The 576,716-nt window shown below is 39.6% G+C and overlaps 1 protein-coding gene, 1 non-coding gene and 1 pseudogene across 2 annotated transcripts; 2 read left to right on the forward strand and 1 right to left on the reverse strand.

Moving 5' to 3' along the window:
* The first annotated feature begins 25,769 nt into the window (after positions 1–25,769).
* Positions 25,770–29,394, forward strand: LOC127135657 (uncharacterized). The gene is made up of 2 exons (XM_051062314.1): positions 25,770–26,101; positions 28,102–29,394. The coding sequence occupies exon 2, from the start codon at positions 28,107–28,109 to the stop codon at positions 28,758–28,760; it is 654 nt and encodes a 217-aa protein (XP_050918271.1). The 5' UTR covers positions 25,770–26,101; positions 28,102–28,106; the 3' UTR covers positions 28,761–29,394.
* A 114,024-nt stretch (positions 29,395–143,418) lies between these two features.
* Positions 143,419–143,525, forward strand: LOC127077066 (small nucleolar RNA R71). The gene has a single exon (XR_007787051.1). It is a non-coding gene; the product is annotated as a small nucleolar RNA R71 (small nucleolar RNA).
* A 65,359-nt stretch (positions 143,526–208,884) lies between these two features.
* On the reverse strand, positions 208,885–208,984 carry LOC127077271 (uncharacterized; annotated as a pseudogene).
* Positions 208,985–576,716: the final 367,732 nt, after the last annotated feature.

Genomic DNA, 576,716 nt, shown 5'->3' on the forward strand with positions numbered 1-576,716 from the left:
TGGGGAAAAAGATTCACACAGAACCTACCTACCGGGGAAACATGCATATATTGGGGAAAACGCCAATACAGCAAAAGGGTAAAATCACAACAGAAACTCCACTGGGGGAATGTCTAACAAAAACTCTCCTGGGGAAAATCTGCAAGATGAGGTGTTACCGGTTACTGGGTAACAAGCTCAAAGAGACATATGATCTGAACACCGGTTACTGGGTGAAAGAACAACAAGTTCAGGAAGAATGAATATCTAAGACCGGTATAAGGGTGAGAGATATCAATCAACCAAAACATCTGAGAAAGACCTAAAAAGGTACATCAACTCAGGAAAATCTGACTCCACAAGGGACCAAGGTCATAATAGGGAGCAGAAAGGAAGGAACACCAGCGATACCGGTTACTGGGTATATGATAGGTGACCGACCAAAGCGTGAATTGGTATATATGCCAAAACACTCATCATCCGAAAGGAGGGCTTGAAAAAGCAAATCGGCTTTACAGGATGGACATTCGACTCCACAACGGGAAAACAAGGTTTACTCAAATGGGGAAGGACCGAAGGCTTCAACCAAAGAGTGCATGAGATATATTATCCATTACCGTCAGAACATGGATAGTATACTCGCATGGAAGGAACACCAGGGATACCGGTTACTGGGTATATAATAGGTGACCGACCGAAAACGTGAATTGGTTTTTACTGCCAAAACACTCATCATCCTGCAGAGAGCAAAACGCAAACTTGTCGAAGGATGGATATTCCATTCTACAAAGAATACGAATCTTATTCCATTGGGGAAAATCAATAAAGGACTCCAACCAAAGAGCGCATGAGATATATTATTCATTACCGTCAGAACGTGAATAATATACTCGAAAAGGAAGAGACACCAGAGATACCGGTTACTGGGTATATAATAGGTGACCAACCAAAAAGAGAAATAATCGTTACCAACAACAACGGGGTAGACGAAAGATAACTTGTTGGGGATAAATTGCAAGCATACAGCAATTATCCAGGAGACATATCACCGGTTACTGGGAGATACACTAAAAAATGGGGAAAAAGAACATTTGATTCTGCAAAGGAAATACGAATCTTACTCGACTGGGGAAATACAACAGGCTTCGACTGAAGAGTGCATGAGATATATTATCCATTACCGTTAGAACATGGATAATACACTCGCATGAAAGATTATCCACAACCGGTTACTGGGTTAATAAAGGATAAATCAACCGAAAAGAAAGGCATCGGGATACCAAAACTAGGTATATAATGATGACCGATCAAAGGGAGCAACAATCATTACCAACAAAAGGGTAAATGAAAGAGGACTCACCGGGGATGCATTGATAAAAAATCAATGATCCGGGGAACATATCACTGGCATACGGTGAAAGGACCCGCTGAGGATAAATATGCTATCTGTAGCGGTGTATTCGTCACTTTATGATTTATTGATTAAATCAAAAGCAAAGCATACAAAGAATCGAGTCGCCACCGCACTTTTATTTATCCAAAGGAATGGCTAAAAAGCGAACAAAAGCCTAAGAAGTTTTACACATAGAAAACTAATGAAAAGATCAGAGATCTGGGTAAGGGGTTAATTACGCAATGGGAAGGTGTTAGGCACCCAAAACGTCCTAGGTACTCCTAGGAAGCCCTTTTCACAACTTGTTGTACGAAATGTTATTTGTTTATGAAATATTTATTGTGCAAACATGGATTGAAGGGATGAGAAAAGAATATACAAGTTATTATTTTTGTGTTTGAACGGATGAACCCGTTGCCTACGTACCTTTCCATGGAAGGTAAAGATCAAAACGCCGTAGTTCGGCTAAAAGATTTCCAAAATATGAATGGATTGATTTTAAGCAAAAGCCCTAAGGTCTTTCGTTATCCACGGGAGAAAACTCAACCTTATACAAACAACAAGTCCACCATGTGAGAAAAGCTTCAACTTGCTAGTGAGAGGTTAACCCTATAATAAGCAAGGAAGTCTTACAATTCAATCACTAAGGACAAAAGGTGAGATTAACATCAACCAACTAGGATAAATCAAACCTATGGCTAATGTATGAAAACTTATCAAGAATGAACAAAGCCACAAAACAATTGAGTGAGTGAAATTAACCAATTAGGATTATTCACAAAAGTGGTCAAGATATGATTAGAATTCAATTCAAAAGAAGTATTATGAAAATGAAGTTTGAAAAATCAGAGGCTTAAGGCCTAGGTTTCTAATTTGAAAACAAATGAAAATGTTTGCGCAATAGTTTTCAAGCTTGGGTTAACATGCAAATGGAGGTTTAAGGAAACACAAAGGTGGGAGAGTGAGGAAGTAAAACTTCTTAGATGTTCACCTCTTGAGATCATATGTAGATGATCCAAGTGATTCCTTTGGAATAGGTAACAAGCAAATAACATAGAACAAAGTAAATGAATACCGGATGCCAATCAATGGACTTATTCCAATCTCACAAACATAGAGGGATATCAGATGCCAATCAATGGACTTACACTAGTCTCACAAAACAAAGAAATAAGGATACCAGATGCCAATCAATGGACTTATACTAGTCTCCTAAAACAAAATGGATACCGGTTGCCAATCAATGGACTTATTCCAATCTCCTAAAACAAAGAGAAACATGGATACCAGATGCCAAACAATGGACTTATACTAGTCTCCTAGGAATGATCATAGGAAACACCTGCCAATAGCTGGACTTCCAGTTGACTCCTCACAAGAAACAAATAACAAATGCAATATGCAAGAGGAAACAAGTTGCCAATAAATGGTCTTACACTCAACTCCAAGGAAAGGAATGCCAATGAATGGTCTTAGTTCCAAATCCCACCAGATCATAGGAAACAACTGCCAATAACCGGACTTACAATTGACTCCTCAATGGACAAATAAAGATGTCACAAAGATAATGAACAATGTTTATGAAATGATATACAAGTAATGATGATAAATGCACAAGGGCACACATAAGCAAATATGTACATATGAATCAGGTAAGCAGACAAACAAGTCAATTAGCACACACTATACACAACCAATTAGGCTCAAGCAAGGTTAGGCTTTACAGCCAACTGGAATGGGGTATTTTGTGCTCTTAACCCTAACATTGAGAGTTAGGGTGAAGCAGATGAAATATAGATGAGGGGTGTGCCTCATAGCTCTTATCCCTGGTCAGGGAGAGCTTTAAACAATAGAAAGTGTGGGAGTTCAGAAAGTCGGAACTCTTCTCCACAAATGATTGACTCTATAAGATCTTGGGTTATTATTCACTATGCATCAACACATTGTGTGAGCAAGGTGAATGAAACATTGAGTAGCAGGAGATGGATTACACATCTCTTTTATCTACCAATTGCCTCATAAGAGGACTTTTCCTGCTTGGCACAAAGTTAAACAAGCACAAGCATTGCCTCTTAAGGAGGGCTTCAGACAGGTGCCTACCAATAACAGTAGGTCTTCCAGACTACATGAAGATTAGAGATTATACCTAAGGGGATAAGCAACCAAGCAAAGCAAAGTTCACAATGAACTTAAAGCAACTTAAGTACCTGTGGAAACAACTAAACAAGTCAGTACCATACTCAGACAAATAGACAACAGTCAATGAGCAACAGACAATCCTAATTTACAAAAATGTGTTAGCCAAAAGGCAAACTCAAACGAGTTAGCATCAACCTACAAAACACACAAATGTTAATAATCAAGAGCAAACATCAACAATCACATGATGAAGCATCATCAACTATGGAACTTGAATGCTCAACCTGAAATCAAAGCTCAAACATAAGCAACAAACCACTAGGTCAAAGCCTAGGGTCAAAGATGGAGAAAAAAATTCAAAACAGGAGCTCAAATCTAACATGAATCAACTTCAATCACATCTTGACACATTCCAAAAGGTCTCATATCAAAATCAATCACCAAAAGCATTTCATGATCAAATGAAGTTCAAGGCAATTTCAAAGCTCATATGTGATCAACATGAATGAAAAATTCAAATCAAAACAGAAATGATTCAAATAAATCTGGAAAAATTCATGCGCATTCAAGACATATAACATGATCAACATAACAAAAATCAGAAGCATTGGAGATAATTTGGTATGGAAATCACATGGCACAAGTTGAACATTCAAAGGTCTGACACAAATTGTCACACCAACTTAGCACAAGCATAAATCAACAATGGAACATAGGAAAAATACCAAACCAAAATCAAAATGTCAAGCAATGTGTCTAGTTTCATCATGCAAAATTTCACATTCATTGGATAAGAAACAAGCATTTCACAAAGTGATAAGCAAGGCAAGGTCAAAACAAGACATATGATCAGTCATTCTAGCACAAAATAATATCCAGCCAAGCACAACTTGTAAAATCATGATCATCAGAAAATAGACATCTCAAGGATCACTATGCAAAAAACCCGGGATTTTTTGGATCAATTTTCAAATTGTTATGAATTTTTTAAGTTGAAGAAAATATTGAAATTCAAAAAAAGGTCATAGCATAAAAATGAGAGGGAAAGTGGATAAACATGTGAAGCATTTGAAATTATGCCATCGCCCGGAATCGAAGTCAGACAACATTCAAACTTCAGCGCGCCAAGGTGCAAAATGCACCGTTTCATTTATTCACGTGGCATGGTCAATGCTGATGTATGCAAGTCAAACAAATGTGAGCCAATCATCATGCAAGCAAGGCAAAACGTGGACCAGTAACATTCAAACCCTAGCTAGCGCATGGAAACACAAGAAACCGTGGCCTAATGCAGAAAACGTTGCCATTGCCTGATCTTCATCTTCTTCCTCACGAAGAAGATGAACAGTGCTCATGTTCATCATGCATCAAGAACAAATATTCCAGAAAATCAAATCAAGCACATTATCACGTTGTACATTCAAAGGAGATCATGAATCCATGCATAGCTAAGCTTAATTCCACCTAACAAGATCAAATCGAACAGTACAAAGTTCATGCATGAAACTTCAAACTAACCTAACTCAGCCAATATTGCATGAAATCACATGATTCAAAGCTCAGAATTACCAGCATGCTTAGATCTACAACAACATAGCAAAGAATTTCAAAAATAAGAGATTCGAATTTGTGACCTCTTGAAGTGCAGAATCAGATTTGGCTTGATTCAAGGCTTGTGATAGCTCCAATGCTCCTCTATGATGCTTGTATAGATGATTGAAGGAGAAATTGAAGCTTAATTGCACACGAATCCAACAGATTTTGAAAATTCCATGGATGCTTCAAGCTTTGTGTATGCTTCAATATGGCGCCAATTGCTCCAATTCCACGTCCAATTCTACTCCAAAATGCCTCAGGATCAAGAATCAACCAATAGAATGTGCTTTTGTTTGAAGAATTTGCAACAAAATTTGAGAGAAAAGTTTGGAGAATTTTGGATCTAGATCTGAAAAATGAATGTTAATCCCTGAAAACAGTTATGATTACTCTTATATATGCCATGCTAATGATTCTGTAATCATGTTTAAACCAAATGCTAAGTGAGATTAACCAAATGAGGTGTATGTGAAAATTTGATTTTTCACCTCCATGCATGGAATGCATGTGTGAACAGTGCACGAATTTGATTCATTTTCACTTAAAACCCAATTTTAAAACCAATGGTAATGGCAAAAAGTTCAAACCATGTACCAATTTTGAATTTTGTGATTTCCCTCCAAAAAGCCAAAGGATTAACAAGTGATCATGTGATGACAATTCATGTAATGTGATGCATGATTTGGAAATTAGAGGTAAAGAGGAGAATAATGCAAAAAGAGCCACTCATTTTGGAGCTTTGGTTGAAAAGTTATGCTCATTTGAAGTCCCATGCACACTTTGCCATGATTTGATCATATCTCCTTAACCACACATGAGAAATCCATGATCTTGGACTTTTTGGAAATGGGAGAGAAAGATCTACAACTTTCATGTTCAACAAAATTTCATTTTAAGGTTTCTTGATGATGTAATCTTTAGTTGAAGTTGGTCTAAAACCTTTCCATTTTTGGCAAAATCAAATTATAGGTCACTTTCTATTTTTGGCAATTTTTGACTGGACCTCAAATTCTTCAATGTGAGTGTTTGAAATGTCAAATGAGACTTGTTTGAACATGAATGAAGTATTTCTAGTCACTTCCCACCTTCAAATCCACAGTTGACTTTGCAGTTGACTTTCTAGGTCTTCAGATGACTTGACAATGTTCTGATGAAATTCAAGCCTCTACCACTTGGGTTTTTGCTTCAAACTAACATCATAACTCATATGAATTCTTGTGAATGATTGTGGCGTCCAAATCTCAAGAATGACCACCATCTATTGCTCAATGAATGCCTTTGATGCCTTGACCTGTTATTACTTCATCTGCAAGACAAAGGTTAGATGACATATTTTTGTACTTTTGGTTAGTGATAAGAAGAAAAGTAATGATATACAAATGCAAACATGCTTGGTGATCAGGAATCACTCTAAAAAAGATGACCCACCCACAGGGAAGGAAGCAAGGTGCCCAATGATCCTTGAGGCAATGCAATGATATGATATGATGCCATGAGGGATCTTAGGGACAAAATTGGGGTCTTATAGATGCCCCTATTTAAGATCATTCTATCCGGAGAAGTGAAGGTTAAAATCTTCATCTCGACGCGGTAGAATGGGCTTAAATAACAGTAATGAGACAAATTTTGGTCCCTAAGAGACCTCATGATGCAAATGTATGCGTGTAAAAGAAACGACCTCTGTGGGGAATACCGGTCCACAAAGAAGAAAAGACGATCCATCGGAGTAATACACTAACCAGGAACAGAGACTCTAACAAGACTCTCACGGGGATAAGAAAAAGAAAAAGAATGCGTGAGCAGGACACGACTCTGAATTAGGGGAAACTAGAATTAGACACAGCGTGAGCAGGGCACGACCGGACTAGAGACTTTACTGGGGAGTAAAGGACTCAAACTGGGAAAAAGAGTTCCAAAGCAAGACACATCCATTGGAAAGACTCAAGCTGACTCAAACTATCCACAAAGGATACTTCGGATAAAAATCCGGACTCGGAATGGGGAAAAAGATTCACACAGAATCTCCCTGCAGGGGAAAATTGCACATATTGGGGAAAACGCCAATACAGTACAAGGGTAAAAATCACAACAGAAACTCCACTGGGGAATGTCTAACAAAGAGACTCTCCTGGAGAAAAACTGCAAGATCAGGTGTTACCGGCTATTGGGTAACAAACTCAAAGAGACATGTGATCTAAACACCGGTTACTGGGTGAAAGAACAACAAGCTCAGGAAGAATGAATATCTAAGACCGGTATAAGGGTGAGAGATATCAATCAACCAAACATCTGAGAAAGACCTGAAAAAGGTACATCAACTCAGGAAAATCTGACTCCACAGGGGACCAAGGTCATAATAGGGAGCAGAAAGGAAGGAACACCAGGGATACCGGTTACTGGGTATATAATAGGTGACCGACCAAAGCGTGAATTGGTATATATGCCAAAACACTCGTCATCCGAAAGGAGGGCTTGAAAAAGCAAATCGACTTACATGATGGACACTCGAATCCGCAACGGGAAAACGAATCTTACTCAGCTGGGGTAAAAACCCAAAGAGCGCATGAGATATAATATCCATTACCGTCAAAACGTGGATAGTATACTCGCATGAGATATATTATCTATTACCGTCAGAACGTAGATAACATACTCGCATGGAAGAGACACCAGGGATACCAGTTACTGGGTATATAATAGGCGAACAACCGAAAAGAGAGACAATCGATACCAACACCAACAGGGTAAACGAAAGATAACTCACAGGGGATAAATTGCAAGCATCCGACAATTATCCAAGAGAACAACAAATGTTTGATTCCACAAAGGAATACGAATCTTACTCGACTGGGGAAACACAACAGGCTTCGACTGAAGAGTGCATGAGATATATTATCCATTACCGTCAAAACATGGATAACATACTCGCATGGAAGATTATCCACAACCGGTTACTGGGTTAATAAAGGATAAATCAACCGAAAAGAAAGGCATCGGGATACCAAAACTAGGTATATAAAGATGATCGATCAAAGGGAGCAACAGTCATTACCGACAAAAGGGTAAATGAAAGAGAACTCACTGGGGATTCATTGATAAACATCAATGATCCGGGGAACAAATCATTGGCATACGGTGAAAGGACCCACTGAGGATAAAATTGCTAGCATCCGGCAATTACCCACAAGGAAAGATCTGCTGGGGATACAATTGCTAGCATACGGCAATTACCCGGAAGAAAGAGGGAATATCAACATCGAATAATGGATGAAGATAACCACAAAGAGTAACCATCATCGGTTAGGATGAACAACAAGGTTAACTCTGCAAAAGGGAGAAATTAGGATTTACAACTACCAAATACGGGGTAGAAGACCAAAAAAAAATCTGGCTGAGGATAAAATTGCTAGCATACGGCAATTATCCACAAGAAAGCACAGACTCCGCTAGGGAGACACCAACAACATAGGATTTACAACTACCGAAAACTGGGGAGAAGACCACAAAATCCACCATCAACCAGAATTAACCACAAAGGTTACCTCTGCTAGGGGATAAAAGTAGGGTTTGTAACTACCGAATACATGGTAGAAAACCAATAATTCTCTGCGTGGGGAATGAAAGAATCACAACTGCGCACGGGAAAACAAAATAGGGTTTATAACAAACCACCAACTGCTGAGGAGGAAGAGAAAATTGGATTTACGACTACCGAATACTGGGTAGAAAATCATCGACTCTTGCTGAGGAACAAAAATGTTCACAAACACCTATTCCACAAAAGGGAAAAAAGGTATACAGGATTTACAACTACCGGCTACAGGGTAGGAAACAAAAAAGATAGGACTTATAACTACCGGTACAGGGTAGAAGGCCCAAACTCCGCTGGGGATAAAAAGAATTATTGCCGATTACTGGGCAATTTATTCAGTTATTCCACAGGGAAGCACAAGAGACAGTTGAAAAAAATGCCAATTCAGGATCGAACCAAAAAGGCAAACTGAATCAAGACTCGTCCTAATGAGGATATAACTCAATAGGAAGATCCATCCCAATATATGTGTTGGGAGGAAACGGAAAAAACCGTCATCCACGAGGATATATCTCAGTGGGGAATTGCAGAAGGAAAGACAAACACTTTCTGCTTATGGGGCTGACTCTATATTGAGATTAGACACCCGACCTCTGCTTGGGAAGATCTACTGGAGAGATCTATATCACCGTTAGCAGGAGACAACAAACAAAAGATATATGGCAAAAAATGCAAGCATGAATATCAGAATGTTGAAAGTATGCATGAATATGCGTGATTTATGTTTGATGAATGCTGACAAAACAGACATATCTAACACAAACAGGTCCAGGAATCAAACGCCCGGTACTACACTTCCAGAGGAAAATCCAAAAAATCCAACTGGAAAACCAATCTGCTGGAGATCTGAATGCTAAAAGCAAAGATCTGCTGGAAAGCAAAAGATCAGAGATATCAAAGGAATCACAAAATCTCTGAGTGATGGATCATCAATCAACTCATCTGGGGAATAGAAGTTCACAACAGGCAGAAACTGCCACAAAAGCAACTCTGTTGGAGAAATGGAGAAATCTCGAAGTTTCTGCAGGGGGATCCCCAATATCAACTGGGAAACAAGAGTTCACTGCTCAAGCAAGAACTGCTGAAGAGAACAGAATACACAAGTAGAATCTGGCTGCAAAAGCAACTCTACTGGGGGATACTGTCAGCCACTCCCTTGGGGATAAACCCACTGAGGGAAAATAGATCACACAGTAGATTCTGCCACAAGCCACTCTACTGAGGATCAAAACATCAGGACATCAACCGAATCTGTGAAATGATAGATTGCCAACCAACCCAACTGGGGAACAGAGGTTTACAACAGGCAGAAACTGCCACAAAAGCAACTCTATTGAGGATACCAACTCTGTTGGGGATACTGCAGGGAAATCACGAAACTTCTGCAGGGAAATACCACAGACACAATCCACCGTACCACAAATCTACTGGGGAATCCACTGGGGAAGAGGAGGAGAACTGGGGATCAACCACCAAATGCTGAACCTACCAAGAAGAAACCAACCCACTGCTGAGGAGGAAATAATCACTGCTCTGCTGAAGGGATAAGAGGTGGAAAACCTCAACAAGCACTCTGACGGGGAGAAATAGCAATAGATGAAGTATATCATACCAACAACTCCACTGGAGACTGCGCTGAGGAAAACAGACGAAGTACCGGGATATCAACCCACTAACTACCGAATCTTCCAAAACGGAAAGCACCCATGCTGAGGAGAGAATATTGTTGGAGGGGACTGTGAAGTTCTCAACAAGCACTCTTCTTAAAAATCTCAACAGAAGCTCTGCTTAGGGAACAACCCTAACAACAAACTGGATAAAGAGGATACCTGTTGGAAATCATGCCACCCTTGGGAGAGCACTGAGAAATTTTTGGGTATCCTTTCATCATTGTGAATGTTCACTTTGTTTAAAACAAAATTTGAAAAAAAAATTATTTGTTTAAAGCAATGACATTTTATCAATTAAAACATGCAAAACATTTGTTGAATTGAAACAAATAAGAGTGCAAATAATTGGATAAAAGCTCAAATTGATTTGATGGAATGGTAGCCTGCAAATGGCAAGACTCCATGGATTTGTACAAATTTGAAATCAGTGATATATATTGGAAGAGGGCTACATTGAACATAATGACCATTCTCTACCAATTTGAATTTCGATGTATTCGAAGCTTCAGTTGTCGAAGAATCGAGAATCCCTGATAAAAGGACAGCTGCGGAACAGAAAGTCTTGTCAGGATGCAGTTACTTGCCAAATCCCTGATTTTTGCCTAGATTGCCCCAGGGTGAGGTACTAAAATCTAGCGGGATATAAATTCATTTTTTCAAGTCTCTAACTTTTGCCTGGATCGCCCTTTTGGGTTCTCCACCGAGACGCTCATTTTTGCCTAAGCCGCCCCTTCGGGTTTTCAACTTAGCGAGCTATTCTGTTTTTCTTTTACTTTTTTTTTTAGGCAAAGTATTTCTTGACTGCATCTGAATTCACAGGATGAGTGAAATCCTCCCCATCCATTGTTGTAAGTATCAAAGCACCTCCTGAAAAGGCTCTCTTAACAACATATGGACCTTCGTAGTTTGGAGTCCACTTGCCCCTGGAATCGGGCGCGAAAGACAAAACTTTCTTGAGCACGAGGTCACCTTCTCGGAACACACGAGGCTTGACCTTCTTATCGAATGCTTTCTTCATTCTCTGCTGATATAACTGACCATGGCACATGGCAGTCAATCGCTTGTCTTCTATCAAATTCAGCTGGTCGTAACGACTCTGAATCCATTCAGCATCAGTCAACTTGGCTTCCATCAAGACTCTCATTGATGGGATCTCCACCTCTACTTGGAGAACAGCCTCCATGCCGTAAACAAGAGAGAAAGGGGTTGCCCCTGTTGAAGTGTGGACAGATGTACGATATCCATGCAAAGCAAATGGCAGCATCTCATGCCAATCTTTCTACGTAACAACCATCTTCTGGATAATCTTCTTGATATTCTTGTTAGCAGCTTCAACAGCCTCATTCATCTTTGGTCTATAAGGAGAGGAATTATGGTGTGCAATCTTGAACTCCGCGCACAACTCATCCACCATTTTATTATTCAGATTAGATCCATTATCAGTAATAATCTTATCTGGCACACCATAACGGCAAATAAGCTGATTCTTGATAAACTTCACGACCACCTGCCGGGTCACATTCGCATACGAAGCGGCTTCAACCCATTTGGTGAAGTAATCAATTGCTACGAGAATAAACCTGTGCCCATTGGACTCTTTCGGTTCAATCATGCCGATCATGTCGATTCCCCACATAGAGAAAGGCCATGGTGATGAAATCACATTCAGAAGTGTCAGAGGAATATGAATCTTATCTGCATAAATCTGACACTTGTGGCATTTCCTCACATATTTGCAACAGTCAGACTCCATTGTCAGCCAATAGTAGCCTGCTCTCAACATCTTTCTAGCCATGGCATGTCCATTGGAATGAGTACCAAATGAACCCTCATGGACCTCAATCATCAACAAGTTTGCTTCGTGTCTATCCACGCATCTGAGCAAAACCATTAAAAAATATCTCTTATACAGCACTTCACCGCTGAGGTAGAAACTGCCTGACAACCTTCTTATAGTTTTTCTGTCTTTCACAGATGCCCCAGGCGGGTAGACCTGGTTCTGGAGGAAATTCTTGATATCAAAATACCAAGGCTTGTCATCGTTCACTTCTTCAACTCCAAACACGTGAGCTGGTATATCCAAGCGCATCACGGTGATATTGGGGACTTCATTCCAATACTTGACTATAATCATCGAAGCAAGCGTAGCAAGCGCATCTGCCATCCGATTATCTTCTCGAGGAATATGATGAAAGTCAACTTCAGTAAAGAACGTTGAAATCCTCCTCGCATAATCTCTATACGGAATGAGACCAGGTTGATTCGTCTCCCATTCTCCCTTGATCTGATTGACAACCAGGGCCGAATCAACATACACATCAAGATGCTTGATTCTCAAATCAATACATTCTTCTAATCCCACAATACAGGCCTCATACTCAGCCATATTATTCGTGCATTTGAAAGTTAGCCTTGCTGTAAACGGAATATGCGTGCCATGAGGAGTAATGATTACTGCCCCAATTTCATTTCCGTACTGATTTACAGCGCCATCAAACACCATCGTCCATCTGGAACCAGGTTCCGGACCTTCATCAAGTGTAGGCTCATCACAATCTTTCATTTTCAAATACAGAATCTCCTCATCTGGGAAGTCGTACTGAACAGACTGATGATCTTCAATCGGCTGATGTGCCAAATAGTCAGCCAAGATACTACCTTTGATAGCTTTCTGAGCTCGATACTCGATATCATACTCAGACAACAACATCTGCCAACGAGAAATCCTCCCAGTTAAAGCAGGCTTCTCGAAAATATACTTGATTGGATCCATTCGGGATATCAACCAAGTTGTATGATTTATCATGTACTGGCGTAAACGCTTAGCAGCCCAAGCCAAAACACAACACGTCTTCTCAAGCATAGAGTATTGAGACTCACAATCAGTAAACTTCTTACTGAGGTAGTAGATAGCAGATTCTTTCTTCCCTGATTCATCTTGTTGACCGAGTACACAACCCATCGAGTCTTCAAGAACAGTCAAATACATGATCAGAGGTCTTCCTTCTACAGGCGGAGACAGGATCGGAGGTTCAGACAGATACTCTTTGATACTGTCGAAAGCTTTTTGGCAATCCTCAGTCCAATCATGAGACTGATCTTTCCGGAGGAGCTTTGAATATCGGCGCACATGTGGCAGTCATGTGGGATATAAATCTGGAAATATAGTTCAAGCGGCCAAGAAAACCTTGGACTTGCTTCTCAGTTTTGGGCGCAGGCATCTCTTGTATTGCTTTGACCTTGGCAGGATCAACCTCAATACCTCTCTCGCTGACAACAAAACCCAACAACTTGCCGGAACGGACTCCAAATGTACATTTATTCGGATTCAGACGAAGCCTAAACTTCCTCAGACACTGAAAAAGCTTCAACAAATGCTCAACATGTTCAACTTCCGTTCGGGACTTAGCAATCATATCATCAACATAAACCTCTATCTCCTTGTGCATCATATCATGAAACAAGGTAGTCATAGCATGTTGATACGTGGCTCCGGCGTTCTTCAAACCGAAGGGCATCACTCGATAACAGAATCTTCCCCAAGGTGTGATGAATGTTGTCTTCTCCATATCCTCGGGTGCCATCTTGATTTGATTATATCCGGAAAATCCGTCCATAAACGAGAAGACTTTGAATTTAGCTGTATTGACTACCAACATATCAATGTGTGGTAGAGGGAAATCATCTTTCGGACTAGCTTTATTCAAATCTCTGTAATCAACACACATACAGACTTTTCCGTCTTTCTTAGGCACAGGCACAATGTTGGCCACCCATTGAGGATATGTAGAAGTCACTAGAAACCCCGCATCAATTTTCTTCTGAACTTCCTCTTTGATCTTCACTGCCATATCTGGATGAGTTCTTCGGAGCTTCTGCTTCACTGGCACGCACTCAGGCTTCAAAGGCAGGAAATGTTGCACAATATCTGTATCTAGACCCGGCATGTCTTCATACGACCTAGCAAAGATATAAGAATATTCTCGTAGCAAACTGATCAACCCCTTCTTGACAGACTCTTCAAGGAGTGCCCCAATCTTCACCATACGAACACAATCTTCAGACCCCAAGTTGACTGTTTCCAGATCCTCGAGATGCGGCTGAATGATCTTCTTCTCGTGCTCAAGGAGACGGGTAATCTCATCAGGAATCCCTTCAACATCATCTTCCTCTGCCTCAAATACAGGGAATTCAAAATTGGGAGATGGCGTTGGATCATTATGTTCAATGGGTTTTAGAATCAACCTGCATAATGATTTTGGATAATAAAAAGCTTTAGAATTTAAACAAGCAAATCATTATGCAGATGAAAAAGGTTGCTTTTATTCTTGTTTTTAGGGTTTTTTGTGATCACGGATTTCATGCAAAAGCAAAAAAGCGAAAACAAATGGGAAAACAAATGTTTAACAATGCATTAATTGAATGAAATATCATTGTGTAAATGCTGCCAACAATGTCATCACTTCTCCTTTTGGCATGGGAGAAGGGTTTTGAAACAAAGTGAACATATTACGCTGACTTATGAACGACCGTAGGAACATCCACAGCGACCCAATTATAGCAGTTCCCGCCAGGGATAACAAAGTTGCTCAAATCATCTGCATCCTCTTCCAGAATAGCAACAGCTTCCTCAGCTTGATCAGCATGGATGAAACCTCCACTCTTGAACAGCCCTTGCTTGTTGAATGCCCAGAAGAATAGCCAATGCCAGCCCGGGACTTATTGTCTTCAAGCTCAATCATTTTCCCTAAACCAGCAACTGCACCATATTCAATGGCCAGTTTCGCATCACGATAGGAAGCAAATGAAGGAGACTTCTTCTCAATTGGCTCAGCAATAGACAAAGCTTGGAAAGGCGTTCCAACTTCATCCTCAACATCAATATATGAGAAAGAAGACACGTGGCTAACCAGGAGAGCCTTTTCTCCCCCTACCACGACCAATTTCTTATTCTTAACAAATTTCAGCTTTTGGTGTAGGGTGGATGTCATAGCGTCAGCCTCGTGAATCCATGGTCTACCAAGGAGACAACTATAAGATGGGTGGATATCCATAACCTGAAAGGTAACTTGGAAATCACTTGGTCCAATCTTGATTGGGAGATCAACTTCCCCAATCACGGTCTTACGCGACCCATCGAAAGCTTTCACAATAACACCACTCTGCCTCATGGGAGGCCCCTGATATGACAATCTCGAAAGAGTGGTCGTTGGCAATACATTTAGAGATGACCCAGTGTCCACCAGCACGTTGGACATGGCATCAGTCTTGCAATTCATAGAAATATGTAAAGCCATGTTTTGGTCTCTTCCCTCCTCAGGGAGATCAGCGTCACAGAAACTCAAAGTGTTGCAAGCAGTAATGTTTGTAACACCCCGAATAAAATAAGAGAATTATTTAAATTAAGTTGATAATATATTTATTAATTTAATTAAATAAATTGAATTATTGGATTATTATTATTATTATTATTTGGAATAATAATTAGTGGAAAATATATAAGTTGGAATAAGAGAAAAGGGTTTTCATTGTTGGTAAAGAGTTTTCACGTGAAACAGAGAAGCGGCTGAAAAGTGGAAAGTGGAGAAAGGGCAAAGAGGAAGAGCTAGAGAGCAAAGGTTGAAGAACGGAAAAGCTTGAAGCTTAGAGATTGCCGGATTATCTCAGGTAAGGGGAGTTTATCGTCGTTTAATGGGTATTATAGATTAACATGTAATGGGTAGTGATAAATCGTTGAATTGACCCTAATTGAGATTGTAGAATGCTGAGAAATTGTGATGAGTAAACTGTGTTTAAGCTGTAATTGAGTCCGTAATTGTGTGAGTCGTGTTCCCCCGAACGTATAGCTTTTTACGGAAATTGAATCGGAGGTCCGGAAGTCCTCCAACGGCGGAAAATGCGGAGAACTCTGCATTCTGCCTTGTGTTAGCACAGGAACTGCTGTTTTGTCTGCGTTAACCGGTTAACCCAGGGCGTTAACCGGTTAACACTGTTATATTTTGTGAAAATGTGCTGTTTTGCCTGCGTTAACCGGTTAACCCAGGGCGTTAACCGGTTAACACTATTGCGTTTTGCCAGAAAGTGTGTTTTGTCCTGCGTTAACCGGTTAACCCAGGGCGTTAACCGGTTAACACTGTTGGAAATTAGAAAAAATTGATATTTTTAATGTTGTGAACCTAATTGGCGATTGGCCTATTATCGTTAATTGTGATGAGTAATTTTGTTGGATTTATGTTATGAAGTGTTGATACAAGTATGTTCCTGAGTTGTTCCGTGTATGGAAAGTTAATGAAAATACTGAGTTGTAGGCTTGGTGAGCCAAAGTTGATTATAAGTTGATGTTGTTGAAAACATTGTTGTATTGCTATTATTATTATGTTGTCGACAGTTAAAGTCGTGTATGACATGTACATTCATATGCATTAAGTCGGAGCTTTGCTCACACCACGTTGGCCTGGATTGGCAAATTTTAAGTTGAAAGTTGAAGGCTTATGCCTTGATGCCCAATAAAATGGCAATGATTTTAAGTTGGGAGTTTTACTCCGAATGGTACCACATGCATGACGAGTCGAGTCTCATTAGAGTTGCATTTTGTTGGCTTGTTGTATGGATATTTAATTTAATTGAGGAGTGGAATTGTGTTGATATTAAGTATGATGTTTGAGTTGATGTGCCGTTACTGGATGTATGTTACGATTAGGGTGATGAAATGTGTGGATTTACTTAGCATTACATGATGATTTATAATGCTTATTATATCGATTGAGGAACTCACCCTTACAACTATTTTTCAGGTAACGAACAAATGAGTTGAGTGGAAGCTAATGCTTAGAGTCTAGTGTAGTCTCCTAAGTGGGTCATGCTCTGATAGATGTAACATCGGGAGGGAACATTTTTAATATTGTTGTTGATGATTGTTGAACCAGTTTACATGTAGTATGTTGCATGTTTTGAATGATCGATTTGATCTCTATCCGCTGCGTATTGTGCAAATGTTTTATGTTTTGAGTTAATGAAAGAGCATGACAGTATTATGGTGTGAAATGTTGTGTGACACCCTTGATTGCATATTTACTCTGATTGATATGTGTTATTTTAATTATATACTCGGGGTATTTTAGAAGGGTGTTACATTAGTGGTATCAGAGCAGGTCGGTCTGTCCGGCCAGTTGTCGTGTCGTTACTGTCTAACAATTGTGTATTGTTACTAATCTAACTTTTAAGTTGTGTTGTATTGTTAAGTTGAAATGGCTGGAAGGAATGATCCTGCAATGGCTGCCGCAATGCAAGCAATGGCACAAGCTGTGCAGAACTTGCCAAATGCTGGTGGAGATGCTGGATCACGTAGCTTGGCGACTTTTCAGAGAGAGAATCCGCCGGTGTTTAAAGGGAAGCATGATCCAGATGCAGCCTTGGGATGGTTGAAAGAGATCGAGAGAATCTTCCGTGTTATGGATTGCACTCCAGCTCAGAAGGTTCGGTATGGTACTCACATGCTAGCAGTCGAAGCTGATGACTGGTGGCTAGAGACTCACGAGAGGTTGACCGTGGCAGGTGAAGTCATTACTTGGGATGTATTCCGTAGGGAATTCATGAGAAAGTATTATCCGGAAGATGTCCGTGGTAAGAAGGAAATTGAGTTCCTTGAGCTGAAGCAAGTTAACATGTCTGTCACTGATTATGCTGCGAAATTTGTGGAGCTGTCCAAATTTTATCCTCATTACACTGGTGCTGGTGCTGAATTTTCAAAGTGCATCAATTTTGAAAATGGACTGCGCTCTGAAATTAAGAAGGCTGTTGGGTATTAGAAGATACGCATTTTTACTGAATTGGTTGATAGCTGTAGTATATTTGAAGAAGACAATAATGCTCATTACAAGATTGTCAGTGACCGCAGGGGCAAGCAACATCAAAATTGTGGCAAGCCGTATGATGCTCCAGTGGGAAAAGGGAAACAAGGAGCTGCTCCGGCTCAGAGGACTAGTAGGGGAGGTGCTCCTGCTGGTATAGTTTGCTTCAAATGTGGTCAGGCTGGTCATAAGAGTAATGTATGCACTGCTGAAGTAAAGAGATGTTTTCGTTGTGGTAAGACTGGTCATGCAATAGCTGATTGCAAGCACAAGGAAATGATTTGTTTTAATTGTGGCGAAGAAGGGCATATTGGAAGTCAGTGTCAGAAGCCGAAGAAATCTCAGACTGGGAAGGTGTTCGCATTGACTGGAACTCAAACCTCCAGTGAGGACAGACTTATCTGAGGTACGTGTTATATTAATAGCTTTCCTCTTGTAGCTATTATTGACACAGGTGCGACTCATTCCTTTATATCTTTGGATTGTGCTGTGAAACTTAAGTTAGAGATATCTGAGATGTTTGGTAGTATGGTAATTGATACTCCTGCGAAGGGTTCAGTGACTACTACTTCGGTTTGTTTAAATTGTCCTTTGAGTATTTTTGGTAGAGACTTTGGGATGGACCTAGTGTGTCTTCCACTAGTGCAGATTGATGTTATTCTGGGTATGAACTGGTTGGTGTTTAACCGAGTTTCTATCAACTGTTTTGATAAGACGGTGGTCTTTCCTGAGATTGAGGAGGGAAAGAGTTTGTTTCTATCAGCAAGGCAAGTGAATGAAGAAGTAGCTGATGGGGCAGAGTTGTTTATGCTGTTAGCGACTTTGGAGGCTAAAGATAAACTGGTGATTGGCGATCTAGCCGTGGTGTGTGATTTTCCTGATGTGTTTCCGGAAGAGGTGAATGAATTACCGCCAGAGCACGAAGTGGAGTTCTCGATTGATTTGGTACCTGGTACTAGGCCGATATCGATGGCTCCGTACCGTATGTCTGCTGTTGAGTTAACTGAATTGAAGAGTCAGTTGGAAGATCTGTTGGATAAGAAATTTATTCGTCTGAGTGTGTCACCGTGGGGTGCACCAGTGCTATTGGTTAAGAAGAAAGAAGGTACTATGAGGTTGTGTGTGGACTACAGGCAACTGAATAAAGTGACGATCAAGAATCGGTATCCTTTGCCGAGGATTGATGATTTGATGGATCAGTTGGTTGGTGCAAGTGTGTTCAGCAAAATAGATTTGAGATCTGGGTATCATCATATCCGTGTGAAAACCGAGGATATTCAGAAGACTGCTTTCAGAACAAGGTATGGACATTATGAGTATTCTGTAATGCCTTTTGGTGTGACTAATGCGCCTGGAGTATTTATGGAGTATATGAATAGGATTTTCCATCCGTACCTAGACAAGTTTGTTGTGGTGTTTATCGATGATATTTTGGTGTATTCGAAATCTGAAGAAGAGCATGCTGAACATTTGAGAGTGGTTTTAGGAGTTCTACGAGAAAAGAAGTTATTTGCTAAATTGTCCAAGTGTGAATTTTGGTTAGGAGAGGTAAGTTTTCTGGGTCATGTGATTTCAAGAGGTGGCGTTGCTGTTGATCCTTCTAAGATAGAAGCGGTATCTAAGTGGGAAGCTCCGAAGTCTGTTGCTGAGATTCGAAGTTTCCTTGGTTTGGCTGGGTATTATAGGAAGTTCATTGAGGGATTTTCTAAGTTGGCGTTACCATTGACGATGTTGACTAGGAAGGGGCAAGCGTTTGTTTGGGACTCAAAATGTGAAGAAGGTTTCCAAGAGTTAAAGAGAAGGTTAACTACTGCTCCTATTCTGATATTACCGAGTTCGTCGGAATCATTTGAAGTTTACTGTGATGCTTCATTGTTGGGTTTGGGTGGCGTGTTGATGCAGAATAAGCAGGTTATAGCTTATGCTTCAAGACAGCTGAGGGTTCATGAGAGGAACTACCCGACGCACGATTTAGAGTTGGCGGCTGTGGTGTTTGTTCTGAAGTTATGGAGGCATTACTTGTACGGGTCAAGATTTGAGGTTTTCAGTGACCATAAAAGTTTAAAGTATTTGTTTGATCAGAAAGAGCTGAATATGAGACAGAGAAGATGGTTAGAGTTTCTGAAGGATTATGACTTTGGTTTGAATTACCATCCGGGTAAAGCAAACGTAGTGGCTGATGCATTGAGTCGGAAATCATTACATATGTCTATGCTAATGGTTAAGGAATTGGATTTAATTGAGCAGTTTAGAGACTTGAGTTTGGTGTGTGAGAGTACTCACAATAGTGTTAAATTGGGAATGTTGAAGTTAACAAGTGGTATTCTGGATGAGATCAGAGAGGGTCAGAAATCCGATGTGCTTTTGGTTGATAAGTTGACTCTAGTGAATCAAGGTCAAGGTGGCGAATTCAGAGTTGATGAGAACAGTGTTGTGAGATTTGGTAGTCGGGTGTGCATTCCGAATGTTATCGAACTTAAGAAGAGTATTCTTGAAGAAGGACATCGTAGTGGCCTGAGTATTCATCCTGGAGCTACGAAGATGTATCATGATTTGAAAAAGTTATTTTGGTGGCCGGGAATGAAAAGAGAAATTGCGAGTTTTGTTTATTCCTGTTTGACTTGTCAGAAGTCAAAGATTGAGCATCAGAAGCCGTCTGGGCTAATGCAACCGTTGGCTATTCCAGAGTGGAAGTGGGATAGTATCAGTATGGATTTTGTTTCTGGTTTACCGAGGACCATTAAGAATTTTGAAGCTATTTGGGTGATTGTTGACAGATTGACAAAGTCGGCTCATTTCATTCCGATAAGAATGGATTATCCGTTAGAGAGATTAGCCGAGTTGTATATTGAGAAGATTGTAAGTTTGCATGGTATTCTGTCGAGTATTGTTTCGGACAGAGATCCTAGATTTACATCGAAATTCTGGGAAGGTTTGCAGAAGGCTTTGGGAACTAAAATGAGATTGAGCTCTGCATATCACCCGCAGACTGATGGTCAGACTGAGAGGACGATTCAGTCACTAGAGGATCTGTTGAGGGCTTGTGTTTTGGAAAAGGGAGGTGCTTGGGATTGTTATTTACCTTTGATTGAGTTTACCTACAACAATAGTTTTCATTCGAGTATTGGTATGGCACCGTTTGAAGCTTTGTATGGTAGGAGATGTCGGACACCTTTATGTTGGTATGAGTCCGGTGAGAGTGTTGTGGTTGGACCGGAAATTGTTCAACAAACTACGGAAAAGATTAAGATGATTCAGGAGAAGATGAGAATTGCTCAGAGTCGTCAGAAGAGTTATCATGACAAGAGGAGGAAATCACTTGAGTTCCGAGAGGGAGATCACGTGTTTCTTCGTGTTACTCCGATAACTGGGGTTGGTCGAGCTTTGAAGTCAAAGAAGTTGACACCTCGATTTATTGGTCCTTATCAGATTTTGGAGAGGATAGGAGAGGTAGCCTATCGTATCGCTTTACCGCCGTCACTTGCGAATTTGCATGAGGTTTTCATGTGTCTCAGTTGAGGAGGTACATTCATGATCTGTCGCATGTGATCCAAGTAGATGATGTACAGGTGAGAGATAACCTGACTGTTGAAATATCGCCTATGAGGATTGAGGATCGGGAGTTGAAGCAGTTGCGGGGTAAAGAGATTGCCTTAGTGAAAGTAGCTTGGGGAGGACCAGCAGGTGGCAATGTGACTTGGGAACTGGAGAGTCAGATGAAAGAGTCTTATCCAGAGTTATTTGCTTGAGGTATGTTTTCGAGGACGAAAACTCTTTTAGTAGGGGAGAGTTGTAACACCCCGAATAAAATAAGAGAATTATTTAAATTAAGTTGATAATATATTTATTAATTTAATTAAATAAATTGAATTATTGGATTATTATTATTATTATTATTTGGAATAATAATTAGTGGAAAATATATAAGTTGGAATAAGAGAAAAGGGTTTTCATTGTTGGTAAAGAGTTTTCACGTGAAACAGAGAAGCGGCTGAAAAAGAGAAAGTGGAGAAAGGGCAAAGAGGAAGAGCTAGAGAGCAAAGGTTGAAGAACGGAAAAGCTTGAAGCTTAGAGATTGCCGGATTATCTCAGGTAAGGGGGGTTTATCGTCGTTTAATGGGTATTATAGATTAACATGTAATGGGTAGTGATAAACCGTTGAATTGACCCTAATTGAGATTGTAGAATGCTGAGAAATTGTGATGAGTAAACTGTGTTTAAGCTGTAATTGAGTCCGTAATTGTGTGAGTCGTGTTCCCCCGAACGTATAGCTTTTTACGGAAATTGAATCGGAGGTCCGGAAGTCCTCCAACGGCGGAAAATGCGGAGAACTCTGCATTCTGCCTTGTGTTAGCGCAGGAACTGCTGTTTTGTCTGCGTTAACCGGTTAACCCAGGGCGTTAACCGGTTAACACTGTTATATTTTGTGAAAATGTGCTGTTTTGCCTGCGTTAACCGGTTAACCCAGGGCGTTAACCGGTTAACACTGTTGCGTTTTGCCAGAAAGTGTGTTTTGTCCTGCGTTAACCGGTTAACCCAGGGCGTTAACCGGTTAACACTGTTGGAAATTAGAAAAAATTGATATTTTTAATGTTGTGAACCTAATTGGCGATTGGCCTATTATCGTTAATTGTGATGAGTAATTTTGTTGGATTTATGTTATGAAGTGTTGATACAAGTATGTTGCTGAGTTGTTCCGTGTATGGAAAGTTGTTGAAAATACTGAGTTGTAGGCTTGGTGAGCCAAAGTTGATTATAAGTTGATGTTGTTGAAAACATTGTTGTATTGCTATTATTATTATGTTGTCGACAGTTAAAGTCGTGTATGCCATGTACATTCATATGCATTAAGTCGGAGCTTTGCTCACACCACGTTGGCCTGGATTGGCAAATTTTAAGTTGAAAGTTGAAGGCTTATGCCTTGATGCCCAATAAAATGGAAATGATTTTAAGTTGGGAGTTTTACTCCGAATGGTACCACATGCATGACGAGTCGAGTCTCATTAGAGTTGCATTTTGTTGGCTTGTTGTATGGATATTTAATTTAATTGAGGAGTGGAATTGTGTTGATATTAAGTATGATGTTTGAGTTGATGTGCCGTTACTGGATGTATGTTACGATTAGGGTGATGAAATGTGTGGATTTACTTAGCATTACATGATGATTTATTGCTTATTATATCGATTGAGGAACTCACCCTTACAACTATTTTTCAGGTAACGAACAAATGAGTTGAGTGGAAGCTAATGCTTGGAGTCTAGTGTAGTCTCCTAAGTGGGTCATGCTCTGATAGATGTAACATCGGGAGGGAACATTTTTAATATTGTTGTTGATGATTGTTGAACCAGTTTACATGTAGTATGTTGCATGTTTTGAATGATCGATTTGATCTCTATCCGCTGCGTATTGTGCAAATGTTTTATGTTTTGAGTTAATGAAAGAGCATGACAGTATTATGGTGTGAAATGTTGTGTGACACCCTTGATTGCATATTTACTCTGATTGATATGTGTTATTTTAATTATATACTCGGGGTATTTTAGAAGGGTGTTACAATGTTCGCAACTATACTGTCAAACTGTTCAATTGTGACGTCGTGATCGACATAAGCCACGTCCAAAACTTTCTGCCGAGCCTCCCTATAGGGTTCTGAATTCAGAAGCAAGGATAGTATGGAGATCTTGGACGGCGTTTATAGAAGCTGGTCTACAACATTGTACTCACTCTTCTTGATGAGCCTCAGCATCTCATCACAGTCTTCATTCACAATGCCACTAGGGCCAATAGAAGAAGCAGGAGTCTTTTGTACAAAGGAGGGTTTAGCAACAGGTGCCGGATTCGGAACATTCACTACAGTCCCAACCGGACGCTAAGCAAAATCAGAAACAACAGCTCTAGCCTGTGGCTTAGGCGCTGAAAACACACGGCCACTACGGGTCAATCCGCTTACATCAGCAATATTAACCACAGAGGTTGAAGGCAAAGGCACTTCTTTCCCATCTTCCACAACAACTGGATTATATCGGAAGGGAATTGCTCTATCTGAAGCAAAAGGCACAGGGCCTGCAGGTTTGATCACCAAAGAAGGAGAGACCTTCGGCTTGCTACCATCATAACGGATGACAACAGGCTCAGGAATTCTGAACACGGGAGAAATCACGTTCACTTCTGGTTCATCTTCATCAACATTTCTGTTTTGAAGAATCTCAATGGTACCATCATCTAACAGCTCTTGAAGTTCTCTGCGCACCTGGCGGCAACCCAATCTATTGACGGAGCAGATACGACATTTGTCATGGTTGTGCTCCATATGACTGTAATCACATAGCAGGCGATGCAACTCGACCAATGACTGTCGAATATGGCTTACATATTTGACTTTATACTTGTCAGGGCAACCCTGGACCATGTTAACCGACTTCCCATGCTCAGGCAATGGGTTCTTCGTAACATTGGTGCCTGAGTCCTCAAAGCTCAGAATGCCGCATCTCATAAGGTCTTGCACCTTAGTCTTCAATGGATAGCAGTTCTCTATATTGTGACCGGGAGCACCCGAATGATAAACACAGTGTTGATTGGGCTTGTACCACTGTCGCACCCCAAAATTTGACTTTGGCTTTGTTGACCACATCTTGATTAATCTCGTTATCTCGTATTCATCTCAATTTCTTAAACTTCGCGTGACAACTGGTTTGATTAGGTTTTGTGTGTTTTCGTTGCTTATCGCGTTGTATTTCGTTGTTTTAGCAAAACCTGGTCGATATCGTTGCCTCGTATTTATCTCGCTTATCTCTTTTGTGCGTGGCATCGCTTCGATTAGGTTTTCTGCATTTTTTTTGATTGTTTGTTTGTCGGTATTTTGACTGTATTTCGAATATATTAGAGTTTTTGTATTGTCCGATTATTTGTGATTGTGTTTGTCAGTGTTTTCATGATGTCGTGTTGATTTTATTATTGCCTAGGGTTGTTTATTTAATTACGTGTTGTGCCGTGTGATTTAATCGAGTCTGTTTGAGTCGTGTTGTTGATTTTACTGGTTTACCAGTTTACTGGTTTATTGGTTTTATCAATTTGTCTGTTTTGCTGTGCAAATTGTCATCGTTTTTATCGCGTTCGTGTCGCTCGATTTTATCGTATTTTAATCGTGTGCCGTTAATATTATTTGTGCTTAATATTAATTGTGTTTAGTTGTTAATTAGTTTATTTAATTAGGATTAATATTATATTAGTTTATTATTATAATTATTATATAATATATAATATATTTATTAATTTATGTTAGATATTTTTTAGGTTTCTTATTGTTTAAGTAATCTAAATATATATTATTAATTTATGTTAGATATTTTTTAGGTTTCTTATTGTTTAAGTAATCTAAATATATATTATTAATTTATGTTAGATATTTTTTAGGTTTCTTATTGTTTAAGTAATCTAAATATATATTATTAATTTATGTTAGATATTTTTTAGGTTTCTTATTGTTTAAGTAATCTAAATATATATATATAGATGTGGTTAGTAAGAAAAAAAAAAGAGGAAAGAGGTGGATCAGTAAGGAAAAAACGTGTGGTGAGAGAAACAGAGAATTGAAAAGAAATATTTTTCCAAAAGCATTACCGTATTTCACTTGTTCTTCATTTTCGGTAACCCAAAATCGTCCCGATTATTCACCGAAACACAAAACCGATTTCATATCTTTGAAGTTCGTTGAGTCCAGGTCACAAATATCCAAGGTTCATTTCATTCCGGCATCGTTTCACCGATCAAAAGCGACGTTGAAGTCAGGTACTCACGAAGGCAGCCAGCATTGCGTCGGTGACGGTTTCCAGCTTTCGGTCGATCATTTGGACGATCAGAAGTTCATCCTCTTCACACAAGGTAATATTCTTCACTTATCTCTGAAATCGGCAAAGTTCCGGCTTGCCGACATGTGTTTTAATATATTATTTATCTATCTATCTATCTATCTATATATAATATATATATATATATATATATATATATTATATATATATATATATATATATTATTTTTTTGTCTATTATATATTATTTGTCTATATATATAATATATATTATATATATTTATTATTTTGTCTATTATATATTATTTGTCTAAATGTACATATATATTATTTTGTCTACTATATATTTATTGTCTAAATATATATATATATATATATATATATATATATATATATATATATATATATATATATTATTATTATATATATATATATATATATATATATATATATTACTTTTGTTTACTAAATATTGTTTATCTTTTATTATTATTTGCATATATGTTTTATTTAAATGTTAGTTAAATTAATTATTTGTTTAAATGTTTATTTTAATTAAATGTTTATTTATATCAAATGTTTATTTTGTCTAAAGTAAATGTTTATATTGTTTTTTTATATTTGTTTATGTTGTTACTAACCGTTTCGTTTCAGCTTGATTAACTCCACTAACTATTCGTAATACTAACTATTCATAGCTAACTGTATTGTAATAATTTACTTTCTCGCATTATTTATTTTCTGTATTGTGTGTTTAATCGTATTGTTCACGTTTTATGTTAAAAAATCAAAAAATCCAAAAAGAGAAACCCGATGCGATTCCAACGGTCGCCGTTTAAGAAACCCTTTTCACACACTCATAAGCTTACTCTTGGGCTTTCCTGTAATGAGCCCATTTATTTATTTTTTTAGGGTCTAGGCTCGTTCAAATCTAAAATCAACAAAACAGACTTTCCGCTTTTCTTTTGGGAGAACTACGTGGATTCTGATTTCTCCATTGCGCCTTGGAGATACGTAGGCGTGAAGTCTACGACTTTATCGAGTCCAAAAACAATAAAATCAAGTTCTTTTCTCATCTCCCCAATCAAACGATCAAAGCGAAAAAAGCAAAGCATTCACATAAACATAAGCAAAAAGGTTCCTGTGGAGTACCACAGATGTAGAGGGTGCTAATACCTTCCCTTTGCATAACCAACCCCCGAACCCGTAACTCTAAAGGGATTTATCGTTATTTTTCCCTTCCTCTTTTTGGATAAAATAAAAGACGGTGGCGACTCTTGCATTTAAAATATTTTTCAAACGGGTTAAGTTCAATCAATACTTAATCTCGTGAAAAATCCCGCCGCGACAAAATGGCGACTCTGCTGGGGAAATACATGATTAAACTTATTTGAGGGATTAGCCTATCTTTGCTTGTTTATATGTTTTCTTTGTGAATATTTGCTAAATTGTATTGTTTGTAATGTTTGTTATTTTGGGTTTTGGGGGATACTTGTGATAAATTCTATACCCGGATTTGGGGCACATTTGAGATAGGATGGATGATAATTCAGGTTGACTTGATAGGAGACAATCCTTACCGAGTTGACTTGAGCCTTTATCCGCTTGGTGGAGGCCTCTTTGAGGGTGATAGTGCTAAACAAGTCATTTGTGAGGCATTGTTGCTTTCGACGGGCACGTGAAGCCAAGGACCTTAGTTTACCTTTACCCCATCTTGGCCTTACTTAGGATGTGATGCGGTGACCACTTCGGACCAAAAGTCTGGTTTGGTTGATACGCGATATCACACTCAAGCGAGATTCTTTTGAGAATAATATTGGAAAGCGAGTAGTTGCTTAACCCGGTATTATCCGAAGAAGGATCCATAACCTTGGGAACTTTTAGAACCCGTTTGGCAGGTGAACCTTAGAACTTATCTTGGGGCGTTGTCCTAAACTCCATGCTGGTGATGAACTTTGAGCCTTGTATTGTTTAACCATGTTTGTTTTTGTTGCATTCATGCATGACATGCATTCATTCCCATCATTTCAACCTTTTTCCAAGGAACTTAAAGTGAGGATTGCAAATATTGCAGGAAACATGGATTTTGGACAGAGAAGTGTGAAAAAGTACAATCTCATCAATCCAAAGATAGATGAACTAAAGAAACTGGTTTCTTCGATCGCAGATCCTATTGGTTTCAGAGACAGATATGGGGCACTTATATCTTTATTGACACTTAGGATGGAAGAAGGGTTATTGCAGACATTAGTACAGTTCTATGATCCAGTCTATCACTGTTTCACATTCCCAGACTATCAACTCGTGCCTACATTGGAAGAGTATGCCCAGTTGCTTCACATCCCAGTTGCTGATACAGTACCTTTCTCTAGTTCAGAAAAGTTACCCGAGCACAGTTCTCTTGCAAAAGTGTTGTACATGAAGAAGTCAGAATTCAAGAATAACTTCACCATCAAAGGAGGACTTCCAGGTTTCACTGCCAAGTTCTTAATGGGGAAGGTTTCTTATTTTGCCAGTCAAGGTTGTGATATTATTGTGGAGCATCTGTTGGCCTTGTTGATCTACGGTTTGTTACTATTTCCTAATATTGAAGGTTTTGTGGATTCATATGCTATACGCATCTTCCTAAGTGGTAATCCTGTTCCAACTTTGCTCGGAGACACCTATCATTCCATCCATTACCGTACTTTGAAGGGAGGAGGAACCATAGTCTGCTGTATACCGTTACTCTAGAAATGGTTTGTCTCTCATCTTCCTAAGTCAGCTACTTTTTGGGATCGCAAGTCAGGACTTCAGTGGTCACAGAGGATTATGTCTCTTACCCAGTCAGATATTGCATGGTATAGTAGAGTTTTAGACGATGTGAAGATCATTGATAGTTGCGTGGAGTTCCCCAATGTGCCCCTCATGGGCACAAAGGGAATCATTTCTTATAATCCAGTACTTGCTAGGAGACAACTCGGTTACCCTATGAAGGACAAGCCTCCTAACATTCTTTTAGAAGGTATTTTCTTGAGGGATAACGAGGAGGACCCTACCATGAAAGAGAGAGTAGTAAGAGCTTGGCATCGTGTTTGTCGCAAAGGGAGACTTGAATTGGGTAAGAAAGATTGTACCTCCTATGAGCCGTACCTCCAGTGGATCAGAGCCAGAGCTATACAGTTGAAAATGCCATACCCACATCATAATCCTATCAAACCCGCTCCGTTGAAGACCCCCTACCTTCCGCTAGATGACAAAGAAGAACTCCAAGCCACCTTGGAGAGGGTCGAGAAAGAGAGAGACGCTTGGAAGGATAAGGCCCAGGTGCTCGAAATGGAAAATGAAGAACTTCAGAGACAGTTAAAGGAGCAGAGTGGAGAAGATCGTGCAGGTAACGTCCAAGGGTGCAAGGGATTTATTTTCCTCAGGCACAACAGATTACTCCCAGATTCCACAGTCCTCAGGTGCATGGAAAGGTCTTGTAGACAGTTTGGTGAAGGAGAAAGCTTTTATGCAGAAGGCCTATGAAGAAAGAATTGAGAGACTTGAAGGACAACTCCTACTTGTTTATGCTCGTCCTGATGACACATGTCCTTAAATGGTTTTCTTGGTTGTATTTTGGGTTGATAACTTTGTATTTTTGATAAAATGCTTAAAATGAAAATTTTTGTTTTGTTATCAAAAATGTTTGCAATTCTATATTTTCCTTCACTTAGAGTTCCTTGGAAAATCATTCATTTTGCATATCCATGCATCACGTGCATACAGGTTGTCTGTCTTGGTCCAGTCTTCTAACAGTTGCTTCCCGCCAGCAGATCCATTTCAAGCTGACGCATAATTACAACACAAGAGCCAACTACAAAAGAAGAATGGAGATAACAGATAACGAGAACCGAGAATTGAAAGCTCAGGTTGACCGCCTTTCTGCTATGGTCGAGACATTGATAGCAAACCAAGCAGCCTAAGCTGCTCAACTTCAAACAGCACAAGCTCAGGTTGCCGAAGCACAAGATGCACAGATCCAGGCACAAGCACAGGCAGCAGAGATGCGTAACCAAATGTTAACCGCCCGTCTACAAGCAGAGGAAGCCCAGGCTAGGGCTCAAGTTCATAATTCAGGACAGACTTCGGCACAGAATCAACCTCAAATTCAGAATCAGACAACAGCAGCACCCGTCACTACAGTCATCGCTTCAGAAATCAACGCTGTCCCAGTCACTTCTGTTACCATCACAGCATCCCGTCCTTGGGAAATACCCAGAGATCTTAATCAAGATAGATATCAACAAGAGTTCGTTCCACCAAATGCTCCTGTCTTCACTAATGTGCCTCCCGTTGTTCACTATACTCCTCACCTAGGAGAACCTGTCTATCACGGCCCTACCCCAAGTGAGGATCCTGGTCTCAATGATAGAATGGATGAATTCCAGGATCAGTTTGCGGAATTACAAAAAGAGATAAAAGCTCTTCGAGGGAAAGACAGAATGGCGACTGGAGTAGTTATGAAGAACTGGACCGCAGTTGACATCCCACATTGTGTCCACATATCAAAGTAATTAAGCTTTTCAGTTTTCAAAAATCTTCCGCTTTAGCCCAAAGCGCGAAGCATTAATTTTGTAAAATGGGCACTTTTGTAAAAATCGTACTATCCATGAAAAAGATCTTTTGTGTTCCTATACACTTGTGTCCTTTTATCTTTTCAGCTTTTTCGGAAAATGGTAACACAAAAAAACCTTAAAAAGAACACATTTTTGCATGGCATGGTCAGTCCTCTAAAAACAATTGTTTGTACAGGTTACTTAAACCCGTTGAACACAATGACATCATGCCCTCTCCCAACTTTGAACATTCTGTATTCGAAGCTGAAGAGGAAGAGTGGGATGAGATTCCAGAAGAGGTCGCCCGCCAGTTAGAAAATGAAGAAGACACTATTCAGCCATACAAGGAGCCTTTGGAAACAGTCAACTTGGGTTCGGAAGAAAATATGAAAGAAGTCAAAATTGGAGCATTGTTATCCCCACAGGTCAAGGAGCAATTGATCAGCCTGTTGAAAGAGTATGTAGATGTGTTTGCTTGGTCTTATCAAGATATGCCTGGTCTCGACACTGACATCGTAGAGCACAAGCTACCTTTGAAGCCAGAATGTCCACCGGTCAAACAGAAATTAAGAAGAACACATCCAGATATGGCCGTCAAAATTAAAGAAGAAGTTCTGAAGCAAATAGATGATGGTTTTCTTGCCACTTCAGTGTATCCAGAGTGGATAGCAAATATTGTGCCAGTTCCTAAGAAGGACGGGAAGGTACGAATGTGTGTCGACTATCGTGACTTAAATAGAGCAAGCCCAAAGGATGATTTCCCCCTGCCTCACATTGACATGTTGGTAGACAATACAGCAAAGTTTGACATATTCTCCTTCATGGACGGATTCTCCGGGTATAACCAGATCAAAATGGCTCTCGAAGACATGGAAAAAACTACCTTCATAACACCATGGGGAACATTCTGTTATCAAGTAATGCCGTTTGGGTTGAAGAACGCAGGTGCTACTTACCAGCGAGCCATGACAACGCTCTTTCACGACATGATGCACAAAGAGATTGAGGTTTATGTGGATGACATGATCGCGAAGTCTCGTTCAGAAGAAGGTCACTTAGTAGATCTATTGAAGCTGTTTCAACGATTGAGGAAGTTCCGTCTTCGCCTCAATCCGAACAAATGCACATTTAGCGTCAGGTCAGGTAAACTCTTGGGCTTCATTGTAAGCCAAAAAGGCATTGAAGTTGATCCAGATAAAGTAAAAGCTATCCAAGAGATGCCCGCACCAAAAACAGAAAGGCAAGTGAGAGGTTTTCTAGGACGATTGAATTACATATCCCGGTTTATTTCTCACATGACTGCCACATGTGAACCTATCTTCAAATTGTTGAGAAAGAGTCAGAATTGTGTTTGGACAGAGGATTGTCAGAAAGCATTTGACAATATCAAAGAGTACCTCATGGAGCCTCCTATCTTGTTACCACCTGTTGCTGGAAGACCGTTGGTTATGTATTTGACAGTGCTTGAGAATTCTATGGGTTGTATTCTGGGTCAACAAGACGAAACTGGAAAGAAAGAGCATGCCATTTACTACTTAAGCAAGAAATTTACTGACTGTGAATCACGATACTCCTTACTCGAGAAGACATGTTGTGCATTGGCTTGGGCTGCTAAGAGATTGAGGCAGTATATGTTAAGTCACACGACTTGGTTGATATCCAAAATGGATCCAATCAAGTACATTTTTGAGAAGCCTGCACTCACTGGTAAGATTGCAAGATGGCAGATGCTGTTATCAAAATACGACATTGAGTATCATACCCAGAAAGCTATCAAGAGCAGTGTGTTAGCCGAGTACCTTTCTCACCAACCCATTGAAGATCACAATGATAATGAGGATGAGTTTCCTGATGAAGATGTCATGTTCCTAAAATCCAGAGATTGTGAAGAGCCACTTCCTGAAGAAGGACCTGAACCAGATTCTCAATGGGGTTTAGTATTTGATGGAGCTTCCAACGCTTATGGACATGGAGTAGGTGCAGTCATTATCGCTCCAGAAGGTTCTCATATTCCTTTCACGGCAAGAATTTGTTTTGAATGTACAAACAACATTGCTGAATATGAAGCCTGTATCATGGGTCTTGAAGAAGCCATTGACCTCCGCATCAAAAATCTTACTGTTTATGGTGACTCAGCGTTAGTTATCAATCAGATCAAAGGAGAATGGGAAACACGCCACCCTGGCTTGATCCCATACAAAGACTATGCAAGAAGATTGTTGACTTTCTTCACCAAGGTTGAGTTGCATCACATTCCTCGGGATGTGAATCAGATGGCGGATGTTCTAGCTACGTTGTCTTCAATGTATCAAGTGGGTTTTCCAAACGAAGTACCCAGAATTGTGATCAAGCAACTTGATAGACCAGCACATGTGTTTACAGCTGAGGCCAGTTTTGATGATAAACCATGGTACCACGATATCAAGCATTTCCTTCAGACTCAGGAGTATCCTCTTGGAGCAACAGAAAAAGATAAAAAGACTTTGAGAAGATTGTCAGGCAGTTTCTTCCTTAATCAGAATGTGCTCTATAAGAGGAATTATGACATGGTCTTACTCAGATGTGTTGACAAAAAGGAAGCAGAAATGTTGATGAAAGAAGTTCACGAAGGGTCCTTTGGTACTCATGCAAATGGCCACTCTATGTCAAGAAAGATGTTGAGAGCTGGTTACTACTGGTTGACCATGGAATCAGATTGCTACAAATTTGTAAAGAAGTGTCACAAATGTCAGATCTACGCTGATAAGGTTCATGTACCACCAACCTTTTTGAATGTGATTTCTGCTCCTTGGCCATTCTCAATGTGGGGCATTGACATGATCGGTATGATTGAACCCAAAGCTTCCAACGGAAACCGTTTCATTCTCGTGGCAATTGATTACTTCACCAAATGGGTGGAAGCAGCTTCGTATGCAAAGGTGACAAAGCTAGTGGTGGTCAGATTCATCAAAAATAATCTCATTTGCCGATATGGCATTCCAAACAAGATCATCACTGACAATGGCTCCAATCTGAACAACAAAATGATGGATGAATTATGTGAAAGTTTCAGGATCGAGCATCACAACTCTTCTCCTTACCGTCCCAAGATGAATGGGGCAGTTGAAGCTGCAAATAAGAATATCAAGAAGATCATTCAAAAGATGGTTGTTACCTACAAAGATTGGCATGAAATGCTGCCTTTTGCACTACACGGATATAGAACATCAGTCCGTACTTCAACTGGGGCAACCCCATTTTCACTTGTATACGGTATGGAAGCTGTGTTACCGATAGAGGTTGAAATTCCATCAATGAGGATACTAATGGAAACTCAGTTGTCAGAGGCTGAATGGTGTCAAAGCAGATACGATCATTTGAATTTGATTGAAGAAAAAAGAATGACTGCCTTGTGCCATGGACAGTTATATCAAAAGAGAATGAAACAGGCATTTGATAGGAAGGTTAAGCCGAGAGAATTCAAAGAGGGTGACCTTGTACTCAAGAAGATGATACTATTTCACAATGATTCTAGGGGCAAGTGGACTCCTAACTATGAAGGACCCTATGTTGTCAAGAAAGCCTTCTCAGGCGGTGCTTTAATTCTTACAAACATGGATGGTGAAGAGATTCCACGTCCCGTGAATACAGATGCAGTCAAGAAATACTTCGCCTAAAAAATGAAAAGAACAGCTCGCTAAGTTGAAAACCCGAAAGGGCGGCTTAGGCAAAAATGAGCATCTCGGTGGACTGAAAACCTGAAAGGGCGGTCCAAGCAGAAATTAGAGACATAAAAAAACAAAGAGAATATTATCCCGGTAGATTGAAAACCCGAAAGGGCAATCTAGGCAAAAGTTAGGGATTTCAGGCAAGTAACTGCATAACAGAGATAAGATCATTGAAGTATCAGAATATTTTCAACAGTTCTCCAACTTTCTCAAGGCTGCAATACAGGTCAAAAGTGGAAGAGAGAATGATGTCATTGTAGTTCAACGTACCCTTTTTCCACGAAATTACCATTTTCCAATTTTGTAAAGATCTATGGAATCACGCTGATGGCTGATTACCATCCTATCAAATCAATTTGAGCCTTTCTATATTTCTTGGCACTCTTAATTTTCATTTCAATTTACGAAAGTTCTTTTACTTTGACAGATATGTTTTGAAACAAAAGTTTTGAATTAAAAACAGTTTTTGAAAAATATAAAGATTATTTATTTTGATTTGTGGACATCAATAAAAGGATTGAGACATGTGGTCCCAGTAATTCTGAAATCATGTGATTCCAACTAGACATGTTCATATTACTATCCTTATATGTATATGATGAAAAAATCTCCACAGGTGTCTTGGAAGTAATATTTCTCCAGCAGAGGTTGTGATTCTGGATATCCCCAGCTATGCTTCTTAGTTTTCCGCAAGAGATCATGCAAGAAATATTTCAAGAAGTTTATTCCCTTCACTTGGGGCATGAAGACTCCCCAGTTAATTGATCATGAAGACTCCCCAGTTTAATTGATCATGAAGACTCCCCGGTTAATTGATCATGAAGACTTTGATCCAGGTTTTAAGTTACAGATTCGGCCTATGGGATTACTACAGGTATTTCCCCAGTAATTTATTAAAGCGGGATCAGCAATGTCCCCAGTAGAGGATGAGAAGGAAGATTTGATTTCCCTGAGCAGGAGTAATACAGAGGTCTCCATCCCTCAGCGAGTGAAGAAAGTTCATATTCAGAAACTACAGGGAATCTCCTGTTGTTCTCTGTCCATTCAATAGAAGGATATGTCTCCTCCTCAGTAATGTTTTGTAGTAAAAGAAGAGTGTGTTATGCATTTTAAGCAAATTCAAGAATTGCAGGATTTCTCCTAAATTCTCATTTATATTCAAAGGTCAGACATCACTGTTCCCCGGCAGAGTCTCCTAGAGGAAAGATCTCGTAACCAGATATCAGACACCATAATCCCCTGCAGAGTCTTCAGATACAGAAAGTCTCCATGATAATTAAAGCAAAAAAATCAAGGATAGATTTCCCCTATATTCTTATTCCCTGGAAAGATACCACCTATCCCCAGCGAACTTTATCCCCAGCAGAGTCTTCCAGAAGAATAATCCCTTCTGCATTATCAGCAAATTCAAGAATTGCAGGACTTCTCTTACAATATCATCTTATTTCCAGAGGATAACACCTTGTATTCCCAGCGGAGTCCTCAGAAAGGTCCAATCCTCATATACCTCACAAATTCAAGAACCATAGGGAATCTCCTGCATTTTTGAAGTAGAAGGCATCTCCATTCTTCTACGGAATCCTCAGCAGAGACAGACTTTTAAAGAAACCTGGATATGGTGCTCTTGTACCAATTCCCCAGCAAGTCTTTGTACTACTCCCTAGCGAGTCTCAGTGCAAATCTCCAGCAAGTCCTTATGCAGCTGTTAACATTTTTAGTTATTCCTAGTTTTGTCTGTCCATCATGCATTCATTACTAAATATTCATGCATATCTATGACATATCATGCTTGCATTCATATGCACCTTGTTTCCTTGTTTATATTGTGGGTTGAGTCAATCTCTCCATATAGAGTATCCTCATAAGCAGAAAAATACCTTTTATTGGTCATGTTCCCCACAGAGATCTATGCCTCGTGGAAGATGGTTGTTTCAGTTGTAAATCCTGATGAGTTCATTCCTCTTCAGTTGAAGTCTTGTTTGACCGTTTCATTCTAGTTCTATCCTAGTTTGAACCTCGTGTCTCCAGATAAAGCTCAGAAATTGCCAGTAAAAGAAGGCAACAATATAGTCTTTGTGACTCTCATTCAGTAAAACAGACATGACAGATATTGTGTCCAAGTCCTTTATGCCTTCATCTTTGAGTTGGTACCCGTTACAAACTTGAGTTACCTACATCCATGAGTGGTAACCTTTGTTATCCCTCGGATAAATTAATTACAATCTCCATCTACGAGTTGATAACATCCTCACAGAAAGTTCCATGGTTCTACCTGCAACTTTGAGCTGGTAGCGTGCTTTCGTCTTTGAGTTTAGCACAGATTCCTTTTGATTCCTGTGATTCCATCTTCGTCTTTGAGTTGATGGAGTACCTTCATCTATGAGTAGGGTATGTTCGATCCTTGTTGAACTGATAGTGTGCTTTCATCTTTGAGTCTGCACAGATAACTTCTGATTCCATCTTCGTCTTTGAGTTGATGGAGTACCTTCATCTATGAGTTAGGTACATTTTGTCCTTCCACCGTCATCTTTGAGTCGGTAATGATAAATATCTCCAGGAGAATATGTTCTAAATTCTTTTCAACACCTTTGTCAATGAATCGGTGGTTGCCTTCAACTTTGAGTCGGCATTTCTCTGTCTACCTCATCAATGAGTTGGTAGTGTGCATTCAACTGTAAGTCTGCACAATGATCCTTAGATCTGATTCTTCATCTACACCATCATCAATGAGTTGGAATTTGATTTCCCTAGCATTGTTATTATCAATCTTTTGAAGCTTGCCTTCAACTTTGAGTTGGCATGTCCTGTTTACCTCATCAATGAGTGGGTAGTGAGCTGTCAACCATGAGTTAACGCAGTTCGATTCTTATTATGCCCTTGTTATACCTTCATCCTTGAGTTGGTATTCATCTTTTCTGTTATCTCCATCGTTGAGTTGGTAATGTACTGTCACATCAGTACTCTTGTTATATTGATCTTTTCCCACTTTCATCTGTGAGATAGTGATGTATCGTCAACATTGAGTCGATATCTCTTTTCCTCCTATTTTCCATCTATGAATAGGTAGTGAATCTTCCCCAGCTGAGTATTCTCAGTGTTTACCTTCATGCATTGAGTCGGTGTATGTCCTTCCCCAGTGGAGTTTGCACTCCTGTGTCTCTGTGTCTGTCTGTCTTTTGCATCATGCATACATGCATTTGCGGTCAAATTTTGTGGTGTTTGTCATATTTAATTACCTTACACCATTCGATAGCCTCCGGCTATCTGGCCTAAGTTAATTAAAGAGGGGCATCTGTCGCACCCCAAAATTTGACTTTGGCTTTGTTGACCACATCTTGATTAATCTCGTTGTCTCGTATTCATCTCAATTTCTTAAACTTCGCGTGACAACTGGTTTGATTAGGTTTTGTGTGTTTTCATTGCTTACCGCGTTGTATTTCGTTGTTTTAGCAAAACCTGGCCGATATCGTTGCCTCGTATTTATCTCGCTTATCTCTTTTGTGCGTGGCATCGCTTCGATTAGGTTTTGTGCGTTTTTTTTTATTGTTTGTTTGTCGGTATTTTGACTGTATTTCGAATATATTAGAGTTTTCGTATTGTCCGATTATTTGTGATTGTGTTTGTCAGCGTTTTCGTGATGTCGTGTTGATTTTATTATTGCCTAGGGTTGTTTATTTAATTACGTGTTGTGCCGTGTGATTTAATCGAGTCTGTTTGAGTCGTGTTGTTGATTTTACTGGTTTACCAGTTTACTGGTTTATTGGTTTTATCAATTTGTCTGTTTTGCTGTGCAAATTGTCATCGTTTTTATCGCGTTTGTGTCGCTCGATTTTATCGTATTTTAATCGTGTGCCGTTAATATTATTTGTGCTTAATATTAATTGTGTTTAGTTGTTAATTAGTTTATTTAATTAGGATTAATATTATATTAGTTTATTATATTATTATTATATAATATATAATATATATTATTAATTTATGTTAGATATTTTTTAGGTTTCTTATTGTTTAAGTAATCTAAATATATATTATTAATTTATGTTAGATATTTTTTAGGTTTCTTATTGTTTAAGTAATCTAAATATATATTATTAATTTATGTTAGACATTTTTTAGGTTTCTTATTGTTTAAGTAATCTAAATATATATTATTAATTTATGTTAGATATTTTTTAGGTTTCTTATTGTTTAAGTAATCTAAATATATATTATTAATTTATGTTAGATATTTTTTAGGTTTCTTATTGTTTAAGTAATCTAAATATAAATATATAGATGTGGTTAGTAAGAAAAAAAAAGAGGAAAGAGGTGGATCAGTAAGGAAAAAAACGTGTGGTGAGAGAAACAGAGAATTGAAAAGAAATATTTTTCCAAAAGCATTACCGTATTTCACTTGTTCTTCATTTTCGGTAACCCAAAATCGTCCCGATTATTCACCGAAACACAAAACCGATTTCATATCTTTGAAGTTCATTGAGTCCAGGTCACAAATATCCAAGGTTCATTTCATTCCGGCGTCGTTTCACCGATCAAAAGCGACGTTGAAGTCAGGTAATCACGAAGGCAGCCAGCACTGCGTCGGTGACGGTTTCCAGCTTTCGGTCGATCATTTGGACGATCAGAAGTTCATCCTCTTCACACAAGGTAATATTCTTCACTTATCTCTGAAATCGGCAAAGTTCCGGCTTGCCGACATGTGTTTTAATATATTATTTATCTAAATATATATATATATATATATATATAATATATATATATATATATATATTATTTTTGTCTATTATATATCTAAATAAATAAATAAATATATATATATATATATATATATATATATATATATATATATATATATATTATCTTTGTCTATTATATATATATTTATATATATTATATATATAATATTATATATATATATATATATATATATTATTTTGTCTATTATATATTATTTGTCTAAATGTACATATATATTATTTTTGTCTACTATATATTTATTGTCTAAAAAATATATATATATATATATATATATATATATATATATATATTATTTTACTTTTGTTTACTAAATATTGTTTATCTTTTATTATTATTTTGCATATATGTTTTATTTAAATGTTAGTTAAATTAATTATTTGTTTAAATGTTTATTTTAATTAAATGTTTATTTATATCAAATGTTTATTTTGTCTAAAGTAAATGTTTATATTGTTTTTTTATGTTTGTTTATGTTGTTACTAACCGTTTCGTTTCAGTTTCAGCTCGATTAACTCCACTAACTATTCGTAATACTAACTATTCATAGCTAACTGTGTTGTAATAATTTACTTTCTCGCATTTTTTATTTTCTGTATTGTGTGTTTAATCGTATTGTTCACGTTTTATGTTAAAAAATCGAAAAATCCAAAAAGAGAAACCCGATGCGATTCCAACGGTCGCCGTTTAAGAAACCCTTTTCACACACTCATAAGCTTACTCTTGGGCTTTCCTGTAATGAGCCCATTTATTTATTTCTTTAGGGTCTAGGCTCGTTCAAATCTAAAATCAACAAAACAAACTTTCCCCTTTTCTTTTGGGAGAACTACGTGGATTCTTATTTCTCCATTGCGCCTTGGAGATACGTAGGCATGAAGTCTACGACTTTATCGAGTCCAAAAACAATAAAATCAAGTTCTTTTCTCATCTCCCCAATCAAACGATCAAAGCGAAAAAAGCAAAGCATTCACATAAACATAAGCAAAAAGGTTCCTGTGGAGTACCACAGATGTAGAGGGTGCTAATACCTTCCCTTTGCATAACCAACCCCCGAACCCGTAACTCTAAAGGGATTTATCGTTATTTTTCCATTCCTCTTTTTGGATAAAATAAAAGACAGTGGCGACTCTTGCATTTAAAATATTTTTCAAACGGGTTAAGTTCAATCAATACTTAATCTCGTGAAAAATCCCGCCGCGACAACCACCATTGAGGATTAACAGGTACAGCCGGAGGATCCCTAGGGGTAATCAGTTTCCGCTCTATTAAAGAGGGATATAGCTCAGCGTATGACATAGGAATAGGATCGAAAGTGATCTTCTTCCTCTCATAATTCGAATTAGCTTGATTACTGTTGCCACGAGGCTGGTTAGCCTGTTGCTGTGGGCGATGTTGCTATTGATACTGAGGTTGTTGCTGATTAAGCTGATTATTATCTCTTGAGACAGGTGCTATATGAGCCACCTGATGCTGACTGCTGGCATGACGCACCGGCTTCCTCTTGGCAGAGGGTCTTCTAGGTTTAGCATGGGATTGCACAGCATGTGCCTCCCCATCTTTCTTCTTAAACGCCCCATATCGTTTAAAAGAGCCTTCATCCTTGGATAAACGTCCTTCCCGAACTCCTTCCTCCAAATGCATCCCCATGTTCACCATCTCGGTGAAATCAGAGGGAGCGCTAGCGACCATCCGCTCATAATAAAATGAACTAAGAGTCTTCAAAAAGATCTTAGTCATCTCCTTCTCTTCCAGCGAAGGAGTAATCTGAGCTGCCAGCTCTCGCCACCTCTGGGCGTACTCTTTGAATGTCTCTTTGTCCTTCTGGGACATAACTCTGAGTTGATCATGATCAGGAGCCATATCCACATTATACTTGTACTGCTTAACAAAGGCTTCGCCAAGATCGTTGAAGGAACGGATGTTTGCGCTATCAAGGCTCATATACCAACGAAGAGCTGCACCAGACAAACTATCCTGAAAATAATGAATCAGCGGCTGATCATTATCTGTTTGAGTAGACATTTTCATGGCATACATAACCAGGTGACTGAGAGGGCAGGTGTTCCCCTTATACTTCTCAAAGTCAGGGACTTTGAATTTGATGGGTATCTTAACACCGAGAACCAAACAGAGTTCAGCTGCAGACTTGCCGAACAAATCTTTCCCTCTAAGGGTCTTCAATTCCTTGCGGAGTTCAAGGAATTGGTCGTTCATCGCATCCATCTTTTCATTAACATCTGGGCCCTCAGACGGCTCAGAATGATAGATGGTGTCGTCTACCCTGGGAATGGTATGCACGACATGAGGAGGCATTGCAAGGACCGGGCTAGATGCCGGCATGGAAGCAAAGGTAGGAGCTGGAATATCAGGCATAAAACCAGGAGGCATACCCCACGGAAACCCGGCTGGCATGGCTGGCATGAAATAAGCACTAGCAGCTGGCACAGTTGAAGAAACCACTTCAGATATAACAGTCCTCTGGGGAGGAGTTGCAGGCGGTGGAGATGGTTGATTCTGGGCAGCCAAGAACTGCTCCATCAGAGCACTCAGTCTAGCGACCTCTTCCTTCAGCTCTCAGTTCTCTTGTTCAAGTTGATCCATCACTCTAGCAGAATTGGCTCGGGTGTAGTACCGATGAGTCAGCTTGTCTTCAAAATAAATGAAGAACACAGAGTTAGGCCACAGACAAGAAGACCAGAACAACTCCTGCTTATGCGAGATGATGCATGCAATGTTTGTGCATATGCTTTGTTTTTATTTCAAGGAACTTTTAGGGTTCTATTTGCAATTTTGAAATTTTAAGCATTTAATCGCATATGGAAAAATATCTCATCAAATATATTCGAGACAAAGAAGTACAGCATTGTTGATCATTACAAGGGAAAAGGAAAATGAACATCCTATGGATCCCTAGAAGCTCGAGATGCTGGAAGACGAGATACACAAAGCCTCTTGATTTCTCTCTCATATGCTGCTTCCATTTCCGCTTTCGCCTTAGCAAGTCGATCATACTTCCTCTTCCAAAACTTGGAAGACTGAGGAAGCAGAGAAGTCCAGGTGTCACTCGGATCATCTATCACCTGGTGTTTGAGGAATTCGATCAGAGTGTCCTTCTCCTTAATTTGCTGAAGCAATTCTTCTCTTTCACGGATCCAGGCACGTGAAAGGTCTTCGTCTCTCAACTCCTCTACGCCTTGGTTAGGGAGGGTTGAAGGCCCAGCCACAACCAATGGTGTAGGTCTTGGATAATCATATGGCATAAGATATTCTGATGCTCTCTGTCTGACCCAAGAAGTGTACGGCTCCAAAGCAATGCAGTTCTTCGGACCCAACTCATTTCTACCTTTCTTGTGAATCTTGCGCCAAGCGCGGACCATCCTGGCTTTCAGGCCTTGGGGATCTTTACCCTCCTGAAAGAACACACCTTCTAACAGAATGTTATGAGGTTTATCCTTTAGGGGGAACCCAAGCTGACGACGTGCTAAGATAGGGTTGTAGCTGATCCCACCACATGTACCAAGAAGAGGCACATTAGGGAATTCACCACAATAATCAATGATCTGAACAGTATCATACACGCGATCATACCAAGAGATATCGTCATTAGTGAGAGACATAAGTCTCGTAGACCACCGTAGACATCCCTTGTTCTCCTTGAAAGCGACCGTCTACGGTAAGTGAGAAATAAACCACTTATACAACAGAGGCAAACAACACACAATAGCTCCTCCACCCTTTGCATTCCTCAGATGCAAAGAGAAATAGGTATCACCCAACAGAGTAGGAACGGGATTAAGAACAGAATAGATCCTAATGGCGTTCACATCCACAAATTTGTCGATGTTGGGGAACAATACCAATCCATAGATGAGCAGTACGAATATGGCCTCAAAGGCATCCTCACTCATGGCCTTCCCATAAACGGTAGCTTGAGTGACGAGGAAATCAGAAGGAAGACCCTGAATTCCACCTTTGGTGGTCATATGCGCCTCAACAAGGGATTCATCTATGTGCAACAAGTCTGCGATTGCTCGAGAAGTCGGAATACTCTCTAAGCCACTGAACGACACCTGATCCAGAATAGGAATACCCACAAGATGAGGATACTCCTCGAGTGTAGGCAACAACTTAAAGTCTGGAAAAGAGAAGCAATGATACAGAGGATCATAGAACTGCGCCAAAGTACTCATCAACCCTTCATCAACCTGAGTAGTCAACAGAGGCAGAAGCTTCCCATAACGAGCTTTGAAACCCAAGGGATCTAATACATAAGATGTCAGATTCCTTAACTCTTTCACATCGGGCTGTCGAAAGCTGTACTTCTTTGTATGCCTTTTTGGTCTTTCCATGTCTGAAAATTTTGCAAATAAACGCTTTAAGTTCCTTGAAAATTTTCTCATTTTTCTGATGACATGAATGCAGATGAATGCATGAATGTATGAATGCAGCAATCACACTCAAGGATCAAGCAAAACATACCAGACAAAGGTCATGGGAAAGCTCATAGTATCCTTAATATCAATCATCCATTTTGGTGGATTATGGTTTTCACCTTATCAACACCCAAGTTCCATTTATATTAACGATATATGAACCAGCTCAATCATCCTTAATATCAATCATCTGTTTTGGTGGATTATGGTTTACACCTTATCAACACCCAAGTTCCATTGATATTAAGGATGTCTGAACGACTCAACCATGAATCACGGGTTTGTTGAGAGTCACGAGCATGGAGTCTCGGTTAAGAACCACCCAAAGGGAGTGTACTAGGGTTTAAACCTGCCGAACATGTTCTACAAGAGGTTCCCATAGTCATCATCCCATCTTTCGAATATTATCGGAGAAACGAATACTCGTATTCCAAAAATATTCTCAAGAGAGACTCTTATGAGTGTAGCATCGCGTAACAATCGCATCAAATCTTACATCTGAACGACCTCCGCACTACGTTCTAAAAATAGGCCAAGATGGGCTTGGTAAACTAAGGTCCTTGGCTTTTAAGGCACATGATTGAAAGAATAATGCCTAACCACAAATAACTTGTGTGACATTATTAATCCAACATGACCTCCACCAAGTGAATGGACTCGCAAGTCAACTTGCTAAGGAATACTCCACACAAGTCGACAAGACTACGCCATTCTCCTATCCTAAGGTGCACTCGAGTTAGGTTATAGAACTCATCTCACATGGATCACGAAGCAAACAACAATTGTATATCAAGCAATTCAATCATTACAATCAATACAGTAATCCCAAATTGTACAAAAATATGTCATATAACAAATAAACAATATCATACAACAAGGGTGAAAAGTAGGCAAAACCACCAAGGAGAGATTTCCCCAGCAGAGTCGCCACTTTTCTGTAGCGGTGTATTCGTCACTTTATGATTTATTGATTAAATCAAAAGCAAAGCATACAAAGAATCGAGTCGCCACCGCACTTTTATTTATCCAAAGGAATGGCTAAAAAGCGAACAAAAGCCTAAGAAGTTTTACACATAGAAAACTAATGAAAAGATCAAAGATCTGGGTAAGGGGTTAATTACGCAAGGGGAAGGTGTTAGGCACCCAAAACGCCCTAGGTACTCCTAGGGAGCCCTTTTCCCAACTTGCTGTACGAAATGTTATTTGTTTATGAAATATTTATTGTGCAAACATGGATTGAAGGGATGAGAAAAGAATATACAAGTTATTATTTTTGTGTTTGAACGGATGAACCCGTTGCCTACGTACCTTTCCATGGAAGGTAAGGATCAAAACGCCGTAGTTCGGCTAAAAGATTTCCAAAATATGAATGGATTGATTTTAAGCAAAAGCCCTAAGGTCTTTCGTTATCCACGGGAGAAAAATCAACCTTATACAAACAACAAGTCCACCATGTGAGAAAAGCTTCAACTTGCTAGTGAGAGGTTAACCCTATAATAAGCAAGGAAGTCTTACAATTCAATCACTAAGGACAAAAGGTGAGATTAACATCAACCAACTAGGATAAATCAAACCTATGGCTAATGTATGAAAACTTATCAAGAATGAAAAAAGCCACAAAACAATTGAGTGAGTGAAATTAACCAATTAGGATTATTCACAAAAGTGGTCAAGATATGATTAGAATTCAATTCAAAAGAAGTATTATGAAAATGAAGTTTGAAAAATCAGAGGCTTAAGGCCTAGGTTTCTAATTTGAAAACAAATGAAAATGTTTGCGCAATAGTTTTCAAGCTTGGGTTAACATGCAAATGGAGGTTTAAGGAAACACAAAGGTGGGAGAGTGAGGAAGTAAAACTTCTTAGATGTTCACCACTTGAGATCATATGTAGATGATCCAAGTGATTCCTTTGGAATAGGAAACAAGCAAATAACATAGAACAAAGTAAATGGATACTGGATGCCAATCAATGGACTTATTCCAATCTCACAAACAAAGAGGGATATCAGATGCCAATCAATGGACTTACACTAGTCTCACAAAACAAAGAAACAAGGATACCAGATGCCAATCAATGGACTTATACTAGTCTCCTAAAACAAAATGGATACCGGATGCCAATCAATGGACTTATTCCAATCTCCTAAAACAAAGAGAAACATGGATACCAGATGCCAATCAATGGACTTATACTAGTCTCTTAGGAATGATCATAGGAAACACCTGTTAATAGCTGGACTTACAGTTGACTCCTCACAAGAAACAAATAACAAATGTAATATGCAAGAGGAAACAAGTTGCCAATAAATGGTCTTACACTCAACTCCAAGGAAAGGAATGCCAATGAATGTTCTTAGTTCTAAATCCCACCAGATAATAGGAAACAACTGCCAATAACTGGACTTATAATTGACTCCTCAATGGACAAATAAAGATGTCACAAAGATAATGAACAATGTTTATGAAATGATATACAAGTAATGATGATAAATGCACAAGGGCACACATAAGCAAATATGTACATATGAATCAGGTAAGCAGACAAACAAGTCAATTAGCACACACTATACACAACCAATTAGGCTCAAGCAAGGTTAGGCTTTACAGCCAACTGGAATGGGGTATTTTGTGCTCTTAACCTAACATTGAGAGTTAGGGTGAAGCAGATGAAATGGAGATGAAGGGTGTGCCTCATAGCTCTTATCCCTGGTCAGGGAGAGCTTTAAACAATAGAAAGTGTGGGAGTTCAGAAAGTCAGAACTCTTCTCCACAAATGATTGACTCTATAAGATCTTGGGTTATTATTCACTATGCATCAACACATTGTGTGAGCAAGGTGAATGACACACTGAGTAGCAGGAGATGGATTACACATCTCTTTTATCTACCAATTGCCTCATAAGGTGAATGGCACAAAGTTAAACAAGCACAAGCATTGCCTCTTAAGGAGGGTTTCAGACAGGTGCCTACCAATAACAGTAGGTCTTCCAGACTACATGAAGATTAGAGATTATACCTAAGTGGTTAAGAAACCAAGCAAAGCAAAGTTCACAATGAACTTAAAGCAACTTAAGTACCTGTGGAAACAACTAAACAAGTCAGTACCATACTCACACAAACAGACAACAGTCAATGAGCAACAGACAATCCCAATGTACAAAAATGTGTAAGCTAAAAGGCAAACTCAAATGAGTTAGCATCAACCTAAAAAACACACAAATGTTAATAATCAAGAGTAAACATCAACAATCACATGATGAAGCATCATCAACTATGTATCGCATCCGCGAAAAACAACCGGCGGGAAAAAAACAAAACAAACAGAGCCGCCACCATGCGTTATTTATCCCAAAAGAGGGAAAGAAAATGCTCGAAGTAAACCTGGAAAGGACATGGTCTCATGACCAAAGAGAGATGGGATCGGGAGTCGGTTATGCGAAGGGAAGGTATTAGCACCCCTACGCATCCGTCGTACTCGACGGGATCCACGCTCAAAAGGATAGAAGAAAGGTTGCTAAAACTGCTCAAAAGAATGCACACACACACTGGAATAAGACACAGATGGAAGAAGAGGGGGAAACGGGCTCGCTAGGATATCGCATCCTATGCCTACGTATCTCATCTGGAATGAGAATCAGAGCTACCGTAGTTCGGCTAACGCACGCCAAACAAAACCCACACAGGAAACCGAATGCCAATCGCTGGACTTACATCAGACTCTGAACCAACAAACACACACACAGGAAACCAACTGCCAATCGCTGGACTTACGTCAGACTCCAACAAGCAAATAAGACACAGGAAACCAGCTTCCAATCGCTGGACTTATGTCAGACTCCTACTCGCACAAAGGGGTTAAAAAAGCAAAAGGTTGCCCGGAGAGATCAGTTCAATCTCCTGCCTACGTACCTCATCTGGTATGAGGATCAGGGCGACATAGTTCCCCTGAACAGGGAAAGAACTTCTGACCTAACTAGAGACTGGGAAATGACAAACTAGAAGGGAGCCTGACTCGAGCCTAATAGTTATCATGTAAATCCACCATGGTCCTAGGTTAAGGCTTCTATCTAACTTGCATAGGGAGCAAGCTATCCTAAACAGCACAGTCAAACAACACAAGCACAATAAACAATCACACACACTATATGCAATCAATTGGGCTCATACAAGGTTAGGCTGCAAAAGCAAGTCAACTGGAACGGGGTGTGGTTAGCTCTTAACCCTAACATTGAGAGTTAGGGTGAAGCAGATGAAATGGGAAGTGAGGATAAGACCTCACAGCTCTTATCCCTGGCCTGGGAGAGCTTGACTCAAAATAGAATGTGTGGGAGTTCAGAATGTAGGAACTCTTCTCCACAGATGACTGACACAACATGATCTTGGGTTATTATCCATAATGCATCAACACAAGGTGTGTGAGCAAAGTGAATGACACACTGAGTAGCAGGAGATGGATTACACATCTCTTTTATCTGCCAATTTCCTCATAAGAGGGCTTTTCCTGCTTGGCACAAATTTAAACATTCACAAGCATTGCCTCTTAAGGAGGGCTTCAGACAGGTGCCTGCCCACATAACAGGACAGGTCTTCCAGACTACATGAAGTCAAAGGAGTTATACCTCAGTGGTTAAGCAACCAAGCAAAGCAAAGTTCACAATGAACTTAAAGCAACTTAAGTACCTGTGGAAACATCAGACAAATCAGTACAATGTTCAATCAATCAAACAGACAGTCAATAAGCAACCAACAATCCCAATGTACAAAATGTGTAAGCCAAAGGTCAAACTCAAATGAGTTGACATCAACCTACAAAACACACAAAGATTAGCAATCAAAGGCAAACATCAGTGATCAAATTGTAAGAACAAAAAGTGTTCTACAACAGACTCCATGATTTTGATGATAACAAAGGATGAAACCAAAAATGGCACCCTAACGAAAAGTTTCTAAGTGTGCAGGGTTCTAAAGAAAGAAGAAATAAATCTGATGATGTCATCAGATGCACAACAAGATCAGATGCAAAATCTCAAGTATCAGAAGCATCTAAAGTGGAATCTCGTTTCAAGAAGCTCTGACTCTGGACAAAACTACAAAGTATCAGAAGCATCTGAACATGAAGTAAAGTCTAGAAGCTCTGACTCTGAACAAATGCCTCTGTAAATTCTGAAGTTATCAGCGCCATCTGAACTTTCAAGAGATAACATCAGAAGCTAGTTTCTCCAGATACACACAGACTCTAATCAGAATTGTTAATCATGATGAAGTAACGTTTAAGCCAAGTTAAAGTTCTGCAAATGGATTTCCTCAATAAGAAAGAGACGTTAATCTCCACTTCCAAGAGAGAAGATACTAATTGTGGTAAGTAGTCACTTCTAAGAGAAAAAGTCTACTGCAGAAGCTATTAATGGAATGGCGTAACTACATCTCAATATCCAACAGATTCAACGCTACTTCAACTCTACTTCAACTCCTTTAAATAGAGAAGAAATCTCATTCAGTAAACACGAAGAAATCACTAGTCAAAACTATACTGAAATTATATCACGCTCAAGAAAAACATCTTTGTTCTTCAAAGAATTTTCACTAAGCTTTTGCTTATCAAAGTGAAAAATTTGTTCTTAAGTTTGTAATATTTGCTTTCTTAGAAGCACTCTAGATTACACATCTTGTATCTAATTTTTATTTGATTTCCTCAAGTGACTCTTTGTAGTCTGTAGACTTGAGAGGACTAAGAGATTTTCTTCTCTCTTAGGGGTTGTTTGTAATCTTTCAAGATTAGTGGATTAAGTCCTTGTTGAAGGCGAAATCACCTTGGCCGGGTGGACTGGAGTAGCTTTGTGTTATAAGCGAACCAGTATAAAATCATTGTGTGATTTCATTTTGCAAAAGCGCTTATTTTTCAAACAATTCAAACCCCCCTTTCTTGTTTTTCTCACCTTCAATTGGTATCAGAGCTCCGGCTCTGTTATTGATTTTCAAATCAAACACTTAACCGTGTAGAGAGATCCAGTGCGAGAAAAACAAATGGCCCACTCAAATGAGAAAGATTCTTACAATGCCAAGCCTCCTGTTTTTGATGGAGAAAAGTTTGATTACTGGAAAGATAGAATCGAAAGTTTCTTTCTGGGTTATGATGCTGACCTCTGGGACATTGTCACAGATGGATACAAACCTCCAACCTTAAATGGAGCTGAAGTTCCCAGAAGCAAAATGTCAGAAGATCAGAAACGTGAGTTCAAAAATCATCACAAGGCCAGAACAATACTTCTAAATGCTATATCATACAACGAATACGAAAAGATCACCAACAGAGAGACGGCTAAAGATATACTTGACTCTCTGAAGATGACCCATGAAGGAAACTCCCAAGTCAAGGAGACGAAGGCTCTGGCGTTGATCCAGAAATATGAAGCCTTCAAGATGGAAGATGACGAAGCTATAGAAGCTATGTTTTCCAGATTCCAAACTCTTATTGCAGGTCTTAAAGTGCTAGACAAAGGATACACGACTGCAGATCATGTTAAGAAGATTGTCAGAAGTCTGCCAAAGAAATGGAGACCTATGGTTACTGCTCTGAAGTTATCAAAGGATCTGAACAGTATCAGCCTTGAAGAACTTGTTAGTTCTCTCAGAAGCCATGAGATAGAACTAGAGGAGGATGAGCCTCAGAAAAGGAACAAGTCAGTGGCGCTGAAGTCCAGACCTGAAAGACGGAAGTCAGACAGAACCAAAGCTCTCCAGGCAGAAACTGCAGATACTGACGACTCTGAACCTGAAGACTCTGATGATGAAGAAGAACTGTCCTTACTAACCAGAAGAGTTAAGCAACTCTGGAAAAGAAGGAACAACAACAACTTCAGAAGATCAAGACCCAGAGGGGATAGATCAGAGTCAACTTCAAAAGGTAAACCTAATAAAGATATTACCTGTTTTGAATGTAAAGAAACAGGTCATTATAGAAATGAATGCCCCAAGCTGAAGAAAGATAACTCTAAGAAAGAAAGCTTCAAGAAAAATGCCTTCAGAACAAAGAAGGGATTAATGGCCACCTGGGACGATAGTGAATCAGGATCATCAGAATCTGACTCTGATGAACAAGCCAACGTAGCTCTTATGGCTACCACATCCAGCAGCTCAGATGAAGAATCTGAAGAGGTATTTTCTGAACTTTCTAGATCTGACTTAGAATCATGTTTATCAGAAACTCTTACCTCTCTTCAGAAATTAAAACAAAAAGTTAAAAACATTAAAGGTCTTCTTAAAGCAAAATCTGAAGAGTGTAGTAAACTTGAGACAACAATTCTAACAAGAGATGATACAATCATATCTTTAACGTCAGAAAGAGATGAAGCTAAAACAAAAAGCTTAGAATTAGAAGAAGTGTTGTCTCAAGCACCACAAACTTCAAATGAAATTATTTATAAATATGAAGAAGCCTTTCAACAATTTCTGAAGAATGGGATAAATAGGAGTATTATGGCATCCATGATTTATGGAGTAGGTCAGAATAATAAAAGGGGAATTGGGTATGATTCTGATTCTGATAAAACTTCTACCAGTAACCAGCTTAAATCTCCTTTTTCATATCATTACACACACACACAAGAACACAAATTTAAAAATGCTAGAAGACCCAAAGTTGTAAGAAACTCTGGGAAAACTAATCTGAAAGGACCCAAGAGATTCTGGGTACCGAAAGATAAGATTATCTATGTTGCAGATATCCTATGCAGCAAAGTTCAGACACCAGTCATGGTACCTGGACTCTGGATGCTCGCGACATATGACGGGAAGAAAGTCTATGTTCCAAAGCCTGGAACTTAAAGACGCTGGCTTTGTAGGCTTCGGAGGAGATCAGAAAGGAAGGATCAGAGGCTCCGGAACTATTGGTAATGGTACTCTTCCCTCTATATCTGATGTTCTTTATGTAGAAGGATTAATGCATAACTTGTTATCCATAAGTCAATTAAGTGATAACGGTTATGATGTAATCTTTAATCAAAAAACGTGTAAAGCCATTAGTCAGAACGATGGCTCTGTCCTTTTCACAGGCAAGAGGAAAAACAACATTTATAAAATAAATCTTTCTGATTTAAAAGATCAAAATGTTAAATGTTTAATGTCAGTTCACGAAGAGCAATGGGTATGGCATAGACGCTTAGGCCACATTAGCATGAGGAAACTTTCTCAGCTAACTAAACTTGAGTTAGTCAGAGGCTTACCTAAACTGAAGTTTTCTTCAGATGCTCTGTGTGAAGCTTGTCAGAAAGGAAAGTTTTCAAAAACATCTTTTAAAAAGAAAAATGTTGTTTCTACCTCCAAGCCTCTGGAGCTTCTTCACATTGACTTATTTGGTCCTGTGAAAACAGCATCAGTCAATGGAAAGAAGTATGGACTTGTAATCGTTGATGATTACAGCCGCTGGACATGGGTAAAATTCCTAAGCACAAGAGTGAGTCTCACTCTGTATTCACCAGTTTCTGTTCTAAAGTGCAAAAAGAATTTGACTCTAAAATTGTTAGAGTCAGAAGTGATCATGGTGGAGAATTTGAAAATAAAGATTTTGAAGAATTATTTGATTCTAATGGAATATCCCATGATTTCTCCTGCCCTAGAACTCCACAACAAAATGGAGTTGTAGAGAGGAAGAATAGGACACTCCAAGAAATGGCCAGAACCATGATCAATGAAACAAATGTAGCAAAGCACTTTTGGGCAGAAGCTGTAAATACAGCGTGTTACATTCAGAATAGAATCTCTATTAGACCTATTCTGGATAAGACTCCCTATGAACTGTGTAAGGGAAGAAAACCCAACATTTCATATTTTCATCCTTTTGGATGCATTTGCTTTATATTAAATACTAAAGAACATCTGAACAAGTTTGATTCCAAAGCACAGAAAGGTATTATGTTAGGATACTCAGAACGCTCTAAAGGCTACAGAGTATACAACACAGAAACCAAAATTGTGGAGGAATCAATTCATGTTAGATTTGATGATAAGCTTGACCCTGAAAAGTCAAAGCTAGTTGAAAAGTTTGCAGATTTAGAGATCACTCTGGTAGAATCTGAGAAAACTCCAGAAGCAACTGTCACTCCAGACTCTGAAGAAATTAAATCTCCAGAAATTCCAAGGAAAGTCAAGAGTCGTAGCAACGTATCTGAAGATTTGATTTTGGGAAACAAAGATGAACCTGTTAGAACCAGATCTACCTTCAGAACTTCTGAAGATATTCCTCTGGGACTAGTGTCTCTGATTGAGCCTACGTCCTGTGATGAAGCTCTTCAAGATAACGATTGGGTGGCAGCTATGCAAGAAGAGTTAGATCAATTCTCCAAGAATGATGTCTGGGATCTCGTTCCTAAACCCAGAGGCACTCATGTCATTGGAACCAGATGGGTTTTCAGAAACAAACTGAACGAGAAAGGAGAAGTTGTCAGAAACAAAGCTCGACTGGTAGCTCAAGGTTATAGTCAACAAGAAGGTATTGATTATAATGAAACTTTTGCTCCAGTCGCAAGGTTAGAATCTATTCGTCTTCTTGTATCTTTTGCTATTAATCATTCTATCAAATTATACCAAATGGATGTCAAGAGTGCATTTCTTAATGGTTATATTTCAGAAGAAGTGTATGTTAATCAACCTCCTGGTTTTGAAAATTCAAACTTTCCAGAACATGTTTTCAAACTTAAAAAATCTTTATATGGACTTAAACAAGCTCCCAGAGCTTGGTATGAACGTCTGAGCAATTTTCTTCTGGAACAAAATTTTATCAGAGGGAAAGTTGATTCTACACTCTTCTGTAAAAATCATAAAAATGATCTCATGATATGCCAAATTTATGTTGATGACATTATTTTTGGTTCTGCTAATATCTCTGTTTGCCAAGAATTTTCTAAGTTAATGCAGGCAGAATTTGAAATGAGTCTAATGCAAGAACTAAAGTTCTTTCTGGGAATTCAAATCAATCAAACTCCAGAAGTCACGTACATTCATCAAAGCAAGTACATTAAAGATGTTCTGAAGAAGTTTGATATGTCTGAATGCAACTCTGCAAAAACTCCTATGCACCCAACTTGCATTCTGGAGAAGGAAGAGGTAAGCAACAAGGTTTGTCAGAAGCTCTATCGAGGTATGATAGGCTCTCTTCTCTATCTGACTGCTACTCGTCCTGATATTCTCTTTAGCGTCTGTCTTTGTGCCAGATTCCAATCAGATCCTAGAGAATCTCATTTAACAGCTGTTAAGAGAATTCTTAAGTATCTGAAAGGAACTCCTAACCTGGGCCTGATGTATGAGAAAACATCAGAGTATAGGCTTTCTGGTTATTGTGATGCAGATTATGCAGGAGATAGAATAGAACGAAAAAGTACATCTGGAAATTGCCAGCTTCTGGGAAACAACTTAATCTCCTGGGCTAGCAAAAGACAGTCAACAATTGCTCTATCAACTGCAGAAGCAGAATACATCTCAGCATCACTGTGCACAACTCAGATGCTCTGGATGAAGCATCAGCTAGAAGATCTTCAGATATTTGAGAGTAACATTCCTATCCTTTGTGATAATACTGCTGCTATTTGTTTGAGTAAGAATCCTATTCTACATTCCAGAGCCAAACACATAGAAATAAAACATCATTTTATTAGAGACTATGTTCAGAAAGGGATAGTAACGCTGAAGTTCATTGATACAGAACATCAATGGGCAGATATCTTTACTAAGCCTCTAGCTGAAGATAGATTTCTTTTTATCTTAGAAAATCTGAACATTAAAAATTGTCCTGAGTAAAATTTGGCTCTGAACATGTAAAATGAGACTCTGATAAAAACAAATACACTTCTGCCTCTGACTCTGATACTTCTACCAAGTTAAGAAGATATCTGAGTTAGAAATCTTCAGAAATCCTTTGGTATTCCTGAAGATCAGATACATCAACACGTGGGGAACATGCGTCTAACCCTAGAACTTCTAGACAGCTGTCAAAAGAAATCAAAGGTCAGAACGCTTGAAATCTCCTCGAGCAGTGTGCTTACTGTTGGGATTAGACATTCATTTATTAGCTATAATCATTTTCCCCCCTAGCGTGCAAATCTTGTGTTTTGTTCCAACGCAATAAATGTGTCGTTTTGCATGTGTTTTTACCCTTAGTATATAAACACTTTCTCTCACATTTTCACACTTATCACTCTCACTCACTCTAAAACCCTAAACCCTCTCTCGAAGTTTTCTCTGCAACTCCTTCAGTTCTTCATCTTCTTCATCAAGTTTCTTCATGAATCCTCAAGAGCAAGCAGTTTTTAACTTCTCCCAACAAATGGAAGCCGCTTCTAATCCCCAAACCTCAAACACTCAAACACCCATGGTTGTAGACGTTACCACAACCCCAGTCTACAAAGAACCTCACATTTTGGAACGCGAACAACACATAAACCTTTCAACTCCCTTTGAAGGTTTAGATGTACTGTGTGAATCGCTGGTGGATTTTGAGAACTTAAGAAGAAACGGTGTTGATCTTACTGAAGATCTTCACAAGCAAGGTTGGGAAACCTACTTCAACAGATTGTATGGTCCAATCTATCCTCTTCTGGTGAAAGAGTTCTGGAGATGTGCAGATGCTGATGACCAGTTCATTGTCTCGTTTGTTCTGGGTGTGAAGATTGTCATCACTGAAGCATCAATTGCTTCCTTGCTAAACATGGAGAAAGCTGGAGGTAAAAGGATTTACAACATTCCTCCAAGGTCCAAGCGCATCACAGAAGTCATTAACCCTACAATCTTCAAAGCAAATGTTGAAGGAAACCCCTCTAAGAACAAGGAGCTTCATCAGAACCTCCGAGTTTGGCTGAAGATTATTCTGGGAACAATCCATCATCGTCCAGCCTCCAACTCTTCAGATTACATAAATGCTGACCAGAAATGCATCCTCTACTGTATTCAGAAGGGTATCCCTATCAACCTCCCTGTTCTCCTCTTCAGATATCTGAGGGATTCAGTCAGAGAAACGAGGAATAACATGAAGCCCAGATCCTACATTCCTCTGGGTAGATTGCTCTCTGACATCTTCATTGAGCATGGGCTGGTAGATGCTCTGGAGAAGACCAGATGTATGGATGATCTGGCAATTGACGTTGGAAAGCCTCTGAATGCCAAAAATCTGAGGAGTATGGGAATCATCAAAGACATCAGAGTCAAGCCCACTATGGAAGTGACCTGGGAAGCTCTGAAGGATCAGAGGAAGATGCCTCATGGCCTTGAAAGGTTCTTCAAGAATGAACCCAGAGATGCCATTGCTATCTACCTTCAGGATCGTCTGGATGAAGGCATTGATATTTCTGATTTCCGCCTTGAAGACTGTCTGGACTCTGTAGAAGATTTGGTCAGATACAAAAGAGGTCTTTCTGAGAAGAAGATAGCTGAGGAAGCAAGGAAGGCAAAGAAAGCCAGACTTGGAGAAACCTCTGGCACCAAAGCTTCAGCACCTCTGGATGTCTCTTCTGGTAAGTCTATTCCTCCTGTCTCTTCTGAATCTATAATGGCTTCCTCTAACCCTCTCTCCTCTCAACCAATATATACCACCTCTGAAATACCACCCTCAATCACCAGAACCTCTCAACCTCCACCTGTTCTAAAAATTGCTCGTAATTTCACAACAACCTCTGACCCTAATCAACTATATCACCACAGCTCTTCATCATCCTCTGAATATGAATCACCCCCTTACCTTTCCCCTTCTTCTGACCAAGAGTTATCTGATCATGAGTCATCTGATCAAGAACACTCTGACCCAAACTCCCCAACAATAGCTGAAATTTATGCTAAAAATTTCGCTCCACAACCCTCAACACAATCTGAAGTAACCTCACCCCTCCAAACTTCACTTCCACCACAACAAACAACAACCTTACCCTCTGAAATTCAACCATCTGATCCCTTCACCTCTAATATCACTCAACCAATCCTTCCCGCTGTCCCAGAACCAGACTCTGACCCTTTAGACCTAAATCCACTATAGGCCTCATCCCCTAGTCTTCAACCAAACACAGATTCTGAACTTCAAGCAGAATCTGAACCTCAACAAACTGAACCTCAACAATCTGAACCTCAACAAACTGAACCTCAACCATCTGAACCTCAACAAACTGAACCTCAACCTCTACATCTCAGCCCTCAAAACTCTCCACCTCATTCACCTGAACCTGAACCTGAACTTACCATACCTACCCTTGAGGAGGCCATTATACAGGTTGCAGAAGCCTCAGTCCAGAAGATCAAGTCTCTGGCTAAAAACTCTGAAGTAAGTGATGATCCTAAATCTGTTAGGACACACTGGAACAGAGTCATTAGTTGGATGACCTCTGAGTCTTATAGGCTGAAGAGTATCTCTGAACAAGTCAGAAATGGCTACATCAGAGACTCTGAGGAAAGACTCCAAGAGAGACTGGCTAGAGAAGCTGAGGCCAGAAGGTTAGAGGAAGAAAGATTGGCTAGGGAAGCTGAAGAAGAAGCTAAGAGGTTGGAAGAAGAACGCCTGGCAAAGGAAGCAGAACTTCTAAGGATTCAGGAAGCTGAAGCCAAGGCTAAGGCAGATGCAGAAGCCCAAGCTGAAGCTCAGCAGGCTCTGATTCAGGGGGAGTCTTCCTCTGCGATCCCTCTGATTCTTAACACTCTGAAGGAGATCAAGCAAGATCAGCAAGAGATCAAGAAAGATCAGAATGAGCTTCGTGCCAGGATGGACAAGCAAGATGCTCTGAACGAAAACATCCAGAACATGTTTGCCATGTTGCTTCAGAGACTTCCTCAACCTCCAAACCCTTAGGCACTTAGGATTTATTTTTGTTTGTTTGCCTAAGTGTTTTTGCTTCTGTCTTTCTTTTTAGCTCTGATATTCTGTTGAATCTAATGTTTTGACTGCTGTTTGCCTTTGTGCTTTTCAATGAAGTGTTTTTCTCTTTATTTTTCTTTTCATTTTTTTTATGCCTTTTTGATTATGCCAAAAAGGGGGAGAAATTATTAAATAGCTCTGATGAAAATTATGTCTAAAACCTTAAGCATTCTGCAACAATTATAGAAATAGTTCTGATATAAATAGCTCTGATTAGATAATAGCTCTGATTAAATAACTCTAACATTAAAATTAAGAAATTGCAGAAAGTTTTCAGAAATCTCATTGCTTGGAAAGCTCTGGTAAGAACTTCTGAACTCCCTAGTACTAACTCAGGGGGAGCTGTTGTCTATCTGATCTAATATTTTTTCATGTTTCATCTGATAATTTTATTTGTTTTGTCATCATCAAAAAGGGGGAGATTGTAAGAACAAAAAGTGTTCTACAACAGACTCCATGATTTTGATGATAACAAAGGATGAAACCAAAAATGGCACCCTAACGAAAAGTTTCTAAGTGTGCAGGGTTCTAAAGAAAGAAGAAATAAATCTGATGATGTCATCAGATGCACAACAAGATCAGATGCAAAATCTCAAGTATCAGAAGCATCTAAAGTGGAATCTCGTTTCAAGAAGCTCTGACTCTGGACAAAACTACAAAGTATCAGAAGCATCTGAACATGAAGTAAAGTCTAGAAGCTCTGACTCTGAACAAATGCCTCTGTAAATTCTGAAGTTATCAGCGCCATCTGAACTTTCAAGAGATAACATCAGAAGCTAGTTTCTCCAGATACACACAGACTCTAATCAGAATTGTTAATCATGATGAAGTAACGTTTAAGCCAAGTTAAAGTTCTGCAAATGGATTTCCTCAATAAGAAAGAGACGTTAATCTCCACTTCCAAGAGAGAAGATACTAATTGTGGTAAGTAGTCACTTCTAAGAGAAAAAGTCTACTGCAGAAGCTATTAATGGAATGGCGTAACTACATCTCAATATCCAACAGATTCAACGCTACTTCAACTCTACTTCAACTCCTTTAAATAGAGAAGAAATCTCATTCAGTAAACACGAAGAAATCACTAGTCAAAACTATACTGAAATTATATCACGCTCAAGAAAAACATCTTTGTTCTTCAAAGAATTTTCACTAAGCTTTTGCTTATCAAAGTGAAAAATTTGTTCTTAAGTTTGTAATATTTGCTTTCTTAGAAGCACTCTAGATTACACATCTTGTATCTAATTTTTATTTGATTTCCTCAAGTGACTCTTTGTAGTCTGTAGACTTGAGAGGACTAAGAGATTTTCTTCTCTCTTAGGGGTTGTTTGTAATCTTTCAAGATTAGTGGATTAAGTCCTTGTTGAAGGCGAAATCACCTTGGCCGGGTGGACTGGAGTAGCTTTGTGTTATAAGCGAACCAGTATAAAATCATTGTGTGATTTCATTTTGCAAAAGCGCTTATTTTTCAAACAATTCAAACCCCCCCTTTCTTGTTTTTCTCACCTTCACAAATGATGAAGCATCAAAAACTATGGAACTTGGATGTTCAACCTAAAATCAAAGCTCAAATGTGAGAGGCAAACCACTAGGTCAAAGCCTAGGGTCAAAGATGAAGAAAAAATTCAAAACAAAAGCTGAAATTTAACATGAATCAACTTCAAATACATCCTGAAACAATCCAAAAGGCCTCACATCAATATCATTAACCAAAAGCATTTCATGATCAATTGAAGTTCAAGGCAATTTTAAGGCTCAAATGTGATCAACCAGAATGAAAAATATCAATTAAATCAGAAATCATTCAAATAATTCCAAGAAAATTCATGCTCATTCACAACATCCATGATATGCATCACACAAATAATCAGGACAATTGGAGATCACTTGGCAAGGCAAACACATCACATAAGTTGAACATCAAAAGGTGTGACACAAATTGTCACACCAACTTAACATGATCATAAAACAGAAATGATAAATGGTAAAAATACCAAATCAACACCAAAATGTCAAGCAATGTGTCTAGTTTCATCATGCATATTTTCAGAATCATTGGATCAAAGCCCAGCATTTCACAAATGAATAAGCAAGGCAAGGTACAAAATGGATACATGATCAAATTCCCTAGCACAAAACAAAATCCATCCAAGCACAATTTCGGAATTAATGATCAAAAAATAATAGACAAGATAAGGATCATGATGCAAAAAATTGGGATGAATTTGGATTAATTTTCAATTAGATATAATTTTTGCAAGATGAGAAAAAAATAAAAAAATGATATGAAGCATGTATAGAAATGTATGGAGGGAAAATAGAAAATATGCATGGCATTTGAATAATGGTCACCGCCTGGAATCGAACCAGGCGCACATTTGAATATGTCAAGCGCGCGCTGAATGAAACATGGACCAATCAGCCACCAACCCTAGGCTATCACATGCATGGCAACAGAAAAACGTGGTCAAAAGGATCCAAAAGCGTGGCCAAAGCAAATCTGCAGCTAACCTAAAAAATCCGTAGCAAAAACTGCAGGCGTTTTGGAAACGTGAAGAACATATGAAGGTCGAAGATGAAGATCATGAAGATCTTCATCTGGATTTTCCAGAAAAAACCAAAGTGTCCAGAAATTAACATTGAGCATACCAATCAAATCCTCATGCAATGCACATTCAAAATCCATAATCATTTTAACATAAAACAACAAGACAAGCACGGATCGAAGACATTAAGAATCATGCATGAAACTTCAAACTAACCTATCTCAGTCAATTTTGCACGAAATCTCATTGTTCAAAGCTCAGAATAATCAACATAACGAGATCAACAACAATAGCATAATAGATTTCAAAATTAGGAGATTTGATTCATGATGTCTTGAAGAGCAGATTTGGAATTTGCTTGAATTCAGGCTTTGTAATGGCTTCAACGCTCCTCTATGATGCTTATGTAAGTGATTGGAGAAGAAAATGGAGCTCAATTGCACACGATCTCACCAAAATCTGAATTCACCATTGTTGCTTCAAGCTTGGAGAATGATTCAATCTTGCACTGTTTTCTTCAATTCCACGTGTAAACCTTCTCATGAACTCTTCAAGAACAAGAATTAATCAAGAAAAAATGCTTGGATGTGAAGAATTTGCAAGAAAATTTTGAGAGTTTTAGATCTAGATCTGAAAATGGTGTTGTTAAACTGAAAAACAGTTAGGGTTTTAGCTTATATATGCAATGCTAATCACTCTTTTAATCATGCTTAAGCCAATGTTAATGAGATTAGCAAAAATGAGGTGTAAGTGCAATTTTGCTTTTCACCTTATGCATGGGGTGCATGCATGAATAGTGCACGAAAGTTGATTTAATTTCACTCAAAATTCTGTTTTGGAGCCAATGGAAATGGTAAAAAGATCAAGCCATGCACCAATTTTAAATTTCATGTTTTCCCTCCAAAAATCCAATGAATTAGCAAATGATCATGTGAATACAATTCATGTAATGTGATGCATGATTTGGACTTTAGAGGTCAAAAGAAGAACAATGCAAAAAGAGCCATCCAATTTGGAGCTTTGGTTGAGAAGTTATGGCCATTTGAATCTTCATACACACTTTGCCATGTTTTGATCATATCTTCTTAACCACACATGAGAAATTGATGATGTTGGACTTTTTGGAAATGGGATAGAAAGATCTACAACTTTCATGTTCAACAAAAATTCATTTGAAGATTTCTTGATGATGTAATACGAAGTTGAAGTTAGACTAAAACCTTTCCATTTTTGGCAAATTCAAATTATAGGTCACTTTCTATTTTTGGAAAGTTTTGACCTGACTTTAAATTCTTCAATGTTGATGTTTGAAATGTCAAATGAGACTTGTTTGAACATGAATGAAGTATTTCTAACTACTTCCCACCTCCAAATCCACAGTTGACTTGGCAGTTCACTTTTATGGTTGACAGATGACTTGAACATACACTGTGATGATTCTGAGCCTCAACCACTTGATGAAATGGCACCAAAATGAAACCCTAGCTTATACAAGCTCAATAAAATCATATGATGATCTACTTCTCATTAAAGACCTCATCTCCTTGAAAAACCCTGACTGGTATAATGCAACTGATTAGGGTTGACCAGAGGTCAAAACCCTAATCCCAAGGAACATGATCAGGCACAAAGAACCTCTTGGTGATGATAGTGTACTATTTCAACCAAGATAATGCCCAATCCCCTTGAGGAACCAAGAAACCCTAATTGAAGCACAAACCTCAGCTGATTAGTGATCAATTCATGAGACCCTCAGGCTTGAATCTCTTAACCTCTCCATCTTCTGAGAAAGACTTAGGAGGATGACTTGCTTATTATCAGATGATATGCAATATGCAATGCCTAATGTCCTACAAAATGAAATGCAATATGCTAAGCTAGTCCCAAGAGAGGAGGGCAAATTTTGAGGTGTTCCAGCTGCCCCTATTCAATCCACTATGAACTTGTCGATATGAACAGCCTCGACTTTCAGATGATCAGGGTGAAGAGTGATTGAATACCAAGAACAGACGAACAATTTGCACTCTGATGGGAAATAATTAACAATGCCTGTCAGAATCGGCAAAGAAATGATCTTAAAAGAAAAATCCGTCTGGTACGGAGAAAGTCAGCCTGAATACCGAACCGAAACGTTAACCTGGATACCAAAATAAATGGTAACACAGGGATAACCATGGCCTGAACGCCGATCATCAGTCTGAATACTGAGCATCGGAGTACGAGAGTATCAATGTCGGTCTGATCACCGAGAGATTGGCCTGAATGCCGCTTCGGTCTGAACACCGGAAAACTGGCCTAAAAGCCACTTTGGTCTGGATACCAGGAAATTGGCCTGAATGCCACAAGTACTTCAACCTGATCGTCGGAAACTTCTTTGATCTGAAGATCGGAAACTGGTCTGAATACCCACCTCGGCCTGAACACCGGAAACCTGGCCTGAATGCCACAAGTGCGTCGACCTGATCGTCAGAAGCTTCTTCGATCTGAAAATCGGAAACTGGCCTGAGTGCCATAAGTGCTTCGACCTGAACGTCGGAAACCTCTTCGATCCGAAAATCGGAAACTGGTCTGAATACCCGAAAAACTCTTCATGCCTGTCAGCATCAGCAGAAATAAAGGACAGTGATACATGAGGCGGCACGCGTGCCCACGACCCATGCTGGGGATAACAAGCCATGAGCATGCTATCCTCTATTCAACCCTAGCAAACGAACAATTTGCGCTCCGCTGGGGATTTTTCTCTCTCTACTTTTTTGTTCCTTTGAACCCCAAAACTTCTTGAATTCGCATTTCCATCTCCGCCCGACAGAAACTCTTCCTCCAATATCGCACTACTGGGGAATACTGTAGATTCAAAATTATGATGTCAAACTCCTCGGAGTAACATCTTCACCTTCTGGCGAAACCACCTCTCAAACAATAACCACGGCTTGAGACTAGCTTATGCTTGCGATGCTTATGCATGATGATGATTCTTTTAGTGTAATGCTCCATAATCATGGAAATGCTACGCAATTAGCTATGCAACATGCTATGCTTATCTAAATGACGAATGCATAAAAAGTATCCCCCTCAAGGGACTCTTCTAGGGAACTCGAGGCACTCTGCTGAGGAATAGCGCTGCTGCTGGGAAATAGGTCACCCTCGCCAGGGATAACCTCCTCTGCACCCAACCTGCTTGGGGACTTCACTGGGGAAAGAAACCATCAACACACTCTACGGGGAAAACAACAGTCTTCGACTTGCTGGGGAACTTAACAAGCCCCGCCATGCTAGGGGAAACAACTACCCATAGACACCTCCGCTGGGAAATAGCAACCCTCAGGCCTGGCTGCTGAGGAAACACCGATCTCAAACCTGCTGGGGGAGATAACCATCCCGGCCCTGCTAGGGAAGACACAGACCTTGAATTTGTTAGGGAGGTAACAATTCCGCCTCTGCCTGGGGAAACAAGGAAATTCTGGCACAGAACACCCGTCGACTCGTCGACCCTGGTATTCAACATCTAAATCCAATGTCAGCTTTCCACTTTTGAGAGCTCCCAGACTCGTCTAGACTTTTCTGATTCATCACCTTGTATTCCCGACTTCTCCGTACTCCACGGAGATCGAACTCCCTGGATTCATACAGACTTTCTAATCCTCAGACTTTGAAGAGTCTTCTTGATTAATATTCAGGATCGTCGTCATCCCTCGTCGTCTTTCCAGCATTCCTCGGTCCCCGATTGGACTCCGTGGGAATCCTTTTGCTCAAAACTTCTCATCACAACCTGCAAGTGCGTGAAAATATCTAACAGCACCCGCAACAGAGATCGTTAGATAAAAACGTGCCCCAGGCGTGCCAAGATTTCAACACCTGAGTCACTCATCCTTCCAAATAAGATTTCAAGTTTTCAATCTTATAAACATGCATTGGAAGGGACCCGTATGTCTAAAAATGCAAAGATTCTTTATCACAAACAATTGGATGTTTTTGCAATCAAAGCGGTAATGAAAACAAAAAACAAAATTATTTGACTGAATATGCATTTTATTGATTGAAAAGGTGTGGCTCATAACTGAGCAATACAAAGGAAGCAATTCCTGAAAAGAGGTAATCGCGCACAAAAGGAAAATCTATCCTAATGGCAATGCGAAATCGCGATCTCATCGAGTTCCAACTCGGTTACACCCCATATGTCCTAAGACTCTCCGTACCTTCTGCCTTCTGAACAAGACGCTTCCCATCGCTCCCTGCCAGGGATTATCCATGGTGTCTTAACCAAAGTACAAACGATCATGCCAGACACAGTTGTTCGTTTCAATCCCTCTTTTGCCTGGACCGCCCCTTCGGGTTTTCAGTCCACCGGGATACCCTTTTTTGCCCAAGTCGCCCTCGTGGGGTTTTCGACTTGCCGGGTCTACATTTTTCCTTTTTATCCCTAATTTTTGCCCGAACCTTTTTCTCTTTTTTCTCTTTGGTTCGCCGGGATACCCATTTTTGCCTGGACTATTTTATTCTTTTCGTCTAGCGGGTCTCTTATACGAAGTATTTTTTAACTGCATCTACATTCACAGGGGATGGAAAATCCTCGCCATCCATGGTCGTTAACAACAAGGCTCCGCCAGAGAAAACCTTCTTAACCACGAATGGACCTTCATATTTGGGTGTCCACTTGCCCCTACGATCGTTTTGAGGAGGAAGGATCCTTTTCAATACCATATCTCCCACGTGATACACACGAGGTCGCACCTTTCGGTCAAAAGCACGCTTCATCCGCTGCTGGTACAACTGCCCATGACAAATGGCCGCCAGCCTCCTTTCCTCAATCAGGCTCAACTCTTCATACCGGGTCCTTACCCATTCAGCCTCTTGCAACTTCACGTCCATCAGGACTCTCAGCGAAGGAATCTGAACCTCAACCGGTAGCACCGCTTCCATCCCATATACCAACGAGAAAGGCGTTGCCCCAGTAGATGTACGCACCGAAGTTCGATACCCATGCAATGCAAACGACAACATCTCATGCCAACCTTTATAGGTCACGACCATCTTCTGCACAATCTTAATATTCTTATTGGTTGCCTCAACCGCCCCATTCATCTTCGGACGATAAGGAGACGAATTGTGATGCTCGATCTTGAATTCCCGGCACAGTTCTGCCATCATCTTGTTATTCAAATTAGAACCATTATCAGTAATGATTCTTTCGGGAACCCCATATCTGCAAATGATGTCTCTCTTGAGAAATCTGGCAACGACCTGCTTCGTCACATTTGCATAAGAGGCTGTTTCCACCCACTTGGTGAAGTAATCAATAGCCACTAATATGAACCGGTGCCCATTCGAAGCCGTAGGCTCAATCTTTCCGATCATATCAATGCCCCACATAGCGAACGGCCACGGAGACGACATCAAACTCAACGGATTTGGAGGCACGTGCACCTTATCAGCATAAATCTGGCATTTATGACACTTCCGCACGAAGTTGAAACATTGGGCCTCCATTGTCATCCAGTAATAACCTGCCCTTAGCAGCTTCTTCACCATCGCATTTCCACTGGCATGGGTACCAAACAACCCCTCGTGAACCTCTTTCATCAATTTGCTTGCTTCTCTGTCATCGACGCATCTGAGCAAAACCCACTCGAAATTTCTCTTGTACAAAACCCCATCCTTGTTCGAATAGAAAACCATGGCCAACCTCCGCAGAGTCTTTCGGTCCTTCTTGGATGCTCCCTCAGGATATTCTTGGGTCTCCAGATAGCGCTTGATATCGTAATACCACGGCTTCTCATCATCAGGCACTGTCTCAACAGCAAACACATAAGCTGGTCTATCCAGACGTCCCACCTCAACACTGGGGAACTGATTCCACCACTGCACCTTAATCAAAGCCGCCAGAGTAGCCAAAGCATCTGCCAAAGGATTCTCTTCTCTAGGAACATGATGCAAAACCACCTTGGTGAAAAACGTCAACAATCTCCTCGTATAATCCCGGTATGGAATTAAATGAGATTGATGCGTATACCATTTTCCGTTAACCTGATTCACAACCAAAGCTGAATCTCCATATATAACAAGGTTCTTGATCCGCAAATCAATCGCCTCTTCAATCCCCAAGATACAAGCTTCGTATTCAGCCACATTGTTGGTGCACTCAAATGTTAGCCGGGCAACAAAAGGAATGTGGGATCCTTTCGGCGTAACCAAAACAGCACCAACACCACTACCATTCACGTTAACGGCCCCATCAAACATCAGAATCCATTCGGATTCAGGGTCAGGCCCCTCCTCCGGGATTGGTTCCTCGCAATCTTTCGATTTGAGAAACATGATGTCCTCATCAGGGAATTCAAACGTCATCGGTTGATAATCCTCAATGGGTTGCTGGGCGAGGTAATCAGACAATACACTCCCCTTGATTGCTTTCTGAGAGGTATACTGGATATCATATTCGGTCAAAATAATTTGCCATCTCGCAACCCGTCCGGTCAATGCTGGCTTCTCAAAAATGTACTTGATTGGATCCATCTTGGAAATCAATAAAGTGGTATGAACCAGCATATACTGCCTCAGTCGGCGAGCAGCCCACACCAAAGCACAGCAAGTTTTCTCGAGCAGTAAATATCTTGTTTCACAGTCGGTAAACTTTTTGCTAAGGTAGTATATGGCATGCTCTTTTCGACCAGACTCGTCATGCTGCCCCAGTACGCACCCCATAGACCCCTCGAGGACTGTCAAGTACAGAATTAACGGTCGTCCCTCCACAGGAGGCATCAGAATCGGAGGCTCCTGCAAATACTCTTTTATCTTTTCAAATGCCGCTTGGCAATCATTATTCCACCTGACCATTTGATCTTTTCTCAATAACTTGAATATTGGCTCACACGTGGCTGTTAGGTGAGATATGAACCGTGAAATATAGTTCAATCTACCTAAGAAACCACGAACCTCTTTCTCCGTCCTCGGTTCAGGCATTTCTCTTATTGCTTTTACTTTAGCAGGATCAACCTCGATTCCTCTTTCGCTCACAATAAACCCCAACAATTTACCGGACCACACTCCGAACTGCACTTATTCGGATTCAACCTCAGTCTGAATTGTCTCAGCCGGTCAAACAACTTGGCCAGATCTACCAATTGCCCCTCTTCTGTTTGGGACTTTGCTATCATGTCATCAACATAGCATTCGATTTCATGATGAATCATATCATGAAACAAAGTCACCATGGCCCTCTGATAAGTAGCACCGGCGTTCTTGAGACCAAATGGCATCACCTTATAGCAAAAGGTGCCCCACGGTGTGATGAACGTTGTTTTCTCCATATCATCTGGCGACATTTTGATTTGATTATAGCCAGAAAAGCCATCCATGAAGGAAAACACCGAGAACTGAGCTGTATTATCTACCAACACATCAATGTGAGGTAATGGAAAATCATCCTTCGGGCCAGCTCTGTTCAAATGCCGGTAGTCCACACACATTCTCACCTTCCCATTCTTCTTCGGCACCGGGACAAAATTTGCGACCCAAGGCGGATAATTAGTGACAGCTAGGAAACCAGCATCCAACTGCTTCTGAACCTCCTCTTTAATTTTCATGGCCATCTCAGGTCGGGTTCTGCGCAACTTCTGCTTCACTGGAGGACAATCTGCTCTCAACGGTAACTTGTGCAGAACGATATCGGTATCCAACCCTGGCATATCTTGATAAGACCAGGCAAAGATATCAACATATTCCTTCAACAATGCTACCATTCTTCTCTTGACACTCACCTCCAAAGCGGCCCCGATTTTCACTTCCTTTCTGACCTCGTCGGTACCCAGATTCACAACCTCAACATGCTCCTCGTGCGGTTGAATCACCTTCTCCTCTTGTTTCAACAACCTGGCTAATCCTCTGACAGTTCACAATCTTCTTCGCCTTCTTCTTCGGCATGATAGATCGGATTATCGAAGTCATATGAGGGTGTAACAAGATTGTTATCAAGGAGATCCGGAGAATGATCGCATCTGCATGAATGTTGATTCATGCATTGCTTTAGAACCGGAGTGAAACAGATTGAAAAATAAAATGAAAACATTGCCATTTTTATTTTTGTTTTTATTAAACTGCAAAAATAAATGAAAAACAGGGAGCACCACTTTTAATTGAAAACATCCTTTTATTTATGATGCAAAAAATTGCAAAATGAAACATGAGGTGGCCCTATTAATGAACCATTACGTTTCGGGCAAAACGTAAGGCTTCCATGCAGATAAAATTGAAAACAGAAAATATTACTCTTCAAGTAGAGTGACAGTGATGATCTTTTCAGCCTTCCAGTTCTGGACTCCCATCCCTAGTACGCACGGTTTTATCCATTGATCCATCTCGCAGTCACTGTCAACTTCTTCACTCACCATACAGATGTGATCTAGATCCAGCATTCCAACACTGGTGAATGTGAATGACGGACGACGTCCTCTGCCTTGTCCAGACGAGCCTCTGCCCGGCTGATAACCTACTCCAAATCGGTGTTTCTTGGCGGCGATGTCCATCATCTTCCCCCAACCTGGAGCTTCTCCACTCTTCACCACCTCAGCAGCCTGTTTGTTTGAAGAAATGGACAACTTCTCCTCTTCTTTGGCAAAAAGAGCATTTTCCACCTTAACGGTTTCGAATGCTTGACTTGGCGTTTCAACAATTTCACCGTCCATTTCAACATACTTGAACGATGATAGGTGGCTGACGAAGATATCCTCCTCTCCGCAGACTGTGACGACCTGCCCGTCCCAGATATACTTCAATTTCTGGTGCAAAGTCGAAGTCACTGCCCCAGCAGCATGAATCCATGGGCGACCCAACAGGCAACTGTATGCCGGCTGAATATCCATGACATAAAATACAGACTTGAACACCTCGGGCCCAATCTTCACCGGGAGCTCCACTTCCCCAAACACTGCCCTCTTCGAACCGTCGAAAGCTCTCACTATCAGGTCAGTGGGCGTCAAAATCAACCCTTCACAGTTCAGCTTCGCCAAGGCTTTCTTTGGCAACACATTTAAAGAGGAGTCGGTATCAACCAACACGTGCGAGAGCACAGCTCCTTTACATTCCATAACAATGTGTAAAGCCCGATTATGATTCCTCCCATCCACAGTTAGATCCAAATCAGTGAAACCCAGCCCATGACTGGCATTGACATTTGACACCACCGTCTCTAACTGATTAATTGTTATCTATTGGGGAACATAGGCTTTCTTTAGGATTTTCAACAAAGCCTCTCTATGCCCCTCGGAGCTCAGCAATAAGGACAAGATTGAGATCTTGGATGGAATCTGCTGCAAGTGGTCCACAGGACCAACCCCAAGTCTTTCAGCTTCTTCAACAAGAATGAATAGGTCACAGGTGGCCTATCAAATTGACGATCATTCATTCGTCCTCTTACCTGATACCCGGCCCTCTGCGGTCTCTGTTGAAATGGCTGTCGTTGTTGTTGCGGTTGTTGCTGTTGCTGTTGTTGTGCAGGCTGATTGTCAGCAGGAAAGGTTATCGCAGCAGTGTGCTGGTAGTAACGATCCCTACTCTGTCCCCTCTGGGCATACACAGCGCTTGTATCACCCTCCTTCTTCCTTTGACCATTCCCAAAGGGATTCTTCGATCCAGATGACGAAGCACTACCCTGTATCTTCCCTAACTTCAACCAACTTTCAATTCTTTCTCCAGCCACCACTATATTAGCAAAGTTAGTAACCGGGCATCCAACCATTCTTTCAGCAAAGGTCCCCTGCAAGGTACCCATAAACAGATCTGACATTTCTCGGTCTACCAACGGAGGTTGGACTCGGGCAGCCAGCTCCCTCCACCTCTGGGCATATTCTTTAAACCCCTCGTTAGGCTTCTGAGACATACCCTGCAATTGGGTACGGCTAGGAGCCATATCAGCGTTGAATTGGTACTGTTTAAAGAATGCATCACCAAGATCCTGCCAGCTCTTGATGTCAGAAGATCTCAACTTGGTATACCACTCCAAAGACCCCCCAGACAGACTGTCTTGGAAGAAGTACATCCACAGCTTCTGATCCATTGTATAAGCAGAAATCTTACGGACAAAAGCCTGGAGGTGAGTTTCTGGCAAGAACTCCCATTGTATTTGTCAAACGCGGGCGTTTTGAACTTCTGTGGAATCACAATTCCCTCAACCAACCCCATGTTAGACATATTAACAACCCCTGGAGTAACATGGCTTTTAAGAGCCCTGATTTTCTCCGCCAGCACTTGAATCTCCTTATTTGGCGGTTGAACACCGTACTGACCAAACTATTCATTTAACATGATGAATTGATTTGCTTCTCTGTCTTCCTCTTTATCCTCTTCAGCCCCAAAGAAAGGAGGAAACAGACCGTCCTTCAAATTGTTGCCCGCCAGACCTGGTCCACCGCCTGTGGCAGCACCAAAACCCCCAGCATTATTAGTCACTACACCAACAGTTGTCCTCTTTCCGAGATCGCCTCCATCCCTGGAACCACCAAGACCGTGATTGGAGACCCCCTCTAAATTGACACCACTATTAGCAGCCGAAGCCCGCTCGAGCTTCTCCACTTTATCAGCAAGTGCTTTTTTCCCCACGGCAAACCCTTGCATGACATTGATCAGTTCATTCATTTTCTCCTTCAGCTCGAGAAAATCTGCATTGGGTAGATCCATCAGCCTGGGTGTGTTGCGTCTGGTAAAGTATCTGTGTGGACGGGTTGTGTGCAAGGGAATAAAGTATCTGTTAGCAAAGGTATCACCCAACCATGTGTGTGTTGTGAGTGCATACTGGAAAGCAAATAAAGCTTGAAGATCAATCACTGAATGAAAATAACCACTGTATACCAAAAGTGCACCATATGTGCGAGAATCATACATCAAGTCTGATACAAATCAAATACAATTCTCCAGAATCAGAAAGAAAATACAAGCAAGTGAATTCCGTCAACAGGCCTGACAGTAATCCAACACAAATAAGAAAGGTCTAGTCCGATGAAGGTCCCACAAAAGGCTCTACATCATCAACCATCCTGGTAAACTTCACTGCGAACCTGAGCTCGGTATTCTCCTGCTGCAATCTCCCTATCTCCTTCTGGTGAATCTTCATCTGTCGGAAGTAATGATCTCTCTCAGCAATGTAATGATCTCTGTCGGCAATGATCTTCACGTTCTCTTCTTCCTTAATCTTTAGCTTTATTTCCCACTCGGCGATAAGGACTCTGACTCTGTCGTTCCTCTGATCCCTAACAAGGATTTGTCTCCTCTTCTCATCTTCAATGACCTTCGAAGCTCTAGCCAACCTCTCCTTGGTGATGTCGTGCTCCCTTGTGGATGACTCTAAAGCTTGGTTGACCTTGCCATAATAAGCGGTGTCTATCTCAAAGCGCTTCACTTCCATGGCATGTCTCTTATCCTGGTCTTCTATTCTCCCTTTGATCTCCTGATTAGCCATCTGAATCCTAGCAACACTCATCTCCAACTCAGTCTTCTCTGCTTGCAGCTGATCTTTGGCTTTCTTCATCTCAAGAAACTCTTCCATGCTGACAAAAGAACGTGGCCCTTCAATCAAAGGACACCAAGGATCACCTCCAGGAAATGGTAGATGTGTGATCTCAATCCTCTTCCTAAGCCAATCATCAAACGAAATGTCACGCCAAAAGGAACCTTGCCCTTTCTCTGAATGTCACGCCACTCACCAGACACTTGCCTCAACTTTGGCTGATTACCCTCAATTGGGAAGTAGAAAGATTCCTGAATCTCTCGTACAAGAGGAAGACCCTCCACAGCAAACCCCATCTGTCTCCTAAGAAGCACCAGGTTGTAATTAATGCAACCTTGAACTCCTATAAGAGGCACATTGGGAAGACTCCCACAACTGTAAAAACGAAATCCCGTCCAGCCATACCATTGTGAGTCCAAGCTATGTTATTGGCTCGCAAACCCATCAACCTGACTGACCACTTGACAGTAGGGTCAAGAAAAGCAAAGGCACCTCTGGAAGGTAGATACCCCATGAACCATTTGTACAACAACTGAGCACAACATTTGATCAATCCACCACGCCGCTTCTCGTTCCGATTATGGACCGAGTAATAAACATCCCCCACCAGGGTAGGAATAGGATTCCTCTACATAAACAACCTGATGGCATTAATGTCCATAAAGTTCTTCTGATTAGGAAACAGGATGGTCCCATAAATGCTCAAAGCAATCAAAGCACAGACGGTCCTCCAATTATCCAAAGCAGCATGCTCCTTGGCTTTAGCCTCCAAGAAACTCAGATGAAAACCAGGAAACTTTCCTTTCTCCTTCAAACCCCCCTTGGTCACCTTCGGGCTCAAATAAAGAGCACAAGAAATCTCAACAGCATCAGGTTCCCCCTTAGTGACATAGAATGGAATCTGATATCTGATCTGGATACCCAGGATGCTAGCATAGTCCTCCATCAAAGGCCCTAATAAGTAATCTGGAAACACGAAGCATCTCAAACCCGGGTCATAAAACTGGAGAAGAGTATGGATGGCGCTCCTATCACTGTCTGTGAGCCTGAAAACTAACTTCAAAGTACCACCGTATGCCTCACGGAACAACCCCACATGGTCAGGTGTAATTAATGCTATCATATCTGTAAGACCCCAATTTTGGGCCCTAAGATCCCTCATGGCCCATATCATTCATATCATAACCTCAAGGATCATTGCATGCCTTTGTCCCCTCCTAGTGGGTTGATTTGCCTTGTGGGTTTGTTTCTTGATCACCAAGCATTCTTTGCATTTGTATATCTTTGCTTTCATATGTTTATCATTCAAAAAGTACAAAAATATTGTCTGTTTAACCTTGTTGCTTGCAGTGGAAGCAATCATCAGCAATTAGGTCAAAGTCAGTCATTGATCAGTCAAAGCAATGGATGGTGGCCATTCTTGCAGAATTTGGGCACCATGATCAATAATCAAAGGTTCATACATCTTGGGACATCATTTGAAGACAAGTTCTCAAGGAATTAGGGTTTGGAAATCATCAGAAGAAGTTCAATCAGTCCAAAACCCTAGAAAAGTCAACAGACAGTCAACCTTGGTCAACAGTTGATTTAATCAGAGATTTGATGGATAGAATTGGTTTGAAGGAGTTCATTCATGCTTGTATAAGCCTCATCTATCATGTTCAACCTCATCATGGAAGAAAATCAAGTCAATCAGAAAATTTTCCAGAAATAGAAAGTGGACCTGTAATTTCAACTGCCAAAAATGGAAACTTCTTGATCTTAAACTTACATCATGATACAAACTCCAAATGAATTTTTGCCCAACATGAAAGTTGAAGATCTTGTCTTCCCATTTTCAAAAAGTCCTAGAACATCAAAATCCCATGTGTGGTTGTCAAGATATGATCAAATCATTTTCACTAATTTTTGAACTTCAACAAGCCATATCTCTCAAACCATAAAGCCAAATTTGGTGGGGTTTTTTCCTACACATCACATTTTTCATCCTCTTTCCAAAAATATAAATTTCATGACCTAAAACCCTACCATTCAAAATGGCATTTTTGGACCAATTCCTTTAAAATTCAAAGTTTGACCCAAGTTTGACTTTTTGCTTCTTTGATTTTTTCTTGACTTGGCCAATTGGGAAATGTTTAAAACCATATTTGAGACATGTTCCAAGTTTGAATTCATGATCATATCACCATTATACCACCATTCTAGACCAAAATGCAAAAATTGGCAAGTAGGCAAAATGATGGGAAGAGAAGCAAGGCAAGTACAGCAGGTCTGCAGCACACAAAACAGCAATTTGAATGTCCTTTTGCAGCCTATGCCCAGCCCACTCGACCAATTTACACACCTCCATTTTCATTTGTACCAATTTAGCAAAAATGCAAATAAGTTCTTTAAGGCTAAGCAAGCTTAGCATGTGATTAGTGGAGCATAAACAGACCCATATAAGCCTTCTTCTGTCACATTTCTACCCTAGTTTTGGGCAGCCACCAAACAGAAATAGACTCTCACTCTCATATGGTATTTTTGGCAAAAACGAAATTCTGCAAAACCCTTGAAAACCATTGAGCCAACCTTTGTTCCACCATCATCCAAACATCATTTAGAGCACCTTTGAACCCCCATTCATCACCTGTGACAGCTCCTGCTCACTCTGTTTTCTTCAACCCCTTCATATGGCAGATCGTGATTCCCTCAACTCCAAGCGTTCTTGAACTTAAATAGCTTCATCCTCCATCATTGCAAGGCCAAGGGAACTTCTGTCTGAGCTTAGGATCTTCAAACAGCTGCTGCATCTCAATTTCTTAAAAATCAAGTAAGCACTCGAGTTCAATCATTTGCTATGCTATAGTATGTTTTTGGAAGATCTTTTTATGGTGATTCTAGAGAACTAAAGCATGCTTAATTTGGTTGTGTTTTGGCCAAGAAATCTTCATTTCATTTTGTGTGTTCAAACATGATTCTGTTCGTTTTATATTGCTAGTATGGATTTAATGAAATATGATCCCACATCCTTGATGCCTGATGCTTATTGATGCTGCTATGTTGATTTGCTTGGTTAATGTTTGTTTGAAGATTGAACATGCTGCTACACATTGCCAAATGCTATGCTGCTATATGCTTTTGTTTGTTTTGCTAGATTTGGTGATGGACATTGGATGATAATGAATTGATAATGCTGCTATGCTAAAACCCTGCTGTTATGTTGAATGCTGTTGTTTAGTTGCTGCATGATGATTGATGAATACATGAATGCCATAATGCTGTGTTTAAACCATATCATTTCCAGAAAATCTCATGATTATACTATGTTGGTGTTGGCTGATGATGCGTGATGTTTGCTGTTCATGAGTCATGCCTATTTGAGTGATGATGATATGCTGTTGTGTTGGTCGAACCATGATGTTTGATGTTGTTGAACATCATCATTGCCATGTTGGTTTGGGTTTGTTCGATTTTCAATTGATGATAACATGTGGATAATGATATGCTGCTGTTACATGAACATAACCTTGTCCAGAATTTTTTCTCATGTTTTTGCTTGGTTTGTTGTTAGTCAATGTTTCGTGGCCTTGATTATTTGTTAATGCTTTTGTGCATGATGCTGACTGTTTGCAATACCCTGCTGCTGTGTTGCTATCTTGATATGCCCAGAATTTCGAATATCCTTAGTTGTTGCTCTTCTGCATGATACTGTATGGACCTACTGCAATGCCAATGCTGCGGTTATTTGAACCATGAACCATGACTAGAAACTCCCATGATTATGTTGTTTTGCTGTTAGCTAGGTTTGCTAAATTGATAAATGATCATTACCATTGCTGTTTGCTTGCTCGAATTTTGGTGTTATAATGATGATGACATGAGGCTTAACCATGCTGCATTTTTGAAACTTTATATCCACATGAAATGTATTTGATTTGTGTTGGTTTGATGTTGCCTCGATGGTTAATGTTTCATTGCCTTGCTGCTTTTTGAATTTTTGTCTGAACTTGTTTGGTGTTGATTAGAATGAACCATTAAATGTTAATACCCCTGCTGCTGCGTGTGAATCATAAATGCTGTTAGAATTTGTTGTGCTGCTGTTGTGTATGGTTTGTGGCTGTTGTGTATGGTTTGTGCTGTTGGATGTTACATGATGCAGTACCAATGCCATGTTTTTTGTCTGATTTGGCTCGAAGCTTGATTTATGGTGATAAACATACATGCTGCTGTTGTTGAAACCCTGCTTGTTTCCTTCCAGAAATCATGTTTCTTTATGTCGCATAAACATTGGCTATTGCTGTTGATCATGTTGCATGAAGTCTGTTAAATGCTATGCTGTTTGAACCATAAAACTTGCCCAGGAATTCCACATGCTGTGTGTTGATTATGATTGGTTATGTTTGCATAGGGTTGCATGAAAGTTACTATGCCAATACCATGTTTCTGCATGCTTTTGAATTCATGGTTGATAATGAACATGTTGATGAACCAAATGCTGTCTGCTGTTTGCCAAAACCCTAAAATGCATGTGTGCCTAGAATCTTAAAACACGATGCCTTGCTGTTGCCTTGCTGCAGTTTAAAACATTATGAACATGCCATTCTGCTGTTATGCTACTACCATGTTGTTGCTGTTGTTGCTCAGAATTTTGCATGAACATTGTGTGGTTATATGCTGCTAAATGATATGCTGTTATTTGCTTGCTTAGTCGGTTGTGTGATGTTGCTTGAAGCTTGCTCTTATGAGCTGAACATGATGCCAATGCCATGCTTTTGTCTGTTTTGTTTCATGATGATGATAACATTGAATATGCTTTGGTTGCTGTTAGAAACCCTAAGGGTTTATGTGAAAAAACCAGCATTTTGCTCCATTGGCCGTGTCCACTGTTCCATTGGATTTGGACCAATGGGAACATTTCCTTTCCTCTGCCCAAAACGCAGAGTTTTAATTAGTGAGCTCAATATTACTAGTTTGCCATCGTTGACCATTGCCTTGACCATCTTGTTATGCTATGTTCTTCATATTTCATCCAAATGTTCATCAACTTCCACAATTCATTTTAAATTCATTTTAACTCCAAAAATTGTGAGATTTTTTGCATTAAACTCATGAATGTGTCTAGTATTTTATTATGAATTTTAATTAATTTTCATGTTCTGGATTTTAAATGATAATTATTTTCTTCACATGTGTGCATAAATGATACATTGTGCCATTTCAATTGTGAAATTGTCATATTGTATCCAATGCCTTTGAAATTTTTGTGATGATACTAGACACATTGATCTTCATTTCCATATAAAGTTTGTGGATTTCTCATTTGTGGTTTGATAGATATGAATTTTTGAATTAGGGTGTGACAATTTGTGTCACACCAATGATATGCAAATGTTTGATTTTTGTTCACATGCTTCCTCTTATCCAAATCACTTGAAATTTTGCATGAATGATCCCTTGCATGTCTAGTTTGTGTATGAATTTTCTTGGAATTAATCATGCTGTTTTCCATTTGATTGAGAATTTTCTTCCATATGTGGTCATTTGTTGACTTTTTGTGACATGCATTGCCAAATCTTTTGTGAAATTCTCAAATCTTATTGTATGATCATGAAATTTCATATATGATAACTAGACATCTCAAGCTTTGCATTGGTGTTAATCTCATTCATTTCTCTTCTGTTTTCAATTTGATATGATTTTTTGAAGTTGACCCATGTTTGTTGACTTTCACCATGCTTACTTGAATTTGATTTGACTTCATGATTTTACTTGACTGCCTTCCTCTCATCCAAATGCCATGAAATTTTGCATGTATACCATGTTAGATGTTAGGATTGAGTGTGATTTATTTCATGATTTTTGAGATTGTTTGAGTTGACTTTTGAATGAAGTCTTTGCTGTTGACTTTTGTATGCCTCCTTTGCTATGCTTTACATTCTTTGGCTTATGAATTGACCTTGATGCATGATGTAAGTTTGAATCCAATTGTGTTTGCTTCCTACATGATTGCATTTGACTTTGATTGAATATTGCTTGCTGCCTTGACTTTCTTCTTTCATCTTTGACCCTAGGCTAGTCCTAGTGGTCTTCTAAGCTTATGTTGAGTTCATCTGTTTCAGGTTAAGCACCAATGCTTTGAGGATCATTCTAATGTGCTTGAGTTGAATTGTTTATATTGTGCTAACCTTTGTTTTGTAGGTTGACTCACATGCTTGAGTCTTTGTGCCTTGCACAATTGGTCCCACTGTGTGACTATTGGTTCATTTCCTTTTGATTTTGACTGTTGACTTGTTTACTAATGAGTTTGACTTTTGCAGGTGCTTTAGTTGCTTAAGTTCTTTGAACTTGATTGCTTGCTTTGCTTTTTAGCATTTGCTTTGAGGTATAAATACTTCTTCTTCATGTAGTCTGGAGACCCGGTCTGTTATTTGACCGGGCAAACTGTCTGAAGTCCTCCTTAAGAGGCAATGCCTGTGTGTGTTTATATTTGTCCTAAGCAGGAAAAGTCCTTCAAGTAAGGCAATTGGTGGAAGGTAGGGATAAGTAATCTATCCCCCACTATTCAGTGTGTCCTCTCTTTTCTCCCATTACATGGTTGAAGCAATGAGATAAATACCCAAGATCTAATCGAGTCAATAATGTGGAGAGAGTTCCTACTTTCTGAACTCCCACACTTTCTTATATGCTCTCTCTGTTCTGAGATAGAAGCAATGAGGCACACCCCTCATCTCCTTTTCATCTGCTTCACCTGAGTCCCTCAATGGCCAGGTTAAGAGCGACCTTTACCCATTACAGTGGACTTTCAAAGTCAAACCCTCTTGTGTGAGCCCCATTGTTTGGCTATAGAGTGTGCTGTTTGATATTCACTGATTGATTGATTGCTTCATGTGCACTTGCTTGCTTGTATGCTATGCATTCATCATCATCAATTGCCATTAATGCATGATCATCTCATTTGCTTTTTGTGATGCTATCATTGTTGCTTTCCCATTGAGGACAATTGTAAGTCCATTTCTTTGGCCATTGCTCCTGTGATATGGAAGGATAGAGTGTAAGACCTCATTGGTCACTCATATCTTCTGTTTATCTGTGTGTATGTGAGGATACAGTTATAAGTCCCTGTAAGTTGGCATCTGTTATCCTGTGATCATAATTTGATCTGTTTGATTTGTATGTGAGGTTGCAGTTATAAGTCCCTGTAAGTTGGCATCTGCTTTCCTGTGATCATAGTTTGTTCATCTGTTTGTATGAGAGGTTGCAATTATAAGTCCCTGTAAGTTGGCATTTGCATTCCTGTGATCATATTGTTGCTTTTGTTCTTGTATGTGAGGATCCATTGTAAGTCCCTGTAACGTGGCATTGGATTTCCTAGGACCATACTGTGGAGTTAACCTAAGTCCAGATAGATTGGCAGTTGACTTCCATATTTCCTTTCTTGTTTTATTCTGTGGAGATTAGTGTAAGTCCATTGAGTGGCATCTGATATCCATTTCTGTTTTAGGAGACTGGTGTAAATCCATCTATTGGTATCCGGTATCCGCTTTTATTGCTTTGTCTGTGGAGATTAGTGTAAGTCCATTGAGTGGCATCTGATATCCATTTTGTTTTAGGAGATTGGTATAAGACCATTGATTGGCATCCGATATCCGTTTTGTTTGCTTTGCTTGTTTGTTATTATTAATTGCTATTCCAAAGGACACACTTGAATCATCTGCTATATGATTTCAAGAAGTGAACCTTCTAAGAAGTTTTACTATCCATCCTTCATCCATTCATCATTCATTATATCCTAGACTTTTTCACACTTTATCTTTCAAATTTGACATAAGTGTTGTGCAAACATCTTCATGTTTTTTAAACTAAAAACCTGGACTCAAGTCCTTGACCTTTTTCAAACTTCATTTCATAATACTTATTTGAATTGATCTTAATTATACTTTGACTCCATTTTCATAATCATAATCAGTAACTTCACTCATTCACTTGTTTTGGCTTTGTCCATTAATCTTTTCATACATGAGCTATAGGTTTGATTTATCTTAGTGGTCGATGTTAATCTCACCTTTTGTCTTTAGTGATTGAATTGTAAGCCTTCCTTGCCTATTATAGGGTTAACCCCTCCCTGGCAAGTTGAAGCTGTTCTCACATGGTGGACGTTGTTGTTTGTATAAGGTTGAGTTTTCTCCCGTGGATAACGTAAGACCTAGGGTTTGTGTTTAAAATTGAACCTAACCCACTTTTGGAAATCTTTTAGCCGAACTACGGCGTTTTGATCCTTACCTTTGATGGAAGGTACGTAGGCAGCGGGTTCATCCGTTCGAACACAAAAATAAATAACCCAAAAACCCAATAATAAAATGTACATTCTTTTCTCACCATCCCAATCATGTTTGCACAATCTTTATGTCATAACAAATAATAATTTTTGCATAACAAGTGTGAAAAGGGCTCCCTAGGAGTACCTAGGACGTAGTGGGTGCCTAACACCTTCCCATTGCGTAATTTACCCCTTACCCAGAATCTCTGATCTTTTTATTAGTTTTCTACGTGTAAAACTTCTTAGGCTTTTGTTCGCTTTTTAGCCAATCCTTTGGATAAATAAAAGTGCGGTGGCGACTCGAAAATTTCAATGTATCTCATAGCTTATGATTTAATCGATAGATCATATAGCGACGAATACACCGCTACAGAAAAGTGGCGACTCTGCTGGGGAGTGTCTCACCAGAATCCTTGGTGGTATTGCCTACTTTTCACCCTTGTTGTGCTATATTGTTATTCTTTTTCTGACATATTTTTGTACAATTTGGGATGACTGTATTGATTGTAATGTGTGAATTGCTTGATATACATTTGCTGTTTGCTTTGGTGATCTGTGAGATGAGTTCTGTACCCGAACTCGAGTGCTCTCTAGGATAGGAGAATGGCATAGTCTCGTCGACTGGTGTGGAGTAGTCCTTAGCCAGTTGACTTGCGAGCCCATTCACTTGGTGGAGGTCATGTTGAACTAATAATGTCACACAAGTTATTTGTGGTTAGGCATTATTCTTTCAATCATGTTCCGCAGAAGCCAAGGACCTTAGTTTACCAAACCCATCTTGGCCTATTTTTAGGACCGTAGTGCGGAGGTCGTTCAGATGTCAGTTCTGATACGATTGTTACGCGATACTACACTCATAAGAGTTTCTCTTGAGAATATTCTTGGAATACGAGTATTCGTTCCTCCGAAAATATTCGAAAGATGGAACGATGATTATGGGAACCTCTGATAGAACATGTCTGGCAGGTTTAAACCCTAGTACACTCCCTTTGGGTGGTTCTTAACCGAGACTCCATGCTCGTGACTCTCAACAAACCCGTGATTCGTGGTTGAGTCGTTCAAACATTGTTAATATCAATGGATCCCGGATCAGGTGTAAAACCTAAAATCCATCAAAGCGGCTGGTTGATATTAAGAATGTTTGAACCGGTTCATGTACCGTTAATATCAATGGAACTTGGGTGTCGATAAGGTGAAAACCTAAATCCACCAAAATGGATGATTGATATTAGGGATACATAGAGCTTTCCCACGACCTTTGTTTGGTGTGCTTTGTTTGATCCTTGAGTGTGTTTGTTGCATTCATGCATTCACGCATTCATCCGCATTCATGTCATCAAAGAGAAAATTTTCAAGGAACTTAAAGGGTTGATTTGCAAAATTTTCAGACATGGAAAGACCGAAAAGGCATACAAAGAAGTACAGCTTTAAGCAGCCCGATGTAAAAGAGTTAAGGAATCTGACATCGTATGTATTAGATCCCTTGGGTTTCAAAGCTCGATATGGGAAGCTTCTGCCGTTGCTGACTACTCAGGTGGATGAGGGATTGATGAGCACTCTTGCTCAGTTCTATGATCCGCTCTATCATTGCTTCTTATTTCCGGACTTCCAGTTGTTGCCGACTTTGGAAGAATACTCTCACCTTATTGGGATTCCTATTCTGGATCAAGTGCCGTTCAGTGGCTTAGAGAGTATTCCATCTGCTCGAGAGATTTCCAGTCTGTTGCACATAGATGAAGATCTGATTAGAGCTAATCTGACTACCAAAGGCGGAATTCAGGGTTTTCCTTCCGAGTTCCTCATTGCACAAGCTACCTTCTATGGGAAGGCCATGAGTGAGGATGCCTTTGAGGCTCTATTTGTGTTGCTCATCTATGGATTGGTGCTGTTTCCCAACTTCGACAAGTTCATCGACATGAATGCCATTAGGATCTTTTCAGTTCTTAATCCGGTTCCGACCTTGTTGGGTGATGCATATGTCTCCATACATCTGAGGAATATGAAGAATGGAGGAGTCATTGTCTGCTGTTTACCCCTGCTGTACAAGTGGTTTATTTCGCACTTGCCGCAGACAGTTGCTTTCAAGGAGAACAAGGGATGTCTACGGTGGTCTCAGAGACTCATGTCTCTCACCAATGATGATATCACCTGGTATGATCGCGTGTACGATACCGTCCAGATCATCAATTCTTGTGGTGAATTCCCCAATGTGCCTCTTCTTGGTACATGTGGTGGGATTACCTACAATCCTACGCTTGCACGTCGTCAGCTTGGGTTCCCCCTAAAGGATAAACCCCATAACATTCTGTTAGAAGGTGTATTCTTTCAGGAGGGTAAAGATCCCCAAGGCCTGAAAGCCAGATTTGTCCGCGCTTGGCGCAATATTCGCATAAAGAGTAGGAATGAATTGGGTCCAAAGAACTGCATTGCTTTGGAGCCCTATACCTCTTGGGTCAGACAGAGGGCTGCTACCTACCTGATGCCATATGATCATCCAAGACCTACACTGTTGGATGTGGCTGGGCCTTCAACCCTCCCTACCCAACGTGTAGAGGAGTTGAGAGAAGAAGACCTTTCGCGTGCCTGGATCCGCGAGAGAGAGGAATTGCTGCAGCAGCTCAAGGAGAAGATGATATGATTGAATTTCTCGAGCACCGAGTGATCGACGATCCGAACGACACTTGGACTTCTCTGCTTCCTCAATCATCCAAATTCTGGAAAAGGAAGTATGATCAACTCGCAAAGGAGAAAGCTGATATGGAGGCTGCCTATGAGAGAGAGATCAAGAAGTTGTACACTTCTCGTCTTCCAGCATCCCGAGCTGTTAGGGATCCATAGGATGTTATTTACCTTTTCTCTTTGTAATATTTAAAAGAATGCTGTACTTCTTTGTCTTAATATTTTTGAATGAAATACTTTCCATGAGCAATTAAGATGTTTAAATATTCAAAATATTGCAAACAAAACCCTAAGGGTTCCTTGAAAATCAAAGCATTTGCACAAGCACTGCATGCATCATTCCTGCATAAACAGGTACCCCTTTTTCTGGTCTTCCGATTCTAACCATCTGCTCTTCATTTATTTTGAAGACAAGCTGACTCACCGGTATTATACGAGAGTCAACTCCGCAAGGATCATGGAGCAGTTGGAACAAGAGAACCAGACTCTGAGGGATGAAGTCGCCAGACTTGGCGCATTGATGGAGCAACTTCTTGCTGCCCAGAATCAGCCTGCTCCTCAGCCAGCAACTCCCGTTCAGTGGACGGTTATATCTGAGATAGCTACTTCATCGGTGCCTATTAGTGCCCATCAGCCAAATGCCATGCCTCCCGGTTTTCCTTGGGGGATGCCTCCTGGCTTTATGCCCGATCTGCCAGCTCCAACGTTTGCTCAAATGCCGGCATCTAGCCCGGTCCCTATTCCTGTTCCTCCTGTCGTGCATACCATGCCTAGGGTAGACGACACCATTTATCACTCTGAAGCGTCTGAGGGCTCAGATGTTCACGAGAAAATGGATGCAATGAACGATCAATTCCTTGAGCTGAGAAAGGAATTGAGAACTCTTAGAGGCAAAGATCTCTTCGGCAAGTCAGCAGCCGAACTTTGTCTAGTTCCCGGTGTGAAAATACCAGTCAAATTCAAGGTCCCAGACTTTGAAAAGTATAAAGGGAACACTTGTCCTTTGGCACACTTGGTCATGTATGCCAGGAAGATGTCCACACAGACAGACAACGATCAACTCTTGATCCACTACTTTCAAGACAGTTTGTCTGGTGCTGCTCTCCGTTGGTACATGAGCCTGGACAGTGCCAACATCCGCTCTTTCAATGACCTTGGCGAAGCTTTCGTCAAGCAATATAAATACAATGTTGACATGGCGCCTGACAGAGATCAACTCAGGTCTATGTCACAAAAGGACAAAGAATCGTTCAAGGAGTACGCCCAGAGATGGCGTGAGCTGGCAGCTCAAATTACTCCACCATTAGAAGAGAAAGAGATGACCAAGATCTTTCTGAAGACTCTTGGATCATTTTACTATGAGAGAATGGTGGCCAGCGCTCCCTCTGATTTCACCGAGATGGTGAATATGGGGATGCGTCTTGAAGAAGGCGTCCGCGAAGGACGATTAGCTAAGGATGATAGTTCTTCCTCTAAGCGTTATGGAGCGTTTAAGAGGAAAGAAGGAGAAGCTCATGCTGTGCAGTCTCAGCCCAAGCATCGAAGACCCTCTGTTCAGAGGAAGCCTGCACATCATTCCAAACATCAGCATCAGGTGGCTAGTGTGGCACCTGTATTCAAGGATAATGCTCAACAGTATCAGCATCAGCAGCAATATCCACAACCGCAATATCAACAGCAACAGCAGCGTCCACAGCAACAGGCTTACCAGCCTCGTGGAAGTACAACCAATCAGGCTAATGTGAACTATGATAGGAAGAAGGTCAGCTTCGACCCTATTCCGATGACATATACAGAGCTTTATCCCTCCTTGTTGGAGAGGAAGTTGGTTTCTCCCAGGGATCCTCCTGCAATTCCTGCCAACCCGCAATGGTGGTACAAACCAGACCAGCATTGTGTCTACCATTCCGGTGCTCCGGGCCACAACGTTGAGAACTGTTTCCCGCTGAAGAATAAGGTTCAAGACCTTATGAGAAGTGGAATTCTGAGTTTTGAAGACTCCAACCCTAATGTCACCAGGAACCCATTGCCTTCGCATGGGAAGTCTGTGAACATGATTCAGGAAGACCTTGGGAAGTACAAGGTGAAATACGTCAGTCATATCCGGCAGTCATTGGTTGGATTACATAAGATGCTGTGTCAGCACAGCTATTTGAAGCATAACCATGACCAGTGCCGTGTCTGTTCGGTCAACCGCTTGGGTTGTGATCAGGTTCGCTGTGAACTTCAGAAATTGTTGAATGAAGGTACCATTGAGATTCTCCAGAATCGCAATGTGGATGTTGTTGAGCCCGAAGTGAGTGTTATCTCCCCGGTGTTCAAATTGCCAGAGCCAGTTGTTATTCGCTACAATAGCAACAAGCCTAAGGCTTCACCTTCTTTGATTATCAAACCAGCCGGCCCTGTGCCGTATTCATCCGACAAAGCCGTACCTTTCCGGTACAATCCTGTTGCTGTTCAGGATGGAGTAGAGGTTCCTTTGCCTTCCACTTCTGTGACCACTATCGCTGATGTTAGTGGGTTGACTCGGAGCGGTCGTGTGTTTTCTGCACCTGCCAAAGCTCCTGTTGTTTCTTCTGAATCTGTTGAGCGCCCTGTAGGGACTGCTGTGAATGTTCAGAATCCGGCACTTGATGTTGCCAAACCCTCCTCGTCTGTACAAAAGACTCCTGTTTCTTCAGTTGGCCCAAGTGGCATTGTTGATGAAGAATCTGATGAGATGCTGAGGCTCATCAGAAAGAGTGAGTACAACATTGTAGACCAGCTTCTACACACGCCCTCCAAGATTTCATTCTTTCTCTATTGCTGAATTCAGAGCCTCATAGGGAGTCTCTGCAGAAAGTCTTGGACCTGGCGTACGTTGATCACGACGTCACCCTGGAACAATTTGATAGCATTGTTGCAAACATTACCGCTTGCAATACTCTGAGCTTTTGTGACGCTGATCTCCCTGAGGAGGGAAGAGACCACAACATGGCTTTACACATCTCTATGAATTGCAAATCTGATGCAATGTCCAATGTACTGGTGGACACTGGATCGTCCCTTAATGTATTGCCAAAATCCACACTCTCTCGTTGTCATATCAAGGTCCTCCTATGAGGCAGAGTGGGGTTGTTGTTAAAGCTTTTGATGGGTCGCGTAAGACCGTGATTGGGGAAGTTGATCTCCCAATCAAGATTGGACCAAGTGATTTCCAGATCACTTTTCAAGTAATGGATATTCACCCATCATACAGCTGTCTCTTGGGCAGACCATGGATTCACGAGGCTGGCGCCGTGACATCCACCCTACACCAAAAGCTGAAGTTTGTGAAAAACAAGAAATTGGTTGTAGTAGGGGGAGAAAAGGCTCTCCTGGTCAGTAATCTGTCTTCTTTCTCGTACATTGATGCAGAGGATGAAGTTGGAACTCAGTTCCAAGCTTTATCTATTGATAAACCAATCGAGAAGAAGTCTCCTTCATTCACTTCCTACCGTGATGCTAAGCTGGCCATTGAATGTGGTGCAGTTGCTGGATTAGGGAAAGTGCTTGAACTTGAAGATAATCGATCCCGGGCTGGCATTGGCTTTGGTTCTGGGGCATGCAATGAGCAAGGTCTGTTCACCAGTGGAGGATTCATCCATGCTGATCAACCTGCAGAAGAGGAAGCTGCTGCTATCATTGAAGAAGAAGATGCAGAAGACTTGAACAATTTTGTTATTCCTGGTGGTGTCTGCCACAATTGGGTCGCTGTGGATGTTCCTACAGTTATCCATAGATCAGAGTAATTGTTCATTTTGTTTAAAACCCTTCTCCCATGCCAAAAGGAGAAGTGATGACATTGTTGGCAAAGCATATATACAATGATATTTTCATTCAATTTTTGCATTGTCAAAACATTTGTTTTTCCTTTGTTTTCACTTTTTGCTTTTCTTTATGAAATCAGTGATCACAAAAAACCATAAAAACAAAATAAAAGCTGTAAAAGCAACATTCTTTCATCTGCATAATGATTTGCTTGTTTAAATTCTGAAGTTTTTCTTAACCAAAATCATTATGCAGGTTGATCCTAAAACCCATTGAACATAATGATCCAACGCCATCTCCCAATTTTGAATTCCCTGTATTTGAGGCAGAGGAAGATGACGTTGAAGAGATTCCTGATGAGATCACCCGTCTCCTTGAGCACGAAGAGAAGATCATTCAGCCCGCATCTCGAAGACTTGGAAACAGTCAACTTGGGATCTGAAGATTGTGAGCGCCTGGTGAAGATTGGGGCACTTCTTGAAGGGTCTGTTAAGGAAGATTTGATCAGCTTGCTACGAGAATATTCAGATATCTTTGCTTGGTCCTATGAAGACATGCCGGGTTTAGATACAGATATTGTGCAACATTTCCTGCCTTTGAAGCCTGAGTGCGTGCCTGTGAAGCAGAAGCTCAGAAGAACTCATCCAGATATGGCAGTGAAGATCAAAGAGGAAGTTCAGAAGCAAATTGATGCGGGGTTTCTGGTGACTTCGACATATCCTCTATGGGTGGCCAATATTGTGCCTGTTCCTAAGAAGGACGGAAAAGTCCGTATGTGCGTTGATTACAGAGATTTGAATAAAGCTAGCCCAAAAGATGATTTTCCTCTACCACACATTGACATGTTGGTAGACAATACAGCTAAATTCAAAGTCTTTTCCTTTATGGACGGATTTTCCGGATATAATCAAATCAAGATGGCACCAGAGGATATGGAGAAGACAACATTCATCACACCTTGGGGAACATTCTGTTATCGAGTGATGCCCTTCGGTTTGAAGAACGCCGGAGCCACGTATCAACGAGCTATGACTACCTTGTTTCATGATATGATGCACAAGGAGATAGAAGTCTATGTTGATGATATGATTGCTAAGTCCCGAACGGAAGTTGAGCATATTGAGCATTTGTTGAAGCTTTTTCAGCGTTTGAGGAAATTCCAGCTTCGTCTGAATCCGAACAAATGTACTTTTGGAGTCCGTTCCGGCAAGTTGTTGGGTTTTGTGGTAAGTGAAAGAGGTATTGAGGTTGATCCTGCAAAGGTCAAAGCAATACAAGAGATGCCCGCACCCAAAACTGAGAAGCAAGTCCGAGGTTTTCTTGGCCGCTTGAACTACATTTCCAGATTTATATCCCACATGACTGCCACATGTGCGCCGATATTCAAGCTCCTCCGGAAAGATCAGTCTCATGATTGGACCGAGGATTGCCAGAAAGCTTTCGACAGTATCAAGGATTATCTGTCTGAACCTCCGATTTTGTCTCCGCCAGTGGAAGGAAGACCTCTGATTATGTACTTAACAGTTCTTGAAGACTCGATGGGTTGTGTACTCGGTCAACAAGATGAATCAGGGAAGAAGGAGTTTGCTATCTACTACCTCAGTAAGAAGTTTACTGATTGTGAGTCTCGGTACTCTATGCTTGAGAAGACGTGCTGTGCTTTAGCTTGGGCAGCTAAGCGTTTGCGCCAGTACATGATAATCATACAACTTGGTTGATATCCAGAATGGATCCAATTAAGTATATCTTCGAGAAGCCTGCTTTAACTGGGAGGATTGCCCGTTGGCAGATGCTGTTGTCTGAGTATGATATTGAGTATCGAGCTCAGAAAGCTATCAAAGGTAGTATCTTGGCTGACCATCTAGCGCACCAGCCAATTGAAGATCATCAGTCTGTTCAGTATGACTTCCCTGACGAGGAAATTCTGTATTTGAAGATGAAAGATTGCGATGAGCCTACACTTGATGAAGGTCCAGAACCTGGTTCCAGATGGACGATGGTGTTTGATGGCGCTGTTAATCAATATGGAAATGGAATTGGGGCAGTAATTGTTAATCCCCAGGGTTCGCACATTCCATTTACAGCAAGGCTAACTTTCAAATGCACGAATAATATGGCGGAGTATGAAGCCTGTATTATGGGACTTGAAGAATGCATTGATTTGAGAATCAAGTATCTTGATGTCTATGGTGATTCAGCTTTGGTTGTCAATCAGATCAAAGGTGAATGGGAGACAAATCAACCAGGTCTCATCCCATACAGAGATTATGCAAGGAGAATTTCAACTTTCTTCACAGAAGTTGAATTTTATCATATTCCTCGAGAGGATAATCGGATGGCAGATGCCCTTGCTACGCTTGCTTCCATGATTGTTGTCAGATGGTGGAATGATGTTCCCAACATTACTGTGATGCGCTTGGACAGACCCGCTCACATATTTGCAATTGAAGACGTGAAAGATGACAAGCCTTGGTATTTTGATATCAAGAATTTCCTCCAGAACCAGGTCTACCCGCCTGGGGCATCTGTGAAAGATAGGAAAACTTTGAGAAGGTTGTCAGGCAGTTTCTACCTCAGTGGTGAAGTGCTGTACAAGAGAAATTTTGATATGGTTTTGCTCAGATGCGTGGATAGACACGAAGCAAACCTGTTGATGACTGAGGTCCATGAGGGTTCATTTGGTACTCATTCCAATGGACATGCCATGGCTAAGAAGATGTTGAGAGCAGGCTACTATTGGCTGACAATGGAGTCTGACTGTTGCAAGTATGTGAAGAAATGTCACAAGTGTCAAATTTATGCGGATAAGATTCATATTCCTCCGACACTCCTGAATGTGATTTCATCACCATGGCCTTTCTCTATGTGGGGAATCGACATGATCGGTATGATTGAGCCGAAAGCGTCCAACGGACATCGGTTTATTCTCGTAGCAATTGATTACTTCACCAAATGGGTTGAAGCCGCTTCGTACGCGAATGTAACCAGACAGGTGGTTGTGAAGTTTATCAAGAACCAGCTGATTTGCCGTTATGGTGTGCCAGAGAGGATCATTACTGATAATGGATCCAATCTGAATAACAAGATGATGGATGAGTTGTGCGCTGAATTCAAGATTGCACACCATAATTCCTCTCCTTACAGACCTAAGATGAATGGGGCTGTTGAAGCTGCTAACAAGAATATCAAGAGAATTATCCAGAAGATGACTGTCACGTACAAAGATTGGCATGAGATGCTGCCATTTGCTTTGCATGGATATCGTACGTCTGTACGCACTTCAACAGGGGCAACCCCTTTCTCTCTTGTTTATGGCATGGAAGCCGTTCTCCCAGTAGAGGTGGAGATCCCATCAATGCGAGTCTTGATGGAAGCCAAGTTGACTGATGCTGAATGGATTCAGAGTCGTTATGACCAGTTGAATTTGATTGAAGAGAAGATTAACTGCCATGTGCCATGGTCAGTTGTATCAGCAGAGAATGAAGAAAGCATTCGACAAGAAGGTCAAGCCTCGTGTGTTCCGAGAAGGTGACCTTGTGCTCAAGAAAGTTTTGTCTTTCGCGCCCGATTCCAGGGGCAAGTGGACTCCAAACTACGAGGGTCCATATGTTGTTAAGAGAGCCTTTTCAGGCGGAGCTTTGATGCTTACAACAATGGATGGGGAGGATTTCACTCGTCCTGTGAATTCAGATGCAGTTAAGAGATACTTTGCCTAAAAAAAAGTATATGCAAATGAAAAAAAAAAGAATGAAAAAACAGAATAGCTCGCTAAGTTGAAAACCCGAAAGGGCTTAGGCAAAAATGAGCGTCTCGGTGGAGAACCCGCAAGGGTAATCCAGGCAAAAATTAGAGACTTGAAAAAAGAAAATATTTGCATCCCGCTAGATTGAGTACCTCACTCTGGGGCAATCTAGGCAAAAATTAGGGATTTGGCAAGTAACTGCATCCTGACAAGACTTTCTGGTTCATCAGTCGTCATTTCGTCAGAAGATTCTCGATTCGTCGTCAACTGAAGCTTCGGATACATCGAGATTCAAATTGGTAGAGAAAGGATCATTATGTTCAATGTAGCCCTCTTCCAATATATATCACTGATTTCAAATTTGTACAGATCTATGGAGTCTTGCCATTTGCAGACTACCATTCCATCAAATCAATTTGAGCTTTTTATCCAATTATTTGCACTCTTATTTGTTTCAATTCAACAAATGTTTTGCATGTTTTAAATTGATAAAATGTCATTGTTTTAAACAAATCAAATTTTTCAAAATTTTTGTTTTAAACAAAGTGAATATTCACAAGATTGAAAGGATACTCAAGAATATCTCAGTGCTCTCCCGAGGGTGGCATGATTCCCAACAGATTTGTTGTTGGGGTTGTTCCCCAGTACAGTCGCAAGTGATTTGTTGTTGAAGACTTCGTTCTCTCCAGCAGCAGTTTTCCCAGCGTGGGTATTTCTTTAGAAGTTTCGGCGGTTGATGGTTGTCATCTTGGTGCCCCGTCACTTTCTCCAGTGAGTCGTCTGCCCCACACTTTATTTGTCTCCTCAGCACAGTCATGAGTATAATTGATTGATTGATACTCCCCTCGGAGTCGCGAGTAGAGCTGTTATTGATATCCCCACCAGAGTTGCAAGTGGAGTTGTTACCTCTTTTCCCCATGCAGTCAGCAGGATTTGTCTGTTTCCTCAGCACGGTGGTCTTTTTGAAGATTCGGTAAGTCAGTGGTTTGATACCCGGTACTTTACCCTTTCCCCGGCAATGTCGTCTGCGGAATTGTTGATATCTCTCCATCAGAGTTTTATCTCTTCAGCAGAGCAGGATTTACTTTCCTACTCAGTGGTTGTTTGGGTTGACATCCCAGTGTTGTAACCATCTTTTCCTCAGCGTAGTCTGCAGAGTGGTTGTTGTGGCAGTTTCGCCTGTTGAATACTCTTTCAATCCCCGATATGGTCGGATGATGGCTCTAGCCTCCAGTGAACGGATTTATTTCCTGACTGTCTGTGATCCCCAGTAGAGTGGCTTATATTGCAGAATCTACTTGTTGTGATCAGTTTGCTATGTATATTCTCCCCAAGCGGAGTGGTTTATTGCAGAATCTATCTGTTTGATCTGTCCTCCCTCAGTGGTTTGTTCCCAAGAGAGTAGCCGACAGTTTTCCCCAATAGAGTTGCTTATGCAGTAAGATTCTATTTGGATGATATCATTCTCCCTCAGTGGGTTGTTCCCCAGTGGAGTTGTGTGGATTTGCTTCTACAGTAGTTCGTGCTCGTATGCACCTTTTGTTTCTCAGTTCGACACTGGGATCCCTTGCAGATGCTTTGGGACTTCTCTTGTTCCCCTACAGATTCGTCTTGGTGGCTGTTTGCCCGTTGTGACTTTCTGCCCTGATTGGGTTGTTTCCTGATATCTCTGATTCTCTGCTTCTTCAGCAGTACCTGCAGATCTTTGCTTTACAGCATGTAGATCTCCGCAGATTGGCTCTCCAGCTGGTTTTTCCCCTGGAAGTATAATACCGGACGTTTGTTCCTGAACCTGTTTGTGTTAGAATTGTCTGTTTTGTCAGCATTCATCAAACATAAATCACGCATATTCATGCATATTCATAAACATTCAGATATTCATGTTGCATTTCTTGCCATATATCTTTTGTTTGTCGTGTCTCCTGCTATGGTGATATAGATCTCTTTACAGATCTCCCCAAGCAGATGTCGGGTGTTTAAAATCTCTCCATATAGAGTCAACCCCATAAGCAGAAAATGTTGTCTTTCCTTCTGCAGTTCCCCACTGAGATATATCCTCGTGGATGACGGTTTCTTCCGTTTCCTCCCAACACATATATTGGGATGGATTTTCCTATTTGAGTTATATCCTCATTAGGACGTGTCTTGATTCAGTCTGTCTTTTCGGATCATTCCCGAATTGGCTATTTGTCAAATATCTTGTGCTTCCCAGTGGGTTGTTCCCCAGCGGAATGTTTTTGGGCCTCTGCCTACAAACCGGTAGTTGTAAGTCCTACTTTCCTGGCTTTCTTGACAGAATTTGTGGTTATACACCTTTATTCTCCAGCCAGAGTTTTTGGTTTTCTACCTACTACCGGTAGTTGTAAATCCTATTTTTCTGCTCTTCAGCAGTTTGTGGTTTGTTATAAACCCTATTTTGGTTTCCCGTGCGGATTTGTGATTTGTTCTATCCCCACGCGGAGTTGTTGGTCTTCTACCCCGTATTCGGTAGATGTAAACCCTAATTTTGTGGTTATCTTCATTCAATATTTGATGATGATTTTCCTTTTGCTTGTATAAGTTGCTCAGATCAGCACTTATATCCTCAGCAAGTCTTTTGTGGATAATTGCCGTATGCTAGCAATTTTATCCCCAGTGGGTCTTTTCACCGTATGCTAGTGATTTGTTCCCCGGATCATTGGTTGTTTACCAATGCATCCCCAGCTAGTCTTCTGTCGATAATTGCCGGATGCTTGCAATTTATCCTCAGCAGTTCGCCTTTCATTTACCCGTTTTGTTGGTAATGTCTGTTGCTCCTTTTGATTGGTTATCATTATATACCTAATTTGGTATCCCGATGCCTTTCTGTTCGGTTGATTTATCCTTTAGTAACCCAGTAACCGGTTGTGGATAATCTTCCATGCGAGTATATTATTCACGGTCTGCCGGTAATGAATAGTATATCTCATGCACTCTTCAGTCGAAACCTTTTGTGTTTCCCCAGTCGAGTAAGATTCGTTTTTTCCCTTTGCGGAGTCGAATATTTCTTTGTTGTCGGATAATTGCCGGATGCTTGCAATTTATCCCTTTGAGTTGTCTTTCGTTTACCCGTATGCTTGGTATCGATTGTCTCTCTTTTTGGTTAGTCACCTATTATATACCCAGTAACCGGTATCTCTGGTGTCTTTTCCTTTCGAGTGTATTATTCACGGTCTGCCGGTAATGAATAATATATCTCATGCGCTCTTTAGTTGGAATCCTTTGTTGATTTTCCCCAACTGAGCAAGATTCGTATTCTTTGTAGAATCGAATAGCCATCCTTTAACCAGTTTGTGTTTTGGATGATGAGTGTTTTGGAAGTGAAATCCAATTCACGTTTTCGGTAGATCACCTATTATATACCCAGTAACCGGTATCTCTGGTGTTTCTTACCATGCGAGTTTATTATCTACGTTCTGACGGTAATAGATAATATATCTCATGCGAGTTCTTATCCACGGTCTGCCGGTAATGGATATATATCTCATGCACTCTTTGGGTTTGTGTCCCCATTTGAGTAAGATTCGTTTCCCGTTGTGGATTCGAATGTCCATCCTGTAAGTCGATTTGCTTTTTCAAGCCCTCCTTTCGGATGATGAGTGTTTTGGAAGTGAAAACCAATTCACGTTTTCGGTAGATCACCTATATAACCCAGTAACCGGTATCTCTGGTGTTTCTTACCATGCGAGTTTATTATCTACGTTCTGACGGTAATAGATAATATATCTCATGCGAGTATTCTTATCCACGGTCTGCCGGTAATGGATATTATATCTCATGCACTCTTTGGGTTTGTGTCCCCAGTTGAGTAAGATTCGTTTTCCCGTTGTAGAATCGAATAGCCATCCTTTAACCAGTTGGTGTTCAGGATGATGAGTGTTTTGGAAGTGAAAACCAATTCACGTCTTCGGATTTTATCCTATAAACAACCCAGTAACCGGTTCAGGATAATTTTCCTTTCGAGTATATTATTCACGGTCTGCCGGTAATGAATAATATGTCTCATCTGAGTATTCTATCCACGTTCTGACGGTAATGGATATTATATCTCGTTCGCTCTTGAGTCAATCTTTTGATTGTTTTCCCCTCAGAGTAAGATTCATTTTCCTTGTGAAATTGAATGTCCATCCTATAAACAAGTTTGCTTTTCTAGCTCTCTTCAGGATGATGAGTGTTTTGGAAGTGAAATCCAATTCACGCTTTGGTCGGTCACCTATTATATACCCAGTAACCGGTATCCTTGGTGTTCCCTCCTTTCTGCTCCCTATTATGACCTCGGTCCCCCTGTGGAGTCAGATTTTCCTGAGTTTGTTACCCGTATGCTTGGTAACATCTCATTTCTTTGTTATTTCCCCAGTGAAGTTTTCTGTTGCTTCTCCTCCAGGAGTCAGCTTGTGTCTCTCCAATGGATTTATTTTCAATTTGGAATCCTTTTCCCAGTGTGAGTCCTTCACTCCCCGGTGAGTTCTCCAGTCTGTTTTCTGTTTTCCTAATCAGAGTCGTGTCTTGTTCACGTTATGTCAGTTTTATCTTCCCCAGTTTGGAGTCGTGTCTTGTTCACACATTTCTTTTATTATCCCCATAGAGTCTTGTTAGAGTCTCTGTTCCTGGTGAGTATATTACTCCGATGGATCGTCTTTTCTTCTGTGTGAATCATATTCCCCGCAGAATTTGTGTTTTTTTGCATGCATACATCTGCATCATGAGGTCTCTTAGGGACCAAAATTTGTCTCATTACTGTTATTTAAGTCCATTCTACCGCGTCGAGATGAAGATTTCTAAACTTCACTTCTCCGGCTAGAATGACCTTAAATAGGGGCATCTGTAAGACCCCAATTTTGGGCCCTAAGATCCCTCATGGCCCATATCATTCATATCATAACCTCAAGGATCATTGCATGCCTTTGTCCCCTCCTAGTGGGTTGATTTGCCTTGTGGGTTTGTTTCTTGATCACCAAGCATTCTTTGCATTTGTATATCTTTGCTTTCATATGTTTATCATTCAAAAAGTACAAAAATATTGTCTGTTTACCTTGTTGCTTGCAGTGGAAGCAATCATCAGCAATTAGGTCAAAGTCAGTCATTGATCAGTCAAAGCAATGGATGGTGGCCATTCTTGCAGAATTTGGGCACCATGATCAATAATCAAAGGTTCATACATCTTGGGACATCATTTGAAGACAAGTTCTCAAGGAATTAGGGTTTGGAAATCATCAGAAGAAGTTCAATCAGTCCAAAACCCTAGAAAAGTCAACAGACAGTCAACCTTGGTCAACAGTTGATTTAATCAGAGATTTGATGGATAGAATTGGTTTGAAGGAGTTCATTCATGCTTGTATAAGCCTCATCTATCATGTTCAACCTCATCATGGAAGAAAATCAAGTCAATCAGAAAATTTTCCAGAAATAGAAAGTGGACCTGTAATTTCAACTGCCAAAAATGGAAACTTCTTGATCTTAAACTTACATCATGATACAAACTCCAAATGAATTTTTGCCCAACATGAAAGTTGAAGATCTTGTCTTCCCATTTTCAAAAAGTCCTAGAACATCAAAATCCCATGTGTGGTTGTCAAGATATGATCAAATCATTTTCACTAATTTTTGAACTTCAACAAGCCATATCTCTCAAACCATAAAGCCAAATTTGGTGGGGTTTTTCCTACACATCACATTTTTCATCCTCTTTCCAAAATATAAATTTCATGACCTAAAACCCTACCATTCAAAATGGCATTTTTGGACCAATTCCTTTAAAATTCAAAGTTTGACCCAAGTTTGACTTTTTGCTTCTTTGATTTTTTCTTGACTTGGCCAATTGGGAAATGTTTAAAACCATATTTGAGACATGTTCCAAGTTTGAATTCATGATCATATCACCATTATACCACCATTCTAGACCAAAATGCAAAAATTGGCAAGTAGGCAAAATGATGGGAAGAGAAGCAAGGCAAGTACAGCAGGTCTGCAGCACACAAAACAGCAATTTGAATGTCCTTTTGCAGCCTATGCCCAGCCCACTCGACCAATTTACACACCTCCATTTTCATTTGTACCAATTTAGCAAAAATGCAAATAAGTTCTTTAAGGCTAAGCAAGCTTAGCATGTGATTAGTGGAGCATAAACAGACCCATATAAGCCTTCTTCTGTCACATTTCTACCCTAGTTTTGGGCAGCCACCAAACAGAAATAGACTCTCACTCTCATATGGTATTTTTGGCAAAAACGAAATTCTGCAAAACCCTTGAAAACCATTGAGCCAACCTTTGTTCCACCATCATCCAAACATCATTTAGAGCACCTTTGAACCCCCATTCATCACCTGTGACAGCTCCTGCTCACTCTGTTTTCTTCAACCCCTTCATATGGCAGATCGTGATTCCATCAACTCCAAGCGTTCTTGAACTTAAATAGCTTCATCCTCCATCATTGCAAGGCCAAGGGAACTTCTGTCTGAGCTTAGGATCTTCAAACAACTGCTGCATCTCAATTTCTTAAAAATCAAGTAAGCATTCGAGTTCAATCATTTGCTATGCTATAGTATGTTTTTGGAAGATCTTTTTATGGTGATTCTAGAGAACTAAAGCATGCTTAATTTGGTTGTGTTTTGGCCAAGAAATCTTCATTTCATTTTGTGTGTTCAAACATGATTCTGTTCGTTTTATATTGCTAGTATGGATTTAATGAAATATGATCCCACATCCTTGATGCCTGATGCTTATTGATGCTGCTATGTTGATTTGCTTGGTTAATGTTTGTTTGAAGATTGAACATGCTGCTACACATTGCCAAATGCTATGCTGCTATATGCTTTTGTTTGTTTTGCTAGATTTGGTGATGGACATTGGATGATAATGAATTGATAATGCTGCTATGCTAAAACCCTGCTGTTATGTTGAATGCTGTTGTTTAGTTGCTGCATGATGATTGATGAATACATGAATGCCATAATGCTGTGTTTAAACCATATCATTTCCAGAAAATCTCATGATTATACTATGTTGGTGTTGGCTGATGATGCGTGATGTTTGCTGTTCATGAGTCATGCCTATTTGAGTGATGATGATATGCTGTTGTGTTGGTCGAACCATGATGTTTGATGTTGTTGAACATCATCATTGCCATGTTGGTTTGGGTTTGTTCGATTTTCAATTGATGATAACATGTGGATAATGATATGCTGCTGTTACATGAACATAACCTTGTCCAGAATTTTTTCTCATGTTTTTGCTTGGTTTGTTGTTAGTCAATGTTTCGTGGCCTTGATTATTTGTTAATGCTTTTGTGCATGATGCTGACTGTTTGCAATACCCTGCTGCTGTGTTGCTATCTTGATATGCCCAGAATTTCGAATATCCTTAGTTGTTGCTCTTCTGCATGATACTGTATGGACCTACTGCAATGCCAATGCTGCGGTTATTTGAACCATGAACCATGACTAGAAACTCCCATGATTATGTTGTTTTGCTGTTAGCTAGGTTTGCTAAATTGATAAATGATCATTACCATTGCTGTTTGCTTGCTCGAATTTTGGTGTTATAATGATGATGACATGAGGCTTAACCATGCTGCATTTTTGAAACTTTATATCCACATGAAATGTATTTGATTTGTGTTGGTTTGATGTTGCCTCGATGGTTAATGTTTCATTGCCTTGCTGCTTTTTGAATTTTTGTCTGAACTTGTTTGGTGTTGATTAGAATGAACCATTAAATGTTAATACCCCTGCTGCTGCGTGTGAATCATAAATGCTGTTAGAATTTGTTGTGCTGCTGTTGTGTATGGTTTGTGGCTGTTGTGTATGGTTTGTGCTGTTGGATGTTACATGATGCAGTACCAATGCCATGTTTTTTGTCTGATTTGGCTCGAAGCTTGATTTATGGTGATAAACATACATGCTGCTGTTGTTGAAACCCTGCTTGTTTCCTTCCAGAAATCATGTTTCTTTATGTCGCATAAACATTGGCTATTGCTGTTGATCATGTTGCATGAAGTCTGTTAAATGCTATGCTGTTTGAACCATAAAACTTGCCCAGGAATTCCACATGCTGTGTGTTGATTATGATTGGTTATGTTTGCATAGGGTTGCATGAAAGTTACTATGCCAATACCATGTTTCTGCATGCTTTTGAATTCATGGTTGATAATGAACATGTTGATGAACCAAATGCTGTCTGCTGTTTGCCAAAACCCTAAAATGCATGTGTGCCTAGAATCTTAAAACACGATGCCTTGCTGTTGCCTTGCTGCAGTTTAAAACATTATGAACATGCCATTCTGCTGTTATGCTACTACCATGTTGTTGCTGTTGTTGCTCAGAATTTTGCATGAAGATTGTGTGGTTATATGCTGCTAAATGATATGCTGTTATTTGCTTGCTTAGTCGGTTGTGTGATGTTGCTTGAAGCTTGCTCTTATGAGCTGAACATGATGCCAATGCCATGCTTTTGTCTGTTTTGTTTCATGATGATGATAACATTGAATATGCTTTGGTTGCTGTTAGAAACCCTAAGGGTTTATGTGAAAAAACCAGCATTTTGCTCCATTGGCCGTGTCCACTGTTCCATTGGATTTGGACCAATGGGAACATTTCCTTTCCTCTGCCCAAAACGCAGAGTTTTAATTAGTGAGCTCAATATTACTAGTTTGCCATCGTTGACCATTGCCTTGACCATCTTGTTATGCTATGTTCTTCATATTTCATCCAAATGTTCATCAACTTCCACAATTCATTTTAAATTCATTTTAACTCCAAAAATTGTGAGATTTTTTGCATTAAACTCATGAATGTGTCTAGTATTTTATTATGAATTTTAATTAATTTTTCATGTTCTGGATTTTAAATGATAATTATTTTCTTCACATGTGTGCATAAATGATACATTGTGCCATTTCAATTGTGAAATTGTCATATTGTATCCAATGCCTTTGAAATTTTTTGTGATGATACTAGACACATTGATCTTCATTTCCATATAAAGTTTGTGGATTTCTCATTTGTGGTTTGATAGATATGAATTTTTGAATTAGGGTGTGACAATTTGTGTCACACCAATGATATGCAAATGTTTGATTTTTGTTCACATGCTTCCTCTTATCCAAATCACTTGAAATTTTGCATGAATGATCCCTTGCATGTCTAGTTTGTGTATGAATTTTCTTGGAATTAATCATGCTGTTTTCCATTTGATTGAGAATTTTCTTCCATATGTAGTCATTTGTTGACTTTTTGTGACATGCATTGCCAAATCTTTTGTGAAATTCTCAAATCTTATTGTATGATCATGAAATTTCATATATGATAACTAGACATCTCAAGCTTTGCATTGGTGTTAATCTCATTCATTTCTCTTCTGTTTTCAATTTGATATGATTTTTTGAAGTTGACCCATGTTTGTTGACTTTCACCATGCTTACTTGAATTTGATTTGACTTCATGATTTTACTTGACTGCCTTCCTCTCATCCAAATGCCATGAAATTTTGCATGTATACCATGTTAGATGTTAGGATTGAGTGTGATTTATTTCATGATTTTTGAGATTGTTTGAGTTGACTTTTGAATGAAGTCTTTGCTGTTGACTTTTGTATGCCTCCTTTGCTATGCTTTACATTCTTTGGCTTATGAATTGACCTTGATGCATGATGTAAGTTTGAATCCAATTGTGTTTGCTTCCTACATGATTGCATTTGACTTTGATTGAATATTGCTTGCTGCCTTGACTTTCTTCTTTCATCTTTGACCCTAGGCTAGTCCTAGTGGTCTTCTAAGCTTATGTTGAGTTCATCTGTTTCAGGTTAAGCACCAATGCTTTGAGGATCATTCTAATGTGCTTGAGTTGAATTGTTTATATTGTGCTAACCTTTGTTTTGTAGGTTGACTCACATGCTTGAGTCTTTGTGCCTTGCACAATTGGTCCCACTGTGTGACTATTGGTTCATTTCCTTTTGATTTTGACTGTTGACTTGTTTACTAATGAGTTTGACTTTTGCAGGTGCTTTAGTTGCTTAAGTTCTTTGAACTTGATTGCTTGCTTTGCTTTTTAGCATTTGCTTTGAGGTATAAATACTTCTTCTTCATGTAGTCTGGAGACCCGGTCTGTTATTTGACCGGGCAAACTGTCTGAAGTCCTCCTTAAGAGGCAATGCCTGTGTGTGTTTATATTTGTCCTAAGCAGGAAAAGTCCTTCAAGTAAGGCAATTGGTGGAAGGTAGGGATAAGTAATCTATCCCCCACTATTCAGTGTGTCCTCTCTTTGCTCCCATTACATGGTTGAAGCAATGAGATAAATACCCAAGATCTAATCGAGTCAATAATGTGGAGAGAGTTCCTACTTTCTGAACTCCCACACTTTCTTATATGCTCTCTCTGTTCTGAGATAGAAGCAATGAGGCACACCCCTCATCTCCTTTTCATCTGCTTCACCTGAGTCCCTCAATGGCCAGGTTAAGAGCGACCTTTACCCATTACAGTGGACTTTCAAAGTCAAACCCTCTTGTGTGAGCCCCCATTGTTTGGCTATAGAGTGTGCTGTTTGATATTCACTGATTGATTGATTGCTTCATGTGCACTTGCTTGCTTGTATGCTATGCATTCATCATCATCAATTGCCATTAATGCATGATCATCTCATTTGCTTTTTGTGATGCTATCATTGTTGCTTTCCCATTGAGGACAATTGTAAGTCCATTTCTTTTGGCCATTGCTCCTGTGATATGGAAGGATAGAGTGTAAGACCTCATTGGTCACTCATATCTTCTGTTTATCTGTGTGTATGTGAGGATACAGTTATAAGTCCCTGTAAGTTGGCATCTGTTATCCTGTGATCATAATTTGATCTGTTTGATTTGTATGTGAGGTTGCAGTTATAAGTCCCTGTAAGTTGGCATCTGCTTTCCTGTGATCATAGTTTGTTCATCTGTTTGTATGAGAGGTTGCAATTATAAGTCCCTGTAAGTTGGCATTTGCATTCCTGTGATCATATTGTTGCTTTTGTTCTTGTATGTGAGGATCCATTGTAAGTCCCTGTAACGTGGCATTGGATTTCCTAGGACCATACTGTGGAGTTAACCTAAGTCCAGATAGATTGGCAGTTGACTTCCATATTTCCTTTCTTGTTTTATTCTGTGGAGATTAGTGTAAGTCCATTGAGTGGCATCTGATATCCATTTCTGTTTTAGGAGACTGGTGTAAATCCATCTATTGGTATCCGGTATCCGCTTTTATTGCTTTGTCTGTGGAGATTAGTGTAAGTCCATTGAGTGGCATCTGATATCCCATTTTGTTTTAGGAGATTGGTATAAGACCATTGATTGGCATCCGATATCCGTTTTTGTTTGCTTTGCTTGTTTGTTATTATTAATTGCTATTCCAAAGGACACACTTGAATCATCTGCTATATGATTTCAAGAAGTGAACCTTCTAAGAAGTTTTACTATCCATCCTTCATCCATTCATCATTCATTATATCCTAGACTTTTTCACACTTTATCTTTCAAATTTGACATAAGTGTTGTGCAAACATCTTCATGTTTTTTAAACTAAAAACCTGGACTCAAGTCCTTGACCTTTTTCAAACTTCATTTCATAATACTTATTTGAATTGATCTTAATTATACTTTGACTCCATTTTCATAATCATAATCAGTAACTTCACTCATTCACTTGTTTTGGCTTTGTCCATTAATCTTTTCATACATGAGCTATAGGTTTGATTTATCTTAGTGGTCGATGTTAATCTCACCTTTTGTCTTTAGTGATTGAATTGTAAGCCTTCCTTGCCTATTATAGGGTTAACCCCTCCCTGGCAAGTTGAAGCTGTTCTCACATGGTGGACGTTGTTGTTTGTATAAGGTTGAGTTTTCTCCCGTGGATAACGTAAGACCTAGGGTTGGTGTTTAAAATTGAACCTAACCCACTTTTGGAAATCTTTTAGCCGAACTACGGCGTTTTGATCCTTACCTTTGATGGAAGGTACGTAGGCAGCGGGTTTATCCGTTCGAACACAAAAATAAATAAAACCCAATAACCCAATAAATAAAAAATGTACATTCTTTTCTCACCATCCCAATCATGTTTGCACAATCTTTATGTCATAACAAATAATAATTTTTGCATAACAAGTGTGAAAAGGGCTCCCTAGGAGTACCTAGGACGTAGTGGGTGCCTAACACCTTCCCATTGCGTAATTTACCCCTTACCCAGAATCTCTGATCTTTTTATTAGTTTTCTACGTGTAAAACTTCTTAGGCTTTTGTTCGCTTTTTAGCCAATCCTTTGGATAAATAAAAGTGCGGTGGCGACTCGAAAATTTCAATGTATCTCATAGCTTATGATTTAATCGATAGATCATATAGCGACGAATACACCGCTACAATATCCTTCAACACACCAGTCTCTGGATCGAAGAAACTGTAGACGACGTCATCTTTCAAGCCGGTCCTCATGTCTGGAACAAAGAAGTCTCTCAACCAGGATCTCAATCAAGAATGTCCCCTGCATATGAATAAACATGTGTTAGATGCACGTAAATGCAAAATGTAAATGATGCTGATGTATGAATGCAATGCACTGTGCCATCCTCCAAGTCATCTGATCATCAACTGCAATGCACTGAGTTACGGCCCAGGGAATCCTGAAATAAACGGATCCCCACCAATAAATACCACGGACAGAACTCCGGCGTCTTGGAAATAAATCCATAAATCCGACTTATAAATAGGTCGCTGATCAATAACGTAACCATTAGTCACCATCAAAGTCACCATCAGGACATGCATCTTTAAGAATCAACCCTCCCCTCACAGGTGAATTCTAATCAGGTCATCCTAAGGCGGATAATGGTCTCGACAATCGGGCAAAGATACTCACCGGGTTTGCCCTTTCTGGTGTGCCATTGCAGCTCTCTTAAGATTGTCTAAGCCAAATATCCGGGAAAGATCGGTCACCAAAGTCACCAGCTCAGATGAAGTGACTCAACCAAAGTGGATACTCCACAAAGGAAGAGCTCCCTCAAAAGAACCTCGTCCGACTTGTGGTATGTCACGTCGCCCAAAACATGTTGACCTAACATGAAAGGCAACATGAGACCACGCTAATCCTAGGTGTATACTCAGGCCTGGGTTTTAGCCCCACTCAGAACACCCCCCCCCCAAATCAGAGGAACCACCTGTACAGAAGACAGCACAATAATAGTATGATGCATGCAAACATTTATGCAAATATATACACAACATGATAATCATAAATGCAATAAATAGAGCAACACAAGCAACCTAAACTATCCTAGAGCGCTAGGAGTGACTCGCTTAGGGAAGATGGACCAGCAAGAGGTCAACAATACTATTCCCCAGCAGAGTCGCCAGCTGTCGCATCCGTGAAAAAAACCGGCGGGAAAAAAACAAAACAAACAGAGCCGCCACCGTGCGTTATTTATCCCAAAAGAGGGAAAGGAAACGCTCGAAGTAAACCTGGAAAGGACATGGTCTCGCGACCAAAGAGAGATGGGATCGGGAGTCGGTTATGCGAAGGGAAGGTATTAGCACCCCTACGCATCCGTCGTACTCGACGGGATCCACGCTCAAAAGGATAGAAGAAAGGTTGCTAAAACTGCTCAAAAGAATGCACACACACACTGGAATAAGACACAGATGGAAGAAGAGGGGGAAACGGGCTCGCTAGGATATCGCGTCCTATGCCTACGTATCTCATCTGGAATGAGAATCAGAGCTACCGTAGTTCGGCTAACGCACGCCAAACAAAACCCACACAGGAAACCGAATGCCAATCGCTGGACTTACATCAGACTCCGAACCAACAAACACACACACAGGAAACCAACTGCCAATCGCTGGACTTACGTCAGACTTCAACAAGCAAACAAGACACAGGAAACCAGCTGCCAATCGCTGGACTTATGTCAGACTCCTACTCGCACAAAGGGGTTAAAAAAGAAAAAGGTTGCCCGGAGAGATCAGCTCAATCTCCTGCCTACGTACCTCATCTGGTATGAGGATCAGGGCGACGTAGTTCCCCTGAACAGGGAAAGAACTTCTGACCTAACCAAAGACTGGGAAATGACAAACTAGAAGGGAGCCTGACTCGAGCCTAATAGTTATCATGTAAATCCACCATGGTCCTAGGTTAAGGCTTCTATCTAACTTGCACAGGGAGCAAGCTATCCTAAACAGCACAGTCAAACAACACAAGCACAATAAACAATCACACACACTATATGCAATCAATTGGGCTCATACAAGGTTAGGCTGCAAAAGCAAGACAATTGGAACGGGGTGTGGTTAGCTCTTAACCCTAACATTGAGAGTTAGGGTGAAGCAGATGAAATGGGAAGTGAGGATAAGACCTCACAGCTCTTATCCCTGGCCTGGGAGAGCTTGACTCAAAATAGAATGTGTGGGAGTTCAGAATGTAGGAACTCTTCTCCACAGATGACTGACACAACATGATCTTGGGTTATTATCCACAATGCATCAACACAAGGTGTGTGAGCAAAGTGAATGACACACTGAGTAGTAGGAGATGGATTACACATCTCTTTTATCTGCCAATTGCCTCATAAGAGGACTTTTCCTGCTTGGCACAAATTTAAACATTCACAAGCATTGCCTCTTAAGGAGGGCTTCAGACAGGTGCCTGCCCACATGACAGAACAGGTCTTCCAGACTACATGAAGTCAAAGGAGTTATACCTCAGTGGTTAAGCAACCAAGAAAAGCAAAGTTCACAATGAACTTAAAGCAACTTAAGTACCTGTGGAAACATCAGACAAATCAGTACAATGTTCAATCAATCTAACAGACAGTCAATAAGCAACCAACAATCCCAATGTACAAAATGTGTAAGCCAAAGGTCAAACTCAAATGAGTTGACATCAACCTACAAAACACACAAAGATTAGCAATCAAAGGCAAACATCAATGCTCAAATGATGAAGCATCAACAACTATGGAACTTTGATGTTCAACTTGAAATCAAAGCTCAAATGTGAGAGCCAAACCACTAGGTCAAAGCCTAGGGTCAAAGATGAAGAAAAAATTCAAAACAGAAGCTGAAATTTAACATGAATCAACTTCAAACACATCTTGAAACAATCCAAAAGGTCTCACATCAATATCATTAACCAAAAGCATTTCATGATCAATTGAAGTTCAAGGCAATTTTAAGGCTCAAATGTGATCAACCAGAATGAAAACTCTCAATTAAATCAGAAATCATTCAAATAATTCCAAGAAATTTCATGCTCATTCACAACATCCATGATATGCATCACACAAAAAATCAGGACAATTGGAGATCACTTGGCAAGGCAAACACATCACATAAGTTGAACATCAAAAGGTGTGACACAAATTGTCACACCAACTTAACATGATCATAAAACAGAAATGATAAATGGTAAAAATACCAAATTAACACCAAAATGTCAAGCAATGTGTCTAGTTTCATCATGCAAATTTTCAGATTCATTGGATCGAAGAACAGCATTTCACAAATAAATAAGCAAGGCAAGGTACAAAATGGATACATGATCAAATTCCCTAGCACAAAACAAAATCCAACCAAGCACAACTTTAGAATTAATGATCAAAAAATAATAGACAAGATAAGGATCATGATGCAAAAAATTGGGATGAATTTGGATTAATTTTCAATTAGATAAGATTTTTGCATGATGAGGAAAAAATAAAAAAATGATATGAAGCATGTATAGAAATGTATGGAGGGAAAATAGAAAATATGCATGGCATTTGAATAATGGTCACCACCTGGAATCGAACCAGGCGCACATTTGAATATGTCAAGCGCGCGCTGAATGAAACGTGGACCAATCACCCACCAACCCTAGGCTATCACATGCATGGCAACAGAAAAACGTGGTCAAAAGGATCCAAAAGCGTGGCCAAAGCAAATCCGCAGCTAACCTAAAAAATCCGTAGCAAAAACTGCAGGCGTTCTGGAAACGTGAAGAACATATGAAGGTCGAAGATGAAGATCATGAAGATCTTCATCTGGATTTTCCAGAAAAAACCAAAGTGTCCAGAAATTAACATTGAGCATACCAATCAAATCCTCATGCAATGCACATTCAAAATCCATAATCATTTTAACATAAAACAACAAGACAAGCACGGATCGAAGACATTATGAATCATGCATGAAACTTCAAACTAACCTATCTCACTCAATTTTGCACGAAATCTCATGGTTCAAAGCTCAGAATAATCAGCATAACAAGATCAACAACAATAGCATAATAGATTTCAAAATTAGGAGATTCGATTCATGACCTCTTGAAGAGCAGATCTGGAATTTGCTTGGATTCAGGCTTTGTAATGGCTTCAATACTCCTCTATGATGCTTATGTAAGTGATTGGAGAAGAAAATGGAGCTCAATTGCACACGATCTCACCAAAATCTGAATTCACCATTGTTGCTTCAAGCTTGGAGAATGCTTCAATCTTGCACTATTTTCTTCAATTCCACGTGTAAACCTTCTCATGAACTCTTCAAGCACAAGAATTAATCAAGAAAAAATGCTTGGATGTGAAGAATTTGCAAGAAAATTTTGAGAGAAAATTTTGAGAGTTTTAGATCTAGATCTGAAAATGGTGTTGTTAAACTGAAAAACAGTTAGGGTTTTAGCTTATATATGCAATGCTAATCACTCTTTTAATCATGCTTAAGCCAATGTTAATGAGATTAGCAAAAATGAGGTGTAAGTGCAATTTTGCTTTTCACCTTATGCATGGGGTGCATGCATGAATAGTGCACGAAAGTTGATTTAATTTCACTCAAAATTCTGTTTTGGAGCCAATGGAAATGGTAAAAAGATCAAGCCATGCACCAATTTTAAATTTCATGTTTTCCCTCCAAAAATCCAATGAATTAGCAAATGATCATGTGAATATAATTCATGTAATGTGATGTATGATTTGGAATTTAGAGGTCAAAAGAAGAACAATGCAAAAAGAGCCATCCAATTTGGAGCTTTGGTTGAGAAGTTATGGCCATTTGAATCTTCATACACACTTTGCCATGTTTTAATCATATCTTCTTAACCACACATGAGAAATTGATGATGTTGGACTTTTTGGAAATGGGAGAGAAAGATCTACAACTTTCATGTTCAACAAAATTTCATTTGAAGATTTCTTGATGATGTAATATGAAGTTGAAGTTAGACTAAAACCTTTCCATTTTTGGCAAATTCAAATTATAGGTCACTTTCTATTTTTGGAAAGTTTTGACCTGACTTTAAATTCTTCAATGTTGATGTTTGAAATGTCAAATGAGACTTGTTTGAACATGAATGAAGTATTTCTAACTACTTCCCACCTCCAAATCCACAGTTGACTTGGCAGTTGACTTTTATGGTTGACAGATGACTTGAACATACACTGATGATTCTGAGCCTTAACCACTTGATGAAATGGCACCAAAATGAAACCCTAGCTTATACAAGCTCAATAAAATCATATGATGATCTCCTTCTCATTAAAGACCTCATCTCCTTGAAAAACCCTGACTGGTATAATGCAACTGATTAGGGTTGACCAGAGGTCAAAACCCTAATCCCAAGGAACATGATCAGGCACAAAGAACCTCTTGGTGATGATGGTGTACTATTTCAACCAAGATAATGCCCAATCCCCTTGAGGAACCAAGAAACCCTAATTGAAGCACAAACCTCAGCTGATTAGTGATCAATTCATGAGACCCTCAGGCTTGAATCTCTTAACCTCTCCATCTTCTGAGAAAGACTTAGGAGGATGACTTGCTTATTATCAGATGATATGCAATATGTAATGCCTAATGTCCTACAAAATGAAATGCAATATGCTAAGCTAGTCCCAAGAGAGGAGGGCAAATTTTGAGGTGTTACACTATGGAACTTGAATGCTCAACCTGAAATCAAAGCTCAAACATAAGCAACAAACCACTAGGTCAAAGCCTAGGGTCAAAGATGGAGAAAAAATTCAAAACAGGAGCTCAAATTTAACATGAATCAACTTCAATCACATCTTGACACATTCCAAAAGGTCTCATATCAAAGTCAATCACCAACAGAATTTCATGATCAAAACAGAAATGATTCAAATAAATCTGGAAACATTCATGCACATTCAAGACATATAACATGATCAACATACAAAAAATCAGAAGCATTGGAGATAATTTGGTATGGAAATCACATGGCACAAGTTGAACATTCAAAGGTGTGACACAAATTGTCACACCAACTTAGCACAAGCATAAATCAGAAATGGAACATAGGAAAAATACCAAACCAAAACCAAAATGTCAAGCAATGTGTCTAGTTTCATCATGCAAAATTTCACATTCATTGGATAAGAAACAAGCATTTCACAAAGTGATAAGCCAGGCAAGGTCAAAACAAGACATATGATCAGTCATTCTAGCACAAAATAATATCCAGCCAAGCACAACTTGTAAAATCATGATCATCAGAAAATAGACATCTCAAGGATCACTATGCAAAAAACTAAGGATTTTTTGGATCAATTTTCAAATTGTTATGAATTTTCTAAGTTGAAGAAAATATTGAAATTCAAAAAAAGGTCATAGCATAAAAATGAGAGGGAAAGTGGATAAACATGTGAAGCATTTGAAATTATGCCATCGCCCGGAATCGAAGTCAGACAACATTCAAACTTCAGCGCGCCAAGGTGCAAAACGCACCGTTTCATTTATTCACGTGGCATGGTCAATGCTGATGTATGCAAGTCAAACAAATGTGAGCCAATCATCATGCAAGCAAGGCAAAACGTGGACCAGTAACATTCAAACCCTAGCTAGCGCATGGAAACACAGGAAACCGTGGCCTAATGCAGAAAACATTGCCATTGCCTGATATTCATCTTCTTCCTCACGAAGAAGATGAACAGTGCTCATGTTCATCATGCATTAAGAACAAATATTCCAGAAAATCAAATCAAGCACATCATCACCTTGTACATTCAAAGGAGATCATGAATCCATGCATAGCTAAGCTTAATTCCACATAACAAGATCAAATCGAACAGTACAAGGTTCATGCATGAAACTTCAAACTAACCTAACTCAGCCAATATTGCATGAAATCACACGATTCAAAGCTCAGAATTACCAGCATGCTTAGATCTACAACAACATAGCAAAGAATTTCAAAAATAAGAGATTTGAATTTGTGACGTCTTGAAGTGCAGATTCAGATTTGGCTTGATTCAAGGCTTGTGATAGCTCCAATGTTCCTCTATGATGCTTGTATTGATGATTGAAGGAGAAATTGAAGCTTAATTGCACACGAATCCAACAGATTTTGAAAATTCCATGGATGCTTCAAGCTTTGTGTATGCTTCAATATGGCGCCAATTGCTCCAATTCTACTCCAAAATGCCTCAGGATCAAGAATCAACCAATAGAATGTGCTTTTGTTTGAAGAATTTGCAAAAAAAATTGAGAGAAAAGTTTGGAGAATTTTGGATTTAGATCTGAAAAATGAATGTTAATCCCTGAAAACAGTTGTGATTACTCTTATATATGCCATGCTAATGATTCTGTAATCATGTTTAAACCAAATGCTAAGTGAGATTAACCAAATGAGGTGTATGTGCAAATTGGATTTTTCACCTCTATGCATGGAATGCATGTGTGATTCATTTTCACTTAAAACCCAATTTTAAAACCAATGGTAATGGCAAAAAGTTCAAACCATGTACCAATTTTGAATTTTGTGATTTCCCTCCAAAAAGCCAATGGATTAACAAGTGATCATGTGATGACAATTCAAGAGGAGAATAATGCAAAAAGAGCCACTCATTTTGGAGCTTTGGTTGAAAAGTCATGCTCATTTGAAGTCCCATGCACACTTTGCCATGATTTGATCATATCTCGTTAACCACACATGACAAATCCATGATCTTGGACTTTTTGGAAATGGGAGAGAAAGATCTACAACTTTAATGTTAAATAAAATTTAATTTGAAGCTTTCTTGATGATGTAATTTTGAGTTGAAGTTGGTCCAAAACCTTTCCATTTTTGAGGCTTGAATTCAAATTATAGGTCACTTTCTATTTTTGGCAATTTTTGACTGGACCTCAAATTCTTCAATGTGAGTGTTTGAAATGTCAAATGAGACTTGTTTGAACATGAATTAAGTATTTCTAGTCACTTCCCACCTTCAAATCCACAATTGACTTTGCAGTTGACTTTCTAGGTCTTCAGATGACTTGACAATGTTCTGATGAAATTCAAGCCTCTACCACTTGGGTTTTTGCTTCAAAATAACATCATAACTCATATGAATTCTTGTGAATGATTGTGGGGTCCAAATCTCAAGAATCACCACCATCTATTGCTCAATGAATGCCTTTAATGCCTTGACCTGTTATTACTTCATCTGCAAGACAAAGGTTAGATGACATATTTTTGTACTTTTGGTTAGTGATAAGAAGAAAAGCAATGATATACAAATGCAAACATGCTTGGTGATCAGGAATCACTCTCAAAAAGATGACCCACCCACAGGGAAGGAAGCAAGGTGCCCAATGATCCTTGAGGCAATGCAATGATATGATATGATGCCATGAGGGATCTTAGGGACAAAATTGGGGTCTTACACTAGCATACAACAATTATCCACAAAAACATGTTGGGGATACAATTGCTTACTCATAGCAAATCACCCAAACAAGAGGGAATATCAACATCGAATACTGGATGAAGATAACCACAAAGAGTAATCATCATCGGTTAGGATGAACAACAAGGTTAACTCTGCAAAGGGGAGAACAAAGGATTTACAACCACCGAATACTGGGTAGAAGACCAAAGACTCTGGCTGAGGAAACAAGAGGTTTATCACTACCGACTACTGGGTAGAAAACCAAAGACTCGGCTGAGGATAGGGTGAATGATTGCTGAATATATTAAGCAATTATCCCACCTATTCCACAAGGAAGCACAAACTCCACTAAGGAGACAACAACAACATAGGATTTACAACTACCGAATACTAGGTAGAAAACCACAAAATCCACCATCAACCAGAATGAACCACAAAGGTTACCTCTGTTAGGGGAAAAGGGATAGGACTTACAACTACCGGTTACTGGGTAGAGGGCCAAAACTGTGATGAGGATACAAAAAAAAAGGGTTTACAACTACCGAATACTGGGTAGAAAACCAAAGCCTCTGCGTGGGGAGCGAAAGGATCACAACTCCGCACGGGACAACTCAAATAGGGTTTATAACTACTAGTTACTGGGTAGAAAACCACAAACTCTGCTGGAGAGCAAGAAAAAAAATAGGATTTACGACTACCGAATACTGGGTAGAAAACCACTGACTCTTGCTGAGGAACAAAAAGTTCACAACCACAGATTCCACAAAAGGGAAAAAAGGTATATAGGATTTACAACTATCGGTTACTGGGTAGAAAACCACAAAGATAAGACTCATAATTACCGGTTACTGGATAGAAGCCCAAAAAACACCGCTGGGGATAAGATGAACTATTGCCAGTTACTGGGCAATTTATTCATTTATTCCACAGGGAAGCACAAGAGACAGTTGAAAAAAGGCCAATTCAGGATCAAACCAAAAAGGCAAACTGAATCAAGACTCGTCCTAATGAGGATATAACTCAATAGGGAAAACCCATCCCAATATATGTGTTGGAAGGAAACGGAAACAACCGTCATCCACGAGGATATATCTCAGTGGGGAACTGCAAAAGAAAAGACAGACACTTTCTGCTTATGGGGCTGACTCTATATTGAGAGATTAAACACCCGACATCTGCTTGGGAAGATCTACTGGAGAGATCTATATCACCTATCAGCAGGAGACAACAAACAAAGATATACGGCAAGAAATGCAACATGAATATCTAAATGTTGAAAGTATGCATGAATATGCGTGTTTTGTGTTTGATGAATGCTGACAAAATAGACATTTCTAACACAATTAGGTCCAGGAATCAAACGCCCGGTACTACACTTCCAGAGGAAAAAACCAAGAAATGCAACTGGAAAGCCAATCTGCTGGAGATCTGAATGCTAAAAAGAAAAGATCTGCTGGGAAAAGACCAGCGATATCAAGGAAATCACAAAATCTTTGAGCGATGGATCATCAATCAACCCAACTGGGGAACAGAAGTTCATAACAGGCAGAAACTGCCACGAAAGAAACTCTGTTGAGGAAGTGGAGAAATCACTAGATTCCTGCAGGGGAATCATCAGTCTCAGCTGGGAAACTGGAGTTCGCTGCACAGGCAAGAACTTCTACAAAAACAGACCACTCAAGTAGAATCTGGCCGCACAAGCAACTCTATTGGGGATACCGTCAACACTCCATTGGGGATAAGTCCACTGAGGGAAAACAGGTCACACAAGTAGATTCTGCCACACAAGCCACTCTATTGGGGATCAAAACATCAGGAAATCAACCAAATCTCTGCATGGGAGAAAACCATCACAAATACAATCCACCATAGCACAACACTACTGGGGATTCTTCTGAGGCAGAGAAGGAGAACTGGGGATCAACCACCAAATACCAACACCTTCACAAAATACCACAACTGCTGAGGAGGCAAGAATCACTTCTCTGCTGAAGGGAGGAGAGGTGAAAACCTCAACAAGCACTCTGATGGAGAGAGATAGCATAGATGAAGTACATCATACCAACAACGCCGCTGGCGACTTCACTGAGGAGAGGATATTGTTGGAGAGGAACATTGAAGTCTTCAACAAGCACTCTGAGTGAGGAGGAGTCATAATAAAGGCTCTATTCAACAAAATCTGTTCGGGAGAAAATCCCAACAAATACCCTGCTTAGGGAACAAAATCTCAACAGAAACTCTGCTTGGGAGAAACCCCAACAACAATCTGGAAAAAGAGGATACATCCATGCCAGGAATATGAACAAATGTCTTATCCTGTTGGAAATCATGCCACCCTTGGGAGAGCACTGAGAAATTCTTAAGTATCCTTTCGTCATTGTGAATGTTCACTTTGTTAAAAAACAATTTTTATGAAAAAATTTGTTTGTTTAAAACAATGACATTTTATCAATTAAAACATGCAAAACATTTGTTGAATTGAAACAAATAAGAGTGCAAATAATTGGATAAAAGCTCAAATTTATTTGATTGAATGGTAGCCTGCAAATGGCAAGACTCCATAGATCTGTAGAAATTTGAAATCGGTGATATATATTGGAAGAGGGCTACATGGAATATAATGACAATTTCTCTACCAATTTGAATCCGATGTATTTGAAGCTTCAGTTGACGACGACTAAGCGAGAATCTCTGACGAAAAGACGGCTGCGAAACAGAAAGTCTTGTCAGGATGCAGTTACTTGCCAAATCCCTAATTTTTGCCTAGATTGCCCCAGGGTGAGGTACTCAATCTAGCGGGATGCAAATTCATTTTTTCATGTCTCTAACTTTTGCCTGGATCGCCCTTTCGGGTTATCCATCGAGACGCTCATTTTTGCCTAAGCCTCCCTTTTGGGTTTTCAACTTAGCGAGCTATTCTGTGTTTCTTTTTAGGCAAAGCATTTCTTGACTGCATCTAAATTCACAGGACAAGTGAAATCCTCCCCATCCATTGTTGTAAGCATCAAAGCACCGCCGGAAAAGGCTCTCTTAACAACATATGGACCTTCATAGTTTAGAGTCCACTTGCCCCTGTTGAAGTGCGGACAGATGTACGATATCCATGCAAAGCAAATGGCAGCATCTCATGCCAATCTTTGTACGTGATTGTCATCTTCTGGATAATCTTCTTGATATTCTTATTAGCAGCTTCAACAACCCCATTCATCTTGGGTCTGTAGGGAGAGGAAGTATGGTGTGCAATCTTGAACTCAGCGCACAACTCTTTTATCATCTTATTATTCAGATTAGATCCATTATCAGTAATGATCTTATCAGGCACACTATAACGACAAATAAGTTGATTCTTGACAAACTTCACGACCACCTGCCTGGTCACATTCACATAGGATGTGGCTTCAACCCATTTGGTGAAGTAATCAATCGCTACGAGAATAAACCTGTGTCCGTTGGACGCTTTTGGTTCAATCATGCCGATCATGTCGATTCCCCACATAGAGAAAGGCCATGGTGATGAAATCACATTCAGAAGTGTCCGAGGAATATGAATCTTGTCCGCGTAAATCTGACACTTATGGCATTTCTTCACGTACTTGCAGCAGTCAGACTCCATTGTCAGCCAATAGTAGCCTTCTCTGAACATCTTTCTAGCCATGGCATGTCCATTGGAATGAGTACCAAATGAACCCTCATGGACCTCAGTCATCAACAGGTTTGCTTCGTGTCTATCCACGCATCTGAGCAAAACCGTGTCAAAATTTCTTTTATAAAGCACTTCACCACTGAGGTAGAAACTGCCTGACAACCTTCTCAGAGTTTTCCTATCTTTCACAGATGCCCCAGGCGGGTAGACCTGGTTCTGGAGGAAATTCTTGATATCAAAATACTAAGGCTTATCGTCTTTGACTTCTTCAACTGCAAACACGTGAGCTGGTCTATCCAAGCGCATCACGGTGATATTGGGGACTTCATTCCAATACTTGACTACAATCATTGAAGCAAGCGTAGCAAGCGCATCTGCCATCCGATTATCCTCTCGAGGAATATGATGAAAGTCAACTTCTATAAAGAACATTGAGATCCTCCTCGCATAATCTCTGTATGGAATGAGACCAGGTTGATTCATCTCCCACTCACCCTTGATCTGATTGATAACTAGGGCCGAATCACCATACACATCGAGGTGCTTGATCCTTAGATCAATGCATTCTTCCAATCCCATAATGCAAGCTTCGTACTCATCCATATTATTCGTGCATTTGAAAGTTAGCCTTGCTGTAAACGGAATATGTGTGCCCTGAGGAGTAATGATTACCGCCCCAATTCCATTTCCATACTGATTCACAGCGCCATCAAACACCATCGTCCATCTGGAACCAGGTTCTGGACCTTCGTCAAGTGTAGGCTCATCGCAATCTTTCATTTTCAAATACAGAATCTCCTCGTCTGGGAAGTCGTACTAAACAGACTGATGATCTTCAATTGGCTGGTGTGCTAAATGGTCAGCCAAGATACTACCTTTGATAGCTTTCTGAGCTCGATACTCGATATCATACTCAGACAACAACATCTGCCAACGGGCTATCCTCCTAGTTAAAGCAGGCTTCTCGAAGATATACTTGATTGGATCCATTCTGAATATCAACCAAGTTGTATGATTTATCATGTACTGGCGTAAACGCTTAGCAGCCCAAGCCAAAGCACAGCACGTCTTCTCAATCATTGAGTATCGAGATTCACAAACAGTGAACTTCTTACTCAGGTAGTAGATAGCAGATTCTTTCTTTCCAGATTCATCTTGCTGACCGAGTACACAACCCATCGAGTCTTCAAGAACAGTCAAATACATGATCAGAGGTCTTCCTTCTACAGGCGGAGACAAGATCGAAGGTTCAGATAGATACTCTTTGATACTGTCGAAAGCTTTCTGGCAATCCTCGGTCCAATCATGAGACTGATCTTTCTGAAGGAGCTTGAATATCGGCGCACATGTGGCAGTCATGTGGGATATAAATCTGGAAATATAGTTCAAGCGGCCAAGAAAACCTCGGACTTGCTTTTCAGGTTTGGGTGCAGGCATCTCTTGTATTGCTTTGACCTTTGCAGGATCAACCTCAATACCTCTTTCGCTGACAACAAAACCCAACAATTTGCCGGAACGGACTCCAAAAGTACATTTGTTCGGATTCAGACGAAGCCTGAACTTCCTCAGACCCTGAAAAAGCTTCAACAAATGCTTAACATGTTCAACTTCCATTCGTGACTTAGCAATCATATCATCGACATAGACCTCTATCTCCTTGTGCATCATGTCATGAAACAAGGTAGTCATAGCTCGTTGATATGTGGCTCCGACGTTCTTCAAACCGAAGGGCATCACTCGATATCAGAATGTTCCCCATGGTGTGATGAATGTTGTCTTCTCCATATCCTCGGGTGCCATCTTGATTTGGTTATATCCGGAAAATCCGTCCATAAACGAAAAGACTTTGAATTTAGTTGTATTGTCTACCAACATATCAATGTGTGGTAGAGGAAAATCATCTTTCATACTAGCTTTATTCAAATCTCTATAATCAACACACATACGGACTTTTCCGTCTTTCTTAGGTACAGGCACAATAATTGCCACCCATTGAGGATATGTGGAAGTCACCAGAAACCCCGCATTAATTTGCTTCTGAACTTCCTCTTTGATCTTCACTGCCATATCTGGATGAGTTCTTCTGAGCTTCTGCTTCACAGGCACGCCCTCAGGTTTCAAAGGCAGGAAATGTTGCACAATATCTGTATCTAGACCCAGCATGTCTTCATACGACCAAGCAAAGATATCGGAATATTCTCGTAGCAAACTGATCAACCCCTTCTTGACAGACTCTTCAAGGAGTGCCCCAATCTTCACCAATCGAACACAATCTTCAGACCCCAAGTTGACTGTTTCCAGATTCTCAAGATGCAGATGAATGATCTTCTCTTCGTGCTCAAGAAGACGGGTAATCTCATCAGGAATCTCTTCAACATCATCTTCCTCTGCTTCGAATACAGGGAATTCAAAATTGGGAGATGGTGTTGGATCATTATGTTCAATGGGTTTTAGAATCAACCTGCATAATGATTTTGGATAATAAAAAAACTTTAGAATTTAAACAAGCAAATCATTATGCAGATGAAAAGATTGCTTTTATTCTTGTTTTTAGGGTTTTTTTGTGATCACCGATTTCATGCAAAAAGCAAAAAGTGAAAACAATTGGAAAAACAAATGTTTAACATGAATTTATTGAATGAAATATCATTGTATATATGATGCCAACAATGTCATCACTTCTCCTTTTGGCATGGGAGAAGGGTTTTTAAACAAAGTGAACCATTCCTCTGATCTATGAATGATTGTAGGAACGTTTACAACGACCCAGTTGTGGCAGATCCCGCCAGGGATAACAAAATTGCCAATATCCTCTGCATTCTCTTCCAAGATAGCAGCAGCTATCTCAGCTTGATCGACGTGGATGAAACCTCCACTCTTGAACAACCCTTTATCATTGAAGACCCTAGAAGAATAACCAATGCCAGCCCGGGACTTATTATCTTCAAGCTCAATCATCTTCCCTAAACTAGCAACTGCACCATATTCAATGGCCAGTTTCGCATCATGATAGGAAGCGAATGAAGGAGACTTCTTCTCAATTGGCTTAGCAATAGATAAATCTTGGAAAGGCGTTCCAACTTCATCCTCAACGTCAATGTATGAGAAAGAAGATAAGTGGCTAACCAGGAGAGCCTTTTCTCCCCCTACCACAACAAGTTTCTTATTCTTAGTGAATTTCAGCTTCTGGTGTAGGGTGGATGTCACGGCGCCAGCCTCGTGAATCCATGGTCTACCAAGGAGACAGCTATAAGATGGGTGGATATCCATAACCTGAAAGGTAACTTGGAAATCACTTGGTCCAATCTTGATTGGGAGATCAACTTCCCCAATCACGGTCTTACGTGACCCATCGAAAGCTTTCACAATAACACCACTCTGCCTCATGGGAGGCCCTTGATATGACAATCTCGAAAGAGTGGTCTTCGACAATACATTCAAAGATGACCCAGTATCCACCAGCACATTGGACATGGCGTCGCTCTTGCAATTCATGGATATATGTAAAGCCATGTTGTGGTCTCTTCCCTCCTCAGGGAGATCAGCGTCACAGAAACTCAAAGTGTTGCAAGCAGTGATGTTTGCAACAATGCTATCAAACTGTTCTATAGTGACGTCGTGATCAACATAAGCCACGTCCAAAACTTTCTGCAGAGCCTCCCTATGGGGTTCTGAATTCAGAAGCAAAGATAACACGGATATCTTGGACGGCGTTTGTAGAAGCTGGTCTACAACGTTGTACTCACTCTTCTTGATGAGCCTTAGCATCTCATCACAGTCTTCATTCACAGTGCCACTTGGGCCAACAGAAGAAGTAAGAGTCTTTTGTACAGAGGAGGGTTTAGCAACAGCAAGTGCCAGGTTCGGAGGATTAACAACATTCCCCACTGGACGCTCAACAGAGTCAGCCTTAGCCTGCGGCTTCGGTGCTGAAAACACACGACCACTACGGGTCAGTCCGCTCACATCAGCAATACTAACAACAGAGGATGAAGGCAACGACACTTCTTTCCCATCTTCCACAGCAACGAGATTATAGAGGAAGGGAACTGCTCTATCTGAAGAATAAGGCACAGGGCCTGCAGGCTTAATCACCTAAGAAGGAGAGACCTTCTGCTTGCTGCCATCATATCGAATGACGACAGGCTCAGGAATCTTGAACACAGGAGAAATCACATTCACTTCTGGTTCATCTTCATCAACATTTCTGTTTTGAAGAATCTCAATAGTCCCATCATCTAGCAATTCTTGCAGCTCTCTACGCACTTGGCGGCATCCCAGACGATTAACAGAGCAAATACGACATTTGTCATGGTCGTGCTCCATATGACTGTAATCACACAACAGACGATGCAACTCAACCAATGACTGTCGAATATGGCTTACATATTTGACCTTATATTTGCCAGGGCAACCCTGGACCATGTTAACCAACTTCCCATGCTCGGGCAATGGGTTCTTCGTAACATTGGGGCCTGAGTCCTCAAAGCTCAGAATGCCGCATCTCATAAGGTCTTGAACCTTAGTCTTCAGCGGATAGCAATTGTCTACATTGTGACCCGGAGCACCGGAGTGGTAAACACAATGCTGATCAGGCTTATACCACCACTACGGGTTAGCCGGTATAGCCGGAGGCTCTCTGGGAGTAATCATTTTCCGCTCTATTAAAGAGGGATACAGCTCTGCATATGATACAGGAATCGGATCGAAGGTGATCTTTTTCCTTTCATAACTCTGACCAGCTGGATTACTATTGCGAGGCTGGTAAGCCTGCTGCTGAGGGCGATGCTGCTGATACTGTTGAGATTGTTGATTGGAATGCTGATATTGCTGATTGTCACGGAGGACAGGTGATATGTGAGCCACCTGGTGCTGGTTGCTGGCATGACGCACAGGCTTCCTCTTGGCAAAGGGTCTTCTGGGTTTAACATGGGACTGCACAGCATGTGCCTCCCCATCTTTCTTCTTAGCAAATTCCCCATAACGCTTGCTAAAAGAGCCTTCATCCTTAGATAAACGTCCTTCACGGACTCCTTCCTCCAATCGCATCCCCATATTCACCATTTCAGTGAAATTAGAAGGAGCACTAGCGATCATCCGCTCATAATAAAATGAACTCAAAACCTTCAGAAAGATTTTGGTCATTTCCTTCTCTTTCAGCGGAGGAGTAATCTGAGCTGCCAGCTCTCGCCAGCTCTGGGCGTACTCTTTAAATGTCTCTTTGTCCTTCTGGGACATGGCTCTGAGCTGATCCCGATCGGGAGCCATATCCACATTGTATTTGTATTGCTTGACGAAAGCTTGGCCAAGATCATTGAAGGAACGGATGTTTGCACTATCCAGACTCATATACCATCTTAGTGCAGCACCGGATAAACTATCCTGGAAATAATGAATCAGCAGCTGATCATTATCCGTTTGAGTAGACATTTTCCTGGCATACATAACCAGGTGGCTGAGCGGGCAGGTGTTCCCCTTGTACTTCTCAAAGTCTGGGACTTTGAATTTGACGGGTATCTTAACACCGGGAACCAAACAGAGTTCAGCAGCAGATTTGCCGAACAAATCCTTCCCTCGAAGGGTCTTCAATTCCTTGCGGAGTTCAAGGAATTGGTCATTCATCGCGTCCATCTTTTCATTAACATCTGGGCCCTCAGACGGCTCAGAATGATAGATGGTGTCGTCTATCCTATGAATGGTATGCACGACAGGAGGAGGCATCGCAAGGACCTGGTTAGATGCCGGCATGGAAGCAAATGTTGGTGCTGGAATATCAGGCATATAACCAGGAGGCATCCCCCACGGAAACCCGGGCGGCATGGCTGTTGGCACAAAGTAGGCACTGGCAGCTGGCAATGTTGACGAGACAACCTCAGATATAACAGTCCTCTGGGGAGGAGTTGCAGGTGGTGGAGACGGTTCGTTCTGAGCAGCTAAGAACTGTTCCATCAGAGCGCTCAGTCTGGCGACCTCTTCCTTCAGCTCACGATTCTCTTGCTCGAGATGATCCATTAGTCTTGCAGAGTTGGCTCTGGTGTAGTACCGATGAGTCAGCTTGTCTTCAAAATAAATGAAGAGCACAGAGTTAGGCCACAGACAAGAAGACCGGAACAACACCTGCTTATGCAAAATGATGCATGCAATGCTCGTGCACATGATTTGTTTTTATTTTCGAAGGAACTTTAGGGTATTATTTGCAATTTTGAATATTTAGCATTTAATCGCATATGGAAAACATCTCATCAAATATATTTGAACAAAGAAGTACAACATTGTCAATTATATTACAAGAGAGAAGGAAAATAAACATCCTATGGATCCCTAGAAGCTCGGGATGCCGGAAGATAAGCTGCACGAAGCCTCTTGATCTCTCTCTCATATGCTACTTCCATATCCGCCTTATCTTTGGCGAGTCTGTCATACCTCCTTTTCCAGAACTTAGAAGACTGAGGAAATAGAGAAGTCCAAGTATCATCAGGATCATCAATGACCTGATGTTCGAGAAACTCGATCATGGCATCTTTCTCTTTGATTTGCTGAAGCAACTCTTCTCTTTCACGGATCCAAGCATGTGAAAGGTCTTCTTCTCTCAACTCCTCTATGCCTTGGTTAGGGAGGGTTGAAGGCCCAACCACAACCAAAGGTGTAGGTCTCGAATAATCATAAGGCATGAGATACTCAGATGCTCTCTTCCTTACCCAGGTCGTATATGGCTCCAAAGCAATGCAGTTCTTCAGACCCAACTCACTTCTACCCTTCTTGTGAATCTTGCGCCAAGCGCGGACCATCCTGGCTTTCAGGCCTTGGGGATCTTTACCCTCCTGAAAGAACACACCTTCTAACAGAATGTTATTAGGTTTATCCTTTAGGGGGAACCCAAGCTAACGACGTGCTAGTATAGGGTTGTAGCTAATCCCACCACATGTACCAAGAAGAGGCACATTGGAGAATTCACCACAAGAATCAATGATCTGGACACCATCATATGCACGATCATACCAAGAGATATCATCATTAGTGAGAGACATGAGTCTCGTGGACCACCGTAGACATCCCTTGTTCTCCTTGAAAGCGACCGTCTGAGGTAAGTGAGAAATAAACCACTTATACAACAGAGGCAAACAACACACAATAGCGCCACCACCCTTTGCATTCCTCAGGTGCAAAGAGACATAGGCATCACCCAACAGAGTCGGAACGGGATTAAGAACAGAGAAGATCCTAATGGCGCTCACATCCACAAATTTGTCGATGTTGGGGAATAATACCAGTCCATAGATGAGAAGCACAAATATAGCCTCAAAGGCATCCTCACTCATGGCCTTCCCATAAACAATAGCTTGAGCAATGAGGAACTCAGAAGGGAGACCTTGAATTCCACCTTTGGAAGTCATATGAGCTTTAACCAAAGATTCATCTATGTGCAACATGTCAGTTATCTCTCGAGATGTAGGAATACTCTCCAAGCCACTGAACGACACCTGATCCAGAATAGGAATACCCACAAGATGAGCATACTCCTCGAGGGTAGGCAATAGCTGAAAGTCTGGAAAAGTGAAGCAGTGATACAGAGGATCATAGAACTGCGCCAAAGTACTCATCAACCCTTCATCAACCTGAGTAGTCAGTAGAGGCAGAAGCTTCCCATAACGAGCTTCGACACCCAAGTTCCATTGATATTAACGATATATGAACTGTTCAACCATCCTTAATATCAATCATCCATTTTGGTGGATTATGGTTTTCACCTTATCAACACCCAGGTTCCATTGATATTAAGGATGTCCGAATGGATCAACCATGAATCACGGGTTTGTTGTGAGTCACGAGCATGGAGTCTCGGTTAAGGACCACCCAAAGGGAGTGTACTATGGTTTAAACCTGCCGAACATGTTCTACCAGAGGTTCCCATAGTCATCATCCCATCTTTCGAATATTATCGGAGGAACGAATACTCGTATTCCAAAAATATTCTCAAGAGAGACTCTTATGAGTGTAGTATCGCGTAACAATCGCATCAGATCTTACATCTGAACGACCTCCGCACTACGTCCTAAAAATAGGCTAAGATGGGCTTGGTAAACTAAGGTCCTTGGCTTCTACGGCACATATTGAAAGAATGATGCCTAACCACAAATAACTTGTGTGACATCATTAATCCAACATGACCTCCACCAAGTAAATGGACTCACAAGTCAACTTGCTAAGGAATAACTCCACACAAGTCGACGAGACTATGCCATTCTCCTATCATAAGGTACACTCGAGTTCGGGTATAGAACTCATCTCACAGAGATCACCAAACAAGCAAGCAATTGATATATCAAGCAAATCAATCATTACAAGCAATACAGTAATCCCAAATTGTACAAAAATATGTCATAAACAATATATCACAACAATTGTGAAAAGTTGGCAAACCCACTAGGATATTGTCTCCCCAGCAGAGTCGCCACTTTTCTGTAGCAGTGTATTCGTCACTTTATGATTTATTGACTAAATCAAAAGCAAAGCATACAAAGATAGAGTCTCCACCGCAATTTTATTTATCCAAAGGAATGGCTAAAAAGCGAACAAAAGCCTAAGAAGTTTTACACATAGAAAACTAATAAAAAAGGTACAGAGATCTGGGTAAGGGGGTAATTATGCAAATGGAAGGTGTTAGGCACCCAAAGCATCCTAGGTACTCCTAGGGAACCCTTTTCACAAATTGTTGCAAAAGATATTATTTATGAAAATATTTATTGTGCAAACATTGATTGGGAGGATGAGAAAAGAATATACAATTTTTATTATTTTTGTGTTTGGATGGATAACCATTGCCTACGTACCTTTACAGGATCAAAACCTCGTAGTTCGGCTAAAAGATTTCCAAAATATTAGTGGATTGATTTTAAACAAAAGCCCTAAGGTCTTTCATTATCCACGGGAGAAAACTCAACCTATACAACCACAAGTCCACCATGTGAGAAAAGCTTCAAGTTGCTAGTGAGGGATCATGCCCTATAATAAGCAAGGAAGTCTTACAATTCAATCACTAAGGACAAAAGGTGAGATTCATATCAACCACTAAGATAATTGAGATCTATGGCTAATGTATGAAAACTTATCAAAAATGGACAAAGCCACAAAACAATTGAATGAGTGAAATTGACCATTTAGGAATATTTACAAAAGATGGTCAAAGTTGGTATTAGATTCAATTCAGAAGAAGTATTGTGAAAATGAAGTTTGAAAATCAGAGGCTTAAGGCCTAGGTTTCTAATTTGAAAACAGGTGAAAATGTTTGCACAAAGTTTTCTGGTTTGGGTTAACATGCAAATTGAGGTTTAAGGAACAAAAAGGGTGAGAGGTTAAGGGATGTAAAACTTCTTAGGTGTTCACCTCTTGAGATCATATGTAGATGATTCAAGTGATTCCTTTGGAAAAGGCAAAAAATAAATAACAGGTCAACAAAGTATCAGGAAAAGCCAACATAAATGGAAACCAGATGCCAATCATTGGACTTACACTAGACTCACGAAACAAAGATGGATACCGGATGCCAATCAATGGACTTACACTAGACTCACAAAACAAAGATGGATACCGGATGCCAATCAATGGACTTACACCAATATCACAAAACAAAGAAAACATAGAAACCAGATACCAATCAATGGATTTATACTAGTCTCACAGAACAAAGGAAATAAATGAAATAAGCAAAAGGAAACAAGTTGCCAATAAATGGTCTTACACTCGACTCCAAGGAAATGGGATGCCAATCAATGGTCTTAGTCCCAACTCCTACCATATCATAGGAAAAAACTGCGAATAAATGAACTTACAATTGACTCCTCAATGGACAAAACAAAATGTCACAAAGTATGGACAATGATCATGAAATGATATACAATTAATGTTCAAATATGAAAGCAATGCACAGAGGCACACACAAACAATTATGCACATATGGGCAAACAAACAACAAGCAACCAATTAGCACACACTATACACAATCAATGGGCTCAAGCAAGGTTAGGCTTTAGTCAAGGGGTCATATCAACCTTGACAAACAAGCCACCTGGAAATGGGTGTTTTGAGCTCTTAACCCTAACATTGAGAGTTAGGGTGAAGCAGATGAAATGGAGATGAGGGTTATGCCTCATAGCTCTTATCCCTGGCCTGGGAGAGCTTTAATCAATAGAAAGTGTGGGAGTTCAGAATGAAGGAACTCTTCTCCACAAATGACTGACTTTATGGACAAGATTTTGGGTTTTTTATTCAAAGTGCATCTACACATGGTGTGAGCAAAATGAATGACACAACTGAATAGTAGGGGATGGATTACACATCCCTTTTATCTGCCAATTGCCTCTCAAGAGGACTTAACCTGCTTGGCACAAAATTAAACAAACAAAAACATGGCCTCTTAAGGAGTGCTTCAGACAGGTGCCTGCCAAAGTAACATGACAAGTCTTCCAGACTACATGAAGATTAGGGGTTATACCTAAGTGGTATGCCAACCACAAGCAAAGCAAAGCAAAGTTCAAATGAACTTAAAGCAACTTAAGTACCTGTGGAAACAACTAAACAAATCAGTACAATACTCAGACCAACAGACAACAGTCAATAACAAACAGACAATCCCAATGTACAACACATAAGCCATAGGGCAAACTCAAGTGACTTATCATCAACCTACAAAACAGCAAATGTTAGCAATCAAAAGCAAATATCAACATTCAAATGATGAAGCAACATTAACCATGGAATTTGGATGCTTGAACCTGAAATTCAAAGCTCACATGTAAGTACAAACCACTAGGTCAAAGCCTAGGGTCAAAGGTGAAGAAAAAATTCAAAACAGGAGCTGAAATTCAACACAATGCAACTTCAAACACATATTAACATGTCTTAAAATGGATCACATCAAAATCATCAAGCAAAGGTATTTCATGTGCAAAGGAAGTCAAAGGCAATTTCAAAGCTCATATTTGGACATCATGAATGAAAATTCCAAATCAAAACAGAAATGATTCAAATAATTCTGGAAAAAATCATGAGTATTCAACACATCCAACATGATCAACATACAAAAAATCAGAAGCATCAAAGATCATTTGGCATGGAAATGAAATTGTACAAGTTGGACAACCAAATGTGTGACACAAATTATCACACCATGCAAACATGTGTATAAAACAGAAATGGTAAATGAGAAAAAAACCAAACCAAGCCTCATACATCCATTAACATGTTAGGAACAATCATGCAAAATTTCATGTCCATTGGATTAAAATCAAGCATTTCACAATAGGAAGAGTGGAGCAAGGTCACAAATGTACACATGATCAAATATTCTAACACAAATTAAAATCCAGCCATGCACAACTTCAAAATTTAACATCATAAAATAGAAGACATCTCAAGGATCAAGTAGCAAAAAACCAGGGATTTTTTGGATCATTTTTCAATTTTATATGGATTTTTGAAGTTGGAAGAAAACAATAAAAATCAAAGTGATCACATAGCATGGAAAATGGAGGGAAAGCATAAAATGCTGAAGCAATTTGAAAAATGGATGGCGCCAGGGATCGAACCGTGTGGCTATTTGAAATGAAGTGCGCGTTGTACATGAAACGACGCCGTTTCGCACGCAAAACCCTAACGCACCAGATGGACGTTAAGACGGACGCTAGGTCGTCGCTAGGATGAAGATCTTCATCTTCCTCACGAAGATGAAGATGAACAGTAACACAGTCCAGAATTTTTTTCCAAAAATCCAAAACCCGTACATCATTTCAAAGATCTTTCCATGGTGATTACAGAGCAACTCATATCTAAGCCTAATTCCACAAGATCAAAGAGAATCGATGAAAATAAAATTGATGCATCAAACTTGAATCACACATATCTCATGCTATAGTGCATCATTTTTCACGAAATTTTCACCAGAATCATCAGCAACACAAGATCTACATGAACATGTGTATGGATTTGAGAATTATGAATCTCAAAAAACTCACCTCTTGAAGAGCAGTTCCTTGCAATGCACGATCCAATGCCTTGAATGATCCAAATCCACTCTATAACACTTGTAATGATGTTTGATGAAGAAATTGAGGCTTGGCAGGTGCTGGATCTAGCTCAAAACATAATTTCCATCTTCACCTTCATGAGCTTGCTACACTTGATTCTTGCACGAAATTCACAATCCAAAGCTTGATCTGCATTCAACCAAAGCCAGAGAACAAGAATATGGAAAGAAATTGCAATGTTATGAAGAGAAAATTTGAATTATGCTTGAGAGAAAATTTTGGATGGAGAGAGAATTTGAATCTTGAAATGGTGAAAATGATTAACCTCCCTCAAATTCTGTTAGACTTAGGTATTTATATGAAGTCCTAATCACATTGCTAATCCATACTTAACTTGGTTAATTAAAATAAGGTGTTTTGCAAAAAATCAAAAATGCATGGTGCATTGACTAATCCCACGTGAACATTACCATTTCCTTGATCAATTACACTTAAAATCATTTTTTAAACACAATGGCAATGGTAGAAAGTTCCCATGATGCACCATTTTTGAATTTTGCAATTTCCCTCCAAAAAAGGCATGGAGTAGCAAGTGATCATGTGATAACAATTCATGCAATGTGGTGAATGTTTTGAAAAGCTCATGTCATGAGAAGCAAAATGCAAAAAGAACCACCAAATTTGGAGTTATGGATCAAAAGATATGGCCATTTGAAGTTCCATGCACACTTGGCAATGATTGGATCATATCTCCTCAACCATTCATCAGATGCTCATGATCTTGGACTTTTTGGAAATGGGAGAGAGAGATCTTCAACTTTCATGTTGGACGAAATTCCATTTGAAGCTTATTTGATGTTGGAAAGTTGAGTTGAAGTTAGGTCAAAAACTTTCCATTTTTGGAAAGTTGAAATTATAGGTCACTTTCCATTTTTGGAAAATTTTGACTTGACTTCTAATTCTTCAACCTTGATCTTTGGTATGATGAATAAGCATGATTTGGACATGAATGGGATGAAGAAACTCAATTTCTCAATTCAAAATCCTTAGATGACCTGAAAACATTCTGATGAATTTGAGCCTCAACCACTTGGGAATTTGCTCCAAAATGAACCTATAGCTCACATAAGCTCCATAAAATGATCACATGATCTATATCTCAAGAAAATACCATCTGCTCTTTGTACCATGAAATCACCTGATGCCTTGACCTGTTGACTGCTTAAGCTGCAAGTAACAAAGGTTAATGACATATTTTTGTACATTTTTGGTTAGTGATTAAAAGAAAAGCAATGATATACAAATGCAAGCAATGCTTGGTGATCAAGAACTACTCTCAAAGAGATCCCACCCACAAGGAAGGAAGCAAGGTGTCCAATGATCCTTGAGGCAATGCAATGTTATGATATGATGCCATGAGGGATCTTGGGGACAAAATTGGGGTCTTACACACATGATGCATGCAATGCTTGTGCACATGATTTGTTTTTTATTTCAAAGGAAATTTAGGGTTCTATTTGCAAATTTTGAAAATATTAAACACTTTTATATAGAAACATAATATCTGGGAAATATTTTACACCAAAGAAGTACAGCATTGGTAACCATATACAAGAAAAAAGGAAAATAATCATTGATCGCGACTTTATGAGTCGATTGGGGTACTAACTGCAAGTGCAAAGTTCTATCGCGTAGTTTTAAAAGATATCGATCCCATAGGGACTTATGAATCGATATACCGTTTTCTAAGGTTACTTCGTAAAGCTAAGGCGGATGATACTTTGGTTGTTTGGGGGAAAAAAAAACTAAAATAAGATCTAGATTAAATATCAATTAAGCGGATATCGGTATGTAGTTCGTTGTAATTAGGGAATCAAACCTTTGTTGGTTTCTTGGTTTTTAAAATAAATCTTTTCGGTAGACACTATTGATTAAAAGTCCTATCTCAAACTCTCGCTCTGTTGAATAGACTATGACTTTATATTAACGTAGCTGTCACTTATTAGTTAAGTCCAAAATCACTTTTTGAAAACAACAGAATCTATAGAAACTCTTTTCATTAAAATAATAACCGTTTAAACACCCTCGTCTCAAACTCTCGTTCTATTGACTTGGATTATATAATTAAACTTAAATGCTTAACTCTCGTCCTCACATTTAACCTTTAAAAATACTTTTTGAAAAAGATTAGAATTTAATTAAATCTAAAAATTGCTTTCGCCCTGATTTAGAATTAATGTCCAATTTACACTGTCCAGTTAAAAACTCAAACTTTCGTTCTATTGATTTTAACTTCTTTACGTCTTTTACTCTCGTACAAAAACCTTGGTATTAACTCTGTAAATTGAGACCATAAAAAGAGTGACTTTAATTTTAAATAAAATTAAACCAACTTAGTTTTGATTCCTTATTCCGCTTACTTTACATACCGATATCTAAATTAATTAGCCGGACATGCTAAACAGGTCTGAACAATTATCATGCTTAAATAAAACCATATCAGGCAAACAATATAAATAAACAAGAATGCAGGGCATATATAAATTAAAACAATAAATTAAAGAACTTGAATAAATAATAGCAATCTTGAACACTCCACCACAGACCGGTAGGATTTGTTCTTGAACTCTTCAATCAGACAGGAAAATAAAAGCGAAGGAATAAAATACTATGATCTAACGTAAGGTTAGATCCATTAAAAGATACACAATAGTTTCCGGTGTAGAAACTATTGTGTGAAAAATTAATTAAGTGCTTGAAAGATTTACTGGAAAAGAAATAAAAGTTTCTAATAAAATAGAAAGCTGTAGAAAATTAATGTTGTAAAATGCTTGCACGGAGGAAAAAGGAAAAAAGGAGCTTTAGGTTCGGATCCAAGCAACTATTTATATTAATCCACTTTGTAACTGTTTCCAAAAGTGCCTTCCGTAAGTTGTCTTCACGTTTCAAGAGTCAAGCTGAAGAATAGGCTTCAACGTGCCTCTGTTGCGCGTTAAAAGCCAAAAATATAGGAGAGGGGTGTGACGTTCGTGACACCATGTGTTACGCTCGTAACACAAGGTAGCAGGGCGTGACGCTCGTCACACCTTGTGTGGCGGTCGTCACAGGTTTAGCGCTCCTGGCTTGTAATTGTGGGCTGGACTTTAGTGGAATTTGCTTCTTTTTTTTGGAGAATCCTCTTTTCTTTTGCACCCCTTTTCTTCTTTTTTGCTTATGCTTCAAATAAGTTACCTGAGACAAATAGAAGGGAAAATACCACGTAATATCGAATGATATGAAATAAATTGAAACAAATAATAATATAATTTAATTAAATCGAGTCCAAAAATGTGATATTATTTCATGTTATCAAACTCCCCCATACTTAGACCTTTGCTTGTCCTCAAGCAAGATACAGTATAGAAATTGTTTTAAAAATTTGGCCAGATGAAATTTCAAAACACACATCAATTCGTACTAGGTTGCAAGTAAATCTTGTTTAGAAGTAACTTGAGTTTAATCTTGACATCAACAACTACCGTCACAACCTCAGATAACTCTACCTTATGCAAACCAGTTTGAGTAATGCTATTATAGCTATCCTAGTTCCTTTACTCTTATTTCACCCGTTTTCATTCTAGCGAAATCACATTAAGCCCTTTATCTTTTCGCGCGCATAGTGGAGTGACCGGTTAGTGATTATGATCCCCTTTTAGCTAGAAGCTCTGGTATATAAGTCGGATAACTTCGTCATTTAGTCCATTGCAAATTGCGGGGGATCGGACCGTAGTCCTCCCTACCAAGTTCAGCACCAGATACTGCTGAACCAACTCACCATGGATCGTTCGTAATATGCTTTTGTCTGATCTGCAACCTTTAGATTAAATGATCTGGTAAGGATCACCTAACTTAATCAGTGCATTTCTTGATATATATATATATATATTTTTTATTTATTTTGGGAATCATTCACTTATATTCATCGGCTCTCCACATAGTTTGCTATTAGGATGGTGCTGACTTCTTGTATAAACTACTCGGGGTTACTATAAAACTAAAAGTTCAAGGGATTGGTATAACATGTACTTTTCTGATCTAACATGTTGAGGTTTGTTTAGAGTGTTGGTATGGTAATAATTTAGTCTTGATTTCACTCAAGTTTGATAAAATAAGCAACCTTTATATTTACTGAGTGTGTTGAATTTTTGTTATGGGTCAAGAAAATTGAGGGGAATAGATAATAAGAATTTTTCACACTAGGGACTTAACTTAAAATAAATATGTATTATAAATTTTTATTTTTTTTATTTTTCATAATAATAAGAAAGGGAAATAACAATGAAAGGGAAAATAACATACTTGAAAAGGGAAGGTTGAAAGAACAAGGTTTTCCCCCCACACTTATATGAAACATTGTCCCCAATGTTTCAAAGAAAACAAAGGAAATAGAAAAAAGAAAAAAAGAAACTAAAATCAATGCTGCCTGCCGTCTCTTGTTCTTGGACCTGGTGATCGTTGACGTACTCCTAAGTCGTCAATCCTGTTGAGCAACTCAGTGAACCGCTGGTCGGTTATTGCATTCCTCGCTTCCTGTTGTTGTTGCATCTGGCGCATCATTTGCATCACTTCGAGATTCTGCGCTTGCATACCGTCAATAGCATCCATGATGTCATCATCAGTGGCTGGCCTTCTTCGTCGACGACGTCGTGAGGATGGACCAGTTACATTATCGGAAGGGTTGAGCGGGATTGATTGTTGCTCAGGACCTTGATCACCTTGCTCCATTTCTTCAAACTCATCTATAGGCGGGTTTGCGTGTGTAGGCTCGGTAGCTTCGGGAGCATTAAGGTCGTAGATGAAGCGGTTGGGGTTGGTGACGTCTGTGAGGGCAATGTTGGGTAAAACAACGCTTGGGACTTCTTGGTTGTTTACCATAAGATAATACCTTCCGCCTACCCTGTTTTTGATTAGGCGGCTGGACCCACAATAGCTTATATCCATAAATAAGGGTGGAAGAGATTGTAAATGTTGGAGTCGGTCCCCTAGATTTAAACCAAGTGCTATGGAGGTTATTAATCCTCCAATCACGAAAGGTTGACGGCCTCTAGCACATAGGGTGCGGATATGATGAAATAAGAAAGAAGCAGCGTTTACCTTTGTATCCCTTTCAAAGACGCTATGGAGGAAGAATAATTCCTTGACGTTGACTTTGCTGTTGTTCGGTCTTCCAAAAACTGTGTTTTGCAGAGTGCGGATAAAATACTGGATGGTTGGGTTAGGTATATGGGAAGCAAGTAGCACATCCCAGTTGTTGGTTTCCACACCGGATATTTTTCTAAAGAGGTCGAAGGCGTGTATGTGCCACTGGGAGTTCAGAGGGATTCTTGGGTGGACTCGGTCTCCTACAGGGAACTGTAGCATGGCACTCAACTGATCCTGGGATAGTGAGTATTCGGTGTTGAACATGCGGAAAGTTGCGGTACCGGTTAAGTACTCGTCTTCACCGGTGGGAGTGTTGTACGAATAAGAACTTAAAAATTCTAAGGTGAGAGATGGGTAGGTAGGTTGATTATGAGTGCATAGAAAGGTTAAATCGGCAAGGCGGAGCATGCATTGTATACCTTGAAGTAATCCTAATTCTTGTAAACAATTTAAATCAGGATACCTGGTAGATAGGACATCTCGCTGTTGGAAACGCTCGAACTGCTCCCTTTGATAATTATCATCTTCGGATCGGAAGATGATATTTCCGAATTGTTGGTTTCCCGCCATACTGATTAGTGGGTTGAAAGGAGGAGAAGGGATGAAAAAGGATTTTGTATGGAGAAATGTATGTTGGAATGATGTAAAAAGAAAGGTATGGTGGGTATTTATAGGAAAAAAAATTGGAAGTTGGAAAGGGAGTGGGTGAAAAATAAATAAATGTGGGTAAATATGAGTAAATGTGTAAGTGAATGGGGAAGGTAAAAAGTGGGGTGGTGTAACGGTCGTGTCCCCAACGGTTATTAACGTTCACCTAGTCTGAAGGTGTCACGCTCGTAACCGAGAAATATTTTACACCAAAGAAGTACAGCATTGGTAACCATATACAAGAAAAAAGGAAAATAATCATTGATCGCGACTTTATGAGTCGATTGGGGTACTAACTGCAAGTGCAAAGTTCTATCGCGAAGTTTTAAAAGATATCGATCCCATAGGGACTTATGAATCGATATACGGTTTTCTAAGGTTACTTCGTAAAGCTAAGGCGGATGATACTTTGGTTGTTTGGGGGAAAAATAAAACTAAAATAAGATCTAGATTAAATATCAATTAAGCGGATATCGGTATGTAGTTCGTTGTAATTAGGGAATCAAACCTTCGATGGTTTCTTGGTTTTTAAAATAAATCTTTTCGGTAGACACTATTGATTAAAAGTCCTATCTCAAACTCTCGCTCTGTTGAATAGACTATGACTTTATATTAACGTAGCTGTCACTTATTAGTTAAGTCCAAAATCACTTTTTGAAAACAACAGAATCTATAGAAACTCTTTTCATTAAAATAATAACCGTTTAAACACCCTCGTCTCAAACTCTCGTTCTATTGACTTGGATTATATAATTAAACTTAAATGCTTAACTCTCGTCCTCACATTTAACCTTTAAAAATACTTTTTGAAAAAGATTAGAATTTAATTAACTCTAAAAATTGCTTTCGCCCTGATTTAGAATTAATGTCCAATTTACACTGTCCAGTTAAAAACTCAAACTTTCGTTCTATTGATTTTAACTTCTTTACGTCTTTTACTCTCGTACAAAAACCTTGGTATTAACTCTGTAAATTGAGACCATAAAAAGAGTGACTTTAATTTTAAATAAAATTAAACCAACTTAGTTTTGATTCCTTATTCCGCTTACTTTACATACCGATATCTAAATTAATTAGCCGGACATGCTAAACAGGTCTGAACAATTATCATGCTTAAATAAAACCATATCAGGCAAACAATATAAATAAACAAGAATGCAGGGCATATATAAATTAAAACAATAAATTAAAGAACTTGAATAAATAATAGCAATCTTGAACACTCCACCACAGACCGGTTGGATTTGTTCTTGAACTCTTCAATCAGACAGGAAAATAAAAGCGAAGGAATAAAATACTATGATCTAACGTAAGGTTAGATCCACTAAAAGATACACAATAGTTTCCGGTGTAGAAACTATTGTGTGAAAAATTAATTAAGTGCTTGAAAGATTTACTGGAAAAGAAATAAAAGTTTCTAATAAAATAGAAAGCTGTAGAAAATTAATGCTGTAAAATGCTTGCACGGAGGAAAAAGGAAAAAAGGAGCTTTAGGTTCGGATCCAAGCAACTATTTATATTAATCCACTTTGTAACTGTTTCCAAAAGTGCCTTCCGTAAGTTGTCTTCACGTTTCAAGAGTCAAGCTGAAGAATAGGCTTCAACGTGCCTCTGTTGCGCGTTAAAAGCCAAAAATATAGGAGAGGGGTGTGACGTTCGTGACACCATGTGTTACGCTCGTAACACAAGGTAGCAGGGCGTGACGCTCGTCACACCTTGTGTGGCGGTCGTCACAGGTTCAGCGCTCCTGGCTTGTAATTGTGGGCTGGACTTTAGTGGAATTTGCTTCTTTTTTTTGGAGAATCCTCTTTTCTTTTGCACCCCTTTTCTTCTTTTTTGCTTATGCTTCAAATAAGTTACCTGAGACAAATAGAAGGGAAAATACCACATAATATCGAATGATATGAAATAAATTGAAACAAATAATAATATAATTTAATTAAATCGAGTCCAAAAATGTGATATTATTTCATGTTATCAAACTCCCCCATACTTAGACCTTTGCTTGTCCTCAAGCAAGATACAGTATAGAAATTGTTTTAAAAATTTGGCCAGATGAAATTTCAAAACACACATCAATTCGTACTAGGTTGCAAGTAAATCTTGTTTAGAAGTAACTTGAGTTTAATCTTGACATCAACAACTACCGTCACAACCTCAGATAACTCTACCTTATGCAAACCAGTTCGAGTAATGCTATTATAGCTATCCTAGTTCCTTTACTCTTATTTCACCCGTTTTCATTCTAGCGAAATCACATTAAGCCCTTTATCTTTTCGCGCGCATAGTGGAGTGACCGGTTAGTGATTATGATCCCCTTTTAGCTAGAAGCTCTGGTATATAAGTCGGATAACTTCGTTATTTAGTCCATTGCAAATTGCGGGGGATCGGACCGTAGTCCTCCCTACCAAGTTCAGCACCAGATACTGCTGAACCAACTCACCATGGATCGTTCGTAATATGCTTTTGTCTGATCTGCAACCTTTAGATTAAATGATCTGGTAAGGATCACCTAACTTAATCAGTGCATTTCTTGATATATATATATATATATATTTTTTTTTTTATTTTGGGAATCATTCACTTATATTCATCGGCTCTCCACATAGTTTGCTATTAGGATGGTGCTGACTTCTTGTATAAACTACTCGGGGTTACTATAAAACTAAAAGTTCAAGGGATTGGTATAACATGTACTTTTCTGATCTAACATGTTGAGGTTTGTTTAGAGTGTTGGTATGGTAATAATTTAGTCTTGATTTCACTCAAGTTTGATAAAATAAGCAACCTTTATACTTACTGAGTGTGTTGAATTTTTGTTATGGGTCAAGAAAATTGAGGGGAATAGATAATAAGAATTTTTCACACTAGGGACTTAACTTAAAATAAATATGTATTATAAATTTTTATTTTTTTTATTTTTCATAATAATAAGAAAGGGAAATAACAATGAAAGGGAAAATAACATACTTGAAAAGGGAAGGTTGAAAGAACAAGGTTTTCCCCCCACACTTATATGAAACATTGTCCCCAATGTTTCAAAGAAAACAAAGGAAATAGAAAAAAGAAAAAAAGAAACTAAAATCAATGCTGCCTGCCGTCTCTTGTTCTTGGACCTGGTGATCGTTGACGTACTCCTAAGTCGTCAATCCTGTTGAGAAACTCAGTGAACCGCTGGTCGGTTATTGCATTCCTCGCTTCCTGTTGTTGTTGCATCTGGCGCATCATTTGCATCACTTCGAGATTCTGCGCTTGCATACCGTCAATAGCATCCATGATGTCATCATTAGTGGCTGGCCTTCTTCGTCGACGACGTCGTGAGGATGGACCAGTTACATTATCAGAAGGGTTGGGCGGGATTGATTGTTGCTCAGGACCTTGATCACCTTGCTCCATTTCTTCAAACTCATCTATAGGCGGGTTTGCGTGTGTAGGCTCGGTAGCTTCGGGAGCATTAAGGTCGTAGATGAAGCGGTTGGGGTTGGTGACGTCTGTGAGGGCAATGTTGGGTAAAACAACGCTTGGGACTTCTTGGTTGTTTACCATAAGATAATACCTTCCGCCTACCCTGTTTTTGATTAGGCGGCTGGACCCACAATAGCTTATATCCATAAATAGGGGTGGAAGAGATTGTAAATGTTGGAGTCGGTCCCCTAGATTTAAACCAAGTGCTATGGAGGTTATTAATCCTCCAATCACGAAAGGTTGACGGCCTCTAGCACATAGGGTGCGGATATGATGAAATAAGAAAGAAGCAGCGTTTACCTTTGTATCCCTTTCAAAGACGCTTTGGAGGAAGAATAATTCCTTGACGTTGACTTTGCTGTTGTTCGGTCTTCCAAAAACTGTGTTTTGCAGAGTGCGGATAAAATACTGGATGGTTGGGTTATGTATATGGGAAGCAAGTAGCACATCCCAGTTGTTGGTTTCCACACCGGATATTTTTCTAAAGAGGTCGAAGGCGTGTATGTGCCACTGGGAGTTCAGAGGGATTCTTGGGTGGACTCGATCTCCTACAGGGAACTGTAGCATGGCACTCAACTGATCCTGGGATAGTGAGTATTCGGTGTTGAACATGCGGAAGGTTGCGGTACCGGTTAAGTACTCGTCTTCACCGGTGGGAGTGTTGTACGAATAAGAACTTAAAAATTCTAAGGTGTGAGATGGGTAGGTAGGTTGATTATGAGTGCATAGAAAGGTTAAATCGGCAAGGCGGAGCATGCATTGTATACCTTGAAGTAATCCTAATTCTTAACAATTTAAATCAGGATACCTGGTAGATAGGACATCTCGCTGTTGGAAACGCTCGAACTGCTCCCTTTGATAATTATCATCTTCGGATCGGAAGATGATATTTCCGAATTGTTGGTTTCCCGCCATACTGATTAGTGGGTTGAAAGGAGGAGAAGGGATGAAAAAGGATTTTGTATGGAGAAATGTATGTTGGAATGATGTAGAAAGAAAGGTATGGTGGGTATTTATAGGAAAAAAATTTGGAAGTTGGAAAGGGAGTGGGTGAAAAATAAATAAATGTGGGTAAATATGAGTAAATGTGTAAGTGAATGGGGAAGGTAAAAAGTGGGGTGGTGTAACGGTCGTGTCCCCAACGGTTATTAACGTTCACCTAGTCTGAAGGTGTCACGCTCGTGACAGGGATGTTACGGGCGTCACAGGCACTTGGTGTGACGAACGTGATGGCTAGTGTGACGCTCGTCACACAGTCATCTTGCAACGGTCACTGCTTGCGTGGGTGCTTCATAATTTGTTTTTATTATTATATTTTAGTTTTTTGTTATTTTGTTTTGCTTATGCTTATTTTATTTTTCTATTGTAATGCTTTTAAGTTGTCTTGCATGCTATTCTACTACCATAATATATGTATTTCTTTAACAGGCATAGCATATAATGGATATCATTACTTGTAATTATAGAAATTGCATAGATCAAAATAAATTAATAATGCAATAGCTTCATAAAATAATCATAATGTAACATTGGAAAACAAAAGCAAACATGCGAAAGAAAAACAAATACTAATATTAAAAATAATGTGAAACAAAACTAATAAATAGCCTAAACTAAAACTAAGTAACTAAGAAAAACAACTTCTAGCCACGTGCAAGATCTCTGGCCGGAGGAGCGAATGAGTTAACACAGTTTAGCAACTCGTGGAATTGATTTGTCATACTGCTCATGTATCTCAGAAATTCTTGTCCCATATTAGCTAACTCTTCTCTGAGGGCGTCCTGTTCTGACATAAAATCTTGAATGGTGGTGTTATAATTAGCTCCGGGCATATGATGTCTAGGATCAGGTATTGCCAACTCTTCGGTCGGGATAGGTTGAGGAGGAGGGTTAATATCATAATAACCATATGGTGTTTGAGGGTCAGACTCAGCATAAGGAATCTGGTCATAACAAATCTCATAGTCCTGGATAGATTCAGTAGATCTAGCAGGGGAAGGTGTTCCGTTCAGGTTGTAGAGCCAGTTATTGCGGTTATGAACACTAGTCCTCGGACTAGGCAAGGTGAATAGGCAAAGAACTTGCTTGTCAATTATTAGTTCGAACTCTTCAGGCCCGAGGTTTGCTATAAACATAATGTTGAAGAGGAAAGGTATACTCATAGTCGCAATGCCACAAAAAGGGCTTAGGTCAAGCATAGGTTGATGTAATCCGATAGCATTACCAATCATGGTTATCAATCCGCCTATTTGAATCGGTGCTCGTTCATCTCGGATAAGGCGGTCAAAGTTTGCCAACATAAAAGTGGCACCATTCACTAGACGGTTCTGGGAAGCACAAAATATGATGAAGAGTTCATCACGTGATACTGTAGTAATAACGAAAGGCCGGATTATGTATGTTTCCAGAAAGAAACTCATGTTCCTCGGGGTCGTCATTTCCAGTCAAATTTCCCCAAAAATGTTCAAGTTCTCTATATTCAAAAAGGTCTTCTTGTCTCACTGTGAATGTATCAAAAGAGGTAGGGAAACCTAAAAGGTTAGTAAAGTCTTGAATGTTAAACTGATACTCCATGTTGAACATTCTGAACTGAATGAAACCTCTGCTTATTCCTTTTCCATGACTGGGTAGATAGATCAGAGAGCTAAGGAATTCTAGAGTCAGTCTCCGGTAAGTGACGAATTGTCTTCGAATAGGAGTGGTTTCCCACCCTATTTGACTCAGCAAATGCATGACACTTTCTCTTAGTCCAAGGGCAGTCATTGCCCAATCATCAGCATACAAGCTAGGAAGCATCTCTCTCTCTGCTAGTTCCTCAAACTTTTGTTTCTGAGCTTTCCCTCTGAATTTGATACCCATACGATCAATTTGTCCCATCAGGTTAGTGTTAGCTAGAGAAAAGAAAAACAAGAGTTTTAGTCAGGATTTGGCCAAATGCTGAAAGAAGAAAAGAAGAAATTTTTTATAAATTAAAATAAATGAAGAATGAATACTAATTAAAATTTTAAAAGAATAATCAAAGAAGAAATAAAAATAAAAAAATATTTGTGGGTTGTCTCCCACGAAGCGCTTTGTTTAATGTCGCAAGCTCGACATAAAAACTATCAAATATAATCTATAAATTCTGGAGGCATTTCGTCTAAGTGCAGGACTTGTGAATCTTCATTGTTCTCTGCATAATGATAATGTTTTAGACGCTGCCCGTTTACGATAAATGGTTCAATAGATTTTCCTTTAATTTCCACCGCTCCACTTGGAAAGACATTGGTGATTTGGAAAGGTCCTGACCATCTAGAACGTAGTTTTCCTGGGAATAAATTAAGCCTAGAGTTGAACAAAAGGACTATATCGCCTTGTTTGAAGATTTTTCTTGATATACGTTTATCATGCCATTTCTTCGTTCTTTCTTTGTAGATTCTGGCATTTTCGTAGGCGTCTTGTCGAAGTTCCTCTAATTCGTTTATGTCAAGAATTCGCTTTTCACCAGCGGCCTTATAGTTTAAATTTAGATTTTTAATAGCCCAGTAGGCCTTATGTTTAATTCTACCGGGAGGTGGCAAGATTTTCCATAAATAAGCTTAAATGGGGTTGTTCCTATGGGAGTTTTGTAGGCGGTTCGATATGCCCATAAAGCTTCGGATAATTTTGATGACCAGTCTTTCCTTGAGGTGGCGACTGTTTTTTCTAATATTTGTTTAATTTCTCTGTTAGTCACTTCCACTTGTCCACTGGTTTGAGGATGGTAAGGTGTCGCTACTCTATGTCTTACACCATACTTAAACAGTAGTTTTTCGAGTACCTTAGATATGAAATGCGATCCACCATCACTGACTACTATTCTTGGGACCCCAAATCTTGGAAAAATTATATTCTTAAAGAGTCTAGTTACTACTCGTGTGTCGTTTGTTGGAGAAGCTATAGCTTCAATCCATTTTGATACGTAGTCAACTGCTACGAGTATGTACTTGTTACCGAATGAAGGTGGAAAAGGTCCCATGAAATCTATTCCCCACACGTCGCAAATTTCTACTTCCAAAATGCCCTTTTGTGGCATCTCGTCACGTCTAGATATGTTTCCTGTGCGTTGACATCTATCACATTTCTTGATAGCCGCATGCACATCCTTCCATATGTTTGGCCAATAAAGACCGGCTTGTAGGATTTTAGAACAGGTCTTGGATGTACTTGCATGTCCACCATAAGGTGCAGAGTGACAGTGTTGGATTATATTTTCTATCTCTTCTTCAGGTATACACCGACGGAAAATACCATCGGGGCCTCTTTTGAAAAGTAAAGGGTCATCCCAGTAATAATGTTTTATGTCATGGAAGAATCGCTTCTTTTGTTGGTACGATAAATTAGGTGGAACTATTTCGGCAGCTAAATAATTGACGAGATCGGCGTACCATGGTGTAACACATATAACTAAGGTGGTCTCTACCTGTTCATCAATTCTATTTTCTTCCAAAGTAGCTATAAGTTTATCGTACGAGAAATCATCGTTGATCGATGTTCTTTCCGGTTCCAGGTTTTCAAGTCTAGAGAGGTGATCTGCTACTACGTTTTCAGTTCCTTTCTTATCTTTGATTTCCAAATCGAATTCTTGTAGCAACAAAATCCACCTTAGGAGTCTAGGTTTAGCGTCCTTTTTTGTTAAGAGGTACTTAATGGCGGCGTGGTCAGTGTAAACGATTATTTTAGCTCCGACCAAGTAAGAACGAAATTTATCTAGTGCAAATACTACTGCTAAAAGTTCTTTCTCGGTCGTGGCTTAATTCATTTGTGCTTCGTCTAGGGTTCTACTTGCGTAATATATGACTTGAAGCTTTTTATCCTTTCGTTGTCCTAAAACAGCGCCTACGGCGTAGTCACTTGCGTCACACATTATTTCGAATGGTTCATTCCAATCCGGAGTCTGCATTATGGGCGCGGAGATCAATGCTTGTTTAAGCGTTTGAAATGCTTCTAAACATTTATTTTCGAAGATGAATTCAGCATCTTTCATCAATAATCCGGTTAAAGGTTTAGTTATTTTAGAGAAATCTTTAATGAATCGTCGGTAAAAACCGGCATATCCTAAGAAGCTTCGTACTTCTCTCACAGTTTTCGGAGGTTGAAGGTTTTCGATTACTTCTATTTTGGCTTTGTCTACTTCAATTCCTCTATTTGATATGATGTGTCCTAAAACAATTCCTTCTTGTACCATAAAGTGACATTTTTCCCAATTAAGTACTAGGTTTACTTTTACACATCGTTCTAGAACTCTCGCTAGGTTTTCAAGACATTCTTCAAAGCTTTGTCCGCATACGGAAAAATCATCCATAAATACTTCCATGATGTTTTCGAGAAAATCGGCGAATATTGCCATCATGCACCTTTGGAAGGTTGCAGGATCATTGCACAAGCCGAACGGCATTCGTCGATAAGCGAAGGTACCAAAAGGACATGTGAATGTTGTCTTTTCTTGGTCATCAGGATGAATTGGTATTTGAAAGAAGCCTGAGTACCCGTCTAGATAGCAGAAATGAGAATGTTTTGCTAATCGTTCTAACATCTGGTCAATGAATGGTAAAGGGAAATGATCTTTTTGGGTTGCTTTGTTTAGTTTCCTATAGTCAATGCACATTCTCCATCCCGATTCGATTCGTTTGGTTATAGTTTCTCCTTTTTCATTTTCAATAACTATTATACCTCTTTTCTTTGGTACTACGTGTACATGACTAACCCATTTTCTATCAGATATAGGATATATGATACCTGCCTCTAATAACTTTGTTACTTCCTTTTTCACTACCTCACTCAGGATCGGGTTTAGTCTCCTCTGATGTTCCCTAGAAGTTTTACAGTCTTCTTCTAGCATGATGCGGTGCATACAAATAGAAGGACTTATCCCTTTAAGATCGGTGATGTTGTATCCTAGTGCGGTTGGATATTTTCTTAAGATATGTAGGATTTTTTCGGTTTCGTTTTTTCCTAGGTCTGCATTAACTATTACTGGTCGTTCAAGTTCTAAGTCTAGGAATTCATATCTCAGATTTTTGGGAAGTGTTTTCAGGTCGAGGTTTGGTTTCTTAAGGCATTGCGTAGGATCCGATGTCATTGCTAAACATTGGTTAAGTCTGTCTTCTACACGATAGTCAGACAATTTGTCATTTTCTAACTCTGTTTCTTTTATGCCTTCATCGATGATATCCATAAAGTAACATGTGTCATCTATTGCAGGTGCTTTCAAAAATTGGGAAAGAATGAACTCAATTTTCTCTTCTCCTACTTTGAAAGTGAGTCGTCCTCGTTTTACGTCTATGATCGCACCGGCGGTTGCTAAGAATGGTCTTTCCAATATAATGGGTGTAACTTCATCTTCTCTTATGTCCATAATTATAAAATCGGTTGGAATGTAAAATTGACCTATGCACACGGGAACGTTTTCAAGAATTCCTACAGGGTATCTAACGGAACGATCTACTAATTGCACAGACATTGTAGTTGGTCTTAATTCTCCCATTTCCAGTTTCTTGCATATGGATAAAGGCATAACACTGATACCGGCTCCTAAATCGCATAGAGCTTTGTCTATGACAAATTTTCCTATGTGACAGGGTATAGAGAAACTACCAGGGTCTTTAAGTTTAGGAGGCATATTCTGGATTATAGCGCTGCATTCAACAGTGAGTGTAACGTTTCGCTCTCTTCAAGTTTCCTTTTATTAGAAAGAATTTCTTTTAAGAACTTAGCATATGAGGGCATCTGCGTAATAGCTTCTGTAAAAGGAATTGTGACGTTTAATTGTTTCAGTAAGTCAACAAATTTTTTAAATTGGCCCGCATCTTTGGTTTTAATAAGCCTTTGAGGGTAAGGGATAGGTGGTTTATAAGGTGGTGGAGGTACATAAGGTTCTTTCTTTTCTACGGTTTCCTTAATACTCTCTTCCTTTTCCTTAGGTTTATTTTCTTCCTCAGTTGACTTTTTGGAGTTTTGGTTTTCAATTCTTGGATCTGACGGTCCTTCTACCTCTGTTCCACTTCTCAATATGATTGCATGAGCGTGGCTTTTCGGGTTAGGTTGGGGTTGTCCAGTAAATGTACCAGTTGGGGCAGCAGTAGGCGCTTGTTGTTGAGCTAGTTGTGATATTTGTGTTTCCAGCATTTTGTTATGGGTAGCCAGGGCATCTACTTTACTTGCTAGTTGTTTAATTTGTTCGCTAGTGTGTACATTCTGGTTTAAGAAATCTTTATTGGTTTGCTGTTGAGAAGCTATGAAGTTCTCCATCATGATTTCCAAGTTGGATTATCTAGGAACATTATTGTTAGGTGTAGATGGGGTCGGCTTTTGATATCCAGGGGGTCTAGCTAGGGCTTGATTTGGAGCTTGTCCTGGTGCGTATAAAGCATTATTACTCTTATATGAAAAATTAGGATGGTTCTTCCAGTTTGAGTTATAGGTATGCGAGTAGGGATTTCCTTGAGCATAGTTCACTTGCTCTGCTTGGATTTTTGTTAGGAGTTGACAATCTGCAGGAGTGTGACCTTGGATTCCACAGACTTCGCAATTTTGAGCTGCGGCAACCACGGTGGCTGGAGGTGATACATTTAAACTTTCAATTTTCTGGGCCAGAGCATCCACTTTTGCATTAACATGATCAAGGCTACTTATCTCGTACATGCCACTTTTCGTTTGAGGTATTTCTACCATTGTTCGGTCGCTTCCCCACTGATAATGGTTTTGGGCCATGCTTTCGATAAGTTGATAAGCATCGGCATAAGGTTTATCCATAAGTGCACCACCTGCGGCGGCGTCTATTGTTAACCTTGTGTTGTATAAGAGACCATTATAGAAGGTATGAATTACTAACCAGTCCTCTAAACCATGGTGTGGACAAAGTCTCATCATGTCTTTGTATATTTCCCATGCTTCGAAAAGAGACTCGTTATCTTTCTGTTTAAATCCATTTATCTGGGCTCTCAACATAGCTGTTTTGCTTGGAGGAAAATATCGGGCAAGAAAGACTTTCTTCAACTCATTCCATGTGGTGACTGAGTTGGAAGGGAGAGACTGAAGCCATCTTCTAGCTTTATCTCTTAACGAGAAGGGAAAAAGACGAAGTCGAATTGCCTCTGAAGTGACACCATTGGCTTTAACAGTATCAGCGTATTGGACAAATACGGATAAATGAAGGTTTGGATCCTCGGTAGGATTTCCAGAGAATTGATTCTGTTGCACTGCTAGCAACAGCGAAGGTTTAAGTTCGAAGTTGTTTGCTTCGATTGCGGGTGGAGCAATACTCGAATGCGGATCATCTTGCGATGGAGCGGCGTAATCTCGAAGAGCACGAACTGGTTCTGCCATCTCGGGTATCGGCGAAGGAAGAAGATTTTTGAGGTCGGGCACTTCGATAGGAGGGAGATTGTTTGCAGCACGATATTCCCGAATTCGTCGTAAGACTCGGAGATATAGTTCAATGTCGTTGATTCGAAAGTAAAACGGCTCGCCTTGTGAGCGAGTGTGTGGCATATAAATCAACGAAAGAAAGAAATAAAAAAAAGCCTTAGTCTCTACAGCGTAACAGAAGGGTTACGATATCGACTAAATAAAAGTATCCGGCAACGGCGCCAAAAACTTGATCGCGACTTTATGAGTCGATTGGGGTACTAACTGCAAGTGCACAGTTCTATCGCGTAGTTTTAAAAGATATCGATCCCACAGGGACTTATGAATCGATATACCATTTTCTAAGGTTACTTCGTAAAGCTAAGGCGGATGATACTTTGGTTGTTTGGGGGAAAAATAAAACTAAAATAAGATCTAGATTAAATATCAATTAAGCGGATATCGGTATGTAGTTCCTCGTAATTAGGGAATCAAACCTTCGTTGGTTTCTTGGTTTTTAAAATAAATATTTTCGGTAGACACTATTGATTAAAAGTCTTATCTCAAACTCTCGCTCTATTGAATAGACTATGACTTTATATTAACGTAGCTGTCACTTATTAGTTAAGTCCAAAATCACTTTTTGAAAACAACAGAATCTATAGAAACTCTTTTCATTAAAATAATAACCGTTTAAACACCCTCGTCTCAAACTCTCGCTCTATTGACTTGGATTATATAATTAAACTTAAATGCTTAACTCTCGTCCTCACATTTAACCTTTAAAAATACTTTTTGAAAAAGATTAGAATTTAATTAACTCTAAAAATTGCTTTCGCCCTGATTTAGAATTAATGTCCAATTTACACTGTCCAGTTAAAAACTCAAACTTTTGTTCTATTGATTTTAACTTCTTTACGTCTTTTACTCTCGTACAAAAACCTTGGTATTAACTCTGTAAATTGAGACCATAAAAAGAGTGACTTTAATTTTAAATAAAATTAAACCAACTTAGTTTTGATTCCTTATTCCGCTTACTTTACATACCGATATCTAAATTAATTAGCCGGACATGCTAAACAGGTCTGAACAATTATCATGCTTAAATAAAACCATATCAGGCAAACAATATAAATAAACAGTAATGCAGGGCATATATAAATTAAAACAATAAATTAAAGAACCTGAATAGTTAATAGCAATCTTGAACACTCCACCACAGACCAGTTGGATTTGTTCTTGAACTCTTCAATCGGACAGGAAAATAAAAGCGAAGGAATAAAATACTATGATCTAACGTAAGGTTAGATCCACTAAAAGATACACAATAGTTTCCGGTGTAGAAACTATTGTGTGAAAAAATAATTAAGTGCTTGAAAGATTGACTGGAAAAGAAATAAAAGTTGCTAATAAAATAGAAAGCTGTAGAAAATTAATGCTGTAAAATGCTTGCACGGCGGAAAAAGGAAAAAAGGAGCTTTAGGGTTCGATCCAAGCAACTATTTATATTAATCCACTTTGTAACCGTTTCCAAAAGTGCCTTCCGTAAGTAGTCTTCACGTTTCAAGAGTCAAGCTAAAGAATAGGCTTTAACGTGCCTCTGTTGCGCGTTAAAAGCCAAAAATATAGGAGAGGGGTGTAACGTTCGTCACACCATGTGTTACGCTCGTAACACAAGGTAGCAGGGCGTGACGCTCGTGTGACGTTCGTCACACCATGTGGGTTGGGCTTTAGTGGAATTTGCTTTTTTTTTTTGGAGAATCCTCTTTTCTTTTGCACCCCTTTTCTTCTTTTTTCACTTATGCTTCAAATAAGTTACCTGAGACAAATAGAAGGGAAAATACCACGTAATATCGAATGATATGAAATAAATTGAAATAAATAATAATATAATTTAATTAAATCGAGTCCAAAAATGTGATATTATTTCATGTTATCAATCATCCTATGGATCCTTAGAAACAATCATCTAAAGCTCGGGACACAGGAAGATAGGATGCACGGAGTCTCTTCACCTCCCTCTCGTAAGCTACCTCCATATATGCCTTCTCCTTGGCGAGTCGGTCGTACTTCCTTTTCCAAAACCTGGAAGACTGAGGAAGTAGAGAAGTCCATGCATCATCAGGATCATCAATAACCTGATGTTCGAGGAACTCTATCAAAGCATCCTTCTCCTTGATCTGTTGAAGCAACTCCTCTCTTTCGCGGATCCAAGCACATGATCGGTCTTCATCTCTCAACTCCTCTACTCCTTGGTCAGGGAGGGTTGAAGGCCCAGCCATAACCAAAGGTGTAGGTCTTGGATACTCGTAAGGCATGAGATACTCAGACGCTCTCTTCCTAACCCTAGCAGTGTAAGGCTCCATAGCAACACAATTCTTAGGACCCAACTCTTTCCTTCCTTTCCTTTGAATCTTGCGCCAAGCGCGGACCATTTTGCCCTTCAAGTTTTGGGGATCTTTACCTTCCTGAAATAACACACCTTCTAACAGAATGTTATTAGGTTTATCCTTTAGGAGGAATCCAAGATGACGACGTGCCAAAACAGGGTTGTAGTTAATCCCACCACATGTACCAAGAAGAGGTACATTGAAGAATTCGCCACAAGAGTCGATAATCTGCACACCATCATACACACGGTTGTACCAAGAGATATCATCATTAGTGAGAGACATGAGTCTCGTGGACCACCGTAGACAACTTTTGTTATCCTCGAAGGCGACCGTCTGCGGTAAGTGAGAAATAAACCACTTATACAACAAAGGCAAACAGCACACAACGGCACCACCACCCTTTGCATTCCTCATATGCAAAGAGAAATAAGTGTCACCCAACAGAGTCGGAACGAGATTAAGAGTAGAGAAAATCCTAATAGCGTTCACATCCACAAACTTGTCGATGTTGGGGAGTAACACTAACCCATAGATGAGAAGTGAAAATATGGCTTCAAAGGAATCCTCACTCATGGCTTTCCCATACATAGCAGCTTGAGCAATGAGGAACTCAGAAGGGAGACCTTGAATTCCACCTTTGGTAGTCATATGAGCACCAATCAGAGATTCGTCTATGTGCAACATGTCTGCTATGTCTTGAGAAATAGGAACACTCTCCAAGCCACTGAACGGCAACTGGTCTAGAACGGTACAAGGGATCATAAAACTGCACCAATACACTCATCAATCCTTCATCCACCTAAGTAGTCAGAAGAGGAAGAAGCTTCACAAAACGAGCCTTGAAACCCAAGGGATCTAGTACATAGGATGTCAGATTCCTTAACTCTTTCAAATCTGGTTGTCTGAAACTCTACTTCTTTGTATTCCTTCTTTGTCTTTCCATGTCTAAAAATTTGCAAATAGACCTCTTAAGTCCCTTGAAAATCTTCTTCATTATTGATGATATGGCTGCAAATGGATGCATGAATGCATGAATGCAACAATGACACTCAAGGATCAAGCAAAGCACACCAAACAAAGGTCGTGGGATGGATCATATCATCCTTAATATCAATCATCCATTTTGGTGGATTATGATTTACACCTTATCAACACCCAAGTTCCATTGATATTAAGGATACATGAATGGATCAACCACGAATCAAGGGTTTGTTGCGAGTCACGAGCATGGAGTCTCGGTTAAGAACCACCCAAAGGGAGTGTACTAGGGTTTAAACCTGCCAAACATATTCTACAAGAGGTCCCCATAATCATCATCCCATCTTTCAGATATTATCGGATAAACGAATACTCGTATTCCAAAAAAATATTCTCAAGAGAGACTCTTATGAGTGTAGTATCGCGTAACAATCGTATAAAATCTTACACTTGAACGGCTTTCACACTACATCCTAAGAATAGGCCAAGATGGGCTTGGTAAACTAAGGTCATTGGCTTCTAAGGTCTATATTGGAAAGAGTAATGTCTAACCACAACTACTTGTGTGACATTATTGATCGTAACATGACCTCCACCAAGTGAATGGACTTGCAAGTCAACTTGCTAAGGAATAACTCCACACAAGTCAACAAGACTATGCCATTCTCCTATCCTAAGTGCACTCGAGTCCGGGTATAGAACTCATCTCACAAAGATCACCAAGCACACAAGGAATTAATATCAAGCAAATCAATCATTACATACAATACAGTAATCCCAAATTGCACAAAAAATATGTCAAAAAACAATACAATACAACACAACAAGTGTGAAAAGTAGGCAAAACCCAATAGGATTGATCCCCAACAGATTCGCCACTTTCCTGTAGTGGGGTATTCGTTACCATTAGAGATATTGACTAAATCCAAGGTAAACCATACAAGTCGAGTCGCCACCGCACTTCTATTTATCCAAAGGAATGGTTAGAAAGCGAACAAAAACCTAAAAGTTTTATCGAATCAAAAACTAGTAAAAATGTCAAAGATCTGGGTAAGGGGGTTGGTTATGCAATGGGAAGGTGTTAGGCACCCAAAATATCCTAGGTACTCCTAGGGAGCCCTTTTCATACTTGTGGTAAGGTTGTTGTTTTGTGAAAATTTGTTTGTGCAAACATGATTGAGGGGTTGAGAAGAGAATATACAACTTATTTGCATTTTGTGTTTAGATGGATAAACCCATTGCCTACGTACCATCTTAAAAAAGATTAGGATCAAAACCTCGTAGTTCGGGGTAAATATCTCAATCTAAAACCACAAATCCACCATGTGAGGATAGTTTCAACATGCTAGTGAGGGGTTAACCCTATAATAAGCATGGAAGACTCATTGTCCATCACTAAGGATTTAAGTGAGTATTACATCTACCACAAAGATAACTCAAAGCTAATAACTAAAGGTTATGAAAAAGTTTTGATTAGAAGGTGGCCATTGAAACCACAAAAACACATTTGAATGGGTTATATTTACCAATTATAATTATATACAAAATGGTCAAAGTGGACTTAAAGATTCAATTCAAAATAAGTGTTATGAAAAGAATGTATGAAAATCAAAAGCATAAGGCTTAGGTTTCTAATGTTGAAAATAAGTGTTAGATGTTTGCACAAAAGTTTTGGCTTGGGTTAGAGTGGAGAGAAGAAGAAGAAGGGCTAAGGTCCTAAGTAATGCAAAAAGGTGAGGGATAAGAAACAAAACCACAAATGGAGTTCCTCTCTTGAGATCATATTGATGATCCAAGTAGCTCTCATCCTTTGGAATAAGCAATCACACAAATCAGAAACTCAAGAAATCAACAGTCAAATGAACTCTTGGAAAGACTCCTCAATGTATCTTGGATCTCTCTCTCTCTCTCTCTTAGAAGCTCATGGCAATGGTTCCTCAATTAAGTTCAAGTTGGAACTCCTAGCATAAAAAAACACACATAAAAAGGTTCTATAATACAATCAAAGAATGGACAAGAGGGAGTTTATAATATGGTCCTTTCAATGTTCATCTTCAAGATTAAGCATTCTAATGGCCTTAATGCCTAGTTGCTCTTTGACTTTTTATAGCACTCTAAAGGCCCAATGCCTAGTTTCTCTTTGACTTTTTATAGCACTCTAAAGGCCCAATGCCTAGTTTCTCTTTGACTCCAAATTTGCATAGGGAAAGTCCTAAGATCTAAGTCCATTTTGTCCAATTCTTTGCATTTGGCTCACAACAATCAAAACAAAACACAAGCACAATATTATATACACAATTATGTGCTCAAGTGAGCAAAAGGCAAATGGCATTAACATAAACATGTGCTCAAGTGAGCAAAGGAAAAAGCAAATGAATAATATGTACAAGAATAGTAAATTGCATAAAAGTAAAGTGCAAAAAGTAAATGTTAATTGTTAATGGTTAGTGTTAGTAGTTAGTGTGCCATAAGGCGAATTTAGCGCTATGTTAAGCAATCGTAATTGGACTTATGTAGAAGTCACAACTATCTGAGGTCGGTCAATAATAATGTAGGCAACAACACAAGTTAGAAGTCTTGATTAGTGAACCAAGTTCCAACAACTTGCCATGCTAAAAAGAAGAAGAGAATTGATCTTGTATTGGTTTAAGTCCTTTGCATAATTTAGGAAATAACCTATCCTTAATGCAAAGCAATTCATTTGATCAATTGATCAAGATGAATTAGGTTTGAATCAAGGAAGATTAAGCCTCCCTAATCAATGCTAACTTATGAACCTTCAACTCATTGATCAAAAAAGAAAAATAAAAAGAAGAAGAAAGAGATGAATAATGGAAAAGGAAAATGGAAAGAATAAAGTGCATAAGGTGAAATCAAATGTACCAATCCATATGTGTTGACCAAATGACATTGAAAGTCAAAGTCAAACAATGAGAAATCATAAATGAGATGAAGATTGGAGGTCACACAATAAGCAAAATATTTTTGGCATTTTTAATATTAAAATAAACTTGAATTAAAAAAAAAAGGTCAAACTTCAAAATTACTTCAAATCAACCTTGAAAGGTCCAAGTGATTTATCCTAAGTTCAACAAGGTCAAACAAAGTTTGACAAAAAATTTCAGCATTTTTAAAAGTCAGAAACTATTTTTAATCAATTAAAAATGAACAAAAATAACCTAATTGAACTAAAATCTCAAATCAATTAAAAAATTGATGGGAATATTTTTCATAGATTCATCATCATTCAAATAGGTTGAGAAAATATTTTTTATTTTTTGAATATCAAAAACTATTTAAAATGAATTAAAAATGACCAGGAAAGAGAAAATTCACAAAAAATACCAAATGACAAAATAAAAAATATTAAAAATCATTTTTAGAAACTAGAATTTAAATGGAAAAGAATGCAATTGGTCCCATAGTTTTTGGATTTAAAATGAAGAAGATATGAATTTTTGAAAATAATGGAAATAAAAAAAATAAAATCAGAAAATAAGAAATTCAAAAAAACAAGGAGCGTTAGATCTGAGCTCATTAATTGAGCTGGCAGATCATACGCTCCAGAAGCACGCTTCCACCATAGGTCCAAGTCAATGCGCTACACATGGCATTATTAAAAGTCAAAAGATCCAAGGGCTGGGATATAAACTGGAGATCAGATCCAATGGTCCACAACGCATCTGGCAAAGGGACGGCCACCGGAGCCACCTTCTTCTCCGGTGAGCATGAAGATTCCGGTGACGTTTGCAGGTTTCAAAAGCTTAACCAAAATACACGATCCATACATCGTTGGAAAGCTGGGGTGATGTACATCATCCCTGTACCACTCAATTCCACTCTAGATCTCTATATTGAGAGAAATCAGAGATGGAAATTCTGTGATGTTCAAGTGAACTTCATGGATTTCAATAATTGAGCATACAAAACAATTGCCTCTATGAAGAGGACTTCAGCCAACACAAAATCCAAGCAAATAGATCAATAATTGGTGAGATTCGAAGAAAAAACCAGTTGAAGAACAACCTTGAATTCTAGAGATTTGAGCTTGCTTCCTTGCTTCCTTTGGCCAAACAGAAGATCAATGGAGTATGAGAGAGAGGTCTAGGAGCTTTAGATCCAAATATTCAACTAGATGTAGTTGAATTTTAGATCTGAATTTTTTTTGAAGAAAAGTGAAATAGCTCCTTTGGTGAGAGGTTAGGTTTTCAGTTCAGAAGCATTTCAGGTTGATTCATGGATGAGATTTGAATGGAATGGAGCTCTTATTTATAGATGGAAAGGCAAGGCAAGTGTGATTCAATCCGTGTGCATGGAATTGGATATTCATTGCATGGGCTTGCATGATCATGCAAAAGGCCCAAATTCAATGCCAAATGCAATCTGAAATGAATGTGAGATGATTTGGATGCGTAGTTTGGAGTGAAATGGCTTGTGCATGGAGTTTTGATGTGTTATGCATAATTGAACCAAAAATTTCCCCTCTTTGAAAATGCTATTTGCCAAATCCAAACATGAGCATGTGTGTAATGGTTGGAAAGGTTTTGATGTGAGGAACAATTCTTATGTTGGGAAAAAATCCATTTGAAGTGTGGAAATTGGTGAATTTTGAGTTTAAAGTGCAAGGTGGAAAACATGTAAAGGCAAAGTTTCTAAATTTGGCCAATGTTCAATCCCTTCTGTTCTGATGATGCTAGCCTCAAATGAAAAAACCTCCAACATAAAAGTTGTAGATCTCTCCAAGAAAATCAAAATCGACTTAAAATTTGCATCATTTAGATTTTTGATGAAAGAGTTATGAGCACTAGAAGTTGGACTTTTTTGCCTTTTAATGCATTTGGTCCAAAAGGACCTATAATGTCTTGCATTATCACATGTATTTCCTTTGAGATTTTGAGATTTTGTTCAACATAACATTTGAAGTAGACTTCTTAAGCTTTCCAATGCATTTGATCCCACCTCAAAATCATAAAAAATGAATGAGTTATGTCCTAGGGAAATGTGACCCAAAATTAGGGTTTTAGTCAAAATGACCTATAATGTATTGGAATGGGAGATGACCTTCCAAGCTTCAAATCAATTTTTGATGAACATGAAAGTTGTTCATATTGTTCTTAAGATCATTGTTTCCTTTGGGATCATCTCCATTTGACCAACACATAAAAATTTAGGTCTCAGTGCATTTCAAAATAGTCAGATGAATTAACTGCTCAATTTCTCAAGTCCATGACTCATATCTGGATGAATTGATGATTGAGGACACTCAAATAAGTTCAAATATGCATGAAATGATGAATTAAAGAACTTCCCTTGATTTCATTTGATCATGGGCTGAGGTTGCTTCAAGAGCAAGGCATTGTGGTGCACAAATGAATTAGGGTTTCTTTGGGGAACAAACCTCAAACCCTTTGACATGCTTTGATCAAAATGATGAATTGAGATGCTAGGGAGGAATATTTGATGGATGAGAGCTTTGGGAACCATTACCATGCTTGCTATCATCTTCACTTGACCATATCTTTGCACAAAGGATCTCCTTGAAGCTCTTGACCTTGTGATTGCTCAAGCTACAAACAAAAGATGTTAGTGATATTTTTGTGCTTTTGGTTAGTGAACAAAATAAGACAAGCAATGATATACAAATCAAGCATGCTTGGTGATCTCAAACGACTCACAAGAGGTCCCACCTAAAGGGAAAGGGAACCAAGATGCTTATGATCCTTGAGGCAATGCAAATGCAATATTATGATGACATGAGGGATCTTAGGGACAAAATTAGGGTCTTAAAATATCCACATTGTATTTGTACTATTTCACGAAAGCCTCTCCTAGATCGTTGAAAGTGCGGATGCTTGCACTATCTAAACCTATATACCAACAAAGTGCAGCACCTGTCAAGCTATCCTGGAAATAGTGAATCAGTAGTTGATCATTATCTGTTTGAGTTAACATCTTGCGAGCATACATCACAAGATGACTGAGTGGACAAGAGTTTCCCTTATACTTCTCAAAGTCAGGCACTTTGAATTTCACTTGGATTTTTATGGTGGGCACTAAGCATACTTCAGCAGCACTCTTCCCAAACAGATCTTTGCCTCTCAACATTTTTAGTTCCTTGTGCAGCTCAAGGAATTGGTCCTTCATCTCATCCATCTTCTCATAGACATCCGGGCCCTCAAATGGCTCAGAGTGATATATGGTATCTTCTACATGCGACAAAGTTTGCACAATGGGAGGTGGCACAGACATGATCGGGCTAGATGCCGACATGGAAGAAAAAGTGGGAGTGAAACCCTTTGGCACAAAATTCGGTGGCATTCCCCAAGGGAATCCAATAGGCAGATTCAAAGAGAAGTGGGTGGTGGAAGGATTACACTGAGTACAATTTCAGAAACCAAAATAAAAGATACAAGAGAAAAGGAGATTAGTCGTCCTAAGGATCCCTAACAATAGTGTCAGCAGATCTGGCTGAAGGTGCGTACTTCCTTCGAATGCGACAAATCTCGGTCTCAAAAGAAGCCTTCATCTGAGTCTTCTCTAGGACAAGCTGGTCAATAATCTTCTTCGAAGCAACGGAAGGATGAGGCATGCTAGAAGATGAAACCTCTGGCTCTCTCTGTCTCTTCGTCACTCGGTCTTCAAGTAGCTCAATCAATGCATTTTTGTCCTTAGACTCCAATAGCAACTCTTCATGCTTCTTGCTCAAAGCATGGAAACCCTCTTCCCACATATCCTTCTCTTGCTTCATCTTGATGAGCGTGTCTTCTAACTCCTATATATCTTGGTTAGGGAGAGTTATTGGCTCAACCACAACCATAGACATAGGTCTCTCACAAGGATAAGGCATCTTCAACTCCATATCTCTCTTCTTCACCCAAAGAGTGTAAGCTTCCAAAGCTACACAATTGTGCGGACCAAGCTCGAATCTTCCTTTCTTATGCACATTATGCCAAGCATGCACAATCTTCTGCTTCAAATGTTGGGGATCTTTACCCTCTTGATAGAAAATACCTTCTAACAACATGTTATTAGGCTTGTCTCTCAAGGGGAACCCAAGTTGACGACGAGCCAAAGTAGGGTTATAGCTACTTCCTCCTTGTGTACCAATGAGAGGCACATTAGAGAATTCACCACAACTACCAATAATCTCCAAACTGCTTAAAGATGGGTCATACCAAACTATATCATCATTAGTGAGAGACATAAGTCTCTGAGACCACCTTAGACATTATTTGTTCTCCACAAAAGCAGGCGTCTGAGGCAAGTGCGAAATAAACCACTTGTATAGAAGAGGAACGCAACAGACAATCGTTCCACCACCTTTAGAATTCCTTAGATGCAAAGAGAAATACATATCACCCAACAAAATAGGCACAGGATTCCCAATCAAGAAGAGTCTAATGGCGTTAACATCAATAAACCGTCAATGTTAGGGAACAAAGCTAATCCATAGATGAGCAATACAAAGATAGCTTCAAAAGCATCCATACTACCAGCTTGAGCAAAAGTGGTAGCTTCCTTGATGAGGAAAACAGATGACAACCCAAATAACCCTCCTTTCTTCTCCCAATGAGCCTCTATCTTAGAAATCATCAAGTGAAGAGCTTCAGCAATAATACTAGACTGGGGAATCTCCTCCAATCCACTAAAAGGAACTCTACTAGAAACAGGTATCCCTAAAAGATGAGAATACTACTTCAAGTAGGCATAAGCTGAAAATCTGGGAAAGTGATACAACGGTAGAGAGGATCGTAGAACTGCACCAATACGCTCAACAATCCTTCCACTACATCAGCAGACAAGATGGACATAAGCTTTCCATGACGTTGTTTAAAGTCCAAGGGATCTAATACAAAAGATGATAGCTTCCTTAACTCCTTCAAGTCTGGACATCTGAAACTGTACTTCTTAGTGTTCCTTCGTCCATAATCCATGGTCTGAAAACATTTGCAAATGATACCTTAGTTCCTTGAAATTTTGTGTGATGAATGCTGTGATGCGTATAATATGCATGGATACAACAATCACAAGTAAGGGATCACACACAAGGCAAACAAAGGTCAAGGGATGAATCAAGTCATTGTCAAGATCAATCATCCATTTTGGTGGATTATGGTTTTCCCCTTATCAACACCAAAGTTCCATTGCTATTGACAAGACTTGATTGGATCAACCAATAATCAAGGGTTTGTTGCAAGTCACGAGCATGGAGTTCGGGTAAGAACCATCCCAAAGGAGGGAACTAAGGATAAAAACCTGTAGATCATGTTCTAATAAGTTCCTAGAGTCTTAATTCCATCTATCGGATATTGCAAGTTAAGATGACTAACTCATCGACCCATAATATTCTCAAGAGAAACTCGTCTGAGTGTAGTATCGCGTAACAACTGTTATGAAGTCTACACCTGAACAGTTTCTGCACTACGTCTTAAATAAGCCAAGACGGGTTAGGTGTTCTATGGTCCCCAGCTTCTCAAACCCAATTAGAAATAGTCATGCCTAACCATAAATACTTGTGTGACATTCCCAAATCCAAAAGATTCTCCACTGAGCAGATGGATCTCAAGCCAACTTATTAAGGACTACTCCACAGAAGTCGAACATGACTATACCATCCTCCTATCTTAATTGCACTCAAGTTTGGGTTAGAGCTTATTTCACCACTCAGAGATCACCAAGCACAACAAGCATATTATATCACACCTACATATATATAAACATCACATATATACAAATATATTCACACAAAAAGTAGGCTAAACCCACTGGAGACTACTCCACAGCAGAGTCGCCACTTAATTTCTATAGCGGGAAATTCATGATCATCAAGCTATTGACAAGCTAGAGATCAATTAACAAGAGTCGCCACCGCGCTTTTATTGTTTCCAAGGGAAAAGGGAAAAAGTACGAACAAAACCCAAATAGTATGAAGTTTTCAAATAAAAACTAATAAAAATCAGAGATCGCGGGTAAGGGGGTTGTTTACACAGAGGGAAGGTGTTAGCGCCCAAACTGTCCTAGGTACTCCTAGGGAGCCCTTTTTTTGTGCATATGTATTTTGTACAAAGCGATGTTTACAAACAAATAGAATGGGGGGATGAGAAAAGAATTCATTAATTATATTTTTGTGTTTGACAAGACCTTCGGTCTTGTGCCTACGAACCAACATAAAAAAGAGGGATCAAAACCTCGTAGTTCGTGCTATAAATTTTCAAAGTGAGTATATTGGTTTTAACAAAAATTAAGCTTGAAAGGCACAAAGGCCCAAAATGGTTTGAATGGGTTAGTTCTGTTTGGCTTTTTGAATTTTTAATTCAAGTATAGTTAAGTTTATTTACAAGTTTGATTTAAGAAAATAAGTTTGAAAATGCAATGACATAAGACCAAATTTTATATCTTTTTGTAAAAGTGGTCAAAATTTAGAACAAAATAGTTCACAAAAGAAGGTTTTGAAAATGGAGGGAGATATTTTGAAATTAAAGATATGGGGAGAAGATGAAGAGACTACCCTATGCACAAAAATTTAAAAGTTTAAAGTTGAAAAGATCTGACCAAATGGGAGCAATCTAATAAACAAGTATGTCAATAGAAACCCAGAATTCCCTTGGACTTTTTAGAATCACGCAACATACAAATGCACAATCATATCAATCTTGAAGAGCAAAGGCATCAAATAAATATAGCCTTGTATACCCTAATTTTGACCCTAAGATCCCTCATGGCATCATAACATTGCATTCGCATTGCCTCAAGGATCATAAGCATCTTGACTCCTTACCTTTGGGGTGGGAACTTTGGAAATTTGGTTTGAGGTCACCAGGCATGCTTGAATTGTATATTATTGCTTTTATCATTTTTATTTACTAACCAAAAGCACAAAAATATGTCACTAACATCTCTTGTTTGTAGCTTGGGCAGTCACAAGATCCAAAGCTTCTAGGAGATCCTATGTGCATCGATATGGCCAAGAGAAGATGAAATCAAACATGGCAATGGTTCCCAAAAGCTATGATCCATCAAATATGCCTCCTAAGTGTCTCAATTCATCATTTTGATTAAAGCAAATCAAGGGGTTTGAGGCTTGTTTCTCAAGGAAACCCTAATTCATTTGTTCATCAAATGTGCCTTGCTCATGAAGCAATCTCAACCCATGGTCAAATACAAGCAAGGGAAGTTCCGTAATTCATCATTTCATGCATATTTGAAATTATTTGACTGTCCTCAATCATCAATTCATCAAGACATGAAGTTTGGACTTGAGAAGTTAATCAGTCAATTCATCTAATTATTTTGAAATACACTGAGACCTAACTTTTGATGTATTTGTTAAATGGAGATGACCGCAAGAGAAACAATGTTCTTAAAGACCATATGAATAACTTTCATGTTCATCAAAATTTGATTTGAAGCTTGGAAGGTCATCACCCATTCCAAAACATTATAGGTCATTTTGACTGAAACCCTAATTTAGGGTCAACTTCCCAAGGACATAACTCCTTCATTTTTCATGATTTTGAGGTGGGATAAAAGGAATTGGAAAGCTTAAAATTTGTACTTCAATTTTTATGTTGAGCAAAATTTCAAAATATCAAAAGAAATACATGTGATAATGCAAAACATTATAGGTCACTTTGGACCAAATGCATTGAAATTAGAAAAAGTCCAAGTTAAAGTGCCCATAACTTCTTCATCAAAAATCCAAATGATGCAAAAGTTAAGTCAAAATTGATTTCCTTGAAAAGATCTACAACTTTCATGTTTAAGATTTTGTCATTTGGAGCTTGCATCATTGAGACAGAAGGGCTTGTACTTTGGTCAATTTTCTAAAATCTCACATGTGCATGTTTTGCACCCTACACTTCATGACCAATTTTCATCAATTTCCAAGGCTCAAATTGAGTTTTGATCAACATAAAAAATTATCCTTATGCAATAAGCTTTCCATCCATTACTCATAAGGTGGTGTTTCTATTTTTGACATAACACTTTCGAAGGCTTTAACATAATAGTGCAATTTTGGAAAATCATTTAATTTGCATTGCATGAGCTATTACCACCCAATCTGCACGTCCAATTTTCTTTCATCATGCATCACCTACCAAATCCAGTTGGAATTAGGCCCTCCATGCGCCTGTACAGGCCCATGCATGGAGGCCCTTTCCATTCATGCAAGTTTGTGATCATGCACAACAACCATGCCTTGCCTATAAATACAATGCCATAGCTTCCTAATTTCTCAACCTGAAGGCGCCCCAAATGCTGCTAAACTGAAATCACAACCCTCACTAAAGGAACTAGCTCACTTTTCTCTCAAATTTCAGATCTGAATTTTGATTTCCTCGATTCAAATTTCAGATCTAAAAGTTCCTAGACCTCTTCACCTTGATCCATAGTGTGAACTGTAAGCAATAGCATCAAAGGATTGTGACTCCAAGCCCTGCAAATCAGAGGTTTACCTCAACTGTTATTTTCTTCGAATCAGCTTGCATAATGCTTATTTCTTGTTGTTATTGTGTGATCTGAAGTCCTCTGCATAGAGGCAACATTATTGTGCTTTCAATTTTCAAAAATCATGAAGTTCATATGAACACCACAGATCTTCCACCTCTGATTTCTTTCAATATAGAGATCTATAGTGGATTTGGTTGGTACTGGGGTGATGTACATCACCCCAGCTCTCGATTGATGCCTGGATCGTGTCTTTTGGTTACCGTTTGAATCTTTGCAAATTTGGACTTGGCCGGAGAAGACGGTGGCGCTGGCCACCGTCTGGTCTCCAGATTGTATCTGGATCGTCCATTCCTTTTCCTAGATTCAATCTCATATGTCCATTGTTATGACTTTTTATTTGGCAAGGTGCGCTTCAGTTGACTAGGGAGCATGGTAGGCGCGCGCTTCATGACCTCATGATCTGCCAGTTCAATTAATGAGCTCAAATCAAACGGTCCACGCATTTTACTATTTTCTAAGTTCTGATTTTAATTTATTTATTTCTTCGAATTCCATTTCCTTTGAAAAATTCATAACTCCTTCATTATTGGTCCAAAAATTATGAGACCAATTGCATTTTTCTCCTTTTAATTTCTACTTTCTAAAAATTATTTTTAATATTTTTTTATTTTATCATTTGATATTTTTTAGTAATTTTCTCTTTTCTGGTTATTTTTAATTCATTTAAAATATTTTTTGATATCCAAAAAATACAAAAATATTTTTCCAACCTCTTTTAAGAATGATAGATCTATGAAAAATATTCTCATCAATTTATAAATTGATTTGAGATTTATTTGAGATTTTAGTTCAATTAGGTTATTTTTATGCATTTTTAATTGATTTAAAATAGTTTCTGACTTCTAAAAATGCTGAATTTTTTTGTCAAACTTTGTTTGACCTTGTTGAACTTGAGATAATTCACTTGGACTTTTCAAAGTTGATTTGAAGTGAGTTTGAAGTTTGACCTTTCTTTATTATTTTAATTCAAGTTTTATTTTAATATTAAAAAATTCCAAAAATATTTTATTTGTTTCTTGACTTCTAATCTTCATCTTGCTTCTGTTTTCTATTGAATGACCTTGACCTTCTCTATCTTTGATCAATGCTTGTTGATTATCTTGTTCCAATTCTATTAATGCACTTTAATTCTTCATCTTCTTTTTCTTCTTCTTCGTTTTCTTTTTTGATCAATGAGTTAAAGATTGGTGGTTAGCATTGATACATGGAGGTTTAATCTTCCTTGATTCAAACCTAATGCATGTTGATCATGGATCAAGTGAATGGCTTTGCATTAAGGATATGTTGCTTCCTAAATCATGCAAAGAACCTAAATCAATACAAGATCATTTCTCATCTTCTTTTTGGCATGGCAAGTTGTTAGAGTTTGATTCACTAATCAAAATCTCTAACTTGTGTTGTTGCCTACATTATTATTGACCGGCCTCAAATAGTTGTGACTTCTACATAAGTCCAATTACGATTGCTTAACATAGCGCTAAATTGCCTTATGGCACACTAACTCTAACACTAACCATTGACCATTAACATTTAATTCTTGCTCTTTACATTTATGCAATTTACTATTATTATACATATTATTCATTTGCTTTTTCCTTTGCTCATTTGAGCACATGTTTATGTTAATGCAATTTGCCTTTTGCTCACTTGAGCACATAATTGTATGTATATTATTGTGCTTGTGTTTTGTTTTGATTGTTGTGGACCAAATGCAAAAAATGGACAAATGGACTTAGTTTCTAGGATATTCCCTATGCAAAATTGGAGTAAAAGGACCTTAATGTTGAAGAGGGATTAGAAGGACTAAATCTCTAAACTCAATCTTGTCCATTCTTGATTTGCTTCATTGAACTTTTTGATGTTGTGTGCTTTTGTGCTAGGTGAATCCTATTTGAGCCAACTTGTAGAACCATTGCCATGTTCATCCAAAGTGAAAGATACAAGAGCCATTGGGGATCTTCTAAGAGTTTGTTTAATTATGTTGATCGCTTGAGCTTACTCTTATTTTGCTTGCATATTCCAAAGAATGGGAGCTACTTGGATCATCAATATGATCTCAAGAGAGGAACTCCATTTGTGGTCTCGTTTCTTTTCCTTCATCTCTTGTATGATTAAGACTTTAGCCATTCTTCTTGTTCCCTCCACTCGAACCCAAGCCAAAACTTTTGTACAAAAATTTAACACTTGTTTTCAAACATTAAAAACCTAAGCATTATGCTTTTGATTTTCAAACTCTCTTTTCATAACACTTATTTGATTTGAATCTTTAAGTCAACTTTGACGATATTTTTGTAAATACTTTTCATTGGTAAATATAACCCATTCAAATACATTTTGTGGTTTCAATGGCCACTTTCTTAATCAAAACTTTTTCATAACCTTTAGCTATTAGGTTTGAGTTATCCTTGAGGTAGATTTAATACTCACCTATAATAGGGTTAACCCTTCACTAGCATGTTGAAGTTATCCTCACATGGTGGATTTGTGGTTTTAGGTTGAGTTTTCTCCCTTGGATAACAAAAGACCTTAAGGCTTTTCGACCAATCAATTCACCAACTTGTTTTGAGATTTTTACCCCGAACTATGAGGTTTTGATCCTAACCTTTTTTAAGATGGTACATAGGCAATGGGTTTATCCATCCAAACACAAATAGTAAATAACTTGTGTATTCTCTTGTCATCTCTTCAATCATGTTTGCACAAATAAATTTTCACAAAATACCAACCTTACAACAAGTGTGAAAAGGGCTCCCTAGGAGTACCTAGGATGTTTTGGGGGCTTAACACCTTCCCATTGCATAACCAACCCCCTTACCCCGATCTCTGACATTTTTACTAGTTTTTGATTCGATAAAACTCTTAGGTTTTTGTTCACTTTCTAACCATTCCTTTGGATAAATAGAAGTGCGGAGGCGACTCGACTTGTATGGTTTACCTTGGATTTAGTAAATATCTCTAATGGTAACGAATACCCCGTTACAGGCCTCATCCAAGCTTATTCACTTCAGTGATTTTCTCCAAAATAGCCCATGTAGCAGATGAATTTACAAGTCACATGTTCAACATAATAGCTTAACAATGATCAATGTTGCAGATACTCTAGAGATATCTTAAATGATGTATCGGATGAATTCAATCAGGCAAGCTCTTGGTTCTCCAAAAATTTGGCATTGGCCAAGTCCATTAACAAAGGAAGGTGGCCTAAGTTCTAAGTCCAATTGGGTAATATCAAACCAACAGTCCACTCAAATGTCTTTTAGGGTTTTTGTTATTATTATGTGCATTAATGGTAAAAGACCAATCAACAAACAAAGTAACAAAGTATATCACACAATATGGTCCAAGTGGACAAAGTGAAAATTGCATAAACATAAACAATTAGAATGATATGTACAATGACAAATGATAATAGAACAATAAAAGTAAATTGCATTAAAAGTAAAAGCTTGAAAGTAAAAGTTAATGGTTAGTAAGTTAATAATTAGTTTTGTTTTTCTTTTAATTTCAAGACATTCTTTGGAGAACACTCAACCCAATTGCCACAAGCACGGATCCTTGAACCAAATCATCTTCCAATGGAAGGAAAAAAGGCCAAGTTTCCACACAATACCATGGAAGAGGGGAGACTTACAATCTCACTAACTAGAATGCCTATGCCTTTTGTGTCACAAATTTAGCGTTATGTTAAGCAATCGTAATTGAACTTACGTAGAAGTCACAACTATTTGAGGCCGGGCAATGAACTTTTGGTGTTAATGCATGTTGGAGACATAGTATTAAGAACTATGCTCATTAAACATACCACACACAAAAATATGCAAAAGGTGTGGCCTAATCTCATCCATACTCATGTTAATCTTTCAATCAACTAGAATTAGGACTTTGAGATATCATTGGCCAATTGAATGAATGGATGAAGAATGGGAATTAGATGAAGAGCGAAAGGGATGAATGAGATCACAAATTGGTCAAAGCAGGACTTTTACCAAATTAATATTATTCATTCATTTTGGAAAATGGAATGTACATTCCATCAATACCCTAAATCCAATAATATCAACTTGACAAAGTCAAATCAACCTTGACCAAGGCCTAACATTAAATGAGAAACTCGAATAAGTCAATCCAAATGGTCAACACAATTAAAATGGCATTTATTCAATTAAAAATATTAAAATAATGCATTAAATTCAAATATGTTTTGTCCAAATCCTAAAATCACATCAAAACACCAAATAAATGGCCATGTGATTTATCATAGGTCAAACAAGGTCAAAGGACCTTGGATAAAAAAATTCATAATTTTTGGACACTTAAAAATATTTTTAAACAATTAAAAACAAATGAAAAATCAATTAATTCATGAAAAATATTAATAATGATCCAAAAAATAATTTTAATACAAAATATGAAAGAGAAAAATATTTGAAATTTTTTGGTGAAAGTCCCATATTTTTTGGATCAATATTAAATTTATTATGAATTATTGAAGAAAATGGAATTAAATGGAAATTCAGAAAATGCTAAAATACGTGGACCATCAGATCTCCCTCATTAATTGAGGTGGCAGATCTGATGAGCCAGAACACGCGTTCTACCAACACCTTAGTCAAGCGCGTTGTAACTTGAGTAATCAAAAGGAATGGCTGAGATTAGAACATGAGAATTAGATCACACGGTCTAGACCAAAGACACATCAACACCGGAGCCAGAGCTCCGGTTTTCTTCTCCGACGAGCTTCATCGAACTGGTCATCATGAACCATCACCAAAATTTCAAACAGGGATATTATTTTAAAGAGAAAACATCACGGAGCACGAATATCACCTCCATTTCTTCCAATTCCAACTATATTGAGAGATATATGGAATTGAAAGATGAGGTTCATGATCTGAGTTGCTTCGATTTAGCCTCAAAGCAACTCAAACACCTTGCATGCATTGGTAGGACTTCAACCAACACAATAATCAATAGAATTGAAGAAGAAACAAGGAGAATCGAAGAGTTCAAATTTTCTGCAAATTACCTTCAAAGGAGGTCTGAGCTTGCTAGATCTTGACCTGAATCGTGCTTGGCTTCACTTCAATTGCTTGCAGAAGGGGAATGGAAAGGCTTAGAAGCAATGGATTCCTGGAGAATTGAATTCCAAAACAATGGAGATTCAAGCTCAAATTCAAATGAATATATCAGGGTTATCCTCTTAATGTGAAGGGTTTGAAATGGGGATTTAAAGCTGGCGCAGTGTGTGTGTCAATTCTTAGCATAAGCAACTGTATTTATAGGGGAATTAGATGATATTTGCACAGTCACTTTCACTTTCCAAAATTGGCAAATGATGAAAGCATGGTGCATGGGCGCGCATAGGCCCATGAAATGATTGTTGGAAAGTCCAAAATGAAGTTCAGATGCTTTGTAGATGGATTGGATTGCAAGGCAATTGAGCATTGTCATTTGAAGTTTGATCCATGCCACATGATACCGGCCTGTTTAAGCCATGCGCAACCTATGCATTTCTCATCCAAAATTCATGAATTTTAGCTCTTACGAAAGGTGAGATCAAGAGGAACAAGTTTGATGTTGAACACTTTTTCATTTGGAGCTTGGAACTTGGAGATATTTGAGGTGGAAGTGTCAAGCCATATGTCTCAATATTCCACCTTGCTTAACTTTTTCTAGGAGTTTCAAATGAGAAAAGTGTCTTCATCAAAGTTGTAGCTCTCTCAAATACCTTAAAAATGGTCACATATTTCATATCATTTCGATTTTAAATGATAGAGTTATGCATTTTTGAAGTTTGGCAAAATCACTTGATCAATGGTATAGATCAAAAGTGACCTATAATGTAGCTTCATATCACATGTTCAAAGAATATGAATCAGCTCTCACTCCAAACATCAAAGTTGAAGTAGAGACATTTAATTTTATTTTTCAATTGGGAAATCTTTCATCTCATAAAAAATGAGCAAGTTATGGCCTTGGGAAGTTGACTTTCGAATTAGGGTGTAGACAAAATGACCTATAATGTTTCAACATAGAAAATGATTTTTCAAGCAAAACTAGCTGTAGGTCTCAACATGAAAGTTGTTTATAATGTCATTTAGAGTAAGTTTTCTCTTAGAATTCTTTTCATATGGTGAAAATTGTAGAAGATAAGGTCTAGGGAGAGCCAGTTTTGATCAGATGAATTCATCTGGCCAACCACCATCTACCAACTTGCTAATTTCCAATTATGTTAACTTTCTTGGCTCATGGTAAATCATATATGCATAATATGATGAAATTTGAAGTGTCACTTGAGAAATTTGATCAATAGGTGAGATATCTTGTTGGAGAAGTTACTCAAGATACCCAGTCAAACTTGGGTTTCCAAGGCAAATCACCCTTAAAATCTTGAAGCAAACTTGATCAGTATATCATGTAGATATTATTGGGACTCATATATGATGTTCATAACCATTCTTGAATGAATTCTTGGTTGTGCTGTTTTGTTCATGAGGGTCTCAAACCCTAGATATGATAAATGAACCAATGAGATCGTGCCCTACCTACAAAAGAGTTAGATATATACAAAGACATATTTTTGGTATTTTGGTTAGTAAAACGATAATATACAAGTATGATATAATCACAAAGTGCTTGGTAAACTCTCCCAAAATAAACCCAATGAAGAGGGGTAAGGAGGATGCCAAGGTATGATCCTAATGCTAATGCTTATGATTGAATTGCATGAGGGATCTTAGGGTCAAAATTAGGTCTTACAAACACCCAAGTTCCATTGATATTAACAAGAATTGATTGGATCAAACAAGAATCAAAGGGTTTGTTGTGAGTCATGAGCATGGAGTCAGGTTAAGAACCATCCCAAAGGAGTGTACTAAGAATAAAAACATGTAGAACATGTTCTCAAAACTTCCCAGTCTTAATTCCATCTATCGGATATTATAGGTTATGATGACTGACTCATTAACCCATAATATTCTCAATAGAAACTCGTTGAGTGTAGTATCGTGTAACAACTGTTATCAGGTTTACTCCTGAACAGCCTTTGCACTACATCCTAAATAGACCAATTTGGGTTAAATGTTCTACGGTTCTCAGCTTCTCAGACCCCAAATCAGAGAAAGTAATGCCTAACCACAAATAACTTGTGTGACATTAGTAACTCCAAAGGGGTCTGCACTAAGTAGATGGGTCTCAAGCCAACTTGTTAAGCACTACACCACACAAGTTGAACATGACTATACCATCCTCCTATCTTAATTTCACTCAAGTTCGGGTTAGAACTTATCTCACCACTCAGAGATCACCAAGCATAACAAGCAGATTATATCATACAAACAAGTATACAAACATCAAATATACAAATATATACACATAAAAAAGTAGGCTAAACCCACTGAGGACTACTCCCTAGCAGACTCGCCACTTAATTTCTGTAGAAGTATATTCATGACCATTAAGCAATGGATAAACTTAACGTCAATAAAACCAGAGTCGTCACCACAATTTTATTGTTTCCAAAGGAAAAGGGAAAAGTATGAACAAAACCCAACGATAATAAGTTTTTAAATCAAAACTAATAAAATCCCATAGATTACAGGTAAGGGGGTTGGTTACACAGAGGGAAGGTGTTAGCACCCAAAGTGTCCTAGGGAGCCCTTTTTTATGTGTGTATGTGTTTTTGGTATAAAGGATGTTTTCCACAAATAGAGTGTGGGGATGAGAAAAGAATTCATTAATTATATTTTTGTGTTTGACAAGACCTTCGGTCTCGTGCCTACATACCAACATAAAAATGAGGGTTCAAAACCCTATAGTTCGTGGTAACAATTTTAAAATGAGTGGATTGCTTTTAATCAAACGTTAAGTTCAAAAGAGGCACAAAAAGCCCAAAAGTTTGAATGAGTGTTAGTTCTTTTTGTCTTTTGAAATTTTAAGTCAATATGGTTAAGTTCATTTTACAAGTTTGATTTAAGAAAAGAGTTTTAAAAAAAGAGCAATGGCATAAGGCCAAAGTTTCTAATTTGCAATAAAGTCTAAGTTTTGAAATCACAAGAAAAGAGAGTTTTTGAAAGGGGGGATAGATTTTGAAATTTAAGAAGTGGGAGGAGATGAAGAGACTAATCCTAAGCGTGAAATTAAAAGTTAAAAGTTGAAAAGATCTGACTAATGGGATGCAATCCAACAAACAAGAATGTCATATAGAAAACCAACTTTCCCTTTGGACTTTGAATCAAGCAATTATCAGCAAACAATTAGCAATATCAAGAATAGATAATATCAAGGCATAAAATAAAGATATCCACATCCAAGCAAGTAAATCCCATAGCTAAAAGTCTTATTTGTCTTCTCATGTATCAGATGAAGTACTTCTTGAAATGGCTAGATGAAGATGAGAAATAGAATGACAATGGTCCAAAAAGTTCCTAATCATCATATATGTTTCCCAAGTATCTCAATTTGCCAATATGATCAAGATAACCCAAAGGGCTTGAGGATTGTTTCCCAAGGAAACCCTAATTCAACTGTGTATTGACTGTGCCTTGCTCATGAAGCAACCTCAACCTATGATCAAATTTAATCAAGGGAAGTTCTTTCATTCATTATTTTATACATCTATGAGCCTATGTGAGTATACTCAATCATTCATTCATCAAGATTTGAATTTTGGCCTTGAGAAGTTGACCAGTCAAGTCATCTGACTAAACTGAGGATCACTAAGATATAACTTTTGATGTGTTTGTCAAATGAAGATGACCCCAAGAGAAAACATTTTCTTAGGAACCATATGAACAACGTTTATGTTCATCAAAAATTCATTTGAAACTTGGAAGCTCATCATTAATTTAAAAATATTATAGTTCATTTTGACTGAAACCCTAATTTTAGGTCAACTTCCCAAGGACCTAACTTCCTTATTTTTGGTGATTTTGAGGTGAGACCAAATTAATTGGAAATTTCAAGATGTCTAATTCAATTGTTAAGTTGGAAAAAATTTCATAATCCTGAAAGAAACACATGTGATAATACAAAACATTATAGGTCACTTTGGACCTAAGCCATTGAATTTGAAAAATGTCCAACTTCAAGTGCCCATAACTTTCTCATGAAAAATCCAAATGATGCAAATTATGAGTCTAAATTGATCATCTTGAAAATATATACAACTTAGATGTTGGAGATTTTTCCGTTTGAGGCTTGCATCATCGAAACAGAAAGGCTTGAAAGTGCTTGCATATGGTGGAAATTTTCAACGGGAACCTTGACATGTTTTGTACCCAAACCTTCACAGCCAATTTTCATAAATTTCCAAGCTCCAAATGGATTTTTGCCAAACATGACTTTTGTTCCTTATTTCAAGGGATTTCCAACCATTACTCACATTATTTTTTTTTCTTTCCATGAGTGAGTTTCGAAGAGCTTAATGTCTATGTCCATTTCTGCATTTCACATCATAACTTCATGTGCAAGCAAATGCAGCTCCAATTGCACGTCCAAATCACTTCCACACGAGTTCATCTTGGATTTCCCTTCACTCTTGGGCCTCACATGCGCTTGTACAGGCTCATGCATGGAGGATCCAATTTTCATGCACACGAGGGAAAGCATTGCTTGCATCCATTCCAACTATAAATAGAAGCTCATGCTCATTCAAAAATAAACCACAAGGAGACTGAAACGCTGCTGAATTGAAAACCAAACCCTCACCTAAAGGAATTTCAGTTTTCTATTTCAATTTCAAGTTTGAATTTCAACATCATTAGTTGATCTTCAAGTCTTAATTCCTTAACCTTGCATCACCATCACAGTTCCATATCAAAATTGGATCAAAAGCTTAGACAATTTGTTCTGTTTGAAGCTTCATTTCAGAGGTATATCACCAAACTTTTTTGATTCAGGTCTTGAAATATAATGTGAATTTCTTTGGTTTGTGCTGTTTTCTGAAGTCCTCAAGCATGAGGCAGGCCAGTGGTGGTCTTAATTTTACAAATCGTGCCATTTCAGATCAAGCACCATGATCTTCAAGCTCATGTTTCTCTTTAAATAGAAACTTTGAGAATGATCCATGGTTACAGGGGTGATGTACATCACCTCAACTTCATTTTGATACCTTGCTTTTTCATTTTCATTGAGGTTTGAATCCCTGCGCGTGGTGGCCGAAATTGGTTGTTTGGCCGGAGAAGATGGTGGTTTCCACCACCATCCCCATGTGGGAGCCTCAGAGCCCTTGGATCTTGGTAAAACGTTTTAATCGTTGCCTTGTATTGTACTGACTTATTTTAATTCAAAATGTTGGCGCTTGACTAAGGAGTATCATGTGACCGCACCTCTGAGCCTTAGGATCATTGCCACATCAATTAATGAAATGATCCAGTGGCTGCGCATTTTTTATGAATTATTTGATTTTTAATAGTTTTAATTCATTTTAAAATACTTTTTGATATCTGAAAAATCCAAAAATATTTTCTTAACACATATGGATCATGATAAGTCAATGAAAAATAGTTTCATCAATTTCTTAATTGATTTGAGATTTATTTGAGATTTTAATTCATATTGTGTTATTTTTATTGTTTTTAATTGTTTTAAAGTAGTTTCTGATTTCAAAATTTGTTGGAAAAATTTGTCAAAGCTTGTTTGACCATGTTAGACCTATGAGAATTTAATTGGACTTGATGAAGTTGATTTGAATTGAATTTGAGGTTTTCCGTATTTTGTTCATTTTATTTTACATTTTATTTTTAATTCAAACATACCAAAAAAATATGTTTGACTTGTTGACTTGTAACCTTCATTCCCCTTATGTTTAGCATTGGTTGACGTTGATTTGATTCACTTTTGACCAATTGTATTTGACATTTTATTTCTCTTTCCATTCATTTCATCTTTATCTCTTTCTTTTTATTTTGGCCAATGAGTTAATGTCTTATGGTTGGTCTTGACAAATGAGTGGTTTAACCTTCTTTGATCCAAATCAAACTCAACTTGATCCAAGATCAAGTGAGTTGCTTTGTGTCCAAGATAGGTTGCTTCTTGGTCAAGCAAAAAACCTAAAGTCCATACAAGGCCTTTACTCTTTTCTTTTGGCATAGCAAGTTTTTGGAGCTTGGCTTACTAGTCATGATCTCTAACTTGTGTTTATTTTCCTATAGTTTTATTGACCAGCCTCAGATAGGTGTGACTACTACGTTAGTCCACTTACGATTGCTTAACATAGCGCTAAATTGTCTTATGACAAACTAACATAACATTACTAATTACTAACTTTAATATGAGCGTTTAATTTCTTGCAATTTACTTTAATGCAATTTACTTCTTGCTCATTTATTCATATTGCCTTTTCCCTTTGCTCACTTGAGCACATATTTTATGTTTATGTCATTTTCCTTTTGCTCATTTGAGCTTATTATTGTATATAAATATATTGTTGCCTTTGTGTTTGTTTTGTCTTTGTTTGTGTGAACCCAATGCAAAAAGGACAAAGGACTTAGAATTAGGATATACCTATGCTTAAAGGAGTTCAAGAGCAACTAGGCCTCATGCCTTTAGAATGCTAAATTTGTTGAAGAGCAACTAGGCCTCATGCCTTTAGAAGGCTAAATTTCAAAGTTGACTTCAAAGGACTTCCTTTCCAAAACTTATTCTTTGTCCATTCTTCTTATTGTGTTGTGAACTTTTTGATGTTTGCTCTTGTGTGATAGGGATTCCATCTTGAGATAGTAAAAAGGAGGACCATTGTCATGAGTAGCCAAGTTAAGAGAGACAAGCCAAATGGAGATCCTAGGAGCTTGAATCTAATTATGTGATTGCTTGTTGTTTGCTAAGTCCAAAGGAAAGGAGCATCTTGAATCATCTTTATGATCTCAAGAAAAGGAACTCCAAGGGTTTTATCTTCTCTCTTATCTTTGTATGCTTTAGGACTGGCCCTTCTCTTCTTCTCCTCACTCTAACCCAAGCCAACTCCTTTTTAGTGAAAACTTTGACTTTGTTTCAAATTAGAAACCTAGGCCTTATGCCTTTGACTTTTCAAAATCTCTCCATTAATACTCATTGTGAGTAAATCTTAGTCCAACTTTGACTTCATTTTGTAAATACATCTAACTTGTAAATACAACTCACCTCAAGTTGTTTTTGTGGTTCCAATGACCACCTTTGTTAAAATATTTCATAAATATTGGCTATAGGTTTGAGTTATCATAGTGGTTGATGTAAACCTCACCTTATCCTTAGTGATTGGACTATAAGTCTTCCATACTTATTATAGGGTTAACCCCCTCACTAGTATGTTGAAGCCCTCCTCACATGGTGGATTGTTGGTTTAGGTTGAGTTTTCTCCTTTTGATAAAAAAAGACCTTAAGGCTTTTGGTCAAATCAATTCACCATTCTTTGAGATTTTTACCCCGAACTACGAGGTTTTGATCCTACCTTTGTGATGGTACATAGGCGATGAGTTTATCCATTCAATCAACAAAATTGTAAATATAATTCATTCTCTTCTCATCCCCCTAATATTTTGCACATATTTTCACAAATACAATCCTACAACACACATTTGCAAAAAGAGGTTCCCTTAGAGTGCTAAGGATGTTTTGGGTGCGTAAAACCTTCCCATTTCATAACCAACCCCCTTACCTAGATCTCTGAAATTTTTATAAGTTTTTTATTTGATAAAACTTCTTACTTGGCTTGTGTTTGCTTTTTAGCCTTTCCTTTGGACAAATAAAAGTGTGGTGGCGACTCAAATTGTATGTTTACTTTTGGTTTAGTTAATAGACCATACGGTAACGAATACCCCGCTATAGAAAATTGGCGACTCTGCTGGGGACTGATATTTCCTAGTGGGTTTAGCCTACTTTTTTCTTGTGTATTGTATGTTTATATTTATTTTGTGACATATTTTTATGCAAATTTGGGATGAGTGTATTGTTTGTAATTGTAAGACCCCAATTTTGACCCTAAGATCCCTCATGGCATCATAACATTGCATTTGCATTACCTCAAGGATCATAAGCATCTTGGCTCCTTCCCTTTGGGTGGGATCTCTTGAGAGTTGGTTTGAGATCCCCAAGCATACTTGAGTTGTATATTATTGTTTTTCTCATTTTATTTACTAAACAAAAGCACAAAAATATGTCACTAACATCTGTTGTTTGTAGCTTGAGCAATCACAAGGTCTAAAGCCTCTAGGAGATCCTATGTGTATTAATAGGGCCAAATGAAGATGAAAGCAAGCATGGCAATGGTTCCCAAAGCTCTCATCCATCAAATATGCCTCCCAAGTATCTCAATTCATCATTTTGATCAAAGAAAATCAAAAGGCTTGAGGCTTTTTTCCCAAGGAAACCCTAATTCATTTGTTCATCAATTGTGCCTTGCTCATGAAGCAACCTCAACCCATGGTCAAATACAATCAAGGGAAGTTCCTTAATTCATAATTTCATGCATATTTGAACTTATTTGAGTGTCCTCAATCATCAATGCATCAAGATATGTGGTTTGGACTTGAGAAGTTGATCACTCAATTCATCTAACTATTTTGAAAGACACTAAGACCTAACTTTTTATGTGTTTGTCAAATGGAGGTGACCCCAAGAGAAAACATGTTCTTAAGGACTATATGAACAACTTTAATGTTCATAAAAAATTGATTTTAAGCTTGGAAAGTCATCATCCGTTCCAAGACATTATAAGTCATTTTGACTAAAACCCTAATTTTAGGTCAACTTCCCAAGGACATAACGCCTTCATTTTTCATGATTTTGAGGTGATACAAAATGAATTGGAAACCTTAATATGTACACTTCAAATTTTATGTTGAGAAAATTTCAAAATCTCAAAATAAATACATGTGATAATGCAAAACATTATAGGTCACTTTGGACCAAATGCATTGAAATGTGAAAAAGTCCAACTTCAAGTGGCCATAACGGCTTCATCAAAAATCCAAATGATGCAAAAATTAAGTCCAAATTGATTTCCTTGAAAAGATCTACAACTTTAATGTTGAAGATTTTGTTATTTGGAGCTTTTATCAATGCGACAGAAGGGCTTGAACTTTGGCCAATTTTGAAAAATCTCACATATGCATGTTTTGCACCCTACACTTCATGTCCAATTTTCATCAATTTCCAAGGCCCAAATGGAGTTGTGATCAACATAACAAATTATCCTTATGCAGTAAGCTTTCCAACCATTACTCATAAGGTGGTGTTTCCATTTTTGGCATAGCATTTTCGAAGACTTGAATATATTAGTGCATTTTTTGAAAATAATTTAAATTGCCTTGCATGAGCTGCTACTACTAAATCTACACGTCCATTTTGCTTGCATCATGCATTAGCTTTCAATTCCAGTTAGAATTTGGGCCTCCATGCACCTGTACGGGCCCATGCATGGAGGCCCTTTCCATTCATGCAAGCATTTTGTTCATGCATATCAGATGCTTTCTCCTATAAATACCATGCCTATGCTCTTCAATTCTTCAACCTTAAGGCGCCCCAATTGCTGCTAAACTGAAAACGCAGCCCTCACTAAAGGAACTAACTCTCTTTTCTTCAAATTTTTCAGATCTGAATTTTGATTTCATTGATCAATTTTCATATCTCAAAGTTCTTAAACCTTCTCTCCTTGATCTATAGTGTCAACTTTAAGCAAAAGCATCCAAGGATTGTGACTCAAAGCCTTGCAAATCAAAGACCAAATGCAAACAAATGGACAAATGGACTTAGTTTCTAGGATATCCCTATGCAAATTGGAGTAAAGGACCTTAATGTTGAAGATGGATTAGAAAGACCAAATCTCTAAACTTAATCTTGTCCATTCTTGATTTACTTCATGGAACCTTTTTATGTGTGTGCTTTTGTGCTAGGGGATCCTATTTGAGCCAAATTGAAGAACCATTGCCATGTTCATCCAAAGTGAAAGATACAAGAGACATTTGGGGATCTTCTAAGAGCTTGTTTGATTATGTTGATTGCTTGAGCTTACACTTATTTTGCTTGCATATTCCAAAGGATGGGAGCTACTTGGATCATCAATATGATCTCAAGAGAGGAACTCCATTTGTGGTTTTTTTTCTTATCCTTCATCTCTAATATGATTAGGACTTTAGCCATTCTTCTTCTTCCCACCACTCTAACCCAAGCCAAAAATTTTGTGCAAACATTTAACACTTCTTTTCAAACATTAGAAACCTAAGCCTTATGCTTTTGATTTTTAAACCTTCTTTTCATAACACTTATTTTTAAATTGAATCTTTAAGTAAACTTTGACCATATTTTGTAAATACTTTTCATTGGTAAATATAACTCATTCAAATACTTTTATGGCTTCAATGGCCACTTTCTTAATCAAAACTTTTCATAACCTTTAGCTATTAGGTTTGAGTTATCCTTGAGGTAGATGTAATACTCACCTATATCCTTAGTGATGGACAATGAGTCTTCCATGCTTATTATAGGGTTAACCCCTCACTAGCATGTTGAAGTTATCCTCACATGGTGGATTTTTGATTTTAGGTTGAGTTTTCTCCCTTGGATAACAAAAGACCTTAAGGCCTTTGGACCAATCAATTCACCCACTTGTTTTGAGATTTTTACCCCGAACTACGAGGTTTTGATCCTAATCTTTTTTAAGATGGTACGTAGCCAATGGGTTTATCCATCCAAACACAAAAATGTAAATAACTTCTATATTCTCTTCTCATCTCTTCAATCATGTTTGCACAAATAAATTTTCACGAAATACCAACCTTACAACAAATGTGGAAAGGGCTCCCTAGGAGTACCTAGGATGTTTTGGGTGCTTAAAACCTTCCCATTGCATAATTAACCCCCTTACCCCAATCTTTGACATTTTTAATAGTTTTTGATTCGATAAAACTTTTAGGTTTTTGTTCGCTTTCTAACCATTCCTTTGGATAAATAGAAATGATGTGGCGACTCGACTTGTATGGATTACCTTGGATTTAGTCAATATCTCTAATGGTAACGAATACCCCGCTCCAGAAAAGTGGCGACTCTGCTAAGGACATTTGCGTAGTGGGTTTTGCCTACTTTTCATATTTGTTGTATTGTTGTGTATATTATTTTGTGACATGTTTTTTGTGCAATTTGGGATTACTGTATTGTATGTAATGATTGAATTGCTTGAATATAAATTCCTTGTATGCTTGGTGATCTTTGTGAGATGAGTTCTATACCCGAACTCGAGTGCACTTAGGATAGGAGAATGGCATAGTCTTGTTGACTTATGTGGAGTTATTCCTTAGCAAGTTGACTTGCAAGCCCATTCACTTGGTGGAGGTCATGTTGGGATCAATAATGTCACACAAGTAGTTGTGGTTAGACATTACTCTTCCCAATATAGACCTTAGAAGCTAAGAACCTTAGTTCACCAAGCCCATCCTGGCCTATTCTTAGGATGTAGTGCAAAAGTCGTTCAAGTGTAAGATTTGATACGATTGTTATGCGATACTACACTCATAAGAGTCTCTCTTGAGAATATTTTTGGAATACGAGTAGTCGTTTATCCGATAATATCCAAAAGATGGGATGATGACTATGGGAACCTCTTGTAGAACATGTTTGGCAGGTTTAAACCCTAGTACACTCCCTTTTGGTGGTTCTTAACCGAGACTCCATGCTCGTGACTCGCAACAAACCCTTGATTCATGGTCGATTTGTTCTTGTATATCCTTAATATCAGTGGAACTTGGGTGTTGATAAGGTGTAAACCATAATCCACCAAAATGGATGATTGATATTAAGGATGACATGATCCATCCCATGACCTTCGTTTGGTCTGCTTTGCTTGATCCTTGAGTGTGATTGTTGCCTTCATGCACCCATTTGCATCCATATCATCAATAATAAGAAAATTTTCAAGGAACTTAAGAGGTCTATTTGCAAATTTTCAGACATGGAAAGACAAAGAAGGAATACAAAGAAGTACAGTTTCAGACAACCCGACTTGAAAGAGCTAAGGAATTTGACATCCTATGTATTAGATCCCTCAGGTTTCCAGGCTCGTTATGGGAAGCTTCTGTCTATTCTGACTACTCAAGTGGACGAAGGATTGATGAGTGTATTGGTGCAGTTTTGTGATCCCTTGTACCGTTGCTGCACATTTCCGGATTTCCAGCTTTTGCCCACGCTTGAGGAGTATGCCTACCTTGTGGGTATACCTATTCTAGACCAGTTGTCGTTCAATGGCTTAGAGAGTGTTCCTACTTCTCAAGAGATAGCTGATATGTTGTATATAGATGAATCTCTGGTTGGTGCTCATATGACTACCAAAGGTGGAATTCAAGGTCTCCCTTCTGAGTTCCTCATTGCTCAAGCTACTATGTATGGGAAGGCCATGAGTGAGGATGCCTTTGAGGCCATATTTGTACTTCTCATCTATGGGCTAATGTTATTCCCCAACATCGACAAGTTCGTGGATGTGAACGCTATTAGGATTTTCTCTACTCTTAATCCCGTTCCGACCCTGTTGGGTGACACTTACTTTTCTTTGTATATGAGGAATGCAAAGGGTGGTGGTACCATTGTATGTTGTTTTCCTCTGTTGTACAAGTGGTTTATTTCGCACTTACCACAGACGGTCGCCTTCAAGGAGAACAAAGGATGTCTGCGGTGGTCCACGAGACTTATGTCTTTCACTAATGATGATATCTTTTGGTACAACCGCGTATATGATGGTGTGCAGATCATCGACTCTTATGGTGAATTCTCTAATGTGCCTCTTCTTAGTACATGTGGTGGTGTAAGACCCCAATTTTGTCCCTAAGATCCCTCATGGCATCATATCATAACATTGCATAGCCTCAAGGATCATTGGACACCTTGCTTCCTTCCCTATGGGTGGGATCTTTCTTGAGAGTGATTCTTGATCACCAAGCATTGCTTGCATTTTTGTATCATTGCTTTTCTTTTAGTCACTAACCAAAAATGTACAAAAATATGTCATTAACCTTTGTTACTTGCAGCTTAAGCACTCAACAGGTCAGGGCATTCAAGTGAATCCTTTGTGCAAAAGATGGGAGTTTCATTGAGATATGGATCATGTGATCATTATTTTGAGCTTATATGAGCTAGAGGTTCATTATGAAGCAAATTCCCCAGGTGGTTGAGGCTCGAGTTCATCAGAACATTTTCAGGTCATCTAAGGCCTATGCCAGTCAACTCAAAGTCAACTGTGGGTTTTGAATTGAGAAATTGAGTTTCTTCATCCCATTCATGTTCCAACAATGCTTATTCATCATGTCAAACATCTACATTGAAGAATTTGAAGCCAATACAAAAGTTTCCAAAAATGGAAAGTGACCTATAATTTCAAGTTTCCCAAAATGGAACGTTTTTGGACCAAATTCAACTCAACTTTCCAACATCAAATAAGCTTCAAATGAAATTTTGTCCAACATGAAAGTTGAAGATCTCTCTCTCCCATTTCCAAAAAGTCCAAGATCATGAGCATCTGATGAATGGTTGAGGAGATATGATTCAATCATTGCTACGTGTGCATGGAACTTCAAAAGGCCATAACTTTTGACTCATAATTCCAAAATGAGTGCTCCTTTTTGCATATTTCTTCTCATGACATATATTTTCCAAATCACTCATCACATTGCATAAAATCTCATCATATAATCATTTGTTCATTCAGGCCTATTTTGGAAGGAAAATGCTAAATTTAAAATTGGTGCATTACATGAACTAATTTCCATTGCCATTGTGTTAAGAAAATGATTTTGAGCCAATTTAATCATGCATGTGGTACTGTTCACGTCCACATTTTCCATGCACCCTCCATTTTCAAATTTTTGCCATACACCTTATTTTCATTAATCACAATTAACCAATGCTTAATTCTAATTAGGATGAGATTAACACATGGTATATAAACTAAATCCTAACAGAATTGTTCAATTATTCACCATTTCTAGATCTAAATTCTTTTTCCCTCCAAATTTCTCTCTCCATTGAAATTCAAAATTCTTCCACATAAGCTAGCTATTTTCTTCCATATTCTTGTTCTGTGATATTGATTTGGTGTAGATCAAGCCTTGGATCATTGAATTCAAGCAGAAATCAAGCATGGCAAGTTCATGAAGGTGAAGATAGAAGCTGATTGTTGAGCAAGATCTAAGCTGTTCCATGCCTCAATTCATTCATCAAGCTTCATAACAAGTGATCAGGAGTGGATTTGCACGCGTGCCAAGCCTTGAATCACCAGATTTCATTGTTCTGCTCTTCAAGAGGTAAGAACTTGAATCTCTCAATTCTTCAAATAATTGCCATAAAGTTGTAGATCTATTCTTGCTGATCAATCTGATATATGCTTGATTAAAGTTTTGAATGCCAAACTTATTTTGCTCGATTCTCATGATTGGTGAGGAATTAGCCTTAGATATTGCTCGATCTGTAACCTACGTTGCATGAGCTTTCAAATGATATAAAAATTTCATGATTCTGGAAATTTTCATGTTGACATTGCTGTTGCTCCGCCGTCTTCGCGAGGAAGACGGTTGTTTCCTCCCTGCCTGGCCGCTAGCGCCTCCGTCTGTAATATTTGAGTTGGCTAGGGTTTGGCGCCATATGTGCGTCCTTGTAAGCATCCTGTTGGCCCTTTGGTAGGCTCACATTTGTTTGACCACAATCCACGTAGGCACAGACCATGAGTTGGACGCCAGCAGGATAAATGAAACTCAGCGTTTCATCCTGGCATCGCTTCGATCCCTGGCGAGGCATTTTTTGCATTTTATTTGTTTCAGCGCATTTTTTTGAATTGTTACTCACTTCGATTCCGCCTGGCAACGTTTTTTTTTCAAATTAATTCCTTCTTTTGCTTTTCCCTCCATTTCAATATATGTTTTGTTCATTAATTCAAATATTTTCTTCCAACTTCAAAAATGCATATCAATTTGAAAAATGATCCAATTAATTCCAGATTTTTTTCTACATGATCATATGAATGTCTTCTATTTTTTGATGTAAATTTCTGGAATTGTGCTTGGCTGGAATTTTAGTTGTGGCTGATTATGTGAACATGTATGCATTTGTGACATTGCTCCATTCTTTCTATTTTGAAATGCTTAATAATGATCCAATTGCCATGAAATTTTGCATGATGATTCCCAACATGTTGATGGATGTTTGAGGCTTGATTGTGCATTTTTCTCATTTTTCATTTCTGTTTTATACACATGATGGTATGGTGTGACAATGTGTGTCACACAATTTAATGTTCAACTTGTGCATTTTCATTTCCATACCAAATGAGCTCCTCTGTTTATGATTTTTGGCATGATGATTGTACTGGACATGTTGTGTGCACATAAAGATTTCCAGAATTATTTGATTCATTTCTGTTTTAATATGGAATTTTGATTCTTAATATCCAAATGTGTGCTTTGAATTTTCCTTTGACTTCTCTTGCTCATTAGATGACTTTGCTTGATGATTTTGATTTTGGTCCTTTTTAGGACATGTTCATGATTATTTAAATGTGATTTATGTTGAGTTTTAGCTTCTGTTTTGGATTTTTACCTCACCTTTGACCCTAGGCTTTGCCCTAGGGGTTTGGACTCACATTTTGAGCTGTGCATTTCACGTTCAAGCAATAAGTGCTAATGGATAATGCCGATCTCATGAATTGAGATACAAGTTGCTTTGTTTAACTAATGTTGATTGTGTTGTAGGTCCTTGGATGGCTAACTCATTTGAGTTTGGCTTACTCATTGTGTATATTGGTTGTATGACAGTTGTTGATTGTTTGATTTGTCTGAATGTAAATATTGACTGGTTTAGCTTTTCTTACAGGTACTTTAGCCGCTTTAACTCATTACTTGAGTTGCTTTGCTTTGCTTGTGGTTGGCATACCACTTATGTAAACTCTTTATTCTCCATGTAGTCTGGAAGACCTGCTATCTTTGGCAGGCACCTGTCTGAAGCCCTCCTTAAGAGGCCATGTTCTTGATTGTTTAATTTTGTGCTTAAGACCTCCTTGTCGAGGCATACAGGTGAAGTCCTCCTAAGTGAAGAGACATTGGCAGATAGAAGGGATGTGCAATCCATCCCCTGCTATTCAGTTGAGTCTTTCATATTTCTCGCACTATGTGCTGATGCATTTGAATAAACACCCCAAGATCATTGTATATAGAGTCAGTCATTGTGGAGTAGAGTTCCTCATTCTGGACTCCCACACCTTCTTTGAGTCAAGCTCACCCTGGCCAGGGTTAAGAACTATAAGGTCTAACCCTCATCTCCCATTTCATCTGCTCACCCTAACTCTCAATGTTAGAGGTTAAGAGCCCGAACACCCTTACATATCTGGCTTGTTTGTCGAGGTTGATATGACCCCTTGACTAAAGCCCAGCCTTGTATGAGCCTTTTGGTTGTGTATAGTGTGTGCTAATTGATTGATTGTTTGCTTACTTGTGCATCCTTCATGTTGCTTTTGCATATTGTTTGCATGTTTGTTTTGCATTTGTTATTTGTTTTGTTTGAGGAGTCAGGTATAAGACCATTGATTGGCTATCTGTTTCCTGTTCCTTTTGGGGAGTTGGATATAAGACCATTTATTGGCACTCCATTTCCTCTCTTGTTTTCTTTTGTGGAGTCAGGTGTAAGACCATTGATTGGCCATCTGTTTCCTATCTTGTTTTCTTTTGTGGAGTTGGACGTAAGACCATTTATTGGCACTCCGTTTCCCGTTTGTCTTCGGAGTTGGATGTAAGACCATTTATTGGCTTTCCATTTCCAGCTTTGTTCTCTTTGAACCTGCTTATTTGCTTATTGCTTTGTGGCCTATCCAAAGGATGATACTTACTTGGATCATCTACATATGATCTCAAGAGAGGAACTCCTAATGAAGTTTTACTCTTCATCCCCACCTTTTGTTTCCTTACAACCTCCACTTGCATTTGTAACTCAAACCAGAAAACTTTGTGCAAACATTTTCATTTGTTTTCAAACTAGAAACTTAGGCCTTAAGCCTCTGATTTCAAACTTCATTTTCACAATAAATCATAAGCTGAATTGAATCTAATGTCAACTTTGACCATTTTTGTGAATACTCTAATTGGTTAATTTCACTCACTCAATTGCTTTTTGTGGCCCTTGTCCACTTCTTGATAAGTTTTCATGCATTAGCCATAGATCTCAATTATCTTAGTGGTTGATGTGAATCTCACCTTTTGTCCTTAGTGATTGAATTGTAAGACTTCCTTGCTTATTATAGGAGGGTAAAGATCCCCAAGGCTTGAAGGGCAGGATTGTATGCGCTTGGTGCAAGATCCATAGGAAGGGAAGGAAGGAGCTGGGACCGAAGCACTGTATCGCTTTGGAACCCTATACCTCTTGTGTTAGGAGGAGAGCTTCTGAGTACCTCATGCCTTATGAGTATCCAAGACCTACACCTTTGGTTATGGATGGGCCTTCAACCCTCCCTGATCAAGGAGTAGAGGAGTTAAGAGACGAAGACCGTTCACGTGCCTGGATCCGTGAACGAGAGGAGTTGCTTCAGCAGATCAGAGAGAAGGATGCTTTCATAGAGTTCCTTGAGCACCAGGTTATAGATGATCCTGATGATGCATTGACTTCTCTGCTTCCTCAGTTTTCCAAGTTTTGGAAGAGGAAGTACGATCGACTCGTTAAAGAGAAGGCGGATATGGAGGCAGCCTATGAGAGGGAGGTGAAAAGGCTTCGTGCAACTTATCTTCCAGTCTCCAGAGCTTTAGATGATTGTTTCTAGGGTTCCATAGGATGTTCATTTTCCTTTTCTCTTGTATTTGGTTAGCAAAACTGTACTCCTTTGGTATAAAAATATTTTCCAAATATTATTGATGTGATATTTCCATATGTGATATATGATTAATATTTCCAATATTTCCAAATAGGACTCTAAAGTTCCTCTGATATAAAAATAAATCATATGCACAAGCATTGCATGCATCATGTGCATAGGCAGGTTTTGCTCCAGGCTTCTTGTTCTATGGTCTAACTCTGTGTTCTTCATTTATTTTGAAGACAAGCTGACTCACCGATACTACACCCGAGCCAACGCATCAAGACTAATGGATCATTTGGAGCAAGAGAACCGTGAACTCAAGGAGGAAGTAGCCAGATTGATTGCCCTGATGGAGTCATTCATGGCTGCCCAGAGCCCGTCATCTCCGACACCTTCAACTCCTCCCCAGAGGACAGTCATCTCTGAGATTGCCTCATCAACCGTGCCTGCGGTCAGCGCCCACTTTGCACCAACAACTATGCCAGCCGAGTTTCCTTGGGGGATGCCTCCCAACTTCATTCCTAAGGGTCCCGCACCCACCTTTGCTTCTCAGCCGGCATCTAGCCCGGTCCTTACCATTCCTCCTTCTGTCATGCATACTATACCCAGAGTAGACGACACCATCTATCATTCTGAGCCGTCTGAGGGCCCCAGATGTCTATGAAAAGATGGATGTTTTGAATGATCAGTTTCTTGAGCTCCGCAAGGAATTGAAAACTCTCTGAGGAAAAGACCTTTTCGGCAAGTCTGCTGCTGAACTCTGCTTGGTCCCAAACGTCAAAATCCCTGTAAAGTTCCAAGTACCTGACTTTGAAAAATACAAGGGAAATACTTGCCCTCTCAGCCACCTGGTCATGTATGCCAGGAAAATGTCGACTCAGACCGATAATGATCAACTTCTTATTCACTACTTCCAGGACAGTTTGTCCGGTGCTGCCCTAAGATGGTATATGGGTTTGGACAGCGCGAACATCCGATCCTTCAATGACCTTGGCGAGGCCTTCGTCAAGCAATACAAGTATAACGTGGATATGGCTCCCGATAGGGATCAATTGAGAGCCATGTCCCAGAAGGGTAAGGAAACTTTCAAAGAGTACGCCTAGAGGTGGCGAGAGTTAGCAGCATAGATCGTGCCCCTGCTGGAGGAGAAAGAAATTACCAAGATCTTTCTGAAGACCTTGAGTTCTTTTTATTATGAGCGGATGATTGCCAGCACTCCTTCTGATTTCACCGAGATGGTGAACATGGGGATGCGTCTGGAAGAAGGAGTCAGGGAAGTGCGCCTGATCAGAGAAGAAGGCTCTTCTTCCAAGCGGTATGGGACGTTTGGGAAGAAGAAAGATGGCGAGGAGAAGACCCTCAATGAGGAGGAAGACCGTGCGTCCTGCCGGTAACCAGCATCAGGTGGCTCACATAGCACCTGTTTTCAGAGATAATCAGCAATATCAACATCACAATAATAATCAGCAACAATAACATCACCGTCCTCAACAGCAGGCCTACCAGCCTTGAAACCATAATCAAGCCAGTACAAGCTATGAGAGGAAGAGGGCCATCTTCGATCCTATTCACATGACCTATGTCGAATTGTATCCCTCTTTGATAGAGAGGAAATTGATTACTCCACGAGACCCATAAGCTATACCTACCAACCCTCAGTGGTGGTATAAGCCCGAGGTACACTGTGTTTATCATTCCGGTGCTCCAGGACATGACGTGGAAAACTGCTACCCACTGAAGACCAAGGTTCAAGACCTTGTGAGATGTGGTATTCTGTGTGTCAAGGACGTAGGTCCTAATGTGAAGAAGAACCCATTGCCCGAGCATGGGAAATCCTCTGTCAACATGGTCCAGGGCTGCCCTGGTAAATACAAAGTCAAATATGTCAGCCATATTTGACAATCTCTGGTCGAGATGCACAGACTGTTGTGTGAGTACAGTAATTACGAGCATGACCATGATAGATGCCGAGTTTGCACTGTCAATCAAAGAGGATGTCGCCGAGTTCGCAAAGACATTCAAGAAATGCTAGATGAAGGAGTCATTGAGATAATTCAGAATCAAAATGTCGATGAGGATGCTTATGAAGTCAATGTAATATCTCCAGTATTTCGGATCCCTGAGCCTGTTGTCATCAAGTATGATGGCAGCAAGCAAAAGGCTTCTCTTTCTTTGATCATTAAACTAGCTGGCCCTGTGCCATACTCTTCTGAGAAAGCCGTTCCCTATCGCTACAATGTTGTGGCATTAGAGGATGGGAAAGAGGTGCCCCTGCCCTCTACATCTGTTGTTAATTTTGCCGACGTCAGCGGCCTGACCCGTAGCGATCGTGTTTTCTCGGCTCCGCCGAAACCCTAAGCTGATGTTCGAAGGGCTGATGGTGCTGATTATGCTAAACGCCCGGTTGGGGCTGCTGAGAATGCTCCGAATCCGACACTTGTGTCCGCTAAACCTGCCTCTGTTGTAAAAACTCCTGTCTCTGTTGGCCAGAATGGCAATATGAAAGAAGACTGTGATGAGATGTTGAGGCTCATCAAAAGGAGTGAGTACAACGTTGTAGATCAGCTTCTATAGACGCCATCAATGATCTTTGTATTATCCTTGTTGATGAATTCAGAACCGCACCGAGAAGCTCTGCAGAAGGTGTTGGATGTGGCGAATGTAGATCATGACGTCACAATAGAGCAATTTGACAGTATTGTTGCAAACATCACCGCTTATAACAATTTGAGTTTTTGTAATGCTGATCTCCCTGAGGAGGGAAGAGACCATAATCTGGCACTACACATATCTATGAGCTGCAAGGATGATGCGATGTCCAATGTGCTGGTGGATACTGGGTCATCCTTGAATGTGTTTCCAAAGTCCACTCTTGCTAAATTGTTAGATCGGGGGCCTCACATGAGGCAGAGTGAAGTAGTGGTTAAAGCTTTCGATGGGTCCCGTAAAATTGTGATTGGAGAGGTTGAGCTTCCAGTCAAAATCGGACCAAGTGATTTCCAGATCACCTTTCAGGTCATGGATATTCACCCATCATATAGCTGTCTGTTGGGCAGACCATGGATTCACGAGGCAGGCGCCGTGACATCCACCCTACACCAGAAATTGATGTTTGTCAAAAACAAGAAGCTGGTGGTGGTAGGGGGAGAAAAGGCTCTCCTGGTTAGCCATTTGTCTTCCTTTTCATACATAGATACTGAGGATAAAGTTGGAACTTCGTTCCAAGCTTTATCTATTGCTGAGCCTATTAAGAAAGGAACTTCTTCATTTGCATCCTATAAAGATGCTAAGTTGGCCATTGAGCATGGTACAACTACTGGATTGGGGCAAATGATCAAGCTGGAAGACAACAAATCCCGGGCTGGCATAGGGTATTCTTCTGGCGTTTTCAACAAGCATGGTCTGTTCAAGAGTGGTGGATTCATCCACACTGTCGAAGACCAAGAAGCTGCTGCCATAGTGGAAGAGGATGTAGAGGAAGATTCTGGAAACTTTGTCATCCCTGGAGGGGTCTGCAATAATTAGGTCGCTATTGATGTTCCAACAGTTATCCATAAGTCAAAGTAATATTCATCCAACAAATAACAGCTACTGTAACTCCAACAAATAACAGCTACTGTAACTCCATCACATGTACCAGCCAGAATGTCATTCTAACATCTGTTTCAACATCGACACATGTGCACCATATCAGACATCTTCTTTGACATCTGTAAACACATAACACATTCTGTTTTAACACCTGTGCACTTCCTTCAAAAATAGTTGTCCTTCAGTTCAGCTACATACAACTCACCACTCCACAACTGCTTCCACATTCCACATTAACACTTCTTCCCCTTTTTAGTCAAAATTGACCAAAGGTGACCAATTAGACAAAATAAATGTCAATTAGTCTATCAGAGAATGTTAGGACAGATGTTATAACATTAAACATGTTAAAACATAATAGTTAAGCAGTACAAACCATCATTATACACAGTTGTGATAGCTGAGATAATGAACAAATCCAAGGAACTCATTAAGAGCCCAAAATATTACAAACAGGCATCAATGAGGACTGCCACAAAATACACATTTTTCAAAAAAACAATAAAACTTCAGTCTTCCAAACAGCAGAACCAGAACAGCAACAGTCACAACAGCCCCACAGCACCCCTCACACAATCTTCAGACTTCAACACACAAGGGGGGGGGACCATTAATCAGAAGAAGAAGTATCACCTTCACCTTCACCTTCAGAGTCTTCAGAGCTTTCAGAACTGCCACTGGATTGGGCTTTTGTATCCGAATTCCTAGTAGCCTTCTCCATTTCTTCCTTTTCCATGCTGCAGATAAGAACTTCCAAAGTTTCTTTTCTTGCCTTGGCCACCCTTATACCATTCTCTAATTCATTGCAGGTATCTTTTAGTTGGTCAATTACGCTCCCTTGAGATGCAGGCTCCCTTTTGGCAGATGTCATGACAACATCATTGACATGACTTCCCTCAAACAACTTATAATGAATGGATAGAGGGGGTTTTCTTCTGCTTGGCATGTCCTTTGTATTAAGAATGCCTGGTTGTTGACTCAAGATAATCCCACAAATAATGGATGGGAAGACAATGGGTAACTTCACAACATTTGTGGAGGCATGTCTGATGGTTTGATCAAATATAAACTTTCCAAAGTCATAGTTTATCTTGGTTCTAATTGCATGAATGATTCTTCTAAGAACAATGGAGATGGTAGAGATATGATTAGTAGGCACCCAGTTGGCTGAACCAATCTTGTGTAAGATGTCATATTTGACAATGAGCTTGCTAGCTGATAAGTGTTTCCTACTAGGCAATTCCTTAACTTGGCCAGCTGTAATAACCCTACAGACCTCATTGTCTGTAGTCTCTAGGTCCACTCCTCCATCAGTTCCTCTTCCTAGGAACTTGTTGATAATACTTGGTGAGAATTTCACACATTTTCCCCTTACAAACACCTTGCAGAACTCCTTGCTGCTCTTTTCATAAATATCCACAGGGATATTCACAATAAACTATTTTACCAACTCTTCATAACATTGGGGTAGAGCTACCACAGTCTTCATTAGTCCAGCATTTTTGATCAAATCAATAACTTCCTTTACCTCTACAGCCTCTTTTCCAAGCTCTCCTTCAACAGCTATCCTCCTCTGAATGACAAATTTCCATTTTGCAGCACCATCTTTTAAATGAAAGGAGATATTAACTAGGTGCACAGCAACAGCTTTTCCAGGAGACTTCTGAACAGCCTGCCTTTAAGAAGGGGAGATGTCTGGGACATCGTCTTTGACATCCTCCTCAGAGTCAGAACTGTCTCTTTCTTTCCTTTTTCTAACCTCAACTTTGCTCCAGGATTTTGATGGTCCTACACCAGCAGCCTTTTTCACTCTTGTTGTTCTCATTTTAGCCACACTTTTCCCTTTCCTAGTTCCCAATTTCTCAGCTACACTAGGTTTTACAAGATGGACCAAAGGATCATCCTCTTCTTCAGAGCTTTCTTCCTCTAGGTCAATAATATTCTCCAAAGGCATTTTTGCTGGTTTCTTGCTAGGTGGGGTTTTAGCTAGAGAGCATAGCCCCTCAGCAGCAACTTCCTTTTCTCATCTAGATGAATCATCATCTTTATCAGCATGAGGTTCCTCCTCAGGAGAGGGGTCCCTTCTGGATAGAGGGGTAGAAACCCCTTTGACTTCATGCCCTTCACTTAGAATCCTAGTGACTAGGTTCCTAATGGCACGATCAGCATAATGCATGTCTTTTGGAAGAGAAGATTTACTAGGGGTATTACCTTTCTCATCTCCAGCCTTGGAGGAGGGACCTGGGGTGTCACCTGGTATCACGCAAAGGGGAGTAACATCCAACACGTCTTCATGTAGAAACTCCATGGAGGGAGTCTTTGCATGGTGAGAGGGATTTGAACTAGATGATGATGGATGTTGAGACATGTTGTAGAACTTTTGAGAGAATTTCCATTGCCCTAGCTGAGTTCCTCTGAGAAGTTGAATGGAGATGGAAATTGTTGTGTTTAGGTAGCGTGCGCTGAGGGCATAGATACTATTTTCAATGCTAGGGAATGATTTATCATTAATGTGGCTCTTTCTTTTAAGAGGGCGGACACGATTTTTATTTCCTTTTCTTTTCCATTTTAATTGCCATAATTTCACAAGAGTCCAAATCCCTAATTTCCCTATCTCATATTCAATTTGAATTTCACCTAAATTCCTTGCAACTTTGTCAGCTAGTTCCAGTCCATGCTTTAGACCTATGAATTTGTCTTCCAAGAATTTTATAATGGAGTGATAATAGTAAAACCAGTGCTTGGTCCGTCTGTGCTGAATATGATTTTTGGACCTAGTTTCAATATTTAGGTTGTCATAATACAATGTCATGATATCGTGTGTGAAATTGTATGCAATCATCAGTAGTTTCATTCAACTCAGTTGAGCCCAACCGCTTTCATCTTCTATATGCACACCATTTTTACCTTCCACATGTGCAGGAGCAGATGTCATGCCAATCTTCTCCACATTGTTCTTGGCATTTTTGCACACAGTCCCTTGTGGCCTAGTTTCAACAATGCTCTCTCCAGTTCCAGACTGCCCATGACTGGTCATATGTCCACCTATTTGATCTAATTCTCAGTTGTTTGAGCCATCATAACCTTTTCTCCTTTGAGGGTGAGGTTAAGTATGAGCTTCTGGTGTCACATCCTTGTCTGACATTTCCCACAGATCTGTCTTTCATCACTCTTGAGGGTTCTTCTATCATCTATACTCATCTTCATCTCTTTGACATAGGAACACTTTAAGGAAGCATTTTTTTGGGAGCTCCACATGTAGCAATTGTCTTTGGTCCTGATTCCTTTCATAATCACTTCACTATCTTTGTTAGAGATTAGGAATTCAGTTTTGGTGAAGTTAACATTCAGACCTTGATCACATAGTTGACTGATGCTTATTAGATTTGCAGTCAAGCCCTTAACAAGTAGAACCTTGTAAAGATCAGGAACTCCGGGACAATCAAGCTTACCTGTTCCCTTAATTTCACCTTCTGCTCCATCTCCAAAGGTTACATGGCTTATGGTATGATGTTGCACGTCAGTTAGAAGGTCTTGGTTTCCAGTCATGTGTCTGGAACATCCACTATCAAAGTACCACTCTTCTTTGGCTGAGACTCTGAGGGGAATGTGAGCTATTAGACTTGTAACATTAGTCTTAGGAACCCATTTCTTCTTGATGATAGGTCTGTGCTGTTTGGGTCTGGGTTGATAGTGATTCTGATGTTGAGTAGTCCTAGGATAACCATACAGTTTATAGCAGAAAGGCTTCAGATGACAAAATTTCCCACAGTAATGGCATCTCCATCTTTGTTGTTTCCCCTTCTGTTGTTTTCTTCTCTGGTGTTGTGACATATGATGTGACATCACAGGTTTAGTTTTAATATGGATGTACTTAGGTTTGGCTCCAGTGTTACTGCTCCAGGCTTAGAGTCATTATACCCAATGCCAGATTTGTCTCCAGTTATTTGTCCAGTTTGGACAATCTGGTCTAAAGAGTCAAATTCATTACTTAACATCCTTACATACTTGGTCATCTCTTCTAGTTTAGAGTTTAGGAACATGGCTTCAGTTTTCAGCTTAGAGATGGTTTTTACATGGTCTGCCTTTTCACTTTCCAGCTGTGCCATCTTCTGACTTTTAGCTTGTGGATTTTCAACTAGCTTGGCATTCAGAACCACTGCCTCTGTTTGTAATTTGGAGATAGTTTCCAAGTATTCTTCCTTCTCATTCTCAAGCTGAGTCATCTCCTTCTTTTGGCTTTCAACCTGTTTGCACAACTCTACACTTTTGTGACAGAGCTTTCTATAGGTAGAGGCCAATTCTTCAAAGGTTACTTCATCATCACTTGAGTCTTCATCAGATCCATATCTTCCTGTCAAGGTAGTCACAAGATTTGCAGCCTCCTCTGTTTCACTTTCATCAGACCAAGTGGCAGCAAGACTCATCTTCTGCTTCTTGAGGTAGGTTCCACATTCAGTCCTGATGTGTCCATACCCATCTCATTCATAGCACTGTACCTTTTTTCCTTCTTTGAGCTTCTCATCTGATCTTGCTCTTCTACCAGCATTGTTTGATTTACTGATGTCTGATGAGATGTTCCTGACATCTGCCTTAGATCTTACATCCATCTTTTTCAACAGTTTATTGAACTATTTTCCTAGCATTGCTACTTCATTGACCAAGTCTTCGTCAACCTCCTGACTCTTTTCTTCTTTTGTGTTTGACATAAAGGCCATGCTCTTTGTTTTCTTTTCAACACCATCATTTAATCCCATCTCAAAGGTTTGGAGGGACCCAATTAGCTCATCAACCCTCATGTTGGAAATGTCTTGAGACTCTTCTATGACAGTCACCTACATTGCAAATCTCTTAGGGAGTGACCTAAGTATTTTCCTTACCAGTTTTTCATCTGTCATCTTCTCTCCCAGGGCTCCTGAGGCATTAGCAATTTCAAGGATACTCATGTGAAATTCATGAATGTTTTCATCTTCTTTCATCCTTAAGTATTCAAACTTGGAGGTGAGCAACTGAAGTCTAGACATTTTTACCCTATAGGTGCCCTCATGAGTGGTCTTGAGAATGTCCCAAGCATCTTTGGCCACTTCACAGTTGTTTACAAACCTGAAAATATTCTTGTCTACCCCATTGAATATTGCATTCAATGCTTTAGAATTTCCAAGAGCTAGATCATCTTCCTTCTTGGACCATTGTTCTTCAGGCTTCTTCTCAATAGTGGTTTCTCCTTCTTTAGTAATGACAGGATGCACCCAGCCTGTTAACACAACTTTCCAAGCCTTGTTATCAAAAGATTTTAGAAAGGCTACCATTCGAGACTTCCAATAGTCATAGTTAGAACCATCCAAAATTGGTGGCCTATGAACAGATCCTCCATCTCTCTCCATTGTACCAAAAAGTATTGTCCCTAGATCTCACCCAGAACCAGAGCAGGATGCCTACTCTGATACCAATTGAAACTCTGGTATCAGATATGAGACGTCGAATGCAATGTCACGACACTAATATCTGAATTACACTTAACAGAAGAAAGATAAAGAAAGGTAATGCAAAAGACACAAGCAATCGTTAACCCAGTTCAAAGACTCTCCGTACACTTCAACAAGTTACAGTCTTTCTCACCTAATCTCTACCCGTGCAATTTCTACCTAAGCACTCTTAGATATGAGAACCCACTCACTTCCCTCCAATCACACCTGTGATCTTAAACAACAATCCCTTGAGAAAAGAAAACACTTTTCAATAACACACTCTTGATTTTACTTCACAGTTTCAATCAAGAAGACACACTTTTGATCTTGCTTCACAACTTTGATTAAGAAGACACACACTTGATCTTGCTTCACAACTTTGATCAAGTAGACACACACTCTTGCTTAATAGCTTTAGAGTGACAAATTACAACCACAAATCAGTCCAATTTAATCATCAAAAGATGACTTAAATGGCTTACAAGTCTTACGACTAAATAGACACAAACCCTAGCTCTCTCACTATATTTCGCTCAGTATTGGTTGTGTGTCAAAACAGGTTTTCTAAGTCCCTTTTTATAGAAGCTTTCAGCTGGGCTTGGACATCTTGAAAACCCTAAATCTATTTTCCAATCAAATCTTTTTATAACAGCTGGTTAGATCTCCTTGGAAAATAAGTAAATCAGGTTGTAATCCATGATTGAATGCGCCAGCTAATCAGATATTCAATCATACATAGATTGCCATTAATTGTGCAATCACAAAACACCAGACATTCACACTGAATGTTCTGTGTACAGGATGTCATGACATCGGGTCTGACATCCTGGAAAAATCCTGCATAATTCAATAATTCCTTTTATAACTTCCAGCAGGTACAACCATATCATATGACATGACCTTGTGTATGACATCTTGAAACAATCCTGCATGAACATGTCTTTCATTTAAGCTCCAGCAGGTACATCCAATATCAGAAACCATGGCATTGTATATGGAATTCCGAAACAATCCTGTATGAACATGTTCTTGAACTCCAGCAGGTACATAGGATATCTTATGTTAAGACATCACACATAACATCTTCTGGACACTCTTTGTTTTACCAAAATTGCTGCCAACATTAAGAATCAACATTTATTAACCCAGTAACCGGTTGTGGATAATCTTCCATGCGAGTATGTGATCTAAGTTCTGAAGGTAATATATAATATATCTCATGCACTCTTTGGTCGAAGTCTTTTGTTATTCCCCAATCGAGTAAGATTCGTATACCCTTGTTGCGGAGTCGAATGTCCATCCTATAATTGAGTTTTCTTTTTAGCCCTCCTTTCGTATCTCCGGCTAGAATGACCTTAAATAGGGGCATCTGTAAGACCCCAATTTTGACCCTAAGATCCCTCATGGCATCATAACATTGCATTTGCATTGACTCAAGGATCATAAGCATCTTGGCTCCTTACCTTTGGGTGGGATCTCTTGAGAGTTGGTTTGAGATCACCAAGCATACTTGAATTGTATATTATTTCTTTTCTCATTTTATTTACTAACCAAAAGCACAAAAATATGTCACTAACATCTCTTGTTTTTAGCTTGAGCAGTCACAAGGTCTAAAGCCTCTATGAGATCCTATGTGTATTGATAGGGCCAAATGAAGATGAAAGCAAGCATGAAAATGTTTCCCAAAGCTCTCATCCATAAAATATGCCTCCCAAGTATCTCAATTCATCATTTTGATCAAACCAAATCAAAAGGCTTGAGGCTTGTTTCCCAAGGAAACCCTAATTCATTTGTTCATCCACTATGCCTTGCTCATGAAGCAACCTTAAGCCATGGTCAAATACAATCAAGGGAAGTTACTTAATTCATCATTTCATGCATATTTGAACTTACTTGAGTGTCCTCAATCATCAATGCATCAAGATATGAGGTTTGGACTTGAGAAGTTGATCACTCAATTCATCTGACTATTTTGAAATACACTGAGACCTAACTTTTTATGTGTATGTCAAATGGAGATGACCCCAAGACAAAACGTTTTCTTAAGGAGTATATGAAAAAATTTCATGTTCATCAAAAATTTATTTGAAGCTTGGAAGGTCATCATCCATTTTTCATGATTTTGAGGTGAAACCCTAAGGACATAACTCCATCATTTTTCATGATTTTGAGGTGAAACCAAATGCATTGGAAAGCTTAATATGTCTAATTCAAATGTTATATTGAGCCAAATTTCAAAATCTCAAAATAAATACATGTGGTAATGCAAAACATTATAGGTCACTTTGGACCAAATGCATTGAAATGTGAAAAAGTCCAACTTCAAATGCCCATGATTTTTTCATCAAAAACCCAAATGATGCAAAATTTAAGTCCAAATTGATTTCCTTGAAAAGATCTACAACTTCCATGTTGAAGTTTTTGTCATTTGGAGCTTGCATCATTGAGACAGAAGTGCTTGAACTTTGGCCAATTTTGAAAAATCTCACATATATATGTTTTGCACCCTACACTTCATGTCCAATTTTCATCAATTTCCAAGGCCCAAATGGAGTTGTGATCAACATAACAAATGATCCTTACACAATAAGCTTTCCAACCATTACTCATAAGGTTGTGTTTCCATTTTTGGCATAGCTTTTTCGAAGACTTGAATATATTAGTGCATTTTTTGAAAATCATTTAAATTGCCTTGCATGAGCTGCTACTACTAAATTTGCACGTCCATTTTGCTTGCATCATGCATTAGCTTTCAATTCTAGTTGGAATTGGGCCCCCCATGCGCCTGTACAGGCCCATGCATGGAGGCCCTTTCCATTCATGCAAGCATTTTGTTCATGCATATCAGATGCTTTCCCTTATAAATACCATGCCTATGCTCTGTAATTCTTCAACCTTAAGGCACCCCTATTGCTGCTAAACTGAAAACTCAGCCCTCACTAAAGGCACTAACTCACTTTTCTTCAAATTTTTCAGATTTGAATTTTGATTTCATTGATCAATTTTCAGATCTCAAAGTTCCTAAACCTTCTCTCCTTGATCTATAGTGTCATTGTAAGCAAAAGCATCCAAGGATTGTGACTCAAAGCCTTGCAAATCAAAGACCAAATGCAAAGAAATGGACAAATGGACTTAGTTTCTAGGACATTCCCTATGCAAATTGGAGTAAAGGACCTTAATGTTGAAGATGGATTAGAAAGACCAAATCTCTAAACTTAATCTTGTCAATTCTTGATTTACTTCATGGAACCTTTCGATGTGTGTGCTTTTGTGCTAGGGGATCCTATTTGAGCCAAATTGAAGAACCATTGCCATGTTCATCCAAAGTGAAAGATACAAGAGACATTTGGGGATCTTCAACGAGCTTGTTTGATTATGTTGATTGCTTGAGCTTACACTTATTTTGCTTGCATATTCCAAAGGATGGGAGCTACTTGGATCATCAATATGATCTCAAGAGAGGAACTCCATTTGTGGTTTTGTTTCTTATCCTTCATCTCTTGTATGATTAGGACTTTAGCCATTCTTCTTCTTCCCTCCACTCTAACTCAAGACAAAGCTTTTGTGCAAACATTTAACACTTCTTTTCAATCATTAGAAACCTAAGCCTTATGCTTTTGATTTTTACACCTTCTTTTCATAACAGTTATTTTTGAATTGAATCTTTAAGTCAACTTTGACCATATTTTGTAAATACTTTTCATTGGTAAATATAACTCATTCAAATACTTTTATGGCTTCAATGCCACTTTCTTAATCAAAACTTTTCATAACCTTTAGCTATTAGGTTTGAGTTATCCTTGAGGTAGATGTAATACTCACCTATATCCTTAGTGATGAACAATGAGTCTTCCATGCTTATTATAGGGTTAACCCCTCACTAGCATGTTGAAGCTATCCTCACATGGTGGATTTGTGGTTTTAGGTTGAGTTTTCTCCCTTGGATAACAAAAGACCTTAAGGCTTTTGGACCAATAAATTCACCCACTTGTTTGAGATTTTTACCCTGAACTACGAGGTTTTGATCCTAATCTTTTTTAAGATGGTACGTAGGCAATGGGTTTATCCATCTAAACACAAAAATGTAAATAACATGTATATTCTCTTCTCATCTCTTCAATCATGTTTGCACAAATAATTTTTCACAAAATACCAACCTTACAACAAATGTGAAAAGGGCTCCCTAGGAGTACCTAGGATGTTTTGGGGGCTTAAAACCTTCCCATTGCATAATGAACCCCCTTACCCCAATCTCTGACATTTTTACTAGTTTTTGATTCGATAAAACTTTTAGGTTTTTGTTCGCTTTCTAACTATTCCTTTGGATAAATAGAAGTGTGGTGGCGACTCGACTTGTATGGCTTACGTTGGATTTAGTCAATATCTCTAATGGTAACGAATACCCCGCTACAGTAATGTATGAATTGCTTGATATATTACTTTCTTGAATGCTTGGTGGTTTCTTGTGAGATGAGTTCTATACCCGAACTCGAGTGCACTTATGATAGAAGAATGGCATAATCTTGTAGACTTGTGTGGAGTTATTCCTTAGCAAGTTGACTTGCGGGCCCATTCACTTGGTGGAGGTCTTGTTGGGATCAATAATGTCACACGAGTAGTCGTGGTTAGGCATTACTCTTTCCAATATAAACCTTAGAAGCCAAGGACCTTAGATACCTAGCCCATCTTGGCCTATTTTAGGACGTAGTGCGGAGGTTGTTCAAGTGTAAGATTTGATACGATTGTTACGCGATACTACACTCATAAGAGTCTCTCTTGAGAATATTTTTGGAATACGAGTAGTCATTTTATCCGATAATATCCGAAAGATGATATGATGACTATGGGGACCTTTTTAGAATATGATTGTTAGGTTTAACCATAGTACACTCCCATTGGGTGGCCTTAACCGAGACTCCATGCTCGTGACTTACTACAAACCCGTGATTCGCGGTTGATCCATTCTCGTATATCCTCAATATCAATGGAACATGGGTGTTGATAAGTTGTAAACCATAATCCACCAAAATGGATGATTGATATTGAAGATGACTTGAGCCATCCCGTGACCTTTGTGTGGTGTGACTTACTTGATCCTGAGTGTGATTGGTGAATCCATGCATTCATGCATTCATATGCATCTATATCATCAACAATGATAATTTTCAAGGAACTTAAGAGGTTTATTTGCAAATTTTCAGACATGGATAAGCAAAGAAGGAATACGAAGGAGTATAGTTTCAGACAACCCGACTTGAAAGAGTTAAGTAGTTTGACATATTATGTATTAGAGCCTTTGGAGTTTAAAGCTCGCCATGGGAAGCTTCTGTCTATTCTTTCTTCCAAGGTGGATGAAGGTCTAATGAGTGTGTTGGTGTAGGTCTACGATCCTCTGTATCGTTGCTTCACTTTTCCGGATTTCCAGCTCTTGCCTACACTTCAGGAGTATGCCTATCATATGGGTATACCTATTATGGATCAGTTGTCGTTCAGTGGTTTGGAGAGGGTTCCTTCTTCCCAAGAGATTGGTGACATGCTTCATATAGATGTATCTGATATTGTTGCTCATATGACTACCAAAGGTGGAATTCAAGGTGTCCCATCTGATTTTCTCATCGCCCAAGCTACTTTGTTTGGGAAGGCCATGAGTGAGGACGCCTTTGAAGCCATATTTGGGCTTCTCATCTATGGGCTAGTGTTATTTCCCAACATCGACAATTTTGTGGATGTGAATGCTATTAGGATTTTCTCTTCTCTTAATCCCGTTCCGACTCTGTTGGGTGACACTTATTTCTCTTTGCATATGAGGAATGAAAAGGGTGGTGGATCCATTGTGTGATGTCTGCCTCTGTTGTACAAGTGGTTTCTTTCGCACTTGCCTTAGACGCTCGCCTTCAAGGAGAACAAGGGATTTCTACAATGGCCTGCGAGACTTATGTCTCTCACTAATGATGATATTTCTTGGTATAACCGTGTTTATGATGGCGTTCAGATTATTGACTCTTGTGGTGAATTCTCCAATGTGCCTCTTCTTGGTACATGTCATGGAATTAACTACAACCCTGTTTTGGCTCGCCGTCAGCTTGGGTTCCCCTTAAAGGATAAACCTAACAACATTTTCTTGGAAGGTGTGTTTTTTCAAGAGGGTAAAGATCCCCAGAACTTGAAGGACAGGATGGTTCACGCTTGGCACAAAGTTCATAGGAAGGGAAGGAAGGAGCTTGGTCCGAAGAATTGTATTGCTTTGGAACCCTACACCGCTTGGGTGAGATGGAGAGCTCTTGAGTACCGTATGCCGTATGATTATCCGAGACCTACCCATATGGTTACGGTAGGGCCTTCAACCCTCCCTAACCAAGGAGTAGAGGAGTTGAGAGATGAAGACCGGTCGCGTGCATGGTTTCGTGAGCGTGAGGAACTACTTCAGCAGCTCAAAGATAAGGATGCAGTAATAGAATTTTTGGAGCATCAGGTTATTGATGAGCCTGATGATGTGGTTACTTCTCTTTTTCCTCAGTCATCCAGGTTTTGGAAGAGGAAGTATGATTGGCTCGCCAAGGAGAAGGTCGACATGGAAGCAGCTTATGAGAGAGAGGTGAAGAGGCTTTATGCAACTTATCTTCTGATCTCGAGAGCTTGTGACAATTGTTTCTAGGGCTCCATAGGATGTTCTTTCTCCTTTTCTCTTGTATTGTATTTGATTACCAAAATTGTACTGCTTCTTTGGTGTAAAAAGTTTCCAAATATTATTGCTATGAGTATTCCATATATGTCTTAAAAGATTAATACTTTCAAATATTTGTAGATATATCTCGAGAGATAATTTTGTGACCGAGGGTTTTGCTCCTACTATTGCTTCTTTGTCGGCATCTAGCCCGGTACTATCTGTTCCACCTACTGTTGTGCACACCTTACCCCGTGTTGAAGACACCATCTATCATTCCGAGCCGTCTAAGGGTCCGGATGTTTATGAGAAGATGGACGAAATGAAAGACCAATTCCTTGAGCTACGCAAGGAACTGAAGACTCTGAGGGGTAAGGACCTCTTTGGTAAAAGTGTTGCTGAGTTGTGCCTCGTGCCCAATGTGAAGATCCCTATTAAATTCAAAGTACCTGACTTTGAGAAATACAAGGGAGACACATGCCCGTTCATCCATCTTGTGATTTATGCTCGCAAGATGTCAACTCAGGCTGACAACGATCAACTGCTTATCCATTACTTCCAGGATAGCTTATTAGGTTCTGCGCTCCGTAGGTACATGGGGCTGGAAAGTGCGAGCATCCGCTCTTTCAACGATCTTGGTGAGGCCTTCATCAAGCAATACAAATATAATATGGATATGGCTCCGGACAGGGACCAGTTGAGGGCGATGTCGCAGAAGGACAAGGAGACCTTCAAAGAGTACGCCCAGAGATGACGCGAATTGGCAGCTCAGATAGTTCCACCCCTAGAAGAGGAATAGATGACAAAGATCTTCTTGAAGACTTTGAGCTCTTTCTATTATGAAAGAATGATTGTCAGTGCTCCCTCAGACTTCACCGAAATGGTGAATATGGGGATGAGATTGGAAGAAGGGGTCCGTGAAGGACGTTTGTCTAGAGAAGATAGTTCCTCAGCAAAGCGATATGGGGGCTTTGCCAAGAAGAAGGAGGGCGAGACACATGTTGTATCCTCTCATGTTAAAAGAAGACTGAAATTCTAGTTAATAGACTTTCGATGTCACAAGGGATGTTATAACATCCAATTCTGCGCAGACAAGAATTATGCAGAACTTTAGAAAGTAAGTGCAGTAAATAACACAAGGAATTGTTTACCTAGTTCGGTGTCACACACACCTACGTCTGGGGGCTACCAAGCCAGGGAGGAAATCCACTATTAGTAGTATTAATTCAGACCTTAAACCAACTGTTTAACCCTGTCACTTAATACTTACCCAATGCAATTTCAATCTTACTCTAAGATCAGAGTTCCTACTCACTCCCCCTCAATCACCTCAGTGATTACAACCTTTAATTAGATTAAAGTTTATAGTGAATTCACACTTCAAACGACTCTTGATTATGCTTAACAGCTTTAATCAAGATACACAACACTCACGCTTAAAAGCTTAGAGTGACACAACACTTACAACTCAATGAACACCCTAGTCCAATGCAATCATCTAGGTGATAATTGCTTGGCTCACAAGATACACCTAATACAAGACACACACAAAAACACAGCAGTGAAGTATATGGAAGAATAAAATCTTCACGCCTAAAATCCCCGAGTTCTGAATGAAGGACTGCCATCCTTTTATATTGCAGCACTTGGGCCTTGTACTTGTATTTCCTGAAATTAAGGTCAAGCAAGTTAACCTAATTTTCACATATTAGGGTACTAACAAATAGGCTATTTGTTAGGTTCATTAATTGTAGCTCAATTGTTAGTTTCCTGGATTTTAGCTCAGCTGTTGAATTCTTGAAGAATAGCCTGAGAAAAATGCTGAAACAGAAAAACTAACCAACCTACAATTTAGCATATGCTGTCAGGAATGAATGTCACAACATTCAGTTTGACGTCCAAATCATATACCATATGCTAAGTCTGTTATTTTCCTGAAAACAGACTGTACAAAATTGTTGTATTGTAGAGGACCAACCCGTTCATACTTCAGTATCAGCTTACATTAATAAATGTCAAAACATCCAATTTGACATTTACACATAGAGCCTTATGCCATGGTTTGCTGTTCTCTTGAAGAACAGACTGAGATACATACTGAAATGTAGCAGAAAACCAACCTGCCTATTATTCAGTATATGCTGTCAATGATGAATGTCATAACATGCAGTTTGACATTCAGACAATAGGCTTTGTGCAAGGTCTGTTATTCCCTTGATAAACAGACTGAAAATAAATACTGAGTTATACCAAAACACCAACTATTCTATTCCTAAGTATCTGCTGTCAGGGATGAATGTCATAACATCTAGTTTAACATTCAGTAGATCCTGTATTAGCTAAACCTGCATCATACTACTCAAGTATGTCATGACATCAGTCAAGACATCAGAGTACAGTTAGATGATCTAACACAAAGTGCAGCCAATCAAACATCTACAAACTCCCCCTTTGGCAAATTTTTGGCTAAAACACTTTGGCATCACAATAGAGTTCACAGCAGCGGAAAACACACATCTAGCAGAGAAATGAACCTAGCTAATACACTCAGAGTCAGCAACACACTCAACACACTTAGAAGTTAAATAAAAACTTCACATATCAGCACACATACAGAAGTTAAATAAAAACTTCTAACATCAGCACACATAAACACACTCACACTCATAGAAGTGGAACATCAGCTGCAGCACAACCTCTGGATTAGAGGATCTTCAATATCTGTTTAGCAAGAAAATAATCTGTTGTCCTGGGGCATCACAGGTGTTACTCCCCCTTTTTGTCAAAAATGTTGCCAAAGCAACACTTTAAGTTACAGACCAAAATAAACAAAATTACACAAGTGACAGAAAAACAGTAAATGAGTTATTCATCTGACTTAGAGTCAGCCTCATCATCAGTGCCATCATCTGAACTGGCCTCCTCTTCACCCTCTTCACTTTGCCTTGCAGCTCCTTCTGTAGCCTCAGCAGCTTCACCAAGCCCACCATCATCAGACATCTCTAATTGGATAATCAACTTTTCCAAAATTGAGCTTCCTTGCCTCTAGATCTTTGCAAGTCTCTCTGAGTACGGCAATGACAGCAGCTTTATCTGGTTGATTGCCAACACTTGATGTTTCTCCAGTTGTCATGGCAATGTCAGGGACATGCTTACCTAGGAACAATTTGTAATTGAAGGCTAAGGGACTCCCTCTTCTTTTCACAAAGTCATTTTCTGTCAAGATGTTTGGAAATTGATTCAGCACAATGCCACATATGAGGGAAGGAAAGGCTATAGGCCCCTTCACACTGAAGCTCCCAGCATGTTTCATGGTCTGATAAAAAATGTAGGTTCCATAGTCAAACTTTGCTTTGGTTCCAACAGCATAGATGAACTTCCCAAGCATCACAGACACAGTGGATTTGTGATTTGTGGGCACCCAGCATAGCATACTTCACACTGAGTTTGCTGGCCACCAACTTACCTTTAAGAGGCCACCTCCTGACTTTATTTGCAGTGATTACTTGATAGATTCTGTTGTCAGTCACTTCAAGCTCAGGTTGAGCTACATTAGATCTTCCCAAATACAGGTTGATTACTGAGGGAGAGAAGTTCACACACTTGCCTCACACATAAACTTTTCTGAATTCTCTGGACTTCCCATCTGCATATTCCTCAAATAAATTGACAATGAACTCCTTCACTAAAGTCTCATAGCACTTTGGGATTTGAGTCACAGTTTTCATTAACCCTGCCTCATGAATAAGGTCTGCAATCTCCTTACACTCCAGGGCATTCTGAGCCAGTTCCCTCTCCAAGGCCAGCCTCTTGTGATAGCCAATTCCCTCTCCTTACACGTTGTCAATAGGTACCTTAGGGACACTAGCAGCCAGCTTGCTAGTGGTTGGCTTCTTCTTTGACAGAGATGTTGTGACATCACATGGGACATCTGAATCAGACTCCACAACAACAGACCTGGTCTTCAGTTTCTTGGGCACCTCTTTGCTCCAAGATTTCGCAGGTCCATGCCCTTTCCTTTTGAGGGAACTCTCTGTCACCTTTGGATTGGGAGAAGTTGCCACCTCAACCTTCCTTGTTGGGGACCTCTCCACCACAGTCTTCTTTTCTCTCCTAGTCCTAACCCTTTTGGCTATGATAGGGACAACTGAGGTCAACAGTTCATTATCAGAGAACTCTTCCAGATTAACTGTGTCAGCTTTAGGGTTGTCACTGACATCATGAGTGACACGGACCTCCTCACGTCTCACATTGTCTAAGGGTTTGTCAATTTTTGACCCCTCATGAGCATCAGGTTGCTCAGCATCGTCAGATACATTCTTTCTAAAGATGACTGCGTTTTCTTGACATGCAACATTATCAGGTATGATAGTGTTCAAGGGAAAGGAGACCCCAGGAACATCCTGATTACCAGATAGAATCTTAGTTACAATAGTTGCAATGGCATTATGCACATACCTTGAGCCTTCCCTGGTTTGTTCATCAAGTGCGATTGCTGAGGAGAATCCGGAGACAGTTTCTTTAGGTCATCTTGCATGAGACGAAGTTGCAGCGTCAGCCACAGGATCTTCCCGGTTAGGGTTGCAAGACTTAGAGCTGGAGGAATCAGACATGGTCGTGTAGGAGGTTGAGTCGGATTGGTGCGACATGCTGAATATCTCGGAGGAGAGTTGAACAGTTTCTTTGGGAGAAAGTTTGCAAGACTGAAAGTTGAAACGATGGAATAGGAAATGCTTGTTGCACGAGCAGTGTCTATTATATGTTGACCAATCAGAGTGCACTATTAATTGTTTAATAAGTTGACTTACTAAACAGTAAATAACTAACATCATTAGTTGCTATAATTTCTCAGAAGCGCACATTCCCTCTTTGCCCCTAACTTTGTCAAACTGAGTAGCATCCAATGTCATGACAATATGAGGGACATTGTACTCAGTCTGCATCTTGTTCATCCATACCAGTGGTGAACACTTACTACCAGAAGCTAGGTACTTAGCTTCTGCAGTGGACAATGATACACACTTCTGTTTCTCCCTTGCTACTACACCATTTGTATGAGGTCCAATAGGTGAGGATGACTCATGGCTTTCAATCTGACATTTTCCACAGTCTTTTCTTTCATCCATAAGCAGATTTGGGATTCCTCTAATTCCTTCCTTGGATATGATCTTCTTCATTCCTTTTAAATGAAGTTGTCCAAGTCTTCCATGCCACAGCTTGACTTCCTGCTCTTCCTTGGCAAAGGGGCACTTTGAGGAGTAGTGTGAGACTTTAGATTCCCATAGATAACAATTATCTTTGGATCTGTCTCCTCTCATAACTTCCTGATTGCAGCCATTCATCACCACACCTCCTTCCTTAGTGAATTGTACATTGAAGCCTTGATCACATAGCTGGCTTATGCTGATGAGATTAGCAGTTAGTCCTTTTACTAACAACACATTACTCAGTTTTGGAACTCCAAGACAATCCAGCTTACCAACACCCTTGATTTCTCCTTTAGCTCCATCACCAAATGTCACATACCTGGTAGCATGGGGTTATAGATCCACCAATAAGTTTCTCATCCCAGTCATATGTCTTGAGCAACCACTATTAAAATACTAGTCTTGTCTGGTAGATGCCCTTGGAGATGTGTGAGCTAGTTTAGCAACCCATTTTTGTTTCTTAACGGGGGCATTATGCTTAGATGCATTCTGCTTATGTGACCAAATCTACCACAGTAGTGACATCTCCATCTCTGAAATTTCTTCTTCTGATGGTTACTCATCCTGGTTCCCTGATGTTGAGACATCGGTTGTGACTTCTGATTGAGTTTCTGAACTTCAGCCTTTGATCTTTTGAGTTCAGTTGAGGATTTCTTAGCATAGCCTAAACCAGACATGGTTCCTGACTTCTGCCCCACCTTTAGAATCTCTTCCAAGGTGTCAGTTCCTTTATTCAGCATTCTGATGGATTTAGTCATTTGTTCTAGCTTAGATGTCAGCACATATATCTCACCATTCAGAACATCTATGACTGTCAGCTGCTTCTGTTTCTCAGCTTCCAGCTCTTTGATGAGTTTCTTCTACTTTTCTCCTTGGATACACACTTCTGCACTTTTAACACACAGTTCTTTATATGAAGCAGCAAGTTCATCAACGGTAAGTTCATCTCCACTTGAGTCATCAATAGAGGCACAGACACTGGTCAGAGCAGTGACATGTTTAGCAGATTCTCCTTCAGATTCACTCTCAAAATCTCCTTCGGACCAGGTGACAGATAGCCCTTTCTTTTTCAGTTTGAGAAAGGTAGGGCATTCAGTTTTAATATGACCATAACCTTCACATCCATGGCACTGGATTCCCTTGCCTTGAGTGACCTTTTCTTCATATTTTGACTTTCTACTGATGTCATATGAAGAGTTCTTGACATTGGGTCTACCCTGTTGATCAACCTTCTTTATGAACTTGTTGAACTGTCTTCCAAGCATGGCTATGACTTCTGAAATGCTTTCATTTCCTCTAATGTTTCCTTCTTCTGAATTCTCTTCAGTATTTGATACAAAAGCTATGCTTTTGTTCTTCTTTTCAGCATCCTCACACAAGCCCATTTCAAAAGTTTGGAGAGAACCAATAAGCTCATCCACCTTCATGTTGCAGATATCCTGAGCCTCTTCTATAGCAGTGACCTTCATGGAAAATCTCTTATGTAATGACCTGAGAATCTTTCTTACAAGTTTCTCTTTAGCCATTTTCTCACCTAAGCCACCAGAAGTGTTGGCAATTTCAAGAATATTCATGTGGAAGTCATGAATAGTCTTATCCTCTTTCATCCTCAGATTTTCAAACTTGGTGGTCAGCATCTGAAGTTTAGACATCCTCACCTTGGAGGTACCTTCATGAGTTATCTTGAGGGTATCCTAAACTTCCTTAGCCAGCTCACAGTGGTGCACCAATCTGAAGATGTTCTTACTTATTCCATTGAACAATGCATTAAAGGCCTTAGAATTTCCAAGGGCTAATGCCTCTTGCTCTTTGTCCCACTCTTCTTCAGGAATTTGCACACTGACTCCATCTTTACCTGTCTTCGTTGGATGTTCCCATCCTTTGTTGACAGCTCTCCAGACTTTGCTATCTAGAGACCTTAAGAAGGCTATCATACGAGGCTTCCAGTCATCATAGTTAGAACCATCCAGCATGGGTGGTCTATTTGAGTATCCTACATCCTTGTCCATGGTACTAGAAAGTAACTTCCCTAGATCTCACCCAGAAAATAACAGGCAGGATGCCTGCTCTGATGCCAATTGAAATTCTAGTTAACAGACTTTCGATGTCACAAGGGATGTTATGACATCCAATTCTGCGCAGACAAGAATTATGCAGAACTTTAGAAAGTAAGTGCAGTAAATAACACAAGGAATTGTTTACCTAGTTCGGAGTTACACACACCTACGTCTGGGGGCTACCAAGCCAGGGAGGAAATCCACTATTAGTAGTATTAATTCAAACCTTAAACCAATTGTTCAACCCTATCACTTAATACCTCCCCAATGCAATTTCAATCTTACTCTAAGATCAGAGTTCCTACTCACTCCCCCTCAATCACCTCAGTGATTACAACCTTTAATTAGATTAAAATTTATAGTGAAGTCACACTTCAAACTACTCTTGATTGTGCTTAACAGCTTTAATCAAGATACACAACACTCACGCTTAAAAGCTTAGAGTGACACAACACTTACAACTCAATAAACACCCTAGTCTAATGCAATCATCTAGGTGATAATTGCTTGGCTCACAAGATACACCTAATACAAGACACACACAAAAATACAGCAGTGAAGTATATGGAACAATAAAATCTTCATGCCTAAAATCCCCGAGTTCTGAATGAAGGACTGCCATCCTTTTATATTGCAGCACTTGGGCCTTGTACTTGTATTTCCTGAAATTAAGGTCAAGCTAGTTAACCTAATTTCCACATATTAGGGTACTAACAAATAGGCTATTTGTTAGGTTCATCAATTGTAGCTCAGTTGTTAGTTTCCTGGATTTTAGCTCAGCTGTTGAATTCCTGAAGAATAGCCTGAGAAATATGCTGAAACAGAAAAACTAACCAACCTACAATTTAGCATATGCTGTCAGGAATGAATGTCACAACATTCAGTTTGACGTCCAAATCATAGACCATATGCTAAGTCTGTTATTTTCCTGAAAACAGACTGTACAAAATTGTTGTACTGTAGAGGACCAACCCGTTCATACTTCAGTATCAGCTTACATTAATAAATGTCAAAACATCCAATTTGACATTTACACATAGAGCCTTATGCCATGGTCTGTTGTTCTCCTGAAGAACAGACTCAGATACATACTGAAATGTAGAAGAAAACCAACCTGCCTATTATTCACTATATGCTGTCAATGATGAATGTCATAACATCTAGTTTGACATTCAGACAGTAAGCCTTGTGTCGGGTCTGTTATTCCCTTGATAAACAGACTGATAATAAATACTGAGTTATACCAGAACACCAACTGTTCTATTCCTCAGTATCTGCTATCAGAGATGAATGTCATAACATCTAGTTTGACATTCAGTAGATCCTGTATTAGCTAAACCTGCAGCATACTACTCAAGTATGTCATGACATCAGTCAAGACATCAGAGTACAGTTAGATGATCTAAGACAAAATGCAGCCAATCAAACATCTCCAGAGCATGTCATGACATCAGTCAAGACATTAGAGTCCATTTAATGTTTTAACATAAAATGCAGCCAACCAAACATCTACAAAGACCCTCTATAAGGAGGAAGGACGTGTGCCCTGCCGTCAATCAACACCAGGTGGCTCATATAGCACCTTCTTTTTGAGAAGTTCATCATCATCAACAACAATAATAACAACAACATCGTCAACAACAACAGGCCTACCAGCCTCGCAAGAATAACAACACCAGCACCAACAACTATTAGAGGAAGAGGGTAAATTTTGACCCGATTCTGATGACTTATGCTAAGCTCTATCCTTCTTTGATCGATAGAAAGCTGATAACTCCAAGAGATCCTCCTGCTGTACCGACCCACCCTCAGTGGTGGTACAAGCCAGAGCTTCACTATGTGTATCATTCCGATGCTCCCGGACATGACTGATAACACGAAACTATATCACATTTTAAGACTTAATTCAATTAAATTATTTTATCATTTACGCTAATTTATCCCATTTCATCAGATATTATGCAGTATTTCTTTTCTATTTACATCAGGTACCCATTTTGAAGCAAAAGTGAAAAAGGGAAGAAAAGGAGGTGTAAAAAGCAACAAAAAGGAGAGAAAAGGAACCAAAGGCCAAAGCCCAGCCCAAAGCGCACAAGTCACCAATGCTGTGCCTGTGACGGACGTCACAGGACGCGTGACGAGCGTCACGCGAAGTAACCTTGTGACGGACGTCACACATGGTGTGACGAACGTCACACCAGTCCTCTATATTTTTGGCGCAAGGAACTCAACTGACCACGTTGAAGCCCACTTCCACGCACGCTTAACCCTCGGAAGCCTACTACCATGCACGCGGAAACCCTTGAAAAGTGGTTACACCAGCAGCTTATAAATAGCAGCAAATTGGGAACTTCCAGACACACAGTTTTTGCACGCTCAGTTTTGCGGAAGCTCTGCCAAATTTATTTTTCACGCCTTTGCCTATTTTTCTTCCTTTCCAGCATCGTTCACTTTATTTATTTTATTTTGCAAGCTTCGTTTTCTTTTTCCCTTGCAATTTATTTTCCCCCGTTCTTAGCTTTTAGATATTTTTCGCGTAGTAGTTTCTACACCGGAAACTACTGTGCAACTTTATACCGGATTTAACCTTACGTTATATTCGAGTTTTTTTATTTCCTTGATTTAATTTACTGTTTAATTGAAGAATCGAAGAACAAATCCTACCGGCTTGTGGAGGAGTGTTCAAAGACCATTATATTACGCATTCAGGTTCTTTAATAGTTATTTAATTTTTAATGTTTTATTCTACTGTTTATTTACATTGCCTGCCTGAAATGAGTCTGTGTATGCATGATAATAATTATTATTTAGTTAGCATGTCTGGCTAATTTGCCTAGGTATCGGTATGTAAAGTAAGCAGAATAAGGGGTCAAGACTAAGTCGGTCTATTCAAACTTAAAATTAGAATCAATCTTTTTATGGTCTTAACTTACAGGTTTAATAACAAGATTTTTTACAAAAGTAAAAGACATAAAGAAGTCGAAACCAACAGAGCGAGAGTTTGAGGTTTTAACTGGACAATGTAAGTTAGTCATTAAATCTATCTCAGGGCGAGAGCAAGTTTTAGAATTAATTAAATTCTGACCTTTTTCCAAAAAGTATTTTTAAAGATTGAATGTGAGGACGAGAGTTAAGCATTTAGATTTAATTGTATAACCTAAGTCAACAGAGCGAGAGTTTGAGATAAGGGTGTTTTAAAACGGTCAGTATTTTCTTAAAAAGAGTTTCTGCAACTTTATTGTTTTCAAAATATGATTTTTGACTTAATTATAAGTGACAGCAACATTAACATAAGATCATGGTTCCTTCAACAGAGCGAGAGTTTGAGATAAAACCTTTAACCAATAAAGTTAGTCGAAACGATTTATTTTAAAACCGAGAGACCGACAAGGAATTGATTCCCTAGTTTTGACGAACTACATACCGATATCCGTTTTATTAATATTTAATCTAGATATTAGTTTAGCTCTTAGCTCCTTTCCCCAAACAATCAAACATTTTCACCTTAGATTTACGTAGTAACCTTAGATAACGGTACATCGATTCATAAGTCCCTGTGGGATCGATATCTTTTAAAACTACGCGATAGAACTGTGCACTTGCAGTTTGTATCCCATTCTCGACTCACCCAGTCGAGCGATCAAGTTTTTGGCGCCGTTGCCGGGGACTTTTATTCAATCGATATCGTAACTCTTCTGTTACGCTGTAGAGACTAAGGTTTTTTCCTTCTATTCTTTCTTTCGTTGATTTGTATGCCACGCACTCGCTCTCAAGGCGAACCGCTCTATCTACGAATCAACGATATCGAACTATATCTCCGAGTCTTACGACGAATTCGGGAATATCGTGCTGAAAACAATCTCCCTCCTCTAAACCTTCCTGATATCAAAAACATTTTTCCTTCTTTAACCGAGATGGCAGAACCAGCTCGTGCTCTTAGAGATTACGCCGCTCCATCGCAAGATGAACCGCATTCAAGTATTGCTCCGCCCGCAATCGAAGCAAACAACTTTGAACTTAAACCTTCACTGTTGCAGGCTGTGCAACAGAACCAATTCTCTGGAAATCTTACCGAAGATCCAAACCTTCATTTATCCGTATTTGTTCAATATGCTGACACTGTTAAAGCTAATGGTGTCACTTCAGAGGCAATTCGACTTCGTCTTTTTCCTTTCTCATTAAGAGATAGCGCTAGAAGATGGCTTCAATCTCTCCCTTCCAACTCAGTCACCACATGGAACGAGTTGAAGAAAGTTTTTCTTGCCCGATATTTTCCGCCAAGCAAAACAGCTATGTTAAGAGCCCAGATAAACGGATTTAAACAGAAAGACAACGAGTCTCTTTTCGAAGCATGGGAAAGATACAAAGACATGATGAGACTTTGCCCACACCATGGTTTGGAAGACTGGTTGGTAATTCACACATTTTATAATGGTCTCTTATACAATACGAGGTTAACAATAGACGCCGCTGCAGGTGGTGCACTAATGAACAAACCTTATGCTGATGCTTACCAGCTTATCGAGAGCATGGCCCAAAACCACTATCAGTGGGGAACCGAACGAACAACAGTGGAAAAACCTCAACCGAAAACTGGCATGTACGAGATAAGTAACCTTGATCACGTTAATGCAAAAGTGGATGCTTTGGTCCAGAAAATTGAAAGTTTAAACGTATCACCACCAACCGCCGTGGTTGCTATAACTCAGAATTGCGAGGTCTGTGGAATCCAAGGCCACACTCCTGCGGAATGTCAACTCTTGACTGGAATCCAAACAGAGCAAGTAAACTATGCTCAAGGAAGCCCCTATTCGAATACCTATAACCCAAATTGGAAGAACCATCCAAACTTTTCATATAAGAGTAATAATGCTTTATACGCACCTGGACAGTCTCCGAATCAAACCCCATCTATACCTCCGGGATATCAGAAACCAAATCCTAACAATAATACCCCTAGAAAATCCAACTTGGAAATCATGATGGAAAACTTTATAGCTTCCCAACAACAAACCAATAAAGATTTCTTAAACCAGAACATACACACTGGCGAACAACTTAAACAACTAGCAAGCAAAGTAGATGCCTTGGCTACGCATAACAAAATGTTAGAAACCCAAATATCTCAAGTAGCTCAACAACAAGCACCTACTGCTGCACCAACCGGTACATTCCCTGGACAGCCCCAACCTAATCCGAGAAGCCAAGCTCATGCAATTATATTAAGAAGTGGAACGGAAGTGGAAGGACCGTCTGATCCAAGGATAGAAAACCAAAACCCTAAGAAATCTACTGAGGAAAGTGAACCTAAGGAAAAGGAAGAGAGCAATAAGGATACCCTAGAAAAGAAGGAACCTTATGTACCTCCACCACCTTACAAACCACCTATACCTTACCCTCAAAGGCTTGTTAAAACCAAAGATGTAGGCCAATTTAGAAAATTTGTCGACCTCCTTAAGCAATTAAACGTTACAATTCCATTTACCGAAGCTATTACGCAGATACCCTCATATGCTAAATTCTTAAAAGAAATTCTTTCTAATAAAAGGAAACTTGAGGATAGTGAAACCGTTACACTCCCTGCCGAATGTAGCGCTATAATCCAAAACATGCCTCCTAAACTCAAGGATCCAGGTAGCTTCTCTATACCCTGTCACATAGGAAAATTTGTCATCGACAAAGCCTTATGCGATTTAGGAGCCGGAATTAGCGTTATGCCTCTATCCATATGTAAGAGACTGGAAATGGGAGAATTAAGACCGACCAAGATGTCTGTACAACTAGCGGATCGTTCCATCAAATATCCTGTAGGAATCCTTGAAAACGTTCCCGTACGCATAGGTCAGTTTTATATTCCCACTGACTTCACAATTATGGACATTAGAGAAGATGATACTACACCTATTATACTAGGTAGACCATTCTTAGCAACTGCCGGTGCAATCATAGACGTAAAACGAGGAAGACTCACCTTCGAAGTAGGTGAAGAGAAAATTGAATTCATTCTCTCCAAATTCTTGAAAGCACCTGCAATAGAAGATACATGTTACTTCATGGATATCATCGATGAATGCATAAAAGAAGCAGAGTTAGGAGAAGACAAATCATCAGACCATCTTTTAGAAGACAAATCTAAACAATGCTTAGCAATAACACCAGATCCTACGCAGTGTCTTAACAAACCAACCCCTGATTTGAAAACACTTCCCAAAAATCTGAGATATGAATTCCTAGACTTAGAACTTGAACGACCTGTGATAGTCAATGCAGATCTAGGAAGACTCGAAACAGAAAAACTCCTACATATCTTAAGAAAATATCCAACCGCACTAGGATACCACATAACCGATCTTAAAGGAATAAGCCCTTCTATTTGTATGCATCGCATCATGTTAGAAGAAGACGGTAAAACCTCTAGGGAACACCAGAGAAGACTAAATCCGATCCTAAGTGAGGTAGTAAAGAAAGAAATAACCAAGTTATTGGAAGCAGGTATTATATATCCTATATCTGATAGCAAATGGGTCAGTCCTGTACACGTTGTACCAAAGAAAGGAGGCATAACCGTTATTGAAAACGAAAAAGGAGAAACTATAACTAAACGAATCGAATCGGGATGGAGAATGTGCATTGATTATAGGAAACTAAACAAAGCAACCCGAAAAGATCATTTCCCTTTACCATTCATTGACCAAATGTTAGAACGATTAGCAAAACATTCACATTTCTGTTATTTAGACGGTTATTCAGGCTTCTTTCAAATACCAATTCACCCTGATGACCAAGAAAAGACAACATTCACATGCCCTTTTGGTACCTTCGCGTATAGACGAATGCCGTTTGGTCTGTGTAATGCCCCTGCAACTTTTCAAAGATGCATGATGGCAATTTTCGCCGACTTTCTCGAAAACATCATGGAAGTATTCATGGATGACTTTTCTGTATACGGACAAAGTTTCGAAGAATGCCTTGAAAACCTGGAAAGAGTTCTTGAACGATGTGTAAAAGTAAACTTAGTACTTAATTGGGAAAAGTGCCACTTTATGGTACAAGAAGGAATTGTTTTAGGACACATCATCTCAAACAGAGGAATTGAAGTAGACAAAGCCAAAATAGAGGTAATCGAAAATCTTCAACCCCCAGAACCGTGAGAGAAGTACGAAGCTTTTTAGGACACGCCGGTTTCTACCGACGATTCATCAAAGACTTCTCTAAGATAACTAAACCCTTAACCGGACTATTAATGAAAGATGCTGAATTCATATTCGACGATAACTGTTTAAAAGCATTTCAAACTCTTAAACAAGCATTGATCTCCGCACCCATTATGCAGACACCAGACTGGAATGAACCATTCGAAATAATGTGCGATGCCAGTGATTATGCTGTAGGTGCTGTTTTAGGACAAAGAAAGGATAAAAAGCTCCATGTTATATATTACGCCAGCAGAACCCTGGATGAAGCACAGATGAATTATGCCACAACCGAGAAAGAACTCCTAGCAGTAGTATTTGCGCTAGATAAATTTCGTTCTTACTTGGTAGGAGCCAAAATAATAGTTTACACCGACCACGCTGCTATCAGGTACCTTCTAACAAAAAAGGATGCTAAACCTAGACTCCTAAGATGGATCTTGTTACTACAAGAATTCGACTTAGAAATCAAGGACAAGAAAGGAACTGAGAACGTAGTAGCAGACCACCTCTCTAGACTTGAGAACCTTGAACCAGAAAGAACATCCATTAATGATGATTTCTCGTATGACAAACTCATAGCTACTTTGGAAGAGAACAACTCCGACATGCAAGTAGAAACCACCTTAGCTATATCTGTCATACCATGGTACGCTGATCTAGTTAATTATTTAGCTGCCGGAATAGTTCCACCTACTTTATCTTACCAGCAGAAGAAAAGATTCTTCCACGACATAAAACACTATTACTGGGATGATCCCTTACTTTTCAAAAGAGGTCCCGATGGTATTTTCCGTCGATGTGTACCCGAAGAAGAGGTAGAAAATATAATCCAACACTGTCACTCCGCGCCTTATGGTGGACACACAAGTACATCCAAGACCTGCTCTAAAATCCTACAAGCTGGCTTTTATTGGCCAACTATATGGAAGGACGTACATGCGGCTATTAAGGAGTGTGACAGATGTCAACGCACGGGAAACATATCTAGACGTGACGAGATGCCACAAAATGGTATTTTGGAAGTAGAGATTTTTGACGTGTGGGGAATAGACTTCATGGGACCATTTCCATCCTCTTTCGGTAACAAGTACATACTCGTGGCGGTCGACTACGTATCAAAATGGATCGAAGCTATAGCTTCTCCAACTAATGACACCCGAGTAGTAACTAGACTCTTTAAAAATATAATATTTCCGAGATTTGGCATCCCAAGGATAGTAGTCAGTGATGGTGGATCACACTTTATATCCAAGGTACTCGAAAAACTACTACTTAAATATGGAGTGAGACATAGGATAGCAACACCTTACCACCCTCAAACCAGTGGACAAGTGGAAGTATCTAACAGAGAAATCAAGCAAATACTAGAAAAAACGGTCGCCACTTCAAGGAAAGATTGGTCATTGAAATTACCAGAAGCTTTATGGGCATACCGAACTGCTTATAAAACTCCCATAGGGACGACCCCATTTAAGCTCATTTATGGAAAATCCTGTCACCTCCCGGTAGAATTGGAACATAAAGCCTATTGGGATATTAGAAATTTAAATTTGAATTATAAAGCCGCCGGTGAAAAGAGAATCCTTGACATAAACGAATTAGAGGAACTCAGAAGAGACGCCTATGAAAATGCCAAAATCTATAAGGAAAGAACAAAACAATGGCATGATAAGCGTATATCAAGGAAAATCTTCAAGCAAGGCGACGCAGTACTCTTATTTAACTCCAGACTAAAATTATTCCCGGGAAAACTACGATCCAGATGGTCAGGACCTTTCCATATCACTAAAATCTTTCCCAGTGGAGCGGTAGAAATTAAAGGACAATCTACAGAACCGTTCACCGTAAACGGGCAACGTCTGAAACATTATCACTATGCGGAAACCAACGAGGATTCGCAAATTCTACACTTAGACGAAACGCCCCCAGGACTCATAGACAATATTTAACAGTTTCTTTGTCGAGCTTGCGACATTTAAACAAAGCGCTTAGTGGGAGACAACCCACAAATTAATCTGTTATTTTATTATTTTATTATTATTATCATTTCTCTATTTCTCTCTTAATTATTCTTTTAATTTCTATTTAGTATTCATTATTGATTTATTCAAAAAGAAAAAAAAATATATCTATATATATTAATAATAATTCTATTCTTCTTTCGGCATTTGGCCAAATCCTGACTTACTTTTACTCCTCCGGCCAGAGATCCGAAGATAGATGGAATTTAGTTATTTTTCTTTCTAAGTTATTTAGTTTTAGGCTAGATTTTTTCATTAATGTTATTTGAATTCATGTTTATTTCTATTTCATTTTATTATTTTCCCTTCCTGTAATACATTATGATCCTTTTTATTGAAGCTGTTTAGTTAATTTATTTTGCAATGCCTATTATGCTCTACTGTTATTACTTATTATTAATATTATACAAAGCAAGTAAGCATGCATACTAAATTAAGCTACAGACTAAAACGTTCATAAGCAGAATAAAATATTAAATTACGCTACCAAAGTAATTCTGTGAAGCGCTACTAAGCCTTTCCAAAAAGAACGGTGTGACGAGCGTCACACCACCCATGACGGACGGCACACTTAGTACCTGTTACGAGCGTCACAGCTTTGTGACGAGCGTAACGCCTCTCAGATATGTGAACGTTAAGGAGCCGTTGGAGACGAACGTTACACCCCTACCTTTTTACATTCCCCATTCATTTTTCATTTACCACAATTAATTACTTTTCAACCACTCTTTCTTTTCACCTCCCACATTTTACCTATAAATACCCTCCAAACTTCCTTCTTTCACCACAAACAATTCTCTCATATCAAATATACACTTCTTTTCTTTTCCAAATCACTCATTCAAAAATTCATCACAATGGCGGGAAATCAAAATTTCGGAAATATCATCTTCCGATCCGAAGATGACAACTATCAGCAAGAGCAATTCGAGCGCTTCCAACAGCGAGGCGTCGCTCCCACCAGGTACCCCGATTTAACTTGTTTACAACAATTGGGCTTACTCCAAGGTATCGAGTGGATGCTCCGTAAAGCCGATTTAACCTTCCTTTGCACCCATAACCAACCCACCTATCCTTCCCTAACCTTAGAATTCCTAAGTTCTTACGACTACACCACTCCCGCCGGTGAAGGTGAATTTCTAACCGGTACAGCAACCTTCCGAATGTTTAACACCGAGTACTCTCTAACCCAACGCGAATTGAGTGCCATGCTACAATTTCCCACAGAAGGTCTGCTCCATGCCAGAATCCCTCCAACCTCAAACTGGAACACAGTTCTAGTTTTTGACCTTTTTAAGAAAATTTCCGGTATAAATACCTACAACTGGGAAGAACTCCTTCTCTCCCACATCCATAACCCCACCATCCGTTATTTTCTCCGTATCCTGCAAAACACACTCTTTGGAAGACCAAACAACAGTAAGGTCAACTCAAAAGAACTCTTTTTCCTCCAGTGCGTTTTCGAATCGGATACCAAGGTAAACGCCGCCTCTTTTATATTTCATCATATCCGCACCTTATGTGCTAGAGGCCGGCAACCATTCATAATTGGTGGATTAATAACCTCCATAGCACTTGGCCTGAACCTAGGGGATAAACTCCAAACTTTAGAATCCCTACCACCCCTGTCTATGGATATCAGCTATTGTCGCTCCAGCCGCCTGATTAAAAACAGAGTAGGCGGAGGCTATTATCTGATGGTGAACAACCAAGCAGTCCCAAGTGTTGTGCTACCCAATACCACCCTAACCGATGTCACAAACCCGAACCGCCACCTTTATGATCTCAGCGCTCCTGAAACCACCGAGCCTTCACAAACAAACCAGCAAACAGATGAGTTTGAAGAAATGGAACAAGGTGATCATCCGCCAACACAACCGTCAGTCCCGCTCAACCCTTCCAGTAATGCAGTCGGCCCATCCTCCCAACGTCGTCGACGACGAAGGCCTGCGACCAACGATGACATTATGGATGCTATCGACGGAATGCAGGCACAGAATGCAGATATGATGCAGATGATGCGTCAAATGCAACAGCAACAGGATGCTCGGAATGCCATAACCGACCAGCGGTTTACTGAGTTGTTTAGCAGATTCGACAGCTTAGACATACGTCAAAGATCACCAGGACCAAGAACCAGGGGTGGAAGGCAGCCTTAGTTATATTTTTTTCTTTTCATCTCCATTTTGTATTTCTTTCCCTTAAAACATCGAGGACAATGTTTAGTTCAAGTATGGGGGAGAAATTATTCTTTCCATTCTCATCTTTGTTTCAAGTTTGTACTCTCCCTTTTCACTGTTAATTCCTTATAAAAACAAAATAATTTTTTTTAAGTTAAGTCCTGAATGTGAAGAAAATTTTCTATTATCTATTCCCCTCAATTTCCTGAGCCATAACAAAATTTTTAACACACCCAACAAGTATAAAGGTTGCCTACTTTATAAAATTTGAGTGAAATCAAAACAAAATCATTACCATAACAACGCTCTGAGAACCTCGATATGTTAGATCAGGATAAGTACCTATTATACCGATTCCTTGAACTTTTAGTTCTATGGTAACCCCAAGTAGTTTATACAGAAGTCAGCACCATCTTAATAGCAAACTACGTGGAGAGCCGATGAATATAAGTGAATGATCCCCAAAGTAACCTGAGACACATAAATATATCAAGAAATGCACTAATTAAATTAGGTGATCCTTACCGGATCATTTAATCTAAAGGTTGTAGATCATGCAAAAGCACAATACGAAAGATCCATTATGAATTGGTTCAGTAGGAATCTGGTACTGAACTTGGTAGGGCGGACTACGGTTCGATCCCCCGCAATTTGCAATGGACTGAATAATGAAGTTATCCGACTTATGTACCAGAACTTCTAGCTAAAAGCGGATCATAATCACTAACCGGTTACTCCACTCTGTTATTCCCTTGATAAACAGACTGATAATAAATACTGAGTTATACCAGAACACCAACTGTTCTATTCCTCAGTATCTGCTATCAGAGATGAATGTCATAACATCTAGTTTGACATTCAGTAGATCCTGTATTAGCTAAACCTGCAGCATACTACTCAAGTATGTCATGACATCAGTCAAGACATCAGAGTACAGTTAGATGATCTAAGACAAAATGCAGCCAATCAAACATCTCCAGAGCATGTCATGACATCAGTCAAGACATTAGAGTCCATTTAATGTTTTAACATAAAATGCAGCCAACCAAACATCTACAAAGACCCTCTATAAGGAGGAAGGACGTGTGCCCTGCCGTCAATCAACACCAGGTGGCTCATATAGCACCTTCTTTTTGAGAAGTTCATCATCATCAACAACAATAATAACAACAACATCGTCAACAACAACAGGCCTACCAGCCTCGCAAGAATAACAACACCAGCACCAACAACTATTAGAGGAAGAGGGTAAATTTTGACCCGATTCTGATGACTTATGCTAAGCTCTATCCTTCTTTGATCGATAGAAAGCTGATAACTCCAAGAGATCCTCCTGCTGTACCGACCCACCCTCAGTGGTGGTACAAGCCAGAGCTTCACTATGTGTATCATTCCGATGCTCCCGGACATGACTGATAACACGAAACTATATCACATTTTAAGACTTAATTCAATTAAATTATTTTATCATTTACGCTAATTTATCCCATTTCATCAGATATTATGCAGTATTTCTTTTCTATTTACATCAGGTACCCATTTTGAAGCAAAAGTGAAAAAGGGAAGAAAAGGAGGTGTAAAAAGCAACAAAAAGGAGAGAAAAGGAACCAAAGGCCAAAGCCCAGCCCAAAGCGCACAAGTCACCAATGCTGTGCCTGTGACGGACGTCACAGGACGCGTGACGAGCGTCACGCGAAGTAACCTTGTGACGGACGTCACACATGGTGTGACGAACGTCACACCAGTCCTCTATATTTTTGGCGCAAGGAACTCAACTGACCACGTTGAAGCCCACTTCCACGCACGCTTAACCCTCGGAAGCCTACTACCATGCACGCGGAAACCCTTGAAAAGTGGTTACACCAGCAGCTTATAAATAGCAGCAAATTGGGAACTTCCAGACACACAGTTTTTGCACGCTCAGTTTTGCGGAAGCTCTGCCAAATTTATTTTTCACGCCTTTGCCTATTTTTCTTCCTTTCCAGCATCGTTCACTTTATTTATTTTATTTTGCAAGCTTCGTTTTCTTTTTCCCTTGCAATTTATTTTCCCCGTTCTTAGCTTTTAGATATTTTTCGCGTAGTAGTTTCTACACCGGAAACTACTGTGCAACTTTATACCGGATTTAACCTTACGTTATATTCGAGTTTTTTTATTTCCTTGATTTAATTTACTGTTTAATTGAAGAATCGAAGAACAAATCCTACCGGCTTGTGGAGGAGTGTTCAAAGACCATTATATTACGCATTCAGGTTCTTTAATAGTTATTTAATTTTTAATGTTTTATTCTACTGTTTATTTACATTGCCTGCCTGAAATGAGTCTGTGTATGCATGATAATAATTATTATTTAGTTAGCATGTCTGGCTAATTTGCCTAGGTATCGGTATGTAAAGTAAGCAGAATAAGGGGTCAAGACTAAGTCGGTCTATTCAAACTTAAAATTAGAATCAATCTTTTTATGGTCTTAACTTACAGGTTTAATAACAAGATTTTTTACAAAAGTAAAAGACATAAAGAAGTCGAAACCAACAGAGCGAGAGTTTGAGGTTTTAACTGGACAGTGTAAGTTAGTCATTAAATCTATCTCAGGGCGAGAGCAAGTTTTAGAATTAATTAAATTCTGACCTTTTTCCAAAAAGTATTTTTAAGATTGAATGTGAGGACGAGAGTTAAGCATTTAGATTTAATTGTATAACCTAAGTCAACAGAGCGAGAGTTTGAGATAAGGGTGTTTAAAACGGTCAGTATTTTCTTAAAAAGAGTTTCTGCAACTTTATTGTTTTCAAAATATGATTTTTGACTTAATTATAAGTGACAGCAACATTAACATAAGATCATGGTTCCTTCAACAGAGCGAGAGTTTGAGATAAAACCTTTAACCAATAAAGTTAGTCGAAACGATTTATTTTAAAACCGAGAGACCGACAAGGAATTGATTCCCTAGTTTTGACGAACTACATACCGATATCCGTTTTATTAATATTTAATCTAGATATTAGTTTAGCTCTTAGCTGCTTTCCCCAAACAATCAAACATTTTCACCTTAGATTTACGTAGTAACCTTAGATAACGGTACATCGATTCATAAGTCCCTGTGGGATCAATATCTTTTAAAACTACGCGATAGAACTGTGCACTTGCAGTTTGTATCCCATTCTCGACTCACCCAGTCGAGCGATCAATGACGTGGAGAATTGTTTCCCGTTGAAGACCAAGGTGCAAGACCTTGTGAGAAGCGATATATTGTTTTTTGAGGACGTAGGTCCTAATTTTAAGAAGAACCCATTGCCCGAGCATGGGAAGGATGCTGTTAACATGGTCCAGGTGTCGCAACTTGAAAAAGGAGATGCGAAAAAACTACCGGCGAGAAAGAAATGACAGAAGAGTCGCCACCGTGCATTATTTATCCCAAAGGAGGGAAAGGAAACGGTCGAAGTAAACCTGAAAAAAGGAAAGGAAAAGACAAGGTCTCGCAACCAAATCTCGGGTTCGGGAGCCGATTATGCAAAGGGAAGGTATTAGCACCCCTACGCATTCGTAGTACTCTACAGGATCCACTTTTGTTGTTCTTGTCTAAAGGGTGCGTGTATATCTAATGTACTATTTACTAAAAGAGGGGTCAAAATAAAATGACTCGCACGGATGTCGGATCCACTGCATACGTATCTCATCTGAATATGAGAATCAGAGTCTTCGTAGCTCGGCTACCTATGGGTTAAAGAGGAGTGTGCTCGCTAAGACATCGCGTCTTATTCCTACGTATCTCATCTAGAATGAGAATCAGAGCAAACCGTAGTTCGGCTACCTACGGGTTAAGGGTTGTGTTTTTTAGATGAACGACGTTACTACGCAATCTACCGGATGCTCGACCTTTGGAGACTTACTCGCCTATAGTAGAAGGAGTTAACGTGTTCTTAGGAGAAGAAAAATCAATGAGTTTGTTGTTTTAGGAATGCTCATGTAAAAAGGAAGTCCTAGACGAAGGAACAGTGCTACCTTAATTAACATGCAAACGAGAGACTATACGAAGCCTAGCAATCCTATGGGGAGACGATCACACCATACAAAACAAATATGCGTAAAGTAAACGCACCAACGAGGGGGCTCAAACATACATGGGTAGGGCTTTAGTCAAGAGGGGTCATATCAACCTCGACAAACAAGCCATGAAAAAAGGTAATCAAATGGGCTCTTAACCACTGACATTGAACGTCAGGGTGAGAAGATCAAAAGGGTAATGAGAATAAGACCTCATAGCTCTTAACCCTGGCCAGGGTGAGCTCATGACAAAAACTGGGGATTCAGAAAGGTGGAACCCTCTCCACTGACTGACCGGACAAAAGATCTTGGGCTTTTGCTCTGAAGCATCGACACGTAGTGCGAGCATAAAGAACGACACACTGAATAACGGGGGATTGATTACTAATCCCTTTTATCCGTCAATTGCCTCTTCAGGGAGGTCTTTAGGCACAAAAGTAAATAAACAAAAGAAAACATTGCCTCTTATCGAGGTCTTCCTGCTAAGAAAGCGGTAAAATACGGGAAAGATGTAAAAGTACCACACGGATAAAGATTCGAAGTAACAGCAACTAAGGGGACAAGAAACCCAGAGATCTCTCAAGCTGGCACCATCAAAGAAATCAAGTCAATACAGGTAATCAAAATAAACCTCCAAATGGTATCCCACAAATAAAGTTGAATGCCAAGCAAGCTATCCTTTCAGGAGTCATGTGAGCCCACACAAAAACTCAACAAACAGGTTAGAGAAACAATATGGGGTGCAATCAAGAGTTGCCCCAAATCAAAATGTAACCACATGAATCATGTCATTAAAATTCACAAAAAGAGCTCACAAAAAGCAACCAAGTGTAGGAGGCCTAAACCTCTTGTCAAACACATGCATCAAAAAGGGTATCAAAATTCAAAGTCAGGGGCAAGGATCCACACATCAAGACATGACATACATACTAAAACATGTGCCCACATGCAAAACCCAACGATAATACCTCATACATTCAGAGCATTCAAATTGAAAGCATATAGTAATGGAAATAGGGAAAACCTGATTGGAGGGATCGAATGAAATTGAATTGCCCGATTAGGTTTGCAAAGAAATCTGAGGGTTTATATGAGATGGAATTGGCTCTTTGCAGATGAGTTCCCTTCAGTCTCTGGAGGTTGCTCTGAAATCTGTTAGCTCTTCTCTCACTATCTTTTTCCTAGGGTTTTTTGGGAGATGGAAGTCTAGAATTTATAACCTGATTTTTGTGGGCTCAAAAGAGAGAGGTCCAAGTCCAAGTTATTTCTGTTATATTTTATTTATTTATTTATTTAATTTTTTTTCCGTATTTTTTTTTCTTTCTTTTTTCCGTTTTTTTTTCTTTTTTTTTCTTTTTCTTCTTTTTTCTTTTATTTTCTTTTTTTTCTTTTTTTTCGTTTTTATTTTATTTATTTTATTTCTTTATTTTCAAAACGCGTGGGCTTCGCCTAGCGAGCATGACAGTTCAAGAAATTCCTCTGAGCGTAGGTGATTCTGGTGGCTTTTCGTGGGACTCGCTTGGCGACCGATTCTGCTCGCCTAGCGAGCATGACAGCTCATGAACAAATTTTTGTTCCTTCAAGATTAACGTTTTGACTGATGAATAGACCCCTTTTGAACATGTTGGAAGTATCTCAAGCCATTCCCTTGTGTTGACTAATCACCCAGATAGGATCCACAAAGTGTCTTGGATGATATTCAAGCTTTTGGATCTAATTCCGATTGACATGATGAAATGCAATATGAAATGTTAAATGACCTAAAAATGAATGCATGAATGAGGGGGGCAAATTTTGAGGTATTACAGCTGCCCCTATTCAATCAACTGGAGACCCGAAAAGAAGATAGCAGCGGCTTTCGCACTTTCGAGGTATCAAGGGATTGAATACAATAAAAGCCCGAAAATTTGCACTGAAGTGAAGTGAAGTAACAATGCCTGTCAGAATCGGCAAAGAGGTGGTCTTGAAAGAAGAATCCGTCTGGTACAGTGAGAGTCAGTCTGAATATCGAAAAAGAATGTTAACCTAGATACCAAAATAAATGGTAACACAGAAATAACCATGGCCTGAATGCCGCTCATCAGACTGAATACTGGAAATGACTTCGATCTGAACATCGGAAGATATGAGATTATTAATATCGGTCTGAACACCAAGAGGATGGCCTGAATGCCACAAGTTGCGGCAGCCTGAATGTCGGAAACTTCTTCGATCTGAACATCGGAAAACTAGCCTGAATGCCACTTCGACCTGAATATCGGATAATTGGCTTTAATTCCACTTCAATCTGAATATCGGAAAATTGGCCTGAATGCCATAAGTTGCATCGACCTGAATGTCGGAAACTTCTTCGATCTGAACATCGGAAAATCGGCCTGAATGCCACTTCGAACTGAATACCGGAAACTGGCCTGAATGCCACAAGTTGCGTCGACCTGAATGTCAGAAACTTCTTTGATCTAAACATCGGAAAACTGGCCTGAATGCCACTTCGATCTGAATATCGAAAAATTGGCCTGAATGCCACTTCGATCTGAATATCGGAAAATTGGCATGAATGCCACTTCGATCTGAATATCGGAAAATTGGCCTGAATGCCACAAGTTGCATCGACCTGAACGTTGGAAACTTCTTCGATCTGAACATCAGAAAACTGGCCTGAATGCCACTTCGGTCTGAATACTGAAAACTGGCCTGAATGCCACAAGTTGCTTCGACCTGAATGTCACAAACTTCTTCGATTTGAACATCGGAAAACTGGCCTGATTTCCACTTCGATCTGAATATCGGAAAATTGGCCGGAATGACACTTCAATCTGAATATCGGAAAATTGGCCTGAATGCCACTTCGATCTGAATATCGGAAAACTGGCCTGAATGCCACTTCGATCTGAATATCGGAAAATTGGCCTGAATGCCACTTCGATCTGAATATCGGAAAATTGGCCTGAATGCCAAAAGTTGCATCGACCTGAACGTCGGAAACTTCTTCGATCTGAACATCGGAAAACTGACCTGAATGCCATTTCGGTCTGAATACCGGAAACTAGCCTGAATGCCACAAGTTGCGTCGACCTGAATGTCAGAAACTTTTTCGATCTGACCATCGGAAAACTGGCCTGAATGCCACTTCGATCTGAATATCAGAAAATTGGCCTGAATGCCACTTTGATCTGAATATCGGAAAATTGGCCTGAATGCCACTTTGATCTGAATATCGGAAAATTGGCCTGAATGCCACAAGTTGCATCGACCTGAACGTCAGAAACTTCTTCAATCTGAACATCGGAAAACTGGCCTGAACGCCACTTCGGTCTGAATACCGGAAACTGGCCTGAATGCCATTTCAGTCTGAATACCGGAAACTGGCCTGAATGTCACTTCGGTCTGAATACCGGAAACTGGCCTGAATGCCACAAGTTGCATCGACCTGAATGTCGGAAACTTTTTCGATCTGAACATCGGAAAACTGGCCTGAACGCTATTTCGGTCTGAATACTGGAAAAACTTCATGCCTGTCAGCATCGGCAGAATTAGGGAAAGATAATACAGGCGGCGCATGGGCTAATGACACTTGATGGGGATAATAAAGGTAAGTCATGGACAATTTTCAGTCTGAGTACTGGAAACAACTTCTGGCTTATCACTTGGGATACCGAGAATGTTTTATGCTTACATGCGTATGTTTGAATTTTTGCTTCAAGGAAAGAGACCATGGATCTGGCGTCGAGATTCTGGGAAACAACTTACGGTATCGAGATTCTGCTTCAAGGAAAGAGACCATGGATCTGGCGTCGAGATCATCGATCTGGCATCGAACCCTGAGGAGCATGCGCTTCTGCTGGGAAGATACAGTCTGGCACTATCAACTCCGTTGGGGATATATAGTCTGGCACTGTCAACTCTACTAGGGAGTGTATAATCTGAAACCACCGTTTGGGGGAGGTACAACAGTGAGAGCCTGCTGGGGATCGAATAATCCAATGCTCTGATCAGCTCTGCAGGGATAAGATACCAACTTCGACTGTTGGGGGAAAACATTCGTGATCATTGGCTGAGAACCTTAAGGAAATGCCCCGAGGGTACCTGTTCTAAATAGACGATCTAAAGCACCTAACATTTACAGCAATTTTAAATGTTTATTAAGCATGTACCTGTAAAGCTCTTATGTTTCATGATGCAATGTTTATCAAAAATTCGGACGTCATTTTTGCAAACAAAACAGTAAAATGAAAATGAAAACAGAGATATACTGAATAACATGATTGTATTGATTGAATGGCCTCTAAATAGGCATTTACATCAAGAAGCAATCCCTGAAAAGAGGTAATCGCACAAAAGGAAAAAACAGAAATTAATCTAATGGCAATGTGAAATGGATTTCTATTGGGTTCCAATTTTGCTATGACTTGCTCGTCTTCAAGATCCTCCAGATGATCAGCTTTCTAAAGAGTGATTAGACTGTTTCCCATCCTTCAAAAGTTTCCAGTCATTGACACGAGATTAGATTCAGAACTACTCAGAACGCATTCATTCGTTTAATCCCTAACTTTTTCCTGGATCGCCCTTTTCGGGTTTTCAATCCACCGGGATACCCATTTTTGCCTAAGTTGCCTTTTAAGGTTTTCAACTTTCCGGGTGTACGATCTTTTCATTTTTAATCCCTAATTTTTGCCCGAACCTTTTCATTTTCTTGGTTCGTCGGGATGCCTATTTTTGCCTGGACTATTCTTTTTACTGTCCAGCGGGTCTATTTTATGCGAAGTATTTTGTAACTGCGTTTGAGTTCACAGGGGAAGTGAAGTTTTCACCATCCATAGTTGCAAGCATTAAGGCCCCACCATCAAAAACCTTGGTGACAATATACAGTCCATCATAGTTAGGAGTCCACTTGCCCCTGTGATCTGTCTAAGGAGGAAGGATCCTTTTCAACACCAAATCTCCGACCTGGAAGCATCGAGGACGCACTTTCTGATCAAAGCCTCTCTTCACCCGACACTGATACAACTGTCCATGACAAATGGCTGCCATTCGCTTCTCTTCGATAAGACTCAACTCATTGAACCTTGTCTGAATCCATTCAGCTTTGTCTAACTTGACATCCAACAGGACTCTTAGAGAAGGAATCTTCACTTCAACAGGTAGGACTGCTTCCATACCATACACAAGGGAGTAAGGGGTTTCCCCGGTCGATGTACGTACTGAAGTACGGTACCCATGCAAGGCGAAGGGTAGCATCTCATGCCAATCTCTGTACGTAACGACCATCTTTTGCACAATCTTTATGTTCTTATTTGCCGCCTTAACAACACCGTTCATCTTAGGGCGGTAAGGGGAAGAATTGTGATGCTGAATGTTGAAGTTCTGGCACAACTCCTTCATCATTTTGTTGTTGAGATTAGAACCATTATCAGTAATGATTCTTTTGGGAATCCCATAACGACAAATGATTTCTTTCTTAATAAATCGGGCAACCACATGTCTGGTGACATTCGCAAACGATGCTGCTTCGACCCACTAGGTGAAATAGTCGATGGCAACAAGGATGAAGCGATGCCCATTGGAGGCGGCGGCTCAATCTTTCCAATCATATCGATGCCCCACATAGCAAAAGGCCACGGCGAATACATCACATTCAAAGGATTTGGCGGCACATGTACCTTATCAGCATAAATCTGACATTTATGACACTTCCGAGCATATTTGAAACAATCAGATTCCATGGTCATCTAGTAATAACCTGCTCTTAACAATTTCTTAGCCATTGCATGTCCGCCGGCATGAGTACCAAAGGAGCCTTCATGAACTTCCTGCATTAACATGTCTGCTTCGTGTCTATCCACGCATCTGAGCAAAACCATGTCGAAGTTCCTCTTATACAGCACATCGTCTTTGTTCAAGAAGAAACTGCCTGCCAATCTTCTCAAAGTCTTTCTATCATTGTTGGATGCCCCTGCAGGGTACTCTTGATTCTTCAGAAAGCACTTGATGTCGTGATACCAGGGCTTGTCATCAACTACCAGTTCAGCAGCAAACACATATGCGGCCCTGTCGAGGCGCATCACATCGATCCTGGGAGCGTGGTTCCACCGAATCACGTTGATCATGGAGGATAGAGTGGCAAGAGCATCTGCCATCTGGTTCTCATCACGAGGTATATGATACAACTTTATTGTTGTGAAGAAAGTCAACAATCTTCTCGTGTAATCTCTGTAAGGGACCAGATTGGGCTGGAGGGTGTTCCAATCACCATTCACTTGATTGATCACTAGAGCTGAATCTCCGAAGATGTCCAGAGTCTTGATTCTTAAATCAATGGCTTGCTCAATACCCAAGATACAGGCTTCATACTCATCATCATTATTTGTGCACTCAAAAGTCAGACGAGCGGTGAAAGGCATGTGGGCACCTCTCGGAGTAGTAATGACAACACCAATTCCACTTCCTCTGGCATTGACAACCCCATCAAACAACAAAGTCTACTTTTCATCTAGATCAGGTCCCTCCTCAACAACTGGCTCTTTACAGTCTCTCATCTTGAGGAACATGATGTCTTCATCTGGAAAATCAAACTTCATCGGCTCATAATCATCAATCGGCTGCTGAGCAAGATAGTCTGACATAATACTCCCCTTGATGGCTTGCTGGGATGTATACTGGATATCGTACTCTGTCAGTACCATTTGCCAACGAGCAACCCTTCCGGTGAGAGCTGCTTCTCGAATATGTACTTGACTGGATCCATCTTGGAGATCAATAAGGTTTTGTGAGTCAGCATGTATTGTCTCAAACGCTTAGCAACCCATGCAAGTTCACAACATGTCTTTTCAAGCATCGAGTATCTCGACTCGACATCTGTGAATTTCTTACTCAGGTAGTAGATGGCATGCTCTTTCCTACCTGTCTCGTCGTGTTGACCGAGAACACAACCCATGGAATTGTCTAGTACTGTCAAATACATAATCAGCGGTCTCCCTGGGACCGTAGGCATAACGATAGGAGGATTCTGCAAATACTCTTTTATCTTCTCGAAAGCCCTTTGGCAATCATCATTCCACCTGATAGCCTGATCTTTTCTCAGCAATTTGAATATTGGCTCGCACATGGCTGTTAGGTGAGAGATGAACCTTGCAATGTAGTTCAACCTCCCTAAGAAACCACGGACTTGTTTCTCTGTTCTTGGCTCAGGCATTTCCTGTATCGCTTTCACTTTGGTCGGATCCACCTCAATCACTTTTTCACTAACAATAAAACCTAATAATTTTCCAGATCTCACCCCAGAAGTACACTTGTTCGGATTAAGCCTCAGCTTGAATTTTCTCAAACGCTTAAACAATTTCTGCAGATTCACCAAATGTTCTTCTTCCGTCTGAGATTTGGCAATCATATCATCAACATAAACCCCGATTTCATGATGAATCATATCATGGAAAAGAGTCACCATCGCTCGTTGACATGTTGCCCCAACATTTTTTAGACCAAACGGCATCACCTTGTAGCAGAAGGTGCCCCATGGGGTTATGAATGTTGTCTTCTCCATGTCTTCTGGTACCATCTTAATTTGATTATAGCCAGAAAAGCCATCCATGAAGGAGAATACCGAGAACTGAGTTGTGTTATCCACCGAAACGTCGATGTGAGGTAATGGGAAATCGTCTTTAGGACTAACTCTGTTCAGATCCCGGTAGTCAACACACATCTGTACCTTTCCATCCTTTCTAGGTACTGGAACGATATTTGCAACCCATGGCGGATAATTTGTGACTTCTAGAAACCCTGCATCCAACTATTTTTGCACTTCTTCCTTTATCTTGACAGGCATCTCTGGTCTCGTTCTTCTGAGCTTCTGCTTGACCGGAGGATAATCCTCTTTGAGAGGCAAACGGTGTACCACAATGTCTGTGTCAAGCCCTGGCATGTCCTGATAAGACCAGGCGAAGATGTCAACATACTCTTGCAGCAATTCAATCAGCCCTTTCTTCACATTATCTTCCAAAGCAGCCCATATCTTGATATCCCTCTTAACATCCTCGGTGCCAAGATTAATCACTTCAGTAGACTCTTGATGCGGTTGAATGACCCTTTCCTCCTGTTTTAATAACCTGGTAAGTTCTTCAGGGAGTTCACAGTCTTCATCACCCTCTTCTTCAGCTTGAAAGATTGGATTTTCAAAGTCGAAGCGAGCCATAGCAGAACCGTTATCAATAGGATCCAGTGACGTGCATCTGCATGAGCGATGGTATGTGCTTATGAGTGTGAACAAGAAGTGAAAACTAAACAAAACATTGCCAAATATTTTTTGATTTTTGAAAACTACAAAAATAGAAAGACAGTGAACGAAATATTTGAATGCAAAAAGACGTCCTTTATTGATGATAAAAAATGCAAGTATCCACATAGATGAGCCCTACAATTAGTCATTACGCCCTGGGCGGAACGTAAGACTTGGACATGCATGAATAAACAAAGAAAACTACTCCTCCAGAAAAGTGACTTGGACAATCTCCTTAGAAGACCAATTATTGATGACTTCACCCGGGATCCTCGGACGCACCCAGTTATCGATGTCGCAATCACTATCCCCATTTTCTTCGTGTATTCCTTCGGGTACCATATCGGTGAATGCCTGAGTCAGCTATCCTGCTAGTGGAACACCCAACTGTAAGACCCCAATTTTGTCCCTAAGATCCCTCATGGCATCATATCATACCATATCATGGCCTCAAGGATCATTGCATACCTTTGTTTCCCTCCTAGTGGGTGGGAATCTTGTGAGTGTGGTTCTTGATCACCAAGCATGTATTGCATTTGTATACCATTGCTTTTTCATTTGTCTATTAACCAAAAGTACAAAAATATTGTCATCTAACCATGTTACTTGCAGCTGAAGCAAATTAGGTCAAACAGTCAAAATCATTCATTGAGATAGATGGTGGCCATTCTTGAAGAATTTGGGCACCATGATCATTCACGAAGAGTTCATATGAGTTGTGACATCATTTTGGATCAAGATATCAAGTGGTAGGGGCTTGGAATTCATCAGAACATGGTTCAGTCAAGCAAATCCCTAGCAAAGTCAACTGAAGTCAACTGTGGTCAACTGTGCATTTAATCAGTGATTTGATGGTGGGAATTGGTCTGAGAGGTCTCATTCATGTCCATATAAGCATCATATAACATGTCAAACATCCACAGTGAAGAATTTGAAGTCAGACAAGAAATTTCCAAAAATAGAAAGTTGACCTGTAATTGGAATTTGCCAAAACTGGAAAGTTCTTCTCCTCCAAATTACATCATCATATAAGTTTCAAATGAATTTTTGTCCAACATGAAAGTTGAAGATCTTGTTCTCCCATTTCCAAAAAGTCCAAGAACACTCATTTCTCATGTATGGTTTGCAAGTTATGATCAAATCATTCTCAAAAAATTTTGAACTTCAAAGTGGCATATCTTCCAAACCATTTGGCCAAATTGAGTGAGGTTTTTTGCTACAAGTCATATTTGATGTGCTCTATCCAAATCTTTCATCACAATTCACCAAAAACCTACCAATCAAAATGGCCTTTTTCCAAGTGACTTGAATTAAAATGAGTGAGGTGAAAAAATGAGTTTTCAAATTAAGCCTTTCCAATGCTTGCTACCAATTGCAATTGTTCTGAAAACACATTTAGAGGTTGCTCAAGGCCCATTTTCGCAGCTGTAGCCATGCCCATGCAATTTTGAGTGAAATCCACAAATTAACCAAAAACACTTCATTTTGAGCTAATCCAATTACCACTCAATTAACCAAAACTTAGCAGCTTAAACACAGTATATATTTGCATATTTTCTGCTGAAAAGCCCTAGCAGCCACAACACACTAAACAGACCAAAAAGTTCATTCTCTCTAAAACTCTCAATTTCTTCATTTGAAACTTTTGCTGAAAATTCTCAAGGAACTCGAGCCTTGGTTGATTGTTCCACCATTCACCAACATTTGGAAGCTGTAGCAAGCATCAAATCTCAGTTGTAAAGCCTTTCATACCACTGTTCCATTGAAGCATTTCCATGGCAGATTTAGATTGGAGCTTCCTCAAGGGTTGTTGAGCTAAAAGCTATTGTTCATTCATCATTTGGAACCACCAGAAGCATCTGTTTCAACCTTCCACAGCCAAACAACATTTGTTTCACCACTGCCCTCCAAATTTGGTAAGTTTTCGAATCACACCATTTCCAAAATCATGCTATCTTTAGGAAGATCTCTTCATGCTGGTTTCAATGAACTTTGAATCATAAAAAATGGTTGAATATTTTGAGAATTACGTTGACTTAAAGTTTGGCATTCGAATATGTTTGTGCATGGTTCTTCTTTATTAGCTCGGATTGATGAAAATAAATGTTGAATTGATGATGAGCATGTTGAGACGGTTTGATTGGTATGCTGGATTCTAAAATCTGGGACATTTGTTCTTCATGTTCATGAACACGACCACTGTACACGTAAACCCTAGAAATTTTGAACCCGGAATTCGCTTGCTCGTGTTTGGTTGGCTGGGGTTTTATTTTTGCATGAAAATCACTGTTTGATTGCCATGAAGCCATTAGCTGGACGACACCTCACTAAGTGAAACGCAGCGTTTCACTTAGTGAGTCCAAATATTACATTTATGCCACTGCCGTTTAATTAATTCAATTAAATCATTTTATTTTTCAATTTTTATTTCATTTGATATGCCAATCTTTCAAAAATCGTAAGTTCTTCATTTTTAATCAAATTTTGATGGGATTTTTTGCAAAATGCTCCTCATGACCTCTAGTTTTTTATCATGATTTTTCCAGATTTTTTGCATGTGTGTATTTTAAAATATGCTAGGGTTTGTTCATGTGGTCCATTTTATGTATGTCTTACCAAATTGCTTGTGAAATGATGATACATTATCCAATGCTTCCCAAATTTTTTGTGCTTAAACTAGACATGTTCATGGTGATTTTGGTGTAGAGTTTGTGAATTTATCATTGCTGGTTATTGAGATATGATTTTTTGATTAGGGGTGTGACAATTTGTGTCACACCATTGATGTCCAAATTCATGATTTTAATTACCTTGCTTCTTGAACTCAAATTGGTTTGAATTTTTGCATGAATGTACTTATGGATGTCTAGTTTACATGTGACTTTTTCTGGAATTATTGATCGCATTTCCTATTTGTTTGGGATTTTCTCCCCTGTTTGGTCATATGTTGACTTTTTGTGACACATGTTCTCATATGATTTGTGAAATCCTCAAGCATTATTGGATGTTCTCATATGGTTTTGATCCCATTCATTTATCATATGTTGTCACTGTTTTATGATTTATTCAAGTTGGTGCATGTTTTGATGCTTTGAATGGTTTGGTTTGAACTTGCTTTGACTTTCTGATTTTCACTGACCTACTTCCCTTGACCCAAATGAGCTGAAATTTGGTATTCCTATCATGTTATGGATGATGTTTGAGCATGATTTATTTGAGAATTTTTTGAGATGTTTGTGATTGGATTTGACTTGAATCATTCTGTTGACTTCTTTGAGGTTCTATATGACATGTTTTGACCTAATTTGCTTATGAAATGATGATGATGAATGATATGAACATGAAACCACTTAGGTTTGCTTCTTGATTGATTTGTCTTGACTTTGGGCACTTGTCCCTTGCTGCTTTAAACTTTTTATCTCCTTTTGACCCTAGGCTTGTCCTAGTGGTCATGTTGCTCATGTTTAAGTTTGTTGTTTCAGGTTAAGCAACAAATGCTTCAAAGAGATCATTACAAATTGAATGAGCTTGATTGATTATCATGAACTAACTTGTTTGTTTTGTAGGTTGCTTGGCTCACATGCTTTGAGCTTTGTGCATTGCACATTTAACTGATTGTGTTGACTGTTGGTCTCTATCTCATTTTGATTTAACTGTGAATTGTATACTGATGTTGTCTGACTGGTTTCAGGTACCTTTAGTTGCTTATAGTTCTTTAAGAACTTGCTTTGCTTTGCTTAATAGCAATTTGCATTGAGGTATAACTTCTTATCTTCATGTAGTCTGGAAGACCTGGCCTGTTACTTGGCCAGGCAACTGTCTGAAGTCCTCCTTAAGAGGCAATGCTTGTGTGTGTTTACATTTGTCCCAAGCAGGAAAAGTCCTTCAAATAAGGCAATTGGTAGAACCCAAGAGATATGCAACCTATCTCCTACTATTCTGTGTGTCACTCACCTTGCTCACACCACATGTGTTGATGCATAGTGAGTAAAAACCCAAGATCTATCGAGTCAATAATTTGTGGAGAGAGTTCCTACTTTCTGAACTCCCACACCTTCTGATATTCAATGCTCTCCCTGACCAGGGATAAGAGCAATGAGGCACACCCCTCATATCTTTTCATCTGCTTCACCTTAGCCCCTCAATGGCAAGGTTAAGAGCACCATTAACCCTATTCCAGTTGGCTTCAATGCCTAACCCTTTGTGTGAGCCTGATTGTTTGGTTATAGTGTGTGCTGAATGACTTTAATTGATTGATTGCTTACCTCCTATACATATGTCTGCTTGCATGCTTTGTGCATTTATCATCATCAATTACTCATTAGTGCATGATCATTTCATTTGTCTCTGTGACATATCTTTGTTGTTTGCCCATTGAGGACAATTGTAAGACCATTCATTGGCCATTGTTCCTATGATATGGAAGTGAGTTGTAAGACCATTTCATTGGCCACTCATCATCTCTTTGCTCGATGCATTTGTTTGATTTATGTGAGGATGCAATTGTAAGTCCGTGTAATTTGGCATTTGTTTTCCTGTTATCATATGTTGGAGGTTAGAGTAAGCCCAGATAGATTGGCATCTGACATCCAAGTGTTTGCTTTGTTGTTGGAGATTGGTATAAGCCCAGATAGATTGGCATCCGGTATCCACTTTTTATTTCTGTGTTGAGGAGATTAGTATAAGTCCATAGAGTGGCCTCTGATATCCAGTTCTGTTTTAGGAGATTGGTATAAGTCCAGTAATTGGCATCCGGTATCCGCTTTTGTTGACTTTCTTCCTTTGCTTTGCTTGCTTGTTATTGCTCATTGTCTATTCCAAAGGACACACTTGAATCATCTTCTATATTATTTCAAGAGGTGAACCTTCTAGGAAGTTTTACACTCCATCTTCATCCATTCATCCATTTTTTGTCCTAAACCTTTTCACACATTGCTTTCAAAACTTGAGATAAATATTGTGCAAACATCTTCATGCTTTCAAATTAAAAACCTGGACCCCAAGTCCTTGACTTTTTCAAACTCCATTTCATAATACTCCTTTTGAATCAATCTTAATCATACTTTGACCCTCCTTTTGTGAATACTCATAATCAATTAACTTCACCCATTCAATTGTTTTGTGGCTTTGCCCATTCTTGTTAAGTTTTCACACATTAGCCATAGGTTTCAATTATCATTGTGGTTGATGTAAATGTTACCCTATCCTTAGTGAGTCGACTATAAGACTTCCGTACTGAAAACAGGGTTAACCCCTCTAGTACGTCGAAGCTATCCTCGCATGGTGGATGTTGGTCTTGGTTGAGTTTTCACACATTAGCCATAGGTTTCAATCATCATTGCACAATACTTATGTCATAACAAATAACAATTTTATACAACAAGTGTGAAAAGGGCTCCCTAGGAGTACCTAGGACGTAGTGGGTGCCTAACACCTTCCCATTGCGTAATTTACCCCTTACCCAGACTCTCTGATCTTTTAATTAGTTTTCTACGCGTAAAACTTCTTAGGCTTTTGTTCGCTTTTTAGCCAGTCCTTTGGATAAATAAAAGTGCGGTGGCGACTCGAATTCATTGTATGCTTTGCTTATGGTTTAATCAATAAATCATATAGCGACGAATACACCGCTACAGAAAAGTGGCGACTCTTCTGGGGAGGAGATCCTTGGTGGTATTGCCTACTTTTCACCCTTGTTGTGCTATATTGTTATTTGTTATATGACATATTTTTGTACCATTTGGGATGACTGTATTGATTGTAATGTTTGAATTGCTTGATATACAATTGCTGTTTGCTTTGGTGATCTGTGAGATGAGTTCTATACCCGAACTCGAGTGCACTCTAGGATAGGAGAATGGCATAGTCTTGTTGACTGGTGTGGAGTATTCCTTAGCCAGTTGACTTGCGAGTCCATTCACTTGGTGGAGGTCATGTTGATTTAATAATGTCACACAAGTTATTTGTGGTTAGGCATTATTCTTTCAATCATGTGCCGCAGAAGCCAAGGACCGTAGTTTACCAAACCCATCTTGGCCTATTTTTAGGAACGTAGTGCGGATGTCGTTCAGATGTAAGTTCTGATGCGATTGTTACGCGACACTACACTCATAAGAGTTTCTCTTGAGAATATTTTTGGAATACGAGTATTCGTTCCTCCGATAATATTCGAAAGATGGAACGATGATTATGGGAACCTCTGATAGAACATGTCTGACAGGTTTAAACCCTAGTACACTCCCTTTGGGTGGTTCTTAACCGAAACTCCATGCTCGTGACTCTCAACAAACCCGTGATTCGTGGTTGAGTCGTTCAGACAACCTTAATATCAATGGAACCTGGGTGTTGATCAGGTATAAAACCTAAATCCCCCAAAAAGGATGGTTGATATTAAGGATGTTCGAGCCGGTTCATGTACCGTTAATATCAATGGAACTTGGGTGTCGATAAGGTGAAAAACCTAAATCCACCAAAATGGATGGTTGATATTAGGGATACAATGAGCTTTCCCATGACCTTTGTTTGGTGTGACTTGCTTGATCCTTGAGTGTGATTGTTGCATTCATGCATTCATGCATTCATCTGCACCTCATGTCATCAGAAAAAAGAAAATTTTCAAGGAACTTAAAAGGGTTTATTTGCAAAATTTTCAGACATGGAAAGACCAAAAAGGCATACAAAGAAGTACAACTTCAAACAGCCCGATGTAAAAGAGTTAAGGAATCTGACATCCTATGTATTAGATCCCTTGGGTTTCAAAGCTCGCTATGGGAAGCTTCTACCTCTGCTGACTACTCAGGTTGACGAAGGGTTGATGAGTACTCTGGCTCAGTTTTATGATCCGCTGTATCATTGCTTCTCATTTCCGGACTTCCAGCTGTTGCCAACCTTGGAGGAGTATTCTCATCTCATTGGGATTCCGATTCTGGATCAAGTGCCGTTCAGTGGCCTAGAGAGTATTCCGACTGCTCGAGAGATCGCCAGTTTGTTGCACATAGATGAAGATTTGATTAGGGCTAACCTAACTACCAAAGGCGGAATTCAGGGTTTTCCTTCCGAGTTCCTCATTGCTCAAGCTACCTTTTATGGGAAGGCCATGAGTGAGGATGCCTTTGAGGCTTTGTTTGTGCTGCTCATCTATGGATTAGTGTTATTTCCCAACTTCGACAAGTTCGTGGACATGAACGCCATTAGGATCTTCTCAGTTCTTAATCCCGTTCCGACTTTGTTGGGCGATGCCTATGTCTCTTTGCATCTGAGGAACGCAAAGGGTGGAGGAGTTATTGTCTGCTGTCTACCTCTGCTGTACAAGTGGTTTATTTCGCACTTGCCGCAGACAGTTGCTTTCAAGGAGAACAAGGGATGTCTACGGTGGTCCCAGAGGCTTATGTGTCTCACCAATGATGATATCACTTGGTATGATCGCGTGTATGATACCGTCCAGATCATTGACTATTGTGGTGAATTCCCTAATGTGCCTCTTCTTGGCACATGTGGTGGGATCAGCTACAATCCTATTCTCGCACGACGTCAGCTTGGGTTCCCCCTGAAGGATAAACCTCATAACATTCTGTTAGAAGGTGTGTTCTTCCAGGAGGGTAAAGATCCCCAAGGCCTGAAAGCCAGATTTGTCCGTGCTTGGCGTAGTATTCACAAGAAGAGTAGGAACGAGTTGGGTCCAAAGAACTGCATTGCTTTGGAGCCATACACCTCTTGGGTCAGACAGAGAGCTGTCGTGTACTTGATGCCGTATGATCATCCAAGACCTACACCGTTGGATGTGGCTGGGCCTTCAACCCTCCCTACCCAACGTGTAGAGGAGTTGAGAGAAGCAGACCTTTCACGCGCTTGGATCCGTGAAAGAGAAGAATTGGTGCAGCAGCTTAAGGAGAAGGACGCTATGATTGAGTTCCTCGAGCATCGAGTGATCGACGACCCGAACGACACTTGGACCTCTCTGCTTCCTCAGTCTTCCAAATTCTGGAAGAGGAGGTATGATCGACTTGCAAAGGAGAAAGCAGATATGGAAGCGGCCTATGAGAGAGAGATCAAGAAGCTGTGTACTTCTCGTCTTCCAGCATCCTGAGCTTCTAGGGATCCATAGGATGTTTATTTCCCTTTTCTCTTTGTAATGATTTAAAAATGTTGTATTTCTTTGTCTTGATATTTTGAATGAAATATTTTCCGCGAGAAATTAAAATGCTTTAAATATTCAAAATATTGCAAATAATGCCCTAAGGGTTCCTTGAAAACAAAGCATCTGCACAAGCATTTCATGCATCATCTTTGCATAAACAGGTACCCTTTGTTTCCGGTCTTCCAGTCCTAACCTCTGTTCTTCATTTATTTTGAAGACAAGTTGACTCACCGGTATTATACGCGAGTCAATTCTGCAAGAGTCATGGAGCAGCTAGAACAAGAGAACAGAGAATTGAAAGAAGAGGTCGCCAGACTTGGCGCTTTGATGGAGCAGCTCCTCGCTGCTCAAAATCAACCTTCTCCACCTCCTGCAACTCTTCCCCAGAGGACGGTTATCTCAGAGGTCTCCACTTCAACTGTGCCAGCCAGTGCTCCGGTGCCCAATGCTATGCCAGCCGGGTTCCCGTGGGGGATGCCCCCAGGTTTTATGCCTGATCGGCTTGCGCCAACATTTGCTCATATGTCGGCATCTAGCCCGGTCCCTGTTCCTGCTCCTCCTGTCGTGCATACCATGCCAAGGGTAGACGACACCATCTATCACTCCGAGCCGTCTGAGGGCCCAGACGTTTATGAAAAGATGGACGCCATGAACGACCAGTTCCTCGAGCTGAGAAAGGAATTGAAGACTCTTCGAAGCAAGGATTTATTCGGCAAGTCTGCTGCCGAGTTGTGCCTTGTTCCCGGTGTGAAGATACCAATTAAATTCAAAGTACCTGACTTTGAAAAGTACAAAGGGAACACCTGTCCACTTGTTCACCTGGTCATGTACGCCAGGAAGATGTCCACACAGACGGATAATGATCAGCTTCTGATTCATTATTTTCAAGACAGCTTGTCCGGTGCAGCGCTCAGATGGTACATGAGCTTGGACAGTGCCAATATCAGATCCTTCAATGACCTTGGTGAAGCTTTCGTCAAGCAATATAAGTACAACGTCGATATGGCGCCTGACCGAGATCAACTCAGGTCCATGTCGCAGAAGGACAAGGAATCGTTCAAAGAGTACGCCCAGAGGTGGCGAGAGCTTGCAGCTCAAATCACTCCACCGCTTGAGGAGAAGGAAATGACCAAGATCTTTCTGAAGACTCTTGGCTCATTCTATTATGAGCGGATGGTGGCAAGCGCTCCCTCTGATTTCACCGAGATGGTGAACATGGCGATGCGTCTCGAAGAAGGTGTCCATGAAGGACGGTTGGCGAAAGATGATGGTTCTTCTTCTAAACGATATGGGGCATTTAAGAGGAAAGAAGGGGAAGCACATGCTGTGCAATCCCAGCCCAAGCATAGAAGACCCTCTGTTCAGAGGAAGCCTGCACGTCGTGCCGGTCATCAGCACCAGGTGGCTCACATAGCACCTGTCTTCAAAGACAATGCTCAGCAACATCAGCAATATCAACATCAACAATATCAGCATCAGCAACAATATCAACAACCTCAGTACCAACAACAACAGTCTCGTCCACAGCAACAGGCTTACCAGCCTCGTGGTAGCACAAGTAATCAAGCGAATGTGAGTTATGATAGGAAGAAGATCAGTTTTGATCCGATTCCCATGTCTTACGCAGAGTTATATCCCTCTCTAATAGAGCGGAAGCTGATTACTCCAAGAGATCCTCCGGCTATACCGATCAACCCTCAGTGGTGGTATAAGCCTGACTTGCACTGTGTCTATCATTCTGGCGCTCCGGGCCACGATATAGAGAATTGTTTTCAGCTGAAGACCAAGGTTCAGGACCTTGTGAGATGTGGTATTCTGAGTTTTGAAGATTCAGGTCCAAATGTCACCAAGAACCCGTTGCCTGCGCATGGGAAATCAGTCAATATGATTCAGGAATGCCTTGGGAAGTACAAAGTCAGATATATAAGCCATATCAGGCAGTCGTTGGTTGAATTACATCGTTTGCTGTGTCAGTACAGCTACTTGGAGCATAACCACGACAAGTGTCGCGTCTGTTCGGTTAACCGCTTGGGTTGCGACCAAGTACGCAGAGAGCTTCAAAAGCTATTGAATGAGGGTACCATTGAGATTCTGCAGAATCGCAATGTGGATGAAGACGAGCCTGAGATTAATGTTATATCTCCAGTGTTCAAGTTGCCTGAACCTGTTGTTATCCGTTACAATAGCAGCAAGCCAAAGGCTTCCCCTTCTTTGGTCATTAAACCTGCCGGCCCTGTGCCCTATTCATCTGATAAAGCTGTACCATTCAGATATAACCCTGTTGCCGTGCAAGATGGGGTAGAAGTGCCTTTGCCTTCAACTTCTGTGACCAACGTTGCTGATGTAAGTGGTTTGACCCGAAGTGGTCATGTATTTTCTGCGCCTCCTAAGGCTGTTGCTTCCGAATCTGCTGAACGTCCGGTTGGGGCCGCTGTGAATATTCAGAATGAGGCACGTGATGTTGCCAAACCATCCTCCTCTGTACAAAAGACTCCTGTTTCTTCAGTTGGCCCGAGTGGCATTGTAGATGAAGAATCTGATGAGATGCTGAGGCTCATCAGAAAGAGTGAGTACAATGTTGTAGACCAGCTTCTACAAACGCCATCCAAGATTTCCATCCTTTCTCTGCTGCTGAATTCAGAACCCCATAGGGAGGCTCTGCAGAAAGTCTTGGATCTGGCGTATGTTGATCATGACGTCACCATTGAGCAATTTGATAGTATTGTTGCAAACATTACCGCTTGCAACACTTTGAGCTTTTGTGATGCTGATCTCCCTGAGGAGGGAAGAGACCACAACATGGCTTTACATATCTCCATGAATTGCAAATCTGATGCAATGTCCAATGTGTTGGTGGACACTGGATCTTCTCTAAATGTATTTCCAAAGACCACACTCTCCAGATTGTCATATCAAGGTCCTCCTATGAGGCAGAGTGGGGTTGTTGTGAAAGCATTCGATGGGTCGCGTAAGACCGTGATTGGGGAAGTTGATCTCCCTATCAAAATTGGACCAAGCGATTTCCAGGTTACCTTCCAGGTAATGGATATCCACCCATCTTATAGCTGTCTCTTAGGAAGACCATGGATTCACGAGGCTGGCGCCGTGACATCCACCCTACACCAGAAGTTGAAATTTGTGAAGAATAAGAAATTGGTTGTAGTAGGGGGAGAAAAGGCTCTCCTGGTTAGCCATCTGTCTTCTTTCTCGTACATTGACGCTGAAGATGAAGTTGGAACGCCATTCCAAGCTTTATCTATTGATGAACCAATCGAGAAGAAATCTCCTTCATTCACTTTCTACCGTGATGCGAAGCTGGCCATTGAATGTGGTGCAGTTGCTGGATTAGGGAAGGTGATTGAACTTGAAGACAATAGATCCCGGGCTGGCATTGGCTACTGTTCTGGGGCATGTAATGAGCAAGGTTTGTTCACAAGTGGAGGATTCATCCATGATGATCAACCTGAGGAGGAAGCTGCTGCTATCTTGGAAGAGGATGCAGAGGATGTGAACAACTTCGTTATTCCTGGTGGTGTCTGCCACAATTGGGTCGCTGTAGATGTTCCTACGGCCATCCATAGATCAGAGTAATTGTTCACTTTGTTTAAAACCCTTCTCCCATGCCAAAAGGAGAAGTGATGACATTGTTGGCAAAGCATATATACAATGATGTTTTCATTCAATTAATGCATTGTTTAACATTTGTTTTTCCTTTGTTTTCACTTTTTGCTTTTGCATGAAATCAGTGATCACAAAAAAACCCATAAAAACAAGAATAAAAGTAATCTTTTTCATCTGCATAATGGTTTGCTTGTTTAAATGCTAAATTTTTCATTAACCAAAATCATTATGCAGGTTGATCCTAAAACCCATTGAACATAATGATCCAACGCCATCTCCCAATTTTGAATCCCCTGTATTTGAGGCAGAGGAAGATGACGTTGAGGGGATTCCTGATGAGATTACCCGTCTCCTTGAGCACGAAGAGAAGATCATTCAGCCGCATCTCGAAGACTTGGAAACAATCAACTTGGGGTCTGAGGATTGTGTTCGTCTGGTGAAGATTGGGGCACTTCTTGAAGGGTCTGTTAAGGAAGATTTGATCAGCTTGCTACGAGAATATTCAGATATCTTTGCTTGGTCCTATGAAGACATGCCGGATTTGGATACAGATATTGTGCAACATTTCCTGCCTTTAAAGCCTGAGTGCGTGCCTGTGAAGCAGAAGCTCAGAAGAACTCATCCAGATATGGCAGTGAAGATCAAAGAGGAAGTTCAGAAGCAAATTGATGCGGGGTTTCTGGTGACTTCTACATATCCTCAATGGGTGGCCAATATTGTGCTTGTTCCTAAGAAGGATGGAAAAGTCCGTATGTGCGTTGATTATAGAGATTTGAATAAGGCTAGCCCGAAAGACGATTTTCCTCTACCACACAGTGATATGTTGGTAGACAATATAGCTAAATTCAATGTCTTTTCCTTTATGGACGGATTTTCCGGATATAATCAAATCAAGATGGCACCAGAGGATATGGAGAAGACAACATTCATCACGCCTTGGGGAACATTCTGTTATCGAGTGATGCCCTTCGGTTTAAAGAACGCCGGAGCCACGTATCAACGAGCTATGACTACCTTGTTTCATGATATGATGCACAAGGAGATAGAAGTCTATGTTGATGATATGATTGCTAAGTCCTGAACGGAAGTTGAGCATATTGAGCATTTGTTGAAGCTTTTTCAACGTTTGAGGAAGTTTAAACTTCGCCTAAATCCGAACAAATGTACATTTGGAGTCCGTTCCGGCAAGTTGTTGGGTTTTGTGGTAAGTGAAAGAGGTATTGAGGTTGATCCTGCAAAGGTCAAAGCAATACAAGAGATGCCTGCACCCAAAACTGAGAAGCAAGTCTGAGGTTTTCTTGGCCGCTTGAATTACATTTCCAGATTTATATCCCACATGACTGCCACATGTGCGCCGATATTCAAGCTCCTCCGGAAAGATCAGTCTCATGATTGGACCGAGGATTGCCAGAAAGCTTTCGACAGTATCAAAGAATATCTGTCTGAACCTCCGATATTGTCTCCGCCTGTGGAAGGAAGACCTCTGATCATGTATTTGACAGTTCTTGAAGACTCGATGGGTTGTGTACTCGGTCAACAAGATGAATCAGGGAAGAAGGAGTTTGCTATATATTACCTCAGTAAGAAGTTTACTGATTGTGAGTCTCGGTACTCTATGCTTGAGAAGACGTGCTGTGCTTTAGCTTGGGCTGCCAAGCGTTTGCGCCAGTACATGATAAATCATACGACTTGGTTGATATCCAGAATGGATCCGATTAAGTATATCTTCGAGAAGCCTGCTTTAACTGGGAGGATTGCCCGTTGGCAGATGTTATTGTCTGAGTATGATATTGAGTATCGAGCTCAAAAAGCTATCAAAGGTAGTATCTTGGCTGACCATTTAGCGCACCAGCCGATCGAAGATCATCAGTCTGTTCAGTATGACTTCCCTGATGAGGAAATTCTGTATTTGAAGATGAAAGATTGCGATGAGCCTACACTTGACGAAGGTCCGGAGCCTGGTTCCAGATGGACGATGGTGTTTGATGGCGCTGTTAATCAATATGGAAATGGAATTGGGGCAGTGATCATTACTCCTCAAGGTTCACATATTCCGTTTACAGCAAGGCTAACTTTCAAATGCACGAATAATATGGCGGAGTATGAAGCCTGTATTATGGGACTTGAAGAATGCATTGATTTGAGAATCAAGTATCTTGATGTGTATGGTGATTCGGCCCTGGTTGTTAATCAGATCAAGGGAGAGTGGGAGACGAATCAACCTGGTCTCATTCCATACAGAGATTACGCAAGGAGAATTTCAACGTTCTTCACAGAAGTTGAATTTTATCACATTCCTCGAGAGGATAATCGGATGGCAGATGCTCTTGCTACGCTTGCTTCCATGATTGTGGGCAGATGGTGGAATGATGTCCCCAATATTACTGTGATGCGCTTCGACAGACCAGCTCACATATTTGCAATCGAAGAAGTGAAAGATGACAAGCCTTGGTATTTTGATATCAAGAATTTCCTCCAGAACCAGGTCTACCCGCCTGGGGCATCTGTGAAAGATAGGAAAACTTTGAGAAGGTTGTCAGGCAGTTTCTACCTCAGTGGTGAAGTGTTGTATAAGAGAAATTTTGATATGGTTTTGCTCAGATGCGTGGATAGACACGAAGCAAACCTATTGATGACTGAGGTCCATGAGGGTTCATTTGGTACTCACTCCAATGGACATGCCATGGCTAAGAAGATGCTGAGAGCAGGCTACTATTGGCTGACAATGGAGTCTGACTGTTGCAAGTATGTGAAGAAATGTCACAAGTGTCAAATTTATGCGGATAAGATTCATATTCCTCCGAAACTTCTGAATGTGATTTCGTCACCATGGCCTTTCTCTATGTGGGGAATTGACATGATCGGCATGATTGAGCCGAAAGTGTCCAACGGACATCGATTTATCCTCGTAGCAATTGATTACTTCACCAAATGGGTTGAAGCCGCTTCGTACATGAATGTAACCAGGCAGGCGGTTTTGAAGTTTATCAAGAACCAGCTGATTTGCCGTTATGGTGTGCCAGAGAGGATCATTATTGATAATGGATCTAATCTGAATAATAAGATGATGGATGAGTTGTACGCTGAATTCAAGATTGCACACCATAATTCCTCTCCCTACAGACCCAAGATGAATGGGGCTGTTGAAGCTGCTAATAAGAATATCAAGAAGATTATCCAGAAGATGACTGTCACGTACAAAGATTGGCATGAAATGCTGCCATTTGCTTTGCATGGATATCGTACGTCTGTACGCACTTCAACAGGGGCAACCCCTTTCTCTCTTGTTTACGGCATGGAAGCTGTTCTCCCAGTAGAGGTGGAGATCCCATCAATGAGAGTCTTGATGGAAGCCAAGTTGACTGATGCTGAATGGATGCAGAGTCGTTACGACTAATTGAATTTGATTGAAGAGAAGCGGTTAACTGCCATGTGTCATGGTCAGTTATATTAGCAGAGAATGAAGAAAGCATTCGATAAGAAGGTCAAGCCTCGTGTGTTCCGAGAAGGTGACCTCGTGCTCAAGAAAGTTTTTTCTTTCGCGCCCGATTCCAGGGGCAAGTGGACTCCAAACTACGAGGGTCCATATGTTGTTAAGAGAGCCTTTTCAGGCGGAGCTTTGATGCTTACAACAATGGATGGGGAGGATTTCACTCGTCCTGTGAATTCAGATGCAGTCAAGAGATACTTTGCCTAAAAAAAAAAAAAAAAGTATATGCAAATGAAAAACAGAATAGCTCGCTAAGTTGAAAACCCGAAAGGGCGGCTTAGGCAAAAATGAGCGTCTCGGTGGAGAACCCGCAAGGGTAATCTAGGCAAAAATTAGAGACTTGAAAAAAAGAGAATATTTGCATCCCGCTAGATTGAGTACCTCACCCTGGGGCAATCTAGGCAAAAATTAGGGATTTGGCAAGTGACTGCATCTTGACAAGACTTTCTGTTCACCAGTCGTCATTTCGACAGAAGATTCTCGATTCGTCGTCAACCGAAGCTTCGGATACATCGAGATTCAAATTGGTAGAGAAAGGATCATTATGTTCAATGTAGCCCTCTTCCAATATATATCACTGATTTCAAATTTGTACAGATCTATGGAGTCTTGCCATTTGCAGGCTACCATTCCATCAAATCAATTTGAGCTTTTCATCCAATTATTTGCACTCTTATTTGTTTCAATTCAACAAATGTTTTGCATGTCTTAAATTGATAAAATGTCATTGTTTTAAACAAATGAATTTTTCAAAAAAAAATTGTTTTAAACAAAGTGAACATTCACAAGGTTAAAAGGATACTCAAGAATATCTCAGTGCTCTCCCGAGGGTGGCATGATCTCCAACAAGTAAGACATTTGTTCATATTCCTGGTTTCGTTGTATCTTTTTTCTTCAGATCTTTGTTGGGGTTGTTCCTCAAACAGAGTTGTTGATGGGGTTGTTCCTCAAGCAGAGTGTTGTTGAAGGCTTCATTTTCTCCAGCAGCAATCTTCCCTAGCATGGATGTTCCCTTGTGAGTTTCAGCGGTTGATTGGTTTGTCATCCTGGAACCCCGTCACTTTCTCCAGTGGGTCGACATCCTCAAACTTTATTTGTCTCCTCAGCACATTCACAAGCAGAGTTGTTGTCACTCTCCCCAGTGCAGGTGCCAGCAGAGTTGTCTGTTTCCTCAGCACGGTCGTTTTCCTTTTAAAAGACTCGGTAAGTCGACGGTTTGATACCCGGTACTTTACCTTTTCCCTGGCGAAGTCGTCTGAAGAGTTGTTGCTGTCTCTCTATCAGAGTGTTTGTTCTCCTCAGCAGAGCAGGATTTATTTTCTTATTCAGTGGTTGATTGGGTTGACATCCCAGTATTTCAACCATCTTTTCCTCAGCATAGTCTGCAGAACGTTTGTTGTGGCAGTTTCGCCTGTTGAATACTCCTTCAATCCCCAGTATGGTCGGATGATGGCTCTAGCATTCAGAGAACGGATTGATTTCCTGACTGCTTGTGATCCCCAGTAAAGTGGCTTATATTGCAGAATCTACTTGTTCCGATCAATTTGCTTTGTGTATTCTCCCCAAGTAGAGTGGCTTGTTGCAGAATCTACTTGGGTGGTACATTCTCCCTCAGTGGGTTGTTCCCCAACGGAGTTATGTGAAGTTGCTTCTACAGCAGTTCGTGCTTGTGCAACGCACTTTTTGTTTCTCAGTTGATGCTGGGATCCCCTGCAGATATCTTGGGATTTCTCTTGTTCCCTAACAGATTCGTCTTGGTGGCTGTTTTGCCTGTTGTGACTTTCTATGCCCTGATCGGTTTGTTTGTTGATCCGTCACTCGGAGATTTGGTTTCCTGATATCTCTGATTCTCTGCTTCCTCAGCAGTACCCGCAGATCTTTGCTTCTCAGCATATAGATCTCCGCAGATTGGCTTTCCATTTGGTTTTCCCCTGGAAGTATAATACCGGGCGTTTGATTCCTGGACCTGTTTGTGTTAGAATTGTCTGTTTTGTCAGCATTCGTTAAACATAAAATCATGCATATTCATGCATATTCATAAACATTCAGATATTCATGTTGCATTGTTTGCCATATATCTTTTGATTGTTGTGTCTCCTGCAACGGGTGATGCAGATCCCTAATAGATCTCCCCTAACAGATGTCGGGTGTCTAAATCTCTCCATATAGAGTCAGCCCCGTAAGCAGAAAGTGTCTGTTGTCTGTCCTTCTGCAGTTCCCCACTGAGATATATCCTCGTGGATGACGGTTTCTTCTGTTTCCTCCCAACACATATATTGGGACGGATTTTCCTATTTGAGTTACATCCTCATTAGGACATGTCTTGATTCAGTCTGTCTTTTCGGATTATTCCCGAACTGGCTATTTGTCAAAAGTCTTGTGCTTCCCAGTGGGTTGTTCCCCAGCGGAGTAGTTTTGGTTTTCTACCTAACAGTCGGTAGTTGTAAATCCTATTTTCCTGCTCTCCGGCAGTTTGTGGTTTGTTATAAGCCCTATTTTGGTTTCCTGTGCGGATTTGTGATTTGTTCTATCCCCACGCGGAGTTGTTGGTTTTCTACCCCGTATTCGGTAGATGTAAACCCTAATTTTGTGGTTATCCCCACCAGAGTTTGGCCCTCTGCCTACAAACCAGCAGTCGTAAGTCCTATCTTTGCGGTTTTTCTACCTACGACCCGGTAGTCATAAACCCTGTTTTCTCCACTTGCAGAGGTAATTTTGTTGTTCATCTCAACCGATGACAATCCCCTCTTTGTGGTTATCTTCATTCAATACTTGATGTTGATCTTCCTTTCGCTTGGATAAGTTGCTCAGATAAGCACGTATATCCCTAGCAGGTCTGTTGTGGATAATTGCCGTATGCTAGCAATTTTATCCCCAACGGGTCCTTTCACTTTTTGTCAGTGATTGTGTTCCCCGGATCATTGATTTTCATCAATGCATTCCCAGCGAGCCTTCTTTCATTTACCCTCTTGTTGGTAATGTTTGTTGCTTCCTTTGATTGTTCATCATTATATACCTAGTTTGGTATCCCGATGCCTTTCTTTTCGGATTTTATCCTATAAACAACCTACAACCCGGTTAGGGATAATCTTCCATGCGAGGTTATTATTCACGTTTTGACGGCTATGAATAATACATCTCATGTACTCTTCAGTCGAAGCCTTTCGTGTTTCCCTGGTCGAGTAAGATTCGCTTTTTCCCTTTGCGGAATCGAATATTTCTTTGTTGTCGGATAATTGCCGGATGCTTGCAATTTATCCTTTGAGATTGTCTTTCGTTTACTCGTATGCTTGGTATCGATTGTCTCTCTTTTTGGTTAGTCACCTATTATATACTTCGGTATCTCTGGTGTCTCTTCCTTTCGAGTATATTATTCACGGTTTGCCGGTAATGAACAATATGTCTCATGCGCTCTTTGGTTGGAGTCCTTTGTTGATCTTCCCCAGTCGAGTAAGATTCGTATTCCTTGTGGAATCGAATATCCGTCCTATAAACAAGTCTGCTGTTCTAGCTTTCTTCAGGATGATGAGTGTTTTGGAACACAAACCAATTCACGTCTTCGGATTTTATCCTATAAACAACCTACAACCCGGTTCAGGATAATCTTCCATGTGAGTATTCTATCCACGTTCTGACGGCAATGGATATTATATCTCGTTCACTCTTGGGTCAATCTTTTGATTGTTTTCTCCGCAGAGTAAGTTTCGTATTCCTTGTGGAATCGAATGTCCGTCCTATAAACAAGTCTGCTGTCCTAGCTTTCTTCAGGATGATGAGTGTTTTGGAACACAAACCAATTCACGATTTCGGATCTTATCCTATAAACAACCTATAACCCGGTTCAGGATAATTTTCCATGCGAGTACATTATCTACGTTTTGACGGCTATAGATAATATATCTCATGCACTCTTTTGTCGAACACTTTTGTTTGTTTCCCCAACTGAGTAAGATTTGCATTCTTTATAGAATCAAATATCCATCCTATAAACAAGTTTGCTTTCGCTCTCTTCAGGATGATGAGTGTTTTGGAACACACACCAATTCACTTCTTTGGTCGGTCACCTGTTACATACCTACAACCCGGTATCCTTGGTGTTCCTTCCTTTCTGCTCCCCATTATGACCTCGGTCCCCCTGCGGAGTCAGATTTTCCTGAGTTTATGTACCTTTTTCAGGTCTTTCTCAGATGTTTGGTTGATTGATATCTCTCACCCTTATACCGGTCTTAGAATATTCATTCTTCCTGAGTTTGTAGCCCTTATACCGGTAACATCCCATTCTTTGGTGCTTCCTCAGTGGAGTTTCCTATTGCTTTTCCCAGGAGTCAGCTTGTGTCTCTCCGATGGATGTTTTTCCTTTTGGAATTTTCTTTTCCCCAGTGTGAGTCCTTCACTCCCCAGTGAGGTCTCCAGTCTGATTTCTGTTTCCCTAATCAGAGTCGTGTCTTGTTCACGATGTGTCAGTTTTATTTTTTCCCCAACTTGAGGTCGTGTCCTGCTCACGCATTTTTTCTCTTTTTACTATCCCCAATGAGAGTCTTGTTAGAGTCTCTGTTCCTGGTGAGTGTATTACTCCGATGGATCGTCTTTTCTTCTGTGTGAATCATATTCCCCACAGAATTTTTGTCTTCTGCATGCATACATTTGCATCATGAGGTCTCTTAGGGACCAAAATTTGTCTCATTACTGTTATTTAAGCCCATTCTACCGCGTCGAGTTGAAGATTTCTAAACTTCACTTCTCCGGCTAGAATGACCTTAAATAGGGGCATCTGTATGACCCCAATTTTGTCCCTAAGATCCCTCATGGCATCATATTATACCATATCATGGCCTCAAGGATCATTGCATACCTTTGTTTCCCTCCTAGTTGGTGGGTATCTTGTGAGTGTGGTTCTTGATCACCAAGCATGTATTGCATTTGTATATCATTGCTTTTTCATTTGTCTATTAACCAAAAGTACAAAAATATTGTCATCTAACCATGTTACTTGCAGCTGAAGCAAATTAGGTCAAACAGTCAAAATCATTCATTGAGATAGATGGTGGCCATTCTTGAAGAATTTGGGCACCATGATCATTCACGAAGAGTTCATATGAGTTATGACATCATTTTGGATCAAGATATCAAGTGGTAGGGGCTTGGAATTCATCAGAACATGGTTCAGTCAAGCAAAACCCTAGCAAAGTCAACTGAAGTCAACTGTGGTCAACTGTGCATTTAATCAGTGATTTGATGGTGGGAATTGGTCTGAGAGGTCTCATTCATGTCCATATAAGCATCATATAACATGTCAAACATCCACAGTGAAGAATTTGAAGTCAGACAAGAAATTTCCAAAAATAGAAAGTTGACCTGTAATTGGAATTTGCCAAAACTGGAAAGTTCTTCTCCTCCAAATTACATCATCATACAAGTTTCAAATGAATTTTTGTCCAACATGAAAGTTGAAGATCTTGTTCTCCCATTTCCAAAAAGTCCAAGAACACTCATTTCTCATGTATGGTTGGCAAGTTATGATCAAATCATTCTTAAAAAATTTTGAACTTCAAAGTGGCATATCTTCCAAACCATTTGGCCAAATTGAGTGAGGTTTTTTGCTACAAGTCATATTTGATGTGCTCTATCCAAATATTTCATCACAATTCACCAAAAACCTACCAATCAAAATGGCCTTTTTCCAAGTGACTTGAATTAAAATGAGTGAGGTGAAAAAATGAGTTTTCAAATTAAGCCTTTCCAATGCTTGCTACCAATTGCAATTGTTCTGAAAACACATTTAGAGGTTGCTCAAGGCCCATTTTCGCAGCTGTAGCCATGCCCATGCAATTTTGAGTGAAATTCACAAATTAACCAAAAACACTTCATTTTGAGCTAATCCAATTACCACTCAATTAACCAAAACTTAGCAGCTTAAACACAGTATATATTTGCACATTTTCTGCTGAAAAGCCCTAGCAGCCACAACATACTAAACAAACCAAAAAGTTCATTCTCTCTAAAACTCTCAATTTCTTCATTTGAAACTTTTGCTGAAAATTCTCAAGGAACTCGAGCCTTGGTTGATTGTTCCAACATTCACCAACATTTGGAAGCTGTAGCAAGCATCAAATCTCAGCTGTAAAGCCTTTCATACCACTGTTCCATTGAAGCATTTCCATGGCAGATTTAGATTGGAGCTTCCTCAAGGGTTGTTGAGCTAAAAGCCATTGTTCATTCATCATTTGGAACCACCAGAAGCATCTGTTTCAACCTTCCACAGCCAAACAACATTTGTTTCACCACTGCCCTCCAAATTTGGTAAGTTTTCGAATCACACCATTTCCAAAATCATGCTATGCTTTAGGAAGATCTCTTCATGCTGGTTTCAATGAACTTTGAATCATAAAAAATGGTTGAATATTTTGAGAATTACGTTGACTTAAAGTTTGGCATTCGAATATGTTTGTGCATGGTTCTTCTTTATTAGCTCGGATTGATGAAAATAAATGTTGAATTGATGATGAGCATGTTGAGACGGTTTGATTGGTATGCTGGATTCTAAAATCTGGGACATTTGTTCTTCATGTTCATGAACACGACCACTGTACACGTAAACCCTAGAAATTTTGAACCCAGAATTCGCTTGCTCGTGTTTGGTTGGCTGGGGTTTTATTTTTGCATGAAAATCACTGTTTGATTGCCATGAAGCCATTAGCTGGACGACACCTCACTAAGTGAAACGCAACATTTCACTTAGTGAGTCCAAATATTACATTTATGCCACTGCCGTTTAATTAATTCAATTAAATATTTTTATTTTTCAATTTTTATTTCATTTGATATGCCAATCTTTCAAAAATCATAAGTGCTTCATTTTTAATCCAATTTTGATGGGATTTTTTGCAATGACCTCTAGTTTTTATCATGATTTTTCCAGATTTTTTGCATGTGTGGATTTTAAAATATGCTAGGGTTTGTTCATGTGGTCCATTTTATGTATGTCTTACCAAATTGCTTGTGAAATGATGATACATTATCCAATGCTTCCCAAATATTTTGTGCTTAAACTAGACATGTTCATGGTGATTTTGGTGTAGAGTTTGTGAATTTATCATTGCTGGTTATTGAGATATGATTTTTTGATTAGGGGTGTGACAATTTGTGTCACACCATTGATGTCCAACTTCATGATTTTAATTACCTTGCTTCTTGAACTCAAATTGGTTTGAATTTTTGAATGAATGTACTTATGGATATCTAGTTTACATGTGATTTTATCTGGAATTATTGATGGCATTTCCTATTTGTTTGGGATTTTCTCCCCTGTTTGGTCATATGTGGACTTTTTGTGACACATGTTCTCATATGATTTGTGAAATCCTCATGCATTATTGGATGGACTTGAAATTTGACATGTGAATTGTAGACATCTTAAGCTTTGTCATGGTTTTGATCCCATTCATTTATCATATGTTGTCACTGTTTTATGATTTATTGAAGTTGGTGCATGTTTTGATGCTTTGAATGGTTTGGTTTGAACTTGCTTTGACTTTCTGATTTTCACTGACCTACTTCCCTTGACCCAAATGAGCTGAAATTTGGTATGCCTATCATGTTATGGATGATGTTTGAGCATGATTTATTAGAGAATTTTTTGAGATGTTTGTGATTGGATTTGACTTGAATCATTCTGTTGAATTCTTTGAGGTTCTATATGACATGTTTTGACCTAATTTGCTTATGAAATGATGATGATGAATGATATGAACATGAAACCACTTAGGTTTGCTTCTTGATTGATTTGTCTTGACTTTGGGCACTTGTCCCTTGCTGTTTTAAAGTTTTTATCTCCTTTTGACCCTAGGCTTGTCCTAGTGGTCATGTTGCTCATGTTTAAGTTTGTTGTTTCAGGTTAAGCAACAAATGCTTCAAAGAGATCATTACAAATTGAATGAGCTTGATTGATTATCATGAACTAACTTGTTTGTTTTGTAGGTTGCTTAGCTCACATGCTTTGAGCTTTGTGCATTGCACATTTAACTGATTGTGTTGACTGCTGGTCTCTATCTCATTTTGATTTAACTTTGAATTGTATACTGATGTTGTCTGACTGGTTTCAGGTACCTTTAGTTGCTTATAGTTCTTTAAGAACTTGCTTTGCTTTGCTTAATAGCAATTTGCATTGAGGTATAACTTCTTATCTTCATGTAGTCTGGAAGACCTGGCCTGTTACTTGGCCAGGCAACTGTCTGAAGTCCTCCTTAAGAGGCAATACTTGTGTGTGTTTACATTTGTCCCAAGCAGGAAAAGTCCTTCAAATAAGGCAATTGGTAGTACCCAAGAGATATGCAACCTATCTCCTACTATTCTGTGTGTCACTCACCTTGCTCACACCACATGTGTTGATGCATAGTGAGTAAAAACCCAAGATCTATCGAGTCAATAATTTGTGGAGAGAGTTCCTACTTTCTGAACTCCCACACCTTCTGATATTCAATGCTCTCCCTGACCAGGGATAAGAGCAATGAGGCACACCCCTCATATCTTTTCATCTGCTTCACCTTAGCCCCTCAATGGCAAGGTTAAGAGCACCATTAACCCTATTCTAGTTGGCTTCAATGCCTAACCCTTTGTGTGAGCCTGATTGTTTGGTTATAGTGTGTGCTGAATGACTTTAATTGATTGATTGCTTACCTCCTATACATATGTCTGCTTGCATGCTTTGTGCATTTATCATCATCAATTACTCATTAGTGCATGATCATTTCATTTGTCTCTGTGACATATCTTTGTTGTTTGCCCATTGAGGACAATTGTAAGACCATTCATTGGCCATTGTTCCTATGATATGGAAGTGAGTTGTAAGACCATTTCATTGGCCACTCATCATCTCTTTGCTCGATGCATTTGTTTGATTTATGTGAGGATGCAATTGTAAGTCCGTGTAATTTGGCATTTGTTTTCCTGTGAACATATGTTGGAGGTTAGAGTAAGCCCAGATAGATTGGCATCTGACATCCAAGTGTTTGCTTTGTTGTTGGAGATTGGTATAAGCCCAGATAGATTGGCATCCGGTATCCACTTTTTATTTCTGTGTTGAGGAGATTAGTATAAGTCCATAGAGTGGCCTCTGATATCCAGTTCTGTTTTAGGAGATTGGTATAAGTCCAGTAATTGGCATCCGGTATTCGCTTTTGTTGACTTTCTTCCTTTGCTTTGCTTGCTTGTTATTGCTCATTGTTTATTCCAAAGGACACACTTGAATCATCTTCTATATGATTTCAAGAGGTGAACCTTCTAGGAAGTTTTACACTCCATCTTCATCCATTCATCCATTTTTTGTCCTAAACCTTTTCACATATTGCTTTCAAAACTTGAGATAAATATTGTGCAAACATCTTCATGCTTTCAAATTAAAAACCTGGACCCCAAGTCCTTGACTTTTTCAAACTCCATTTCATAATACTCCTTTTGAATCAATCTTAATCATACTTTGACCCTCCTTTTGTGAATACTCATAATCAATTAACTTCACCCATTCAATTGTTTTGTGGCTTTGCCCATTCTTGTTAAGTTTTCACACATTAGCCATAGGTTTCAATTATCATTGTGGTTGATGTAAATCTTACCCTATCCTTAGTGAGTCAACTATAAGACTTCCGTACTGAAAACAGGGTTCACCCCTCTAGTACGTCGAAGCTATCCTCGCATGGTGGATGTTGGTCTTGGTTGAGTTTTCACACATTAGCCATAGGTTTCAATCATCATTGCACAATACTTATGTCATAACAAATAACAATTTTATACAACAAGTGTGAAAAGGGCTCCCTAGGAGTACCTAGGACGTAGTGGGTGCCTAACACCTTCCCATTGCGTAATTTACCCCTTACCCAGACTCTCTGATCTTTTAATTAGTTTTCTACGCGTAAAACTTCTTAGGCTTTTGTTCGCTTTTTAGCCAGTCCTTTGGATAAATAAAAGTGCGGTGGCGACTCGAGTTCATTGTATGCTTTGCTTATGGTTTAATCAATAAATCATACAGCGACGAATACACCGCTACACCAACAAACTGAGAACACTGTGGCGGTACCTGTTATGCAAGACATGCTGATGGATATGCAAATGCAATGACATGTTTATCAATTCCAAAGGGTATTCTAACCCCTTGATTCCAGTCTCACATTTGATAAATAGTGTAAGAAGAAAACCCCGACTAGAATCAAGAAGAAGATATGAATACCTGGGAATAGATAAACATGTGTGAATGATATGAATGCAGAATGATGTGATGCAATGCAATGACATGCAAAACGATGTGATGCAGTGCAGTGACATGGGAATCAGGATTGCTGGATCCGCAGGAACATCTGTTGGGTTGCATTATCTGAAGAGAACCCCACTGAAGAATGTAATACGAGATCAAAACTGTGCTCCAGAAAACCGGGTTGGTTGTATATCACGAGGCACAGGATCAGAACTTCAGCATGAATTCTGAACCGGGAACCATAGAATACAATCATCGACTTAGAACCCATACTTCAGAACCAAAGGTCACCAACAAGAACCAAATAAAAGTCACCAACAGGGCATGGTCACCAACAGAACAAGTCACCATCAGTACCTGTAAATGATCATTCCCGCCCTACTCACGGGTGTAATCTAGGCCAGGATAAGGTCAAGAGAAACGCAGGATAAACAATCCTTTCAAGAATATCATCATATGCATACCAGGTGTATGCAACGATAATACCCCATCAGAATCTGAACTGCTCGTGATACCATGTTCCGCTAAGTGACGCCATACCACCCGCTTCCCATGAATCACTCTTTTCCTAGGTGTCCTCAAGTTCACTCATAGCCTGTGTATTGGGCCTTTTACCTCTTCTGATTCCCATCCAACAGTGAAACAGATAAACAACCAGCACAATATGCATGAAACAGTAAAGCGCACATAGGATGCAATGCAAGCAGATACGTATGCAAAGCAATAAATAAATAACACACAATAGACAATAACCAAACAAACGCTAGGAAAGGCCCACTAGGGAAAATGTATCCCCAGCAGAGTCGCCAGCTGTCGCAACCTGAAAAAGGAGATGCGAAAAAACAACCGGCGAGAAAGAAATGACAGAAGAGTCGCCACCGTGCGTTATTTATCCCAAAGGAGAGAAAGGAAACACTCGAAGTAAACCTGATTAAAGGAAAGGAAAAGACAAGGTCTCGCAACCAAATCTCGGGTTCGGGAGCCGATTATGCGAAGGGAAGGTATTAGCACCCCTACTAATCCGTAGTACTCTACGGGATCCACTTTTGTTGTTCTTGTCTAAAGGGTGCGTGTATATCAAATGTACTATTTACTAAAAGAGGGGTCAAAAGAAAATGACTCGCACGGATGTCGCATCCACTGCATACGTATCTCATATGAATATGAGAATCAGAGTCTTCGTAGCTCGGCTACCTATGGGTTAAAGAGGAGTGTGCTCGCTAAGACATCGTGTCTTATGCCTACGTATCTCATCTGGAATGAGAATCAGAGCAAACCGTAGTTCGGCTACCTACGGGTTAAGGGTTGTGTTTTTTAGATGAACGATGTTACTACGCAATCTACCGGATGCTCGACCTTTGGAGACTTACTCGCCTGTAGTAGAAGGAGTTAACGTGTTCTTAGGAGAAGAAAAATCAATGAGTTTGTTGTGTTTTAGGAATGCTCATGCAAAAAGGAAGTCCTAGACGAAGGAACAATGCTACCTTAATTGACATGCAAACGAGAGACTATACGAAGCCTAGCAATCCTATGGGGAGAAGATCACACCATACAAAAAAAATATGCATAAAGTAAATGCACCAACGAGGGGGCTTAAACATACATGGGTAGGGCTTTAGTCAAGAGGGGTCATATCAACCTCGACAAACAAGCAATGAAAAAGGTAATCAAATGGGCTCTTAACCACTGACATTGAACGTCATGGTGAGAAGACCAAAAGGGTAATGAGGATAAGACCTCATAGCTCTTAACCCTGGCCAGGGTGAGCTCATGACAAAAAGTGGAAATTCAGAAAGGTGGAACCGTCTCCACTGACTGACCGGACAAAAGATCTTGGGCTTTTGCTCTGAAGCATCGACACGTAGGCGAGCATAAAGAACGACACACTGAATAAAGGGGGATTGATTACTAATCCCTTTTATCCGTCAATTGCCTCTTCAGGGAGGTCTTTGGGCACAAAAGTAAATAAACAAAATAAAACATTGCCTCCTATCGAGGTCTTCCTGCTAAGAAAGCGGTAAAATGCGGGAAAGATGTAAAAGTACCACACGGATAAAGATCCGAAGTAGCAGCAACTAAGGGGACAAGAAATCCAGAGATCTCTCAAGCTGGCACCATCAAAGAAAGCAAGTCAATATAGGTAATCGGAACAAACCTCCAAATGGTATCCCACAAATAAAGTGGAATGCCAAGCAAGCTATCCTTTCAGGAGTCATGTGAGCCCTCACAAAAACTCAACAAACAGGTTAGAGAAACAAATGGGGTGAAATCAAGAGTTGCCCCAAATCAAAATGTAACCACATGAATCATGCCATTAAAATTCACAAAAAGAGCTCACAAAAAGCAACCTAGTGTAGGAGGCCTAAACCTCTTGCCAAACACATGCATCAAAAAGGGTATCAAAATTCAAAGTCAGGGGCAAGGATCCACACATCAAGACCTGACATACATACTAAAACATGTGCCCACATGCAAAATCTAACGATACTACCTCATACATTCAGAGCATTCAAATTGAAAGCATAGAGTAATGGAAATAGGGCAAACCTGATTGGAGAGATCGAATGAAACTGAATTGCCCCGTTGGGTTTGCAAAGCAATCTGAGGGTTTATATGAGATGGAATTGGCTCTTTGCAGATGAGTTCCCTTCAGTCTCTGGAGGTTGCTCTGAAATCTGTTAGCTCTTCTCTCACTATCTTTTTCCCAGGGTTTTTTGGGAGATGGAAGTCTAGAATTTATAACCTGATTTTTGTGACTGTGGGCTCAAAAGAGAGAGGTCCAAGTCCAAGAATTTTCTGTTATATTTTATTTATTTATTTATTTATTTTCGTTTTTTGTTATTTTTTTTTTCTTCGTTTTTTTTTGTTTTTTTGTTTTTTTTTCAAAATGCGTGGGCTTCGCCTAGCGAGCATGACAGTTCAAGAAATTCCTTTGAGCGTAGGTGATTCTGGTGGCTTTTCTTGGGACTCGCTAGGCGACCCATTCTGCTCGCCTAGCGAGCATGACAGCTCATGAACAAACTTTTTCTCCTTCAAGATTAACGTTTTGACTGATGAATAGACCCCTTTTGAACATGTTGGAAGTATCTCAAGCCATTCCCTTATGTTGACTGATCACCCAGATAGGACCCACAAAGTGTCTTGGATGATATTCAGGCTTCTTGGATCTAATTCTGATTGACATGATGAAATGCAATATGAAATGTTAAATGACCTAAAAATGAATGCATGAATGAAGGGGGCAAAATTTGAGGTATTACACCAGGGATGCCCTGGCAAGTATAAAGTCATGTATGTTAATAACATAAGGCAATATTTGGTCGAGATGCACAAGTTGTTGTGTGAACACAACCATTATGAGCATGACCATGATAGGTTCCAGGTGTGCACTATCAATGAGAGAGGATGCCGAAAAGTTAGAAGGGACATCCAAGAGATGCTGGATCAGGGAATGATTGAAATAATTCAGAATCATAATGAGGATGAAGTTGATGTTATCTCCCCTGTATTTAGAATTCCTGTTTCTGTTGTCGTCAAGTATGACGGCATCAAGAAGAAGGTATCACCAGCTCTTGTGATCAAGCCAGCGGGCCCTGTTCCGTATTCATCAGACAAAGTTGTTCCCTACCGATATAACACAGTCATGTTGGAAGATGGGAAAGAGGTGTTGTTGCCCTCAACCTCTGTAGTGAGCATTTCTGATGTCAGTGGTGTGACCCGTAGTGGTCGTGTTTTCTCGGCGCAACTGAAACCCCATGAAGATGTCACGAAGAGAACTACTGATAATCCTGTCGGTCCTGTGGGGAATTCTTCTTTGAATATTCCTGTTGTGAAGGGTGTTGACCCTGTTGTTGTGAAAAATAATAACACTCCTATCTTGGTTGGCCAGTCTGGCATATTGAAAGAGGATGGTGATGAGATGCTGAGGCTCATCAAGAAGAGTGAATACAATATTGTTGATCAGCTGCTACAAACTTCATCAAAGATATCTGTGTTATCTTTGTTGATGAATTCTGAGCCACACCGCGAAGCTTTGCAGAGGGTGTTGGATGTGGCATACGTGGACCACGATGTCACAATAGAGTAGTTTGATAGCATTGTTACAAATATAATTGCCTGCAACAATTTAGCGTTTTGTGATGCTGATCTTCCCGAGGAAGGAAAAGACCACAATTTAGCTTTACACATATCAATGAACTGTAAGGAAGATGCCTTGTCCAATGTGTTGGTGGACACATGATCGTCGCTTAATGTGTTGCCAAAATCCACTCTTGCCAAACTGTTTTACCAGGGGTCTCCCATGAGGCAGAGTGGAGTGGTTGTGAAGGCGTTTGATGGATCGCGCAAAACTGTGATCGGCGAATTAGAACTCCCGATCAAGATTGAACCTAGTGATTTCCAGATAACTTTCCAGGTCATGGATATTCATTCGTCTTACAGTTGTTTACTAGGAAGACCATGGATTCACGAGGCAGGCGCGGTGACATCCACCCTACATTAAAAGTTGAAGTTCGTGAAGAATAAGAAGTTGGTGGTGAAAGGGGGAGAGAAGGTTCTCTTGGTCAGTCATTTATCTTCCTTCTCCTATATTGACGCTGAGGATGAGGTTGGGACTCCGTTCCAAGCCTTGTCTATTGCTAAGCCTTCTAGGAAAGGACTTTCTTCATTTGTCTCCTACAACGATGCAAAGTTGGCCATTGAGCATTGTGCAACTACTGGTTTGGGGAAAATGATTAAATTGGAAAATAACAAATCTCGAGATGGCATAGGATATTCTTCTGGTGTTTCCAATGAGCGTGGGTTGTTCAAGAGTGGTGGCTTTATCCACACTGTTGAAGATCAAGAGGCTACTGCCATTGTTGAAGATGATGAAGACGAAGACCTTGGCAAATTTGTCATACCTGGAGGAATCTGCAACAATTGGGTCATTGTTGATGTTCCAAAAGTTATCCATAAGTCAACGTAATGTGTTCATTTTGTTTGAAAACCCTTCTCCCATTCCAAATGGAGAAGTGATGACATTGTTGGCATATTTGATTAATACAATGTTATTCATTCAATAATCACATGTTAAATATTTGTTTTTCCAAATTATTTTTCCTTTTTGCTTTTTGCATGAAATTGGTGATCACCATAAAACCCTAAAAAGAGAATAAAATCAATCTTTTCATCTGCATAATGATTTTCCTTGTTTGAATTCTGAAATCTCTTTTAAACTCAAAATCATTATGCAGGTTAATCAAACCCATTGAACATAATGATCCAACACCATCTCCCAACTTTGAGTTCCCTGTATTTGAGGCATAAGAAGATGATGTTGAAGAGATTCCTGATGAGATTACCTGTCTGCTTGAGCACGAGGAGAAGATCATTCAGCCGCATCTTGAGAATCTAGAAACAATCAACTTGGGGTCTGAAGACTGCATTCGTGAAGTAAAGATTGGGGCACTCCTGGAAGAGTCTGTGAAGAAGGGGTTGATTGAGTTGTTATGAGATTATGTCGACGTCTTTGCCTGGTCATATGAAGACATGCCTGGTCTGGATACGGATATCGTGCAACATTTCTTGCCGTTGAAGCCTGAGTGCGTACCTGTGAAGCAGAAGCTCAGAAGAACTCGTCCTGATATGGAAGTGAAGATTAAAGAAGAAGTTCAGAAGAAAATTGATGCGGGGTTTCTGGTGACTTCTACATATCCTTAATGGGTGGCCAATATTGTGTCTGTGCCTAAGAAAGATGGAAAAGTCCGGATGTGTATGGATTACAGTGACTTGAATAAAGCTAGTCCAAAAGATGATTTTCCTCTACCACACATTGATATGTTGGTAGACAATACAACTAAATTCAATGTCTTCTCATTTATGGACGGATTTTCCGGTTATAATCAGATTAAAATGGCACCCGAGGATATGGAGAAAACGACATTCATCACACCTTGGGGAACATTCTGTTATTGAGTGATGCCCTTCGGTTTGAAGAACGCCGGAGCAACGTATCAACGCACTATGACTACCTTGTTTCATGATATGATGCACAAGGAGATTGAGGTGTATGTTGATGATATGATTGCAAAGTCGAAAACGGAAGTTGAACATGTAGAGCACTTGTTGAAACTTTTCCAGCGTTTGAGGAAGTACAAACTCCGCCTGAATCCGAACAAGTGTACATTTGGAGTTCGTTCCGGAAAGTTATTGGGCTTTATTGTCAGTGAAAGAGGTATTGAAGTTGATCCTACCAAGGTCAAAGCAATACATGAGATGCCTGCGCCCAAAACTGAGAAGCAAGTCCGAGGTTTCCTTGGCCGCCTGAATTACATTTCGAGATTTATATCCCACATGACTGCCACATGTTCGCCTATATTCAAGCTCCTTCGGAAAGATACGCGTCATGATTGGACCGAGGATTTCCAAAAGGCCTTTGACAATATTAAAGAGTATTTGTCCGAGCCTTCGATTCTGTCTCCGCCTGTTGAAGGGAGACCGTTGATTATGTGCTTGACCGTGCTTGATGATTCCATGGGTTGTGTATTGGGTCAGCAAGATGAACCAGGAAAGAAAGAATATGCAATATACTACTTGAGTAAGAAGTTCACTGATTGTGAGTCTCAGTACTCAATGCTTGAGAAGACATGTTGTGCTTTGGCTTGGGCTGCTAAGCGCTTACGCTAGTATATGTTGAATCATACGACTTGGTTGATATCCAAAATGGATCCAATCAAGTATATCTTTGAGAAGCCTGCTTTAACTAAGAGGATTTCCCATTGGCAGATGTTATTATCAGAGTATGATATTGAGTATCGAGCTCAAAAAGCTATTAAAGGTAGTATTTTGGCTGACCACTTGGCACATCAACCAATTGAAGATTATCAATCTGTGCAGTACGACTTCCCTGATGAGGAGACTCTGTATTTGAAAATGAAAGATTGTGATGAGCCTATGCTCGATGAAGGGCCATAGCCTGGTTCCCGATGGGGTATGGTGTTCGATAGTGCTGTTAATCAGTATGGAAATGGTATTAGGGCAGTGATTATTACTCCTCAAGGCACACATTTTCCTTTTACAGCCAGGCTAACTTTCAAATGCATGAATAATATGACGCAGTATGAGGCTTGTATTATGGGTTTGGAAGAGTGTATTGATCTTAGGATCAAACATCTTGATGTTTATGGAGATTCGGACCTTGTTGTTAATTAGATTAAGGGTGAATGGGAGACGAGTCAGCCTGGCCTCATCCCATACAGAGATTATGCGAGGAGGATTTCAACTTTCTTTACTAAGGTTGACTTCCATCGTATTCCTCGAGATGAGAATCGGATGGCAGATGCTCTTGCTACTCTTGCTTCAATGATTGTGGTGAAATATTGGAATGAAGTTCCCAATATTACTGTGATGCGCTTGGATAGACCAGCTCATGTTTTTGCCGTAGAAGAAGTGAAAGATGATAAACCATGGTATCATGATATCAAATGTTTTATCTAAAGTCAGACTTACCCGCCTGGGACATCTGTTAAAGATAAGAAGACTTTGAGGAGATTATCTGGCAGTTTCTACCTTAATGGTGATGTGCTTTACAAGAGGAATTTTGACATGGTTCTGCTCAGATGCGTGGATAGACACGAAGCAGGCCTGTTAATGACTGAAGTCCATGAGGGTTCATTTGGTACTCATTCCAATGGACATGCCATGACAAAGAATATGTTGAGAGATGGCTACTATTGGCTGCCAATGGAGTCTGATTGCTGCAAATATGTGAAGAAATGCCACAAGTGTCAGATTTATGCGGATAATATTCATATTCCCCCGACACTTTTGAATGTTATTTCTTCACCATGGCCTTTCTCCATGTGGGGAATTGACATGATTGACATGATAGAGCCGAAGGCGTCAAATGATCACCGTTTTATTCTCGTAGCTATTGATTACTTCACCATGTGGGTTGAAGCGACATCATATGCGAATGTGACCAGGCAGGTGATTGTGAAGTTTATCAAGAATCAACTCATATGCCGATATGGTGTGCCAGACAAGATCATTAGTGATAATGGATCTAACTTGAACAACAAGATGATGAAAGAGCTGTGTAGCGAGTTCAAGATTGCACCTCATAATTCTTCTCCCTATAGATCCAAGAAGAATGGGGCTGTTGAGGCTGATAATAAGAACATCAAGAAGATTATCTAGAAGATGGTTGTTACGTACAAAGAATGGCATGAGATGCTGCCATTTGCTTTGCATGGTTATCGTAGGTTTGTCCGCAATTCAATAGGGGCAACCCCTTTCTCTCTTGTATATGGCATGGAGGCTATGCTCCCCGGGGAGGTTGAGATCCCATCAATGAGAGTCTTGATGGAGGCCAAGTTGACTGAGGCCGAATGGGTTCAGAGTCGTTATGACCAGTTGAACTTAATTAAAGAGAAGAGATTAATTGTTATGTGCCATGGTCAGTTGTATCAACAAAGGATGAAGAAAGCCTTTGATAAGAAGGTCAAGCCTCGTGTGTTCCGAGAAGGTGACCTCTTGCTCAAGAAAGTCTTCTCTTTCGAGCCCGATTACAGGGGCAAATGGACTTCAAACTATGAAGGTCCATATGTTGTTATGAGAGCCGTTTCAGGCAGTGCTTTGTTGCTTACAACTATGGATGGGGAGGATTTCACTCGTCTTGTGAATTTAGATGCAGTCAAGAAATACTTCGCATAAAAATAAAAACAGAATAGCTCGCTAAGTTGAAGACCCGAAAGGGCGGCTTAGGCAAAAATGAGTGTCTCGGTGGATTGAAAACCCGAAAGGGCGGTCCAGGCAAAAGTTAGAGACATAATATATATATATATATATAATATATATATATATATATATATATATATATATATATATATATATATATATATATATATATATATATATATATATATATATATTATATAATATATCCCTCTAGATTGAGTACCTCACCCTGGGGCAATCTAGGCAAAAATTAGGGATTTGGCAAGTAACTGTATCCTGACAAGACTTTGTTCTATAACTGTCTTCTATAAAAGATTCTCTCTCAGTCATCGTCAATTGAAGCTTCAAATACATTGGATTCAGAGTTGGTGGAGAAATGGTCATTATGTTCAATGTAGCCCTTTTTCCAATATATATCACCAATTTCAAATTTGTAAAGATCCATGGAGTCTCGCCATTTGCGGACTACCATTCTATTAAATAAATTTGAGCCTTTATCCAATTCTTTGCACTCTTATTTGTTTCTGTTTAACAAATGTTTGCATGTTTTAACTGAAGAATATCATTGTTTTAAACAATTAAAATTTTATAAACTATTTTAAACAGAGTGAACATTCACAATGACTGGAAGGATAGTTGGAACGTCTATAGTGCTCTCCCAAGGATAGTACGATCTCCAAAGGGTAAGACATTTGTTAATATTATAGTATGTTTGTATCCTCTTCATCAACTTTCAAATTGTCTCCCCAGCGAGCGTAGAAAAGAGTGATACATCATCAGCTTCTCAGAAAGTCTGACACTAGCATTTGTGTTTTATCAATTATATGGTTGTCATCCATTTTGGGGACTGACCTAAAATCCCTGATAGATTGATAAAAGTTGATATGCTATCTATTCACGAGGAAGTTTGTCTTTCCCCAGTATGAGTAGAAGTCCTCAGTAGAGTAAGCATGTGTCCCCTGCATAGCTGCCATTCCGGATAAGTTGTTTCCTTAGCATGAAGTTGTCTAGAGCAGTGGGTGAATGGCTTGTCTCCTTGTTTCATCCCTAGCATGACACGTGTTGACGAAGGATTCATTTCTGTTTCCCTCAACCAAGGCAGTTTCTTTTGAGTTTGGTGGCAGACTATCCCCAGTATTGTCGCATACAACTCATCCCTAATGGAGTTGCCTAACCCGAGCTTGACAATTGGTATCCCCTCCGAGTCTGAGATCTCTTCCAATATTGGACGACGGTGAGGAAGATGTGTTATTTCCTTCCCCAGCGGAGCAAATTGTTCTCTCTCCCCTTAGCAGAGATGTCTCCAGCAGTTAGAAGGGAGTTGTTTTGTTTGATGTGCATCTGTTTGGGGGTTGTTCCCCACGAAGTTTCACATCATTTCCTTGATAAGTTCCCCAGTAGAGTTTCTTCTACGACGTATCTTATTGACATCCAGTCACCTGTTCCCGAGAATTGTTGGAACATTCCCGGCAGTTGACGGTCGTGACTTTGCCTATCCCCAGTGGTGGTCTATGTCTCCTGGCATTAGATTATCCCCACCAAAACCGATATCTCCTGTGGGCCTTGTCTTTCTTTTGAAGATGTTATGTCGGATGTCCGTTCGTGGCTCTCGAGCCTGTTTGTGTTAGATATGTCTGTCTGTCAGTATTAATCATACATAAATCACGCATATACATGCATAATCATAGCATTCAGATATTCATGTTGCATTCTTTGCCATATATCTTTGCTTGTTATTTCCTACTACCTGGTAAAAAAAAATCCCTAAGCAGATGTTTGTGTCTGATCTCTCAATATAGAGTCAGCCCCATAGGCAGAAAGTGTCTATCTTTCCTTCTTTATTCCCCACTAATTTATGTCCTCGTGGATGTTTTTTTGTTTCAATTTCATCCCCAATTGTGTATTGGGATGGAATTACTCCCCTGAGTTATATCCTCGTCGGGTTGAGTCTTATTTGATTGTGTCTTTCTAGTTTGTTCCTAGATTGACTCCTTTCTTGTTATTCCCCTGCAATTCCCTGTGGTTCGGTTGTTAAATTGCTCAGTAACCAGTAATTGCACATCTTTCCCCAGTGGATCATGTGGCCTTCTACCCAGTAACCAGTAGTTGTAAGTCCTTTTTTCTGTGGTTTTCTGCCCAGTAACCGGTAGATGTAATCCCCTCTTTGTTGGTTATCTTTATCCAATATTCGGTATTGATATTCCTCCGCTTTTGAGTATACCACCCAGTAACTGGTGATATATCTCTTGGATAATTGCTTCTGTTAAGCAATTCATCTCCCACGAGTCATCTTTCATTTACCCTTGTTTGGTAATGATTGTTTCTCCTTCGGATTGGTCATCATTTTATACCCAGTAACTGGTATCCCGATGTCCTCTCTTTTCGGTCGATTTATCCTTTATTAACCCAGTAACCGGTTGTGGATAATCTTCTGTGCGAGTATGTTATCTACGTTATGACGGTAATAGATAATAAATCTCATGCGCTCTTCGGTAGAAGTCTTTTTTCTTCCCCAGTTGAGTAAGATTCGCATTTCCTCGTGGAATCGAATGTCCATCCTATAAGTCGAGTTTTCTTTTTCATCCCTCCTTTCGGATGATGAGTGTCTTGGATATATTCCCAATTCACGCCTGGTTGGTCACCTATTATATGCCTAGTTACCGGTATCCCTGGTATTCTTTCCTTCTGCTCCCTATTATGACTTTTTGGTCCCCTGTGGAGTCAGATTTTCCTGAGTTGAGAGGTGCCTTTTGGGTCCTCCTTAGATGTTTCGGATGATTGATATCTCTCACCCTTATACCAGTCTTAGATATTATTTCTCCCTGAGCATGTTTTTCTCTCACCCAGTAACCGGTGTTTCGATAACATGTCTCTCTTTGAGTTTATTACCCAGTAGTCGGTAATATCTCGTTGTTTTCTTCCTCAGCTGAGTCCTTTGTGGACGTCCCTGTCTGAGTCCAGATTTTTATCCGAAGTATCCTTTGTGGATAATTTTGTTGTATTGGCATATTCCCCAATACATGCATCTTTGCGTCAGCTTGAGTCTTTCCATCGATTTATTTTCGTGGAATCCCTTCGTGTCTCCCAGCATGTTTTCAAGTCGTGACCTGTTCACGCATTTTTACCCTATTTTTCCCAGAGTCTCTGTCTCCCTAGTGAGTGTGTTACTCCTATGGACTTTCAGTTTTTCCCGTTTTCTTTTCCTTTGTGGAAATTATTCACCATGAAGATTTTATTTTGCATGCATACATTTGCATCATGAGGTCTCTTAGGGACCAAAATTCGTCTCTTTGTTATTATTTAAGCCCATTCTACCTCGTCGAGACAAAGATTTTAACCTTCATATCTCTGGCTAGAATGACCTTAAATAGGGGCATCTGTAAGACCCTAATTTTGACCCTAATATCCCTCATGGCATCATATCATTTGCTCAATGCATTTCCCTTTACCCTAGGGGTGGGACTTGTGTGAGTGGTTTGAGACCACCAAGGATGCTTGTATTGTATATTATTTATTTTCTTATTTGTTTACTAACCAAAAGCATAAAAATATGTCACTAACTCTTTTTGTTTTGAAGCTCAAGTGATCATGTGCCCTAATACTCCTAGGTGTAATACCCCAATTTTAGCCCTAAGATACCTCATGGTATCATAACATTGCATTTACAAAGCCTCAAGGATCATAAGCATCTTGGTTCTCCTTGCCTTTGGGTGGGACCTCTTGTGAGTGGTTTGAGATCACCAAGCATGTTTGAATTGTATATTATTACTTTTCTCATTTTTGTTTACTAACCAAAAGCATAAAAATATGTCACTAACATCTTTTGTTTGTAGCTTGAGCAATCACAAGGTCAAGAGCTTCAAGGAAATCATTAGTACAAAGATGAAGGCAAGCATGGCAATGGTTCCCCAAGCTCTCATCCATCAAATATGCCTCCCAAGCATCTCAATTCATCATTTTGATCAAAGCAAGTCAAAGGGTTGAGGTTTGTTCCTCAAGGAAACCTTAATTCATCTGATCACCCACAATGCCTTGCTAATGAAGCAACCTCAGCCCATGACCAAATACAATCAAGGGAAGTTCTTTAATTCATCATTTCATGCATATTTGAACTTATTTGAGTGTCCTCAATCATCAATTCATCAAGATATGAGTTGTGGACTTGAGAAGTTGATCAGTCAATTCATCTGACTATTTCGAAATACACTGAGACCTAACTTTTTATGTGTTGGTCAAATGGAGATGATCCCAAAAGAAAAAATGTTCTTAAGGACAATATGAACAACTTTCATGTTCATCAAAAATTTATTTGAAGCTTGGAAGGTCATCTCCCATTCCAAGACATTATAGGTCATTTTGATTGAAACCCTAATTTTGGGTCAACATCCCAAGAACATAACTCATTCATTTTTCATGATTTTGAGGTGGGATCAAATGCATTGGAAATCTTAAGATGTCTAATTCAAATGTTATGTTGAACAAAATTTCATAATATCAAAGGAAATACATGTGATAATGCAAAACATTATAGGTCACTTTGGACGAAATGCATTGAAAGGCAAAAAAGTCCAACTTCAAGCGCCCATAACTCTTTCATAAAAAATCCAAATGATGCAAAATATAAGTCCATTTTTATTGTCTTTAAAATATATACAACTTTGATGTTGGAGGTATTTCCATATAAGGCTTTCATCATCAAAACAGAGGGGCTTGAAGTTGGTCCAATTTGGGAAAATTTTCAAAGGCATGTCTTGCACAATGAACTTCATGGCTTGTTTTCATAAATTTCCACACTCCAAATGAGTTTTTGCTCAAAATAACATTTGTTCCTTATGTCAAGACCTTTCCAACCATTACCCACATGCCTATGTTTTAATTTTCCAATTGGCATTTTCGAAGAGGGGAAGATTTTGGTGCAATTATGGAAACTTATTTGAAACTCATTGCACACTCCAAACCAATTGCGTGTACACGTCCATTTCTCCTAAATTATACTTCATCTTGCATTTGGCATTGGATTTGGGCTCTCCATGCGCCTGTACAGGCCCATGCATGGAGGCCTTCAACTTTCATGCACACGAGTATTTCCTTGCCTTGCCTCCAATTCAGCTATAAATAGACATGCTATGCTTCATAATTCTTCAACCTAAAGGCGCCTGATATGCTGCACAATTGAATCCATAGCCATTACCAAAGGAACTAGTTGACATTTCATAAAATTTTCAGATCTGAAATTCAACTGAATTTGGTTGAATCTTTAGATCTAAAGTTCCTAGACCTTCCTCATATGATCCATTGAACTTCTGTTTTGCAAAAGGAAGCAAGGAAAAGAGCTCAAATCTTCACAATCCAAAGGTATGGTTCAACTGGTTTTTGCTTCGAATCTCCTTGTTCCATGATCTATTTGCCTAGCCAATATGTTTTCTGAAGTCCTCACCTGAGAGGAAAGCCAGTGGTGGCTTTGATTTTATGTTTTGATGAATTTCAGTTCATGTACCTGGATTTTCCAACTCTGATTTCTCACTCCATAGAGACTTTGAGTACAATCCAAGGTTATATGGGTGATGTACATCACCCCAACTTTCCAATGATATGAGGATCGCTCATTTTTATTAAGTTTTTAAAACCTGCAAATGTCACCGGAAAATGCATGCTCACCGGAGAAGACGGTGGTGTACACCACCGCCTCTTGCCAGATTGAATCTGGACCCTTGGATGCACTTCCCACGTTATAATCTCAGCCATGCATTTGGTTTACTTTCAATAATGTTGGATGTTTCTCATTGACTTGGACTTACCATGAGCACGCGCTTGAGGACCTTAGGATTGGCCACATCAATTAATGAGATTCAATCCAACGCTCCCTGATTTTTGCTATTTTTAAATTTCTGATTTTATTTCTTTTATTTCCTTTATTTTCAAAAATTCATAACTTCTTTATTTTAATTCCAAAAAATATGGGACCAATTGCATTCTTCTCCATTTAAATTCTAGTTTCTAAAAATGATTTTTAATATTTTTTATTTTGTCATTTGATATTTTTTGTGAATTTTCTCTTTTCTTGTTATTTTTAATTCATTTTAAATAGTTTTTGATATTCAAAAAAAACAAAAATATTTTCCTAACCTATTTGAATGATGATGGATCTATGAAAAATATTCTCATAAATTTTCTAATTGATTTGAGATTTATTTGAGATTTTAGTTCAATTAGGTTATTTTTCCTCATTTTTAATTGATTAAATATAGTTTCTAACTTTTAAAACTGCTGAAATCTTTTGTCAAACTTTGTTTGACCTTGTTGAACTTGGGAAAAATCACTTGGACCTTTCAAGGTTGATTTGAAGTGATTTTGAAGTTTGACCTTTCTTTATTATTTTAATTCAAGTTTATTTTAAATATTAAAAATGCCAAAAATATTTTGTTCATTTCTTGACTTCCAATCTTCATCTCACTTCTATTTTTGAGTGTTTGACAATGATCCTCAATGTCATTGGTCAACATTTGTTGAGTGGTACATACCATTTCATTTAATGCACTTTATTCCTTTTATTTTCATTTTTATTTTCCATTATTCATCTCCTTCTTCTTCTTCTTTTTTCTTTTTGATCAATGAGTTAAAGGTTGATAAGTTAGCATTGATTAGGGAGACTTAATCTTCCTTGATTCAAACCTAATTCATCTTGATCAATTGATCAAATTAATGGCTTTGCATTAAGGATAGGTTGTTTCCTAAACCATGCAAAGGACTTAAACCAATACAAGATCAATTCTCTTCTTCTTTTTTTGGCATTGCTAGTTGTTGGAACTTGGTTCACTAATTAAGACTTCTAACTTGTGTTGTTGCCTACATTATTATTGACCGGCCTCAGATAGTTGTGACTTCTACATAAGTCCAATTACGATTGCTTAACATAGCGCTAAATTTGCCTTACGGCATACTAACTACTAACACTAACTATTAACCATTAACATTTACTTTTTGTTCTTTACTTTATGCAATTTATCATTCTTGTACATATTATCCATTTGCTTTTCCTTTTCCTCATTGGAGCACATGTTTATGTTAATGCCATTTGCCTTTTGCTCACTTGAGCAGATAATTGTGTATATTTCTTTTGTGTTTGTGTTTGTCTGTTTGTTGTGAACCAAATGCAAAGAATTGGACAAAATGGGCTTAGACTTTAGGACCTTTACCCAAGCTAATTAAGTTTGAAGAGCAACTAGGCCTCATGCCTTTAGAGTGCTTAAATGTCAAAGAGCAACTAGGCCTCATGCCTTTAGAATGCTTAAAGCTTGAAGATGAACATTGAAAGGACCATATTCTAAAATCTCTCTTGTCCATTCTTTGATTGTTAATAGAACCTTTTGATGTGTGTGTTCTTGTGCTAGGGAATCCCATAATGAGCCAAATTAAGGAACCATTACCATGAGCTTCTAAGGGAGAGAGATCCAAGATACATTGAGGAACTTTCCAAGAGCTTCATTTGATTGTTGATTCCTTGAGTTTACCATTATTATGATTGCCTATTCTAAAGGATGGGAGCTACTTGGATCATCAATATGATCTCAAGAGAGGAAATCCATTTGTGGTCTTATTCTTTATCCCTCACCTCTTGTATGCTTAGGACTTTAGCCTTTCTTCTTCTTCTCTCCACTCTAACCCAAGCCAAAACTTTTGTGCAAACATTTAACAATTATTTTCAAACATTAGAAACCTAAGCCTTATGCTTTTGATTTTCAAACTTTCTTTTCTTAATACTTATTTTGAATTGAACTCCTAAGTCAACTTTGACCACATTTTGTATATACTTTTCATTGGTAAATATAAGTAATTCAAATGCTTTTGTGGCTTCAATGGCCACTTTCTTAATCAAATTTTTTATAACCTTTAGCTATTAGGTTTGAGTTATCCTTGAGGTAGATATAATACTCACATATATCCTTAGGGATGGACAATGAGTCTTCCATGCTTATTATAGGGTTAACCCCTCACTAGCATGTCGAAGCTATCCTCACATGGTAGATTTGTGGTTTTAGGTTGAGTTTTCTCCCTTGGATAACAAAAGACCTTAAGGCTTTTGGACCAATCAATTCACCAACCCATTTTGAGATTTTTACCCCGAACTACGAGGTTTTGATCCTAATCTTCTTTAAGATGGTACGTAGGCAATGGGTTTATCCATCCAAACACAAATGTAAAAAAAACTTGTATATTCTCTTCTCATCTCTTCAATCATGTTTGCACAAACAAATTTTCACAAAATACCAACCTTACAACCAATGTGAAAAGGGCTCCCAAGGAGTACCTAGGATGTTTTGGGTGCCTAATACCTTCCCATTGCATAACCAACCCCCTTACCCAGATCTCTGACATTTTTACTAGTTTTTGATTCGATAAAACTTTTAGGTTTTTGTTCGCTTTCTACCCATTCCTTTGGATAAATAGAAGTGCGGTGGTGACTCGGCTTGTATGGTTTACCTTAGATTTAGTCAATATCTCTAAAGGTAACGAATACCCCGCTACACTAGGAGGCCCTTAAGCTCAACGGAATGGCTAGATGAAGATGAGAAAAAGCATGACAATGGTCCACAAAGTTCCTAATTATCATATATGTCTCCCAAGTATCTCAATTTCCCAATTTTATCAAGATAACCCAAAGGGCTTGAGGATTGTTTCCCAAGGAAACCCTAATTCAACTGTGCATTGACTATGCCTTGCTGTAGCACCTCAAATTTGCACCTCCCATTTTGTACATACATTTTCATTTTAGGTCATTAACATTAGCATTGTCCACTGAATAGCATTGCATTGTCCATTGCTAAGTCATCAGTTCATCAGTCAAGACTGGTCAGGAGATCCAGTTGTGCAAGCAAGCAAGTGCATTTCCTATTGAAGCAAAGCCCTAGGGTTGGGATATTGTGTTCATGTGACCTAGGGATCATTTTGAAGTGGTTTGGGCAAAGGTTAGATGTTCAGAGATCATCAGTCAAGATGCAATTCATCTAAAACCCTAGAAAGTCAACCAAAGTCAACTGCCAATTCAACCATGGATTTGAAGGTGGGAGATGGTTAGAGAGGCTTCATTCATGTCCATACAAGTCTCATTTGACATTTCAAACATCAACATTGAAGAATTTGAGGTCAGATGAAAAGTTTCCAAAAATAGTAAGTGACTTGTAATTTGAAACTGCCAAAAATGGAAAGGTTTTCTCCTCAAGATTACATCATCAATAAAGCTTCAAATGAAATTGTGTCCAACATGAAAGTTGAAGATCTTGTTCTCCCATTTCCAAAAAGTCCAAGAACATGAATTTCTCATGTATGGTTGAAAAGATATGGATCAATCATTGTCAAGATAATTTGAACTTCAAGAATGCATAACTTTCACACCATAAGACCAAATGAAGTGGTTCTTTTTGCAACATTTCTCTCTTGACATGTACTATCCAATTCATGCATCATAAGCCATGCATTTTGATCATAAAAATATTTGACTTTTCATTTGAATTTTGGAGGGAAAGTGGTAATTTGAATTTGGCTCATTGTTTTCACTTCCCACCACTTGCATTTGGTTCAAAATAAAATTTGAAGGGATTCAAAACCAGAAATCGTGTACTGTAGCATTGGCATGCATGCATATGGGGTGAATTGGCAAAATTGGCATTACACTTGGTTTTCACTAATTTCATTTGCATTGCTTAATCATGATTAGCAAGCATGTTTAGTGCATCATATATAAGTGAAATCATAACAGAAAACAGGGTTAACACATCATAATTCTCAGATCTAGATCCATTTTCACCATTTTCCTCATTTGGTTCTCTTACTTTTTCGTAAAAAATTCTTCATAAACATTGCTTTGTTCTCGATTGGTTCATCATCCACAAGCATTGAAGGACATTTTGGAAGCAAGATCCATCAATTTTCGAGCTGATTTGAAGCTGTTGAAAGTTGCATCCATTAATGGCAGTTGAAGATTTAAGCAATATCAAGCACGATTGAGCACTAATTCTTCATCCATTCATTCATATGAGCATAGAGGAAGAACTGTTTGAGCTGTTCAGGACTTGAATCAACCAATTCCACTTCTGTTGTTTCTTGAAGGTCAGAATTCGACTCTCATGATTTATGAAACTGATAGATGCATGTTGTAGATCTTTCATTGGTGATTAATCTGAGCTTTGTTTCATTGATTTTCATGAAGTAATGAGTGAGTTATGTTAGATCTAAGTTTGATGTGTGAAACTTCCCTTGCTTGAATCTTTGCATGTGTGTAGAATTAGAGTAATATAATCCTTGATCCATGATGTACGTTGGAAGATCTATCCAATGGTGTACTTTTTATGAATTTCTGGACGATTTTGTTCTTGAGCTCAAGAACACGATGAATCTGTATGAATGAGCTAGGTTTTCGTTTTCCAGAATGCATTTGATCTTCCTCGCGCCTGTTTGCATGTGATTTCATGTTATTAGCCATGCACTGGTCCAGCGTGTCCCCTGCGTGGCAAATTGATTGGCTACAAACGCTTGCCCTGGCCACATAGACTTAAGTGAAACGGCGCGTTTCACTTAAGAGCGCCTCAATTCAAAATTTTGGCCGGTTCAATCCTTGGTGGAGACAGTTTCAATTATGCCTTTGCATTTTATTCCATGCTATTCATGCTAGCTCTTCATGTTTTTTTTTATTTTTCCATTCACTTTGAAAATTCATAACTCCATGATTAATGATCCAAATGACCTGGGAATTTTTGCATGTTGTTCCTCATCATGTCTAGTATTTTATGAGATTTTTTCCACAATTTGTGCACGGTTGGAATTTAATTTTGCCTAGGGTTTGTGTATGCATGTGTTTTCTTGACCTACCTTGCCAAATGCTTTGTGAAATGATGAGTTTTCATCCAAAGCTTTTGAAATTTGGTATGCTTAAACTAGACATCTTGCTGGACATTTTGGTGTTGAGTTTGCATTTTTAGCATTTATGGTTGTTGAGATATGATCTGGTTAATGTAGGTGTGACAATGTGTGTCACACCTTTGGTTGCTCAATTTGATGACTTTCTTTTCTATGCCAAATGAATTCCAAATGATGTGATTTTCTGCATGATGCTTCTTCTGATTGTTTGGATTGATCATGAATTTTTGTGGATTTTTTGGATTCATTTCTGATTTGTTTGGGATTTTACTTGCTGGATGACCATTTGTGGACTTTTGAATAGTCATGAACTTCAATGATTTGTGAATTGCTTATGCTTTATCATATGAACTTGAAATTTTGGAAATTGTTTCTAGACACTTTGAAGTTTATTGTGGCTTTGGTTTGAGACATTTATCATTTGTCAATTCTGTTTTAGGCTTGTGTGAAGTTGATGTAGCATTTTGTGCCCTAATTGAGTGGTTTGTGCTTGCCTTTCCTTATGGAATTTTTTTTCCATGCTTATACTTGTCCAAATGTCTTGATTTTTGGTGTGTTAATCATGTGATGTGTTCTATTTAGCCATGATTTTTTTTGAGATTTATTGAACCATTTTTGATTTAATGTGGATTTGTTCATTCTGTTGCTTCTATGAGCTTTCAACTTGCATGCTTTGCCTTATTTGATTTGTAAAATAAATTTGGTTGATGCTATTGACATGAGACCTTTTGGATTGTGTTTTTAATTGGTTGAGGTTGATTCATGTCAATTTTCATGTTCTGTTTTGAATTATTTCTCCCTCTTTGACCCTAGGCCTTGTCCTAGTGGTTTGTGCTTATGTTTGAGTTTTGTTTCAGGATAAGAAGCAGATGGCCATGAGAGGATTGATTCATTTGCTTAAAGTTGGTTATTTGGTTGATGATTGACTAATCTTGACTTGTTTTATAGGTGGCTTTTAGCTCATTTGAGTTGAGCTTGTGCCTTGCACATTGTTGCATTGCTTGTTGGACTATGTCTGTTAACTGTTGACTATTGTTTGTCTGTTTGACTTTTGACTTGTATACTGACTGAGTTGGATTGTTTTCAGGTACATTAGTTGCTTAAGTTCATTGTGAACTTGCTTTTGCTTTGCTTGGTTGCACAAGCATTGAGGTATAACTCACTGACTTCATGTAGTCTGGAAGACCTGTCCTGTTACTTGGGCAGGCACCTGTCTGAAGCCCTCCTTAAGAGGCAATGCTTGTGTTTGTTTATCTTTGTGCCAAGCAGGAAAAGACCTCTAAGAGGCAATTGGCAGATAAAAGAGATGTGCAATCTATCTCCTGCTATTCAGTGTGTCATCCCTTTGCTCACATTACGTGTTGATGCATTGTGGATATTAACCCAAGATCCTTGTTGAGTCAGTTATGTGGAGAAGAGTTCCAACTTTCTGAACTCCCACACTTTCATTTGTCTGAAGCTCTCCCAGGCCAGGGATAAGAGCTGTGAAGTCTTATCTTCACTTCCCATTTCATCTGCTTCACCCTAACTCTCAATGTTAGGGTTAAGAGCTAACATCACCCTGTTACAGTGATTTGTTTGTCGAGGTTGATATGACCCCTCGACTAAAACCTAACCTTGATTGAGCCAACTGATTGCATACAGTGTGTGCTATTTGTGCTTGTGTGTTTGTGCTTTTTTTAGTTTAGCTTGCTTCCTGTGCAAGTTAGGATTAGTTTGGCTTGCTTCCTGTGCAAGTCATGTTTAGGTTAGCTTGCTTCCTGTGCAAGTTAGATAGAAACCTTAACATAGGGCTATGATGCATGACAACTTCTAGGCTCGAGTCGTAGTCTCCCTAGTAGTTTGTGTCTCCCTTTGTATCTGGTTAGGCTAGTCCTTTGTCCCTGCGTAGGGGAACTACGTCGCCCTGATCCTCATACAAGATGAGGTACGTAGGCAGGAGATGAGTTGATCTCTCTGGGCGCCCTTTTGTTTTGTTTGTGTGAGTTGTTTCTCCTTTTCTGGTCGGAGTCTAATGTAAGTCCAGCGATTGACATTCGGTTTCCATGTTTGCCTGTTTGTGTGGAGTCTGACGTAAGTCCAGCGATTGGCAGTCGGTTTCCTGTGTGGTTTTGTTTGAAGACTCAGTTTCTTCTCCAGCAGTAATCTCCCTAGCATGGTTGTTATCCTTGTGGTAGATTCAGTGGTTGGTGGATTGATATCCCGGTACTTTACCGCTTTCCCCAGTATTGTCGCAAGCAGAGCTGTTGGTAGGGTTGTTCCCCGGTATAGTCGCCAGCAGAGATGTTGTTGAAGACTTCGCATTCTTCTCCAGCAGTAGTCTCTCCCCAGTGCAGTCGCCAGCAGAGTTGTTGTGTCTCTCCTCAGCATGGTTGCTTTCCATTTTTTCCAGCTTAGTCTGCAGAATGGTTGTTATGGCAGTTTCTGCCTATTGAAAGCTCTCTCCATCCCCAGTAAGGGTCGGCTGGTGGTTCTAGCGTCCCCAAGATTGGAGTGATTTCCTGATTACTTTTGATCCTCAGTAGAGTGGCTATTTGCAGAATCTACTTGCGTGATCCGTCGGATGTATGTTCTCCCCGAGTAGAGTGGTTTGTTGCGGAATCTACTTGTGTGGTGCTTTCTCCTTCATTGGGTTGTTCCCCGAAAGGATAGTTGACAGTGTTCCCCAGTAGAGTTGCTTGTGCAGTTAGATTCTACTTGGATGATTCTCCTGCAGTGGGTTGTCCCCGGAGTTGTTTGGAGTTGCCTTTGCAGCAGTTCTTGGTTGAGCCATGAACTTTTGTTTCTCAGTTGATGCTGGGATCCCCTGCAGATATCCTCAGGATTCTCCTGATCCCCTGCAGTACCCGCGGATCTTTGCTTTACAGCATGTGGATCTCTAGCAGATTGGCTTTCCAGTTGGTTTTTCCCCTGGAAGTATAGTACCGGGCGTTTGATTCCTGGGCCTGTTTTGTGTTAGAATTGTCTGTTTTGTCAGCATTCATCAAACATAAATCACGCATATTCATGCATATTCATAAACATTCAGATATTCATAGTGCATTTTTGCCATATCTCTCTTGTTTGTTGTCTCCTGCTATGGGTGATATAGATCTCCTTATAGATCTCCCTAAGCAGATGCCGGGTGTTTAAATCTCTCCATATAGAGTCAGCCCATAAGCAAAAAGTGTCTATTTTTTCCTTCTGCAGTTCCCCACCGAGATATATCCTCGTGGATGACGGTTTCTTCCGTTTCCTCCCAACACATATATTGGGATGAATTTTCCTATTGAGTTATATCCTCATAGGACGTGTTTTGATTCAGTCTGTCTTTTCGGATCAATCCCGAATCGGCGTTGTGTCAGCTGTTTCTTGTGCATCAATTCATTTATCCCTAGCGGAGTTTTTTGGGCCTCTACCCAGTAACCGGTGGTTGTAAGTCCTATGTTCCTTGCTTCTTGGCGGAATTTATGGTTATTTACCTTTTATTCCTCAAGCAAGAGTTGTTGGTCTTCTACCCAGTAGTCAGTAGTTGTAAATCCTGTTTGCCTGCTCTCCAGCAGTTTGTGGTTTGTTATAAACCCTATTTTGTTTCCCGTGCGGATTTGTGATTCATTCCATCCCCACGCGGAGTTGTTGGTCTTCTACCCAGTATTCGGTAGATGTAAACCCTAATTTGTGGTTATTCCCACCAGAGTATGGCTACTACCCCGTATTCGGTGGTTGTAAGTCCTATCTTTTTCCCCTAGCAGAGGTAACCTTTGTGGTTCGTTCTGGTTGATAGTGGATTCTCTGTTGTTGTGATTTTTTTATCCCCAAACAAAGTTGGCGTTTCCCGGTAGTAAGTTGAGTAAGTGCTCGGTATTTGGCCTTCATTCACCCGATCCCCAGTGGAGTTTGTGGTCTTCTACCCCGTATTCGGTAGTTGTAAATCCCATGTGGTGATTGTTCTCCCCATCGGAGTTTGTGCCTTATGGTACGAGTGGATAATTGCCGGATGCTTGCAATTTTATCCCAGCTGAGTCGTTGGTTTCTACCCAGTAGTCGGTAGTGTTAACCTCTTGTTTCCTCAGCCAGATTTTTGGTATTCTACCCCGTATTCGGTAGTTGTAAACCCTAATTTCTCCCCTTTGCAGAGTTAACCTTGTTGTTCATCCTAACCGATGATGGTTACTCTTTGTGGTTATCTTCATTCAATATTTGATGTTGATATTCCTCCCTTTGCTTGTGGATAATTGCCGGATGCTAGCAATCTATCCCCAGCAAGTTGTCTTCTGGATCATTGTCGTATGCTCGCAATGTTATCCCTTTTGAAGTTGCCAGTGGGTCTTGTCACCGTTTGCTAGTGATTTGTTCCCCGGATCATTGATTGTTTATCAATGTATCCCCAGCCAGTCCCTGTGGATAATTGCCGGATGCTTGCAATTCATTCCCAGCGGATCGCCTTTCATTTACCCGTTTGCTCGGTAATGATTGTTGCTCCTTTTGATTGGTCATCATTATATACCTAGTTTTGGTATCCCGATGCCTTTCTATTTCGGTCGATTTATCCTTTATTAACCCAGTAACCGGTTGTGGATAATCTTCCATGCGAGTGTGTTATCCACGTTCTGCCGGTTGTGGATAATCTTCCATGCGAGTGTGTTATCCACGTTCTGACGGTAATGGATAATATATCTCATGCACTCTTCAGTCGAAGCCTTTTGTGTTTCCCTAGTCGAGTAAGATTCGTTATTCCCTTTGCGGAGTCGAATATTTGTTGTTTGGATAATTGTCGGATGCTTGCAATTTATCCTCTTTGAGTTGTCTTTCGTTTACCCGGATGCTTGGTATCGATTGTCTCTCTTTCTGGTTAGTCACCTATTATATTCTTCGGTATCTCTGGTGTCTTTTCCTTTTGAGTATATTATTCACGTTCTGACGGTAATGAATGATATATCTCATGCGCTCTTTGGTTGGAATCCTTTGTTGATCTTCCCCAGTAGAGTAAGATTCGTATTCTTTGTAGAATCGAATAACCATCCTTTAACCAGTTTGTGTTTTGGATGATGAGTGTTTTGGCATATATACCAATCCACGTTTTCGGTAGATCACCTATTATATACTTCGGTATCCCTGGTGTTTCTTACCATGCGAGTGTATTATCTACGGTCTGCCGGTAATAGAAAATATATCTCATGCGAGTATTCTATCCACGTTCTGACGGTAATGGATATTGTATCTCATGCGCTCCTTGGGTTTGTGTCCCCAGTTGAGTAAGGTTCGTTTTCCTGTTGTGGATTCGAACGTCCATCATGTAAGTCAATTTGCTTTTTTAAGCCCTCCTTTTGGATGATGAGTGTTTTGGCATATATACCAATTCACGTCTTTGGTTAGTCACCTATTATATACTTCGGTATCTCTGGTGTCTCTTCCTTTTCGAGTATATTATTCACGGTTTTCCGGTAATGAATAATATGTCTCATGCACTCTTGGGTCAATCTTTTGATTGTTTTCTCCGCAGAGTAAGATTCGTATTCTTTGTAGAATCGAATATCCATCCTATAAACGAGTCTGCTTTTCTAGCTTTCTTCAGGATGATGAGTGTCTTGGCATATATACCAATTCACGTTTCGGTCGGTCACCTATTATATACCTCGGTATCCCTGGTGTTCCTTCCTTTCTGCTCCCTATTATGACTTTGGTCCCCTGTGGAGTCAGATTTGCCTGAGTTGATGTACCTTTTTCAGGTCTCTCTCAGATGTTCGGATTGATTGATATCTCTCACCCTTATACCGGTCTTAGATATTCATTCTTCCTGAGTTTGTTGCCCTTATACCGGTAACATCTCATCCTTTGGCTTCCCCTGGAAAGTCTTTTCTAGATTTCCCCAGCGGATTTGTGTTGCTATTTGTGTTGCTGTATTGGCGTTATCCCCAGTACATGCATTTTGTGAGTCAGCTTGAGTCTTTCCGATGGAAGTGTTTTCCTTTGGAATTTCTTCCTCTGATCCCCAGTGTGAGTCCTTTACTTCCCCAGTGAGGTCTCTAGTCTGATTCCTGTTATCCCCAAATCAGAGTCGTGTCTTGCGCACGCTGTGTCAGTGTTGTTTTCCCCAACTCGGAGTCGTGTCCTGCTCACGCATTCTTTTTCTTTTATTATCCCCAATAAGAGTCCTGTTAGAGTCTCTGTGCCTGGTGAGTGAATTACTCTGATGGATCGTCTTTTCTTTTATGTGAATCATTATCCCCACAGAGTTCGTGTCTTTTACATGCATACATTTGCATCATGAGGTCTCTTAGGGACCAAAATTTGTCTCATTACTGTTATTTAAGCCCATTCTACCGCGTCGAGATGAAGATTTCTAAACTTCACTTCTCCGGTTAGAATGACCTTAAATAGGGGCATCTGTAAGACCCCAATTTTGTCCCTAAGATCCCTCATGGCCTCCAGGCGTCATATCATATCATTCATTGCCTCAAGGATCATTGTGCACCTTTGCTTACCTCCTAGTGGGTGGTTACCTTGTGAGTGTTGGTTCTTGATCACCAAGCATGTCTAGCACTTGTGTATCATTGCTTTTCATTTGATTACTAACCAAAAGTACAAAAATATTGCCATCTAACCTTGTTACTTGCAGATGAAGCAGACTAGGTCAAAACAGTCAAATCATTCATTGAGCAATGGATGGTGGCCATTCTTGAAGAATTTGGGCACCATGATCATTCATCAAGAGTTCATATGAGTTATGGTATCATTTGGTATCAAAATCTCAAGAGAAAGAGGCTTGAAAGTCATCAGAATATGGCTCAGTCAACCAAAACCCTAGCAAAGTCAATTGTGGTCAACTGTGCATTTAATCAGGAATTGGAAGGTGTGAGATGGTTGGAAAGGTCTCATTCATGTCCATATAAGCCTCATATAACATTTCAAACATCCACAGTGAAGGATTTGAGGTCAGACAAAAAGTTTCCCAAAATAGTAATGACCTGTAATTTTCAGCTGCCAAAAATGGAAAGTCATTCTCCTCAAAATTACGTGTCCAAGCAAGCTTCAAATCAAAATTTGTCCAACATGAAAGTTGAAAATCTTGCTCTTGCATTTCCAAAAAGTCCAAGAACACTCATTTCTCATGTGTGGTTGGCAAGTTATGGTCAAATCATTTTCAAGAATTTTGGAATTTCAAAGTGGCATAACTTTCAAACCATTTGGCCAATTTGGGTGATTCTTTTTTGAGCAAACCACATTTGATGTGTACTATCCAAATCCATCATCACATTTTATTAAAAACCATCACATAAAAAGGTCATTTTTCAAGTGAACCATTTAAAATTTGGTGGGAAAAATAGTGATTTTCAAAAATACATGAGATTTTCATACCAAACCAATTTAATTCACTTCTAAACATGATTTATGACTTGCTGCAAGCAAAAGTTTACTGTTCCATTGGTTCAAGGTGAGAAAGGGCAATTTTGCCAATTGACATAACATTAGTTTCTTGCTAATCACTTCCAATTTGTGCTAATCATGTTTAGCAACTGATTAATAGGAGGTATATATACCTAATCATAACAGAAAAATCGGATCCACATTCACAATCTCAAAATCACGACCAAAAATCTCTCAATTCTCTCAAATTTTCTTCACACTTTTTTCACCTTTTTGATCGAAATTCTTGATTCTTTCTGCTTCTGGTTGCACTAATCCTCTTCTGCAGGTGAAATTGAAGATCTGTTTGAAGCTAACAGTGGAAGAACACTTGGAAATCGCAACTGTTGCAACCTTGAGCATCCATGGCAATTCGCGATTTCTCCATCATCAAGCATTTCTGAGCTGAGCTACCACTTGTATTCACCTTCCTAAGCATCCTAGACATTCTGTTTTGGTAATTGGAGGTTCGAAACACACAAGAACACGAGCTGCATAATCACAAGGTGAGATTTCAAAACCTTCGATTCTTGAAATTGACATGTGGCTTAGGTAGATCGTACAACATAGAGTAGAATGCAATTCGAATCATGTAAATCCATCAAGTATTCATGTAGAAATCTTGATTTGAAGTTTGGACATCAAAACTTTCTTGGATCGAATCTTCTTCTATGTTGAATTCTGGAAGAAATCAGTGTGATATTATTGATCCTTGTTGAAAGATGAACCGATCCATATATAGTTTGTGCATTTCCATGAAGTTTTGTGCATAAGCTTGATGAACAACATGAAAATGCGATGAACACTCCAAAAATTCGTTCCAGATGCTGTTTGATTCACTATGCCTGGGATTTTGTTTTGAATTGCTGTTTCCCGCATGCGCTGGCCAGTGGCGCGTTGACACATCACTAAATGAAACACAGCGTTTCATTTAGTGAGCGCTGTATTTACAAATTTGCCACTGCAGCAATTAAATTCATTTTAGGTTTTAAATATTTATTTCATTTCATCCTTTAACTTCAAAAAATCACAAAAACCTCATGGATGATCCAAATTGATTGGGAATTTTTGCATTGATCTCCATTTTTTCTCTAGTTTTTTTTTGGTATGATAATAAAAGTTGTGCCTGGATGGTTTTTATTTTGGTCTAGTGTCTTTGTTCATGTATGTTTGTTGCATATGCTTTGCCATTTCATTCATGAAATAATGATGCTTGCTCCAAAATGCATGAAATTTTATATGCATGATCTAGACTCTTTCCTGGTGATTTTGGTATATGGTTTGCTAATTTTGCATTTCTGGATTAGGAGATATGATGTGATCTTTATGAGTGTGACAATGTGTGTCACACTAGGTTATGTCCACTTCTTGAATTTTGTTTCCATGCTTATTGAATGCCATTTGCTCTGGATTTTTGCATGTGTTTACTCCTGTATGTCTAGTTTGAACATGATTTTTTGTAGGATTTGTTGATGCATTTCCTATTTTATTGGGATTTTATTTTGCTGTTTAGTCATTTTTGGACTTTTCATTGAGTGATCAACTTCCATGCCTTGTGAAATTCTCATGCCTTATCCTATGAAGCTGAAATTTTGTGGATTGAGTCTTAACATGTTTAACTTCATTTTGGCTTTGGAGTGACTCATTTATCTTATGTTATTTCTGTTTTACACTTGCCTAAAGTTGATACATCATTTGTAGCCTTGTATTGGTTCATTTTTGCTTACCATGATTTAGTGAATTTAATTTCCTTACTTCCACTTGTCCAAAGAGAATGAAATTTGATATGTGGATCATTGAATGTGTTCTGTTTAAGCTTGAATTTTCCTGGAATTTATTGAGCTATGTTGATATTGGTTTGAGTGTGATCATTCAGTTTGCTCCAATGTGATTCCAAAGTCCATAATTTGACATGTTTTGGGTATGAAATGGATTTGGTACATATTTTAGATGTGAGACCAACTGGATTCTATTCTTGTTTGATAAATCTTGATTTTGATCAATTTTCACTTGCTGTTTTGAATTTTTCACCTCCTTTTGACCCTAGGCTTATCCTAGTGGTCTTACTTCTCACATTTGAGTTGTTTTTTCAGGTTAAAGAAGCAATTGCTTTAAGGAATTTAATTCAAGTTGATTGAGTTTGGTATAATTGATTATCATGAACTAACTTGGTTTGTTTTGTAGGATGCTAACTCATTTTCTTTGAGTTTGTGCTTTGCACATGTGATTGATTGTGTTGTCTGTTGGTTCATAACTTGTCTGTTTTGACTTTGTGACTTGGATACTGATTATATTTGATTGATTTCAGGTACCATAGTCGCTTTAGTTCCTTTGAGAACTTGCTATTTCTTTGTTTTGCTTAAGCATTGAGGTAGACTCTCTTGTCTCCATGTAGTCTGGAAGACCTGGCTTGTTATTTAGCCAGGCAACTGTCTGAAGTCCTCCTTAAGAGGCAATGTTTGTGATTGTTTAACTTTGTCCCCAAGCAGGTAAAGACCTCGTGTGAGGCAATTGGTAGACAAAAGAGATATGTAGCCTATCTCCTACTATTCTGTGAGTCACTCACCTTGCTCACACCACATGTGTTGATGCATAGTGAGTAAAAACCCAAGATCTATCGAGTCTAACTTGTGGAGAGAGTTCCATCTTTCTGAACTCCCACACCTTCTGATATTCAATGCTCTCCCTGACCAGGGATAAGAGTGATGAGGCACACCCCTCATATCCTTTCATCTGCTTCACCTTGGTTCTCAATGTCAAGGTTAAGAGCACCATTTACCCTATTCCAGTTGACTTTTAAGTCTAATCCTTTGATTGAGCCTAATTGTTTGGTTATAGTGGGTGCTAAATGACTTTGTTTGATTGCTTGCTTGTTGCATTTGTACATGCTTGCTTACCCTTGTGCACTTATCATCATTGATTGTTCATTATTGCATGATCATCATTGCATATCTTTGTGATCCATGTTTGGTTTACCCATTGAGGACAATTGTAAGACCATGTTCTTTGGCCATTGTTCCTAGGATTTGGAAGGGATAGGGTGTAAGACCATTTCACTTGGTCACTCATGTCCGTTGCTTAATGCTTGTTTGTTTGTTGTATGTGAGGATGCAATTATAAGTCCATGTTGTTGGCGTTTGTATTCCTATGATCATCCTTTGGAGGTTGGTATAAGTCCAGATAGATTGGCATCTGACATCCAAGTTTTGTTTTACTTTAGGAGATTGGTGTAAACCCATTTATTGGTATCTGATATCCGCTTTTGCTTTGTGAGATTGGTATAAGACCATTGATGGCATCCGGTATCATTGTTTTGTTTTAGGAGATTGGTGTAAACCCATGTATTGGTATCCGGTATCCGCTTTTGTTTGTGAGATTGGTATAAGTCCATTGATGGCATCCGGTATCACCTTGCTTTTATTTGCTTACTTGCTTTGTTGCTTATTCCTAAGGACACACTTGAATCATCTTCTATATGATTTCAAGAGGTGAACCTTTCTAAGAAGTTTTACATTTCATCATCTATACCCTCTTTGTCCTAAACCTTTTCACACTTTGCTTTCAAAAAACTTTTGACTTGTTGTGCAAACATCTTCATCCCTTTTCAAATTAGAAACTTGGACCATAAGTCCTTGACTTTTCAAACTCCACTTTTCATAACCCTTCTTTGAATCAATCTTAATCATACCTTGACCATATTTTGTGAATAATCATAATCAATTAACTTCACCCATTCAATTGTTTTGGCTTTGTCCATTGTTATTATGTTTTCATGCATTAGCCTTAGGTTTTAATTACCATAGTGGTTGATGTAAATCTTACCTTATCCTTAGTGAGTTGATTGTAAGTCTTCCATACTTATTATAGGGTTAACCCCTCACTAGTATGTTGAAGTCGTCCTCGCATGGTGGATTGTTGATTCGGGTTGAGTTGTCTCCCATTGGTAATGAAAAACCTTAATGCTTGTGTTCTAAAATGAACTCACAAATTTTTGGAAATCTTTTAGCCGAACTACGGCGTTTTGATCCTTACCTTTGATGGAAGGTACGTAGGCAACGGGTTCATCCGTTCGAACACAAAAATAACTAACTTGTATATTCTTTTCTCATCATCTCATTCATGTTTGCACAATATGTCAAAACTAATAAACATTTTTTATACAACAAGTGTGAAAAGGGCTCCCTAGGAGTACCTAGGACGTGATGGGTGTCTAACACCTTCCCATTGCGTAATTTACCCCTTACCCAGATTCTCTGATCTTTTTCATTGGTTTTCTACGTGTAAAACTTCTTAGGTTTTTGTTCGCTTTTTAACCAGTCCTTAGGATAAATAAAAGTGCGGTGGCGACTCGATTCATTGTATACTTTGCTTATGGTTTAATCAATAAAGCATATAGCGACGAATACACCGCTACACTAACATAATGCCTTTTTGTGCTTTTGAATCAAACTTGTTCAGATGTTCTTTAGTATTTAGAGCGTTCTGGTCGTGGTTCCTTTTTCTGTTAAAAATCAAAATCTCCAATAGAGTCGTCGGTAAACGTCTTGTCTGGTCTAGTTGTAAATATCAAATCCCGATTGGAAGTTGCCATTGGTGAACATTCTTTTCTTTGATCACCTCCCGCAGAGTACAAATTTCTACGGTTCTGTTGGTATTCAATCCCTGTTTACCTTGAAGGTATGACAGCCGCTACTCTCACCCGTTCAGGTTCCCAGTTGATTGAATAGGGGCAGCTGTAGCACCTCAAATTTGCACCCCACCTTCATCCATTCATTTCATTTTTTAGGTCATTGACATTACACTAACATTACATTAACATTGCATAGTGTATTGCATCTTATCAGTCGAGACTGGCATCAGGAGAATTCCTCAGTGTGAAAGAGCAAGGTTTTTCTTGAGATGAAGGCCCTATGGTTGTTTTAGAGAGCTTATATGAGCCAAGGTTCACTTTGAAGTAATTTGACCAGGTGCTAGAGGCTCAAAGTCCACAGTGCAGTTTCAGGTCATCTGGGCCCCATAAAAGTCAACTACAAGTCAACTGAGGGCCAGGAGGTGGAGAAAGGGTTTGAGACACTTCATTCATGTCCAAAAGAGGTTTGTTCATCATGTCAAACATCTACCTTGAAGATTTTGAAGCCAAATCAAAAGTTTCCCAAAATGGAAAGTGACCTGTAATTTCAAATTTCCAAAAATGGCAAATTTTTGGATCACGTTCAACTTGACTTTCCAACATCAAATAAGCTTTAAATGAAATTTTGTCCAACATGAAAATTGAAGATCTTTCTCTCCCATTTCCAAAAAGTCCAAGATCATGAGCATCTGATAAATGGTTGAGAAGATATGATCAAATCATTGCCAAGTATGCATGGAACATCAACAAGCCATAACTTTTGATCTAAAACTCCAAATTGAGTGCCTCTTTTTGCATAATGCTTGTCATGACTCATAATTTCCAAATCCATCAAGGCATTGCATGAAATTTCATCACATGACCACTTGCTCATTCATGCTCATTTTGGAGGAAAAATCATGAATTTGAATTTGGTGCATCATATGAGCTTTTTAACCATTCCAACATGTTCATAAGATGATTTTAAGTGAAATTGCATGGCCATGTGGTACTGTTCACGTGCATGTTGCATGCATGGGGTGAAAAATCAATTTTTGCACTACACCTTATTTCTCACTAAAATTTCATTAACCATGCTTAATTCTAATTAGCAAATGGATTAACACAACATATAAGAGGATAATCCTAACAGAATTTTTAGATTTGATCATTCTAGATCTAGATCCAAAATTTCTCTCCACCATAATTCAAATTTTTTCCACATAACACCTTGATTTTCTTGCATATTTGTATTCTCTGATCATTATTTGGTACAGATAAAGCTTTGATTTGCAGAATTTGGTGAAGAATTAAGCACATGAAGCTCAAGAACATGAAGATGGAAATTGACTTTTGAGCTAGATCCAAGCATCTCCAAGCTTCAATTCATACATCAAACTTCATAACATCATCTCAGGACTGGATTTGGATACTTGTCAAGCCTTGAACACGTTGCTGCCATTGATTGAGCTTCAAGAGGTTGGATTTTCGAGTTTCTTAATTCATGATTTGATGCGTATAATGTTGTAGATCTTTGCTTCCTGATCATTCTGATATAAAAATCTTGAAATTTGGTTGAGTATTCATGGAGTTATATGAAGTTAAAGTTTGATGTTGAAAAATGTTCTTCTTCGATTTGCATGATTTTGTGAGGAATTAGATCAAAATAAGGGTGGATTCATGATGTACGTGTTGCAACCTTTCCAATGATGTATGATTTTGCAAAATCTGGAAATTTTTTGGTGTTGTTCACTGTTCAATCACCGTCTTCATGAAGAAGACGGTGGAAACCACCACATTGGCACTGTAGCGCAGCCAGTTAGGGCTTCTGCAACTGAGCGCTCATGAACGTACCAGGACCGAGTTCGATCCCTTCCTGCGTGCGTTTCATTTTTCATTTTTATTTCTTCATAGCCAAAACGACACCGTTTTACATGCCGCGCTTATCCTCCCTTCGATCCTCAGCCGTGCAAATTCCAATTTCTCACTTCAATTATCATTTTATTTCATGTTTTGCAATTTTTATTTCATTTTTATGCATGCTCATTCAAAAAATCACCAAAAATAGCATATTAGTCCAAATAATTCCATTTTTTTTTCTACATGATCCTTGAGATGTCTACTATTTTATGGTTATGATTTCATGATTTTATCTCTTCTGGATTTTTAATGGTGTTTAATTGTTTGAACATGTGTACGTATGTGGCATGCTCCATTCAAATTGATGTGAAATGCTCAATACTTGTCCAATTGCCATGAAATTTTATATGTTGATTCCTAACATGTTATTGGATGCTTGAGATTTTATTTGACATTTTTAGCATTTTCCATCCCTGTTTTAGGTACATGATTGTATGGTGTGACAATGTGTGTCACACAATTTGATGTTGATCTTATTCATTTTCATTGCCATATCAATTGAGCTTCTATGTTTACAATTTTTGGCATGATGATTGTGTTAAACATGTTGTATGCTCATAAAAATTTCCAGAATTGTTTGAGTCATTACTCTTTTAATATGGAATTTTGATTCTTAATGTCCAATTGTGTGCTTTGAAATTGCCTTTGTCTTCTCTTGCTCACTACATGACTTTGCTTGATGCTTTTGACTTGGTCCTTTTTAGAACATATTCATGATAGATTAAATGTGCTACATGTTGAATATTGGTCGCTGTTTGGACGTTTTGATTTACCTTTGACCCTAGGCTTTGCCCTAGGGGTTTGTACTCACATTTTGAGTTGTGCATTTCAGGTTCAAGCAATAAGTTCTAACGAATGATGTGATCTCCTTGCTTGAGATGCAATTCACTTTGTTTAACTAATGTTGATTGTGTTGTAGGTCTTTGGTGGTGAACTCAATTGAGTTTATGGCCTACATGTTGTGTATATTTGTTGTCTGACTGTTGTTATCTGTTGGTTGTTTGGCTGAACATAGTACTGATTGTTTAGCTTTTCTTACAGGTACTTTAGCCGCTTTAACTCATTGCTTGAGTTGCTTTGCTTGTGGTTTACATACCACCTAGGTAACTTCCTATTCTCCATGTAGTCTGGAAGACCTGTCATTCTCTTTTGGCAGGCACCTGTCTGAATCCCTCCTTAAGAGGCAATGTTTGTGGTTGTTTATATTTGTGCCATGTACTTCAAAGACCTCCTAAGTGAAGAGGCATTGGCAGATAGAATGGATGTGCAATCCATCCCCTGCTATTCAGTTGAGTCTTTCATCTTGCTCGCACTACGTGCTGATGCATTTTGAATAAACACCCAAGATCTTTTGTATATAGAGTCGGTCAAGTGGAGTAGAGTCCCACATTCTGGACTCCCACGTCTTCAGTGATTGAAGCTCACCCAAGCCGGGATAAGAGCTATGAGGTCTTATCCTCATTACCTTTTCATCTGCTCACCCTGACGGTCAATGTCAGTGGTTAAGAGCCCTCAGATACCCATCCAGCCGGCTTGTTTGTCGAGGTTGATAGGACCCCTTGACTAGAGCCTCACCCTTGATGTTTGAGCCCCTTGTTGGTGTGTTTACTTCATGTTGTATGTGTTTGTGTGGTGTGATTGTATCCCCATAGGTTTTCTAGACTCCGTGTAGTCTCTCGTTTGCATGTCAATTAAGGTAGCACGGTTCCTTCGTCTAGGACTTCCTTTCTTGCGTGAGCTTTCCTAAAACACAAACAAACATTATCCCCTCTTAAGGACACATTAACTCCTTCTACTACAGGTGAGTAAGTCTCCAAAGGCCGAGCATCCGGTAGATTGCGTAGTAACGTTGTTCACATAAAAAACACAAAACAAGTAGAAATGGTTTAGCCGAACTACGGTAACTCTGATTCTCATGTCCAGATGAGATACGTAGGCACGAGATGCGATGTCTTGTCGAGTTTGACTAACAACTAACTTTAATCCTTTTCTCTCGCCCCCGTTGCGATTGAGACCTTCCCTTTCTCTTGCCCTAGTTGCAATCGAGACCCTTCTGCTTTGTGTGTGTGCTTGGAGTCTGATGTAAGTCCAACGATTGGCATTCGATTTCTTGTTAGTGCTTGTTTGTTTGGAGTCTGATGTAAGCCCAGCGATTGGCATTCGGTTTCCTGTTTACGTTTCTTTGTTTGGAGTCTGATGTAAGCCCAGCGATTGGAATTCGGTTTCCTGTTTCCGGTTTTTTTTGTGGAGTTGGATGTAAGCCAAGTGATTGGCATTCCCTTTCCAGTTGTGTGTTTCATTTGACGTCTCATCGTCTCCTTTCTGTGTTTGTTTTGGCGTGCGTTAGCCGAGCTACGAGTGCTCTGATTCTTACTCTGGTTAGAGAAGATACGTATGCATAGGATGCGATATCCTAGCAAGCACGTTTCCGGTTATCCTCGAACTATGTCGACTCTGATGTTTGTGTCTGACAAACTACGTAGGCCCAGGATGCGACATCCTGCCGAGTCATCTTCTTCCGTCTTCTTTCATCTGTGTTCTATTCCAGTTTTGTGTAGTTTTTGAGCAGTTATCCAGCAACCTTATTCTATCCTTTTTGAGCGTGGATCCCGTCGAGTACGACGGATGCGTAGGGGTGCTAATACCTTCCCTTCGCATAACCGACTCCCGATCCTATCAATCTCTGGTCGTGAGACCATTCCTTTCCAGGTTTACTTCGAGCGTTTCCTTTCCCTCCTTCGGGATAAATAACGCACGGTGGCGGCTCTGTTTCTTTTTCCCGCCGGTTTTTCGCGTAATGCGACAGCCGGCGACTCTGCTGGGGATAATAAGAAGTTGACCTCTTACTGGTCCATCTTCCCTAAGCGAGTCAATCCCAGCGCTCTTTAGGATAGTTTTGGTTGCTTTTACTGCTTATTTATTGCATTCATTATTATGCTGTGATTGTATATATGTGCATATGTGTTTGCATGCATCATATTATCATTGTGCTGGATTCTGTACAGGTTGGTTCCTCTTATTTGGGGTGGGTGTTCTGAGTGGGGCTAAAACCCAGGCCCAAGTATACACCTAGGATTAGCGTGGTCTCACGGCTCCTCACTTGCTGTATCAGCATGTTGTTGCGACGTGACATACCACAGCCGGACGAGGTTCATTTGAGAGAGTCCTTCTGTTTGGAGTATTCCACTCAGGTTGGGTTATCTCATCTGAGGTATTGACTTCGGTGACCGTTCTTTCCCGGATCTTTGGTTTAGACGATCTTATGAGAGCTACAACGGCACACCCGAAAGGGCAAACCCGTTGAGTATCTTGTCCGATTGTCGAGACCATTATCCGCCTTAGGATGCCCTTGTTAGAATTCACCTGTGAGGGGAGGGTTTGATTCTTGCAAGTACAGGTTCCGTCGGTGATTCTGTGATGGTGATTATGGTTCAGATGGATTTATGGGTCTTTATTTCTGGACGCCGGAGGTTTGACCTGGGTTTATCAGAGGGTTCCGTTTATTTCGGATCCCTGGGCCGAATTTGAGGGTATTTGCTCAGATGATGACTTGCTGAGATGATGATTTGCTCAGATGATGACCGAGGGTTCTGATGCCGAAGTTCTGATCTTGTGCCGTGTGATACTCAGCCAACCTGCCAGGGTGTCATCATTTTGCATCATAGCATGTTTATTTTCCAAAAAAAAAATGCATAAAAAAGGAAAAAGTTAACCCGCATATGTATATCCTTTTCAGGATCATTCATGATAAACAGCATACGCATCATACGCATATCATTCTTGCATTACAGGTGTTCTTGAACAAGACTTCTCACTCTGGTTCCTGTTTTAGACAGGATTACTGGTCATCGTCCGCACCGCTACGCGACAAGACTGAATCAACACAGAAACATGGATCAAGTTCAGGCTGAATTGGCAGAGATGAGAGCTAACATGGCCCAGTTTATGAGCATGATGCAAGGGGTCGTTCAAGGGCAAGAGGAGCTGCGAGCCTTAGCCCAGAGACAGGAAATTGTGGTTCCACTTGTCAACCGTAACTCGCCGGAAGGGGCCCCCGTTAATGACAATGTTGCTGCTACTATTCCCGTCAACAACTATGCTATGGGTGATGAATTGAGGGGTATCAGAATCAACGGACAACCTATTGCTCCTGAGACTGTTAATGTTAGAGCAACTCATGGTCCTGTTCTCCATCCTGCTCCGTTGGTTGACAGACAAGAGGATATGTTCACTCTTCTTAGTGATGATGATGAAGTGGGAAGGACTGAAGAGAGGGACAGAAAAGTTGATGCCCTTGCTGAAAAGATCCGTGCCATGGAGTGTCAGAACTCTTTGGGTTTTGATGTAACAAATATGGGACTGGTTGATGGGCTGAGGATCCCTTACAAATTCAAGGCGCCATCCTTTGACAAATATAATGACACTTCTTGTCCTCGCACCCATGTGCAAGCTTACTACAGGAAGATCTCAGCATATACTGACGACGAGAAGATATGGATATACTTCTTCCAGGACAGCTTATCTGGAGCGTCCTTGGACTGGTACATGGAGTTGAAGAGAGAATCTGTGAGAAACTGGAGAGATTTGGGGGAAGCCTTCTTGAGGCAGTATAAGCACAATATGGATATGGCTCCGAGCAGAACCCAACTGCAGAGCTTATTCCAGAAGTCTGGTGAAAGCTTCAAAGAGTACGCCTAGAGGTGGCGTGAGTTAACTTCCCGAGTGCAACCTTCTACGTTGGAGCGAGAGCTGACCGATATGTTCATTGGAACATTGCAAGGAGTGTTTATGGACCGTATGGGGAGTTGCCCGTTCGGTAGCTTTTCTGATATGGTTATATGTGGAGAGAGGACTGAGAGTCTTATTAAAGCAAGGAAGATTCAGGATTCTGGTTCTTCATCTTCGAGTTCGAAGAAACCATTTTCTGGGCCACCCCGAAGGAGGGAGGGAGAGACTAATGCTGTGCACAGTCGGAGGAATGTAAACAGAGGACAGTATCGTCAGGTTGCCGCTGTGACCATCCCAACAACTCAGCCTCAACAACAACAGAGAGGACCACCACCACAACAACAACAGCAACGCCCATTTCAACCAAGGCAGAGGATGCTTGAGCGTCATTTTGATCCATTGCCGATGACATATGCTGAATTGCTGCCTGAATTGCTCAGGTTGAAATTTGTTGAGCTTCGCACCATGGCGCCGTTGACGAGGATACCTGCTGGGTACGATGCCAATGTCCGTTGCGACTTTCATTCCGGTGCTCCGGGGCATCATATTGAGAACTGTCGGGCTTTCCACCATAAAGTCCAGGATCTGATTGATGCTAAGACAATCAACTTTGCTCCTGTGCCGAATGTTGTGAATAACCCTATGCCTTAACATGGGGGGCCCAGGGTGAACAATGTGGAAGATGAGGAGGCTTTGGATTTGGTGGTAAGTGTTGATAAGGTTCAGACGTCGTTGATTGTGGTAAAGGAACGTCTGTTTAAAGGGGGAGTGTTCCCGGGCTGTGATAAAGGTTGTTCAGACTGTGATGAACGTCGGAATGGTTGTGAAAAACTGAGGAGAGGTTTCCAGGGTCTGATTGATGATGGTTGCTTACAGCTTAGCCGGGCTGTGAAAGATTGTGGGGTGGTATCAACTGTCACCATTTACTTCAAACCGTCTGAGGTTCCTGGACGTGCTCCAACTGTTAATGCACCAGTAACTGTTGGTACCCCTGTAATCATCTCTGCTCCAGTAACGGTTGATACTCCTGTCACCATTGTTGCTTCCGGTGGAATATCTGTTGAGAACAGTAGGGTCGTTCCTTGGAAATATGACACTGCTTATCGTAACAACAGAAGGTCAGGAAATCAGACCAGACCAGTGAATCAGGCTCCAGTAACAATTGGCGTGCCAAGTAAAACACCTGTAACTGTTGATCCGGCTGTGGACAATGTGGGAGGACCTGGAGGGTTTACAAGAAGTGGTCGTCTGTTTGCACCACACACTTTGAGGGATAACAATGTTGAAGCTCTTGCTAAGGAAAAAGGGAAGCAAGTTGTGGTTGATGAAGGACCTGTGCAGAAGGAAGTACCCGAGGGTTCCTTTGAAAGAGATGTGGAGGAGTTTATGAAGATCATTAAGAAAAGTGATTATAAGATTGTAGACCAGCTGAACCAAACTCCGTCGAAAATCTCTATCCTCTCGTTGTTGTTGTGTTTAGAGGCACACCGTAACGCCTTATTGAAAATGTTGAATTTATCTTACGTACCTCAGGAGATTTCCGTCAATCAGCTCGAGGGTGTTATTGCAAATGTGAGCACGCGACACGGTTTGGGGTTCACAGACCTGGATTTGACGCTTGAGGGTCGCAACCATAACAGAGCTCTGCATATCACCATGGAGTGTAAAGGCGCAGTGCTGTCGCATGTGTTAGTGGATACTGGCTCGTCTTTGAACGTGTTGCCCAAGAAGATTTTGAGCAAGATTGATGTTGAAGGGGTTGTCCTCACTCCGAGTGATCTCATTGTCCGTGCTTTTGATGGATCCAAACGATCTGTTTTTGTTGAAGTCACGTTGCCAGTGAAGATTGGCCCGGAGGTGTTCGACATTGTCTTCTATGTGATGGATATCCTACCAGCATATAGTTGTTTATTGGGGCGTCCCTGGATACATGGGGCTGGGGCAGTTTCGTCAACGCTCCATCAGAAGCTGAAGTATGTGTGGAATGGTCAAGTCGTGACTGTGTGCGGCGAGGAGGACATTCTTGTGAGTCATCTATCTTCCTTCAAGTATGTGGAGATGGATGGCGAGATTCATGAAACTCTGTGCCAAGCATTCGAGACCATTGCTATTGAGAAGGTAGCTTTTGTGGAGCAGAAGAAGCCAGGTGTCTCAATTGCATCATACAAGCAGGCTTTGGAGGTTGTTAACTCAGGCAACGCAGAAGGCTGGGGCAAGATAGTTGACATGCTCGTCAAAGAAGACAAATTTGGTATTGGTTATGAGCCTCTTCAGGCAGAGTAGGGTGTTCAAAAAGGGCTGAGTACCTTCACCAGCGCTGGGTTGATGAATCATGGTGACGTCTTTGCAGCCAGTAGTGAAGACGGTGACAGTAATTATGATGTGGACAACTGGGTGCGCCCGTGTGCTCCAGGGGAGATGGTGAATAATTGGACAGCCGAAGAAATAGTCCAAGTTACTCTTCAAACAGAGTAATTTTCTTTTGTTTTTCATTCTGCACAAAAACCCTACGTTATGCCCGGGGCGTAGTGGTTCATTGTAGGGCCACATCATGTTTTGAAATGATTATCATTAATAAAGGACGTTTTGCAAACAAATTTGTGCTCACTGTCTTTTTTTTTTATTTTCATTTTTTCAAAACAATAAAAATGGCAATATTTTTTTGTTTTTTGTGACTTTCTTGAACTCTTTTCTACAATAAAGCATTAAACATGCAGAATCGATCTCGCGGACTCCACTAAAAACAATTATGTTATGGCTCAGTATGATTTCGATAATCCCATTTACCAAGCTGAAGAGGAGAGTGAAGAAGACTGTGAACTCCCCAAAGAATTGGTCAGATTATTGAAACAGGAGGAAAGGGTCATCCAACCTCATCAGGAGGATTTGGAAATCGTTAACCTTGGTACTGAGGACGCCAGGAGAGAGATCAAGATCGGGGCTGCTTTGAAGGAAAATGTCAAGAGAGGGCTGATCGAGATGCTGAGAGAATATGTGGAGATATTCGCATGGTCGTATCAAGATATGCCTGGGTTGGATACAAATATTGTGGTGCACAGGCTACCTCTCAGAGAAGATTGCCCTTCAGTAAAGCAGAAGCTTCGTAGAACTAGTCCTGATATGGCTGTCAAGATCAAAGAGGAGGTTCAGAAGCAGTTGGATGCGGGTTTTCTGGAAGTTGCCAATTATCCCCCGTGGGTGCCCAATATCGTTCCCGTGCCGAAGAAGGATGGTAAAGTCAGGATGTGTGTCGATTACCGAGATCTAAACAGAGCCAGCTCGAAAGATGACTTCCCATTACCTCACATTGATGTATTAGTGGATAACACGGCTCAATCCTCTGTTTTCTCTTTCATGGATGGATTCTCTGGCTATAATCAGATCAAGATGGCGCCAGAAGACATGGAAAAGACGACATTCATTACTCCTTGGGGTATATTCTGTTACAAGGTGATGCCATTTGGGCTGAAAGAATGTCGGTGCTACCTATCAGAGGGCTATGACGACTCTCTTTCATGACATGATGCACAAAGAAATTGAAGTGTACGTGGATAATATGATTGCGAAGTCACAGACAGAAGAGGAGCACCTGGTAAACTTGCAGAAGTTGTTTGAAAGGCTGAGAAAGTTCAAACTGAGGCTGAATCCAAACAAGTGTACGTTTGGGGTGAGATCCGGAAAGCTGTTGGGTTTCATTGTCAGTGAGAAAGGGATTGAGGTTGATCCAGTGAAAGTGAAAGCTATTCAAGAAATGCCTGAACCGAGAACTGAAAAGCAGGTTTGTGGGTTCTTAGGGAGATTGAACTACATTGCACGGTTTGTATCTCACCTAACGGCCACATGTGAACCAATATTCAATTTGCTAAGAAAATATCAAGCAATCAGGTGGAATGATGACTGTCAAAAAGCTTTTGGTAAGATAAAAGAGTATTTGCAGAAACCTCCAATCCTTATACCTCCAGTTCCTCGGAGGCCTCTGATAATGTACCTTTCAGTGACTGAGAACTCGATGGGGTGTGTATTGGGACATCATGACGAGTCTGGTCGAAAAGAGCATGCAATATACTACCTTAGCAAAAAATTTACCGACTGTGAAATAAGATACTCGCAGCTCGAGAAAACTTGCTGTGCTTTGGCATGGGCTGCTCGCCGACTGAGACAGTATATGTTGAACCATACTACCTTGTTGATTTCTAAGATGGATCTAGTGAAGTACATCTTTGAAAATCCGGCTCTCACCGGACGTGTTGCTCGGTGGCAGATGATTTTAACAGAGTATGATATCCAGTATATGTCGCAAAAGGCCATCAAAGGTAGTATTCTGTCTGACTACCTCGTCGAGCAACCGATTGAGGACTATCAGTCGATGATGTTTGAATTTCCTGATGAGGACATCATGTATCTAAAGATGAAAGATTGTGAAGAGCCTCTTGTCGAGGAAGGACCGGATCCTGATGACAAGTGGACGCTGATGTTTGATGGGGCGGTTAATGTGAATGGAAACGGTGTTGGGGAAGTACTCATTAATCCTAAAGGTGCACACTTGCTTTTTTCTGCCAGATTGACGTTTGAGGTAACCAACAATGAAGTTGAGTACGAGGCTTGTATCATGGGGATTGAAGAAGCCGTCGATCTAAGGATCAAAACTCTGGACATCTATGGAGATTCCGCTCTAGTGATTAACCAGGTCAATGGAGACTGGAGTACTCACCAGCCGCATTTGATTCCTTATCGAGATTACACTAGAAGGATCCTGACTTTCTTCAAGACAGTGAAGTTGTATCATGTCCCCCGAGATGAAAATCAGATGGCTGATGCCTTGGCTACTTTGTCTTCTATGATCAAAGTCCACTGGCATAATCATGTGCCACACGTTGCCGTGAATCGACTCGAGAGGCCTGCGTATGTGTTCGCAGCCGAGTCTGTTGTTGATGAGAAGCCGTGGTACTATGATATCAAGAATTTCCACAAAAGCCAGGAGTATCCTGAAGGAGCGTCAAAGAGCGATAAGAAAACCCTGAGAAGGCTAGCTAGAAGCTTTTATTTGAATCAGGATGATGTGTTGTACAAGAGGAACTTTGACATGGTTCTGCTCAGATGCGTGGATAGACACGAAGCAGACATGTTAATGCAGGAAGTACACGAGGGGTCTTTTGGTACCCATGCTGGTAGTCATGCAATGTCCAAGAAGTTGTTGAGAGCCGGTTATTACTGGATAACCATGGAATCTGATTGTTTCAAATACCCTCAGAGGTGCCATAAATGTCAGATCTATGCAGATAAGGTGCATGTACCACCAAGCCCTCTGAATGTCATGAATTCGCCTTGGCCGTTCGCGATGTGGGGCATTGATATGATTGGGAAGATTGAACCTACTGCTTCTAATGGACATCGCTTCATCCTGGTAGCGATTGATTACTTCACCAAGTGGGTGGAAGCAGCTTCCTATGCCAATGTTACCAAACAAGTGGTTGCCCGATTCATCAAGAAGGAGATTATCTGTCGTTATGGGGTTCCGGAGAGAATCATTACTAATAATGGTTCGAATCTTAATAACAAGATGATGAAAGAGCTTTGCAGAGATTTCAAGATCGAACATCACAATTCTTCTCCTTACAGACCAAAGATGAATGGTGCTGTAGAGGCGGCAAACAAGAATATTAAGAAGATTGTGCAGAAGATGGTCGTGACGTACAAGGATTGGCATGAGATGTTGCCTTTCGCTTTGCATGGGTACCGTACCTCAGTATGTACGTCGACCGGGGTAACCCCTTACTCCCTTGTATATGGTATGGAGGCAGTCCTACTTGTTGAAGTGGAGATTCCTTCTCTGAGAGTCCTGCTGGATGTCAAGCTTGACGAAGCTGAATGGATTCGGACGAGGTTCAACGAGTTGAGTCTTATCGAAGAGAAGCGGTTAGCAGCCGTGTGCCATGGGCAATTGTATCAGAGAAGGATGAAGAAGGCCTTTGATCAGAAAGTGCGTCCTCGAAGCTATCAGATAGGTGATTTAGTTTTGAAGAGGATCCTTCCTCCCGGTACAGATAACAGGGGCAAATGGACTCCGAATTATGAAGGTCCATATGTTGTTAAGAAGGTTTTCTCCGGTGGAGCCTTGATGCTGACAACTATGGATGGTGAAGAATTTTCGTCCCCTGTGAACTCAGACGTAGTCAAAAAATACTTCGCGTAAATTGACCCGCTGGACAAAAAGAATAAAAGAGTCCAGGAAAAAAAGGGCATCCCGGCGAACCAAAAAAAAAGGAAAAGGTTCGGGCAAAAGTTAGGGATAAAGAATGAAAAATATGTACACCCGATAGGTCGAAAACCCGCAAGGGCGGCTTAGGCAAAATTGGGTATCCCGATGGATTGAAAACCTGAAAGGGCGATTCAGGCAAAAGAGGGATTAAAGCGAAACCTACAGTTTGAGTTATCTGTACTTCATCGCGCTTCATCATCTACCATCCTGAAGGATATGATCGGTCCAATCAATCTTCTCAGAAAGCAAGGAATTTGGGGGAAATTGAGGATCTGTGAGTCATAACAGAATTGGAAAATAGTGGATGCCGTGTTCACATTGCCAATAGGATAGTTTATTTCCTTTTTTGGCACAATTACCTCTTTCTAGAAATTGCTTCCTGATGTATTCGCCTTTATAGTCCCATTTTCAATCAATAAAAGTCGTTATTCAGTTAAATTGCTCTCTTGCTTTTTATTTTACTGTTTTGTTTGCAAAAACGTCCGAATTTTTGATAAACATTGCATCTAAAAAACATGAAGGCTAGACAATAACGTGCAGAAAGATAAAACATTTGAAAATCATTTTGAATGTTGATTGCACTTGGGTGTATCTTGTCCATACAATCCCCTGGGGCAGGTATGTCTTGCTGTTTTGCAGATTACTATCTTTGATTACTGGCTAAAGCAGATGAGCCACAGTTTGTTCAAAGGTGTTTCAGCACCGTCCAGTAGTGTGAGAAGTTGGGTTGTCCAAAGCAAGTTCAGAGCTTGTCTCCCCAACAAGTCCGAGACCACTGTTTCCTCGGCAGCCAGGCCTGAAGTTGACTGCAATCCCCAGCAGGGTTGAGGAGGTTTTTTCCAACCAGGTCTGCAGGTGGCCTTTTCCCCAACAAGTCTGATGACTACTAGTTCCCCAGCGAGCCTGAAGGTTGCTATTTCCCCAACGGAGGTGTCTGCGGGTAGTTTGTTCCTCAGCAGTCAGGTCTGAAGTACTGTAATCCCGGGCAGGGTTGTGAATGCCTTTCCCCAGCAGGGTTGTGAATGTTTTCCCCTAGCAAGTCTGAAGTGGGCAGTTTCCCCAGCGGAGGTTTGTGCTGATGGGTTTCCCTAGCGGAGTCCCCAAGCGGATCATGTTCGGTGAAAATTATCCCCAGTAGATTTATTCTGCCCGTGGGTTGGTAGTTATCCCCAGCGGAGGTTGGCATTGGTTGTTTTCCCCAGCGGAGTCCCCGAGTGGATTGGGTTCAGTGGAGGTCGTCTCCAGTGAGGATTATTCGTTTCCCCAGCAGTAGTGCTATTTCCCAGCATGATTGGAAGGTTGGTGTTTTCCCAACAGGTGACTCCCCAGTTGAGTTGGTTTCTCTGCCGTCCCCAGAGTGTCAGATTAGTTAGCATCCGTAGCAGAGTTGTTGCGTCTCCCCACAGAGTTGGAAGATCAAAACGGGATCGTGTGCTCAGCAAAGCGACCATTTTTCCCCAGCTGGGATTTTTAGCCTTTGCATCTTGCATATAGTAATCATTTGCATTTGCATCCTGTAGCGGTGTATTCGTCGCTATATGATTTATTGATTAAATCAAAAGCAAAGCATACAATGAATCGAGTCGCCACCGCACTTTTATTTATCCAAAGGACTGGCTAAAAAGCGAACAAAAGCCTAAGAAGTTTTACACATAGAAAACAAATGAAAAGATCAGAGAGTCTCGGTAAGGGGTAAATTACACAATGGGAAGGTGTTAGGCACCCAAAACGTCCTAGGTACTCCTAGGGAGCCCTTTTCACACTTGTTGTACTAAAATGTTATTTGTTATGAAATATTTATTGTGCAAACATGAATGGGATGATGAGAAAAGAATATACAATTTTTATTGTCTTTGTTTTTGAACGGATGAACCCGTTGCCTACGTACCTTCCATCAAAGGTAAGGATCAAAACGCCGTAGTTCGGCTAAAAGATTTCCAAAAGTGAGTGGATTCAATTTTAAACACAAGTCTTAAGGTCTTACGTTATCCATGGGAGAAAACTCAACCTTATACAACAACGAGTCCACCATGTGAGAAAAGCTTCAACTTGCTAGTGAGGGGTTAACCCTATAATAAGCAAGGAAGACTTACAATTCAATCAACTAAGGACAAATAGGTGAGATTAACATCAACCAACTAGGATAAATCAAACCTATGGCTAATGTATGAAAACTTAACGAAAATGGACGAAGACACAAAACAATTGAATGGGTGAAGTTAATTGATTATGATTATTCACAAAAGGAGGGTCAAAGTATGATTAAGATTGATTTAAAAGAAGTATTATGAAATGGAGTTTGAAAAGTCAAGGACTTAGGGTTCAGGTTTCTAATTTGAAAGCATGAAGATGTTTGCACAATATTTATCTCAAGTTTTGAAAGTAATGTGTGAAAAGGTTTAGGACAAAGAGGGATGAACGGATGAAGATGGAGTGTAAAACTTCCTAGAAGGTTCACCTCTTGAAATCATATAGAAGATGACTCAAGTGTGTCCTTTGGAATAGGCAATGAGTAATAACGCAAAAGCAAACAAAAGAAGAAAGTCAACAAAAACGGATACCAGATGCCAATCACTGGACTTATACCAATCTCCTAAAACAAAACTGGATATCAGAGGCCACTCTATGGACTTATACCAATCTCCAACATAGAAAAACAACACTTGGATGTCAGATGCCAATCTATCTGGGCTTACTCTAACCTCCAACATATGATCATAGGAACACAAATGCCAAATTACATGGACTTACAATTGCATCCTCACATTCAACAAGCAAATGCATCAAGCAAAGAGAAGATGAGTGGCCAATGAAATGGTCTTATACTCACTTCCATATCATAGGAACAATGGCCAATGAGTGGTCTTACAATTATCCTCAATGGGCAATCAACAAGGATATGTCACAAAGACAAATGAAATGATCATGCACTAATGAGCAATTAATGATGATAAATGCACAAATCATACAAGCAAACATGTGCATATGAAGTAAGCAATCAATCAACCAAAGTCATTCAGCACACTCTATAACCAAACAATTAGGCTCATACAAAGGGTTAGGAATTGAAGCCAACTGGAATGGGGTTAATGGTGCTCTTAACCTTGACATTGAGAGCCAAGGTGAAGCAAATGAAAGGATATGAGGGGTGTGCCTCATGCTCTTATCCCTGGTCAGGGAGAGCTTCAAATGATAGAAGGTGTGGGAGTTCAGAAAGTAGGAACTCTCTCCACAGATTATTGACTCGATTGATCTTGGGCTTTTACTCACTATGCATCAACACATGTGGTGTGAGCAAGGTGAGTGACACACAGAATAGTAGGAGATAGGTTACATATCTCTTGGATTCTACCAATTGCCTTATTTAAAGGACTTTTCCTGCTTGGGACAAAAGTAAACAAGCACAAACATCGCCTCTTAAGGAGGATTTCAGACAGTTGCCTGGCCAAGTAACAGGCCAGGTCTTCCAGACTACATGGAGACAAGAGATTCTACCTCAATGCAAATGCTATCAAGCAAAGCAATGCAAGTTCTCAAAAGAACTATTAGCAACTAATGGTACCTGAAATCAATCGAATAAAATCAGTATACAACTCAAATTCAAAACCAATATAAGATAAAGGCCAACAGTCAACACAATCAATCCCATGTGCAAAGCACAAAGCTCAAAGCATATGAGCTAAGCATCCTACAAAACAAACAAGTTAGTTCATGATAATCAATCAAACTCAATTAACTTGCATTAATTTCCTTAAAGCATTTGCTTCTTAACCTGAAAAGCAAACTCAAACATGAGAAACAAGACCACTAGGACAAGCCTAGGGTCAAAAGGAGATAAAAAATCCAAAACAGCAAGTGAAAGATACCCAAAATCAAGTTCAAACAATTAAGAAACAAACCCAAGTGGTTTCACATTCATATCATTCATCATTATCATTTCACAAACAAATTAGGTCAAAGCATGTCAAATAGAACCTCAAAGAAGTCAACAGAAAGACTCCACTCAAATCCAATCACAAACATTTCAATAAATCCTCAAATAATTCATGATCAAACATCATCCATAACATGATAAGCATACCAAATTTCAGCTCATTTGGATCAAGGAAAGTAGGTCAATGAAAATCAGAAATTCAAAGCAAGTTCAAGCAAACTCATACAAAGCATCAAAACATGCACCAACTTCAATTAATCATAAAACAGAAACAAAACATGATAAATGAATGGGACCAAAGCCATGATAAACTTCAAGATGTCTACATTACTCATGCCAAATCTCACACCCATCCAATTAATAACCAGAATTTCACAAAACAAATACAAACATGTATCACAAAAAATCAACAAATGACCAAACAGGGGAGAAAATTCCAATCAAATAGGAAATGCCATCAATAATTCCAGAACAATTCACATGTATTCTCAACATCCATAAATATATTCATGCAAAAATCTAGACCATTTTGAGTTCAATAAGCATGGTAATTAAAATCATGAAGTTGGACATGAATGATGTGACACAAATTGTCACACCTCTATTAAAAAAATCATATCTCATCAACCATCAATGATAAAATCACAAACTCTACACCAAAATGACCATGAACATGTCCAGCTTAAGCACAAAAAATTTGAGAGGCATTAGATTAAGTATCATCATTTCATAAGCAAAATGGCATGGCATACACAAAATGGATACACATGAACAAACCCTAGGCATTTTTAAAATCTACACGTGCAAAAAATCTGGAAAATTCACCATAATAAACTAGAGATCAAGAGGAGCATTTCACAAAAAATCCCATATTATTTGGACAAATATTGGAAGAGTTATGAATTTTCTAAGATTGACATACCAAATGAAATAAATATTGAAATAAGAAATGATTTAAATGAAATAAATATCTGATAATGGCATTTTTGTAAATACACGGCCACTTAAGTGAAACGCCGCGTTTCACTTAAGGGCGTGTCAGCCAACGATTGGCTTCATGGCCAAAAACATGGGAAACACATGCAGAGCGAGAGTTTGAAGATCTGGCACGATTCTGGGTTCAAAAATTAGGGTTTATGCAATGCATTCAAGTGTTCTTCAACGAAATTTCCAGCAAGAACCTTTTGCAACCAAAATCGACAAGCAATATACCAATGTGTTCATCTCATCATGTACATCAACAAAACAGCAATGCTTTAACCTAAATCAAACTATCATGGATGAATCGAGCAAAATAAAGTCTAACAACCAAACTTCATTTCAACATAACTTTCACATTACTCGATGAAATTTCACGATTTAAAGTTCAGTATAACCAGCAAGGCAAGATCTATCCAAAGCATGTCAACATTTCAAGAATAGCAAGGTTCGAAAGTTCACCTGATTTGAAGAACAGTGTTGCTTTTGTGGTTCTTTGGTCGTGTATCGTTGAAACAGTAGCTCAATGATGCTCCAGGAGGTGAATGGACAATGAAATTCAGCTCAACAAACCCTGAGGCAGCTCCAATCGATATCTGCCATGAAAGAAGCTCAATGCAACAGTGTTGTTCTTTGCTCTACAGTTGTGAAATTCAGCTAGCAAAAGCTTCCAAAAGGATGGTGGATGATGGACCAATGCACAAGAGCACGAATCCTTTGACAATTTTTTTAGAAAAACCCAAGTAAAGAATGAGAGTTTTTTTGAGAGAAATATTTGTTCAGATCTGATTTTGTAAAAATGTGGCTAGGGTTTTCAGTCTGAAATATGCAATATATATTCTGATTAACAATGCCTAAACATGGTTAGTGGAATGGTAAATGAGATTAGCTCAAATGGAGGTGTTTTGGTCAATTGGTAAAAACACTCAAGTTGCATGTGCATGGCATGCTACAGTGCGAAAATGGGCCTAAACACATCCCAAATGTGGTTTTTGATCATTTGCAATTGGTAGAAAGTGTAGGCAAGGCTTAATTTGAAAGTCAATTTTTCACCTCTCCCTTTTTTAATTCAATGCACTTGAAAAAGGCTATTTTGATTGGATGATTTTTGGTGAAATGTGATGAAGGATTTGGATAGAGCATGTCAAATGTGACTTGTAGCAAAAAACCTCACTCAATTTGGCCAAATGGTTCAAGAGTTATGCCACTTTGAAGTTCAAAAATTCTTGAGAATGATTTGATCATAACTTGCCAACCACACATGAGAAATGAGTGTTCTTGGACTTTTTGGAAATGGGAGAACAAGATCTTCAACTTTCATGTTGGACAAAAATTCATTGGAAGCTTGTATGATGAAGTAAATTTGAGGAGAAGAACTTTCCATTTTTGGCAAATTCCAATTACAGGTCAACTTACTATTTTTGGAAACTTTTCATCTGACCTCAAATTCTTCACTGTGGATGTTTGACATGTTATATGAGGCTTATATGGACATGAATGAGACCTCTCAAACCAATTCCCACCATCAAATCACTGATTAAATGCACAGTTGACCACAATTGACTTTGCTAGGGTTTTGGTTGACTAAACCATGTTCTGATGAATTCCAAGCCCCTACCACTTGAGATCTTGATTCAAAATGATGTCACAACTCATATGAACTCTTTATGAATGATCATGGTGCCCAAATTCTTCAAGAATGGTCACCATCTATTGCTCAATGGCTGTTTTTGACTGATTTGACCTAGCTTGCTTCATCTGCAAGTAACATGGTTAGATGACAATATTTTTGTACTTTTGGTTAGTAAACAAATGAAAAGCAATGATATACAAATGCAATACATGCTTGGTGATTCACACTCACAAGATAACCCACCCACTAGGAGGGAAGCAAAGGTGCACAAAGATCCTTGAGGCAATGATATGGTATGATATGATGCCATGAGGGATCTTAGGGACAAAATTGGGGTCTTACACATCCTTAAGTCTCGTAGCATTTCAATTCAATATGGAGCATTCCGCCATAAAAGCTCAAACATATGCATACATGTGTTAAACCGTATTGGATCATATCCCCAACAGAGGTGGATCATTTTTCAACATCTATATGACACGTTTGCTGCAGTTGCTCTTGACAACATTCAGGATTGGTAATCCCCGGAGAGGTTTATTTCCTCCCCCGCTCGTGAAAGGAAATCCTGATTATCCCCAGCTTGGTCCCTGGCAAGTGTCTGGCCTTGTCTTGACACATGTAGATGTCGTTCTTACAATACCAGTAGGTGTCATGTTGATCCCCGTGTGGGTCCTTCCTTTTTTGGTGTATGTAGACATCATCTTTTGATGTCGCAACATCAAGTTTCTCTTCCCATTCATCATTTTTCGATGTCTGGTCGTAGTTTCTTTATTCCCATTCGTCCTTTGGCGTCTGGTCGTAGTTTCTTTTCCCATTCGTCCGTTGGTGTCTGGTCGTGGTTTCTCTTTCCCATTCATCATCTTTCGATGTCTGGTCGTGGTTTCTTTCTCCCATTCATCCGTTGATGTCTGGTTGAGTCTTTCCCATTCGTCCGTTGGCGCTTGGTCGTGGTTTCTCTTCCCATTCATCGTCTTTCGATGTCTGGTCGTGATTTCTTTCTCCCATTCATCAGTTGATGTCTGGTTGAGTTATTCCTATTCATCCGTTGGCGTCTGGTCGTGGTTTCTTTCTCCCATTCATCCATTGATGTCTGGTTGAGTCTTTCTTCCCATTCGTCCATTGGCGTCTGGTCGTGGCTTCTTTCTCCCTTTCATCCGTTGATGTTTGGTCGAGTTCTTCCCATTCATCGTTTTTCGATGTCTGGTCGTGGTTTCTTTCTCCCATTCATCCGTTGATGTCTGGTTGAGTTATTCTTATTCGTCCGTTGGCGTCTGGTCGTGGTTTCTTTCTCCCATTCATCCGTTGATATCTGGTTGAGTCTTTCTTCCTATTCGTCCATTGGCGTCTGGTCGTGGCTTCTTTCTCCCTTTCATCCGTTGGTGTCTGGTCGAGTTGTTCCCATTCATCTGTCAATGTCTTGTCGTGGCTTCTTTCTCCCTTTCATCCGTTGATGTCTGGTCGAGTTCTTCCCATTCGTCCGTTGGCGTCTGGTCGTGGTTTCTCTTCCCATTCATCGTCGTTCGATGTCTGGTCGTGGTTTCTTTCTCTCATTCATCCGTTGATGTCTGGTTGAGTTATTCCTATTCGTCCGTTGGCGTCTGGTCGTGGTTTCTTTCTCCCATTCATCCGTTGATGTCTGGTTGAGTCTTTCTTCCCATTCATCCATTAGCGTCTGGTCATGGCTTCTTTCTCCCTTTCATCCGTTGATGTCTGATCGAGTTCTTCCCATTCATCTGTCGATGTCTGGTCGTGGCTTCTTTCTCCCTTTCATCCGTTGATGTCTGGCCGAGTTCTTCCCATTCGTCCGTTGGCGTCTGGTCGTGGTTTCTCTTGCCATTCATCGTCTTTCGATGTCTGGTCGTGGTTTCTTTCTCCCATTCATCCGTTGATGTCTGGTTGAGTTATTCCTATTCGTCCGTTGGCGTCTTGTCGTGGTTTCTTTCTCCCATTCATCCGTTGATGTCTGGTTGAGTCTTTCTTCCCATTCTTCCATTGGCGTCTGGTCATGGCTTCTTTCTCCCTTTCATCCGTTGATGTCTTGTCGAGTTCTTCCCATTCATCTATCGATGTCTGGTTGTGGCTTCTTTCTCCCTTTCATCCGTTGATGTCTGGTCGAGTTCTTCCCATTCGTCCGTTGGCGTCTGGTCGTGGTTTCTCTTCCCATTCATCGTCTTTCGATGTCTGGTCGTGGTTTCTTTCTCTCATTCATCCGTTGATGTCTGGTTGAGTTATTCCTATTCGTCCGTTGGCGTCTGGTCGTGGTTTCTTTCTCCCATTCATCCGTTGATGTCTGGTTGAGTCTTTCTTCCCATTCGTCCATTAGCGTCTGGTCATGGCTTCTTTCTCCCTTTCATCCGTTGATGTCTGATCGAGTTCTTCCCATTCATCTGTCGATGTCTGGTCGTGGCTTCTTTCTCCCTTTCATCCGTTGATGTCTGGCCGAGTTCTTCCCATTCGTCCGTTGGCGTCTGGTCATGGTTTCTCTTGCCATTCATCGTCTTTCGATGTCTGGTCGTGGTTTCTTTCTCCCATTCATCCGTTGATGTCTGGTTGAGTTATTCCTATTCGTCCGTTGGCGTCTTGTCGTGGTTTCTTTCTCCCATTCATCCGTTGATGTCTGGTTGAGTCTTTCTTCCCATTCTTCCATTGGCGTCTGGTCGTGGCTTCTTTCTCCCTTTCATCCGTTGATGTCTTATCGAGTTCTTCCCATTCATCTATCGATGTCTGGTTGTGGCTTCTTTCTCCCTTTCATCCGTTGATGTCTGGTCGAGTTCTTCCCATTCGTCCGTTGGCGTCTGGTCATGGGTTCTCTTCCCATTCATCGTCTTTCGATGTCTGGTCGTGGCTTCTTTCTCCCTTTCATCCGTTGATGTCTGGTCGAGTTCTTCCCATTCGTCCGTTGGCGTCTCGTCGTGGTTTCTCTTCCCATTCATCGTATTTCGATGTCTGGTCGTGGCTTCTTTCTCCCTTTCATCCGTTGATGTCTGGTCGAGTTATTCCTATTCGTCCGTTGGGGTCTGGTCGTGGTTTCTTTCTCCCATTCATCCGTTGATGTCTGGTTGAGTCTTTCTTCCTATTCGTCCATTGGCGTCTGGTCGTGGCTTCTTTCTCCCTTTCATCCATTGATGTCTGGTCGAGTTCTTCCCATTCATCTGTCGATGTCTGGTCGTGGCTTCTTTCTCCCTTTCATGCGTTGATGGCTGGTCGAGTTCTTCCCATTCATCCGTTGGCGTCTGGTCGCGGATTCTCTTCCCATTCATCGTCTTTCGATGTCTGGTCGTGGCTTCTTTCTCCCTCTCATCCGTTGATGTCTGGTCGAGTTCTTCCCATTCATCTGTCGATGTCTTGTCGTGGCTTCTTTCTCCCTTTCATCCGTTGATGCCTGGTCGAGTTCTTCCCATTCGTCCGTTGGCGTCTGGTCGTGGCTTCTTTCTGCCTTTCATCCGTTGATGTTTGGTCGAGTTCTTCCCATTCATCTGTCGATGTCTGGTCGTGGCTTCTTTCTCCCTTTCATCCGTTGATGTCTGGTCGAGTTCTTTCCATTCGTCCGTTGGTGTCTGGTCGTGGTTTCATTTTTCATTTTTATTTCTTCATAGCCAAAACGACACCGTTTTACATGCCGCGCTTATCCTCCCTTCGATCCTCAGCTGTGCAAATTCCAATTTCTCACTTCAATTATCATTTTATTTCATGTTTTGCAATTTTTATTTCATTTTATGCATGCTCATTCAAAAAATCACCAAAAATAGCATATTAGTCCAAATAATTCCATTTTTTTTCTACATGATCCTTGAGATGTCTACTATTTTATGGTTGTGATTTCATGATTTTATCTCTTCTGGATTTTTAATGGTGTTTAATTGTTTGAACATGTGTACATATGTGGCATGCTCCATTCAAATTGATGTGAAATGCTCAATACTTGTCCAATTGCCATGAAATTTTATATGTTGATTCCTAACATGTTGTAGGATGCTTGAGATTTTATTTGGCATTTTTAGCATTTTCCATCCCTGTTTTAGGTACATGATTGTATGGTGTGACAATGTGTGTCACACAATTTGATGTTGATCTTATTCATTTTCATTGCCATATCAATGTGTTTCCAGAAATGTTTGAGTCATTTCTGTTTTAATATGGAATTTTGATTCTTAATGTCCAATTGTGTGCTTTGAAATTGCCTTTGTCTTCTCTTGCTCACTACATGACTTTGCTTGATGCTTTTGACTTGGTCCTTTTCAGGACATGTTCATGATAGATTAAATGTGCTACATGTTGAATATTGGTTGCTGTTTGGACTTTTTGATTTACCTTTGACCCTAGGCTTTGCCCTAGGGGTTTGTACTCACATTTTCAGTTGTGCATTTCAGGTTCAAGCAATAAGTTCTAATGAATGATGTGATCTCCTTGCTTGAGATGCAATTCACTTTGTTTAACTAATGTTGATTGTGTTGTAGGTATTTGGTGGTGAACTCAATTGAGTTTATGGCCTACATGTTGTGTATATTGGTTGTCTGACTGTTGTTATCTGTTGGTTGTTTGGCTGAACATAGTACTGATTGTTTAGCTTTTCTTACAGGTACTTTAGCCGCTTTAACTCATTGCTTGAGTTGCTTTGCTTGTGGTTGGCATACCACCTAGGTAACTTCCTATTCTCCATGTAGTCTTGAAGACCCGTCATTTTCTTTTGGCAGGCACCTGTCTGAATCCCTCCTTGAGAGGCAATGTTTGTGGTTGTTTATATTTGTGCCATGTACTTCAAAGACCTCCTAAGTGAAGAGTCATTGGAAGATAGAAGGGATGTGCAATCCATCCCCTGCTATTCAGTTGAGTCTTTCATCTTGCTCGCACTACGTGCTGATGCATTTTGAATAAACACCCAAGATCCTTTGTATATAGAGTCGGTCAAGTGAAGTAGAGTCCCACATTCTGGACTCCCACGTCTTCAGTGATTGAAGCTCACCCAGGCCGGGTTAAGAGCTATGAGGTCTTATCCTCATTACCTTTTCATTTGCTCACCCTGACGGTCAATGTCAGTGGTTAAGAGCCCTCAGATACCCTTCTAGTCGGCTTGTTTGTCGAGGTTGATAGGACCCCTTGACTAGAGCCTCACCCTTGATGTTTGAGCCCCTTGTTGGTGTGTTTAATTCATGTTGTATGTGTTTGTGTGGTGTGATTGTATCCCCATAGGTTTGCTAGACTCCGTGTAGTCTCTCGTTTGCATGTCAATTAAGGTAGCACGGTTCCTTCGTCTAGGACTTCCTTTCTTGCGTGAGCTTTCCTAAAACACAAACCAACATTATCCCCTCTTAAGGACTCGTTAACTCCTTCTACTACAGGTGCGTAAGTCTCCAAAGGTCGAGCATCCGGTAGATTACGTAGTAACGTTGTTCACTTAAAAAACACAAAACAAGTAGAAATGGTTTAGCCGAACTACGGCAACTCTGATTCTCATGTCCAGATGAGATACGTAGGCACGAGATGCGATGTCTTGTCGAGTTTGACTAACAACTAACTTTAACCTTTTTCTCTCGCCCCCATTGCGATTGAGACTTTCCCTTTCTCTTGCCCTAGTTGCAATCGAGACCCTTCTGCTTTGTGTGTGTGCTTGGAGTCTGATGTAAGTCCAGCGATTGGCATTCGGTTTCTTGTTAGTGCTTATTTGTTTGGAGTTTGATGTAAGCCCAGCGATTGGAATTCGGTTTCCTATTTGTGTTTCTTTGTTTGGAGTCTGATGTAAGCCCAGCGATTGGCATTCGGTTTCCTGTTTCCGGTTTTTTTTGTGGAGTTGGATGTAAGCCCAGTGATTGGCATTTCGTTTCCGGTTGTGTGTTTCGTTTGACGTCTCATCGTCTCCTTTCTGTGTTTGTTTTGGCGTGCATTAGACGAGCTACGAGTGCTCTGATTCTTACTCTGGTTAGAGAAGATACGTATGCATAGGATGCGATATCCTAGCGAGCACGTTTCCCGTTATCCCCGAACTACGTCGACTCTGATGTTTGTGTCTGACAAACTACGTAGGCCCAGGATGGGGCATCCTGCCGAGTCATCTTCTTCCGTCTTCTCTGTGTTCTATTCCAGTTTTGTGCAGTTTTTGAGAAGTTATCCAACAACCTTATTCTATCCTTTTTGAGCATGGATCCCGTCGAGTACGACGGATGCGTAGGGGTGCTAATACCTTCCCTTCGCATAACCGGCTCCCGATCCTATCAATCTATGGTCATGAGACCATTCCTTTCCAGGTTTACTTCGAGCGTTTCCTTTCCCTCCTTCGGGATAAATAACGCACGGTGGCGGCTCTGTTTCTTTTTCCCGTCGGTTTTTCGCGTAATGCGACACTTTGGTACCCAGAATATTTTGGGTCCTTTGTGATTAGTTTTCCTAGAATTTCTTAACACTTTGGATTTTCTAGCATTATTAAATCATTGTGCTTGTGTATGTGTATAGTGATAGGAAAATGGAGATTTAGGTTGGTCACTAGTCAAAGTTTTATCTTCACTAGGATCATACCCAATTCCTCTTCTATTGTTCTGATTGACCCCATAAATCATGGATGCCATTGTGCTCCTCTCTATCCCATTTTTCAGAAACTTTTGAAATGACTTTTCATATTCATAAATTATTGTGTTTGAAGTTTGTGGAGCTTGAGATAACGCCTCTTCAAGTTTTGAGCAATTTTTCTTTGTTGAATCTCTTTCTAATATCAAGGTTCTGTTTTCATCTTTTAGTTCTAAAATTGTTATCTCAAGTTTACCACATTCTTCTAGAGTTTCTTCAAGCACACCTTTTATAGCTTTAAATTTTTGTTTGAGTTTCTGATATGAGTTTAGAGTTTCAGATAGGCATGATTTTAGGTCAGATCGAGAAAGTTCATAAAATACCTCTTCAGATTCAGATTATTCATCTGAGGTATTCTTGGAGGTGGTAGCCATGAGTGCCACATTTGCCTGTTCATCAGAGTCTAATTCTGATGAGTCAGATTCACTGTCGTCCCAGGTAGCCATCAGTCCCTTTTTGGTTCTGAAGGATTTTTTCTTGAAGTTCTCTTTTCTGGAATTGTCCTTCTTCAACTTGGGACATTCATTTCTGTAATGACCTGTTTCCTTGCATTCATAATACGTAACATCTTTGTTAGATTTACCTTTTGAGGTTGATTCTGATCTATCTCCTTTGGACCTTGGTTTTCTGAAGTTATTATACCTTTTTCTCCAGAGTTGTTTTACTCTTCTGGTCAGAAGGGATAGTTCTTCCCCATTGTCAGAATCTTCCTTTTCAGAGTCATCAATGTCTTCTTCTTCAGCCTGGAAGGCTTTGTTTCTATTAGACTTTAGCCTTTCTGATCTGGACTTTAGTGCTACGGACTTGACCTTCTTCTGAGGCTCATCTTCCTCCAGTTCTATCTCATGACTTCTGAGTGAACTGACAAGTTCTTCAAGGCTGGCATTGTTTTGATCCTTTGATAGCTTTAAGGCTGTGACCATGGGTCTCCATTTCTTTGGCAAGCTTCTGACTATCTTTTTGACATGGTCCGCAGTTGTATATCCTTTATCTAGCACTTTAAGACCTGAAATTGAAGTTTGAAATCTAGAAAACATTACCTCTACAGCTTCATCATCCTCCATTTCGAAGGCTTCATATTTCTGGATTAGAGCCAGAGCCTTTGTTTCTTTGACTTGAGAGTTTCCTTCATGAGTCATCCTCAGGGAGTCAAGTATTTCTTTAGTTGTTTCCCTGTTGGTGATTTTTTCATACTCATTGTAGGATATGGCATTGAGAAGTATCATTCTGGCTTTGTGATGATTCTTGAATTAACGCTTCTGATCATCTGTCATTTTGCTTCTGGGAATGGCAACTCCAACATCTGTTACAGGTGGTATGTAACCAATTGTGACAATGTCCCAGAGATCAGCATCGTAGCCCAGAAAGAAACTTTCAATTCTGTCTTTCCAGTAATCGAATTTCTCTCCATCAAAGACTGGAGGTTTAGCGTTGTAACTATCTCTTTCATTGGTGTTGGCCATAGTTTTTCTCGTTTTGGATCTCTCTACACTGTTAAGTGTTTGATTAGAAAGTCAATAATAGAGTCGTAGCTCTGATACCAACTGAAGGTGAGAAAAACAAGAAAGGGGGGTTTGAATTGTTTTAGAAAATAAAAGCTTTTTCAAAAATAAGAACACACAGAATTTTATACTGGTTCGCTTAGAAAACAAAGCTACTCCAGTCCACCCGACCAATGTGATTTTTCCTTCAAAAAGGTCTTAATCCACTAATCTTGAAAGATTATACAACCAAACGTCTAAGAGAATGATCTCTTAGTCCTCTCAAGTATACAGACTACGCAGAGTCACTTGAGGATCAAAAGCAATTTAGCAAAATAGATTTGTAATAGAAAGTGCTTCTAAGAGTAAGCAAGTATTACAGCAAAATATTTGAGCAAGAGTTTTCACGTATGAGCAGCAGCTCGTGAAAATTGAGAGAGAATATGAATGACTTTTTCTGTGCATTGTTGTTGTGTCTCTCAAAGAGGTAGGCCGTCCTTTATATAGTAGTGAGAAGGACCGTTGGAGTGATGACATAATATTAGTCTTTGATGAGCATTCAATGTCATTACTTCTGTGTTTCTTGCCATAACCGTTTTGTCTCCCTAAATAACTTCTTTCTTAAAATACTTCCTTTCCATATTGAGAAGTTCTTTCCGTTACTCTTTATGGATTTGGTGAATCTTCATCAGAGTCTTGTTGTATCGGAGTCATTCTTCAGAAGGAGATCATGTCTGAATTCATCAGAGCTTCTCAGAGTACTAGTCTTCTAGATCATCAGAACTAAGACCAGTGGATGTTAGAGCTTCTAGTTCTTTTTAATGTCTTGCTTTGCTCAGATTCAGGACTTCTTGGGCGCACTTCTTCCTCAGATGCGTCTGATCTTCTAGCACTTTGTATCTGATCAGTGTTTGTATCTGATAAAATGATCAGAGTCCTTCGTTCCTGTTCAGAGTTCTGCACACTTAGAAATTTTTTGTTAGGGTGCCATTTTTGGTTTCATCCTTTGTTATCATCAAAATCCTGGAATTCTATTGTAGAACTAATTTTGTTCTTACAATCTCCCCCTTTTTTATGATTACAAAACAGTTTTAATTCAAAGATGAAACATTTTTAGATAAGAGTTTTAGATCAGATGGAAGTGAGCTCCCCCTGAGATAAGTCTAGGAGTTCAGAAGTTCTTACCGGACCTTCCATGATATGGTGTTTCTAGCTATTCTCCTGCAAATTTCTAAGTCAAAAAATTAGAAACAATGTTTGTAGATTTCTGATAGGAGTTAGATATGTTTTCATCTGAGCTGTTTTTAGTTCTCCCCCTTTTTGTCAGAATCAAAAAGACTTAGTGAAAATGAAAGAGCAAAAAAAAAATATTCACATAGCAGGTACAGATGCCAGAAACGCAGACAAAAAACAAGAATGCAGAAAACAACAAGCAAATCAGAGCAACAAGCACAAGGAAAAGAACATATAAGCAAGTGCTAGGTGCCTAAGGGATTGGAGGTGGAGGCATCCTCTAGTGCAGCTGGGTCAGCAGATTCTGAATGTTGACATTTACTGACTCCTGTTGATCCAATCTGGCTCGGACTTCCTGTTGTTCTTTCTGAAGTTCTTCAAGAGTCTTTAGAACCAGAGGGACAAAGGTGGAGGACTCCCCCTGAGTCAGAGCATCCTGTTCTACCCTGGTGCATACTCTTCAGCTAGGCGTGCTTCAACTTTAGCGGCAGCTTTGGCTTGTGCTTCAGTTTCAGCGGCAGCAGCAGCATCAGCTAGAGCTTTGGCTTCAGCTTCCTTTATCCTTTGCAATTCTTCTTGCTTGGCTTTCTCTTCTGCTTCTTTGCGTGCCTGCTCCTCGGCTTCTCTGGCTAGGCGCTCCTGAAGTCTGATCTCAGCGTCTCTGATAAAGTCGTTGCGGACTTGCTCAGAGATGCTCTTCAGCTTAAAGGCTTCAGAGGTCATCCAACTAATCACTCTATTCTAGTGAGTCCTTACAGTGGAAGGATCATCACCGATGCCAGAGTTGATGGTCAGAGACTTGACCTTGTCAACTGAAGCTTCTACAAACACCATTATTGCTTCCTCAAGGGTTGGAAGGGTGCTTTCAGGTTCAGAGGCTTGGGGTGGAGAAGTGGGAGGGCTTAGGTTGAGAGTGGGAGTTTGTGGTTCAGCGGATGTATTTGGTGGAGGTATGTCAGATTTAGGTGGTTGTGTTTCAGCGCGACTTTGTTCGGATGGTGGAGGGTCATATGTGGTTGTGTTTGGGTCTTTTGTGGGTGACGAAGTGACTTTTGGTTCCGGAATGGATTGTGTTAGCTGTTGAGAGGCCATAGCATGTGTTTGGAGTTGGGCCAGAGTTGGGGAGTGAGGGTCAGATGGTTCAGTGTCTGATGAGAGGTTGTAGTAGGGTGGTGATTCTGGAGAGAAAGATGAAGAGGGTGAGGTTGTTTCGTTTAGCATTTATCCTTCCGAAATGGGTAGAGAGGTGGTGGCTAGGTTAAATTTTTGAGAGGGTTGGTTAGATGGTCTGGTGGTTGAGGGAGGATTTTTTAAGTTAGTGTATATGGGTGTTGGTTGAGGGATAGAGGAAGCAATGAGTTTAATTTGTACAGAAGGAGGGAGAGAGACAAACTTACCAGAAGATCTAGTCAGAGGTATTAAAGGTCTTGATCTAGAGGATTCTCCTAGCTTTGCTTTCTTCGCCTGCTTCGCCTTCTCAGATGGTTCTCGTGGTTGCTTCATGAAGTCTAGAGGACATTCTGGCAGCCAGTCTAAATTGAAGTCTGAGAACTCTACTCCTTGTTGTCGCAGATCATCTAAGTAATATATGATTACCTCTGGAGGGTCGATCTTTGAGAACAGATAGAGTTCATTTGGAATATTTCTCTGATCTTTAAGAGCTACCCAGGAGGTGTCCAGAGTAGGTTTGACCCTTACTTGATTCAGAATCCCCATGCTCTTCAAATTGCGGGCGTTTAAAGCTCTTCCAGTGTTGATCATCACGTCTTCCAGGAGTCTGAATTGAATCAGATGATCCATGAGACCGCTTTCAATCAGAACGTCAGAGATGAGTCTGCCCAAAGGAATGTAGTTTCTGGGCTTCATGTTGTTTCTGGTATCTCTCACAGAGTCTCTGAGATACTTGAAGAGGAGTGTCGGGAGGCAGAGTTTCAGACCCTTGTGGATGCAGTACAGAATGCACTTCTGGTTTGTGTTGATGTAGTCTGAGGAGTTTGAAGTTGGGCGATGATGGATGGTGCCCAAAATGATCTTTAGCTAGACCCGGAGGTTCTGATGTAGTTCCTTGTTCTTAGAATGTTTGCCTTCAGCGTTCTGTTGGAAGATCGTTGGATTAATCTCATGGGACAAATACTTTGCCCTAGGATTAATGTTGTAAATTCTTCTTCCTCCAGCTTTCTCCATGCCCAGAAGAGCAGCAATGGACTTCTTAGTGATCACCATCTTGACTCCCAGAACATAGGAGACGATGTAGTGATCGTCAGCGTCAGCGAATCTCCAGAATTCCTTAACCAAGTATGTGTAAACTGGACCATAGAGACGTTGGAAGTAGTTTCCCCAACCTTGATTCTTCAGTTCTTCAGTGAGGTCAACACCGTTCCTTCGCATGTTTTCAAAATCCACCAGTGATTCACACAAAACATCCAGTTTCTCAAAGATGTTGCAAGGTGGATATGAGGCTCACGATCAAGAATGTGAGGTTCTTTGTAGATGGGAGTGGAGACGACACCAGTAATAACTGGGTTTGGAGTGCTTGAACTTGGAGCTTGCTCGTTGGAATTCATCTGTTGAGACAATTTATACACTGATTGTTGTTGAGAATCCATGAATGCTGTTGAAGAACTGGGTTGAATGTTGGAGAAGCTGAATGCACGCTGCAGGAATGCCTTGAGGGAGAAAAGAACTTGCAAGAAGGTTAAAAGTGTTTGTGAGAGTGAAAAATGTGCAATGTGTGAAGAGAAGAGTTTAAATACCCAAATTAGGGCGCATGCAAAACGACACACAAAACATGAGTTTAGCACAAAAACCAAGTATGCAAGTTAGAGGGAAAATGATTACAGCTCATAAATGATGTCTAATCCCAACAGTCAGTACACTACTCGAGGAGATCTCAAGAGACTGTTTCTTGATTACTGCTAGACAGCTGCCTAGAAGTTCCAAGGTCAAACGCAAGGTGCTCCACGTGTTTGCTTTATCTGATCTTCTGGAATACCAAAGGGTTGGTTCCTGGAGATTTCTAACTCAAATGACTTCTAACTGGTAGGAGTATTAGAGTCAGATGCAAAATCCACTTTGTTTACATCAGAATCTTATTTTGCTAACTCAGAGGCACGGTTTATTCAGGACAATTTTGAATGTTCAGATTCTTTAAGATGAAAATAAATCTATCTTCAGCAAGGGGTTTGGTAAAGATGTTAGCCCATTGATGGTCTGTATCAATGAATTTGAACATTACTACCCCTTTCTGAACATAGTCTCTAATGAAATGATGTTTTATTTCTATGTGCTTAGCTCTGGAGTGCAAAATAGGATTCTTGCTTAAACAAAGGGAAGCAGTATTGTCACAGAAGAGAGGAATGTTACTCTCAAAGATTTGAACGTCCTCTAGGTGATTCTTCATCTAGAGCATCTGGGTAGTGCACAGTGATGCTGAAATGTATTCCGCTTCTGCAGTAGATAGGGCTATGGTTGATTGTCTTTTGCTGACCCAGGATATTAGATTCTTTCCCAATTATATTTGACACTTTATTTCTCTTTCCATTCATTTCATCTTTATCTCTTTCTTTTTATTTTGGCCAATGAGTTAACGTCTTATGGTTGGTCTTGACAAATGAGTGGTTTAACCTTCTTTGATCCAAATCAAACTCAACTTGATCCAAGATCAAGTGAGTTTTTTTGTGTCCAAGATAGGTTGATTCTTGGTCAAGCAAAAAATCTAAAGTCCATACAAGGCCTTTCCTCTTTTCTTTTGGCATGGCATGTTTTTGGAGCTTGGCTTACTAGTCATGATCTCTAACTTGTGTTTATTTGCCTATAGATCTATTGACCGGCCTCAGATAGGTGTGACTACTACATTAGTCCACTTACGATTGCTTAACATAGTGCTAAATTGTCTTATGACAAACTAACATACCCATACTAATTACTAACTTTAATTTGAGCATTTAATTTCTTGCAGTTTACTTTAATGCAATTTACTTCTTGCTCATTTATTCATATTGCCTTTTCCCTTTGCTCACTTGAGCACATATTTTATGTTTATGTCATTTTCCTTTTGCTCATTTGAGCTTATTATTGTATATAAATATATTGTTGCCTTTGTGTTTATTTTGTCTTTGTTTATGTGAACCCAATGTAAAAAGGAGAAAGGACTTAGAATTAGGATATACCTATGCTTAAAGGAGTTCAAGAGCAACTAGGCTTCATGCCTTTAGAATGTTAAATTTGTTGAAGAGCAACTAGGCCTCATGCCTTTAGAATGCTAAATTTCAAAGTTGACTTCAAAGGACTTCCTTTCCAAAACTTATTCTTTGTCCATTCTTCTTATTGTGTTGTGAACTTTTTGATGTTTGCTCTTGTGTGATAGGGATTCCATCTTGAGATATTAAAAAGGAGGACCATTGTCACGAGTAGCCAAGTTAAGATAGACAAGCCAAATGGAGATCCTAGGAGCTTGAATCTAATTGTGTGATTGCTTGTTGTTTGCTAAGTCCAAAGGAAAGGAGCATCTTGAATCATCTTTATGATCTCAAGAAAAGGAACTCCCAGGGTTTTATCTTCTCTCTTATCTTTGTATGCTTTAGGACTAGCCCTTCTCTTCTTCTCTTCACTCTAACCCAAGACAACTCCTTTTTTGTGCAATCTTTGACTTTGTTTCAGATTAGAAACCTAGGCCTTATGCCTTTGACTTTTCAAAATCTCTTCATTAATACACATTGTGAATAAATTTTAATCCAACTTTGACTTCATTTTGTAAATACATCTAACTTGTAAATACAACTCACTTCAAGTTGTTTTTGTGGTTCCAATTACCACCTTTGCTAAAACCTTTCATAAATATTAGCTATAGGTTCGAGTTATCATAGTGGTTGATGTAAACCTCACCTTATCCTTAGTGATTGGACTATCAGTCTTCCATACTTATTATAGGGTTAACCCATCACTAGTATGTTGAAGCTCCCTTTGATAACAAAAGACCTTAAGGCTTTTGGTCAAATCAATTCACCAATCTTTGAGATTTTTACCCCAAACTACAAGGTTTTGATCCTACCTTTGTGATGGTACGTAGGCAATGGGTTTATCCATTCAAACCACAAAATTGTAAATATAATTCATTCTCTTCTCATCCCCCCAATCTTTTGCACATATTTTCACAAATACCAACCTACAACACACATTTTCATAAAGAGGTTCCATTACAGTGTTAAGGATGTTTTGGGTGCGTAAAACCTTCCCATTTCATAACCAACCCCTTTACCTAGATCTCTGACATTTTTATTAGTTTTGATTTGATAAAAGTTCTTACTTGGCTTTTGTTCGATTTTTAGCCTTTCCTTTGGACAAATAAAAGTGCGGTGGCGACTCGAATTGTATGTTTACTTTTGGTTTAGTCAATAGACCATAAGGTAACGAATACCCCGCTACAGTACCGTCAATAAAACCAGAGTCGCCCCCACGCTATTATTGTTTCCAAGGGAAAAGGGAAAAGTACGAAAACTCAAAGATAAGAAGTTTTCAAATCAAAACTAATAAAATGCCATAGATTACAAGTAAGGGGGTTGGTTACACAGAGGGAAGGTGTTAGCACCCAAAGTGTCCTAGGTACTCCTAGGGAGCCCTTTTTTATGTGTGTATGTGTTTTTGTATAAAATGATGTTTGCAATAAATAGAGTGTGGGGATGAGAAAATAATTCATTAATTATATTTTGTGTTTTACAAGACCTTCGGACTTGTGCCTACGTACCAACATAAAAATGAGGGATCAAAACCTCGTACTTTGTGGTATCAATTTCAAAGTGAGTGAATTGCTTTTAACAAAAATTTAAGTTTAAAAGAGGCACAAAGGGCCTAAAAGAGTTTGAATGAGTGTTAGTTCTTTTAGTCTTTTGAAACTTTAAGTCAATATGATTAGATTTATTCACAAGTTTGATTTAAGAAAAAAGTTTAAAAATGCAATGACATAAGGCCAAAGTTTCTAATTTACAATAAGGTATAAGTTTAGAAATCACAAGCAAATAAGGTTTTTTAAAAGAGGGAGAGATTTGAAATTTAAGAAGTGGGAGGAGATGAAGAGACTAATGCTAAGCAAAAATTTAAAAGTTAAGAGTTGAAAAGATCTGACTAATGGGATGCAATCCAATAGACAAGAATGTCATATAGAATCCCATTTTTCCTTTGGACTTTAGGATCAAGGAATATCAATACACAAATAGCAAGATGAAGAGTAAGGCATCAAATAAAGATAGCCACATCCAAGCTAGCAACTTTATAATCTTCTTCACAATCTTCCCCATGTATCAGATGACATACTCCTTGAATGACTCAGAACAAGGCATTAGACACAAGTTCAAAGTAACATTTGCATCAAGACCATGTGGCATATAAACTCATGTGGATCCCAATACTTGTATCAGATGAAAGCTCAACATCACAATAACTTGGTTTCAGAAATGTTGTCATTGGCCACGTCCTTTTGCATAGGGAATGTTGCCTAATTCTAAGTCCAAAGCTCATATCAAATCCAACAGTCCACACAAACATTTTTTAGGGATTTTTGTTATTTATTAAGTATTTTCAAGGTCCTAAGACCACAAAGACAAACAAGATCCACAAACAAGTATATACAATCACAATGTATGGCTCAAATGAGCAAAGTGAAAATGGCATAAACATAAACAATTTAAATGATATGCATAATGGAAAATGATAAATGGCTTGAATTTAAAGTGCATAAATTAAATGACTTGAAATTAAAAAGTTAGTCAAATGTTAGTTAATTAGAAGTTAGTGGAGTTTTGCTTTTCATTGTTTAAGGCATTATTTGGAGAACACTCAGCCCTCTATTCACAAGCATGGATCCTTGAACCAAGACCTCTTCCAAAGGAAGGAAAAAAGGCCATCTTTCCATACAATACCATGAAAAGGGGGAGACTTACAATCTCACTTACTAGAATGTTATGCCTTTTGTGTCAAAATTTAGTGCTATGTTAAGAAGTCGTAATTGGACTTGTGTAGAAGTCACAATTATCTGAGGTCGGGCAATAAATTTTTTGGTGTGAAGGCATGTTAGAGATATGGTATAATGAACCATACTCCTAAAAACTACCGCACAGAAAAATCGAATGATCAAAGGCTGGACCTAATCTCATCCATACTTGTATTGGTTCATGAACCAATTAGACTTAGGATATTGAGATGTTATTGGGCAATGAGAGGAGTGGGATAGAAAGGGATTGAAGATGAAGAGGGAGGGGAAAGGAGACCAACACAAATTGGTCATGGGAGGAATTTCATCAAATTAAAATCATTCATTCATTTTGGGAGATGAAATGTACATTTCATCAATCCCCTAAATCGAATGATTTTAATCCAACAAAAGTCAAATCAACCTTGACCAAGGCCCAAACACAATAGTCAAACTCCACAAGTCAATAAAAATGGCTCAACACAAATAATTTCAATTAAACAAATTAGAAATCAATTAATAGTGCATTAAATTAAATTATGTTTTATCAAAAACCTAAAACCTCTTCAAAACACTAACTAAAGAGCCAATAGATTTATCATAGGTCAAATAAGGTCAAAGGACCTGGGAGAAAAAATTTCACGATTTTTAAAAAGCCAGAAGTATTTTTAAACAATTTAAAATATGCATAAAAACAATTAAATCATGAAAAATATCAATATTCATCCAAAAAATAATTTTAATTCAGAAAATGAAAGAGGAAAATATTTTAAATTTGTTGGTGAAAGTCCCATATTTTTTGGATCATTAATGAAATTAATATGAATTAATGAAAATAAAGCAGTAAAAATGAAAATTCAAAAATTCAAAAATACATGGACCATCTTATCTTCCTCATTAATTGAGGTGGAAGATCAGATGGTCCAAAGCGCGCGTTCTATGTGAACTTTAGTCAGCTGAGCAACATGCGTTGTAATCACAATCAACGCCCAAGATTTAAACAATTCAAATGGATCTTGTGGTTGAGAAGCTTGCCAACACGTCACCGGAGCGAGAGCTCCGGTCTTCTTCTCCGGTGGACCTCACCGGACTGGTCCATCTTCAACCATCACCAAAATGAAAAAGCAAGACATGAATTTAAAGAAAAAATGCTCAGGAGCTCGAATCTGCCCTCAATTCTGTCTAAATCCAAGTATATGAGAATATAGAGGGAGTTGAATTTTGAGGATCATGAATTGAGTCGCTTTGATTTGACCTCAAAGCAACTCAATCTTGTTGCCTACATTGGTAGAACTCCAGACAACCAAAAATCACCAAGAATAGTGGAGAAATAAGAGAGAATCGAAGAGTGGAAGTTTCTGAAAATTCACCTTCGAGTTGATCCAATTTGACTTGATCTTGATCTGGATTTTATTACTTTCTCCTCCTCTTGCTTGGAGAAACCAAATGAATTTAAAATGGAAGTGAATTTCTGGAGTTTAACTTCCAAACAGAAGGTGATGTTCAAGCTCGATTTCAAGAGAAATCTCATAAAATTCTATGGCAGTGAGGGTTTGCAGAGGTCTAGCAAAGCTTGGGCAAGGTGTTCATGATGAATCTGAAGCCTTAAGCTTATTTAAATAGGCAATGTGTTTGATATTTGCACCACTTGAAAATTGGACAAAAATAGTAATTCACTTGCATGGGTGCATGGGCAATCATTTGGGCCTCAAGAGTGATGCAATCCAACTCCAAATCATGTTCAAAGTCTGCTGAAACAATCATGTGAAAGCATGCAAATGGAAATGATCATGTGAATTCAATCTTGCCAAAACACTTCCCATAATGAAACCATACGCAAGTCCTCCAATTTTGGTCCAAATGAGACAATCTTGGGTGTTTTGGAAAGGTGAGATCAAGGGGAACAACTTTCATGTTGAAGATGTTTTCATTTGAATCTTGGATCATGATGAGTTTGGAGGTGGAAGTTTGGGAAATCAAACATAACTTTCTCAAGTCAAATCAAACATAACTTTCCCAAGTCAAATGTTCACTTCTTCCACCTTGAATAACTTTCTCTATGGACTTCAAATGAGAAAATTTCCTTCATAAAAGTTGTATCTCTTTAAAACCTCTTTAATTTGGTCACCAATTTGACCTCATTTGGATTGGGCATGAAGGAGTTATACATTTTAGAAGTTGAGGAAAATCACTTGTTCAATGGTAATGGTCCAAAATGACCTATAATGTTTCCTCTTGGCATATGCATTTTCAAGTTGAATTCGCACTTCCTCCAAACATAAAAGTTGAATTAAACAATTTGAATTTTATCATGCAATTTTAATGGCTTTCATATCATAAACATTGAGAAAGTTATTGTTTTGGGAAGTTGACCTCCAAACTAGGGTTCAGACAAAATGACATATAATCTTCCACCAGAAAAAATGACTTTCCAAGCAAACTTTTCTCTACACCTCAACATGAAAGTTGTTTGGAATATAATTTAGAGTAACTTTTCTCTTGGAATCAGTTTCATATGATAAACATTGTAGGAGATAGGGTCTAGGGAACCCCAGTTTTGACCAGTTGAATTTCTCTGGTCAACCACCATGAACCAACTTGCTAGCTTGACATTATCTTGACTTTTGGGACTCATAAAGGATCATATATGCATAAGATGATGTAATGTGAAGTATCCCTTTAAATAATTGATCAATTGTTGAAGAAACTTATTGAATAAGTCACATAAGATACCTAGATGAATTAGGGTTTCTAAGGCAAACCAACTCCAAACTCTTGATGATTTCTTGATCAAAATAACATGTGAAGATAATGGGGATCCATATATGGTACTTAGAGCCAATGTAAACCAGTTTTTGATTAAGCTACTTGCATTGAGGGTCTTAAACCCTAGATACGAGCTTGACAGAGTATAGGTGAACATGCACACTACCTACAAAAGAGTTAAACTATACAATGACATATTTTGGTATTTTGGTTAGTAAAAAAATAAACTAAAGTATGATACAATCAAATGTGCTTGGTGATCTCTCCCAATGCCAACCCAATGAATGAAGGGTAAGGAGGATGCCAAGGTGTGATCCTAATGCCAATGCATATGATGAGAATAGCATGACGGATCTTAGGGTCAAAATTGGGGTCTTACAGTTGCCCCTATTTAAGGACGTTCTTGCTGAGGAGATGAAGGTTAAAATCTTCGTATCGACTCAGTAGAATGGACTTAAATAACAACATATAGAAACAAATTTTGGTCCCTAAGAGACCTCATGATGCATATGATATGAATGCTAAAAATATTTTATGTGGGGAAATTGTTTCCACAAAGGAAAAGAATCTAGAGAGACTGAAAGTCCGTAGGAGCATAATGCGTTCCATAAAGGAAATCTCACTAGGGAGACAGAGACTCTGGGGGATAAAAGATACGTGTAGGCCAGGCTACGGCTTAAAATTGTTGGGGGGACACAAGGGATTCCATAAAAATAAATCAATGGAAAGACTCAGTCGGGGAATAAAAGGAACATCTGCAGGGGAAACAGGTAGATCAGAACAAAGCTGAAATACTTGAACCAAGCAGGAAAAGCTGATTCCACTGAGGAAATACGCACTCAAACTCAACTAGGGAAGAGATAATCTTCAACACAGGAGTAACAGAAATGTATTATCCACTACCGGTTACTAGGTATGGGGATAACAAGTTCTGACAGAGAGGACATTCGTTACCGTTTGGGGTAAACATATCAAGGATGACTCGCTGAGGGAAACAAGAGGTATATTCGTTACCAGTTACTGGGTAAGAATAAACTGCTGGGAAAAGCTAAAATAGGGTTTACAACTACCGGTTACTGGGCAAAAAACCAAAGAGAGAGAATATCAATCACTAGTTAAAGTGATCATATCAAGGATATACTCAAAAGGAAGAATATCCGTCATCAGTTAAGATGAACATATCAAGGATAGACTACCGAGGAAAAGGAGGAATTACATCTATCAATTACTGGATAGAATACCAAAAAGAGGATATCCGTAATCGGTTAGGATGAACATATCAAGGATAGACTCTAAGGGGAGAAATAGGAATTACATCTATTAGTTACTAGATAGAAAACCAAAAGATAGAATATCCATCACAGGTTAAAGTGAGCGTATCAAGGATAGACTCCGCAAGGGGAATCGGGATTTAAAACTACTAGTTACTGGGTAGAATACCGCAAAGAGGAGGAAATTCGTCATAAGTTAGGATGAACATATCAAGGATTAACCCTCTGGGGGAAAGAAATAGGGATTACAACTACCTTTTTACTAGGTAGAATACCGAAGAGAGAATATCCGTCACTGGTTAGGATGAACATATCAAGGATTAACCCTATGGGGAAATGAAATAGGGATTACAACTACTTTTTTACTGGGCAGAATACCAAAGAGAGAATATCTGTCATCGGTTAGGATGAACATATCAAGGATAGACTCGAAGCAGGGGAAGAAAATATCTGTCATCGTTTAGGATGAACATATCAAGGATAAACTTACTGGGGAAACGTGAAAATGAATTCGCTGGGGAGAAAAGGGAAATAGGGCAATAGACTCCTAAGGAACCAAAAGCATCTATCTAGGTAAGATCTAGAAAGAAACAGTCAATCAAAGACTCAACCCAATGAGGATATACCTCAGGGGGGATGGTTCCATCCAGATGTTCAACTTGGGAGGAAACTAAAATAATAATCATCCACGAGGAAATAACTCAGTGGGGAATGAGAAAGGTTAAATTCTTTCTACTTAAGAGGCTAACACTCTAAAATTGAAAGAGGACAAACACACCAAATATGCGCGGTGGAAGGATACCACCACGGCAGAGGATCAGAGAAATAATGAATCACAAAGTGTAAATAATAATGTAATAATGAAATTTATGGATGTATATGTATATGTATATGTATTTATGATGATTATGCTGACAAAACGATCACAAAGGATACAACTGTTGCTGGTTTGAATCATCAATACAACACTCGCCAATCTCAACAAGGAGAAACCAACTGGAGAAAGAGAATGTGAATCAACAGTCTCAAAGGCTCAACCCTGGCTGGGGAAGAAGGAAGAGATCTGCTGAAAATCTGCACTATCAACTCTGCGGGGAATTTTAGGTCAACACCATACCAAATGGGGAGGCAACCTTACAGAGGATTAGACAACTTCTCTAGAATCTGTGATGCATGAGATCCACTTGAGACTTGTGGGAAATAATAATCTGGTGAGACAACGCGCCTAGAACTCGAGGGAGGCATTCACAAACACAACTGGGGAAACCAACAAAACTCGGCTGGTGATGCTGAAACGCTGTTGGAGAGGAAACAAAGCTCACGCAAACTACTTGGGGAAAACCAACAATGTTTCGCATTTAGGGCCTACCACTCTCAGACCGCTGTTGTTATTCTTTAAATGAAATCGATTTAAAAAGTAATTGCTTTTATTATTTAAGAAAACATGATTTTTGGTTTTCAAAATTCAATTTCAAAATGATCATTATAAAATTTAGTTCTATTTATGTAAAATAAATAAGACTAGAAACAATTGGATAAAAAGCTCTACTTTATTTAATAAAATGGTAGTTTGTAAATGACAAGACTCCATAGATCTTTACAAGAGTTGAAAAATGGTAAATTACATGGAAAAGGGCTACATCGGATACAATGATCACTAATCATTATACCAACTTTGATATCCATTGTGCTCTTGGCTTCGGTTGAAGATGAATCAGAAACAACGGTTGTGCTCAAGAATGTATTCAAGACTGAAGATCACACGTCCAAATTCAACTTGGTTTGTGTTCGGCATTCATTTGCATCAGCTTTTGGGCCTCACATGCGCCTGTATAGGCCCATGCATGGAGGACCCAAAGCTTCATGCACACGAGTTCCATCCATTCTCCTTGCAGCTTCAACTATAAATAGATGTATTGCTTCATTCAATTCTCAACCTGAAGGCGCCTAAAACTCTGCTGGAATTGAATCACAACCTCACACCAAAGGAATTTTGCATTTTCATTTCATTTTTCAAGTTTGATTTTCAACAACATCAGTTGATCTTCAATACTAATTCCTAAGCCTTGCCCTCATACCATACCTCAAGATCAAGTTACAGGCAAGAGATTGGTTGGATCGTGCTCATCAAAGCTGCACTTCAAAGGTTTACATCTCAACTGTTTTGCTTCGAATCTCACCATATATTGTGCTTTGCTTGAGTTTGCTTGGTTTTCTGAAGTCCTCGTGTGAGAGGCAAGCCAATGGTGACTTTAATTTCATGAATTGATGAACTGCAAATTGAACACCTAGATTTTCCATCTCAAATTTCTCCTTCCATAGGGATCTTGAGTGAAATCTAAGGTTACAGGGGTGATGTACATCACCCTGTCGCAACCTGAAAAATGGAATGCGAAAAAAAACAACCGGCGAAGAAAGACAGGAGAGTCGCCACCGTGCGTTATTTATCCAAAAGGAGGGAAAGGAAACGCTCGAAGTAAACTTGGAAAAAGGAAAGGACAAGACAGGGTCTCGCAACCAAATCTTGGGTTCGGGAGTCGACTATGCGAAGGGAAGGTATTAGCACCCCTACGCATCCGTAGTACTCTACGGGATCCACTTTTGTAGTTCTTGTCTAAAGGGTGTGGGTTTATCTAATGTGTTATTTACTAAAAAAAAGGGGTCAAAAGAAAATGACTCGCACGGATGTCGCATCCACTGCATACGTATCTCATCTGAATATGAGAATCAGAGTCTTCGTAGCTCGGCTACCTAGGGGTTAAGGGTAATTGTGCTCGCTAAGACATCGCGTCTTATGCCTACGTATCTCATCTGGAATGAGAATCAGAGTAAGTCGTAGTTCGGCTAACTACGGGGTTATGGATTGGGTTTTGGACGAACGAAGTTACTACGCAATCTACCGGATGCTCGACCTTTGGAGACTTACTCGCCTTTAGTAGAAGGAGTTAACGTGTTCTTAGGAGGAGAAAAATTAATGAGTTGGTAGGGTTAGGGATGCTCATGCAAAAAGGCAGTCCTTGACGAAGGAACCGCACTACCTGTGGGGATACGAACACATACAAAACAAACATGTATAAAGTAAATGTTCCAACAAGGCAATCAGAATAAATCTCCCAAATGGTATCCCACAAGCAAAGTGGAATATCCAGCGAGCTATCCCTGCAAAAGTCATGTGAGCCTTCACAGAAACTCAACAAAAGGGTTAGTGAAACACGATAAGGATTAGGAGAAAACATGCTATGACAAACGTAAGTCAGATTAGAGCAAAACAGAAAAAAGCAAATGCTATTGTCGCGATCGCTACTGTCTCGCCTAGCGAAGGCTTGGCAAAGCGTCGCTGCGTGCTCGCCTAGCGAAGGTGCTAGCGAGCGCCTGCCATTTTTGGATTTTTCATGGATAATAGTATGGTTTCAGAAACCTCAAACTTTGTGGCATACACTTCAGAAATTAAACGATTAAGCATTCAAGGCATTATTTATACATTCATACATAATTATGAACCCGTGGGCAAAAACCTAATGAAATTCATCCATCATACCTCAAACATTCAGAGTATTCAACTTCAAAGCACAAAGGTAATGGGAATAAGGGCAAACCTAATTGGATAGATCGGTTGAAATCAAATGGCACGGCTGGATTTGCAAACCAATGTTAGGGTTTGCTTGAGCTGAAAGTGTGTGAGTCAGAATGAACCTTTCAGAGTTGCCTGGAGGTTGTTGCAGATTAATTCTCACTGTCTCTGTCTAGGTTTCTCTCCAGGTTTTGTCCAGGGTTTTGTTTCAATGAAAACTCTAGTATTTATAGCCTTATATTGGTAGCTTAGTGGGCTTTTGAGAGAGGTCCAAGTCTGATATTTTTATTTTTTTATTTTTATTTTTATTTTATTTATCTATTTATTTATTTATTTATTTATTTAATTTTTTTGTTTTTTTTTGTTTTTTTGTTTGCATAACACGTGGGCTTCGCCTAGCGAGCATGACAACTTATGAACAAACCTTTGCTCCTTCAAGATTAACGTTTTGACTGACGAATAGACCCCTGTTGGAAGCAACTCAAGTCTTTCCCTTGTGTTGACTGATCATCTAAATAGAACCCACAAAGTGTCATGGATGATGTTCAAGCTTCTTGGAGCTAATCCCGATTGACATGATGTAATGCAATGTATCTAATGTTAAATGACCTAAAAATGAATGCGTGAATAAGGAGGGAAAATTTTGGGGTGTTACAGCTGCTCCTATTCAGTCATCAGCTAACCCGAGTAGGATAAAAGCGAACAGCTTATCAGACAAACAGGGTGAGCTGTGATTGAATACCAAAGACAGACCGAAAATTTGCGCTCCGAGAACACCACAAAAATGCTGAAATACACCGCGCTGTTTATTTCTCTTCTGATCCTCTGGCTGAATCTGAATCAGTCTTCTGACTTAATCTGGAGTTTTGATCCTCTGGCTGAATCTATACTCAATTTAGTCCTCTAGTTGGATGTTAATTTTGATCCTCGGGCTGGATACGGTTTCAATCTTCTGGCTAGATCTTCTTCGATCTTCTGGCTAGATCTCCTTTGTTTCAATTCTCTGGCTGAATCTATTTTCTTTGATTCTTTGGCTGAATCTACTTCGATCTTCTGGCTAGATCTGAATTGTTTCGATTCTCTGGCTGAATCTATTTCCGGTCTTCAGGCTAGACCTGACTTCGATCTTCTGGCTAGATCTTCTTCGATCTTCTAGCTAGATCTGAATTGTTTCGATTCTCTGGCTGAATCTAATTCTGGTCTTCGGGCTAGACCTGACTTTGATCTTCTGGCTAGATCTTCTTCGATCTTCTGGCTAGATCTGAATTGTTTCGATTCTCTGGCTGAATCTATTTCGATCTTCTGGCTAGATCTGAATTGTTTCGATTCTCTGGCTGAATCTATTTTCTTTGATTCTCTGGCTGAATCTATCTATTTTTCGGTCTTCGGGCTAAACCTGACTTTGATCTTCTGGCTAGATCTGGATTGTTTTGATGATAAATTCCCATCATCAGGATCTCGTATCTGGGGCATGCGCTGGTTGACCCTCTTTCGAAATCTACAGTCTTCATGTTAAATATGCAGCTTCCAGAATATCCCACTTTTGGGCTTCGTACATATTCTTCAGGCTAGAACATGTTATAACGACTCTTCGATTAGACTTTGTTTTTTTAAATGCGATCCGCGGGCTGGATCCTCTTGTAGGTTGATTTTCTATTGAGTTGTCAATCTATTCCTCCAGCTGGCTTGCTGGGGAAATAACGCTCGTAGTCGACTCTCTGGCTGAATCTTCGAAATGACCCCCAGGCTGGATCTCTGGAAAACGATTCTCAGGCTGAATCTTCGAAATGACCCTCATGCTGGGTCACACACACACTTGATCCTCTGACCGAATCTCATGACTTTGGTTGTAAAGTAATTTTTCAGTCTGCTTTGAAGAACCTGTTTATAAGCTTATGTGTATGTTTGATATGCATGCAAATGCAAATGCAAATATTATGCATGATGCAAAAGAGAAAAGAAATCTGCTTGGGGAAGCAACTCTGGCAGGGAGCGGATCGCTGTATCAATCCTTGAATGCTCTGTGGGGAACGATCCGTCTGCCGGGACCGGGGAGCCACCGAAAATAAATCGACCTTTTTTGAAAAGTTGACCTTGCTGTGGAAGTATCAAATATGGAAACTTTGCTTGGCGAGGCTCTGCGAGGAGAGTCTGTGAGGAAAGCACTTCCTGGGGAAATGTCGTAGGAATCGACCTTTGTTGGGGATATGAACTTGCTAATCGTCCTCAGGCTGGGGATTAAAACAAATCTGTTAAAAAAATTAATCTGCTGGGGACGAGATGAACATTGGGAACACCACACTCTTGTCTGTTGGGTATGCGACTACTCCGTTGTTGCTGGGAAGATACAGTCTGGCACTGTCGACTCCGCTGGGGATATACAGTCTGGATACTGTCAACTCTACTGGGGATATACAGTTTGGACACTGTCAACTCTACTAGGGAACCTGCTCTACAGAGGAGAGGCTTTGTCAACCGCTTGGGGGTGAGGATTCATGACTTGGCATCCGGTTCCTGTGACCTGTAACCAAAAAATACACGTATGCCCTGGGGAATTACTCGGTTTGAATTCACCGTCCGGGATTAAGCACATTCAAAGCAATTTTGGCTTTTTTCCTGCGCAAGTCATCTACAAAAGCCACCATTACATTCAGATGCAATATGTTTCCTCAAGAATTCAGACATCTTTTGCAAACAAACTGATAAAGGAAAAGTAAAGAGGCTTTTTAACTGAATTATTCGACTTTTGTTGGTTGAAAAATTTGTGCCAGGAATAGGCGAGTACATCAGGAAGCTGATCCCTGGAAAGAGGTGATCGCTATAAATTGAACAAGAGAAACTATCCTAATGGCAATATGGAAACGGAGTCCCACCGAGTTTCGACTCTGCCATGGCTCGTATGTCCTCAAGACGCTCTGCTCATCTTGGTTTCTGAAGTGGATGATTTGTCGATCTTTTACCTTCGAAGATTGCCAGATTGAATGAAACGATGATATAACACGGATGAACTCAGATCGAAGTTATTCGCTTATTCCCTAACTTTTGCATGGACCGCCCTTTTGGGTTTTCAATCCACTAGGATTCCCTTTTTTGCCTGAGCCGCCCTTTCGGGTTTTCGACTCACCGGGCGTACATTTATTTTTATTTTTATATCCCTAATTTTTTCCCGAACCTCTTCATTCTATTTTTTGGTTCGTCGGGATGCCCCTTTTTTGCCTGGACTATTCTTTTTACTGTCCAGCGGGTCTATTTTATGCGAAGTATTTTTTAACTGCGTCTGAGTTGACAGGGGACGGGAAGTCTTCGCCATCCATGGTTGTTAGCATCAGAGCTCCGCCAGAGAAAACTCTTTTAACCACGTATGGACCCTCGTTGTTCGGTGTCCATTTGCCCCTGTGATCTGTGTTGGGAGGAAGAATTCTTTTGAGTACCAATTCACCGACTCAATACTCCTGAGGGCTCACTTTCTGATCAAACGCTCTCTTTGTCCGTGTCTGATATAGCTGGCCATGGCATATAGTTGCTAGTCTCTTTTCCTCAAATAGGCTTATCTGATTGTATCGAGAACGGACCCATTCTACTTCGTCCGGCTTCATTGTTGGTGCAGGGAAAAGTTATTCTGGCACAAAATGGCATATGAACCCCCTCCGGTGTGATCAACACTGCACCAACTCCGCGACCATTGATGTTGACCGCCCTATCAAACATCGTAATCCATTTGGATTCAGGGTCAGGCCCCTCCTCCGGGAGTGGTTCCTCGCAATCTTTCGATTTGAGAAACATGATGTCCTCATCAAGAAAGTCGAACCTCATAGGTTGGTAATCATCAATCGGTTGCGCGGCAAGATAGTCTGACAAGACACTTCCTTTGATGGCTTTTTGTGAAGTGTATTGGATGTCATACTCCGTCAGTATCATTTGCCACCTAGCAACCCTTCCGGTAAGCGCTGACTTTTCAAAAATATACTTTACTGGATCCATATTTGATATCAATAGAGTCGTGTGAGTCAACATATACTGTCTTAGTCGACGAGCAGCCCATGCCAAAGCGCGGCAAGTTTTCTCGAGCAGTGAGTATCTTTGTTCACAGTCGGTAAACGTTTTGGTAAGGTAGTATATTGCATGCTCTTTTCGACCTGACTCGTCATGCTGACCGAGCACACAACCCATTGACCTTTCTAACACAGTCAAGTACATGATCAACGGTCTTTTCCTCTCGGCCTGTAGACTGGCCCAGATCTTGATCTCTTTCTTGTCGTCTTCGGTACCAATGTTGATGGTCTCAACCACCTCCTGATAAGGTGTGATAGCTCGGTCCTCCTGTTTCTACAACCTGGCTAACTCCTCAGGCAATTCACAATCTTCCTCAACCCCTTCTTCGGCTTGATAGATAGGATTGTCGAAGTCATACTTGGCCATAGCAGTGTCGTTAGCAGTGAGATCCGGGTGATCAGTTTTACGAGGTGTTTTTTGGAAAGAAAAACGAAAAAGAAACATGAAAAAGAAACATTGCCGTTTTTGTAAAAGTAAAAATAATTGAAAGAAAGAGAACACAAAATTGTTTGAAAAAGCTGTCCTTTATTGATGATGAAAATAATTGCGAAATGTAACTAAATGGATGGCCCTACAGATGAGTCATTACACCTTGGTAAAAGGAAAAGAATAAAAATTACTCCTTTAGTAGAGTAACCCGGACAACTTTTTCAGACGACCAATTGTCAAGCTTTTCTCCTGGGACACACGGGCGAATCCAGCTATCTAAGTCACAGTCGCTGTCAGCCTTGTCTTCATCTACAACATTGACGGTGTGGGGAGAAACCAAACCCCCGCTGGAGAAAGTACCGGCTTCATTCTTCTGAGACTCCGGAGTATACCCCAATCCAAACTTGTCTTCTTTTATGATTGGCTCCACAAATTTGCCCCAGCCTTGGGCATTACCAGCCTTAACCACTTCAACAGCTTGCTTGTATGAAGAGATAGAAGTCCCGACCTTCTCAGACTCAGGTGAAAAGACAGTTTCGGGCGCGACCTCACTGATGTTTATGGCTTCGAAGCCCTGACACAGCATCTCATGCATCTCGCCATCCATCTCCACATACTTAAATGTAGACAGGTGGCTAACAAAAATATCCTCTTCACCACAGACAGTGACGACCTGACCTTCTAGTTTATATTTGAGCTTCTGGTGGAGAGTAGAAGTAACAACACCGACAACACGAATCCAGGGCCGACCTAGTAGATAGCTATAGGAAGGCTGGATATCCATCACATAAAAGGTACTCTTGAACACCTGCGGTCCGATCTTAACTGGTAACTCAATCTCGCCAAAGACAGATCTCTTAGAGCCATCAAAAGCCCTTACAACTAAATTACTCGGCCTCAGGGTGGCGTCATCGCAATCCAACTTCGTTAAGGCTATCTTTGGGAGAACATTCAGAGAAGAACCTGTATCAACCAAAACATAGGAAACCACCGTCCCTTTGCATTCCATTGTGATATGCAAGGCTTTGTTGTGATTCCTGCCCTCAGATGTTAGGTCATAATCGGTGAAACCTAGCGCATGGCTAGTGTGTACATTCGAAACTACCGACTCGAGCTGGTTAACAGTTATCTCTGGGGGAACATAAGCCATATTCAGTACTTTCAACAAGGCTGCTCTATGTGCCTCAGAGCACATCAATAAAGAGAGAATGGAGATCTTTGAGGGTGTCTGATTTAGCTGGTCGACTACCTTGTAGTCACTTTTCTTGATAATCCTCATAAACTCATCCACTTCCTTTTCGAATGCGGTCTTAGGAGTAGCTTCCTCGGTAGTAACCTCTTCGATGAATACCTGTTTTCCTTTAGCCTTGGCAGCTGCCTCAGCTTCAGTATTCATACACAATGTTGATGGTGCAAATAGGCGTCCACTGCGAGTGAAGCCACCAATTCCTCCAACATTGTCTACAGCGGAGCTACCAATGTCAATGTCTTCTTCGTTAACTTTCTGCCCCTGGAAGTAGATATCAGCCCCATGGTGCCACGGGATAGGACTGTCTTTCTCATACGGAATAGGTCCTGGTACCGTGATGGTGACCGGACCAATCAAAGTCGGTTGAGGGTTGTCAGAGTAAATTGGTGCTGGACTTTCTGGGAAATATATTGTTGTCGGAGCGGGTCTCTCGGGTACATATATTTCTTCAGGAGTGAAATAAAACGTTACTGTCGACACATCATTCTTCACTGGACGAGTCTGATCGAACTGAAGACAACCTTCATCTATCAGTTGTTGAATACCCCTTCTCAAACTATCACATCCGTTCTCGGCGTCTTGACAATTTCTGAACTCTTTCCCATAGCCCGGGAAAATCTGTCCTTTCAAGAGTCGGTCTTTGACCATCGATAGAGAAGTCTTCACTTTAGTCACATCAGAAACCAAATTCAAAGTTTCCCCACTATCAATAGCATTAATCCTCTGCTCGCCGTGAGCTGGCATCATGTTTTGGATAACATTAGGCACCGGAGAAAAATTGATGGCTTGGGCATCTCTCAAATCTTGTACCTTTAGCTGGAGAGCCTTGCAATTATCTGTAGTATGGCCAGGTGCGTTGGAGTGAAAAGCACATCTGGCGTTGACATCATAACCTCTAGGCAGATTGTTAGGATCGACCGGTCGGGCCAAAGTTCTCAACGTAACCAGATTCATGTCAATCAGCTTGGGAAGTAATACAGAATAAGGCATTGGGATTGGCTCAATGACCCGGTCCGCCTGCCTTGGACGTTGTTGATAGGGTCTCTCCTGACCCGGATTACCTCCTTGTTTTTGATTGTTGTACCTGGGTTGCTATTGCGGATGATACTACGGTTGAGGAACAGGTGTTGGAATAGTGACTGCGGCCACTTGATCTTGATAATAATTAGGGCGTCCTCTGCCCCTGCCTCTACCGGCATATACAACGCTCGTCTCACCTTCTCTTCTTCGCTGACCTTTACCAGCAAACGGTTTCTTGGGAACAAATGAGTTGGAAGCACTGTTGTCTTGAATTTGGCCCATCTTCAACAGACTCTCGATCCTTTCTCCAGCAATCACTATCTCTGCAAAGCTGATTGACAGGGAGGCAACCAAACTCTCGATATAATTGCCTTGAAGAGTGTTCATGAACATGTCCACCATCTCCCTTTCAGACATAGGGGGTTGGACGGATGCAGCAATCTGTCTCCAACGCTGAGCATATTCTCTAAAGGTTTCCTCGACAGTTCGAGAATTCCTTGCAACAAGGTCCGATTTGGAGCCATATCCAAGTTGTATTGATATTGCTTGACAAAAGCCTCTGCCAAGTCTTTCCAGATCTTGATGGTAGTACGAGACAAATGAGAATACCATTCACGAGACGCTCCAGTTAAACTGTCTTCAAAATAGTACATCTACAGCTTTTCATCTTCAGTGTGAGCTCCCAACCTTCCCAGATAAGATTGGAGATGAGTGCGTGGGCAAGAAGCCCCGTTGTGTTTCTCAAAAGTAGGGGGTTCGAACTTGTGAGGGATCCTTACTCCCTGAACCAGACCAAGATTGGTGACATCAAAACCTAAGGAATTTTGAGACTCCAAAGATTTGAGCTTCTCAGCAAGCTCATCCATACGGCGAGTGGTCTCGAGGGCCTCGTCGTGCAAAGAAAATTGATCATACTGACAATCTTCAGTAACGGGGCGCCCGTTAATCCGAATCCCTTGATTCACTATGTACCTTCCGCCAATACCATTCCCAACATTTCCCGTGTTGCCAACATTACCCGGGTTTCCATCAACATTTGCGTTACCCGCATTTCCAGTGTTCACAGGGTTATCAGCGTTCCCAGGGTTACCAGGGTTCCCCTCAGCACTAGGTATTTCCACCTCTGGATCGGGCCTCGGTTGCTCAACCAATTCCTTCAGTTTCGCCTGGCCTTCTGCCATACCAGTCATCAATGTCATGAACCGATCCATCCTTTCACGGATATCAGCCAGTTCTTTCTGTATCTGGTCCATTGCTAGTCGTGGACGATTATCCTTTGTCGGGTACTTGTGAACTCGCTTGGGACCAATAACTGCTTGCAACAGGGAACAAACATTAGACACTACGGTGACACCTGCAAAACAAACAAGGGTTATGCAATGCAATAAGGGAATACCCTGCAAATGAATAAGCATGAGATGTTGGATGCAAATATGCAGATGATGTTATGCAATGCAATGGCATGTCAATCAGAATTGTTGGATCCGCTTGAACATCTGTCAGGTTGCACTGCCTGGAGAGAAATTAAGAGGATCAAGCAAAGCACACCAAACAAAGGTCATGGGATGGATCATGTTATCCTTAATATCAACCATCCATTTTTGGTGGATTATGGTTTACACCTTATCAACACCCAAGTTTCATTGATATTAAGGATACCTGAACGGATCAACCATGAATTAAGGGTTTGTTGCAAGTCACGAGCATGGAGTTTAGGTTAAGAACCACCCAAAGGGAGTGTACTAAGGTTTAAACCTGCCAAACATGTTCTACAAAAGGTTCCCATAGTCATAATCCCATCTTTCGGATATTATCGGAGGAACGACTACTCGTATTCCAAAAATATTCGCAAGAGAGACTCTTATGAGTGTAGTATCGCGTAACAATCGTATCAAATCTTACACTTGAACGACTTTCGTACTACGTCCTACGAATAGGCCAAGATGGGTTTGGTAAACTAAGGTCCTTGGCTTTTAAGGTCTATATTGGAAAAAGTAATGTCTAACCACAACTTACTAGTGTGACATTATTGATCCCAACATGACCTCCACCAAGTGAATGGGCTTGCAAGTCAACTTGCTAAGGAATAACTCCACACAAGTCAACAAGACTATGCCATTCTCCTATCCTAAGTGCACTCGAGTTCGGGTATAGAACTCATCTCACAAACAGAACCAGCAGATACGGCAGTCATATGTACACAATGCAATAAAGCCGGTAAATGCTGAAAGATAAATAACTGTACAAAAGAATAAACACCCAATAAACAAACAACCTACAAAAGCTAGGAGGGACTCGCTTAGGGAAACCGAGTCCCCAGCAGAGTCGCCAGCTGTCGCAACCTGAAAAATGGAATGCGAAAAAAAACAACCGGCGAAGAAAGACAGGAGAGTCGCCATCATGCGTTATTTATCCCAAAGGAGGGAAAGGAAACGCTCGAAGTAAACCTGGAAAAAGGAAAGGACAAGACAGGGTCTCGCAACCAAATCTTGGGTTCGGGAGTCGATTATGCGAAGGGAAGGTATTAGCACCCCTACGCATCCGTAGTACTCTACGGGATCCACTTTTGTAGTTCTTGTCTAAAGGGTGTGGGTTTATCTAATATGTTATTTACTAAAAAAAAGGGGTCAAAAGAAAATGACTCGCACGGATGTCGCATCCACTGCATACGTATCTCATCTGAATATGAGAATCAGAGTCTTCGTAGCTCGGCTACCTAGGGGTTAAGGGTAATTGTGCTCTCTAAGACATCGCGTCTTATGCCTACGTATCTCATCTGGAATGACAATCAGAGCAAGTCGTAGTTCGGCTAACTACGGGGTTATGGATTGGGTTTTGGACGAACGACGTTACTACACAATCTACCGGATGCTCGATCTTTGGAGACTTACTCGCCTGTAGTAGAAGGAGTTAACGTGTTCTTAGGAGAAGAAAAATCAATGAGGTTGTAGGGTTAGGGATGCTCATGCAAAAAGGCAGTCATTGACGAAGGAACCGCCCTACCTGTGGGGATACGAACACATACAAAACAAACATGTATAAAATAAACGTGCCAACACGACAATCAGAATAAATCTCCCAAATGGTATCCCACAAGCAAAGTGGAATATCCACCGAGCTATCCCTACAAAAGTCATGTGAGCCTTCACAGAAACTCAACAAAAGGGTTAGTGAAGGCGATGTCGCCGAAGGACAAGGAGACCTTCAAAGAGTACGCCCAGAGATGACGCGAATTGGCAGCTCAGATAGTTCCACCCCTAGAAGAGGAGTAGATGACAAAGATCTTCTTGAAGACTTTGAGCTCTTTCTACTATGAAAGAATGTTGTCAGTGCTCCCTCAGACTTCACCGAAATGGTGAATATGGGGATGAGATTGGAAGAAGGGGTTCATGAAGGACGTTTGTCTAGAGAAGATAGTTCCTCAGCAAAGCGATATGGGGGCTTTGCCAAAAAGAAGGAGGGAGAGACACATGTTGTATCCTCTCATGTTAAAAGAAGACTGAAATTCTAGTTAACAGACTTTCGATGTCACAAGGGATGTTATGACATCCAATTCTGCGCAGACAAGAATTATGCAGTTCGGTGTCACACACACCTACGTCTGGGGGCTACCAAGCCAGGGAGGAAATCCACTATTAGTAGTATTAATTCAGACCTTAAACCAACTGTTTAACCCTATCACTTAATACCTACCCAATGCAATTTCAATCTTACTCTAAGATCAGAGTTCCTACTCACTCCCCCTCCATCACCTCAGTGATTATAACCTTTAATTAGATTAAAGTTTATAGTGAAGTCACACTTCAAACAACTCTTGATTGTGCTTAACAGCTTTAATCAAGATACACAGCACTCACGCTTAAAAGCTTAGAGTGACACAACACTTACAACTCAATGAACACCCTAGTCCAATGCAATCATCTAGGTGATAATTGCTTGGCTCACAAGATACACCTAATACAATACACACACAAAAATACAACACTGAAGTATATGGAAGAATAAAATCTTCACGCCTAAAATCCCCGAGTTCTGAATGAAGGATTGCCATCCTTTTATATTGCAGCACTTGGGCCTTGTACTTGTATTTCCTGAAATTAAGGTCAAGCAAGTTAACCTAATTTTCACATATTAGGGTACTAACAAATAGGCTATTTGTTAGGTTCATTAATTGTAGCTCAGTTGTTAGTTTCCTGGATTTTAGCTCAGCTGTTGAATTCCTGAAGAATAGCCTGAGAAAAATGCTAAAACAGAAAAACTAACCAACCTACAATTTAGCATATGCTGTCAGGAATGAATGTCACAACATTCAGTTTGACGTCCAAATCATAGACCATATGCTAAGTCTGTTATTTTCCTGAAAACAGACTGTACAAAATTGTTGTACTGTAGAGGACCAACCCGTTCATACTTCCGTAACAGCTTACATTAATAAATGTCAAAACATTCAATTTGACATTTACACATAGAGCCTTATGCCATGGTCTGTTGTTCTCTTGAAGAACAGACTGAGATACATACTGAAATGTAGCAGAAAACCAACCTGCCTATTATTCAGTATATGCTGTCAATGATGAATGTCATAACATCCAGTTTGACATTCAGACAATATGCCTTGTGCCAGGTCTGTTATTCCCTTGATAAACATACTGAAAGTAAATATTGAGTTATACCAGAACACCAATTGTTCTATTCCTCAGTATCTGCTGTCAGGGATGAATGTCCTAACATCTAGTTTGACATTCAGTAGATCCTGTATTAGCTAAACCTGCAGCATACTACTCAAGTATGTCATGAGGCATCACAGGTGTTACTCCCCCTTTTTGTCAAAAATATTGCCAAAGCAACACTTTAAGTTACAGACCAAAATAAACAAAATTACACAAATGACAGAAAAACAGTAAATGAGTTATTCATCTGACTTAAAGTCAGCCTCATCATCAGTGCCATCATCTGAACTGGCCTCCTCTTCACCCTCTGCACTTTGCCTTGCAGCTCCTTCTGTAGCCTCAGCAGCTTCACCAAGCCCACCATCATCAGACATCTCTAATTGGATAATCAACTTTTCCAAATTGAGCTTCCTTGCCTCTAAATCTTTGCAAGTCTCTGAGTACGGAAATGACAGCAACTTTATCTGGTTTATTGCCAACACTTGATGTTTCTCCAATTGTCATGGCAATGTCAGGGACATGCTTACCCAGGAACAGTTTGTAATTGAAGGCTAAGGGACTCTCTCTTCTTTTGACAAAGTCATTTTCTGTCAAGATGTTTGGAAATTGATTCAGCACAATGCCACATATGAGGGAAGGAAAGGCTATAGGCCCCTTCACACTGAAGCTCCCAGCATGTTTCATGGTCTGATAAAAAATGTAGGTTCCATAGTCAAACTTTGCTTTGGTTCCAACAGCATAGATTAACTTCCCAAGCATCACAGACACAGTGGATTTGTGATTTGTGGGCACCCAGTTGGTAGCTCCAACTTTTTGTAGCATAGCATACTTCACATTGAGTTTGCTGGCCACCAACTTACCTTTAAGAGGCCACCTCCTGACTTTATTTGCAGTGATTACTTGACAGATTCTGTTGTCAGTCACTTCAAGCTCAAGTTGAGCTACATCAGATCTTCCCAAATACAGGTTGATTACTGAGGGAGAGAAGTTCCCACACTTGCCTCGCACATAAACTTTTCTGAATTCTCTGGACTTCCCATCTGCACATTCCTCAGATACATTGACAATGAACTCCTTCACTAAAGTCTCATAGCACTTTGGAATTTGAGTCACAGTTTTCATTAACCCTGCCTCATGAATAAGGTCTGCAATCTCCTTACACTCCAGGGAATTCTGAGCCAGTTCCCTCTCCAAGGCCAGCCTCTTGTGATAGCCAGTTCCCTCTCCTTACACATTGTCAATAGGTACCTCAGGGACACTAGCAGCCAACTTGCTAGTGGTTGGCTTCTTCTTTGACAGAGATGTTGTGACATCACATGGGACATCTGAATCAGACTCCACAATAACAGACTTGGTTTTCAGTTTCTTGGGCACCTCTTTGCTCCAAGATTTCGCAGGTCCATGCCCTTTCCTTTTGAGGTAACTCTCTGTCACCTTTGGATTGGGAGAAGTTACCACCTCAACCTTCCTTGTTGGGGACCTCTCTACCACAGTCTTCTTTTCTCTCCTAGTCCTAACCCTTTTGGCTATGCTAGGGACAACTGAGGTCAACAGTTCATTATCAGAGAACTCTTCCAGATTAACTGTGTCAGCTTTAGGGTTGTCACTGACATCATGAGTGACACGGATCTCCTCACCTCTCATATTGTCTAAGGGTTTGTCAATTTTTGACCCCCCATGAGCATCAGGTTGCTCAGCATCGTCAGATACATTCTTTCTTAAGATGACTACGTTTTCTTGACATGCAACATTATCAGGTATGATAGTGTTCAAGGGAACGGAGACCCCAGGAACATCCTGATTACCAGATAGAATCTTAGTTACAATAGTTGCAATGGCATTATGCACATACCTTGAGCCTTCCCTGGTTTGTTCATCAAGTGCGATTGCTGAGGAGAATCCGGAGACCGTTTCTTTAGGTCTTCTTGCATGAGACGAAGTTGCAGCGTCAGCCACAGGATCTTCCCGGTTAGGGTTGCAAGATTTAGAGCTGGAGGAATCAGACATGGTCGTGTAGGAGGTTGAGTCGGATTGGTGCGACATGCTGAATATCTCGGAGGAGAGTTGAACAGTTTCTTTGGGAGGAAGTTTGCAAGACTGAAAGTTGAAACGATGGAATAGGAAACTCTTGTTGCACGAGCAATGTCTATTATATGTTGACCAATCAGAGTGCACTATTAATTGTTTAATAAGTTGACTTACTAAACAGTAAATAACTAACATCATTAGTTGCTATAATTTCTCAAAAGCGCACATTCCCTCTTTGCCCCTAGCTTTGTCAAACTGAGTAGCATCCAATGTCATGACATTATGAGGGACATTGTACTCAGTCTGCATCTGGTTCATCCATACCAGTGGTGAACACTTGCTACCAGAAGCTAGGTACTTAGCTTCTGCAGTGGACAATGATACACACTTCTGTTTCTCCCTTGCTACTACACCATTTGTATGAGGTCCAATAGGTGAGGATGACTTATGGCTTTCAATCTGACATTTTCCACAGTCTTTTCTTTCATCCATAAGAAGATTTGGGATTCCTCTAATTCCTTCCTTGGATATGATCTTCTTCATTCCTTTTAAATGAAGTTGTCCAAGTCTTCCATGCCACAACTTCACTTCCTGCTCTTCCTTGGCAAAGGGGCACTTTGAGGAGTAATGTGAGACTTTAGATTCCCATAGATAACATTTATCTTTGGATCTGTCTCCTCTCATAACTTCTTGATTGCAGCCATTCATCACCACACATACTTCCTTAGCGAATTGTACATTGAAGCCTTGATCACATAGCTGGCTTATGCTGATGAGATTAGCAGTTAGTCCTTTTACTAACAACACATTACTCAGTTTCGGAACTCCAGGACAATCCAGCTTACCATGGGGTTGTAGATCCAACAATAAGTTGCTCATCCCAGTCATATGTCTTGAGCAGCCACTATCAAAATACCAGTCTTGTCTGGTAGATGCCCTTGGAGATGTGTGAGCTAGTTTAGCAACCCATTGTTGTTTCTCAATGGGGATATTATGCTTAGATGCCTGCTGCTTAGGTCTGGCTTGAGGTGTCTGATTAGCAACCCATTTTTGTTTCTTAATGGGGGCATTATGCTTAGATGCCTTCTGCTTAGGTCTGACTTGAGCAGTCTGGTTAGGATAACCATGCAACCTGTAGCAGAAAGGTTTTATGTGACCAAATCTACCACAGTAGTGACATCTCCATCTCTGAAATTTCTTCTTCTGATGGTTACTCATCCTGGTTCCCTGATGTTGAGACATCGGTTGTGACTTCTGATTGAGTTTCTGAACTTCAGCCTTTGATCTTTTGAGTTCAGTTGAGGATTTCTTAGCATAGCCTAAACCAGACATGGTTCCTGACTTCTGCCCCACCTTTAGAATCTCTTCCAAGGTGTCAGTTTCTTTATTCAGCATTCTGATGGATTTAGTCATTTGTTTTAGCTTAGATGTCAGCACAAATATCTCACCATTCAGACCATCTATGATTGTCAGCTGCTTCTGTTTCTCAGCTTCCAGCTCTTTGATGAGTTTCTTCTGCTTTTCTCCTTGGATACACACTTCTGCACTTTTAACACACAGTTCTTTATATGAAGCAGCAAGTTCATCAAAGGTAAGTTCATCTCCACTTGAGTCATCATCAGAGGCACAGACACTGGTCAGAGCAGTGACATGTTTAGCAAATTCTCCTTCAGATTCACTCTCAGAATCTCCTTTGGACCAGGTGACAGATAGCCCTTTCTTTTGCATTTTGAGAAAGGTAGGGCATTCAGCTTTAATATGACCATAACCTTCACATCCATGGCACTGGATTCCCTTGCCTTGAGTGACCTTTTCTTCATATTTTGACTTTCTACTGATGTCATATGAAGAGTTCTTGACATTGGGTCTACCCTGTTGATCAACCTTCTTTATGAACTTGTTGAACTGTCTTCCAGGCATGGCTATGGCTTCTGAAATGCTTTCATTTCCTCCAATGTTTCCTTCTTCTGAATTCTCTTTAGTATTTGATACAAAAGCTATGCTTTTGTTCTTCTTTTCAGCATCCTCACACAAGCCCATTTCAAAAGTTTGGAGAGAACCAATAAGCTCATCCACCTTCATATTGCAGATATCCTGAGCCTCTTCTATAGCAGTGACCTTCATGGCAAATCTCTTAGGTAATGACCTGAGAATCTTTCTTACAAGTTTCTCTTCAGCCATTTTCTCACCTAAGCCACCAGAAGTGTTGGCAATTTCAAGAATATTCATGTGGAAGTCATGAATAGTCTCATCCTCTTTCATCCTCAGATTTTCAAACTTGGTGGCCAGCATCTGAAGTTTAGACATCCTCACCTTGGAGGTACCTTCATGAGTTATCTTGAGGGTATCCCAAACTTCCTTAGCCAGCTCACAGTGGTGCACCAATCTGAAGATGTTTTTACTTATTCCATTGAACAATGCATTCAAGGCCTTATAATTTCCAAGGGCTAATGCCTCTTGCTCCTTGTCCCACTCTTCTTCAGGAATTTGCACACTGACTCCATCTTTACCTATCTTCGTTGGATGTTCCCATCCTTTGTTGACAATGTTGGTGTAAGCCCTAGAGGCCAATACTTTTGGTACTTGTATCGAATTATTTATTAATAATAAAAGGCATTTTCTTTATTATGGCTGATTAATAAAGTCCGTTTAATGTATTAAGTATGACTTAATCATGAGAACACATTAAACATAAGGGCACTATTCTTAAAGTATCCGTAGTTGAGCTTTAATGTGAAGTGGGATAACATTAAAGCATTAAGACTATTATGTTTGTAGACTGATGATCACATCTCTTGGATCATGGATAAAGAGTTATCAAGTCTTAAACATAGGTATGAATATTAGGAGTAATATTTATACCGGATTGACCCGCTATGAGAATACTATATAGAATGTTATGCAAAAGTGTCATAAGTTATTCTCATGATGATAATAGTGTATACCACTCTTCGACCTGAAACCACTATGGATCCTAGATGTAGAGTCGAGTGCTTTGTTGCTGATCTAACGTTGTTCGTAACTGGATAACCATAAAGACAGTTGATGGGTACTCCACGAAGCATGCTGAGGGACATGAGTGTCCTAGATGGAATTTGCCAATCCTGCGTAACAGGATAAATGTCTATGGGCCCAATATTGAACTGGACAAGGGTGACACGGTCTAAGGGCAAAGGGGTAATTATACACATAATTATTATCACAGGAGGTTTTGTCAGATCACATGACATTTTCGTGACTTGGGTAGCAGTGATGTGTTGCTAGATACCGCTCACTGTTTATTATGTTAAATGCGTGATTTAATATAATTGCCAACGTCGCGAAAACGTATAGGGTCACACACAAAGGACGGATTGATGAGAGATAGAATAATTAAGGAACATCGTAAGGTACGGTGTACTTAAGTAGAATACGAAATATGGTAAGGTACCAAATACTTAAGTGATTTGGGCATTTTATGAGATATGGTCCAAAATGCACTTAATTGGGTTTTTTGGCTTGAAGCCCACACAAGTGGTTCTATAAATAGAACACCTTGGGTAGAAGCATTGTCACTTCAGTAACTCACTGAGACAGAAAACACAACTGAAGAGTTGGAATTTCGTATCTCTCTCTCACTCAAAGCCTTCATTCATAACAGCTAGCACTCCGATTGAAGGAATCCGTTTGTGTGGACTGAGTAGAGACGTTGTCATCGTTCAACGTTCGTGATCGCCCCGTGGATCTGTATCAAAGGTTTTGATCATTATCAGAGATCTGCACCAAAGGTTTGAATCACCACAAGAGGTAACGATTCTATCACTGATCATGCCCATTCGTAAGGATCACTAAATGGAGAAATTTTTAAATTCCGTTGCGCCTTGGATGGCTATTCTCCTACAGACAACTCTTCAGACTTTGCTATCTAGATACCTTAAGAAGGCTATCATATGAGGCTTCCAGTCATCATAGTTAGAACCATCCAGCATGGGTGGTCTATTTGAGTATCCTACATCCTTGTCCATGGTACTAGAAAGTAACTTCCCTAGATCTCACCCAGAAAATAACAGGCTGGGTGCCTGCTCTGATGCCAATTGAAATTCTAGTTAACAGACTTTCGATGTCACAAGGGATGTTATGACATCCAATTCTGCGCAGACAAGAATTATGTAGAACTTTAGAAAGTAAGTGTAGTAAATAACACAAGGAATTGTTTACCCAGTTCGGTGTCACACACACCTACGTCTGGGGGCTACCAAGCCAGGGAGGAAATCCACTATTAGTAGTATTAATTCAGACCTTAAACCAACTGTTTAACCCTATCACTTAATACCTCCCCAATGCAATTTCAATCTTACTCTAAGATCAGAGTTCCTACTCACTCCCCCTCAATCACCTCAGTGATTACAACCTTTAATTAGATTAAAGTTTATAGTGAAGTCACACTTCAAACAACTCTTGATTGTGCTTAACAACTTTAATCAAGATACACAACATTCACGCTTAAAAGCTTAGAGTGACACAACACTTACAACTCAATGAACACCCTAGTCTAATGCAATCATCTAGGTGATAATTGCTTGGCTCACAAGATACACCTAATACAAGACACACATAAAAATACAGCAGTGAAGTATATGGAACAATAAAATCTTCATGCCTAAAATCCCCGAGTTCTGAATGAAGGATTGCCATCCTTTTATATTGCAGCACTTGGGCCTTGTACTTGTATTTCCTGAAATTAAGGTCAAGCAAGCTAACCTAATTTCCACATATTAGGGTACTAAAAAATAGGCTATTTGTTAGGTTCATTAATTGTAGCTCAGTTGTTAGTTTCCTGGATTTTAGCTCAGCTGTTGAATTCCTGAAGAGTAGCCTGAGAAAAATGCTGAAACAGAAAAACTAACCAACCTACAATTTAGCATATGCTGTCAGGAATGAATGTCACAACATTCAGTTTGACATCCAAATCATAGACCATATGCTATGTCTGTTATTTTCCTGAAAACAGACTGTACAAAATTGTTGTACTATAGAGGACCAACCCGTTTATACTTCAGTATCAGCTTACATTAATAAATGTCAAAACATCCAATTTGATATTTACACATAGAGTTTTATGCCATGGTCTGTTGTTCCCCTAAAGAACAGACTGAGAGACATACTGAAATGTAACAGAAAACCAACCTGCCTATTATTCAGTATATGCTGTCAATGATGAATGTCATAACATCCAGTTTGACATTCAGACAGTAGGCCTTGTGCCAGGTCTGTTATTCCCTTGATAAACAGACTGAAAATAAATACTAAGTTATACCAGAACACCAACTGTTCTATTCCTCAGTATCTGCTGTCAGGGATGAATTTCATAACATCTAGTTTGACATTCAGTAGATCCTGTATTAGCTAAACGTGCAGCATACTACTCAAGTATGTCATGATATCAGTCAAGACATCAGAGTACAGTTAGATGATCTAACACAAAATGCAGCCAATCAAACATCTCCAGAGCATGTCATGACATCAGTCAAGACATTAGAGTAAAGACCCTCTGTAAGGAGGAAGGACGTGCGCCCTGCCGTCAACCAACACCAGGTGGCTCATATAGCACCTTCTTTTCGAGAAGTTCATCATCAACAACAACAATAATAACTACAACATCGTCAAAAACAACAGGCCTACCAGCCTCGCAACAATAACAACACCAACACCAACAACTATGAGAGGAAGAGGGTAAATTTTGACCCGATTCCGATGACTTATGCTGAGCTCTATCCTTCTTTGATAGTGGCTGCTCAAGACATATGACTGGGATGAGCAACTTATTGTTGGATCTACAACCCCATGCTACCAGGTATGTGACATGGGGTTGTAGATCCAACAATAAGTTGCTCATCCCAGTCATATGTCTTGAGCAGCCAACAATAAGTTGCATGGGGTTGTAGATCCAACAATAAGTTGCTCATCCCAGTCATATGTCTTGAGCAGCCACTATCAAAATACCAGTCTTGTCTGGTAGATGCCCTTGGAGATGTGTGAGCTAGTTTAGCAACCCATTGTTGTTTCTCAATGGGGATATTATGCTTAGATGCCTGCTGCTTAGGTCTGGCTTGAGGTGTCTGATTAGCAACCCATTTTTGTTTCTTAATGGGGGCATTATGCTTAGATGCCTTCTGCTTAGGTCTGACTTGAGCAGTCTGGTTAGGATAACCATGCAACCTGTAGCAGAAAGGTTTTATGTGACCAAATCTACCACAGTAGTGACATCTCCATCTCTGAAATTTCTTCTTCTGATGGTTACTCATCCTGGTTCCCTGATGTTGAGACATCGGTTGTGACTTCTGATTGAGTTTCTGAACTTCAGCCTTTGATCTTTTGAGTTCAGTTGAGGATTTCTTAGCATAGCCTAAACCAGACATGGTTCCTGACTTCTGCCCCACCTTTAGAATCTCTTCCAAGGTGTCAGTTTCTTTATTCAGCATTCTGATGGATTTAGTCATTTGTTTTAGCTTAGATGTCAGCACAAATATCTCACCATTCAGACCATCTATGATTGTCAGCTGCTTCTGTTTCTCAGCTTCCAGCTCTTTGATGAGTTTCTTCTGCTTTTCTCCTTGGATACACACTTCTGCACTTTTAACACACAGTTCTTTATATGAAGCAGCAAGTTCATCAAAGGTAAGTTCATCTCCACTTGAGTCATCATCAGAGGCACAGACACTGGTCAGAGCAGTGACATGTTTAGCAAATTCTCCTTCAGATTCACTCTCAGAATCTCCTTTGGACCAGGTGACAGATAGCCCTTTCTTTTGCATTTTGAGAAAGGTAGGGCATTCAGCTTTAATATGACCATAACCTTCACATCCATGGCACTGGATTCCCTTGCCTTGAGTGACCTTTTCTTCATATTTTGACTTTCTACTGATGTCATATGAAGAGTTCTTGACATTGGGTCTACCCTGTTGATCAACCTTCTTTATGAACTTGTTGAACTGTCTTCCAGGCATGGCTATGGCTTCTGAAATGCTTTCATTTCCTCCAATGTTTCCTTCTTCTGAATTCTCTTTAGTATTTGATACAAAAGCTATGCTTTTGTTCTTCTTTTCAGCATCCTCACACAAGCCCATTTCAAAAGTTTGGAGAGAACCAATAAGCTCATCCACCTTCATATTGCAGATATCCTGAGCCTCTTCTATAGCAGTGACCTTCATGGCAAATCTCTTAGGTAATGACCTGAGAATCTTTCTTACAAGTTTCTCTTCAGCCATTTTCTCACCTAAGCCACCAGAAGTGTTGGCAATTTCAAGAATATTCATGTGGAAGTCATGAATAGTCTCATCCTCTTTCATCCTCAGATTTTCAAACTTGGTGGCCAGCATCTGAAGTTTAGACATCCTCACCTTGGAGGTACCTTCATGAGTTATCTTGAGGGTATCCCAAACTTCCTTAGCCAGCTCACAGTGGTGCACCAATCTGAAGATGTTTTTACTTATTCCATTGAACAATGCATTCAAGGCCTTATAATTTCCAAGGGCTAATGCCTCTTGCTCCTTGTCCCACTCTTCTTCAGGAATTTGCACACTGACTCCATCTTTACCTATCTTCGTTGGATGTTCCCATCCTTTGTTGACAATGTTGGTGTAAGCCCTAGAGGCCAATACTTTTGGTACTTGTATCGAATTATTTATTAATAATAAAAGGCATTTTCTTTATTATGGCTGATTAATAAAGTCCGTTTAATGTATTAAGTATGACTTAATCATGAGAACACATTAAACATAAGGGCACTATTCTTAAAGTATCCGTAGTTGAGCTTTAATGTGAAGTGGGATAACATTAAAGCATTAAGACTATTATGTTTGTAGACTGATGATCACATCTCTTGGATCATGGATAAAGAGTTATCAAGTCTTAAACATAGGTATGAATATTAGGAGTAATATTTATACCGGATTGACCCGCTATGAGAATACTATATAGAATGTTATGCAAAAGTGTCATAAGTTATTCTCATGATGATAATAGTGTATACCACTCTTCGACCTGAAACCACTATGGATCCTAGATGTAGAGTCGAGTGCTTTGTTGCTGATCTAACGTTGTTCGTAACTGGATAACCATAAAGACAGTTGATGGGTACTCCACGAAGCATGCTGAGGGACATGAGTGTCCTAGATGGAATTTGCCAATCCTGCGTAACAGGATAAATGTCTATGGGCCCAATATTGAACTGGACAAGGGTGACACGGTCTAAGGGCAAAGGGGTAATTATACACATAATTATTATCACAGGAGGTTTTGTCAGATCACATGACATTTTCGTGACTTGGGTAGCAGTGATGTGTTGCTAGATACCGCTCACTGTTTATTATGTTAAATGCGTGATTTAATATAATTGCCAACGTCGCGAAAACGTATAGGGTCACACACAAAGGACGGATTGATGAGAGATAGAATAATTAAGGAACATCGTAAGGTACGGTGTACTTAAGTAGAATACGAAATATGGTAAGGTACCAAATACTTAAGTGATTTGGGCATTTTATGAGATATGGTCCAAAATGCACTTAATTGGGTTTTTTGGCTTGAAGCCCACACAAGTGGTTCTATAAATAGAACACCTTGGGTAGAAGCATTGTCACTTCAGTAACTCACTGAGACAGAAAACACAACTGAAGAGTTGGAATTTCGTATCTCTCTCTCACTCAAAGCCTTCATTCATAACAGCTAGCACTCCGATTGAAGGAATCCGTTTGTGTGGACTGAGTAGAGACGTTGTCATCGTTCAACGTTCGTGATCGCCCCGTGGATCTGTATCAAAGGTTTTGATCATTATCAGAGATCTGCACCAAAGGTTTGAATCACCACAAGAGGTAACGATTCTATCACTGATCATGCCCATTCGTAAGGATCACTAAATGGAGAAATTTTTAAATTCCGTTGCGCCTTGGATGGCTATTCTCCTACAGACAACTCTTCAGACTTTGCTATCTAGATACCTTAAGAAGGCTATCATATGAGGCTTCCAGTCATCATAGTTAGAACCATCCAGCATGGGTGGTCTATTTGAGTATCCTACATCCTTGTCCATGGTACTAGAAAGTAACTTCCCTAGATCTCACCCAGAAAATAACAGGCTGGGTGCCTGCTCTGATGCCAATTGAAATTCTAGTTAACAGACTTTCGATGTCACAAGGGATGTTATGACATCCAATTCTGCGCAGACAAGAATTATGTAGAACTTTAGAAAGTAAGTGTAGTAAATAACACAAGGAATTGTTTACCCAGTTCGGTGTCACACACACCTACGTCTGGGGGCTACCAAGCCAGGGAGGAAATCCACTATTAGTAGTATTAATTCAGACCTTAAACCAACTGTTTAACCCTATCACTTAATACCTCCCCAATGCAATTTCAATCTTACTCTAAGATCAGAGTTCCTACTCACTCCCCCTCAATCACCTCAGTGATTACAACCTTTAATTAGATTAAAGTTTATAGTGAAGTCACACTTCAAACAACTCTTGATTGTGCTTAACAACTTTAATCAAGATACACAACATTCACGCTTAAAAGCTTAGAGTGACACAACACTTACAACTCAATGAACACCCTAGTCTAATGCAATCATCTAGGTGATAATTGCTTGGCTCACAAGATACACCTAATACAAGACACACATAAAAATACAGCAGTGAAGTATATGGAACAATAAAATCTTCATGCCTAAAATCCCCGAGTTCTGAATGAAGGATTGCCATCCTTTTATATTGCAGCACTTGGGCCTTGTACTTGTATTTCCTGAAATTAAGGTCAAGCAAGCTAACCTAATTTCCACATATTAGGGTACTAAAAAATAGGCTATTTGTTAGGTTCATTAATTGTAGCTCAGTTGTTAGTTTCCTGGATTTTAGCTCAGCTGTTGAATTCCTGAAGAGTAGCCTGAGAAAAATGCTGAAACAGAAAAACTAACCAACCTACAATTTAGCATATGCTGTCAGGAATGAATGTCACAACATTCAGTTTGACATCCAAATCATAGACCATATGCTATGTCTGTTATTTTCCTGAAAACAGACTGTACAAAATTGTTGTACTATAGAGGACCAACCCGTTTATACTTCAGTATCAGCTTACATTAATAAATGTCAAAACATCCAATTTGATATTTACACATAGAGTTTTATGCCATGGTCTGTTGTTCCCCTAAAGAACAGACTGAGAGACATACTGAAATGTAACAGAAAACCAACCTGCCTATTATTCAGTATATGCTGTCAATGATGAATGTCATAACATCCAGTTTGACATTCAGACAGTAGGCCTTGTGCCAGGTCTGTTATTCCCTTGATAAACAGACTGAAAATAAATACTAAGTTATACCAGAACACCAACTGTTCTATTCCTCAGTATCTGCTGTCAGGGATGAATTTCATAACATCTAGTTTGACATTCAGTAGATCCTGTATTAGCTAAACGTGCAGCATACTACTCAAGTATGTCATGATATCAGTCAAGACATCAGAGTACAGTTAGATGATCTAACACAAAATGCAGCCAATCAAACATCTCCAGAGCATGTCATGACATCAGTCAAGACATTAGAGTAAAGACCCTCTGTAAGGAGGAAGGACGTGCGCCCTGCCGTCAACCAACACCAGGTGGCTCATATAGCACCTTCTTTTCGAGAAGTTCATCATCAACAACAACAATAATAACTACAACATCGTCAAAAACAACAGGCCTACCAGCCTCGCAACAATAACAACACCAACACCAACAACTATGAGAGGAAGAGGGTAAATTTTGACCCGATTCCGATGACTTATGCTGAGCTCTATCCTTCTTTGATCGATAGAAAGCTGATAACTCCAAGAGATCCTCCTGCTGTAGCGATCCACCCTCAGTGGTGGTACAAGCCAGAGCTTCACTATGTGTATCATTCCGGTGCTCCTGAACATGACGTGGAGAATTATTTCCCGTTGAAGACCAAGGTGCAAGACCTTGTGAGAAGCGATATATTGTTTTTTAAGGACGTAGGTCCTAATGTTAAGAAGAACCCATTGCCCGAGCATGGGAAGGATGCTGTTAACATGGTCCAGGTGTCGCAACCTGAAAAAGGAGATGCAAAAAAACAACCGGCGAGAAAGAAATGACAGAAGAGTCGTCACCGTGCGTTATTTATCCCAAAGGAGGGAAAGGAAACGCTCGAAGTAAACCTGAAAAAAGGAAAGGAAAAGACAAGGTCTCGCAACCAAATCTCGGGTTCGGGAGCCGATTATGCGAAGGGAAGGTATTAGCACCCCTACGCATCCGTAGTACTCTACGGGATCCACTTTTGTTGTTCTTGTCTAAAGGGTGCATGTATATCTAATGTATTATTTACTAAAAGAGGGGTCAAAAGAAAATGACTCGCACGGATGTCGCATCCACTGCATACGTATCTCATCTGAATATGAGAATCAGAGTCTTCGTAGCTCGGCTACCTATGGGTTAAAGAGGAGTGTGCTCGCTAAGACATCGCGTCTTATGCCTACGTATCTCATCTGGAATGAGAATCAGAGTAAACCGTAATTCGGCTACCTACGGGTTAAGGGTTGTGTTTTTTAGATGAACGACATTTCTACGCAATCTACCGGATGATCGACCTTTGGAGACTTACTCGCCTGTAGTAGAAGGAGTTAACATGTTCTTAGGAGAAGAAAAATCATTGAGTTTGTTGTGTTTTAGGAATGCTCATGTAAAAAGGAAGTCCTAGACGAAGGAACAGTGCTACCTTAATTGACATGCAAACGAGAGACTATACGAAGCCTAGCAATCCTATGGGGAGACGATCACACCATACAAAACAAATATGCATAAAGTAAACGCACCAACGACGGGGATCAAACATACATGGGTAGGGCTTTAGTCAAGAGGGGTCATATCAACCTCGACAAACAAGCCATGAAAAAGGTAATCAAATGGGCTCTTAACCACTAACAATGAACGTCAGGGTGAGAAGATCAAAAGGGTAATGAGGATAAGACCTCATAGCTCTTAACCCTGGCCAGGGTGAGCTCATGACAAAAAGTGGGGATTCAGAAAGGTGGAACCCTCTCCACTGACTGACCGGACAAAAGATCTTGGGCTTTTGCTCTGAAGCATCGACACGTAGTGCGAGCATAAAGAACGACACACTGAATAACAGGGGATTGATTACTAATCCCTTTTATCCGTCAATTTCCTCTTCAGGGAGGTCGTTGGGCACAAAAGTAAATAAACAAAAGAAAACATTGCCTCCTATCGAGGTCTTCCTGCTAAGAAAGCGGTAAAATGCGGGAAAGATGTAAAAGTACCACACGGATAAAGATCCGAAGTAACAACAACTAAGGGGACAAGAAACCCAAAGATCTCTCAAGTTGGCACCATCAAAGAAAGCAAGTCAATACAGGTAATCGGAATAAACCTCCAAATGGTATCCCACAAATAAAGTGGAATGCAAAGCAAGCTATCATTTCAGGAGTCATGTGAGCCCTCACAAAAACTCAACAAATAGGTTAGAGAAATAATATGGGGTGCAATCAAGAGTTGCCCCAAATCAAAATGTAACCACATGAATCATGTCATTAAAATTCACAAAAAGAGCTCACAAAAAGCAACCTAGTGTAGGAGGCCTAAACCTCTTGTCAAACACATGCATCAAAAAGGGTATCAAAATTCAAAGTCAGGGGCAAGGATCCACACATCAAGACATGACATACATACTAAAACATGTGCCCACATGCAAAACCTAACGATAATACCTCATACATTCAGAGCATTCAAATTGAAAGCATAGAGTAATGGAAATAGGGCAAACCTGATTGGAGGGATCAAATGAAATTGAATTGCCCGGTTGGGTTTGCAAAGCAATCTGAGGGTTTATATGAGATGGAATTGGCTCTTTGCAGATGAGTTCCCTTCAGTCTCTGGAGGTTGCTCTGAAATCTGTTAGCTCTTCTCTCACTATCTTTTTCCCAGGGTTTTTTGGGAGATGGAAGTCTAGAATTTATAACCTCATTTTTGTGGGCTCAAAAGAGAGAGGTCCAAGTCCAAGAATTTTCTGTTATATTTTATTTATTTATTTATTTTTGTTTTTTTTTTTATTTTTTTTTTTATTTTTTTCGTTTTTTTTTTGGTTTTTTTTGTTTTTTTTTTCGTTTATTTATTTATTTTTTATTTTTATTTTCAAAACGCGTGGGCTTCGCCTAGCGAGCATGACAGTTCAAGAAATTCCTCTAAGCGTAGGTGATTCTGGTGGCTTTTCTTGGGACTCGCTAGGCGACCCATTCTGCTTACCTAGCGAGCATGACAGCTCATGAACAAACTTTTGCTCCTTCAAGATTAACGGTTTGACTGATGAATAAACCCCTTTTGAACATGTTGGAAGTATCTCAAGCCATTCCCTTGTGTTGACTGATCACCCAGATAGGACCCACAAAGTGTCTTGGATGATATTCAAGCTTCTTTGATCTAATTTCGATTGACATGATGAAATGCAATATGAAATGTTAAATGACCTAAAAATGAATGCATGAATGAAGGGGGGAAATTTTGAGGTATTACACCAGGGATGCCCTGGCAAGTATAAAGTTCTGTATGTTAATGACATAACGCAATCTTTGGTCGAGATGCACAAGCTGTTGTGTGAACACAGCCATTATGAGCATGACCATGATAGGTTCCAGGTGTGTACTATCAATGAGAGAGGATGCCGAAAAGTTAGAAGGGACATCCAAGAGATGCTGGATCAGGGAATGATTGAAATAATTCAGAATCATAATGAGGATGAAGTTGATGTTATCTCCCCTGTATTTAGAATTCCTGAGCCTGTTGTCGTCAAGTATGATGGCAGCAAGAAGAAGGTATCACCAGCTCTTGTGATCAAGCCAGCGGGCCCTGTTCCGTATTCATCAGACAAAGTTGTTCCCTACCGATACAACGTAGTCATGCTGGAAGATGGGAAAGAGGTGTTGTTGCCCTCAACCTCTGTAGTGAGCATTTCTGATGTCAGTGGTGTGACCCGTAGTGGTCGTGTTTTCTCGGCGCAGCCGAAACCCTATGAAGATGTCACGAAGAGAACTGCTGATAATCCTGCCGGTCCTGTGGGAAATTCTTCTTTGAATATTCCTGTTGTGAAGGGTGTTGACCCTGTTGTTGTGAAAAATAATAACACTCCTATCTTGGTTGGCCAGTCTTGCATATTGAAAGAGGATGGTGATGAGATGCTGAGGCTCATCAAGAAGAGTGAATACAATGTTGTTGATCAGCTGCTACAAACTTCATCAAAGATATCTATGTTATCTTTGTTGATGAATTCTGAGCCACACCGCGAAGCTTTGCAGAGGGTGTTGGATGTGGCATACGTGGACCACGATGTCACAATAGAGCAGTTTGATAACATTGTTACAAATATAACTGCCTGCAACAATTTAACATTTTGTGATGCTGATCTTCCCGAGGAAGGAAAAGACCACAATTTAGCTTAACACATATCAATGAACTGTAAGGAAGATGCCTTGTCCAATGTGTTGGTGGACACATGATCGTCGCTTAATGTATTTCCAAAATCCACTCTTGCCAAACTATTTTACTAAGGGTCTCCCATAAGGCAAAGTGGAGTGGTTGTGAAGGCGTTTGATGGATCGCGCAAAACTGTGATCGGCGAATTAGAACTCCCGATCAAGATTGGACCTAGTGATTTCCAGATAACTTTCCAGGTCATGGATATTCATTCGTCTTACAGTTGTTTACTAGGAATACCATGGATTCACGAGGCAGGCGCGGTGACATCCACCCTACACCAAAAGTTGAAGTTCGTGAAGAATAAGAAGTTGGTGGTGAAAGGGGGAGAGAAGGTTCTCTTGGTCAGTCATTTATCTTCCTTCTCCTATATTGACGCTGAGGATGAGGTTGGGACTCCGTTCCAAGCCTTGTCTATTGCTAAGCCTTCTAGGAAAGGACTTTCTTCATTTGTCTCCTACAACGATGCAAAGTTGGCCATTGAGCATGGTGCAACTACTGGTTTGGAGAAAATGATTAAATTGGAAGATAACAAATCCCGAGATGGCATAGGATATTCTTCTGGTGTTTCCAATGAGCGTGGGTTGTTCCAGAGTGGTGGCTTTATCCACACTGTTGAAGATCAAGAGGCTACTGCCATTGTTGAAGATGATGAAGAGGAAGACCTTGGCAAATTTGTCATACCTAGAGGAATCTGCAACAATTGGGTCGTTGTTGATGTTCCAACAGTTATCCATAAGTCAACGTAATGTGTTCATTTTGTTTGAAAACCCTTCTCCCATTCCAAATGGAGAAGTGATGACATTGTTGGCATATTTGATTAATACAATGATATTCATTCAATAATCACATGTTAAATGTTTGTTTTTCCAAATTATTTTTCCTTTTTGCTTTTTGCATGAAATTGGTGATCACCATAAAACCCTAAAAAGAGAAAAAAATCAATCTTTTCATCTGCATAATGATTTGCCTTGTTTGAATTCTGAAATCTCTTTTAAACTCAAAATCATTATGAAGGTTAATCAAACCCATTGAACATAATGATCCAACACAATCTCCCAACTTTGAGTTCCCTGTATTTGAGGCATAAGAAGATGATTTTGAAGAGATTCCTAATGAGATTACCCGTCTGCTTGAGCACGAGGAGAAGATCATTCAGCCGCATCTTGAGAATCTAGAAACAATCAACTTGGGGTCTGAAGACTGCATATGTGAAGTAAAGATAGGGGCACTCCTGGAAGAGTCTGTGAAGAAGGGGTTGATTGAGTTGTTACGAGAATATGTCGACGTCTTTGCTTGGTCATAGGAAGACATGCCTGGTCTGGATACGGATATCGTGCAACATTTCTTGCCGCTGAAGCCTGAGTGCGTACCTGTGAAACAGAAGCTCAGAAGAACTCATCCTGATATGGCAGTGAAGATTAAAGAAGAAGTTCATAAGAAAATTGATGCGGGGTTTCTGGTGACTTCTACATATCCTCAATGGGTGGCCAATATTGTGTCTGTGCCTAAGAAAGATGGAAAAGTTCGGATGTGTATGGATGACAGTGACTTGAATAAAGCTAGTCCAAAAGATGATTTTCCTCTACCACACATTGATATGTTGGTAGACAATACTGCTAAATTCAATGTCTTCTCATTTATGGATGGATTTTCCGGTTATAATCAGATTAAAATGGCACCCGAGGATATGGAGAAGACAACATTCATCACACCTTGGGGAACATTCTGTTATCGAGTGATGCCCTTCGGTTTGAAGAACGCCGGAGCAACGTATCAACGCGCTATGACTACCTTGTTTCATGATATGATGCACAAGGATATTGAGGTGTATGTTGATGATATGATTGAAAAGTCGAAAACGGAAGTTGAACATGTAGAGCACTTGTTGAAACTTTTCCAGCGTTTGAGGAAGTACAAACTCCGCCTGAATCCGAACAAGTGTACATTTGGAGTCCGTTCCGGCAAGTTATTGGGCTTTATTGTCAGTGAAAGAGGTATTGAAGTTGATCCTGCCAAGGTCAAAGCAATACAAGAGATGCCTGCACCCAAAACTGAGAAGCAAGTCCGAGGTTTTCTTGGCCGCCTGAATTACATTTCGAGATTTATATCCCACATGACTGCCACATGTACGCCTACATTCAAGCTCCTTCGGAAAGATACGCGTCATGATTGGACCGAGGATTTCCAAAAGGCCTTTGACAGTATTAAAGAGTATTTGTCCGAGCCTTCGATTCTGTCTCCGCTTGTTGAAGGGAGACCGTTGATTATGTGCTTGACCGTGCTTAATGATTCCATGGGTTGTGTATTGGGTTAGCAAGATGAATCAGGAAAGAAAGAATATGCAATATACTACTTGAGTAAGAAGTTCACTGATTGTGAGTCTCAGTACTCAATGCTTGAGAAGACATGCTATGCTTTGGCTTGGGCTGCTAAGCGCTTACGCTAGTATATGTTGAATCATACGACCTGGTTGATATCCAAAATGGATCTAATCAAGTATATCTTTGAGAAGCCTGCTTTAACTAAGAGGATTTCCCATTGGCAGATGTTATTATCAGAGTATGATATTGAGTATCGAGCTCAAAAAGATATTAAAGGTAGTATTTTGGCTGACCACTTGGCACATCAACCAATTGAAGATTATTAGTCTGTGCAGTACGACTTCCCTGACGAGGAGATTCTGTATTTGAAAATGAAAGATTGTGATGAGCCTATGCTCGATGAAGGGCCATAGCCTGGTTCCCGATGGGGTATGGTGTTCGATGGTGCTGTTAATCAGTATGGAAATGGTATTAGGGCAGTGATTATTACTCCTCAAGGCACACATTTTCCTTTTACAGCCAGGCTAACTTTCAAATGCACGAATAATATGACGGAGTATGAGGCTTGTATTATGGGTTTGGAAGAGTGTATTGATCTTAGGATCAAACATCTTGATGTTTATGGAGATTCGGACCTTGTTGTTAATTAGATTAAGGGTGAATGGGAGACGAGTCAGCCTGGCCTCATCCCATACAGATATTATGCGAGGAGGACTTCAACTTTCTTTACTAAGGTTGACTTCCATCGTATTCCTCGAGATGAGAATCGGATGGCAGATGCTCTTGCTACGCTTGCTTCAATGATTGTGGTGAAATATTGGAATGAAGTTCCCAATATTACTGTGATGCGCTTGGATAGACCAGCTCATGTTTTTGCCGTAAAAGAAGTGAAAGATGATAAACCATGGTATCATGATATCAAATGTTTTATCCAAAGTCAGACTTACCCTCCTGGGACATCTGTTAAAGATAAGAAGACTTTGAGGAGATTATCTAGCAGTTTCTACCTTAATGGTGATGTGCTTTACAAGAGGATTTTTGACATGGTTCTGCTCAGATGCGTGGATAGACACGAAGCAGGCCTGTTAATGACTGAAGTCCATGAGGGTTCATTTGGTACTCATTCCAATGGACATGCCATGACAAAGAAGATGTTGAGAGCTGGCTACTATTGGCTGCCAATGAAGTCTGATTGCTGCAAATATGTGAAGAAATGCCACAAGTGTCAGATTTATGCGGATAAGATTCATATTCCCCCGAAACTTTTGAATGTTATTTCTTCACCATGGCCTTTCTCCATGTGGGGAATTGACATGATTGACATGATAGAGCCGAAGGCGTCAAACGATCATCGTTTTATTCTCGTAGCTATTGATTACTTCACCATGTGGGTTGAAGCGACATCATATGCGAATGTGACCAGGCAGGTGGTTGTGGAGTGTATCAAGAATCAACTCATATGCCGATATGGTGTGCCAGACAAGATCATTACTGATAATGGATCTAACTTGAACAACAAGATGATGAAAGAGCTGTGTAGCGAGTTCAAGATTGCACCTCATAATTCTTCTCCCTATAGACCCAAGAAGAATGGGGTTGTTGAGGCTGCTAATAAGAACATCAAGAAGATTATCCAGAAGATGGTTGTTACGTACAAAGAATGGCATGAGATGCTGCCATTTTCTTTGCATGGCTATCGTAGGTTTGTCCGTAATTCAACAGGGGCAACCCCTTTCTCTCTTGTATATGGCATGGAGGTTGTGCTCCCCGGGGAGGTTGAGATCCCATCAATGAGAGTCTTGATGGAGGCCAAGATGACTGAGGCCGAATGGGTTCAGAGTCGTTATGACCAGTTGAACTTAATTGAAGAGAAGAGATTAATTGTTATGTGCCATGGTCAGTTGTATCAACAAAGGATGAAGAAAGCCTTTGATAAGAAGGTCAAGCCTCGTGTGTTCCGAGAAGGTGACCTCTTTCTCAAGAAAGTCTTCTCTTTCGAGCCCGATTACAGGGGCAAATGGACTCCAAACTATGAAGGTCCATATGTTGTTATGAGAGCCGTTTCAGGCAGTGCTTTGTTGCTTACAACTATGGATGGGGAGGATTTCACTCGTCCTGTGAATTTAGATGCAGTCAAGAAATACTTCGCATAAAAATAAAAACAGAATAGCTCGCTAAGTTGAAGACCCGAAAGGGCGGCTTAGGCAAAAATGAGTGTCTCGGTGGATTGAAAACCCGAAAGGGCGGTCTAGGCAAAAGTTAGAGACATAATATATATATATATATATATATATAATATATATATTATATATATATATATATATATATATTATATATATATATATATATATATATATATATATATATATATATATATATATATATATCCCTCTAGATTGAGTACCTCACCCTGGGGCAATCTAGAAAAAAATTAGGGATTTTGCAAGTAACTGTATCCTGACAAGACTTTGTTCTATAACTGTCTTCTATCAAAGATTCTCGCTCAGTCATCGTCAATTGAAGCTTCAAATACATTGGATTCAGAGTTGGTGGAGAAATGGTCATTATGTTCAATATAGCCCTTTTTCCAATATATATCACCAATTTCAAATTTGTAAAGATCCATGGAGTCTCGCCATTTGCGGACTACCATTCTATGAAATAAATTTGAGCCTTTATCCAATTCTTTGCACTCTTATTTGTTTCTGTTTAACAAATGTTTGCATGTTTTAACTGAAGAATATCATTGTTTTAAACAATTAAAATTTTATAAACTGTTTTAAACAGAGTGAACATTCACAATGACTGAAAGGATAGTTGGAACGTCTGCAGTGCTCTCCCAAGGATAGTACGATCTCCAAAGGGTAAGACATTTGTTAATATTATAATATGTTTGTATCCTCTTCATCAACTTTCAAATTGTCTCCCCAGCGAGCGCAGAAAAGAGTGATACATCATCAGCTTCTCAGAAAGTCTGACACTAGCATTTATGTTTGATCAATTATATGGTTGTCATCCATTTTGGGGACTGACCTAAAATCCCTGATAGATTGATAAAAGTTGATATGCTATCTACTCACGAGGAAGTTTGTCTTTCCCCAGTATGAGTAGAAGTCCTCAGCAGAGTAAGCATGTGTCCCCTGCATAGCTGCCATTCCGGATAAGTTGTTTCCTTAGCGTGAAGTTGTCTAGAGTAGTGGGTGAATGGCTTGTCTCCTTGTTTCATCCCTAGCATGGCACGTGTTGACGAAGGATTCATTTCTGTTTCCCTCAACCAAGGCAGTTTCCTTTGAGTTTGGTGGCAGACTATCCCCAGTATGGTCGCATACAGCTCATCCCTAATAGAGTTGCCTAACCCGAGCATGACAATTGGTATCCCCTCCGAGTCTGAGATCTCTTCCAATATTGGACGACGGTGAGGAAGATGTGTTATTTCCTTCCCCAGCGGAGAAAATTGTTCTCTCTCCCCTTAGCAGAGATGTCTCCAGCAGTTAGAAGGGAGTTGTTTTGTTTGATGTGCATCTGTTTGGGGGTTGTTCCCCACGAAGTTTCACATCATTTCCTTGATAAGTTCCCCAGTAGAGTTTCTTCTACGACGTATCTTATTGACATCCAGTCACCTGTTCCCGAGAATTGTTGGAACATTCCCGGCAGTTGACGGTCGTGACTTTGCCTATCCCTGGTGGTGGTCTATGTCTCCTGGCATTAGATTATCCCACCAAAACCGATCTCTCCTGTGGGCCTTGTCTTTCTTTTGAAGATGTTATGTCGGATGTCCGTTCGTGGCTCTCGAGCCTGTTTGTGTTAGATATGTCTGTCTGTCAGTATTAATCATACATAAATCACGCATATACATGCATAATCATAGCATTCAGATATTCATGTTGCATTCTTTGCCATATATCTTTGCTTGTTATTTCCTGCTACCTGGTAAAAAAAAATCCCTAAGCAGATGTTCGTGTCTGATCTCTCCATATAGAGTCAGCCCCATAGGCAGAAAGTGTCTATCTTTCCTTCTTTATTCCCCACTAAGTTATGTCCTGGTGGATGTTTTTTTGTTTCAATTTCATCCCCAATTGTGTATTGGGATGGAATTACTCCCCTGTGTTATATCCTCACCGGGTTGAGTCTTATTTGATTGTGTCTTTCTAGTTTGTTCCTAGATTGACTCCTTTCTTGTTATTCCCCTGCAATTCCCTGTGGTTCGGTTGTTAAATTGCTCAGTAACCAGTAAATGCCCATCTTTCCCCAGTGGATCTTGTGGCCTTCTACCCAGTAACCAGTAGTTGTATGTCCTTTTTTCTGTGGTTTTTTGCCCAGTAACCGGTAGATGTAATCCCCTCTTTGTTGGTTATCTTTATCCAATATTCGGTATTGATATTCCTCCGCTTTTGAGTATACCACCCAGTAATTGGTGATATATCTCTTGGATAATTGCTTCTGTTAAGCAATTCATCTCCCACGAGTCATCTTTCATTTACCCTTGTTTGGTAATGATTGTTTCTCCTTCGGTTTGGTCATCATTTTATACCCAGTAACGTGTATCCCGATGTCCTCTCTTTTCGGTCGATTTATCCTTTATTAACCCAGTAACTGGTTGTGGATAATCTTACCTGCGAGTATGTTATCTACGTTATGACGGTAATAGATAATAAATCTCATGCGCTCTTCGGTCGAAGTCTTTTTTCTTCCCCAGTTGAGTAAGATTCGCATTTCCTCGTGGAATCGAATGTCCATCCTATAAGTCGAGTTTGCTTTTTCATCCCTCCTTTCGGATGATGAGTGTCTTGGATATATTCCCAATTCACGCCTGGTTGGTCACCTATTATATGCCTAGTTACCGGTATCCCTGGTATTCTTTCCTTCTGCTCCCTATTATGACTTTTTGGTCCCCTGTGGAGTCAGATTTTCCTGAGTTGAGAGGTGCCTTTTGGGTCCTCCTCAGATTTTTCGGATGATTGATATCTCTCACCCTTATACCAGTCTTAGATATTATTTCTCCCTGAGCATGTTGTTCTCTCACCCAGTAACCGGTGTTTCGATAACATGTCTCTCTTTGAGTTTATTACCCAGTAGTCGGTAATATCTCGTTGTTTTCTTCCTCAGCTGAGTCCTTTGTGGACGTCCCTGTCTGAGTCCGGATTTTTATCCGAAGTATCCTTTGTGGATAATTTTGTTGTATTGGCATATTCCCCAATACATGCATCTTTGCGTCAGCTCGAGTCTTTCCATCGATTTATTTTCGTGGAATCCCTTCATGTCTCCCATCATGTTTTCAAGTCGTGACCTGTTCACGCATTTTTACCCTATTTTTCCTAGAGTCTCTATCTCCCTAGTGAGTGTGTTACTCCTATGGACTTTCAGTTTTTCCCGTTTTCTTTTCCTTTGTGGAAATTATTCACCATGAAGATTTTATTTTGCATGCATACATTTGCATCATGAGGTCTCTTAGGGAATAAAATTCGTCTCTTTGTTATTATTTAGGCCCATTCTACCTCGTCGAGACAAAGATTTTAACCTTCATATCTCCGGCTAGAATGACCTTAAATAGGGGCATCTGTAAGACCCTAATTTTGACCCTAATATCCCTCATGGCATCATATCATTTGCTCAATGCATTTCCCTTTACCCTAGGGGTGGGACTTGTGTGAGTGGTTTGAGACCACCAAGGATGCTTGTATTGTATATTATTTCTTTTCTTATTTGTTTACTAACCAAAATCACAAAAATATGTAACTAACTCTTTTTGTTTTGAAGCTCAAGTGATCATGTGCCCCAATGCTCCTAGGTGTAAGACCCCAATTTTAGCCGTAAGATCCCTCATGGAATCATAACATTGCATTTGCAAAGCCTCAAGGATCATAAGCATATATGTTCTCCTTGCCTTTGGGTGGGACCTCTTGTGAGTGGTTTGAGATCACCAAGCATGTTTGAATTGTATATTATTACTTTTCTCATTTTTGTTTACTAACAAAAAGCACAAAAATATGTCACTAACATCTTTTGTTTGTAGCTTGAGCAATCACAAGGTCAAGAGCTTCAAGGAAATCATTAGTACAAAGATATGGCCAAGAGAAGATGAAGGCAAGCATGGCAATGGTTCCCCAAGCTCTCATCCATCAAATATGCCTCTCAAGTATCTCAATTCATCATTTTTATCAAAGCAAGTCAAAGGGTTGAGGTTTGTTCCTCAAGGAAACCCTAATTCATCTGATCACCCATAATTTTGAAGGTCATCTCCCATTCCAAGACATTATAGGTCATTTTGACTGAAACCCTAATTTTGGGTTAACATCCCAAGAACATAACTCATTCATTTTTCATGATTTTGAGGTGGGATCAAATGCATTGGAAATCTTAAGATGTCTACTTCAAATGTTATGTTGAACAAAATTTCATAATCTCAAAGGAAATAAATGTGATAATGCAAATTATTATAGGTCACTTTGGACGAAATGCATTGAAAGGCAAAAAAGGCCAACTTCAAGCGCCCATAACTCTTTCATAAAAAATCCAAATGATGCAAAATTTAAGTCCATTTTGATTGTGTTGAAAATATATACAACTTTGATGTTGGAGGTATTTCCATATAAGGCTTTCATCATCAAAACAGAGGGGCTTGAAGTTGGTCAATTTTGGCAAAATTTTCAAAGGAATGTTTTGCACAATGAACTTCATGGCTTGTTTTCATAAATTTCCACACTCCAAATGAGTTTTTGCTCAAAATAACATTTGTTCCTTATGTCAAGACCTTTACAACCATTACCCACATGCCTATGTTTTAATTTTGCAAGTGGCATTTTCGAAGAGGGGAAGATTTTGGTTCAATTATGGAAACTTGTTTGAAACTCATTGCACACTCCAAACCAATTGCATGTACACGTCCATTTCTACTCAATTATACTTCAACTTGCATTTCGCATTGGATTTGGGCTCTCCATGCGCCTGTACAGGCCCATGCATGGAGGCCTTCAACTTTCATGCACACGAGTATTTCCTTTGCTTGCCTCCAATTCAGCAATAAATAGACATGTTATGCTTCATAATTCTTCAACCTAAAGGCGCCTGATATGTTGCACAACTAAATCCATAGCCATTACCAAAGGAACTAGTTGACATTTCATAAAATTTTCAGATCTGAAATTCAACTGAATTTGGTTGAATCTTTAGATCTAAAGTTCCTAGACCTTCCTCATCTGATCCATTGAACTTCTGTTTTGCAAAAGGAAGCAAGGAAAAAAGCTCAAATCTTCACAATCCAAAGGTATGGTTCAACTGGTTTTTGCTTCGAATCTCCTTGTTCCATGATCTATTTGCCTGGCCAATGTGTTTTCTGAAGTCCTCACCTGAGAGGCAAGCCAGTGGTGGCTTTGATTTTATGTTTTGATGAATTTCAGTTCATGTACCTGGATTTTCCAACTCTGATTTCTCACTCCATAGAAACTTTGAGTATAATCCAAGGTTACAGGGGTGATGTACATCACCCCAGCTTTCCAATGATATGAGGATCGCTCATTTTTATTAAGTTTTTAAAACCTGCAAATGTCACCGGAAAATGCATGCTCACCGGAGAAGACGGTGGTGTACACCACCGTCTCTTGCCAGATTGAATCTGGACCCTTGGATGCACTTCCCACGTTATAATCTCAGCCATGCATTTGGTTTACTTTCAATAATGCTGGATGTTTCTCATTGACTTGGACTTACCATGAGCGTGCGCTTGAGGACCTTAGGATTGGCCACGTCAATTAATGAGATTCAATCCAACGCTCCCTGATTCTTGCTATTTTTTAATTTCTTATTTTATTTCTTTTATTTCCTTTATTTTCAAAAATTCATAACTTCTTTATTTTAATTCCAAAAAATATGGGACCAATTGCATTCTTCTCCATTTAAATTCTAGTTTCTAAAAATGATTTTTAATATTTTTAATTTTGTCATTTGATATTTTTTGTGAATTTTCTCTTTTCTTGTTATTTTTAATTCATTTTAAATAGTTTTTGATATTCAAAAAATACAAAAATATTTTCCTAACCTATTTGAATGATGATGGATCTATGAAAAATATTCTCATAAATTTTCTAATTTATTTGAGATTTATTTGAGATTTTAGTTCAATTAGGTTATTTTTCCTCATTTTTAATTGATTAAAAATAGTTTCTGACTTTTAAAACTGCTTAAATTTTTTGTCAAACTTTGTTTGACCTTGTTGAACTTGGGATAAATCACTTGGACCTTTCAAGGTTGATTTGAAGTGATTTTGAAGTTTGACCTTTCTTTATTATTTTAATTCAAGTTTATTTTAAATATTAAAAATGCCAAAAATATTTTGTTCATTTCTTGACTTCCAATCTTCATCTCACTTATATATTTGAGTGTTTGACCATGATCCTCAATGTCATTGGTCAACATTTGTTGATTGGTACATGCCATTTCATTTAATGCACTTTATTCCTTTTATTTTCATTTTTATTTTCCATTATTCATCTCCTTCTTCTTCTTCTTTTTTCTTTTTGATCAATGAGTTAAAGGTTGATAAGTTAGCATTGATTAGGAAGACTTAATCTTACTTGATTCAAACCTAATTCATCTTGATCAATTGATCAAATTAATGGCTTTGCATTAAGGATAGGTTGTTTCCTAAACCATGCAAAGGACTTAAACCAATACAAGATCAATTCTCTTCTTCTTCTCTTGGCATTCCTAGTTGTTGGAACTTGGTTCACTAATTAAGACTTCTAACTTGTGTTGTTGCCTACATTATTATTGACCGGCCTCAGATAGTTGTGACTTCTACATAAGTCCAATTACGATTGCTTAACATAGCGCTAAATTTGCCTTATGGCATACTAACTACTAACACTAACTATTAACCATTAACATTTACTTTTTGTTCTTTACTTTATGCAATTTATCATTCTTGTACATATTATCCATTTGCTTTTCCTTTGGCTCATTGGAGCACATGTTTATGTTAATTCCATTTGCTTTTTGCTCACTTGAGCACATAATTGTGTATATATCTTTTGTGTTTGTGTTTGTCTGTTTGTTGTGAACCAAATGCAAAGAATTGGACAAAATGAGCTTAGACTTTAGGACCTTTACCCAAGCTAATGAAGTTTGAATAGCAACTAGGCCTCATGCCTTTAGAGTGCTTAAATGTCAAAGAGCAACTAGGCCTCATGCCTTTAGAATGCTTAAAGCTTGAAGATGAACATATTCTAAACTCTCTCTTGTCCATTCTTTGATTGTTAATAGAACCTTTTGATGTATGTGTTCTTGTGCTAGGGAATCCCATATTGAGCCAAATTAAGGAACCATTACCATGAGCTTTTAAGGGAGAGAGATCCAAGATACATTGAGGAACTTTCCAAGAGCTTCATTTGATTGTTGATTGCTTGAGTTTACCATTATTGTGATTGCTTATTCCAAAGGATGGGAGATGCTTGGATCATCAATATTATCTCAAGAGAGGAACTCCATTTATGGTCTTATTCTTTATCCCTCATGTCGCATTACGCGAAAAACCGGCGGGAAATGAAAACAACATAGCCGCCACCGTGCGTTATTTATCCCAAAAGAGGGAAAGGAAACGCTCGAAGTAAACCTGGAAAAGACATGGTCTCACGACCAAAGAGAATGGGATCGGGAGTCGGTTATGCGAAGGGAAGGTATTAGCACCCCTACGCATCCGTCGTACTCGACGGGATCCACGCACAAAAGGAAGGAATATGGTTGCTAAAACGCTGCTCACAAACATCAAACACTGGCTGAAAGAGACACAGGAGAACAAGAGAAACTAGACTCGGCAGGACATCGCATCCTGGGCCTACGTAGTTCGGACTAGGGGAAAACGTGCTCGCTAGGATGTCGCATCCTATGCATACGTATCTTCTCGGACTAAAGAAGAATCAGAGCACTCGTAGCTCGGCTAACGCACGCCAAACAAAACCACACAGGAAATCGACTGCCAATCGCTGGACTTACGTCAAACTCCACACAAACAGGTAAACATGGAAACCGAATGCCAATCGCTGGACTTACATCAGACTCCGAACCAAACACACGCACACTGGAAACCAAATGCCAATCGCTAGACTTATATCGGACTCCAAGCACACAACAAAAGGATACGGAATGCCAATCGTTGGTCTTACATCCATCTCCTAACGCACACAAAGACAAAAGCAAAAAGGGCGCCCGGAGAGATCCGCTCATCTCCTGCCTACGTACCTCATCTGGTATGAGGATCAGGGCGACGTAGTTCCCCTATGCAGGGACAAAGGACTAGCCTAACCAGATACAAAGGGAGACACAACTAGGGAGACTACGACTCGAGCCTAGATGTTATCATGCAAATCATCCCTAAGTTAAGGTTGCTATCTAACTTGCACAGGGAGCAAGCTATCCTAATCAGCACAAGCAAAGCAAAGCAATCACACAAATAGCACACACTATATACAAACAAAGTGGGCTCACACAAGGGTTAGGCTGTGAAACACAAGCCATCTGGAAACGGGTGATGTTAGCTCTTAACCCTAACATTGAGAGTTAGGGTGAAGCAGATGAAATGGGAAGTAAAGATAAGACTTCACAGCTCTTATCCCTGGCCCGGGAGAGCTTTAGACAAAGGAATGTGTGGGTTCAGAAAGTGGGAACCCTTCTACACATATGACTGACACAATTGTACAAGGATCTTGGGTTAATATCCACAATGCATCAACACCAATTGTGTGAGCAAAGGGATGACTCAACTGAATAGCAGGAGATGGATTGCACATCTCTTGTATCTGCCAATTGCCTTATCAAAGGTCTTTTCCTGCTTAGGGACAAAGATAAACAATCACAAGCATTGCCTCTTAAGGAGGACTTCAGACAGGTGCCTGACCAAATAACAGGCCAGGTCTTCTAGACTACATGAAGTTAGAGACATTATACCTCAATGCTCAAGCTATCAAGCAAAGCAAAAGCAAGTTCACAATGAACTATAGCAACTAAGGTACCTGAAAACAATCCAACATAATCAGTACACAACTCAAAAAGTCAAACAGACAGACTAGAAGTCAACAGTTAACTGTACAAACAGACAACAAGCAACGCATCAAGCATAGCACAAGCTCAACTCAAAGGAGCTAATCCACCTACAAAACAACTTAATATTAATCAACATAAATCAAATATTAATCCAGATGAGCAATTGAATCAAACTCCTCAATGCCATATGCTTCTTGTCCTGAAAACACAACTCAAACATAAGCACTAACCACTAGGACAAGGCCTAGGGTCAAAGAGGGAGAAATAATTCAAAACAGAACATGAAAATTGGCAAGAATCAAGTTTAATCAACTAAGAACAAAGTCCAAGTGGTATCATGTCAATAACATCAACCAATTTCATTTCACAAAGCATCTAAGGCAAAGCATGTAAGTTGAAAGCTCATTGAAGCAAATAGAATGAACCAATCCACATCAACTCAAACAAAATTCAATAAATCTCAAGAAAAATCATGGCTAAACAGCATTCATCACATGATCATCATACAAAAGTTCAAGTCATTTGGATAAGTGGAAGAATGTCAAATAAATTCATCAAGGGAAGGTATGCACAAACAAGCTCAAACAAGGCACAATTAGATGCATCAACTTCACACAAGCATAAAACAGAATCCATACATGATAAATGTCTCAAACCAAAGCCATGGCAAACTTCAAAGTGTCTAGAACACTTGTGCAAAATTTCAAGTTCATATGATAAACATCCACCATTTCACAAATCATCTAAGTTCATGACTCTCAGAAAGTCCACAAATGGTCAAACAGCAAAGAAATTCTCAAACAAATTGGAAATGCACTCAAAAATTCTACAAAAATTCATACTCAAACTTAACATCCAGAAGAATCAACATGCAAAAGAATCAGATTAATTGGCATTGAAATGGCATGGCAAATAAATTCTACAAGTCAAGTAAGCAAAGGTGTGACACAAATTGTCACACCTACATTCAAAAACTCATATCTCATCAACCAGGATTGGGAAAAATGCAAACTCTATAGAAAAATGACCTTTAGGATGTCTATTTTAAGCATACAAAATTTCGAGAGTGTTGAATCAAATCTCATCATTTCACAATCAAAATGGCAAGGCATGTCAAGAAAACACATGTACACACAATCCCTAGCCAAAATTAAAATCCATGCATGCACAATTTCTGGAAAAATCATCAAAAAATTCTAGATATCATGAGGAAAACAATGAAAAAAATCTCATCTCAATTGGATTAATATTCATGAACTTATGATTTTTTAAATGAAGAAAGAAAATAAAAAGCATGTGAACAAGGCATATATGAATGGATAGCATAAAGTGAAAAAAATGCAAAGGCAATATTTGAAGATGCATGCACCCGGACTCGAACCGAGGGAACTTTTGAATTTGGCGCTACTTAAGTGAAACGCTGCATTTCACTTAAGTCTACATGGCAATTGGAGCGCGCCTGGACCAATCGTTCTGCCAAGTCATGCACAAGTGGACCAATACATGGCAAATAACATGAAACCGTATGCAAGCAAGGCAAAAACAGATCAAACACACTCTGGACAATGAAACCCTAAACCTTCATCGTGTTCTTCATCAAATTTCCAGGTGATGAACATTTGTTCCAGAAATCAGCAAGTAGCATACCATTACACTCGTCTTCCAGCGTACATTAACATGCTATAATCATTTTGCCCTAATTCTCACTAACAAGCATGGATTGAGCAAAAGAAAGTTCACGTATCAAACTTAAATTCGACCTAACTCATTCATTCCTTGATGAAAATCAAAGATACAAAGCTCAGCATGTTCTACAATCAAAGATCTACAACAAACACATGATAATTTCAAGAATTACGAGATTCGATTTCCAACATTCAAAGAGATGCAGAACTGAATTGGTAGTTTTCTGGCCTTGTAATGTTGAAACATAAGTTCTTCAATGCTTATGTAAGTGAATGAATGAAGAATCGAGGCTCAATTGTCCTTGAGGTAGCTCAAATCAGCAACTGCCATGGATGATGCAACTTGATACAGTTCCAAAATGTGCACGAAAATGATGGATTCTTGCTTCAATCTTCTTCAGAAATGCTTGTGGATGGTGAATCAATGAAGAACAATGCAAGGTTTGTGCAGAATTTGGATGAAAAGTTGAGAGAAAAAGTTTGTGAGATTTTGCAATTGGATCTAGATCTGAACCAAATGAAGTGTTAAACACAAATTTTGTTTTGATTATCCTTTTATATGATGGATTAATGAAGTTCTTAATCATAATTAGCCAAATGCAAAATGATTAGTGAAATGCAAGTGTGAGTGCAAAATTGGTCAATGCACCCTGATGCATGAAATGCATGCTACAGCGCACGAGTTTAGTGTTAATCCACCTCAAAAATCAATTTGGAGCCAAAATGCCAATGTTGGAATGCATGACAATGTTTATTTTTCAAATTATACTTTTCCCTCCAAAATTCAAATTTAATTCAAGTGAAAAATCCAATATTTTTGTGATGAGAATTGATGAAATGTAATGCATGATTTAGATAGAGCATGTCAAAAATAGAAATGTTACAAAAAATCCCACTCCATTTGGCCTTGTGGTGTGAAAGTTATCCCCTTTTGAACTTCAAATTGTCTTGACAATGATTAATCCATAATTTCTCAACCATACATGAGAAGTTCATGTTCTTGGACTTTTTGGAAAGGTAAGAGCAAGATCTTCAACTTTCATGTTGGACAAAATTTAATTTGAAGCTTTCTTGATGATGTAAACTTGAGGAGAAGACCTTTCCATTTTTGGCATTTGAAATTACAGGTCACTTACTATTTTTGGAAACTTTCCATCTGACCTCAAATCCTTCAATGATGATGTTTGCAATGTCAAATGAGACTTATATGGACATGAATGAAGCCTCTCTAACCATCTCCCACCTTCAAATCCATGATTTCATGCACAATTGACTTTAGCTGACTTTCTAGGGTTTCAGATGAATTGTGCCATGACTGATGACTTCTGAGCATCCTACCTTTGGCCAAACCACTTCAAAATGATCCTTGAATCATATGAACTCATTAAACCAACCCTAGGGCTTTGCTTCAATAGGAATTTCACTTGCTTGCTTATAAAACTGGATCTCCTGACTAGTCTTGACTGATGACTTGCACTTGGGCAATGGACAATGCAATGCTATGTAGTGGACAATGCAATGTTAATGACTTAAAATGAAAAATGAATGTACAAAATGGGAGGTGCAAATTTGAGGTGCTACAGCTGCCCTTATTCAATCAACTGGGAACCCGAACGGATGAAAGCAACGGCTGTCAGACTTTCAGGGTAAACAGGGATTGAATACCGAAGAACCGTAGAAATTTGCACAATGCGGGGATCCAGCAGCAAAAATGTCCACTGGGATCTGATATTTATTACTGGGATTTCTGGTTTCTCTTCCAAAGGTACCGCCACATCCAGACATCACAAGACGATGAATGGGGAAAGAAATCACAACTAGACGTCAACGGACGACTAGGAAAAACTCAACGTTTATCGAAACCAACGGAGAGGTAACCAATCATTAATGAATGAATGGAAAAGAGATACAACCATACGTCAACGGACGTAGTGGGAAAAACTCAAGGTTTACCAAAACCAACGGAGAGGTAACTCTACTTGGGACGACCAGGAAAAACTCAATGTTTATCGAAACCAACGGAGAGGTAACCAGTCATCAACGGATGAATGGGAAAACTCGACCAGACATCAACGGACGAACGGGAGAAGCTCGACGTTTATCGACACCAACGGAGAAGGAGAAGCTCGACGTTTATCGACACCAACGGAGAAGGAGAAGCTCGACGTTTATCGACACCAACGGAGAAGGAGAAGCTCGACGTTTATCGACACCAATGGAGAAGGAGAAGCTCGACGTTTATCGACACCAACGGAGAAAGGTGACCAGACAGGACGTTTACCGACGACTCTACTGGGGAAAACTGACTGGAGATCGACCAAACATTAATGAATGACTGGGGAATAGGATATACAATCAGACGTCAACGGACGCATGAGAAAAACTCAACGTTTATCGAAACCAACGGAGAGGTAACTCTGAGGGGAAGGGTACAACTATACGTGAACAGACGAATAGGAAAAACCCAACGTTTATCGAAACCAACGGAGAGGTAACTCTTCTGGGGAGAGAAAATATAACTCAACCAACGTCAACGGACGACTGGGAAAAACTCAACGTTTATCGAAACCAACGGAGAGGTAACTCTATGGGGAATCAACAGACATTATCAAATTATCTGTGGGGAATAAGCAACTATACGTCAACGGACGCATAGGAAAAACTCAGCGTTTATCGACACCAATGGAGAAGGGTGACTCTTATTGGGGATAATTCGACTAGACGTCCACAGACGAATAGAAAAAACTCAACGTGTATCGACACCAACGGAGAAAGGTGACCTCTGGGGAGGGTATTACGAACATCGAAAGATGATGTTGACCTACATCAAAAGAAGACTAGACATTAACGAATGACTGGGGATAGGACTCGATGTTTACCGATACCGAAAGATGGTGTTTACCGACACCAAAGAAAGACGACCAGACACTAACGAATGACTGGGAAATACAACTCGATGTTTACCGACACCGAAAGATGGTGTTTACCGACACCAAAGAAAGAACACACGCGGGTGCTGACATGACACTGACCAGTATCACAAGATGACATCTACATATGTCAGGGCAAGGCTACACACTTGCAGGGATCTCACTGGGGAGGATCAAACTTTCCTTTCACCAACGGATGAGGATATAAACCTCTCTTGGGGGTATCAATCCTGAATGCTGTCAGGAACAACTGTAGCAAACGTGCTGTACAGATGTTGAACAAAGATCCGCCTCTGCCGGGGATATGGTCTGATTGGTTAACACATGAATGCATATGTTTGAATTTTTCTATGGCGTAATGCTCCATTTCAAATGGAAATGCTACGCAGTTTGAGGATGCAATGATTACTACATGCCAAATGCAAAACTAGTGAACTCCGGCTGGGGAGCCAAGACTGATCAGATACTCCAACTCTGTGGGGAGACTCTGCTTGAGGAATACTCTACGGGGAGAGCACCGACTTCTCACTCAGGCTGGAGAAATAACATTGTCGCTGGGGAAAGGATAGACTCCGCTGGGGACATCCTCCACAGGACCCAATCCACTCAGGGACTCCGCTTGGGGAAACAACCAAAGCGACTTTGCTGAGGACGACCCAAGGCGACTGCGCTGAGGAACCATCAATAAAACTCCACTGGGGAAAATAAGGTGACTTCACTGGGGAAGTACACAAGGCAACTTGCTGGGGACGACCCATCCAATCCACAAATAGGATAAACTCTGCTTTGGGAAATAAACGCTACTCTGCTGGGAACGACCCATCCAGTCCACAGGTAGGATAACTGCTGGAGATAATCTTCACCGGACCTGATCCACTCGGGGACTCGCTGAGGAAAATTATCATCACAAACCTCTGCTCGGGAGAATTTGCTAGGGAAAGAAACTCTATTGAGGATAACACACCATACTGTTGAGGACGAGCATAACTCTAGTGGGGAAAGATATACCAGACCACTCTGGAGAAAGACATCCACAACCTGCTGGGGAAAAGCACTCACGACCACGCTGGGGATAACAGTACTTCGAATCCGACTGCTGGGGAATAGCACTCCACTGACACCTCCGCTGGGGATACAACATCCGTCCAACTCAGTGGGGACTCAGCTGGGGGAAATAGGCAAATATAGGCCTGCTGGGGATATAAGACATTATCCACACGCGTCTCTGCAGGGAAGAATAGCTCTGAAAGCTCTCAGCCTTGCATGGGAAATACTTGCTGGGGATACGTCCTTACAGATGACATCCTGCAAAACAACACAACAAAATGTCCCAGGGAAAACATGGACAAGATACGCTCAAGTGTCCCCAACATTCAAAATGATTTTCAAATGTTTTATCTTTCTGCCAGTTATTGTTTAGCCTTCATGCTTTTATATGCAATGTTTATCAAAAATTCGGACGATTTTGCAAACAAAACAGTAAAATAAGAACAAGAGAGATATTTATCTGAATAACGACTTTTATTGATCGAAAATGTGCTTGAAAAGGCGAATACATCGGGAGGCAATTCCTAGAAAGATGTAATTGCGCACAAAAGAAAAAAATCTATCCTAATGGCAATGTGAACACGGCATCCACTATTTCCCAATTCTGTTATAACTCACAGATCATCAGTTTTCCTCCCAACTTCCTTGCTTTCTGAGAAGAATGACTGGACCGATCACATCTTTCAAGATGGCATACGACGAAGCGCGATGTAGTACAGATAACTCAGACTGTAGTCTTCGCTTTAATCCCTCTTTTGCCTGGATCGCCCTTTCGAGTTTTCAATCCACCGGGATACCCATTTTTGCCTAAGCCGCCCTTGCGGGTTTTCGACTTACCGGGTGTACAAATTCTTTTCATTTTTATCCCTAAATTTTGCCTGAACCTTTTCTTTCTGTTTTTTGGTTCGCCGGGATGCCCTTTTTTGCCTGGACTCTTTTATTCTTTTCGTCCAGCGGGTCAATTTATGCGAAATATTTTTTGACTAAATCTGAGTTAACAGGGGACGGAAAATCTTCACCATCCATAGTTGTAAGCATCAAGGCTCCACCGGAGAAAACCTTCTTCACAACATATGGACCTTCGTAATTGGGAGTTCACTTGCCCCTGTTATCTGTACCGGGAGGAAGGATCCTCTTCAAAACTAGATCACCAGTCTGATAGCTCCGAGGACGCACTTTCTGATCAAAGGCTCTTTTTATCCTTCTCTGATATAACTACCCATGGCACACAGTTGCTAGCCGTCTCTCTTCAATAAGGTTCAACTCGTTAAACCTTGTTCAAATCCACTCGGCTTCGTCCAGCTTGACATCTAACAAAACCCTCAGAGAAGGGATCTCCACTTCAACTGGTAGAACTGCTTCCATACCATACACAAGGGAGTACGGGGTTCCCCCGGTCGACGTACGTACTGAGGTACGGTACCCATGTAAAGCGAAAGGCAGCATCTCGTGCCAATCCTTGTACGTCACGACCATTTTCTGCAAAATCTTCTTGATATTCTTGTTTGCCGCCTCTACAGCACCATTCATCTTCGGTCTGTAAGGAGAAGAATTATGATGTTCAATCTTGAAATCTTAACAAAGCTCTTTCATCATCTTGTTATTGAGATTCGAACCATTATCAGTGATGATTCTCTCAGGAACTCCATAACGACAGATGATTTCTTTCTTGATAAACCGGGCAACCACTTGTTTGGTAACATTAGCATAGGAAGCTGCTTCCACCCACTTGGTGAAGTAGTCAATCGCAACTAGGATAAAGCGATGTCCATTCGAAGCAGTAGGCTCAATCTTCCCAATCATGTCAATCCCCCACATGGCAAACGGCCAAGGTGAATTCATGACATTTAGCGGGCTTGGTGGTACATGCACCTTATCAGCATAAATTTGACACTTATGGCACTTCCGAGCGTACTTGAAACAATCGGATTCCATAGTCATCCAGTAATAACCGGCTCTCAACAATTTCTTCGACATTGCATGACCACCAGCATGGGTACCAAACGAACCTTCATGCACTTCCTGCATCAACATGTCTGCTTCGTGTCTATCCACGCATCTAAGCAAGACCATGTCAAAATTCCTCTTATACAGCACATCATCCTGATTCAGATAAAAGCTTCCAGCTAACCTTCTCAGGGTTTTCTTGTCATTCTTAGACGCACCTTCAGGATACTCCTGGCTCTTAAGGAAGTTCTTGATGTCAAAGTACCACGGCTTCTCATCAACAACAAACTCGGCTGCAACCACATAAGCAGGCCTCTCGAGTCGATTCACCGCAACATGTGGCACATGATTCCACCAATGAACTTTGATCATAGAGGACAAGGTAGCCAAGGCATCAGCCATCTGATTCTCATCTCGGGGGACATGATACAACTTCACCTCCTTGAAGAACGTCAGTATTCTTCTGGTGTAATCTCTATAAGGAATCAGATGCGGGTGGTTCGTATTCCAATCTCCATTGACCTGATTGATCACTAGAGCGGAATCTCCATAAATGTCAAGCGTTTTGATCCTCAAATCAATGGCTTCTTCTATCCCCATGATACAATCCTCATACTCAGCTTCATGATCACTTCTGACTCTCATGATTTTAGAGTCAAATTCGTTTTGCACTTTGGAACAGAAACTAGTGAATACATAGTGAGACTCACTCTTGTGCTTTAAGAATTTTACCCATGTGTAGCGACTAAAATCATCAACAATAACTAGTCCACATTTCTTTCCATTGACTGATGCTGTTTTTACAGGACCAAATAAATCAATGTGAAGAAGTTCTAGAGGCTTAGAGGTAGAAACAATATTTTTCTTTTTAAAAGATGATTTTGAAAATTTTCCTTTTTGACATGCTTCACATAGAGCATCTGAAGAAAACTTCAGCTTAGGTAGACCTCGGACTAACTCGAGTTTATTTAGCTGAGATAAATTTCTCATGCTAATGTGGCCAAAGCGTCTATGCCATACCCATTGCTCTTCATGAACAAACATCAAACATTTTACATTTTGTTCTTTTAAATCCGAAAGATTTATTTTATAAATATTGTTTTTCCTCTTGCCAGTGAATAGGACAGATCCATTGTTTTGATTTATGGCTTTACATGTTTTTTGATTGAAGATTACATCATACCCGTTATCCGTTAATTGACTTATTGATAACAAATTATGCATTAATCCTTCTACATAGAGAACATCAGATATAGAGGGAAGAGTACCATTACCAATAGTTCCGGAGCCTCTAATCTCCTCTGAAGCCTACAAATCTAGCATCTTTAAGTTCCAGGTTTTGGAACATATACTTTCTTCCCGTCATGTGTCGCGAGCATCCAGAGTCCAGGTACCATGACTGGTGTTTTAACTCTGTTGCATAAGATATCTGCAACATAAACAATCTTATCCTTTGGTACCCAGAATCTTTTGGGTCCTTTGTGATTAGTTTTCCCAGAGTTTCTTAACACTTTGGATTTTCTAGCATTATTAAATCATTGTGCTTGTGTATGTGTATAGTGATAGGAAAATGGAGATTTAGGTTGGTCACTAGTCAAAGTTTTATCTTCACTAGGATCATACCCAATTCCTCTTCTATTGTTCTGATTGACCCCCTAAATCATGGATGCCATTGTGCTCCTCTCTATCCCATTTTTCAGAAACTTTTGAAAAGACTTTTCATATTCATAAATTATTGTGTTTGAAGGTTGTGGAGCTTGAGATAACGCCTCTTCAAGTTTTTAGCAATTTTTCGTTGTTGAATCTCTTTCTAATATCAAGGTTCTGTTTTCATCTTTTAGTTCTAAAATTGTTATCTCAAGTTTACCACATTCTTCTAGAGTTTCTTCAAGCACACCTTTTATAGCTTTAAATTTTTGTTTGAGTTTCTGATATGAGTTTAGAGTTTCAGATAGGCATGATTCTAGGTCAGATCGAGAAAGTTCATAAAATACCTCTTCAGATTCAGATTCTTCATCTGAGGTATTCTTGGAGGTGGTAGCCATGAGTGCCACATTTGCCTGTTCATCAGAGTCTGATTCTGATGAGTCAGATTCACTATCGTCCCAGGTAGCCATCAGTCCCTTTTTGGTTCTGAAGGATTTTTTCTTGAAGTTCTCTTTTTTGGAATTGTCCTTCTTCAACTTGGGACATTCATTTCTGTAATGACCTATTCCCTTGCATTCATAATACATAACATCTTTGTTAGATTTACCTTTTGAGGTTGATTCTGATCTATCTCCTTTGGACCTTGGTTTTCTAAAGTTATTATACCTTTTTCTCCAGAGTTGTTTTACTCTTCTGGTCAGAAGGGATAGTTCTTCCCCATCGTCAGAATCTTCCTTTTCAGAGTCATCAATGTCTTCTTATTTAGCCTGGAAGGCTTTGTTTCTATTAGACTTTCGCCTTTCTGATCTGGTCTTTAGTGCTACGGACTTGACCTTCTTCTGAGGCTCATCTTCCTCCATTTCTATCTCATGACTTCTGAGTGAACTGACAAGTTCTTCAAGGCAGATGTTGTTCAGATCCTTTGATAGCTTTAAGGCTGTGACCATGGGTCTCCATTTCTTTGGCAAGCTTCTGACTATCTTTTTGACATGGTCCGCAGTTGTATATCCTTTATCTAGCACTTTGAGACCTGCAATTAAAGTTTGAAATATAGAAAACATTACCTCTACAACTTCATCGTCCTCCATTTTGAAGGCTTCATATTTCTGGATTAGAGCCAGAGCCTTTGTTTCTTTGACTTGAGAGTTTCCTTCATGAGTCATCCTCAGGGAGTCAAGTATTTCTTTAGTTGTTTCCCTGTTGGTGATTTTTTCATACTCATTGTAGGATATGGCATTGAGAAGTATCATTCTGGCTTTGTGATGATTCTTGAATTCACGCTTCTGATCATCTGTCATTTTGCTTCTGGGAATGGCAACTCCAGCATCTGTTACAGGTGGTATGTAACCAATTGTGACAATGTCCCAGAGATCAGCATCGTAGCCCAGAAAGAAACTTTCAATTCTTTCTTTCCAATAATCGAATTTCTCTCCATCAAAGACTGGAGGTTTAGCGTTGTAACTATCTCTTTCATTGGTGTTGGCCATAGTTTTTCTCGTTCTGGAACTCTCTACACTGTTAATTGTTTGATTAGAAAATCAATAATAGAGTTGTAGCTCTGATACCAACTGAAGGTGAGAAAAACAAGAAAGGGGGGTTTGATACCAACTGGAGATTTAGGTTGGTCACTAGTCAAAGTTTTATCTTCACTAGGATCATACCCAATTCCTCTTCTATTGTTCTGATTGACCCCCTAAATCATGGATGCCATTGTGCTCCTCTCTATCCCATTTTTCATAAACTTTTGAAAAGACTTTTCATATTCATAAATTATTGTGTTTGAAGTTTGTGGAGCTTGAGATAACGCCTCTTCAAGTTTTGAGCAATTTTTCTTTGTTGAATCTCTTTCTAATATCAAGGTTCTGTTTTAATCTTTTAGTTCTAAAATTGTTATCTCAAGTTTACCACATTCTTCTAGAGTTTCTTCAAGCACACCTTTTATAGCTTTAAATTTTTGTTTGAGTTTCTGATATGAGTTTAGAGTTTCAGATAGGCATGATTCTAGGTCAGATCGAGAAAGTTCATAAAATACCTCTTCACTGTTAAGTGTTTGATTAGAAAATCAATAATAGAGTTGTAGCTCTGATACCAACTGAAGGTGAGAAAAACAAGAAAGGGGGGTTTGAATTGTTTTAGAAAATAAAAGCTTTTTCAAAAATAAGAACACACCGAATTTTATACTGGTTCGCTTAGAAAACAAAGCTACTCCAGTCCACCCGACCAAGGTGATTTCTCCTTCAAAAAGGACTTAATCCACTAATCTTGAAAGATTATACAACCAAACGTCTAAGAGAATGATCTCTTAGTCCTCTCAAGTATACAGACTACGCAGAGTCACTTGAGGATCAAAAGCAATTTAGCAAAATAGATTTGTAATAGAAAGTGCTTCTAAGAGTAAGCAAGTATTACAGCAAAATATTTGAGCAAGAGTTTTCACGTATGAGCAGCAGCTCGTGAAAATTGAGAGAGAATATGAATGACTTTTTTTGTGCATTATTGTTGTGTCTCTCAATGAGGTAGGCTGTCCTTTATATAGTAGTGAGAAGGACCGTTGGAGTGATGACATAATATTAGTCTTTGATGAGCATTCAATGTCATTACTTCTGTGTTTCTTGCCATAATCATTTTGTCTCCCTGAATAACTTCTTTCTTAAAATACTTCCTTTCCATATTGAAAAGTTCTTTCCGTTACTCTTTCTGGATTTGGTGAATCTTCATCAGAGTCTTGTTGTATCGGAGTCATTCTTCAGAAGGAGATCATGTCTGAATTCATCAGAGCTTCTCAGAGTACTAGTCTTCTAGATCATCAGAACTAAGACCAGTGGATGTTAGAGCTTCTAGTTCTTTTTACTGTCTTGCTTTGCTCATATTCAGAACTTCTTGGGTGCACTTCTTCCTTAGATGCGTCTGATCTTCTAGCACTTTGTATCTGATCAGTGTTTGTATCTGATAAAATGATCATAGTCCTTCGTTGCTGTTCAGAGTTCTGCACACTTAGAAAATTTTTGTTAGGGTGCCATTTTTGGTTTCATCCTTTGTTATCATCAAAATCCTGGAATTCTATTGTAGAAATAATTTTGTTCTTACAATCTCCCCCTTTTTTATGATTACAAAACAATTTTAATTCAAAGATGAAACATTTTTAGATAAGAGTTTTAGATCAGATGGAAGTGAGTTCCCCCTGAGATAAGTCTGGGAGTTCAGAAGTTCTTACCGGACCTTCCATGATATGGTGTTTCTAGCTATTCTCCTACAAATTTCTAAGTCAAAAAATTATAAACAATGTTTGTAGATTTCTGATAGGAGTTAGATATGTTTTCATCCGAGCTGTTTTTAGTTCTCCCCCTTTTTGTCAGAATCAAAAAGACTTAGTGAAAATGAAAGAGCAAAAAAATATATATATTCACATAGCAGGTACAGATGCCAGAAACGCAGACAAAAAACAAGAATGCAGAAAACAACAAGCAAATCAGAGCAACAAGCACAAGGAAAAGAACACATAAGTAAGTCCTAGGTGCCGAAGGGATTGGAGGTGGAGGCATCCTCCAGAGCAGCTGGGTCAGCAGATTCTGAATGTTGACATTTACTGAGTGCTGTTGATCCAATCTGGCTCGGACTTCCTGCTGTTCTTTCTGAAGTTCTTCAAGAGTCTTTAGAACCAGGGGGACAAAGGTGGAGGACTCCCCCTGAGTCAGAGCATCCTGTTCTACCCTGGTGGCATACTCTTCAGCTAGGCGTGCTTCAGCTTCAGCGACAACTTTGGCTTGTGCTTCAGCTTCAGCGGCAGCAGCAGCATCAGCTAGAGCTTTGGCTTCAGATTCCTTGATCCTTTGCAATTCTTCTTGCTTGGCTTTCTCTTCTGCTTCTTTGCGTGCCTGCTCCTCAGCTTCTCTGGCTAGGCGCTCCTGAAGTCTGATCTCAGCGTCTCTGATAAAGTCGTTGCGGACTTGCTCAGAGATGCCCTTCAGCTTAAAGGCTTCAGAGGTCATCCAACTAATCACTCTGTTCTAGTGAGTCCTTACAACGGAAGGATCATCACTGATGCCAGAGTTGATGGTCAGAGACTTGACCTTGTCAAATGAAGCTTCTACAAACACCATTATTGCTTCCTCAAGGGTTGGAAGGGTGTTTTCAGGTTCATAGGCTTGGGGTGGAGAAGTGGGAGGGCTTAGGTTGAGAGTGGGAGTTTGTGGTTCAGCGGATGTATTTGGTGGAGGTATGTCAGAGTTAGGTGGTTGTGTTTCAGCATGAATTGGTTCGGATGGTGGAGGGTCATATGTGGTTATGTTTGGGTCTTCTGTGGGTAACGAAGTGACTTCTGGTTCAGGAATGGATTGTGTTGGCTGTTGAGAGGCTATAACAAGTGTTTGGAGTTGGTCCAGAGTTGGGGAGTGAGGGTCAGATGGTTCAGTGTCTGATGAGAGGTTGTAGTAGGGTGGTGATTCTGGAGAGGAAGATAAAGAGGGTGAGGTTGTTTCGTTTAGCATTTCTGCTTCCGAAATGGGTAGAGAGGTGGTGGCTAGGTTAAAATTTTGAGAGGGTTGGTTAGATGGTCTGGTGGTTGAGGGAAGAGTTTCTGAGTTAGTGTATATGGGTGTTGGTTGAGGGATAGAGGAAGCAACGGGTTTAATTTGTACAACGGGTTTAATTTGAGGGATAAAGGTACTGGAGATCTTGATCTAGAGGATTCTCCCAGCTTTGCTTTCTTCGCCTGCTTCGCCTTCTCAGATGGTGCTCGTGGTCGCTTCATGAAGTCTGGAGGACATTCTGGCAGCCAGTCTAAATTGAAGTTTGAGAACTCTACTCCTTGTTGTCGCAGATCATCTAAGTAATACATGACTACCTCTGGAGGGTCGACCTTTGAGAACAGATAGAGTTCATTTGGAATCTTTCTCTGATCTTTAAGAGCCTCCCAAGAGGTGTCCAGAGTAGGTTTGACCCTTACTTGATTCAGAATCCCCATGCTCTTCAGATTGCAGGCGTTCAAAGCTCTTCCAGTGTCGATCATCACGTCTTCCAGGAGTCTGAATTGAATCAGATGATCCATGAGACCGCTTTCAATCAGAACTTCAGAGATGAGTCTGCCCAAAGGAATGTAGTTTCTGGGCTTCATGTTGTTTCTGGTATCTCTCACAAAGTCTTTGAGATACTTGAAGAGGAGTGACGGGAGGCAGAGCTTCAGACCCTTGTGGATGCAGTACAGAATGCACTTCTGGTCTGTGTTGATGTAGTCTGAGGAGTTTGAAGTTGGGCGATGATAGATGGTGCCCAAAAAGATCTTTAGCTAGACCCGGAGGTTCTGATGTAGTTCCTTGTTCTTAGAATGTTTGCCTTCAGCGTTCTGTTGGAAGATTGTTGGATTAATCTCATGGGACAAATACTTTGCCCTAGGATTAATGTTGTAAATTCTTCTTCCTCCAGCTTTCTCCATGCCCAGAAGAGCAGCAATGGACTTCTCAGTGATCACCATCTTGACTCCCAGAACATAGGAGACGATGTAGTGATCGTCAGCATCAGCGAATCTCCAGAATTCCTTAACCAAGTGTGTGTAAACTGGACCATAGAGACGTTGGAAGTAGTTTCCCCAACCTAGATTCTTCAGTTCTTCAGTGAGGTCAACACCGTTCCTTCGCATGTTTTCAAAATCCACCAGTGATTCACACAAAACATCCAGTTTCTCAAAAGGTGTTGCAAGGTGGATATGAGGCTCACAATCAAGAATGTGAGGTTCTTTGTAGATGGGAGTGGAGACGACACCAGTAACAACTGGGTTTGGAGTGCTTGACTTGGAGCTTGCTCGTTGGAATTCATATGTTGAGAGAATTTATACACTGATTGTTGTTGAGAATCCATGAATGCTGTTGAAGAACTAGGTTGAACATTGGAGAAGATGAATGCACGCTGCAGGAATGCCTTGAGGGAGAAAAGAACTTGCAAGAAGGTTAAAAGTGTTTGTGAGAGTGAAAAATGTGCAATGTGTGAAGAGAAGAGTTTAAATACCCAAATTAGGGCGCATGCAAAACGACACACAAAACATGAGTTTAGCACAAAAACCAAGTATGCACGTTAGATGGAAAATGATTACAGCTCATAAATGATGTCTAATCCCAACAGTCAGTACACTACTCGAGGAGATCTCAAGAGACTGTTTCTTGATTACTGCTAGACAGTTGCCTAGAAGTTCCAAGGTCAAACACAAGGTGCTCCACGTGTTTGCTTTATCTGATCTTCTGGAATACCAAAGGGTTGGTTCCTGGAGATTTCTAACTCAGATGACTTCTAACTAGTAGGAGTATCAGAGTCAGATGCAGAATCCACTTTGTTTACATCAGAATCTTATTTTGCTAACTCAGAGGCACAGTTTATTCAGGACAATTTTGAATGTTCAGATTCTTTAAGATGAAAAAGAATCTATCTTCAGCAAGGGGTTTGGTAAAGATGTTAGCCCATTGATGGTCTGTATCAATGAATTTGAACATTACTACCCCTTTCTGAACATAGTCTCTAATGAAATGATGTTTTATTTCTATGTGCTTAGCTCTAGAGTGCAAAATAGGATTCTTGCTTAAACAAAGGGCAGCAGTATTGTCACAGAAGATAGGAATGTTACTCTCAAAGATTTGAACGTCCTCTAGTTGATTCTTTATCTAGAGCATCTGGGTAGTGCACAGTGATGCTGAAATGTATTCCGCCTCTGCAGTAGATAGGGCTATGGTTGATTGTCTTTTGCTGGCCCAGGATATTAGATTCTTTCCCAATTATATTTGACACTTTATTTCTCTTTCCATTCATTTCATCTTTATCTCTTTCTTTTTATTTTGGCCAATGAGTTAATGTCTTATGGTTGGTCTGGAAAAATGAGTGGTTTAACCTTCTTTGATCCAAATCAAACTCAACTTGATCCAAGATCAAGTGAGTTTCTTTGTGTCCAAGATAGGTTGATTCTTGGTCAAGCAAAAAACCTAAAGTCCATACAAGGCCTTTCCTCTTTTCTTTTGGCATGGCAAGTTTTTGGAGCTTGGCTTACTAGTCATGATCTCTAACTTGTGTTTATTTGCCTATAGTTCTATTGACCGGCCTCAGATAGGTGTGACTACTACATTAGTCCACTTACGATTGCTTAACATAATGCTAAATTGTCTTATGACAAACTAACATAACCATACTAATTACTAACTTTAATTTGAGCGTTTAATTTTTTGTAGTTTACTTTAATGGAATTTACTTCTTGCTCATTTATTCATATTTCCTTTTCCCTTTGCTCACTTGAGCACATATTTTATGTTTATGTCATTTTCCTTTTGCTCATTTGAGCTTATTATTGTATATAAATATATTGTTGCCTTTGTGTTTGTTTTGTCTTTGTTTATGTGAACCCAATGCAAAAAGGAGAAAGGACTTAGAATTAGGATATACCTATGCTTAAAGGAGTTCAAGAGCAACTAGGCTTCATGCCTTTAGAATGCTAAATTTATTGAAGAGCAACTAGGCCTCATGCCTTTAGAATGCTAAATTTCAAAGTTGACTTCAAAGGACTTCCTTTCCAAAACTTATTCTTTGTCCATTCTTCTTATTGTGTTGTGAACTTTTTGATGTTTGCTCTTGTGTGATAGGGATTCCATCTTGAGATAGTAAAAAGGAGGACCATTGTCACGAGTAGCCAAGTTAAGATAGACAAGCCAAATGGAGATCCTAGGAGCTTGAATCTAATTGTGTGATCTCAAGAAAAGGAACTCCAAGGGTTTTATCTTCTCTCTTATCTTTGTATGCTTTAGGACTAGCCCTTCTCTTCTTCTCTTCACTCTAACCCAAGCCAACTTCTTTTTTGTGCAATCTTTGACTTTGTTTCAGATTAGAAACCTAGGCCTTATGCCTTTGACTTTTCAAAATCTCTTCATTAAGACACATTGTGAATAAATCTTAATCCAACTTTGACTTCATTTTGTAAATACATCTAACTTGTAAATACAACTCACTTCAAGTTGTTTTTGTGGTTCCAATGACCACCTTTGCTAAAACTTTTCATAAATATTAGCTATAGGTTCGAGTTATCATAGTGGTTGATGTAAACCTCACCTTATCCTTAGTGATTGGACTATCAGTCTTCCATACTTATTATAGGGTTAACCCATCACTAGTATGTTGAAGCTCTCCTCACATGGTAGATTGTTGGTTTAGGTTGAGTTTTCTCCCTTTGATAACAAAAGACCTTAAGGCTTTTGGTCAAATCAATTCACCAATCTTTAAGAGTTTTACCCCAAACTACAAGGTTTTGATCCTACCTTTGTGATGGTACGTAGGCAATGGGTTTATCCATTCAAACCACAAAATTGTAAATATAATTCATTCTCTTCTCATCCCCCCAATCTTTTGCACATATTTTCACAAATACCAACCTACAACACACATTTTCAAAAAGAGGTTCCATTAGAGTGTTAAGGATGTTTTGGGTGCGTAAAACCTTCCCATTTAATAACCAACCCCTTTACCTAGATCTCTGACATTTTTATTAGTTTTTGATTTGATAAAACTTCTTACTTGGCTTTTGTTCGCTTTTTAGCCTTTCCTTTGGACAAATAAAAGTGCGGTGGCAACTCGAATTGTATGTTTACTTTTGGTTTAGTCAATAGACCATAAGGTAACGAATACCCCGCTACTGTACCGTCAATAAAACCAGAGTCGCCCCCACGCTTTTATTGCTTCCAAGGGAAAAGGGAAAAGTACGAAAACCCAAAGATAAGAAGTTTTCAAATCAAAACTAATAAAATGCCATAGATTGTAGGTAAGGGGGTTGGTTACACAGAGGGAAGGTGTTAGCACCCAAAGTGTCCTAGGTACTCCTAGGGAGCCCTTTTTTTATGTGTGTATGTGTTTTGGTATAAAATGATGTTTGCAATAAATAGAGTGTGGGGATGAGAAAAGAATTCATTAATTATATTTTGTGTTTTACAAGACCTTCGGACTTGTGCCTATGTACCAACATAAAAATGAGGGATCAAAACCTCGTACTTTGTGGTATCAATTTCAAAGTGAGTGAATTGCTTTTAACAAAAATTTAAGTTTAAAAGAGGCACAAAGGGCCTAAAAGAGTTTGAATGAGTGTTAGTTCTTTTAGTCTTTTGAAACTTTAAGTCAATATGATTAGATTTATTCACAAGTTTGATTTAAGAAAAAAGTTTAAAAATGCAATGACATAAGGCCAAAGTTTCTAATTTATAATAAGGTATAAGTTTAGAAAACACAAGCAAATAAGGTTTTTTAAAAGAGGGAGAGATTTGAAATTTAAGAAGTGGGAGGAGATGAAGAGACTAATGCTAAGCAAAAATTTAAAAGTTAAGAGTTGAAAAGATCTGACTAATCGGATGCAATCCAATAGACAAGAATGTCATATAGAAACCCATTTTTCCTTTGGACTTTAGGATCAAGGATTATCAATACACAAATAGCAAGATGAAGAGTAAGGCATCAAATAAAGATAGCCACATCCAAGCTAGCAACTTTATAATCTTCTTCACAATCTTCCCCATGTATCAGATGACATACTCCTTGAATAACTCAGAATAAGGCATTAGACACAGGTTCAAAGTAACATTTGCATCAAGACCATGTGTCATATGAACTCATATGGATCCCAATACTTGTATCAGATGAAAGCTCAACATCACAATAACTTGGTTTCAGAAATGTTGTCATTGGCCATGTCCTTTTGCATAGGGAATGTTGCCTAATTCTAAGTCCAAAGCTCAGATCAAATCCAACAGTCCACACAAACTTTTTTTAGGGATTTTTGTTATTTATTAAGTATTTTCAAGGTCCTAAGACCACAAACATAAACAAGATCCACAAACAAGTATATACAATCACAATGTATGGCTCAAATGAGCAAAGTGAAAATGGCATAAACATAAACAATTTAAATGATTTGCATAATGGAAAATGATAAATGGCTTGAATTTAAAGTGCATAAAGTAGATGACTTGAAATTAAAAAGTTAGTCAAATGTTAGTTGATTAGAAGTTAGTGGATTTTGCTTTTCATTGTTTAAGTCATTCTTTGGAGAACACTCAACCCTCTATTCACAAGCATGGATCCTTGAACCAAGACCTCTTCCAAAGGAAGGAAAAAAGGCCATGTTTCCATACAATACCATGAAAAGGGGGAGACTTACAATCTCACTTACTAGAATGTTATGCCTTTTGTGTCAAAATTTAGAGCTATGTTAAGAAGTCGTAATTGGACTTGTGTAGAAGTCACAATTATCTGAGGTCGGGCAATAAATTTTTTGGTGTGAAGGCATGTTAAAGATATGGTATAATGAACCATACTCCTAAAAAATACCGCACAGAAAAATCAAATGATCAAAGGCTGGACCTAATCTCATCCATACTTGTATTGGTTCATGAACCAATTAGACTTAGGATATTGAGATGTTATTGGGCAATGAGAGGAGTGGGATAGAAAGGGATTGAAGATGAAGAGGGAGGGGAAAGAAGACAAACACAAATTGGTCATGGGAGGAATTTCATCAAATGAAAATCATTCATTCATTTTGGGAGATGAAATGTACATTTCATCAATCCCCTAAATCCAATGATTTTAATCCAACAAAAGTCAAATCAACCTTGACCAAGGCCCAAACACAATATTCAAACTCCACAAGTCAATAAAAATGGCTCAACAAAAATTATTTCAATTAAACAAATTAGAAATCAATTAAAAGTGCATTAAATTAAATTATGTTTTATCAAAAACCTAAAACCTCTTCAAAACACTAACTAAATAGCCAAGAGATTTATCATAGGTCAAATAAGGTCAAAGGACCTGGGAGAAAAAATTTCACGATTTTTAAAAAGCCAGAAGTATTTTTAAACAATTTAAAATATGCATAAAAACAATTAAATCATGAAAAATATCAATATTCATCCAAAAAATAATTTTAATTCAGAAAATGAAAGAGGAAAATATTTTAAATTTGTTGGTGAAAGTCCCATATTTTTTGGATCATTAATGAAATTAATATGAATTAATGAAAATAAAGCAGTAAAAATGAAAATTCAAAAATTCAAAAATACGTGGACCATCTTATCTTCCTCATTAATTGAGGTGGAAGATCAGATGGTCCAAAGCGTGCGTTCCATGTGAACTTTAGTCAGCTGAGCAACATGCGTTGTAATCACAATCAACGCCCAAGATTAAAACAATTCAAATGGATCTTGTGGTTGAGAAGCTTGCCAACACATCACCGGAGAGAGAGCTCCGGTCTTCTTCTCCGGTGGACCTCACCGGACTGGTCCATCTTCAACCATCACCAAAATGAATAAGCAAGACATGAATTTAAAGAAAAAATGCTCAGGAGCTCGAATCTGCCCTCAATTCTGTCTAAATCCAAGTATATGAGAATATACAAGGAGTTGAATTTTGAGGATCATGAATTGAGTCGCTTCGATTGGACCTCAAAGCAACTCAATCTTGTTGCCTACATTGGTAGAACTTCAGACAACCAAAAATCACCAAGAATAGTGGAGAAATAAGAGAGAATCGAAGAGTGGAAATTTCTGAAAATTCACTTTCGAGTTGATCCAATTTGACTTGATCTTGATCTGGTTTTGATTACTTTCTCCTCCTCTTGCTTGGAGAAACCAAATGAATTTAAAATGGAAGTGAATTTCTGGAGTTTAACTTCCAAACAGAAGGTGAAGTTCAAGCTCGATTTCAAGAGAAATCTCATAAAATTCTATGGCAGTGAGGGTTTGCAGAGGTCTAGCAAAGCTTGGGCAAGGTGTTCATGATGAATCTGAAGCCTTAAGCTTATTTAAATAGGCAATGTGTTTGATATTTGCACCAGTTGAAAATTGGACAAAAATAGTAATTCACTTGCATGGGTGCATGGGCAATCATTTGGGCCTCAAGAGTGATGCAATCCAACTCCAAATCATGTTCAAAGTCTGCTGAAACAATCATGTGAAAGCATGCAAATGGAAATGATCATGTGATGTTCAATCTTGCCAAAACACTTCCCATAATGAAACCATACGCAAGTCCTCCAATTTTGGTCCAAATGAGATAATCTTGGGTGTTTTGGAAAGGTGAGATCAAGGGGAACAACTTTCATGTTGAAGACGTTTTCATTTGAAGCTTGGATCATGATAAGTTTTGAGGTGGAAGTTTGGGAAATCAAACATAACTTTCTCAAGTCAAATCAAACATAACTTTCCCAAGTCAAATGTTCACTTCTTCCACCTTGAATAACTTTCTCTACGGACTTTAAATGAGAAAATTTCCTTCATAAAAGTTGTATCTCTTTAAAACCTCTTTAATTTGGTCACCAATTTGACCTCATTTGGATTGGGCATGAAGGAGTTATGCATTTTAGAAGTTGAGGAAAATCACTTGTTCAGTGGTAATGGTCCAAAATGACCTATAATGTTTCCTCTTGGCATATGCATTTTCAAGTTGAATTCGCACTTCCTCCAAACATAAAAGTTGAATTAAACATTTTGAATTTTATCATGCAATTTTAATGGCTTTCATATCATAAACATTGAGAAAGTTATGGTTTTGGGAAGTTGACCTCCAAACTAGGGTTCAGACAAAATGACATATAATCTTCCACCAGAAAAAATGACTTTCCAAGCAAACTTTTCTCTACACCTCAACATGAAAGTTGTTTGGAATGTAATTTAGAGTAACTTTTCTCTTGGAATCCGTTTCATATGATAAACATTGTAGGAGATAGGGTATAGGGAACCCCAGTTTTGACCAGTTGAATTTCTCTAGTCAACCACCATGAACCAACTTGCTAGCTTGACATTATCTTGACTTTTGGGACTCATAAAGGATCATATATGCATAAGATGATGTAATGTGAAGTATCCCTTTAAATAATTGATCAATTGTTGAAGAAACTTATTGAATAAGTCACATAAGATACCTAGATGAATTAGGGTTTCTAAGGCAAACCAACTCCAAACTCTTGATGATTTCTTGATCAAAATAACATGTGAAGATAATGGGGATCCATATATGGTACTTAGAGCCAATGTAAACCAATTTTTGATTACGTTACTTGCATTCAGGGTCTTAAACCCTAGATACGAGCTTGACAGAGTATAGGTGAACATGCACACTACCTACAAAAGAGTTAAACTATAGAATGACATATTTTGGTATTTTGGTTAGTAAAAAAATAAAATAAAGTATGATACAATCAAATGTGCTTGGTGATCTCTCCCAATGCCAACCCAATGAATGAAGGGTAAGGAGGATGCCAAGGTGTGATCCTAATGCCAATGCATATGATGAGAATAGCATGACGGATCTTATGGTCAAAATTGGGGTCTTACAGCTGCCCCTATTTAAGGACGTTCTTGCTGAGGAGATGAAGGTTAAAATCTTCGTATCGACTCAGTAGAATGGACTTAAATAACAACATATAGAAACAAATTTTGGTCCCTAAGAGACCTCATGATGCATATGATATGAATGCTAAAAATATTCTATGTGGGGAAATTGTTTCCACAAAGGAAAAGAATCTAGAGAGACTGAAAGTCCGTAGGAGCATAATGCGTTCCATAAAGGAAATCTCACTAGGGAGACAGAGACTCTGGGGGATAAAAGATACGTGTAGGCCAGGCTACGGCTTAAAATTGCTGGGGGGACACCATGAAAATAAATCAATGGAAAGACTCAGTCAGGGAATAAAAGGAACATCTATAGGGGAAACAGGTAGATCAGAACAAAGTTGAAATACTTGAACCAAGCAGGAAAAGCTGATTCCACTGAGGAAATACGCACTCAAACTCAACTAGGGAAGAGATAATCTTCAACACAAGAGTAACAGAAATGTATTATCCACTACCGGTTACTAGGTACGGGGATAACAAGTTCTGACAGAGAGGACATTCGTTACCGGTTGGGGTAAACATATTAAGAATGACTCGCTGAGGGAAACAAGAGGTGTATTCGTTACCAGTTACTGGGTAAGAATAAACTGCTGGGAAAAGCCAAAATAGGGTTTACAACTACCGGTTACTGGGCAGAAAACCAAAGAAAGAGAATATCAATCACTGGTTAAAGTGATCATATCAAGGATAGACTCAAAAGGAAGAATATCCGTCATCAGTTGAGATGAACATATCAAGGATAGACTACCGAGGAAAAGCAGGAATTACATCTATCAATTACTGGATAGAATACCAAAAAGAGGATATCCGTAATTGGTTAGGATGAACATATCAAGGATAGACTCTGAGGGGAGAAATAGGAATTACATCTATCAGTTACTAGATAGAAAACCAAAAGATAGAATATCCATCACAGGTGAAAGTGAGCGTATCAAGGATAGACTCCGCAAGGGGAAGCGGGATTTACAACTACCAGTTACTGGGTAGAATACCGCAAAGAGGAGGAAATTCGTCATAAGTTAGGATGAACATATCAAGGATTAACCCTTTGGGGGAAAGAAATAGGGATTACAACTACCTTTTTACTAGGTAGAATACCGAAGAGAGAATATCCGTCACTGGTTAGGATGAACATATCAAGGATTAACCCTCTTGGGAAATAAAATAGGGATTACAACTACCTTTTTACTGGGTAGAATACCAAAGAGAGAATATCTGTCATCGGTTAGGATGAACATATCAAGGATAGACTCGAAGCAGGGGAAGAAAATATCTGTCATCATTTAGGATGAACATTTCAAGGATAAACTTACTGGGGAAACGTGAAAACGAATTCGCTGGGAGAAAAGGGAAATAGGGCAATAGACTCCTAAGGAACCAAAAGCATCTATCTAGGTAAGATCTAGAAAGAAACAGTCAATCAAAGACTCAACCCAATAAGGATATACCTCAAGGGGGATGGTTCCATCCAGATGTTCAACTAGGGAGGAAACTAAAATAATAATCATCCACAAGGAAATAACTCAGTGGGGAATGAGAAAGGTTAAATTCTTTCTCCTTAAGAGGCTAACACTCTTAAATTGAAAGAGGACAAACACACCAAATATGCGCGGTGGAAGGATACCACCATGGCAGAGGATCAGAGAAATAATGAATCACAAAGTGTAAATAATAATGTAATAATGAAATTTATGGATGTATATGTATATGTATATGTATTTATGATGATTATGCTGACAAAACGATCACAAAGGATACAACTGTCGCTGGTTTGAATCATCAATACAACCCTCGCCAATCTCAACAAGGAGAAACCAACTAGAGAAAGAGAATGTGAATCAACAGTCCCAAAGGCTCAACCCTGGCTGGGGAAGAAGGAAGAGATCTGCTGAAAATCTGCACTATCAACTCTGTGGGGAATTCTAGGTCAACACCATACCAAATGGGAAGAGAACCTTACAAAGGATTAGACAACTTCTCTAGAATCTGTGATGCATGAGATCCACTTGAGACTTGTGGGAAACAATAATCTGGTGAGACAACACGCCTAGAACTCGAGGGAGGCATTCACAAAAACAACTAGGGAAACCAACAAAACTCGGCTGGTAATGCTGAAACGCTGTTGGAGAGGAAACAAAGCTCACGCAAACTACTTGGGGAAAACCAACAATGTTTCGCATTTAGGGCCTACCACTCTCAGACCGCTGTTGTTATTCCTTAAATGAAATCGATTTAAAAAGTAATTGCTTTTATTATTTAAGAAAACATGATTTTTGGTTTTTAAAATTCAATTTCAAAATGATCATTATAAAATTTAATTCTATTTATGTAAAATAAATAAGACTAGAAACAATTGGATAAAAAGCTCTACTTTATTTAATAAAATGGTAGTTTGTAAATGATAAGACTCCATAGATCTTTACAAGAGTTGAAAAATGGTAAATTACATGGAAAAGGGCTACATCGGATACAATGATCACTAATCCTTATACCAACTTTGATATCCATTATGCTCTTGGCTTCGGTTGAAGATGAATCAGAAACAACGGTTGTGCTCAAGAATGTATTCAAGACTGAAGATCAGCAGGATGCAGTTACTTGCCATAATCCCTAAATTTTGCAAAAATTGCCCCAAGGTGGGATACTCAATTTATCGGGATAATTTTATCTATTTTATGTCTCTAACTTTTTCCTGGATCGCCCTTTCGGGTTTTCAATCCAACGAGACACTCATTTTTGCCTAAGTCACCCTTTCGGGTTTTCAACTTAGCGAGTTGTTCTTTTCTTTTTAGGCGAAGTATTTCTTGACTGCATCGATATTCACATGACACGTGAACTCTTCACCATCCATAGTTGTAAGAATCAAAGCACTGCCCGAAAGGGCTCTTTTAACAACATATGGGCATTCATAATTAGAAGTCCATTTGCCCCTAGAATCTGGTTTAAAGGATAAAATCTTCTTAATCACAAGGTCACCTTCTCTGAACACGCGAGGTTTGACCTTCTTGTCAAATGTTTTCTTCATTCTATGCTGATATAACTGACCATGACACATGGCAGTTAACCTCTTCTCTTCGATCAAATTCAACTGGCCATACCTGATCTGACACCATTCAGCCTTTGTCAACTTGGCTTCCATCAAGACAAACAATGATGGGGTCTCAACCTCTACTGGTAGCACAACTTCCATACCATAAACAAGTGTGAAATTGGTTTCCCCTGTTGTAGTGCAGATGGATGTACAATACCCGTGCAAAGCAAATGGGAGCATCCCATACCAATCATTGTACGTCACAACCATCTTCTGGATGATCTTCTTAACATTCTTGTTTGCAGCTTCGACAACCCCATTCATTTTGGATCTATAGGGAGAAGAATTATGATGTGCAATCTTGAAGTCTTTGTAAAGAGCTTCCATCATATTATTGTTCAAGTTAGATCCATTATCAGTAATGATCTTACTTGGCGCACCATAATGACATATTATCTTATTCTTGATAAACCTCACAACAACTTGCTTGGTTACATTCGCATACGATGTCGCTTCAACCCACTTTGTAAAGTAGTCAATTGCCACCAAAATGAAACGATATTCGTTCGATGATTTAGGCTCAATCATACCAATCATATCGATTCCCCACATGGAGATGGGCCACGGGGAGGAAATAACATTCAACTGTGTTGGAGGAGCATGAATTTATCTGCATAAGTTTGACACTTGTGGCATTTCTTGACAAACTCGCAACAGTTAGATTCCATTGTCAGCCAATAGTAACCTACTCTCAACATCTTCTTAGCCATAGCATGTCCATTGGAATGAGTACCATAGGAACCTTCATGGACTTCAGTCATCAACAGGTCTGCTTCGTGTCTATTCATGCATCTGAGCAGAACCATATCGAAGTTTCTCTTGTAAAGCACATCATCATTCAATTTGAAGTTGTTGGCTAATCTCCTTAAGGTCTTCTTATCTTTCAAAGATTCCACAGGCGGGTAAATCTGACCTTGGAGAAAACACTTAATATCAAAATACCACGTCTTTTCATTTTTGATCTCTTCAATAGCAAAGACATGCGCTGGCCTATCAAGATGCATCATAGTAAGATTGGGATCTTCATTCCTGAACTTCACCATAACCATTGAAGCCAACGTTGCAAGTGTATCTACCATCCGATATTCAACTAGAGGGATATGATGAAATTCAACCTTCGTAAGAAATTTGAAATCATGCTTGATCTAATTCACAACCAAAGTTGAATCTCCATAGACGTCCAAATACTTGATTCTGAGATCAATGGCCTCTTCAAGCCCCATAATGCAAGCTTCATACTCATCCATATTATTTGTACACTTGAAAGTCAACCTAGATGTAAACATAAAATGAGTTCCTTGAGGAGTAATAATCACTGTCCCAATGCCATAACCATATTGATTAACAACTCCATCAAATACCATACCCCAACGGGAACCAGGTTCTGCCCCTTCTTCAAGCAATGGTTCATCGTAATCTTTCATTTTCAAGTACAACATCTCTTCATCAGGAAAATCGTACTGGATTGACTGATCTTCAATGGGTAGGTGAGCTAAATGGTCAGCCAAGACACTACATTTATTCACTTTCTGAGATCAGTATTCAATATCATACTCAGATAACAACATCTGCCAACGGGCAATCCCCCCAGTTAAAGCAGGCTTCTCAAAAATATACTTGATTGGATCAATTTTGGATATCAACCAAGTAGTATGATTCAACATATACTAACGTAGAGGCTTAGCAGCCCAAGCCAATGTGTAACAAGTTTTTTCAAGCATAGAATACCGAGTCTCACAGTCGGTGAATTTCTTACTGAGGTAGTAAATAGCATATTCATTCTTTCGAGTTTCGTCTTGCTGACCAAGAACACAACCCATACTTTCATCAAGCATATTTAAATACATGATCAACAGTCTTCCTTCAACAGGCGGAGACAGAATCGGAGGCGTTAGTAGATACTCTTTGATACTGTAAAAAGCTTTCTGGCAATCCTCGGTCCAATCACAAGACTGATCTTTCCGAAGAAGCTTGAATATAGGTGCACATGTGGCAGTCATATGCGAAATGAATCTTGAGATATAATTCAAGCGGACGATAAAACCTCTGACTTGCTTCTCAGTTTTGGGCACAGGCATCTCTTGTATTACTTTGATCTTAGCAGAATCAACTTCAATACCCTTCTCGCTGACAATAAATCCCAACAACTTGCCAGAACGAACATCAAATGTACATTTATTGGGATTCAAGCAGAGCTTGTACTTCCTCAAACGCTGGAATAACATCAATAAATGCTCGACATGTTCTTTTTCATAACCGGATTTAGCAATCATATCATCAACATAGACTTCGATCTCTTTGTGCATCATATCATGAAAAAGAGTGGTCATTGCTCTCTGGTATGTTGCACCAACATTCTTTAAACCGAAAGGCATCACTCTATAACAGAATGTTCCCTAAGGTGTAATGAATATGGTCTTCTCCATATCTTCGGGTGCCACTTTAATATGATTATAACCAGAAAATCCATCCATAAATGAAAAGACTTTGAACTTAGCTGTATTGTCTACCAACATATCAATATGTGGTAGAGGGAAATCATCTTTAGAACTAGCCTTGTTCAAATCTCTATAATCAACACACATACGGACTTTTCCATCCTTCATAGGAACATGCACAATGTTAGCCACCCACTGCGGATACTCAACAGTAACAAGGAAAGTGGCGTCAATTTGCTTTTGCACTTCTTCTTTGATCTTCACTACCATATCAGGATGAGTCCTCCTTAGCTTTTGCTTGACTGGTGGGCATTCTGGCTTCAACGACAATCTATGCTCCAAAATCTCAGAATCCAAACCAGGCATGTCTTGATAGGACCAGGAAAATATATCTTAATACTCTCGGAGAAGATCAACCAACCCCTTCTTAACCTCTGGACACAGTCGAGACCCAATCTTAACTTCCTTCACATCATCTTTGGAACCCAAGTTGACTAGCTCAATCTGTTCTTCAAATGGCTGAATGGATTTTTCCTCTTGCTCAAGTAGACGAGAAAATTCATCTTACACTTCTTCATCACTTTCTTCCTCAGCCTCAAACATAGGGAATTCAATGTTTGGAGAAGGAGTAAGATCATTGTATTCAATGGGTTTAGAAACCAACCTGCATAATGATTTGATATTTTGATTTTATAGAAGTGAATAGTGACCAAATATTATGTAGATGGAGAAATATAATTTATTTATGTTTTTTTGTGATTACCATTTTCAGAAAAGAAAAAAGTAAAAATAAAAACATCATAGATGTGGATGAATAGAATTTCATTTTATTGATGATCAATTTGAAATATGCCCAACAATGTTTACTTCTCCCTTAGGCATAAGAGAAGCATTTTCAAAAATAATAAAAACAATTACCTAAAGCGATGGACAATAACAGAAACATCAACATCGATCCAACTGTTGCATGCCTTTATATTTGTCACAAAATAGGTGCAGCTTTTATCTTTGTCACCCTCGATCACTGCAGCTGAGTGTTGTTCATTACCATGAATGAACCCTCCGCTACGGAAACTAGGTTGCATATCTTCAACTTTGACGATCACGCCACTGTATCTCATCAGAGCTCCTTGAAATGATAACCTTGACAGAGTCGCTTCGGGAGTACATTCAACGAAGAACCAGTATTAACCAACACATTTGACAACGCATCCTCCTTACAATTCATCAATATATGTAGTGCTAGGTTGTGATTTCTGCCTTTCTCGGGAAGTTCTTAATCACAAAAGCTCAAGTTGTTACAGGAAGTGATGTTAGCCACAATATGATCGAACCGATCTACTGTTACATCTTGTTCAACATAAGCTTGCTCCAATACTTTTTGCAATGCTTCTCTGTGCGCTTCAGAATTCATAAGCAGAGACGACATTGAAATTTTGGAAGGAGTTTGGAGCAGCTGCTCCACCACATTAAATTCACTCTTCTTTATTAATCGTAATACATCATCATCATCACTAGGCTTCAAACTGCTGGATTCACCAGACTGACACTTCAAAGCACTAACTGGATTTGCTACAGGCACCTCAACCTTCTTACCAACATCTTCTACATCTTTTGTGAAAACGGGACCAAAAACAAGACCACTACAGGTCACCTTTGCAATATCGGCAATGTTCATAACAGAATTGGTCGTAGGCAACGAAACCTCTTGACCATTCTCCACCATGTAGCATTATACTGATATGGAACAGCACTATCGGATGCATACGAGTCTGGGCCCGCCAACCGTATTACTAACAGCGATACCGATTTGTTGATGTTGTTGTTGCTACTATCAAATTGAATCACCACCCGTTCAGGGGTCTTAAATACTGGCACTATCACGTTCATATCATCTATATCCCTCGACTGTTGAATCTGGAATACATTCTCGTCCATCAACTTCTGGATATCTCTCTTGACAACTGAACGCCTATGGGGGTTTACACTGCAAATTGCACAACCGTCATGGTTGTGCTCACAATCACTAATGGTACATAGAGTCCTATGCATCTCCACCAAGGACCTACAGATACGTCACACATCAAACACTCGGAAACTTCATGGACAACCAGCTACCATGTTAACAGAGGAATTACCATGAGAAGGCAATAAGTTTGCTTTCACATTCAGCGTGTGGTCCTCAAAGGACATCATCCCACTTCTTACTAGCTTCTGGGCTTCATACTTCAAAGCATAGTCGTTTTCAATATTGTGGCCGGGAGCTTCTTGATGAAAGGCGCAACAGAGCTCTGGCTTGTACCACCACGGAAGTGGTTATGGAATTTGCGGCGGATTTCTTGGTTGGAGAAGGTTCTTGAGAAACAAGGATGGATAAAGTTCAGTGTATGACATAGGACTAGGGTCGAAAAAGACTTTCTTCCTCTAGAAATTTTGTTATTGTTGATCATTGTTGCTGTTGTTATTATAGTTATTTGTTCTTTGTTGTGGCTATTGTTGACGTTGTTGTTGAACTGGCATTGATGGTTGTTAGAAAATACTGGGATAACTGATGAAACTTTATGATGCTGACGAGATTGTGAATCTCTTTCGACATGAGGCCTCCTCTGCCTCCCCACTTATATTGCATTAGTGTTGCCTTCCTTTTTCCTAGCAAAACTGTTACCATACTTCTTACTCGATGATACTTTTTCCTTAGACAAACGTCCCTCACAGACACCCTCTTCTAATCTCATCTCCATGTTTACCATTTCGGTAAAATCACCAGGGTCACTAGCAATCATCAGTTCGTAATAAAAGGAACTCAGGGTCTTAAGGAAAGTCTTAGTCATCTCTTTCTCTTCCAACAAAGGTTCGATCTGAGCGGCAAGCTTTCTCGACCTTCGGGCGTACTCTTTGAATGTCTCTTTGTCCTTCTGATACATAGACCCCAGCTGGTCCCTATCTGGCGCCATGTCCATGTTATATTTGTACTGCTTCACAAAAGCTTCACCCAAATCATTGAACGTTCGAACTGTTGCACTATCCAACCCAATGTACCACCTCAGTGCAGCAACAGTCAGACCGTCTTGGAAATAGTGAATCAATAACTGATCATTATCAGTTTGCATTGACATTTTCCTGGAATACATGACGAGATGGCTAAGTGGACAGGTATTTCCCTTATACTTTTCAAAGTCAGGGACTTTGAACTTCATCGGGATTTTGACATGGGAACCAAACAGAGTTCAACAACACTCTTACCGAACAAATCTTTTCCCCTCAGAATCTTCAATTCCTTTCGTAGCTCAAGGAACTAGTCTTTCATTTCGTCTATCTTTTCATAAACATCAGGGCCCTCAGACGGCTCAGAATGGTAGATGGTGTCCTCAACACGAGGCAGGTTGTGAACAACTCGAGGCGGAACATACATGACCGGGCTAGATTTCGGCATGGAAGATAAAGTAGGCGCAAACCCTTTGGGCACAAAGTTCGAGGGCATTCCCCACGAGAATTTAGCAGATATAGTAGGAGCAAACTGAGTGGCAGGCACGGTTAAAGTAATAACATCTGAAATGACAGTCTGCTGAGGACGAGGAGTTGTAGGCATTGGAGAAGATTGACTCTGAGCAGCTAGTACAGACTCCATCATTGCAGTCAAACGAGCGATTTCGTCCTTCAAATCTCGGTTCTCTTGTTCCAAATGTTCCATGATTCTCGGTTGATTGGCGCGAGTGTTTTATCGGTGAGTCAGCTTGGCTAAAGCACAGAAGAATAACTAATAAGACATCTAGCAGAAGAAACCTGTTATGCAAATGATGCATGAAATGCAATGTTTGAATTGTTTTTATTTTCAAGGAACATACTATTTTATTTGCAAATATATAATAATAACAACTTGATTGACCATAAAAATCTCTTTTATTCATATAATTTTGAAAGGATTACACTGAGTACAAATTTCAAAAACCAATATACAAATACAAGAGAAAAGGGAACTAATCATCCTAAGGATCCCCTAACAATAGTTTCAGATGATCTGGCTGTAGGCGTGTACTTCCTTTGGATGCGTCCGATCTCGGACTCAAAAGAAGTCTTCATCTGAGCCTTCTCGAGGAAAAGATAATCAAAAATCTTCTTCCAAGCACAGGAAGACTAAGGCATACTAGAGGAAGATGGACCCTATGGCTCTCTCTGTCTCTTCACTCTCAGTCTTCAAGAAGTTCAATAAGTGCATCTTTGTCCTTAGACTCAAGCTGCAACTCCTCATGCTTTCTTCTCAAAACATGGAACCGCTCTTCCCACATATCCTTCTCATGCTTCATCTTGGCGAGTGCGTCTTCCAACTCCTCTACATCTTGGTTAGGAAGAGTTAAAGGCTCAACCACAACCATAGATATAGGTCTTTCACAAACATATAACATCTTCAACTCCAAAGCTCTCTTCTTCACCCAAGTAGTGTAAGCCTCCAAAGCTACACAGTTGCGCGGACCAAGTTTGGATCTTCCTTTCCTATGCACATTATGCCAAGCATGCACAATCTTCTGCTTCAAATGTTGGGGATCTTTACCCTCTTGATAGAAAAGACCTTCTAACTGAGTGTTATTAGGTTTGTTCCTCAAGGGAACCCAAGTTGACGACGAGCCAAAGTGGGGTTGTAGTTAATTCCTCCTTGTGTACCAATGAGAGGCACATTAGAGAATTCACCACAACTATCAATAGAATCCAAACAACTTAATGAAAAATGATACGAAACTATATCATCATTAGTGAGAGACATAAGTCTCTAAGACCACCGTAGATATTGTTTGTTCTCCACAAAAGCAGGCGTCTGAGACAAGTGCGAAATAAATCACTTGTACATAAGAGAAACACAACACATAATAGTCTCACCACCTTTAGAATTCCTCAAATGAAAATAGAAGTACATATCACCCAACAAAGTAGGCATAGGATTCCCAATCAAGAAGATTGTAATGGCGTTAACATCAACAAGATTGTCAATGTTAGGGAACAAAGCCAAACCATATATGAGCAACACAAAGATAGCTTCAAAAGGATCCATACTTACGGCTTGAGAAAAGAAAATAGATTTCCCTATGAGAAACTCAGAACTCAACCCAAACATTCCTCCTTTCTTCACCCAATGAGCCTCAATCTTAGACTTTTTCAAATGAAGAGCTTCAACTATAATATGAGTTCTAGGAATCTCCTCCAATCCACTAAAAGGCACTTTGTTAGAAATAGGTATTCCTAAGAGATGGGCATACTCCTCTAACGTAGGCAAAAGCTGATAATCAGGAAAAGTGAAGCAACGGTAGAGAGGGTCATAAAACTGAATCAACACACTCAAGAGTCCTTCCACCATATCAACAGATAACACACATAGAATCTTCCCATGACGTTGTTTGAAGTCCAAGGGATCTAATGCAAAAGATGATAGCTTCCTTAGCTCTTTCAAATCGGTACATCTGAAACTGTACTTCTTAGTGTTCCTTCGTCCACAATCCATGGTCTGAAAATATTTGCAAATAAAACCTCAGTTCTGTAAGACCTCAATTTTGACCTTAAGATCCCTCATGCTATCTCATCATATGCATTGGCATTGGGATCACATCTTGGCATCCTCCTAACCCCTCATTGATTAGGTTTGCATTTGGAAAGATCACCAAGCACATTTGATTGTATCATACTTTGTATTTTATCATCTTTACTAAGTAAAATACCAAAATTATGTCTTTGTATAAACTAACTCTTTTGTAGGTAGGGCATGTGCTCACCTTTGATATATCAAGCTCACATCTAGGGTTTAAGACCCTCCAGGCAAGGAGCTCAATCAAAAATTGGTTTAGTATGGCTCTAAGCATCATATATGAATCCCCATGATCTTTACATGTTATTTTGATCAAGAAATCATCAAGAGTTTGGAATTGGTTTGCCATGGAAACCCTAATTCATATGGGTATCTTGTGTAACTTCTTCAACAATCTTCTTCATAAATTGATCAAATATTCAAGTGATACTTCAAACCCCATCATCTTATGCATATATGATCCTCCATGAGTCCCAAAAGTCAAGAGAATGGCAAGCTAGCAAGTTGGTTCATGGTGGTTGACCAGAGGAATTGATCTGATCAAAATTGGGGTTCCCTAGACCCTATCTCCTTCAATTTGTATCATATTAAAATGATTCCAAGAGAAAAGTTACTCTAAATGACATTCCAAAAAACTTTCATGTTTAGGTCTAGAGCTAGTTTTTCTTGGAAAGTCATTTTTTATGGTGAAAGATTATAGGTCATTTTGTCTAAACCCTAATTTGGAGGTCAACTTCTCAATGCCATAACTTTCTCAATTTTAATGAGATTAAATATTTACAAGTTTCACAATCAAATTAAAGATATATACTTCAACTTTTATGTTTGGAGGAAGAGCAAATTCAACTTTTCTGTGCATGTGATATGAGGATACATTATAGGTCATTTTGGACCAATGCCATTGAACAAGTGATTTTCCTCAACTTCAAAAGTGCACACCGCCTTCATTTTAAATTCAAATGAGGTCATATTTGTTACAATTTTGAATTACTTTGAGAGTGCTACGAATTTTATGAAGGAACCTTTTTCATTTGAAGCTTACATAAAAAGTTAGCCAAGGTGGAATAAGTGAACATATGGCTTGACACTTAGAACTTTTTTTGACATGTTTGATTTTCCCAACTTCCACCTCAAAATTCATCATGATTCAAGATTCAAATGAAAAAGTCTTCAACATGAAAGTTGTTCCTCTTAATATAACCTTTCCAAAAAGTCCAATTTCACCCCATTTGGACAAGATATAAGTGACCTGCGTATGGCTTGAACATTGGATCATCATTTGGCATAAGTGAGCTTGAAACTTTCATACACAATTGCATAGCTTTCCAACATGACTCCAGCAATGTTTGTACTCAATTATGGACCAAAAGAAGTGATTACTTGGGCCTATCACACGCCCATGCACCCATGCAATGTACATTCCTATTTTTGGATCTTCATTTCAAGTGTGCAAATATCAATCCATATGGCTATAAATAGAACCCCTTGCCATCAGAATGAAGGACCCTGCGCACCAGCTTTGATTCCCAACCTTCAAACCCTCTCATTCAAAGGATAACCTTGAGAATTTCAATTGGAAATTGAGTTTAAATCTCCACTATTTTGAGATTCAAAACTCCAAGAGTCATGTGCGTTTTGTTCATCCAATTCCACTCCATCAAGTGTCATGAGCAAGATCAATAGCAAGCAAGAGCAAGATCGATTGAATATAGACGTGCATTGAAGGTATTTTCCAGAAATTTTCATCTTTTCGATTCTCACTCAATTCTCCATAATTCTTCTTGATCTTTGGTTGGCTAAAGTCCTACCAATGTAGGCAACAAGATTGAGTTGCTTTGAGGTCAAATCGAAGCAACTCAGATCATACACCTCAAAATTCAACTCCCTGTGTCTCTCAATATACTTGGAGTTAGGAGAAATTGAGGCCAGATTTGAGCTCCTGGGCATTTCTACTTTAAATTCATGTCCTTCTTTTTAATTTTGGTAATGGTTGTGAGTGAACCAGTCCGGTGCAGCTCACCGGAGAAGGAGACCGGAGCTTTGGCTCCGGCGGTGTGCTGACACTCATCTGAACCACAGGATCCATTTCAAATGTTTTTATCTCGTGCCTTAGTTTTGCATACCATCACTGCAGCGCTTTGACCTGTGTCCACCATGGAACGCACGCTAACAGTCACTTGATTTGCCACCTTAATTAATGAGGGAGATCAAGTGGTCCATGTTTTTCTATTTTCTGTTTTTTCATTTTATTTGGTTTATTTTCATTAATTCATATTAATTTTAATATTGACACAAAAATTATGAGAGTTTCACTAAAAAAATTTAAATAAATTCGTCTTTCATTTTCTGAATTAAAATTATTTTTCGGATCATTTTTAATATTTTTCATGATTTAATTATTTTTGTGATTATTTTTAATTATTTAAAAATAGTTTTAAGTTTCCAAAATTAATGAATTTTTTTCTCCAAGGTCCTTTGACCTTGTTTGATCTATGATAAATCTCATGGAGATTTATTTGGTGTTTTGATTAGATTTTAGGATTTTGACCAACCATAATTTAATTTAATGCATTATTTAATTTTTTTTAATTGTTTAAATGAAAAATAAATTGTGTTGAGCTTTTGATATTGACTTGTTGAGTTTGACTTGTGTTGTTGGGCCTTGGTCAAGGTTGATTTGACTTTGTTAAGTTAAAATTATTGGACTTAGGGGATTGATGAAATGTACATTTCATCTCCCAAAATGAATGAATGATTTTAATTTGATAGAAGTCCTCCTTTGACCAATTTGTGTTGATTCCATTTCCCCTCTCTCTTCATCTCAATCCCATTCTCTTCTCATTCATTTCATGGACCTATGATGTATTTATATCCTAAGGCTAGTTGATTGCAAAACCAACATAAGTGTGTATGAGATTAGTGTAAGACTCTAATTTTGACCCTAAGATCCCTCATGGCATCATATCATTGTTCATTTGCATTTGCCTCAAGGATCCTAGCATCTTGGCTCCATAACCCTAGGGTTGGGACTTGTGTGAGTGGTTTGAGACCACCAAGCATGCTTAAATTGTATATTATTGCTTTTCTTATTTTGTTTACTAACCAAAAGCACAAAAATATGTCACTAACATCTTTTGTTTTGAAGCTCAAGCAATCATGAGATCCAAGGCTCCTAGGAGGCCCCTATGCTCAATGAAATGGCTAGATGAAGATGAAATCAAGCATGACAATGGTCCCCAAAGCTCTCAATCATGATATATGTCTCTAAAGTATCTTAATTTGTCAATTTGATCAAGATAAGCCAAAGGGCTTGAGGATTGCTTCCCAAGGAAACCCTAATTCATCTGTGCATTGATTGTGCCTTGCTCATGAAGAGACCTCAACCTATGATAAAATTCAATCAAGGGAAGTTCTTTAATTCATCATTTTATGCATATTTGAGACTATGTGAGTATCCTCAATCATTCATTCACCAAGATTTGAAGTTTGGACTTGAGAAGTTCACCAGTCAAATCATCTGACTATTTTGAAATCCACTGTGACCTAACCTTTGATGTGTTTCTCAAATGATAATGACCCCAAGAGAAAACATGTTCTTAAGAACCATATGAACAATTTTCATGTTCATTAAAAATCCATTTGAAACTTGGAAGTTCATCATTCATTTCAAAACATTATAGGTCATTTTGACTGAAACCCTAATTTTGGGTCAACTTCCCAAGGACCTAACTCCTTCATTTTTCATGATTTTAAGGTGATACCAAGTGAATTGGAAATTTTGAGATGTCTAATTCAAATGTTATGTTGGACAACATTTCATAATCCCAAAATAAACACATGTGATAATACAAAACATTATAGGTCACTTTGGACCAAAGCCATTAAATCTTGAAAAAGTCCAACTTCAAGTGCCCATAATTTTCTCATCAAGAATCCAAATGATGCAAAATTTAAGTCCAAATTGATTACCTTGAAAATATATACAACATTGATGTTGAAGGTTATTCTATTTGAGGCTTTATTCATTGAAACAGAAGGGCTTGAAGTTGGTCACTTGTGGTAAAATTTTCAAAGACATGTTTTGTACATCAAACTTGTTGGCCAGTTTTCCTAAATTTCCAAACTCCAAATGGATTTTTGTTCAAAATAGATTTTGTTCCTTATGTCAAGACCTTTCCAACCATTAGTCACATGCCTATTTTTGTATTTATTATGTATGACTTTCGAAGAAGGGAATATTTAGGCCCAAATATGGAATTCACATGAAATCTTGATACACAAGCAAATTCCATTCAAATCACACGTCCAATTCATCTTGGTTTGTGTTCAGCATTCATTTGCATCAGCTTTTGGGCCTCACATGCGCCTGTATAGGCCCATGCATGGAGGACCCAAAGCTTCATGCACACGAGTTCCATTCACTCTCCTTGCAGCTTCAACTATAAATAGATGTATTGCTTCATTCAATTCTCAACCTGAAGGCGCCTAAAACTCTGCTGGAATTGAATCCCAACCTCACACCAAAGGAATTTTGCATTTTCATTTCATTTTTCAAGTCTGATTTTCAACAACATCAGTTGATCTTCAATACTAATTCCTAAGCCTTACACTCATACCATACCTCAAGATCAAGTTACAGGCAAGAGATTGGTTGGATCGTGCTCATCAAAGTTGCACTTCAAAGGTTTACATCTCAACTGTTTTGCTTTGAATCTCACCATATATTGTGGTTTGCTTGAGTTTGCTTGGTTTTCTAAAGTCCTCGTGTGAGAGGCAAGCCAATGGTGGCTTTAATTTCATGACTTGATGAACTGCAAATTGAACACCTAGATTTTCCATCTAAAATTTCTCCTTCCATAGGGATCTTGAGTGAAATCTAAGGTAATAGGGGTGATGTACATCACCCTGTCGCAACCTAAAAAATGGAATGCAAAAAAAAACAACCGGCGAAGAAAGCCAGAAGAGTCGCCACCGTGCGTTATTTATCCCAAAGGAGGGAAAGGAAACGCTCGAAGTAAACTTGGAAAAAGGAAAGGACAAGACAGGGTCTCGCAACCAAATCTTGGGTTCGGGAGTCGATTATGCAAAGGGAAAGTATTAGCACCCCTACGCATCCGTAGTACTCTACGGGATCCACTTTTGTAGTTCTTGTCTAAAGGGTGTGGGTTTATCTAATGTGTTATTTACTAAAAAAAGGGGTAAAAAGAAAATGACTCGCACGGATGTCGCATCCACTGCATACGTATCTCATCTGAATATGAGAATCAGAGTCTTCGTAGCTCGGCTATCTAGGGGTTAAGGGTAATTGTGCTCGCTAAGACATCGCGTCTTACGCCTACATATCTCATCTGGAATGAGAATCAGAGGAAGCCGTAGTTCGGCTAACTACGGGGTTATGGATTGGGTTTTGGACGAACGACGTTACTACGCAATCTACCGGATGCTCGACCTTTGGAGACTTACTCGCCTGTAGTAGAAGGAGTTAACGTGTTCTTAGGAGAAGAAAAATCAATGAGTTGGTAGGGTTAGGGATGCTCATGCAAAAAGGCAGTCCTTGACGAAGGAACCGCGCTACCTGTGGGGATACGAACACATACAAAACAAACATGTATAAAGTAAACGTGCCAACAAGGCAATCAAAATAAATCTCCCAAATGGTATCCCACAAGCAAAGTGGAATATCCAGCGAGCTATCCCTGCAAAAGTCATGTGAGCCTTCACAGAAACTCAACAAAGGGGTTAGTGAAACACGATAAGGATTAGGAGAAAACATGCTATGACAAACGTAAGTCAGATTAGAGCAAAACAGAAAAAAAGCAAATGCTACTGTCACGATCGCTACTGTCTCACCTAGAGAAGGATTCGCGAAGCGTCGCTGCGTGCTCGCCTAGCAAAGGTGCTAGCGAGCGCATGCGGTTTTTGGATTTTTCATGGATAACAGTATGGTTTCAGAAACCTCAAACCCTATGGCATACACTTCAGAAATTAAACGATTAAGCATTCAAGGCATTATTTATACATTCATACATAATTATGAACCCGTGGGAAAAAACCTAATGAAATTCATCCATCATACCTCAAACATTCAGAGTATTCAACTTCAAAGCACAAAGGTAATGGGAATAAGGGCAAACCTGATTGGATAGATCGGTTGAAATCAAATGGCACGGCTGGATTTGCAAACCAATGTTAGGGTTTGCTTGAGCTGAAAGTGTGTGAGTCAGAATGAACCTTTCAGAGTTGCCTGGAGGTTGCTGCAGATTAACTCTCACTCTCTCTGTCTAGGTTTTTCTCCAGGTTTTGTTTCAATGAAAACTCTAGTATTTATAGCCTAATATTGGTAGCTTAGTGGGCTTTTGAGAGAGGTCCAAGTCTGAGATTTTTCCTTTTATTTATTTATTTATTTATTTATTTATTTATTTATCTATTTATTTATTTATTTAATTTTTTGGTTTTTTTTTGTTTTTTTGTTTGCATAACACGTGGGCTTCGCCTAGTGAGCATGACAGCTCATGAACAAACCTTTGCTCCTTCAAGATTAACGTTTTGACTGACGAATAGACCCATGTTGGAAGTAACTCAAGTCTTTCCCTTGTGTTGACTGATCATCTAAATAGAACCCACAAAGTGTTCTAGATAATGTTCAAGCTTCTTGGACCTAATCCTGATTGACATGATGAAATGCAATGTATCTAATGTTAAATGACATAAAAATGAATGCGTGAATAAGGAGGGAAAATTTTGGGGTGTTACAGCTGCCCCTATTCAGTCATCAGCTAACCTAAGCAGGATGAAAGCGAACAACTTATCAGACAAACAGGGTGAGCTGTGATTGAATACCAAAGATAGACCGAAAATTTGCGCTCCGAGAACACCACAAAAATGCTGAAATACACCGCGATGTTTATTTCTCTTCCGATCCTCTGGCTGAATATGAATCAGTCTTCTGACTTAATTTGGAGTTTCGATCCTCTGGCTGAATCTATACTCAATTTAGTCCTCTGGTTGGATGTTAATTTTGATCCTCGGGCTGGATACGGTTTCAATCTTCTGGCTAGATCTTCTTCGATCTTCTGGCTAGATCTTCTTCGATCTTCTGGCTAGATCTCCTTTGTTTCGATTCTCTGGCTGAATCTATTTTCTTTGATTTTCTGGCTGAATCTACTTCGATCTTCTGGAAAGATCTGAATTGTTTCGATTCTCTGGCTGAATCTATTTCCGGTCTTCGGGCTAGACCTGACTTCGATCTTCTGGCTAGATCTTCTTCGATCTTCTGGCTAGATCTGAATTGTTTCGATTCTCTGGCTGAATCTATTTCCGGTCTTCGGGCTAGACCTGACTTCGATCTTCTGGCTAGATCTTCTTCGATCTTCTGGCTAGATCTGAATTGTTTCGATTCTCTGGATGAATCTATTTCGATCTTCTGGCTAGATCTGAATTGTTTCGATTCTCTGGCTGAATCTATTTTCTTTGATTCTCTGGCTGAATCTATCTATTTTTCGGTCTTCGGGCTAGACTTGACTTTGATCTTCTGGCTAGATCTGGATTGTTTTGATGATAAATTCCCATCATCAGGATCTCGCATCTGGGGCATGCGCTGGTTGACCCTCTTCCGAAATCTACAGTCTTCATGTTAGATATGCAGCTTCAAGAATATCCCACTTTTGGGCTTCGTACATATTCTTCAGGCTAGAACATGTTATAACGACTCTTCGATTAGACTTTGTTTTTTTAAATGCGATCAGCGGGCTGGATCCTCTTATAGGTTGATTTTCTGTTGAGCTGTCAATCTATTCCTCCAGCTGGCTTGCTGGGGAAATAACGCTCGTAGTCGACTCTCTGGCTGAATCTTCGAAATGACCCCCAGGCTGGATCTCTGGAAAACGATTCTCATGCTGAATCTTCGAAATGACCCTCATGCTGGGTCACACACACACTTGATCCTCTGGCCGAATCTCATGACTTTGGTTGTAAAGTAATTTTTCAGTCTGCTTTGAAGAACCTGTTTATCAACTTATGTGTATGTTTGATATGCATGCAAATGCAAATGCAAATGTTATGCATGGTGCAAAAGAAAAAAGAAATCTGCTTGGGGAAGCAACTCTGGCAGGGAGCGGATCGCTGTATCAATCCTTGAATGCTCTGTGGGGAACGATCCGTCTGCCTGGACCGGGGAGCCACCGAAAATAAATCGGCCTTTTTTTAAAATTTGACCTTGCTAGGGAAGTATCAACTATGGAAACTTTGCTTGGCGAGGCTCTGCGAGGAGAGTCTGTGAGGAAAGCACTTCCTGGGGAAATGTCGTAGGAATCGACCTTTGCTGGGGATGTGAACTTGCTAATCGTCCTCAGACTGGGGATTAAAACAAATCTGTTAAAAAAAATAATCTGCTGGGGACGAGATGAACACTGGGAACACCACCCTCTTGTCTGTTGGGTATGCGATTACTCCGTTGTTGCTGGGAAGATACAGTCTGGCACTATCGACTCCACTGGGGATATACAGTTTGGATACTGTGAACTCTACTGGGGATATACAGTCTGGATACTGTCAACTCTACTGGGGAACCTGCTCTGCAGAGGAGAGGCTTTGTCAACCGCTTGGGAGTGAGGATTCATGACTTGGCATCCGATTCCTGTGACCTGTAACCAAAAAATACATGTATGCCCCGGGGAATTACTCGGTTTGAATTCACCGTCCGGGATTAAGCACATTCAAAGAAATTTTGACTGTTTTCCTGCGCAAGTCATCTGCAAAAGCCACCATTACATTCAGATGCAATATGTTTCCTCAAGAATTCAGACATCTTTTGCAAACAAACTGATAAAGGAAAAGTAAAGAGGCTTTTTAACTGAATTATTCGACTTTTGTTGGTTGAAAAATTTGTGCCAGGAATAGGCGTATACATCAGGAAGCTGATCCCTGGAAAGAGGCGATCGTTATAAATTGAACAAGAGAAACTATCCTAATGGCAATGTGGAAACGGGGTCCCACCGAGTTTCGACTTTGCTATGGCTTGTATGTCCTCAAGACGCTCTGCTCATCTTGCTTTCTGAAGTGGATGATTAGTCGATCTTTTACCTTCGAAGATTGCCAGATTGAATGAAATGGTGATATAACACGGATGAACTCAGATCGCAGTTATTCGCTTATTCCCTAACTTTTGCGTGGACCTCCCTTTTGGGTTTTCAATCCACCGGGATACCCTTTTTTACCTGAGCCGCCCTTTCGGGTTTTCGACTCACCGGGTGTACATTTTTTTTTATATCCCTAATTTTTGCCCGAACCTCTTCATTCTTTTTCTTGGTTCGTCGGGATGCCCCTTTTTTGCCTGGACTATTCTTTTTACTGTCCAGCGGGTCTATTTTATGCGAAGTATTTTTTAACTGTGTCTGAGTTGATAGAGGACGGGAAGTCTTCGCCATCCATGGTTGTTAGCATCAGAGCTCCGCCAGGGAAAACTCTTTTAACCACGTATGGACCCTCGTTGTTCGGTGTCCATTTGCCCCTATGATCTGTGTTGGGAGGAAGAATTCTTTTGAGTACCAATTCACCGACTCGATACTCCCGAGGGTGCACTTTCTGATCAAACTCTCTCTTCGTCCGTCTCTGATATAGATGGCCATGGCATATAGCTGCTAGTCTCTTTTCCTCAACTAGGCTTAGCTGATTGTATCGAGAACAAACCCATTCTGCTTCGTCCGGCTTCATTGTTGGTGCAGGGAAAAGTTATTTTGGCACAAAATGGCATATGAACCCCCTCCGGTGTGATGAACACTGCACCAACTCCGCGACCATTGATGTTGACCGCTCTATCAAACATCATAATCCATTTGGATTCAGGGTCAGGCCCCTCCTCCGGGAGTGGTTCCTCGCAATCTTTCGATTTGAGAAACATGATGTCCTCATCAAGAAAGTCGAACCTCATAGGTTGGTAGTCATCAATCGGTTGCGCGGCAAGATAGTCTGATAAGACACTTCCTTTGATGGCTTTTTGTGAAGTGTATTGGATGTCATACTCCGTCAGTATCATTTGCCACCTAGCAACCCTTCCGGTAAGCGCTGGCTTTTCAAAAATATACTTGACTGGATCCATCTTTGATATCAATAGTCGTGTGAGTCAACATATACTGTCTTAGTCGTGTGAGTCAACATATACTCCTAGGGAGCCCTTTTCACAACTTGTTGTATGAAATGTTATTTGTTTATGAAATATTTATTGTGCAAACATGGATTGAAGGGATGAGAGAAAGAATATACAATTTTTATTGTTTTTGTGTTTTAACGGATGAACCTGTTGCCTACGTACCTTTCCATGAAAGGTAAGGATCAAAACGCCGTAGTTCGGCTAAAAGATTTCCAAAGTATGAGTGGATTGATTTTAAACAAAAGCCCTGAGGTCTTTCATTATCCACGGGAGAAAACTCAACCTTGTACAAACAACAAGTCCACCATGTGAGAAAAGCTTCGACATACTAGAGGGGTTAACCCTGTTTTCAGTATGGAAGTCTTACAGTTCGATCACTAAGGACAAAAGGCGAGATGAACATCAACCACTAAGATAATTGAGATCTATGGCTAATGTATGAAAACTTGATTAAGAAATGGACTTGGGCCACAAAAGCAATTGAGTGAATGAAATTAACCAGTTTGGAGTATTCACAAAAATGAAGTCAAAGTATGATTAGAATTTGATTCAGAAGAAGTATTGTGAAAATGGAGTTTGAAAATTAGAGGCTTAAGGCCTAGGTTTTCTAATTTTGAAATCATGTCAAAATGTTTGCACAATAGTTTTCAATTTTTGGATTAACATGCAAATGGAGGTTTAGAGCAACAAAAGATGGGAGGGTGAGGAAGCAAAACTTCTTAGATGTTCACCTCTTAAGATCATATGTAGATGATTCAAGTGATTCCTTTGGAAAAGGCAACAAGCAAATAACAGATGAACAAAGTAGAGGGATACCAGATACCAATCAATGGACTTATACCAATCTCACCAAACCAAAATGGATACCAGATGCCAATCAATGGACTTAAACCAATCTCCAAAAAGAAACAAGGATACCAGATGCCAATCAATGGACTTATACTAGTCTCACAAAACAAAAAAAAACATGGATACCAGATGCCAATCAATGGACTTACACCAATCTCCTACCATATCATGGGAAACAAACTGCCAATCAATGGACTTATGCTTGCCTCCTCCATGGACAACACAAAAGGTTACAAAGTGATGAACAATGTTTATGAAATAATATACCAGTAATGATGATAAATTCACAAAGGCATACTCAAGCAAATATGCACAAATTAATCAAGTAAGCAAAACAAACAAGTCAATTAGCACACACTATATACAATCAATTAGGCTCAAGCAAGGTTAGGCTTTACGGCCAACTGGAATGGGGTGTTTTGAGCTCTTAACCCTAACATTGAGAGTTAGGGTGAAGCAGATGAAATGGAGATGAGGGGTGTGCCTCATAGCTCTTATCCCTGGCCTGGGAGAGCTTTGATCAATGGAAAGTGTGGGAGTTCAGAAAGTAGGAACTCTTCTGCACAAATGATTGACTCTATAAGATCTTGGGTTCTTATTCACAATGCATCAACACATGGTGTGAGCAAAGGGAATGACACAACTGAATAGCAGGGGATGGACTACACATCCCTTTTATCTGCCAATTGCCTCTTAAGAGGACTTTACCTGCTTGGTACAAATGTAAACAATCAAAGACATTGCCTCTTAAGGAGGGCTTCAGACAGGTGCCTGCCAAAGTAACATGGCAGGTCTTCCAGACTACATGAAGATTAGAGGTTATACCTAAGTGGTTAAGCAACCAAGCAAAGCAAAGTTCAAATGAACTTAAAGCAACTTAGGTACCTCTTGAAGAGCAGTTCTTGATTTTGCACGATCCACAGCTTATAAGTATCGAAATCCACTCTACAATGCTTGAAATGATGTTTGGTGAAGAAAAGGAAGCTTGCACACGTGTAGATCTAACTCAAAACAGAAACTCCATTGTCATCTTCATGAACTTCCACCACTTGATCCTTGCACGAATTCTACAAAACAACACTTGATATACACTAAATCAAAGCTCAGGAACCAGAATATGAAGTCAAAATGCAATGCTATTTGGAAGAAAATGGAATTATGAATGAGAGAAAAATTTGAAGTGAGAGAGAATTTTAGATCTAGAAATGTGAAAAATGATTAATCCCCCCTAATTCTGTTAGGGTTTAGGTATTTATATGCTCTACTAATCAGCTTGCTAATCCATAATTAACTTGGTTAATGATAATAAGGTGTTTTGCCAAAATCCAAATTTGCATGGTGCATGTACCATTTACACGTGAACAGTACCACTTGCCTCATCATTTTCACTTAAAATCATTTTTTAAAACCAATGGCAATGGTAGAAAGTCCATACAATGCACCATTTTTGAATTTTGCAATTTCCCTCCAAAAAAGGCATGGATTAACAAGTTATCATGTGATGACAATTCATGTAATGTGATGCATGTTTTGGAAATTAGAGGTCAAGAGGAGAATATTGCAAAAAAGAACCACTCATTTTGGAGCTTTGAATCAAGAGATATGGCCATTTGAAGTCCCATGCATACTTGGCAATGATTTGGTCATATCTCCTCAACCACACATCATAAATCCATGATCTTGGACATTTTGGAAATGGGAGAGAAAGATCTACAACTTTCATGTTCAACAAAATTTCATTTGAAGCTTTTTCGATGATGTAATATTGTGTTGAAGTTGGTCCAAAACCTTTCCATTTTGGGAAAGTTCAAATTATGGGTCACTTTCTATTTTGGGAAATTTTTGACTAGACCTCAAATTCTTCAATGTGAGTGTTTGAAATGTCAAATGAGACTTGTTTGAACATGAATGAAGTATTTCGAATCACTTACCACCTCCAAATCCACAGTTGACTTTGTAGTTGACTTCCTAGGTCTTCAGATGACTTGGAAATGTTCTGATGAGATTTAAGCCTCTACCACTTGGGATTTTGCTTCAAAATGATATCATAACTCATATGAACTCTTGTGAATGATTATGGGGTCCAAATCTCAAGAGTGACCACCATTTATTTCTCAATGAATGCCTTTAATTGCCTTGACCTGTTATTGCTTCATCTGCAAGACAAAGGTTAGATGACATATTTTTGTACTTTTTGGTTAGTGATTAAAAGAAAAGCAAAGATATATATATGCAAGGAATGCTTGGTGATCAAGAATCACTCAAAAAGGAGATCCCACCCACAGGGAGAGAGGCAAGGTGCACAATGATCCTTGAGGAAATGCAATGATATGATATGATGCCATGAGGGACCTGAGGGACAAAATTGGGGTCTTACAGATGCCCCTATTTAAGGTCATTCTAGCCGGAGAAGTTAAGGTTAAAGTCTTCATCTCAACGCGGTAGAATGGGCTTAAATAACAATAATGAGACAAATTTTGGTCCCTGAGAGACCTCATGATGCAAATGTATGAATGGAAAACAAAATATCTTTGTGGGGAATATAAGTCCACAAAGAAGAAAATACGATCCATCGAAGTAATACTCTCACCAGGAACAGAGACTCTAACAGGATTCTCATGTGGATAAAAAAAAGGAATGGGTGAGCAGGACACGATTTTAAATTAGGGGAAACTGACGCTGCGTGAGCAGGACACGACTGGACTGGAGATTTACTGGGGAGTAAAGGACTCAGACTGGGGAAGAAAAGGTTCCAAAGGAAAACACATCCATCGGAAAAACTCAAGCTGACTCAAACTATCCACAAAGGACACTTCGGATGAAAATCCGGCCTCAGAAGAGGAAAAGAGCTGACAAGACAACTCTGCCTGTACAGCAAAAAACGAAAATAACCACAACTCCACTGGGGAAATCTAACAAAGACTTTCCAGGGGAAGCCAAAGGATGAGATGTTACCGGTTAGTGAGTAACATGCTCGGGAAGAATGAATATCTAAGACCTGTGTACGGGTGAGAGATATCAATCGACCAAATCATCTGAGGAAAACCTGAAAAAGGTATACTTCAACTCAGGGAAATCTGACTCCACAGGGGACCAGGGTCGCAATAGGGAGCAGACAGGAAGGAACACCAAGGGTACCGGGTTGTAGGTATATAACAGGTGACCAACCAAGGCGTGAATTGGTGTGTGTTCCAAAACACTCATCATCCTGAAGAAAGCTAGAAAAGAAGACTTGTTTATAGGATGGATATTCAATTCTGTAAAGAATGCGAATCTTACTCAGTTGGGGAAACAAACAAAGGATTCAACCAAAGAGTGCATGAGACATATTATCTATAGCCGTCAAGACGTAGATAATATACTCGCATGGAAGATTATCCATAACCGAGTTGTAGGTTGTTAAAGGATAAATCGACCGAAATCGTGAATTGGTTTGTGTTCCAAAACACTCATCATCCTGAAGAAATCTAGAAAAGCAGACTTGTTTATAGGATGGTCATTCGATTTCACAAGGAATACGAATCTTACTCTGCTGGAGAAAACAATCAAAAGATTGACCAGAGAGTGCATGAGATATATTATCTATAGCCGTCAAAACATAGATAATAACCTCGCATGGAAGATTATCCATAACCGGGTTGTAGGTTGTTAAAGGATAAATCAACCGGAAAGAGAAACAATCGTTACCAACAACAACAGGGTAGATGAAAGATGACTCACTGAGGATAGATTGCAAGCATCCGGCAATTATCCAGGAGGAAGGGGTGAATATTTGGTTCCGCAAAGGACAACGAATCTTACTCGACTGGGGAAACACGAAAGGCTTCGACCGAAGAGTGCATGAGATATATTATCTATAGCCGTCAAAACGTAGATAATATTCTCACATGGAAGATTATCCATAACCGGGTTGTAGGTTGTTAAAGGATAAATCAACCGGAAAGAAAGGCATCGGGATACCAAACTAGGTATATAATGATGGCCGATCAAAGGAGCAACAGACATCACCAACAAAAAGGTAAATGAAAGAAGACTCACCGGGAATACATTAATGAAAATCAATGGTCCAAGGAACACAATCACTGGCTTACTCAGAGCAATTACCCAGAAGAGAGAAGGAAAATCAACATCGAATACTGGATGAAGATAACCATAAAGAGGGGATTACATCTACCAAATACTGGGTAGAAAACCACAGAAGAGTAACTGTCATCGGTTGGGATGAACAACAAAGCTAACTCTGCTAGGGGAGAAAAAATATAGGGTTTATAACTACCGGTTAGTAGGTAATAAACCACACAGATAGGACTTACGACTGCCGGTTTGTAGGCAGAAAGCCAAAAATTCGACTGAGGATAAGATGAATGAGCGCCGGTTAGTAAGCAACTATTCATTTATACCACAGGGAAGCACGAGAGACAGTTGAAAAAAGGCCAATTTAGGATCAAACCAAAAAGGCGAACTGAATCAAGACTCGTCCTAATGAGGATATAACTCAAAAGGGAAAACCCGTCCCATTATGTGTATTGGGAGGAAACGGAAACAACCGTCGTCCACGAGGATGTATCTCAGTGGGGAAATGGCAGGAAAGGATAGACACTTTCTGCTTAAAGGGCTGACTCTAACTTGAGATTGGACACCCGACATCTGCTTGGGGAGATCTACTGGAGAGATTTGTATCACCATTAGCAGGAGACAACAAACAAAAGATATATGGCAAAAATGCAATATGAATATCTGTATGTTAATGATTATGCATGAATATGCGTGATTTATGTTTGATGAATGCTGACAAAACAAACATTTCTAACACAAACAGGCCCAGGGAACAAACGCCCGGTACTACATTTCCAGAGGAAAATACAAGAAATCCAATGGAAAGACAATCTGTTGGAGATCCAAATGCTAAAAAGAAAAGATCTGCGGGGAAGCAAGGGGTTAGAGATATCGAGGGAAACAACAAATCTCTTGAACGGTGGTTCAACAATCGACCCAACTGGGGAACAAAAGTTCACAGCAGGCAGAAACTGCCACGAAAGCAACCCTTGGAGATGTGGAGAAATCATGAGATTACTGAAGGAGATTATCATTTTCACCTGAGAAAAAGGTGCTTGCTGCACAAGCAAGAACTGCTGAAGAGAACAGAACACAAAAGTAGAATCTAGCCGCACAAGCAACTATACCGGGGATACTGTTAACGACTCCATTAGGGAACAACCCACTGAGGGCGAAAAGATCACACAAGTAGATTCTGCCATACAAGCCACTCTACTGGGGATCAAACTATCTGGAAATCACCCACTCTCTGCTGGGGAGAAATCAACACAGATACAAACCACCATGCAACCAATCTATTGGAGATTTACCTGAGAAAAAAAGGAGAACCGGGGATCGACCACCAAGTAATGAACCTTCACAAAATACCACAACTGCTGAGGAGGGACGAATCACTGCCCTGCTGAAGGGAGGGGAGGTGAAAACCTCAACAAGCACTCTGATAGGGAGATATCATAGATGAAATATCATATCAGCAACCCCACTGGCGACTTTACTGAGGAAAGGACATTGTAACAGGGTGTCAACCCGCCGACTACTGAATCTTCCAAAGGGAAATCGACCGTGCTGGGGAGAGATTGCTGCAAGATAGGAAAACTGAAATTTCCAACAAGCACTCTGCTCTGGGAACACAAACAAACTCAACAGAAGCTTTGCTTGGGGAACAACCCCAACAACGATCTGGAGAAAGAGGATACAAACAATGCCGGGAATATGAACAAACATCTTATCCTGTTGGAAATCATGCCACCCTTGGGAGAGCACTGAGATATCCTTAAGTATCCTTTCATCATTGTGAATGTTCACTTTGTTTAAAACAATTTTTTTTTTATGAAAAATTTTGTTCGTTTAAAACAATGACATTTTATCAATTAAAACATGCAAAACCTTTGTCGAATTGAAACAAATAAGAGTGCAAATAATTGGATAAAAAGCGCAAATTGATTTGATGGAATGGTAGTCTGCGAATGGCAAGACTCCATAGATCTGTACAAGTTTGAAATCAATGATATATATTGGAAGAGGGCTACATTGAACATAATGATCCTTTCTCTACCAATTTGAATTTCGATGTCTTCAAAGCTTCGGTCGACGACAAATCGAAAATCTCTGACGAAAAGACGGTTGTGAAACAGAAAGTCTTGTCAGGATGCAGTTACTTGCCAATATCCCTAATTTTTGCCTAGATTTCCCCAGGGTGAGGAATTCAATCTAGCGGGATGCAAATTCATTTTTTATGTCTCTAATTTTTGCCTGGATTACCCTTTCGGGTTTTCCATCGAGACGCTCATTTTTGCCTAAGCCGCCCTTTCGGGTTTTCAACTTAGCGAGCTATTTTGCTTTTTCATATACTTTTTTTTTTTTTTTTTTTAGGCAAAGTATTTCTTGACTGCATCTGAGTTCACAGGACCAGTGAAATCCTCCCCATCCATAGTTGTAAGCATCAAAGCTCCGCCTGAAAAGGCTCTCTTGACAACATATGGACCTTCGTAGTTTGGAGTCCACTTGCCCCTGGAATCGGGCGCGAAAGACAAGACTTTCTTGAGCACGAGGTCACCTTCTCGGAACACACGAGGCTTGACCTTCTTATCGAATGCTTTCTTCATTCTCTGCTGATATAACTGACCATGGCACATGGCAGTCAATCGCTTCTCTTCAATGAAATTCAATTGGTCGTAACGACCCTGAATCCATTCCGCATCAGTCAACTTGGCTTCCATCAAGACTCTCATTGATGGGATCTCCACCTCTACTGGGAGAACAACCTCCATGCCGTAAACAAGAGAGAAAGGGGTTGCCCCTGTTGAAGTGCGGACAGATGTACGATATCCATGCAAAGCAAATGGCAGCATCTCATGCCAGTCTTTGTACGTAACAACCATCTTCTGCATAATCTTCTTGATATTCTTGTTAGCCGCTTCAACAACCCCATTCATCTTGGGTCTGTAGGGAGAGGAGTTATGGTGTGCAATCTTGAACTCAACGCATAACTCTTCCATCATCTTGTTATTCAGATTAGATCCATTATCAGTAATGATCTTATCTGACACACCATAACGGCAAATGAGTTGATTCTTGATGAACTTCATGACCACCTGCCTGGTCACATTCGCATACGAAGCGGCTTCAACCCATTTAGTGAAGTAATCAATTGCTACGAGAATAAACCCGTGTCCGTTGGACGCTTTCGGTTCAATCATGCCAATCATGTCAATTCCCCACATAGAGAAAGGCCATGGTGATGAAATCATATTCAGAAGTGTCGGAGGAATATGAATCTTATCCGCATAAATCTGACACTTGTGGCATTTCTTCACATATTTGCAACAGTCAGACTCCATTGTCAGCCAATAGTAGCCTGCTCTCAACATTTTCCTAGCCATGGCATGTCCATTGGAATGAGTACCAAATGAACCCTCATGGACCTCAGTCATTAACAGGTTTGCTTCGTGTCTATCCCCGCATCTGAGCAAAACCATGTCAAAATTTCTCTTATATAGCACTTCACCACTTAGGTAGAAACTGCCTGACAACCTTCTTAAAGTCTTCCTATCTTTCACAGATGCCCCAGGCGGGTATACCTGGTTCTGGAGGAAATTATTGATATCAAAATACCAAGGCTTGTCATCATTGACTTCTTCAACTGCAAAAAATGAGCTGGTCTATCCAAGCGCATCACGGTAATATTGGGAACTTCATTCCAATACTTCACCACAATCATCGAAGCAAGCGTAGCAAGTGCATCTGCCATCCGATTATCCTCTCGAGGAATATGATGAAAGTCAACTTCTGTAAAGAACGTTGAAATCCTCCTCGCATAATCTCTATACGGAATGAGACCAGGCTGATTCGTCTCCCATTCACCCTTTATCTGATTGACAACCAGGGCCGAATCACCATACACATCAAGATGTTTGATTCTCAAATCAATACATTCTTCTAATCCCATAATATAGGCTTCGTACTCAGCCATATTATTCGTGCATTTGAAAGTTAGCCTTACTGTAAAAGGAATATGTGTGCCATGAGGAGTAATGATTACTGCCGCAATTCCATTTCCATACTGATTTACAACGCCATCAAACACCATCGTCCATTTAGAACCAGGTTTCGGACCTTCGTCAAGTGTAGGCTCATCATAATCTTTCATTTTCAAATACAGAATCTCCTCGTCGGGGAAGTCGTACTGAACAGACTGATGATCTTCAATCGGCTGATGTGCCAAATGGTCAGCCAAGATACTACCTTTGATAGCTTTCTGAGCTCGATACTCAATATCATACTCAGACAACAACATCTGCCAACGGGCAATCCTCCCAGTTAAAGCAGGCTTCTCGAAGATATACTTGATTGGATCCATTCGGGACATCAACCAAGTTGTATGATTTATCATGTATTGGCGCAAACGCTTAGCAGCCCAAGCCAAAGCACAACACGTCTTCTCAAGCATAGAGTATCGAGACTCACAATCAGTGAACTTCTTACTGAGGTAGTAGATAGCAGATTCTTTCTTCCCTGATTCATCTTGCTGACCGAGTACACAACCCATCGAGTCTTCAAGAACAGTCAGATACATGATCAGAGGTCTTCCTTCTACAAGCGGAGACAAGATAGGAGGTTCAGACAGATACTCTTTGATACTGTCGAAAGCATTCTGGCAATCCTCGGTCCAATCAAGAGACTCATCATTCCGGAGGAGCTTGAATATCGGCGCACATGTGGCAGTCATGTGGGATATAAATCTGGAAATATAATTCAAGCGGCCAAGAAAACCTCGGACTTGCTTCTCAGTTTTGGGCGCAGGCATCTCTTGTATTGCTTTGACCTTTGTAGGATCAACTTCAATACCTCTCTCGCTGACTATAAAGCCCAACAACTTGCCAGAACGGACTCCAAATGTACATTTGTTCGGATTCAGACGAAGCTTGTACTTCCTCAAACGCTTAAAAAGCTTCAACAAATGTTCAACATGTTCAACTTCCGTTCGGGACTTAGCAATCATGTCATCAACATAGACCTCTATCTCCTTGTGCATCATATCATGAAACAAGGTAGTCATAGCACGTTGATACGTGGCTCCGGCGTTCTTCAAACCGAAGGGCATCACTCAATAACAAAATGTTCCCCAAGGTGTGATGAATGTTGTCTTCTCCATATCTTCGGGTGCCATCTTGATTTGGTTATAACCGGAAAATCCGTCCATAAATGAGAAAACTTTGAATTTAGCTGTATTGTCTCCCAACATGTCAATGTGTGGTAGAGGGAAATCATCTTTTGGACTAGCTTTATTCTAATCTCTGTAATTGACACACATACGGACTTTTCCGTCTTTCTTAGGCACATGCATAATATTGGCCACCCATAGAGGATATGTAGAAGTCACCAGAAACCCTGCGTCAATTTGCTTATGAACTTCCTCTTTGATCTTCACTGCCATATCTGGATGAGTTCTTCTGAGCTTCTACTTCACAGGCACGCACTCAGGCTTCAAAGGCAGGAAATGTTACACAATATCTGTATCCAGTCCTGGCATGTCTTCATACGACCAAGCAAAGATATTTGAATATTCTTGTAGCAAACTGATCAACCCCTTCTTGACGGACTCTTCAAGGAGTGGCCCAATCTTCACCGAACGAACACAATCTTCAGACCCTAAGTTGACTGTTTCCAGATTCTCGAGATGCGGTTGAATGATCTTCTCTTTGTGCTCTAGGAGACGGGAAATCTCATCAGGAATCCCTTCAACATCATCTTCCTCTGCTTCAAATACAGGGAATTCAAAATTGGGAGATGGTGTTGGATCATTATGTTCAATGGGTTTAAGAATCAACCTGCATAATGATTTTGGATAATGAAAAGCTTTAGAATTTAAACAAACAAATCATTATGCAGATGAAAAGGTTGCTTTTATTCTTGTTTTTTTAGGGTTTTTTGTGATCACCGATTTCATGCAAAAGTAAAAAGTGAAAACAAATGGAAAAACAAATGTTTAACAATGCATTAATTGAATGAAATATCATTGTATATATGATGCCAACAATGTCATCACTTCTCCTTTTGGCATGGGAGAAGGTTTCTAAACAAAGTGAACAAATTACGCTGACTTATGAATGACCGTAGGAACATCCACAGCGACCCAATTGTGGCAGACACCACCAGGGATAACAAAGTTGATCAAATCCTCTGCATCCTCTTCTAGAATAGCAGCAGTTTCTTCAGTCTGATCGGCGTGGATGAAACCTCCACTCTTGAACAACCCTTTCTCATTAAAGACCCCAGAAGAATAGCCAATGCCAACCCAGGATTTGTTGTCTTCAAGCTCAATCATCTTCCCTAAACCAGCAACTGCACCACATTCAATGGCCAGTTTTGCATCACGATAGGAAGCAAATGAAGGAGACTTCTTTTCAATCGGCTCAGCAATAGACAAAGCTTGGAAAGGCGTTCCAACTTCATCCTCAGCATCAATGTATGGGAAGGAAGACAAGTGGCTAACCAGGAATAAATCCATCAAAAGCACTTAGTTTGGCAAATTCCTCCTTGAGTTCACAGTTCTCTTGCTCAACATGATCCATCAATCAGGAAGAGTGGGTTCTGGTGTAGTATCGGCGAAGTGCGTCTTCAAAATAAATGAAGAGCAACAAGGATCAGACCACAGGACCAGAGGCTGAGAACGACACATGCTTATGCAAATGATGCATGAAATGCTGGTGCATATGATTTGTTTTTATTTCAAAGGAACTCTAGGGTTTTATTTGCAAACTTTGAAATATTAATCATTTTATCGCATATGGACAATATCTCGTCAAAATATTCTTTGTCTTTCCATGTCTGAAAATTTTTGCAAAGAAACCCCTTAAGTTCCTTGAAAAAAAAAATTCTCATTTTTTGATGATATGGATGCAGATGAATGCATGAATGCATGAATGCAACAATCACACTCAAGGATCAAGCAAAGCACACCAAACAAAGGTCATGGGATGGCTCGTATTATCCTTAATATCAATCATCCATTTTGGTGGATTATGGTTTTCACCTTATCGACACCCAAGTTCCATTGATATTAACGATATATGAACCGACTCAATCATCCTTAATATCAATCATCCATTTTAGTGGATTATGGTTTACACCTTATCAACACCCAAGTTCCATTGATATTAAGGATGTCTGAACGACTCAACCATGAATCACGGGTTTGTTTAGAGTCACGAGCATGGAGTCTCGGTTAAGAACCACCCAAAGGGAGTGTACTAGGGTTTAAACCTACCGAGCATGTTCTACAAGAGGTTCCCATAGTCATCATCCCATCTTTCGAAGATTATCGGAGGAACGAATACTCGTATTCCAAAAATATTCTCAAGAGAGACTCTTATGAGTGTAGTATCGCATAATAATCGCATCAGATCTTACATCTGAACGACCTCCGCACTACGTCCTAAAAATAGGCCAAGATGGGCTTGGTAAACTAAGGTCTTTGGCTTCTACGACACATATCGGAAGAATAATGCCTAACCACAAATAACTTGTGTGACATCATTAATCCAACATGACCTCCACCAAGTGAATGGACTCGCAAGTCAACTTGCTAAGGAATAACTCCACACAAGTCGACGAGACTATGCCATTCTCCTATCATAGGGTACACTCGAGTTCGGGTATAGAACTCATCTCACAGAGATCACCAAGCAAGCAAGTAATTGATATATCAAGCAATTCAAACATTACAATCAATGCAGTAATCCCAAATTGTACAAAAATATGTCACATAACAAAAAAACAATATCATACAACAAGGGTGAAAAGTAGGCAAAACCACCAAAGAGATATCTGATCTCAAGCAGAGTCGCCACTTTTCTGTAGCGGTGTATTCGTCACTTTATGATTTATTGATTAAATCAAAAGCAAAGCATACAAAGAATCGAGTCGCCATCGCACTTTTATTTATCCAAAGGAATGGCTAAAAAGCGAACAAAAGCCTAAGAAGTTTTACACATAGAAAACTAATGAAAAGGTCAGAGATCTGGGTAAGGGGTTAATTACGCAATGGGAAGGTGTTAGGCACCCAAAACGTCCTAGGTACTCCTAGGGACCCCTTTTCATAACTTGTTGTATGAAATGTTATTTGTTTATGAAATATTTATTGTGCAAACATGGATTGAAGGGATGAGAGAAAGAATATACAATTTTTATTGTTTTTGTGTTTGAACGGATGAACCCGTTGCCTACGTACCTTTCCATGGAAGGTAAGGATCAAAACGCCGTAGTTCGGCTCAAAGATTTCCAAAGTATGAGTGGATTGATTTTAAACAAAAGCCCTAAGGTCTTTCATTATCCACGGGAGAAAACTCAACCTTGTACAAACAACAAGTCCACCATGTGAGAAAAGCTTCGACATACTAGAGGGGTTAACCCTATTTTCAGTATGGAAGTCTTACAGTTCGATCACTAAGGACAAAAGGCGAGATTAACATCAACCACTAAGATAATTGAGATCTATGGCTAATGTATGAAAACTTGATTAAGAAATGGACTTGGGCCACAAAAGCAATTGAGTGAATGAAATTAACCAGTTTGGAGTATTCAAAAAAATGAAGTCAAAGTATGATTAGAATTTGATTTAGAAGAAGTATTGTGAAAATGGAGTTTGAAAATCAGAGGTTTAAGGCCTAGGTTTTCTAATTTTGAAATCATGTCAAAATGTTTGCACAATGGTTTTCAATTTTTGGATTAACATGCAAATGGAGGTTTAAAGCAACAAAAGATGGGAGGGTGAGGAAGCAAAACTTCTTAGATGTTCACCTCTTGAGATCATATGTAGATGATTCAAGTGATTCCTTTGGAAAAGGCAACAAGCAAATAACAGATGAACAAAGTAGAGGGATACCGGATACCAATCAATGGACTTATACCAATCTCACCAAACCAAAATGGATACTAGATGCCAATCAATGGACTTAAACCAATCTCCAAAAAGAAACAAGGATACCAGATGCCAATCAATGGACTTATACTAGTCTCACAAAACAAAAAAAACATGGATACCAGATGCCAATCAATGGACTTACACCAATCTCCTACCATATCATGGGAAACAAACTGCCAATCAATGGACTTATGCTTGCCTCCTCCATGGACAACACAAAAGGTTACAAAGTGATGAACAATGTTTATGAAATGATATACAAGTAATGATGATAAATGCACAAAGGCATACTCAAGCAAATATGCACAGATGAATCAAGTAAGCAAAATAAACAAGTCAATTAGCACACACTATATACAATCAATTAGGCTCAAGCAAGGTTAGGCTTTACGGCCAACTGGAATGGGGTGTTTTGAGCTCTTAACCCTAACATTGAGAGTTAGGGTGAAGCAGATGAAATGGAGATGAGGGGTGTGCCTCATAGCTCTTATCCCTGGCCTGGGAGAGCTTTGATCAATGGAAAGTGTGGGAGTTCAGAAAGTAGGAACTCTTCTCCACAAATGATTGACTCTATAAGATCTTGGGTTCTTATTCACAATGCATCAACACATGGTGTGAGCAAAGTGAATGACACAACTGAATAGCAGGGGATGGATTACACATCCCTTTTATCTGCCAATTTCCTCTTAAGAGGACTTTATTTGCTTGGTACAAATGTAAACAATCAAAGACATTGCCTCTTAAGGAGGGGTTTAGACAGGTGCCTGCCAAAGTAACATGGCAGGTCTTCCAGACTACATGAAGATTAGAGGTTATACCTAAGTGGTTAATCAACCAAGCAAAGCAAAGTTCAAATGAACTTAAAGCAACTTAGGTACCTCTTGAAGAGCAGTTCTTGATTTTGCACGATCCACAGCTTGTAAGTATCCAAATCCACTCTACAATGCTTGAAATGATATTTGGTGAAGAAAAGGAAGCTTGCACACGTGTAGATCTAACTCAAAACAGAAACTCCATTGTCATCTTCATGAACTTCCACCACTTGATCCTTGCACGAATTCTACAAAACAGCATTTGATATACACTAAATCCAAGCTCAGGAACCAGAATATGAAGTCAAAATGCAATACTATTTGGAAGAAAATGGAATTATGAATGAGAGAAAATTTTGAAGTGAGAGAGAATTTTAGATCTAGAAATGTGAAAAATGATTAATCCCCCCTAATTCTGTTAGGGTTTAGGTATTTATATGCTCTACTAATCAGCTTGCTAATCCATAATTAACTTGGTTAATGATAATAAGGTGTTTTGCCAAAATCCAAATTTGCATGGTGCATGTACCATTTACACGTGAACAGTACCACTTGCCTCATCATTTTCACTTAAAATCATTTTTTAAAACCAATGGCAATGGTAGAAAGTCCATACAATGCACCATTTTTGAACTTTGCAATTTCCCTCCAAAAAAGGCATGGATTAACAAGTGATCATGTGATGACAATTCATGTAATGTGATGCATGTTTTGGAAATTAGAGGTCAAGAGGAGAATATTTCAAAAAAGGACCACTCATTTTGGAGCTTTGAATCAAAAGATATGGCCATTTGAAGTCCCATGCATACTTGGCAATGATTTGGTCATATCTCCTCAACCACACATCATAAATCCATGATCTTGGACATTTTGGAAATGGGAGAGAAAGATCTACAACTTTCATGTTCAACAAAATTTCATTTGAAGCTTTTTCGATGATGTAATATTGTGTTGAAGTTGGTCCAAAACCTTTCCATTTTGGGAAAGTTCAAATTATGGGTCACTTTCTATTTTGGGAAATTTTTGACTAGACCTCAAATTCTTCAATGTGAGTGTTTGAAATGTCAAATGAGACTTGTTTGAACATGAATGAAGTATTTCCAATCACTTCCCACCTCCAAATCCACAGTTGACTTTGCAGTTGACTTCCTAGGTCTTCAGATGACTTGGAAATGTTCTGATGAGATTCAAGCCTCTACCACTTGGGATTTTGCTTCAAAATGATATCATAACTCATATGAACTCTTGTGAATGATTATGGGGTCCGAATCTCAAGAGTGACCACCATCTATTGCTCAATGAATGCCTTTAATTGCCTTGACCTGTTATTGCTTGATCTGCAAGACAAAGGTTAGATGACATATTTTTGTACTTTTTGGTTAGTGATTAAAAGAAAAGCAAAGATATATATATGCAAGGAATGCTTGGTGATCAAGAATCACTCAAAAAGGAGATCCCACCCACAGGGAGAGAGGCAAGGTGCACAATGATCCTTGAGGAAATACAATGATATGATCTGATGCCATGAGGGACCTAAGGAACAAAATTGGGGTCTTACACAAGCATACAACCCATTGAACTTTCTAACACAGTCAAGTACATGATCAACGGTCTTTTCCTCTCGGCCTATAGACTGGCCCCGATCTTGATCTCTTTCTTGTCGTCTTCGGTACCAATGTTGATGGTCTCAACCAACTCCTGATAAGGTGTGATAGCTCGGTCCTCCTGTTTCAACAACCTGGCTAACTCCTCAGGCAATTCACAATTTTCCTTAACCCCTTCTTCGGCTTGATAGATAGGATTGTCGAAGTCATACTTGGCCATAGCAGTGTCGTTAGCAATGAGATCCGGGTGATCAGTTTTACGCGGTGTTTTTTGGAAAGAAAAACGAAAAAGAAACATGAAAAAGAAACATTGTCGTTTTTGTAAAAGTAAAAATAATTGAAAGAAAGAGAACACAAAATTGTTTGCAAAACCTGTCCTTTATTGATGATGAAAATAATTGCGAAATGTAACTAAATGGGTGGCCCTACAGATGAGTCATTACACCTTGGTCAAAGTGTAAAACTTTGTTATGCATGTGATAAAAGGAAAACCATAAAAATTACTCCGTCAGTAGAGTAAACCGGACGACTTTTTCAGACGACCAATTGTCGAGCTTTTCTCCTGGGACACACGGGCGAATCCAGCTATCTAAGTCACAGTCGCTGTCAGCCTTGTCTTCATCTGCAGCATTGACGGTGTGGGGAGAAACCAAACCCCCGCTGGAGAAAGTACCGGCTTCATTCTTCTGAGACTCCGGAGTATACCCCAATCCAAACTTGTCTTCTTTTATGATTGGCTCCATAAATTTGCCCCAGCCTTTGGCATTACCAGCCTTAACCACTTCAACAGCTTGCTTGTATGAAGAGATAGAAGTCCCGACCTTCTCAGACTCAGGTGAAAAGACAGTTTCGGGCGTGACCTCACTGATGTTTATGGCTTCGAAGCCCTGACACAGCATCTCATGCATCTCGCCATCCATCTCCACATACTTAAATGTAGACAGGTGGCTAACAAAAATATACTCTTCACCAAAGACAGTGACGACCTAACCTTCTAGTTTATATTTGAGCTTCTGGTGGAGAGTAGAAGTAACAACACCGACAACATGAATCCAGGGCCGACCTAGCAGACAGCTATAGGTAGGCTGGATATCCATCACATAAAAGGTACTCTTGAACACCTGCGGTCCGATCTTAACTGGAAACTCAATCTCGCCAAAGACAAATCTCTTAGAGCCATCAAAAGCCCTTACAACTAAATTACTCGGCCTCAGGGTGGCGTCATCGCAATCCAACTTCGTTAAGGCTTTCTTTGGGAGAACATTCAGAGAAGAACCTGTATCAACCAAAACATGGGAAAGCACCATCCCTTTGCATTCCATTGTGATATGCAAGACTTTGTTGTGATTCCTTCCCTCAGATGTTAGGTCATAATCGGTGAAACCTAGCGCATGGCTAGTGTGTACATTTGAAACTACCGACTCCAGCTGGTTAACAGCTAAATCTGGGGGAACATAAGCCATATTCAGTACTTTCAACAAGGCTGCTCTATGTGCCTCAGAGCATATCAATAGTGAGAGAATGGAGATCTTTGAGGGTGTCTGATTTAGCTGGTCGACTACCTTGTAGTCACTTTTCTTGATAATCCTCATAAACTCATCCACTTCCTTCTCGAATGCGGTCTTAGGAGTAGCTTCCTCGGTAGTAACCTCTTCGATGGATACCTGTTTTCCTTTAGCCTTGGCAGCTGCCTCAGCTTCAGTATTCGTACGCAATGTTGATGGTGCAAATAGGCGTCCACTGCGAGTGAAGCCACCAATTCCTCCAACATTGTCTACAGCGGAGCTACCAATGTCAATGTCTTCTTCGTTAACTTTTTGCCCCTGGCAGTAGATATCAGCCCCATAGTGCCACGGGATAGCACTGTCTTTCTCATACGGAACAGGTCCTGGTACCGTGATGGTGACCGGACCAATCAAAGTCGGTTGAGGGTTGTCAGAGTAAATTGGTGCTGGACTTTCTGGGAAATATATTATTGTCGGAGCGGGTCTCTCGGGAACATATATTTCTTCAGGAGTGAAATAAAACGTTACTGTCGACACATCATTCTTCACTGGACGAGTCTGATCGAACTTAAGACAACCTTCATCTATTAGTTGCTGAATACCCCTTCTCAAACTATCACATCCGTTCTCGGCGTCTTGACAATTTCTGCACTCTTTCCCACATCCCGGGAAAATCTGTCCTTTCAAGAGTCGGTCTTTGACCACCGATAGCGAAGTCTTCACTTTAGTCACATCAGAAACCAAATTCAAAGTTTCCCCACTATCAACAGCATTAATCCTCTGCCCACCGTGAGCTGGCATCAGGTTTTGGATAACATTAGGCACCTGAGAAAAATTGATGGCTTGGGCATCTCGTAAATATTGTACCTTTAGCTGGAGAGCCTTGCAATTATCTGTAGTATGGCCAGGTGCGTTGGAGTGAAAAGCACATATGGCGTTGACATCATAACCTCTAGGCAGATTGTTGGGATGGACCGGTTGGGCCAGAGTTCTCAACGTAACCAGATTCATGTCAATCAACTTGGGAAGTAATACAGAATAAGGCATTGGGATTGGCTCAATGACCCGGTCCGCCTGCCTTGGATGTTGTTGATAGGGTCTCTGCTGACCCGGATTACCTCCCTGTTGTTGATTGTTGTACCTGGGTTGCTATTGCGGATGATACTACGGTTGAGGAACATGTGTTGGAATAGTGACTACGGCCACTTAATCTTGATAATAATAAGGGAGTCCTCTGCCCCTGCCTCTACCGGCATATACAACGCTCGTCTCACCTTCTCTTCTTCGCTGACCGTTACCAGCAAACGGTTTCTTGGGAACTGATGAGTTGGAAGCACTGTTGTCTTGAATTCGGCCCATCTTCAACAGACTCTCGATCCTTTCTCCAGCAATCACTATCTTTGCAAAGCTGATTGACGGGAAAGCAGCCAATCTCTCGATATAATTGCCTTGAAGAGTGTTCATGAACATGTCCGCCATCTCCCTTTCAGACATAAGGGGTGGGACGGATGCAGCAATCTGTCTCCAACGCTGAGCATATTCTCTAAAGGTTTCCTTGGCAGTCTGAGACATTCCTAGATCCGATTTGGAGCCATGTCCAAGTTGTATTGATATTGCTTGACAAAAGCCTCTGCCAAGTCTTTCCAGCTCTTGATGGTAGTACGAGACAAATGAGAATACCATTCACGAGACGCTCCAGTTAAACTGTCTTCAAAATAGTACATCCACATCTTTTCATCTTCAATGTGAGCTCCCAACCTTCCCAGATAAGATTGGAGATGAGTGCGTGGGCAAGAAGCCCCGTTGTATTTCTCAAAAGTAGGGGGTTTGAACTTGTGAGGGATCCTTACTCCCTGAACCAGACCAAGATTGGTGACATCAAAACCTAAGGAATTTTGAGACTCCAAAGATTTGAGCTTCTCAGCAAGCTCATCCATGCGACGAGTGGTCTCGAGGGCCTCGTCGTGCAAAGAAAATTGGTCATACTGACAATCTTCAGTAACGGGGCGCCCGTTAATCTGAATCCCTTGATTCACATTGTACCTTCCGCCAATACCATTCCCAACATTTCCCGTGTTGCCAACATTACCCGGGTTTCCATCAACATTCGCGTTACCCGCATTTCCAGTGTTCACAGGGTTATCAGCGTTCCCAGGGTTACCAGGGTTCCCAGGGTTACCAGGGTTCCCCTCAGCACTTGGTATTTCCACCTTTGGATCGGGCCTCGGTTGCTCAACCAATTCCTTCAGCTTCTCCTGGCCTTCTGCCATACTAGTCATCAATGTCATGAACTGATCCATCCTTTCACGGATATCAGCTAGTTCTTTCTGTATCTGGTCCATTACTAGTCGTGGACGGTTTTCCTTTGTCGGGTACCTGTGAACTCGCTTGGGACCAATAACTGCCTGCAACAGGGAACAAACATTAGACATTGCGGTGACACTTGCAAAACAAACAAGGGTTAGTATATATGGTATGCGATGCACTGCTTATTCAATTTTAAGGCACCCCTTAAAAAGGGAATACCCTGCAAATGAATAAGCATGAGATGTTGGATGCAAATATGCATATGATGTTATGCAATGCAATGGCATGTCAATCAGAATTGCTGGATCCGCTTGAACATCTGTCAGGTTGCACTACCTAGAGAGAAATTAAGAGGATCAAACAAAGCACACCAAACAAAGGTCATGGGATGGATCATGTTATCCTTAATATCAACCATCCATTTTTGGTAGATTATAGTTTATACCTTATCAACACCCATGAATCAAGGGTTTGTTGCAAGTCACGAGCATGGAGTTTAGGTTAAGAACCACCCAAAGGGAGTGTACTAAGGTTTAAACCTGCCAAACATGTTCTACAAAAGGTTCCCATAGTCATAATCCCATCTTTCGGATATTATCAGAGGAACGACTACTCGTATTCCAAAAATATTCTCAAGAGAGACTCTTGTGAGTGTAGTATCGCGTAACAATCGTATCAAATCTTACACTTGAACGACTTTCGCACTACGTCCTACGAATAGGCCAAGATGGGTTTGGTAAACTAAGGTCCTTGGCTTTTAAGGTCTATATTGGAAAAAGTAATGTCTAACCACAACTTACTTGTGTGACATTATTGATCCCAACATGACCTCCACCAAGTGAATGGGCTTGCAAGTCAACTTGCTAAGGAATAACTCCACACAAGTCAACTAGACTATGCCATTCTCCTATCCTAAGTGCACTCGAGTTCGGGTATAGAACTTGAAATTCTAGTTATCAGACTTTGGATGTCACACAGGTTGTTATGACATCCAATTCTGCACAGACAGGGATTATGCAGAACTTAATTATAAGTGCAGTAAATAACACAAGTAATTGTTCACCCAGTTCAGTCCAACATGACCTACATCTGGGGGCTACCAAGCCAGGGAGGAAATCCACTATTAGTAGTATCAATTCAAAGCTAAACTCACCCGTTTACAACTTATCACTTAATCCCTACCCAATGCAATTTCAATCTTAATCTAAGATCAGAGTTCCTACTCACTCCCCCTCAATCACCTCAGTGATATTAAAAACACTTTGAAGTCACACTTCAAAAACAACTCTTGGTTATGCTTCACAGCTTAAACCAAGATACACAACACTCACGCTTAAAAGCTTTGAGTGACACAACACTTACAACTCAATGAACACCCTATGCCAAAGCAATCATCTATTTGATAATGACTTGGCTTACAAGATACGTCTAATTCTAGACTCACAAAAATACAGCAGTGAAGTAAGATGGACACACTAAATCTTCACGCCTCAAAATCCCTGAAACTGAATGGAGGAATGCCTTCCTTTTTATATTGCAGCACCTGGGCTTTTGCACCTGTATTTTCCTGAATTTTAGGTCACATACGTTCCCTCAAATTCAATATTTAGGTTGCTAACAAATAGGCTATTTGTTAGGTTCATTGAATGTAGCTTGGTTGTTGATTTCCTGGATTTTCTCTGAGCTGTTGACTTCCTAAAGAATAGCCTGAGAAAGCTGTAACAGAAAACTGAACAACCTACAATTTAGCATATGCTGTCAGGCATGAATGTCACGACATTCAGCTTGACATCAAGGTCCATATGCTGAGTCTGTTTTCCCAGAAAACAGACTGTACAAATCTGCTGACCTGTACATGATCAATATGACCATACTACAGTACCAGCTTACATTAGTAAATGTCAAAGTGTCCAATTTAACATTTACACAATTGGCCTTAAGTTAGTTCTGCTATTCTCTTGAATAACAAACTAAGTAAAGTGCTGAAGTATAGCAGAACACCACTCTGCCCAATCTTCAGTAGCTGCTGTCAATGATGAATGTCACAACATCCAGTTTGACATTCAATCAGTAGGCCTTATGCCAGGTCTGGTTCTTCCTTGATAACCAGACTGCAAGTGAATACTAAGTTCTAACAGAGCTTCTGTTCCTTAGTATCTGTTGACAGGTATGATTGTCACAGCATTCAATAATCCTGTGTGTAGCTAGTCCTGCAATAACTACAATGTAGTTACTTATACATGTCATGACATCAGTCAAGACATTTGTGTTTTACCATACAATGCAGCCAATTAAACACCTACAAACTCCCCCTTTGGCAAATTTTTGGCTAAAACACTTTGATCCCCATAACAGAGTTCATGGCAGCGGAATAAAACTAGCTAATACACTCAGAGTGGCAGCACACTCACACACATGGAAGTTAAATAAAACTTCACATAGCAGCACACATATATTCGAAGTTGCACCTAAACTTCAACATCAGCTGCAAGGGGGGGAATCTTCAGATCTGTCATGAGAGTCTGTTGTAGAGACCCACTCTGTTTGTCAGGGGTATTGGTGGTTATTACTCCCCCTTTTTGTCACAAATGTTGCCAAAGCCAACAACATAGTCAGAGCACAATGACAGAGTTCCAGACTTGGTTTTACTTCACAGTTTCAACCAAGTTCACATCCACTTGATCTTGCTTCACAGCTTCGATCAAGTGATCACCCACTTTTGCTTTACAGTAGGTACCACCATATCAGATGCCATGATGTTGTTTCTGACATCCAGAACCACTCCTGCATGAACAGCATCCTTGAACTCCTGCAGGTACAGAGGCCTTCGCTCTGTAGGGTGTCTCCTTACCCTCTTATATTCACCCTTGATGCGCGCAGCATAGCTATGATATGTTGACCAATCATAGTCTTGTACAAATCGTTTAATAGGCAGAGATATTAAACAATTTATCCCAAACATCAGTGGTTGCTATAATGTCTCAGAGAGACATATTCCCAGTTTGCTCCTTAAGTTTTCAAACTGAGTAGCATCCAGAGCCTTTGTAAATATGTCAGCCAGTTGAAGATCCGTGGCTACATGTTCCAAAGTGATCACCTTGTCTTCCACCAGATCTCTGATGAAGTGGTGCCTAATGTCAATATGTTTGGTCCTGCTGTGTTGGATGGGATTCTTGGAGATGTTGATGGCACTGAGATTATCACAGAACAATGTCATGACATTTTGATTGACATTGTACTCAGTGAGCATTTGTTTCATCCAAACCAGTTGGGAGCAACTGCTTCCAGCCGCTATGTATTCAGCCTCTGCAGTGGACAGAGAGACACAGTTCTGCTTCTTGCTGAACCACGATATGAGGTTTTCTCCTAAGAAGAAACATCCACCTGATGTGCTTTTTCTGTCATCAGCACTTCCAGCCCAATCAGCATCACAGTACCCATATAGGACAGGCTCAGACCCATGTGAGTACAGCATCCCATAGTCACATGTCCCATTGATGTACTTGAGGATCCTTTTGACTTGATTCAAGTGACTCACCTTGGGCTCTGCTTGATATCTGGCACACACTCCAACTGCATAGGAAATGTCAGGTCTACTTGCAGTTAGATACAGCAGACTACCTATCATGCTTCTGTACAGGCATTGATCAACACTGGGTCCTCCATCATCTTTGGTTAATTTCAGATGAGTAGGAGCTGGAGTCCTCTTGTGCCTGGCATGATCTATACCAAACTTCTTAACTATGTTCTTGGCATACTTGCTTTGGGAGAGAAACATGGAGTCCTCCATTTGGTTTACTTGCATTCCAAGGAAATAGGTCAGTTCTCCCACTAGACTCATTTCAAACTCAGATTGCATCTGGTGAACAAATTTTTTAACCATTTATTCTGACATTCCACCAAAGACTATATCATCCACATAGATTTGAGCTATCATGATTTTGCCTTCCTCATCCTTCACAAACAAGGTTTTATCTATGCCACCCTTTCTGTATCCATTTGTGGTCAGAAATTCGGTTAACCTTTCATACCAAGCTCTGGGTGCTTGCTTCAACCCATACAAGGCTTTCTTCAGCTTGTATACATGCTCAGGTTGGTTAGGATCACTAAACCCTTTGGGTTGTTCCACATAGACTTCTTCATTCAGGTAGCCATTCAAGAATGCACTCTTCACATCCATTTGAAATAGCTTAAACTTCAGGATGCATGCTACCCCCAACAGCAATCTGATGGACTCAAGTCTAGCCACAGGAGCAAATGTCTCATCAAAGTCTACTCCTTCAACTTGAGTGTATCCTTGAGCTACTAGTCTTGCTTTATTTCTAGTAATTACTCCTTTCTCATCAGATTTGTTTTTGTAGATCCACTTGGTACCAATGATGTTGGACCCTTCAGGTCTTGGAACCAGCTCCCATACTTCATGCCTTGTGAACTGCTCGAGTTCCTCTTGCATGGCAATGATCCAGTATTCATCAGTCAGGGCTTCTTTCACATTCTTTGGTTCAACCTTGGAAACAAAGCAGGAATTTGAGTTTATTCCCCTTGACCTGGTAGTTACACCACTGGTGGGATCCCCTATGATAAGATCCTTAGGGTGGTCTTTCTGAATTCTGATAGATGGCACTTTGGCAGGTGCTTCTACTTCACATTCAGGAGGAGGTTCCTGTACTTCTTCAGGCTTGACTGGACTGTCAGTTGGACTATCAAGGAATGTTTCAACATCCTCCATGACATCGGTTCCTTCCTCTTTATCATCCACAATGACATTTATGGATTCCATCAGGACATTGGTCCTGTAGTTGAACACTCTATAGGCTCTGCTGTTCGTGGAGTATCCCAGAAATACGCCTTCATCACTTTTGGGATCTAGCTTCCTTCTCTGTTCACGATCTGTGAGAATGTAGCATTTACTTCCAAAAATATGAAAGTACTTCACAGTGGGTTTCTACCCTTCCATATTTCATACAGAGTGGAGGAGGTTCCTTTTCTCAAGGTGACTCTGTTGTGAACATAGCACGCCGTATTCATTGCTTCAGCCCAAAAGTGCATAGGAGCTTCTTTGCATGAATCATTGCTCTGGCAGATTCTTGAATAGTTCTATTTTTTCTTTCAACTATTCCATTCTGCTGAGGAGTTATAGGGGAGGAGAACTCATGGCTTATTCCTTCAGATGAGCAGAACTCATCAAACTTGGAATTCTTGAACTCAGTGCCATGATCACTTCTAATCCGGACCACACAGCTGTCCTTTTCTCTTTGAAGTCTTATGCACAGATCCTTGAAGACATCAAATGTATCTGACTTCTCTCTGATGAAGTTTATCCACGTGTATCTGGAATGGTCATCAACCACCACGTAGGCATACTTCTTCCCTCCAAGACTTTCCACCTGCATAGGTCCCATTAGGTCCATGTGCAGCAGTTCCAGAACTCTGGAGGTTGTGGAATGTCCCAGCTTTGGTGTGACATCTTGGTTTGCTTGCCCACTTGGCATTCTCCACAGACTCTACCTTCATCAATCAGAAGCTTTGGCATTCCTCTGACTGCTTCCTTGGATATGATCTTCTTCATTCCACATAAGTGGAGATGGCCAAGTCTTCTATGCCACAGCTTCACCTCCTATTCTTCCTTGGCTGAGGAGCACGTTGTGGAAAAGTTAGAGAGGTCAGGTTCCCACAGATAGCAGTTGTCTTTGGACCTGGTTCCTCTCATAACTTCCTGATTGTCACCATTTGTCACAATGCACTGCTCCTTCGTAAACTGAACATGAAAACCTTGATCACACAGCTGACTTATACTGATGAGGTTTGCAGTGAGTCCTCTTACTAACAGCACATTGTTCAGTTTTGGCACTCCAGAACAGTCCAGTTTGCCCACACCTCTGATTTTTCCTTTGGCACCATCACCAAAAGTCACATAGCTGGTGGTGTGAGGTTGAATGTCTACCAGTAGATTTTCCATACCAGTCATATGTCTTGAGCATCCACTGTCAAAGTACCAGTCTTCTCTGGAAGAAGCCCTTAGGGCAGTGTGTGCTATCCTAGCATACCATTGTTGCTTCTTAATGGGAACACATCGCTTGCGTGTGTTATGCTTAGGTCTGACAGGTGAGGCTCTGTTAGGGAAGCCATGAATCCAGTAGCAGAAGGCTTTTATATGTCCAAGCCTGCCACAGTGGTGACACCGCAAATTCTGGAATATTCTCTTCTGATGATCATTCATCCTAGCTCCTCGATGTTGAGACATCGGTTGTGACATCTGCTTGAACTTCTGAACTTTAGCCTTTGGGCTTTTGTGTTCAGTTCTTTTTCTAAATCCTAGCCCAGATTTGGTTCCAGACTGCTGTCCCACCTTTAGGATTTCTTCCAAGGTGTCAGTTCCCTTATTCATCATTCTGATGGATTTGGTCATCTGGTTCAGCTTGGAGGTCAGCAGGGCTATCTCATCATTCAGCCCTTCTATGGCAGACAGTTGTTTCTGTCTCTCATCTTCCAGTTCCTTGATGAGTTTCTTCTGCTTTTCACCTTGTGCACGTACTTCTGCACTGGTGGTACACAGCTTCTTATATGCTGCAGCAAGTTCATCAAAGGTCAGCTCATCTGCACTTGTGTCATCTTCAGAGACACACACACTAGTTAGTGCAGTGACATGTTTGGCAGATTCTCCTTCAGATTCACTTTCAGAATCTCCTTCAGACCATGTGATAGCTAGCCCCTTATTTTGCAATTTGAGGTAAGTAGGACATTCAGCTCTGACGTGTCCATACCCTTCACAACCATGACACTGGATTCCTTTCCCATGGTTGAACTTTTCTTCAGAAGTTGATCTTTTCTTAATGTCAGACGGGATGTTCTTGACATTGGGTCTACCTCTTTGATCAATCTTCTTCATGAACTTGTTGAATTGCCTTCCAAGCATGGCTAAGGCTTCTGATATACTTTCATCACCTCCAGTATATCCTTCTTCTGCCTCCTCTTCAGCATTAGATACAAAGGCTATGCTTTTCTTCTTCTCAGCATACTCACCTAAGCCCATTTCAAAGGTTTGGAGAGAACCAATGAGCTCATCTACCTTCATATTGCTGATATCCTGAGCCTCCTCTATAGCAGTGACCTTCATAGCAAACCTCTTAGGCAAGGACCTGAGAATCTTTCTTACAAGTTTCTCTTCGGTCATTTTCTCACCTAGTCCACCAGAGGTGTTTGCAATTTCAAGAATATTCATGTGGAAGTCATGAATAGTCTCATCCTCTTTCATCCTCAGATTTTCAAACTTGGTTGTCAGCATCTGAAGTTTTGACATCTTCACCTTGGAAGTACCTTCATGAGTTACCTTGAGGGTATCCCAAACTTCCTTAGCTAGTTCACAATGGTGCACCAGCCTGAAGATGTTCTTAGTGATTCCATTGAACAGTGCATTCAAGGCTTTGGAATTTCCAAGAGCTAATGCCTCTTGTTCCTTGTCCCAGTCTTCTTCAGGAATCTGCACACTGACTCCATCTTCACCTGTCCTCATTGGATGTTCCCATCCTTTGTTGACAGCTCTCCAGACTTTGCTGTCTAGAGACCTTAAGAAGGCTATCATACGAGGCTTCCAGTCATCATAATTAGAGCCATCCAACATGGGTGGTCTATTTGAGTGTCCTAAGTCCTTGTCCATGGTACTAGAAAGTAACTTCCCTAGATCTCACCCAGAACTTCACAGGCAGGGTGCCTGCTCTGATGCCAATTGAAATTCTAGTTATCAGACTTTGGATGTCACACAGGTTGTTATGACATCCAATTCTGCACAGACAGGGATTATGCAGAACTTAATTATAAGTGCAGTAAATAACACAAGTAATTGTTCACCCAGTTCAGTCCAACATGACCTACATCTGGGGGCTACCAAGCCAGGGAGGAAATCCACTATTAGTAGTATCAATTCAAAGCTAAACTCACCCGTTTACAACTTATCACTTAATCCCTACCCAATGCAATTTCAATCTTAATCTAAGATCAGAGTTCCTACTCACTCCCCCTCAATCACCTCAGTGATATTAAAAACACTTTGAAGTCACACTTCAAAAACAACTCTTGGTAATGCTTCACAGCTTAAACCAAGATACACAGCACTCACGCTTAAAAGCTTTGAGTGACACAACACTTACAACTCAATGAACACCCTATGCCAAAGCAATCATCTATTTGATAATGACTTGGCTTACAAGATACGTCTAATTCTAGACTCACAAAAATACAGCAGTGAAGTAAGATGGACACACTAAATCTTCACGCCTCAAAATCCCTGAAACTGAATGGAGGAATGCCTTCCTTTTTATATTGCAGCACCTGGGCTTTTGCACCTGTATTTTCCTGAATTTTAGGTCACATACGTTCCCTCAAATTCAATATTTAGGTTGCTAACAAATAGGCTATTTGTTAGGTTCATTGAATGTAGCTTGGTTGTTGATTTCCTGGATTTTCTCTGAGCTGTTGACTTCCTAAAGAATAGCCTGAGAAAGCTGTAACAGAAAACTGAACAACCTACAATTTAGCATATGCTGTCAGGCATGAATGTCACGACATTCAGCTTGACATCAAGGTCCATATGCTGAGTCTGTTTTCCCAGAAAACAGACTGTACAAATCTGCTGACCTGTACATGATCAATATGACCATACTACAGTACCAGCTTACATTAGTAAATGTCAAAGTGTCCAATTTAACATTTACACAATGGCCTTAAGTTAGTTCTGCTATTCTCTTGAATAACAAACTAAGTAAAGTGCTGAAGTATAGCAGAACACCACTCTGCCCAATCTTCAGTAGCTGCTGTCAATGATGAATGTCACAACATCCAGTTTGACATTCAATCAGTAGGCCTTATGCCAGGTCTGGTTCTTCCTTGATAACCAGACTGCAAGTGAATACTAAGTTCTAACAGAGCTTCTGTTCCTTAGTATCTGTTGACAGGTATGAATGTCACAGCATTCAATAATCCTGTGTTAGCTAGTCCTGCAATAACTACAATGTAGTTACTTATACATGTCATGACATCAGTCAAGACATTTGTGTTTTACCATACAATGCAGCCAATTAAACACCTACAGAACTCATCTCACAAACAGAACCAGCAGATACGGCAGTCATATGCACACAGTGCAATAAAGCAGGTAAATGCTGAAAGATAAATAACTGTACAAAAGAATAAACACCCAATAAACAAACAACCTACAAAAGCTAGGAGGGACTCGCTTAGGGAAACCGGGTCCCCAGCAGAGTCGCCAGTTGTCGCAACCTGAAAAATGGAATGCGAAAAAAAACAATCGGCGAAGAAAGACAGGACAGTCGCCACTATGCGTTATTTATCCCAAAGGAGGGAAAGGAAACGCTCGAAGTAAACCTGGAAAAAGGAAAGGACAAGACAGGGTCTCGGAACCAAATCTTGGGTTCGGGAGTCGATTATGCGAAGGGAAGGTATTAGCACCCCTACGCATCCGTAGTACTCTACGGGATCCACTTTTGTAGTTCTTGTCTAAAGGGTGTGGGTTTATCTAATGTGTTATTTACTAAAAAAAAGGGGTCAAAATAAAATGACTCGCACAGATGTCGCATCCACTGCATACGTATCTCATATGAATATGAGAATCAGAGTCTTCGTAGCTCGGCTACCTAGGGGTTAAGGGTAATTGTGCTCGCTAAGACATCGCGTTTTATGCCTACGTATCTCATCTGGAATGAGAATCAAAGCAAGTCGTAGTTCGGCTAACTACGGTGTTATGGATTGGGTTTTGGACGAACGACGTTACTACGCAATCTACCGGATGCTCGACCTTTGGAGACTTACTCGCCTGTAGTAGAAGGAGTTAACATGTTCTTATGAGAAGAAAAATCAATAAGTTGGTAGGGTTAGGGATGCTCATGCAAAAAGGCAGTCCTTGACGAAGGAACCGCGCTACCTATGGGGATACAAACACATACAAAACAAACATGTATAAAGTAAACGTGCCAACAAGGCAATCAGAATAAATCTCCCAAATGGTATCCCACAAGCAAAGTGGAATATCCAGCGAGCTATCCCTGCAAAAGTCATGTGCGCCTTCAAAGAAACTCAACAAAAGGGTTAGTGAAACACGATAAGGTTTAGGAGAAAACATGCTATGACAAACGTAAGCCAGATTAGAGCAAAACAGAAAAAAGCAAATGCTACTGTCGCGATCGCTACTATCTCGCCTAGCGAAGGCTTGGCGAAGCGTCGCTGCGTGCTCGCCTAGCGAAGGTGCTAGCGAGCGCCTGCGGGTTTTGGATTTTTCATGGATAAAAGTATGGTTTCAGAAACCTCAAACCCTGTGGCATACACTTCAGAAATTAAACGATTAAGCATTCAAGGCATTATTTATAAATTCATACATAATTATGAACCCGTGGGCAAAAACCTAATGAAATTCATCTATCATACCTCAAACATTCAGAGTATTCAACTTCAAAGCACAAAGGTAATGGGAATAAGGGCAAACCTGATTGGATAGATCAGTTGAAATCAAATGGCACGGCTGGATTTGCAAACCAATGTTAGGGTTTGCTTGAGCTGAAAGTGTGTGAGTCAGAATGAACCTTTCAGAGTTGCCTGGAGGTTGCTGCAGATTAATTCTCACTCTCTCTGTCTAGGTTTCTCTCCAGGTTTTGTCCAGGGTTTTGTTTCAATGAAAACTCTAGTATTTATAGCCTAATATTGGTAGCTTATTGGGCTATTGAGAGAGGTCAAAGTATGAGATTTTTCCTTTAATTTATTTATATTATTTATTTATTTTTTTATCTATTTATTTACTTACTTATTTAAAAAAAAAATTTGTCGTTTTTTTTTTTTTTGCATAACACGTGGGCTTCGCCTAGCGAGCATGACAACTCATGAACAAACCTTTTCTCCTTCAAGATTAATGTTTTGACTGACGAATAGACCCCTGTTGGAAGTAACTCAAGTCTTTCCCTTGTGTTGAATGATCATCTAAATAGAACCCACAAAGTGTCCTGGATGATGTTCAAGCTTCTTGGAGCTAATCCCGATTGACATGATGAAATGCAATGTATCTAATGTTAAATGACCTAAAAATGAATGTGTGAATAAGGAGGGCAAATTTTGGGGTGTTACACACCCCAACTTTAATTTGGTATAAGGCACGTTTTATTTGGTTGAGGTTGCAAAACCTGCAACTGGTGGCCGGTTTCTATTTGTTCGCCGGAGAAGACGGTGGTTTCCGCCACCGTCCCCACGTGTTTGAACCATGGCCATTAATGATGATTACATGATCTAATCTTAGCCTTTTCCTTACGTGACTTTTTTTAATTCATGTTACTTCGTGCTTGACTAATGTACATGGTGAGCGCGCGTATCTGAGCCACATGATGGTCCACGTCAATTAATGAGGTTGGATCATGCGCTCCAGATTTTTCTCCTTTTTATAATTTATGTTTTCTTCAAAAATATGGGACCAATTGCAAAAATTTTCTTTTTAAATCTAGTTTCATAATCTGATTTTTAATTATTTTTGTGATTCCAATTATCATTTTTCTGAATTATTTTGTTTTTAATTGTTTTTAATTCATTTTAAATACTCTTAGATATTCAAAAATTCCAAAAACATTTTCTTAATACATGTGGATGATGATAAGTCTATGAAAAATATTCTCATCAACTTCTTAATTGATTCGAGATTTATTTGAGATTTTAGTCCATTTGTGTTATTTTTCTTCATTTTTTATTGTTTAAAAATAGTTTCTGTTTTCAAAAAATGTTGAGAAATTTTGTCAAACCTTGTTTGACCATGTTAGACTTATGATGATCCAATTGGACTTATCCAAGTTGATTTGAATTGGATTTGAAGTTTGACCTTACTTTGTTCATTTTATTTTAGGTATTATTTTAATTCCAAAAAATACAAAAAATATGTTTGACCTTACTTAACTTCTAATCTTCATTTCACTTCTGTTTACCATTGATTGATGTTAATTCTATTCACATTTGATCATTTTGTTTTGGTTATGTCATTTGAATTTTCATTTTGTTCATTCCATCTTCATCTCCTTTCTTCTTCTCTTTCTTTTGACCAATGAGTTAATGATTTGTGGTTAGCCTTGACATATGAGAGGCTTAACCTTCTTTGATCCAAATCAAATTCAAATTGATCAAAGATCAAGTGAATTGCTTTGTGCCCAAGATAGGTTGCTTCTTGGTCAAGCAAAGAACCTGAAATCCATACAAGATCATCCTTCTTTTCTTTTGGCATGGCAAGTTGTAGGAGCTTGGCTTACTAATCATGATCTCTAACTTGTGATTATTTGCCTATAGTTTTATTGACCGGCCTCAGATAAGTGTGACTACTACATTAGTCCACTTACGATTGCTTAACACAGCGCTAAATTTCCTTATGGCACACTAACACTAACTACTAATTACTAACTTTAAATTCAAGCATTTGATTCTTGCAATTTACTTTGATGCAATTTAATTTCTTCCTTATTTATTCATATTGTCTTTTCCCTTTGCTCATTTGAGCTCATGTTTATGTTTATGCCATTTGCCTTTTTGCTCACTTGAGCATATTATTTTGTAAAGATATTATTGCCTTGTGCTTGTTTTGTCTTTGTTTGTGTGAACCCAATGCAAAAGGGAGAAAGGACTTAGAATTAGGACCTCACCTAGGCTTAATGGAGTTCAAGAGCAACTAGGCCTCATGCCTTTAGAATTCTAAAATTGTTAAAGAGCAACTAGGCCTCATGCTTTTAGAATGCTTACATCTTGATGTTGACTTGAAAGGACCCCTAATCTAAACTCTCTCTTTGTCCATTTCTATTATTGCATTGTGGAACTTTTTTTATTGTTTGTTCTTGTGTGATAGGGATTCCAAACTTGAGATAGTTAGAAGGACCATTGTCATGAGCATCCAAGTTAAGAGACAAGCCAAATGAAGATCTTAAGGGCTTGATTGAATACTTGTTTGATTGTTTGAGTTAATTGCTAAGTCCAAAGGAAAGGAGCATCTTGGATCATCTTTATGATCTCAAGAAAGGAACTCCAAGGGTTTTATTCTCTTCTCTCATCTTTGCATGTTTAGGACTAGCCCTTCTCTTCTTCTTTCCACTCTAACCCAAGTCAAGCTCATTTTGTGCAAACATTGACATTTGTTTTCAAATCTAGAAACCTAGGCATTATGCATTTGATTTTTCAATCTCTTTCCATTAATACTTATTTTGAATTAAATTTATGTCAACTTTGACTTCATTTTATGAATACTTCCAAATTGTAAATACAACTCACTTCAAGTGATTTTTCTGGTTCCAATGACCACCTTTGTTAAAACGTTTCATAAACATTAGCCGTAGGTTTGAGTTATCATAGTGGTTGATGTAAACCTCACCTCATCCTTAGTGATTGGACTATAAGTCTTCCATACTTATTATAGGGTGGATCCCTCACTAGTATGTTGAAGCTCTCCTCACATGGTGGATTATGGTTTAGGTTGAGTTTTCTCCCTTTGATAACAAAAGACTTTAAGGCTTTTGACCAATCAATTCACCAATTTATTTTGAGATTTTTACCCCGAACTACGAGGTTTTGATCCTACCCTTGTGATGGTACATAGGCAATGGGTTTATCCATTCAAACAACAAAATTGTAAATAATTTGTATATTCTTTTCTCATCTCTCCAATCATGTTTGCACAAATATTTTCACAAATACCAACCTACCATACAACTTTGCAAAAAGGGCTCCCTTAGAGTACTAAGGATGTTTTGGGTGCTTAAAACCTTCCCATTGCATAACCAACCCCCTAACCCAGATCTCTGTCATTTTGATTAGTTTTTGAATTGATAAAACTTCTCGTTTTTTGTTCGCTTTCTAACCTTTCCTTTGGATAAATAGAAGTGTGGTGGCGACTCGAATTGTATGATTTACTTTTGATTTAGTCAATAAATCTAAAGGTAACGAATACCCTGCTACAGAAAAGTGGCGACTCTGCTGGGGAATTTGGTCCTCAGTGGGTTTAGCCTACTTTTTTCCTTTGTTGTATTGTATGTTTATATTATTTGTGACATATTTTTTGTGCAAATTTGGGATGAGTGTATTGTTTGTAATGAATGATTTGCTTGATATATAATTGCTTGTGTGCTTGGTGGTCTCTTGTGAGATGAGTTTTATACCCGAACTCGAGTACACTTATGATAGGAGAATGACATAATCTTGTTGACTTGTATGGAGTTATTCCTTAGCAAGTTGACTTGTAAGCCCATTCACTTGGTGGAGGTTTTATTGGGATCAATAATGCCACACGAGTAGTCATGGTTAGGCATTAATCTTCCCAATATAGACCTTAGAAGCCAAGGACCTTAGATTACCTAGACCATCTTGGCCTATTTTAGGATGTAGTGCAAAGGTCATTCAAGTGTAAGATTTGATACGATTGTTACGTACACTCATAAGAGTCTCTCTTGAGAATATTTTTGGAATACGAGTAGTCGTTTATCCGATGATATCCGAAAGATGAGATGATGACTATGGGGACCTTTTTAGAACATGATTGTTAGGTTTAACCATAGTACACTCCCATTGGGTGGTTCTTAACCAAGACTCCATGCTCGTGACTTGCAACAAACCCTTGATTCGTGGTTGATCCGTTCTCGTATATCCTTAATATCAATGGAACTTGGTTATTGATAAGGTGTAAACCATAATCCACCAAAATGGATGATTGATATTAAGGATGACTTGATCCATCCCGTGACCTTTGTGTGGTGTGACTTGCTTGATCTTTGAGTGTGATTGTTGCATCCATGCATTCATGCATCCATATCATCAACAATGAGAATATTTTCAAGGAACTTAAGAGGTCTATTTGCAAATTTTCAGACATGGATAAGCAAAGAAGGAATACGAAGAAGTACAGTTTCAGACAACCCGACTTGAAAGAGTTAAGGACTTTGGCATCCTATGTATTAGATCCCTTGGAGTTCAAAGCCCGCCATGGGAAGCTTCTGTCTATTCTTGCTACTCAGGTGGATGAAGGTCTGATGAGTGTGTTGGTGCAGTTTTATGATCCCTTGTACCGTTGCTTCACTTTTCCGGATTTCCATCTTTTGCCTATTCTTGAGGAGCATGCCTATCTTGTGGGTATACCTATCTTAGATCAGTTGTCGTTCAGTGGTTTGGAGAGAGTTCCTTCTTCCCAAGACATTGCTGATCTATTACACATAGATGTATCTAATATTGGTGCTCATATGACTACCAAAGGTGGAATTCAAGGTCTACCATCTGATTTTCTCACCGCCCAAGCTACATTGTTTGGGAAGGCCATGAGTGAGGACGCCTTTGAGGCCATATTTGTACTTCTCATCTATGGGCTAGTGTTATTCCCCAACATCGACAATTTCTTGGATGTGAACGCTATTAGGATTTTCTCTACTCTTAATCTCGTTCCTACTCTATTGGGTGACACTTATTTCTCTTTACATATGAGGAATGCAAAGGGCGGTGGTACCATTGTGTGTTGTTTGCCTCTATTGTACAAGTGCTTTATTTTGCACTTGCCACAGGCGCTCGCCTTCAAGGAGAACAAAGGATGTATACAGTGGTCCACGAGACTTATGTCACACACTAATAATGATATCTTTTGGTACAATTGAAGGAAAAGGGCGATCCAAAACGCAGCGGAATTTAAAATTTCTCCTTAAATGATCCTTACGAATGGGCATGATCAGTGATAGAATCGTTACCTCTTGTGGCGATCACGAACGTTGAACGATGACAACGCCTCTACTTAGTCCACACGAATAGATTCCTTCAATCTCAGTGCTAGCTGCTACGAATTAAGGCTTTGAGTGAGAGAGAGAGAGAGAGAGAAATGAAATTGCAAGTGTGACAATGCTTCTACACAAGGGTTCTATTTATAGAACCACTTGTGTGGGCTGCAAGATAAAAAGCCCACTCAAGTGTATATGGCCCATATCTTATAATATGCCAAAATCACTTAAGCGCGTGGTACCTTACCATATTTCGTATTCTACTTAAGTACACCGTACCATACGATGTTCTATAATTCACTTAAGGGAACCGTACATTACGGTATTCCTTAATTACTCTATATCTCATCAATCCGTTCTTTGTGTGTGACCCTATAGGTTTTCGCGGCATTGGGAATTATATTAAATCACGTATTTAACATAATAAACAGTGAGCGGTATCTAGCAACACATCACTGCTACCCAAGACACGAAAATGTCATGTGATCTGACAAATCCTTCTGTGATAATAATTATGTGTATAATCACCCTTTTGCCCTTATGTCTATATTGAACACAAGGCATAGACTGTGTCATCCTTGTCTAGTTCAATATTGGGCCCATAGACATTTATCCTGTTACGCAGGATGGGAAAATTCCATCTAGGTCACTCATGTCCCTTAGCATGCTTCGTGGAGTACCTATCAACTATCTTTATGGTCATCCAATTACGGACAATGTTTGGACAGCAATAAGGCACTCGAATCTACATCTAGGGTCCATAGTGGTTTCAGGTCGAAGGGTGGTATACACCATTATAACCATGAGAATAACTTATGACACTTTTCATAACATTCTATATAGTATTCTCATAGCGGGTCAATCCAGTATAAATATTACTCTTAATATTCATACCTATGTTTAGAACTTGATAACTCTTTATCCATGATCCATGAGATATGATCATCAGTCTATAAACATAATAGTCTTCATGCTTTAATGTTATCCCACTTCACAATAAAGCTTAACTACAGATACTTTAAGAATAGTGTCCTTATGTTTAATGTGATCTCATGATTAAGTCATACTTGATACATTAAACGGACTAGCTATTCTAGGGACTTTATTAAACAAACATAATAAAGAAAAAGCCTTTTATTATTAATAAATAATTCGATACAAGTACAAAAAGTATTGGCCTCTAGGGCTTACACCAACAATTTCTCACTAGCACTAGAGCCAATCAGGCATACCCCTAATGCCCATAAATCTAGTATGGCCATCATGCTTCTGCTGCGCAAGAGGCTTTGTCAGTGGGTCAGCAATATTGTCAAGTGTAGGTACTCTGCATATTTTCACATCTCCTCTATCTATTATCTCTCGAATGAGGTGATAACGCCTAAGTATGTGTTTGGATCGTTGGTGAGATCTAGGCTCCTTAGCTTGTGCGATATCACCATTGTTATCACAATAGAGACCAATGGGATCCACAATGCTAGGAACTATGTCAAGTTCACTAATGAAATTTTTGATCCAAACAACTTCCTTTGCTGCACTTGAGGCAGCAATATAATCGGCCTCGGTTGTAGAATCAGCAACTGTATCTTGCTTTGAACTTTTCCAGCTCACAGCGCCACCGTTTAAGCAAAACACATAACCAGATTACGATCTAAAGTCATCCTTATCTGTCTGGAAGCTAGCATCGGTGTATCCAATTACAGCCAACTCTTCCTGACCTCCATATATCAAGAATGAGTCCTTAGTCCTTCTCAAATACTTAAGGATATTCTTGACAGCTACCCAATGGGCATCACCAGGATCAGATTGGTACCTACTCGTTGCACTTAAAGCATACGAGACATTTGGTCGAGTACATAACATGGCATACATGATAGATCCTATTGCAGATGCATATGGAATCTTATTCATGCGATCCCTTTCTTCCTTAGTTGAAGGGGATTGTGTTTTTGATAGACACAAGCCATGTTGCATAGGTATGAATCCTTTCTTGGAATCATGCATATTAAAGCGTCTCGGCACTTTGTCCATGTACGTACTCTGACTTAGGCCAAGTAGTTTTTGTGATCTATCTCTATAGATTCTGTTTCCTAATATATAGGTTGCTTCACCTAAGTCCTTCATAGAAAAGCATTTCCCCAACCAAGACTTTACTTGTTGCAGGGTAGGGACATCGTTTCCAATGAGTAATATGTCATCTACATATAATACCAGGAAAACGATCACGCTCCCACTAAGCTTCTTTTAGACACAAGGCTCATCTTCGTTCTTGATGAATCCATATTGTGTTACCGTTTCATCAAAACGAAGATTCCAGCTTCTGGAAGCTTGCTTCAATCCATAGATTGATCTTTGTAACTTACATAACTTTTGGGCTTTTTCTGGTATGTCAAATCCTTTAGGTTGTGTCATGTACACATCCTCAAGAAGATTCCCATTAAGGAAAGCAGTTTTGACATCCATCTGCCATTTTTCATAATCATGATATGCAGCGATAGCAAGTAAAATCCGAACAGATTTAAGCATTGCAACTGGTGAAAAGGTTTCATCATAGTCAACCCCATGAATTTGTTTATATCCTTTTGTAACCAGTCTTGCCTTATAGGTATGTACCTTACCATCCATGTCAGTCTTCTTTTTAAAGACCCACTTGCATCCTATAGGGTTAACTCCTACAGGAGGCTCTACCAATGTCCAAACTTGGTTTGTGTACATGGAATCCATTTCAGATTTCATGGCTTCTAGCCACTTCTCAGACTCGGGACCAGTTATGGCCTCTTGGTAGGTCACAGGCTCATCTTGATCCATGAGTAATACATCACCTTGATCAGTTATGAGATATCCATATCTCTCAGGTATTTGACATATCCTGCTTGACCTACGGTGGTCTTGTTCTACTTGAGCAGGTTGCTCTTCCACAACTACTTGTGTTTCCTACTCTAATTCCTCCATAGGTGTATCTATGCTTTGTGATTCTTGAATTTCTTCAAGCTCTACTTTCCTCCCACTGATTCCTTTGGAAATAAAATCCTTTTCTAGGAAAACTCCAGTTCGAGCGACAAACACTTTGCCCTCAGAAGGATTGTAGAAGTAATACCCTCTTGTTTCTTTAGGATACCCCACAAATAAGCATTTGTCAGATTTGGGCTCAAGCTTAGTTGAAATTTGTCGTTTCACATAAACTTCGCAACCCCAAATCTTCATGTAAGACATATGTGGTTTCTTACCACTCCATATCTCATATGGTGTCTTCTCAACCTTTTTGGATGGAACACGGTTAACTGTGTAAGCTGCTGTCAATAGTGCATGTTCCCAAAAGGAGTTTGGAAGATCGGCGTGACTCATCATGGATCGGACCATGTCTAACAAGGTTCGATTTCTTCTCTCAGATATACCATTCCATTGAGGTGTTCTAGGAGGAGTAAGTTGGGATAGGATCCCACACTCTTTCAAATGGTCATCAAACTCTAGGCTTAAATACTCACCACCTCGATCTGATCGAAGAGTTTTAATATTCTTACTTAGTTGGTTTTGTACTTCATTCTTGAATTCCTTGAACTTTTCAAAGGACTCTGATTTGTGTTTCATTAAATACACATAACCATATCTACTGAAATCATCAGTAAATGTGATGAAGTATTGAAAACCTCCTCTGGCTGGTATGTTCAGTGGTCCACATACATCAGTATGTATGAGGGCCAAAAGATCATTAGCTCTTTCACCTTTTCCTATGAATGGAGACTTTGTCATCTTTCCAATTAAACAAGATCTGCATGTCTCATATGATTCATAATCAAAGGAGTCCAAGAGTCCATCTTTATGGAGTTTGGAAATGCGTTTCCCATTTATGTGGCCTAATCGACAATGCCAAAGGTAATTTGGATTTAACTCATTAGGTTTCATCCTTTTAGTATTAATGTTATAAATAGGCATTTCAAGATCAAGGACATATAGTCCATTATTCATTTGTGCAGTAGCATAGAATATATCATTCAAATAAATTGAGCAACAATTGTTCTTTATTATACATGAAAAACCAAACTTGTCCAAACAAGAAACGGAAATAATATTCCTACTAATTGCAGGTACATAATAACAGTTCTCTAACTGAATTATTAAACCACTAGGTAAAGTCAATACATAAGTTCCTACGACTAAAGCAGCAACCTTTGCTCCATTGCCAACTCGTAGGTCGACTTCACCTTTTGCCAAATCTCTACTCCTTTTTAGTCCCTGCACATTGGTACAAATGTGAAAACCGCATCCAGTATCTAATACCCATGATACAGAAGTAGATAAATTAATTTCAATAACAAAAATACCTAAAGTTGAAGTATCTACTCCATTCTTCTTATCTTCCAGGTACTTTGGGCAGTTTCTCTTCCAGTGTCTGGTCTTACCGCAATGGGAGCAGGTGCCTTCTTTTGCTATGCCTCCACTAGGCTTCAAAGCAGCAACAGTGGGTTTGGGATTGGCAACTTCCTTGCCTTTCCCTTTATCACCCTGCTTGGTGGGCCTCTTGTTCTGTCTCTTTCCATTTCTGATCATCAGAGTGGACTTCCCTTTTGACTTCAGATTCTGCTCAGCAGTTCTTAACATGGCTAGCAGTTCAGGAAGAGATTTGTCCATATCATTCATATTGAAATTTAGGACAAATTGACTGAATCTATCTGGCAACGATTGTAAGATCAAATCAGTCGCAAGTTCTTTTCCGAGGGGAAAACCCAATCTCTCAAGGTTTTCCACATACCCAATCATCTTGAGCACATGGGGACCTACAGGGGCTCCCTCAGCTAACTTGCCTTGAAAAAGGGCTTTTGAAACTTCAAACCTTTCATGCCTTGCTTGCTCTTGATAGAGCATCTTCAGGTGTTCGATCATATCGAACGCTGCCATGTTCTCATGTTGCTTTTGCAATTCTGAGTTCATGGTAGCTAGCATGAGACAAGCAGTTTCATTGACATCATCGACATGCTTCTTATAAGCATCTCTTTCTGCCTTAGGTGCAAAACTAGGAGGTTCCTCTTCATGTTTGAGGACAATCCTCAGGTTTCGGTGCCAATCCAGAAAATTTGTCCTAGACAATTTTTCCTTGTCAAGGATTGATCGCAAGATGTTGTTAGAGGTGTTTGTTGTCATGGTAATCTACATAAGAATTAATGAAAATATAAGTATCAATAACATATTTAATTAGGCCTTTAATTAAATATGCTCCCACTATTTTACTCAAAACAAATGACCCTCACCATTTGATTCAGAAATCCCGTTGGAAGATTTTCTAGTGGGTCGAGATCCATATTTCACTTCGATTTAAGTCCGCGTAGGCGGATTACACAAAACTAGGTTATTTAGGTAGGAACTCATTCAAATTATATCTAATACAATTCTCGAATATTTTAGTTGGGTGAATAACTCCTTCTTCCAATCCATCACATGGATCAATTCCAACTCTTGCTTCCAAACATATATAATCTTTATTATAATTTGTTTAGTTAAGTTTGACCCATTATTTTAACAATTGGATATTACAATTATCCCATCGCACCTTACTAATATAGAACATGCACCTCGCGTAGGCGAAACCTACATTATCCGATACTAGTCTTGATGAGTGCTAAAACTTGGAAAACATAAACTTAATATTTAATTTGAGGGAATTTGCAATTATTCTGATCTCACAGGCTTATTTATCATATAAATCGTCTCTCACATGCATCAACATACATTCACATGCATCAACATACATACATAATGAAACAGTTATGGCCCCTAGCGCAATTGTTCTCCCAAGCAAATGAGAGAACCTAAGCTAACCTAATAACGATCTAAGCTTCTCCAAGCAAGATCTTCAAGGTTGTCCTCCTTTGATATTGACTTCTTCTATTTCTTCATAACATTACATTATATAAAAGAAACTCGTTTTACATACGAGGGAGTGAGATGAGAAAAGAAGTTACATTATGAGATTAAAAGAGAGGCACGACACGCAGGTCGTATTTAAAAAACCCAAAACAAAATAAAGGAAAACTAAGGCCATAACTGATCACCACAAGACAATAATAACAAAAACATTATTATTATTAATTTTAATTCTTTTAATTAATTAAAACCAAATTAAATTTCGGTGACCGATCACACTACGCAGAGTTAGCCGGGGGTCCGCTGCCCGGTCAGCGGACGGGTGTTCCCCTGGCCAAAAATTTTAATGAACAATTCATTTAAAATCGACGTTGTTTTTCGCATCAACACTTGATACTTTAAAGCACAACTCTTGTTCCGTCATTAACCCTAATCGCATAACTTTTTGACAACACAACCCGTGTGCCATCATTAACCTTAATGTATAACACAACCCTTGTGCCGTCATTAACCCTAATGCATAACTCTTTGACAACACAACCCTTGTGCCGTCATTAACCCTAATGCACCAATATCAGACCATCAAACACATCTCGATTGTTGATTCAGTATGATTGATCAACACGTCATTGCTTCACCATACTAATGTCGGATCAAGAAGCCAACGACCATTGATCACTCAAAGGAAAACAACCATTAAGTATTTGAATGAATGAAACATAAACAGTATATCATATATACCGTATTTTGCATCAGGATTACTTATATCATATATATAACTTGATCGATCTCAATTTAATTACCCGTTTATTCTTTGATTCATTCTGTCTTTTAATCGTATTAATACAAAAAATAAAAAGCTATCAGATGCATGGTTTCGTAAGTGGCTCTGATACCACTGAAGGAGAAAGGCGATCCAAAACACTGCGGAATTTAAAACTTCTCCTTTAATGATCCTTACGAATGGGCATGATCAGTGATAGAATCGTTACCTCTTGTGGCGATCACAAACATTGAACGATGACAACGCCTCTACTTAGTCCACACGAACGGATTCCTTCAATCTTAGTGCTAGCTACTACGAATGAAGGCTTTAAGTGAGAGAGATAGAGAGAGAGAGAGAGAGAGGGAGAGAGAAACGAAATTGCAAGTGTGACAATGCTTCTACACAAGGGTTCTATTTATAGAACCACTTGTGTGGGCTGCAAGCTAAAAAGCCCACTCAAGTGTATATGGCCCATATCTTATAATATGCCAAAATCACTTAAGCGCGTGGTACCTTACCATATTTCGTATTCTACTTAAGTAAACCGTACCTTAAGATGTTCTATAATTCACTTAAGGGCACCGTACATTACAGTATTCCTTAATTACTCTATCTCTCATCAATCCGCACTTTGTGTGTGACCCTATAGGTTTTCGCGGCATTGACAAGTATATTAAATCACATATTTAACATAATAAACAGTGAGCGGTATCTAGCAACACATCACTTCTACCCAAGACACGAAAATGTCATGTGATCTGACAAATCCTTCTGTGATAATAATTATGTGTATAATTACCCTTTTGCCCTTATGTCTATATTGAACACAAGGCATAGACTGTGTCATCCTTGTCCAGTTCAATATTGGGCCCATAAAGATTTATCCTGTTACGCAGGATGGGCAAATTCCATCTAGGTCACTCATGTCCCTTAGCATGCTTCATGGAGTACCCATCAACTGTCTTTATGGTCATCCAATTACGGACAAGTTTGATCAGCAATAAGGCACTTGACTCTACATCTAGGGTCCATAGTGGTTTCAGGTCGAAGTGTGGTATACACCATTATCACCATGAGAATAACTTATGACACTTTGCATAACATTCTATATAGTATTCTCATAGCGGGTCAATCCAGTATAAATATTACTCTTAATATCCATACCTATGTTTAAGACTTGATAACTCTTTATCCATGATCCATGAGATGTGATCATCAGTCTATAAACATAATAGTCTTCATGATTTAATGTTATCCCACTTCACAATAAAGCTTGACTACGAATACTTTAAGAATAATGTCCTTATGTTTAATGTGATCTCATGATTAAGTCATACTTGATACATTAAACGGACTAGCTATTCTAGGGACTTTATTAAACAAGCATAATGAAGAAAAAGCCTTTTATTATTAATAAATAATTCGATAAAAGTACCAAAAGTATTGGCCTATAGGGCTTACACCAACAACAACCAGGTGTATGATGGTATCCAAATTATTGACTCTTGTGGTGAATTCTCCAATGTGCCTCTTCTTTGTACATGTGGTGGGATTAACTACAACCTTATTTTGGCTCGTTGTCAGCTTGGGTTCCCCTTAAAGGATAAACCTAACAACATTCTGTTGGAAGGTGTGTTCTTTCAAGAGGGTAAAGATCCCCAAAACTTGAAGGGCAAAATGGTCCACATTTGGCACAAGATTCATAGGAAGGGAAGGAAAGAGCTTGGTCCGAAGAATTGTATTGCTTTGGAACCCCACACCTCGTGGTTGAGGAAGAGAGCTTATGAGTACCGCATGCCCTATGACTATCCAAGACCTACACCTATGGTTATGGTTGGGCCTTTAACACTCCCTAACAAAGGAGTAGAGGAGTTAAGAGATGAAGACCGTTCGCGTGCTTGGGTCCATGAGCGAGAGGAGCTACTTCAACAACTCAGAGATAAGGATGCTTTGATAGAATTACTGGAGCATCAGGTTATCGACGAGCCTGATGATGTGGTTACTTTTGTTCTTCCTCAGTCATCCAAGTTTTGGAATAGGAAGTATGATCGACTCGCTAAGGAGAAGGTAGATATGGAGGCAACCTATGAGAGAGAGGTGAAGAGGCTTCGGGAAGCTTATCTTCTGGTGTCGAGAACTTTGGATGATTGCTTCTCGGGTTCCATAGGATGTTATTTTTCCTTCTCTCTTGTATTGGATTTCGTTACCAAGACTGTACTTCTTTGGTGTAAATTTTTTTTCAAATATTATTGATATGAATATTCTATTATATGTCTAAAAAAGGAGTAATATTTCCAAACATTTGCAAATAGATCTCTAAAATTTCCTCAAACAAAAATAAATCATATGCACAAACATTGCATACATCATATGCATAAGCAGGTTTTGTTCAGGGCTTCTTGATCAATGGTCTAACTCTGTGTTCTTCATTTATTTTGAAGACAAGTTGACGCACCGGTGCAACCCCAAGGCCAATCTACCAAAGCTAATGGATCATCTTGAACAAGAAAATCGAGAGCTGAAGGAAGAAGTAGCTAGGTTGACTGCCATGATGGAGTCATTCCGGGCTGCTCAGAGCCAATCTTCTCCAATGCCTGCAACTCCTGCCGCGAGGACGGTCATTTTAGAGGTAGCTTCCTCTACTATGTCTTCCGCCACTGCTTATTTCGCTCCGCCAATTATGCCAGCCGGGTTTCCCTAGGGGATGCCCGCAAATTTTGTGCCTGAGGGTCTCACTCCAATTTTTGCTTCTCTGCCGGCATCTAGCCCGGTGCTTGCTGTGCCACCTCCTGTTGCGCACACATTACCGAGAGTTGAAGACACCATTTATCATTCTGAGCCATCTGAGGGACCAAATGTTTATGAGAAAATGGATGCTATGAATGACCAATTCCTTGAGCTGCGCAAGGAACTGAAGACCCTAAGAGGGAAAGACCTCTTCGGTGAATTTGTTGCTGAGTTGTGCCTCGTGCCCAACGTCAAAATCCCTATCAAGTTCAAAGTACCTGACTTTAAAAAGTATAAGGGAAACACTTGCCCTCTCAGCCATCTTGTGATTTACGCACGCATGATATCAACTCAGACTGACAATGATCAACTCCTCATCCTTTATTTCCAGGAAAGCCTGTCCGGCGCCGCACTCAGATGGTATATGGGTCTGGACAGTGCGAGCATCCGCTTCTTCAACGACCTTGGCGAAGCTTTCGTCAAGCAGTACAAGTACAACGTTGATATGGCTCCCGATAGGGATAAACTAAGGGTTATGTCCCAGAAGGAGAAGGAAACGTTCAAGGAGTACGCCCAAAAGTGGCGTGAATTGGCCGCACAGATTGTGTCCCCACTCGAAGAGAAAGAAATGACCAAGATCTTTCTGAAGACCTTGAGTTCATTTTATTACGTGAGGATGATAGCTAGTGCTCCCTCGGACTTCATTGAAATGGTGAACATGGGGATGCGACTAGAGGAAGGAGTACAGGAAGGACGTCTAACCAGAGATGAAGGCTCTTCTGCAAAGCGTTATGGGGGTTTTACAAAGAAGAAGGAGGGAGAGACACATGCTATGTCTTCCCATATTAAACGAAGACCCTCTGAAGAGGAAGAATGTCCTCCCTGCCAGTAACCAGCACCAGGTGGCTCATATAGCACCTGCCGTCAGGGAAACTCAACATTATTAGCACTAACAACAACATCAACAATATCAACAACAACAACATCGTCCGCAACAACAGGCCTACCAGCCTCGAAACAACAACAATACCAGCACCAGCTACGATAGGAAGAAGGTCACTTTTGATCCGATTCCAATGACCTATGCTGAGCTCTATTCGTCACTGATAGACAGAAAACTGATTACTCCATACAACACACCCGTTGTACCGACCAACCCTCAGTGGTGGTACAAGCTTGAGTTACACTGTGTTTATCATTCTGGTGCTCCCGGACATGATGTGGAGAACAGTTATCCCCTAAAGACCAAGGTTCAAGACCTTGTTAGAAGTGGCATCTTGTTTTTCGAGGACGTAGGTCCGAATGTTAAGAAGAATCCATTGCCCGAGCATGGAAAGGCTGCAGTTAACATGGTCCTAGGTTGCCCTGGCAAGTGTAAAGTCTTGTATGTCAATCACATCAGGCAGCCGTTGGTCGATATGTATAGATTGTTATGTGGATACAGTCGTTACGAGCATAACCATGACAGCTGCCGTGTGTGCACTGTCAACGAGAGAGGATGCCGCCAAGTCAGGAAGGACATCCAAGAGATGCTGGATCAGGATGTGATCGAGATACTTCAGAATTGTGATGAGGATGAAGTAAATGTTATATCCCTTATTTTAAGAATACCAAAACATGTTGTTGTCTGATATGATGGCACCGAGAAAAAGGTTTCTCCATCTCTTATTATCAAGCCAGCGGGCCCTGTCCCATATTCTTCTGACAAAGTTGTTCCCTACAGATATAATGCAGTCGCGTTAGAAGATGGGAAGGAGGTGCCTCTTCCCTCCACCTTTGTGATTAGTATATCTGATGTCAGTGGTGTGACCCATAGTGGTCATGTTTTCTCAGAGCCGCCGAAACCCCAAGATGACATAAGAAGAGCTGCTGTTGTTAATAATTTTTCCAGTTCTGTGGGGACTTCTTCTTCTCTGAATCCGGAACTTGCTGTGAAGGGTGTTGACCCTATTGTTGTTGTAAAATCTCCTGTCCCTGTTGGCCAGAATGGAATTCTGAAAGAGGGATGTGATGAGATGCTAAGGCTCATCAAGAAGAGCGAGTACAATGTTGTTGATCAACTGCTTCAAACTCCATCAAATATATTTGTCCTATCTTTGTTGATGAATTCTGATCCACACAGCGAAGCTTTGCAGAGGGTGTTGGACGTGGCATACGTGGATCACGGTGTCACAATTGAACAATTTGATAGCATTGTTGCAAACATAACTGCTTGTAACAATTTGAGCTTTTGCGATGCTGATCTTCCCGAGGAGGGAAAAGATCATAATTTGGCTCTACACATTTCCATGACCTGCAAGGATGATACCTTGTATAATTTGCTGGTAGACACATGATCATCGCTAAATGTGTTGCCAAAATCCACTCTGGAGAAACTTTCTTACCAGGGGCCTCCCATGAGGCAGAGTGGAGTGGTAGTCAAGGCTTTTTATGGATCAAGGAAAACGGTGATTGGCGAGGTTGAGCTCCCAATCAAGATCGGACCTAGTGATTTTCAGATCACTTTCAAGGCCATGGATATTCACCCATCATATAGCTGCTTGCTTGGCAGACCATGGATTCACGAGGCAGGCACCGTGACATCCACCCTACACCAAAAGTTAAAGTTCATTAAAAACAAAAAGTTGGTGGTGATAGGGGGAGAGAAGGATCTCTTGGTATGCCATTTGTCTGCCTTTTCCTACATAGATGCTATGGATGAGGTTTGGACGCAGTTCTAAGCTTTATCTATTGCTGAGCCTTCAAGGAAAGGACTTTCTTCATTTCCGTCCTACAATGATGCGTAGTTGGCCATTGAGCATGGCGCAACTACTAGTTTAGGACAAATGATTAAGTTGGAAGACAATAAATCCCGGGATGGCATAGGGTATTCTTCAGGCATTTTCAATGAGCACGGTTTATTCCAGAGTGGAGGTTTCATCCATACTGTTAAAGACCAAGAGGCTGTTGCCATAGTGGAAGATGATGCAGAGGAAGATCTGGGCAACTTTGTCATCCCTGGAGGAATCTGCAATAATTGGGTCGCTGTCGATATTCCAACAGTTGTCAATAAGTCCTCGTAATGTGTTCACCTTTTGTTTAAAAACCCTTCTCCCATGCCAAAAGGAGAAGTGATGACATTATTGGCACATTAGTACAATGATATTCATTAAATAATTTCATGTTAAATGTTTGTTTTTCCAAATTATTTTCCCTTTTTGCTTTTTGCATGAAATTGGTGATCACTAAAAAACCCTAAAAGAGAATAAAATCAATCTTTTCATCTGCAAAATGATTTGCTTTGTTTAAAATCTGAAATCTCTTTTATATCCAAAATCATTATGCAGGTTGATCAAACCCATTGAACATAATGATCCAACATAATCTCCCAACATTGAGTTCCCTGTATTTGAAGCGGAAGAAGATGACGTTGAAGAGATTCCTGATGAGATTACCCGTCTGCTTGAGCACGAAGCGAAGATCATCCTGCCGCATCTTGAGAATCTGGAAACAGTCAACTTGGGGTCTGAAGATTGTGTTTGAGAAGTAAAGATTGGGGCACTCCTTGAAGAGTCTATGAAGAAGGGGTTGATTGAGTTGCTACGAGAATACGTCGACGTCTTTGCCTGGTCATATGAAGACATGCCTGGTCTAGATACTAATATCGTGCAACATTTCCTGCCTTTGAAGCCTGAGTGTGTGCCTGTGAAGCAGAAGCTCAGAAGAACTCATCATGATATGGCAATGAAGATTAAAGAAGAAGTTCATAAGAAAATTGATGCGGGGTTTCTGGTGACTTCTACATATCCTCAATGGATGGCCAATATTGTGCTTGTGCCTAAGAAAGATGCAAAAGTCTGAATGTGAGTGGACTATAGAGACTTGAATAAAGCTAGTCCGAAAGATGATTTTCCTTTACAACACATTGATATGTTGGTAGATAATACAGCTAAATTCAATGTCTTCTCATTTATTTACGGATTTTTCGGCCATAACCAGATTAAAATGGAACCCGAGGATATGGAGAAGACAACATTCACCACACCTTGGGGAACATTTTGTTATCGAGCGATGCCCGTCGGTTTGAAGAACACCGGAGCCACGTATCAACGTGCTATGACTACCTTGTTTCATGATAGGATGCACAAGGAGATCGAGGTATATGTTGATGATATGATTGCGAAGTCGAGAACGGAAGATGGATATGTAGAGCACTTATTAATGTTTTTTCAGCGTTTAAGGAAGTATAAACTCTATCTGAACCCGAACAAGTGTACATTTGGAGTCCGTTCCGGCAAGTTATTCGGCTTTATTGTTAGTGAAAGAGGTATTGAAGTTGATCCTGCCAAGGTCAAAGCAATACAAGAGATGCCTGCGCCCAAAACTGAAAAGCAAGTTCGAGGTTTTCTTGGCCGCTTGAATTATATTTCCAGATTTATATCCCACATGACTGCCACATGTGCGCCAATATTCAAGCTCCTCCAGAAAGATCAGCGTCATGATTGGACCGAGGATTGCCAGAAGGCCTTTGACAGTATCAAAGAGTATTTATCCGAGCCTCCGATTTTGTCTCTGCTTGTTGAAGGGAGACCATTGATTATGTACTTGACCGTTCTTGAAGACTCTATGGGTTGTGTATTGGGTCAGCAAGATGAATTAGGAAAGAAAGAGTATGCTATATACTACCTGAGTAAGAAGTTCACCGATTGTGAGTCTCGGTACTCAATGCTGGAGAAAACATGTTGTGCTTTGGCTTTGGCCGCTAAGCGCTTACGCCAGTATATGTTGACTCATACCACTTGGTTGATATCCAAAATGGATCCAATTAAGTATATCTTTGATAAGCCTTCTTTAACGGGGAGAATTGTCCGTTGGCAGATGCTGTTGTCTGAGTATGATATTGAGAATCGAGCTAAAAAAGCTATTAAAGATATTATCTTGGCTAACCACTTGGCACATCAACCAATTGAAGACTATCAGTTTGTTCAGTACAACTTCCCTGATGAGGAGATTCTGTATTTGAAGATGAAATATTGTGATGAGCCTACGCTCGATGAAGGGCCAGAGCCTAGTTCCCGATGGGGTATGGTGTTTGATGGCGCTGTTAATCAATATGGAAATGGTATTGAGGCAATGATTATTACTCCTCAGGGCACACATTTTCCTTTTACAGCAAGGCTAACTTTCAAATGCACGAATAATACGGCGGAGTATGAGGCATGTATCATGGGTTTGGAAGAGCGTATTGATCTTAGGATCAAACATCTCGATGTTTATGGTGATTCGGCCCTTGTTATTAATCAGATTAAGGGTGAATGGGAGATGAATCAGCCTGGCCTCATCCCATATAGAGATTATGCGAGGAGGATTTCAACTTTCTTTACTGAGGTTGACTTCCATCATATTCCTCGAGATGAGAATCGGATGGCAGATGCTCTTGATACGTTTGCTTCAATGATTATGGTGACATTCTGGAATGAAGTTCCCAATATTATCGTGATGCGCCGTGTTATTATGATATCAAATGTTTTCTTCAGAGTCAAATTTACCCGCCTGGGGCGTCTGTTAAAGACAAGAAGACTTTGATGAGATTATTTGGTAGTTTCTACCTTAATGGTGACGTGCTTTATAAGAGGAACTTTGACATGGTTCTGCTCAGATGCGTGGATATACATGAAGCAGACCTATTAATAACTGAAGTCCACGAGGATTCATTTGGTACTCATTCCAATAGACATGCCATGGCGAAGAAGATGTTGAGAGCAGGCTACTATTGGCTGACAATGGAGTCTGACTGCTGCAGATATGTGAAGAAATGCCATAAGTGTAAGATTTATGCGAATAAGATTCATATTCCCCCGACACCTCTAAATGTTATTTCCTCACCATGGCCTTTCTCTATGTGGGGAATTGACATGATTGGCATGATAGGGCCAAAGGCGTTGAACGGTCACCGTTTTATTCTCGTAGCTATTGATTACTTCACCAAGTGCGTTGACATGCATTAACATTAAAATTTATATTGCCCGACCTTAAATAGTTATGACTTCTACATAAGTCCAATTAAGATTGCTTAACATAGCACTAAATTGTTGACACAAAAGGCATAGCATTCTAGTAAGTGAGATTGTAAGTCTACCCTCTTTCATGGTATTATGTGGAAACTTGGCATTTTTTCCTTCCTTTGGAGGATTTCTTGGTTCAAGGATCCATGCTTGTGAATAGTGGGTTGAGTGTTCTCCAAAGAATGACTTAAACAAAACAAAAGCAAAAACAATACTAACCTCTAATCAACTAATAACTAACATTTAATTTCAAGTCATTTACTTTTATGCACTTTAATTTTAAGTCTTTATTTATTTTCCATTATCATACCATTCAACTTATTTACTTTAACGTCATTTTCACTTTGCTCATTTGAGTGGACTGTTGGATTTGAACTGAGACATTGGACTTGGAATTAGGAAACACTCCCTGTGCAAAAGGACTTGGCCAATGCCAACATTCATGAAACCAAGTGCTTGGGATTTGAAACTTCATCTGAAGCAAGTATTGTGATCCCATATGAGTTCATCTGCTACATGGTCTTATTGGAGTTGTTACTTTGAACCTGTATCTAGTGCCTATCTTTGAATCCATCTGATGCATGAGAGATTATGAAGGAGATCATGAAGTTGATAAGCTTGGATGTGGATATCTTTATTTGATGCCTTGCTCTTCATATTGCTATTTATGTATTGATATTGCTTGATTCTAAAGTCCAAGGGAAATTTGGGTTTCTATATGACATTCTTGTCTATTGGATTGCTGCCAATTGGTCATATCTTTTCAACTCTTAACTTTTAAAATTTTGCTTAGGATTAGTCTCTTTATCTCTTCCCCACTTCTTTAATTTCAAATCTCTCTCCTCTTTCAAAATCTTCTTTGTTTGTAATTTATAAACTTAGACCATATTGCAAATTAGAAACTTTGGCCTTATGCCATTGAATTTTTAAACGCTTTTCTTAATCAAATTTGTAAATGGACTTAACTATACTTGACTTAAAATTTCAAAAGACAAAAAGAACTAACACTCATTCAAAACTTTTAGGCCTTTTGTGCCTTTGTTAAACTTAAATTCTTGTTAAAAGAAATGCATCCACTTTGAAATTGTTACCACGAACGATGAGGTTTTGATCCCTCATTTTTATGTTGGTACTGTAGCGGGGTTTGCGTTACCTTTAGGTTTATTGACTAAACCAAAAGTAAACATACAATTCGAGTCGCCACCATACTTTAATTTGTCCAAAGGAAAGGCTAAAAAGCGAACAAAAGCCAGGTAAGAAGTTTTATCAAATCAAAAACTAATAAAAATGTCAAAGTTCTGGGTAAGGGGGTTGGTTATGAAATGGGAAGGTTTTACGCATCCAAAACATCCTTAGTACTCTAAGGGAACCCTTTTTGCAAATATGTGTTGTAGGTTGGTATTTGTGAAAATTATGTGCAAAAGATTGGAGGGATGAGAAGAGAATAGATTATATTTACAAACTTTGTTGTTTGAATGGATGAACCCATTGCCTACGTACCATCACAAAGGTAGGATCAAAACCTCGTAGTTCGGGGTAAAAATCACAAAGGTTGGTGAATTGATTTGATCAAAAGCCTTAAGGTCTTTTGTTATCAAAGGGAGAAAACTCAACCTAAACGAACAATCCACCATGTGAGGAGAGCTTCAACATACTAGTGAGGGGTTAACCCTATAATAAGTATGGAAGACTTATAGTCCAATCACTAAGGATAAGAAGAGAGGGGCTAGTCCTAAAGCATACAAAGATAAGAGAGAAGATAAAACCCTTGGAGTTCCTTTTCTTGAAATCATAGAGATGACTCAAGATGCTCCTTTCCTTTGGACTCAGCATACAAACGAGCAATCACACAAATTAGATTCAAGCTCCTAGGATCTCCATTTGGCTTGTCTCTCTTAACTTGGCTACTCGTGACAATGGTCCTCTTTACTATCTCAAGATGGAATCCCTATCACACAAGAGCAAACATCAAAAAGTTCACAACACAATAAGAGGAATGGACAAAGAATAAGTTTTGGAAAGGGAGTCCTTTGAAGTCAACTTTGAAATTTAGCATTCTAAAGGAATGAGGCCTAGTTGCTCTTCACCAAATTTAGCATTCTAAAGGCATGAGGCTTAGTTGCTCTTGAACTCCTTTAAGCATAGGTATGTCATAATTCTAAGTCCTTTCTCCCTTTTTGCATTTGGTTCACACAAAACAAAGACAAAACAACCACAAGACAACAATATATTTATATACAATAATGAGCTAAAATGAGAAAAAGGAAAATGACACAAACATAAAATATGTGCTTAAGTGAGCAAAATGAAAAGCAATGTGAACAAATGAGCAAGAAGTAAATGGCATTAAAAGTAAATTGCAAGAAATTAAATGCTCAAACTAAAGTTAGTAATTGTGTGGTTATGTTAGTTTGTCATAAGACAATGCAGCGCTTTTTTAAGAAATCGTAAGTAGACTAATGTATAGTCACACCTATCTGAGGCCGGTCAATAAAACTATAGGCAAATAAATACAAGTCAGAGATCATGACTAGTAAGCCAAGCTCCACGAACTTGCCATGCCAAAACAAAAGGGGAAGGGCTTTGTATGGACTTTAGGTTTTTTTGCTTGACCAAGAAGCAACCTATCTTGGACACAAAATAACTCACTTGATCTTGGATCAAGTTGAGTTTGGTTTGGATCAAAGATGGTTAAACCTCTCATTTGTCAAGACCAACCATAAGTCATTAACTCATTGGCCAAATTATGAAAAGAAAGGGATGAAGATGAAATTGATGGAAAGAGAATTCAAGTTTCAAACTCAATTGATCAAAAGTGAACCAAGTCATCATCAATCAATGCCAAACAGAAGAGAAATGAAGATCACAAGTCAACAAGTTAACCATATTTTTTTGAATTAAAAAAAATGCAAAATAAAATAAACAAAATAATGTCAAACCTCAAATTTAACTAAAATCAATGTCAATAAGTCCAATTAAATTCTCATAGGTCTAACATGGTCAAACAAACTTTGACAAATTTTCTCAATAATTTTTGAAATCAGAAACTATTTAAAAACAATTAAAAACAATGAAAAATAACACAATATGAATTAAAATCTCAAATAAATCTCAAATTAATTAAGAAATTGATGAGACTATTTTTCATTGACTTATCATGATCCATAGGTGTTAGGAAAATATTTTTGGATTTTTCAAATATTAGAAAGTAATTAAAAATGAATTAAAACTATTAAAACTCAAATAATTCACAAAAAATATTAAATGAAGTCACAAAAATAATTAAAAATCAAAATATGAAGCTAGATTTTTCAAGATTTTTTTTGGCATTGGTCTCATATTTTTGTGACTTCAAATAAAATATTTATGAATTTTTGAAAATAAAAGGAATTAACTGAAATTAAAATAAAATAAGAAAAATAGAAAAATCCAGTGCCATTAGATCATTTCATTAATTGACGTGGCAAGGGATCAATAGCTCTAAGGCGCGGATACATGGTGTTCCCTGGTCAAACGCGTACACACAATGATTTAAAAGAAGTAAACACATCGAACGACCAGGATTATAACGTTTAAGCACGATTCAAGGGCTCTGAAGCTACACACATGGTGCAAGTGGTGGAAAACACCTTCTTCTCCGGCAATCCAACCATCTCCGGCCACCACGCGTAGGAAAATAAGTTGCAATGAAAATGAAATGTAAGGACATAAAAATGAAGCTTAGGTGATGTACATCACCACTGTATCCATGGGTCATCCTCACCATTCCTATTTAAAGAGAAATGTGAGCTTGAAAATCATGGTGTGTCAATTGGAATGGCAGGATTTGAACAATTAAGACCACCATTGGCCTGCCTCAAGTGAGAGGACTTCAGAAAACCAAATAAACCAAAGAAAATCACATTGTATAGCAAGATCTAGATCCAAAAAGTTTGAGGTTTTACCTCTGAAATGAAGCTTCAAATGGCACGAATTCTTTAAGATCTTGATTTGCTTTTGCTCTAAAAGTGTCATGGAGATGATAGGTTAAGGAATTGAGCTTTGAAAATCAACTAATGATGTTGAATTTCAAGCTTGAAAGAAAAAGAGAAAACTAAAAATTCCTTTAGTGAGGGTTGGGATTTCAATTCAGCAGCAATTCAGATCTCCACTTGGTTGCCAATTGAATGAGAATGGACACTTATTTATAGCTGAAATGGATTGCAAGGCATGGTTCCCTCGTGTGCAAGAGATTTGAATTCTCCTTGCATGGGCCTGTACAGGCGCATGTAAGGCCCAATAATGCGAGAAAATCCTTGCTGAGCTTAACTGGAAATGAATTGGTCGTGCATAATGAACTACATAAGCTTGCACATCAAGTTATATCATGAAATGTAAAAATGGTCATAAAAAGAAAGCTCTTCGAAACTCCCACATGGAAAGTCCAAAAAATTAATGTGAGTAATGGTTGGAAATCCCTTGAAATAAGGAACAAAAGTCATGTTGGGCAAAAATTCATTTGGCATTTGGAAATTAGTGAAAACTGGTTGTGAAAGTTTGGGCACAAAACATGTTTAAGTTCCCCTTTGAATTTTTTTACCAAAAGCAATCCTCTTCAAGCCCTTATGTTTCAATGATGCAAGCTTAAAATGGAAAAACCTCCAACATCAAAGTTATAGTTCTTTTCCAGATGATCAATTTAGACTTAAGTTTTGCATCATTTGGATTTTGCATGAGAAAGTTATGGGCACTTGAAGTTGGACATTTTTCAAATTCAATGACTTAGGTCCTTGGGAAGTTGACCCAAAATTAGGGTTTCAGTCAAAATGACCTATAATGTATTGAAATGAATGATGACGTTCCAGGTTTCAAATGAATTTTTGATGAACATGAAAGTTGTCATATGGTTCTTAAGAACATTTCTTCTATTGGGGTCATCTTCATTTGACAAACACATTAAAATTTGCATCTCAATGATCCTCAGTTTAGTCAGATGACTTGACTAGTCAACTTTTCAAGGCCAAACTTAAAATATTGATGAATGAATGATTGAGGGGCCTAACATAGGCTCATATATGCATAAAATAATGAATTAAAGAACTTTCCTTGATTAAATTTGATCAGAAGTTGAGGTTGCTTCATGAGCAAGGCACAATTGAAGCACAATGAATTAGGGTTTCCTTGGGAAACAATCCTCAAGCCCTTTGGGTTATCTTGATCAAATTGGTAAATTGAGATAATTGGGAGACATATATGATGATTAAGAGCTTTGTGGACCATTGTCATGCTTTTTCTCATCTCCATCTAGTCATTTCATTGTGCTAAGGAGCCTCCTAGGAGCATGGGAGCACATGATCACTTGAGCTTCAAAACAAAAAGAGTTAGTGATATATTTTTGTGCTTTTGGTTAATTATCAAAAATAAGAAAAGAAATAATATACAATACAAGCATGCTTGGTGGTCTCAAACCACTCACACAAGTCCCACCCTAGGGTTCAGGAGCCAAACATTCTATGATCCCTAAGGCAATGCATTGAGCAATGATATGATGTCATGAGGGATCTTAGGGTCAAAATTAGGGGCTTACAGATGCCCCTATTTAAGGTCATTCTAGCCGGAGATATGAAGGTTAAAATCTTCGTCTCGACGAGGTAGAATGGGCTTAAATAATAACAAAGAGACGAATTTTGGTCCCTAAGAGACCTCATGATGCAAATGTATGCATGCAAAATAAAATCTTCTTGGTGAATAATTGCCATGAAGGAAAAGAAATCAGGAGAAACTGAAAAATCCATAGGAGTAACACACTCACTAGGGAGACAAAGACTCTGGGGGAGAGAAGGTAAAATGCATGAGCAGGCCACGACTTGAAAATTTGCTGGGAGACACGAAGGGATTCCATGAAAATAAATCAATGGAAAGGCTCGAGCTGACGCAAAGATGCATGCATTGAGGAATATGCTAATACAGTAAAACTATCCACAAAGGATACATCGGATAAAAATCCGGAATCAGACGGGGATGTCCACAAAGGACTCAACTAAGAAAGGAAACAATGAGATATTACCGGATACTTGGTAATAAACTCAAAGGGAGACATATTGTTAAAGCACCGGTTACTGGGTGAGAGAACAACAAGCTCAGGGAGAAAGAATATCTAAGACCGGTATAAGGGTGAGAGATATCAATCATCTGAAACATCTGAGGAGGACCCAAAAGGCACATCTCAACTTAGGAAAATCTGACTCAACAGGGGACAAAAGTCATAATAGGGAGCAGAAGGAAGGAACACCAGGGATACCGGTTACTGGGCATATAATAGGTGACCAACCAGACGTGAATTGGGAACATATCCAAGACACTCATCATCCGAAAGGAGGGTTGAAAAAGCAAACTCGACTAACAGGATGGACATTCGATCCCACAAGGAAACACAAATCTTACTCGACTGGGGATGAAGAAGACTTCGACTAAATAGCACATGAGACATGTTATCTATTACCGTCATAACGTAGATAACATACTCCCATGGAAGATTATCCACAACCGATTACTGGGTTAATAAAGGATAAATCGACCGAAAAGAAAGGGCATTGGGATACCGGTTACTGGGTATAAAATGATGACCAATCAGAAGGAGAAACAATCATTACCAAACAAAGGGTAAATGAAAGATGACTCGCAAGGGATAAATTGCCTGACAAAAGCAATCATCTAGGAGATATATCACTGGTTACTGGGTGGTATACTCAAAAACGAAGGAATATCAATACCGGTTACTGGGTAAATATAGCCAACAAAGAGGGGATTACATCTACCGGTTACTGGGTAGGAAACCACAGAAATCCGCTAGGGAAGAAGATGAACAATTACTGGTTACTGAGTAATTGAACAACTGAACCACAGGGAGCTGCAGGGGAATAACAAGAAGGGAGTCAATCTAGGAACAAACTAGAAAGACACAATTAAACAAGACTCAACCCAATGAGGATATAACTCAGGGGAATAACTCCAAACCGATATATAATTGGGGTGGAATACTGAAACAATAATCATCCATGAGGACATAACTCAGTGGGGAATAAAGAAGGAAAGATAGACACTTTCTGCCAATGGGGTTGACTTTATATGGAGAGACCAGACACAAACATCTGCTTGGGGAAGAATATTTCACCTATAGCAGGAGATAACAAGCCAAGATATATGGCAAAGAATGCATCATGAATATCTGAATGTTATGATTATGCAAGTATATGGGTGGTTTATGTATGATTAATGCTGACAGACAGACATATCTAACACAAACAGGCCCAGAAGCCACGAATGGACATCCGATGCAATATCTCAAAAAGTAGGGCAAGGCCCACAAGAGAACTCAACTCTGGTGAGGATGCATCAAATGCTGGAAGACAACGATCACAGCTAGGGGACATGCAAAGTCACAGCTTCCGACTGTCGGGGATTTTCCAATAATTCTCGGGGACAAGTGACTGGATATCAATAAGATCAGTCGTAGAAGAAACTCTACTGGGGAACTTATCAAGGAATGAGGTGAAACTCCATGGGGAACAACCACCAAACGGATGCCAATCAATCAAAACACTCCCTTCTAACCGCTGAAGAGACATCTCTGCTAAGGGGAGAAAGAACCATTTGCTCTGTTGGGGAAGGAAATAACACATCTTCCTCATCACCTCTCAATACTTAGAAGAAATCTTCAAACCCAAAGGGGATACAAATTATCAAACTTGGGTCGAGAAAACCTGCAGGGGATGAGTTGTAGGCAACCTCAAAGGAAATTGTCTAGGCTGAGAGGATCAGAAACGAGTCCTTCGTCAACACGTGCCATGTTGGGGATGAAAAGGGAACACGCCCTTCAACAAATGCTCCAGAAAACTTCTTGTTGAGGAAACAACTGAAAGCTGATGAAGAGGATAAAGACACGCCAAAATATGACCAGATGTCTTACCTTTTGGAAATCATACTATCCTTGGGAGAGCACTGAAGACGTTTCAATTATCCTTTCAGTCATTGTGAATGTTCATTTTGTTTAAAACAATTTATAAAAAACTTCATTTGCTTAAAAAAATGATATTCATCAGTTAAAAACATGTGAACATTTGTTAAACAAAAACAAATAAGAGTGTAAAGAATTGGATAAAGGCTCGAATTTATTTAATGCAATGGTAATCCGCAAATGGCGAGATTCCATGGATCTTTACAAATTTGAAATTGGTGATATATATTGGAAAAAGGGCTACATTGAACATAATGACCGTTTCTCCACCAACTCTAAATCCGATGCACTTGAAACTTCAGTTGACGATGATTGAGCGAGAATCTTTGATAGATGATAGTTGTAGAACAAAGTCTTGCCAGGATGTAGTTACTTGCCAAATCCCTAATTTTTGCCTAGATTTCCCTAGGGTGAGGAACTCAATTTAGCGGGATATATATATATATATATATATATATATATATTCATTTTTTTTATGTCTCTAACTTTTGCCTGGACCGCCCTTTCGGGTTTTCAATCCACCGAGACGCTCATTTTTGCCTAAGCCGCCCTTTCGGGTTTTCGACTTAGCGAGCTATTCTGTTTTTATTTTTAGGCGAAGTATTTCTTGAATGCATCTGAATTCACAGGACGAGTGAAATCCTCCCCATCCATAGTTGTAAGCAACAAAGCACCGCCTAAAAAGGCTCTCTTAACAACATATGGACCTTCATAGTTTGGAGTCCACTTGCCCCTGGAATAGGGCGCGAAAGACAAGACTTTCTTTAGCACGAGGTCACCTTCTCGAAACACACGAGGTTTAACCTTTTTATCAAAGGCTTTCTTCATCCTTTGCTGATACAACTGAGCATGGCACATGGCAGTTAATCTCTTCTCTTCAATCAAATTCAGTTGGTTATAACGACTCTGAACCCATTTAGCCTCAATCAACTTGGCTTCCATCAAGACTCTCATTGAGGGGATCTCAACCTCCACAGGGAGAACAACCTCCATGCCATATACAAGAGAGAAAGGGGTTGCCCCTGTTGAAGTGCGAACAAATGTACGATAACCATACAAAGCAAATGGCAACATATGATGCCAGTCTTTGTACATAACAACCATCTTCTGAATAATCTTCTTGATGTTCTTGTTAGCAGCTTCAACATCCCCATTCATCTTGGGTCTATATGGAGAAGAATTATGATGTGTAATCTTGAACTCGCTATATAGCTCTTTCATCATCTTGTTGTTCAAGTTATATCCATTATCAGTAATGATCTTGTCTGGCACACCATATCGTCATATAAGTTAATTCTTGATAAACTTCAGAACCACCTGCCTGGTCACATTCGCATACGATGCCGCTTCTACCCATTTGGTGAAGTAACTAACAGCTACGAGAATAAAATGGTGACTGTTAGACGCCTTTGGCTCAATCATGCCAATCATGTCAGTTCCCCACATGGAGAAAGGACATGGTGAGGAAATAACATTCAGAAGTGTCGGGGGAATATGAATCTTATCCGCATAAATCTGACACTTGTGGCATTTCTTCACATATTTACAGCAGTCAGACTCCATTGTCAGCCAATAGTAGCCTGCTTTCAACATCTTCTTTGCCATGGCATGTCCATTGGAATGAGTATCAAATGAACCTTCATGGACTTCAGTCATGAACAAGTTTGTTTCGTGTCTATCCACGCATCTGAGCAGAACCATGTCAAAATTCCTCTTGTAAAGCACATCACCATTAAGGTAGAAACTGCCAGATAATCTCCTTAAAGTATTCTTGTCTTTAACAGATGCCCCAGGCGGGTAAGTCTGATTCTGAATAAAACACTTAATATCATAATACCATGGCTTATCATCTTTTACTTACTGCACTGCAAACACATGAGTTGGTCTATCCAAACGCATCACGATAATATGGGGACTCCATTCCAATACTTTACTACGATCATTGAAGCAAGCGTAGTAAGAGCATCTGCCATCCGATTCTCATCTCGAGGAATATGATAGAAGTCAACCTTAGTAAAGAAAGTTGAAATCCTCCTCGCATAATCTCTGTATGGGATGAGGCCAGGCTGATTCGTCTCTCATTCACCCTTAATCTGATTAACAACAAGGGCCGAATCACCATAAACGTCAAGATGTTTGATCCTAAGATCAATAGATTCTTCGAAACCCATAATAAAAGCCTCATGCACCGCCATATTATTCGTGCATTTGAAAGTTAGCCTTGCTGTAAAAGGAAAATATGTGCCTTGAGGAGCAATAATCACTGCCCCAATACCATTTCCACATTGATTGACAACACCATCGAACACCATACTCCATCGGGAACCAGGATCTGGCCCTTCATCGAGCGTAGGCTCATCATAATCTTTCATCTTCAAATATAGAATCTCCTCATCAGGGAAGTTGTATTGCACTGACTAATAATCTTCATTTGGTTGACGTTTTCCAGATGGTCAGCCAAGTTACTACCTTTAATAGCTTTTTGAGCTTGATACTCAATATCATACTCAGATGAGAACATCTGCCAACGGGTAATCCTCCTAGTTAAAGCAGGCTTCTAAAAGATATACTTGATTGGATCCATTTTGGATATCAACCAAGTTGTATGATTCAACATATACTGGCGTAAACGGTTAGCGGCCCAAGCCAAAGCACATCATGTCTTCTCAAGCATTGAGTATCGGGACTCACAGTCAGTGAACTTCTTACTCAAGTAGTATATCACATACTCTTTCTTTCTTGATTCATCTTGCTGACCCAATACACATCCCATGGAGTCATCAAGCACAGTCAAGTACATAATCAATGGTCTCCCTTCAACAGGCGGAGACAGAATCAGAGGCTTAGACAAATATTCTTTAATACTGTCAAAGGCTCTTTGGCAATCCTCGGTCCAATCATGACGCTGATCTTTTCGAAGGAGCTTGAATATAGGCGCACATGTGGCAGTCATGTGGGATATAAATCTTGAAATGTAATTCAAGCGGCCAAGAAAACCTCGGACTTGCTTTTCAGTTTTGAGCGCAGGCATCTCTTGTATTGCTTTGACCTTGGCAGGATCAACCTCAATACCTCTTTCGCTGACAATAAAGCCCAATAACTTGCCGGAACGGACTCCGAATGTACACTTGTTCGGAGTCAGGCGGAGTTTGTACTTCCTCAAATGCTAGAATAGCTTCAACAAGTGTTCTACGTGTTCCACTTCCGTTTTCGACTTCGCAATCATATCATCAACATACAACTCGATCTCCTTGTGCATCATATTATGGAAAAAGGTAGTCATAACACGTTGATACGTGGCTCCGGCGTTCTTCAAACCGAAGGGCATCACTCGATAACAGAATGTTCCCCAAGGTGTGATGAATGATGTCTTCTCTATATCCTCGGGTGCCATTTTAATCTGATTGTAACCAGAAAATTCGTCCATGAATGAGAAGACATTGAATTTAGCTGTGTTGTCTACCAGCATATCAATGTGTGGTAGAGGAAAATCATCTTTCGGACTAGCTTTATTCAAGGCTCGATGGTCCACACACATTCGGACTTTTCCATCTTTCTTAGGCACAGGCACAATATTGGCCACCCATTGAGGATATGTAGAAGTCACTAGAAATCCTACATCAATTTGCTTCTAAACCTCTTCTTTAATCTTCACTACCATATCAGGATGAGTTCTTCCGAGCTTCTGCTTCGCAGGTACACACTCAGGCTTTAACGGCAAGAAATGTTGCACGATATCGGTATGTAGACCAGGCATGTCTTCATACGACCAGGCAAAGACGTTAACATATTCTCTAGTAACTCGATCAACCCCTTCTTAACAGACTCTTCAAGGAGTGCCCTAATCTTTATTTCACGAACGCAGTCCTCAGACCCCAAGTTGACTATTTCCAGATTCTTAAGATGCGGTTGAATGATCTTCTCCTCGTGCTCAAGCAGACGGGTAATCTCATCAGGAATCTCTTCAACGTCATCTTCTTCTGCCTCAAATACAGGGAACTCAAAGTTGGGAGATGGTGATGGATCATTATGTTCAAAGGATTTGATTAACCTACATAATAATTTTGAGTATAAAAGAGATTTCAGAATCCAAACAAGGAAAATCATTATGCAGATGAAAAGATTGATTTTATTCTCTTTTTTAGGGTTTTATGGTGATCACCTATTTCATGTTGTTGGTTCTAAGTGTTGGCAGCAATTTTGGTAAAACAAAGAGTGTTCACAAGATGTTGCATGTGATGTCTTAACATAAGATATCTATGTACCTGCTGGAGTTAAAAGACATAATTATGCAGGATTGTTTCAGGACGTCATACACAATGTCATGACATCTGATATCATGTACCTACTGGAAATTTAAAATGGAATTATGCAGGATTATTCCAGGATGTCAGACCCGATGTCATGACATCCTATACACAGAACATTCAGGGTGAATGTGATGTGTTATGTGATTGCGCATTTAATGGAAATCTATGTATGATTGAAGATCTGATTTGCAGGCGCATTCAATCATTAATTACAACCTGATTTACTTATTTTCCAAAGAGATCTAACCAGCTGTCATGAGAAGATTTAATTGGAAAATAGTTTTAGGGTTATCAAGATGTCCAAGCCCAGCTGAATGCTTCTATAAATAGGACATGGAAAACCTGATTTGATACACAACCAATACTGAGCGAAATATTGAGAGAATATAAGGGTTTGTGTCTTGTTTAGTCGTGAGACTTGTAAGCCATTCAATTCATCCATAGATGATTGAATTGGTCTGATTTGTGGGTTGTAAATTGTCACTCTAAGCTTGTAAGCAAGAGTGTGTGTCTACTTGATCAAAGCTGTTAAGCAAGATCAAGTGTGTGTCTACTTGATCAAGGTTGTTAAGTAAGATCAACTGTGTGTCTACTTGATTGAAACTGCTAAGTAAAATCAAGTGTGTGTAATTCAAGAGTGTCTTCTTTTCACAAGGAATTGTTGTTTAAAATCACAGGTGTGATTGAGGGGGAGTGAGTGGGTTCTCATATCTAAGAGTGCTTAGGTAGAAATCGCACGGGTATAGATTAGGTGAGAAAGACTGTAACTTGTTAAAGTGTACAGAGATTCTTTGAACTGATTCTATTTAGTGGATTTCCTTCCTGGCTTGGTAGCCCCCAGATGTAGGTGAGTTCGACCGAACTGGGTTAACAATTGCTTGTGTCTATTGCTTTACTATTCTTTATCATTATCCTGTTTGCATTACTCAGATATTAGTGTCGCGACATTATCTTCGACATCTCATATCTGATACCAGAACTTCACATGCAAAAAGAGAAAAGGAAAAAAATAATTTGAAAAAAACAAACATTTAACATGTGATTATTGAATGAATATCATTGTATTAATCAAATTATGCCAACAATGTCTTCACTTCTCCTTTTGGCATGGGAGAAGGGTTTTTAAACAAGATGAACACATTACGTTGACTTATGGACAACTGTTGGAACATCAACAATGATCCAATTATTGCAGATTCCTCCAGGTATGACAAAGTTGCTAAGGTCTTCCTCTTCATCATCTTCAACAATGGCAGCAGCTTCCTGATCTTCAACTGTGTGGATGAAACCTCCACTCTGGAACAACCCACGATCATTGGAAACACCAGAAGAGTACCCTATGCCAGCTCGGGATTTATTATCTTCCAACCTGATCATTTTCCCCAAACCAGTAGTTGCACCATGCTCAATGGCCAACTTCGTATCATTATAGGAGACAAATGAAGAAAGTCCTTTCCTCGAAGGTTCAACAACAGATAAGGCTTGTAATAGAGTCCCAACCTCATCCTCAGCATCAATATAGGAGAAGGAAGATAAATGGCTAACCAAGAGAGCCTTCTCTCCCCCTATCACCACCAACTTCTTGTTCTTCACGAACTTCAACTTTTGGTGTAGGGTGGATGTCACGGCGCCTGCCTCGTGAATCCATGGTCTACCCAATAAACAACTATAAGACGGATGAATATCCATGACCTGGAAAGTGATATGAAAATCACTAGGTCCAATCTTGATCGGGAGTTCTAATTTGCCGATCACGGTTTTGTGAGATCCATCAAATGCCTTCACAACCACTCCACTCTGCCTTATGGGAGGCGCTTGATATGAAAGTTTAGCAAGAGTGGATTTTGGTAACACATTAAGTGATGATCTTGTATCCACTAACACATTGGACAAGGCATCATCCTTACAGTTCATAGATATATGTAAAGCCAAATTATGGTCTTTTCCCTCCTCGGGAAGATCAGCATCACATGAGCTCAAGTTGTTGCAAGCGGTTATATTTGCAACAATGCTATCAAACTGCTCAATGATGACATCATGATCCATGTATGCCACGTACAACACCCTCTGCAAAGCTTCGCGTTGTGGCTCTGAATTCATCAACAAAGATAACACAGATATCTTTGATGGAGTTTGTAGCAGCTGATCAACAACATTATACTCACTCCTTTAGAGGAGCCTCAGCATCTCATCACCATCCTCTTTCAAAATGCCAGACTAGCCAACCAGGATAGGAGTATTATTATTCTTAGCAGCAACAGGGTCAACACCCTGCACAACAGGAACATAATTATTTGAAGAAGAAGTCCCCACGGGACCGACATGATTAACAGCAATTCTCTTCACAATGTCTTCATGGGATTTCGGCTGAACCGAGAAAACACGACCACTACGGGTCACACCACTGACATCTGAAATGTTCACCACAGAAGTTGAGAGCAACGACACCTCCTTTCCATCCTCCAGCATGACTGCGTTATATCGATAGGGAACAAATTTGTCTGATACATACGGGACATGACCCGCTGGCTTTATCACAAGAGTTGGTGATACCTTCTTCTTGCTGCCATCATATCTGATAACAACAAGCTCAGGAATTTTAAACACATGAGTAATTACATCAACTTCATCCTCATTACGATTCTGAAGTATCTCAATCATCCCTTGATCAATCATCTTCTGGATGTCCCTCCTTACTTAACGACATCCTCTCTCATTGATAGTGCACACCTGGCACCTATCATGGAAATGCTCGTAGTGGCTGTGCTCACACAACATCTTATGCATCTCGACCAAGGGTTTCCTTCCCATGCTCGAGCAATGGGTTCTTCTTTACATTTGGACCTACGTCCTCAAAAAACAATATCCCACTTCTCACAAGTTCTTGCATCTTGGTCTTCAACGGGTAACATTTCTCCACGTCATGTCCGGGAGCACCGGAATTATACACACAGTGAAGCTCGGGCCTATACCACTACAGAGGATTGTTTGGTACAGCGGGAGGATCTCGTGGAGTTATCATCTTCCTATCAATTAAGGAAGGATAAAGTTCTGCATACGTCATCGGAATCAGGTCAAAAGTCACCCTCTTCCTTTCATAGTTGCTGGTGTTGTTGTTATTATTATTGTGAGGTTGGTAGGCCTATTGTTGTTGACGATGTTGTTGTTGTTGATGAACTTCTCGGAAGACAAGTGCTATATGAGCCACCTGGTGTTGGTTGAACGCTGGACGCACATCCTTCCTCCTTATAGAGGGTATTCTTTTAATGTGAGAGGACATAGAATGAGAGTCTCCCTCTTTCTTCCTAGCAAAGCCTCCATACTTCTTTGCTGAGGAACCGTCATCTCTAGATAAACGTCCTTCACGAACCCCTTCCTCTAATCTCATCCCCATATTCACCATTTCGGTAAAGTCTGAGGGAGCACTAGCAATCATTATTTCTTAATAGAAAGAGCTCAAAGTCTTCGAAAAGATCTTTGTCCTTCTATGACATTTCCCTCAATTGGTCCCTGTCTGGAGCCAATCCATATTATATTTATACTGCTTAAAGAAGGCCTCGCCTAGATCGTTGAAATAGAGGATGCTTGCACTCTTCAGCCCCATATACCACCGGAGCGCAGCACCTGTCAGGCTATCCTGAAAGTAGTGGATCAGCAGTTGGTCATTGTCAGTCTGTGTTGACATCTTGCCAGTGTACATCACAAGATGGATGAGCGGGAAAGTATTTCCCTTATACTTCTCAAAGTGAGGCACTTTGAATTTAACAGGGATCTTCATGTTGGGCACTAGGCACAACTCAGCAACACTTTTACCAAAGAGGTCCTTACCCCTCAAAGTCTTAAGTTCCCTACGAAGCTCAAGGAATTTGTCTTTCATCTCGTCCATCTTCTCATATACGTCCGGGCCCTCAAATGGCTCAGTCGGAGCAAAGTGGCATAGTCGGAGCAAAGTGGGTTGTTGCAAGACTTAGTGAAGCTTGGCTTTGGGTGGCCAGAACTGACTCTATCATGGCAGTCATCCTAGCAATATCTTCTTTCAAGTCCATGTTCTCTTGCTTTAGATGCTCCATTATCTTTGGGTGATTGGCCTCGGTATTATACCGGTGCGTCAGCTTGTCTTCAAAATAAATGAAGAGCAAAAAGTTAGACCACTGATCAAGAGCTTAGTGTAAGACCCAAATTTTGTCCCTAAGATCCCTCATGGCATCATATCATAACATTGCATTACCTCAAGGATCATTGGACACCTTGCTGCCTTCCCTGTGGGTGGGTTATCTTTTGAGAGTGTTTCTTGATTACCAAGCATTGCTTGCATTTGTATATCATTGCTTTTCTTTTTATCGCTAACCAAAAGGTACAAAAATATGTCATTAACCCTTGTTACTTGCAGCTGAAGCATTAAAAGGTCAAGGCAATTAAAGGCATTCATTGAGCAATAGATGGTGGTCATTCTTGAGATTTGGGCCCCACAATCATTCACAAGAGTTCATATGAGCTATGATGTCATTTGGAAGCAAAATCCCAAGTGGTAGAGGTTTGAATTTCAACAGAACATTCTCAGATCATCTGAAGACCTAGAAAAGTCAACTGCAAAGTCAACTGTGGATTTGGAGGTGGGAAGTGATTAGAAATACTTCATTCATGTTCAAATAAGTCTCATTTGACATTTCAAACACTCACATTGAAGAATTTGAGGTCCGGTCAAGACTTTCCCAAAATAGCAAGTGACCTATAATTTGAAATTTCCAAAAATGGAAAGGTTTTTGACCAACTTCAACTCAATATTGCATCATCAAGAAAGCTTCAAATGAAATTTTGTCCAACATGAAAGTTGAATATCTTTCTCTCCCATTTCCAAAAAGTCCAAGATCATGAATTTCTAATGTGTGGTTGAGGAGATATGATCTAATCATGGCAAAGTGTGCTTGAAAATTCAAATGGGCATAACTTTTGAACCAAAGCTCCAATGTTGGTGGTTCTTTTTGCATTTTGTTCATCATGACTTGTAGTTTCCAAACATCTCATTACATGGCATGAATTTCCCTTGCATGATCATGTGCTCACTCATAAAATCATCTTGGTTGATTATATGCATGAAAAATCACTTCCAAAGCTTGCATGGATTATTTTTAAATGGTTTTGGGCCTTGTGTTGGTACTGTTCACGCATGCATGAAGTGCATGAGGTGAAAATACCAATTGATGCATACACCTTCATAACTTGCTAATCTTAATTGCATTTGGCTTAAACATGATTTCAGTATGATTAGCATGGGATATATAAGGTTAAACACAACTGTTTTCATCATTAACATCCATTTTCAGATCTAGATTCAAAATCAACCAAATTTTTTCTCTCAAAATATTTTCCAAATTCTCCATACAAAAGACATTTCTATTGATGGATTCATGATGAGGAAGCATTTCTGAGCAAGTTTGAACGTGGAATTGGAGCAATTGGTGCCATATTGAACCATACACGAAGCTTGAAGCATCAATGGAGATTTCAAAATTAACTGGATTCATGCTTGTTTGAGCTTCATTTTTTTCATCAATCCTCTCCATAAGCATTGCAGAAGAGTTTGGAACCATTACCAACCTTGGATAGCACGATTTCAGCTTGCTGCACTTCAAGAGGTCATAATTCGCATCTCTTAATCTTGAAATCCATTGCTATATTATTGTAGATCTTGTTGTCCTGATGAATATGGTGAAATAATCGTGTAATTTGATGCCTTATTGACTGAGTTAGGATAGATTCAAGTTTCATGTATGAACTTTCATGTGCTCGATTCTGTTTGTGTGTGTTGATTCATGCTTAGTTCTTGCTCGATCTATTATCTCCTTTGAACGTGCTACATGTTGATGTATTTGGTTTTGATTTCTGGAGAAATTTTTTCTGGACGTGCATGAACTTCATGTACTGTTCATCTTCTTCGTGAGGAAGAAGATGAAAACCATGTACTGTTCCCTCCTATTTTCACATATCATGTCCATTTCCATTTTTTTATTTTTTTCTCAACTTAGAAAAATCATAACAATTTGAAAATTGATCCAAAAAATACCTGGTTTTTTTCATAATGATCCCTGAGATGTCTATTATTTTATCATCATAATTTCCAAAATTGTGCACGGCTGGATTTTATTTGGTGCTACGTTGATTGGTCATATGTCTAATTGTGACCTTGCCTTGCTTATCTCTTTGTGAAATGCTTGTTTTTCATCCAATGAATGTGAAATTTTGCATGATGAATCTAGATACATTGCTGGACATTTTGGTTTTGGTTTGACATTTTTCTCAATTACCATTTCTATTTTATGCTTGTGTTAACTTGGTGTGACAATTTGTGTCACACCTTTTGATGTTCAACTTGTACAATGTGATTGCTATGCCAAATGATCTCCAATGTTTCTGATTTTTTGTATGTGGATCATGTTAGATGTCTTGAATGCTCATGATTTTTTTCTAGATTTATTTGAATCATTTCTGTTTTGATTTGAATTTTTCATTCATGATGATCACATATGAGCTTTGAAATTGCCTTGAACTTCTCTTGATCATGAAATGCATTTGATTAATAATTTTGATGTGAGCCTTTTTAGGACCTATCAATATGTGCTTGAAGTTACTTTGTGTTAAATTTCAGCCCCTGTTTTGAATTTTTTCTCCATCTTTGACCCTAGGCTTTGACCTAGTGGTTTGTTGGTTACATTTGAGTTTTGATTTCAGGTTTAAGCATCCAAGTTCCATAGTTGATGATGCTTCATCATGTGAATATTGATGTTTGCTTTTGATTACTAACACTGTGTGTTTTGTAGGTTGATGCTACCTCATTTGAGTTTGCCTTTTGGCTTACACATTTTGTACATTGGGATTTGTCTGTTGCTTATTGACTGTTGTCTGTTTGTCTGAACATTGTACTGATTTGTTTAGTTGTTTCCACAGGTACTTAAGTTGCTTTAACTTCATTTGGACTTTGCTTTGCTTGGTTGCTTAACCACTTAGGTATAATCCCTAATCTTCATGTAGTCTGGAAGACCTACTGTTATTGGTAGGCACCTGTCTGAAGTCCTCCTTAAGAGGGCCATGTTTTTGTTTGTTTAATTTTGTGCCAAGCAGGTAAAGTCCTCTTAAGAGGCAATTGGAAGATAAAAGAGATTTGTAATCCATCTCGTATTATTCAGTGTGTCATTCACCTTGCTCACACCATGTGTTGATGCATGGTGAATAATAACCCAAGATCTTATAGAGTCAATCATTTGTGGAGAAGAGTTCCAACTTTCTGGACTCCCACACTTTCCATTGATCAAAGCTCTCCCTGACCAGGGATAAGAGCTATGAGGCACACCCCTCATCTGCATTTCATCTGCTTCACCCTAATTCTCAATGTTAGGGTTAAGAGCTCAAAATACCCCATTCCAGTTGGCTGTAAAGCTTAACCCTGTTTGAACCTATTGATTGTGTATAGTGTGTGCTAATTGACTTGTTTGTTTGCTTACTTGATTCATCTGTGCATATTTGCTTATGTGTGCCTTGTGCATTTATCATCATTACTTGTATATCATTTCATAATCATTGTTCATATCTTTGCGACATTTTGTTTTGTGCATTGAGGAGTCAATTGTAAATCCAGCTATTGGCAGTTGTTTCCTATGATCTGGTAGGATTTGGAACTAACACCATTCATTGGCATTCCTTTCCTTGGAGTCGAGTGTAAAACCATTTATTGGCAACTTGTTTCCTCTTGCTTATTGCATTTGTTATTTGTTTCTTGTGAGGAGTCAATTGTAAGTCCATCTATTGGCAGTTGTTTCCTATGATCATTCCTTGGAGGCTAGTATAAGTCCATTGATTGGCATCTGGTATCCTTGTTTCTTTGTTTTAGGAGGCTAGTATAAGTCCATTGATTGGCATCTGGTATCCTTGTTTCTTTGTTTTAGGAGATTGGTATAAGTCCATTGATTGGCATCTGGTATCCATGTTTCTTTTTGTTTTAGGAGATTGGTGTAAGTCCATTGATTGGCATCTGGTATCCATTTTGTTTTGTGAGATTGGAATAAGTCCATTGATTGGCATCCGATATCCATTTTCTCTGTTATTTGCTTGTTGCCTATTCCAGGGGAATCACTTGGATCATCTATATATGATCTCAGGAGGTGAACATCTAAGAAGTTTTACTCCCTTAACCCTCCCACCTTTTGTTTCTTTAAACCTCCATTTGCATGTTAACCCAAAACTTGAAAACTATTGTGAAAACATTTTCATTCCTCTTCTGGTGAATTCTCCAATGTACCTCTTCTTGGTACATGTAGGGGAATTAACTACAACCCTACTTTGGCTCATCGTCAGCTTGGGTTCCCCTTAAAGGATAAACCTAACAACATTTCATTGGAAGGCTTGTTCTTTCAAGAGGGTAAAGATCCCTAAAACTTAAAGGGTAGGATAGTATGCGCCTGGCGCAAGGTTCATAGGAAAGGGAGGAATGAGCTTGGTCCGAAGAAATGTGTCGCTTTGGAACCTTACACCTCTTGGGTGAGGAAAAGAGCTATTGATTATCGCATTCCGTACGAGTATCCGAGACCTACCCCTATGGTTATGGTTGGGCCTTTAACCCTCTCTAATCAAGGAGTAGAGGAGTTGAGAGACGAAGACTGTTCGGGTGCTTTGGTTCGAGAGCGCGATGAGCTTCTGTAGCAGCTCAAGGATAAGGATGCAATGATATAATTTCTAGAGCATCAGGTTATTTATGAGCCTGATGATGTGGTTACTTCTCTCCTTCCTCACTCATCCAGGTTTTGGAAGAGGAAGTATGATCAGCTCGCCAAGGAGAAGGCCGACATGGAAGCAACTTATGAGAGAGAAGTGAAGAGGCTTCGTGCGAATTATCTTCCAATCTCGAAGGCTTTGGACTATTGTTTCTAGGGCTCCATAATATGTTCATTCTCCTTTTCCCTTATATTGTATTTGGTTACCAAAACTGTACTACTTCTTTGGTGTAAAAAGTTTCCAAATATTATTGCTATGAGTATTCCATATATGTTCAATATTTTCAAAATATTGGCAAATAGATCTTTACAAAGTTCCTCATATGAAAACCAATCATGTGCACAAGCATTGCATGCATCATATGCATAAGCAGGTTTTGGTTCCGAGCTCTGATACAGTGGTCTAACTCTTTGCTCTTCATTTATTTTGAAGACAAGCTGACGCACCGGTATAACACCGGAGCAAATCATCAGAAGATCATGGAACACCTCCAACAAGAGAACAGGGACCTGAAGGAAGAGATTTCTAGGTTGACTGCCATGATGGAGTCAGTCCTTGCTGCACAAAGTCAAGCTTCACCAACTCCTGCAACTCCTCCCGTGAAGACAGTCATCTCTGAAGTGGCTACTTCATCAGTGCCTGTTGCCACCGCCCACTTCACTCCTAATATGTGTAAGACCCTAATTTTGACCCTAAGATCCCTCATGGCATCATATCATTGCACATTGCATTTGCCTCAAGGATCATAGCATCTTGGCTCCTAACCCTAGGGTGGGACTTGTATGAGTTGGTTTGAGACCACCAAGCATGCTTGAATTGTATATTAGTGCTTTTCTTGTTTTGTTTACTAACCAAAAGCACAAAAATATGTCACTAACATCTTTTGTTTTGTAGCTTGAGCAATAATAAGATCCAAGGCTCCTAGGAGGCCCCTATGCTCAAAGAATGGCCAGGTGAAGGTGAAAGCAAGCATGAAAATGGTTCCCAAAGCTCCCATTCATCATGTATGCCTCCCAAGTATCTCAATTTGTCAATTTGATCAAAGCAAACCAAGTGGCTTGAGGATTGTTTCCCAAGGAAACCCTAATTCATCTGTGCATCAATTGTGCCTTGCTCATGAAGCAACCTCAACCCATGATCAAATATAATCAAGGGAAGTTCTTTCATTCATCATTTCATGCATATTCGATCTTATTTGAGTGTCCTCATTCATGCATTCATCATGATTTGAGGTATGGACTTGAGAAGTTGATCAGTCAATTCATCTAACTATTTTGAAATCCACTGAAACCTAACTTTGGATGTGTTTGTCAAATGGAGATGACCCCAAGAGAAAACATGTTCTTAAGAACCATATATACAACTTTCACGTTCATTAAAAAATGTATTTGAAGCTTTTAAGGTCATCATCCATTTCAAAACATTATAGGTCATTTTGACTGAAACCCTAATTTTGGGTCAACTTCCCAAGGACCTAACTCTCTCAATTTTTGTGATTTTGAGGTGGGATCAAATGCATTGGAAATTTTAAGATGCCTACTTCATTTTTTATGTTGAACAAATTTTCATAATCCTAAAAGAAGTACATGTGATAACAGAAAACATTATAGCTCACTTTGGACCAAAGTCATTGAAATGTGAAAAAGTCCAACTTCAAGTGCCCATAACTTTCTCATCGAAAATCCAAATGATGAAAAATTCCAGATCACTTTACAGGTCATGGATATCCATCCATCATATAGCTACTTGCTTAGCAGACCATGGATTCACGAGGCAGGCGCCGTGACGTCCACCCTACACCAGAAGTTAAAGTTCGTGAAGAACAAAAAGTTGGTGTTGGTAGGGGGAGAGAAGGCTCTCTTGGGTAGCCATCTGTCTTCCTTTTCTTATATCGATGCTGAGGATGAGGTTGGGACACTGTTCCAAGCTTTGTCTATTGCTGAGCCTTGTAAGAAAGGAACTTCTTCATTTGCGTCCTACAATGATGCGAAGTTGGCCATTGAGCATGGCGCAACTACTGGTCTAGGACAAATGATCAAGGAGGACAATAAATCTCGGGCTGGCATAGGGTATTCTTCAGGCACTTTCAACAAGCATGGGCTGTTTCAGAGTGGTGTTTTCATCCACACCGTCGAAGACGAGGAAGCTGTTGTTGTTGTGGAAGATGATGCAGAGGAAGATTCTGGCAACTTTGTCATCCCTGGAGAGGTCTCCAATAATTGGGTCGCTCTTGATGTTCCAACAGTTGTCCATAAGTCAACGTAATGTTCATTTTTGTTTTTAAACCCTTCTCCCATGTCAAAAGGAGGAGTGATGACATTGTTGGCCCATAAATACAATGATATTCATTCAATAAATTCATGTTAAATGTTTGTTTTTCCAAATTATTTTCACTCTTTGCTTTTTTGCATGAAATTGGTGATCACAAAAAAACCCTAAAAAAGAGAATAAAATCAATTTTTTCATCTGCATAATGATTTGCTTTGTTTGAATTCTAAAATCTATTTTATATCCAAAATCATTATGCAGGTTGATCAAACCCATTGAACATAATGATCCAACACCATCTCCCAACTTTGAGTTCCCTGTATTTGAGGCCGAGGAAGATGATGTTGAAGAGATTCCTGATGAGATTACCCGTCTACTTGAGCACGAAGAGAAGATCATTCAGCCGCATCTTGAGAATCTGGAAACAGTCAACTTGGGGTCTGAAGATTGTGTTCGTGAGGTGAAGATTGGGGCACTCCTGGAAGAATCTGTAAAGAAGGGGTTGATTGAGTTGCTACGAGAATACGTCAACGTCTTTTCCTGGTCTAGATACTCATATCGTGCAACATTTCCTGCCTTTGAAACCTGAGTGCGTGCCTGTAAAGCAGAAGCTCAGAAGAACTCATCCTAATATGGCAATGAAGATTAAAGAAGAAGTTCAGAAGCAAATTGATGATGGGTTTTTGGTGACTTCTACATATCATCAATGGGTGGCCAATATTGTGCCCGTACCTAAGAATGATGGAAAAGTCTGAATGTGTGTGGACTACAGAGACTTGAATAAAGATAGTCCGAAAGATGATTTTTCTCTACCATACATTGATATGTTGGTAGACAATACAGTTAAATTCAATGTCTTCTCATTTATGGACGGATTTTCCGAATATAATCAGATCAAGATGGCACCCGAGGATATGGAGAACACAACATTCATCACACCTTAGGGAACATTCTCTTATCGAGTGATGCCCTTCGTGTAGAAGAACGCCAGAGCCACGTATCAACGCGCTATGACTACCTTGTTCCATGATATGATGCATAAGGAGATCGAGGTATATGTTGACGATATTGTAGCGGTGTATTCGTCACTTTATGATTTATTGATTAAATCAAAAGCAAAGCATACAAAGAATCGGGTCGCCACCGCACTTTTATTTATCCAAAGGAATGGCTAAAAAGTGAACAAAAGCCTAAGAAGTTTTACACATAGAAAACTAATGTAAGGTTCAGAGATCTGGGTAAGGGGTTAATTACGCAATGGGAAGGTGTTGGGCACCCAAAACGTCCTAGGTACTCCTAGGGAGCCTTTTTCACAACTTGTTGTAGAAAATGTTATTTGTTTATGAAATATTTATTGTGCAAACATGATTGAAGGGATGAGAAAAGAATATACAAGTCATTATTTTTGTGTTTGAACGGATGAACCCGTTGCCTATGTACCTTTCCATGGAAGGTAAGGATCAAAACGTCGTAGTTCGACTAAAAGATTTCCAAAAGTAAGTGAATTGATTTTAAAACAAAAGGCCTAAGGTCTTTCGTTATCCACGGGAGAAAACTCAACCTATACAAATAACAAGTCCACCATGCGAGAAAAGCTTCAACTTGCTAGTGAGGGGTTAACCCTATAATAAGCAAGGAAGTCTTACAATTCAATCACTAAGGACAAAAGGTGAGATTAACATCAACCAACTAGGATAAATCAAACCTATGGCTAATGTATGAAAACTTATCAAGAATGGACAAAGCCACAAAACAATTGAATGAGTGGAATTAATCAATTAGAATTTATTCACAAAAGATGGTCAAAGTATGATTAGAATTCACTTCAAGAGAAGTATTATGAAAATGAAGTTTGAAAAATCAAAGGCTTAAGGCCTAGGCTTTTAATTTGAAAGCAAATGGAAATGTTTGCACAATAGTTTTCAAGTTTTGGGTTAACATGCAAATGGAGGTTTAAAGAAACAAAAGGTGGGAGGGTGAGGAAGTAAAACTTCTTAGATGTTCACCTCTTGAGATCATATGGAGATGATTCAATTGATTCCTTTGGAATAGGCAACAATGCAAATAACAGATAAACAAAGTAAATGGATACCAGATGCCAATCAATGGACTTATTCCAATCTCACAAAACAAAATGGATACCGGAAGCCAATCAATGGACTTATACCAATCTCACAAAACAAAGAGAAACAATGATACCAGATGTCGACCCATGGACTTATACTAGTCTCACAAAACAAACAAAAACAAGGATACCAGATGCCAATCAATGGACTTATACTAGTCTCCCACCATATCATAGGAAACAATTGCCAATCAATGGACTTATGCTTGCCTCCTCCATGGACAAAACCAAAATGTTATAAAATAATGAACAATGATTATGAAATGATATACAAGTAATGATGATAAATGCACAAAGGCACACATAAAGCAAATATGTACAGATGAATCAAGTAAGCAGACAAACAAGTCAATTAGCACACACTATATACAATCAATTAGGCTCAAGCAAGGTGAGGCTTTACAGCCAACTGGAATGGGGTATTTTGAGCTCTTAACCCTAACATTGAGAGTTAGGATGAAGCAGATGAAATGGAGATGAGGGGTGTGCCTCATAGCTCTTATCCCTGGTCAGGGAGAGCTTTGATCAATGGAAAGTGTGGGAGTTTAGAACGTTGGAACTCTTCTCCACAAATGATAGACTCTATATGATCTTGGGTTATTATTCACCATGCTTCAACACATGGTGTGAGCGAGGTGAATGACACACTGAGTAGCAGGAGATGGATTACACATCTCTTTTATCTGCAAATTGCCTCATAAGAGGACTTTTCCTGCTTGGCACAAAGTTAAACAAGCACAAACATTGCCTCTTAAGGAGGGCTTCAGACAGGTGCCTACCAATAACAGTAGGTCTTCCAGACTACATGAAGATTAGAGATTATACCTAAGTGGTTAAGCAACCAAGCAAAGCAAAGTTCACAATGAACCTAAAGCAACTTAAGTACCTGTGGAAACAACTAAACAAATTAGTACAATGCTCAGACAAATAAACAACAGTCAATAAGCAACAGACAATCCCAATGTACAAAATGTGTAAGCCAAAAGGCAAACTCAAATGAGTTAGCATCAACCTACAAAACACACAAATGTTAGTAATCAAAAGCAAGCATCAATACTCAAATGATGAAGCATCATCAACTATGGAACTTGGATATTCCACCTGAAATCAAAGCTCACCTGTAAGCAACAAACCACTAGGTCAAAGCCTAGGGTCAAAGATGAAGAAAAAATTTAAAACAAGAGCTGAAATTTAACAAAAAGCAACTCCAAACACATATTGACATAACTTAAAAAGGCTCACATCAAAATCATTTACCAAATGCATTTCATGATCAAGTGAAGTTCAAGGCAATTTTAAAGCTCATATGTGATCATCATGAATGAAAAATTCAAATCAAAACAGAAATGATTCAAATAAATCTGGAAAAAATTCATGCACATTCAAGACATCTATCATGATCAACATACAAAAAATCAGAAGCATTGGACATCATTTGGCATGGCAATCACTTGGTACAAGTTGAACATTCAAAGGTGTGACACAAATTGTCACACCAAGTTAGCACAAGCATAAAACAGCAATGGAGCATAGGAAAAATACCAAACCAAAACCAAAATGTCCAGCAATTTGTCTAGTTTCATCATGCAAAATTTCAAGTTCATTGGATAAGAAACAAGCATTTCACAAAGAGATAAGCAAGGTAAGGTCAAAATAGGACACATGATCAATCATTCTAGCACCAAATAAAATCCAGCCAAACACAACTTTGGAAATTATGATCATTAAAAAATAGACATCTCAAGGATCACTATGCAAAAAACCAGGTATTTTTTGGATCAATTTTCGAATTGTTATGCAATTTACAAGTTGAGAAAAAATATAAAAAAACATGTGAAGCACATAGTATGAAATAAGGAGGGAAAATGAATAAATGGTGAAGCATTTGAAATTATTGCTGGCGCTGGGAATCGAATTCAGTACGAATTTAAATGTGAAACACGCGCCTGGCACGAAACGCGTCGTTTCATTAAACGACGTGGCTAGTCAAATCTGGCGTGGCAATGGTCAAAGCTTGTGAACCAACCAAAATGCAAGGCAAGCGAAAACGTGGACCAATCAGAAACGAGCCCTAGGCTAACACATGCAACTCCAGAAATCTGTTTCCAAAAGATCAAAACCGTGGCCTATGGCAAGATCTTCATCTTCTTCCTCGGGAAGAAGATGAACAGTAGCATGTTCATACATTTTTCCAGAAAATTATTCCAGAAATCCACAATTCATACATCATTTTGTAGCACTTTTCACGTAGATTCAAGATCAACTAATAACTAAGCATGGATCATCCTAATTAGAGAGAATCGAGCAAGATAACATTCATCCATGAAACTTCAAACTAACCTAACTCAGCCAATATTGCATGAAATCACACGATTCAAAGCTCAGAATCATCAGCATGCTTAGATCTACAATAATATGGCCATGGATTTCAAAATTAAGAGATAAGAATTATGACCTCTTGAAGTGCAGATTCAGATTTGGCTGGTTTCAAGGCTTGTGATAGCTCAAATGTTCCTCTATGATGCTTAGTGAGATGATTAATGGAGAGAATGAAGTTCAAACACACTTGAATTCAGCAGATTTTTAAATCACCATGGATGCTTCAAGCTTCAAGTATGCTTCAATATGGCACTAATTGCTTCAATTCCACGTTCAAACTTGTTCCACAAAGCTTCATGATCATGAATCTAGCACTAGAAAAGGCTTGGATGTGAAGAATTTGGAAGAAATTTTGAGAGAAATTTTTTGGTGATTTTGGATCTAGATCTCAAAAATGGTAGTTAATCCTGAATGCAGTTATGATTATTCTTATATATGCCATGCTAATCATGCTGTAATCATCTTTAAGCCTAATGCAAATGAGATTAATCACTTATGAGGTGTTTGTGCAAAAATGGTTTTTCACCTCATGCATGGAATGCATGTATGAACAGTACACGAATCTGATCCATTTTCACTTAAAATCAATTTTAAAAACCAATGATAATGGCAAAAAGTCCAAACAATGCACAAATTTTGAATTTTGTAATTTCCCTCCAAAAAGCTCATGGATTAACAAGTGATCATGTGATGACAATTCATGTAATGTGATGCATGATTTGAAAATTAGAGGTCAAGAGGAGAATATTGCAAAAAGAACCACTCATTTTGGAGCTTTGGTTGAAAAGTTATGCTCATTTGAAGTCCCATGCACACTTTGCCATGATTTGATCATATCTCCTAAACGACACATCATATGCTCATGATCTTGGACATTTTGGAAATGGGAGAGAAAGATCTAGAACTTTCATGTTCAACAAAATTTCATTTGAAGATTTCTTGATGATGTAATATTGAGTTGAAGTTGGTCCAAAATCTTTCCATTTTTGGAAAGTTCAAATTATAGGTCACTTGCTATTTTTGGAAATTCTTGACCTGACTTAAAATTCTTCAATGTGAGTGTTTGAAATGTCAAATGAGACTTGTTTGAACATGAATGAAGTATTTCTAATCACTTCCCACCTCCAAATCCATAGTTGACTTTGCAGTTGACTTTCTGGGTCTTCAGATGACCTGATAATGTTCTGATGAGATTCAAGCCTCTACCACTTGGGATTTTGCTTCAAAATGACATCATAGCTCATATGAACTCTTGTGAATGATTGTGGGGTCCAAATCTCAAGAATGACCACCATCTATTGCTCAATGAATGCCTTTGATTGCCTTAACCTGTTAATGCTTCATCTGCAAGACAAAGGTTAGATGACATATTTTTGTACTTTTGGTTAGTGATAAAAAGAAAAAAAATGATATACAAATGCAAACATGCTTGGTGATCAAGTACCACTCTCAAAAAGATGACCCACCCATAGGGAAGGAAGCAAGGTGTCCAATGATCCTTGAGGCAATGCCATGTTATGATATGATGCCATGAGGGATCTTAGGGACAAAATTGGGGTCTTACAGATGCCCCTATTTAAGGTCATTCTAACCGGAGAAGTGAAGGTTAAAATCTTCATCTCGACGCGGTAGAATGGGCTTAAATAACAGTAATGAGACATATTTTGGTCCCTAAGAGACCTCATGATGCAAATTTATGCATGCAAAAGAAACAACCTCTGTGGGGAATACTGGTCCACAAAGAAAAGACGATCCATCGGAGTAATACACTCACCAGGAACAGAGACTCTAACAGGACTCTCATGGGGATAAGAACAAGAAAAAAGAATGCGTGAGCAGGACACGACTCTGAATTAGGGGAAACTGCCGCGGCGCGAACAGAACACGACTGGACTAGAGACCTCACTGGGGATTAGAGGACTCAAACTGGGGAAAAAAAAGAAATTTCCAAAGGGAATAAACCCATTGAAAAGACTCAAGCTGACTCAAACTATCCACGAAGGATACTTCGGATGCAAATCCGGACTCGGACCAGGTAAAGATCCACACAGAATCTCCCTGCCGGGGAAAACTGCATATATTGGGGAAAACGCCAATACAGCACAAGGGAAAAAACACAACAGAAACTCCACTGGGGAAGTTCTAACAAAGAGACTCTCCTGGAGAAAATCTGCAAGATGAGGTGTTACCGGCTACTAGGTAACAAACTCAAAGAGACATGTGATCTAAACAACGGTTACTGGGTGAAAGAACAACAAGCTCAGGAAGAATGAATATCTAAGACCGGTATAAGGGTGAGAGATATCAATCAACCAAACATCTGAGAAAGACCTGAAAAAGGTACATCAACTCAGGAAAATCTGACTCCACATGGGACCAAGGTCATAATAGGGAGCAGAAAGGAAGGAACACCAGGGATACCGGTTACTGGGTATATAACAGGTGACCGACCGAAGCGTGAATTGGTATATATGCCAAAACACTCATCGTCCGAAAGGAGGGCCTGAAAAAGCAAATCGACTTACAGGATGGACATTCGACTCCGCAACGGGAAAACGAATCTTACTCAGCTGGGGAAAAAACCCAAAGAGTGCATGAGATATAATATCCATTACCGTCAGAACGTGGATAGTATACTCGCATGAGATATATTATCTATTACCGTCAGAACGTAGATAACATACTCGCATGGAAGGAACACCAGGGATACCGGTTACTGGGTATATAATAGGTGACCGACCGAAAAGAGAGACAATCGATACCAACACCAACAGGGTAAACGAAAGATAACTCACAGGGGATAAATTGCAAGCATCCGGCAATTATCCAGGAGACGTATCATCAGTTACTGGGAGATACGCTCAAAAAGGAGACCAAAGAATATTCGATTCCACAAAGGAACACGAATCTTACTCGACTAGGGAAACACCACAGGCTTCGACCGAAGAGTGCATGAGATATATTATCCATTACCGTCAGAACATGGATAACATACTCGCATGGAAGATTATCCACAACCGGTTACTGGGTTAATAAAGGATAAATCAACCAAAAAGAAAGGCATCGGGATACCAAAACTAGGTATATAATGATGACCGATCAAAGGGAGTAACAATCATTACCAAACAAAAGGGGTAAATGAAAGAGAACTCACCAGGGATACATTGATAAACATCAATGATCCGGGGAACAAAATCACTGGCATACGGTGAAAGGACCCGCTGAGGATAAAAATTGCTAGCATCCGGCAATTATCCACAAGGAAAGATCTACTGGGGGTACAATTGCTAGCATACGGAAATTACCCAGAAGAAAAAGGGAATATCAACATCGAATACTGGATGAAGATAACCACAAAGAGTAACCATCATCGGTTAGGATGAACAACAAGGTTAACTATGCAAAAGGGAGAAATTAGGATTTACAACTACCGAATACGAGGTAGAAGACCAAAAAATCCTGGCTGGAGATAAAATTGCTAGCATACGGCAATTATCCACAAGAAATCACAGACTCCGTTAGGGAGACAACAACAACATAGGATTTACAACTACCGAAAACTGGGTAGAAGACCACAAAATCCACCATTAACCAGAATGAACCACAACGGTTACCTCTGCTAGGGGATAAAAGTAGGATTTATAACTACCGAATACATGGTAGAAAACCAACAACTCTCTGCGTGGAGAATGAAAGAATCACAACTCCGCACAGGGAAACAAAATGGGGTTTATAACAAACCACCAACTGCTGAGGAGCAAGAGAAATAGGATTTACGACTACCGAATACTGGGTAGAAAACCATCGACTCTTGCTGAGGAACAAAGATGTTCACAAACACCAATTCCACAAAAGGAAAAAAAGGTATACAGGATTTACAACTACCGGCTACAGGGTAGGAAACCAAAAAGATAGGACTTATAACTACCGGATACCGGGTAGAGGCCCAAACTCCGCTGGGGATAAAAAGAATTATTGCCGGTTACTGGGCAATTCATTCATTTATTCCACAGGGAAGCACAAGAGACAGTTGAAAAAAATGCCAATTCAGGATCAAACCGAAAAGGCAAACTGAATCAAGACTCGTCCTAATGAGGATATAACTCAATAGGAAGATCCATCCCAATATATGTGTTGGGAGGAAACGGAAAAAACCGTCATCCACGAGGATATATCTCAGTGGGGAATTGCAGAGGGAAAGACAGACACTTTCTGCTTATGGGGCTGACTCTATATTGATAGATTAGACACCCGACATCTGCTTGGGAAGATCTACTGGGGAGATCTATATCACCATTAGCAGGAGACAACAAACAAAAGATATATGGCAAAAAAATGCAATCATGAATATCTGAATGTTGAAAGTATGCATGAATATGCGTGATTTATGTTTGATGAATGCTGACAAAACAGACATATCTAACACAAACAGGTCCAGGAATCAAACGCCCGGTACTACACTTCCAGAGGAAAATCCAAAGAAATCCAATTGGAAAGCCAATCTGCCGGAGATCTGAATGCTAAAAAGCAAAGATCTGCTGGAAAGAAAAAGATCAGAGATATCAAAGAAATCACAAAATCTCTAAGTGATGGATCATCAATAAACCCAACTGGGGAACAGAAGTTCACAACAGGCAGAAACTGCCACAAAAGCAAATCTGTTGGGGAAATGGAGAAATCCCGAGATTTCTGCAGGGGATCCTCAGTATCAACTGGGAAATAAGAGTTCACTGCACAAGCAAGAACTGCTGAAGAGAACAGAATACACAAGTAGAATCTAGCCGCATAAGCAACTCTACTGGGGAATACTATCAGCCACTCCATTGGGGATAAACCCACTGAGGGAAAATAGATCACACAAGTAGATTCTGCCACAAGCCACTCTACCGGGGATCAAAAGTATCAGGAAATCAACCAAGTCTAAGGATGATAGATTGCCAACCAAACCAACTAGGGAGCAGAGGTTTACAACCGGCAGAAACTGCCACAAAGACAACTCTATTGAGGATACCCACTCTATTGGGGATACTGCAGGGAAATCACGAAACTTCTGCAGGGAAACATCACAGATACAATCCACCGTACCACAAATCTACTGGGGAATTATCTGAGGATGAGAAGGAGAACTGGTGATCAACCACCAAATGCTGAACCTTCTAAGAAGAAACCACCAACTGCTGAGGAGGAAAAAAAATCACTGCTCTGCTGAAGGGATAAGAGGTGAAAACCTCAACAAGCGCTCTGATGTGGAGAAAGATAGCATAGATAAAGTATATCATACCAACAACTCCGCTGGCGACTATACTGAGGAAACAGACGAAGTACCGGGATGTCCATTCACCAACTACAGAATCCTCCAAAAGGAAAGCACCCATGCTGGGGAGAGAATATTGTTGGAGAAGACTGTGGAGTTCTCAACAAACACTCTGCTTAGGGAACAAAATCTCAACAAAAGCTCTGTTTAGGGAACAACCCTAACAACAATCTGGAGAAAGAGAATACAACCAATGCCAGGAATATGAACAAGTGTCTTACCCTGTTGGAAATCATGCCACCCTTGGGAGAGCACTGAGAAATTCTTAAGTATCCTTTCATCATTGTGAATGTTCACTTTGTTTAAAACAACAATTTGAAAAATTTTATTTGTTTAAAACAATGACATTTTATAAATTAAAACATGCAAAACATTTGTTGAATTGAAACAAATAAGAGTGCAAATAATTGGATAAAAGCTCAAATTTATTTGATGGAATGGTAGCCTGCAAATGGCAAGACTCCATAGATCTGTACAAGTTTGAAATCAGTGATATATATTGGAAGAGGACTACATTGAACATAATGATCCTTTCTCTACCGATTTGAATCTCGATGTATTCGAAGCTTCAGTCGACGACGAATCGAGAAATCTCTGATGAAAAGACAGCTGCGAAACAGAAAGTCTTGTCAGGATGCGGTTACTTGCCATATCCCTAATTTTTGCCTAGATTGCCCTAGGGTGAGGTACTCAATCTAGCGGGATGAAAATATTCTTTTTTTTTCATGTCTCTAATTTTTGCCTGGATCGCCCTTTCGGGTTCTCCACCGAGACGCTCATTTTTGCCTAAGCCGACCTTTCGGGTTTTCAACTTAGCGAGCTATTCTGTTTTTCTTTTTAGGCAAAGTATTTCTTGACTGCATCTGAATTCACAGGACGAGTGAAATCCTCCCCATCCATTGTTGTAAGCATTAAAGCACCGCCTAAAAAGGCTCTCTTAACAACATATGGACCTTCATAGTTTGGAGTCCACTTGCCCCTGGAATCGGGCGCGAAAGACAAGACTTTCTTGAGCACAAGGTCACCCTCTCGGAATACACGAGGTTTGACCTTCTTATCGAATGCTTTCTTCATCCTCTGCTGATATAACTGACCATGACACATGGCAGTCAATCGCTTCTCTTCAATCAAATTCAGTTGGTCGTAACGACTCTGAATCCATTCAACATCAGTCAACTTGGCTTCCATCAAGACTCTCATTGATGGGATCTCCACCTCTACTAGGAGAACAACCTCCATACCGTAAACAAGAGAGAAAGGGGTTGCCCCTGTTGAAGTGCGGACAGATGTACGATAACCATGCAAAGCAAATGGCAGCATCTCATGCCAATCTTTGTACGTGACTGTCATCTTCTGGATAATCTTTTTGATATTTTTATTAGCAGCTTCAACAGCCTCATTCATATTTGGTCTGTAAGGAAAGGAATTATGGTGTGCAATCTTGAACTCAGCGCATAACTCTTCCATCATCTTGCTATTCAGATTAGATCCATTATCAGTAATGATCTTATCTGGCACACCATAACGGCAAATAAGCTGATTCTTGATAAACTTCACGACCACCTCCCTGGTCACATTCGCATACGATGCGGCTTCAATCCATTTGGTGAAGTAGTCAATTGCTACGAGAATCAACCTGTGCCCATTGGACGCTTTCGGTTCAATCATGCTGATCATGTCGATTCCCCACATAGAGAAAGGCCATGGTGATGAAATCACATTCAGAAGTGTCGGAGGAATATGAATCTTATCTGCGTAAATCTGACACTTGTGGCATTTCTTCACATATTTGAAACAGTTAGACTCCATTGTCAGCCAATAGTAGCCTGCTCTCAGCATCTTTCTTGCCATGGCATGTCCATTGGAATGAGTACCAAATGAACCCTCATGGACCTCAGTCATTAACAGGTTTGCTTCGTGCCTATCCACGCATCTGAGCAAAACCATGTCAAAATTTCTCTTGTACAGCACTTCACCGCTGAGGTAGAAACTGCCTGACAACCTTCTCAAAGTTTTCCTATCTTTCACAGATGCCCCAGGCGGGTAGACCTGGTTCTGGAGGAAATTCTTGATATCTAAATACCAAGGCTTATCATCATGTACTTCTTCCACTGTAAATACGTGAGCTGGTCTATCCAAGCGCATCACGGTAATATTAGGAACTTCATTCCAATACTTGATTACAATCATCAAAGCAAGCGTAGCAAGAGCATCTGCCATCCGATTATCCTCTCGAGGAATATGATGAAAGTCAATTTCTGTAAAGAACGTCGAAATCCTCCTCGCATAATCTCTATATGGAATGAGACCAGGCTGATTCGTCTCCCATTCACCCTTTATCTGATTGACAACCAGGGCCGAATCACCATACACATCAAGATGTTTAATTCTCAAATCAATACATTCTTCCAGTCCCATAATACAGGCTTCGTACTCAGCCATATTATTCGTGCATTTGAAAGTTAGCCTTGCTGTAAAAGGAATATGTGTGCCATGAGGAGTAATGATTACTGCCCCAATACCATTTCCGTACTGATTCACAGCGCCATCAAACACCATCGTCCATCTGGAACCAGGTTCCGGACCTTCATCAAGTGTAGGCTCATCACAATCTTTCACTTTCAAATACAAAATCTCCTCATCTGGGAAGTCGTACTGAATAGCCTGATGATCTTCAATCGGCTGGTGCGCTAAATGGTCAGCCAAGATACTACCTTTAATAGCTTTCTGAGCTCGATACTCGATATCATACTCAGACAACAACATCTGCCAACGGGCAATCCTCCCAGTTAGAGCAGGCTTCTCGAAAATATACTTGATTGGATCCATTCGGGATATCAACCAAGTTGTATGATTTATCATGTACTGGCGTAAACGCTTAGCAGCCCAAGCCAAAGCATAACATGTCTTCTCAAGCATAGAGTATCGAGACTCACAATCAGTAAACTTCTTACTGAGGTAGTAGATAGCAGATTCTTTCATCCCTGATTCGTCTTGTTGACCGAGTACACAACCCATGGAGTCTTCAAGAACAGTTAGATACATGATCAGAGGTCTTCCTTCTACAGGTGGAGACAATATCGGAGGTTCAGACAGATACTCTTTGTTACTGTCGAAAGCTCTCTGGCAATCCTCGGTCCCATCACGAGATTGATCTTTCCGGAGGAGCTTGAATATCGGCGCACATGTGGCAGTCATGTGGGATATAAATCTGGAAATGTAGTTCAAGCGACCAATAAAACCTCGGACTTGCTTCTCAGTTTTGGGCGCAGGCATCTCTTGTATTGCTTTGACCTTTGCAGGATCAACCTCAATACCTCTCTCGCTGACAACAAAACCCAACAACTTACCGGAATGGACTCCAAATGTACATTTGTTCGGATTGAGACGAAGCCTATACTTCCTCAGACGCGGAAAAAGCTTCAAAAAATGCTCACCATGTTTTACTTCTATTTGGGATATAGCAATCATATCATCAACATAGACCTCTATCTCCTTGTGCATCATATCATGAAACAAGGTAGTCATAGCTCGTTGATACGTGGCTCCAGCGTTCTTCAAACCGAAGGGCATCACTCGATAACAGAATGTTCCCCAAGGTGTGATGAATGTTGTCTTCTCCATATCCTCGGGTGCCATCTTGATTTGATTATATCCGGAAAACCCGTCCATAAAGGAAAAGACTTTGAATTTAGTTGTATTGTCTACCAACGTATCAATGTGTGGTAGAGGGAAATCATCTTTCGGACTAGCTTTGTTCAAATCTCTGTAATCAACACACATACGGACTTTTCCGTCTTTCTTAGGCACAAGCACAATATTGGCCACCCATTGAGGATATATGGAAGTCACCAGAAACCCTGCATCAATTTGCTTCTGAACTTCTTCTTTGATCTTCACTGCCATATCTGGATGAGTTCTTCTGAGCTTCTGCTTCACTGGCACGCACTCAGGCTTCAAAGGGAGGAAATGTTGCACAATATTTGTATCTAGACCTGGCATGTCTTCATACGACCAAGCAAAGATATGATAATATTCTCGTAGCAAACTGATCAACCCCTTCTTGACAAACTCTTCAAGTAACGCCCCAATCTTCACCATACGAACACAATCTTCAGACCCCAAGTTGACTGTTTCCAGATATTCGAGATGCGGCTGAATGATCTTCTTCTCGTGCTCAAGGAGACGGGTAATCTCATCAGGAATCCCTTCAACATCATCTTCCTCTTCCTCGAATACAGGGAATTCAAAATTGGGAGATGGCGTTGGATCATTATGTTCAATGGGTTTTAGAATCAACCTGCATAATGATTTTGGATAATAAAAACTTTAGAATTTAAACAAGCAAATCATTATGCAGATGAAAAGATTTCTTTTATTCTTGTTTTTAGGGTTTTTTGTGATCACCGATTTCATGCAAAAGCAAAAAGTGAAAACAAATGGAAAAACAAATGTTTAACAATGCATTAATTGAATGAAATATCATTGTATAAATGCTGCCAACAAACGTCATCACTTCTCCTTTTGGCATGGGAGAAAGGTTTTGAAACAAAGTGAACATATTACGCTGACTTATGAATAATCGTAGGAACATCCACAGCGACCCAATTGTGGCAGATCCCGCCAGGGATAACAAAGTTGCTCAAATCCTCTGCATCCTGTTCCAAGATAGCAGCAGCTTCCTCAGCTTGATCAGCATGTATGAAACCTCCACACTTGAACAACCCTTGCTTGTTGAATACCCCAGAAGAATAGCCAATGCCAGCCCGAAACTTATTGTCTTCAAGCTCAATCATCTTCCCTAAACCAGCAACTGCACCACATTCAATGGCCAATTTCGCATCACGATAGGAAGCAAATGAAGGAGACTTCTTCTCAATTGGCTCAGCAATAGACAAAGCTTGGAAAGGCGTTCCAACTTCATCCTCAGCATCAATATATGAGAAAGAAGACAGGTGGCTAACCAGGAGAGCCTTTTCTCCCCCTACCACAACCAGTTTCTTATTCTTAACAAATTTCAGCTTCTGGTGTAGGGTGGATGTCACGGCGCCAGCCTCGTGAATCCATGGTCTACCAAGGAGACAACTATAAGATGGGTGAATATCCATAACCTGAAAGGTAACCTGGAAATCACTTGGTCCAATCTTGATTGGGAGATCAACTTCCCCAATCACGGTCTTACGCGACCCATCGAAAGCTTTCACAACAACACCACTCTGCCTCATGGGAGGCACCTGATATGACAATCTCGAAAGAGTGGTCTTCGGCAATACATTCAAAGATGACCCAGTGTCCACCAGCACGTTGGACATGGCATCGGTCTTGCAGTTCATGGAAATATGTAAAGCCATGTTGTGGTCTCTTCCTTCCTCAGGGAGATCAGCGTCAAAGAAACTCAAAGTGTTGCAAGCAGTGATGTTTGCAACAATACTGTCAAACTATTCAATTGTGACATCATGATCTACATAAGCCACGTCCAACACTTTCTACAGAGCCTCCCTATGGGGTTCTGAATTCAGAAGCAAAGATAGCACGGAAATCTTGGACGGCGTTTGCAGAAGCTGGTCTACAACGTTGTACTCACTCTTCTTGATGAGCCTCAACATCTCATCACAGTCTTCATTCACAATGCCACTAGGGCCAACAGAAGAAGTAGGAGTCTTTTGTACAGAGGAGGGTTTAGCAACAGCAAGTGTCGGGTTCGAAACATTCACCGCAGTCCCAACCGGACGCTCAGCAGAATCAGAAACAACGCGAGGCTTCGGGGGTGCAGAAAACACACGACCACTACGGGTCAACCCGCTCACATCAGCAATATTTGCCACAGAGGATGAAGGAAAAGGCACTTCTTTCCCATCTTCCACAGCAACTGGATTATATCGGAAGGGAATTGCTCTATCTGAAGCATAACGCACAGGGCCCGCAGGTTTGATCACCAAAGTAGGAGAAACCTTCGGCTTGCTACCATCATAACGGATGACAACAGGCTCAGGAAGCTTGAACACAAGAGAAATCACATTTACTTCTGGTTCATCTTCATCAACATTTCTGTTTTGAAGAATCTCAATGGTACCCTCATCTAGCAGCTCTTGCAGCTCTCTGCGCACTTGGCGACAACCCAGTCGATTGATAGAGCAGATACGGCATTTGTCATGGTCGTGCTCCATATGACTGTAATCACACAGCAAACGATGCAACTCGACCAATGACTGTGGAATATGGCTTACATATTTGACCTTATACTTGCCAGGGCAACCCTGGACCATGTTAACCGACTTCCCATGCTCGGGCAATGGGTTCTTCGTAACATTGGGGCCTGAGTCCTCAAAGCTCAGAATGTCACATCTCATAAGGTCTTGCACCTTAGTCTTCAATGGATAGCACTTTTCTATATTGTGACCGGGAGCACCGGAATGATAAACACAATGCTGGTCGGGCTTGTACCACCACTACGGGTTAGCAGGCACAGCCGGAGGATCCCTCGGGGTAATCAGTTTCCGCTCTATTAAAGAGGGATATAGCTCAGCGTATGACATAGGAATAGGATCGAAAGTGTTCTTCTTCCTCTCATAATTCAAATTAGCCTGATTACTGTTGCCACGAGGCTGGTAAGCCTGTTGCTGTGGGCAATGTTGTTGTTGATACTGAGGTTGTTGCTGATTATGTTGATTGTTGTCTCTGAAGACAAGTGCTATGTGAGCCACCTGATGCTGATTGTTGGCATGACGCACAGGCTTCCTCTTGGCAGAGGGTCTTCTGGGTTTAGCATGGGATTGTACAGCATGTTCCTCCCCATCTTTCTTCTTAAACGCCCCATATCGTTTAGAAGAGCCTTCATCCTTAGATAAACGTCCTTCCCGGACTCCTTCCTCCAAACGCATCCCCATGTTCACCATCTCGGTGAAATCAGAGGGAGCACTAGCGACCATCCGCTCATAATAAAATGAACTAAGAGTTTTCAGAAAGATCTTAGTCATCTCCTTCTCTTCCAGCGGAGGAGTAATCTGAGCTGCCAGCTCTCGCCACCTCTAGGCATACTCCTTAAATGTCTCTTTGTCCTTCTGGGACATGGCTCTGAGTTGATCACGGTCAGGAGCCATATCAACATTGTATTTGTACTTCTTGACGAAGGCCTCGCCAAGATCGTTGAAGGAACGGATGTTTGCACTATCAAGGCTCATATACCAACAAAGAGCTGCACCAGACAAACTATCCTGAAAATAATGAATCAGCAGTTGATCATTATCTGTTTGAGTAGACATTTTCCTCGCATACATAACCAGGTGGCTGAGAGGGCAGGTGTTCCCCTTATACTTCTCAAAGACAGGGACTTTGAATTTAACGGGTATCTTAACACCGGGAACCAAGCATAGTTCAGCAACAGACTTGCCGAACAAATCTTTCCCTTGAAGGGTCTTCAATTCCTTGCGGAGCTCAGGGAATTGGTCATTCATAGCTTCCATCTTTTCATTAACATCTGGGCCCTCAGACGGCTCAGAATGATAGATGGTATCGTCTACCCTAGGAGTGGTATGCACGACAGGACGAGGCATTGCAAGGACCGGGCTAGATGCCGACATGGAAGCAAATGTAGGAGCTGGAATATCAGGCATAAAACCTGGAGGCATACCCCACGGAAACCCGGCTGGCATGGCTGGCACGAAATGAGCACTGGCAGCTGGCACAGTTGACGCAACTACTTCAGATATAACAGTCCTGTGGGGAGGAGTTGCAGGAGGCGGAGACGGTTGATTCTGAGCAGCTAGAAACTGCTCCATCAGGGCGCTTAGTCTGGCAACCTCTTCTTTCAGCTCACGGTTCTCTTGTTCAAGTTGATCCATCACTCTTGCAGAATTAGCTCGGGTGTAGTACCGATGAGTCAACTTGTCTTCAAAATAAATGAAGAGCACAGAGTTAGGCCACAGACAAGAAAACCAGAACAACACCTGCTTATGCGAGATGATGCATGCAATGCTTGTGCATATGCTTTGTTTTTATATTTCATTTCAAGGAACTTTTAGGGTTCTATTTGCAAATTTTGAAATTCAAAGCATTTAATAGCATATGGAAAATATCTCATCAAATATATATTCGAGACAAAGAAGTACATCATTGTTGATTATTATAAGGGAAAAGGAAAATAAACATCCTATGGATCCTTAGAAGCTCGAGATGCCGGAAGACGAGATACACAAAGCCTCTTGATCTCTCTCTCATATGCTGCTTCCATATCCGCTTTCTCCTTAGCAAGTCGATCATACTTCCTCTTCCAGAACTTGGAAGACTGAGGAAGTAAAGAAGTCCAGGTATCATTCGGATCATCTATCACCTGATGCTCGAGGAATTCAATCAGAGCGTCATTCTCTTTAAGTTGTTGAAGCAACTCTTCTCTTTCACGGATCCAGGCACGTGAAAGGTCTTCTTCTCTCGACTCCTCTACGCCTTGGTTAGGGATGGTTGAAGGTCCAGCCACAACCAACGGTGTAGGTCTTGGATAATCATAAGGCATAAGATACTCTGATGCTCTCTGTCTGACCCAAGAAGTATACGGCTCCAAAGCAATGCAGTTCTTCGGACCTAACTCATTCCTACCCTTGTTGTGAATCTTGCGCCAAGCGCGGACCATCCTGGCTTTCAGGCCTTGGGGATCTTTACCCTCCTGAAAGAATACACCTTCTAACAGAATGTTATGAGGTTTATCCTTTAGGGGGAACTTGAGCTGACGACGTGCTAATATAGTGTTGTAGCTGATCCCACCACATGTACCAAGAAGAGGCACATTAGGGAATTCACCACAATAATCAATCATCTGAATTGTATCATACACGCGATCGTACCAAGAGATATCATCATTAGTGAGAGACATGAGTCTGGTAGACCACCGTAGACATCCCTTGTTCTCCTTGAAAGCGACCGTCTGCGGTAAGTGAGAAATAAACCACTTATACAACAGAGGCAAACAGCACACAATAGCTCCTCCACCCTTTTCATTCCTCAGATGCAAAGAGAAATAGGCATCACCCAACATAGTAGGAACGGGATTAAGAACAGAAAAGATCCTAATGGCGTTCACATCCACAAATTTGTCGATGTTGGGGAACAATACTAATCCATAGATGAGCAGCACAAATATGGCCTCAAAGGCATCCTCACTCATGGCCTTCCCATAAACAGTAGCTTGAGCGATGAGGAAATCAGAAGGAAGACCCCGAATTCCACCTTTGGTGGTCATATGCGCTTCAATCAGGGATTCATCTATGTGAAACAAGTCTGCAATCTCTCGAGAAGTCAGAATACTCTCCAAGCCACTGAACGGAACCTGATCCAGAATAGGAATACCCACAAGATGAGCATACTCCTCAAGCGTAGGCAACAGCTGAAAGTCCGGAAAAGAGAAGCAATGATACAGGGGATCATAGAACTGCGCCAAAGTACTCATCAATCCTTCATCAACCTGAGTAGTCAACAGAGGCAGAAGCTTCCCATAACGAGCTTTGAAACCCAAGGGATCTAATACATAGGATTTCAGATTCCTTAACTCTTTCACACCGGGCTGTCTAAAGCTGTACTTCTTTGTATGCCTTTTTGGTCTTTCCATGTCTGAAAATTTTGCAAATAAACCCTTTAAGTTCCTTGAAAATTTTCTGATTTTTCTGATGACATGAATGCAGATGAATGCATGAATGTATGAATGCAGCAATCACACTCAAGGATCAAACAAGTCACACCAGACAAAGGTCATGGGAAAGCTCATAGTATCTTTAATATCAATCATCCATTTTGGTGGATAATGGTTGACACCTTATCAACACCCAAGTTCCATTGATATTAACGATACATGAACCGGCTCAATCATCCTTAATATCAATCATCCATTTTGGTGGATTATGGTTTACACCTTATCGACACCCAGGTTCCATTGATATTAAGGATGTCTGAACGACTCAACCATGAATCACGGGTTTATTGAGAGTCACGAGCATGGAGTCTCGGTTAAGAACCACCCAAAGGGAGTGTACTAGGGTTTAAACCTGCCGAGCATGTTCTACCAGAGGTTCCCATAGCCATCATCCCATCTTTCGAATATTATCGGAGGAAAGAATACATGTATTCCAAAAATATTCTCAAGAGAGACTCTTATGAGTGTAGTATCGCGTAACAATCGCATCAGATCTTACATCTGAACGACCTCCGCACTACGTTCTAGAAATAGGCCAAGATGGGCTTGGTAAACTAAGGTCCTTGGCTTCTAAGGCACATGTTAAAAGAATAATGCCTAACCACAAATAACTTGTGTGACATTATTAATCCAACATGACCTCCACCAAGTGAATGGACTCGCAAGTCAACTTGCTAAGGAATACTCCACACAAGTCGACGAGACTATGCCATTCTTCTATCCTAAGGTGCACTCGAGTTCGGGTATAGAACTCATCTCACAGAGATCACCAAGCAAACAAGCAATTGTATATCAAGCAATTCAATCATTATGATCAATACAGTAATCCTAATTTGTACAAAAATATGTCATATAACAAATAAACAATATCATACAACAAGGGTGAAAATTAGGCAAAACCACCAAGGACTATCTTCCCCAGTGGAGTCGCCACTTTTTTGTAGCGGTGTATTCGTCACTTTATGATTTATTGATTAAATCAAAAGCAAAGCATACAAAGAATCGAGTCGCCACCTCACTTTTATTTATCCAAAGGAATGGCTAAAAAGCGAACAAAAGCCTAAGAAGTTTTACACATAGAAACCTAATGAAAGGTTCAGAGATCTGGGTAAGGGGTTAATTACACAATGGGAAGGTGTTAGGAACCCAAAACGTCCTAGGTACTCCTAGGGAGCCCTTTTCACAACTTGTTGTACAAAATGTTATTTGTTTATGAAATATTTATTGTGCAAACATGATTGAAGGGATGAGAAAAGAATATACAAGTCATTATTTTTGTGTTTGAACAGATGAACCCGTTGCCTACGTACCTTTCCATGGAAGGTAAGGATCAAAACACCGTAGTTCGGCTAAAAGATTTCCAAAAGTAAGTGAATTGATTTTAAAACCAAAGCCCTAAGGTCTTTCGTTATCCACGGGAGAAAACTCAACCTATACAAACAACAAATCCACCATGTGAGAAAAGCTTCAACTTGCTAGTGAGGGGTTAACCCTATAATAAGCAAGGAAGTCTTACAATTCAATCACTAAGGACAAAAGGTGAGATTAACATCAACCAACTAGGATAAATCAAACCTATGGCTAATGTATGAAAACTTATCAAGAATGGAAAAAGCCACAAAACAATTGAATGAGTGGAATTAATCAATTAGAATTTATTCACAAAAGATGGTCAAAATATGATTAGAATTCAATTCAAGAGAAGTATTATGAAAATGAAGTTTGAAAAATCAAAGGCTTAAGGCCTAGGTTTTTAATTTGAAATCAAATGGAAATGTTTGCAAAATAGTTTTCAAGTTTTGGGTTATCATGCAAGTGGAGGTTTAAAGAAACAAAAGGTGGGAGGGTGAGGAAGTAAAACTTCTTAGATGTTCACCTCTTGAGATCATATGGAGATGATTCAAGTGATTCCTTTGGAATATGCAACAATGCAAATAACAGATAAACAAAGTAAATGGATACCGGATGCCAATCAATGGACTTATTCCAATCTCACAAAACAAAATGGATACCGGAAGCCAATCAATGGACTTATACCAATCTCACAAAACAAAGAGAAAGAATGATACCAGATGCCGATCCATGGACTTATACTAGTCTCACAAAACAAACAAAAACAAGGATACCAAATGCCAATCAATGGATTTATACTAGTCTCCCACCATATCATAGGAAACAACTGCCAATCAATGGATTATGCTTGCCTCCTCCATGGACAAAACCAAAATGTTATAAAATAATGAACAATGATTATGAAATGATATACAAGTAATGATGATAAATGCACAAAGGCACACATAAAGCAAATATGTACAGATGAATCAAGTAAGCAGACAAACAAGTCAATTAGCACACACTATATACAATCAATTAGGCTCAAGCAAGGTGAGGCTTTACAGCCAACTGGAATGGGGTATTTTAAGCTCTTAACCCTAACATTGAGAGTTAGGGTGAAGCAGATGAAATGGAGATGAGGGGTGTGCCTCACAGCTCTTATCCCTGGTCAGGGAGAGCTTTGATCAATGGAAAGTGTGGGAGTTCAGAAAGTTGGAACTCTTCTCCACAAATGATAGACTCTATAAGATCTTGGGTTATTATTCACCATGCATCAACACATGGTGTGAGCGAGGTGAATGACATACTGAGTAGCAGGAGATGGATTACACATCTCTTTTATCTACCAATTGCCTCATAAGAGGACTTTTCCTCCTTGGCACAAAGTTAAACAAGCACAAACATTGCCTCTTAAGGAGGGCTTCAGACAGGTGCCTACCAATAACAGTAGGTCTTCCAGACTACATGAAGATTAGAGATTATACCTAAGTGGTTAAGCAACCAAGCAAAGCAAAGTTCACAATGAACTTAAAGCAACTTAAGTACCTGTGGAAACAACTAAACAAATCAGTACAATGCTCAGACAAATAGACAATAGTCAATAAGCAACAGACAATCCCAATGTACAAAATGTGTAAGCCAAAAGGCAAACTCAAATGAGTTAGCATCAACCTACAAAACACACAAATGTTAGTAATCAAAAGCAAGCATCAATACTCAAATGATGAAGCATCATCAACTATGGAACTTGGATATTCCACCTGAAATCAAAGCTCACCTGTAAGCAACAAACCACTAGGTCAAAGCCTAGGGTCAAAGATGGAGAAAAAATTTAAAACAGGAGCTGAAATTTAACACAAAGCAACTCCAAACACATATTGACATAACCTAAAAAGGCTCACATCAAAATCATTCACCAAATGCATTTCATGATTCAGTGAAGTTCAAGGCAATTTTAAAGCTCATATGTGATCATCATGAATGAAAAATTCAAATCAAAACAGAAATGATTCAAATAAATGTGGAAAAATTCAAGCACATTCAAGACATCTATCATGATCAACATACAAAAAATCAGAAGCATTGGACATCATTTGGTATGGCAATCACTTGGCACAAGTTGAACATTCAAAGGTGTGACACAAATTGTCACACCAAGTTAGCACAAGCATAAAACAGCAATGGAGTATAGGAAAAATACCAAACCAAAACCAAAATGTCCATCAATGTGTCTAGTTTCATCATGTAAAATTTCAAGTTCATTGGATAAGAAACAAGCATTTCACAAAGAGATAAGCAAGGTAAGGTCAAAATAAGACACATGATCAATCATTCTAGCACCAAATAAAATCCAGCCAAGCACAACTTTGGAAATTATGATCATTAAAAAATAGACATCTCAAGGATCACTATGCAAAAAACCAGGTATTTTTTGGATCAATTTTCGAATTGTTATGCAATTTACAAGTTGAGAAAAAAAATAAAAAAACATGTGAAGCACATAGTATGAAATAAGGAGGGAAAATGAATAAATGGTGAAGCATTTGAAACGCGCGCCTGGCAAGAAACGCGTCGTTTCATTAAATGACGTGGCCAGTCAAATCTGGCGTGGCAATGGTCAAAGCTTGTGAACCAACCAAAATGCAAGGCAAGCGAAAACGTGGACCAATCAGAAACGAGCCCTAGGCTAACACATGCAACTCCAGAAATCTATTTCCAAAAGATCAAAACCGTGGCCTATGGCAAGATCTTCATCTTCTTCCTCGAGAAGAAGATGAACAGTAGCATGTTCATACATTTTTCCAGAAAATTATTCCATAAATCCACAATTCATACATCATTTTGTAGCACTTTTCACGTAGATTCAAGATCAACTAATAACTAAGCATGGATCATCCTAATTAGAGAGAATCGAGCAAGATAACATTCATCCATGAAACTTCAAACTAACCTAACTCAGCCAATATTGCATGAAATCACACGATTCAAAGCTCAGAATCATCAGCATGCTTAGATCTACAATAATATGGCCATGGATTTCAAAATTAAGAGATAAGAATTATGACCTCTTGAAGTGCAGATTCGGATTTGGCTGGTTTCAAGGCTTGTGATAGCTCCAATGTTCCTCTATGATGCTTAGTGAGATGATTAATGGAGAGAATGAAGTTCAAACACACTTGAATTCAGCAGATTTTGAAATCACCATGGATGCTTCAAGCTTCAAGTATGCTTCAATATGGCACTAATTGCTTCAATTCCACGTTCAAACTTGTTCAACAAAGCTTCATGATCATGAATCTAGCACTAGAAAAGGCTTGGATGTGAAGAATTTGGAAGAAATTTTGAGAGAAATTTTTTGGTGATTTTGGATCTAGATCTGAAAAAGGGTAGTTAATCCTGAATGCAGTTATGATTATTCTTATATATGCCATGCTAATCATGCTGTAATCATGTTTAAGCCTAACGCAAATGAGATTAATCACTTATGAGGTGTATGTGCAAAAATGGGTTTTCACCTCATGCATGGAATGCATGTGTGAACAGTACACGAATCTGATCCATTTTCACTTAAAATCAATTTTTAAAACCAATGATAATGGCAAAAAGTCCAAACAATGCACAAATTTTGAATTTTGTAATTTCCCTCCAAAAAGCCCATGGATTAACAAGTGATCATGTGATGACAATTCATGTAATTCGATGCATGATTTGAAAATTAGAGGTCAAGAGGAGAATTTTGCAAAAAGAACCACTCATTTTGGAGCTTTGGTTGAAAAGTTATGCTCATTTGAAGTCCCATGCACACTTTGCCATGATTTGATAATATCTCCTTAACCACACATCATATGCTCATGATCTTGGACATTTTGGAAATGGGAGAGAAAGATCTACAACTTTCATGTTCAACAAAATTTCATTAGAAGCTTTCTTGATGATGTAATATTGAATTGAAGTTGGTCCAAAATCTTTCCATTTTTGGAAAGTTCAAATTATAGGTCACTTGCTATTTTTGGAAATTCTTGACCTGACTTTAAATTCTTCAATGTGAGTGTTTGAAATGTCAAATGAGACTTGTTTGAACATGAATGAAGTATTTCTAATCACTTCCCACCTCCAAATCCCCAGTTGACTTTGCAGTTGACTTTCTGGGTCTTCAGATGACCTGATAATGTTCTGATGAGATTCAAGCCTCTAGCACTTGGGATTTTGCTTCAACATGACATCATAGCTCATATGAACTCTTGTGAATGATTGTGGGGTCCAAATATCAAGAATGACCATCATCTATTGCTCAATGAATGCCTTTGATTGCCTTGACCTGTTAATGCTTCATCTGCAAGACAAAGGTTATATGACATATTTTTGTACTTTTGGTTAGTGATAAAAAGAAAAACAATGATATACAAATGCAAACATGCTTGGTGATCAAGTACCACTCTAAAAAAGATGACCCACCCATAGGGAAGGAAGCAAGGTGTCCAATGATCCTTGAGGCAATGCCATGTTATGATATGATGCCATGAGGGATCTTAGGGACAAAATTGGGGTCTTACAGATATGATCGCAAAGTCAAGAACGGAAGTTGAACATGTATAACACTTGTTGAAGCTTTTTCAGTGTTTGAGGAAGTATAAGCTTCGTCTGAATCCTAACAAGTGTACATTTGGAGTCTGTTCCGGCAAGTTATTGGGATTTATTGTCAACGAGAGAGGTATTGAAGTTGATCCTTCCAAGGTCAAAGCAATACAAGAGATGCCTGCGCCCAAAACTGAGAAGCAAGTCCGAGTTTTTCTTGGCCGCTTGAATTATATTTCCAGATTTATATCTCACATGACTGCCACATGTGCGCCAATATTCAAGCTTCTCCGGAAAGATCAGAGTCATGATTGGACCAAGGATTGCCAGAAGGCCTTTGACAGTATTAAAGAGTACTTCTCCGAGCCTCCGATATTGTCTCCGCCTGTGGAAGGGAGACCATTGATTATGTATCTGACTGTTCTTGAAGACTCTATGGGTTGTGTACTGGGTCAACAAGATGAATCAGGGAAGAAAGAGTATGCTATATACTATCTGAGTAAGAAGTTCACTTATTGTGAGTCTCGATACTCAATGATTGAGAAAACATGTTGTGCTTTGGCTTGGGCTGCTAAGCGCTTACGCCAGTATATGTTAAATCATACGACTTGGTTGATATCCAAAATGGATCCAATCAAGTATATCTTTGAGAAGCCTGCTTTAACTAGGAGGATTGCCCGTTGGCAGATGCTGTTGTCTGAGTATGATATTGAGTATCGAGCTCAGAAAGTTATTAAAGGTAGTATCTTGGCTGACCACTTGGCACATCAACCAATTGAGGATTTTTGTCTGTTTAGTACGACTTCCCTGATGAGGAGATTTTGTATTTGAAAATGAAAGATTGTGATGAGCCTACGCTCGATGAAGGGCCAGAGCCTGGTTCTCGATGGAGCATGGTGTTTGATGGCGCTGTAAATCAATATGGAAATGGTATTGGGGCAGTGATTATTACTCCTCAGGGCACAAATTTTCCTTTTACAGCAAGGCTAACTTTCAAATGTACGAATAATATGGAGGAATATGAGGCCTGCATTATGGGTTTAGAAGAATGTATTGATCTCAGGATCAAACATCTTGATGTTATGGTGATTCGGCCCTTGTTGTTAATCAGATTAAGGGTTAATAGGAGACGAATCAGCCTGGCCTCATCCCGTATAGAGATTATACGAGGAGGATTTCAACTTTCTTTACTGAGGTTGATTTCCACCATATTCCTCGAGATAAGAATCAGATGGCAGATGCTCTTGCTACGCTTGCTTCGATGATTGTGGTGAAATTTTGGAACAAAGTCCCCAATATTACTGTGATGCGCTTGGATAGGCCAGCTCATGTATTTGCAGTTGAAGAAGTAAAAGATGATAAGCCATGGTATTATGATATCAAATGTTTTCCTCAAAGTAAGATTTACCCGTCTGGGGCATCTATTAAAGATAAGAAGACTTTGAGGAGATTATCAGGTAGTTTCTACCTCAATGGCGATGTGCTTTATAAGACGAATTTTGACATGGTTTTGCTCAGATGCATGGATAGACATGAAGCAGACTTTTTGATGACTGAAGTCCATGAGGGTTCATTTGGTACTCATTCCAACGGACATGCCATGGCAAAGAAGATGTTGAGAGCAGGCTACTATTGGCTGACAATGGAGTCTGACTGCTGCAAATATGTGAAGAAATGCCATAAGTGTTAAATTTATGCGGATAAAATTCATATTCCCCTGACACTTCTGAATGTGATTTCATCACCATGGCCTTTCTCTATGTGGAGAATTGACATGATTGGCATGATAGAGCCGAAAGCGTCCAAACGGTCACAAATTTATTCTCGTATTAATTGATTACTTCACCAAGTGGGTTGAAGTGGCGTCGTATGCTAACGTGACCAGGCAGGTGGTTGTGAAGTTTATCAAGAATCAACTCATATGCCGTTATGGTGTGCCGGATAAGATCATTATTGATAATGGATCTAACTTGAACAACAAGATGATGAAAGAGCTGTGTAATGAGTTCAAGATAGCACATCATAATTCTTCTCCTGTTGAAACTGCTAATAAGAATATCAAAAAAATTATCCAAAAGATGGTTGTTACATACAAAGATTGGCATGAGATGCTGCCATTTCCTTTGCATGGATATCGTACATCTGTTCCCACTTCAACGGGGGCAACCCCTTTCTCTCTTGTTCACGACATGGAGGTTGTGCTCCCAGTAGAGATGGAGATCCCATCAATGAGAGTCTTGATGGAAGCCAAGTTGACCGAGGTTGAATGGGTTCAGAGTTGTTATGACCAGTTGAATTTAATTGAAGAAAAGAGATTGACTGCCATGTGCCATGGTCAGTTATATCAGCAAAGGATGAAGAAAGCCTTTGATAAGAAGATCAAGCCTCGTGTGTTCCGAGAAGGTGACCTTGTGCTCAAGAAAGTCTTGTCTTTCGCGCCCGATTCCATGGGCAAGTGGACTCCAAACTATGAAGGTCCATATGTTGTTAAGAGAGCATTTCAAGGCGATGCTTTGATACTTACAACTATGGATGGGGAGGATTTCACTCGTCCTGTGAATTCAGATGCAGTTAAGAAATACTTTGCCTAAAATAAAAACAGAATAACTCGCTAAGTTGAAAACTCGAAAGGGCGGCTTAAGAAAAAATGAGCGTCTCGGTGGATTGAAAACCCGGAAGGGCGATCCAGGCAAAAGTTAGAGACATAAAAAATGAATATATGTATCCCGCTAGATTGAGTACCTCACCGTGGGGCAATCTAGGCAAAAATTAGCGATTTGGCAAGTAACTGCATCCTGACAAGACTTTGTTCTACAATTGTCATCTGTCAAAGAATTTCATTCAGTAATCGTCAACTAAAGCTTTAGATACATTGGATTCAGAGTTGGTGGAGAAATGGTCATTATGTTCAATGTAGCCCTTTTCCAATATATATCACCAATTTCAAATTTGTAAAGATCCATGGAGTCTTGCCATTTGCAGACTACCATTCCATCAAATAAATTTGAGCCTTTATTTAATTCTTTGCACTCTTATTTGTTTCTGTTCAACAAATATTTTGCATGTTTTAATTGATAAATATCATTGTTTTAAATAAATAAAATTTTCATAAATTGTTTTTAAACAAAGTGAACACTCACAATGACAAAAAGTTTAATTCAGACGTCTTCAGTGCTCTCCCAAGGATAGTACGATCTCCAAAAGGGTAAGACATTTGTTCATATTCCTAGCATACTTGTATCCTCTTCATTATCTTTCAGGTTGTCTCCTTCGCGAGCGCAGAAGAAAGTTATGCATCACCAAATTTCCCAGGGAGTCTGGAGTTTTGGTCCCAGTTTGTTTGGAGGAGTATATGTCTAACACCCCACCAAATCCCCAGAGTGTTCGGTGTTTGGCATTGGTTTTCTAGCTCCCCAGTTGAGGCTGGATCTAGCATTTGTGTTATCAGTTATATGGTTGTCATCCCTTGTGTGGATTGACCTAAAATCCCTTATAAATTGATAAATTGACATGCTATCTTTTCGAGGAAGTTGGTCTTCCCTCATTCAAGTTGGAATTCTCCCGCAGAGTGAGCGGGAAATCCCCAGCATGAGTGGAATTCTCAATAAACTTTGGTTTGTAGCTTATCCCTTATGGATTCGCCTACATTGATCTCCAGCAGTTTTCCTCTTGATCATCCTCATCATAGTTGATCCCCATTTTAACTCCCCAGCACGGTCACCAGCAGGTTATCTCCAGCTGATTGCCTATAGGTTATTCCCGGTTCAGTCATCGGCAGTATTTCCCCAGTGGAGTTGTCTGATCGTAGCCTGTTTGTTGATTCCTCCTTTCTTGGATAATGTTCCTCCTGAGCAGAGCGGGTGATGAAAATGTTTATTTTCTATCCCCAGCGGAGTTGTGTTTCTCTTCTCCTCGGCAGAGATTGTTCTTCCAGCAGTGCAAGGAAATGTGATGGCTTTAGATCTTTTTGTTTGGTGGTTATTCCCCACAAAATTTCATTCTTTCCCCTTGATAATTTCCCCAGTAGAGTTACTTCTACAGTGGATCCTACTTGTGTTAAGCTCCCTAGTGGTGTTTGAGTAGGTTCCCCAGTCGAGACTTTGCCTGATTTTATGTTTGGCGTTGGAACTTCTGAGGAAGATGTGTTAATTCCTTCCCCAACGGAGTGAATGATTTTCCTTCTCCTTAGCAGAGAGATTTCCTTCCGTGTTTAGAAGTGAATATTGTTAGATGTTCTTCTGTTTGGTGGTTGTCCCCCACAGAATTCTACATCACTTCATGATAAGATCCCCAGTAGTTGCTTCTCTGACTGATATTATCCTTATCTCTCCATATTGTTGGAAGATCCCCATCTTTAGTGATTGTGATCCCTTGCTTATTCCAAACAGTAGTCTCTGATTCTCGGCGATCCTGCTTGTTTCCCTGGCAATAGTCTTGGTTCTCGGCAGTGACTCTATTTGATTCTCAGCATTGGCCTTTGTTCCCTTGCAGAGATTGGAGTTTCTTGGTATCTATTTCCCCACCAGATTGGGAGTCTCCCCAGTGGGCCTTGCTTTCTCTTTTGAGATGTAGTACCGGATGTTTGTCCATTGATTCCTGGACCTGGTTGTGTTAGATATGTCTGTTTGTCAGCATTAATCATACATAAACCACGCATCTACATGCATAATTATAACATCCAGATATTCATGTTGCATTCCTGGCCATATATCTTTGTTTGTTGTCTCCTGCTATTTGGTGATATACATATTTCCCCAAGCAGATGTTTGTGTCTGATCTCTCCATATAGAGTCAGACCCATAGGCAGAAAGTATCTACCCTTTCTTCCATATTCCCTACTGAGTTATGTCCTCGTGGATGACATTTATTTCTGTTTCCTCCCAAAATATGTATTGGGATGGAATTACTCCCCTGAGTTATATCCTCATTGGGTTGAGTCTTCTTCATTGTGTCTCTCTAGTTTGTTCCTAGATTGACTCCTCTTGTCATTTCCCTTTGCACTTCCTGTGGTTTAGATGAATGATTGCTCAGTAACCAATAATTGTCCATCTTTTCCCCCGCGGAGTCTGTGGCCTTCTGCTCAGTAACCGGTAGTTGTAAGTCGTATCTTTGTGGTTTTCTACCCTCATACCGGTAGTTGTAAACCCCATTTCTTATCCCCTTGTAGAGTTAATCCTTGATTTTTGTTCATCCTAACCGATGACGGTTAATCTCTTCTATGGTTTTCTACCCAGTACTGGTAGATGTAATCCCATCTTTGACGATTATCTTTATCCAATATTCGGTATTGATATTCCTTTATTTTTTGAGTATACCACCCAATAGCCGGTGATACATCTCTTGGATAATTGTTGTTGTCAAGCAATTTATCCCCAACGAGTCATCTTTCATTTACCCTTGTTTGGTAATGATTATTTCTCCCCATGATTGGTCATCATTTTATACCCAGTATTCGGTATCCCGATGTCCTGTCTTTTTCGGTCGATTTATCCTTTATTGACCCAGTGACCGGTTGCGGATAATCTTCCATGCGAGTATGTTATCTATGTTCTGACGGTAATAGATAACATATCTCATGCGCTCTTCAGTCGAAGTCTTTTTCTTCCCCAGTTGAGTAAGATTCGCATTTCCTTATGGAATCGAATGTCTATCTTGTAATCGAGTTTGCTTTTCCAGCCCTCCTTTCGGATGATGAATGACTTGGAAATATTCCCCAATTCACGCCTAGTTCGTCACCTATTATATGCCCAGTAACCGGTATCCCTGCAGTTCCTTCCTTCTACTCCCTATTATGACTTTTTGTCCCCTGTGGAGGCAGATTTGCCTGAGTTAATATACCTTTTTAGGTTTTCCTCAGATGTTTTGGATGATTGATATCTCTCACCCTTATACCGGTCTTAGATATTCGTTTGTTCTCCCACCCTTATACCGGTGTCTTGATGACACGTCTCTTCCAGCTTATTACCCAGTAACCGGTAATACCTCATTTGTTCCTTTTTCCTCAGCTGGGCCCTTCATAGGTTTTCCCCAACGAAGTGCCTTAGTGGATTCTCCCCACTTGAGTCCGGACTTTTATCTGAAGTATCCTTTGTGGATAGTTCTGCTGTATTGGTATATTGCCCAATACATGCATCTTTGCGTCAGCTCGATTCTTTCCATTGATTTATTTTCATGGAATCCCTTCGTGTCTCTCAGCAAGTTTTAAGTCGTGACCTGCTCACGCATTTTATCCCTTATACTCCCTAGTAAAATTCCAGAGTCTCTGTCCCATTTATGAGTATATTACTCCTATGGATTTTTAGTTTCTCCTGATTTCTTTTTCCTTTGTGGGCATACATCCCCACAGAGTATTACCTTTTGCATACATACATTTGCATTATGTGGTCTCTTAGGGACAAAAATTCATCTCTTTGTTATATTTAAGCCCATTCTACCTCGTCGAGACGAAGATTTTAACCTTCATATCTCCGGCTAGAATTACCTTAAATAGGGGCATCTGTAAGACCCTAATTTTGACCCTAAGATCCCTCATGGCATCATATCATTGCACATTGCATTTGCCTCAAGGATCATAGCATCTTGGCTCCTAACCCTAGGGTGGGACTTGTGTGAGTTGGTTTGAGACCACCAAGCATGCTTGAATTGTATATTAGTGCTTTTCTTATTTTGTTTACTAACGAAAAGCACAAAAATATGTCACTAACATCTTTTGTTTTGTAGCTTGAGCAATCATAAGATCCAAGGCTCCTAGGAGGCCCCTATACTCAAAGAATGGCCAGGTGAAGGTGAAAGCAAGCATGACAATGGTTCCCAAAGCTCTCATTCATCATATATGCCTCCCAAGTATCTCAATTTGTCAATTTGATCAAAGAAAACCAAGGGGCTTGAGGATTGTTTCCCAAGGAAACCCTAATTCATCTATGGATCAAATATGCCTTGCTCATGAAGCAACCTCAACCCATGATCAAATATGATCAATGGAAGTTCTTTCATTCATCATTTCATGCATATTTTAGATTATTTGAGTGTCCTCAATCATGAATTCATCAATATTTGAGGTATGGACTTGAGAAGTTGATCAGTCAATTCATCTGACTATTTTGAAATTCACTGAGACCTAACTTTTGATGTGTTTGTCAAGTAGAGATGACCCTAAGATAAACAATGTTCTTAAGAATCATATGAACAACTTTCATGTTCATAAAAAAATTATTTAAAGCTTGGAAGGTCATCATCCATTTCAAAACATTTTGGGTCATTTTGACTAAAACCCTAATTTTAGGTCAACTTCCCAAGGACCTAACTCTCTCATTTTTTATCATTTTGAAGTGGGATCAAATGCATTGGAAAGTTTAAGATGTCTACTTCCTTTTTTATGTTAAACAAATTTTCATAATCCTAAAATAAGTACATGTGATAATACAAAATATTATAGGTCACTTTGGACCAAAGTCATTGAAATGTGAAAAAAACCAACTTCAAGTGCCCATAACTTTCTCATAAATAATCCAAATGATGCAAAATTTGAGTCCAAATTGATTGTCTTGAAACGTATACAACTTTGATGTTGAAGGTTTTGTCATTTTAGGCTTGCATCATTAAAACAGAAGGGCTTGAAGTTGGTCCATTTTGGAAAATTACAAATGCACATGTCTTGCACCTTGAACTTTATGACCAATTTTCACTATTTTCCCAAGTCCAAATGGAGTTTTGTTCAACATAACAATTGTTCGTCATGTCAAGACCTTTCCAACCATTACCGACAAGGCCATGTTTCATTTTGGTAAGAGGTAGTTTCGAAGAGGAGAAGATTCATGTGCATTTTTAGAAACCATTTGAAAACTCCATGCACACTCCAATTCCATTACATCTGCACGTCCAAAACTATTATGCTGATGTTAAGCTTCCATTTCCAATAATATTTTGGGCCCTCCATGCGCCTGTACAGGCCCATGCATGGAGGCCTTCATCACACATGCACATGAAATTCCCATGCTTCCATTGCCTTTCGCTATAAATAGAGTTGCATACCTTCATCAGAAACCAACCTTAAGGCGTCTCATATGCTGCAGAAATCAATCCAAACCTCACTCTAAAGGAATTGTGCAATTTCACTTTCATTTTTCAGATCCAATTTTCAACTTCATTGGTTGATTGTTGGACTTTAATTCCTTAGCCTTGCTCCATCTCCATATCAAGAACACACTGCAATCAAGAATTGAAAGGATTCGTGCTTCACAGATCTGCATTTCCAAGGTTGATGCTCAAACTTTTATCAATCGAAACTCAATGATACTTGCTTTTTTCTTGTGTTTATTGGCTTGGCTGATGTCCTCTCATAAGAGGCATTTGAATTGTGCATTTAATTTTGTAAATCCATTAAGTTCAGATTGAACACCATGATTTTTTCTCTCTGATTTCTCTTCCTATGAGAGTCTAGAGGAGAAACCCATGGTACAAGGGTGATGTACATCAGCCCAGCTTTCCAATGATATGAGGATTGCTTCATTTGGTTAAGATTTTTGAACCTGCAACTCTGGCCGGAATCCTTGAGCTCGCCAGAGAAGACGGTGGTGTACACCACCGTCCCTTTGCCAGATTGATTATGGACCCTTGGATCTTATCTCCAGTTTAAATCGTGGCCCTCAGATGTTATGACTATTTTTAATTCAAGGTGTTTCTCATTGACTAAGGCATATGGTGAGCGTGCGCATGTGGATCATTTGATATGCCAGGTCAATTAATGAGATTGGATCTAACGCACCAGATTTTTTCTATTTTTCTAATTTGATTCATTTTATTTCTTTATTTCATTTTATTTCAAAAAATCATAACTATTTCATTTTAATTCCAAAAAATATGGGACCAATTACATTATTTCCCTTTTTAATTCTGGTTTCTGGAAATGCTTTTTATTATTTTTTATTTTGCCATTTGATATTTTTTGTGAATTTTCTATTTTCTGGTTATTTTTAATTCATTTTAAATAGTTTCCAATATTCAAAAAATACAAAAATATTTTCTTAATCTCTTTGAGTGATGATGAATCTATGAAAAATATTCTCATCAATTTATTAATTGATTTGAGATTTATTTGAGATTTTAGTTCAATTAGGTTATTTTTTATTCATTTTTTAATTGTTTAAAAATAGTTTCTGGTTTCTAAAAATGCTAAAAAAAATTGTCAAATTTTGTTTGACCTTGTTGAACTTAGGATGATCCATTTCGACTTTTCAAAGTTGACTTGAAATGGATTTGAAGTTTGACCTTTAATTATTTATATTAATTCAAGTATTACTTTTATTTTGAAAAATACCAAAAATATTTTATTTGTTTCTTGACTTCTAAGTTTCATTTTGCTTATGTTTACTATGGTTTGACCATGATCCCATTCATCTTTGGTCAATGTACTTTGCTTACTTCATTTGAATTTCAATTCATGTATATTCTCATTCATCTTCTTCTTCATCTTTTTCTTTTTGAACAATGAGTTAAAGATTAGTGGTTAGCCTTGATATATGGGAGGTTTAACCTTCCTTGATTCAAATCTAATTCATCTTGATCAAATATCAAGTGAATGGCTTTGCATTAAGGATAGGTTGCTTCTTGGTCAAGCAAAAAAACCTATATCAATACAAGATCATTCTTTTTTCCTTTTGGCATGGCAAGTTGTAAGAGCTTGGCGTACTAGTCAAGGTCTCTAACTTGTGTTTGTTGCCTATATTTTTATTGACCGACCTTAGATAGGTGTGACTACTACATTAATCCACTTACGATTGCTTAACATAGCGCTAAATTGCCTTATGGCACACTAACTCTAACTATTGACCACTAACTTTTAATTCTTGCACTTTACATTAATGCAATTTAATATTCTTATACATTATTTCATTTGCTTTTGCCCTTTGCTCACTTGAGCTCATGTTTATGTTAATTCAATTTTCATTTTGCTCACTTGAGCACATTATTGTGTATATACTATTGTGCTTGTGTTGATTGTTGTGAACCAAATGCAAATGGACAAAACGACTTAGACTTTAGGACATTCCCTATGCAAAATGGAGTCAAAGAGCAATTAGGCCTCATGCCTTTAGAATGCTATAAAAGAAGAAAAATGTCAAAGAGCAACTAGGCCTCATGCCTTTAGAATGCTTAATGTTGAAGACTTTGAAAGGATCCCAATTTCTAAACTCCCTCTTGTCCATTCTTTGTTTGCATTATGGAACTTTTTGATTTGTGTGTTCTTGTGCTAGTGATCCCAAAATTGAGCCAAATTGAAGAACCATTGTCATGAGCATCCATAGTGAGGGATAAAAAAGCCATTGGAAGATTTCTAGAAGCTTGTTTGATTGTGTGCTTGATTGCTTGAGTATTTGCTTATTTGCTTGCTTATTCCAAAGGATGGGAGCTACTTGGATCATCACTATGATCTCAATAAGGGAACTCCATTGTGGTCTTATTTCTCCTCCTTCATCTTTGTATGATTAGGACTTAGTCATTCTTCTTCTTCCCTCCACACTAAACCAAGACAAAACTTTTGTGCAAACATTAACATTTGTTTTCAAAATTAGAAACCTAAGCATTATGCTTTTGATTTTCCAAACTTCTTTTCATAACTCTTATTTTGAATCGAATTTTAAGTCAACTTTGACCATATTTTGTGAATACTTTTCATTGGTAAATATAACTCACTGAATTGTTTTTGTGGTTTCAATTACCACTCTTGCCAAAGCTTTTCATTAACCTTAGCTATTAGGTTTGAGTTATATTAGTGGATGATATAATACTCACCTGCATCCTTAGTGATGGACAATGAGTCTTCCATGCTTATTATAGGGTTAACCCCTCACTAGCATGTTGAAGTTATCCTCACATGGTGGATTTGTTATTTTAGGTTGAGTTTTCTCCCTTTAATGACAAAAGACCTTAAGGTTTTTGGACCAATCAATTCACCAACTTGTTTTGAGATTTTTACCCCGAACTACGAGGTTTTGATCCTAATCTTTTTTAAGATGGTACGTAGGCAGTGGGTTTATCCATTCAAACACAAAATTGTAAATAATTTGTACATTCTTCTCTTACCTCCCCAATCATGTTTGCACAAATAATTTTTCACAACTACCAACCTACCTTACAACATTATGAAAAGGGCTCCCTAGGAGTACCTAGGATGTTTTGATGGCTTAAAACCTTCCCATTGCATAACGAAACCCCTTACCCAGATCTCTGACATTTTTATTAGTTTTTGATTTGATAAAACTTCTCAGTTTTTGTTCGCTTTCTAACCTTTCCTTTGGATAAATAGAAGTGCGGTGGTGACTCGAATTGTATGATTTACTTTCGAATTAGTCAATAAATCTAAAGGTAACGAATACACCGCTACAATATGTCAGCTGGATTCCCTTGGGGAATGCCATCCAACTTCATGCCAGAGGGTTTCACTCATACTCTTGCTTCTATGCCGACATCTAGCCCGGTCCTGTCAGTGCCACCTCCCGTTGTGCACACCTTACCTCATGTGGAAGACACCATTTATCATTCCGAGCCATCTGAGGGCCCGGGCGTATATGAGAAAATGGATGAGATGAAAGATCAATTCCTTGAGCTGCGCAATAAACTGAAGACTTTGAGGGGTAATGACCTTTTTGGGAAGAGTGCTGCTGATTTGTGCTTGGTGCCCAACGTTAAAATCCCGGTTAAATTCAAAGTGCCTGACTTTGAGAAGTACAAGGGAAACACATGTCCCCTCAACCATCTTGTGATGTATGCTCGCAAGATGTTGAACCAGACAGACAACGATCAACTACTGATTCACTAATTTCAAGACAACCTGACAGGTGCTGCGCTCCGCTGGTGTATAGGGCTAGAGAGTGCAAGCATACGCACTTTCAATGATCTTGGAGAGGCGTTCGTAAAGCAGTATAAATATAATGTGGATATGGCTCCAGACAGGGACGAGTTAAGGGCGATGTCACAGAAGGACAAGGAGACCTTCAAAGAATATGCCCAGAGGTGGCGAGAATTGGCAGCTCAGATAGTGCCACCCTTGGAGGAGAAGGAGATGACAAAGCTCTTCCTGAAGACTTTGAGCTCTTTCTATTACGAGCGCATGATTGCTAGTGCTCCCTCAGACTTCACCGAAATGGTGAATATGGGGATGAGGCTAGAAGAGGGGGTCGGTGAAGGATGCTTGTCTCGTGATGATGGTTCCTCGGAAAAGAAATATGGAGGGTTTGCCAAGAAGAAGGAAGGGTAGACTCATGATGTTTCTTCCCATGTCAAGAGAAGGCCCTCTATGAAGAGGAGAGAGGTTTGACCAACTGTTAATCAACACCAGGTGGCTCATATAGCACCTGCTTTTAGAGAAGATCAACAACAACCACAACAACAACATTGTCAACAACAACAGGCTTACCAGCCTCGCAACAATAACAACACCAGCACCAACAATTATGAGAGGAAGAGGGTAACTTTTGACCCGATTCCGATGAAGTATGTTGACCTTTATCCTTCTTTAATCGATAGGAAGCAGATAACTCCTCGTGATCCTCCTGTTGTGCCAGCCGATCCCCAATGGTGGTATAAGCTTGAACTTCACTGTGTATATCATTCTGGTGCTCCCGGACATGACGTGGAGAATTGTTTTCCTTTGAAGACCACGGTGCAAGACCTTGTGAGGAGTGGGATACTGTTCTTTGAGGACGTAGGCCCTAATGTGAAGAAGAACCCATTGCCCGAGCATGGGAAAGCAGCTGTCAACATGGTTCAGGGGTGCCCTGGCAAGTATAAAGTCCTCTATGTGAATGACATAAGGCAATCCATGGTAGATATGCATAAGCTGTTGTGTGAACATAGTCATTATGAGCATGATCATGATAGGTGTCAGGTGTGCACTATAAATGAAAGAGGATGTCGTCAAGTGAGAAAGGACATCCAAGAGATGATAGATCAAGGGATGATTGAGATACCTCTGAATCGTAATGAGGATGAAGTCGATGTTATACTCCCGTATTCAAAATTCTTGATCCTGTTGTCATTAAATATGATGGCAGCAAGAAGAAAGTAATGCCAACTCTTGTGATCAAGCCAGCGGGCCCTGTCCCGTATGTATCAGACAAAGCGGTTCCATACCGTTATAACGTTGTTATGCTAGAAAATGGGAAGGAGGTGTCGTTGCCTTCAACCTCTGTGGTAAGCATTTATGACGTTAGTGGAGTAACCCATAGTGGTCGTGTTTTCTCGACTCAGCCAAAATCCCACGAAGGTGTTGCGAAGGGGGGCATTGCCAATCCTGCCGGTCCCACGGGGACTTCTTCTTCAAACCAGTTTGTTCCTGTTGTGAAGGGTGTAGACCCTGTTGTTGTTAAAACTAATAATACTCCTATCCTGGTTGGCCAGTCTGGCATGTTAAAAGAGGATTGTGATGAGATGCTTAGGCTCAACAAGAGGAGTGAGTATAATACAAATGCAAACTCAATTAATTCATGAAAAATATTAATAATGATCCAAAAAATAATTTTAATTCATAAAATATGAAAGATAAAAATATTTGGAAATTTTTGGTAAGTCCCATATTTTTTGGATCAATATTGAATTTAATATGAATTATTGAAGAAAATGCAATTAAAACAATATATCAGAAACTCAAAAATACGTGGACCATCAGATCTCCCTCATTAATTGAGGTGGCAGATCTGATGATCCAAAACACGTGTTCCATGTGTTCCTGAGTTAACTACGTTATACCATTGGTAATTAAAACAAACGCTTAAGATTAAAACGTGGCTTGAGGATCCTATGGTTCAGATGCAAGATACATCATCGCCGGAGCCAGAGCTCCGGTCATCTTCTCCGTTGAGTTTCACTGGACTGGTCATCATGAACCATCACCAAAAAAAGAAACACGGACATGATCTTAAAGATAAAATGGCACTGAGCTCGAATCTAACCTCCAATTCCTCTAATTCCAAATATATTAAGAGATATGTGGAATTGAAAAATGAGGTACATGATCTGAGTTGCTTCAATTTGGCCTCAAAGCAACTTAATCTTCTTGCCTACATTGGTAGGACTTCAGACAACCAAAGAATCAATTGAATTGAGCAATAAATTGAGAGAATCGAAGAGTTGAAAATTTCGGCAAATTACCTTCAATGGAGGTCTGATCTTGATGGATCTTGAGCTTGCTTGCACTTGGACTCCAAGAGAGGAATGGAAAGGTTTAGAAGCAATGGATTCCTAGAGAATTGAATTCCAAAATAGTGGAGATTCAAGCTCAAATTCAAATGAATTTATCAAGGTTATCCTATGAGAGTGAAGGGTTTTCAATGGGGGATCAAAGCTGGCGCAATGTGTGTGTTATTTCGGAGCAAACGGAGTTGTATTTATAGGGGAATTGGAAGATATTTGCACACTCTCTCCACTTTCTAAAATTGGCAAATGATGATGGAATGGTGCATGGGTGCGCATAGGCCCATGAAATGATAGCTGAAAGTCCAAATTTGAAGTTTAGATGCTTTTAAGACTGATTGGATTGCAAGGCACAAGTGTATTATTGTTTGAAGTTGGATCCATGCCAAATGATATCAGCATGTTTAAGCCATGCGCAGTCTATGCATTTCAAGTCCAAAATGAATGAATTTTAGATCTTTGGAAAGGTGAGATCAAGAGGAACAAGTTTGATGTTGAACACTTTTTCATTTGGAGCTTGGAACTTTGAGAAATTTGAGGTGGAAGTTTGGAAAAATTTGACATATCAAAATTTTTCTAAGTGTAAAGCCATATGTCTCAATATTCCACCTTGCTTAACTTTTTATAGGAGCTTCAAATGAGAAAAGTATATTCATCAAAGTTGTATCTCTCTCAAAGACCTTAAAAATTGTCACCAATTTCATGGCATTTGGATTTGAAATGATAGAGTTATGGATTTTTTAAGTTTGGAAAAATCACTTGATCAATGGTATAGGTCAAAAGTGACCTATAATGTAGCCTCATATCACCTGCTCAAAAAGTTGAATTAGCTCCCACTCCAAACATCAATGTTGAGTTAGACACATTGAGTTTAATTTTTCATTTTGGAAATATTTCATCTCATAAAAATTGAGCAAGTTATGGCCTTGGGAAGTTGACTTTCAAATTAGGGTTTAGACAAAATGACCTATAATGTTTCAACATAGAAAATGATTTTCCAAGAAAAACTAGCTCTAGGTCTCAACATGAAAGTTGTTTGGAATGTCATTTATAGTAAGTTTTATCTTGGAATAATTTTCATATGGTGAAAATTGTTGGAGATAGGGTCTAGGGAGACCCAGTTTTGATGAGATGAATTCATATGGCTAACCACCATCAACCAACTTGCTAATTTCCAATTCTATTGACAATCTTGGCTCATGGTAGATCATATATACATAAGATGATGAAATTTTAGGTTTCCCTTGAGAAATTTGATCAATTGGTGAGATATCTTGTTGGAGAAGTTACTCAAGATACCTAGTCAAACTAGGGTTTCCAAGGCAAATCACCCTCAAACTCTTGAAGCAAACTTGATCAATATAACATGTAGAGATCATTGGGACTCATATATGATATTCATAACCATTCTTGAATAAATTCTTGGTTGTGCTCTTTGTTCACGAGGGTCTTAAACCCTAGATGTGATCTTGATGAATCAATGAGATCATACCCTACCTACAAAAGAGTTAGACAAATACAAAGACATATTTTTGGTATTTTGGTTAGTGAAATGATAAAATACAAGTATGATATAACCACAAAGTGCTTGGTGATCTCTACCAAAACAAACCCAATGCAAGAGGGATAAGGAGGAAGCCAAGGTGTGATCCCAATGCTTATGCTTATGATGGGAATGCATGGGGGATCTTACAGTCAAAATTTGGGTCTTACAGGTGGATTATGGTTTACACCTTATCAACACCAAAGTTCCATTGATATTGACAAGACTTGATTGGATCAACCAAGAATTAAGGGTTCATTGTAAGTCACGAGCATGGAGTTTGGGTAAGAACCATCCCAAAGGAATGAAATAAGGATAAAAAATTGTAGATCATGTTCTAAAAAGTTCCCAGAGTCTTAATTCCATATATTGGATATTACAGGTTAAGATGACTGACTCATCAACCCATAATATTCTCAAGAGAAACTCATCTGAGTGTAGTATCGCGTAACAACTGTTATCAAGTCTACACTTGAACAGTTTTAGCACTACGTCCTAAATAGGCCAAGAGGGGTTAAATCTTTTAAGATCCTCAGCTTCTCGGACCCAAATTAGAGATAGTAATGCCTAACCATAAATACTTGTGTGACATTTCCAAATCCAAAAGAGTCTCCACTGAGCAGATGGATCTCAAGCCAACTTGTTAAGTACTACTCCACACAAGTCGAACATGACTATATCATCCTCCTATCTTAATTGCACTCAAGTTCGGGTTAGAACTTATCTCACCACTTAGAGATCACCAAGCACAACAAGCAGATTATATCACACATACATATATACAAACATCACATATATACAAATGTATACACACAAAAAGTAGGCTCAACCCACTGGAGACTACTCCCTAGCAGAGTCGCCACTTAATTTCTGTAGCGGTAAATTCATGATCATCAAGCTACAGATAAGCTAGACATCAAATAACAAGAGTCGCCACCGCGTTTTATTGTTTCCAAGGGAAAATGGAAAAAGTACGAACAAAACCCAAAAGTAAGAAGTTTTCAAATCAAAACTAATAAAATGTCAGAGATTACAGGTAAGGGGGTTGGTTACACAGAGGGAAGGTGTTAGCATCCAAAGTGTCCTAGGTACTCCTAGGGATCCCTTTTTGTGTGCATATGTATTTGGTACAAAAATGATGTTTACAAACAAATAGAATGGGGGGATGAAAAAAGAATTCATTAATTATATTTTTGTGTTTGACAAGACCTTCAAACTTGTGCCTACGTACCAACATAAAAATAAGGGATCAAAACCTCGTAGTTCGTGATACAAATTTCAAAGTGGATGCATTGCTTTTATCAAAAATTAAGTTTGAAAGGCAACAAGGCCTAAAATGGTTTGAATGAGTTAGTTCTTTTTGGCTTTTTTGAAAGTTTAAGTCAAGTATAGTTAACTTTATTTACAAGTTTGATTTAAGAAAAGAAGTTTGAAAATGCAATGGCATAAGGCCAAACTTTCTATCTTTTTTGCAAAATGGTCAAAGTTTAGAACAAAATAAGTTCAAACAAACAAAATTTTAAAAAGGAGGAGAGATTTTGAAATTAAAGAAATGGGGAGAAGATGAAGAGACTAATCCTATGCACAAAATTAAAAGTTAAGAGTTGAAAAGATTTGACCAGTGGGTAGCAATCCAATAGGCAAGAATGCCATATAGAAACCCTAAATTCCCTTGGATGTTTAGAATCAAGCAACACACAAATGCACAATTATATCAATCTTGAAGAGCAAGGTATCAAATAAAGATAGCCACATCCAAGCTTTAGCCACTCCATGATCTTCTTCAAATTAGCCCATGTAACAAATGAATTCCATAAGTCACAGGTTCAAATTAACAGCTTCACAATGATCATGAATGATGTATCAAATGAAGTTTCAAACTACAAGCACTTGGTTTCAAAAGTTGGCATTGGCCAAGTCCTTTAGCAGAGGAATGTTGCCTAAGTTTCAAGTCCATTTTGTCAAAGATCAAGCCAACAGTCGACACAAAAGTTTTTTAGGGTTTTTTTTGTTATTATGTACATTAATGGTCAATGGCCACACAAACAAGAAAATTATACACAAACAAGAAATATCATACAATATGTTCCAAATGACCAAAGTGAAAATTGTAGTAACATAAACAATTAGAATGGTATGAATAATGGCAAATGAATAAAGGCTAAAATTTAATGACATTAAAGTAAATGGCTTGAAATTAAAAGTTAGTTGTTAATGATTTAAAAGTTAGTGTTGTATTGCTTTTGCTTTTCATTTTTAAGTCATTCTTCGGAGAACACACAACCCACTTATCACAAGCATGGATCCTTGAGCCAAGACATCTTCCAAAGGAAGGAAAAAAGGCCAAGTTTCCACACAATACCATGAAAAAGATGAGACTTACAATCTCACTAACTAGAATGTTATGCCTTTTGTGTCACAAATTTAGCGCTATGTTAAGCAATCGTAATTGGACTTATGTAGAAGTCACAACTATTTGAGGTCGGGCAATAAAATTTTTGGTGTTAATGCATGTTAGAGACATAGTATAATGGACTATGCTCATGAAACATACCACACACAAAAAAGAATATGCAAAACAGGTGGCCTAATCTCATCCATACTCATGTTGATTTTTCAATCAACTAGCCTTAGGACTTTGAGATATCATAGACCAAATGAGATGATGCATAAAGAATGGGAATGAGATGAAGAGGGGGGGGGGGATGGATCAAAACTCAAATTGGTCAAAGGAGGACATTTACCAAATTAATATCATCCATTCATTTTGGGAGATGGAATGTACATTCCATCAATCCCCTAAATCCAATGATATTAACTTGACACAGTCAAATCAACCTTGACCAAGGCACAACAACAAGAGTCAAACTCAAACAAGTCATCACAATTGGTCAACACAATTAATTGGCATTTATTGAAATTAAAAAGACTAAAGTAATACATTTAAATTAAATGTGGTTTGTCAAATTCCTAACACCTCATAAAAACACCAAAGAAATGGCCATGAAATTTATCATAGGTCAATACTAGGTCAAAGGACCTTGGAGAAAAATTTCATAATTTTTAAAGAGTTAAAAGTATTTTTAAACAATTAAAAATCATCACAAAATCAATTAAATCATGAAAAATATTAATAATGATCCAAAAAATAATTTTAATTCAAAATACGAAAGAGGAAATTATTTGAATTTTTTTTGGTGAAACTCATATTTTTTGGATCAATATTAAAATTAATATAAATTAATGAAAATAAAACAATTTAAATGAAATTCAAATAATAAAAAAAAAACGTGGACCACTTGACTCCCTCATTAATTAAGGTGGCAGATCAAGTGGCCATCAGCGCGCTTTCCACCATAGTCATGAGTCAATGCGTAACACAAATGGTAATTACAAGCAACGCGTGAGATTAAAACATTTCAAGTGAGATCAATGGCTCAGAACCTGTCCAGCACACCACTGGCGTTGGACCTTCGGTCACCTTCTCAGGCGAGGTCCACCGGACTGGTTCACTCATCACCATCAAGAAAATGAAAATGGAGGACGTAATCTGAAAGGAAAAATGGCGTAGAGCACGAATCTGGCCTCAATTTCAACTAACTACAAATATATAAAATGATATGAGGAGTTGAATTTTGAGGTGTGTCAACTGAGTTGCTTCGATTTGACCTCTAAGCAACTCAATCTTCTTGCCTACATTCGTAGGACTTCAGACAACCAAAGATCCAAGAGGATTGAGTAGAATTGAGTGAGAATCGAAGAGATGAAGTTTTCTAAAAATTATCTCCAACAGTTGAGATTCAAACTCAAAATTCAAATTGAAATTTCTCAGGTTTTCCTTTAGAATGAGAGGGTTTCAATGGGGGCTAAAGCTGGCGCACAGAGTCTTCTTCAAATAAGCTCAGAGCCCTTCTATTTATAGCCAAAGGGAATGATATTTGCACACTTCAAATATCTGTCCAAAATTGGCAATGTGAGTGGCACGATTGCATAGGCATGTACAAGCCCATGATGCAATGGAATAAGGTCCAAAATGATTCCAATTGAGGTTTGAATGAAGCTTGGATGGCAAGGCATTGTGAACTGAAATTTGTGCAATTGATTCTTTCCTATGATGCAACCATGTTAAAGCCATGCGCATACCTAGCAAACCTCATCCAAAATGCATGAACTTGAGTTTTTTGTAAAGTTTAATGTTCAACACTTTTAAATTTGGAGCTTGGAACATGATGAATTTTGAGGAGGATGTTTGAAAATTTCAACATGTTAAAAATTTTTCTATGTGTCAAGCCATATACCTCAATATTCCACCTTACTTAACTTTTTATGTGAGCTTCAAATGAGAAACATTTCTGTATAAAAGTTGTATCTATTTCAAAGACCTTAAAAATGGTCACCAATTTCATGTCATTTGGATTTATAATGATAGAGTTATGCATTTTTGAAGTTTGGAAAAATCACTTGTTCAATGGTATTGGTAAAAAATGACCTATAATGTAACCTCATATCACATGCTCATAAAAGTTGAATTAGCTCTCACTCCAAACATCAAAGTTTAATTAGATATCTTGAATTTGATTTTTAAACTTGTAAATATTTCATCTCATATAAAATGAGCAAGTTATGGCCTTGGGAAGTTGACTTTCAAATTAGGGTTTAGACAAAATGACCTATAATGTTTCAAAATAGAAAATGATTTTCCAGGCAAAACTAGCTCTAGGTCTCAACATGAACGTTGTTTGGAATGCCATTTAGAGTTACTTTTCTCTTGGAATCATTTTCATATGGTGAAAATTGTTGGAGATAGGGTCTAGGGAGACCCAGTTTTGATCAGATGAATTCATCTGGCCAACCACCATCAACCAACTTGCTAACCTTCAATTCCTTTGACTTTCTAGGCTCATGGTAGATCATATATGCAGAAGATGATGAATTTTTAAGTGTCACTTGAGAAATTTTATCAATTGGTGAGATAGCTTGTTGGAGAAGTTACTCAAGATACCCAATCAAACTAGGGTTTCCAAGGCAAATCACCCTCAAACTCTTGAAGAAAACTTGATAAATATAACATATAGAGGTCAATGGAACTCATATATGATGATCATAAACATTCTTGAATCAATTAAATGATTGTTCTCTTTGTCATGAGGGTCTCAAACCCTAGATATGAACTTGATAGATCAATGGAGATCATGCCCCACCTATAAAAGAGTTAGGCAAATGCAAAGACATATTTTTGGTATTTGGGTTAGTAAAATGATGATATACGAGTATGATACAATCACATAGTGCTTGGTGATCTCTCCCAAAACAAACCCAATGAAAGAGGGGTAAGGGGGATGCCAAGGTATGATCCCAATGATCAATAGAACTTAAAGTTTGAAAGTTGGTTCAAAGAGGTTGACCAGAGAAAGTCAACTAGTTAAGACTAGGGTTCCCTAGACCCTATGTACTACAATTTATGTCATATGAAAATGATTCCAAGATAAACGTTACTCTTTATGAAATTACAAACAACTTTCTTATTGACATCAAGAGCTAGTTTTGCTAGGAAAGTCTCTTTTTATGGTGAAACATTATAGGTCATTTTGTTTGTGCCCTAGTTAGAAGGTCAACTTCCAAGTTCCATGATCATTTTCAAGATGTCCTCTCCAACTTGTATTCTTTGAGAAATGTCAAAATAAACTTGCAAGGGCATGTGCCAAGAGGAAACATTATAGGTCATTTTGGGCCATTACCATTGAATAAGCAATTTTCCTAAACTTCTAAAATGAATAACCCCCTCATGCCAAATACAAATGATTTAAAAGTTTTGAACAAATTGAAGAGGGATAAAAGAGCTACAACTTTTATGAAGGATTTTTTTCCATTTGGAGCTCATAGCAAAAGTTATTCAAGGTGGAAGAAGTGGTCATTTGACTTGGTACTTCGAAAATTTTCAAATATGTTTGATTTGTCAAACTTACACCTCAATATTCATCATGATCCAAGCTCCAAATGGAAAAGTGTTAAATATGAAAATTGTTGACCTTGATGTCACCTTTGCAAAAAGTCCAAGATTACCTCATTTGGACCAAGATTGAGGGACTTGCGCATGGTTCCTTTCATAGGTTTGTTTTTGGCAAGATTTGAATTCAATTGTCCATTTCCTTTTGCATACTTACATGTTATTGTTTTAGGATCAATTGTGCATGAATTGGAGTGAGATTATATCAGTCTTTAGGCCCAAATCATTACCCATGCATCCATGAACCATTGTTACTAATTTTGGCAAATTTTCAACGGGTGCAGAAATGAATTCAATTGCCTATATAAACAAGTCCTTTGATTCAAAAATATCACACACATCTTGCCCAAGCTTTTCCAAGAGACCTCAGAACCTCACACCATAGAATACCTTGGGGATTTCTTAGAAATCAAGTTTGAATTTCACCTTCTGTTTTGAAGTTCAAACTCTAAGGATTCATTGCCTTTTCAATCTAAATTTGTCACTGCAAGCAAGAGGAGGAAGACCCAAGCAAAACCAAATCAAGATCAAGTTGAATTGAAGCTACCCGAAGGTGAAATTTCAGAAACTTCTCTTCTTCGATTCTCCCTCATTTCTCAACTATTTCGATTAATTTTTGGTTTGTTGAAGTTCTACCAATGTAGGCAACAAGATTAAGTTGCTTTGAAGTCAAATCGAAGCAACTCAGATCATGAACCTCAAATTTCAAATCCATGTATCTTTCAATATACTTGGAATTGGAAAAAATAGAGGTCAGATTTGTGCTCCTGAGCATTTTTCCTTTAACACCATATCCTCACTTTTCATTTTTCTGGTGGTTTATGGTGGGCCAGTCCGGTGAGATCCTCTAGAGAAGAAGACTGGAGCTTGGGCTCCAGTGGTGCGTTGGCGCCTTCCTAACCACTTGATCATGTTTAAATGTTATAATCAGGGCCTTCAAATTGTTTGACTCTATTTGCAGCGCATTGACCTTGGTGCATCGTGTTCCCCATGCGCGTGGCCGTCAAATCTGCCACCTCAATTAATAAGGGAGATTTGATGGCCCTTGTTTTTTCACTTTTTTTATTTTTCATTTAATTACCTTATTTTATTTAATTCATAATAAATCCATTTTTAATCCAAAAAATATGGGACTATCACCAAAAATCTTTTAATATTTTTCTCTTCCGTATTCTGAATTAAAATTACTTTTTGGCTTGATTTTTGTATTTTTCATGAATTAAATATTTTTGTGCATATTTTTAATTGTTTAAAAATACTTCTGAGTTTTTAAAAATCATGAAATTTTTTGTCTAAGGTCCTTTGACCTTGTTTGACCTAGGATAAATCCCATGGCCATTTAAAATGCATTTAAATTCAATTTTTAAATTGATTTTTAATTGATTAAATGTTTAAAAATTATGTTAAGCTATTTTTATGGTCTTGTGATGTTTGACTTTCTCTTTAGGCCTTGGTCATGGTTTATTTGACTTTTGTTAGATCAAAACCATTGGATTTAGGGGATTGATGAATTGTACATTTCCTCTTCCAAAATGAATGGATGGTTTTGATCAGATGAAATTCCTCTCATGATCAATTTGTGTTTCTATTTCCCCCTCCCTCTTCATCTTCATCCCTATTTTCCCCATTCCCTCATTTGACAAATGAAATCTCTAATCTCTAAATGCTAATTGATTCATCAATGACCTTGTGTCAGATGGATCAATACAAGTATGACTGAGATAGGTCCCTCCCATTTTCTTTTAGTGTGTGGTATATTTTAGGAGTTTGATTCTTTGTTCAAATCTCTAACATGCATTAACACCTATATTTTTATTTCCCGACCTCAAATAGTTATGCCTTCTACATAAGTCCAATTACGATTGCTTAACATAGAACAAAATTTGACCCTCATGGCATAGCATTCTAGTAATTGAGATTGTAAGTCTCCCATTCTTCATGGCATTGTGTGGAGACTTGACCTTTTTTCCTTTCATGAGAGCTAGTGGCATACTTGTTTAATTATCAGAGTTGGAGCCCTTCTCATGGAAGATGTCTTGGTTTAAGGATTCATACTTGTGAATGAATGGTTGAGTGTTCTCCAAAGAATGACTTAATCAATTAAAATTGAACACTAACCTTTGACTAAAATTTGGCTAACAATTTACTAGTTCATACTCATTATTGCTTTACTTTCAAGTCATTTGCTTTATGCAATTTAAATTTTAGTCATTTATCATCCATTTTCCATTTACATTTCATGCAAATTGTTTATGTTTCAAGTCCTTTTCACTTTGCTCATTTGAGTCATATCTTGTGATTGTATATATTTGTTTTTATGTCTTTGGTTTGTTTATGGTCTTAGGACCTTAAGACACATAATAACTGTAGTGGGGTTTTCGTTACCTTTAGGTTTATTGACTAAACCAAAAGTCAACATACAATTCAAGTCGCCACCGCACTTTTATTTGTCCAAAGGAAAGGCTAAAAGGCGAACAAAAGCCAAGTAAGAAGTTTTTCAAATCAAAAACTAATATAAATATCAGAGATCTATGTAAGGGGGTTGGTTATGAAATGGGAAGGTTTTACGCACCCAAAACATCCTTAGTACTCTAAGGGAACCCTTTTTGCAAATATGTGTTGTAGGTTGGTATTTGTGAAAGATTTGTACAAAAGATTGAGGGGATGAGAAGAGAATAGATTATATTTACAAATTTTGTTATTTGAATGGATGAACCCATTGCCTACGTACCATCACAAAGGAGGATCAAAACCTTATAGTTCGGGGTAAAAATCTCAAAGATTGGTGAATTGATTTTAATCAAAAGCCTTAAGGTCTTTTGTTATCAAAGGGAGAAAACTCAACCTAAACTAACAATCCACCATGTGAGGAAGGCTTCAACATGCTAGTGAGGGGTTAACCCTATAATAAGCATGGAAGACTTATAATCCAACACTAAGGATGAGGTGAGATTTACATCAACCACTATGATAACTCAAACCTATGATTAGTGTTTATGATAAGGTTTTAACAAGTGGCCATTGGAACCACCAAAACAACTTGAAGTGAGTTATGTTTACAAATTAGACTTATTTACAAAATGAAGTCAAACTTGGATTAACAAATTTTCACAATGAGTATTTATGAAAATATTTTTGAAAAGTCAAAGGCTTAAGGCCTAGGTTTCTAATTTGAAACAAATTCGAATTTTTGGAAATGATTTTTGGCTTGGTTAGAGTGGGGAGAAGAAGAGAAGGGTTATTCCTAAAGCATACAAAGATAAGAGGGGAAATATAAACCCTTGGAGTTCCTTTTCTTGAAGTCATAGAGATGGCTAAAGATGCTCATTTCCTTTGGATTTAGCACACAAACAAGCAATCAATAATTTGAATTCAAGCTCCTAGGATCTCCACTTAGCTTGGCTCTTAACTTGGCTACTCATGACAATGATCCTCTTTTCACAATCTCAAGATGGGATCTCTATCACACACAAGAAAACATCAAAAAGCTCACAACACAATAAAGGTAATGGACAAAGAATAAGTTTGAGGAGAAGTCCTTTGAGATCAACTTTGAATTTTAGCATTCTAAAGGCATGAGGCCTAGTTTCTCTTCAACAAATTTTTCATTCTAAAGGCATGAGGCTTAGTTGCTCTTGAACTCCTTTAAGCATAGGTAAATCCTAATTCTAAGTCCTTTATCCTTTTGCACTTGGGTTCAAATCAAACAAACACAAAACAACACAAGACAGCAATATATTTATATACAATAATGGGCTCAAATGAGCAAAAGAACAATGACATAAACATAAAATATGTGCTCAAGTGAGCAAAGTGAAAATCAAAATGAATAATGAGCAAGAAATAAATAACATTAAAAGTAAATGGCAAGAAATTAAATGCTCAAATTAAATTTAGTAGTTAGTAAGGTTATGTTAGCTTGTCGTAAGACAATGTAGCGCTATATTAAGCAATCGTAAGTGGACTAATCTAGTAGTCCCACCTATCTGAGGTCGGTCAATAAGAATATAGGCAAAGAACACAAGTTAGAGATCATGACTAGTAAGCCAAGCTCCATAAACTTTCCATGCCAAACAAAAGGGGAAGGGCCTTGTATTGACTTTTGGTTATTTGCTTGACCAAGAAGCAACCTATCTTGGACACAAACAACTCACTTGATCATGGATCAAGTTGAGTTTGGTTTGGATCAAAGAAGATTAAGCTTCTCATTTTGTCAAGACCAACCTCAAGACTTTAACTCGTTGCCATTGATGGAAAGAAAGGGATGAAGATGAAAGGGAGTGGAAAAGAAGACAACAATCAATTCCAATTAATCAAATGTGAATCAAACCAACATCAATCAACACCAAACAGAAAAGAAATGAAGATAACAAGTCAAGAAGTCAAGAATATTTTTTTTGGCATTTTTTGAATAAAAATAAAATGCAAATAAAAATAAACAAATAAGGTTGAACCTTAAATTCAATTCAAATCAACTACAAAAAGTCCAATTAAATTACAATAGGTTCAACATAGTCAAACAAACTTTGACTAATTTCTCACAAATTTTTGAAATCAGAAAGTATTTAAAAACAATTAAAAACAATTAAAAATACCATAATATGAATTAAAATCTCAAATAATCTCAAAACAATCAAGAAATTGTTGAGACTGTTTTTCATTCACTTATCATGAGAATATTTTTGCATTTTTTACAAGTCAGAAAGTATTTTAAAATGAATTAAAACCATTAAAAATCAAATAATCCATGAAAAATATCAAATGAAATCACAAAATAATTAAAAATCATAATATGAAACTAGATTTTTCAAGAATTTTTTTGGAATTGGTCTCATATTTTTATGACTTCAAATGAATTTTTAATGAATTTTTGAAAATAAAAGGAATTAACAGAAAATAAATGGAAAATGAAAGTAAGTGAAAAAACCACAGCCATCAGATGCACCTTCATTAATTGACGTGGCGATTCAAACGGTCCAGATCAGAGGGAACACGGTGTACACAAGTCAAGCGCGCCACAACATGAATTAAAATAAGTAATCAAAATGGATGTACACGATTAGATCCTGAACACAAGATCCAAAGGCCACAAAAGTGCACACGTGGTGATGGTGGTGGAAACCATCATCTTCTCCGGCGAGACAACAACTTCCGGCCACCAGTTGCAGAGAAATAAATTTTAATGAAAATGGAAAACAAGGACATGGAAATGAAGCTCGTGTGATGGAGATCATCACTGTACCAATGGATCTCCCTCACTCTTCCTATATTGAGAGAAATATGAAGGAGAAAATCATGGTGTTGATACTGATTGCTCATGAAATGAAGAATTGAAAGCACCAATGGCTTGCCTCAAGTGTGAGGACTTTAGAAAACCACAGAAACACAAGAATGCTACATTGAAATAAGAGATTTAGATCCAAAAAGTTTGAGAATAAACCTTTGAATTGATGCACTTCTGGCCACGAATTCTCCAAGTTCCTTGCTCCTCTTTGATCATTGAGTGTAATGGAAGTGATTGGCTAAGGAATCAGGCTTTGAAACTCAGCTAATGATACTGAATTTCAAGCTCGAAAGTGTGAATTTTTTTTGAGTGATTCCTTTGGTATGGCTATGGTTTTACTTCTGCAGCACTTGGGATCTCCAAAAGATTAGAAAATGAAGCTCATGAAGGTGCTATTTATAGTTGAATGGGGTTGTGCATCACACCTTGTTCATGTGCATGAGAATTTGAATTTGGATGCATGGGCCTGTGCAAGCGTGTGGAAGGCCCAATGATGAATGCAGAAGCTTGCTGAGATCAAGTGAAGGGCAATTGGTCGTGCACTTTGGACTGAACAAGCTTGCATTCGAAACTCACAAATGGTAGACCCCAAGGACAATTGTACATAAATGGACATAAATGGAAATGAATTCGAAACTCACAAATGGTAGACCCCAAGGACAATTGTGAGTAATGGTTGGAAAGCTCTTGGAATAAGGAACAAAAGTTATGTTGGGAAAAAATTCATTTGGCATGTGAAAATTGATGAAAACTGGCTGTGAAAATTCAGGTACAAAACATATTCAAGTCACTTTGAAAAAAGTTCACCAAAAACAAGCTTAATCAAACCCCTTTGTTTTCACGATGAAAGCTTGAAATGAAATAACCTTCAAAACAAAAGTTGTATATCTTTCCAAGGTGGTAAATCTAGACTCAAAGTTTGCATCATTTGGATTTTCTATGACAAAGTTATTGGCATTTGAAGTTGGGTACTTTTTCAAATTCAATGAATTAGGTCCAAAATGACCTATAATGTTTTGCATTATCACATGTATTTATTTTAGGATTATGAAATTTTGTCAAACATAATATTTTAAGTAGACATCTCAATATTTCCAATGCATTTTGTCTCACCTCAAAATCATAATAATTGAGAAAGTTATGCCCTTGGTAAGTTGACCCAAAATTAGGGTTTCAATCAAAATGACCTATAATGTTTTGAAATGAATGATGACCTTAAAAGTTTCAAATGGATTTTTGATGAACATAATAGTTGTTAATATGGTTCTTAGGAACATTTTTTATCTTTGGGTAATCTTCATTTGACAAACACATCAAAAGTTATATCATAGTGATCCTCAGATTAGTCATATGACTTGACTGATCAACTTTTCAAGGCCAAACTTCCAATCTTGATGAATAAATGATTGAGGGGCCTCAAATAGGATCACATATGCATAAAATGATGAATTAAATAACTTCCCTTGATTAAATTTGATCAGAGGTTGAGATTGCTTCACGGGCAAGGCACATTCAAAGCATAGTGAGATTAGGGTTTCCTTGGGAAACAATCTTCAAGCCCTTTGGGTTATCTTGATCAAATTGGCAAATTGAGATACTTGGGAGACATATATGATTATTAGGAACTTTGTGGACCATTTTCATGCTTTTTCTCATCTTCATCTATCCATTGCATTAGGCTTAGGAGCCTCCTAGAAGCATTGTGGAGCACATGATCACTTGAGCTTTAAAACAAAAAGAGTTAGTGACATATTTTTGTGCTTTTGGTTAGTAATCAAATAAGAAAAGCAATAATATACAATACAAGCATGCTTGGTGATCTCAAAACACTCAAACAAGTCCCAACCCTAGGGTTAAAGAGCCTAACATGCTATGATCCTTGAGGCAATGCACTTGTGCAATAACATGATGCCATGAGGGATCTTAGGGTAAAAATTAGGGTCTTACAAATGCCCCTATTTAAGGTCATTCTAGCCAGAGATATGAAGGTTAAAATCTTCGTCTCGGAGAGATAGAATGGGCCTAAATAATAACAAAGAGATGAATTTTGGTCCCTAAGAGACCTCATGATACAAATGTATGCATGCAAAATGAAATCTTCATGGTGATTAATTGCCACGAAGGAAAAGAAATCGGGAGAAACTGAAGATCCATAGGAGTAACACACTCACTAGGGAGACAGAGACTCTGGGGGAGAATACGGTAAAAATGCGTGAGCAGGTCACGACTTGAAAACTTGCTGGGAGACACGAAGGGATTCCACGAAAATAAATCGATGGAAAGACTCGAGCTGACGCAAAGATGCATGTATTGGGGAATATGCCAATACAACAAAACTATCCATAAAGGATACATCGGATAAAAATCCGGACTCAGATGGGGATGTCCACAAAGGACTCAGTTGAGGAAAAAACAACGAGATAATATTGGTTACTGGGTAATAAACTCAAAGTGAGACATGTCATCAGAACACTAGTTATTGGGTGAGAGAACAACATGCTCAGGGAGAAAGAATATCTAAGACCGGTATAAGGGGGAGAGATATCAATCATCAGAAACATCTGAGGAGGACCCAAAAGGCACATCTCAACTCAGGAAAATCTAACTCCACAGGGGACAAAAGGTCATAATAGGGAGCATAAGGAAGGAACACCAAGGATACCGGTTACTGGGTATATAATAGGTGACCAACCAGGCGTGAATTGGGAACAATACCAAGACACTCATTATCCGAAAGGAGGGCTGAAAAAGAAAACTCTACGTATAGGATGGGCATTCGATTCCACAAGGAAATACGAATCTTACTCGACTAAGGAAGAAAAAGACTTCAACTGAAGACCGCATGAGACATATTATCTACTACCGTTATATGGGTAAAACATAGGTAACGTACTTGCATGGAAGATTATCCACAACCGGTTACTGGGTTAATAAAGGATAAATCGTCCGAAAAGAAAGGACATCGGGATACCGGTTACTGGGTACAAAATGATGACCAATCAAAAGGAGAAACAATCATTACAAAATGAGGGTAAATGAAAGACGACTCGCTAGGGACAAATTGCCTAACAAAAGGAATCATCTAGGAGATATATCACCGGTTACTGGGTGGTATACTCGGAACGAAGGAATATCAATACCGGTTACTGGGTAGAGATAACCAACAAAGAGGGGATTACATCTACCGGTTACAGGGTAGAAAACCACAGAAATAGGACTTACAACTACCGGTTACTAGGTAGAAAGCCACAAAGTCGGCTAAGGAAAAGGATGAACAATTACTGGTTATTGAGCAATTGAACAACTGAACCACAGGGAACTGCAGGGGATAACAAGACAGGAAATCAATCTAGGAACAAACTAGAAAGACACAATCAAACAAGACTCAACCCGATGAGGATATAAATCAGGGGAGTAATTCCATCCAGATACACAACTGGGGAGGAAACTGAAACAATAATCATCCACGAGGACATAACTCAGTGGGGAAGAAAGAAGAAAGATAGACACTTTCTGCCTATGGGGCCGACTCTATATGGAAAGATCAGACACAAACATCTGCTTGGGGGAAGAATATTTCACCAACAGCAGAAGATAACAAACAAAGATATATGGCAAAGAATGCAGCATGCATATCGGAATGCTATGATTATGCATGTATATGCGTGATTTGTGTATGATTAATGCTGACAAAAAGACATATCTAACACCAACAAGAGCAAACACTCGGCCAACATCTCAACAAGAAGGGAGAAGCCTACTGGAGAACTCAGCTTGGAAACAACCCGAGCAGGATGGAAATAAATCATCAGGGATATCAAATCCTATCCCAAAGCTACACTCGCTGAGGATACAAAGAAGATGTATTCAGGAGCAGCGAAAGAAGATGATCAAACAGAGAACTCAAATTTGATGGGGATCATCCCTGGGATAAGAGTAAACAAGGGAAGACTTCTAGGAGCAAACTATCCTGACATAAGGAAGATGCAGAAAATCTAACGGGGAGTTTCCATCAGCTCTCTCGAGGACAGGTGGTTAAAACACAATAAGATCCGCTGGAGAAGAAACTTTACTAGGGAAGCTTATCAAGGAATGATGTGAAACTCCATGAGGAACAACCACCAAACAAATGTACACCAATCAAAACACTCCCTTCTATCTGCTGGAGAGGAAACTCTACAAAGGGAAATGATAGCATTTTGCTCCACTGGGGAAGTAAATAAACATCTTTACCACCAGCTCTCAATGAAAAAAATAAATCTTCAGACTCGGAGGAGATACAAACATCAAACTCTGATTTGGCAACCCCACTGGGGACAAGTTGTAAATGCTCTTGAGGGAACTACCCTGGCTAGAGAAATTGGAAATGAATCCATCATCCACAAGTGACATACCGGGGATACTTCTTTTCAAAATGAAATTGGAAATAAGCCCTTCATCAACTGGCGACTTCACTAGGGAAACGATTATCACATGCTTACCCTCCTGGAGATTCCTACTCAGGCTGGGGAAAGACAAACTTCCTCATGAGTAAACAGTCAGAATAATGAGATAAGGAACATTCTCAACTTAAAGCATATTAATTTTTATCAATCTACAAGGGATTTTAGGTCAGTCCACACAAAGGATGACAACCATATAATTGATAAAACACAAATGCTAGAGCCAGACTCTTTGGGAAGATGATGATGTACTATTCTTTCTGTGCTCGTTGGGGAGACGACTTGAAAGTTGATGAAGAGGATACAAGAATGCCAGAATATGAATAAAAGTCTTACCCTTTGGTGGTCATACCATCCTTGGGAAAGCACTGAGGACATTCCACTTATCCTTTCAGTCATTTTGAATGTTCATTTTGTTCAAAACAGTTTCTTTATGAATTTTTTTTTGTTTAAAACAATGATATTTATCAATTAAAACATGCAAACATTTGTTAAACAGAAACAAATAAGAGTGCAAAGAATTGAATAAAGGCTCAAATTTATTTAAAAGAATGGTAGTCCGCAAATGGCGAAACTCCATGGATCTTTACAAATTTGAAATTGGTGATATACATGGAAAAGGGGCTACATTGAACATAATGATGGTTTCTCCACCAACTCTGAATCCACTGTATTTGACACTTCAGTTGATGATGACTGAGTGAGAATCTTTGATAGATAACAGATGTAGAACAAAGTCTTGTCAGGATGCAGTTACTTGCCAAATCCCTAAATTTTACCTAGATTGCCTTAGGGTGAGGTACTCAATCTAGTGGGATATATATTCATTTTTTTATGTCTCTAAATTTTTCCTAGATCGCCCTTTCGGGTTTTCAATCCACCGAGACGCTCATTTTTGCCTAAGCCGCCCTTTCGGGTTTTCAACTAAGCGAGCTATTCTGTTTTTATTTTTAGGCGAAGTATTTCTTGACTGCATCTGAATTCACAAGACGAGTGAAATCCTCCCGATCCATAGTTGTGAGCAACAGAACACTGCCTGAAAAGGCTCTCTTAACAACATATGGACCTTCATAGTTTGGAGTCCACTTGCCCCTGGAATCGGGCGTGAAAGACAAGACTTTCTTGAGCACGAGGTCACCTTCTCGGAACACACGAGGCTTGACCTTCTTATCAAAGGCTTTCTTCATCCTTTGTTGATATAACTGACCATGGCATATGGCAGTTAATCTTTTCTCTTCAATCAAATTCAGTTGGTCATAACGACTCTGAACCCATTCAACCTCAGTCAACTTGGCCTCCATTAAGACTCTCATTGATGGGATCTCGACCTCTACGGGGAGCACAGCCTCCATGCCATATACAAGAGAGAAAGGGGTTTCCCCTGTTGATATGCGGACGGATGTACGATAGCCATGTAAAGCAAATGGCAGCATCTCATGCGAATCTTTGTACGTAACAAACATCTTCTGAATAATCTTCTTAATGTTCTTGTTAGCAGCTTCAACAACCCCATTCATCTTGGGTCTATAGGGAGAAGAATTATGATGTGCAATCTTGAACTCGCTACACAAATCTTTCATCATCTTATTGTTCAAGTTAGATCCATTATCAGTAATGATCTTGTATGGCACACCATATCGGCATATGAGTTGGTTCTTGATAAACGTCACAACCACCTGCCTGGTCACATTTGCATATGATGCCGCTTCAACCCACTTGGTGAAGTAATCAAAGGCTACGAGAATAAAACGGTGACCGTTCGACGCCTTAGGCTCAACCATGCCAATCATGTCAATTCCCCACATGGAGAAGGGCCATGGTTAGGAAATAAAATTCAGAAGTGTCGGGGGAATATGAATCTTATCCGCATAGATCTGACACTTGTGGCATCTCTTCACGTATTTGCAGCAATCAGTCTCCATTGACAGCCAATAGTAGCCTGCTCTCAACATCTTTTTAGCCATAGCATGTCCATTGGAATGAGTACCAAATGAACCTTTGTGGACCTCAGTCATCAACAGGTTTGCTTCGTGTCTATCCACACATCTGAGCAGAACCATGTCAAAATTCCTCTTGTAAAGCACATCAGCATTAAGGTAGAAACTACCAGATAATCTCCTCAAAGTCTTCTTATCTTTAACAGATGCCTCTGGCGAGTAAGCCTGACTTTGGAGAAAACACTTGATATCATAATACCACGGCTTATCATCTTTCACCTCCTCAACTGCAAACACATGAGATGGTCTATCCAAGCGCATCACGGTAATATTTGGGACTTCATTCCAATAATTGACATTAATCATCCGCGATCCGATTCTCATCCCGAGGAATATGATGAAAGTCAACTTTAGTAAAGAAAGTTGAAATCCTCCTCGCATAATCTCTTTACGGGATGAGGCCAGGCTGATTCGTCTCCCATTCACCCTTGATTTGATTAATAACAAGGGTTGAATCACCATGAACATCAATTTGATTCGTCTCCCATTCACCCTTAATACATTCTTCCAAACCCATAATACAGGCCTCATACTTCGCCATATTATTCTTGCATTTGAAAGATAGCATTCCTGTAACAGGAAAATGTGTGCCTTGAGGAGTAATAATCACTGCCCCAATACCATTTCCATACTGATTGACAACTCCATCGAACACCATACCCCATTGGGAACCAGGCTCTGGCCCTTCATTGAGTGTAGGCTCATCACAATCTTTCATCTTCAAATACATAATCTTCTCATCAGGGAAGTCGTATTGCACGGACTGATAATCTTCAATTGGTTGATGCGCCAAATGATCAGCCAAGATACTATCTTTAATAGCTTTTTGAGCTCGATACTCAATATCATACTCAGATAACATCATCTACTAACGGGAAATCCTCCCAGTTAAAGCAGGTTTATCAAAGATATAGTTGATCGGATCCATTTTCGATATCAGCCAAGTTATATGATTCAACATATACTGGCGTAAACGCTTAGCAGCCCAAGACAAAGCACAACATGTCTTCTCAAGTGTTGAGTACCGAGACTCACATTCAGTGAACTTCTTACTCAAGTAGTATATTGCATATTCTTTCTTTCCTGATTCATTTTGCTGACCAAGGACACAACCCATGGAATCATCAAGCACGACCAAGTACATAATCAACGGTCTCCCTTCAACATGCGGAGACAGAATCGGAGGCTCAGAGAAATACTCTTTGATATTGTCGATGGATTTTTGGAAATCCTCGACCCAATCAAGACGCTGATCTTTCCGGAGGAGCTTGAATATAGGCGCACATGTGGCAGTCATGTGGGATATAAATCTCGAAATGTAATTCAAGCGGCCAAGAAATCCTTGGACTTGCTTCTCAGTTTTGGGCGCAGGCATCTCTTGTATTGCTTTGACCTTGGAAGGATCAACTTCAATACCTCTCTCGCTGACAATAAAGCCCGACAACTTGCCGGAACGGACTCCAAATGTACACTTGTTCGGATTCACGCAGGAGTTTGTACTTCGTCAAATGCTGAAAAAGCTTCAATAAGTGCTCTCCATGTTCAACTTCCGTTTTCGACTTTGCAATTGTAAGACCCCAATTTTGGCCCTAAGATCCCTCATGGCCCATATCATATCATGTCATGGCCTCAAGGATCATTGCATGCCCTAGCTCCCCTCCTAGTGGGTAGGTTGCCTTGTGAGTTGATTCTTGATCACCAAGCATGTCTTGCATTTGTATATCTTTGCTTTTCATATGTTTATCATTCAAAAAGTACAAAAACATTGCCATCTAACCTTGTTACTTGCAGTTGAAGCAATCATCAGCAATTAGGTCAAAGACAGTCAACAGTCAGTCAAAGCAATGGATGGTGGCCATTCTTGTAGAATTTGGGCACCATGATCAATAATCAAGAGTTCATATAACTTGGGACATCATATGAAGTCAAGGTCTCAAGGAATTAGGGTTTGGAATTCATCAGAAGTGGTTCAATCATTGCAAAACCCTAGAAAGTCAACAGAAAGTCAAAAATTGGTCAATTGTGGATTTAATCAGTGATTTGATGGATGGAATTGATTTGAAGGAGTTCATTCATGTTCATATAAGCCTCATATATCATGCCAAACCTCATCATGGAAGAATTTGAAGCAAAATCAGAAATTTCCCAAAATAGAAAGTGGACCTGTAATTTCAACTGCCAAAAATAGTAACTTCTTGATCCTCAACTTACATCATGATACAAGCTTCAAATGAATTTTTGCCCAACATGAAAGTTGAAGATCTTGTTCTCCCATTTTCAAAAAGTCCAAGAACTCTCAAATCCCATGAATGGTTGGCAAGATATGATCAATTCATTTTCACAAAATCTTGAACTTCAAAGGGCCATATCTCATGAACCATTTGGCCAATTTTGGTGTGGTTTTTTCCTACAAACCACATTTCATCTCCTCTTTCCAAAAATATAAATTTCATACACCAAAACCTTGCCAATCAAAATGGCATTTTTTGGACTTGTTTCATTTAAATTCAAGTTTGACCAAAAGTTGACTTTTTGAATTAAGGGTTTTCACTCACTTTGGCCAATTGGAAATGTTCAGAAACATCATTTGTGACTTGCCCAAAGGCCCAATTCGTGCAGAACCATACACCCCATATGCATATGTTGGAAAATTAGCAAAAATGCAAATTGGCTTCATTTAAGTTAACTTTGATTAACACTTCCATTACCAAGTTAAAACAGCAAATATATAGCAACTTTTCTGTCATTTGTAAACCTAGCAGCAGCCATAACAACCAGAAAACTCTCTCTTCTCTCACACTTCCATTTTCATATCCTTGCAAATTCTGCTCAAAATTTCAAAAGACCACGAACTACTCTTGCTTCCTTCATCACCTAGCCATCATTTGGGGTTCTTTTGAAGCATCAAACCACCACTGCACAGCCATTTTCGAGCTCTGTTTCTTCATGGATCTTCAATGGTGAATCGAGATTTGGAAGTTTCCAGGCATCATTAAGCTAACCTACCTCAAGTATCCATCATTCCACAGCATAAGGAACATCTGTTTGCACTTGTATCATCAAAAGAACCACTGATTCTCCATTTGCTTCAAATTCAAGTAAGTGCTCGACCTTCTTCATTTACCAAATTATGAGCTGCTTTAGATAGATCTTTTAATGCTGAATCCATTGCAACTTGTCTCCTTTGAATTGGTTAATTGTGCTGTAAGAAATCTGGATTTACATTTTTGTGACCAAACATGATTGTGCTCGATTTGCTTCGCTTGAAATGATTTGGTGAAAATGGATATTACATTCTTGTTCTATGTTGCTTGCTGACCATGAGTGTATATTCAATTTGTGTTTCTGAAAAATCTGGAATCGAGTTTGTTGTTAGAGATGATGAAGTTATGCTGTTGAAACCCTAGAGCCAGTTTCCAGAAATTTGAATGAATGTGTTTGTTTGCTGTTGTTTTTTTGCATGATATCACCATTTCCACTGCCTTGCTGCTGATGCATTTTGTATGAATTTCGTTTTGTGTGTTGGTTGCATGAAGTTGAGTTGCTGTTGCATAAACCCTAAGGGTTTTGAACCCAGAAAACATGAACATCGATTGGCCCATGTTACTGTTCTATTGGTGATAACCAATCAGAACATTTCCTTGCCTTTGCCTGTACGCAGCGTTTAGATAAGTGAGGGTTATATTTACTGAATTGCCATTCGGTCAACCACCTTTGACTTGCCATACCATGCTATGTATTCATGTTATTCCAATTGTTACCTCAACTTCCAAAATTCATATTTCACTCATTTCAACTCCAAAAATCATGGAATTTTTTGCATCATGTCCTGTTGAATGTCTATTATTTTATCATGATTTTTGCTGAATTTTGGTTGGCTGGATTTTTAATGGCTCTAGGTTTCTTGTCATGTATGCACATTTCATACCTTTTGCCATTCCTTTTGTGAAATGATGAGGATGCATCCATTTGACCTGAAATTTTTTGTGGTTAATCTACACTCATTCATGGTGATTTTGACGTAGAGTTTGTGCATTTATCATATGTGGTTGTTGACTTATGAATTTTGGAACTAGGGTGTGACAATTTGTGTCACACCAATGTTATGCAATTTCATGATTTTCTTTAACATGCTTCTTGACTTCCAATTGACCTCAAATTTTGCATGATCCTTCTCTTATATGTCTAGTTTGTGTGTGAATTTTCTTGGAATTAATTATGCCATTTCCGAATTGTTTGAGATTTTATCCCCTGTTTGACCAAATTGTTGACTTTGTGTGACACATCTTGCCATTTCATTTGGGAAATTCTCATACCTTATTGGATGATCACGAAATTTTACATGTGCATACTAGACATCTCAAGCTTTGCATTGGTGTTGATCCCATTCATTTCTCATCTGTTTTCATTTAGTTATGATTTTTTGAAGTTGACCCATGAATGTTTGACATCATTGTGCATACTTGAAATTGTTTTGGCTTCTTAATTTTAATTGACCATCTTCCCATGATCCCATTGAGCTGAAATTTCATACGAATGTCATGTTATGGATTGTGATTGACCATGAATTATTTGGTAATTTTTGGAATTGATTATGTTTGGTTTTGAGCTAAGTTTTTCTGTTGACTTCTTTGAGCATATTCAAATTTTCTTTGACTTCATGATTTTCATTGATTGCCTTCCACTTGTCCAATTGTGATGAAATTTTACATGCTTACCATGCTAGGTGTTAGGATTGATCATGATTTATTTGGTGATTTTTGAAAATGCTTGAGTTGACTTTTGATGCAAGTCTTGCTGTTGACCTCTCTATGCTTTCATTTTCTATGCCTTACCTTCTTTTGTTTATAAAATGATGTTGATGCATGATATGAACTTGAGACCAATTGTGCTTGCTTCTTAAATGTTTGAACTTGACTTTGGTTGACTTTCCTTTGCTGTTTTGACTTTCTCATTTATTTTTGACCCTAGGCTTGTCCTAGTGGTCTTTTGGGCTTATGATTGAGTTCATGTTTCAGGTTAAGCAACAATGCCTCAAAGATCATACAAATTTGATTGAGCTTGATTATATATCATGTGCTAACCTTTGTTTTGTAGGTGGTATGACTCATATAGTTTGAGTCTTGTGCTTGGCACATTGTCCCTCTGTATTGATTCATTTCCTTTTGTTTTAACTGTTGAACTGTTTACTGATTGGTTTGACTATTTCAGGTACCCTTAGTTGCTTAAGTTCTTTGAACTTGCTTTGCTTTGCTATTTAGCAATTTGCTTTGAGGTATAATCCCTTGTTCTTCATGTAGTCTGGAGACCCGGCCTGTTATTTGGCCGGGCAAACTGTCTGAAGTCCTCCTTAAGAGGCAATGCTTGTGTGTGTTTATATTTGTCCCAAGCAGGAAAAGTCCTTCAAATAAGGCAATTGGTAGATCAAAGGGATAAGCAACCTATCCCCTACTATTCAGTGAGTCTTCTCCTTGCTCCCATTACATGGTTGTAGCATTGAGATCAAAACCCAAGATCTATAGAGTCAATAATGTGGAAAGAGCTCCATCTTTCTGAGCTCCCACACTTTCTGAAATGCTCTCCCTGATCAGGGATAAGAGCAATGAGGCACACCCCTCATATCCTTTCATCTGCTTCACCTTAGCCCCTCAATGGCAAGGTTAAGAGCAACTTTTGACCCTATTCCAGTTGGCTTCAATGCCTAACCCTCTTGTATGAGCCTCCTTGTATGGTTATAGAGTGTGCTGTTTGATTCTCATTGATTGCTTGATTGTTTCATATGCACATGCTTGCTTGTATGCTCTATGCATTTATCATCATTTATTGCTCATCAATGCATAATCATCTCATTTGTCTTGATGACATTATCATTGTTGTTTGCCCATTGAGGACGATTGTAAGACCATCCATTGGCCATTGCTCCTATGATATGGAAGTGAGTATAAGACCATCACCTTGGCCACTCATCTTATCTTTGCTTGATGCATTTGATTGTATGTGAGGATGCAATTGTAAGTCCCTGTAAGTTGGCATTTGCTTTCCTATGATCATGTGTTGCTTCTGTTCTTGTATGTGAGGATGCAACTGTAAGTCCCTGCAAGTTGGCATTTGTATTCCTAGGACCATACTGTGGAGGTTAGAGTAAGCCCAGATAGATTGGCATCTGACATCCATGTTTTGCTTCTGTTTTTGTATGTGAGGATCCATTGTAAGTCCCTGTAATGTGGCATTGGTTTTCCTATGAGCATCTGTGGCGTTAACCTAAGTCCAGATAGATTGGCAGTTGATTTCCATATTTCATCTTCGTTTTCTTTTGAGGAGATTAGTATAAGTCCATTGAGTGGCATCTGATATCCAGTTCTGTTTTAGGAGATTGGTATAAGCCTAGTGATTGGCATCCGGTATCCGCTTTTCTTTTGCTTTGTTTGTTTGTTATTATCCATTGCTATTCCAAAGGACACACTTGAATCATCTTCTATATGATTTCAAGAAGTGAACCTTCTAAGAAGTTTTACAATCCATCCTCATCCATTCATTCTCATTATGTCTTAAACCTTTTCACACTTTGATTTCAAACTTGACATAGATATTGTGCAAACATCTTCATGCTTTTCAAACTAAAAACCTGGACCTCAAGTCCTTGACTTTTTTCAAACTCATTTCATAATACTTCTTTGAATTAATCTTAATCATACTTTGACCCTACTTTCACAATCACAATCAATTAACTTCACTCATTCACTTGTTTTGGCTCTGTCCATTGTTAATCTTTTCATGCATTAGCCATAGGTTTCAATTATCATTGTGGTTGATGTAAATCTTGCCTATCCTTAGTGAGTCGACAGTAAGACTTCCGTACTGAAAACAGGGCTAACCCCTCTAGTACGTCGAAGCTATCCTCGCATGGTGGATGTTGGTCTTGGTCGAGTTTTCTCCCATTGATAATGAAAAGCCTCAGTGCTATTGTTTAAAATTGAATCCACCAACTTTTGGAAATCTTTTAGCCGAACTACGGCGTTTTGATCCTTACCTTTGATGGAAGGTACGTAGGCAGCGGGTTCATCTGTTCAAACCCAATAAAAATTGTATATTCTTTTCTCATCATCCCAATCATGTTTGCACAATGTTTATGTCATAACAAATAACAATTTTATACAACAAGTGTGAAAAGGGCTCCCTAGGAGTACCTAGGACGTGGTGGGTGCCTAACACCTTCCCATTGCGTAATTTACCCCTTACCCAGACTCTCTGATCTTTTTATTAGTTTTCTACGTGTAAAACTTCTTAGGCTTTTGTTCGCTTTTTAGCCAGTCCTTTGGATAAATAAAAGTGCGGTGGCGACTCGAAATTTTCATTGTATGCTTTGCTTATGGTTTAATCGATAAATCATATAGCGACGAATACACCGCTACAGAAAAGTGGCGACTCGGCTGGGGAGGACAAACCTTGGTGGTATTGCCTACTTTTCACCCTTGTTGTGCTATATTGTTTATTTGTTATATGACATATTTTTGTACAATTTGGGATCACTGTATTGATTGTAATGTTTGAATTGCTTGATATACAATTGCTGTTTGCTTTGGTGATCTGTGAGATGAGTTCTATACCCGAACTCGAGTGCACTCTAGGATAGGAGAATGGCATAGTCTTGTTGACTGGTGTGGAGTATTCCTTAGCCAGTTGACTTGCGAGTCCATTCACTTGGTGGAGGTCATGTTGGATTAATAATGTCACACAAGTTATTTGTGGTTAGGCATTATTCTTTCAATCATGTTCCGCAGAAGCCAAGGACCTTAGTTTACCAAACCCATCTTGGCCTATTTTTAGGACCGTAGTGCGGAGGTCGTTCAGATGTCAGTTCTGATACGATTGTTACGCGATACTACACTCATAAGAGTTTCTCTTGAGAATATTCTTGGAATACGAGTATTCGTTCCTCCGATAATATTCGAAAGATGGAACGATGATTATGGGAACCTCTGATAGAACATGTCTGGCAGGTTTAAACCCTAGTACACTCCCTTTGGGTGATTCTTAACCGAGACTCCATGCTCGTGACTCTCAACAAACCCGTGATTCGTGGTTGAGTCGTTCAAACATTGTTAATATCAATGGATCCCGGATCAGGTGTAAAACCTAAAATCCATCAAAGCGGCTGGTTGATATTAAGGATGTTAGAACCGGTTCATGTACCGTTAATATCAATGGAACTTGGGTGTCGATAAGGTGAAAACCTAAATCCACAAAAATGGATGATTGATATTAGGGATACATAGAGCTTTCCCACGACCTTTGTTTGGCGTGCCTTGCTTGATCCTTGAGTGTGATTGTTGCATTCATGCATTCATGCATTCATCTACATCCATATCATCAGAAAAAAGAAAATTTTCAAGGAACTCAAAGGAGTTTATTTGCAAAAATTTTCAAAACATGAAAAAACCGGGAAAAATTTTTCACCTGATATGTCTGATGAGATATTCTCATGTATGATCAAAATGCTTAAATATTTCAAAGTTTGCAAATAAAACCCTCGGGTTTCTTTGAAAATAAAAAACAAGCATATGCATAAACACTTCATGCATCATTCGCATAAGCAGGTGTTTTATTCCGGTCTCCCGTCCTGTGGTCTGACCCTGCGATCTTCATTTATTTTGAAGACGCACCTCACCGGTACTATACCAGAGCCGATTCTGCCAGATTGATGGATCATCCTGAGCAAGAGAATTGTGAACTCAAGGAGATTTTTGCCAGCCTTAGTGCTGTTGATGGATTTATTCCTGTTGATGGATTTATTCCTGGTTAACCAATCCCGGGCTGGCATTGGCTGATGTTCTGGGGCACTTAATGAGCAAGGTTTGTTCACAAGTGGAGGATTCATCCATGTTGATCAACCTGAAGCTGCTGCTATCATTGAAGATGATGCAGAAGATTTGAACAATTTTATCATTCCTGGTGGTGTCTGCCACAATTGGGTCGCTGTGGATGTTCCTACGGTCATTCATAAGTCAGCGTGATTTGTTCATCTTGTTTAAAACCCTTCTCCCATGCCAAAAGGAGAAGTGATGACATTGTTGGCAGCATTTAATACAATGATGTTTTCATTCAATTTTTGCATTGTTAAACATTTGTTTTTCCATTTGTTTTCACTTTTTGCTTTTGCATGAAATCAGTGATCACAAAAAACCATGAAAAACAAAAACAGCTTTTGCATCTGCATAAATGATTTGCTTGTTTAAATACAAAAGCTTTTCAGTATCTAGAATCATTATGCAGGGATTTCTAAACCCATTGAACATAATGATCCAACGCCATCTCCCAATCTTGAAGTCCTTGTATCTGAGGCAGAGGAAGACGATGTTGAAGGGGATTCCTGACGAGATTACCCGCCTTCTTGAGCACCAAAGGAGCTCATTCAGCTGTATCATGAGAATCAGCTAGACAGTCAAACTGGGGCATCACAAATGCATTAAAAAAAAAAAAAAAAAAAAAAAAAAAAAAAAAAAAAAGAAGAAGAAAGAGGGTGAAAAATAAGAAAAATCAAAAATCAGAAAAAAAATTTCAAAATTTTTCCAAAGGAAAAAAGAAAAGTATACCCTCAAGTCCCTAGTTGACTGATGCTGAATGAATTCAAAGTCGTTATGACCAATTGAATTTGATTGAAGAGAAGAGATTGACTGCCATGTGCCATGGTCAGTTATATCAGCAGAGAATGAAGAAAGCATTCGACAAGAAGGTCAAGCCTCGTGTGTTCCGAGAAGGTGACCTCGTGCTCAAGAAAGTTTTGTCTTTCGCGCCCGATTCCAGGGGCAAGTGGACTCCAAACTACGAGGGTCCATATGTTGTTAAGAGAGCCTTTTCAGGCGGTGCTTTGATGCTTACAACAATGGATGGGGAGGATTTCACTCGTCCTGTGAATTCAGATGCAGTCAAGAGATACTTTGCCTAAAAAAAAAAAAGTATATGCAAATGAAAAAAACAAATGGAAAAAACATAATTGCTCGCTAAGTTGAAAACCCGAAAGGGCGGCTTAGGCAAAAATGAGCGTCTCGGTGGAGAACCCGCAAGGGTAACCCAGGCAAAAATTAGAGACTTGAAAAAAGGAATATTTGCATCCCGCTAGATTGAGTACCTCATCCTGGGGCAATCTAGGCAAAAATTAGGGATTTGGCAAGTAACTGCATCCTGACAAGACTTTCTGTTCACCAATCGTCATTTCGTCAGAAGATTCTCGATTCGTCGTCAACTGAAGCTTTGGATACATCGAGATTCAAATTGGTGGAGAAAGGATCATTATGTTCAATGTAGCCCTCTTCCAATATATATCACTGATTTCAAATTTGTACAAATCTATGGAGTCTTGCCATTTGCAGGCTACCATTCCATCAAATCAATTTGAGCTTTTTATCCAATTATTTGCACTCTTATTTGTTTCAATTCAACAAATGTTTTGCATGTTTTAAATTGATAAAATGTCATTGTTTTAAACAAATCGAATTTTTCAAAATTTTTGTTTTAAACAAAGTGAACGTTCACAAGATTGAAAGGATACTCAAGAATATCTTAGTGCTCTCCCGAGGGTGGCATGATTTCCAATAGGTAAGACATTTATTCATATTCCTGGTTTGGTGGTATCTTCTTTCTTCAGATCTTTGTTGGGGTTGTTCCTCAAACAGAGTTGTTGGCGGGGTTGTTCCCCAAGCAGAATGTTGTTGAAGACTTCGTTTTCTCCAGCAGCAATCTTTCCCAGCATGGGTTGTTTCCTTGTGAGTTTCGGCGGTTGATGGTTTGTCATCTTGGTGCCCCGTCATTTTCTCCAGTGGGTCGACATTCCCAGACTTTATTTGTCTCCTCAGCAGTCATGGGTAGAGCTGTTATTGATATCCCCATCGGATTCGCGAGCAGAGTTGTTGTCACTCTTCCCAGTGCAGTAGCCAGCGGAATCGTCTGTTTCCTCAGCACGATCGTTTTTCTTTGAAGACTCGGTAAGTCAGCGGTTTGATACCCGGTACTTTACCCTTTTCCCCGGCGAAGTCGTCCGCGGATTTGTTGCTATCTCTCCGTCAGAGTTTTTCTCCTCAGCAGGGCAGGATTTATTTTCCTACTCGATGTTTGTTTGGGTTGACGCCCCAGTATTACATCCATCTTTTCCTCAGCTTAGTCTGTAGAGTGTTTGTTGTGGCAGTTTTTTCCTGCTGAATACTCCTTCAATCCCCAGTACGGTCGGATGATGGCTCTAGCATCCCAAGAACGGATTGATTTCCTGACTGTTTGTGATCCCCAGTAGAGTGGCTTATATTGCAGAATCTACTTGTTGTGATCAGTTTGCTATGTATATTCTTCCCGAGTAGAGTGGTTTGTCGCAGAATATACTTGTCTGATCTGTCCTCCCTCAGTGGTCTTTTTCCCCAGTGGAATTATGTGGAGTTGCTTCTACAGCAGTTTGTGCTTGTATAATGCGTCTTTTGTTTCTCAGTTGACACTGAGATTCCCGGCAGATACTTTGGGACTTCTCTTGTTCCCCTACAGATTCGTCTTGGTGGCTGCTTTGCCTGTTATGACTTTCTGTACCCTGATTGGGTTGTTTCCTGACATCTCCGATCCTCTGCTTCTTCAGCAGTACCCGCAGATCTTTGCTTTACAGCATATAGATCTCCGCAGATTGGCTCTCCAGTTGGTTTTCCCCTGGAGGTATAATACCGGGTGTTCGATTCCTGAACCTGTTTGTGTCAGAACTGTCTGTTTTGTCAGCATTCATCAAACATAAATCACGCATGATTCATGCATATTCATAAACATTCAGATATTCATGTTGCATTTCTCGCCATATATCTTTTGTTTGTCGTGTCTCCTGCTATGGTGATATAGATCTCTTTACAGGTCTCCCCAAGCAGATGTCGGGTGTTATAAATCTCTCCATATAGAGTCAGCCCCAAAAGCAGAAAATGTTGTCTTTCCTTCTGCAGTTCCCCACCGAGATATATCCTCGTGGATGACGGTTTCTTCCGTTTCCTCCCAACACATATATTGGGATGGATTTTCCTATTTGAGTTACATCCTCATTAGGACGTGTCTTGATTCAGTCTGTCTTTTCGGATTATTCCCGAATTGGCTATTTGTCAAATGTCTTGTGCTTCCCAGTGGGTTGTTCCCCAGTGGAGTAGTTTTGGGCCTCTACCTACGAACCGGTAGCTATAAGTCCTATTCTTCCTGGTTGTCTTGACAGAATTTGTGGTTATACACCTTTTATTCTCCAGCCAGAGTTTTTGGTTTTCTACCTCACAAACCGGTAGTTGTAAATCCTACTTTCCTGCTCTCCAGCAGTTTGTGGTTTGTTAAACCCTATTTTGGTTTCCCGTGCGGATTTGTGACTTGTTCTATCCCCACGTGGAGTTTTTGGTCTTCTACCCCGTATTCGGTAGATGTAAACCCTAATTTTGTGGTTATCTTCATCTAGTCTTTGATGTTGATTTTCCTTTGCTTGGATAAGTTGCTCAGATAAGCACTTATATCCCCAGCAAGTCTTTTGCGGATAATTGCCGTATGCTAGCAATTTTATCCCCAGCGGGTCCTTTCACCTTGTGTCAGTGATTGTGTTCCCCGGATCTTTGATTTTCATCAATGAATCCTCAGCAGATTGTCTTTCATTTACCCTTTTGTTGGTAATGTCTGTTGCTCCTTTTGATTGGTCATCATTATATACCTATTCTGGTATCCCGATGCCTTTCTTTTCAGATTTTATCCTTTATTAACCCAGTAACCGGTTGTGGATAATCTTCCATGCGAGTTTATTATTCACGGTCTGCCGGTAATGAATAATATGTCTCATGCGCTCTTTAGTTGGAATCCTTTGTTGATTTTCCCCAGCTGAGCAAGATTCGTATTCTTTGTAGAATCGAATATCCATCCTTTAACCAGTTTGTGTTTTGGATGATGAGTGTTTTGGAAGTGAAATCCAATTCACGTTTCGGTAGATCACCTATTATATACCCAGTAACCGGTATCTCTGGTGTTTCTTACCATGCGAGTTTATTATCTACGTTCTGACGGTAATAGATAATACATCTCATGCGAGTTTCTTATCCACGGTCTGCCGGTAATGGATATTGTATCTCATGCACTCTTTGGGTTTGTGTCCCCAGTTGAGTAAGATTCGTTTTCCCGTTGTGGATTCGAATGCCCATCCTGTAAGTCGATTTGCTTTTTCAAGCCCTCCTTTCGGATGATGAGTGTTTTGGAAGTGAAATCCAATTCACGTTTTCGGTAGATCACCTATTATATACCCAGTAACCGGTATCCCTGGTGTTTCTTACCGTGCGAGTGTATTATTCACGGTCTGCCGGTAATGAATAATATGTCTCATGCGCTCTTTGGTCGGAATCCTTTGTTGATCTTTCCCCTCGGAGTAAGATTCGTATTCTTTGTAGAATCGAATATCCATCCTATAAACAAGTCTGCTGTTCTAGCTCTCTTCAGGATGATGAGTGTTTTGGAAGTGAAAACCAATTCACGTTTCGGTCGGTCACCTATTATATACCCAGTAACCGGTATCCCTGGTGTTCCTTCCTTTCTGCTCCCTATTATGACTTTGGTCCCCTGTGGAGTCAGATTTTTCCTGAGTTATGTACCTTTTCCAGGTCTTTCTCAGATGTTTGGGTGATTGATATCTCTCACCCTTATACCGGTCTTAGATATTCATTCTTCCTGAGTTTGTTACCCTTATGCCGGTAACACCTCATTTTCTTGTGCTTCCCTAGTGGAACTTCTTTTTGCTGCTCCCCAGGAGTCAGCTTGTGTCTCTCCAATGGATTTATTTTCCTTTGGAATTCTTTTCCCCAGTGTGAGTCCTTCACTCCCCAGTGAGGTTTCCAGTCTGTTTTCTGTTTTTTCTAATCAGAGTCGTGTCTTGTTCACGTTGTGTCAGTTATGTCTATCCCTAACTAGAGTCTTGTTAGAGTCTCTGTTCCTGGTGAGTGTACTACTCCGATGGATCGTCTTTTCTTCTGTGTGAATCATATTCCCCACAGAATTTGTGTCTTTTGCATACATACATTTGCATCATGAGGTCTCTTAGGGACCAAAATTTGTCTCATTACTGTTATTTAAGCCCATTCTACCGCGTCGAGATGAAGATTTCTAAACTTCACTTCTCCGGCTAGAATGACCTTAAATAGGGGCATCTGTAAGACCCCAATTTTGGCCCTAAGATCCCTCATGGCCCATATCATATCATGTCATGGCCTCAAGGATCATTGCATGCCCTAGCTCCCCTCCTAGTGGGTAGGTTGCCTTGTTAGTTGATTCTTGATCACCAAGCATGTCTTGCATTTGTATATCTTTGCTTTTCATATGTTTATCATTCAAAAAGTACAAAAATATTGCCATCTAACCTTGTTACTTGCAGTTGAAGCAATCATCAGCAATTAGGTCAAAGACAGTCAACAGTCAGTCAAAGCAATGGATGGTGGCCATTCTTGTAGAATTTGGGCACCATGATCAATAATCAAGAGTTCATATAACTTGGGACATCATATGAAGTCAAGGTCTCAAGGAATTAGGGTTTGGAATTCATCAGAAGTGGTTCAATCATTGCAAAACCCTAGAAAGTCAACAAAAAGTCAAAAATTGGTCAATTGTGGATTTAATCAGTGATTTGATGGATGGAATTGATTTGAAGGAGTTCATTCATGTTCATATAAGCCTCATATGTCATGCCAAACCTCATCATGGAAGAATTTGAAGCAAAATCAGAAATTTCCCAAAATAGAAAGTGGACCTGTAATTTCAACTGCCAAAAATAGTAACTTCTTGATCCTCAACTTACATCATGATACAAGCTTCAAATGAATTTTTGCCCAACATGAAAGTTGAAGATCTTGTTCTCCCATTTTCAAAAAGTCCAAGAACTCTCAAATCCCATGAATGGTTGGCAAGATATGATCAATTCATTTTCACAAAATCTTGAACTTCAAAGGGCCATATCTCATGAACCATTTGGCCAATTTTGGTGTGGTTTTTTCCTACAAACCACATTTCATCTCCTCTTTCCAAAAATATAAATTTCATACACCAAAACCTTGCCAATCAAAATGGCATTTTTTGGACTTGTTTCATTTAAATTCAAGTTTGACCAAAAGTTGACTTTTTGAATTAAGGGTTTTCACTCACTTTGGCCAATTGGAAATGTTCAGAAACATCATTTGTGACTTGCCCAAAGGCCCAATTCGTGCAGAACCATACACCCCATATGCATATGTTGGAAAATTAGCAAAAATGCAAATTGGCTTCATTTAAGTTAACTTTGATTAACACTTCCATTACCAAGTTAAAACAGCAAATATATAGCAACTTTTCTGTCATTTGTAAACCTAGCAGCAGCCATAACAACCAGAAAACTCTCTCTTCTCTCACACTTCCATTTTCATATCCTTGCAAATTCTGCTCAAAATTTCAAAAGACCACGAACTACTCTTGCTTCCTTCATCACCTAGCCATCATTTGGGGTTCTTTTGAAGCATCAAACCACCACTGCACAGCCATTTTCGAGCTCTGTTTCTTCATGGATCTTCAATGGTGAATCGAGATTTGGAAGTTTCCAGGCATCATTAAGCTAACCTACCTCAAGTATCCATCATTCCACAGCATAAGGAACATCTGTTTGCACTTGTATCATCAAAAGAACCACTGATTCTCCATTTGCTTCAAATTCAAGTAAGTGCTCGACCTTCTTCATTTACCAAATTATGAGCTGCTTTAGATAGATCTTTTAATGCTGAATCCATTGCAACTTGTCTCCTTTGAATTGGTTAATTGTGCTGTAAGAAATCTGGATTTACATTTTTGTGACCAAACATGATTGTGCTCGATTTGCTTCGCTTGAAATGATTTGGTGAAAATGGATATTACATTCTTGTTCTATGTTGCTTGCTGACCATGAGTGTATATTCAATTTGTGTTTCTGAAAAATCTGGAATCGAGTTTGTTGTTAGAGATGATGAAGCTATGCTGTTGAAACCCTAGAGCCAGTTTCCAGAAATTTGCATGAATGTGTTTGTTTGCTGTTGTTTTTGTTGCATGATATCACCATTTCCACTGCCTTGCTGCTGATGCATTTTGTATGAATTTCGTTTTGTGTGTTGGTTGCATGAAGTTGAGTTGCTGTTGCATAAACCCTAAGGGTTTTGAACCCAGAAAACATGAACATCGATTGGCCCATGTTACTGTTCTATTGGTGATAACCAATCAGAACATTTCCTTGCCTTTGCCTGTACGCAGCGTTTAGATAAGTGAGGGTTATATTTACTGAATTGCCATTCGGTCAACCACCTTTGACTTGCCATACCATGCTATGTATTCATGTTATTCCAATTGTTACCTCAACTTCCAAAATTCATATTTCACTCATTTCAACTCCAAAAATCATGGAATTTTTTGCATCATGTCCTGTTGAATGTCTATTATTTTATCATGATTTTTGCTGAATTTTTGGTTGGCTGGATTTTTAATGGCTCTAGGTTTCTTGTCATGTATGCACATTTCATACCTTTTGCCATTCCTTTTGTGAAATGATGAGGATGCATCCATTTGACCTGAAATTTTTTGTGGTTAATCTACACTCATTCATGGTGATTTTGACGTAGAGTTTGTGCATTTATCATATGTGGTTGTTGACTTATGAATTTTGGAACTAGGGTGTGACAATTTGTGTCACACCAATGTTATGCAATTTCATGATTTTCTTTAACATGCTTCTTGACTTCCAATTGAACTCAAATTTTGCATGATCCTTCTCTTATATGTCTAGTTTGTGTGTGAATTTTCTTGGAATTAATTATGCCATTTCCGAATTGTTTGAGATTTTATCCCCTGTTTGACCAAATTGTTGACTTTGTGTGACACATCTTGCCATTTCATTTGGGAAATTCTCATACCTTATTGGATGATCACGAAATTTTACATGTGCATACTAGACATCTCAAGCTTTGCATTGGTGTTGATCCCATTCATTTCTCATCTGTTTTCATTTAGTTATGATTTTTTGAAGTTGACCCATGAATGTTTGACTTCATTGTGCATACTTGAAATTGTTTTGGCTTCTTAATTTTAATTGACCATCTTCCCATGATCCAATTGAGCTGAAATTTCATATGAATGTCATGTTATTGATTGTGATTGACCATGAATTATTTGGTAATTTTTGGAATTGATTATGTTTGGTTTTGAGCTAAGTTTTTCTGTTGACTTCTTTGAGCATATTCAAATTTGCTTTGACTTCATGATTTTCATTGATTGCCTTCCACTTGTCCCATTGTGATGAAATTTTACATGCTTACCATGCTAGGTGTTAGGATTGATCATGATTTATTTGGTGATTTTTGAAAATGCTTGAGTTGACTTTTGATGCAAGTCTTGCTGTTGACCTCTCTATGCTTTCATTTGCTATGCCTTGCCTTCTTTTGTTTATAAAATGATGTTGATGCATGATATGAACTTGAGACCAATTGTGCTTGCTTCTTAAATGTTTGAACTTGACTTTGGTTGACTTTCCTTTGCTGTTTTGACTTTCTCATTTATTTTTGACCCTAGGCTTGTCCTAGTGGTCTTTTGGGCTTATGATTGAGTTCATGTTTCAGGTTAAGCAACAATGCCTCAAAGATCATACAAATTTGATTGAGCTTGATTATATATCATGTGCTAACCTTTGTTTTGTAGGTGGTATGACTCATATAGTTTGAGTCTTGTGCTTGGCACATTGTCCCTCTGTATTGATTCATTTCCTTTTGTTTTAACTGTTGAACTGTTTACTGATTGGTTTGACTATTTCAGGTACCCTTAGTTGCTTAAGTTCTTTGAACTTGCTTTGCTTTGCTATTTAGCAATTTGCTTTGAGGTATAATCCCTTGTTCTTCATGTAGTCTGGAGACCCGGCCTGTTATTTGGCCGGGCAAACTGTCTGAAGTCCTCCTTAAGAGGCAATGCTTGTGTGTGTTTATATTTGTCCCAAGCAGGAAAAGTCCTTCAAATAAGGCAATTGGTAGATCAAAGGGATAAGCAACCTATCCCCTACTATTCAGTGAGTCTTCTCCTTGCTCCCGTTACATGGTTGTAGCATTGAGATCAAAACCCAAGATCTATAGAGTCAATAATGTGGAAAGAGCTCCATCTTTCTGAGCTCCCACACTTTCTGAAATGCTCTCCCTGATCAGGGATAAGAGCAATGAGGCACACCCCTCATATCCTTTCATCTGCTTCACCTTAGCCCCTCAATGGCAAGGTTAAGAGCAACTTTTGACCCTATTCCAGTTGGCTTCAATGCCTAACCCTCTTGTATGAGCCTCCTTGTATGGTTATAGAGTGTGCTGTTTGATTCTCATTGATTGCTTGATTGTTTCATATGCACATGCTTGCTTGTATGCTCTATGCATTTATCATCATTTATTGCTCATCAATGCATAATCATCTCATTTGTCTTGATGACATTATCATTGTTGTTTGCCCATTGAGGACGATTGTAAGACCATCCATTGGCCATTGCTCCTATGATATGGAAGTGAGTATAAGACCATCACCTTGGCCACTCATCTTATCTTTGCTTGATGCATTTGATTGTATGTGAGGATGCAATTGTAAGTCCCTGTAAGTTGGCATTTGCTTTCCTATGATCATGTGTTGCTTCTGTTCTTGTATGTGAGGATGCAACTGTAAGTCCCTGCAAGTTGGTGTCGCATCACGCGAAAAACCGGCGGGAAAACAAGAAACAACAGAGCCGCCACCGTGCGTTATTTATCCCAAAAGAGGGAAAGGAAACGCTCAGAGTAAACCTAGGAAAGAACATGGTCTCGCGACCAAAGAGGATGGGTTCGGGAGTCGGTTATGCGAAGGGAAGGTATTAGCACCCCTACGCATCCGTAGTACTCTACGGGATCCACGCACAAAAGGAAGGAAATATTGGTTGCTAAAACACTGCTCAAACACACACACACTGGCTGAAAGAGACACAAGAGACTGACTGAAACTGAACTCGGCAGGATGTCGCATCCTGGGCCTACTTAGTCTATCAGGCATAGACATCAGAGTCCAAGTAGTTCGGACTGGGGAACGACACATGCTCGCTAGGATATCGCATCCTATGCATACGTATCTTCTCGGACGAGAGAAGAATCAGAGCATTCGTAGCTCGGCTGACACGCACACAAACAAACAAAGGCAAAGGCAAACGTGGAGCCTGAATGCCAATCACTGGACTTACATCAGCATCCGAACCAAAACACACACAAAGAGGCAAACGTGGAGCCTGAAAGCCAATCACTGGACTTACATCAGCATCCGAACCTAAACACACGCACACCGGAACCTAACTGCCACTCGATGGACTTACATCAGCTTCCAAGCACACAACAGGACGAAACAAAGACACAGGCGCCCGGAGAGATCAGCTCAATCTCCTGCCTACATACTTCATCTGGTATGAAGATCAGGGCGATGTAGTTCCCCTACGGAGGGAAAAGGATGAACAAACAAACTAAAAGGGAGACTAGAGCTCGAGCCTAATAGTTGTCACACCCACAAGAAGAGACGCTGAGACGTCGAAAGGAACACAAAAGGTTGAAAGGACAAACTAAAAGGGAGACTAGAGCTCGAGCCTAATAGTTGCCAAACACGCACAAAAAAAGAAAAAAGGCGCCCGGAGAGATCTGCTCATCTCCTGCCTACGTATCTCATCTGGTATGAGAATCAGGGCGACGTAGTTCCCCTACAGAGGGATAAAGGACTAGCCTAACCAGATAACAGAGGGAGACACAACACTAGGGAGACTTCGACTCGAGCCTAGATGTTATCATGCAAAATCATCCCTAAGTTAAGGTTTCTAGCTAACTGGCACAGGGAGCCAGCCTATCCTAATCATGACTTGCACAGGAAGCAAGCCACACACACACTTAACTTGCACAGGGAGCAAGCCAAGCAAAACCTAACTTGCACAGGAAGCAAGTCTAAACTAACCCTAACTTGCACGGGAAGCAAGTCAAACAATCCTAACTTGCACAGGAAGCAAGTCAAACAATCCTACAAACACAGATAGCACACACTATACACAAGCAAGTGGCTCAAACAAGGGTTAGGTTTTAGTCGAGGGGTCATATCAACCTCAACAAACAAACCTCTGGAACTGGGTGAATGTGCTCTTAACCTTGCCATTGAGGGGCTAAGGTGAAGCAGATGAAAGGTGAGTGAAGATGAGACTTCACAGCTCTTATCCCTGGCCTGGGAGAGCTCAAGACAAGAATGTGTGGGTTCAGAAAGTGGGAACCCTTCTACACATTTAAAACTGACTCAACTGTACAGTTGTACAAGATCTTGGGTTTTTATCTGTAATGCATCAACATAGTGGTGTGAGCAAAACAGAAGACACACTGAATAGCAGGGGATAGGTTGCATATCCCTTGGGTTCTGCCAATTGCCTCTTCACTTAGGAGGTCTTTGACTCTATGCAAGGACAAAAGTAAACAGTCACAAACATTGCCTCTTAAGGAGGGCTTCAGACAGTTGCCTGGCCAAGTAACAGGCCAGGTCTTCCAGACTACATGAAATTAGGAAGTTATACCTCAATGCAAATTGCTTATACAAGCAAAGCAAAGCAAAAGTTCACAAGGAACTAAGCAACTAAAAGCACCTGAAACAGTCAAGCAGATGTTAGTATGTAACTTCAAAACAAAGCAGAAGGAAACAGACATTAACAGTTAATCAGAAGCAAATGAATGTGCAAGGCACAAGGCTTAAGGCATGTGAGCCAAGCCACCTACAAAACAATCAAGTTAGACAATGATATTCAAGCAAGCTCAATCAAAAAGAATTGGTCTCATTGGTCATTTGTTGGTCAACCTGAAAACACAAGCTCAAAAGTGAGTAACAGGACCACTAGGACAAGCCTAGGGTCAAAGGAGAATGAAAAAGTCAAAACAGCAAAGGGCAAGCATCCAAAATCATGTTCAAACAATTAAGAAACACAACCAATTGGGTTCGCATTCATATCAATCATCATCATCATTTCATGAACAATTTAGGTCAAAGCATGGCATTTAGAAGCTCATAGAAGTCAACAGCAAGACTTGCATCAAAACCAATCTCAAACATTTCCAAAAATCATCAAATAAATCATGATCAATCACAACCCACAACATGGTAAGCATGTCAAATTTCATCTCATTTGGACAAGTGGAAGGCAGTCAATGAAAATCATAAAGTCAAAGCAATTTTGAACATGCTCAAAGAAGTCAACCAAACATGCATCAACTTGAAAAATTCATAAATCAGAGATGGTGTATGATAAATGAATGGGACTAAAACCATAGCAAAGATGAGGATGTCTAGTTATCTCATGTAAAATTTCATGTCCATCTAACAAAGTATGAGAATTTCACAAATGAAATGGGAATAAGTGTCACAAAAAGTCAACATATGACTAAACAGGGGAGAAAATCTCAAACAATTAGGAAATGCCACAAATAATTCCAAGAAAATTCAAATGTAAACTAGACATACAAGAGTAGGTTCATGCAAAAAATCAGATCAATTGGAGGTCAAGAAGCATGGTATCAAAAATCATCAAGTTGGACATCAATGGTGTGACACAAATTGTCACACCCTAATTCAAAAACTCATATCTCACAAACCAGCAATGATAAATTCACAAAAATGCCAAATGAGAGAGAATGAGGATTTTTTGTTGGTTTGTGCAGTTGCTAGGGGTTTGTAACATGACAGAAAAATGATGAAAAATCTGCTGTCTGATGTTGTATCAAGCAAGGCACGGTTTGGTCCTTTGGAGGTTTTGACAGATTTTGAGAAATGGCCAGAATGAAGTTTTTGAGAGAATGTGAAGTTCTGTTGGTTTGTGGCTGCAACTCTAGGGTTGGTTTGACAGAAAAATATGTTAAGATTTTCTGTTTGATCTTGCTTGTGGTTTTCAATCAAAGGCCATGAAAATGTGGAGTATAGTTGGTGAAAGTTGTACTTTCTTTCCAAATTTCAAGCAACTAGGTATGGACTATGTGTACTGCATAATTTTGACTTTGCAACATGTCTCAAATGCATTTTCAGATCATATTTGGATAGTAGGAATGGTGGGAAATGATTAATTTGAAAAGTCAAAATTCCACTCACTTGAATTTAATTAAGGCAAGTTCAAAAATGCCATTTTGCATGGTGATGTTTTGGTACATGAAAATTACATTTTTGGAAAGAGGGGATCAAATGTGACTTGTAGGAAAAAACCCCACCCAAATTGGCCAAATGGTTTGAGAGATATGGCCTTTTGAAGTTCAAGAATTTCTGAAAACGATTCGATCATAACTTGCCAACCATACATGGGAATTGAGTGTTCTTGGACTTTTTGGAAATGGGAGAACAAGATCTTCAACTTTCATGTTGATTCATTTGAAGCTTGTATCATGATGTAAGTTTGAGGATCAAGACTTTCCATTTTTGGTAAGTTTCAGTTACAGGTCCAGTTTCCATTTTTGGAAATTTCTGATCTGGCTTCAAATTCTTCCATGATGGTGTTTGACATGATATATGAGGACTATATGGACATGAATGAGACCTCTCAAACCAATTTCCATCATCAAATCACTGATTAAATGGACAGTTGACCAACAGTTGACTTTTAGGATTTCTGACTGACTGTGCATTGACTGCTGACTTCTGAACATCCAATCTTTGACCTAAACACTTCAAATGGATCCCCAAGTCATGTGAACATGTTGGACCAACCCTAGGGCCTTGGCTCCTTGAGAAATGCACTTGCTTGCTTGACTGACTGATCTCCTGACCAGTTTGACCTAATTCTCTTGATTGACTTGCACTTGAGGCAAATGGGACAATGCAATGCTATGCAGTGGACCATGTTATGCTATGACCTAATATGAGAATGTATGTACAATGATGGGTGCAAATTTGAGGTGCTACAGCTGCCCCTATTCAATCAGCTGGGAACCCGAATGGATGAGAGCAACGGCTGTCAGACTTTCAGGGTAAACAGGGATTGAATACCAAGAACCGTAGAATTTGCACAATACAGGGATCCACCAATGGAAACGTCCACTGGGATTTGATATTTATTGCTGGGTATGTACTTTTTGGTTTTGTTTTCAAAGGGTACGGCCACATCCAGACATCACAACGATGGTGAACGGGAACAACAATCACAACTAGATGCCAACGGACAACTAGGAAAAAACTCAACGTTTATCGGGACCAACGGAGAGGTAACCAGACGTTATTGAATGACTGGAAGGGATACAACCATACGTCAACGGACGAAATGGGAAAAACTCAACGTTTACCAAGACCAACGGAGAGGTAAATCCACATGGGGACAGGTACAACTAGACGTCATAGGACGAATAGGAAAAACTCGACGTTTATCGACACCAACGGAGAGGAGGAAACTCTACTGGGGAGAGTGAACACAACCAAATCATCAACGGATGATTGGGAAAAACTCGACGTTTATCGACACCAACGGAGAGGAGGAATACTTCTTCGATCTGAGAATCGGAAATTGGCCTGAACGCCACTTCGGTCTGAATACCGGAAAATTGGCCTGAGTGCCATGAGTACATCGACCTGATCGTCGGAAACTCCTTCGGTCTGAATACCGGAAAGACATAAGTACATCGACCTGATCGTCGGAAACTTCTTCGGTCTGAATACCGGAAAAAACATAAGTACATCGACCTGATCGTCGGAAACTTCTTCGGTCTGAATACCGGAAAAACATAAGTACATCGACCTGATCGTCGGAAACTTCTTCGGTCTGAATACCGGAAAAACATAAGTACATCGACCTGATCGTCGGAAACTTCTTCGGTCTGAATACCGGAAAAACATAAGTACATCGACCTGATCGTCGGAAACTTCTTCGGTCTGAATACCGGGAATTCATGAGACATATTATCTATAGCCGTCAAAAACGTAGATAATACACTCGCATGGAAGATTATCCATAACCGGGTTGCAGGTTGTTAAATGGATAAACGACTGAAAAGAAAGGCATCGGTACCAGGACTAGGTATGCAAAGATGACCAATCAAAAGAGGATAAAGTTGCTTATTCGGAGCAAGTATCCAAAAAGAAGGGGAAGACCCACTGGGGACAATACTGCTTGATCAAGGCAAGTATCCAGAGGGGAAAGAATGTCAATATCACGAACCGGATACTGATAACTGCAAAGAGGGGATTACATCTACCGGTTAGTAGGCAGAAAACCACGGAAAAGTAACCAGTCATGCATAGGATGAACACACAGGGTTAACTCCACCAAGGGGATGAAAGTGGGATTTTACAACTACCAGCTAGTAGGTAGAAAACCACAAAGATAGGACTTACAACTACCGGGTTGTAGGTAGAGGCCAACAAACGATCTGCTGAGAGACAGAGTGAGAAAAAGGATTTACAACCACCGGGTAGTGGGTAGAAGACCGTAAAGAAAGGACTTACAGCTACCGGTTCGTAGGTAGGAGCCAACAAATTCCGCTGAGGATGAAATGAATGAGCGCCGGTTAGTGAGCGACTATTCATTTATGCCCCAGGGCAGCACAAGAGATAGTCAACAAGAAGCCAATTTAGGATCGATCCAAAAAGGCAGACTGAATCAAGACTCATCCTAATGAGGAAAGAACTCAATAGGGAAAACCCATCCCGTGTGTTGGGAGGGAACGGAAACAACCGTCATCCACGAGGATGTATCTCAGTGGGGAAATGGCAGGAAAGGATAGACACTTTCTGCTTAAGGGGTTGGCTCTACATGGAGAGATCAGACACACCCGACTCTGCTAGGAAAATCTACTGGGGAGATTTGTATTACCAAATAGCAGGAGGCAATCATCAACAGATACACGGCAACAGCTGCAACATGAGTACCTGAATGCTATGATTATGCATGTATGCTTTATACCTAAAATGCGTGATGAATGTTGACAAACAGACATGCTTAACACGCAGGTCCGGGAATCAACCATCCAGAGAGAAAACCAAAGTCACCAGAGAGCCAAGAAAATCCACTGGAGGCTGGGACAATAGGAAACAATCAACATCCTGCAGGGGAGAAAGGCCACCCGAGGCTTCCGGAGGGATCGTCGGTCACAACCGGAGAGAAGAGTTCAACATACAAGCGGATGCGCCACAACAACTTGTGCTAGAGATACCAAGAAGCAATCAGATCTCTGATGAAGATAGATAGGCATTGAGAAAGCTTTTCATGCCAATAACTCCGTTGGGGAATCTATCTGAGGGACATGATGGAGTACTGGGATGTCAAATTTGCAAAATACTGAATCTTCCAAGAAAAGCACCCATGCTGGGGAGAGATGAAGACTGCTCTGCTGGAGAGGCGAAAGTTGAAGTCTTCGGTAAACACTCTGCTAGGGGAGCTGCCCCACAATAATGTCCGAAACAGCAAACTTGCTGGGGATGCCCCACGATAGGGCTCAAACAACACTCTACTAGGGATGCCCTACAATAGAGCTAACAGGGATTTGGAGGAAGAATCTGTACTGCCGGGAACATGAAGATGAATAACTTCAAACGACACTGCATCGGGCAACTTCACTGAGGAGAGACCATACGAGGTTCTGCAGGACAAAGATACAGTCATGCTCGAGATACGAACAATTGTCTTACCTGTTGGTAATCATACCACCCCCGGGAGAGCACTGTGGGTCTCCTAAGTATTCTTCCATCATTGTGAATGTTCACTTTGTTTAAGAACAATTTTGTGAAAAATTTGTTTATTTTGAAAACAATGATACTTTATCAATGAAAACATGCAAAACATTTGTTGAGTTGAAACAAAAAGGAGTGCAAATAATTGGGTAAAAGCTCAAATAGATGTAATGGAATGGTAGTCTGCAAAGGGCGAGACTCCATAGATCTGTACAAGTTTGAAATTGGTGATATATATTGGAGAGGGCTACATTGAACATAATGACCTTTCCTCTACCATTCTGAATTTTCGATGTATTCAAAGCTTCAGTCGTCGACGAATCGAGAATCCTTGACGGATGACAGATATAGAGCACAGTCTTGTCAAGATGCAGTTACTTGCCAGATCCCTAATTTTTGCCTAGATTGCCCCAGTGTGAGGTGATCAATCTAGCGGGATGCAAATTCTCTTTTTTTTTTCAATGTCTCTAACTTTTGCCTGGATCGCCCTTTCGGGTTTTCAATTCATCAAGACGCTTTTTTTTTTTTGCCTAAGTCACCCTTTGGGGTGTTCGACTTAGCGAGCTGTTCTTGCCTTCTTTTTTTTGTTTTTGTTTTAGGCGAAGTATTTCTTGACTGCATCTGGAATTCACAGGACGAGTGAACTTCTTCATCCATTGTTGTAAGTATCAAAACATTGCCTGAAAAGGCTTTCTTGACCACATATGGACATTCATAGCTTGGAGTCCACTTGCCCCTGGAATCGGGCACGAAAGACAAGACTTTCTTAAGCACATGGTCATTTTCTCAGAACTCGAGACTTGACCTTCTTGTCGAATGCTATCTTCACTCTCTGCTGATGTAACTGACCATGACACATGGCAGTCAATCTCTTCTTTTCGATTCAGCATCAGTCAACTTGGGACTTTGAGGGTGCTATTTCTCTTTTGTTTTTTTCCTTCTTTTCTTTCTTTTGATTTCTTTTGATTTTGCACCCTCTCTTTCCTTGTTTTTTTTTTGATTGATTTTTTTTTTGATGCCCCAGTTGGCTGTTCTGCTGATTCTCGGGATGCAGCTGAGTGATCTTCTTTTCTTGCTCAAGAAGTCGGGAAATCTCGTCAAGAATCCCTTCAACATCATCTTCTTCCGCTTCGAATACAGGGAATTCAAAATTGGGAGATGACGTCAGATCATTATGTTCAATGGGTTTGAGATACAACCTGCATAAAGATTTAGAGATGAAAAGCTCTTTGAAAATCAAACAAGACAATCGTTATGCAGATGAAAAGATTGCTTTTATTCTTGTTTTTTAGGGTTTTTTGTGATCACCAATTTCATGCAAAAAAGCAAAAAGGGAAAACAAATGTTTTAACATGAATTATTTGAATGAAAATATCATTGCACAAAATGTTGCCAACAATGTCATCACTTCTCCTTTTGGCATGGGAGAAGGGTTTTTAAACAAAGTGATTGTTACTCTGACTTATGAACAACTGTGGGAACGCCCACAGTGACCCAATTGCGATAGATCCCTCCAGGGATGACAACTGTCAGTATCCTTTGCATCAGCAGCTTCTGTTTTCTGAACAACCCTTCTGAAGAAAAAGTCGGCGCCAGCCCAGGACTTGTTATCTTCAAGCTTGATTATCACGGGGACCCAAGTCTTCACAGTTCAGAATACCTGCCCTCACGAGGTCTTGAACCTTCATCTTCAACTGGAAACAGACTATCCACATCATGACCAGGAGCACCCGAATGATACACACAATGCTGTTCAGGCCTATACCACCACCGAGGGTTGACGGGTATGGGCGGCGGGTCTCTGGGAGTAATCAAGTTCCGCTTTAGCAGAGTAGGACATGGGGATTGGATCAAAAATGATCTTCTTCCTCTCATTACTCGTACTGGCTTGCTGGGAAGCCTGCTGCTGAGGACGATGTTGTTGATGCTGATATTGCTGAGTTGACCTTCTTTGCTGCTGTGGAGTTTGAGTTGCTGGGATAGTTACAGCAGCAGCCTGACGATACTGTCCTCTGTTTGCGCTCCTCCGACGGTGCACAGCATTTGTTTCAATCTCTCCCCTTTTGGGTGCCCCAGAGTATGTCTTCTTAGAACCGGAAGAACTTGAAGAGCCAGGATGGCGAACCGGAGCGCGGGTTGCTCTGACATTAACAGTCTCTGCAGCAAGAGGCTGTTCACTGATTCTGATCCCCTTCAATTCATCACCCATGGCATAATCATTGACGAGAATAGTGACAGCAGCATTCTCATGAACGGGTACACCCACTGGTGAAGCACGGTGGACTGGTGGAATCACGGTTTCCAGTCTCTGGGCTAAGGCACGCAACTCCTCTTGCCCCTGAACAACTCCTTGCATCATCGTCATGAACTGGGCCATGTTTGCCCTCATCTCGGCCAATTCTGCCTGAACTTGATCCATACCTCTCTGTTGATTCAGTCTTGTTGAGTAGCGGTGCGGACGTTGATCAGCTATCCTGCCTGAACAGGAACCAAGAGTGAGAAGTCACGACCAAGAACACCTGTTATGCAAAATGATATGAGTATGGTGCTAATGATGCGTATGATGCACATGATATGTTCATTTCTCAGGCATTCAAAGAGCCTGACCCATCCTGAAAAGATGGCAACCTGCAGCAACAAGAGAACAAACAGATACAAGGAAAATGAGAACAACAGGGAAATACTGACAACCTTATCCATACATAAGGGTAAAAAGGTCAATACCACCGAGTCAACAGAAAATTCGCATAAACAGAGTACAAAGAAATGAATCCCATCCAACAAGCCTGGAGGTGATTCTCAACAATGAAGATCCAAAGACGGGGTACAAACAAATGAATCCCATCCAACAAGCCTGGAGGTGATTCTCAACAAAACACAAACAAGGATACAAACTAAGACAGACGGTCTTCTGGAATGAGGGTCTTCAGGTAATGGCACTGGTCTATCAACAGTGTGCATTCTGAACATTCTGGTAGAGGGGTAATCTTCTCCTTCAACTGTCTTCTAAGCTCTAAGACTTCTCCTCCAAGATAGTCTTCTGATGCCTGTCTCAAGTCTACCTCCTTCTTCAACTGGATGTCTTTATCTCTGAGTTGCTTCTCCAAGTCTCTGATCTTCTTCTGATAGCCGGCCTCAAACCTCTGCAGTCTCAAGCACTCCCGGTGTTCTGCATCTAACATGCTCTCCATCTCCTCGTAGGATCTCTTCTTGCTTCTCAGTCTGCTAGCATCTTCTTCTCGCACTCCTCTGAGTTGATGAGCCAAGTTCAACCTATCAGCTTTGGCTTTGTACAGCTCCATCTGGGTATCTTGCTCCTTCCCTCTCAAACGGCGATTCTCCATCAGGGCTTGCTTGTAGTGCTCCGCAGGCACACTCTCAGCAAGGATCAAAGGGTGGTTGCACTTGCAACGGATTCATCCTATCATAGGGCAACAGCAAAGTTTCCACTCTCTTCTTCACCCAATCCGTGTAATCAGGCATAGCAATGGCAAACTTCTTCCCTAAAACGGATCCATCTCTGACACCAATAGACCTCCAAGCTTTCCCGATCTGCTCCAATCTAACAGGGTCAGTACGCTTCTCAAAATACACACTCTTAGCTATCTCAGCTTCA

The sequence above is a fragment of the Lathyrus oleraceus genome, chromosome 4 (genome assembly GCF_024323335.1).
Source record: "Lathyrus oleraceus cultivar Zhongwan6 chromosome 4, CAAS_Psat_ZW6_1.0, whole genome shotgun sequence".
Taxonomy (NCBI): Eukaryota; Viridiplantae; Streptophyta; class Magnoliopsida; order Fabales; family Fabaceae; genus Lathyrus; species Lathyrus oleraceus.

What these genes read in the sequence shown, in the direction of transcription:
- LOC127135657 (XM_051062314.1), top strand. Translation starts at nt 28,107, where the DNA reads ATGGATTTTGGACAGAGAAGTGTGAAAAAGTACAATCTCATCAATCCA.